At 43.7% G+C, this 576,716-nt stretch overlaps 5 protein-coding genes across 12 annotated transcripts; 4 read left to right on the forward strand and 1 right to left on the reverse strand.

Moving 5' to 3' along the window:
* Positions 1 to 9,164: 9,164 nt before the first annotated feature.
* On the reverse strand, positions 9,165 to 27,447 carry DNAJB11 (DnaJ heat shock protein family (Hsp40) member B11). Its single transcript, XM_005910757.3, has 10 exons — positions 27,191 to 27,447; positions 23,247 to 23,403; positions 17,610 to 17,707; positions 15,166 to 15,298; positions 13,295 to 13,437; positions 12,453 to 12,535; positions 11,537 to 11,594; positions 10,448 to 10,559; positions 10,065 to 10,224; positions 9,165 to 9,608 (listed from the first exon to the last, which is right to left on the reverse strand). The coding sequence occupies exons 1-10, from the start codon at positions 27,256 to 27,258 to the stop codon at positions 9,544 to 9,546; spliced, it is 1,077 nt and encodes a 358-aa protein (XP_005910819.1). The 5' UTR covers positions 27,259 to 27,447; the 3' UTR covers positions 9,165 to 9,543.
* Positions 27,448 to 27,919: 472 nt separating this feature from the next.
* Positions 27,920 to 53,921, forward strand: TBCCD1 (TBCC domain containing 1). Of its 4 annotated transcripts, none has more exons than XM_070371931.1 (8): positions 27,920 to 28,058; positions 33,806 to 34,184; positions 38,832 to 38,987; positions 41,402 to 41,768; positions 43,543 to 43,729; positions 43,863 to 44,360; positions 50,289 to 50,439; positions 53,782 to 53,921. In XM_070371931.1, exons 2-7 carry the CDS (start codon positions 33,849 to 33,851, stop codon positions 50,416 to 50,418), a joined length of 1,674 nt encoding a protein of 557 aa, XP_070228032.1. In that variant the 5' UTR covers positions 27,920 to 28,058; positions 33,806 to 33,848; the 3' UTR covers positions 50,419 to 50,439; positions 53,782 to 53,921. The 4 variants fall into 4 exon arrangements, with proteins under 4 accessions (XP_070228032.1, XP_014338806.2, XP_070228042.1 ...); XM_014483320.2 differs by lacking the exon at positions 27,920 to 28,058 and adding an exon at positions 31,134 to 31,245; XM_070371939.1 differs by lacking the exon at positions 27,920 to 28,058 and adding an exon at positions 31,315 to 31,986.
* A 1,331-nt stretch (positions 53,922 to 55,252) lies between these two features.
* Positions 55,253 to 61,914, forward strand: CRYGS (crystallin gamma S). 2 transcript variants are annotated; one of them, XM_005910756.3, is made up of 3 exons: positions 55,253 to 56,198; positions 60,939 to 61,181; positions 61,579 to 61,914. In XM_005910756.3, exons 1-3 carry the CDS (start codon positions 56,178 to 56,180, stop codon positions 61,849 to 61,851), a joined length of 537 nt encoding a protein of 178 aa, XP_005910818.2. In that variant the 5' UTR covers positions 55,253 to 56,177; the 3' UTR covers positions 61,852 to 61,914. The 2 variants fall into 2 exon arrangements, with proteins under 2 accessions (XP_005910818.2, XP_070228062.1); XM_070371961.1 differs by lacking the exon at positions 55,253 to 56,198 and adding an exon at positions 59,942 to 60,796.
* Positions 61,915 to 238,968: 177,054 nt separating this feature from the next.
* DGKG (diacylglycerol kinase gamma) lies at positions 238,969 to 463,726 on the forward strand. 4 transcript variants are annotated; one of them, XM_070371987.1, is made up of 25 exons: positions 238,969 to 239,286; positions 287,287 to 287,603; positions 303,717 to 303,793; positions 311,808 to 311,973; positions 312,503 to 312,565; positions 324,176 to 324,346; positions 327,590 to 327,639; positions 330,898 to 330,972; positions 331,662 to 331,784; positions 335,970 to 336,087; positions 337,637 to 337,725; positions 340,972 to 341,088; positions 342,087 to 342,179; positions 343,760 to 343,819; positions 346,696 to 346,775; positions 347,927 to 348,001; positions 350,662 to 350,747; positions 355,670 to 355,759; positions 358,340 to 358,500; positions 365,719 to 365,783; positions 401,328 to 401,418; positions 422,361 to 422,538; positions 445,729 to 445,849; positions 448,190 to 448,250; positions 460,596 to 463,726. In XM_070371987.1, exons 2-25 carry the CDS (start codon positions 287,537 to 287,539, stop codon positions 460,692 to 460,694), a joined length of 2,376 nt encoding a protein of 791 aa, XP_070228088.1. In that variant the 5' UTR covers positions 238,969 to 239,286; positions 287,287 to 287,536; the 3' UTR covers positions 460,695 to 463,726. The 4 variants fall into 4 exon arrangements, with proteins under 4 accessions (XP_070228088.1, XP_070228098.1, XP_070228107.1 ...); XM_070371997.1 differs by lacking the exon at positions 347,927 to 348,001; XM_070372006.1 differs by lacking the exon at positions 340,972 to 341,088.
* A 35,202-nt stretch (positions 463,727 to 498,928) lies between these two features.
* Positions 498,929 to 558,270, forward strand: ETV5 (ETS variant transcription factor 5). The gene is given in 14 exon segments (XM_005910750.3): positions 498,929 to 499,091; positions 502,197 to 502,315; positions 502,437 to 502,524; positions 502,658 to 502,705; positions 502,800 to 502,850; positions 527,361 to 527,490; positions 528,386 to 528,676; positions 539,605 to 539,669; positions 539,672 to 539,863; positions 542,165 to 542,221; positions 547,020 to 547,088; positions 547,243 to 547,412; positions 552,091 to 552,192; positions 555,798 to 558,270. Coding segments are annotated over 13 exon segments (1,530 nt in total). The 5' UTR covers positions 498,929 to 499,091; positions 502,197 to 502,270; the 3' UTR covers positions 556,020 to 558,270.
* The last annotated feature ends 18,446 nt before the right edge of the window (positions 558,271 to 576,716 follow it).

The following is a 576,716-nucleotide window of genomic DNA, read 5'->3' on the forward strand; positions in this document are numbered from 1 at the left end:
AAACATCCAGTCTACACTGATAACTAATATTTAAAGAGTATTTGCTGCACACCAGGTACTTTACTAAGTACTTTTAAGTACATCATGTTGTGTATCTTCAGAATATGATGTAGGTGAGGAGACTGAGGCTCAGAGAGGTTCAGATACTTCTCTGAGATCACATTGCTGATAATGGGAAGATCTGGGCTTTGAATTCAGACAGTCTTGCTGCAGAGTCAGCACTTGGATTCAGAACCACAGACCTGGAGCTAAGCATGATCACACTCAAGCAAATTGAGAACATTGCAATTTCATAGACAGTGTTCTGGGCAATTGTGGAGCGAGCATATCAGTCAGGGTGCATCTCCTTCCTGAACCTACATCTGTATCACTGATGGGGCTTTCAGTTTCTACAGCAAGAGTTAAGTAAAAAACAAACATATCTGTACATTGAATGAATCCAAGAATTGCCCAGAGTTTAGCCAGTCCGAGATTTTATGGTCATTCTGGATTTATATGCTGTCACCAAAATTCCAGGGACCACACACCCATGGCTTACACGTAGCCAAGAATTCGTCTCACTTCAGCCAGTTTCTCTAGAAAGTGAGCCACGCTGACTAGATCTAGGCTTGAAACTTCAAAGAAAAGTAAAACAAAGACCATCAGAGAAATGTAAAGACAACTCATAGTGTGGTACTTCATAACAGTTTGAGTTTGCATCTCCTTTTTGATAAAATTCTCTGCATGCACATACATCTTGGAGTAACTGTGTTTTGAGTTCTTCCCTAGAGTTTTAGGTTCAAATGTGACATTTTGCATGTGTTTTCCAAGTTTTCTGCATTGAACATGAATTATATGGGGCCAGGGGTCAGTGTGGGAACCCCCTGCACTAGATTGTGAGGCCCCCAGTGCTGAGAAGCATATTTGAGCACCTTACACACACCTATCCTCAGCACCTTGCACAGCACCTGGCAGCTGGTGGGGATGAATTCAGTGATCACACTATGGCAAGTCCTGAGGGCTACCAGAAGATGCAGTTGACTTTAAGGACTTTCCTTGTGCTATTTGGTTTAAAACACAACTGTGCTATGCTTAGTCGCTCAGTTGTGTCCAACTCTCTGTGACCCCATGGACTGTAGCCAGCCAGGCTCCTCCCTGTTCATGGGGATTCTCCAGGCAAGAACGCTGGAGTGGGTTGCCAGGCCCTCCTCCAGGGAAACACAACTAGGAGTCCTCTTTTCCCAGAACCAGGTTCTGAGAGGTTTCAGCTATGGTAATGAAAGGAACCAGACCTGTCCTCTTGACAATGGTCTCAGGTTTGAGTGTCCATGGCTCTAATCAGCATCCTCCATGTTCTCGTGGAAGGTCACTGATGTGTAACCCACGTTTTTCAGGCTCCCCCAGCAGAGAAGGGGATAACCCCATGGACTAGAATGCTGCTACCTTTGGCTCAGGTCCCATTTCCAAGACTCCTGCTCCCAGAATCCTTCCCTTCCTGTGTGGCAGGGACAGGGAGGTGCTCATGGATGTGCAGATAGTCCCTTCATTCTTCTGGAGTTTCGCTGCCCTCTTTCATGCTGCAAGAGCACCATGAGGCTTCTCCATTGCTGCTCTAACATCCCTGGATCATGGTTACCGCTCTTATGTTTACCTCATGTGATCTCCTGGGGCAAATTGTATTTTCCTAAACAAAAAAAAAAAAAAAGGGAGGAGGCACAGCAATATATGCAGGTCTATGTACTCTTTCAGAACCTGAAGAGTCTTTCATCAAAAGGTTGAGTCTAATTTCTCTCCCCTGGAATACGGGTGAGCCTTTGTGGATGCCATGAATAGAAAGAATATGGAGAAAAGATGCTGCGTGACTTAGGAGGCTAGGTCATACAAAGAAATAAAGCTTTTCCTTTCTTCTGTCTTTTGAAACGTGTTTTGGAAGCCCTGAACTGACATAGAGGAAGGTCAGCTATGCTAAAGCTGCCATGCAGTGGAGGTTACATGGGGATAAAAATTCCCAAGAAGCCTCACTGTTCCAGCCACTAGCTGCTTGAATCCTCCCAGGGTCAACTGTTAGAAATGTGAATAGAGCTTTCAGAGAACTCCAGTCCCTAGGTTTTGAGCTGTCCCTGTAGACACCACATGCACAAAGGAGCTGTCTTCATCAAGTCCATCCCATACTGCAGGCTTGCAATAAAAATAAATGTTGCTGTTTTAAGCCGCTCAGTTTGGGGTAATTTGATACCCGGCAATAGTAAATGGGGTATCAACATTAACAGCATCATCAGGCTGCTCACCTGGCTTCCTTCTTGTTGCAGTTGGTGAACTGAATTAGGGGAAGTTTCTTGCTCCCACCAGTGTCAAAATTCCTTTATCAAACCTCAAAATATGGAGACATTGAACTCATACCATTTGGAGACTTACAGCTTCACATAGTGGTCCTGATGGTGTAAAACTTCGAATCAACTGATTCTTTAGTTGGTTACAGTTTTGTGTGCTCAGTATACTGTTTCAGTTGTGTTCGACACTTTGCAACCCCACGGACTGTAGCCCACCAGGATTCTCTGTCCATGGGTATTCTCCAGGCAAGAATACTGGAGTGTGTTGCCATGCCCTCCTCTAGGGGATCTTCCCGACAGGGATCAAACCCACATCTCCTGCATTGCACACGGGTTCTTTGTCACTGAGCCACCAGGGAAGCCATTGTTACAGTTAGTTGCCCTCAAAATTTAGTGCAAGTCCCCTTGTAATTGTGTTGTGCTGTGCTTCCCCCATCCAGAGCATTGTGCAGGAGTCAAAGCTTGTCTGGTCAGCTTTAATGTGTCCTGCTTCTCTCCTAGGACTTTTGGACCTACAAGCACAAAAGGGCTATGAAACTGTCACACACATACTAGGCACTTGGCATTTTAAACTCTTCCTGAACGCTCACCGCTAATAAAAGTACTGAATAGATCAAGACTGAGAGGACATAGCTCTGTTTTGTGCCAGCAGAGACCAGCTCCCTTCCAGGTTGACACTGATTCATTAATCAACAGCACGTTCAGCCACAGTTAGTGAGTTATGAATCCAATTATATGTCTTTAATTCTGCCCCCCAAAAATATAAAGATATGGATCATAAAATGCCTTGCTGAAAACCTTGTCTATCAGTTTTCTGTTGTCCTAGGTTAGTGACCTGTTATAAGAGGCTGTGATGGACAGGGAGGCCTGGCGTGCTGCAATTCATGGGGTTGCAAAGAGTCAGACACAAATGAGCAACTGAACTGAACTGAACTGATAAGAGACAGAGGCTTTAATTACCTGACTTGTTTTTAATCATCTAGTCTGGCTCCTCACTATGTTTTCCACAACTGATATTAGTTCTCAGGAGCCATCTTTTATTTATTTTTGTTTTTTGGCAGAATTGATCTCTAAATCAAAATCCAGCCCCTGTGGAATCTACATTAGGATTAAGTGAGGCTAAGAGAGGAGGGCAGAGACAGTCAAGGTGCATTATTTATTTGAATTTGCATTGAAAGTTATCATTCTTGTCATTTTAACGAATAACTCATTTTTTTTTTTTTTTAAGTGATAATAGCCAGAAAATGGCTTTTTAAAAAAGTCTGGAGTTTCAGGGCTGATTTTAACACTAGCATAGCACTATTTTAGTGCCACCTGGAGGCAAACCTCATGCATTGCAGAGGGGAGGAAATTAAAAAAAAAAAAAAAAAATCATAAACCTTAACAAACCTTAGTTAAGCAACATAGAAATACTAACTTGCTCCTTTTTGCCTATCTGCCCCAAGCCAGGGATTCCAGTTGGAATTGTCCAATGACCCTGTGAAATAGGTGCTATTATTATTACCATTTTGCAGATGGAAAAACTGAAGCATAGCTTGTAAGTGGTGGCACTGGAGTTTGATTCTGAGCAGTTTGATTCTAGATCATATACATTTTAATCACTATGGTATATATAGATCAATGGAACAAAATAGAAAGCCCAGAGACAAATCCACGCACATATGGACACCTTATCTTTGACAAAGGAGGCAAAAATACACAATGGATTAAAGACAATCTCTTTAACAAGTGGTGCTGGGAAAACTGGTCAACCACTTGTAAAAGAATGAAACTAGAACACTTTCTAACACCATACACAAAAATAAACTCAAAATGGATTAAAGATCTAAATGTAAGACCAGAAACTATAAAACTCCTAGAGGAGAACATAGGCAAAACACTCTCCGACATACATCACAGCAGGATCCTCTATGACCCACCTTCCGGAATATTGGAAATAAAAGAAAAAATAAATGGGACCTAATTAAACTTAAAAGCTTCTGCACAACAAAGGAAACTATTAGCAAGGTGAAAAGACAGCCTTCAGAATGGGAGAAAATAATAGCAAATGAAGCAACTGACAAACAACTAATCTCAAAAATATACAAGCAACTCCTACAGCTCAATTCCAGAAAAATAAATAACCCAATCAAAAAATGGGCCAAAGAACTAAATAGACATTTCTCCAAAGAAGACATACAGATGGCTAACAAACACATGAAAAGATGCTCAACATCACTCATTATCAGAGAAATGCAAATCAAAACCACTATGAGGTACCATTTCACGCCAGTCAGAATGGCTGCGATCCAAAAGTCTACAAGCAATAAATGCTGGAGAGGATGTGGAGAAAAGGGAACCCTCTTACACTGTTGGTGGGAATGCAAACTAGTACAGCCACTATGGAGAACAGTGTGGAGATTCCTTAAAAAACTGGAAATAGAACTGCCTTATGACCCAGCAATCCCACTGCTGGGCATACACACTGAGGAAACCAGAAGGGAAAGAGACATGTGTACCCCAATGTTCATCGCAGCACTGTTCATAATAGCCAGGACATGGAAGCAACCGAGATGTCCATCAGCGGATGAATGGATAAGAAAGCTATGGTACATATACACAATGGAGTATTACTCAGCCATTAAAAAGAATTCATTTGAATCCGTTCTAATGAGATGGATGAAACTGGAGCCTATTATACAGAGTGAAGTAAGCCAGAAAGAAAAACACCAATACAGTATACTAACACATATATATGAAATTTAGAAAGATGGTAACAATAACCCTGTATACAAGACAGCAAAAGAGACACTGATGTATAGAACAGTCTTATGGACTCTGTGGGAGAGGGAGAGGGTGGGAAGATTTGGGAGAATGGCATTGAAACATGTATACTATCATGTATGAAACGAGTCACCAGTCCAGGTTCGATGCACAATACTGGATGCTCGGGGCTGGTGCACTAGGATGACCCAGAGGGATGGTATGGGGAGGGAGGAGGGAGGAGGGTTCAGGATGGGGAACACATGTATACCTGTGGCGGATTCATTTCGATATTTGGCAAAACCAATACAATATTGTAAAGTTTAAAAATAAAATAAAATTTAAAAAAAAGAAAAAAAAATCACTATGGTATATAAAACCTCCAATTTTGCATCTGTACTCCGTCAGGAAGAACGTTTGAAATGTAAAGGGCAGAATGAACATCAGTAAGAGGAAATGGAAGCCCAAGAGGGAAGAGCTGATGACAAGAAACACTTTTACCACTTGAAAGGAAATCATGTCTTCTAGACTAGACAAAATCTAAGTACTTAAAGGAATATAGAGGAGGTTGTTAAACATGGCTGTGATGTGGAGGGACTGTGGAGGAGTGAGAGGCTGAAGGACTGAAGATGCGCGATTTTTCCAAAAGCTAAGAACATGATAGTCAACTTAGGCATCATTTGTAAGCATGTAAGTTAGAAAGTATTGATCCCTAGGGCGCAAATATGGGCTTGACCCAAATATGGGTCAAGTCAGACCCACCTCATTTCCTAATAAGCTGTTGTATAAATGGATTTCAACAAGGCCTCTCAGCACATCCTTGTGGACATGATAAGAAATATGGCTACATGCAAAACAGCTATTTTCATGGAGGCTGATATGACTATATGCTGATGTTTTGATGACAACCTGGAGCAAGGCTTTCAATGGCAAAATTCAAGAGCTGGCCTTCAATTCTTTTCTTCACTATTTGCATAAAAAATCTTGATGTCTCAGCCAATACAGAGGACAGATAACATCAAGTGGAGAAGCACAGAATATCGGATGACTGAGTTGAAATCCCAAAACATCTTAACCATCTGGACCACTGGACTGAATTGAATGAGATGTAATTGAATAACAGTGAATATGAGGCCCTTCATCCCAAAGTATTAAGTCAATTTGCCTCATATTGAGAAGTAACCTGGCAGCCTCGCTATCAGTAAAGTGAGCTACACACGTAATTTAAAATTTTCTAGAATCCACATTTTTAAAAGTAAAAAACCAAAACTAAGGTAAGGTGAATTTTATAATGTATTTTATTTATAATTTTAGTAATATATTTTACCAAATATACCCAGAATACTATCATTTCAACATGTAACCAATATATAAAATTATTGCATTACTTTACATTCTTTTTTTGTACCAAGTCTTCAAAATCTACTGTGTACTTTACATGTATAGCATCTCTCAGTTTGCACCAGCCACATTTCAGGTGCTCAGAAGTGGACACATAGGACATATGTCCCATATTGGACTGAGCAGCTCTAGAGCGTTCTCACTGACACTTAGCTCTGTGATGACACTGCACTCTGATCATGGTGTTCTCAAGCTGGCTGCATCAGTAGAAATACCGCTGGCTGCATCAGTAGAGATACCATACTTAAAGTTGTACCACTCATAAGTATTGATTTCATTTAGTGGAAAGAGAAAGGGTCTGGGCTCTTTGACATAAATCATGGTGGAAGCTGTACCGGTGCCCACTATCTGTGACCTCTAGTCAACCCTTCATCATGAGTTCTGGTACCATGCCAATGACTGGAAGTCTAGAATTTTAAAAAAGTAAACACTCCTCAAACTTTTTTCCTCTCTGCTTATCTCCTGGAGTCTTTGTTCAGGATAGATGTTTTTATTGAAGCTAATTGCAGCTTAACTTTTTTCAAAGACTACTGTAAAATCTTCCTTCCATTTTTAAGGCCAACCAATGCAACTTTTACAATTGGTTTTAAGTTTCCATATCCTGTTCCCTTTTCCAACAACAGTGATTTCTGAGCACTAACACCCATCTAGGATTCAGGAATCTGGCAATATAACCAATAGTGAATGTAGCTGAAGAGCAGAAACTAAACTTACATAAATGTATAGCCAAAATATGTTAGAAATGTGCGAAAACTCTCCTTAAAATATCTCACCCATCATCATTTCCAACTGGCTTGCCCAGTGTCACAGAACTGAGTCTGATCCCAGGCCAACCACCCTTTCTGCTGCAGGGACATTCTTCCCTGCAGGGCTGAAGACACTATTATTTATCCTCCCACCATCACTACCTAGAATATTTCTCCGCACCACCTGTTTTGAGTGGAAATCATGAGTTCATGGTACTTGAAGATACATTGGAGCAGACTGCTTGGCTTCAAATGTTGGACCCATTGCTTGTAAGCTGTGAGATGTAATTCAATTTCCTCATCTGTAGGTTGAGGATAACAGTCTCTGTTCCATATAAACAACCTCATCCATAAAAACACTTGAACAGAAACTGGCCCATAGTAAGGACTCAATAAATATTTTCTACTCAATGAATAAGAGGACAAGTTTTCAGTTCTTCGCATGAAAACTCTGTAAGTCATAGAAACTTTTTTTTTTTGGTACACAGAAACTTTTGGCTTGAGGGGAGCTTACATATTGACCACTATGGCCTCCCAAGCTCATTCCGTAGGAAGCTTGCTGCCTTGGGGATTTCTGCCCCACTTCGGGGCAGCATTAACATCTGGGAAGGCAGCTGTACCCTAGTGCAAAAAGCTTGTACTTTAAAGCCTGGTTTTACAATCTTCCTGTCATCTCCACCACATCATCCTGTTACTATGCTTTATTACAAGAAAACCTGTGGGGCTCTGATACAAGTCTTCCCATATTACATTGTGTTTCAGGGAAAGCACTTAAGTAGTGACAAAGCCCCATGAACATTCTTATTTGCAGCAAAAGAATTATATCTGGGGTCTTCCTAGCTAAGAACAGTTCTAGATTAGTATGTGACTGATTCTTGCAAAAATCTTGGAAAAAATCAATAGGTACAAATCATGATTGAGAGCTCTCCTGGGCTAAGATACAGAAGATAAATGTTGATAATAATTTCTGAGGAATAAACTACAGAATCTTAGAACATAATGAATATTAAATGCACAAAAAGTCCATGAAACATACATATGTATCTATGTGGTGCATTTACTTTATAAGATTTTTAGCATTTTAAATATTCCTCAATTTTCTTTCTCTTTACAAGTAAATGCACAGTTGGATCACTCAAATCCAAATAGTGTCTGATCAAGGTTAAATGATGTGCTTGTTAACTGTTCTAAATGGATGAAATTTCTTCCCCTCTTCCCTTAATTTTTATAAAACAGGGAAAAATAAAAGAAAAGGCAACAGCAGCATTGGCTGTTACACAGACATAGACGGGAATGTTGCTGGAACCATACTGATGGCTAGACAGCAGCTCCATAAACCCTCTGCAACAGTTGTTCAACATTGAAACATTCACTAGCTAAAGTAAAGAAGAGTAGAGTGTGATCCGACCATGTAATGAAGAAAAAGGAAAGAGGTTCCAAATTCATACACTGAAGTCACATACCACCTGAATTAGGTGCCACTGACAGAAGAAAATGTAAATTTGTTACTCTAGTACTTTAAATTTCATTTTCTAGGGACAACAACAATCCTAGTTCCCAACACAAGCCAAAGACTTGTTAAACATGTCAACTGAGATTGGACACATGAAAAGTGCTTTCTAAACAGTAAAGTTCCCATGTCAGATTTTACTATTCTCTAATTAAAATGAGAAGGAATATACTTTCTCAAGGATAATTAGGTCCTTGTTTCATCCACTCCCATCTCTAATTTCTTCAGGCTCCTCTCTAGGAAGTGCCATGCGTGTGTAACTGGGTATGGGGACTTGATCTTCACCACTCTCCCACAGGTTTGTGCGTTCATCTTGCTTCATGGGAGGAAAATCCAACTAGCACACAGGACCCAGGGAGGGAAATGAAGCTGATTAAGGAAAAACGACAAGGAAAAAAGATGGAGATGGGAGAGACAACAGGGGAGCTAAACCAACAAGAAACAGGAGTCAAGAAAAAAATTAACAACAGAATGTATTTAAAAACAGACTTCTCCAGTTGGCATTTCAAATGAAACAGCTAACAATTAACTCCAACCCTTTGTACAGTGTCTTCTGGAGTCCTCTTGCAGCTTTAATTCTTGAAACTCGGGCGGCAGCACCAGACATAAATCCCAAAGGGAGAGGTATTGTTAAACCTTTTGCTGGTCATTCTTTTCTCAACACAAATGGACAAATTCTTAAGCCTGCTTACTCATTTCATGACCGTCATTAGAAGAAAAAAAACCAAACTTGCATATTGAAAATGAAAACAAATACACACACAAAAAAAACCCCTGCAGATAATAAATATCGCTGATTCACTTATTTTAAAACAAAGTCCAATTTTATTCATTCTTAATATCCTTGCAGTCCATTGTAAACCTTCTGCACTGATCCTTGTTTCAGTAGCTGTTTGATACCTGGGGAAAGAATGAACAAATGACTCCATTAACAAAAATGCAGCTTAAAGAGCATGTTTCACAGAGAGGCTCCACAAAAGGCCCTAGGACAAGCATGGATCGGAATTAAACAAGTAACTACCCTTGTCCAACTTCATCACATGTGGATACCCATACACGCACGTCCAAGGTGAGCCCTTGTCTTTGTGTCTCAGGCAGACACACAACACACACATCGCACAAAATCCCATGAGAAGAGGCAACTGGAATGGACAGAAAGTTCTTCAGCTGTCTTCCATCCCTTCTTCTTTGTCCTCTTTCCACTTTTGACCTCTTTCCTTTACCTTTTCCTTTTTACTTACAACCCACCACCTGGGCCCTCTTCTCAAGCAACCATTGTAGCCTTCACCCTCCAAGCCTCTGATCCTTCTAAAGCAGATCTCATCTTTCCCTGAACAGTAAACATTATACCCTCACCTTCTCTTGCTTCCTCTGACAACTGTTCTTTTGGAAAATCCACATCGAAAGTGATTATTAAAGAGCCCTTGATGTTGTTGTTGTCAAAGTTGGGGAGCCCTTCCCCTTTCTTCCATAGCTTGGCTCCGGGTCTGGTGATCTTATCGCGGGAAATATGTACCTGAAAAGCAAAAGGGGATGCTAGAGAAGGACTGTACTCTCGGAGCACAACACAGCTTCTGGTGAGCACTGATACCCAGAGCTCATGTCACAGCTCAGCAGAGCATCAGGATGAAGGGGCGAGCAAAACATGTCTCCGTGGCTGCAAAGGACTGAAGTAACCTCAACATCAGCCACAAGAAGGCTTTAAAAGGACAGACTTTTAAAAGAACTAGTTTGCTTACCTTGTGACCATCCAAGTGAGTAATGTCCATATCAAAGCCCACCAGGGACTCTACGAGGGAGATTGTCACATTTGTGTATAAGTCATCTCCTCGCCTTTCAAATATTGAGTGCCTGGAAGATAACAAGGTAAACATCAGTAACTTTCAAAGCCTTTTTTTGGGAGAGTTCAAAAAGGTTTTAGACAAGTCATGGAAAAGGATGGATACCACTCTTTCAAACAATAAGCATCTCTTAAGACACTCCTTTGTGTACAGTATTAATAGAGACTATAAAGTTAGTAGGATTTATTAAGCCCTCATCTTCAGGAGCTTATGATCAGCAACAGCAAAAGCATATAATTAAAATACAAGTAATCAGATTATGGAAAAAAGAGAAGGACAACCTCTGGCCATGGAATTGGGGGAGAAGGGCATCAGAGATCGGCGGGAATCCCAGAGCTGGGTTTATAAGGCCCAGTCAGCTCTGAAGCTATAGATAAGGAGGGTGCATGGGAGGCTGGGGACAGGACAAGAGGGAATTCTGGCAGATATGGACTTGAGAAGGGACTAGGTTTATTCATGGAACAGAACATATCCCAGTTTCCCGGGAAGTGATCAGAAAGACAAGGCAGATGAAGAACACTGGGGAAAGATCACTGAGATTAAGGAGTGCTATGAGAGAGATAAAAGTCTTTGGCACTGGGGGCCCATTTCTCCATATTTGGGTGGGAATCCTGTTTCAATGAATCCTTAGAAGTAGAGGCATCACTGGTCTCCAAGATGGTAAACAAGAAAGCCTGAGTTCCAGGCAAAATTCTTATGTAAGGGGCACTGCATGTTGAAGAGAGGCAACCAGGGAAGCTGCCCAGCAGCTGCAGATGACGTCACAGTAGGTCGTTTCTATGGAAAAGTCTCCCATTATTGCATAGGGCGCATTTCCTCAGTTAATATCTCTGACCTCCTTGTCTGCTTCTCTTTCACAGCTCCTTACTTGTCTTGTCAATGCTCTCCTCCCAACATCTTTCAGAATCTTAAGTCCTGAGTAAATAAATATTTAGACTCAGTAAGAGGCTCCAACCCAAAGAAGGCTTCCAAACTGAGATGACTTACTTGACAACTTTGATTCGGAACCGCAGGTCTCCTGGCTCTCCATCCACGTGAGGCTCACCTACTCAGAAGAGATTACCACACATTGTAAGCGGAACACTGCAAATCTGTTTGGTAACTGAAAAAAGTTTTTAAAGCCACTAACTTGGGCTTTGACCGTTAAGCCTATCTGTGAGCGCAGTCTCTCTACCTGGTTATATCAAATTTCAGATTAGTGAGGCTCACCTGTGCCTCAGGCACAGAAGTAAATAAGTTGACCTATTTCCTAAACAAAGAATGATTCACTGATTTCTGAACCTTATAAAGCTATTTTTTCTTCTAGAGTTTTAAATTTAACCCCAAAATGAGGTCTGAGAGCATCTTATTAATGCCAATTAGAGTTACATCTCTTCTTTTATTGCAGAGTTCAAATTACTCCATTAAGTTCTGAACATCTTAAACTTTGATATAATTCAGGCTGTGTGTGCATGCTAAGTCGCTCAGTCGTGTCTGATTCTTTGCAACCCCATGGACCATAGTCCTCCAGGCTCCTCTGTCCATGGGATTCTCTAGGCAAGAATACTGAAGTGGGTTGCTATGCGTTCCTCCAGGGGATCTTCCTGATCTAGGGATCAAACCCACGTTTCTTATGCCCCCTGCACTGGCAAGCAGGTTCTTTATCACTAGTGCCACCTGGGAAGCCCAATTTAGGCTACTGGACAGTAACTTTTGGCCACTGTATTCAGAGGATAAACAGTAATGCTAGAGCTTAAAGATGGTCACAAAAGGCTTCCTGTGTCCTAAAAAACGATGGAAGTGTGTTGGAAATGATGCATGCATTTACTATGTGGCCATGAAGTGTGGGGTGAGGTGGGAGGTATTCATAAGCAATCAGAGAGCAGAAAGTTACGGTAATAAAACATCAATGTCAATATTTCACCTTCTCCAATGAAGGGGTACTCCATGCCGTCTCTCACCCCAGGTTCAATTTCTACCTCCAGTGTTCGTTCTTCATTCACTAGTCTGAGACAAAGAGAATTTAAAAGGAAAAACAAATGAAAATATAAACCAAATCCCAGACACAGATAATTCAAGTTTTATCTACTCAATCTACTTTTTCTTGGAAGACTAGCCTGTATCTCTAGATGACAAAGCCACTTGATATCCACTTACACCTTCCACCTGCCAAATGCCAGGGCAAAGCTTCTATATATCAAGTAATCACACAACCACTGGTTCCAAAAGGGCCTACAGTGGGCTGGCTGCTTTAACACGAGGATCAGTAGCAGAGAAAACCACTTACACTTACATAAATGTCCACCTGAAAGGACAGTGTCATGTTTATCAGAAAATCTAACAGGTGAGTTTATCCTATTTGATTTTTTCCCCTGATCCCACAAATAGCTAGATTTAATATATACAACTGAAGGTTCAATTATATAGTTGTGTTCATAATATAATCAGCAAACAGTATGTCTCTAATCTGAAATTTAGCTGGACATGTAAGATTGCTCTAAATATTCCAAGTAGAAAAAAATGGAATACCAACAGCCTTAAGAATATTCAGAAATAAAGCTGATTAGTTTATAGACATAAAAGAAGATATTCAGAAGAGATACTTTAAGAAGAAACAAAAATGTTAATTTCTTTCCTCTGTCCTCTGGCAGGACATGAGGAAGAGAGGGAAGGAAAAAAATCTAGGTATGGACCATTGGCATTTTATTAGACCAATGAGATGATTAAAGTGTCCCTTGGCAGAGCGAACAAGGTGCTTCTACTCACTTGACATTCGGGCACTCGTCGCAGACCACCTCCTGGGTCATCTGGAAGCGCCCGGGGCCCAGCTGGGTGGTCCGCATCTCCTGCCTGCAGTTGCACTTCCGTTTGCCAGGGGCCTGCCTCGCCACGGGTTTGTTTCTAACCACCTAGGAAGTGCACACACAGCATAAGCTTCTCTTTTGCATCCCCCAGATTTCAGTTTCCTCACTGGATCTGGGCTGGAACCTTCCCTTCTCTCCCAAGCCATCCTTCAGAGAGACCCACAGCTGAGAGAAGTCCTGGAGGAGTTACAAGTCAGCCCCCACACAGGACTGTAGTAAATGGATCTTTAACGGACTCAAATTCTAAAGCTGGACGAGAGAGAGGAGGGTAAGAAAGAAGAGAACTAGAAGATAGTATGTATAGGATCACTTTCTCTAAGCCACAAAGAAATACTACTGAGTTAACATAGTCCACAGAATTACTATTTCTTGAGAAATCTGAGCTGTGTAAAGCAGGAGCCCTGAAGAACAACCACAGCCTTCAAAAGCTGGCATGTGGCTACCACTCCAAGATTAGCCATGATTAACCTCATGAAAACACTTCCTTGTTTCAGGCAACTCAATCTGGCAGTGTTTTCCAATGCTGCCTCAGTCTAGATACTCAGCCTGTAAGAAGAGACACAATGAGCATCTCCTTGTAGCTGACTGCAATCGAACATTCTGATCCCTCCAAATCAAAGGAAACTAAAATATATGAAGAAACACATGTCTATGCCGCTGAATGAGGCAAATGCTTGGAGAAAAATCCCTCAAAGCCTACGAATGTATGAAGCCCAGTTCAACAGAATAAACAATAAAAGTAATTAGAGCTAACAGTTATTGCACTTACTGTGTGCCAAGCAAGGCACTAATCACATATATTTACGAACTCTTTATGACATAGATGCCGCTATCGTCTCCATTTTACAGAGAATGGAATGAGAGTACAGCAAGGCTCAGTAATATGACCAAGGTCACACAACCAATGTACGGCAGAGCCAGGACTCTAAATCAGGCAGGCTAGCTCCAAAGTCTGTACTTCTAACCACTATGCTGTTTTAGAGTAATTATTTTTCTTAAAAAGAATCGACCGTGGGGGCATTTAAATAGCAAGGTCACATACATATATTCTTTACAATAATTAGATTAACAAGGAATTTGTTTAGGAGCATGCTAACTACAAGAAAGTGATGTGTACTTTATGTATAGCCAATGACTACAGACAACAGGCCTGCAAGGGAACATGGGAAATTATTCTCTGTACTTGAACATAGGTATAAGGCTTCCTAAAAGCGCTGTTTGGAATTGGAAAAAAACTGGAAACAACCTACATGCTTATTGATCCAATGTGGTCGCAGTGAAATTCTATTCAGTAGAATTATAGCTGTAAGCAACAACATGGGTGAATCCTGACAATATTAAGAGTAAGTAAAAAAAAGGGCAGTCTCACAAGATAATGTACAGTCTGATGATGTTTTCAGAAAGCCAGAAACAATGTGAGTGAACGAAATACTATTCAGGTATACATACACATATAATAGAACAAATAAACAAAGAGTGGCAACAGAGACGAAACTCAGGATACGACGTAGTCACCTTGGAAGGGAGGTGGGGGATGGAATAAGGAAGTAGCATGTAGGTAGATATAAGTCATGGTTTATTGTTTTACTAAGTTCTGGGGCTGAGAGATGAGTTCATAACAATTACAGCGTATCATGAACCAAGGATTATGATTAATTCAATTCTATGCACTGCCCCCTTCCTAAAAGACAGAGAAGGTACCCAAAAACCTCTTAGTTTTAGCCATAAGAACACATTCTAGAGAATATGAAGAGCTGAATAATTTGGACTTACTTCTACAAAATTTCCTGCATACACTTCTTCCAAAGTGACTTCTAGATCTACAATAATATCACTTCCTCTTGGAATATTTCTGTCTTGCTGACGAGGGGTTCCTCCAAACATGAAACCAAAATCTCCAAAGAAGCTGTTGGTAAGTGTAAAATCATCAGGAAAAGAAATCAGAATTCACCTCTTACAATTTTAGTTTTCTTCACACTGATAAAACACTGTGACCTACCAATGAGCAAAACTGAAAGACATTTTTAATACATACACTGAAGTAATAACATCATCTATAACTTATATAGTATTTATAGTATAAATATACAGCACATATATATTGCCCCAACACAAAAAAACTTTTTAATATTGTCTAGATTGCAGCCGTGAAATTAAAAGACGCTTACTCCTTGGAAAGAAAGTTATGACCAACCTAGATAGCATATTCAAAAGCAGAGACATTACTTTGCCAACAAAGGTCCATCTAGTCAAGGCTATGATTTTTCCAGTGGTCATGTATGGATGTGAGAGTTGGACTGTGAAGAAAGCTGAGTGCCGAAGAATTGATGCTTTTGAACTGTGGTGTTGGAGAAGACTCTTGAGAGTCCCTTGGACTGCAAGAAGATCCAACCAGTCCATTCTAAAGGAGATCAGTCCTGGGATTTCTTTGGAAGGAATGATGCTAAAGCTGAAACTCCAGTACTTTGGCCATCTCATGAGAAGAGTTGACTCATTGGAAAAGACTCTGATGCTGGGAGGGCTTGGGGGCAGGAGGAGAAGGGGACGACAGAGGATGAGATGGTTGGATAGCATCACTGACTTGATGGATGTGAGTCTGAGTGAACTCCGGGAGTTGGTGATGGACAGGGAGGCCTGGCGTGCTGTGATTCATGGGGTCGCAAAGAGTCGGACACGACTGAGCGACTGAACTGAACTGAAGACATACAGTACAGTGTATAAAGTATGCCAATGAATTCTTAATCAATGAAAAAAAATCTCTTTAATACTGACAAATATCAGAATATAATGGAGATATTGAGAAAGGGTATAGTATATATAAGCCCATGTATTGCTGAACCCAGTAGTAATTTTGGACTCTTGTAGTGTTCACCTTTATATGCTTTTTAGATACTAACTTTGGTGAAAGAAGCTACTGCTTTGTACAAAAATCTTGGACATATAATTAAACTAAAAAAGCATCAGCCTCAGTAAAACTCTGGATCTGACAGAAAAGGAAGTTCTGGTCTCATATGATCAAAATTAACTTGTGTTAAATAACAGAAGCATCACTTTAAATATTTAAAGCATCACTTTAAGGTTAATATAAACAATGACCTTTAACTTCATAGGAGTTCTAATCATAATCTTAAATTTTGGTTAAGAAGTCTCAGATGTCAGCATAGTGATGACAACTATACAACCCCTCAACCCCTCCCTCCAGAAAAAAAAAAAGACAAAAAAACCCCCAGTCTCGGTGAATAGACTCCCTGAATCTTGAATAAAAGCAGAGGGGGAGGATTTTGGTGCAGGAGGGGCATGGGCAGAGCCTTTTCTCTTTCTGGCATCTCTGGCTATCACTTCTAACTGCCAAGAGGTTCGAACAGAACACTTCCCTGGTAGGCTAAAGCAGCCAAATCAATCCTGCGGAAGAGGAGGATTTCCTAACCGTATTACTCACACATCTTCACAGGTCCTAAAAATCTACCATCACCCCCAAACACTAAACATAGCAACTGTGATTCTTACTTTTTTTGAGTTCACAAAACTCTTTAAGAATCTGAAGAAAGCACTGCATCCTCCCCACAGAAACGCATATTCAAATATCTTTTTATTTATAATTTGACTCAAAACCCCCAATCAGGACCTCCTGTTTATGCATCATCAGAGCACATGAAAATTCAAATGTTCAATAAAGTGGGCCTCAAAGAGTGGGAAGGTAAGGTGTTTATCATCCAGCCACTCAGCCTCCTCAGAAAGCTGGGAGCAGCAAGAGACGGACAGTCTCTGCCCTGACTCCTTCCACCAATGCTGATGATCACAATCATCCCTTTCTTGCTGCCAGGATGAAGAGGCAGCTTTGGGTATAGCGGCAGGAATTTCTCTCTCTTACAAGAATCACCTTGCTCAGTAAGTGGTTTGCAGATTTGAAGACAGCGAGGAGACAAATGGAACTGCTTTCCAACATACATCACCCTCAACAGAGTCGGGATTGATTCAACTGATATGGTTGGCTAGGAGGACATCCCTGTAAGTACTACCTGTCTTTGCTTGAGCTTTGTGAAAATAGAGAAGTATATTCCCATACAAAGGATGATGAATGACCTTCTGGTCAAGGATCAGTTGAGTTATACTCTTCATCAAAAGATTCTGAACAAGGGAGCAAGGATAATTCTTTAATAATCACTAAGTGATCCACTCTCAGACACTAATACCTTGCAGATGGATAAATTACTTACTGTGAAAAAATGTCTCCATGGGAGCTCTGATGCCCATCTTTCAAGCCCTCTTCACCATATGTATCATACTGTTTCCGTTTCTCACTATCCGATAGAACCTGGGGGCAAAAGCCAGTGGAGGAAACGATTATGAATTGGTAATGGTTTGGTAAGGTGCATTCACATTTATGTTTTAAAATTTTTAAACTGATACTGTGTGTAAAATTTTAGTGGATTGTGGTTTTTATTATGTACGGTATTAAGGCATGTTTAAGAGTTAGTAAATTCTTTGATCAGCGTTCATTTTGTAACTTTTCACAATGCTCAACTCATGTTTTTAATTTAAATTGATCAGAACTCACCTAGCTGCATAAACATCATGCAGATTAGCACTAACAAGATTAGCGACATGGCTATGAATGTGAGGGCAGTAACAGGAAAGAGTGAGATGAATTCCTCAGGTTCCCTTCCCATGTAGTTTGACTCCCATACTTAGGCTGCTAACCACTATGCTATATTATCTCTCTAAACTATAAACCCGGGACATGACAGACAAGACTGTCATTAGTCACAGAAGCAGTAAATAAGGACAGCCTTCAACTTTGCTCAGCCTCATGTATCTATACCATAAGCTCTACCCGACACTACCCCACACAAATTAAGAGATTGGAGAGTCGAGGGAATCAAATGAAAGGTCTCCAGAAAGGTCTCCACTGTGATATTTTCATACTCCCCTTTCCTTCTTTTGGTATATGCAGAAATCCATTTGTGGAAGAGTGCTGTCTGGCACATAGAGCTCATAACGCCCTGAGTCTGAATTGCAAAGAGTGAAAAGGGACACTGCTCTACGAAGGATGCTCAAGCTCAATTTCACAACTTGAAAAAAGACTTTCTAAAGTTTTAATAAAAGATCTTCACGACCAAGATAATCACGATGGTGTGGTCACTGACCTAGAGCCAGACATCCTGGAATGTGAAGTCAAGTGGGCCTTAGATAGCATCACTATGAACAAAGCTAGTGGAGGTGATGGAATTCCAGTTGAGCTATTTCAAATCCTGAAAGATGATGCTCTGAAAGTGCTGCACTCAATATGCCAGCAAATTTGGAAAGCTCAGCAGTGGCCACAGAACTGGAAAAGGTCAGTTTTCATTCCAATCCCAAAGAAAGGCAATGCCAAAGAATGCTCAAACTACCACACAGTTGCACTCATCTCACACGCTAGTAAAGTAATGCTCAAAATTCTCCAAGCCAGGCTTCAGCAATACCTGAACCGTGAACTTCCAGATGTTCAAGCTGGTTTTAGAAAAGGCAGAGGAACCAGAGATCAAATTGCCAACATCCATTGGATTATCGAAAAAGCAAGAGAGTTCCAGAAAAATACCTATCTCTGCTTTATTGACTATGCCAAAACCTTTGACTGTGTGGATCACAATAAACTGTGGAAAATTCTGAAAGAGATGGGAATACCAGACCACCTGACCTGCCTCTTGAGAAACTTATATGCAGGTCAGGAAACAACAGTTAGAACTGGACATGGAACAACAGACTGGTTCCAAATAGGAAAAGGAGTACGTCAAGGCTGTGTATTGTCACCCTGCTTATTTAACTTATATGCAGAATACATCATGAGAAATGCTGGGCTGGAGGAAGCACAAGCTGGAATCAAGATTGCTGGGAGAAATATCAATAACCTCAGATATGCAGATGACACCACCCTTCTGGCAGAAAGTGAAGAGGAACTAAAAAGCCTCTTGATGAAAGTGAAAGAGGAAAGTGAAAAAGTTGGCTTAAACCTCAACATTCAGAAAACGAAGATCATGACATCTGGTCCCATCACTTCATGGGAAATAGATGGGGAAACAGTGGAAACAGTGTCAGACTTTATTTTTTTGGGCTCCAAAATCACTGCAGATGGTGATTGCAGCCATGAAATTAAAAGACGCTTACTCCTTGGAAAGAAAGTTATGACCAACCTAGATAGCATATTCAAAAGCAGAGACATTACTTTGCCAACAAAGGTCTGTCTAGTCAAGGCTATGGTTTTTCCAGTAGTCATGTATGGATGTGAGAGTTGGACTGTGAAGAAAGCTGAGCCCCGAAGAATTGATGCTTTTGAACTGTGGTGTTGGAGAAGACTCTTGAGAGTCCCTTGGACTGCAAGGAGATCAACCAGTCCATTCTGAAGGAGATCGGCCCTGGGATTTCTTTGGAAGGAATGATGCTAAAGCTGAAACTCCAGTACATTGGCCACCTCATGCAAAGAGTTGACTCATTGGAAAAGACCCTGATGCTGGGAGGGACTGGGGGCAGGAGGAGAAGGGGACGACAGAGGATGAGATAGATGGATGGTATCACTGACTTGATGGACGTGAGTCTCAGTGAACTCTGTGAGTTGGTGATGGACAGGGAGGCCTGGCATGCTGCGATTCATGGGGTCACAAAGAGTTGGACACGACTGAGCGACTGAACTGAACTGAACTGACTGAAAGTTTTAATGGTTTTACAAAACTAGATGCTCAGTCATAAGTATATGCTTTCTCATGGGACCATTTCATATCTAGAATAAAGAATGTAAAACAAAATAAACTTCAGTGTTATTCAAAATTTGCCTTCCAAAAAAAGCCTCCCATTTATTGACAGCATTCTGAAATATATGCACTTTGAAGGGGCTTCCCTGGTAGCTCAGTGGTAAAGAATCTGCCTGCTAAGCAGGAGATGCGGGTTTGATCCCTGGATTGGGAAGACTCCCTGGAGAAGGAAATGGCAACCCTCTCCAGAATTCCTGTCTGGAGAATTCCATGGACAGAGGAGCCTGGAGGGCTACAGTCCCATGGCATCGCAAAGAGACTGACAGAACTTAGCAACTAAACAACAACATAACTTTGAAAATTAAACAACTTTATGTTCTTTGGTATTCTTACATTTCTATTTAGATAGCAGACTGAAGGAAAAAGTTCTTTGAAACTCATGCTTGTGTTGGCTCAGGAAAAAAAAAGGTTGGAAGTATATGGGGCTTGTTGACTCAGCAAAAGAAAGGGAAGATCTGATTGGCATATGTAAATAGGACACATTTTTGGCTCAGGGCCTGAATGATGTGTAAGGAACCACAGTAAAAAAATCTATTAACATTTAAGATACATTCAGAAGGATAAGAAGTCAGTGTATAAGAAAGTGAGCATTCTTAAAATCAAAGAGAAATGAGTTAGACTAGAAATGACTAGAGTACTCAACTAAAGCCACTATGATAGAGCAGGTGAAAAATAAAGGGTTTGATAAATATCCTTAAAAAAAAAAAAAAAGCTACTTTGGGGAAATAGAAATGGGCAGAGTTAACTTAAAAAAACAAACAAAAAAAACCTCATTATTATGTGATCAGGATTTTCAATATTTTCACTTTCAAGTCCACTTCTCTGTTCTTGTCTTGGCAAAGAAATGAATTCCAGATTGGATCCGTAAGAAATTCCATTTCAAACCCCTCCAAACAAAGACTATTTTTAAGTCAGCTTCTTTTTGGACATAGGAGGCTTCTGTAATAACTCATCCAAAACTACCCTCAAAGTTATCTATTATCATTCACTTACTCCTCACTTCTCTTCTATCTAAAGAATGCAGTTTTATTCCAGTCTTGGAAACTTTTTTTTTTAAGAGAAAGAAAGGAATTTCTTAGTTGACTGGCCAATCAACCAGTCTCAACTAATTAAAATGCCTGCAGTAATCTCAGCTCAGTAGAGAAGACAGATGTATTCACAATAGACCCTTCAACTTTAGTGAGATTTTGATTTGTGGACACTAATTTATCCAAGGGCCAAAGATAGGCAATCAAGTGAAAGACGCAAAGAAGAAAGAAAATTTGAACTGGGGACTAGAAAGGTTCTGAGTTAAATTGCAATCTCATTGAATGATGCATGTATAGCCTGCCTAGGTCATGGTGAAACAACATGCAGAATCTATAAAGAGAACGGAAAATTCTTAGCAACAGTTCTCCCAGAAAATATTTTTTATTATTGGGTTTCTAGCAAGCAATGGGAGTATTCATGGTAAATAAAGTGCAAAACATGGAATCCATATTAACAAGAAACAAAATGTTACATACAGTAATTTAAGAGGGTCCACCAACCCTCTCAAGTTTATTTGTGAGCCTAAGGTTAAGAATTTTGGTCCTATAGGTGTTGAGAGAAGAAAGGGAAACCCCATTAGTTTTAAGTTTCATGAGCATATAAATCACTTTTCCTTCATTCACTTCTTTAACCCAGGAGGCCTTGGAATCCCGTCTTTGTGGTTTTTTCCCACTAAAATATTTTTCAGACTTGTTTCCAATCTTCTCACTATACAGGGATTTATTCTGAATTCAGAAGCTGTAGCTCCCTGACTACTGGAGTCAAATTATTTTTTTCTGTGCCCTTTTAGGAAATGGGAATAAATGGTGACTAGAATTGATAACACTGTATTGTATAGCTGCAAGTTGTGAAGAAAGCAGAACTTAAATGTCCTCACTATAAAAAGAAATACATGATGTGATGGATTGAGCAAAATCCTTTCACAATGTATACACATATCAAATCACCACAAGGCACACTTTAAATATCTTACAATTTCATTTATCAATTATATCTCAACAAAGCTGAAAAAAAATATAACCACAGATCTCTTATCCTATTTCTAGGAGAAAGGTGAATTGCAACACATGCAAAGCAGCTAACTCTTAAATTAATACACATGAAAGATTATCAGTTGCTTATTTGTAAAAATTTTTTCACCATTGTGTTCTGTAAAATGGTTCTGTGTGAAATGGTTTTTCAAATAGCAAAAAAGGTGATTAAGGATTCAGTAAATATTCCTCTGTGTTGTTAAAAATGAAAAAGAAAGAAAGAAAATGGGAATAAGAATATGCCCAGCTCTACTATATTTCATGTTGTCCTAATGAAGATTAAATGAAATGATACACATCAAAGTGTTTTAACCTCTAGATTAGAGGTTGCAAATTCAAACTATAGCTATGTTTTCTTTGATCTGCACATAAAAGAAAATTTTAAATTGAATTACTTCCCAACATGTTATAACCAGGAAAATTTACCAAAAAAATCAGGAATTCCACTCCTCTAGAAAAATTAAATGATCTGGCAACACAGTGCTTACTTCTATATATGGCAAAAACTGGTTGGGGTTGAATACCAGCTGCTCCCTTGAAATGAGTCAAGTCTTCAGTTTGTCACAGTCCTCTTCATTCCCTGTTGATTGCTAAAATGGAGGCAGAATATCCACTCTCCTGTTTTATCTTATACCTGCCATGCATATTATCTGCCTGGTCCATATAGGCAGGTGGATTTGCAATCCTCATTTAGATTTTGTTTCTGCTTCTGGCTCCAACTTCCAAACACACCGACCGAAGATCAATCTACTAATTAATCTACCAATTCTATCTGCTTTCATTCATCTTTGTTAACACTACTCTCCTTAATGAAACAAATGCTGATATGAAAAGGGCAGGAAGTGTAGTACCTTCTAAAATACATGTACAATATAGCATTGAGTACTACTTTTATCTGTTGTCTATTTCTTTTAAAAAGTGACCTGAAAAATGGGAGTGTTACTCTGCGTTACACAGTCTTTTCTGTATCTGCAGGTTTTATTTATACTTTACCTTCTTCCTGACTCACCTCATAAGCAGCACCCAGATCCTGGAATTTCTCCTGTGCTCGTGGATCATCAGGATTCCGGTCAGGATGAAGCTGCAGGGCTAGTTTCCTGTAGGCCTTTTTAATATCCTTTATAGAGGCACTGCGAGGCACCCCCAAGATCTTATAGAAGTCTCGCCTGGGGATGCAGGAGAGGGAGAAGATACTTCATTAAAAGGTTATACATTACATTTTTAAAAGTGAATTTTTTTCCTTTACATTTAGGTTTGTGTCTGAGCAAAGAGGTAGGAAAATGAAGGTACATGTGTGACACACAGAAAGAATAACTAAAAAAAAACACACCAGAATTTGTAATGAGTTTCATACATTGAAGCAATCATAATGAGAGGCTATGTACTTTTTGAACAATGCTAGGATTATTCAAAGTATCTGTGACATTCTTCTCCTACTAGTTTTAGTCAAGAAAATCATTTTCTTATTTTATGGTCACACATTATTTCCAAGCAAGAACTCTATAATCAAATTGAGTCTCTTTGTCATCCTCTATTACTGACTTCAAATGACTGCTTCCAAAGATCAAATAACCTCAAAGGATGATTTTCTTTACCCAAAAGATTGTATCACATAAACGTTCTGACCAACAGTAGCACTCTTGGAATGTTAAAGATGAAGTGACTGAAATTAACTTCAGAGGTTAACACAGAAGTTAAGTCAAAGCCCAAACAAGAGAAGTCTGAAAAGAGAATAACATTCATTTGAATGTATGAGTTGTGGATTTTTGCGCCGAAAAAGAGAAAATATCAATTTTGCAGTCATTCAGTCAGTTCAGTCACTCAGTCGTGTCCGACTCTTTGCGACTCCATGGCTGCAGCACGCCAGGCCTCCCTGTCCATCACCAACTCCTGGAGCTTGCTCAAACTCATGTCCATCGAGTTAGTGATGCCATCCATCTATCTCATCCTCTGTCATCCACTTCTCCTCCTGCCTTCAATCTTTCCCAGCATCAGGGTCTTTTCCAATCAGTCAGTTCTTCACATCAGGTGGCCAAAGTATTGGAATTTCAGCTTCAGCATCAGTCCTGCCAATGAATATTCAGGACTGATTTCCTTTAGGATGGACTGGTTGGATCTCCTTGCTGTCTAAGGGACTCTCAAGGATCTTCTCCAACACCACAGTTCAAAAGCATCAATTCTTTGGCACTTAGTCCAACTCTCACATCCATATATGACTACTGGAAAAACCATAGCCTTGACTAAATGGACCTCTGTTGGCAAAGTAATGTTTCTGCTTTTTAATATGCTGTCTAGGTTGCTCATAGCTTTTCTTCCAAGGAGCAAGCATCTTTTAATTTCATGGCTGCAGTCACCATCTGCAGTGATTTTGGAGCCCCAAAAAATAAAGTCTCTCACTGTTTCCATTACTAGGAGTTATTCCAGTTTGTCTAGGTCAAGTCTTAATCACAGCCAGCTGCTGGAACCCATATGCTGGTGCCTATAAGTCTCAGCAGCTGCAAATATGCACATGGCATAAGTTAGGAGACAAAGTGCAGAGCCACTGACCTCCTTGCCAGGAACTATGCTAGAACTAAATTAACTGGAGAGCGAATCTTTGCAGGAAAGGCCAATGGGAAGACAGAATCAGACTAATAAACTTTGAGGGCAGGGACCATATCCAGTCCATAGAAGACACCAATAAATATTCATTGAATGAAATGACTAAATAAGTATGCTCTCAAAAGTCTATCCCTTTAGCCAGCAGAAATTATTCTGAAAATACACTCTCTCAACCAAGGGATGGGAAAGTTATTCACAGTGGAGATAATGTAGAAGTGATGATAATTTTAAAATGTAGTGGGGGAAAAATGCATTGGGGTACCAAGATCCATGCAATATACCAGAGAACTTTAAAAAAAAATGATTTAATAAGCTCTAAGTCACACTTTAGGGAAATCATATAAACATTTTATGTGTAAGTTTTTAAAATTATCACTGATAAGGGGATGAAGATTATTCCATGAGGATTATTTAGGTGCTTTATCCCCCTCCCCCCAAATATACAAAAGCTGGCATCTCTTGAGACAAAACTAGATAAAGGTTCACTAATGTTAACAACAAAAGAGCTAACTATATAAAAAATGAGGCTTACTTGGGATATACTTAATATAAAAATGGTTAAGAAATAGCCGAGAAAAACACAGGGAGATGGTTGGCACAGCTCAGTATCAACATTACAGTTCCCAAGAGACTCCTTTATGAAATACTTAAGTTTATAGTTGGGCTTCCCTGGTGGCTCAGATGGTAAAGAATCTGCTTGCAGTGCAAGGGACCTAGGTTTGATTGCTGGGTCGGGAAGATCTCCTGGAGAAGGAAATGGCAACCCACTTCAATATTCTTGCCTGGAGAATTCCAAGGACACAGAAGCCTGGTGGGTTTCTAGGAACCATGGGGTTCCAAAGAGTTGGACAGAACTGAGTGATTAGCACTTTCACTTTTTCACTAACTTTATAGTTAAGAGTATTAACAGGATTTATACTGACATCTTGTTCCAACAATTTAAGGTACACATTGCTTTAAGTGCAAAAAGTGCTAACAAAAACATGTTAAAAATACAATAAAGTTTTACCCAGGAGAAGATTTTTATTTTAGAAATATAAGATGTTTCACAAGAAAAAAAAACAAAAACCCAACAAAGTTTAAGCATATATGCACACAGGGGTAAAAAAAACTTTTAAGCGAATAACAAGCACTTAAAGTGTCAAGTTCTTCTAGGTAGTGCTTTCTCCTTTCAGAGTAACCTACAAACTTGTCAGAAGCTAACTGCAAAGAGATCCAACCAGTCCATTCTGAAGGAGATCAGCCCTGGGATTTCTTTGGAAGGAATGATGCTAAAGCTGAAACTCCAGTACTTTGGCCACCTCATGCAAAGAGTTGACTCATTGGAAAAGACCCTGATGCTGGGAGGGATTGGGGGCAGGAGGAGAAGGGGATGACAGAGGATGAGATGGATGGATGGCATCACTGACTCGATGGACATGAGTCTGAGTGAACTCTGGGAGTTGGTGATGGACAGGGAGGCCTGGCGTGCTGTGATTCATGGGGTCGCAAAGAGTCGGACACGACTGAGCGACTGAACTGAACCGAACTGAAGGATTTACTATTTTCCACATTCTAAATATGAGCCTGGCATATCAAATTCAGTGGGCACCGGGCCTACAGGATAGTGGATCTTAAAGGCTGGAGAATGTCTAGAGTCCAGGAGGTCCTGCTTCCTTCAAACAGGTGGCACATTATCATCCTCATGTCAAAGATGGGAATTAAGGTTTTCTTTCAAAGTCACATAATTCATAAGTTGAGTGGGGCTAGAATTCCAGTCTACTGTCTATTGGTAAAATGTTTCTCCCTTCTGCTTGTAATACTACTCAGCTCCCTAAGAATGCTCCCTGGAGAGACAGTGAGGCATGATAACAGCTTAGGCTCAGTATCTCACGAAGCTGAAAGGTACAAGGGCTCTTCAAAGGGTCTGCCTTGCTCCCTCAATCCAATTTCTTTCAGTCCCGGCATGGCTACCCTACCTATTCTCCCCACTTCTTCACTTTGCCTGGCATCACAACCCACCCACTTTAATGTCAGCCCAACGGCTCGTTGTAGACTTAACACTGTATCGTCCCCCTTCTCCAACTCAGCAGACCCCCATCCCACGTTGCGTTTGGCACTGCATCCAACCCTCGCTTCTCTGGGCAAATCTAGCTCTAGGGCTTCTGGGTCTAAGCCCCTATCACCCGGGTCACCCACTGTCCTCCTCTCCATCCCACTAGCCTGGCCCACACTACCCACTCCTCTCCACCGCCTCACCACAGCAACGCCCCTTTCCACTCCCCTCGTCGGACAATGTCCCCTTCTCTCCCCAGCCTCCTTCCCAGCCAAGACTGACTTAATGGCCCGTGCCCGCAGATTTCAATTCCTCACCCGGCGATCACGGTCCCGATGAGGTACAGCAGCAACAGGCAGAAGGTGCCCAGGTTCTGCGGGGCCATAGTCCCTCTGTGCCGGCCCCGGCCCCCCGCACTCCTCACAGCCCCCGCCGCCGCGTCGGTTCGCCAGCCCACCCAGCCCTGAGAGACCGCCTTACGCCCAGGTCTCCGACTTAGTTAGGACCGACAGCTAGCTTGCCCCCTCCTCTACCAGTCACTTCCCGGGAGTCCCGAGTCCCGGCGAGAGAAGCCCCTAGCGGGCCAGAGCCAATCGCTGCTCCGGACATCACACGCGGCCGGCGCCTCACAGCCAATCAGTGCAGTACACTTCACCTCCGAAGCGGCAAGGGCGGCCAGTTAGGCTTCGGAACTTCAGCCGCAGCTCCCGGCCAATTAGAAGGGGAAACGTCAGACAATCGCGCCGCCGCAGGAATCCGTCCGGCCCAGGCACCTGCCAGTCGGAGAAAATTACGTAAAGATTGGTGATGTAGGATGTGTTCCTAGAGCCGGCGTCCACGGTACCAGAAGTTTCCCTCCGCCCGCCTCCTTGGACTCTCTACCAATCACAAGGCTCTTCCTCCAGCACTGGCCAATTGCAGGAGGGAGGTTTTATCTCGGTTACAAGTCCAGGAATTTCATTCATATAGAGCTAGGCGCTGGACGCCCGGGAGGAGGTACGCGAGCGAGATGGGCGGGGACAATGACTGAAAGTCAACGGTACAACGGACGCGACGCTTAGGTCATGTTTTGCCTTCTCCTAACAAAACTCAGGAGAAAACTGTCTTGGTTTCGCAAAGAAGAGGCCTGATGTCCGTGGAAGCAGACAGACTCAGGTTCGAATTCAGCTTCCACCACTTCTAGCGGTGAGAACATGCGCCTTGTCCCTAGTCTGAGTCTAAGCTTCTTTTCTACAAAACTGAGGCACAGCATTTACTGATAGTATTGTGAAATTTTAATCTGTAAGCCGTCTAGCGCAGCGTCTGGCACATAGTAAGCACGCAAAGAATAATAAATATTATTACACTTAAGAGAACCAAAAAAAAAAAAAAAAGAAAGAAACGACCCTCTGACCCCTTCCACCCGCCCCTTTGCTCATTTCAGTAAATCACCACCTAGTTGTTCACTGCAAAGCTTCAGGTATCTTCCTTGATTTCTCTCCTGTGTCCCCTATCCGAATCTTTACCTTTAAACCATTTCTTGAATCTGTCCACTATTATATATCTCCATCACCTCTTGGCCAAATCACATCATCTCCCACCAGGCAAGGGCTTCCTAACTGGTCTCCCTGCCTCCACTCCTAATATCTTAGGATCTCTTTCTCACCCCGACCCTTTTCCCTGCCATGATTTTTTACACACATGTCAGATCATATAATTTCTCTGCTTAAAAGCCTCGAATGACTTTCCATTGCACTTACAATAAGATCCCCAGCCTTTATACTAGCTGTTAGATAATATAATAATGTTTCATTGTTTAGCCACTAAGTCGTGTCCAACTCTTTGTCACCCCCATGGACTGTAGCCTGCCAGGCTCCTCTGTCCATGGGATTCTCCAGGCAAGAATACTGGAGTGGGTTGCTATTTCCTTCTCCAGGGGATCTTCCTGACCCAGAGATTAAAACCCATGTCTCCTGCATTGGCAGGTGGATTCTTTACCACTGAGTCACCAGGGAAGCCCCATAAGAAACGTCTAAAGAGATTTAAAATATATCAATTATATATATCACTTGGGTATCATACACATTAAAAATATTAATAGGCAGCAAAAGACAAATATACAACTTTAAATAAACCATCTGTCTAATTATTCTCTAAATGGGTAACTAGTGCCTAAAAAGTTTAAAGAGGAATACTGGCCTAGCTGAGTCAATGTTAAAACATTGATAATATAAAGAAATAGATTTGTTCAGTTGCTCAGTCATGTCTGTATCTGACTCTTTGCAACCCCATGGACAGCAGCAGACCAGGCTTTCCTGTCCTTCACTATCTCCAGTAGTTTGCTCAAACTCATGTCCATTCAATTGATGATACCATCCAACTATCTCATCCTCAGGAAGAGAATGGGTGACAGAAAGAAAGTGAAGCAGTCACCCAAATTTTCAGAATAATGTTAATCCTAGAAAATATCTTAGTTCTAAAATCTAGTAACATCCCAAAGGCGAGAGTCTCTTCCTTTACAATCCTAAAAGTTTGTACTGTTACATCTCAAAAAATAAGGAATGTGTATAAAGTCAGATTAAGATGATAATCAAAAATAAAATCTCTCAGTCTAGAATATAGACTGCCATGATCATCTGCAGAATAAATATAATGAAATAAAAATTTATGGGAACTTAAATAGAAAAAGCAAACCTCACAGATAAATATTTGAACCATGATTGGCAATGCAGCTTTGGTGATCAAGTGATCACGGCAGGCAGCAGGCAGAAGTCAGAATTAGGAAGCAGGACATGGGGAGGCATGTATTAATGAATGTGCCCTGACTCTCAGCATCATTCCAGTGTGCCACTAGCCAAGTTTCAAGTGCTCTATAGCCACATGTGGCCAGTAAGAAACATTATTTTTCAATAAAGCTGGGAAAAAACAAAAAATATATATGATCTGTACCTTCACCTAGTATACTCCTTACCACGTTTTCCAGCAAAACAGTTTCCTTTATCTTTTTTGACTACATCAAGCTCATTCCTGGTTAGGGCCTTTATTCAACTTGGTTTCTGCCTGAAACACTCTTCCCTCAGATCCTAACAGGGGTGACTCCTTTTTAAACTCAGATAACAGCTTAAATTCACCACTTTATAGAAGACTTCCTTGACCGAGCAACCAAAATTAGCAACTATTGAATCTCTGTTCTTACACTGCCCTGTTTTATTTTATTATTTTCATCCCTGCCCCAACAGTCACACATACTGGAATGCCAGTTTCATGAGAGCATGAATCTGGACTGTTCTCTTAACAGCTGTTTAAGGCAGCAGCTTAGCACAGAGTCTGCCATGGCGTAAAAGTCGCTTCCACTGTGATCTTCATGTGCTGGCTTCTTATTCTTCGGGCCTCAGCTCAGATTTGGCATACACCCCTTTCCCCAAATTTCGTAGCACTTACATATGAAATTATTATATTTTTTCCTAATGTATTATTTGTTCTCCCTATCAAAATATACACTCCAAGAAAGCAAGGGCTTTATGTTTTGTTCACTACTGTAATTCAAGTGGCTAACATTGTGCCAGACACAGTGCAGAGCTAAGAGGGAGACCAGGTTACTGCTTTCAGGAAGATGCCTACTAAGGGAGAGAGGCCACATGCAAGAGGAGCTAAATTGCATTTTATGGTCTTATTTACCTTTGTATCTCCCACACCTAGAGGCCATAAACGAACTAAGAAAGCAGAAAATGGCCAAAAATCATAAAATGAAAGTTTAGAGAAAGAAGTGATGTTCTTATACTAGGTGAAATCCAAAAAAACTTCTTAAAGGCAGTAACATGGAGGAAAAGCTAACAGTTAAGGAGCTCACCCTGGTCGCTCTTGCTTCAGATAGCCTGGGTTTGTATCTTTGCTCGGTCGCTGTGTTACTTTCACCTCTCTAAGCCCTAGTTTCTTCATCTGTAAAACAAGTGTACTTAGAGTGCTCTTAGGAAGACTGAGATAAGTTAAGGTGCTTTAATCAGTGCCGAGTTCATAGTATTCTATAAAAGTAAACTGTCACTTTCATTATTATTACTGATGAAAGCGTGCTGACCTTACCAGCAGCTAGTTGCTGACCACAGCTCTGTGGAGCAATAGAAAACTTCCTACTACCCTGAGTAGAAAAGCGCGACTCCAGAAAGCAGCCAGGTCTGGTTCCAGGTTCCAGCATCAAGGACTCTTGGCGCCAGCCAAGTGTTTCGCAGATCGAATAAGAAGTACTGGTCCGCTCTAGCAATGTCGTGCGCCGGGTCTCGGTGGTGCGAGGCCTCGCGCTTGCGCAGAAGGTGGGCGACGAGAGCTGGGCCGGTCTGGCGCGCAAGGCACGGCCGCACCCAGAGAGGTCCGGTGGAACGGCCCGTTGCCTTTGCAGGTAACCGCTCGCGGGCCCGCGCCAGGGAGGGAGGAGAGGGACCATCTTGCTTCGGGCTCCGGCTGGGAAGGCAGCCTTTGCGCTCGCCAGGTCTTGGGTCCTCTACAGACCCTGTTAGCTGGGGCTTCTCTGTTCCCGAAGTCTGATCTGGGCGCTCTCGGGCTGCACATCCCGCCTCCTAACCTGGACCGCGTCCTACCCCGGACCGCGGATGAGGTGGCGGCGAAGCCTCGGGAGGACGGCCTTGGGCCTCACGCTGGTCTCCCCTCCTAAAAAACCAGGATCCCAGGGAAGCTTTTGAAGCGGAAAGGAGCTTTCGTTTATGTTTATGAATTTAGCCGTCCCGAGTTTCGTGGTTAGAATAGAGGGTTCGTCTCCAGTGGGCTTTTGATTGCTCGCTTTAGAGACAGGTGGACTATACTGGAGCGGACCAAGATCTTCCTCACAGAACCTGCATCGTCTGATTTTACTCAGAAAATTCGAAGATAGCTGTCATCCACCCTTTCACACCCTTTCTGAGGTTCATGCTTCCATGATTCTTCACTTGGCCCTTACGTGGCCCTCCATTTAAGACCACTCATTCTGGTAATTCTCTTCTAGACTCACTCCCACTTTCCAGATTCTCCTAAAACTGGGTTCCTAAAGTATTAATATATATGTGTGTAAGTAGCTCAGTTCTGAAGTCAGATTGACTTGAATTCTAATCCAGGTTTCTCTGCCAACTCAAGTATGTGACTCTAGGTAAGTAACTCACTTAACTTTTCTAAGCCCCAGTTTTCTCATCTGAAAATGGGGATAATATATGTATCTCTAGGTGATTGTAAGGATGAAAGAAGGTGAAAAGCATGAAATACTTAGAATGCTGCCTAGCACATAATAAGCACGTAATTTATGTCCGTTATTTTTTGAACAGAGAATTCCCCAAAGAAGCACAGCTTTCTTAGAATCAAGTGCCAAACAAAAATAGCAGTAAAACTTTTTTTCATCCAGTCATAAAATGAAGGTTTTTAAAGTGAAGTTAATGCTGAGGCGTGCTCAATGAAAACCATTGGTTGGTCAACTGATGGAAAATTTTATATAATCATTTTGGAAAGCAGTGGATGTATGGCGGGAACTTGTGAAATGTCAATTACTTCATTTCACAAATGCACATTTGAAAATTTTCTCTGGGAATTAATCACAAGCCGGAATATATGCAGAAAGGTGGTAATTACAGCATTATTTATAAAAGTGAAAACATTAAACTTTTTATTGTGGAAAAATTTCACATATATAAAAGTAGAATAGGTAAGTGAACCCCCACATGCCCATCATCCAGCTTCAACAATGATCACTATTTTGTCTGTCTTGTTTTTGTGAAAAAATATAAATTTACAAGGTGTCTGAAAATAGAACAGATGAATAAACTGGAGTATCTTTTTTCAGCTTTTAAAATAATACAGAATTGTACTATACAATGCAGAATATACAGTATTATCACAACTATGAACATTCAAAAACCTGTGTAGAAAAGGAAGTACAGTAAAATATTAACCAGTTTCCCTTTGGTGGTAGGCCTGTGGATACTTTCCTCCCCTTCCATTTTTAGATATTTAATAAATATTCCATTAAAATGGTATATTGTTGTTAACAACAAGCAATGAACAAACAAAATCTAAAAATATTGCTCCTGAACTAAGGACAATAGAATATGCCAGAGCAGGTTCACTGTTACAGAAAATAAAGATGCTTTAATTTCCTTGATCAGTTTTTTCGGTTTGTGTTTACATGGGCGTTCTTGTCTGCCACCTCTGCTAGTGCTTGATGTTGCACTCATATGGGCAACTAACACATCCAAATCTTTAATCAATCTCATCCTCTATATGTAAGTGATTGGACTTTGAAATTTTATTCCCCTTATTTTGATTAGTGTTTGCCCTCAGGGTAGAGCAAGATTTCTGGTGATAGGATGGCTCTTTTTTTCCATTTCTTCTTTTCTTTACCCTGAGCAGGCATCTATCTCATACCTCATGCATTTATACACTTCCTAGAACAACCACTTTCAACAAGTCAGATGGTTTTATCACATTTTTTTCTTGCTCAAATAGATTATGATGAGATCTGACCAAAAGATCTATTTTGTTTTTGTTTGATGAACTGGATTCACTTTTTAAACTGAATCTAGTACAGGAAACTAGCACATGTAAACGGAGAAGGCAATGGCACCCCACTCCAGCACTCTTGCCTGGAAAATCCCATGAACGGAGGAGCCTGGTGGGCCGCAGTCCATGGGGTCGCTAAGAGTTGGACACTACTGAGCGACTTCACTTTCATTTTTCACTTTCATGCATTAGAGAAGGAAATGGCAACCCACTCAGTGTTCTTGTCTGGAGAATCCCAGGGACGGGGGAGCCTGGTGGGCTGCCGTCTATGGGGTCGCACAGAGTCGGACACGACTGAAGTGACTTAGCAGCAGCAGCAGCAGTACGTTTAAAAACAGTTAAGGGAAAGGTCACCTTACAAGAAAATGTGTAAATGAGTATTGTTTCAAATTAGTTTGTAAAGAAACTTTGTTTCCTAGGTATGCAAAGAAGCCTTTTCACGCAGATGTCCTTAGAGATAATATGGATCAGTCCGGAGTTCTCCTCTGGGTGAAAGCAGAACCCTTCATAGTGGGTGCCTTGCAGATTCCCCCTCCGTCCAAGTTCAGTCTTCACTATCTCAGGAAGATATCCACGTACGTGCGAACACGGACCATAGAGGGAGGTTACCCACGCCTGTCTTGGTCTACATGGAGGCACATTGCATGTGGGAAGCTGCAGTTGGCTAAGGATCTGGCATGGCTTTACTTTGAAATGTTTGATAGTCTTGCAATGAAGACACCAGAGGAGCGCCTGGAATGGTCTGAGATTCTGTCCAACTGCATGTCTGAGGATGAAGTCGAAAAGCAAAGAAATCAGGTATCAATTTATATGTGTGTGTGTTTAGTTACTTTGGGAAATAAACTATTTAAAATTTTTGTACTAGCTGTAGAGTGTGCAAGTTTTAGATTTTATTAATATTTTAATGATGGTCAACTTTATTTTTTTGTATTTATTTTTTTAATATATTTATTTTAATTGGAGGTTAATTACTTTACAATATTGTATAGGTTTTGCCATACATCAACATGAATCCGCCACAGGTATACACGTGTTCCCCATCCTGAACCCCCCTCCCTTCTCCCTCCCTGTACCATCCCTCTGGGTTGTCCCAGTGCACCAGCCCCAAGCATCCAGTATCGTGCATTGAATCTGGACTGGCGATTCGTTTCATATATGATATTATACATGTTTAGATTTTAATGACCATGTGATCCCAAAGCACCATTTAAGTTTTAGCATTTCCAGTTTGGCAGTATTTAGTGAATTAGTCCTTACTTAGCAATCCATACTCATCTACTTTCAAAGTGATAATGATATAGAAACCCTGTAATTGGAAGAGGGAAATATTTTCATTGACATTAAAACTAGTATTGAGGTGTGTGAGTGCTTACGATCTGTTGACTGTTACGGTAAGAGCACCTGCCTGCTTTTAAGTGTGCATTTGCTGTGTGCTGGGAGTCAAAGATAATTAGACTAGCAGCTCTGCCCTCATGGAGCTCATAGACTAGTAGGGGGAGCTGGTATGTGTAAAAGGTGCTATTTAATAAACATTTCTTCAAAGAAGACATGCAGATGACCAACGATGTTAATTATTAGAGAAGTACAAATCAAAAACCACATTGAATTCTACTCAGTACTCTGAAATGACCTATATGGGAAAAGAATCTAAAAAAGAGTGGATATATGTGTAACTGATTCACTTTGCTGTGCACCTCAAACTAACAGACCTTGTAAATCAACTGTTATTGTATTAGTCACTCAGTCATGTCCAACTCTTTGTGACCCCATCGGCTGTAGCCCACCAGGCTCCTCTGTGCATGGGATTCTCCAGGCAAGAATACTGGAGTGGGTTGCCATTCCCTTCTCCAGGGGATTTTCCCAACATAGGCATCAAATCTGGGTCTCCAGCATTGCAGGCAGGTTCTTTTCCATCTGAGCCACTAGCGAAGCCCAAATCAACTATACTCTAATAAAAATTGTTTAATAAAAACCACTCTGAGGTATTACCTCACACCATTCAGAATGGCTATCATCAAAAAATCTACAAATAACAAATGCTGGGGAGGGTGTGGAGAAAAGACTACCTTGCAAACTGTTGACGGGAATGTAAATTGGTACAGCCACTATGGAAAACAGTATGGAGGTTCCTTAAAATAAAAATAAAGCTACCATATGATCCAGCAATCCCACTCTTGGACCTATATCCAAAGAAAACTCTAATTTGAAAAGCGGCAAGTACCCCAGTGTTCATGGCAGCATGTTTACATTTGCTAACACTTGGAGGCAACCTAAGTGTCTGTCAACAGATGAATGGATAAGGAAGACACATATGTTAATTACTTATCATAGAAAAGAATGCAATCATGCCATTTGCAACAACATGGATGATCCTAGAGATTATCATACTAAATGAAGTAAGACAGAGAAAAACAAATATGATACCACTTCTATGTGGATATAGAAAATAGTACAAATGAACTTATTTGCAAAACTGAAACAGACTCATAGCCATAGAGAACAAACTTGTGAAGTGGGGAGATAAATTAGGAGTATGGGGTTAACAGATGCACACTACCATATATAAAATAGATAAACAACAAGGATCTGCTATATGGCATAGGGAACTATATTCAATATCTCATAATACACTAATGGAAAAGAATCAAATTGTGTGTGTTGTGTGTGTGTGTAACCGAATCACTTTGCTGTACACATGAAATTTAACACAATATTGTAAATCAACTATACTTCAGTTTAAAAAGTACTATTTAATAGAATGGAACGTACAGGAAAAGTATGCATAGAGTACAGAAACAGAATAGAGAAGAGAATAGTTAATTCTGGTGATGAGGAAAGATTTCACAGGGAAAGTATATTAATCAGAGTAAGCTTATTACAGTAACAAGTGAGTCCAGCATTTCAGTGGCTTAGTGCAATAACATTTTATTTCTTATTCATGCGGCAGTCCAACATAAGGCGTCTGGTTGGATGAGTCTCTAGGCTGCTGTTGTCTAAGCAATGACTCAGGGATCTAGGCATCTTCTGTCTTTTAGAGCCACTATTGTACTAGTCTGCTTTGCTGCAGTTAAAAACAAACAAAAATGAAATTCCAGTGGCTTACAGTAACTGGAGTTTATTTCTTGCTTATTTGACTTTTAGTTTGCACCTTAGTGAAAGCTCTTTTCCAGGCTCTGGCTCTGTTTCTGCCCATTTGGGGACTCAGGCTGAAGGAACAGCTTCTGTGAAGGTCATGCCTGTCTTATGATAGAAGGGAAGAGCAAAAGAATAGGAGAAAAGTTTTGACACCTCTTAAAACTTTTGCTCAGATGTGACATAAATGGCAGCTACTTTTGTTCCACTGGCTAAAGCCTTGTCATGTGTCCATGCCTGATATTATTAAGATGGGAGGGAATCTGCCTCATAGGAAGTAGGGAAATCCTGTGGCCATAGGTAGAGCCATGTAAGCCCCTTGGAAGATGAGGAAGTGAAAATTGCAAATAAAATACAGTTTGCTACGGCCATGCCCACTAGGGCCTGAGTCCTTCACGTCTATTCTTTGGGAGGCTTGAAAGTATTATGTGTAAATCCACCCATATTCCATTGATTGTAACCCAGTTATGCCATATCCAGTTTCAAAGGAGGCTGGGAAATGCCATCTGATTGTGTGCTCAAGGAGGGAAAGGTATTTAATTAGCACCTAGTGAGACTCTACCACATGAAATAATATCTAAACAAGGTTTTGGAAATTGAAAAAAAGTTTGGCAAGCAACCAGGAGGAGAAGGGCATTATAATTAGTTGTTGTTCAGTCGCTAAATCATGTTCAACTGTTTGTGACCCCATGAACTTCAGCACTCCAGGCTTCCCTCTCCTTTGCTCTCTCTCAGAGTTTGCCCAGGTTCACGTCCATTGCATCAGTGGTGCCATCCAACCATCTCATCCTCTGTTGCCCCCTTCTCCTCCTGCCCTCAATCTTTCCCAGCATCAGGGTCTTTTCCAGGAGTCCGCTCTTGGCATCAATTGGCCAAGGTGTCAGAGCTTCAGCATCAGCCCTTAAACATTTATTGAGTGCCTACTATGTGCAGTAGTGAGTGCTGTGGATACAGAGATGAATAAAACCTTCAAGAAGCCCCAGTGTTTTTTGAGTGCTTACTATGTGTGCTAGTTATTAGGAACATAAAAATGAAAAAGAGATCTCATAGTCTCATGGAGAGGCGGGTACATGGAGAAGTAATGACAGTATAACACATAATTATTAAACGGAAGTACTAATATGTATAAAATCGGGAAGTTATGTTGAGTGAAAAAAGTCAGTCCCAAAAGATGACATACTGTGATTCTGTTTATGTAACATTCTTGAAATGACAAAATTATGGAAACAGAGAACAGAAAAGTGGCCAGGGGCTGAAGAAGGGGTGAGGGAAGGTAGGAAGTCGGTGTGGCTATAAAAGGGCAACATGAGGATCTGTGTGTGGATGGAAGTGTTCTTTACCCTGACTGCATCCATGTCAATACCCTGTCAATACTATGGCACAATAGTTTTGCAAGATGGGAAATTGAGTAAAGAGTACATCAGATCTTTGTTCTTGCAGCTGCATGTGAAACTACAGTTACCTCAAAAGGTTCAGTTAAGAAAGTAACTTTAGTTAAGAAAAAAACCTAAAAAAAAAATACATAGATTCATGAGGTTCCATGTTGACTGCTGATCTGAATAGCTAGGTTTAGGTGGTTCTGAGAACCCATATTTTTAAGTTCCTTAGGCTTCATGATTTTGAGCTGTGTTGGCAATCAGGGTGAATATAGCTGTAGTCCCAGAGGTGTTACTTCACTTTTTTGCCTCCATTGTATGTGTATGGGAATGGGTGTATGAGGATAATCATGAGCTTCAAACCATACCTTCTTCAAATAAATGATTTAGAAACATTTGTCAGGCCAGTAGTAGTTTTTTTTTTAATCAAGCACTTTTTAAAGAATTTGATGAAAACCTGAGGCCTACTCCTCCACAGAATACCATACACCAAAAAATTACATACAATTTCAGATGTTACCCTGATATCCTAAACTTTCTTGATTAGTTTATGATTATGTTTAACTTCTGTGTCTTGATTAAATTTCCTTCCTTTCTTTCTACTTTTTAATTCAAATTACCAAGGTTTATTAAATATAATTTTAAACTTCTGAAATAATATACTTCTAAAAAGAATGGGCTTCATGACTTTTGGGAGAGAATATCAGTGGCCATAGATGCTACATAGCTTTCTGAGAAGATAAGTGACTCCAGTTTAGTTTTAGACACTCCATCTGGGTGCCAGAGACACCTGCATCCAATGCTAGAAACATGTTTTATTTGCCCTTTTAGGGTCAGAACACTGTTGTGACTTCTTTTACTATACCTACTTAGTTGTAGACTAGTGGTTGATGTCATTTTAGGACATGGGTTCATCATTTATTTTCTTCTTGGACAGCTTTCCGTGGACACCCTGCAGTTTCTGCTCTTCTTACATATACAGCAGTTAAACAAGGTCTCCCTGAGGACATCTTTGATTGGGGAGGAGTGGCCTAGTCCCAGACACAGAGCTCAGTCTCCTGACCTGACTGAAAAATCCAGTTGTCATAATAAGGTACTGTTTAAATTATGGTCTCTTTCTCTGACAGGGACAGTTTTCGAGGGAGATATATTGCCTTCATTAAAAATTACTTTGAATAACTTATATAAGCCAGAGATTTGCTGGCTTGTTTTGTTTTGATTTTTTTCCTATTTATAAAACAAAATCAACATGTGTAGTCCTAATCAACATAGAGAAGTGATTTCAGTTCCTTCAATGACACAAAAATCACTTAGATAATTTTCTGGCAAATCATTCACTTGACTCTTAATTAGTGTTCACATTTTTGCAAATGTTGATGAATTCGATTTCACATGATTGTAGGCAAGTCAGTTAACTTCTCTTGCTTCGCTTCTTTTCTCTGCTTGGGGATGATAATGCCTATTTCTGAGTGGCTGTGAGAATTCAGTAATATACAGCACATGACTTGTTGCACAGTAAGCACCAGTATATGGTGACTTTAATTTGTGTATGGCATCTCCCAGCAACTGACTGGATCAGGGATGGACACTTGACTAGAGTAACCCATTCCTTGGCATGAATTTGAAAGTGGTCTGGTTTGAAATGGTGACCATGGCCCAAACAATACCCCAAGGGGTTGAAGAAATTACCAATTGGTGATGGGTATTTGAGCTGGTAGCTCATGTGGCATTGAGACCAGCACAGCTAGCACATTTGTGAGTGACCTGGAGTTATGATGGATTAAACTCTGAGGGAATCAGAGAAAAAGAAGAGAATGGAACAGATATGCAGAGCGTCCTGGGAGAGAAAGAGGTTCAAACTGGCTTTCCGGTTCCAGTTCTGATGAGGCCTCTCTGTACTTCCATTTGGGAGATGACTATGTGTCCCTGCAGTAAATCTCCCTTCACTTAAATTAACTTGTATTCCCTGTGCCAGTGAAAGTTACTACCAGCCAGCCATCCATGCTCTCTTTATCACCACCCTTACCTACTTAGTTGTCAAGCCTTATTGATTCTGATTCCAAAATAACTTTAAAAATTTGTCTTTCTTCTTCTTCTTATATAGGTCCTAGTGTCTTTTTTTTTTTTTTTTTTTTAATTTTATTTCTGGTATTAGATCCTACTTGATCATCCTGCCTTTAATCTATAGCCCACCTACTACACTGGAGTTTCCTAAATACAGATGAGTTGTATCCATCTCCTGTCAGAACTCCACCAGTGAATTCTCACTGTCATTGTTGTCTTCACCCTTGTACTCTTGGAGTCCTCTCCAGGCTGCTTACTATGGGGGAGGGAGATGCAGCAAGAAGGGGGAAGAGCAGGTGAGGTTGTGGGCAGCTCTGCTTTGAAGTGTTCCCTGGCATCCAAAAGAGAGTTTATTCAAAAGAGAAAATGGTATAGCTGTTTACAAAATAGTTTGAAAATCTCTGGCACACACAATGAAGCCCAGAGACCTTAGTATTTCATGCAAGGCTTTTGCTGAATGGACGCTACCTACCATTTTACCTTCCTCTGCCACTTCCCAGCATGCTCCCTACACCCCACCCAGAATTTTCTCTCAACATAGCATGTAATTTTACTCCTATGGGCCTTTGGATGCAGTTTACTAGGGCTAGAATGCCTTTTTTCCTGATCTGTTTGCAAAACTACCAATGTCAATCAAGAATCTATTCAAACAGCACTACACTAAGATTTGTTTTCCCCAAATGACATTCTTGTTCCTCTCCTGCCCATAGAACATCTTTCAGATCTCTGCTATAGGTCTTATCTCATTGTGTTTTAGTTTATGTTGTCATTTCACTACACAGATGCTGAATTCCTTGAGGACAGGAACCATGTCTTACTCAGTTTGTATAATTCATCACATAACACTGGTCATATCACATAAGAGGTATTCAAAAAAATATGTCAAATGAATGAGCCAAGTTATTAGAATGTCTACCAACTCAAAGCTTATTCCCAAAGTAATAACTTCTTTTAAATCTGACTACTGTAAGATCAGTTGCCTTTTTTCATCAGATTTTGAAATTCTGTGATTTGAGAAGGTAAATTTAAAAAACCTAGTGCTTCATGAAATGTTTGATGTAAACTTTTAGAATATTTACTAGCTGTGTGACCTTGGGCAAATTTCTTTTTGTATCTCCATTTCTTCATCTGTGAAATGGGCCTGGTAATGGCATCTAATTTAAGACTGTTGCTAGGACTAAATAATGATAAAGTTTCTTTAACAGTGCTTGGCACACACTGAAGCTTAGCTACTAGTGTTACTTTTGGATTATCTTAGGTAGGATAGAATCTCTTTATACCTATCACATGCACAGAAAATCTTTGTAAGTTTTGTATAGTCACCTTAAATGCTTTTGGGGGGATGAGGCAAAGTATAAACATAAAACAATTAAAATATGAAAGTTTCAGATCTCACTGAATCTCGTTGTTCTGTTAAGAGTGCTTTCTTTTGATATTTTTTAGAACTGGAATGATTACAGTCATCAGGCTTTTGTCTGTGATCATCTGTCAGATCTCCTTGAGCTGCTTTTAGACCCAGAGCAACTTACTGCATCATTTCATTCAACCCACAGTAGTCTAGTCTCTCGGGAAGCTGTTGTGGCGCTCAGCTTTCTTATCGAAGGTACAGTGAGTGGAGCTAGGAAGATATATCCGCTCTATGAACTTGCACTGTGGCATCCACTGCATGCGGAAACGGGCTTCTCAAAGGCCTCTAAGACTTTTTCTTTCTACAAGCTGGAAGCCTGGTTAAGGACCTGCTTGACTGGGAATCCATTTGGTACATCTGCTTGCCTCAAGTCTGGAAAGAAATTGGCTTGGGCTCACCAAGGTATTTATTAATATCTTAATCTATATTAAATTGAATGACAGGTTATGGAACCTAGTATTTTCTGGTGTATTAGTGATCACACATCTTTTGTGGAAGACCTCAAGAATATTGCTACAATAAAAGGGAAAAAAGGGAACATCTCTTTTGTAAATGACTTTTTCTCAAGGCAGCAACAATCTCAGTTGACTCATTAGTCCAACTTGCTTTGGTTGCAGCTAACAGAAACTCCAACTTCAGTTAGTTCTTTCTTTGCTTTACTTTTGTCTTTTCTGGCTCGTTTTCCCTCTCACTCTCATGCTGATTTGTTTGAAGCTTTCCCATTTTCTGTGCCATTTAGCAGAAATTGGCTATTCCACAGTTATACCCTCATAGAGTTGTTGCAAAAATGAAGTTCTTTTAGCTATACAGACACAGACAGACTAGCTATTTCTGAATTAGAAATGTAAATTTATAGTAGAGAGAATTTGGCTTTGGTTGCAAAGGTATCTACTTCTGATCGTCCAGTGATGGCTAACGGGATAGGTTCAGGTACTGTATGACTTCTTGGAGCCCAGGTATAAGTTTTAAGAGAAGAGAGCCTCAGAAATAGGTGCTGCACTAAGGCAAATGCCAGGCAAAATTAATGGGAAAAGACTAGAATATACTTCCAAAATCTTTGAGTTTCAGAGATAAAGAGAAAATAGTTTCCATGCAAATGTAAAAAAAAAAAAAATCACTTTTGTATCAAATTTTTGTAATGCTAAAATTCAGAAAACAGTTGAGCAACATCTACAATGATCCAAGTATTTTATATGCAACCAAGTTATTGCTCTAGCATGAGGTCAGACTCTCAGGTATGTATGGCTCCTATAAACAGGAGATACTATATAATTATTGATGTTGATAAAAGAAATATAAGTGCAAGTAAGTTTTTAAACATTGTTAGGTTAAGTACTAGGAGGAAAAAGGACATCTGACCTCTTAGGATTACAAAATGTGTTAGATAGTAGGATTACAAATAATTTTTATCTTGTTTTACTTATAGTATTTAAAAGTTTTCTGCAGTAGCCGTATATTAGTTTTCTAATAAAAGAAAACAAGAATTGTTTTAAAAGAAGAATAGCGTACTGCGTGACCTCTCCACATTTGGCAGTTTTCTTTACAAGAGTGGTCCTGGTGGCTTGCAGGGAAGTACAGTCTGAGAAAGCAATGACGTCATGGGGAGACTGTGTTAGGAGGGCAGCCTGCACAGAGTTTTTGAGTGTGAGTTTGTGCAAGGCACCATGTCTGAGAGGAAGATGTACTCTCAGTAATGATCCCGGGAGTAAAGACATGAACCTAAATAGAATGCATGGAATGATGTGGTAAGTAACTTGGGAGGAGTTCAGAATTTGTATTATGGCAATTTAAAAAGAATATTTCAGAGTTGGGATGATAAATTAAGGTGAGTTGGGGAAGATACTTGAATCGCGTCAACTCTACCACTTACTAGCCATATGGCCTTAGGCACATTACTTAACTTGAAGAGTAGACATGAAAAAAATCTTAGATCTATAGGCAATCTTGAATGGATTGTAGATTTAACCTTTTTTTAAAAAGACAATTTAAAATTTGGCAACATACAGAAAAGCACAGAGAGTAGTATAGCATACAGCTCTTTACCTGACACTCAGATCTAACACTTTTTAAACCTGTTATGTATCTAATTTTAGACATATGGACATGTAGATATGTATGAGCTCATTTGGATGATGGGTTTCCTTTGAAACTATCTTTATGTATTTTTCTTAAATAGTTGAAGGGACAACCAAGAGAGCGAAGATTGCCTGTGATACTCACATGGCCCCAAGGATGCACCGCATGGTGGTGATGAGCCAGGTTTACAAGCAGACGTTGGCCAAGAGCTCAGATACTCTGGTGGGGGCACATGTAAAGATCCATCGTTGCAACGAGTCTTTTATATATCTGCTCTCCCCCTTACGGTAAGCAGTCTTCATGGTGTCCTGACGTTGTTACATCTTCTTTAGAATGGGGTCCTTTTATTTGTCATCACAGAGTAATATTGTAGCCAAACGTTTTTTAATCTTATTCAAAGGAATTTACCTCATTTTTCAGATCCGTGACAATTGAGAAGTGCAGAAATAGCACCTTTGTCCTGGGCCCTGTACAGACTGCTCTTCACCTCCACAGCTGTGACAACGTTAAAGTCATTGCTGTTTGCCATCGTCTGTCCATCTCATCAACGACAGGTTGCGTCTTTCACATTCTGACACCTACACGCCCCCTTATTCTCTCTGGGAACCAGAGAGTAACTTTTGCCCCTTTTCATACCCATTACCCAATGCTGGAGGACCACATGGCTAGGACCGGCCTTGCTACAGTGCCTAACTATTGGGATAATCCCATGATTGTGTGCAGAGAGAACAGCAGCCCAAGTGTCTTCCGACTCCTACCACCATGTGAATTCTATGTGTTTATTATTCCATTTGAAATGGAAGGGGACACAACAGAGATACCTGGGGGTCTTCCATCTGCATATCAGAAAGCACTGAGCCAAAGGGAAAAAAAGATACAGGTCTGGCAGAAAACTGTGAAGGAAGCTCGTTTAACAAAGTGAGTATTTTCTAGAAGTAAGTAGTAACTTGTCTTATGTAAAACTCCACGGGAAAGCAAATTAATCTGCATGCATCCTCAGTCTCTCAGTCGTGTTTGGCTCTTTTGTGACCCCATAGACTGAAGCCCGCCAGGCTCCTCTGTCCATGGAATTCTCCAGGCAAGACTACTGGAGTGGGTTGCCTTTTCCTACTCCAGGGGATCTTCCCAATCCCCAAACCTGCGTCTCCTGCATTGGCAAGTAGATTCTTTATGACTGCGCCATCTGGGAAGCCCCCCAAATTAATCTGCACATGTTTATAATTGTGCTAAACAAACAAAATAGACAAAGTGTGTCTTTTGTTAAGGTCAGTATTCCAGGTACTGTTTGGTTGGGGGATGGGAGCAAGTGGATACTCAAGTATTAGACTCCCTCCTTTTTTTTTTGGCATAGTAAATTTTATTTTTTTTATACACAAAAAACCACTTTGTATTGGGGTATAGCCAGTTAACAATGTTGTGATAGTTCCAGGGGAACAGTGAAGGGACTCAGCCATACATAATCCATGTATCCATTTTCCCCTAAAATTCCCTCCTACCCAGGCTGCCACATAACACTGAGCAGAGTTCCATGTGCTATACAATAGGTTTTTGTTAGTTATCCATTTTAAATATAGCAGTATGTACATGACCTTCCCAAATAGACTCTCTCCTTTTAAGAAGCTTCAGTTTAACTGGCAGATAATAAGACTTAAATGAAGGACCATATATAAGGTCAATCATAAATGGATTACTTTTAGTTTTTAATTTTCTCCTCTGCACTATATTGGTGGTTCTCAAATGGTTGTGTGTCAGGATCATCTAAAGAGCTTGTTAAAAATACAGGTCCTGGCTGCTCTACTCTACAGATAGACTTCCGAGAAGTCGATTCCTAATGCTGGTCCATGGACTAGTGCCAGTTTTTGTCAAAGTTCCTAATTCATAGTAAAATGTGAAAAATAAGTACAGTGTTTTTAAGTAGTGCTAAATTTAGTCAACTTAGAATACTGTCTTTTATTCTGAAATTGTTTTTTTCTTACTTTGTAGGTACTGAAGTATCTTGTTTTTAATAACATGCTTGATATAATAGATGCTTATGGTTTATTATGTCCACCACAAAATTTTATTTCAAGGGTACTTGTCTTTAAACTCTAAGCCAGGGACACGCTATATATAAAGCATATATAAAGATTCAGAAAACATGAGTGTGGGTAGTTGGAGAAGATTGATGGAGGAAAAAGAATTTGTGTTGGACATTGAAAAATGAGCAGAGTTTGGATAGGAATTGAGGGTTAGGCAGAATACTTGAAACAGCACCAGAGGAACAGATGTGGAAACAGAAGCAGACTTAAGGTGTCCTGGAAATCAGTTGCTTAAACAAGATTCAGGGTGTGGATAATGATATTTAAACTTGTATGAGTAGATCAAGCCAGATTATGTAGAATCTTGCGTATCAGTCAATAAGAGTTAGATTTATGTGGAATTAAATAATAGAAGGCATAAAAAGGTTTTAACAATGGAATGAAGTTCAGAAATCTATTTCATTTATTCAGGAACATTTATAGAATGCCTATAATGTGCAAACCACCTTATTAGATGGTATGGCAGATAAAGAAATGTGATTGGCACATATGAAGATCCTTTGATTAGATCTGAAAGAGGGAAGTCAGGGTGATATTACAGTATTCTAGACTAAAAAACTGGACTAGAGTGGAGATAAAGGGTGTGGAAACCAGAAATACTTTGACAGGAGGCTGAACTTGGTACAAGATTTTCTAAAAAAGACAAAGATGACTTCAAAAATTGGACTCCAGTTTAGACACCTTTGATCACTTTTCTTCTGGACAGAATAGCATGTACAACTTAAAAAGTAGTGGGTGCTCAGAATAATTATTAAGTAATTATTTAATAATTAAGTAATTATTGTCTGTACAATATTTTGGTATTTAATTTTGTTAGAGATGTTAGGAAAGATAACTAAGAAACATTATAGTACCACAGGATGAAGGGGTGCTTCTCCTACAACAATGTCCATTTGGGAGCTGGAGTTAGTTTAAGAAGAGGGTATCAAGTTCTTTTGGAGGCTGTTTACATGAAATGTCCTATATCCTAATAATGTCTTGATCCTTAAGACTTAGAAAAACTCTTACTTTAATAATTGGATTCCATTTGCTTGGTATTAGTTTTTTGTTTGTTATTATTTTTCCTGATTATCATTATCTTGGAAAATAGCAGCCATTCTAAAAATGTTTCTATTTCTCATGATCCAGAGCTGTGATTTGATGTGTAAGTAGGAGTGCCTATTTTAATTAGCCCTCTTGATTTTATTGGATGTTAAAATTAGTGTTGTTCTTTGGACAGCTGTGTCTGTATTGTAGTGGAAAGTACTCTGACTCAGGAATTAGTACAGACCATGCCACTTACTGTGTGACACTGAAGGTGTCATCTGATCTATCGCTTGGCTATATCACATATATATAGTGTATTTTCTACCTGATAAGATTGGTATAAAGGTTCATTAATAAAGATAACTTACAGTAATGATGCAGGTATAAGACACTGTAGTGGTGTGTCCTGTACCATGTGTAGTAGTGTGAGTGTAAGGCACCCTGCTTAGTGATGAGTTTGAAAGACATATCTTCTAGGTGAGATTGTTTACTCAATATCTGAGACATGACCTGTTAGAATTAACTTCATTTTAAGAGAAACTGTTGAAAAAAGACTCGATCCAGCCATCTAATTTTCTGGATGCATTTTTGTGGCATATGGATTAAGGAAGGAAGTATATAAGATATACTTACACACTTGCATTTAGATTCTTTAATTAAAACCCTTTTTGTTTTGTATTGAGGTATAGCAAATTAACACTGTTGTGATAGTTTCAGATGGACAGCAAAGGGACTTAGTCATACATATACATGTATCTATTCTCCTCCAAACTACTTGGTTTGTATCTCATGGATTGAGCCACCAGGATATTAATAATACGGATCAGTCATGTTCAGCTTAGCAAAACAATGCTATGACCATAAAAGTAAGTAAGACGTACTGAGCACTTACTATGTGCCCTGTACTGTTGTTCTAAGCACCTTCTATGTATTAACTCATTTTTTCTTCCTAACGTCAAGGCTGTATATTGTCACCCTACTTATTTAACTTATATGCAGAGTACATCATGAGAAACGCTGGGCTGGATGAAGCACAAACTGGAATCAAGACTGCCAGGAGAAATATCAATAACCTCAGATATGCAGATGACACCACCCTTATGGCAGAAGGAGAAGAAGAATTAAAGAGCCTCTTGATGAAAGTGAGAGAGGAGAGTGAAAAAGTTGGCTTAAAGCTCAACATTCAGAAAACTAAGATCATGGCATCTGGTCCCATCACTTCATGGCAAATAGATGGGGAAACAGTGGAAACAGTGGCTGACTTTTTTGGGGGGCTCCCAAATCACTGAAGATGGTGATTGCAGCCATGAAATTAAAAGACGCTTACTCCTTGGAAGGAAAGTTATGACCAACCTAGACAGCATATTAAAAAGCAGAGATATTACTTTGTCAACAAAGGTCCATCTAGTCAAGGCTATGGTTTTTCCAGTAGTCATGTGTGGATGTGAGAGTTGGACTATAAAGAAAGCTGAGCGTAGAAGAATTGATGCTTTTGAACTGTGGTGTTGGAGAAGACTCTTTGAGAGTCCCTTGGACTGCAAGGAGATCCAACCAGTCCATCCTAAAGGAAATCAGTCCTGGGTGTTCATTGGAAGGACTGATGCTGAAGCTGAAACTCCAATATTTTGGCCACCTGATGTGAAGAGCTGACTCGTGTGAAAAGACCCTGATACTGGGAAAGATTGAAGGCAGGAGAAGGGAACGACAGAAGATGAGATGGTTAGATGGCATCACCAACTCAATGGACATGAGTTTGGGTAAACTCTGGGAGTTGGTGATGGACAGGGAGGCCTGGTTCATGGGGTTGCAAAGAGTCAGACACGACTGAGTGACTGAGCTGAACTGAACAATTCCTTATCATGGATGAGGAAATTAAGGAACAGAGAAATTTAAGTAATTTACCCAAAGTCACACGGGAGTCAGGATTTGCATCTGGTCAGCCTGGTTCCAGAACCTAGGTTCTTAGTGTCTCTACTGTTTTCTATGAACTATTATCATATGTAATATAATCATTATAATGATGCGATATAAAAGTGGATCATTGGAAAAACATTCTTTTAAAGCAATGCTGTTGTTTGGATGCTGCTGGTATTTAGATGCCTAGATCTTCCCACACGTACAGAAAGCTTATACACATGTGCAGAATCTGGAATGTAGTAAGGCACTTAATACATGTTAACTGTGAGTTATAGTGTCTTCAAGTGGTAAGATCCTTGATAACACTAGAAACAAGGAAAAGCACACAATTTCACCTTGGGAACATGGAAAGACAGGAATTGTTTGCTAGTTTGAAAGGAAACTCCCAACATCATCCTTTTAAAGTGATTAGGTTATATAATTTCCTTACTGTGGTCCCTGTCATGAGTCCCCGTCATACTTGAAATAAAATGCAATATAAAACCTTCGTGGTACCTACCAGGCCCTTTCTGCCTCATTTTTCTCCCATTCTTTTCCTTATTCACTGTCCTCCCACCATACTATGATCTTACTTACTCATTGCCATCCAGCCATACTCCACCAGGAATGTATCTGTAGAATAAAGTTGGATATCATTACTTATTGCAAGGAGGGAGATAATTAGTTACATCTCCATAAAAGCATGTTTAAAAGAACTGATCATTGCATTTTGGGTGTGATAGATGATTTGAGGGAGGGTCTTGTTGTGAGTTGGATGCAATCTGGAAGTGAGGGTGATTCTGTGATTTGGTATTATAACAACTTTTATATTAAAGAAAGGAATAAAAGGGATAAAAATGTAATTGTAAAGAAACAGCAGTCACTCATTAGCCAGGAAAGGGTAATGCTCAGTCATTTTTGTGGTTTGGATCACAAAATGTTTTTGTTTTTCACCCAGACCTGAGATATGATTTTGGAGTGGTTTTGTTTTTGTGTTGATCTAGCATCATCCCACAATGATCTTGTCTGCTATTGGTGTGCTGTGGGATTATTTATATTTAACGGAAGAGCACCACAGCCAGGCCAGATCCAGACTACAGCTAGGCCTAGCTAAGCCTAGGTGCTAAGCCAACTCCTGGCTGTCAGGAGCGTCTCTTCTCTTGCTTATCCTGAACGTGTTAAATATTCTTTCACTTTTGAGCCTTTGCAGTTTTTGTGCCCTCTGCCTGGAATGTTCTTCTCCAGATATTTATTTTGCTTAATCCACCACTTCATTCAGATTTCTGCCTAAGTGTGATCTTAGGTGTCTCCTATCCCTCCTTTCTAAATTAGCATTCCCAATACTCTCAATTTCCCTACTCTGCTCTGTTTTTCTAACTACTTAAGTTCATACACACACACACACACGTTATTTATTACCTATATTCCCTACTAGAATATGCAGTTCACAAGGAGCTACGGACTACATAGATCACAATGGGAACCACTCCCTCTGGCGTCTTGTGGTGCAGAGCTGCCTGGACAGAGGCCATTTCTCTTTCCTTTACACGTCTTATCAGTCAGAACACTACCCAGCATCACTGGTCCTCAGTAAATATCTGTTGAGTGAATAATCACAGTAGAACAAAATATATAATGACTGACAAGTTTTTACAAAGAATTGTATTTGACCAATTTTTTTTTTTTTTGGTGGTGGTAGTGGTGATGTAGTATGTAGCACTGAACAAAGCAGTCATTCAGAGAGAACAAATGAATAACTAGAAATAATTTAAAATTTATCTGATTAAAGCATTTTATAACCACTTGGTATAAAATTAATGGGAGTGCATTGTTTTTGCCGTTTTAGGGATCAAAGGAAGCAGTTTCAGGTACTTGTGGAAAACAAGTTTTATGAGTGGTTGATTAATACAGGACACCGTCAGCAGCTGGACAGCCTTGTGCCTCCTGCAGCAGGCTCCAAACAAGCAGCAGGATAAGGCTTCCTCATCGAAACACTGGTGGGTATTTACAATGGCGACCACGTAAATTATTTGGAGGAAATCTTATGTGTGCCCCCCCCCAAAAAAAAACCACACAGACTGTTACGTTACCAACCATTGCTATTTTTTTCCACTGCTCCCACCAGCATATACAGAATTTTAAATGCCCATATTTATGACATTTTATACTGAGAAGACCAACCAGAATATTCATACAGAACCTATAGCGTTATCAGCAAATAGAATAGCCAAATTTGTCTTTTTGTCTCTTGCCTGGCACAGTCCAAAGCTGTTCGGTACTTCCCTGTATATGGCTTTAAGGTTTACTCTTTCTAACACATTTCACCTCTGTCCTGTAAACCCACATACTAGTCATTTAATTTAGCTAGTCTTTGTTAATTGTGCATTAATAAATAACTAGAATTAATCCAAATGAAGGTTTGAATACTAAACTCTAGGAAACCTGCAGATTCAATAGAAGAGGACATAGATACAGACACATTTACTGGAAGTTGTTTAATCCAAATACATAGTATTTTTTTCTAATAGAAATTAGCTTATTTTGCTATTTGAAAGTATCTTTAAAGACTCACAATAGAAAAACACAAAGGACATAAGTAGGTAGTTCACAGAAAGATACTTATAAAGATGCTAACTTTCACCTAAAATTAGAAATGTAAGATACTATTTTTCATCTATCACCTTGGCAGAGGTCAAAAATGTAATTTACAACACTAAGACATTTCACTTACCACTGAGCAAAGTAAATTTGTGCAACCTTTTTGGAGGATAGTTTGACAAAATCAGAATTAAAAATGCACACATTCTTTGACTTTGTAATTTCACATCTTAGATTTAGCTTACAGATATGTAAAGATCTGTTTAAAAGAAATGTTCATTGTAGCATTATTTGAAATAGCTGTAGGCTGGAAACAAGCCAAATGTTTCTCAGTAGAGGGCTGGTGCCTATGAACCAGTTCGTTCATGCTTGGAGTGCATCTTTAAGAAGAGTGGAGTATGTCTACAGGGGTTCACCTTGAACGATCTGTGGTGGAGTGAAAGTAAAAGGGGAGAAGGGGAGTAAAATGTTGCCTTGTGTGTTTGAGAAAAAAAAGGAGGGATAATCCCACATATTTATATACTAATTATATGCTTTTAAAATTTCTGAAAAGTTATAAAGAAATTGTTAAGAGTGTTTGAGGAATGAGACTGGATGTCTAGGGTAGGAGAAAACTTATTCTTAATTTTTATTGAGATATAATTCACATACCATAAAACTCACTTTTTAAAGTGAAGAATTCACCAGCTTTGATTATATTCACAAGTTTGTACAACCATCACCATGAACAAATCCAGAACATTTTCATCACCCTAGAAATAAAGCCCATATACATTGATAGTCAGGCCCAAATCCTCCAACTCTGATATCTCCTCTGCCCCGTGTTCCCGGGCAATCTCTAACCTGCTGTTTGTCACTTGCCTTGTCAGTTTTGGACATTTCAGGTATTGATAAGTGGAATCATGCAACATGTGGCGTTTGTGTCTGGCTTCTTTCACTTAGCATAATGTTTTTAAGGTTTATCTGTGTTATAGCATGTGACAGTATTCCTTTTTATGGTTGGATACTGTTCTGTTCAGAGAAGGCAATGGCACCCCACTCCAGTACTCTTGCCTGGAAAATCCCATGGATGGAGGAGCCTGGTAGGCTGCAGTCCATGGGGTCACGAAGAGTCGGACACAACTGACCGACTTCACTTTCACTTTTCATATTCATGCATTGGAGAAGGAAATGGCAACCCACTCCAGTGTTCTTGCCTGGAGGATCCCAGGGACGGGGGAGCCTGGTGGGCTGCCCTCTATGGGGTCGCACAGAGTCGGACACGACTGAGGCCACTTAGCAGCAGCAGCAGCACTCTTCCACTGGGGCTTCCCTGGTGGCTCAGTGGCAAAGAAACCACCTGCTGTGCAGGAGACATGGGAGACATGGGTGTGATCCCTGGGTCAGAAAGATCCCCTAGAGAAGGAAATGGCAACCCACTCCAGTATTCTTGCCTGGGAAATCCCATGGACAGAGAAGCCTGGTGGGCTACAGTCCATGGGGTTGCAAAAGAGTCAGACACGACTTAGCAACTAAACAACAACTATTAATATTCCATTATATGGATATACCACACTTTATCTGTTCATCAGTTGATAGACATTTGAGTTGCTTCCACTTGTTAGCTGTTGTGAATAATGCTGCTATATGTACTTTCTTGTATAAATTTTTGTGTAGAGATATGTTTTTATTTATCTTCAGTATACAATATAGAGGAGTAGAATTGAAAGGCCATATGTTTAATTTTTTGAGGAACTGCTGAACTGTTTTCCAAAGCTGGGTAGCATATTCTTTACTGTTTATACATTGTTTATATTTTCAGTATGTATTACTTTTTATGAAAAAAGAATTTTACAATACTTCAGTCGCTCAGTCATGTCTGACTCTTTGCAACCCCATGGACTGCAGCACGCCAGGCTTCCCTGTCCATCACCAACTCCCAGAGCTTGCTCAAACTCACATCCATTGAGTCAGTGATGCCATCCAACCATCTCATCCTCTGTTGTCCCTTTCTCCTCCTGCCTTCAATCTTTGCCAGCATCAGGTTCTTTTCCAGTGAGTCAGTTCTTTGCATCAGGTGGCCAAAGTATTGGAGCTTCAGCTTCAGCATCAGTCTTTCCAATGAATATTCAGGACTGATTTCCTTTAGGATTGACTGGTTAGATCTCCTTGCAGTCCAAGAGACTCTCAAGAGTCTTTATGCTCAGCTTTCTTTATAGTCCAAGTCTCACATCCATACATGACCACTGGAAAAACCATACCTTTGACTAGATGGACCTTTGTCAGCAAAGTAATGTCTCTGCTTTTTAATATTCTGTCTAGGTTTGTCATAGTTTTTCTTCCAAGGACCAAACGTCTTTTAATTTCATGGCTGCAGTCACCATCTGCAGTGATTTTGGAACCCAAGAAAATAAAGTCTGTCACTTACAATAGTCAATAAATAGTGAAGTTAAGAATTGAAAATCTGATGAAGATTAAACAAAGGAAATGGGAACTATACGAGGATAAAATTTTACTTTAGACTAATCCCCACTGCCTACTACTTTGTCTATATGTGAGTTTCTTTTCTTTATGTCTATATGTGAACCTAAGAAAACAGGAATGTAGTTAACTTTTAACTCACACTAAAAATTTAGAGTTTTATCACTCTAAATTATTATCTGATTGATTTATGTGATGTTGTGAAAAGGGTTTTTTCCTATTTTTCCTTGAAGGTGACAGAAAATTGTGATTATAGTTTTGTTTTCTTTTTTTTTTTCCAGTCATTTTCAGGGTCCTGGCAACATGTGGATGAACAGAAGATTGTGCACACGTTGAAACTAAACTGGGAAGGTGCTCTTGCTGCTCTCAACTTTGGAGATTTTTCTTCCTATTTAAGACCTTTATGTTTCCTTCCAATTTCACTTGTTATTGTTTACATTGAATTTTAGTCTAAACTTCTATTATATAAACATATTGTTTATAGAATATCAGAAGGCTCACTTTATGATACTAAAATGAAAAAGTTGATGAAGACATTATGTTAATATTAAAATGACTTGAGTATTGATTTAGTAAACCTTACATTTTAAGTTGTGTAATGAAAGGGTTTCATCCTTTCTAGAGTTAAATAAGAGTTTTATAGTTCTTTGTAAGTATTTAAATTGAAATTGCTACACCTTTTAAAAAAGAATTGAAATGAAAGTATGACTTGTTGGAGTATAAATATAAATATAGCAGAAAAGCTTTTATACAAAGATTTTAGTCCTTAAAGTATACAACAATGAAATTGTGTAGACTTTTTATTTTTCATTTTCTGCTTCAAATTTTCAATAAAACTCTAAAAAGTAATTTTCTCCTTTTGATTAAAAAATAAAGTTTTAACTTTAGGAAAGGTTTCCAAAGTCATTCTGTGATGTTATATCAAAATAAAGTTTACATTTGATAGGAGAGTTGTGTTCTTTAAGATAAAGGAAAAGTTTAATAAATAATCTGATTGCTGATAAATGTTGTTTCATATGCTCTTTGGTCAGTTAATTAGTAATTATATCAAAATTAAATCTCTTGTGAAGAGATAAGAAATATCTCTTATTTCTAAAGTGAAAATTAACTCTCAGAATGTTTTAATTGGAGTTATTACGGTTTTTAAGATGAAATTTAACCAAGCAGAGCATTATCAAATAAAGAAACACTGGAGTAGTAGGAGTGTGTTTTGGAAATTGCTATTGGTTAATAAAGGTAATGGTATTAATTAGATACTTTCTTTAAAGAATACTAAGCACATAACTTAATACTTTATAACCCAACAAGCTTCATATCAAGGCACATTTGTCATTTTCTGAACTAACCATAATATATCTGGGGGCATCCCATTTATAAAAATATTTGCTGGAGTCTTTATTAGTGTGAAGTAGAACTTTTAAGAAGAGTATATTTGACCAGGAAAATTAAAATGGAGAACACTTGATTTGTTGTTTGAGTTTACGTGAGATGTAATCTTATTCATAAAATCAGAGGTATATTAAATGCCAAAAACTGTTCTCTACACGGGTTCTAAGATGATAGAATGGCAGAGAAATGCCATCTAGCAGGCGGCAGGTCAGGCTTAGCTAAACCTTTGTGATACAGGATTTCCACAGTAACTTTCTACTTCTTGGGCTACATACCGTAGCACCCTTTCTTGTGGACTAGAACTTTTGTATGTATGTGTGTGTGTGGGAAAAAATGTCAGACTTAAAGGACAGTTGGCAGGAGTGTGAATTCCCACATGCCCTTTGTCTGGGTTGACCAATTGTTAACATTTTGCTACATTCACTTTTGGAGAAGGAAATAGCAATCCACTCCAGTATTCTTGCGTTATGGACAGAGGAGTCCATGGGGTCACAAAGAATCGGACACGACCGAGTGACTAACACACACATATTCACTTTACCACCCTCTACGTAGTGTTACTATTCTATTTTTGCTCAACAGTTTAAGGATAGGTTCCCCACATCTGGGACCTTAACTCCTAAATACGTTAGTATGTATTTCCTAAAACCAGACATTCTTTTACATAATCGTGGTACATATAATTAAATTCAGGAAGTTTTAACAATGGCGCAATAGTAGTACCTAATATACAGTGTATATTACAGTTTTTCTAGTCATGCCTAAAACGTCACTCGTGTTGACTTTCCCCCAAACACAGTATCATGCCCTGCCATTAGTTGACATGTCAGTTTCATTGCTTTGGAACATGTTTTACTTCCGTTCAGAATTAGAGTGTGGTTTTTCAACTCATCTCCTACAAGCTCTGTTGAAGTAAAAAAAAAAAAGATATTGGGGGTTTCAAGGTGGCTGCTTGCTAAAAAACCAAATTGCCCAGGTAAGAGGATCTTCTTTGTTTTTAATTTTGAAAAATTTGGCTGGGTTTTGGTGTCTTGACTCAGCAGTCTATAATGCAGCAAGGCTTGGTAAGCATTAAGAGGGTACTGAAGCTTTCCTTTATTTCATAATCCCGATTGTTTTTCTAGAAACCATCAATAGCCTCTAAATGACTGACTCAATTTTTGGATCCTATTCTCATGACTAAGCAAATGTTTGATTTGAAACCAGCCCAGTATAAATGTCTCTGTGCCTGTAACTCTCTAGCCATTCCTGGATTTCAGCACTGGGGAAACCAGTCTATGCACCAAACATGTCTAAAGCTGGAAGCAAAGTAAGTAAATGGTCACGCTGATTTCTAGCCTACCCAGTTTCTTTTCACGTAATGATACATTGAAAGAAACATTTTTGCTTCTTTACCTGGAGGTGAGTGTGATAGTTAGAAGGCTGGGATGATTGAAGAAAAGATGAAGGAATTCTTATTATATTTTCAATTCCAGCAATTACCAAATAATTTATTAAGGGTTTTATCTTCATGTGTGGTGCTATGTTGAATACTGTACAGGTAGGTAATGTGTAAGTATCATCATGGTTTCTGCCTTCTAGCAACTGATCTTTGAATTTCCACAGGAATAAGATGTGCAGATAAGAGGATTATGTGGAGTAGAAAACTTTCAGTATTCAATTAAAATTTTGTCTTGTGAAATTTAGCCTCAACCATTAATATTCTAAGTAGCCAAAGTGGGTGGACCAATCAGGTGAATTAAATCCTACATCTCCCCTTCATTCAGCAGCTACTCTTATCCTGTTCCCTAAATAAATTGCTGACTTAGATCAGGAAAATTGCCTCTAAAATATTTGATTCATAATTGTTGGACTTGAAATTGATTCTCTTTGTGAATGAGGGAATATATCTTCCTTCTCTTTTTAATTCTTCACTGACTATAGGTCTAAAGAAAGCCTCCGGTGCCTGGTTTTCCCCCAGTGTTTTACTTTGAAAATGTTCAAACCCACTGAATCTTAATAAGAAATGGTGAAAGAATACTTGTCTGTCCTTTACTTAAATTTCCAATTGTTTACACTTTGCCATATCTAGTTTCTCTCTGTCTCTCTTTTTACTAAATGATTTGAAAATAAATAGCAGACTTCATTATACTTTGCCTTAAGTGTTTAGGCATATCCTAAAAACAAGGGCATTCCCTGTATAAACATGATATCCTTAGCAAAACATAATACCTAATATTCAGACTATATTCACATTTTCTCCAAGTGCTCCCCGCAAAAATACTTCATGGCTGGCTGATGTGCGATCCAGTCAAGGACCATGCATTTCATTTGGTTGTCAAGTTTCTTTAACATTTTTTAGCCTCTTTAATATAGAACAGTTTCCCCTATTTTTATTGTTGTTCTTTGAGATACATTTTTCAAACTCCAAACCCAGATGTCTTATAAAAAGTACTGAAATCTGAATCTTTCTAATTGTTTTCTCATGTTTAGATTTAGACTAGCGCCTTGGCATGAAAGCTACATCGGCCATGTCAGGCACTTCCCATTGTATTTTTTCAGGAGGCACCTGTTAACTTGTTCCATAATTGGTTAGTGCCTGATTTTTTTTTTTTCCCCCAATTTGGAAAATAGAACGAATAGTCATAGTTGCATCCAGAAGGTTTGGGGAGGAAAAATGAGACAATGTCTTTAGTGCTCTGAGATTTTTGAAAAATATGCCATGAAAATCCACTAAAGAGAATCTGAAGTCTTTAGTGGGCTATCCACATGCGTGGAAGGAAGGTTATTATAGAATAACTCCCACTTTCAATGATTTCCAGCGTGGGAGTACTCATTCCTCGTAGCTGGTTTATTCACTTAGTCAAAACTTACTTGCTAGGTCAAAGGGGATAGTAATTTGTCTCTTACTCTTATTGCTTCTTCCTTTCTCACTATCTTACTAGCAGTTTAATCCGAGGAGTTATGGGCTGGGCAAAAGCAATTTTTCTGTTTGTTTTTGTTATCTGTAGAATACTCAAGACATTTTCCCCTCTTCTGTATTGGATTAGCAGGCTGTTTGTTTTTTTAATTGACAATTGGAGGGATTTTGTAATAACTTTTAGGAAAACCTGCACATTTCTTAGCCTTCTCAACATCTTTTTTTGTCCAACCTCTCAGCTGACTATAAAATGGATTTATATATTTATAAAGTAGATGGTCCTTCTACAAACTGAAATTGAGTAGAGGTGCACCATTCTCTAGGTCCTAAGATTCGGAAGGTCTCCAACTAAAAGAACAGCTTGGCCCTGGAGCTCAGTAATGGTACTATGGCAATACTCGTGCTTTGTTTCAACCTTGGGGTGGTTGGCTGGTCTGCTGGGAAGGTGAACAGCAAGCAAAAAATTATACAGATTTCTACTGTTCATATACTGAAGTCAGCCACGTAAGTGTGCAGAAGGTAGTAAGTGTGAGAAACAAGGAAGAAAGATTAATTTCCAATGGCATATCCCTTGTAGAACATCTTAGTTGGTGAATAGTTGGCCAAAAACCAAAGGTCAGTTGAATTAAGGAGTTCAGAAGCTATCCATTCTTAGGTTACCTTGATTTTCCTAAAGATCTCACCACAGGTTTTGGGAAAATCCTGTCAGATTCAGGATCAGTCTTGCTCCATTTCTAAGAGTAAATGGCATATGTTGAACAGAGCCAGCTGGGCAGGTAGAAAGACAACAGAGGGAGAAGTAACCACTGACTACTGGCCAGAAGTTTGCGCTGCTGTCCACAACCAACTTGTAACTAGCTAGTGACCTTAGGCAAGTCATTTAACTTCTTTATCTGTCACCAATGTAGAAAAACTTTATTGGCAGTCATGAGGCAGCTATTAAAACTGCTTTACTGGCACTGTGCCATCAGACCCTCAGAACAACTCTGCAGTGGACAGTGTTACCTAGATTTAACGAGTGGTGTTGCAATTTTGTTTTCTCATCTGTAAACTGGGGTACCACATATCTCTAAACCTGTCTTATGCTAAAATGGAAAAGGGAGCAGGAAGAGATGAATGTGGGAAGGGGCAAAAGGGGGTGGAGTATATGATTTAGGGGTGGGAAGGGTAAGGAAGCTTTTTTAGGGAACAGGAAAGAGAAGAGAGAAACGGAAGGGGTGGGAGGGGACAGTTTACAGTGGAAGGAAAAAACTATTAGTAGGTTCCCATCCAGAAAGACTCACCTGGGGTAGAAAAGAATGCGGTGTTACGCCCAGCTGCAAGTCATTCTTGGTTTCTTCCTCTCCTTCAGCCCCTGCATCTGGCTAGTCACCAGATCCTCGTTTCTGTGACTGTCTCCTCAGTGTCATTCATGTCGCTATTGCCTTTGGTTGGTCCTCAGCAGCTCTCAACTCCACCATAGCAGTCAGCTATTTGTAGGCACAAGCTGCTACATTATTCTAGCATGGCTTCTGGGTCACTTCTGGCTTTATTTCCTAAGTCTTCACCACGTGCTCAGTCTGCACCAGGCTTAGTGAAGTACTTGTCCCTACTCTATGGTGGGCCATGTTCTTTCACTGCTTTATTCCTTTAAACGAGCTGTCCTTTTCCCTCTGCCTCTAGAAAACCCCTCCTTATCCTTCCACCCTCACCCCAGAGATCCTCTCTTCAAAAGTCCTCTCCAGACTCTTAACTGGCTCTGCTGCGGTCATCTAAAATGGCTGACCTGGTTTTTCCTCCTTCTAAACTGATAAAGCATGTTAGCCACCAGGTGGCAGCACAGCATCAGGGAATGACACCTGTGATTTCAGTTGGCATATAACCTGGCAATGATCATGGGTGTGGAATCATAGAATCAGAAGGGACAAACTCTGTGGTCCATTTGGTCTAGTGGTTTTCAGAAACTGCGTCATGAAGCCCTGGGACTTCCTGGGAACTCGACTGCCTAATTCAAAGAGAGAAGTTTTATTTTACAGCCAGGGCTTCAACTCCAGTCCAATTCTTTTATTTGACCAATGAGAAGCTGCAGCCTGGAGCGATGGCTTGATTAAAATAGCAGGGCTGATTGTAGAGCTGCAACTCTCCACCCAGACATAGTATTTCCCTGTTTCCCAGGGCTGCATATTTCCCAGTGCTGTCACAGGCCTTGGAGGATTACCCTGAGGATTGTGGTGCAACTTGATAAGAGCTTGAAGCAAACATTCTTGCCTTGTCGTTTTGTTACTTTGCAATGACTCTATTGGCAACAACATAATAGTACAAAACTTATATCTTCATATCTGTATATTCTATATTATCTAAAGTTCTTAAGCTAAAGTTTATGTTTTGTTTTTCTTTTTATATTTCTTATCATCTAAAATGAATTTCTATATATGGAACTCACTCATCTTCTTCCAGCCTTTGTTGAGGGTTTTGTCCAGTTCTGGGCATAGGAATCCATAGCTTAAATAAGACTTGATCCTTGGCCTTGAAAGAAGTCTCGGTGGGAGAGACAGATAAAAAAGTGAAAAACGTATTACATAATGTGGTAAGTAGAGTGAGGAAGCGGAGAAGGCAATGGCACCCCACTCCAGTACTCTTGCCTGGAAAATCCCGTGGACGGAGGAGCCTGGTAGGCTGCAGTCCATGGGGTCGCTAAGAGTTGGCTACGACTGAGTGACTTCTTTCACTTTTCACTTTCATGCATTGGAGAAGGAAATGGCAACCCACTCCAGTGTTCTTGCCTGGAGAATCCCAGGGATGGGGGAGCCTGGTGGGCTGCCATCTATGGGGTCGCACGGGGTCCCACAGAGTCGGACACGACTGAAGCGACTTAGCAGCAGCAGCAGAGTGAGGAAGAAGCCATGAACCTGAGTCTGAAAATAATGGCTTATAGTAGAGCACTCTTGTTTGGCTTCATCTTAAGCCCTCATAAAGTCCTCATTCCTATTGCTGACAACCAAAGTTGTCTGCCAGAAGGCAGATGTGAGGTACAGTAGAACTATATATTTCTCTCCTCAAAATGGAGGGAAAAGGAATTCTTAAAGTGGGAAATATGCCCTTAATTTTCATTTTTCTGTAAGCGCAGCCACCTCACCCCTCAGTCCTTTCTTTGTTTGCCCTGTACTCCAGATTACTTTCTTTGAAGACAAAAACTTTCAAGGCCGCCACTATGACAGCGATTGCGACTGTGCAGATTTCCACATGTACCTGAGCCGCTGCAACTCCATCAGAGTGGAAGGAGGCACCTGGGCTGTGTATGAAAGGCCCAATTTTGCTGGGTACATGTACATCCTACCCCGGGGCGAGTATCCCGAGTACCAGCACTGGATGGGCCTCAACGACCGCCTCAGCTCCTGCAGGGCTGTTCACCTGGTGAGTCTGGAGGTGGTGGACTCTCTCTCTCTCCTTCCCCTTCCACCCCTTTAGGCTTTTATGTAAAGGAGTTTTCTTAAGATTTTCCTACCTCTTAATGGGTGGTTGTCTCTTGTTGGCTGCTGAGACTTCAGTCAAGTGTTAGATCAGTTCATCATAAGACCACACGATTTATTTCCACTTTCTTTACCCCTTATATATTTTAAGGAATAAAGTTTTCCTTACTGAACGTCAGCTGTTTTAGTCAGTACACAGTTGGGATGGGAGTTCAGATCATCTCGCTTTCAAGATGGTGGGTCCTGAACTGCTCTCTTCTCCGAGTTCCTAGCCTGCTGTTCATTTCCGTAACAGTTGCTATTCTTTTCCCCTTGTTTTCTGTTTTTTTTTTTTTTTTCAGTCTAGTGGAGGCCAGTATAAGCTTCAGATCTTTGAGAAAGGGGATTTTAATGGTCAGATGCATGAGACCACGGAAGACTGCCCTTCCATCATGGAGCAGTTCCACATGCGGGAGGTCCACTCTTGTAAGGTGCTGGAGGGCGCCTGGATCTTCTATGAGCTGCCCAACTACCGAGGCAGGCAGTACCTGCTGGACAAGAAGGAGTACCGGAAGCCCGTCGACTGGGGTGCAGCTTCCCCAGCTGTCCAGTCTTTCCGCCGCATTGTGGAGTGATGATACAGATGCAGCCAAACGCTGGCTGGCCTTGTCATCCAAATAAGCATTATAAATAAAACAATTGGCATGCATTCCGCTGTTTACTGTGACGCCTCTCTTTAAACACCTTAAACAGGGACCAGTCAAGTAGTGCCCTCCACAGCACGCAGTCACATAAAGCAACTCCCTCTTCAGGTTACCCTTCTGTGTCTTTGTGCCAACCAAAATAGGATTGCATTGAAAGGATAGACAATCTTACTGCCACATGGTGGCCCTTGTTGCTTAAGGTCTATGTTAATTCACCAGGTACAGTCATTATAGCTGCCAGTTATTGTGTGCCTTCATTTTCCCATTTCTCTTCACAACAGCCCTATAAGTGAGGGGGTAGGGGGCAGTGTCTAATTGCATTTCACAAATAAATAAATTGAGGCCTAGAGAAGTTCAAAAGTTGCCCAAATTTACCATCTGGTGAATGGAGGAACCTGGGTTTGGTACAGGACATTTATATTTCCAAAGCCCTTGTGCTTTTTATTTCTAACTCTTTCATTCAACACATTGGCTGGGGATCTCTGTGCATAATGTAAGACCATGAGAAACTGAAAAGCTAGGAAGGACAGGGCCTCCCAAAGTTCTGCTTGAGCTAGCACACCTATCAAAAATAGGCAGTGAAAACAGGGCTGTTACTTGAAAATAATAGAACTCTGTGTGTGTGTGTGTCAGTCACTCAGTCATGTCCAACTCTTTGTGACCCTATGGACAATAGCCCACCAGACTCCTCTTGTCCATGGCAAGAATACTGGAGTGGGTTGCTATTTCCTCCTCCAGGGGATATTCCTGACCCAGGAATCAAACCTGCATCTCCTATGTCTCCTGCATTAGCCGGCAGGTTCTTTACCACTGAGCCACTTGGGAAGCCCTGTGTGGTAATTCTCTCAAAAAGTATTCATTTTGTTAACTTTCCCTGCCTTTTGTAATTTTGTCTGTTTTGAGTGAGGGGTTTTGATAAACCGGGGTAGAGGAATGGGAGGATGAGCACTGAGCTGCAGAGAGCTCTGGGGCCCCCCAACCTGAAGCTAACTTTTCTGATCTCCAAAACCAGCTAGCTGAACCAAATGTTCGCTCCGGTTTGTCAAACATCAACATTCTCTGGAGGCTGAGGACTAGCTGATGACTAAGGACCACTGACACTCATTTTTAGAGGTATACTTTCAGGAAGTGGTTCAGAGATACTGCTCCTCCTTTTCTGCCCAGGAAACTGGAGTGGTGGTAACAGTGAGTTAGGGCCAGTCTCTCCTCTCATATCAACTGCTGCCACGTTCCATTCCATGGCGAGTCGGCCGCAGTCTGTTCAAAACAGCCAGAAAAGCAGCTCTGGCAGCAGCATAGGAAAACAAGTGTCAGGATGACTAACCACAGCCTCAGAGAAGAAGAAGATGGCTTTTGACAGATGAAACTGAATTATCATTTCTAGATGTTAGATGCCTTTTGGTTCATGCCCTAATCCAGAAAGCAATTGCAACCATTCTCCCCAGCTGTAGAGACATCAATCAACTTGCACTTAAATGGAATTTTACTAGCAATTGATATTAGAGGTCAAGAACACGTTACGTTCTTATCAATCAATCTCAGTTCTGGTACAATATTTTGGCATTAGAGTGAGAAGCTAGCGTCTCCCTTCCCCCCCAACCCCCTGCCCCCACCCACCCCGGTTCAAGCACACCCAGAAGAGCACCGATATTATTTAGAATTATTATCTCCCTCTACCTTTTATTATTTTGTTGCTCTGAAATGGGGATTTCAAGAAAGCTGGACAAAAGCACTCTTAGACTATTTCAGCTCTGCTTCCATCCTGAACATTCCTCAGTGACAATTCCTTTCCTCACGGAAGAGTCAGAACGGATTCCAGTCCTTCCGCTTGCACGTGTTAACTGTAAGTCACACAGTCTAATATGCATAACCTCAATTTCCTTATTTGTAAGATATAACAGTTTGTGGGCATTAAAATGAAATAATATATGAAAAATACGTAGCATCCATTATTTATAGTAGCTGTATTCTATAAAGAGTGTGAACACTGAATAGCAAACACTGAACTACTTTTTCCTAAAGGAAATACAGGGTTGGGTTCCTGTGAGCCTCTGGTCACAACATTCTTGTCAATTAATCAATGTATAACCTTTTAAAATATGTGTTTCTTGTAATATATATTATTGATTCATTATTTTCTCTGTAAGGCACATCACAGCTTTCTTAGGCTTGGGAACACTGGACAGGACCTTAGCACTGTCTTTGGGGTGGTTCCATACAGCAAAATCATGAATCAAGAAGGAAATAATGCAAAAACATAGAAACACTGCAAAAAGAACTCCTGTTTACAGTACAAGAGCTGAAACAAGAAGGCAGAGCATTTATTCCACCTCCACTGGGAATGCACGCCCTGGGTGACAAAGTTTTCGCTGCTGTGCTCATGTCTGAGAATGACCTCAAAAGCACCATGAGCCATGATTTGGGAATTACACATGCGCTGAAGTGAGTGGGCAAATTCACGAGTACAGAATCTGTGAATGACGAAGACTGAGTACCCTTCCCACCTTGGTGCTTGACCTGGTACCTTTCCCCAAGACATTAAGTGTTAGATCTCTGTTGTCAAGTTTCTCTGTTTTCTGGGTTTTGTTATTTTACTTGTTTAGCTTTTTCATAACTCTAATACCCCAGTTGTTTTCAGAAAAGTATCTCGGCATTTTGGCAGATGCTTCCTAGTTGGGAAGAAACATATCAGAATCATCCAACCCATGCTGTTGCCTTGAAAAAGAGCCACCTTCCACAGGAGTCTGGCTGTCCCTTCGTTCTCACGCCCACCTCCCTTCTGGTTCTGAGTCCCACCAGTCCCCAGGGCCAGCAGGGTCGTCCAGAGAGCTCTCTCACACACACACACACACACACACATTCTGTTTTCTCACTTTCTCCTCAGTCTGTCTTGTTTGGGGTCTCTTAGGCAACAGAGAACAGTGAATCACCAAGCTTTCTTTCCAGCCCTTTGCCTGACTAGCCCTTAGTATCCAGAGAGAAGGATCCCTCTATGCAGGGGAAGCCACTGTGTCCATGGGCACCTCCTCCCTCTGCCTCTTCACTCAAACCTCAAACTTCAAAATCAGAGAACTGTGTGCCCGGAGGGGCTGGGGGCCTTGCATACACTATAACAAGGGAGAGATAGGCTTTTTAACCCCAGTTTACAGACAAGGAACTCGGGCTCAGAGAGAATGAACAACTTGTCCAAGGTTACTGGTTCCCAAGTTCTGGTTCTTTACGCTGCACCATGCAACTTCTGCCTCTCAACCTTCACAACATAGAAGCAGGGTACCTTTCCAGTCACAACATGAGCTATTTCTTTTTAAATAGCTTTATAGAGATAGAATCCACACACCATACAATTCACCTGTTGAAAATGTACAACTCAGTGGTTTTCAGTGTATTCACAGCCATAAGCAACCATCTCCACAGTCAATTTTAGGGCATTTTTGTCACCTCAGAAAGAAACCTGCACTCTTTAGGGATCACTGCCTTTGCCCACCCCCACCCCTCAGCCCTGGCAATCACCACTGCTGTCTCTATTTATGTATTTGCCTATTTTGGACATTTTACAAAAACAAACTCATATAATAAATGGTCTTTTGTGACTGACTTCTCTTGCTTAACCAAATGTTTTCAGAAGTCATTCATGTTGTATCATGCTTCATTCTTTTTATGACCAAATAATATTCCATTGTGTGGATATCCCACACGTTGTTGATCCATTCACCAGCTGATGAACATTTGAATCCTGTTGCTATAAACCTTCCTGCACAAATTTATATGTGGACACACAGTTTCATTTTGCCTGAGTATACACCCAAAGGGCAAATAGCTCAGGAGCCTAAGCTATTTCTTCTTAAATGCTGGAAGCCTGTGGGGACTTGAAGCCATACAGACCTCAGTTCAAAACTCTCCTACTTTCTAGCTATAGGATTTCAGGCAAAAACAAATCTCTTAGTCTCTGTTTTCTTGTATGTAAAATAGAGATAATTACACCCACTTCCCAGGGGTTTTGCTGGCACTAGAAGAGATCATAAAAGGAAATTCTTAATTCAGTGAATGATCCAAAGGAGCAGGTACTCAGTAAGGGCAGTTATTCTAAAATCCTCCCAAATACGGAATCCCTGCAGGAGCAGACGTAAGAGGAGTGGTTGGTGCTGAAAAGCTTGGAGCCCGTGGGCTGGTGGTCTCTTCAGTCCCTCCCCACTTTAATAATCCGTGAGTGTCTAAGAGATGGTGTCTGGTGAACAGGTACAGAGGATGGAGGAAGGGGGTGGGGGTGCGGTTTATGGAGGCAGGGGAGGATTACAGGAGAGCAGAGAACTCCTGCCCTTGAGGGGAGCAGCTACTTGCACAGAAAGGGGAAGGTGATCTCTCTCACTCCATTTCTTCCCTGCCTTGTGATGCCCCCTTGGTTTTCTCTTACCTCTGTAAACTATCTCATTTCCTTTCTCTTTGGTGAAATGGCTTCCTGTTTCCCCAGCACCCCAGTGGCCCCTTTGTGAGTCAGCAGCCTCCGGGGCTCAGCAACCTGGTTGAATGGTTCTGGAATTGATGAGCTCCAAGGGAAAGCCTGCCAGCACTTTGTCCCCTCGGAGAGCACTGGGCAGAGATTTGTTCCCATTGTTCATGCCCCACCTCCCTGAACAGGCCACATTAGCCCGTGCGCTGACCCGTGGGCCTGGACAATGGGGGTCTGTCTGGGGTGCTGACCTCCGCGCTTCTCCGCACACACCGCGTGCTGCGCGGAGCTCATGGGGAACTTGATGACCCTGACTAGGTTAGTTCTGCAGGGTCCAGCACTCAGGACAGCAAGAGAAATCTTTAGACCGTGTGTTCCGGTAACGGGCAGGGGGCTTCCTGCAGGTTGGTTATAAACTAGAAACAAAAGCATCTTAACCACTAACAAGCTTTGGAGGCCTCCTCTAAAAGCCAGGGGTCTTTGCCATGGAGAGGGAGCTGGCTGTGTCTCAGGCTGAGTCATATAGATGCTGTTCCAGAGTTGATAGGGCCCTTTCATATGCAACTCCACATGTACCCCTCATCACAGTTATGAGAAAAAAGACAGTATTTTATTTTCACTTTACATGTGAATACACGGAGTCACTGAAGTGACTGTAGGGGTCGTTATAGACCTCTTGGGTCCCCACGGTCAGCAGCAGCCCTTTGGTATAATAGGTGCTCACGCCAAAAGTCTCTCCCGTGATATGACAACTTTGTAAAGATCATCTTAAGAAGGATGCATACTTTCAGAGTAGGTGGCTTCTGTGATTGAGTGAAATCCGGGTGAGCAGAGGGCTGCTGGGCTGGGGAGGGATGTGTGAGTGTCAGTGAGCATGCATCAGAAAGACACATAGAGATGCTTTCTGTTCAGGCCTTGTTTTGTGTTATCTTCTTCCTTTCTGCCTTTCATTTTGCTGGTTCCTGATTGGGCCCTGCCACAACAGGACAGTCTGACAGATGTGTCAAGCAAAGTGGATTTGATGGGTTATCCTTCAGGCTTATTTATTCTTTTAAGCAAAGCCAGTTCATGAAAAGTTTCAAATGTACAAAACAAGTAAGTTAGGGGGAGAATATTAACTTTAAAGTGGCTACTTACAGGGGTCTTTAAAAGTTTACATTTAAAATTTCAGCAAAATGCAATGCTCATGGAAGGCTTACTATCAGAGAGTTGTGTGTTGAGTGAGAATCTATCACATGGTACATGAAGCTGAGGTACCCAGACTTATCAAAGAAGATACTCTGAGTCTGTGACGGTGTCTTCCTGTTCTTACACCCTGAAAAGAGGACCCTTCTCTGCCTTAGGGCCCACACTTTAGAGTATCCTGTGCTGTGTGTGCTAAGTCGTTCCAGCTGTGTCCGATCCTGTGTGACCCCATGGACTGTAGCCCACCAGGTTCCTCTGTCCATGGAATTCTCCAGGCAAAAATAGTGGAGTGGGTTGCTATGCCCTTCTCCAAGGAATCTTCCTGACCCAGGGATTAAACCTGTGTCTCTTATGTCTCCTGCATTAGCTGGAGGGTTCTTTACCACTAGCACCACCTGGGAAGCCCCAGAAGGATCCTACATATCACAAACTCCAAAATACAAACTGTTTTCTGCATTTCTGTCTAAATCTCTGTCTCTGTGTGTCTTTCTCTGGTTTGGTAACCAACTGGATAATGGTAATTACAGGAGAGGGTCACTTAGGCTGAAATGGATACACTAGACCAGGGAAGAGGGAGAAAATCACAGTCTCTGTCCTGGGAAACCAGAGAAACAGGGTCTGATTCATGTTTTTATTTACTTGTTTGGGAAGGGTAGCTTCATTAAGGGTTTCCCTGATGGCTCAGATGGTAAAGAATCTGCCTGCAATGTGGGAGATGCAGATTTGATCCCTGAGTCAGGAATACCCCCCTGGAGAAAGGAATGGTTACCCACTCCAGTATTCTTGCCTGGAGAGATGGTTAGATAGCATCACTGATGCAAAGGACATGAATTTGAGCAAACTCCGGGAGATGGTGACGGACAGGGTAGCCTGGCACGCTGCAGTCCATGGAGTCACAGAGAGCACAGAGTCAGACACGACTTAGAAACAACATGCTTCATTAAATTCACCCTTTTAAAGTATTTGCCTTGATGAGTTTTGATAAGTGTCTACAGTTGTGTAACCACCTGCACGATCAAGGTCTAGACCACTTTCATCACCCAGTTAAATTCCCCTCTGCCCCCTTGCAGCCAATCCTCTCCACCCTTCTTGCTCTGGAACCACTGATCTGTCTTATCTCCCCATAGCCCCCTTCTAGAATGTCATGAAGGTGGATCATGCAGCCTGGAGCCTTCTGTGCCTGGATTCTTCTCTTAACATGATGCTTTTGCGATATATCTGACATGTTGCATATTAGTAGTCTATCTTTTTAAGTTACTGAGTGGTGTTCTACTGTATGGATATACCACATTTTGCTTTATCACTTACCAGCTGAAGGAAATTGGGTTGCTTCCAGAAGGCCTGCTTTGTTGACAGTCACTTCCTATCACACAAAGAAGGCATTTAGCCAAAGCAGTTTCTATAAGATAACTCTTTCTCTTCTCTGTACTCGGGTGATGTGGTTTAGGGAGGTACTTAGAATTGCCTGGAATTCCTGGTTTGGCAAAATGACAGTCAGACTCAGAGAGAGGAACCTGCTTACCTCAGCTCCCTGGGGACCTTGATTAGGTCTGTCCCTATCGGTTCTGAGGGTCTAGTCACCAACTGGTAGTCCTGGGCCCAGGTCCAGCTAATGCTGTATCCTGGTCACAGGTTCACAGGTTCACAGGTGGTGAGGCTGACCCAGGGGAGAGCTTACCACTTTTAGTCTCTGGGAGGCAAGGGTGGTGCTGGGGAATAGGCTGCGAGGCCCAGGCCCATTGAGGGAGTAGCTTTGTTCACTGTCTCCATGTTTAGCCATCTGGGTGTATGGGCCTCTGTTTTCACTCTTGCTCTAGGCCTGCTCCTGCTGGTAGCTGGGGAGGCCGGCCTGGGGCCTCCTTATCAGCAAATGTTGCCTCTGCACTGGTGGCCCTCTAGTGGCACAGAGGACACAATTCTGTGTCTAAAAGCACCTGCTCTGCCTCCAGAGCATAGCTCCTGTGCCGGGAGGATCTTAGCTCATTGTTCCATCTGGTCCCCCGACTGCTGGCAGCTGTCCGGCCAGGAGAAAACAACCCGTGCTGGCAATCCTCCCCGGCGTCCTGATCGGCTGCCTCGCTCACCCCCCACAGCAGCTGTTTCCTCCTCACCACCCTCCAGGCTCCCCACACACCCTGTCTCTCCAGATACCTCCACCTCCTACTCAGTGGGAACAAGAAAGACCACAGGGCCAGGCTTACTCAGCCCCCTCCCCACTTCCCACAGGATTCTTCCTGTCTCCACAACATCAGGGGTCCCTGACATTTGTTCTGGTCAAGGGTGGATTCACCTTTCTCTCTCTCCACATAAAGACTCCCGTATCTATGTCTCCTGGGCCACAGGCTCCAGCTTTCATCTTGTCCTTGTCTCCTCCCATTTCTGCTCGATCACAAAATCCTAACTTCCGTGGATTCCTCCAAGGCTCCCCTTCTGACCCTCTGCCCCCCCCACGCCCCCCCCCCCCACACACACACACTTGTGCCTCTGCTCATCATCCCCTCTCCCGACCCCAGGCCTCCAGGCTTCTCTCACTCCTCGCCCATCCATCAGCCTTCCTGTGTTCAGAGTGTTCTTTCAAAACCACAGTTGTGATTGTGTCACTTTCTCGATTTAAACCCTTCTGGTGAATTTCTCAGGTTTGGAGTGTTCTGAACCAAATCAATGCAAAGAAATAGAGGAAAACAACAGAATGGGAAAGCATAGAGATCTCTTCAAGAAAATTAGAGATACCAAGGGAACATTTCATGCAAAGATGGGTTCGATAAAGGACAGAAATGGTAGGGACCTAACAGAAGCAGAAGATATTAAGAAGGGGTGGCAAGAATACACAGAAAAACTGTACAAAAAAGATCTTCACGACCAAGATAATCACAATGGTGTGATCACTCACCTAGAGCCAGACATTCTGGAATGTGAAGTCAAGTGGGCCTTAGAAAGCATCACTACGAACAAAGCTAGTGGAGGTGATGGAATTCCAGTTGAGCTCTTTCAAATCCTGAAAGATGATGCTGAAATATAATGCTGATAATCCTGAGAGATAATGTGAAAGTGCTGCACTCAATATGCCAGCAAATCTGGAAAACTCAGCAGTGGCCACAGGACTGGAAAAGGTCAGTTTTCATTCCAATCCCAAAGAAAGGCAATGCCAAAGAATGCTCAAACTACCACACAATTGTACTCACCTCACACGCTAGTAAAGTAATGCTCAAAATTCTCCAACCCAGGCTTCAGCAATATGTGAACCGTGAACTTCTAGATGTTCAAGCTGGTTTTAGAAAAAGGCAGAGGAACCAGAGATCAAATTGCCAACATCTGCTGGATCATGGAAAAAGCAAGAGAGTTCCAGAAAAATATCTATTTCTGCTTTATTAACTATACCAAAGACTTTGACTGTGTAGATCACAATAAACTGTGGAAAATTCTGAAAGAGATGGGAATACCAGACCACCTGACCTGCCTCTTGAGAAATCTGTATGCAGGTCAGGAAGCAACAGTTAGAACTGGACATGGAACAACAGACTGGTTCCAAATAGGAAAAGGAATACGTCAAGGCTGTGTATTGTCACCCTGCTTATTTAACTTATATGCAGAGTACATTATGAGAAACGCTGGGCTGGAAGAAGCACAAACTGGAATCAAGATTGCCGGGAGAAATATCAATAACCTCAGATATGCAGATGACATCACCTTTATGGCAGAAAGTGAAGAGGAACTAAAAAGCCTCTTGATGAAAGTGAAAGAGGAGAGTGAAAAGTTGGCTTAAAGCTCAACATTCAGAAAACGAAAATCATTGCATGGATGGAAATAGATGGGGAAATGGAAATAGATGGGGAAACTGTGGAAACAGTGTCAGACTTTATTTTTTTGGGCTCCAAAATCACTGCAGATGGTGATTGCAGCCATGAAATTAAAAGACGCTTACTCCTTAGAAGGAAAGTTATGACCAACCTACATAGCATATTCAAAAGCAGAGACATTACTATGTCAACAAAGGTCCATCTAGTCAAGGCTATGGTTTTTCCAGTAGTCATGTATGGATGTGAGAGTTGGACTGTGAAGAAAGCTGAGCGCCGAAGAATCGATGCTTTTGGACTGTGGTGTTAGAGAAGACTCTTGAGAGTCCCTTGGACTGCAAGGAGATCCAACCAGTCCATTCTGAAGGAGATCAGCCCTGGGATTTCTTTGGAAGGAATGATGCTAAAGCTGAAACTCCAGTACTTTGGCCACCTCATGCGAAGAGTTGACTCATTGGAAAAGACTCTGATGCTGGGAGGGATTGAGGGCAGGAGGAGAAGGGGACGACAGGGGATGAGATGGTTGGATAGCATCACTGACTCGATGGACGTGAGTCTGAGTGAACTCCGGGAGTTGGTGATGGACAGGGAGGCCTGGCGTGCTTCGATTCATGGGGTCGCAAAGAGTCGTACACGACTGAGCGACTGAACTGAACTGAACCAAATCCAGACTTCCCAGGCCGTGCCCCACACCCCCATGAGGCAGCACCCTCTGCCACTGGCCTGGGGTGCTGTTGTGCAGTGACTGTGCAGGGCCTTCCAGCCACGTGGAGAAAGGGGCTTGGGGAAACCCCAGGCCCACAGAAGGGCTCACAGGCCTCATCTCTTTCCACTCTCCCAGGCTCCCTCACCCCCACCTCCAACCCACAGCACTCACGGTGAATCGGTGAATCACTGATAATCCTCAAAGGCAGCCTGCTGTTTCCTGCCAGGAATCACCCTCCCTACCTCACCTGGGAAAGGTATCCTTGCTATCAGCTCAGATGTTTCCTGGGGTAGGGGTAGGGGTGGGAATGAGCTGGTGGAGGGCGGGGAGGGTCTCCTCTGCTGATGTCAGCTCTTCCCATTTGGTTACACGCTCTCATCTGAGCTCCTGCCACTCTCCACCCTCACCACTACCCCAGTCCGCGGTATCCTCAGTCACAGTCGTCTCTCCACATTTCTCTCCTCCTTAGACCATGAACTCCTTGAGGTCGGAGGCTGTATCTTGTCCATACATCACCAGGGTAGATGTCTGTTGTTACATGGACATTTACTGTGCACCTACTATGTGTCAGGTGTTTTGTGTACATTGCCTGTACTGCTAGGCTAGGAAGAAAGATTTCTCCTGAAGACCTAAACTTAGGCATAATTTACCAAGCATAACAGCAGAGATGTTCAAAGCTATCTTTGGACAACAGAAAGACTCCTCACCCTCTGAGTTTTATTGTATCCTAATGGAAATAACTGCAGGTGTGCATGCTTCACTTAGCATGTCCTACTCTTTGCAACCCTAAGGGCTGTAGCCCATCAGGCTCCTCTGTCCATGGGATTCTCCAGGCAAGAATACTGGAGTGGGTTGCCATGCTCTCCTCCAGGGGATTTTCCCAACCCAGGGATCCAACCCGCATTTCTTATGTTCCTGCGTCAGCAGGCGGGTTCTTTACCACTAGTGTCACCCGGGAAGCCCCTTCATGAGCAGGGATGAGTTAATAAACAGGAGGGGTTTGGTGAGCCATGGAATCCAAGAAAAGTCGAGTCTCAGGGACAATGTTGGGTGAGTAGGTGAGAATGTCCTAGCACTGACTTTGGAAGAGGAAGCCTGGGGGTACCTTCCCAAGGACAGAAGGTAGAGGAGGCGGGTTTTTGATGGCTGGATTCTCTAGCTGACAGCTGTCAGACAAGAGGCCTGCAGCTATCCTCGTCTGAGTCCATGTTTTTCAAACTCGACTCTGATTCTGACCTGGCTTCTGACTAATGTGACTGTTGGTTGGGCATAAGGGCTAAGAGTTCTGTGTCCTCCAGTTGTTATTACTCATAAATTACTGTCCCATCTTTATTGCACTGATACAAGTTGGTTTCCGGACTTACAATGCTGAAGGCCAAATCTTGCACCAGGACAACCTTACCAAAATGATGAAAGGTATTCTGTGAAAAAAACCTTAGGACACAGCAGCATTCCCAGGAGCTGACATGTCAGTGGAGCTATGGAGCTATGAATGAGAACATTTTGAATTTAGACATATGGCCAAGTATAATGGCTAACTGTAGGCTCTAGGGATAGATGACACAGATTCAAATTCTGGTAAATTATTTACTCTTTCTGTGCCTCAATTTCCTCATCTACTAAATGGGAATAGTGAAACTGCCTACCTAGCTGTCATTGTTTTCTCTACATCTTAGGCCTGTTCCACCATTGCTTTTCTCTACATTTTGAGCCTGTTCTATCACTGCAGTGATTCTCAGCCAGAAATGCTAAATGAGAAGTTACAGATGAGCAAGCTAAAGCTCAGAGGGTTGAAGTAACTGCTCCAGGCTCACAGAGCCACAGCGATGGAACCCAGATTCAAACCCAGGCTGTCCGTTCCCTTTCTGTCCTACCCATTTTCTTACCAGGCAAGACACCATAGCTTCCAGTTTTGAACCACAGAAAGGGGCCCCAGGCCTCTACTTGCACTGGTTCCACCTGCTGCTTTAACTGGGCACTGACCTGCCACTGCTGCTGGCAGTACCCTCTAGCAAAGGGAAGCCTCAGGCAGACAGGCAGAGGTGGGTTTTCCAGATGTTTTTATCCGCTCAGTGGAGCTGTGGGCTGGCTTCTTTCAGGTGGACAGGATTTTTTTTCCCGCTCTTATATAAACACTGGCATAGACTTCCCTGTTTCTAACTGGGGAAAAAAAAAGGTTGATATTTTAATAAACTTAAATATGATAAAAAAAATTATCTAAAGCGATGATAGCATGTGATTCAAAGCCCCCAGGGTGCTGTTAGCAATTTGGCATTTCCAATTCTGATGGGAATACTAATGGCAGGCTAGAAGCAGTGTCGTTATGAGTAAGACATTGCAACTGTAGAAACTTAGAAGTGTGAACTGCAGCATAGGAACAAACGCCAACATCCCACCAGAGCCAGCTGTGTATGTCAGTTTTGGTTGGCTCCCCCTTCGCAACTCAAGTTCTAATTTCTTCACAAGGAACACCAAGAGGTTTCCTGGGATCAAAGACTATCTGAGCTGCTGCAGATGCTAGAGCATCTAGACCATCGCCCTGCCTGGCAGAGGAGGAAACTGTGGGCCAGAGAGGATGCATGCCTTGCCCAAGGTCACCAAGTTCAACAGGGCACAGCTGGGAGTAGGATCTAGGTCTTTTTCCCCAGACCAGCACTCTCTGTCTTATACCACACCACTTCTATATTCCCCTCTCTAAGCTTCGTTTTTTCGCTCTGTAAAATGGTGTTCTAGTCAGTTGGGGCTGCTGTAACAAATAACCATAGACTGGATGGCTTAAGTAGCAGACATTTATTTCTCACAGTTCTGGAAGCTGGGAAGTCCAAGGTCGAGGCATGGGCAGATTTGGTGTCTGGTGAGAGCTTGCTTCCTGGGATGCAGATGGCTGTCTTGTGTCCTCATAGGCAGAGAGCAGAGAGGAAGTCTGCAATCCTGTTCCTGAGGGCTGTACCCTCACAACCTAATTTTGTGCTTTATAGTTTGTCCTGACAGATCATTTTAATAATATCTTAAGCCTTGACTCAATTGAAATCTAAGTAATTTGTATAAGCCACAGGTAATTAAACATTTCTAGGTTGGGATTCCCAGGTGGTGCTAGTGGTAAAGAACTCACCTGCCAATGCAGGAGACATAAGAGATACAGATTGAATCCACGGGTCGGGAAGATTCCCTGGAGGAGGGCATGGCAACCTACTCCAGTATTCTTGCTGGGATAATCCCATGCACAGAGGAGCCTGGCAGGCTATGGTCCAAGGGTCGCAAACAGCGAGACACAAATGAAGTGACTTAGCTTGCAGATTTTAACAAGACTTTGTGTAATTCTTGGAAAAAGAACCTGGTGTCTTTGGAGACACAGGGAAGAGAAACTTTTTTTCAGTTATATATATAATGGTTATATATATATATATAGGTCATTCTGACCAATGTGAAGTGATAACTGATTGTGGTTTTGATTTGCATTTCTCTAATGATTAGTAACTTGGAGCTTCTGTATGTCTTCTTTGGAGAAATGTCTACTTAGGTTTTCTGTTCATTTTTGGATTGGGTTGTTTTTTTTTTGATATTGAACCCTCACAACCTAAATATATCCCAAAGGCCGTACCTTCAAATACCACCACATTGGGATTAGGCTTCAATATATGAATTTACAGGGGACACACAGACGTTCAGTCCAAAGCAAATGGAAATTTAAAATAATTCTTGGGTTGTTGTGAGAATTAAATGGGATAGTTTCTGAGAGTTGCTCTGTAAATTGCAGGTACTATACAGGTGTGGGGAGGCAGCGACGAGGAGCACATGTGTGTTTTAGAGACTGGCCTGATTAGAACCCTTGCTTCCCACTTGCTTCTCTAAACCCCAATTTCTATAAAATGGGGTGATCCCATCTTCTGCATAAAACTGTTATTTATTTAATTTTTATAATTGACTTTTTTTTTTTACCTTCAAAGATGCATGTTTGTTCCCCTTTTTAGGATGTTTTCATTGACTTTTTTTTTCAGGTTAAAATTTATGAAGTATCTGAGAGACATTTTCTGTAGGCCAATGTTATTATTATTATTATTGTGTCAAAAGTCACTTGATATGAAACATATTATTTTAACCATGTTTAACTGCACAGTTTAGTGGCACTAAGGATATTCACATTGTTGTACAACTCTCACCTTCATCCATCTCTTGAATTTTTCACCTTTCTAAGCTGAAATAAGATTTAAATGAGATGGTTTATGTAAATGTATACTTCTCTGTCAAAATATTAACTACTAAATTCTCCATCAAAGATAAAGGATATTAATTCTGTCTTTCATATGCTGCCCACCTTTCAGAGGGAGCCCTGAAATCAAACTTTGGGGAATATTCTTCTAGAAATAGAAGAAATGTTGATTGTAATAGGAATTGGCCCAAATTAAACACAGAAAGCTTTTCCTTATCCAAGAGTGCCTACTGTTTCCAAAGGTGTCAGTGAGACCAGCTTAGCGGAGAACAGGCAGCCATGACTTCCCATGAGGTTGACAAGATGTCAAGGGCTGGCTGTCGAAATGAAGGGCTGTTGCCTCCGTGTTCAAAGGACTTGGCTGTGCTATTTATGGGAGCCTAATTTGCTTATGTAAGAGAACACTCAAGGCTGCCATCTTTATAGCCAGTGCAGATCAGCCCCCAGGGCTGCTGTGGGGAGACAGCGGACTGCTAATCCCCCAGTTGGCTTTTTTCCTCTGCTGTCATAGAGGACAGTAAGAGATGTTCATCCAGATTTCACGTTTTTTCCAGTCTGCTTTTAGCTCCACAGTGTCCTGCCTTCCTGGTCTTACCCCCTTTAAGTTTACTGTTTAAGGTAGTCCACATGGGTAAAAGCCGTACACAGTACAGAAGAGTGTTCTGTCTCCTTCACAGCCCTCCTCTATCCTGACACCCCTGCTCTCCCCACCAACGGCAACCACCCACTCCATGCTCTCATCTCTCCCCTCAGGGATATTCCTTTCATTTTGTCCTACTTGCTCAATTAAGATATACTCATCGAGAGCCTGTTCTAGGTATTGGGGATAGAGCAGTGACTAAGAAGTCGAAAATTCCTGTCCTTACAGAGCTTACGTACAGATGGTACTTCTGACCTTTGTATATGCAGCGGGGCTTATGTGTGTTCAGATGTGTCCGATTCTTTGCAACTCCATGGACTGCAGCCGAACAAGCTCCTCTGTCCATGGAATTTTCCAGGCAAGAATACTGGAGTGGGTTGCCATTTCCTACTCGAGGGGATCTTCCTGACCCAGGGATCAAACCCGTGTCTCTGACATCTCCTGCATTGGCAGGCAGATTCTTTACATTAGCGCCACCTGGGAAGCCCCTTGTATGTGCATTCTTTGCTTTTGTAACCACGTCCACCCCAGCTTCAGTACGTCAATCATTATTTTACACACTTCCTGTACATTGCTTTTTCCTCTTAATCCTGATTCTGCTGCTGCTGCTGTTGCTGCTAAGTTGCTTCAGTCGCGTCCGACTCTGTGCGACCCCATAGACGGCAGCCCACCAGGCCCTGCGGTCCCTGGGATTCTCCAGGCAAGAACACTGGAGTGGTTTGCCATTTCCTCCTCCAATGCATGAAAGTGAAAAGTGAAAGTGAAGTCACTCAGTCGTGTCCGACTCTTAGTGACCCCATGGACTGCAGCCTACCAGGCTCCTCCATCCATGGGATTTTCCAGGCAAGAGTAATAAAGGATATGTTTAAACCTAACCCAGAGGTCTTTTTGTTTTGGTCACCTGCACCCCAGACATCAGTCTCAGCCACAAGGAAGGTAAAGTCCATAAATGACTCCTGGCCAGACAGGTAGGAAGGAAGGGCTAGAGCTACAGTCTTCTGGGGGAAAACCTTGGTAACCAGGTCCAGCCTACTGCAGGAGGATTACTATTGGATTAATCAGGGTTTTTTATGTTCTCAGGATCAGAAATCCAACTTAGATTGGCCTGAACAAGGTGGTAAGGCCTCAGGGGCAGCTCCCAGGGTAGGAAGAGGACAGAATTACCAGCTCCAGGGTCCAAGGTTACGTCCAGCTCTCCATCAGCCCCTCTTCTCTGCATTTGTCTGGTTCAGTTGGGCATGTTGGCCTCCATCTGTCCTCAGGAAACAGACCCTTTGCATTTTAGGGGGGAACAAGAGTACAAGGTCAGGCAAGAATACCTATTGGCCAGAACAGGGGCATGTGCTCACCTTTTTGTCCAGGGAGATGGTATCTATTTCCAGGAGAAGGGGCATGGGAATGTTCTCAAAACAGAACAGTTACTAAGCCCTGTTTAATGGGCTTCTGGCAGTCACCCTTCTGGGCAGCATCTTTGCCAGTCCAATGTTTCTTGGACCAAATGGCATGCCTAAGACTTAAGTTAGAATGGAAATTTCCAGAGCTATTTTAGAGAGTTTTATACAACATGAATTTTGGTGCACTGACAAATCATTCCTTCACTGATTCACTCTTTCATCCAACATTAATAAGCATGTGCCTTATGCCAGGCAGTGTTCCAGGCATCTGAAGATACCTGGATGAATGCAAGATACCTGGTCCCTGGTCTGATAAGAGACTCAGTCCCTGCCCTGAGAGCCTGGGGAAAAGAAATGGGCAGAGGGCTACTGAGATGTTTAACCCACACAAGTTGTGTACAGCAGGTTGTATACAGATGCCTTGGGAAGGGGGTGGGGTCAACTTACCCTGCCCGTGGGGAGCCTTCAGAGAAGAGAGGCACAGACATGCAGAACATTCGTGAGGTGGGGTGGGGGGCTTGAGATATATATTAGAACTCTTTGGGGGACAATAAATAGAAAGCAAATTTAGCTAACTCCAGTTTGAAAAAAAAAAAAAAGGCATCATACGATTATAGCAGCATTCTGGAAAACCTGGAATGAAGACCTGGAGGACCAAAGGCAAGCCAGGCAGGAGCATGCGTCCTGTGTCTTTTGTCTTTAGTTCTCTCTGTCTCTCTCTGACTCTAGCTCTTGCCAACCACCTCTCCCCTATAGATCAGCTTTCCCGATTCACATGTGGGAGCATGGCAGGTGGAAGGGTTTGAAGGCTGAGTGGGAGAATGGAACGGGGAGGTAGACAGAGGCTAACGGAACAGCCTAGCATTCCACACAGGGCCTGGAACCTCGTGGCAGCCGGGCTGGACTCACAAGCCTTCCCAGGAAGCGAGTGAGGTCAGCCACTGCCAAGCGAGGGCCAGTTATTCCAATGGAGCAAGAAGGGAAAACTGCCCAACCTCTGAGAGGGGGGATTCTCGCCTGAGGGGCTGTCTGGTGGAAGAAATGTCCAGAGAGCTGAGAAGAAAAGGATGACCTTCCACCAGAGGGATAAAAAGGAGCAGGAGTCCTGTATCCCTCTCTAGGGCACCTACTAGTCACAAGCCAGTGAGTCTTGCTCAGAATGAAGTGTGACAGAAAAGAAGAAGGAAGTCCTTTCAGTATGAGTTTTATACCCATACAGCCTTGTTCTCCCAGAAGCCCCAGGCTGTGGGCACGGAAGTCAAAGGTTAATGGGAAGGGTTTCCTAAGTGGTCCCCCAGCGCTGCCGTGTGGGAGCTCACTCACCACCAGCTCCCAAGTGGCTGCAAACTGTGTGCACAGCAGTGCTTCAGTTCAGTTCAGTTGCTCAGTTGTGTCAGACTCTTTGCCACCCCATGAACTGCAGCACACCAGGCCTCCCTGTCCATCACCATCTCCTGGAGTTCACTCAAACTCATGTCCATCGAGTCGGTGATGCCATCCAGCCATCTCATCCTCTGTCATCCCCTTCTTCTCCTGCCCCCAATCCCTCCCAGCATCAGAGTCTTTCCCAATGAGTCAACTCTTCTCATGAGGTGGCCGAAGTACTAGAGTTTCAGCTTTAGCATCATTCCTTCCAAAGAACACCCAGAGCTGATCTCCTTCAGAATGGACTGGTTGGATCTCCTTGCAGTCCAAGGGACTCTCAACAGTCTTCTCCAACACCACAGTTCAAAAGCATCAATTCTTCAGCACTCACCTTTCTTCACAGTCCAACTCTCGTATCCATACATGACCATTGGAAAAACCATAGCCTTGACTAGACAGACCTTTGTTGGCAAAGTAATGTCTCTGCTTTTCAATATGCTATCTAGGTTGGTTATAACTTTTCTTCCAAGGAGTAAGCGTCTGTTAATTTCATGGCTGTAATCACCATCTGCAGTGATTTCGGAGCCCCCAAAAATAAAGTCTGACACTGTTAGTGACAAAGAAATAAACTTGCCTCTTCTCTGGATTCAATAAGCCAGTGACCTGCAGAAGGACATGACGGGAGGGTGTACCTTTGAGGTTCCTTCCACAGGGATGTCACCAATATTTCAATTTGTTTATCTGTGGCCTGGATGCTGAAGTCACAGAAAACACACACACCCTTCAGTCCTTCTGGGTGGTTTTCTATAATTGGACAGAGCAAATTTACAAGTTCAAAAAGTCAGGAATACTCCCTGTGGCCACTGCTGCTATCCATTCCTACCCAAATGTTGGGGCAGGAGAAATGCAACCAAAATCCACCCTTTAGATTATTCCAGTCTCAGAGGCAGAGGAGTCAACTGGGTGTTCACACACTATATATATTATAGATTAAGTGGTCTTGTATTTACTTTGTAAGCATTCGTCCTGTCTCTATTTGATTGGGTAGCAGGGGGCAGAAGGGGTGGGATGTAAGACTGCCTATTTCAAGAGGCTCTGAAACTATTCCACCCTCTCACTGAGGTGTGCTTGGATGGGTGGTCTCATTATATTTCTTCTAAATGTTCCATTTACTTTCTCCATCCCAGCTCATCCCTTTGACCCAGGGCAACTGATCTCTGATAACAGAAGAGAATTGGTGCATCTAGAAGTATAAGGCTGTGGAGCTGGTGGCCTTTAAAGTAAGATTTTCTCAGTAATGCCCATTCAGTTATTCATTTTCTCAAGGCTGGGCTTTGAAGGGCAATGGCAGCATGTGGAGTCCAGGTCTCCAGAGCTGTATGCAGGGGCAAATCAGACAAACTCAACACCTACGGGAAGGTCAGTTTTGAGCACCTGGAAGAGGAATCAGGGTTCAGATCCAGCTAAAAATGATATAATTTGCATCTCTTGAGCCCAGACTATGAACTAAGCTCTCTTCATTAGACCTGATAAATGGGGGCTAACTATGCCATTTAATAGAAGCACAAGCTGATGTTCAGAGCAATTCACCCAAAGTTACATACTTTATAAGTGACAGAGCCAGAATTCAAATCCATGCAGTTTGAGTTCAGAGCCAATACTTTAAACAGTCTTATCACTTAACTACGTGTTTGGAGGAAGTTACTGACTTTGACTAAGCTTCAATTTCCTTATCTAAAAACATGGTTATAATAACAGTTCCTACATTCAGGGTTATTGAGACATTCCATGGGATAAGGAGTTTGAAGCAGGGACCAACGAGTGGCAGCAGTTACTGTGTGACACTATGTAAGGGACCAGAAACCCAGATCCATGCTGGATGACTCTTCCTTGAACCCTGGGCTGGCATCCAGGGCCATGTGGTCCTCAGCCCTCAGATCTCTCCAGGGGAGGGTGGCTCCGGGTGGACCTAGACCCAAAAAGCCTCCAATGGTGAAAAAGAGGTCCTCATCAGGTGCAGTGTTAGGCCATTAAGCCCAGCCAGGTGAAGGGATGTGCTTGCCTCTCATTCTTCCCAGCCAAGCCTCGCTGGGCTCAGAGGAGGGCCCCCTGCCCAGCACTCATAGAAACACTCTTGGGCTGGCCTATGAGCTGCTGGCGGTGGGTGGTGGGTGGTCCCTCTAGCTAGAAGGCTCCAGAGAACAGATGGGGCTCTCCAAGCTGTTTGGAGGTGGCAGATTGATGTATATTAACTGGCAAACCGCTCATCGTGTAGAGGCGGCCCGGAAGGAGGCCTGCAGTTGTGAGTGGGCGAAGGGGACCACAGGGAGGAAGTTGGCAAGTGCAAGGCACCCTGTAGGCGGAGGCAAGGGCAGAACCGTGGGCGACCGCGTTCTGGAGGTGAGGAGGTGAAACAGCTCGGCTCAGAGCCCGCTTGGCCCTGACTCATCGCCGAGGGAAGCATATTGGATAACATTTGTTAAACTGGTCTCATAGAAACAGTGTCGTGGGAGCCTGGAATCAGCACGTGGTGCTGCCAGAGGCCTTGCCAGTCTCCTGGTGCAATTTGCAGACAGAAGACCGAGGTCCAGGTGGGGGAGACTTGTCTGAGTTGCATAGTGACCTATCTTTTTGTTGATGGCCAAAGGCAGTCTCTTTGAAAGTAAATTCAAGTTTTAAACATATACCTTGCTTCTATTTTTTAAGTTTTCCAAGTGTGATGGTCAACACAAAGTTTGAAAGAAAAGAAATCATCCAATGCTATAATTGTGATCATTTTGTTCTTTCATTTCCAGGCCTTAAAAGACACAATTTTTTATGCAGTTGCACTCATACACGAGAGAAAATTCTTACTCAATAGCATAATTTCCTCATGCTACAGGTTTCAGGGTTGTCACCAAAAAAAAAAAAAAAAACCCACAAATCCACGTTCAATGACAGAGTTGGACTCAGGAAACATGCCTGGTCTGAATTATGCATTTGACAACTATGTGTTTTTCTGGTGTCCCTCCTGTCCTAGATAATATTTTACAAAAAGATCATTTGTAACCAAAATGAGAAATAGGACGGGGCAAGAAACTGGCTGTTTTTGCCTGAAATCCCAGGCATTATCGATGTTTATGTTCTGTTGGAACAATGGTTCTCAGCTCATCTGCACATTAGAATTACTTGGGGAGATTTTTTAAAATGTTTATGCCTAGACCTTGTGCCCAGAGATTCTAATTTCATTGTTTGGGGATGGAACCCTGGCAGAAGTACTAATACAGTTTTCAAAGCTTTCCTAGGATCCTTCTTCAAAGGATCCTAAAGTGCAGCCAAGATGGAGAACCACCAGTGTAACAGACTGAATCCTTAGAAAGATCCTCACTCTGTGGCCCCTAGAGGATAAGGGCAGATCAATTAGAGTTCTGTCCTATGAAACAGGCTTTCTTGGTGGTCCAGTGGATAAAACTCTCCACTTCCAATGAAGGGGGCAAGGGGATTCAATCCCTGTGTCAGGAAACTAAAGTTCCCCATGCTGCACAGCACAGTAAAAAAAAAATTTTTTTTAATTAGAATTCTGTCCTATAATAAAGACTTTTGCCATCTGCAGAGTATGACAGCTGCAATTTAAAAACATACTTAAAATTGTTTGGCAGGATATGGCTAAGAATACTGGGTGCTAAGTCATGTCTGACTCTTTGCAGCTCTATGGACTGTAGTCTGCCAGGCTCCCCTGTCCCTGGGATTCTCCAGGCAAGAACACTGGAGTCAGTTGCCATTTCCCTCTCCAGGGGATCTTCCCAACCCAGGGATTGAACCCGAATCTTTTAGTTATCCTGTATTGGCAGGTGGGTTCTAGTATCACATGGGCAGCCCAAGAAGCCCAAGAATATTGGGAGGATTGTTTAATGGATGGGGAATTAAGGTGATCCGAGGGAGATCTGGGAACATGTTTTGAATGGGAGGTGGGGAGAATATGATATAGAAGATTTATTCCTGTCCACATGAGGGCTTCAGTGGATTTCTGATTTTGAGGCTCAGCAATAGTTAAGAGGCCTCGGTGGCATTGTCCAGGAAACTTGTGTGCAGCGTTCATCCCAGCTGGCCTGTGGTGGCTGCCCCTGGCTGTCCCTCACAGCCCAGAACCTGTGGGAAGCTTCCAGGTTGCTGGGGAGGTGTGCTCTTGGCACAGGATGCTCGGGCCTACAGGTGCTTGTCTGTTGTCAGCCAGGAAGGAATGGCAGTCAGCTCTGTCTCTTCCATCTCTCTCTTCAGCTCAGCTTTTTAAAATGGCCTCAAAAGTTCTTCTTCCCTTTGGTTGGAAAGTTTGGCCGAGACTGTTTCGGCACATTCAAGCTCGCTGGTTGACACTGTACCCTAGGATTTCCTTGATGCCCTGTGCCTGTATCTTCCTGAGGCTGCCTGACTCCCTCAAGGGACTGGACAAAGGGAGAGGAAGTCAATTTCATTCAGTAAACGCCCTCTGAGCATCTGCTCTGCCATGAACAGTGACAGGCAGAGTCACGTAAATGGTGAGGTCAGATCCTCACCCTTCCCCCCTAAATTGTGTGTCAGGCTATCCTGAGCCTCTGCTGGACACAGAGCTACAGGAGCACACGAGAAAGGATAGTTCATTTTGTCCAAGCACTCAGGGCTCTCCGCACTCAAGAGGGGGTGTTTGAGCTGTACTTAGAATGAAGATGTTCTAGAATCTATCATTGTGGGGATTTCCTTTGTGGCTCAGTGGTAATCTTGCAATGCAGGGTTCGACCCCTGGTTGGGGAACTAAGACCCCACATGCCTCAGAGCAACTGAGTCAGTGAGCCACAACTAGGGGGTCCAAGTGGTACATCAAAAAGTTTCCTCATGGCACAGTGAAGATCCCGAGTGCTGCAACTAAGACCCAATGCAGCCAAATAAACTCATCTTAAAAACAGAATCCATCAGTGCATAACAAATGTAGCGACTTCCAACAACAATTGACTGCACTCTCTCATCGCTCTGTGGGTTGATTGGGCTCCCTGGGAGAGTCTCCTGTAGGGTTGCAGTCAGGTTGCAGCTGGAGTCATCCAAAGGCTTGATTGGGCTTGACATCCAAAATGTAGTCACTCACATCTGGTACCTAGTTTGGGTATGGCTGGAGTGGCCTGGGCTGTATGTGGTTTCTCCAGCACGATTAGCTGTGCTTCCCCACAGAATGTAAAACTCAGGACAGTTGAACTTCTTATATGGCAGTTGACTTCCCTCAGAGCATGATTCCAGAAGATCAAGAGGGTGGAAGCTGACCTTGGGAGTTAGGCAACATCACTTCAACTGCATTTTACTGGGCAGGCCAGATCTGAGCAGGAGGGAATTACACAAGGGCATGATGACTAGCAAATATGGTTCACTGGGGAGGCTCTTTGGGGTCCAGATGTCACAAAGGATAGGATTTCTTTCTTTCTTCTTTCCTTCCCTGCACATCTTGTGGGATCTTAGTTCCCCGACCAGGAATCAAACCCGGGCCCCGTGAGTCAAAGTACCGAGTCCTAACTACTGGACTGCCAGAGAATTTCTGAGAGTAGGATTTCAACATCCAAATCCAAGATGGGAGGAGGGAAGTGTGCTTGGCAGAAGAGAGCTCACGAGCAGGGCACAGGTATGTGTGGAGAACAGAAGTTGTTTTAGTTTTGATCATTTAAAGATCTAAACAGAAGTTAAGACTGGAAAAATAGGTGGAGGTCAGACTGTGGAAGAAGGTGGATTTTATTCTGTAGGCAATAGGGAAGTACTGTGTGTTGCAGGGTTGGAAAATCCACATAATTAGATCAGAGCTTCTCTTTTTATTTGTGTTTTAAGGACCCTGGAGCTCATCTGCAAAGACTCCTATGCACAATGACCAGGTTGAGGGGGATGTGTTTCCATCCTTGAATGTTTCCTGTCTTTCCAGCGACTTCCTGTCTGTGTTTCCATCCTTGAATGTTTCCTATCTTTCCAGTGACTTCCCATCTGTGATTGACAAGTAGTTTTATTTATTTGGTCATGCCTCACAATATGTGGGATCCCCATTCCCTGATCAGGGATTAAACCTGCACTCCTGCAGTGGAAGTGCAGAGTCTTAACCACTGGACCCCCAGGAAAGTCCCCAGAGCTCTGTTTTGAACTCCCTTGCAGCAAGGTAGAGGACAATTAGAAAGACAACTGATCCTGGAGGCTAAGGGACCCCTTAGACAATGAATGCAGCAGGCCAGGTGAGAGAGGCTGAGAGTTTCACCAAAGGCAGGGTTGTGGGGCTCAGGGGGGCAAGGGGAAAGGATGAACGCAGGGAAAGGTTCAGAAACAAAATGAACAACGTGGAGCAATTGATCACATGTGGGAAATGAGGAAGAAGATGAAGTAGAAGATGAAAAATGGATTTCGAGACCAGGTGATGGGTAGGAAAGAAGACTGAAAGCTGTAATAAATCTGCAGGATTCAGAATCGTCATCCTGCAGGTTGCAGGTGGAGGCCTTCGAAGGGATGTGACACTGGAAAAGCATTGTTACACTAGGGACAGAAGAGCTCTTCGAGAACTGATTAAAATGAAGACACATGACTTTGAGAGTCTGATTCAGCAGGTCTGGGTTGGGCCCTGTGAACTGCATCTTTAAACATATACCCCAAATGATTGTGATGTTGGTCCTAGAACCCTATTTTGAGAAATGTATAGATAACAAACATCATAGTGCTTAGAACATTGGGAAAGGTGGGCATTGAGTTTGTAAATGGAGGGCAGGGAGCCAGAGGAGTGAGGGCCGTTATCAAGAGAATCTGTCTTGCCTTTGCCAGGTCAGCAGGAGTGTGGGCTTCAGGGAGGAAGGAGCAGGCAAGTCACTCAGATGCTGCAGGGTGGTCAACTGAGAACAGCCACCAGGTTTCATTCTGGAGGGCTTCTGTGGCCTCGAGGGAGTAGAAATCAGAGTATAAGGAACTGTATAAGGGGTGAGAATAGAGGCAGGTAAGTGTCAATTACTCTTCCCAGCAGTGTGGAAAAGGGAAGAAAAGGAGAAAGAAATGACTGAGTTACAGCAGGGCTGAGGGGAGCATCCTTCCAGGATGAAGGGGAGGGACAGAGAGAAGGCGAGAGGGAGGGAGAGCTTAGTGATAGACACCAGGGGCTTTTGTATATGGCTTGTAGTTCTAATTGCTTCTTACCATTTATGTGACCTTGAGCAAGTAATTCCATCTCTCTGAACTTCAGTTTTTCATCTGTTACAACAAGGATAACCACATCCACCCTACTGGTTTGTGGTGGGAATTACAGTGCTCAGCAGAATCCCTGGTCGCACTCAAGTGGGGCTAGTACTGCCTCTGCAGCTGGTTGGGAGGATGAAAGGAGGAACAGATGTAACGACACAAATAATAATGATATCTAGTACTGCAAAAGCCAAAGGGTTCACATTTTTAAAAACATATTATACAAATTTCAAACATAAACAAAATTAGGCTAACATAATGAGCATCCAAATACTCTCACCAAGATTTAATCACTCTTAAATTTTGTCACACTTGCTTCAATTTTTGTTGTTGCTAAAACATTTTAAAACAAATTCCAGACCTATCATTTCACTCTTTTACCCCTAGAAACCTATTTTTTTCCAGCATTGCTCTTTCATCATCACAATTACATACCGAATCAATAGTTGCGCACTCTTTGGTAGTATCTAACGTCCCAAGCCATAATCAAGTCTCCCCAGTTGTGTAAAAAATGGTTTGTCCCAGGTGCTTCATTTGGTTCATATGTCTTTAATATTTCTTAATCTGAAATAGCCCTCCTCCTCTTTTATGCCACTGAATTCTTGAAAAATGACGTTGAGTCGCTTGCTTGGCAGAACAAGTCACTGTGGCGTTTGTGTTGTCACCTCCTCACAGTGTCACTTGTTCCTGTATGCCTTTGTGTGTGTGTGTGTGTGTGTGTGGCAGTCGCTCAGTCGTGTCCAACTCTGCGACCCCGTGGGCTGTAGCCCACCAGGCTCCTCTCTCCAAGGGATTCTCCAGGCAGGAATACTGGAGTGGGCTGCCATTTCCTTCTCCAGGGAATCTGCCCGACCCAGGGATCAAACCCACGTTTCCTGCATTGCAGGTGGCTTCTTTACTGTCTGAGCCACCAGGGAAGTCCCCTCAGTTTTCAGATATTATAAAAATTCCATTGTCATTGGGGAGGAAACTGAGGTACACTGACCTCCGACTCCAGGCCTCTATTTGCCAGTCCAAGGTCTAGCGTACACCCTCCTGCTCCTGCTGCTCTAGAAATTTCTTTACATAGAGATTAATTTAAAAGGCTTGATGGGATCAAGTTTTGTGAGGGCAAGCACTGTCCATGGCTGTATTTTGTGGTTCATGTGCCAGGTGTGAGCCTTAACCTTGGCTACACATTGCAATCTATGGAGCACTTCAAAAAATCTCTTTTTTTGGTACCCAAGACCTTTTAAATCATAATTGGTGGGGATGGGTCTCAGGCATCAGTACTTTTTAAAGCTCCCCAGGTGATTTCAATGTGCACTATCCACTACTGTTTCATCTCATCCAAAGGCCCATTTATTTGTCAGTTATCCCATCCTTAGTGATCTCGATAGGACGAAACAATGGATTCAGGTGGTGGTATGCATACCACTCCAGGCACAGTTCCCATTAACAGACCATCTGATTGGATCATCCACTGAACCAAACAGGATTGCAAAAGGATGATTTTTGCAGTTCTGCATTCCGTTCACATTTTTAAGCTGAAATTCTATTTAAAAAGAACTTTCTCTTATTTATCTGGGCTAGTTGGTTACCCTGAACTACAATCCACCCAGGCAAGGCAAGATAAATGGTTAATCAAGAAAAATGATGATATCTTTTTCTGAGACTGTTTGAGGGAGATGAGGGTTGAAAATGCAAACCTTCTAGGTCAGAAGAGACGAAGGGGAGGTCACATTATAGCCTGAGGTCAGGTCACCCTCAGCAAGAGGAGACAGAAAAAGAATGCCTGGAGTATGCACTGTGAGGAATGTGGCAAGCAGCTAATTATCAAGGAAAGAAGTGCTGAGTGACCGAGGGTCCAGCTGGGATTAGAGTAATTTGTGTTGGAACCACTGCTGGCGAACTTCTCCAGCAACGTTCAGCAGCAGACTAGCACTGACCCGGGTCTGGCCAGCGCCGAGCAGGCAGGGTAGAAATTGAAGGAAAGGCGGGTGAAAGGATGCAGGCAAACCCATCAATACGGCAGCACCTCTGCTCACATGTGTGGTTTTCTTGCCTGCAACCCCTGATTTCCTGGCCACCTCCTGCTTGTTCCCTGGGTCGCAAACACATGCTGCTTCCTCCAGAAGCCATCTGATCTTCCAGCTGAGAAAGCCATGTCTGACTGGGACATCCACGGACAGAGGAACCTGTCCTCTATATGGCTATAGTCCACGGGGTTGCAAAGAGTCAGACAAGACTGAGCGACTAACACACTTCAGTTGGATGGTATTAAGAGGTGGAGCCCTCGTGGTGGAATTAGTGTTCTTATAAAAGAGACCCCCCAGGACCCCCTGGTCCCTTCCACCATGTGAGGAGACAATAAGAAGTCTAAGACCTGCAATGCAGGAGATGTGGGTTCAATCCCTGGGTGGAGAAGAGGGGCTCGAGAAGGTCCCCTGTAAGAGGAAATGGCCCATTTCAGTATTCTTGCCTGGAAAATCCCATGGACAGAGGAGCCTGGCAGGCTACAGTCCATGGGATTGCAAAAGATTTCAACATGACTTAGTGACTAAAGTATATGTATACACACACATATGTAAAATGTGTGTGTGTGTGTGTGTATATATATTTCCTAGAACTATGTGATTGGTGCATTGAAAATACTATGCAAGTAGTGGCTGTGTACATGGAGATAGTGAGACCACAAAGCGAGGAGGGGCAATGCCACCCGGGGTGGGGGGCATGGGAGGAGGCAGAGAAAGCTCACAAAGCAGGGCCTAGAGCTGAAACATTAGAGGTGAGTACCGTGGCCACCCAGGGGAAAGGGGCTGTGTAAGGGCAGTGGTCATGGAACTTCCAGAGCACTGGCCCATATGTAGAACATCACTTCAGAGGAGACTGGGCTGTGACATTGCTGGCTTGGAGCAGAAGGTCTGGCCCGAAGCAAGTGCAGGACTTGGAGACAGCCTCGGGGAGACCTCCCACTCCTGGGGTCCTGACTGCAGCTTCCAGCATGTCCAGGGAAATGGCCACAGGATGGCTCCATGTCCCCAGAATAAGCCAGGGCCATTTATAGGCTGATTGTGATTTGTTTAAAGAAAGCAGTGCAGTTTGCTGGAGCTGGAGGAGACATTAATTTTGTTTTGTGGGCCGCATGAGTCATCCAGGAACAAAGCTAGAGATGTAAATACACTTCACACAGCCCCAGGGTGTCACTCTGTGGCTGCCTAGGGCTGCTTGGTACTTCAGGCAGCTCAGATCTCCTTCTGTGGGAAGGCTCAGTGCTGGAGAAACTGAGGCATGTACCTCCTGGGTCCATGCCAAACCTTAGCCTGTTTGGTAAGCCCCAAAAGGGGTGGGGGAAAACACCTGTCTCCTTCCATTCTGTGGTGGGATTTTGAAGACAGCCAGTGTTCCCCACCTCGGCTGCGCTTCTTCTCATATGACCATGGGCATGGTCCATGGCCCCTCAACTTATCCAATTTCTCACCTGAAAATGAGGTGCAAGGCCCTCTAATCAGGGCTGTGGTGAGGATGGACTGTAAGAACCCCTGGGACAAATATCTGCAGAAGATGTGCTCAAGACATCCTGGTTCTGCCCCTCAGTGGATGTGAGCGTGGAAAGCGGTGTCTCTTCTTGTGGTCCTTTGTCGGAGCCCTTGGTTCAGCTGCTCCCCCTCTCTGAACTCCAGTATGGGATCTGTCAGAAGAGGCCAGTAAACTCAGTCATCCGCTTGCAGCTCTGACAGTGCACAATTCTATGACTAAGGCAAGAACAAACTTGCCTTGAGGTAGCCTTAAGGAAAATCCCATGGATGGAGGAGCCTGGTAGGCTGCAGTCCATGGGGTCGCGAAGAGTCGGAGAAGGCTGAGCGACTTCACTTTGACTTTTCACTTTCATGCATTGGAGAAGGAAATGGCAACCCACTCGTGTTCTTGCCTGGAGAATCCCAGGGACGGAGGAGCCTGGTGGGCTGCCGTTGATGGAGTTGCACAGAGTCAGACACGACTGAATCGACTTCACAGCAGCAGCATTTAAGATGTGCTGTGTGCTCAGCTAGTTAAAGTTGAATGAGGCATTAACGGTGCATAACCAAGTAATAACTCCCAGCAAGTGCTAAATCAATCTGGGTTATTGGTTCTAGTGGGCAGGCAGTGCTATTAATATTTGGACAGTGTGGTTATTTACTTAGAGCTGAATCACAGGGGCTGGAGGAGGGCCTTTCCCCAAGCCTGCCATGAGGTTCATCAGCCACCTGTGGGAAGAAAAGGGAAGACCATTAGCTTTGTCTCAGAGCAGGCAGTTTGTGCCCATCTAGAAACTGGGGAGCAGAAGGAATGCCTTACCCCCTACCTCCAGAGCTGCCTAAAATATCAACCCACTTTCAGGCTCAGGTCAAATTCAGCCTTCTCCAAGAGGTCAGCAGCCTGGCCTTCTGGAAGAACACATGCTTTAGACTCGGAAACTTTGTCCTGGTTCTGCCTTTTACTGGCTGCATAATTTGAGGAATGTTATTTCACCTTTTGGAACCTCAGTTTCTTCATTTATAAAATGGGAGTGATAGTAATCTCATTCCTCACAGATTGTGTAGGTTAAACAAGATAAAGGAAGTACCTACAAGGTGTAGGTGCTCAACAAATGGCAACTGTAGTAAGCTTTTCTTGGGCCCCTCTGACTGGAAAGTCTCTTTCTTCTCTACACTTTATAGCACTTTTTCTGTACTGTCATGGGACTCCCCAGTGGTTCAGTGGTAAAGAACCCACTTGCAATGCAGGAGATCCTTGGGTTGGAAAGATCCCCTGGAGTAGGAAAGGGCAACCCACTCCAGTGTACTTGCCTGGAGAATGCCATGGACACAGGAGCCTGGGGGCTGCGCCCATGGGTTACACAGAGTGGGACACAAGGACCCAAGTGGGCAGCTGAGCGCACACGCACTGTGCTGTCAGAAAGACTTGGAGGTGTTCATGGATCTGCCTTCCCCTCCTGATAAAGTCTAAGTTTCTAGACAGTGAGGAATCCCATGTGCCTGAACGGAGTAGGTGTTCAATTAAAGCATCCCACATTAAGTGCAAGACAAGCTCCGAGAAGAAGTATCATTTCTCTCCTTGCCAGCGTAGCTTCCTGGCTCCTGCCAGCCAGCCAGGTGCAGGTGAGCATGTGTGAGTGAGTAGGCCTGGTCCTTGGGACTGAATATACTGTGGACACAGGTCAGGGGACAAAAGTGGGCAGGGGAGAGAGTCAGGCCAGCCGTCACACATCCAGGGGCCTATCTTCTGTCTCTTTGGTAGTAAAGCTCAGTGTGAAACATCCTGCCCATCAAACCCTGTTTAGACCAATGTGCTTGTTCTGCTCGTTCTCTGTAATGGGGGCCTCCAGCAGAACATTCACTGCAAAGGAGTGTGAGTCACACAAAGCCGCCTGAAAGGAGAGCGCACTCTTTGTAGAAGGACAAAAGACCTGCCAGAAGGTGGCTGAAGACCAGATCTGGTGCGGGGGAGCCACAGGGCACTGGGAAGCGGGGGAGGGAAGGGATCACACCAGCTTTGCGTCCATTGTCTGCCAGGGCCCATCCATAGTGGAGCATTCTTTAAATACTTTTCATTATCACCAATTTCAAAAACACACACTCACACAAGCAGTAAGACAGAATCTGTCCATGTGGCTACTTAATCCTTGTGACCATGCTGTGGAGTGAGAGCCATCAGTCTCACTGACAGCCGTGAAAACAGACCTGGAGGTTTTGTGGTTTGCCCAAAGTCTCAGCACTCACTTCGTGCCATTTGTCACCCAAGCCCACACTCCACTCTTTGTACCAAAGTCTGATCCAGTCTCCTGCCGAAGGCAGGGGTGGTCTCCTGCCTGCCCAGGTTCCACTGCTTCCAGCAATGAGGTCTCACAGCCTTGACACAAGTGTGTGTCAGACACTGTTACCAACATTGCCTCCTATCACTCACGATAGCCCTGGGAGGTAGCTACCATTATTTCCTTCACTTTACAGATGAGAACAGAGAGGTTAAGAAATTTGCCATGGTCACATAATAGCTCTGTGCTAGAGCTGAACCTGAGGTGGCTGCCCCTGAGACTCTGTTCTTTTTTATTTTTTGGCCACACTATGAGGTATGCCAGAGAAGGCAATGGCAACCCACTCCAGTACTCTTGCCTGGAAAATCCCAGGGACGGAGGAGCCTGGTAGGCTGCAGTCCATGGGGTCGCTAAGAGTCGGACATAATTGGGTGACCTCACTTTCACTGTTGATTTTCCTGCATTGGAGAAGGAAATGGCAACCCACTCCAGTATTCTTGCTTGGAGAATCCCAGGGACAGAGGAGCCTGGTGGGCTGCCGTCTATGGGGTTGCACAGAATCGGACACTACTGAAGTGACTTAGCAGCAGCAGCAGTGAGGTATGCAGGATCTTCGTTCCCCAGCCAGGGATGGAACTTCAGTCTGAACCATGGGACCATCAGGGAAGTCCCTGAGACCGCATTCTTGTCCACTTTCCTGAGAGCTTCCTTCCAGCAGCCCACTTGGCTGCAGTGCTCCTGTGCTTGAAAGATTTTCCCTATTCAAGTCTGAGTCTGCTGCCCTGGAACTCTGACCCACTAGGTTTTAATCTAGAAACACTCCAACCCTTCTCCAATGTGAAGAAGCTAGCTGCCCACACCCATCTTCTGTCCACCTTCTCCAGCTCAGGTTCTCATGTCCCCCTTCTTCTGGTGTGGATGTGTTTCAGTGGATGACACAGGGCTGCCCCAACATCCCAGGCATCATTGAATGAATCTTTAGATTGGATGATCTCATTGGGGTCGCATCTCTCCATTGTCTCCTGAGTCATTTAAAACCTCCAGGTGATTCTCTGTGGATCACAGTGAGACACGTGGCCCCCAGCCTGTGCTTGTACAGCTGATTGTGAGTTGGGGCTCCATTCACTGGCCCAGCAGTTGCTTCTTCAGAGGGCTCAGTTCAGCTCCTGAGCCTGTGTGCAAGAGCTTCTAGACCACCCTTGGAGTCCTTGCCCTTTCTGAGCTTCCAAGTTGACCTGGGGGCCCAATACAGGAAATCCTCATTAGGGGGGGCCAAATGAGGGCAGCGGAGAAGGCAATGGCACCCCACTCCAGTACTCTTGCCTGGAAAATCCCATGGATGGAGGAGCCTGGTGGGCTATAGTCCATGGGGTCCGCTGAGGGTCGGACACGACTGAGCGACTTCACTTTCACTTTTCACTTTCATGCATTGAAGAAGGAAATGGCAACCCACTCCAGTGTTCTTGCCTGGAGAATCCCAGGGACTGGGGAGCCTGGTGGGCTGCCGTCTATGGGGTTGCACAGAGTCGGACACGACTGAAGCGACTTAGCAGCAGTAGCAGCAGCAGGGAATGGATAGGCATAGCCATTTGGAGGGTCCCTCTGTGGAATTCCCTTTGTTTATAGACCATAAGGCCTCCTAGCTAGGGTGCTGTAAACAATGGGCGTTCAGACAGGCTGTAGGTTGGGTTGGATGGGCAACTGGACCCACTGGACTGGGGCCTGATGCAAACAGAATGTGCCCTCAGGGAAGTTTTCCATGGTGAATGACACACCATCCCTTCTTTCTGGCAGAGTCTGCTTGTGCTCCTGTTGACAGGAATGTGCACTCCTAGAATCCAGTAGGCTCCTGAAGGGCACAGGCAAAGCTTCAGATTAGCAGGCATTGGCTGCAGACACCTTGGAGCTGAGGGCTGGACTCCTTCAGGAGCAGCTCTGAGAGTCTGGAGTTGATGATGTTCAAGGTGAGGGTTGGGACTACTCCCGGAGATGCTGGTTTGTCTATCTGGCCGGGAAGCTCACATGCCTGTGTTCAGTCATCCTTGTGCACCACTAGCCTGCTCAAAGTATCACAGAGGGCTCTCTGAGCCTGTTGTTAGATTTGTAACTGGTATGCCCATTGACATCTCTCACTTGGGGCGTGTCTCTTCCAACTTCAAAACAGACCCTTCCTCTAAAGGCTGCAATGCTCCCTTGTTAAGAGCTCTGAGTGGTGGCAAGTTCTCTCTGCACCTTCTACCCTTGGGTTTTGCCTTGAGGTGTCCCTGTGAGTGTGCTTCAATTGTGTCTGACCCCTTGCAACTCCATGGACAATAGCCCACAAGGCTCCTCTGTCCATGGAATTCTCCAGGCAAGAATATTGCAGTGGGTTGCCATCCCCTCCTCCAGGGGATCTTCCCCACCCAGAGATGGAACCCACGTCTCTATGTCTCCTGCATTGGCAGGCATGTTCTATACCACCAGCGCCACCTGCGAAGCCTTGAGGTGTCCCTAAATATGGCAAATTCGTCTTCCACAGGTGGACCCTCACTAATGTCAACCCAGGTGCCCCAGGCTTCTTTCTCCCTGCTAAGCACCCTCCGCTCCCTAAATCTCTCGTTGTCCAGTTTTCTGGATTCCTGATGAGATCCCAGCCTCACTTTCAGGCCTGGGCCCTGGAAGCCTCACTTAACTCTCACAGCAAAGGCAGCTTGTGTGGTGGTGGTTACTCCTGCCGCTTCCCCCGGGAGCACTGGCGCTGAGGGTCTCCTCCTTCAGTCTTAGTGAGCTGGGGGTGGGGCTCCTCTCAGTTGTCCCAACTCCTCAGAGCCTTGGTTCCACCAGCTGTGCTCTTGAGGTGCCTGCCGCACAAGGCCAGCCCTCTAAGCGACCCCCACCCTGACCCCTCCAGGCTGAGTTCAGGTGGTGAGACATGCATTCCAGGACTGCGTCCCCGCTGCTGTTGTTCTCAGTCTTTCCCTGTACCCAACAGCCAGCCGCAACGCAGGCCTGGTCCAGATGCAGAAAAGGCAGGGCTGTCAGCCTCCTGCCGTTTGTCCTACGCCCACCACTCAGGAGCCGTCCCCCTGAGCCCAGAGTCGTGACAGGCTTCGTGCAGCTCTGCGGGGGCGGGCTGTAGTTCTTGTCCTTTTAGGGGCCACCAGAGGGATGGGGATGCGGGAAAAGGTTGTGTGGGTTGGGCCGGGAGCCACAGAGGAGTGTGCATTCTGTGCCTCCAGTTTAGGCACCTCCCACCCTCCTGGGCTGAGAAAACAGCCTGGAGGCAGAGGAGGCCCCACGAGAGGGACAGGGCTTCAATTTTCAGCTGGGGAGGAGCTGCAGCTTCCAACCGGCCCCATTGTCCCTGGGAGCTGGGGTGGGGGGAGTGCAGTTATCAAGGCTTTTGTGGGAGCTGTAATCTGCATTTCATTTTATGGATTTATATTTGCTTTGTTCATTTCCCTTTGTTTCCCCAGAGTTTGCTTTAGGGGTAAATGTTTCTTTTTCAATAACACTAAAGCGAGAAGGCGTCCTGCCCCCACTCCTGTTCTATTCCGATGACTCCAAAGCTGGAGAGACAAGGCAACAACAGCCTCCCCAGCAGAGGGTGGGGGCCAGAAAGAGCGCTGCAGGAGGCGGGGAAGGCTGGATGGCTGAGCCCCTGTTAAGCTTCAGGTACTCTGTGTGGGTAATCAGATTTCATTCTCACCACAACCCTGCAGATAAAGTTGATTAGTCCCGCTTGTTTTTCCTCAGACGAGGCACAGAGAAGTTGAGTCACTTGGATTACACCCAGCTGGTAAGTGGCAGAGTCGGGATTGGTAATCGGGTCTGACCCTGTCTTACCTTCATGGTGCCTCTAGGCTCTCTGGCTCATAGTTGACTGTCCCCAGGACCCCACTTTCCTCTCCCTTTGGAGGATCATGTGTTTTGTGTCTGAGCTCCCCTCCTACATGTATGAGCACTTCAGAAGTAAACACATCAGTGGAAGAAAGAAAAAACAAGATGTCCAAGTCAGGAGGGCCTGTCCCACCTAGACAGGCCCCTCGGCCGGGCTCTCTTCTCAGGGCCCCTGGGAAGGACACACACCTTGGGAAATGGTCAATAGGCCTAAGATCTTCCAATGGGACCAGGGACTCATCTCCAGGTTCATGTGCAGGAGAGAGCTTTGTCCAGGGAACCCCGTGCGGGTGGATTTCAGTGTGGCTGATGCCCTGAGTCACTGTGTGTGTGTCCCCTGGGCCAAGCCAAGGGGCCTGAGCATCAGGGATGCAGCCCTTGACCCAACCTGGAATGACAGAGCTGCAGGGTCTACTGGGTTATCCCACCCAATCTCCTCATTTAACAACACTCTTGGGAGTGAAGTCATGCAGCTGGCTCGCCAGCCAGCTCCAGATACCCAGCCTCCCCAGCCTCTTCCCTCTCCTCATAGCTTGCTCCAGCCCATGTCACTGGTGCAGGTTCCGTTTGCCCACCCACAGCAAGCCAAATGCTGAGACGATGAGGTTTGCAGCAAAAAAAAAAAAAAAAATTTTTTTTTTCTCAAGGCAGTCAAGCAAGGAGACAGGAGGACAAGTCTCAACTCCGTCTCCCCAAAGGCAAAGGGACAGGGCTATTTATAGGCTTAGGAATAAGGCGTCAGGGCAGAGTAAGGCATGGGGAGCATGGGGAAAGGTGATTGGAAAAAGGTGCAGGAATTGAAATTCTATGCATATGTAACTAGGCTACAGGCCTCTGAGGGTGGAGTTTTCAGCCGTCTGATGTCAAAAATCACCAAGCCAGACACGCACGCGTGCCCAGTTGGAGGGTCAATGATCCTATCCAGCTGGTAGTCTTTACCAGCTCAGCTAGAACTAGACACGTGTAACTGACTTTCAGCTCAGCTGAACCAGACAACTGACTCCAAGTTTCTGGGAAATACCTTGGGTACACATCTTATTGTTAGACAACATGCCACTTGGAGGACATGGAATTTTTAAAACGACCTTGATTACTGAAGGCAGGTGACATGGATTGCACTAATCATCCCTACGTTTCACCGAGGGAATCAGTCACATCAGAATCACTGGTTCCAGCTCAGCATCACATGGGAGGGCCCAGGAATCCACATTTAAAACACAGCTGAGGCGATTGTTTTGCACATTAAATTGAGCCCTTTGTCTGGTTCACACAAGTAAAGTGAAACAAACATCAGTGATTAGTGTTTTAAACCAGCAGAGCTAAGGGATGGACCTAACTTGACTTTATCCACACTCCTGTGGCCCCACCTGCAGTTAGTATCTTGGAGGGAGAGTCCTGTCTGGGGGATAAGCAGGCTGGATGAGGTAGGCGAGGTTGAGAAGAGGTTGTCTTTAGAGAGGTCTGTATTCAGTCCACTTCTCTCCTTTATTTCACCTGCCTCGAAAGCTCAAGTTTTCCCCTTCATGGTGAAATAGCAATGACCTGGCCCAGGAGTTCAAAGACCTGGCCTCTAGGCCTGGCTCTGACAATAACCACGGGACACTGGAGAAGTAAGACTTGTCTGCATGCTGGGCCTCATTTTCCTCCCAGCATAATGGGAGGTTGCTGCCCTTGGTTGTGGGCCCTTTCCTTTCTCATTGACATCCTGGAGTCTCGTGACTCATTGATGGTGAGCACGTCTTAACCGGCTGGTGTCCGCTGCACCCACAGAGGACCTTGAATATGATAGGTGCTTAGTAGAGGTTTATTGTCAAAGGAAATTAATTTGGAGGTTTAAGCAGGATTTGTGGGAGTATGTTTTGGTTAGAGATTGACTCGGGGCTATTGACATGTAGGAAAGAAAAGATGTTCTGGGAGATCTATTACATGAGCAACTTATTTAAAGTGGTGTCTCAGAACTCAGAACTTGTTTTTAATCATGTGTCACATGGCCCTGGAGGAACATGTGCTGAACTGGCCAACGGAAAACAAGCTGTTGGAGCCAGACCAGGGAGTGCAGGGACATGCGCCAGGCAAAGGTGTGAGCTGGGAGGAAGGCAGAGGCCTTCTAGACACAGCCCTGAGTGTGATGGGCTGGCTTGGAGACACACACTGGGGTCATTCTGCGTTAAAAAGAGCCATTGGTTTTGGGGGGTATATTGTGCATGGCTATATGGAAATAATTACAGCTGCTTTGGGGTAGGTAGAGAAGGCTTCCTGAAAGGTTACACTTGACTTAAGGTAATGTTGAAAGGAATTTAGGGATTTATCTGGCTACTGAGCCAGTTCTGGAGCTTTCTAAGAGAAGATAATGATTGCCTTCAGGAATGGTAGCTATTGTTCCAGAGCTTAGAGCAGCCCCTGGCACATGATGGCTGCTGCTGGGTGTTCCAGAGTCTGGGCTGGCTCCACAGGGGGAAAACTCATGGTGGGTTTCAACTCAGACCAGACCACATCCCCAGTGCTACTTCCTCAGCTCTGAGGCTGCCCTGAGAGGAATCAGTAAATATGCTGGACACTATGCAACATTAGGCTTCCCTGGTGGCTCAGAGGTTAAAGCGTCTGCCTGCAATGCAGGAGACCTGGGTTTGAAACCTGGGTTGGGAAGATCCCCTGGAGGAGGAAATGGCAACCCACTCCAGTATTCTTGCCTGGAGAATTCCATGGACTGAAGAGCCTGGTGGGCTACAGTCCACGGGGTTGCAAAGAGTCAGACATGACTGAGTGACTTCACTTCACTTCACTTCATGCAACATTAGTATTTACATTCTTTTTTATTCTGTTCTGTCTTCTCCAAATTCACTACCTTGAATGTTGTTATTTTAGATTCAGGAAATAATCTAATTTTAAAAGCCTGTTTCAAATGAGAGAACCAAGTCGAGTTCAGAGAGTGGTTTACAATTCATCCAGTCATGGACAATGTCAAGAAAACTACTCTGCTTTTCTCCTTTCTCAGATAACCATGCTAGTTACTCCCACTATTGACTGAAAGCCTGACATGGAGGAGCTTCCTACTTTCAAAAGGCATTAAGGTCTCAGAATAGGGATCCTGTGCTCACCCCGGGGCCCAGGCTGCAGGTCAGATCCCCATGAGTCTCAGCTGCAGCCTCTGACTCTAGAAGGCAGAAAAAAACCTTACTGTGCACTGAGGTTGGTGGCTCATGTCTAGGGTACCTGGGAGTCAGTGAGAGCCAAGTGCAATCCCCTGGAGCCTGCATGTCTCTGACTCGAAATCCTCGCCAAAGCAGAGCTGCTGGAGGTGGCTGTGCAGAGATGGGAAGACTCTCAGGGCTAAGCCAGCAGTGCCCCACAAAGGCACCAATGCTGTGCCCCTTCCCAGTCTAGCTGGGCTCTCCACATCCCAGCTCCTCTGCTAGGGCTAAAGTTCATTCTCCTCCCTGGCCTGGGTCAGCTTCCCCAAGGTCCCACTGGACCCCACCTTTGGCTTCCCCTGGTGTCCAGAGGACCAATCTGTGCCTTGCTTACACCTGGCCCCAGGTAACCTCCAGGGAACCTTGTGGGAGTTCCTTTCGTAGTCACCAAACTGTTGGCCCATGAGCCAGCCTGCGGCAACTCTTAGCACCTTTATCTCTTCTGGCAAAAATAAGCCCAACGCCAGTTACTAGTGCCCAGTTGAGTGAGCCCCAAGGCTACAGGTCCCCATCACCAGCCAGTGTTCTCTGGAGTTCTCCTAAGAGAGCAGCCCATTGTGCAAACTGCAGCCTCTGAGAGGCCTGGGCAGAGAAAGGGGGCGTTTTCATTGTTACTTTTGTGTGCGCAGGACTTTTGCCAGTGTAGGGAATGGAGACCCATTCACCCTAGTCTGAGTAAAGAAGATTTATTATAAGGCTCCATGTCGAAGATTGAGGGGCATCTCAAGGAAATCTGGGCATAGGAAACACATTAGAGTTTTGCTTCCGGAATTCTGAAGGTTCTGTATTCAAAACAACTCTAGTTTCTGAGAAGGAATTCTAAGAACCTATCCTCCAAGTCAGGGGTTGCAAGCAGCAGTACTCACACGTGCCAGACAGGTAACATAAATGTGAGGCTGGCCAGATAGAGCCAAGTGGAGCGTGGTGAGGGCTGGATGGGAAAACACGAGGCCCGTGTAAAGAGGCAGCACCCCAGCTCCAGCAGACTGCAGCCACGCAGACCCTGTGTTACTTCTAGATTGATTTTAATGTGAAATCTCCCAAATTTTAAAGACTGGTAACAGACTCACAAAAATGCAGACCATCACGAGGTCACATCCCATGACAGTCTTTTTCTCTGACTCCCAATTATTCTCTCTTTCAATTGCTTGTCCTCTACCAGCTGGTGAATTCTTTCTTTAGCTCCTATTTAGGCTCCTAAAACAAGAAAACTAATTGGCTTGGCTCTTTCTTTTGGATCAGATCAGGCCAGACCATGACTGGTTGGTTGCCTTCAGGTCAGGTGCCTATTCCTCCTGTCTAGTGCAATCAGCTTTGGTCAGCAGGCACCAAGGGGTGGGGGGCAAGATGTGCTCTAAACCAGCACAGTTACAGTTGGGTGGGCCCTGCGAACATGTCTAGTCCACAGCTGCTATCTCAATCTCCAAACAGCCTGTATTTGTAAGCATTCTCCAGAAAAACAGAACAATAAGCAGAATACACACACACACACACACACACACACACACAGGCGTATCTTGGAGATAGTGGAAGTTTGGTTGCAATCCACCACAATAAAGCAAATATCACAGTAGACTCAGTCATGTGAGCTTTTTCAGTTTCCCTAAACATATAAAAATACACTCACCTAGAGCCAGACATCCTGGAATGTGAAGTCAAGTGGGCCTTACGAAGCATCACTATGAACAAAGCTAGTGGAGGTGATGGAATTCCAGTTGAGCTATTTCAAATCCTGAAAGAAATCATGTTGTGAAAGTGCTGCACTCAATATGTCAGCAAACTTGCAAAACTCAGCAGTGGCCACAGGACTGGAAAAGGTCAGATTTCATTCCAATCCCAAAGAAAGGCAATGCCAAAGAATGCTCAAACTACCGCACAATTGCACTCATCTCACATGTTAGTAAAGTAATGCTCAAAATTCTCCAAGCCAGGCTTCAGCAATATGTGAACCGTGAACTTCCAGATGTTCAAGCTGGTTTTATTTATTTATTTTTTCAAGCTGGTTTTAGAAAAGGCAGAGGAACCAGAGATCAAATTGCCAACATCTGCTGGATCATCAAAAAAGCAAGAGAGTTCCAGAAAAACATCAATTTCTGCTTTATTGACTATGCCAAAGCCTTTGACTGTGTGGATCACAAGAAACTGTGGAAAATTCTGAAAGAGATGGGAATACCAGATCACCTGACCTGCCTCTTGAGAAATCTGTATGCAGGTCAGGAAGCAACAGTTAGAACTGGACATGGAACAACAGACTGGTTCCAAATCGGGAAAGGAGTACGTCAAGGCTATATGTTGTCACTCTGCTTATTTAACTTATATGTAGAGTACATCATGAGAAATGCTGGGCTGGATGAAGCACAAGCTGGAATTAAGATTGCCAGGAGAAATATCAATAACCTCAGATATGCAGATGACACCACCCTTCTGGCAGAAAGTGAAGAAGAACTAAAGAACCTCTTGATGAAAGTGAAAGAGAAGAGTGAAAAAGTTGGCTTAAAGCTCAACATTCAGAAAACTAAGATCATGGCATCCAGTCCCATCACTTCATGGCAAATAGATGGGGAAACAGGGGAAACAGTGGAAACAGTGGCTGACTTTATTTTGGGGGGCTCCCAAATCACTGCAGATGGTGATTGCAGGTCTTCATCACAAATAAAATAATAATGAAAAAGTTTGAAATATCACCAGCGTTACCAGAATGTGACACAGAGATATGAAGTGAGTAAATGTTGTTGGAAAAACGGCATCAGTAGACTTGCTTGACACAGGTTGCCACAAACCTTCAATTTGTAAAAAACACACTGTGAGGCCCAATAAAGCAAAGTGCTATAAAACAAGGTATGCCAGTGTATTTATATTCTATAAGTGTATATGTATTCATATTATATACAATATATATTCACATTATGTAAGTATATATATATGTGTGAATACACACACACACACAGAGATAGATTTATTTTAAAGAATTGGCTCATACAATTGTGGGGACTGGAAATTCCCAGATACTTGGGCAGGCCAGCAGAATGGAAGCTGAAGCAGGAGCTAATGTTGCCATCTTGAGTCTGAAATCCACAGGGCAGACTGGGAACTCAGGCAGGAGTTAATGTTGCAGTTTTGAGGCAGAATTTCTTCTCCAGGAAACCTCAGGTTTTGTTGTTAAGGCCTTCAATTGATTGGATGAGGCCTACGCACATTATTGAGAGTAAAATGTCTGACTTTTGTTGTTCAGTCTCTCAGTTGTGTCTGACTCTTTGCAACCCCATGGATTGCAGCACGCCAGGCTTCCCTGTCCTTTACCACCTCCCAGAGTTTGCTCAAACTCATGTCCATTGAGTTGGTGATGCCATCTGACTATCTCATCATGTGTCGTCCCTTTCTCCTAATGTCAAATGATTACAGATGTTAACCACATCTATACATAGCCTTCATAGAGACACCTGAATACTTGATTAGATAAATGGGCCCTAGAATCTAGCCAGATAGATACAAAAAACTAACCATCATATAGACCCATGAGGTAGATATTACTTCTCTCATTTTAGAGATGAAAAAACCGAGACTTAGAAAGGTTAAGGTCTGAAGGGTGGTTTACTGGACCTGGCTCTTAATGACTCCCCCTAAAGCCCACCCTCTAACTCCTGCACCTCTTGCCTCTCAGTTAAGTCTGAAGCCAGAATAAGTCTGAGCGGGCTTTGTGGACTTTCTGCTCTCCAAGAGAGGCTTTGGGGAAGAGGTATTTCAGTTTCCTTCATGATGGCATTTGGGCTTCCCTAGTGGCTCAGTGATACGGAATCCACTTGCAATGCAGGAGCCATGGGTTTGATCCCTGGGTTGAGAAGATCCCCTGAAGAAGGAAATGCAACCCACTCCAGTATTCTTGCCTGGAAAATCCCATGGACAGCGGAGCCTTGTGGGCTACAGGCCATGGAGTTGCAAAACAGTCAGACAGACTGAGCAACTGCACAACAACAACCATATGATGTCATTTACTTCTCCTTTTTCTCTTTTTTCTTTTTCCTTGCATTTCTCCTAGCCTCCATACCAAACTGGGAGAGTGGCATCCTTGCCTACTAGTGGAATGATAAATATGATTTCAACTGCTTTCTTCTTCTCTTGAAAAAGCTTTCTTCCCATCAGTTGGGAGCAGCAGGAAGAACGAAAGAAAACAAGTCAGCATTTCTAGCTTCTCAAGCTGCTTTTCAATAAGCAAAGAGGCAAAGAAAGCCCCGGAGATAGGCATGAATTGTGCTGAAGAGATTGCCTCCAGCAGAGGGCTCATTTAACTATTTACTTGGCTTGATGACGCACCTGCTCTAGGAAAAAGATATTGAGTTAGAGTGGCCCTGAGAATAGGGGTCTAGAGTTTAGTGCTTTCTGGGTTTCCCAGGTGGCTCAGTGGTAAAGAATCTGCCTGCCACTGCTGGAAACACAGAAGACGTGGTTTTGATCCCTGGGTCGGGAAGATCCCCTGAAGAAGGAAATGGCAACCCACTCCAGTATTCTTGCCTGGGAAATCCCACAGACAGAGGAGTCTGGTGGGCTACAGTCCATGGGGTTGCAGAATCAGACATGACTGAGCGACTGAGCATGCACGCAGGTGCTAATTAATAATGAGGTTGATAATGATGATGATGCTTCCGTATGTGTGCACATTGCATTTTCTGGTTTAAATGGCACTGACATGTGCAATGTGGGCATGCTGCTTCCCCTGCAGCACTTTCTCTGTCCCAGCCTCCTGTCTGAGTTCCCAGCAGGCTCGCCAAGAGGGATCTCTGGTGCCTTTGGGAGCTGGAGGATGGTACATTCTTGAGTCATAAAAATTCCTAGAATGTAGGAGCCAGAAGATGCTCCATGCAACTCCTTTATTTCACAGACAAGACCCAGAGAGCTGACTTGCCAACGTGTGATGACCGGAAGTGGGGCCTCAGGGATGCCTGGTCTGTTTTCCCTGTAAAACTCTCCCATCAGAGCTGCTTTGGGCTGACAGAGAAGAACGTGCCCCCAGTCCCCAGGGGGCAGGCAGCAAACTCTATAAAAAGGACGATCTGTGTGTTGATTCTGCCTCCTGTTATGTTTGGCGTGGCTTTGCATGCCAGTCCTTAACCCTTTGTGGAGCTCTGGGAAGGGTCTCCACAGTGGATCAGGAAAAGGACAAGGCAGCCCTGGAAGAGCAAGAAGTAGGGAAAGTTCCCTCGAGAGTGTACAGAAGGAAGTGAGCTAGAGACCAAGGAGAAAGCATCAGGAGAAAAACTTGAGGGGAGAGAAAGCCATCTTTCAGGCCCAGCCCCCTACCAGCCAAACAACTCTTTTGACAGACTTTCCTTATTTGTCTTTGAAGGGGATTTCAGATCATTCAAGAAGGACTCATGTGGTTGCCAGGGCAACAGTGTTCCCATCGTCACTACCATGGAAACTCTCTCAGTGGCATAATATAAATATTTTCCTTTAAGAATGAGAAGGGGAGTCAAGTGGATGACAAGCTATTTTCTAATGCTCAGGGGCTGTGGCCAAAGCCTGCGATAGAGGGGACCAAATTAGCTCACATTCTATATCGTTCGCAGAACAGGCTGTTTTTGCTTGTTTGTTTTTAGATATAAGAGCCAAAAAAGGTGGGGAAGGGCAAAATTGTCAACGAAAATAGTCCATAGTTCTGAAGTGGAGAGATGTAAGAATTTCCCATTTTCTCTTGTTTTTCTTAGGGATGGTCTGAAAGACTAGCTTCTTGGACAAAGGCATATTAAAGAGTTTCCAAATCCTCCTCTTCCTCCTTAAACCTTCCTCCTCAACTTGTCTCTAGAGAGTACTAGAGTATCAGAGACTTCTGGGATGGGGTAGCTCAGGTAGCAACCAAGAAGGAGGGTCATTTTTTGGCCTCATGTACTATTTCAGAAGCTAGAGCCACAGCAATCCTTACTTTTGCTCCCTTGGGCATGTCTCCATATCATAAGGCTCTGTGGCCACCCCCTAACTTCACTCAAATTCCCCAGAAGAAACACCTGTCACCTCGGAGGGAAGACAGGACCAGGTGACCGCCGGGTACCTACCCGTGTGACATTCTCTGATTCTTACTTTTAAGAGTTTGATTCTAAAAATCAATGGTTCTGTGTCCAAAGATGCCCTGATTGTATTATTCTAAGAGCCTGTTATCTTAGTTGAGTGCAGAGTGAGCCCTAGGGCAGCAGCTGTGTGCAGCTGGAGGAGCTGGGCACTGCTCGGTGGCTGCCCTGGCCTCGGTGACATCCTTCCCAGGGCCCGGAACATGGATGTCAGGGCCCCTGCCTGGCACTCCTCCAGCTGTTCTCTGTTGTGGGAGTTTTGCTGGCTTGAATAACTCATTTTCAGCGGCTTATGATGAAAAGGGAAAGCCAGCAGTGATTGGGGTCTGAAAGCAGCCAACATCATCCCTCTCGAAAGCTTGCTGTGTGGACTTTGCATGGGCCGCTGAAAGGAGAACTATACTAGTTCTGGACTCAGCATCTGCAGAGGGGCTGGGCCCCTTGCAGCTCCCCTCCAGGGAAGGGCAGATGGGGAGGGAGGCTTTGCATGGAGCATTGTAAGCATCCTGCTTACGGGGCAGCAGGATGAAGTTGGCCTCCGAGACCAAGCAGGTCCAGAATTGTCATTGCAGCTTATCTCAAGGTCTTGGGGGCTGTGTCTGAAGTGCTCTCAGTTCTGTGGTGCTGGGCTGGGGCTTTGATCCTCTCAGCCCTGGTGTTCTGCTCTGTTCTGCAGTAGGGGAATAGCACAATCAATGGAAGAGACAATAACCAAATCTGCGAAATGATCCCGGGGTTAGAAATGGGGCAAGGATAACTGTCTCAAAATGCCAAGGAACCCTCCTCATGGCAAGAGAGAGAGGGAGCATTCAAATACATGAAAGAAATACCACCTGCTACATCACATGATAAAATGAAACAGCATGTCTGCTCCAGGACAGAGTTGCTTATGATTTTATTTTAAAGAAAGCATCAGGTAGATGATGGATACTAGGCAAACTTTTGTTTTGTTTTTTTTCCCTCACTGTGAAAACAGAGTAATTGCTGTTTTGGTTTGTATAATTAACACATGCTTTTTGGAATAATTTTAACAATGTGTAGAAGTGGAAGGAAGAACTTTAAAAAAATCACTGAAAATCTCATCACCCCAAAAAGGTCCCATTAACAATTTGTTGACAGTATTTTGCATATACATAAATGTTGTATGTATACATGTATCATTTGACAAGAATGAGGCTTTCATGCATGCTATCTTTATTCTGGGACATACCTTTTTAACTGTAGTCTTTTGCTCCCTAATTCCCTGCTCTCCTTCTGCATGGCTTACATCTCCCTCTGCCATCATCAACCCATTTGCATTCCAGGTAACTACTCTGCAGACCAGAGACCAGGGAGGCAGGAGAAAAATATGAAAAAATGCACTAAGTCTTCTTATACAAACCTATCTCCTTTCATTGGTTTAGTCCCTGCTATTTTATTGCTGTTTTTAAATTTATTTTCCTTTTGTTTGGATTTTAATTTTTGTTTGGCCACTTGGAAAAATTCATTAAATATAATAATGATTATATCCCCATAGACTCTTGCTTCTATCAGATAGATTCCGAGAAGGGACCATTGGATGGAAGAGTATATGGATTTTTCATTTTAAAAGATAAAAGAATTTTCTGTGACAGACCTTTAAGTTATCATTTGCTCCTCTCTGCTAAGTCAATGACCACTATTTCATCTACTTTCCACCCTCCAAAAATTCATTTAACTGTCATACCTGCTGTTTGCTTTCTTGTTCTCTATGTTCTTGTGTCCATTTTTTTCTCCTTTATTATCATTTTGGCAAAAATTGGGTAGGGCAGGGGTTTCCCTGGTGGTCCAGTGGCTCAGACTCTAAGCTTCCAATGCAAGGAGCCCAAGTTCAATCCCCGGTCAGGGAACTAAATCCCACATGCCAAAACTAAGGGTTCATATGCCACAACTAGGACCCGGAGCACCTCAATAAATAAAAAAATACTTCAAAAATTTTTGTTAGGGCAAGAAATGAATACTTGTGGCCAATCGGCATTTTAATACTGAAACTCATCACATGAGTTCTGAAAACACTGAGCCTCAAAAACAAAAGCAATTAGGGGCTTGATTTCTTTCTTCCAGAAAGCTCCTTGCCACCTACACAAATTTGTCTACTTATTTCTCAGGAAAATAATTTCTTTAGACCAAAAGCTATGAGTGGGTAGAATTTGGCAACTAAAAGACATATCCTGCTATATTGACAAGTGAAGAGGTTGGGAAGGGAGAGGTGGTAGAAATGAAATGTTGCGAGGCATTAAAAGGAAGGGAGTTAAGAAAGCAAAGAGAGATTACACAGACAAGAGGAGATGAGAGGAACAAAGAGTTCAGTGCCACTTTATTCCTTGGTGATGGTGGTGGTTTAGTCGCTAAGTCGTGTCTGACTTTTCTGACCCAAAGGACTGTAGCCTGCCAGGCTCCTCTGTCCATGGGATTCTCCAGGCAAGAATACCAGAGAGGGTTGCCATTTCCTTCCCCAGGGCATCTTCCCGATCCAGGAATTAAACCTGGGTCTCCTGCATTGTAGGCAGATTCTTTGCTAACTGAGCTACAAGGGAAGCCATACTTTATTCCTTACATCTCTCCTATTTTCCATTTGTAGCATCACTGTCTTAACTGACACTTACATTGTCCTTCAGCTGGACCATTAACAGTGGTCTCCCAATGTACTCCCGAGGAGTACAGTGGCATACCTCCTTGCACTCTTGGCTCCCATAAATTCATTGTCCATATGATTATGTCACTCTCTTGTTTAAAATACTTTACTGGCTCTCATTGCCCTCAGGATGAGGGCCAAGTTGCTCATGACATAGAAGGCCTTCTGTTTCCTGGCCCCTGTTTGCCTCTCCAGCCTCATCTTTCTCCACTTCCTGCCATGAATCCCTGTAGTTTTTCCTTACCCAATTCTGCTCATGTTTTCCCATCAGCCTGGGATTCTCCTTGCCTGTTTAATGCATGATCATTTTCTAAGATGCTCAGACATCGCTCACTACCCTCAAAAAATCCCACCAGCACCTCTATCCCTGGGCGAGGTGCTCCTTGTTGAGCTTTTGCAAAAACCAGTGCCTCCTATATTTACACTTGCTGTGTGCATGTGTTTAAATAATTATCTGTTTACTATATGCTCCCCAGTCTGGGGTTCTCTAGGAGAAAATACTGCACCTTGGTCTCTGAATCTCTATCACCTAACAATGAACTTTGCACATAATAGGCACAGTATTGAATAAATGAATCAGTGAATGAGCAAATGAATGATTGAATTTCAGGAGTCATCTAGAGGGGGTGCCTAAAAGAGTTTTCAATCAGGGGGCTGTTCTAGAGTGGAGTTCAGCCCCAATCTGGCCTGCAGAGTCAGCTCTAAGGACCTTGCTTAATAAATAAAACAAGACATGATGTGGTCATATCTTACTCCAAAATAAATTTCTGATGGGTCAAAGACTTAATTTAAAAAGAGAGAAAGAAACATAAAAACTAGAAGAAAATATGTGAGAATATTATATGTTAGAGTGGAGGATTTCTTTTTCTAATGATGAAATCATAGCTAGAAAGCTTAAAGTTCTGAGGTTTCAACTATATATTTTTTCCATTTGCATGAAAAAAAAAATGCCATGAATCAAATCATATACTAGCTGCAAGAACTATTTCTAACATGTATAAGAAAGGGAAAGAAACACAGATTAAATATTTGGAGATTCCATCTTCAGTTAGATTGCTAAAGATCAAACTGGTTTGGCGAGAGTGGAGAGAAACAACCTTCTTATACAATATTGGTAGGGATGTAAATTAACGCATCTTTTAAAAGGACAATTTGCCAGTATCTGGGGGCCTCCCTTGTGGCTCAGATAGTTAAGAATCTGCCTGCAATGTCGGAGACCAGGGTTCAATCCCTGGGTTGGGAAGATCTCTATTAAAAATGAAAATGTGCATACTTTTGATCTGGCATTTGCACCTCTAGGTGCACCTTGGAGAAGGCAATGGCACCCCACTCCAGTACTCTTGCCTGGAAAATCCCATGGACAGAGGAGCCTGGTGGGCTGCAGACCATGGGGTCGTGAAGAGTCAGACACGACTAAGTGACTTCACTTTTCCTTTCACGCATTGGAGAAGGAAATGGCAACCCACTCCAGTGTTCTTGCCTGGAGAATCCCAGGGACAGAGGAGCCTGGTAGGAGGCTGTCTATGGGGTCGCACAGAGTCGGACACGACTGAAGCGACTTAGCAGCAGCAGCAGGTGCACCTTACATCTAGGAGTATAAATTTAGATGCACCAGGATATCTATTGCACTAATTAACAAATAATGAGTGCAAAGCACTAAGTACTAGAGATTATAATGGTAGGCAAATCAGACAAGGCTTCTGCTCTTAGGCAACATGCAATCTATTGGGACACAGTGACCCCAGATAAATTCTTGTGCTATGTAAGTGAGTGCTGCAACAGTCTATGAGAATATACCTAAAAGAAAACTAAGGAATCCTGGAAAGATTTCTTATATAAGAGATACTGGGAGCTGCATTCAGAGGGTTCAAGTTTGAGAGAGACCAAGCAAACAACCACAACCAAATTGTCAATGGTGGTTTGACACAACACCAGGGGTTTAGGCAACACACATTCTTATTGTCTACCCTTTTTGACCTTCTGTACCTTGTCAAAAATTAGTGCAATTTAAAGAAGGAAGGAGACAGTTCTTTGAGCTTCAATTTCATTATCTGTACAGTGGGAATACTAACACCGTGCAGGGTTATTGTGAGGGTTAAATAAAATAATGATTGGGTCCCTACCAAGAAGGAGCAGTACAAAAAGATTGGCTTGTTTATTCAAATCATTTGAGGCAAGAAAACTGGTGAAGAACTAAGAGCTGCTCATACACCATTTCAGTTCAGTAGCTCAGTTGTGTCCAACTCTTTGTGACCCCATGGACTGCAGCACACCAGGCTTCCCTGTCCATCACCAACTCCCAGAGCTTACTCAAACTCATGTCCATCGAGTTGGTGATTCCATCCAACCATCTCATCCTCTGTTGTCCCCTTCTCCTCCTGTCCTCAATCTTTCCCAGCATCAGGGTCTTCAAATCAGGTGGCCAATGTATTGGAGTTTCAGCTTCAGCATCAGTCCTTCCAACAAATATTCAGGGTTGATTTCCTTTAGGATTGAATGGTTTGATCTCCTAGCAGTCCAAGGGACTCTTAAGGGTCTTCTCCAACATCACAGTTTAAAAGCATCAATTCTTTGACACTCAGCTCATACACCATACTATATTTAAGCCACTTCATACAGGAGAGAATTTTTCATTCTTTTAAGATGTCCAAAAGAAAACACACAACCTTTTAAAATAAGCCTGTGTGCTCAATCGCTTCAGTCGTGTCCCACTCTTTGTGATCCTATGGACTCTTTGCAACCCTATAGATTGTAGCCTGCTGGACTCCTCTGTCCATGGGATTCTCCAGACAAGAATACTGGAGTGGGTTGCCATTTCCTCCTCCAGGGAATCTTCCCCACCCAGGGACTGAACCCACGTCTCCAGCGCCTCCTGCATTACAGGTGGTTTCTTTACCACTGAGCCACCAGGGAAGCCCTTTAAAATAAGCCTGATGCTGCTGCTGCTGCTAAGTCGCTTCAGCTGTGTCCGACTCTGTGCAACCCCATAGACGGCAGCCCACCAGGCTTCTCCGTCCCTGGGATTCTCCAGGCAATAACACTGGAGTTGGTTGCCATTTCCTTCTCCAATGCATGAAAGTGAAAAGTGAAAGTGAAGTCGCTCAGTTGTGTCCAACTCTTAACAACCTCATGGACTGCAGCCTACCAGGCTCCTCCGTCCATGGGATTTTCCAGGCAAGAGTACTGGAGTGGGGTGCCATTGCCTTCTCCTTAAAATAAGCCTATCTTTGTTTAAATAAAAAACTAATTCTCAATGTGTTCAACTAATATAGCCATAGAACTAAAAGCCTAGGAAATAATAGAGCCCAGACAGCAAGTCTAGGGATGTGCTTGGGGTACACCCTTTGCTGAAGGGTGGCTTTCTTTCTCCATTATAATCCATCTTCATAGTTAGCTGAGATACTCTACCTGAGATTTCTTCCTTAAAAATATCTAGTCACTGTTCCTGTGATCCTCATACTCAGGCACTGAAGGGGTCTGGGGGCTAGAATAAAATTAATATCATATATGCATCCGGCTCTCAAAGGTTTTAAAATTACATATACACATGAAAACCTATAATGCAAAAGAATCTGAAAAAGAATATTATGTAACAACTTAAAAGGGAAAAGAATTTTAAAAAGAATAGATATATTGTTATGTGTAACTGAATCACTTTGCTGTGCTCCTGAAACAAACACATTGTTAATCAGTTCAGTTCAGTCACTCAGTCGTGTACGCGACCCCATGGACCACAGCATGCCAGGCTTCCCTGTCTATGACCAACTCCCAGAGTTCACCCAAACTCATGTCCATCGAGTCTGTGATGCCATCCAACCATCTCATTCTCTGTCATCCCCTTCTCCTCCTGCCCTCAATCTTTCCCAGTATCAGGGTTTTTTCAAATGAGTCAGCTCTTCGCATCAGGTGGCCAAAGTATTGAAGTTTCAGCTTCAACATCAGTCCTTCCAATGAACACTCAGGATTGATCTCCTTTAGGATGGACTGGTTGGATCTCCTTGCAGTCCAAGGGACTCTCAAGAGTCTTCTCCAACACCACAGTTCAAAAGCATCAATTATTGGACACTCAGCTTTCTTTATAGTCCAACTCTCACATCCATATATGACCACTGGAAAAGCCATAGCCTTGACTAGACGGACCTTTGCTGGCAAAGTAATGTCTCTGCTTTTTAATATGCTACCTAGGTTGGTCATAACTTTCCTTCCAAGGAGTAAGCATCTTTTAATTTCATGGCTGAAGTCACCATCTGCAGTGATTTTGGAACCCCCCAAAATAAAGTTTGTCACTGTTTCCACTGTTTCCCCATCTATTTGTCATGAAGTGATGGGACCGGAAGCCATGATCTTAGTTTTCTGAATGCTGAGCTTTAAGCCAACTTTTTCTCTCTCCTCTTTTACTTTCATCAAGAGGCTTTTTAGTTCCTCTTCACTTCTGCCATAAGGGTGGTGTCATCTGCATATCTGAGGTTATTGATATTTCTCCCGGCAATCTTGATTCCAGCTTGTGTTTCTTTCAGTCCAGCATTTCTCGTGATGTACTCTGCATAGAAGTTAAAAAAGCAGAGTGACAACATACAGCCTTGACGTACTCCTTTCCGGATTTGGAACCAGTCTGTTGTTCCATGTCCAGTTCTAACTATTGCTTCCTGAACTGCACACAGATTTCTCAAGAGGCAGGTCAGGTGATCTGGTATTCCCATCTCTTTCAGAATTTTCCACAGTTTATTGTGATCCACACAGTCAAAGGCTTTGGCATAGTCAATAAAGCAGAAATTGATGTTTTTCTGGAACTCCCTTGTTTTTTCAATGATCCAGCAGATGTTAGCAATTTGATCTCTGTTTCCTATGCCTTTTCTAAAACCAGCTTGAACATCTGGAAGTTCACAGTTCACGTACTGCTGAAGCCTGGCTTGGAGAATTTTGAGCATTACTTTACTAGCGTGTGAGATGAGTGCAATTGTGTGGTAGTTTGAGCATTCTTTGGCATTGCCTTTCTTTAGGATTGGAATGAAATCTGACCTTTTCCAGTCCTGTGGCCACTGCTGAGTTTTCCAAATTTCCTGGCATATTGAGTGCAGCACTTTCACAGCATCATCTTTCAGGATTTGAAACAGCTCAACTGGAATTCCATCACTTCCACTAGCTTTGCTCGTAGTGATGCTTCATAAGGCCCACTTGACTTCACATTCCAGGATGTCTGGCTCTAGGTCAGTGATCACACCATCGTGATTATCTGGGTTGTGAAGATCTTTTTTGCACAATTCTTCTGTGTATTCTTACCACCTCTTCTTAATATCTTCTGCTTCTGTTAATCAGCTAAGCTCCAGTATAAAACAAAAAGTTTAAAAAGAGTATATACAAATATATGTACAACTGAATCACTTTGCTGTACACTTGAAACTAACACAACATTGTAAATCAACTATGTTGTTTTTGTTTGGTAGCTAAGTCCTGTCTGACTCTTTGCCACCCCACAGACTGCAGCACACCAGGATTCCCTGTCCTTCACTATCTCCCGGAGTTTGCTCAAACTCATGTCCATTGAGTGAGTGATGCCATCCAACCATCTCATTCTCTGTTGCCCCCTTCTCCTCCTACCCTTAATCTTTCCCAGGATTAGGGTCTTTTCCAATGATGAGTCAGCTCTTCACATCAGGTGGTCAAAGTATTGGAGCTTCAGCATCAGTCTTTCCAATGAATATTCAGGGTTGATTTTCTTTAGGATTGACTGGTTTGGTCTCCATGCTGTCCAAGGGACTCTCAAGAGTCTTCTCCAGAACCACAGTTCAAAACCATCAATTATTCAGTGCTCAGCCTTCTTTATGGTCCAACTCTCACATCCTATACATGACTACTGGAAAAACTGTAGTTTTGACTATATGGACCTTTGTTGGCAAAGCGATGTTTCTGTTTTTTAATACACTAAGTTTGTCACAGCTTTTCTTCCAAGGAGCCAGTGTCTTTTAATTTCATGGTTGTAGTCACCGTTCGCAGTGATTTTGGAGACCAAGGAAATAAAATCAGCCACTGTTACTCTTCAATAAAAATTTAAAAGTATAAAATGAAATTACAGGTGCAAGATGCAAGCAAGAGGACAATTAGGAATCAGTTCAGCAGTGTTTAATAAAGTGCTCTTTTATGTGGCATGGAAAATCTCTGAATAAAAGTCACTCTTTGACCACTAGACAGAAAGGCAATGCTTCACTATAATTTCAGGAGTTAATTGGCTTCTGACACCAAGGTCAGGCTATTCCTCTGAAACATTCTCAGACAAATTTCTCAAATATCAGGCCACATCACAAAGGACTTTGGGGGTAAGCTCTGGGCACTTTTAGGGCAAAATACAGTGTCTAGAACCCAGTAAGTTCTTAATCAGTGTCATATGGTTTGTGATTGAATGGATTTAATGCTGTTTAGAATTTGCCTTCCTTGGTAGTAACCAAGGTCTATTTTCTATCTAAAATCTAGTTCCTAAATGTTTCCTAGTGGAAATTATACTACAGCTCAGAAAGCTTCCAATTTACCATCTCTTACTGGGATGACCAGTGGTCACATATGGATGTGAGAGTTGGACTGTGAAGAAAGCTGAGTGCCAAAGAATTGATGCTTTTGAACTGTGGTGTTGGAGAACACTCTTGAGAGTCCCTTGGACTGCAAGGAGATCCAACCAGTCCATTCTAAAGGAGATCAGCCCTGGGATTTCTTTGGAGGGAATGATGCTAAAGTTGAAACTCCAGTACTTTGGCCACCTCATGCAAAGAGTTGACTCGTTGGAAAAGACTCTGATGCTGGGAGGGATTGGGGACAGGAGGAGAAGGGGACAACAGAGGATGAGATGGCTGGATGGCATCACTGACTCGATGGACGTGAGTCTGAGTGAACTCTGGGAGTTGGTGATGGACAGGGAGGCCTGGCGTGCTGTGATTCATGGGGTCGCAAAGAGTCGGGCATGACTGAGTGACTGAACTGAACTGAACTGAACTGGGATGACAGGAGAGGAGGACAGAAAGAAAGGGAGGAGAGCTGCTCAGGGGCTGTGGGTGAGAGGGCCAAGTCCTTGGTGGTCATCTGTCCCCCTGCTTCATGCCTATGCTGGAGAATCCTGCTTTGTGTGCACACTGGAATCACCTGGGAAACCTTTAAACATATTGATTTCTGGATCTACAGGGTCAGTTAAATGAAAAATCTCTCCATGGAAGGCTCAGGCAACATTTTTTAAAGGTCCCCAATAGTTGTAGTGTACAGCCTGGGTTGAGAACCACTGGTCTTGACTTTCACTTTCCATTCATTCATATAGCAAATATTCATTGAATGTCTGCTACATGCCAGGGTTTTTTTTTTTTTTTTCCCCTTAGGTGCTGGAAACCAAGAGCTGAATTAAGCAGACAAAGATCCCAGCCTTGATGAAACTAGCCTTCTCATGCTGCACCCACTGCACCCACAGCGCTTAGGGTGCAACACAGGCTTTAGAAACAAGAGGACCCATTCTAACCCAGGGCCCAACATAGTGTGTGTGTGTGTGTGTGTGTGTGTGTGTGTGTGTTTGTGGCAAGGGAACCTTAGGTATGTGCTGGCCATTCCAAGGCTCTTTCAGTGTTTCCATATGTAATGTAGGACTCCCCATGCCCTCTTCACAAGGTAGCCAGAGTGAAGTGAGATGATGAACTTGAAGGGACCCGCTGGAAGGGGCCAGGGGAAGAGGGTACCAGGCGCATGGTAGTGTGGAGTACATTGTGCTTCTTATTAAATAAAAAAGAGAAGAAAGCCGGGCTTGGGGAGCCAATCCAACGGGAAGCTAAACAATCAGGTTTCAAATAAAATCTCTGAAAAGCTGTTTCAGAAGAGAAAAAGTTAGAAGAGGCTTTTTGAGCACAATGCAGGGGTAGGAGGAGAAAACACATGCAATAACTGCTTCCTTCCTGACAACTGGTTGGTTTTGGAAACTTTGCACCTCAAAGGAGGTGGTTTCACACCCTGTGGGGACCCAGCTGGAACAGCAGGAGAGAACCAGATAACCAGGTTGAGGGCAGAGCAAATGGTGCAGGTCTTTGATGAGGCTGGTGGGAAGCGGCTGGTAAGAAGCCCTGGGAGAACTCCACTGGGATGCTTGAAAATCACCTGTCTCTTGAAGGTCAGAAAGCCACGAAGCTTGGGAGGGATCCTAGAGCTCATGCCTCCTGACCCTCTGTGATGAGGACACGTCACCCTGGAGGGAAGAGGGGACTTCTCAGACCCCACAGCCAGCTGGAACAAAGTCTGGGAACAAGGAGTTCTAGGGTTCGCTCTTCCTGCTCAGATGGGGAGCAACTGACCTGGATGAAGATGTTCCCCTCATAAAGCAGGCACAGCCCCTGACCTGTCCTCACCTGATCCTATCCAGCGGATTTATTCTGGTCCCTCTTGCCAGGGATGGAACCTTGAGGGGAAGGGTGGCAGGGCTCATTGAACCACCTGCTGCCCTGGGATCTCCAGACCCCAATAATGATACTGCTCTGTGTACTGCCCTCTCCACATGGAGGCTTGAGGGTGATTGCCAGACCTGCTGTGTTTGGTCCATGTGGGGTTTTATTAGTTTATTTTTAATTCAAGGCAACTTTAAAAAAATTTGGAAGTTTCGTATAAGAATATTGATCTCAAGTTTCTCTTTAAAACATAGGAACTCTGCAACATTGGGCCTTTCTTGAACTGCAGCTGAAAGCAGCTTCCCCCACTTGATGAAGAAATAGTTCATCCACAAACCACAGCACTGCCTGTCAGGAGTGCAGAAAAGGAAGTTAGGTCCACCCAGTGGATAGGACCTTAACATTTGATGGGGTAAATTTTGTCACCCTTTTCAAATCCATTTTATGATTAACTGTTTCAAGCCCTTTATAAAGTTTGCCACTCTTTAATTCTAAGGCCCTGCTTGGGTTTTCCAACCTGAGTGTCAGGATGCTATTCCCCACAGACGATCACCAGGTGATTCTTAGAGGGGATCACGATTTGTATTTGTTATTCTTTGTGACCCCATGGACTGTAGCCGGCCAGGCTCCTCTGTCCATGGGATTTTCCAGGTAAGAATAATGGAGTGGATTACCATTTCCTCCTCCAAGGGATCTTCCCGACCAGGGATCAAACCTGCATCTCCTGTGTCTCCTGCATTGTCAGGCAGATTCTTTACCACTGAGCCACCTAGGAGCTTGATAAAATAAAACCTGTTCAGTTCAGTTCAGTTGCTCAATTGTGTCCAACTCTTTGAGACTCCATGAACCGCAGCACACCAGGCCTCCCCGTCCATCACCAACTCCTGGAGTTCACTCAGACTCACATCGATCGAATCAGTGATGCCATCCAGCCATCTCATCCTGTCGTCCCCTTCTCCTCCTGCCCTCAATCTTTCCCAGTATCAGGGTCTTTTCAAATGAGTCAGCTCTTTGCATCAGGTGGCCAAAGTATTGGAGTCTCAGCTTCAACATCAGTCCTTCCAATGAACACCTAGGACTGATCTCCTTTAGGATGGACTGGTTGGATATCATTGCAGTCCAAGGGACTCTCAAGAGTCTTCTCCAACACCACAGTTCAAAAGCATCAATTCTTCGACGCTCAGCTTTCTTTATAGTTCAACTCTCACATCCATTCATGACCACTGGAAAAACCATAGCCTTGACTAGACAGACCTTTGTTAGCAAAGTAATGTCTCTGCTTTTGAACATGCTATCTAGGTTGGTCATAACTTTCCTTCAAAGGAGTAAGCGTCTTTTAATTTCATGGCTGCAATCACCACCTGCAGTGATTTTAGAGCCCCCCAAAATAAATTCTGACACTGTTTCCACTGTTTCCCCATCTATTTCGCATGAAGTGATGGGACCAGATGCCATGATCTTCGTTTTCTGAAGGTTGAGCTTTAAGCCAACTTTTTCACTCTCCTCTTTCACTTTCATCAAGAGGCTTTTTAGTTCTTCACTTTCTGCCAGAAGGGTGGTGTCATCTGCATATCTGAGGTTACTGATATTTCTCCCTGCAATCTTGATTCCGGCTTGTGCTTCTTCCAGCCCAGGGTTTCTCATGATGTACTCTGAGTATAAGTTAAATAAGCAGGGTGACAACATACAGCCTTGTCGTACTCCTTTCCCTATTTGGAACCAGTCTGTTGTTCCATGTCCAGTTCTAACTGTTGCTTCCTGACCTGCATACAGATTTCTCAAGAGGCAGGTCAGGTGGTCTGGTATTCCCATCTCTTTCAGAATTTTCCACAGTTTATTGTGATCCACACAGTCAAAGGCTTTGGCATAGTCAATAAAGCAGAAATAGATGTTTTCCTGGAACTCCCTTGCTTTTTCGATGATACAGCAGATGTTGGCAATTTGATCTCTGGTTCCTCTGCCTTTTCTAAAACCAGCTTGAACATCTGGAAGTTCACAGTTCACATATTACTGAAGCATCGCTTTACTAACATCACTTTACTAGCGTGTGAGATGAGTGCAGTTGTGCTGTAGTTTGAGCATTCTTTGGCATTGCCTTTCTTTGGAAGTGGAATGAAAACTGACCTTTTCCAGTCCTGTGGCCACTGCTGAGTTTTCCAAATTTGCCAGCATATTGAGTGCAGCACTTTCACAGCATCATCTTTCAGGATTTGAAAGAGCTCAACTGGAATTCCATCACCTCCACTAGCTTTGTTCATAGTGATGCTTCCTAAGGCCACTTGACTTCACATTCCAGGATGTCTGGCTCTAGGTGAGTGATCACACCTTCATAATTATCTGGGTCATGAAGATCTTTTTTGTACAGTTCTTCTGTGTATTCTTACCACCTCTTCTTAATATCTTCTGCTTCTGTTAGGTCCCTACCATTTCTGTCCTCTATTGAGCCCATCTTTGCATAAAATGTTCCCTTGGTATCTCTAATTTTCTTGAAGAGATCTCTAGTCTTTCCCATTCTGTTGTTTTCCTCTATTTCTTTGCACTGATCACTGAAGAAGGCTTTCTTTGCTCTCCTTGCTATTCTTTGGAACTCAGCATTCAAATGGATATATCCTTCCTTTTCTCCTTTGCTTTTCGCTTCCCTTCTTTTCATAACTATTTGTAAGGCCTCCTCAGACAGCCATTTTGCTTTTTTGCATTTCTTTTTCTTGGGGATGGTCATGATTCCTGTCTCCTGTACAATGTCATGAACCTCCATTCATAGTTATTCAGGCACTCTGTCTATCAGATCTAGTCCCTTAAATCTATTTCTCACTTCTGCTGTATAATCATAAGGGATTTGACTTAGATCATACCTGAATGGTCTAGTGGTTTTCCCTACTTTCTTCAATTTAAGTCTACATTTGGCAATAAGGAGTTCATGATCTGAGCCATAGTCACCTCCGGTCTTGTTTTTGCTGACTGTATAGAGCTTCTTCATCTTTGGCTACAAAGAATATAATCACTCTGATTTCTATGTCCACCATCTGGTGATGTCCATGTGTAGAGTCTTCTCTTATGTTGTTGGAAGAGGGTGTTTTCTATGACCAGTGTGTTTTCTTGGCAAAACTCTGTTAGCCTTTGCCCTGCTTCATTCTGTACTCTAAGGCCAAATTTGCCTGTTACTCCAGGTGTTTCTTGACCTCCTACTTTTACATTCCAGTCCCCAATAATAAAAAAGACACCTTTTTTGGGTGTTAGTTCTAGAAGGTCTTGTAGGTCTTCACAGGAATGTTCAACTTAAGCTTCTTCAGCATTATTGGTCGGGGCATAGACTTGGATTACCATGATATTGAATGGTTTGCCTTGAAAACAAACAGAGATCATCCTGTTGTTTTTGAGACTGCATCCCAGTACTGCATAAAACCTGTAATTGTGCTGTGTTAGGGAAATCGGGTAGAGAAGCTGTCCAGCTATGCCTGGTGAATACATCCTCCAGCATTCATATTCTTGATACACAAAAAACACTAATTTTGAATTATGAGTCTTGTATTCCATGTTACCCTTTAGACAAGGACTTTTTAGTTCCATACTATCCCTACTGGTATTTATTACCTCCTCAGCACTGGAATTGACTACTGGTTGCCTGTTATTATCATTCTTCTATTGTCAAACAATTGTAAATGCTATTTTTTATGAAAGTGAAATATTTTCCTTTTCTCATATTCTCATGCCTCCATAAAGGTGATAAAAATGAAAGCTAGACAGAGGAGGCCATGTACTTAAAAAAACTAGGAAGTATTTCTTTGTGGAAATAAAAATTGTTTTTATATGCTTAGTATGCCAAGTGAATCCAATTCATTCGTTTCCAAGGTCTGCCTGAACATTACAGAAGTTTACATTTGTACTTGTAGCTTTAGCATCTTCCCAACAAGGCACACGAAGCTCAGCAGTTTTCTTCTTCCTCTTCAGGGCAAGGAGGGAGCCACTGTTTCACAAAGCTCTGCTGAAGCCAGAGAGAAGGCAGGGCATTCCCACAGGGAGCCCTGGGAACGGCCCAGGATTTGAACCCATCTTCCTTGGCTTGAATCCTGGCTCCACACTTACTGTGGGATTTTAAGCAGTTCTGTCTGAGCCTTAGTTTGCTCGTCTGGAAGTTGTTGATGACACTATCTCTTCTGTTGGGTCTCTGTGCGGACTGGACATAACAGAGTAAAAGTGGAGCGAGGAGGTATTTGATGGGCAGGTGTGAGTTCCGCGCTGAATGGGGCTAGTGGTAGGCCAGTTCTCGGGCGTCGCGTGTCCCCTTTGCAGAGGGTTTCAAATGCTCTGGGGAAGGCTGCCTACACGTTTCAATGCAAAGAGAGATGTTAAAAACCTTTGAAGTGTTTTTATGAAAAAAAGGTTTCATTCAGGCTAAAGAAATGAATAGGAAGTGTATTCCTTTCCCTGTTCATTTCTCTAATATTTAATGTTCAGGCTCAGGGGACTTGTGTGGGTTGTAGACACAGAGATTCCCTCTTCTGTAGTTGTTGTTGGCGTTTTGAGGGCACAGTGAACATGCTGGGACGAAGAGCTGTCAAGTCTCACAGCTGTGAAGACTTTCCTCCCATGGTTCTCAAACTCTAGTGCACGTTGGGGTTGTAGGGGACGTGTGTTACACATACAGATGCCTAGGCCACACCCAGACCTACTGAGCAAGAATTTCTGAGGGGACTGGGAATCTGCATCTCAACACCCTCCCTCCAAGATATATCTAATGTTGGTGGTCCTCCAGCAGCACTTTGAAAAACACTCCCTCTCCTCCCCTAACCCCGCTCCCTTCTTACATCCTCTACAGAAGATTTTGGACCCAGAGTCACACAGCATTGTTGGAACTGACTCAAGGTAGCCTGTGCCTGCCCTGAAGGTTTTGACATTAGCATGGTTCACACTCTAGTGTTTACACACACTGATATTGTTTACAGAGCTGATCTCCCTCCACCCACCCCACTATCTCGTGGGCCTTCAAATACTCAAAACCAAGATCTTATCTGTAACCCATTCCCCTAGACCTCAGCAGCCTGTGGTTACAGAGTCTGGTAATGATTCCAGCCCAACAGTAAGGGGTCTTGCTCCTTTTCCTGGAGAGTCCTACACCAGCTCACACATCATCTTCCACTCTGCCAGCTTCCACCAGGTCTCTCCTCTCCTGCCCTGCCCCTTCATCTCAAAACAGGAAGCCTCCTTGGGGTCAGGATCGCCACATATTTATGGTCACTGTTGTCTGCAGGAAGAGCCGAAGCCCCAGGGAACAGAGGAGCCAGGTCTTCTTGGTGGTCCAACAACTGGCTGATTGGCTGATTTCCCTTCAGAGTTGTGAGCGGCTCTCTCTGTGCCATGCACTCACCTGAGCACCTCCCACCCCCGCCCCTGAGCAGTCCAGGGGGGTTCTCACATATCACAGGGTCCCTGAGAAAAACAGCTCATTCAGTTCTGCCTGCAACCCCCCTCTGCAAAGGGCTCAGTTGGGTGTCTGACCCTAGAGCTGGGCCAGGGTCTAGAAACTGAGCCATCTTGTTCTCCCAGCCCTGTCCCCTCTGAGGTACAAGCTTCTTTGTGTATTTCACACAGGAAAAACCAAGCAAGTCCATGTGCAGGGTCCTCTCTACTTCTCAGTTCTGCATGCCCATACATGTCTAAGTCTAGCACGGGACCCCCATCACGCACCTGACCCTCACCACATGCAGGTGTGCCACCTGAACCTTCACACCCAGCCCTTCCTCACAAGGGGCTCTGCGCTCGGTTTAATGCTCTGCTGCTGCTGTCATGAATTTTTAATCTTAGAACTCATGCTTTATAAATGAAATCTGATGGGACAGTGGAGCACGTGACTGTGAGGAGAAGAGACACCCTAGAGTGAGGCCGAAGAGGAACGGTCCCTGCTGCCACAGTGGGCAGCGGGCAGCGGTTGGCTGGGGCGGGAGCTGGGCCAAGACTGGTAGCGATGACTGTGCCTGTAGCAGCAGAAGCAGCAGTGGTGGCCCTAGCAGCCAGGCCCTGGGGGAAAGGGGGGCTTCTGCGTGAGAGCAGCAACAGCAGGACCACTGGAGGGAGGTCAGCTTGCCTGACTGTCCTCAGGACCCATCCCTACAGCTTCTGCACAAATAATAACTCCGTGGCCCAAACGTCAAAATAGGAGCAGCCAAAGCTCAGAGAGGAAACTTTGTTAGTAAATTATTACAAAATAAAAGCATTCACATGGCAATAAAGCATATCAGGGAGTTATAGTGTTCTTTACAGTTTGGATTCTGCTTTTGAAAACTGCTGCAAAATTGCAAGGCAAATATGCACAGCCTTAGAGTATGGTTATATAACATCACTGACTCAGTGGACATGAGTCTGAGACAACTCCTGGAGATAGTGAAGGACAGGGAAGCCTGGCATGCTGGAGTTCATGGGGTTGCAAAGAGTTGGACACAACTTAGCAACTGAACAACAAGAGTAGAAATTATATTTAGAGATTATTGCAGTCAATGGAAAAGAACACTATTTTCAAATGAAGCTTTAGATGAACCAATTCTAAATGAGAAAGACAATTATAAAATTAATCTTTCTTGTAATTAAAGATACAGTAATAGAATACATAAACAGATGTTCTGAATTATATAAAATCACGAGGCCAGCCACTTTGACCCTCATGCATGACTTTCACAAGTTATAGGAAATGCAAGAGGAAACTTTAAAATGCCATTGTATAAAATTCCTTTAAAATTAAACTCAGACTACATGAAACTGGTTTGTAAGAAGAGTTAAATCTTTTTAGAAAAATTGTTTCATAAGAATCATCAGCTGTAGATGTACTATAATATATATTTCAAAATAACTTATCAGAAATTTATCCCAATGTTGTCACAGCCTATAAAACACTCTTAATAGTTCAGTAACACTTGCATCAGCAGAAAGATTATTCTCAAAATTCCTTGCGAGAATGAATGATAATGGAGAACAATTTAACAAGGTTCTTGCTTCTCTTGCAACACAGTAGCTCTACTTGCCTGCTTTATGTGCACCTTGGTACTGTCAGCTCAATAGATGGTGTCCTTATGGGCAGTATTGGTACCTACAGAGAAAAGACACCTTGGTCTCTTATTTGCAAACTTTTTTCCCATCAGTCCTAGCTTAGACCCTGTCCAACCTTGCAGGGTGTTAGTTTATGAGTGCTGCAGCAGTGAGCTTAATGAATCATTTACCCAGTGGACATAAAGGACATACCAAGTGAGGTAACTTTAAATAATTGGCTTGGAGTGGCTAGTAGCTAGGAAGTGGCTTTTAGAGATACCCAAGGTTGAGAGGGTATTTTTTTAAACCATTTGCTATAGATGTTGAAAAGGTAGGGTTTGCCCTCTTCATGTCTACTCCTTCCAAATAGATGTATACAAAAAAGCTGGTTTCTTCCCCCCATTCCTCTACTCTTGCCACCCTGTTAGAACAAACAGGGATTTATGACCCGCTCCTTATTACATGTAAAATTTGTACCAAAATATCTTCTATGAAAATGATTTGTAATCTGTAGACTTAATACCTGGGAGATGTCTTGAGATGTAAAATCCCATCCTTTGGGTTTTGGGGTTTTTTTGTTTTCTCCAATAAATCTGATCTTTAAAGTTCAAAAAAAAAAAAAAAAAAAGATCAGTCATCAGCTTGTTGGCCTGCATTTGCCAAAAGCGATTCCTTCTGCCTTTAATTACACTGATTGAAAATGAAATTGCTGAAAGTAAAAGTGAATTTGCAGAAAAATCTTATAACCAGTCAATCTATCATATCAATAAAGTATTATTATTTATTATATAAAATTATGGCACTAAGACACTGTTCTTTTGCAACTTGTAAATTTATGTTGCTACTCATACATTGCTATGTATTACCCTTATTATGTTTTATAAGTAAACAAAAATTTTTATTACACAATTTTTTAAAAATTCAATTATTTTGCCAATTATCTTTTAAAAACTATTATTTATTTTTATTTTTTTGGCCACACCATGGGGCATGCTGGATCTTAGTTCCCTGACCAGGGATGGTACATACACTCCCTACATTGGGAGCACAGAGCCTTAACCACTGGACAACTAGGAAAGTTCCAGTAAACAAAATTTTAAGGAAGAAGCTTTTAGGATCATTAATAGCCCTTTCCCTCCACTTTTTGACCAAGTGGTGCTGCGTTTTCATTTCACGTCAGGCCCCACAAACTATGTAGACCACCCTGCCCACAGCCTTCTCCGCCCTAGGTCCTTCGGTATTCCTTTATGAGGGGTTGTTTTGAATCCTGCTGCCACTTTCATACTTGCTATCTCTCTTTAGCGGAAGTCCTTCCAAAAGACTGCTTGCAGGGCTTCCTCGGTGGTCTAGTGGTTAAGAGTCTGCCTTGCATTGCAAGGGACACCGGTTCGATTCCTGGCCCAGGAAGATCCCACATGCTGTGTGGCACCTAAGTCTGTGGGCCACCAGTACTGAGCCTGTGAGCCAAAACTACTGAATCCCATGCACCTAGAGCCTGTGCTCCACAAGAGAAACCACTGGGATGAGAAGGCTGTGCCCTGCAACGAGAGAGTAGCCCCTGCTTCCTGTAACTAGAGAAAGCTCACGCTCTGCAACAAAGACCTACCACAGCCAAAAAGTAAATAAATAAATAAATCTTAAAAACCAAACCAAAACAAAACAACTGCTTGCAGACCCCAGGGCACCCTGGCTGGCATGGAGAGAATGCCCGACTGCTAACTCACAACCGCAAGAGCCGGGCTTCCCTTGAGGCAGCAGGAGACCACAGAAGGATGCTGGCAGCATCCTCTCACTGCTGGCTCCCCCTAATTTTGCTCTCAACTGAAAAGTTTAGATTTCCCCCCTCCCTTCTTGCTGTTGAGCTATTCCTCACCCATTCTACATGTGTGGGCCTGCTTTTTGGGACCTAGTGAAGATCTTTTCCATTTACCTGGTCAACTTCCAAATTTTCTCATCTTGTTCAGATGATTTTAGACCCTGATCCTGCTCTCTAATGCTTTAGCTTTTTGTAACAGCTCCATGATCATTATGCCTCCTCTGTTCTCATCTCGGCCACTGATAAAATTGAACCTGCTGGAGGTGTTCTCTAATACAGGAGAAGGCAGCACCTGCAAGGCTTTAACTTGGCTGGGGCTCTTTGCCTCTCCCTATTCCTTTCTCTTACTCAAGCTCCTACCCTCACTAACCCAAATGGGCATGATACCTCTTAGAAGTCTTATCTTTTCTCCTTCTTCCCCCTATTAAGCATTTCACTGTGACGCCTGCCCTCAGGCACAGTTCTGGGTAAAGTGGTGAAATATACAAAGCTCTCTCTCTTCCTGCTTCCCTTGTTTTCATCCCCAAAATCAAAGGGCAGGCAGAAGAGGCCATTGTTGTCTGCTGTTCTTCACTATCTGAGGCAGCCTGGGTCTTTGCCAGGCCAAGGTACCACTTACCAAGTCAGCTTTGCAACAGCAGGAAAAAAAAAGGCAAGTCAAATGCTAAGGTTCTCGGGATTTAATTTCCCTCTTGGGAGAACTTCCTTAGGTCCAATAACACTGTGCAGAAGACCCTCTTATCTCTCTTACTGATCCCTGACAAGCTGGCTATTGTCCTCATTCAGGTAACAAGTTACAAAGGGAGAGAGCCTGAGACTATAGACAGGGAGGCAGTAGAGAGTAAGATTTAATTTCCTATCTCTTTGGACACTGCCTTTTTGCCTTTTCATACTGTTCATGTGGTCCACTGGAGAAGGGAATGGCAAACCACTTCAGTATTCTTGCCTTGAAAACCCCATGAACAGTATGAAAAGGCAAAATGATAGGATACTGAAAGAGGAACTCCCCAGGTCGGTAGGTGTCCAATATGCTACTAAGGATCAGAGGAGAAATAACTACAGAAAGAATGAAGGGATGGAGCCAAAGCAAAAACAATACCCAGTTGTGGATGTGACTAGTGATAGAAGCAAGGTCTGATGCTGTAAAGAGCAATATTGCTTAGGAACCTGGAATGTCAGGTCCATGAATCAAGGCAAATTGGAAGTGGTCAAACAGGAGATGGCAAGAGTGAACGTCGACATTCTAGGAATCAGCTAACTAAAATGGACTGGCATGGGTAAATTTAACTCAGGTGACCATTATATCTACTACTGTGGGCAGGAATCCCTTAGAAGAAATGGAGTAGCCATCATGGTCAACAAAAGAGTCTGAAATGCAGTACTTGGATGAAATCTCAAAAATGACAGAATGATCTGTTTATTTCCAAGGCAAACCATTCAATATCACAGTAATCCAAGCCTATGCCCCAACCAGTAACACTGAAGAAGCTGAAGTTGAATGGTTCTATGAAGACCTACAAGACCTTTCAGAACTAACACCCAAAAAAGATGTCCTTTTCATTATAGGGGACTGGAATGCAAAAGTAGGAAGTCAAGAAATACCTGGAGTAACAGGCAAATTTGGCCTTAGAGTACAGAATGAAGCAGGGCAAAGGCTAATAGAGTTCTGTCAAGAGAATGCACTGGTCATAGCAAATACCCTCTCCCAGCAACAGAAGAGAAGACTCTACACATGAACATCACCAGATGGTCAACACCAAAATCAGATTGATTATATTCTTTGCAGCCAAAGATGGAGAAGCTCTATACAGTCAACAAAAACAAAGATTGGTAGCTGACTGTGGCTCAGATCATGAACTCCTTATTGCCAAATTCAGACTTAAATTGAAGAAAGTAAGGAAAACCACTAGACCATTCAGGTATGACCTAAATCAAATCCCTTATGACTATACAGTGGAAGTGAGAAATAGATTTAAGGGCCTAGATCTGATAGATAGAGTGCCAGATGAACTATGGATGGAGGTTTGTGACATTATACAGTAGACAGGGATCAATACCATCCCCATGGAAAAGAAATGCAAAAAAAGCAAAATGGCTGTCTGAGGAGGCCTTACAAATAGCATGAAAAGAAGGGAAGTGAAAGGAGAAAAGGAAGGATATTCCCATTTGAATGCAGAGTTTCAAAGAATAGCAAGGAGACATGAGAAAGCCTTCCTCGGTGATCAGTGCAAAGAAATAGAGGAAAAAAAACAGAAAGGGAAACACTAGAGATCTCTTCAAGAAAATTAGAGATACCAAGGGAACATTTCATGCAAAGATGGGCTCGATAAAGGACAGAAATGATATGGACCTAACAGAAGCAGAAGATGTTAAGAAGAGGTGGTAAGAATACACAGAAGAACTGTACAAAAAAGATCTTCATGACCCAGATAATCGCGATGGTGTGGTCACTCACCTAGAGCCAGACATCCTGGAATGTCAAGTCAAGTGGACCTTAGAAAGCATCACTACAAGCAAAGCTAGTGGAGGTGATGGAACTCCAGTTGAGCTATTTCAAATCTTAAAAGATGATGCTGTGAAAATGCTGCACTCAATATGCCAGCAAATTTGGAAAACTCATCAGTGGCCACAGGACTGGAAAAGGTCAGTTTTCATTCCAATCCCAAAGAAAGGCAATGCCAAAGAATGCTCAAACTACCACACAATTGCACTCATCTCACACACTAGTAAAGCAGTGCTCAAAATTCTCCAAGCCAGGCTTCAGCAATATGTGAACCATGAACTTCCAGATGTTCAAGCTGATTTTAGAAAAGGCAGAGGAACCAGAGACCAAATTGCCAACATCTGCTGTATCATCAAAAAAGCAAGAGAGTTCCAGAAAAACATCAATTTCTGCTTTATTGACTATGCCAAAGCCTTTGACTGTGTGGATCACAATAAACTGTGGAAAATTCTGAAAGAGATGGGAATACCAGACCACCTGACCTGCCTCTTGAGAAATCTGTATGCAGGTCAGGAAGCAACAGTTAGAACTGGACATGGAACAACACACTGGTTCCAAATAGGAAAAGGAGTACGTCAAGGCTGTGTATTGTCACCCTGCTTATTTAACTTCTATGCAGAGTACATCATGAGAAACGCTGGGCTGGAAGAAGCACAAGCTGGAATCAAGATTGCCAGGAGAAATATCAATAACCTCAGATATGCAGATGACACCACCCTTCTGGCAGAAAGTGAAGAAGAACTAAAAAGCCTCTTGATGAAAGTGAAAGAGGAGAGTGAAAAAGTTGGCTTAAACCTCAACATTCAGAAAAGTATGATCATGGCATCTGGTCCCATCACTTCATGGGAAATAAATGGGTAAACAGTGGAAACAGTGTCAGACTTTATTTTTGGGGGGCTCCAAAATCACAGCAGGTGGTGATTGCAGCCATGAAATAAAAAGACGCTTACTCCTTGGAAGGAAAGTTATGATCAACCTAGACAGCATATTAAAAAGTGGAGATATTACTTTGCCAACAAAGATCCTTCTAGTCAAGGCTATGGTTTTTCCAGTGGTCATGTATGGTTGTGAGAGTTGGACTGTGAAGAAAGCTGAGCATCGAAGAATTGAGGCTTTTGAACTGTGGTGGACTGCAAGGAGATCCAACAAGTCCATCCTAAAGGAGACCAGTCCTGGGTGCTCATTGGAAGGACTGATGCTGAGGCTGAAATTCCAATAGTTTGGCTACCTCATGTGAAGAGTTGACTCATTGGAAAAGACCCTTATGCTGGGAGGGATTGGGGGCAGGAGGAGAAGGGGATGACAGAGGATGAGATGGCTGGATGGCATCACTGACTTGATGCACAAGAGTTTGTGTTTACTCCGGGAGTTGGTGATGGACAGGGAGGCCTGGCGTGCTGCAATTCATGGGGTCGCAAAGAGTCAGACACGACTGAGCGACTGAACTGACTCACTGTTCATAGGGTTCTCAAGGCGAGAATACTGAAGTGGTTTGCCATTCCCTTCTGCAGTGGACCACATTTTGTCAGAACTCTCCACCATGAACCATCCATCTTAGGTGGCCCTACATGGCATGGCTCATAGTTCCACTGATTTAGACAAGGCTGTGGTCCACATGATCAGATTGGCTAGTTTTCTGTAATTGTGGTTTTCACTCTGTCTGCTGTCTGAGAAGGATAAGAGGCTTATGGAAGCTTCCTCATGGGAGAGACTGACTTGGGGGTGGTGGGGGAGGGAGGGGAGGAAACTGGGTCTTGTTCTGATGGGCGAGGCCATGCTCTGCTGCTAAGTCACTTCAGTTGTGTCCAACTCTGTGTGACCCCATAGACGGTAGCCCACCAGGCTCCCCAGTCCCTGGGATTCTCCAGGCAAGAACACTGGAGTGGGTTGCCATTTCCTTCTCCAATGCATGAAAGTGAAAAGTGAAAGTGAAGTTGCTCAGTCATGTCTGACTCTTAGCGACCCCATGGACTGCAGCCTACCAAGCTCCTCCAGCCATGGGATTTTCCAGGCAAGAGTACTGGAGTGGGGTGCCATTGCTCAGTAAATCTTAAATCCAATTTTCTGTTGATGGGCCGGGATGTGTTCCCTCCCTGTTGTTTGATCTGAGGCCAAACTATGGTGGAGGTAATGAAGATAATCCCTGGCTCAGACGATAAAGCCTCTGCCTACAATACAGGGGACCTGGGTTCAATCCCTGGATTGGGAAGATCTCCTGGAGAAGGAAATGGCAATCCACTCCAGTATTCTTCCCTGGAAAATCCCATGGATGGAGGAGGCTGGTAGGCTACAGTCCATGGGGTCGCAAAGAGTCGGACACGACTGAGCGACTTCACTTTCACTAATGAAGATAATGGCAACCTCCTTCAAAAGGTCCCATGCACGCACTGCTGCACTCAGTGCCCCTAACCCTGCAGCAGGCCACCAACAACCCATGCCTCTGCCAGAGACTCCTGGACACTTACGGGTAAGTCTGGGTCAGTCTCTTATGGGGTCAGTGCTCCTTTCTCCTGGGTCCTGGTGCACACAAGGTTTTGTTTGTGCCCTCCAAGAGTCTGTTTCCTCAGTCCTGTATAAGTTCTGCCAGCTCTATGGTGGGATTAATGGTGACCTCCTCCAAGAGGGGTTATGCCATAACCAGGTCTATTGCACCCAGAGCCCCTGCCCGTGCAGCTGTCCACTGCTGACCCATACCTCTGCAGGAGACACTCAAACACAGTTCTGTCTCAGTCTCTGTGGGGGCTCTGGTGCACACAAGGTTTATTTAAGCCCTCTGAGCATCTCTGGTGGGTATGGGGTTTGATTGTAAATGTGATTTTGCCCCTCCTACTGTCTTGCTGGGGCTTCTCCTTTGCCCTTGGATATAGGGTATCTTCTCAAATTTGCTCCAGCGCTATGCAGCTGCCGACCCAGTGCCATGCAGCCACCACTCCAGTGCTTACCATCTTGCTGGGGCTTCTCTGCCCTTGGACATGGATTTTCTCCTTGAAGTCGCTCCAGTGCTGAGTAAGAAATCCAGGAAAAGGAGCACACAGGGCAGGAGAAGGAAAAGATGAGAGCAGCGTTCATTTTAAGCTGTCTTATAATCATGATGGTGTGATCACTGACCTAGAGCCAGACGTCCTGGAATGTGAAGTCAAGTGGGCCTTGGAAAGCATCACTACGAACAAAGCTAGTGTAGGTGAGGGAACTCCAGTTGAGCTATTTCAAATCCTGAAAGATGATGCTGTGAAAGTGCTGCTCTCAATATGCCAGCAAATCTGGAAAACTCAGCAGTGGCCACAGGACTGGAAAAGGTCAGTTTTCATTCCAGTCCCAAAGAAAGGCAATGCCAAAGAATGCTCAAACTACCACACAATTGCACTCATCTCACACACTAGTAAAGCAATGCTCAAAATTCTCCAAGCCAGGCTTCAGTAATATGTGAACTGTGAACTTCCAGATGTTCAAGCTGGTTTTAGAAAAGGCAGAGGAACCAGAAACCAAATTGCCAACATCTGCTGTATCATCAAAAAAGCAAGAGAGTTCCAGAAAAACATCAATTTCTGCTTTATTGACTATGCCAAAGCCTTTGACTGTGTGGATCACAATAAACTGTGGAAAATTCTTCAAGAGATGGGAATACCAGACCACTTGACCTGCCTCTTGAGAAATCTGTATGCAGGTCAGGAAGCAACAGTTAGAACTGGACATGGAACAAAAGACTGGTTCCAAATGGGAAAAAGAGTACGTCGAGGTTGTATATTGTCACCCTGCTTATTTAACTTCTATGCAGAGTACATCATGAGAAATGCTGGGCTGGAAGAAGCACAAGCTGGAATCAAGATTGCCAGGAGAAATATCAATAACCTCAGATATGCAGATGACACCACCCTTCTGGCAGAAAGTGAAGAAGAACTAAAAAGCCTCTTGATGAAAGTGAAAGAGGAGAGTGAAAAAGTTGGCTTAAACCTCAACATTCAGAAAAGTATGATCATGGCATCTGGTTCCATCACTTCATGGGAAATAGATGGGGAAACAGTGGAAACAGTGTCAGACTTTATTTTTGGGGGCTCTAAAATCACTGCAGATGGTGACTGCAGCCATGAAATTAAAAGATGCTTACTCCTTGGAAGAAAAGTTATGACCAACCTAGGCAGCATATTAAAAAGCAGAGACATTACTTTGCCAACAAAGGTCCATCTAGTCAAAGCTATGGTTTTTCCAGTAGTCATGTACGGATGTGAGAATTGGACTATAAAGAAAACTGAGTGTTGAAGAATTGATGCTTTTGAGCTGTGGCATTGGAGAAGACTCTTGAGAGTCCCTTAGACAGCAAGGAGATCCAACCAGTCCATCCTAAAGGAAATCAGTCCTGAATATTCATTGGAAGGACTGATGCTGAAGCTGAAACTTTGGCCACCTGATTCGAAGAAGTGACTCATTGGAAAAGACCCTGCTGCTGGGAAAGATTGAAGGTGGGAGGAGAAGGGGACAACAGAGGATGAGATAGTTGGATGGCATACTGACTCAATGGACATGAATTTGAGTAAGCTCCAAAACTGGTGATGGACAGGGAAGCCTGGTGTGCTGCAGTCCATGGGGTCACAAAGAGTTGGACACAACTGAGCAACTGACTGAACTGAACTTGGACACTGTACTGCCGCCTCTTCTAACTATAAACCATAATATCGGAGTCCTTGTTTCCAGCTTGACCTCGACCTCTACCTTCCAGACAAGTGATCTCATACCTCTGTGTTCAGGGTCAACTATTCTGCACATACGGGTCTGGGGTTCCCTGGTGGCAGCTGAGAACCCCTCCAATTTTTTAGTTACCTGTAACTTTAGTTTCTGAACCTTTGCCTGGCTGAAGCCTCAGAACCCGTGAATCCCCTAGTTTTTCACCAATCTCAGCACCATAACTTTGTGAGATTTTAAAATTATTTTTATTTATTTATTATTAATATTTACTTATTGACTGTGCCAGGTCTTAATTGCACACTGTATCTTTGACCTTAGTTGTGGTATGCAGGATCTAGCTCCCTGACCAGAGACAGAACCCATGCCCCCTGCATTGGGAGCACAAAGTCTTAGCCACTGGACCACCAGGGAAGTCCCACCATGGCTTTGTTTTATTCTTTGGCATCCACGAATCCCCTGGTTCTTAACTGCCTGATTTCTGGCCTAGAATATCTCTCCAGGCTCAAGCTCATCTCCATTGTAATACAAGCCTGCCTTCATTGTCCTGGTTCACCTCCACATCCTTTACCATCTTTGATGAGGGTGTGACAAAACAGCTCCTATTCCTTCCTCAACATTTTCCATCCAAGCTGCACAACCGTCTCAGCTGCACTGCTCATAATCTTGAATAACTGGGACAGTCTTTCAGAGAATAGACTCTCCTGAAAATTCTAGGAAGGGTGCTCCCCTGAGTCAGTTGGATGTTGCCTTTGTCACTATCATATGAGCAGTAGATCCTCCTTTGAGGAGACAGATACACCTATTTTGCTTTTACAAACACTGAATGTTGTGAACAGATGGGGTTTTTGTAAATCAGACTACATTGCAAGGGATCCAGAACAACTCTTTTTTTTCGCAGAACAACTCTTCATCAAAAGGAATCCTGAGAAAAATCTTGCATAATGAAAAACTTACCTGCATGAATGTCATTGCTTCCCAGAGCTGATTTTTCGTGGGCAGGTGTCCTTTAGGTGGCACACAGATTCTCTGCCACCTGAGTGCTTTCCTTGGCTGCTCAGCAAGATTCTCCACTGTATGTCTAAGATCCATGGATCTCATCCAAGCTGCATGCCCCAACTACCTTATTTAGGTATTTATGGAAAACCAATGTTTTCGATGCTGTGTTTAAAGGTTCAAGGCCCATTCTGTAATATAGCTTTCAGTTCAGTTGCTCAGTTGTGTCCGACTCTTTGCGGCCCCATGAACTGCAGCACACTAGGCTTCCCTGTCCATCACCAACTCCCAGAGCTTACTCAAACTCGTGTCCATCGAGTCAGTGATACCATCCAACCATCTCATCCTCTGTCATCCCCTTCTCCTCCTGCCTTCAATCTTTACCAGCATCAGGGTCTTTTCAAATGAGTCAGTTCTTCACATCAGATGGCCAAAGTATTGGGGTTTCAACTTCAGCATCAGTCTTTCCAATGAATATTCAGAACTGATTTCCTTTAGGATGGATTTGTTGGATCTCCCTGCAGTCCAAGAGACTCTCAAGAGTCTTCTCCAACATCACAGTTCAAAAGCATAAGTTCTTCGATACTCAGTTTTCTTTATAGTCCAATTCTCACATCCAAACATGACTACTGGAAAAACCATAGCCTTGACTAGACAGACCTTTGTTGGCAAAGTAATGTCTCTGCTTTTTAATGTACTGCCTAGGTTGGTCATAGCTTTTCTTCCAAGGAGCAAGTGTCTTTTAATTTCACGGTTGCAGTCACCATCTGCAGTGATTTTGGAGCCCAAGAAAATAAAGTCTGTCACTGTTTCCATTGTTTCTCCATCTATTTGCCATGAAGTGATGGGACCGAATGCCATGATCTTGGTTTTCTGAATGTTGAGTTTTAAGCCAACTTTTTCAGTCTCCTCTTTCATTGTCATCAAGAGGCTCTTTAGTTCTCCTTCACTTTCTGCCATAAGGGTGGTGTCATCTGCATATCAGAGGTTATTGATATTTCTCCCGGCAATCTTGATTCCAGCTTGTGCTTCATCCAACCCAACATTTCACATGATATATTCTCCATGTAAGTTAAATAAGCAGGGTGACAATATACAGCCTTGATGTACTCCTTTCCTGATTTGGAACCAGTCTGTTGTTCCATGTATAGATTTAACCGTTTCTTCTTGATCTGCATACAGATTTCTCAGGAGGCAGGTCAGGTGTTCTGGTATTCCCATCTCTTTAAGTATTTTCCACAGTTTGCTGCAATTCACACAGTCAAAGACTTTGGCATAGTCAATAAAGCAGAAGTAGATGTTTTTCTGGAACAGAATCCACCTGCAATGCAGGAGACCCCAGTTCAATTCCTGGGTTGGGGAGATCTCCTGGAGAAGGGATAAGCTACCAACTCCAGTATTCTTGGACTTCCCTGGTGGCTCAGCTGGTAAAGAATCTGCCCACAAAGTAGGAGACCTGGGTTCAATCCCTGGATTGGGAAGATCCCCTGGAGAAGGGGAAATACAACTTTAAAAATGTTCAAATTAACTGTGGTTTCTGATGACAATTTTGCTGTTGTTGCTTAGCACCAGGAAAACAGAAATTAGGAGTTAGAAGGAAGTCTTCACAGAGAAGATGCAATGGCAGTTCTGCTCCCGACAACAGCCCCCTTGGCGTTGGTACTCTTTGAAAACAAATCTGAGCCTCAGGCAGTCTGGAGGCTGTCCATTTAACAAGTCACCTCTGTGTCCAGGTCCATGCTTTGCCATCTGCACCTACAGGATGGTGATACTTAGGTGGAGGGGCTTGCATCTCACCAAGCTCTCTCCATCTATGCAGCTGCTGAGCAGCTCTGAGGGCCTCGGTCCCTGCTCCCTGTGGGGCCTCAGACTTAGAAGGACTCTGGAGGGCCTAAGGTCAAGTTTAGACACCAATGCAGAGTTATAGTCTGTCTTTGGTTGAAAAGGCTGATTTTCCCAGGAACTTTCTAAGCAACTCAAATAGCACCACCTCCTAGACACTGGGGAGAAGGCAATGGCACCCCACTCCAATACTCTTGCCTGGAAAATCCCATGGACGGAGGAGCCTGGTAGGCTGCAGTCCATGGGGTCGCTAGGAGTCGGACACGACTGAGTGACTTCACTTTCACTTTTCACTTTCATGCATTGGAGGAGGAAATGGCAACCCACTCCAGTGTTCTTGCCTGGAGAATCCCAGGGACAGCGGGGCCTGGTGGGCTGCCGTCTATGGGGTCGCACAGAGTCGGACACAACTGAAGCGACTTAGTAGCAGCCTAGACACTGACCCTTTTTCTTTCTTCTCCTTCACCTCAGAGGCTCCCAGGGGAGAATTAATTTGCCCAAGAGACATAGATTTCAATACACAGATTCCAACACCAGTCTTCCTCCTTCATGTCCATACTTGACATCCAAGGCAAGCAGGGACTTTAGAGCCAGCCTGGGGGTGAAAGGGACCAGGGAGGCCCCTGATTTACATAGAATCTCGGTGCTGGTGTGCTTGTTTAAAGTGCAAAGAAGGAGCAGAGGGAGAGTCAAACCTCTAGCTCCTCTTCAGCACCTGCCTGACTCTGCATTTTCCTCCTACCTGAGGGGCCATCAGAGCCACGGGGGTTGGACTTCCAAGATAAAAACTGAGATTTCTATTCCTAAAATATTTTTTAAGAAATCACACCTGTGCCCTCCCATGTATCATAATTTTCCAAATGGGAAAGCAGACCTCTTCTCTACCCTTGCCCCCAACACATACACACACACACACACACACACACACATCTCTTTTCTTCCTTCCAGCACACACAGAGTGACCAGTTGAAGAAGGGGAGGACTGGTCTACACTGGTGTTGAGAAGCCTCAGTGGTGCTGTTCTTCCTCTAAGGGAGAAGAGTAAGGCTCTGCAGAAATCTAACCCACCAGCTGCTTCCCAAGGGGGCAGGACAGATCTGGGCTATACACTTACCAGCTGTGTCTTGAGCAAGGTGCTAATATAAAAGAGAAGAATAATAACACAACTGAGACAGGTATTAATCTCTTACTGTGAGTTAATACTCTGACTAAACAGCTTTCTGGATAATCCCATTTAATCCTCACAATAATCCAGTGGAGAAGATATTACTTTTATCTCTTACTTTTTAACAGTGGAAAAGCCAAAACATAAAAATATATTATCAGGAACAAAAAGTATATCCATTGACATTTCCAAATATTATCCCATGCCATAGAAGAGAAAAACAAATTCTATTCATGGTTGTCACAGTGCACGTCCATTCATTCTTCTAACCATCCATCGAGCAACCCATCCATCTAAGACCTCACAAGCCTCATCTTACCATTCTGCAATGTTCACCCCCACCAGTAAATGCTGTTAAACTCTAGCATTTCAGGTTAATGAACACTATTGAGTCATCTAGAGACAAACTTGACGTTTCCCCAATGACACAGTAGTTGTAGGAGAGGGCCAACGAGAGGGCTAGTGGGTCATCACCCTCCAGAAATCTCACCTAGTGTCTTGGTGCCCTGGAAATTCACCACAGTTGGGAAAGTATGAATTCCCCACACACTAGAAGAGCTGCTTGCTAAACTCCTGACCTCTAAATGGGTGATGACCTGGTTTAAAAATTCTTCTCTTCATCTCATCTTTCCCTAACTCCCTGGTGGGAATAGAATTATGGTAGGCTTTAGGTAACAGCTTTACAGCCTTAATATTATTTATCTGACAAATTTGACTCTGGAGACAGCAGCTGTAAGCTTATACAAAACATCATGGGAATTATTAGCTTTTCAGCCACGGGTTCTGCCAACCCCCCTAACAGGACTGCAGGGCTGACTGTAACAAGGCTGACCTCAGGGCTTTTGGAAAAACAACAATCACAAAAACTTCATGCAAGCTCTGCACAGGACACAGCAAGGGAAGCCTGAACTTGAAATCAAACATCCTGGAGAAGTTTTCTGCCCTGACTTTGCAGTCCTGTCCACACTCCCAAAGCAGTCACGGGCAGTGAGTTAAATACCCCTTGTAGTGGTTTAGGGGGGCATTTGCTCTGCTATTTATCAGACTTTCTATTCTCTCCTCTGGGGACAGCAGGCCTGGAGCAGAAGAAGAAACAGGAAACTAAAAGAAAGTAAAATGAAAAATATAGATAAGAAGAGAGGGACCCAAATAGAAATAAGCAGACATTCCTCTTTCCCGGGCATGTTGAAATACCTGGAGGCAAAGAGGAATACCTGTAGGCATGAGCCCATAACCTCATTATGTTAAAGGAGCTTGGGCTTGAGGTCCTCTGATACGGATTAGGCAGGGAAGGGTTCAGCACCAAGGGAGGAAAGGTGGGTCAGGCACTGGGTGGAGGTGGGAGGGGATGAGCAGAGAGCAGCCAGGCTGGTGGGACCAGGGATCTGGAGAACCTGGGACCGGGAAAGGGAATGGGCAGGGAGTTTGAAACCTCAGGAGGACTTGTAAGGGGTGGCAGATGTCCCAGTGGGTGGGAGAAAGAGTAGAGTCCCCACGGTAGGGACTCTCAGAGGAGGCAGGGGGACAGGACAGCAGCGGGAGAGGAAAGGGAACAGACGACATCGAGGCAGGTCCAGGGCTAGAGACACCAGGCATATTCGCAGGACAAGAGTGAATTAGACACAGTAGGTACTCCAACAATGATGGTGGAATCAGATTTGTCAGAGCCAGGGCCACAAGGGCTGAGTGGGACCAGTAGCCCAGGTGTGAATGCTGGGCCCTCTCAGCTGCCCTAGAGCACCTCAACCTAGCTTTACAGATTGAGATCACTGGCCCAGAGCCTGGAATCAGCACTGAACATGCAGGAGGGTGAGGGCTTGTGGGAGGTTATCAGTCTGAATTGGGTGGAGGAGCTTCAGGCCTGACATCCTTCATAATCTGAAGAATTTAGGTGCAAAACTAGCACAGTTTAGAGCAGTGCTTCTCAGCCCTCATCACACATTAAAATCACCTGGGAGCTTTAAAATACACCCGTAGCAGGGCAAGCCCTTGTCCGTCTCCCCCAATCCAACCTACCCTGCACCAGTGAAATGAGCATCTGTGATTCTCCAGGGGTGTCCCATGGTAGCCAAGGCTGAAAACTGCTGATGTACAGACAAGAGTGGCTTCTCCTCATATCCAATAAAGATGTGCTCTGCACCATAGCCCCCATGGTCAACTTGTCTATTGAGTATTTGAAATGAGACCAGTTTGAATCAAAATATGCCATAAGCCTAAAACACATACCAGATGTTGAAGACAGCCTGAAAAAAAAAAAAGTAAAATACTGCGTTAATAGTGAGATGCTTGTGGAAGAGCTATTTTGTATATCTCAGATTAAATAACACACAGTATTATTAAAATCAGTTCACCTGTCTGTTCTCACATGTCTGAATGTGGCTGCTAGAAAATTTACACTCAGGTGTGTGATTTGCGTTATATTTCTTTTGAGCAGTACCTTCTTTCAGTTCTGATTCACAAACCACACAACCGAAATTGCTTTCCCAATATTACTGCTGCAGATGGTAATGGGCTGGAAAAAAGCACTTAATACAGTTTGTAATTATGTATTTATTTGTGTGTTTACTTATTTAGTGTCTGATTTCCTCAGTGGACCATCTGTCTTGTTTACCTGTCTATTTCAGCACCTAGCTGAGTATCCAGGACAAAGTAACAGCTCAATAAATATTTGTTAAGTGAATGGATGGAAGAAAGTGATGGCTGGAAGAATGAGCCAACCAATTAATATTTCCTATTGCTGCATTCTCACATGGGTTCATCAGTTAAAGTCTCCTGCTAGGACTTGTACTGCAAACAAGGGACTGTTTTGCACAGAAGGGAAGGGCTGTAGCAGAGGTGAAGTTCCAGGGCTTTGGTCACAGATGGACCTGGGCTCAAATCCAGGCTCTACCAAGGCAAGTCACTTAGCCTCTTGAACTCTATGATTTCTCTCATCTACAAAATGGAGATAAGATTGTCTCACAGGGTTACTGTGTTAGGTGGGCTTAGCAATGCCTAGTACAATATAAGGCTGTCATCGGTTTAAGAAGGAAAACGAACAGAACAGGATTCGTTTCTAGGATGCAATATGTTCTTCACAGGGAGTCGCAGCCCTGCTTTACCTCCTGGGGGGCAAACCTGCTGCCCTCACCTGGGCACGATACACGTCAGTCTTTAAAGGCTGACTTTCTATGCCTTGGGCAACTTATGACAATGGGAGAACATGTGGAGGAATTAAAATGTCTAGTGTCTCAGTGATGTTTGTTTCAGCTAATATCATAGTCTTGGCCATTGACTGCTCTAGGACTGCATCATTTTACCCGTCTTCCCAGCTGAGCACTCTTTAGACTGCACGTTGGAACGAGCCTCAGATTCAGACAGGACCTTCACAAATGGGCAGACAGCTTTTGCATCCATATCTTTCTTGGCACAAAAGTAATCACTTCCTCCTTACCTTGCTTACAAAGCCCATGACATGACCAAGGGAATAAAGTGGGGCTGTTGGGAAACATGAGGCTTGACCAAGATGCCCAAAATGTTCTAGTCTGGCTAAACAGGATACTCAGAGCTGTCCTGTTTATTAGGCTCACAACTGAAGAAGGAAAGTGGGGCAACTTCCCCCAAACAGCAGCTTATTTTCTTCTTTGGGGGCTATTTGTAATTAATATTCCAGCTAAATTTATGCAGATAAAGAAAAAACTATCCATATGGACACGTTTTAGTAACATATGTGTCTCTTCAAGATGGGTAGGAGCATGTCTGTGTGCCCAGGTTGGTGCAGTGATGATCAACAAAAGACTCTACATCCTCTCATTCCCAGGCTTGAAATACTGTACAACTATAGGGACATATAATACGTTTGACAAGTCAGGTCTTACAGTTGTAAAGCCTACAGAATCATGAATGCCGTCAAAGCCCACATTGCCGGCAATCAACAGAAGGAAGGAAATGTCAAAATGAGATTGAAAATAATACTCTGGTCAAGATTTGTGCAGAAACTGAATGGAAGAGTCCAGATGCACTGCCTATGGCTCTAGGTTGATTAGTCTACAACACACAAATTCCCCAGAATTTATTCTAATTATTAATGAGTGACATTCTGGTTTATTCCTCAGCAGCTAGACCACGAGACCATTCCTAAGCCAGACAACATTGTGCTATATTCCAGGCATTTACTAGGGTATCACTCATAGGCTCAAGAAATCCTACCACTCACCTAGATAGACAGGGCCATGATGTAAAGCCTCGTGCCTGATCAAGTTTCATCAGCAGAAACTATTGCTTAAGGCTCCTTGGAAAGGGCTTTAACAAGTTCTGTTGTGTGCGAATGTACTGTCTCGTGCCAAGGTCTTTGTCTTGGATCCATGCCTCCCACTGAACAAAGACATGGAACACAGCCCTGAATTATTAGCCTTCATTTTTCTCATAGATACAGGCAACAACTCACTTCCAACTTGAGTCCGGACTCTTCTGGATTATCCACAGAAGCTCTTGGCAGTGACCTGAAACCACACGGACAGCTGGCCAACCAACTTTAACCATGACCCGCTGGCTAGTTATTCATCCTCATATTCCAGACTCATCCAACGACCGCTGCAAACAACTCTGAGTGCATTCTACCCTGTAGCTCTCAGCCAGACCCAGGAAAAGCTCCAATGAGATGGCACTTAGCCTTTTGGATTCAATTTCTCTCTTTCTAGCTTAATTCTAACTTGGCCCCAATAAGCTCAGACCTGCACCTGCCTCATAAAGTGAGATTTGGCCTTGGCCACCTCTCTAATCACCACTGGGACCAAAGTCTGTAAGATTTTAAAGTCAAAAGTATTGATTCTGTATCAACTAAGATGGGTTAGATTATACTGTGCTAACAAACAATGGTCAAATCTCAGTGAATTAAAATCACAAATTGGACTTCTTGCTCATTTGTATATCCCTGTAGGGATAGTGGGAGCTCAGCTTCACATTGTCCTTCCTCTTCTATGGCAGTAGAGACACCTTGGTGTAGAGGCAAACCCTCCCACTAATGTCAAAGGCAGGGAGAAAACTCTGGAGAAAAAGACCATTGCAGTCATTTGTGTGCAGGATAAGTTACTGGAAACAACTTCTGTGAATGAGGGAGGAAGCAGGAATGAACCCAGGAGCTGCATTGTAACACAGTGACCACACCAGAGACCTCAGCCAATTCTATGGGGAGTTCTAGCCCTGGGAGAGATCTTCTGAGTTGTTCCAAATGGAGGCGAGGTGGCCCCAGCTGCAGCTTCCTTTAGTGGAGGGCAATTCTTAGACAGCTCAGATGTGAAGAGTCAGCAGCTAACACTCATGGGAGCTCAGGGAATGGGAGCTTTGGCCCAAAATGGAAGGATCTGGGCATCCACTATGGTCCACTGCTGGCACTGATTGAATCCACTGGCTTTATTTAGTAAGTTCAGTCCATCTGGGAACAGCCCTTCTGGGATTCTGCTACTTGCCAGAGGAAGATTACAGAAATGATATGTAAACCAAGATGCTGCAGTTGGCCTCAAGACCACAATGACCCATTTTCTACTTCTCTCACTGCTGACTTTTCTTGTCAAGGTGTTTAACCTGATGGGATCTCCCAAACATCACCCCTGAGCTGATGTGCAGCATGCTGTTCTCTGTTCACGGCTGCTGCACTTGTCAATGTACCATCAGAAGAGGCTGAGGAGTACCAGGAAAAGCCCCAGTACATCTCTGGTATATTCTTCCTTGCCCTCCATGTGTAATAGCAGCCCTATGTCCTTCTGACAAGCAGGCTCAATTACCCCTACTAGCAGGGGGACTCCTTTTCTGGCACAAGGAGTTTAAGGTGATCAGACAGCAGCTGAGGCTTAAAGTGTAATGGGGCAAATAGTTCCTTCTGGGAATCAGGACCCCTAGACTTATAGACCCTAACGTCACAGCAACGAGAGGCATTGATTTCTCAGGTGGACACAGGGAATGATCTTACAGGGTGTCTTTCCTGCTTTTACCCCTTTGTTCCTAGACCCCTGTTTTCTACCTTTTGGCATTACCAAATCATACAATAGTCTATGATTTAGGGTGTTAACCACATTATAGAGGATAGCACCCCACTTTTGAAGAGTTTAGCATCTCTTCTATGGTAGATGTTCTCTGAGCATCAACATGCAATACAAAGGTCTTTAATGCCCAGTCCTATAGGTCCATCTACATGCTCTTCCCCAGGCCCTAGGCCTTCAGTCTTTCTCCTTCCAGTCTCCCTCGCTAACCATCCTAGTCATCTTCCACGGCCATGAGCTGCATATTCCTGCCTCGATTCCTACTTCATACAAAGTAAATGACCATTTGTTCTGCCCAATGAGGGGATTTACCCTTGTTTTTCAGGATGGCCCTGAGTGGAATGCACTACCCAGCAGTCTATTTGTGGCTAGCATCTCCAAATCAAGCCAACACATCCTTGAAACAATCTCAGCCTTTTTCTTTTTCTGTCAGCTTGGCTGTAAGGCATTACCCACGTGGTCATAAATATTATGAGGATGAGACATTGGTATAACAGTGGTGTAAGACGTGGCTGCTGCTGCTAAGTCACTTCAGTCATGTCTGACTCTGTGCGACCCCATAAATGGCAGCCCACCAGGCTCCCCCGTCCCTGGGATTCTCCAGGCAAGAACACTGGAGTGGGTTGCCATTTCCTTCTCCAATGCATGAAAATGAAAAGTGAAAGTGAAGTCGCTCAGTCATGTCTGACTCTTTTCGACCCCATGGACTGCAGCCTACTAGGCTCCTGCATCCATGGGATTTTCCAGGCAAGAGTACGTGGAGATCTGGGTCATCTACTAGTGCAGCTTACCTTTGCCTTCTGGCCTTGCTCATGCCCAATCCCAGGTGTACCACATACATTATACACAGATTGCTATTGACCTGCCAACTTGATGACTTGGCAGGCTGGACACCTTCCAGCTCATGATGGGTAACTTTGGCCACATGGTCATTTGTCAGATGCTCTGTCTCTATCAAGGCCAGTGGCATGCCAGGAGTTATTTTTCAAATGGCATGTATCTCTCCTCTACAGATGGCATGGCCTTGCTCCGGGACCCTAGGGGTCTGCATTGTGATTCTCCTATTGGAGCATGCCATTAATGGCACATAAGGTTTTTTTTTCCCCCATCACAAATAACTCTAACATCAATAGGATCTGCTCAGTCATTTGACTCAAGCCATATGGCTTTTGCATTGAATCCTAGACTTGTTATGACTCAAAGCTGGCAGCCTTCCATGTTGCCTTGTAAATGGGTCAGAGTAACATCACTGAGTGGCCTCCAGATGCCAAACAGTTCTACCAGGCATTGGCTTCTTCCTTAGTTGCAGGAGGTCTGAGAGGCAATAATAATCTGTCCTTTATTTTCAAAAGATGTCCTTGCAAACTCCAAGCCACTGGACCCCTAAGAGTTCACTGATGTGATAGTGATGTTCTATTTTTCTCAGACATTATATCAGGTGGTACATGATGCTGATATGTCTCATGACTGGTAATGTTAGCTTTGACTACTTGGTTAAGGTGCTGCTGCTGGGGCTTCTTCTCTGTACGTTTGATTTTTTTTCTCCTGAGTAAGTTAGAACCTTGCATGAAACAACTGACTGATTCAAGATTGGGAAAGGAGTAAGACAAGGCTGTATATTGTTCCCTTGCTTATTTAACTTATACACATATTTAACTTAAATGCATCATGTGAAATGCTGGGCTGGATGAATCACAGGCTGGAATCAAGATTGCCAGGAGAAACATAAACAACCTCAGATATGCAGATGATACCATTCTAATGGCAGAAAGTGAAGAGGAACTAAAGAGACTCTATATGACAGTGAAAGAGGAGAGTGAAAAAGTTGGCTTAAAACTCGACATTCAAAAACTAAGATCATAGCAACCAGTCCCATCACTTCATGGCAAATAGAAGGGGGAAAAGTGGAAGCAGTGACAGATTTTATTTTCTCGGGTTCCAAAAATCAAAATACTGCTGATGGTAACTGCAGCCGTGAGATTAAAAGATACATGCTCCTTAGAAGAAAAGTTATGACAAACCTAGACAGCATATTAAAAAGCATAGACATCACTTTGCCAACAAAGGTCCATATAGTCAAAGCTATGGTTTTTCCAGTAGTCATGTACAAATGTCAGAGTTGGACCATAAAGAAGGCTGAGTGCTGAAGAATTGATGGTGCTGGAGAAGACTCTTCAGAGTCCCTTGGACAGAAAGGAAATCAAACCAGTCAACTCTAAAGGAAATCAGTTCTGAATATTCCTTAGAAGGACTGATGCTGAAGCTGAAGCTCCAGTACTTTGGCCAACTGACATGAAGAGCCGATTCATTAAAAAAGACCCTGATGCTGGGAAAGATTGAAGGCAAAAAGAGAAGAGGGCGGCAGAGGATGAAATGGTTGAACAGCACCACTGACTCAAAGGACAAGAATTTGAGCAAATTCTGGGACATAGTGAAGAACAGGGAAACTTGGCACGCTGTAATCCATGGGGTCACAGTCAGGCACAACTTAGTGACTGAACAACAAAAACAATTAGAAAGTATATGATGAGGCAGATTGCTGCTGCTGCTAAGTCACTTCAGTCATGTCCGACTCTGTGTGATCCCATAGATGGCAGCCCACCAGGCTCCCCCGTCCCTGGGATTCTCCAGGCAAGAACACTGGAGTGGGTTGCCATTTCCTTCTCCAATGCATGAAAGTGAAAAGTGAAAGTGAACTCGCTCAGTCGTGTCTGACTCTTAGCGACCCCATGGACTGCAGCCTTCCAGGCTCCTCCGTCCCTGGGATTTTCCAGGCAAGAGTACTGGAGTGGGATGTCATTGCCTTCTCCGAGACAGATTAATACTCTGTAAATGTCCTATTAAACATCATACTTTCACCACCTGATTTTAGCATCTATTAATGGTTCCCCCCTGGTGGTTCAGATGGTAAAGAATCTGCCTGCAATGCAGGAGGCCCAGGTTCAATTCCTGGGTCAGGAAGATCTCCTAGAGAAGGAAATGGCAACCCATCCCAGCATTCTTGCCTGGGGAATCCCATGGAATGAGGAGCCTGGTGGGCTACAGTCCATGGGGTTGCAAAGAGCTGGACACAACTGAGTGACTAACACTTTCACTTTCATGCGTGTGGTTCTTGGTTCTTGCCTGTGACAATTATTGCTGTGTAAGACACGTGCATGGGTGCTCAGTCATGTCTCTTTGCAACCCCATGGACGGTAGCCTGCCAAGCTCCTCTGTCCATGGGACTTCCCAGGCAAGAATACTGGAGTGGTTTGTCATTTCCTCTTCCAGGGGATCTTCCCAATGCAGGGATTGAACCTGTGTCTCTTGCATTACAGGCAGATGCTTTATTACTAAGCCACCAGGGATTGTCAAATGGTACTTTTGTATTTCTATATTCCCTTCCACTTTTATTAATTGAAAATCATCTATAAGGAAGAGCTATCCCTTCTTCCTCATTTCTTCATTTAATCAATTATTTATTTATATCACTATAAATTCATGGATATGAGCTTTTTCTATAGGTTACAATTCATCACTGTCATCATTTATTTTTTTGCCCAAGTTATCCCAGAGTTGGCCATTGGGATGTTTTTGAGTTAAGCACATCCTTAAAAGTAAACACTGTTTACTTTGAGTAAATGTCTCTTTCCACTGCAACTTCTTTTCCATCACATGCTCCCTCATCCCAGGTAATGTTGTGGTACTTGTGGGCATTTTGGATATTTGGCTAAGGGGAAGTTGAGTTGGAGATATAGTTAATTTAGTTATTCCATTTAGTGGGATATAATTATGTGGTTTGAAATCCACTTGAAATATTTCTTCCATGTACAGCTGGGTTATTGTTGGCTATCTGGTGTAGGAGAGGCTTCCAGGAATATTTCTACTGTCCAAATTGTGCAGGACCAGAGGTTTTATTTCAATGTGAATGTGTCCTACAGCACTCAACCCTGAAATTATGTTCATAATGACTGGTCTGCCATTATAAATCTGCTCTAGTCTCACTACATGGATGCAACAACTTTTAAGATTCTAAAATACATTTTTGAAGACTAAGAAGAGAAACTCAAGTACAAATAAGAAGTAGGGTATTTACCTAAAAGATTATAAAGCTCAATATGTCATTTTATTCAATTTGGAAAGATTTTGGAACATTTCAATAAAGAGAACAAGAGAATATAGACTCCCAATGTTGGCATATATGAAGGTGAAACTCATTTGTCATCTTTAGGTACATTTTTCAAGAACTGAGAGAAATTTCAAAAACAAATCAATGAAAAACGAAGACCAGTGAAATAAATGGAAATTATTTCTAACATCAAAGATAGAACTATGATGAAAAAAGGTTTAATCATATCAAAAGCATTAATTCAATAAGTAGAAAAGATAACTTTCCAATAGAATAATAATGAATAGATTCTTGGATTGTTTAATAACCCAGTTAATGAGGAAGAGTGAATAATATGAACATACTAGAGAAAGATTTACATCCCTCACTGATACACTGACACCTATGAGGACGTGCATCTCATGACACAGCTCTATAACAAGGACGTGGACGACCAACTAGTTCATGTATCAGTGAGTAATTCTCAAGTGAAGCAGTGTTTAAGACTAGCCACTGCTGAAAAAATTTTTACATGCTCTGAAGTCTTATAATCATATAGGAAAGAGATTTTGTTGGAAGTTTCCCCCAAATTGACAATCCTGAACAATTACACGGCATTTCCAATAATGAGCTGTGAAGCTGGAAGAAATTTTTTGAAGCAATCAATAAGGAAAAAAATGTTGATCAAACATGCTATTAATAGAGATAAGACTGATTTGTCTCCTCTTGGCAGAGCCATTACTAAATTGGTGCCATTTGAAGATGCGATCTAAAGAATATGTGACTCAATGTCAAAAAAAAACACATGTGACTCAAAAAAGGCAGAAAAAAATATTTTAGTCATATGTCAGGCAGTTGGGAAATCAGTCCTGAATATTCACTGGAAGGACTGATTCTGAGGTTGAAACTCCAATACTTTGGCCACCTAATGAGAAGAACCGACTCATTGGAAAAGATCCTGATGCTGGGAAAGATTGAAGGCGGGAAGAGAAGGGGACGACAGAAGATGAGATGGTTGGATGGCATCACTGACTCAATGGACATGAGTTTGGGTAGGCTTAGCGAGTTGGTGATGGACAGGGAAGTCTGGCATGCTGCAGTTTATGGGGTCACAAAGTGTTGGACATGACTGAGTGACTGAACTGAACTGAACTGATGGTATTGGTCAGCATTTTTTAAGCTTTGAATTTTGTTATAATTTCTTTTCTCATTCTAAGTAAATAATGATTTTCAAATCTCACTTTGTATCCATAATTCAGTATTCTTTTTTCTTAAAGAGGGCTCTCACATGGTACAGGCTTCAGGCCTCACAAAAATCTAAATCTCCCTCTTCCCCCAGATCTCAAAACAGATAGGTTTTAAAAGCATGCCCAATCCCCTGGAGCGGCCTTTCCCTGACCTGGGTACCCTGGTCCCGACTTTGCCCCACTGCATTTAGGCACTTCTCCTGCAGGAAGTGAGCGAGAGTCATGTCTTGCCCATTGCTGCAAGGCCCAGGGGAGAGAGAATCCATGCAAAAGCAGCTCTCAGTCTCCTGCCGTGCAGTCCCACACCTTCACCTCCCATTCATTAGGTGTGAAATGGTTGCTGTGAGTGTTTGCCTGTGTTTATCCAACAGGTCTGCAAGAAGTGTGAAGTTCTGTTTGCTGCCAGTTTTATTCTCCAAATAGAAACCGGTGGTGGGGGGTGATGACAGGAAACTGTACCAGGTGGAAGGGTTTATTAATATCAACATTTCTCACCATGATAAATGAGTGCCCAGGAGCTCAGAGGATCTGAAAGCTTTCATGTGCTTGCAGAAGCCCTCACAGAACCTTGGCTTTTACAGCCTGGAATGGTTTGCTGCAATTACAAGTGAATGGCAGCCTCGAGACCACAAGTCCTCATCAGTTCACCTGGTAGACATGGGATTAGGCTAAAAACATCCCCAGTACATCTCCATCATCCCATACATTCATTTTGTTTTCGGGTAAAGCACAACCTCATTTTCCTCATCTTAGTTCTTAGGTTGCTTCTCCTCCTAGAATGTCCTTCTCCCCTCCCTATCTTCCACAATGGTATCATCCTTCAAAAACTAGCTTAAATGGTGCCTACAAAAGGCTCCATCCATACCCGCATCTCCCTATCTGTATGTCATTGGTCTATCTAGAGCAACTCTTAACTACCACCTGAAAGTATAGTTATTTATTCATCCAGAACTGAAAAACTCCTGAGAGCAGGACTCAAGCCTGAACTGAGTGCTATGAGTACTATGCTATGATCCAATATGGGCCAGGAGAGTGGCAGTGCATCGTAAATAAATGTTCAGCAAATCATTGACTGCCAGCATTTACTTTTCTCATGCATGCAAAGCACTCAGCCCAGGTCCTGACACATAGCAGGTGCTTAATGAATGGTAGCTAGTATTTCTGTTTCCATAGAGTTTTTAAAGCAGCTCTGAGATGAGCTAGATCCAGCAGGGAAGGCAGTACTGAGTCATGATGAGGATACAATGGCTATAACTCCTGTTCTGCCATTCACTAGCTGTGGGACCTTGGGCAAGTTGTAACACTGTGAAAAGTAGCAATAATAATAAGCTGCTGTGAGTATTAGATGACTTAGCACATGTAACACACATAGAAGTGAGCCTGCCGTACCATAAGTGCTATGTTAGTGCTAATAATTATTATCAGTGCTACTGCTATAATTATTACCTGGCGGGTTAGGATAGGTGCCACCCATTTCCTCAGGCCTTTTAGAATCCAGCTCCTCTTGGGCTAGTGGATGAAAGATTCCAGGCAATGTTTCTTTTCCCAGGCCCCTCAAAATGTACTACTTCCTCTCCTGGTTCCTTTAGCCAGTGGAAGAGGGCATGGGGGCAGGCACAATCATGGACTTAATGTATCTGAAGCGCAATCACATGGAAAAGGAGAGGCTTCATCTTGGCTTCAAAGTGCACACCTTGAACCAGGGATAGAAGTTATAGAGAAACCAAAACCAGCCCAGTGAGAGCAGCGCTTGGTGGCACTCAGAGTGGTCAGCTTGCTGCCTGGAAGGAAGAAAGCCCTCTGTCAGTGGGAGCGTTCAAGCCAAGCCTAGATCAACTGCTGTCACGGTTACTATGGAAAAAATTAAGAGCCCTGTGAACATCACCAACTCAATGGACATGAATTTGAGCAAACTCTGGTAGATAGTGGGGGACAGAGGAGGCTGGTGGGCTGTAGTCCATGAGGTCACAAAGAGTCGGACATGACTTAGCAACTGAACAACAACAAAATTAGTTGTATATTGCTATGCAACAAATACCACATAACTTAGTGGCTTAAAGAACACTTTTATTACCTGCTCTTGTTTGTGGGTCAGGGATTAGGAGGCAGCTTAACTAGGTGGCTCCAAAGGGCAATCACATGGAAGAGGGGAGGATTCTAGGTCTCCCACGGGGCTGCAGCCCACAGGTTGCCTGGAGCTGTGGTCATCTGTTAGCTGCACTGAGACCTGAGGATCTGCTCCCCAGATGGCTCACTCACACATCTCTAGGACAGAGGGCTCAGTTCCCGGCTCTATGAGCTTCGCTAGAGGAATGCTTATGTGTCATCCTGACATGGCAGCTGACTTCCTGCAGAATACACGATCCCAAAGAAAGAGAGAAACAGAAGTGCAATGTCTTTGATAGTCTACCTTTGGACATCATATTCTACCATTCTTTTTTTAAAAAAATATTTATTTACTTATTTATATTTGGCTGGTGGCTCAGAGGTTAAAGCGTCTGCCTCCAGTGCGGGAGACCTGGGTTCGATCCCTGGGTCGGGAAGATCCCCTGGAGAAGGAAATGGTAACCCACTCCAGTATGACTGCCTGGAGAATCCCATGGACAGAGAAGCCTCTTAGGCTACAGTCCACGGGGTCGCAGAGTCAGACACGACTGAGCGACTTCACTTTCATGGTGAGTCTTTGTTGCTGCACCAGGGCTTTCTCTAGTTTTGGCATGCAGACTTCCCTTGCTGCAGAGCATAGGCTCTAGGGCACATGGGTTTCAGCAGTTGCAGCATGCAGGCTCCAGAGTGCAGGCTCAGTAGCTGTGGCCCATGGCCTTAGTTGTCCCACAGCATGTGGGATCTTCCCAGACCAGGGATGCAACCAGTGTCCTCTGCATTGCAAGACAGATTCTTAACCACTGAACCATCAGGGAAACCCTCTTTATTTATTTTTTTTTTAATATTTATTTGGTTGTACCGGTCTTAGTTGCAACACATGGAATCTTCAGTTGCAGCACACATATTCTCTAATTGTGTTACATGGGCTCAGATGCTCTGTGGCATGCAGAACCCTAGTTCCCCCACCAGAAATCAAACCAGGGCCCCCTGCATTGGGAACATGGAGTCTTAGCCTCTAGACCACCAGGGAAGTCTCTATCATTTCTGCTACATTGTGCTGATTAAATTATATAGGCACACTCAAGAGAGGAATTAGGCTGCTCTGAAGGGAGGAGATTTACAGTCTGTGGACTTATTTTAGAACCACTGCAAGCCCCTTAAGTGCTAAATTACTGTGATTGCTTATGTTATTACTAGGCCAGAGGTTTTTAACTAGCAGTGATGATAAGTTCCTTTTCTAAATTTACTCAAAAACACGGGAGGAGTCACTGCCTTGCTCCATCCCCAGGGAGTACTTTAAGCAGGTGTATCTTGTCCAGGACAACACAGTCTCATCACAGCCTCTGTCTCAAGGGCCTGGATGTCCCCACTCCAAACCACTTCTTAGCTTCACCTTATCTTGTAACATCAGGGGAACCCATTGACTTCTGGAGACCAAGGTAGGAGACAGTGGAAGAATGGAGCAACAGAACCCTGCTAGGTGCTCAGAGGCCCTAACCCCTGGTGCAGGTCTGCCCTACAGATTCCCTTAAGGACGAGAAGGGATGGAAGGTGGTGGAGGGAGCTGAAGCTTAATAAATGGTGTACCTAATGAGAAAAATGAACTGTGAACCACCTGACATCTGAGCACGCTGGCACCTTGCCACAGTTATCCATATTCACGAGCATGTTGGTAACATGCTCTCCCTCCTTCACTGTAGTCCACAACGCCTTTAAAATAGTAGATTGTTTCTAGATTTGTAATGTCAGTGGTTAAGCTAGTCTTGGATGGAGATCCTGGATGATCAGGTTTAAAGGCTGTTTAAAGGTTAATTTTTTTTAATAGTCCAATTCCTGTGGCCAGAAGCTCACAGTGGTCCCAAGGAGGACATGGGCGTGCAATGCAATGGAATCTATGTACCTTACAGCTGTCTTTCTCTATTCAGTGAAAGGGCATACTACTCTTCTCAGGAGATAGTAGGCAAAGGAAGAAGTAGTAACAGAAAGTGCTTCCTTAAATGACATCAGGGCAGTGTGTACGTTTGAGCGTTTGGGGGCAGGGGGATGGTCAATGCATTTTCTAGCAAAAGTGTCAGCAAAAGCAAGTAAAAATGCCAGGCCTTTCTATACAGTACCTCTAAAATTAATGTTCATAACAACGGTATGAAGTGGATATTATTATTTTCAATTTATAACAATAAAACTCTGGGGATCAGTTTAAAATACACAACTACACAGCAAGTAATTATCAAGTAAATAAGCAGAGGTGCCCCCCTGTTTACAAACACCTAACATACACATTGCCGGTCCTGCCCATAAATGCCTCATTCTTCCTGAAGTGAGAGTTGTAAACTTGCGAGCTTTCAAAGACATAGCAGGGGGCAGCGCAAGGGAGGCAAAGAGCAGGTCTTGGCCAGCCAAGGAGCCTCAAGTTTCCTCCTGGTTCTGAAGCTAACGGTGTGATTGGGAGCATGAGGATGTCCCTCTCTGAGTCACCTGTAAAAGGAGGGTGTGTGTGCAAGGGGCCTGGGGGTGGGTTCACATAGGAGTCACCTGGGGAGCTCTACAAACACACAAATACCCACCCACCTGGGCCCGACCTTTGAGTCACAATCTCTGTTGCAGGGAGCTCCTGTTCTGTTGAGCCAACTCTCCGGGGGTTGTAGTCACAGCCTTTGGCACAAGCCAGCGTTTGGGAACCACAGACCTGATGATCTTTGAGGTCCCTCCAGGCTCCAGCATTTAATGCCATTTTAGGACAGGGAAGAAAGAAGAATCTCTGAGAAGTTGGAACCGTTTGGGATGCGCTGATCCAGTAAGGGTTCGTCTGCTCACCATCACCCTCTGGCATGCTGCCCAACCTTTCCACTTCATTTGCTCTTAAGACCTTACTTGTACTCTTTGGAGACATATTTGAATGGAAAATTGACCTCATTTAAAAATCAAATAATCCAGCCAGCTTGACGCAGTTCTCTTCGGTCAAATCTGAGCCAATTTGGACATCAAAATAAATACCCTATTGAATATGATAGACATTCACCAGCCCATGTTTATATAAACAAACAGATAATTCTCCAGGCAAGACTACTGGAGTGGGTAGCCATTCTCTTCTCCAGGGGATCTTTCTGACCCAGGGATTGAACCCAGGGGTCTCCAGTATTGGAGGCAGACTCCATACCATCTGAACCACCAGGAAAGCGCAATGTTTATATAAATAAACAGATAAATGGAAGAGAAGGGAAAAGCTCTTCTTTATGGTAGAAACCAACTAATAAGTATAGAAGAAATGATACTTAGAAAAGCACCATTTTGGCAACCATCATAGTAATGGTGAATTGAGGCAAGGATCAGTCCTCAATGGATGCCAGTTTGCATCCAATGGGTGAAAGTTTGCTGAGGAACAGGATGGCCTCATAGTATAATCCCACAAAATTGTTACCAATTACTAACAAAATGGGCTTCTTCGGTGGCTCAGCAGTAAAGAACCCACCTGTCAATGAAGGAGACGCAGGTTTGGATCCCTGGGCCAGGTAGCTATCCTGGAGAAGGAAATGGCAACCCACTCTAGTATTCTTGCTTGGGAAATCCCATGCACAGAGGAGCCTGGTAGGTTACAGTACACGGGGTTGCAAAAGAGTCAGATAGGATTTAGCAACTGAGCACTAACAAAAAACACTTACTAACTTTACAGGGAAACCTGACAGAAACTATGCTAACTGAATGGTAGAAGCAGCGGCACAGTCACTGCAATAAGTGGCCCCTGCGTGGCCCCTGATAGGATGCTTGGCGAACAAAGCATGACTTCAGGGGTGTTCCTGCCAAAGGTGCAAAACCTGAATCTAACTGTGAGGAAGCATCAGACAAACCCCAAGTGAGGGAAAGCCTGCAAAATGATTTCTCTGTGCTCTTCAAAAATATCAAGATATGGAAAACACAGAAAGACTGGGGAAATGTTCCAGATTGGAAGAGACCTAAGAGTCATAATGACTGAATGCAAGGAATAATCAAGTGGCCTATTTTGGACCAGAAAGAAAAGAGGGTAAAAATGTTCTTATGGTCATTGTTATAGTTGTGTTTCTAAAAGAGATTCTTGAGATATTCAGTAAAGCTGAGACTGTAGATTAGAGGATAGATTGGATTGACATTAATGTACTGATTTTGGCTAGTGTTTTGAAACTGTGTAGGAGAATGTTCTTAGGAGATTTACACTGAAGCATTTGGACATTAGCTGGAAATTTACTCCAGGTTTAGAAAATCAAAACAAATGTGTATGTGTGTGCAGAGAGAGAGAATAAAATAAATGCATTTCTAAACAGAGTATATAGAAAATCTTTTATTTTTTCTTGTAACTTTTCTATAAGTGTGAAATTATTTTTTTAAAGGTTAGAAAAAATTAAAATCCAAAAACCCTTAGGTGGGTTATGTGCTCATCAGTCATTCACATCTTAGTGTGGACTAGTCTATGTGGTTGGCTCTCCTTTGATTCTTAGTTGATATCTGCTGCCCTGAGTCATGGAGGAGATAGGCAGTTTGATAACTTGAAACAACTTGGGGAATAGAATAGATAAAATAGAGGCATTTTCAAGAGAAACGTAAATAAAAACACAGAGAATTGAGGGACAAGGACCCAAGGAGATAGAAGAAAAATTCAGAAAAGGAGGCAGAAAGAGACAATAGTCCAGTTTTGATTGGAGTTGAGACTTCCCTTCTCACCTTCACTTCCTCTTCTCTGCATCATGCTGTTCTTCTCAGTGTGGGTGCTCATCAGGGCCACCTGGAGTGCCTAAAGCCACTTTTAAATAATTAAATCAGAACCTCTGGAGGGTGAGGCCTGGGCACCAGGTCTAAGAAGCCCCACAGGTGACTCCAACGTGCAGCCTGGATGGAGCACCTCTGAGCTGCACTGTAGGGTAAGCAGGGTACTTGTGAGCCTGCTGTGTGCTCGTCCCATCTCTAGCGTGTTCACTCTTGGCCCCAGTTTTCACACGGTTACCAGGCTGATCTTCTGAAGCCCAGATGTAACCATGCCAGTTGCCCATCCAGAAATCTTTCCTAATTTCTCACATCTTAACTCTGACATACAAGACTTCCCACTGTCTAGCCAACCAGTCTCCACTCCCCTACATTCTCCCTGATGCTTAATACCACACAATTCTCTTCTTCTCCCTGAAGAAGAGAATGGCAACCCACTCCGGTGTTTTTGCCCAGAGAATCCCATGGACAGAGAAGCCTGGCGGGCTACAGTCCATGGGGTTGCAAAGAGTTGGATACGACTGAGCGGCTAACACTTTTTTGTTGTTCAGTAGCTCAGTCGTGTCTAACTCTGAGACTAGGTCATAAAAGCTTGCTCAAACTCATGTCCATTGAGTCAATGATGCCCTTCAACCATCTCATCCTCTGTCATCCCCTTCTCCTCCTGCCTTCAATCTTTCCCACCTCAGGGTTTTTTTCTAATGAACTAGTTGTTTGCATCAGGTAGCCAAAGTATTGGAGCTTCAGCTTCAGCGTCAGTCCTTCCAATGAATATTCAGGATTGATTTCCTTTAGGATGGACTGGTTTGATCTTCTTGCAGTCCAAGGGACTCTCAAGAGTCTTCTCCAATGCCACAGTTACTTAATTACTATACTCTTCTTTAAACATTCATCATTTTATTTTGATAGTTTTTAGTGATACGACATTGTTTTCAGCTCCCCAGAGCCAATATTTGTATGCCTCTTGCCTCCATCCGTACCAACATTTGCCTTGCTCACTGGCCATTCACTCCTTCTGGCTCTGAATCTTAGACCATTAAAACTCTCTCATTCTTCAAGTCTCACATCAAATGCTACTTCCTTCTGAATTGTCCCAGTTGGGTTTAATGTCCTTTGTTGGCACCTTTTGTGCCTCTAGCATAGCACACAATTACGGCTTGCTTTGTTTTAGTGCTACTTGTTTACAAGACTGTCTTATCCACTAACTTGTACAGTTACCCAAAGGTGAGGAGAGAGCCTAGAATGATAAAGGCCAGGGCTTTGGAAGACACCAAACTTCCAGTGGCCAAAATGTGTCCCTAAATTTTTTGATACACCTTTCTTCAAGAGGTGGAGCTTTCTTTATTCCCATGGCTTTGAGTCTGGCCTGGACTTAGTGACTCCCTTTTTAACAAATAGAATAAGGCAGAGTGACAGTGTGACTCTGAGACTAGGTCATAAAAAGCATTGGGACTTTCTCCTTGATCTCTCTCTCTTTTTTTCTCTCTCTGTTTCCCTCTCTCTCCCTTGGATGACTAGGTCTGGGTGAATCAGCTGCCATGTCATAAGGAGGCTCTGGCTGCTAATGGAGAAGCCAGGTGGTATGATCTCTGGCCAACAGCCAGGGAGGAGCTGCCAGCACACTTGAGTGAACCATCTTGCAGTGGTCTTTTGATATCAGGTGGAGATCCTGAGAAACAGGTACCAGGCCAGTTTTCCTAGAATGATTTTATAAGCACTGGCCCCCTAAGTTCCATTAAATGAGCACCATTCTCAGATATGACATTCCAGGTGAAGCTTTGGTTACATGATTGACTTTTCCCAATTATATTCTTGTTTGTTTTTTTAAAGACAGATTTTTATAGAGCCTGTATAAGTAACTATATTGCCATGAAAAGTAAGGAAGCAATAAGAACTTCTGATTTCAAGAAGGAAAAGCAAGAATTAGATAAAATTTAAATGTTATATTTCAGTATATAAAAGCAGATTCTACTAAATTGTATGGATTACAGAGAATTTAAGAAGGAAAAAGGTGCTTGATTTTATAGCTGGAAAATAGAAATTTAAATATCAACAATATTCTAAATAAGTAATCAAAATAAAAATGTTCTCAAAGCCCATACACCACAACTACTGATCAGTTCATTCAGTCCTACATAATTAATTCCTATTCCACTGGATTTTGAGTTAGCATTCTCATGAGCCCATATGCACTTTTTAATGGAAAAGAGATATGGAAATCCTGACTAAATTCACTGTTATGGCCTGAAAATTGTGCAAGTGATACATCAAAAGCCTGGACCCAAAAGTCTACCTGGAAGTGTTAATGGTTCCTAGTGTCTAATATAGTACTTTTCCATGGGGCTCTGACATTGTGTATCTTTATTGAAGATACAAACTCAGGTCTATAGCTGATAGCAGAACCTTCAGATATGCATCAAAGAAATAAAAACTGCTTTAAATCACAGACAAAATGGCTGAGGTTAATTTATTAGTGATAACTTTCAAATGTGAAAGTCCAATGAGAATTCATAATTAGAATAATGTAACTGACAAAATGTGATTGCTTCTGTGGCAGGCATAATAAGATGATAAAGCAATTCCAAAACAAGTTTTAGACAATATGTCTCTAAGAATAATGATGAAACCTATTTTCAGAGAAGTCAGAGAATATTTGATTTTTTAAAAGGCTAAACACAATTGTGGAGAAGGCAATGGCACCCCACTCCAGTACTGTTGCCTGGAAAATCCCATGGATGGAGGAGCCTGGTGGGCTGCAGTCCATGGGGTCACTAAGAGTCAGACACGACTGAGTGACTTCACTTTCACTTTCCACTTTCATGCATTGGAGAAGGAAATGGCAACCCACTCCAGTGTTCTTGCCTGGAGAATCCCATGGACAGAGAAGCCTGGTAGGCTGCAGTCCATAGGGTTGCACAGAGTCGGACACAACTGAAGCGACTTGGCAGCAAACACAATTGTATGGAGGAAAACGCTTGATATATAGCACAATAACCGTGAAACATAATATATAAAATATACCAACATTAAACCAAGCACATTGTAAGACTGTATCAGGAATGTGAAGAGATTCAGCAAACCTGGCATAGGCCCTAGACGGCTGTATTTTTATAAAACTCAATGGATAAGTCTGATGTGCATCTCCAGTTGAAAACCAGTGTCATAGAAGATACTAGATTCAAATTTTAAAAGACTTGACAAATTTAACCCTTTAAACAATAATTAAAATGATGGATAACACTATACTATGGTTGCTGCCTAACATCAGGCAAAGCATCACCAGGATTCTGACAAATATAGGAAAACTGGACAGAGTCTACTCAAAGTTTCCTCTGAAGTTATATATTATTGAAAGCGAGGACATTGACAAACATCTAGGGACTTCCCATGACTCATATACTGTCTGAAATATTTATATTAACAATATTTTACCTTCCCAAACTTAACCTAGGCAAGGCTGAGAGTCTCTTCTGATTTGACAATTTTTCCCAAGAAACTTTACAAAACAGTAACATATTTTAAAAAAAATCCTAATTATTTCTAGAATCTTTCTTTTTATAAGGTGACAGAACACAAACTTTGTGATTCTTTCAAGGACCCTCTGGGAAATCTCAAGATAGATTTCAGTGTAAGTGGTATCTTGAAACATTCTCTTTTATTTTCCTTCTTCCTGTATTTCTATATTTGGGTCTAATCTGGGGAAGGCAAAAATAAAAAAAGTTGTTAGAGGAGATTTGAACATTTGATTAAGATGGGATCATGGGTGCCTGAAAATGATATTTAGGTATCTACTTAATCAAAATAGCAATAATATTTTTATTTAAAAATAGAAAGTAACATGATTGTAAAGTATATCTAACTTCTTTCACAGCTGAGATTCTTTTTTCCTCAGTAATCAAGGGAATAACACAGTTAACATAAAAAAGTTTTGCTATGTAGGTAGATTATACAGAAAGTGAAGAATAACCCTTCATATTGTTGGCAAACACATTAGTCAGTTAATCAAGGAGGCCAGCCCATGAAAGGGGACCAAACTTTACCAACATTTTATCACATTTCATAGCTTCTTTTAAGACACAAGTGTTACCAGACAAAGCAAGTAAAATTCATTACCACATTCTGTCCCTTATTATTCTCCTTCATATTCTGGAACAATCTGACATTTTAGGATGAAAATCAGAGTTCCATGAGGTCAAAAGTAATCTCATAACAATTATGCTGTTATTTCTGTTAACATGCTGTGTGTTCCTCATTGCTAAACTTTGAAATGGTCTTAGTTTTAAATTCTAATACAGTTAATAGCTATCACCCACATAAACAAAAGCTCTGTGGGGTCCTCAATAACTTTTAGGAGTATAAAGGGGTCCTGAGACTAAAAATTTGAAAGCTGTAAACCAATGCTATAACATGGTGCTGTGTCCTCAGTAGGTAGAATACATGGGTATTGGAACCAAGGGGCAGAATTAGGAATTGCCCACTCACCATCACTCCTAGCCACCCACTTGTTGGAATCTGTGTTTCTCCTCCAATAACTCTAAGCTTTATTGGCCTAAGCGTTCTGGTTTTCAGAGAGAAGTGTTTCCAACAGAGGACTCAGCAAGGTTCCCATTAAATTTTTAACTGTGGCTGGCAGGGGGCCACTTTTGATTCCCAAAGCCAACAGCAGAGGACACAAGGAAAGGAATCACCATCCTGGCAGATAATTGGCTCCACTAGAGGAGGCAGGGCTGCTGTTAGCCAACAGGAGCAAGAAGAAAATGTTCAGCATCTAATTTTGGTAATAAATAGAAGTGCAGCAGTCATGGCCATGTGGCTCAGACTCTTTAAGAAAAAAAATGTCTGGTCGCCACATTAGGTAAGCCACCTAGAGTAACAGAGTTGCCTGCCATGGAAGAGGGGAGTCTGGAACAGTAGTTGAGGAAGGAAACAATGCCTATCAATGGCAACTTCTATATGAGTTGCGTTGTTGCTCCATTTCCTTTCTCTTGTAAGTTTCCCCAGGAAAAGCCACCGGTCAGAATTCTGGAGGAGCTGTTTCCAGAACTTACTGTACAAAGCAAATGGATCCACATGGTACACGGTGGGATCTGGGGAAGCACAAGGCAAAATTGAAAGCTTTTATGTGTTTGAGTAAATTTGGGAAATGCTTCATGAACTAAAGTTAAAACAAATTTCTTCATAATGAAATGACTTGGGGTTTTAAATTTTGGAGAATGAAACCCCAAGAGGGGGGCCCTACAGTAAAATTCTTCCCAAAGTTTTTAAACCATGAATTCAATTTCTTTCCTTCCTTCCCTCTCCCTCTTTCTCTCTCTCCCTTCTTCTTCTTCTTCTCTCTCTCTGTCTTTCTCTTTGAGTGCACCTATGAGCATTTCCTAGAAGCACTTCCTTACAGGGCATACTTTGGGAAACAGCAGTCCGCATTTTTGGACTCTTAATTAGGAGTCATTCTATCTGGCGTCTTTAAAACTTATCATGGCTTTGAGGGTGCTTTTCATAAGTCACATATAAAAACTGTCAAGGAAGTTCAAGCTGGAGCCTAAGTTCGCTCTCAATGCAACTTCTCAGTGACAGAAAAATGGGGAAATGGCTTCACTGAAACACAAACTGCCTCAAAGTCAGAGCCATTGTTTTAAAGAGTTAGACTCACCACCACTTTAGTTGTAAGGATTTTTAAAAATACCCCCTGAAAATAGTTGCACTGGACTGGTTGAGGGGTTCGTTCAAGAAGTCTCCGTGCATGCCTAACTGATTGGTCCCTTCAGCAAAAGGGACTTGAACAGACTCCATCTTCATCAGTTGTTGTGCTCTTCTTGCCAAGTGAATTGAGTGGCACAATCCTGCTGACCTCATCCGAAACAATGGGAGCAGGAACTGACCGAATATCAGGAAGGCTAACCGCTATGGAGAGGGTTGGCATGAATCACTTCCCAGTAGAGGCACTTCCCTTGGATGGTGGCCACCTGACTCAGTGAAATTCTCTATTTTGGAAGTATAAATACCAGGGCAGATCTCTCAAACTAAGGTAGCAACCCAGACAACCCTGAGCTTTGGTTCTGGGTCCCCATTAGGCCTGTCGCATTTCTTACTCTGCATAACACCTGGACCCAGAGTGACTGAGCAACCAGGAAGATGACTTGTGTTGCTCCTCTAATCTTGTGCATCTCTGTATAAGTTTCCCATACCAAGAGAATCTTTGTAATCACCTAAAAACCTGAGTGATAGAGAAATCAGTATTAAGAGTAGAGCTGTAAAAGGTCCCTAAACAGAAGGATTAAACAAGATTAAACTGGATTAAAATACTACTGGGTAGAAGAAAATGAGAGTATCCACATCTTGGGGTAGAAAGCTAATAGGTTCTTGGTTTACAGCAGTATGAGGTTAATTACACTCTCCTAGTTTGGTCTCAAGATCCAAGTGAGGTATTCACCAAAGATAAGGCTTTAGAGCAATGACAATATTTCACAGGTTACGGAGAAGGACAGACAGGCTGCTTCTAATGGCTCAGAGTAACTTCGGTTGGGAATGGGACTGACTCTGGTCTCAGCAGAGTAAAGAAACTGGTCCCATACAGAAAGTCCTATTTCGTTGTGATTTGTCTTCTTGTAGACAGTTGCAGAATGAGATCAGAAACTGATTAAATTCAGAACTTAGGTGGAAACTGAATATCTAGACACAAGTATCTGTGGTTACTGTTACAGCCCCATTGGCAAACACGGGAATTTTGAAAATAGAAGTGTTTCACATCTGGGGAGTCTTTAATGACCCAAGGATTAGAAGATTCCCAGCAGAATTAGAGTTACTTAAGATAACTCCTCAGCATGCTTCCCATTGCCATGGGATATAGCAACCCACCCCAACATAAGGTGTAACTTATGACTACAAAATATAGATTCATCTTGGATGTTGTGCAAACTCCAGGCCACAAGAGAGAAAAATTCATTCAAAATTCATTGTAGGACTGTCAAGAGAGAAAGAGATCACTAAATTCTGGGGGTGGGTATGTGGATCTGGGCATAAAGATCATATGATCAAGGTAGAGTGACTGCATAGTAGGAATGGGTTGACTTTAAAGCCCTAATGCTGACAGCTAATGTTGACTTTAATGCTTGCTTATCTGGCCAGAGTTTTTGTTTATACGGATTACACCTATTGATATTTCCTATAGTAGAAAGAATTGTGAATATAATTTGAACTTTGTGGATCCTCATAACACATCTCAGGGACCCCAAGGGATCCTCATATCATACTTTTGAGAATTCAAAAGTATTCATCTAAGTACAGTTTGGGGCTTCCTAAAGTACCCCTGAGGATTTATAAATTTTGTTTATTCAAACTTATACAAATTAAACACATATATACAAATACACACCAGGTCTTTAGGAGGGTCACCTTAAAGTTAGAACATAACCATATACCTCAGGCCCACATTTACATTGTGTCCAGATATGTTAGCATCATATTTTGAAGCAGTTCAAATAAGTTAGTGTGACTGGAGATGGTATGGGGTTCAGGGAGACAGAACTTACAGGAAGGTGGGCCATGGCAGTCTGGACCACATTTGTGGCAGAGAGGGAACTTACTGCATGGACCCTAATTTATTAGCAGTCAGGATATTTGAAAATAGTTGAAAATAATTTCCATTTACAAGTCCAGAAATCTAATGGATTTAGATGTCTATTTCAGATATCAATAATGCTGTAATGTAGTAGCCTTTACCTTCATATAGCCAGACAGCTAATGGAGTTAGCAAGAAACGTCTCATTAAAACTGGTGCTCAAAGAAGTAAAACTGTCACTCTTTGAGGATAGCATAATATTATATATAGAAAACCCTAAACACTCCATCAAAAAAATTGTTAGAACTAATAAATGAATTCAGTAAAGTCACAGGATATAAAATCAATACACAAAAATCTTACATTCCTTTATAATAATAATGAATTACAAAAATTATTGAGAATAACTCCACTTACAATTGCATCAAAAATAATAAATAAAATACTCAGGAATAAATTTAACCAAGGAAGTGAAAGACTATGTGTTAAAAACTATAAGACTTAATGAAGAAATTGAAAAAGACATAAATAAATGAAAATAAAAGAAAAAACATTTCACGCTCATGGATTGGAAGAATTAATATCATTAAAATGTCCATACTTCCCAAAGCAATATACAGATTCAATGCCATTCAAAATACCAATGGCATTTTTCACAGAAACAGAACAATCCTAAGACTTCTAAGGAACTAGAACCACAACAGACCCTGAATAGCCAAACCAATCTCAAGAAAGAACAAAGCTGGAGGCATCACACTCTTGGCTTTCAAACCCACAAAGCTTTAGTAATTAAAACTGTATGGTATTGGCATAAAAACAGACATATAGATCAACAGAACAGAATAGAGAGCCCAGAAGTAAATACATGTATATACAGTCAATTAGTTTATGACAAAGGAGGCAAGAATACACAACAGGGAAAGGACATGCTCTTCAATAACTGTTGTTGGGAAAATTGGATAGCCACATGCAAAAGAATGAAATTGGGCCATGATCTTACACCATACACCAAAACTAACGCAAAATGGTTTAAAGACTTGAACATAAAACCTGAAACCATAAAACCCCAAGAAGAAATCATAGGTAGTAAGTTCCTTGACAAAGGTCTCTGGTGATTTTTTGAATCTGATGCCAAAAGTGAAGACAAAAAAGCAAAACTAAACAAGCGGTCCTACGTCAAACTAAAAAGCTTCTGCACATCAGAGGAAACCATCAACAAAATGAAAAGTCAACCTACTGAATGAGAGAAAATAATTACAAATCATATATCTGATAAGGAGCTAATATCCAAAATATATAAAGCACTCACAACTCAATAGCAAAAACAAATCCAATCTGATTTAAAAACAGGCAGCCGATCTGAATAGACATTTTTTCAGACATACAGATGACCAACCAGTACATGAAAAGATGCTCCACATCATTAATCACCAGAGAAATGCAAATCAAACCCACAATGATATATCACCTCACACCAGGAAGAATGGCTATTATCAAAAAGACAGAAAATTGCAAGGATGTGAGAAAGGGAACCCTTGTACACTGTTGGTGGGAATGTAAATTGCTGTAGCCACTATGGAAAACAGTATGGAAGTCCGTCAAAAAATTTAAATTAGAACTACCATATGATCCAGCAATTTCACTTTCATGTATTTACCTGAAGAAAATAAAATGCTAATTTGAAAATATATATGCACTCTATTCATTGTATTACTATTTACAAAGGCAAGATATAGAAACAACCTAAGTGTCTATTGATGGATGAATGAATAAAGAAATTACACACGTGTGTGTATCAATATTGAAAGTGAAAAGTGAAAATGAAAGTCGCTCGGCTGTGTCCGACTCTTTGCGACCCCATGAACTATACAGTCCATGGAATTCGTCAGGCCAGAATACTGGAGTGGGTAGCTGTTCCTTTCTCCAGGGGATCTTCCCAACCCAGGGATCAAATCCAGCTCTCCCACATTGCAGGCAAATTCTCTACCAGCTGAGCTACCAGGAAAGCCCATATGTCAATACTATTCAGCCATAAAGAAGAAAGAAATCTTGCCATTTGCAACATGGGTGACTTCAAGGGCATTATGCTAAATGAAATAAGTCAGACAGAGGAAGACAAATATTGTACGATCTCTTTTATAAGTGGAATCAAAAAAAACCCCAGAAAACAAACAGAAAAAACAAGCTCATAGAAATAATCTGTACAGAAGAACAGATTAGTGGTTGGGGAAGAGATGAGACTGAGGAGATGGAAGAAATGGGTAACCTGTTCGGGGGTTTTTAGTTTAAATAAATTGAATTCTTGAAGAAACCTGGTGTTCTAGGGCAGAGCTTTGACTAAATATGAGTCCTGATTCTCCAGAACTAAGAAATAAAGATTGTTTTAATATGATTCTACATAGAACATTCTCTATTGTTAAATTTGAAATACAGAAGGAATAAGCAAAAAGAGACCTGACACTAAGATATAATATTTTACTATTAAACTCAACATTGGCAACTTACTTTCCATAAAGCATTTTCACATTAATTTAGTGTTGGTAGTTTTGTTTTGATTGATTTTCCAGGTTTGTTTGTACTTAATCTAAACAGCTTCTTTGAGGTTTAGAGTGAAATAAACCTCATTCCGCTATAGGAGTTTATACTGTTTAACTTGTATATTTATGTGAAATTATAATAAAATAATTTAACTCAATACCAGGAGTCCATGAGAATTTTTCACCGTCTGAAATGGGTGCCCACATTACCCAAGTGACAAAGAGGAGAAAATTAAAGGTTGCTGTTGAAAGGTCTGGTGGCCTACAGCTATTTTGTGGCTCAGGATGCTCCCTGACAGTGCCCTGAGGGTTAATCTTTATCACTGACAGCAAGGATTAGGTTGATAGGAAGGGCCCCTCAGGATTTGAAGCGCAGCTCACAGCCAACAATGGGCTTTGGTGGAGTTGGAGATGGGACGATGGGGAAGGAGAAGTGGGTGGCATCCCAGGGGCTGGAGAGCAGTAATCAGTGCATAGTATTGCTGCTCTCACAGAGGGACAACTTCCGTGTGGACAGGCCCAGCCCCGATATTTGTGAGAGCGAGGACATGAGGTCCAACAGAGGCCTACATACCATAGCCTACATTTAACGTTTATAAATCATGAACAGTTGAATCACATACTTTCTATCCTCTTTCCTTGACAAATATATCTCCAGAATGATTAAAAAGAAAAACTATGTGGAAAGTTGAAGGTTTCTCATTGACTAAAAGTTGACAACATATCACAGATGACCAGACATAATTAATACTGCATATACAAGATATTCTGTTGGTGAGCTGTGGCATTTGCATGCATGCTAAGTCGCTTCAGTGGTGTCCAGCTCTTTATGACACCCTGGACTGTAGCCTGCCAGGTTCCTCTGTCCATGGAACTCTCCAGGCAAGAACACTGGAGTGGGTTCCCATGCTCTTCTCCAGGGGATCTTCCCAGCCCAAGGACTGAACTCTGTGTCCCTTATGATTCCTGCATTGGCAGGTAGCTTCTTCACCACTAGCACCACATTTGGGTAAGCAGTAAAAATAAATTCATAATTCATAAAGTGTTATTTTTAATAGAATTCATTTTTTGTCTTTATTCTAGCAGTCACTAATTATATACTTATACTCACATAATTTGTGTTCTAGGAAAACAATGATCTAAGTTCAGTATGTTGGCCACCAGCTAAATGTGGTTATTTAAATTTAAGTTGATAACAATTATATAAAATTAAAAATTAGGGCTTCCCTGGTGGCTCAGTGGTAAAGAATATGCCTGCCAATGCAGGAAACACGGGTTCGACCCCTGGTCCTGGACGATCCCACATGCCACGGAGCAACCAAGCCCCTGTGCCACAACCAATGAGCTTATGCTTTAGAGCCTGGGAGCTGCAACAACTGAAGCCCGAGCGCCCTAGAGCCTGTGCTCTCTAACACAAGAAGCACCACAATGAGAAGCCATGCACTGCAACTAGAGTAGCTTCCGCTTGCCACAACTACAGAAAAACCTGTCCATGCAGCAACGAAGACCAGCGCAGCCAAAATTAATAAATAAAAATTATTTTTAAAATTATAGAAAATTAAAAAATAAATTCCTTGCTGCATCAGTCACATTTCAGGTGCTCAATAGTCAAGTATAACACTAGTGGTTGCCATATTAAACAGTACAAATAAAAAGCATTTCCATCACTGCATAAAATTCTATTAGATGTAACTTTTTAAAAGATTAAAACTTAAAATGTAATTATATTGGAATTGTTCAAAGTTAAATATATTTAATCAAAATGTAATTAAAGTAAATGTAAAAGATTAAAAAAACAAAACTTTCTATATAAAAATTCAATGCTATTTTTCTTAAAATATTCAAAATTATTTAAAAGATAAAATCCAAATTATGATGAATAGGATGTGTGTTTTAAATATTTTAAAAATATACTTTAAATACTTAACAAAATACTTAAATCTGAAACAACTTTAATTTTAAATTTTTAATTAAATATTATTAATTATTAGTTTACATAAATAAAACTATTTACAATTCCAATGTACAACATCCATTTAATTGTGAATGTCTAATACAGTAAGGGTTCTAATAGAATTTAATACAACTAAGAGTTCTAATATACAGAATGCAAGAACAGATGGGCAATATAAGCAAAGAGATGGAAATTCTAAAACAGAACTAAAGAGAAATGTTACAGATCAAAACCACTATAATAGAAATTAAGAATACCTTTGATGGATGTATTAATAAATGGGACATAGCTGAAGAAAGAAATTTTGACCTTGAGGAATTTTCAATAGAAACTACCAAAACTGAAAAGAAAGTGAAAAGATTACCTACAGAATGGGAGAAAATATTTGCAAGTTATATATCTCACAAAGTTCTAGGATCCAGAATATCTAAAGAACTCACAAGTCAATAACAAAAAGATAAATAATCCATTTTAAAAATGGACAAAACCTAGATATTTTCCTAAACTATATACAAATAGCCAACAAGCACATAAAGATACTCAACATCATAAGTCATTAGGGAATGCAACTGAAAACCACAATGAGACATCACTTGACACCCACTGCTGCTGCTGCTGCTGCTGCTAAGTCGCTTCAGTCATGTCCGACTCTGTGTGACCCCAAAGATGGTAGCCCACCAGGCTCCCCTGTCCCTGAGATTCTCCAGGCAAGAACACTGGAGTGGGTTGCCATTTCCTTCTCCAATGCATGAAAGTGAAAAGTGAAAGTGAAGTTGCTCGGTCGTGTCTGACTCTTAGCAACCCCATGGACTGCAGCCTACCAGGCTCCTCCATCCATGGGATTTCCCAGGCAAGAGTACTGGAGTGGGGTGCCATTGCCTTCTCCGTGACACCCACTAGGATAGCCATAAAATAGAAAATGGAAAATAGCGTGTTGGTAAGGATACGGAGAAATCAAAATCCTCATACATTGCTGATGAGAATGTAAAATGGTGCAAATGCCGTGGAAAACAGTTTGGCAGTTTTTCAAAAAGTTAAACAGAATTATCATATGATCCAGCACTATTCTCCTAAATATATATACAAAATAATTGAAAAAAGATACTCAAACAAAAGGGCTTCCCAGGTGGTGCAGTGGTAAAGAATCTACTGCCAATGCAGGAGATGCAGGTTCAACTCCTGGATTGGGAGGATCCCCTGGAGAAGGAAATAGCAACCCACTCCAGTATTCTTGCCGGGAAAATCCCATGGACAGAGGACCCTGGAAGCTATAGTCCATGGGGTCACAAAGAGTCAGACGTGACTGAAGCAACTGAGCACGCATGTACTCATGCAAAAACTTATACATGAATGTTCATAGTAGTACTATTTATAAGAGGCAAAAAGTAAAAAAATCCCAAATGTCCAATAACTGATGAGCGAATAGGCAAACTGTGATTTTATATATATATATATATATATATATATATATATGATGTATATGATGGAATATTACTTAGCCATAGAAAAGAATGAGATACTAGTACATACTATGTTGTAGGCAGGCCTTGAAAATATTATGGTAAGTGAAAAAAGCCAGACAACATAAAAGGTCATATATTACATGACTCCATTTATATGAAATATCCAGAATAGGTAACTCCAGAGAGATAGAAAGCAGACTGGAGGTTACCAGGGGTCAGGGGAAGGGGACACGAGGGAGTGAGGACTTAATGGGTATGGGATTTTCTTTTGAGGTAATGAAAATCTTAGATAGAAGTGGTGGTTGTCCAATATAATGAACAGAATAAATGACACTGAATTATATCTTAAAAGGTTAATTTTATGTGAATTTCATTTCCATTTCATTGTATTCATTGAAATGTCATACTGAGATTGTGAGATAGTGAGATACTCCCACTGCTGTCCTTCATCTTTCACCTCCACATTACCTTTTCCCTTTCAAAGGAGGAAATAGCATTCTGTCTTCAGGAAGAAGAGAAGGAAAAACTTCAGAAGGGTGTTCCACAAAGCCCGGCCAAGCAGGCTGGTATTAAGGACAAAGTTAGGCAGAAGAGATCTGCTCCTTCAAATTTCAAAATTCACAGATTATAGAATAGTACTCAAGATGTCAGTCAGTCAGTCAGTTCAGTCGCTCAGTCATGTCCGAGTCTTTGCGAATTCCACACAGCTTCTTTCACAATTTTAAAGACAGGCTGGAACCTGGGACCTGGGACCCTTTGAGGCAGTGCATGTACCTAAACAAACATGTCCTTGAGCAGCAGAATACAAATCGGACTAAAAATAACTGCATGCAGAACAGTTGGGGCAATTACACACAATAAGATAGAATAGGCCAGAAGTCAATTGCCACTTCCAGGCTGTTGGGAGCAAAAGCAGGGTACTGTGCATGATCACTGCACACAGCATCACCAAGGGGGTGGGCAGACCACCTTAGCTACCCCTCCGGCTCAACCCATCTACCCACACATACTACACCCTATTTAAGGAACCAGCCCACTTTCCTGTTACTTGTTTGCACCCCCTTGTGCTACAGCTTGCGTCCCAATAAAACTGTGCCTGAATTCCTTGTCTGGCCTCTTGTCAATTTCTATTGATAAAACAATCCAAGAACCCTAGTTGGTAACATATGGAAGAGGGGGAAATCCCAACTCTTTCTAGGAGGCCAGCATTTTCCCGATACGAAACCAAACAAACACATTAGAAGAAAAGAAAAGTAGACCAATGTCCTTCATGAAAATTGACGCAAAATTTCATAATTAAATTTTATCAAATCACCAATGATATAGTAAAAAGATAATATATCATGACCAAGTGATTTTTAGCCCCTGGGATAATGCTAGGTTGGTTTAACATTTTTTTTAAAAAAATCAGTCAATGTAATTCACCATATTAACAAATCACCAACAGTGACACATATGACCATTTCAACATATGCAGAACAGGCACTTGAAAAAATCCAACACCTATTCCCATTCGTGATCTTAGCCAAAATGCCAAGAAATAATTGCAACATCTATTCCTAATTTTAAAAAGTAAACTATTAGAAAACTAGGAATAGAGGAAAATTTCCTCCATCTAATAAAGAACAAGCATAAAGAACCTACAACTACCATTACACTGCACTCTTTCCCCTAATACTAGGGACAAGACAAAGACATTGACCCTCCCCACACCTAATCAGCATTGTAGTGGGGGTTTTAGCTGGGGCAATCAGGCACAAAATAAAAATAAAGATATCCAGACTGAAAAGGGAAAAGGAAAACTGTTTATTTGCAGATGTGATAATCCATGTACAAAGGATGGAAAAATACTATAATAAGCGAGTTTAGCAATATTGCAGGATACAAGCTTGATATACAAAAACCAAATTTATTTCTATATTTTAGCAATGAAATTCAAGACATTGAAAATTAAAAACACTACTAACAACAGCACTCAAAAACACCACTCAACACCACTCAACAATCTATGAGACATTTAAGAATAAATGACTCATTAAAAATGTGCAGTACTTTTACACTGAAAACCACAAAATGTTGTTGGGAGAAATTAAGGAAGAGAGCACCTCCACAGGAGAAGCCTGACTGTACTGGTAGGTAGTGTGTCCTGGCCTCCATGAGGCTTGCAGAAATAGCCAGATGGAAACTAAAGCCAGTCAGTCTGTCATAAACCAGGCAAAGTAGACAGACAAAGCCTTGGAGAGTGATCTTGATATGTCTCTCCCTTTTATATTGCTGCTTATAGGGGAAGCTTATGAGTTGATTGTATAGGTTGAGTTGCAATGGAAAGAACATGAACTTTGAAGTTCAGCACACCTAAGTTAAAATTCCAACTGCTGCTACATTAGATGCTTGATCCTTCATAAGTTATTAACCTCTCTGAACTTGATTTGTTGGTAAAGGGGTGAGTACAGCAATTTGGCAGAGGCTGGCCAGATGCTCACCAGTCTCTTCCTGGCATAAGGAAGACTCCATTTCCCAGTTTCCTTTATAGTTAGGTCAGGGCTATATAACTAGCCTGGCCAGTGGGTGGATATGATGAATACCAATTTCAGGCCTGGTTGTCAGTTCAGCGTGATCATCCATATTCTTTCTCCCCTGATCACATGGCTGAAAGGGAAGGTTTTTGAGATGGTAGAGCCACATGATGGAACAAGCCTAAATCTGAGTCACTGTCCAATGAACAGCTGGTCAGGAGAGCCTCTTGACTTATGGTGGTATGCGGTCTGAGCAAGAGTTAAACTTTAGTTGTGTGAAGTCACTGAGATTTGGGGTTTATTTGTTATAGCAGTTAACATAATGATTAACTTAGCATACAGGGCTAGAGATAGGATTGTTTATGGTGTATCTGTCTTGTGCATCAGTTTCCCCTGTCTTTAAATGGGGTCTAGGACATAATAGGGGCTCACGTGATAAGTGATTGTTACTTCTACAAGTATCTTTGAGAGCTTCCTCCTTCTCCCCAGCCTGTTGCTCTCTTCCTGAGATACTGCCAAGTACAGGCATTATGGGCTTCCCAGGTGGCTCTGTGGGTAAAGAATCTGCCTGCAGCACACAGAGGAGCCTGGCGGACTATAGTTCATAGTTTCATGAAGAGTCGGACATGACTGAAGCGACTGAGCACGCATGCACACACACCAGCATTATAGGTACTTTGACCACTTGAACCTGTTTGACATTTAGGGATATAAAGGCCCAAATAAGGGAATAGAGGGGAGAGCTAAGAGAGAGATGATTTTTCATACAAAGCCTCAAATGAACAGATAAATATACAATAAAAAACAATAAAAAGTGGAGGACTACCTGTAGTCACTTAGAAATTTTTCATGATCGTCTATAACCTCTGTCTCCCTATCACAGCAGGTTTTGCTGTAAGTAGCTCAAATACTTTTTCTATAAAGCATCCAGCCTTGCCTCAAATGAAAATCATTGCTCAAGGCTGTTTTAATGAACACATCTGATTTTGAAAACCAATTTTCCTGGGACAGTTCCAGTTTGTGCCTGTAGTCACGGGATTCCGTCTAGTTAGCACCCCTCCTCACTCTCCAAAGTGTCCTGGTTAGAATGATAAATTATATGGTTATCCTATTTCTTTTTTTTCATTGAGGTATAGTTGATGTAGTTGATGTACAATATTATATGTTTTAGGTGTACAACATAGTGATTCACAAATTTTTAAGGTTATATTCCATTGATAGTTATTATAAAACATTGGCTATATTCTTTGTATTGTACTATGTATTCTTGTAGTTTATTTATTTTAAATATAATTTTAATCCCCTACCTTTATCTTGCTGCTCCTCTCTTCCCTCTTCCCACGGGTAACCACTATGTCTGGTTATCCTATTTCTAAATAAAATATGTGTAGCTTATTATTTTCTTCAAGTGATTCACTTTGTTAATTGACTGTTCTTGACTTACTTTAGCATAGCAGGTAAAGAATCTGCCTGCAATGAAGGAGACACAGGAGACTCGGGTTCGATCCTCAGGTGGGGAAAATCCCCTGGTGTAGACCCCAGTATTCTTGCCTGGAAAATCCCATGGACAGAGGAGCCTGGCAGGTTACAGTCCATGGGGTTGCAAGAGTTGGACATGACTAAGCGCACGTGCAGCAGCATCGTACCCGACAGCATGTTTTCTCTCTGACCAAAGATAGGATCATCAGAGGAACAGAAATATTGGAGAAGAGGCTTGAGGACAAAGAGGCCGCTCTGAGAACAGAGATAAGGAGGAGACAAGAAGACTCTTCTCACCATCACCACCCCCAACTACAGATCTTTAGAAACTGCCACCTCTCTATTTATTGGCAGCTTATCCAAACCGACAATGTAAATAAACAAGATGATGATTCTGTCTTTGGATGGCCCATAAAAAATATGCTCTTGTGTACAAAACTGAGTGTCAAAAGTGACATGAGAGGGGAACCCGGAATCCCTTTTCTGTCTCCATGGAGATATCTGCCAAGTCCTCTCCTAAGTGAGAAGTTGGACTAAGATAAACCTTCTCAGACACAGTCTGAGGAAACATCAAGACTAGGAATAGGCTGCACAAGAGGACGGCTACTGGTAGCCAGGGGTTCAATCCTAAGAGCAAATTGTTTTACCTTCGTAGGAAAGAAAAGAGGTTCATGAAGGAACATGGTAAACCCTCAACACAGGGGTAAGGGCTTGCCTACCAAACTTTCATTTTAGGGAGCTAGAAACAATGTAATACCTGCATTCAACAAACATTTATTGAGGGCCTCCATGTGTTTTTACTAAGTTTTGTGGAAGATACAAACTGGTCTCTGTCCCTATGGAGCTTTTATTATATCAGAAATTGCAAACTCAAAGGCTTATAAGGGCTGACAGGTGGCGTGACTAAATGAAGGAGACCCAATGTAAGAAAAGTGAGGATGGAAATTACCAACCAGCCTCAGAGTCCTGAGTTGGTAGGGACTGATGGGGACCGTGGGCACTAGAAAAGGCCACATACTTCAAAAGGGGCAGCCACCACCCAGATCCAGCAGTTTATTGCCGTGAGGACTGATTTTATGATTCTTCCAAGAGAATCCAGAAATAGAGATTTTTACATGCCTACTTTAACATTGGTAAGTAAATTAATTTTTAAAATATATGTTCTGTGCCTTTACAACACTAAGAGCCAAACAAACCATTTCTGCAGGTCCTGGGTCCTCACTCTTCCCTGGATCCATTAGGAATGTTTTGCAGGCCAGTGTAGAGGGGTTTGGAAGAACACTTTGATTGATGACTATGCTGGACCTTAGAGAGGATTCTGAATACTTCCCTCTGGAAAGTTTTTGGGCAAATTAGCACTCAGTAGTGATTTGAATGTAGGAGGTTGGAAGGTCATCTAGTGTATCCCTCTGCCTCCAAGGAGCCTTGGCTTTGCTTAAATTCATTGAGAGTTTATAAGTCAAGAGAAGACCATTTCTGCCACCAGACTGCTGTTCTGCCTTCAAATAGACTTGTCTAAGGGACAAACACATAACTTTCCCCTTAATAGCATGCCTTTTTAAAAATCACATTAGGAGTTTTTTTAATGCCCCTTGTAAAAAATACAAAATATTTTTTAAAGGCATATGAAAGAAAAAAAATTACTATAAGTGAACTATCCAGAAATAATCTAACATCATAATTATATTTTACTTCCTTGGTAGCTCAACTGGTAAAGAATCCGCCTGCAATGCAGGAGACCCTGGTTTGATTCCTGAGTTGGGAAGATCACTTGGAAAAGGGATAGGCTGCCTACTTCAGGATTCTTGGGCCTCCCTGGTGGTTCGTACAGTAAAGAATCCACCTGTAATGTGGGAGACCTGGGTTCGATCCCTGGGTTGAGAAGATCCCCTGGAGGAAGGCATGGCAACCCACTCCAGTATTCTTTCCTGGAGAATCCCCATGGACAGAGGAACCTGGCAGGCTGCAGTCCATGGGTCACAAAGAGCTGGACATGACTAGCAACTAAGCACAGCACACATGGCATATACACATGGTTCCCATCAGTCTCTATCAACTCCCAAGTGGCACAATTGGTACACTCTGTCTGCCAATGCAGGAGATGCAAGAGATGCTGGTACGATCTGGGAAGATCCCTTGGAGAAGGAAATGGCAACCCACTCCAGTATTCTTGCTTGGAAAATTCCATAGGAAGAGGAGCCTGGCAGGCCACAGTCCTTGGGGTTGCAAAGAGTCAGACAAGACCGAGTGACTGAGCACCGCACAGCTCTCCTTGTACAGGCAGAATAGTCATTCTGAACCTGAGCACGGAGTGTTGCTCCTTCCTCCACAGAGCCTGCCAGTGTCCTCCTGGCTGCTTGTCCAAGGAGTAAATAGGGCGTTCTCCAGCGGCAACTAAGTCCTTCCCAGAAAGAGCCCACAGCAGACCTTGGCCAGAAAGGATTTCCTTAAGACGAGAAATACAGTAAACACAGGAGACCCTCCACTCCAGATTAACCCTGGGCAGGATTCATTGCCTGTAGTTTTCCTGCAAAAGGCCACTAATCTTCATTATTTCCCTGCCCCCCTCTTCCTTGGCTGTACAAGCTATTTTTAAATTGCCCTGGCAACCAGAGGACAGGCTGGGCCTCCTGTGATGCTGCAGTCACCAGAGACTGAGTGGGAGGGTGGCGGAGGAGCCTGTTCCTCTCCCCTCCTGCTGGGAGCGATGCCCTTAGAGTACGTCAAGACCCAAGCTGCCTACCCTCCCCCATCTCTGTTCCTGACTTGAACTTCATCAATTTATTCTGAGAAAACTTCTCAGACTTTGGTTCCCAGGACAAACATGATAGGAGTTCAGAACCTTGAAACAGAACCACACCCTCTGGCACAGGGATCTGCTGGAGATTGGGGTGGCTGTTCTACCTGTGAGGGTGACCCACCCTGGTCCAGTAAATAAAGGCATATGTTGTCTGTAGGGAATGTAGAATCCATCATGAAAATGACTTAAAGTTAATCTGCTTTTTTATCAATACAATTATCACAGGTCAGCAATTTTATTGTCAGTGGTAAATGCTTTCAGTGGTCCCCCTCTCATACTTCCCTTCCACTGGTGACCCTTTCGCTCATACCCACAATGACCCAGCTCACAGTACCAATGATTGGGAAATCAAGACATTCCTCAAGTCCTGATGTGGACTGAATGTGTCCCTCCAAACTTTGTGTGTTGAAGCCCTAATCCTCAATATGATAATATTTGGAAGTGGGGACCTTCAGAAGGTAATTATGTTTTGCTGAGATCATGAGGGTGGGGCCCTCATGATGAGATTAGTGCCCTGATAAGAAGAGGCCAGAGAACCTGATCTCTCTCTCTACCATGTGGGGACACAGCAAGAAGGCAGCTATCTTTCACCAGCAAGAAGGCCCTCACCAAGAACCCAACTATGTGGGTGCCCCAATCTTAGACTTCTAGCCTCTAGAACTGTGAGAAGTAAATGTTTCTCATTGCAGCCACCTGTCTATGGTACTTTTTGTTACAGCAGTCCAAACTAAGGCAAATCTCACATGCTGGTGCTTGGCTATGAGGAACAGAGACATCCTGGCTGCATAAACAATAACAACCACAATCCTAAAATGTAAAGTGCCCACTGATTCAGGGACCCTTTTTGCCAAACCCAGGAAAAGTGAATTATAGTCAGCTGAACACTCAGAAACACACTTTCTGAGTGTTTCTCTGGCTTCTTCTTATCTCTCTTATCTCAGCCCTCAGGATAGGTCCTGAAAGCCTGCAGGTGGAGATTCACTCCTCTGGTCCTGAGTAGAGTGTGAATGTCCTCATTCCTACTGCTTATACAAAAAGTGCTTGTCCTCACAAGGGTTGAGAATGGTTCTCAGGAGAATACAGAGTGGTGGAAGTGGGGATGGATGACGTGATCACAACGAATAGATCATTTATTTGAAAGTTTTGTGGGGATGGGAGCAGTGATGGGGTAGTCTACTCCTGCATTTTTCAATTACAACTGAGACCAAATGTGTAAACACAATAAATATATGTTGAATAGTGAAATCTTACTGCATGGCCAAATTTTATATCATATTCAGGAGGGCATACTGTCAGTGCAGTCAGCTCTGAGGGCACATGGGCATGTGCTAAATTGGAGCCTTTGGTGGCATTTATTCTTTAAAGGAATTATATGCTGTTTTCACATTTTTACACTACCCATCCAGAACTGTTCCCTGAACCTCCCTTATATGTCCCTCAGTTGAGTTAAATTCCCTCTAACTTTGGTAAGAGCACCATTCACATAGAGGTGCGTAAGAAGTAGGAGTTCAGGACCTTGGCAGTCTGAAAATACACTTGTGGTTTGGATTAATTTTCTTTCTCTATTTTTAATCCTCTTGCATATTTTACATAGGACTTTCCTCCTCCGGGGTTCCTATTGCTTTTCAGCTGTGATCTGTTTTTCTTGCCAGCATCTCTTAGAGGCAGCCAATGAGGACTGCTGTACCACCCAGGCCCGAGGAGAATCCTTCTTCATATACTCCACCCAAGATCCCTCAGATCTAAGGCCCCCTTGCTCACCATCCCAAGTAACCTTTGGGTAGTCTCTTCTTTCATCTCTATCTATCTCACTTGTCATCCTGTACTGGGTAACTTTTTAACAACTTCCTGGTTGGATAACCAGTGTCACTTATGACCATTATCTGAGAACAGATAGGAGAATCGAAATATTCAACAATCAGTAGAGAATGGACACTAATAAGATCCTTCAGAGCTAAACACTCACCCTGTAGTTGCTAGAGTAGGCAAAGGTCTGTGGTCTCAGTGAAGGAGCCAGGACAAATGGGGTAGCTAGCAGTGCTCAAGATTGCTCAGGCTGCAATTTGTTCCCAAAAGGTACAGAAGTATTTTTTAACCACTGGGGCAGTTTTGCCTGTGTGTGTTGGCTGAATATCAGCCCTGCCAAAGAATAAAGCCTGGAATTCTTAGTAGATATCACTTGAGTGAGAACAAAAGTAATTTACTCAGTTGGTCTGCTGGATTTATGCAGATTGTGAGCAAATTAAAAGGAATCTACATGTTTTCACATCAAAGAGGATCACAGCAACGATTCTACGCTCTGCAGTTTGCCCCCAAACTTAGGTCAACTCTCCTTGTGTCTCCTCTAGCTGAGCTCAGATTGTCTTTTCTTTCTTCCTGTCTTTGTTGATCCCTGCCTTTTCCTTCTCTTTTCTGGGAATGTAAGTAGCCAACTGAGCCTTGGAGTTATAATACGATGGTAAAGGCAGACCTAGGTCTGTTATTTTGTACGTACTTCTTGCCCTTAGCACAGATCAAGGATAAAGACACACTGGAGAAACACACTTTGCTTTCAGAAACTCCATTTTTAGAGCTGTAAGTTACATAGAGACAGCTCTCAGGATAGCCATGTGTTCAGGCGTAGCACTGCAGAAAACCAGCTTAGCAGAACTACAGAGGTGTGACCCACCTGAGACTATGTTCTACTTCCTTCTTTGCAGCCACTTCCACCATTGCCCAAGTCCTGCCCACCTACCAATCCCTTAAGCCCTTCTGGAACCATCAAGACTTTCTCAAAAAGATTCTGAAGAAAGATTATTTTGAACACTTAACTACATCAATCACAATTACATTGCAATGTTCTAAATATGCAATGTAAGTTTCAAGTGATTAAGCCACCAAACTGTTTCCATCAGTATCATCTGTTGTTCATGTAGCTTTATAATTCCCTCACAGTGTTTTTTACAGTGAAATTTCATGTTTTACTTTTATCGTTAGTTGTCTGAAGACTGATATTCTTTCAGATTCTGAGTGAGACTGTAATAATTCACCTGAGTGCTCATCAAAGCTATCAAAATATCTCAGTGGAGTCAAGCGGGTTATTAACACAGAATGTCCAGCTAATGAATAGGACACTTGGGATTTCCTTTCTCGGTATGGAAAGCCAGAACCGCCTTTGCAAGGGGAGGATATCACTCTGGGAGCTGACTGCTCATTTTGTTAGGAGCAGTACTGAAGCATTGGCATGAGAAAAGTTAATCTGCAGAAAGCCATTACCACCAAGTGTAAATTTTAGACTTGACAAACGAGCTACTCTGACAGCATGAGATTCTTCAGAACTCAACATAAAAATGACTACTTTTTATGATTTGGTAGAATGTGAAAGAAAATTTAGCTAGTAGTTTCCTGAGCTCAAGATGGCAAACAGTTTTCCCATGGTATTATCCTGAAAGCATTTGATTCCTTTAAATCAATGGATGATTGAACCCAAAAGGTTATTGGCTAATTCACACATGAAATGGTTGAAATTGTTGTTCTTGATCTCTTCTTGGGGTAATGTGATTCATAACTTTAGGATCTATTATGTATGCTCTTTTAAGCTTCATTGGGTATTCCTCTACATTCTGGCATTTTTGCAAACAAACATCAATTCATTCTCTTCACAATGTCAATGCTTTATTGCTGGTTATATTCCAGGTCAAGCCTTTTTATTTCTAGGTTGAGTTTCTTTTTTTTTTTCTTTTCAATCTGGCTTCCTGTAGATTTCCATCCACTAGGTAAATCCTTCCATCCAATTATGTCTTCCTTAACACTAAGCAACCAGGGTATGACTCACAGTTTCCTGGTCTAAAGGCCCCCATGGCTTTACAATAAAAGGATAATGTTTCTGATCCATATTCCATTTGGAGATAATCCACATCACATTAGGGGTAAGTGATGTTGTCCAGCCTGTTTTACTCTTTTTCACCATACAAGCTCTTAGACTCTAGAGATTATTACATTTGGGGACTACCAAGATCATCGCCCTTGGTCTTCACCTGGTTCCTTGGCTGCCCATCACCTTGTAAATATAATTTTGCTTTACCTAAAATATCCAGCTCTATAAGATTACACAAGAGTTTTTTCCCTTGAATTGACATTCACAAATCAGAGATGTTTAACATCAATTTCATTCTTTTCCATGTTACACATAAAAATGTTAACTAAGGCCAGTCCCTTATTTGGATACCTGCTCTTTCTAGGTAATCACATGGAAAAATCCTTTTTCATACCTATTACATCCTATCTCTTAGGTATGTCCCTGGACATAATGAGGGGGAAACTGATGTATCACTGGTAAGGTAAAAGCATTGCAATAAATGTTGCACAGAATCCTGTTATCAGTGATGTCTAATTCATTTTCTCATGAATGCTCTTTACCCCTCTAAAAATAAGGTGTATTAGTTTAGCTTAACATTAATTTATGAGAAAAACCACAGCAGTTTTTGTTTTGGTGCCTTCGATTACTTTTAATTTTCTAAAAGCATAAGTGTTTTTATCTATTTTCAAAAATAATGCACATTGGTCATAGAAAATAATTGAAAATACTGAAAAGTACATGTGGGCACACTTACATAGATAAATAAATATCACCACTTTCAACTTTTGTCACACCAAGTTCTATCCGTTTTCTCAGTGCAGAGGATACAAATATTTCCCACATTCTTTTACAAACATAGACTCACCCTACTTTGCAATAAGCCCTTCTCTACTTACTGATATTTCATTATCTCAGAGTCCCCACTGAAATGGACTGGCTGCAGGAGACTAATGTTTACTGCGGCAGCCTGATTTGATAAGGAGCCTGCACACTAAGCAGGCTGTCTTCGGCCAGTGAAAGTTTTCTAGGCTAATTTAAGAAACATGTGTAATTGAGATAAATGCCGCCCCCATCATGTCCTCCCGGAGTATCATTAAGGCTCCCCAGAGGCATGTTTATATGTGTGTGTGTGTGTGTGTGTGTGTGTGGTGGGGAGGGATGAGGCTCTCTCCTCCATGTAGCCCTCTGCATACACAGGGCTTTGTTTCATACAGAAACCCAGCAGTTGCAAGACTGAGGGCACTTGGGAGCCAACTTGAGGAAGCTCCCTTCATTAAGTGCTCTGAGGGCAGTTCTTGGCTAGATCCAGAACTCACTTCTGAGGCCCTCAGGCAACGTGTTTGGCTCAGCTGTGAGCGTGCTTAGTTGCTCAGTTGTGTCTGACTCTTTGCAAAGCCATGGACTATAACCTGCCAGGCTCCTCTGTCCATGGGATTCTCCAGACAAAAATACTGGAGTGGGTAGCCATTCCCTTCTCCAGGGAATCTTCTTGACCCAGGGATGGAACCCAAGTCTTCTTCATTGCAGGCAGATTCTTCAGCTGGTTTGAGCCACTGGGAAGACTTTGGCTCAACTGACTGTAGGCCAAAGGAAAAAATTCATAGAGATGCCACACCCCAAGGCCATGGGGCTCCTTGGTCCTCAAAGCTGTATCTGGCAGAGACTGTGGAAAGCACCCAGCATTACACACCTGCCTCTCAGGGGTCCTGATCTCTCTCCACCTGAGACTTCTGCCCAACATTGTGGTCCAGGAGATAACTGCTTGGGCAGGGACTAGCTTGAGCAGGTACGTGATCTGAGCTATGCTTTAACCTAGTAGCTCTGTGTAGGACTCACTGGAGCCAAGAGGGTTTCCAGGAACAGGCCCCTTCGGCGGTCATGGAACAGTCCAGTTAAAGGTTTACCCAGTGGAGGACTAAGCTAAGAAGCGAAGGGGCTTCTGGGAGAGATTTCTTTACCTTTATTGCCTTTGTGTTATGCAAAATGTAGTACATATTCATTGACAAAAATCAAAAAAATACATAAAGGCAAAAGTAGAAAAGAAAAATCACGCATAACTTCAACATTTAGACATAAGTTTATTAATAGGTGTAGGGTTTTCTTCTTATATATGTGGGAAAGTGGATCATGCTGTGCATACTGGACATAACAGACCAGGCTATAATCTGCACTTCCTTAATCACAGGGAGAGCATCCTTCTCCATCATTAAATGTTCCAGTTTGCTAAGGTTGGACAAATGGGCAAGTGATGCCTTCCGCTCTTCCAAATCCTTTCTTTACTGTGTCTATCTCTCCAGGGCTCCACACTCAGGCAGCTGTCAGCTCATCTCTGATAAAGTGCTACCCTGCCCAGAGTTGTTTGCCTTTTACAAGAAACTCTTAGAGCAGAATAATCTCCATATACCCCAAATTAGTCACTAATGGCAGAATACTTGGTCAGGGAGCTGTTTGGGGTTTCTCAGAACTGTCTACGGTGACAACCCACTGGTTGAAAAGAATCTGAAGACAATGGGAACATCTCATACCCTTGGTGAGATGGATGTAGAAATATCCAAATTTCTCATAGAGCTGAAACAATGGTCATTGTAAGCTAATCCACTGGTGCACTAAGATTTGCTGATCATGGAAGGAATGCCCTGGGGAAGGACTCACCCACAGCTTGACATAACAGTAAAAACATGGGCTGAAATTCTGACTTTGTACATTTCTAGCTGTGTGACCCAGTTCAAGTTGTTAGCCACTGGGTGCCCATTTCCTCACTGGTAAAGGGAGATAGAATACCTCCCTCATAGGATTGTCATAAGAATTAAAATGGGATAATGTTTGTGATGTGCTGAGCACTCAGTGGTCGATGTTAATTATAAAACAAGAAAAATAACAACAATCCTGGAAAGGATCTGGCTAGCAGACAAGTATATAGAAGCTCAAGAAAATTTGATATATGAATATCTGAACTTGCATAACAAAGTAAGACCTGATTTTTTATATCATAAAGAATAGTTTGTTTCACAAAGACTCAGTAAGTCAACAGGTACCTATAAGTATGTACCTATAAGTATGTTCTAGGTACCTATAAGTATGTGCCAGGCACAGTACCAAGTTTGGGGTGTATACAGATGAATAAGTCAGTCTTTGCCATCAAGCTTCTTTCATGGTGATGGGGAAGACAGAAGATTAATTCATACTTTCATGCTTACAGTGATCCAGATAGGGACATAGCATGAACATGGTATTCATATAAAGAATATGAAATAAGATAATCCGGTGGGAGGTAACTGGTGTAGTGATGATATAGCTTAGAATGGTAACTTCTAAGAGGTGACATTTGAGACAAGACAGAAACGTTGAGGAAGCAGCTATTGAAACATCTGGGGTTGAGGACAAACTGGGCAAGAACCACAAGTGTAAAGATGCTACGGCAGGGCCAATCTCGGGTGAGGAAGAGAACGCGAGCCAGAGTTACTAGAATGTTGTGAACGAGGCAGGAAATAGAGAGAGACATGATGGGAGAAGGAGGCAAGAGCCAGGTCACTTAAAGCAGAGAAGACAAAAATTTTGTTTAAAAGGGCCACACAGTGACTATTTTAAGCCTTATGGGCCGGGCACCCCACTCCAGTACTTTTGCCTGGAAAATCCCTTGGACGGAGGAGCCTGGTGGGCTGTAGTCCACGGGGTCGCTAGAGTCGGACACGACTGAGCAACTTCACTTTCACTTTTCACTTTCATGCATTGGAGAAGGAAATGGCAACCCACTCCAGTGTTCTTGCCTGGAGAATCCCAGGGACGGGGAAGCCTGGTGGGCTGCCATCTCTGGGGTCGCACAGAGTCGGACATGACTGAAGCGACTTAGCAGCAGCAGCAGCATGGGCCACACAACCTCTGTGGTAACTCCACAATCCTGCCTTTGTAATGGCAAAGCAGCCTTAGATAATTCAGAGATAAATGGGAACAGGTGTGTTCGAATAGAATGCTATTGACAAAAACAGGCGGGAGGTGGGGGTGCTTATTTGGCCCAAGGGCAATAGTATGTCTACTCTTGCTTTAGACCCTTGAAGGCCTAGATGAGGAACCTGGGCTTTATTTTCGGTGTGTTTCAACCAGGGGAATGAGAGGATCTGACTGACACTTTCAAAGACTTCCTCTTTTCACTGGAGGATGGACTGGGGAAGCAAGGGTGGAAGCAGGGACCTGGGAAAGAGGTTGCTGAAACAGTTCAGGGAGAGATAAGGGTCAGTAAAATCAGAGCAGCAGAGGTGTTGAAAAGTATTCAGATTCTGAGTACATACTGAATTAGAACCAGAAAGACTTTGAATTAACTGAATTGGCGAATGAAGGAAAGAGAGGAATTGAGGATAATTTCTGGGTTTTTGCTTTAGCTACTGGGTCAATAATGTTCCATATACTGAGATGGGGAACCCTAGGAAAGAAGTATTTCCAAGGGGAAAAAAAGCAGTAGTTGAGTTTTGCACAGGTTAAATCTGTGATGCCTATCAGGTGTACAGATGGGCTATCAAGCAGGAATGGTCTTTGCACAACTAGAACTCCCAGAGAGGTCCAGCTATAGATAGAACTGTGGGCGTCATCAGAGCACAGGGATGGGCATCCTCCAGATTACCTAGGAGGAAAGAATGAAGACAGAGGGCCAAAGGAGGACCCAGGGACTGTCTAGTACCCCGCGGTCTAGGGCAGAGGCAGGGAGGACAGCAGAGGACACTGAGGAGGCACAGCCAGAGAACCAGGTGGGAAGCCAGGTGAGGGTGAGGTCAAGGAATCACACCTGTTTCTGTAAGCAGATGGGGTAGCGGGTCTCCAAAGGAAAAGAACCAGGAACTGCTTTCTTGACATAAGAGAAGACATTTTGGCCTAAGCCATTTTGTGATCTAAGCCTGGCCACAGTGCTTGCCTTTGAACAGGTCTCAGTAATGATCTTAAGAGAATAAAGGAATGCAGGAACAGAGAATAGATGGCTAAGCAGCACTGCAGTGATAAAGCAGGGCTTCCCAGGTGGCTCAGTGGTAAAGAAATCTGTCTGTCAATGCAGGAGACACAAGAGACGTAATTTCGATCCTTGAGTCAGGAAGACCTGTTGGAGTAGGAAATGACAACCCACTCCAGTGTTCTTGCCTGGAAAATTTCATGGACAGAGGAGTCTGGTGGACTACAGTCCTTGGGGGTCGCAGAGTCGGACATGACTTAGCAGCTGAGCCCACACACATAGTTTCTCTTCAAGGGCTAAACATAATGTCTTTGAGTTCTGTCAGTGAGTTCCCCACACAGACGGAAGGCCGAATGATGATGTTGATCCCCCTGACTTCAACCAACTAAAAGTTGGACTCTGTCAACCTTTGCCCCAATTCAATGCTCAATTCCTTTCTACCCAAGCCCCTTCATGAATATGCATGTTTCAGTTCGGTCACTCAGTCATGTCCAACTCTTTGCGACCCCATGAACCACAGCACACCAGGCCTCCCTGTCCATTACCAACTCCCGGAGTCTACCCAAACCCATGTCCATCGAGTCAGTGATGCCATCCAACCATCTCATCCTCTGTCGTCCCCTTATCCTCCTGCCCTCAATCTTACCCAGCATCAGGATCTTTTCAAATGAGTCAGTTCTTCACATCAGGTGGCCATAGTATTGGAGTTTCAGCTTCAACATCAGTCCTTCCAGTGAACACCCAGGACTGATCTCCTTTAGGATGGACTGGTTGGATCTCCTTGCAGTCCAAGGGATCTCAAGAGTCTTCTCCAACACCACAGTTCAAAAGCATCAATTCTTTGGCCCTCAGCTTTCTTTGTAGTCCAACTCTCACATCCATACATGACTACTGGAAAAACCATAGCCTTGACTAGATGGACCTTTGTTGGCAAAGTAATGTCTCTGCTTTTTAATATGCTATCTAGGTTGGTCATAACTTTCCTTCCATGAAGTACCAAGGCTTAAAACTTCCCCAATTTTGCTGTTTGGAGAAACCCTATTTTGGGAAGATCCCTGGTGTTCTCTTTACTTGCTGAAAGTAATAATAAATCCTTCCTTTTCCCACTGTTTCGCTTGATTGTGTTTTCTGATTCGACAACCACCAAGAGGTGAACCCAGTTTTAGGGTAACATTTCAGGAAGGAGGCTGTGGACAAGTGCATCCAATTCTGCCTAGTGATTCAATCTAAAGGTTTCTCTAGAGCATTCACCAGAGGCATCCCGTAACTGTGGAGCTGTCCAGAATATTTAAATGATCCAACATACAAAAATACAAAAATTCAATATGCCTTCAATTTCTTGGTAACAAATCAACTCAGCAAGTATTGAGTTACTACCATGACTCACTTATTTGCTTAGAACTGGAACAAAGGCAATTTGGCAAAATGTCTTAAATTAAGCAGCCCACAGTTAGAGGAGGGGAAAAGTCAGACAATAATTTTTCCTTATTTCCAGAAAGGCAGAGGTGGTAGTGGGAGAGGCCAGTTTTTAATTATCTATGTCAATCAGAAACAGGGTAGGGAAAATAGAACCCAGCAGTAAAAATCCACAGGTGATCCTTTTCTAAACAATGGTTTTCATTTCTTCTTCCATTTAGATTTTAAACTAGAAATGGTGAGAAGCTGCTTTAATTTGAGATTTGTTTGTTTGTTTGTTTGCTTTAATTTGTTTCTCTTTTTTCTCTTACCTTTTCTTGGGAGCAGGGTGCGGGGAGTGATAATAGGAAATAAAATGACTTCAGGGCATGGGGAAAGGAAGAAAAAGCAGGAGGCTTGGGACGGCCGTCAGTCTGGTTCTCCAGAACCACAGGAGGTGTGCTCTCTCACCCTCCCTGCCAGGTTAGACAGGCGGCAGCCACCTGGCCCTGCGGAGGCTGCAATTCAAGTTTCCTGATTTGCATTCAAAAGGCTCCTCCTTCTGACCCAATTTTAGGCACTGGGCTTCACAACCTCTTGCTCTGTCTCAGCTTCTCCTTCTCATTTTACTTCCCTCCTTTCACAGGCTCTAATGCTGTCCTTCCTGTCCTCTGAAAAACAATTAGGCCTCTGGAGGCCAGTAGATGTGTGGTGAAGGGAGTACCTGCTCTATGAAAAGAATTATAAAGCTTTTTCTAGCTTGTGTCTCTAACCGTGAGCCCTGCAAGGCCCCCAGGGATTAATGAGCTAAAAATAGCCCAAGGCTTGTAAAAGAACTGGACCGTTTCTGCTGCTCTCCTAGTCCTTCGCAGGCACTGGGACAGGGGGAGCACTGTTTTTCCTGCCATGCCTGGTGGAGGCCAGCACCCCCGCCCATAGTGCTTATGGATTAACAGTGGCATTTCCACCCTCCAGCTCCCCAGCCTCCTGTGAAGGTACATCTTGTCCTGTTCTGGGGTGCCACTTGGCATTCCTCCTGGAGGAAGAGGATTTTGAGTTGCATTTCCAAAGAAATGTAATGCCACACTGATGTGCTCTAAATTAACCATCTCGCTTGGCTGTCAAGGAAGTCCCATTGCCCACAGCTCCAGCTCTTTTCCCCAGGGGCCCTCCTGGCCTGACATGTGCAGCCAGGCGATAGGGTATCCATCCAGGGATCTTCTAATATTTGGGGGATGCCTGCTAGGTGTCATATACTATGAGAAATACTGCTGGGTACTATGCCAGATGCTCAGAACTCACAGATGAATAAATGTGGTTTAATTGTAATTCCTCATTTGCTCTGGAAGGTAATGGAGCAAGGGAAGGGTGTTCTCTGAGTCTTTCAGGACAGCACAAGAGTAGGCAAGATCAAAAGAATAGAATTTATAGGTGGATCAAATTTATACATTGCAGACACTTGGCTTGTTGATGACCTAGTGACCTTTGCCATCCATGGCCTGGCCGCACTCCCATACTCATTTCCCAGCTGCTCTGGGGGATGCCAAGCCACTGCGGCAATGGTCTTCAATTTCTAGGATACATAAAAATTCCCTGGGGACTTTCTTATAAGCCTTTCTCATGATCTCAAGGCAAGAGGCTCACACACAGATGAGACATTTGGATGCTTCTATGATGCCTCCTCTCAGACCCAATTCTCAAGTCTCCTGCCAACAAACCCAGGGTGGCTATCAGGACTCCACAGGCAAGACTCATGGAACCAAGGGCCTTAGACTACCATTCAGATTCTGGGCAAGTACTTCGTGGGTGATAAAGCATTCTGCATGGTGTTATTGTTGTTCAGTCGCTCAGTCATGTCCAACTCTCTGCATGTTTGTCTGGAGTTTAACCATCTTATACTTAAGTATTTCTATGGGAAAATGAACTGAACTGAACTGATGGGAAAATGCGCTCCAGTTTACTTACAAGCTAGCATTGGAAATAAAACTCACTCAAGGAGACAGGTGATGAGCAAGGTGTAGTTGTTGGGACCCGGGGACTAGTGTGAGGCTTTCCTCAAGGACTTCTAAGTGGTCTTAAGTGGTCATGGACAGAGGAGACTGGCAGGCTACAGTCCACAGGGTCACAAAGAGTTGGACACGACTGAGTGACTAAGCACATACCCAAGTGCTAAGTGGTCATTCTCAACTCAGAAAAGATGGTCTGATAGGTGACAGCAAAATGCAATCTTAAGGAACAATTAGGTCTAGCAAATGTAACCCGTATCCAACTGAGTGTATTCATTCACTCTTTCCCAGGCTTCCACCCCTGTCTCATCCACTCAGTTCCTGGAATTACTGTCCACCATCTATTCCACTATTATGTAATGCATGCATGCTCGGTCGATTCAGCAGTGCCTGACTCTTTGCAACCCCATGGACTTGTCGCTCACCAGGCTCCTCTGTCCATGGGATTCTCCAGGCAAGAATACTAGAGTGGGTCGCCATGCCCTCCTCCAGGGGATCTTCCCCATCCAGAGATCGAACCAGCTTCTCCTGCATCTCCTACATTGCAGGCAGATTCTTTACTCACTGAGCCATTGGTGAAGCCCTATTGTGCAATATTTCCCTTTAAATTGACAATAGCCCACATACTTAAAAAAAATGAAAATATTGACGAGGAAATGCCTATATAAGGAAGAAAATATGAAAACTAGCACAGATCCTGGATCCAAAAAGAAAGTGATCTCCCAGAGTGAGAGGGCAGGGGTTGTAAGACCAAAAACAGGGAGAACCTGCAGCTAGTGGAGGAGAGAGGGAACAGGGCAGGGAGTGGTAAGGCCTGGAGAGAGAGAAAGGACCCCTGTGGCATTGCAGGGGGAGGGTGGAACCCGCTTACTGGAAAGTCAGTGAGGAAGACAGGATGGGGAAGAGATAGGCCAGAAAGAAGCCCGGAGACTGGGGGAAGCATGGGGCTCAGAAGAAGCAGGTCTGTGGGATAGCCAAGGCCTCTCAGAGGAGGCAGAGTGGGAGGCAGAGATTTTGGCAGGCTTGGGGTTTACAGGAAGAGGATAAGATGGAGTATAGGGGGAAGCCAAGGCCCACAATGGCATATCACGGGTGTTAAGGAAGGGGGTGTAGAGAGGAAAGAGCCGAGGAGGGGTCAGATGGGGCTGATGTGGGCAGGTGAATTGTTGGGGCATCAGTAGAGGGTATGCATCCCGCAACAAGGGGCTACAGGGTTATCTCCCTGGGACTGGATGGGGGCAGGGTGATGCTGCCCACGGCCAGCAGGACAGAAGATGTATTGGCACCCAGCACTTCACCCTCAGGGAAATAAGGCATTAACATCCCCAAAGAAAACATCTGTGTCTCTAGAAGGAGGACTGTTGGCAATGGCATCAGCAAGAATGAGAGGAGTGAATGCTGGCCCTGTTCATGCCCAGCACCGATGATGGCAGCAAGGGTGAGCTCATCTTACTTGGTCCTGGAAAGTAAGGTCCATGAGGGCAGAAGCCTGTCTATCTTATTTCCTACTGTATCCCCTGTACCAGAGCAGTGCCAGCACATAATAGGAGATCAAAAAACATCTGGGAATAAATGAGTGTGTGAGCATATGGGTGACAGTTATCCATACTGTGAAGATGGCTGAATCAGACCTGGCCTGGTGTCATTAACCTTGGGATTCTGACAAGGAGAACCTGCTCAGCTCACAAGCACCTTTGAACCTACCCAAGGGGAGAGAAGTCATAGTGGTACAGAACACACCCTCCAGATGGCAAGGATGGTCATACATTGCCTTGGAAAGTGTACATGTCTTCTGACTTTAAATAATCAACCTTAGAGACGAATTCATTCTTGGTGTTTTGCCAAAACCAGGCTTCTGAGTCTGCCAGGTTTATACTAGGCTCTGGACTGTGAACACTACAAAAATAATAGTAATAAAGGAACTAAAATTATTGAGTGGTTATTCTATACCAGGCTTAACATATATTATCTGATTTAGTACTGACTCCCAGTGAAACACATCTATTGATTAGCCCAGCGGAGGGCAATGTTCTGAGCTAAGTGGCAATGCTTGAGAGCTGATAGAGGATACACTTACCCTTGCAGATTTCAGCCCCCTATCTTCTCACCATCTGTACTGAATCCCACCAGTGACACCACCTCTGCAACCAGCCCCTCATGTAAAACTTCTGCTAGTTCTCGTAAAACTTCTGCTAGTTACTGAACGAGCGTAGCCTGGAGACAAGGACCTGGATTTGACCTTTCTGCCTAAAGTTTGCTGACTCTCTAGCTTGGAGCTTCCCTGGTGACTCAGTGGTAAGGAATCCACCTGCCAGTGCAGGAGACAGGGTGTTCGATTCCTGGGTCGGGAAGATCCCCTGGAGAAGAAAATGGTAACCCGCCCCAGTATATTTGCCTGGAGAATCCCATGGACATGGAGCCTGGCAGGCTACAGTCCACGGGGTCACAAAGAGTTAGACATAACTTATCAACTGAGCACATGCTAGCCTTGAGCAAGTCACCCAGCTTCTCTGAACCTGAGTTTATTCAACTGTAAAATTCTCAGTGTTCACTGGGATTACAATTATGCAGCCTCGAGTTGTTGGGATTGCTTTGGTTCCCAAGAAACAGTGCTGCCTCCTTTTTCTGTACTCTGAGCTCTGACTCAGGGTTGGTTTTCAAAAGTGTGCCCAGGATAGTAGCCCGTCTCAGTGACGACTCTACAAGGGATCCAAGCCAGGCTGCTCCACAGAGGTCAGGACCACAGGAGGCTAGGAACAGAGAGGCAAGGAAGATGGTCATCCTCTGTCTGAGGCAGGGGAGGAGGAATGAAAAGCCCTCTGAGAGGAGGGAACTCGCTAAGTAGTTGACTGTCCATGGGGGCTTCTCTTTCGCCTGGCCTTACCTCCAGGCAAGCTCAGGTCCTGTGTCAGGACCTTTTTTGGCAGAGATGTGCAACCTGTGGGATCCTAGTTCCCTGACCAAGAATCCGGACTCTTGGCAGTGAAAACGCAGAGTCCTAACCACTGGACCACTAGGCAATTCCCAGGACTTTTTCTGCTAGGGTCACAGGCCTTCCTGACTCTGACCTGCAGTTACTGGCTCAATCAGAGACATGGGTTGCTATTTCCCAAACACTTTCCTATGCTTCCTGAAACTCTGATCTCAGAACCTGGCACCTTCTCCTAAGCCTAGACACTTGTCCAGCCTCTGGTCAGCTCCTTGACATGCTCACAGGCCCAGAGGAGTTCACACTGTCCCCTGACAATCCCAGGCCTTGGCCTTTGTCTTCAGGGATGAGGCCCTCACACAGGAGTGGACACGGCCATCACCCCAGAGGGACACTTCATCTGTTTGGGCAAAAACTTCAGGCTTCTTAGAAGCTTAACTTCAGTTCTTGACCTTTCTGTTTTTCTTTTCCACTTAAAGGGCAAAAAAAAATTTGCTGCCAGGCTATTTTAGGTGAACTCACCAAAGGGGAAAAAAAGAAGAAGAAAATCGACGTTGGGACGTCACAGCTATTTTTAGCTGGTTTTTCTCTCCCTCCAGGACTCAGGCTCTATTTGGGAACCTTGTGTCTTGGTGGGCAGCCAACCTTGTGCTTTTTCACAGAGTAATCCCCTGGCATATGGCAAAGTCTCCTGGTCCTTCTCACTGTTTTTGTGAAGAGGAGTTGATTGGTGACAGCCTAACCTCTGCTCTAGCTCCTTGCTCACTGGCCCCAACCCTCAGCTGCTCAGCATCTTTTATGTTTTGCAAAGCACTTTGCAGTCAGGACCACTGTCCTGCCTCTCTGGGCTTCAGACACAAGAGAACAGAGCAACATTTAGCTAATTAATGCATCTATATATAGGTCCCATTTGTTATGAAGAATCACTTATTATTTGTTAGCCTAAGAATTCTTATTAACCTAAGGCCCAAAGTCATGTGGAAATGTTGTCTCACCCGGGATCTTGGCTCCCAGATACAAATCCAGGATGTCACATGTACTTTTAATTCAAATAAAAGAAGCTACTTTGCTTTTGAGTCGGGTCACCATGAAAATTGGGGGAAAGACCAAACATAATCAAATGGGATTGAAACACAGATGGGCCAGGCTCCAGACTTAGGAGCACTGAGACCTGGCCAGAGACGCTCAGCACTGGCTGGAATGAGGTTTGGTGTTGGGGGCAGCTGGCCAGAACCCATGGTCCCCACAAAACCAACCATAAAGAGACCTGATACCTGGTTTCTTATCACCTAGTCTCACTCTTAGAAAGAGCCATCAAGAATGATGAAGTCCTGGAGCTGATGGAAGTAGACATTTCTGAGAATCAGAGCTCCCTCATCAAGTGTCGGGGGTAACAGAATACTCAGAAATGCTTAGCATTTGGCCAGAGGGGACAATATTTCTTGGGTTACATAGTTTATTTTTCTTTCCAAAAATGGAAGTGGCTTTATACTCCAAGTTTAAAAATAATTTACGTGCATTATGAAGAGTGAAAAGCATCCCAGACCCCATCACCCAGAAATAATCACAGTTACCATTTCAGGGAATAACAGCCAGGCCTTCAGTTAGATGCATGTGTATTCAATTGCATCTAAACAGGTTCATGCAATAAGGGATGGCCTTATTTTGACAAGGAGAGATCCAGTTATCTGCTTTTGCCTAAATAAGATAGGTAGAGGAACCTATCTTATCAGCAAGGAACAGAGGACAATTTTTTTTTTCTTTTTTTCTGACACTATCCACTACAGTGCGGTCATGGAGAAACCAGCTGGTTTGTCTGCAAGGGGCCCTTTTCTTTCAGAAACATACTAATGCCAGCTCAGTCCTTCCCTCGGACCTGCCCTTTAGCTGGATGGGAGGTGGAATTTTAGCTAATTTTTCCAGTAGTGGCTAAGAATCCCTCCCTTACTCAGATGCTACAGCACGGGGTGGATAGTTTGCCCCAGACTGGCCTGAAAGAGGTCAAGTGCTTCAGAGCTGATGAACCTGGTGACAACTATGATTTAAAGGGCCAACTTACCCCTTACTCTACTGGGGTGATGGAGTGGAGCTCTTAGGCTGGCTGACTTACCAGTGACAGAAATATGGTTTACACAAGCAAAGGCCTCTGGTGGACAAAAGTTTATTACTGAGTATGCTACCATTCTCCCTTGGTGATCATGTTGCCCTGTCTGAACTTGTGTTTGCTGGGATGGGAGTCCTGGGGACTGATTTTGGTTCTAGGCTGCTCTCACACAAGGACTCCTTCTCCCCATTTATTGATGTTTGTCAGGTAAATAAATTACTTTCTTCTTTGCCTTAAAATGAAGGTAGCAAATGATTGCAACTTTACATTTTGCATTGTTTGAACCAAGATCCAAATGAAGTTCATACATGGCAATTAGTTGCTATCCCTTAAGTTTCTTTTAATTTGTAGAGTTTTTTCCCTCCCTTACCCTCTTATCTTGGGTTTTTTTTTTTTTTTTTCTGTCAACCTATTTGTGGAAGAATCTGGCAGAGTTTCTACAGTCTAGAGTTTGCTTGGTTTGCCTGTGGTGTCATGATGCTACATTTTAATCTGTTGTAGTCAGTATCCTTATTGATAGTGCTTCCCAGGTGGCTCAGTGGTAAAGAATCGCCTGCCAGTGCAGGAACCACAGGAGACTGGGGTTCAATCTCTGGGTCGGAGAGATCCCCTGGAGAAGGAAATCACTACCCACTCCAGTATCCTTGCTGGGATAATCCTATGGACAGAGGAACCTAGCAGGCTACAGTCCATAGGGTCTCAAAGGGTTGGATTTGACTCATTACACACATCCTGTTGATGTCCAAATTGGTTTCATCTTTTGTTTGTTGCTTCAGTTTGACTCCTGATCCTTTTGGTACAACCTCGGTAGTCTTTAACAGCTTTAAATAATTGTGTTTTAGCTTTTGATTTGGGGGGATAACTTTTTTTTCTTTTATTGTACAGTTGTATAAAATATTTATATAGCTTTGAAGTCATCTACAAAACAAGATAGGTTTCAGAGAAATGTAGATTGTATCTCTGTTCCTTCCCTCATTAGAAAACCTTTATTATTATTGCTGTTATTTTAATGGCTTATCCATCCATATTTTTAATATGTCCAGTTATAAATACATTGGGTTGAGCCATATGATACTGCCATCTTTATAAGTCAAAAACAGTCCAAAATTGGTAATTTCATTTGGTTTCCCCTAATACATTCATATTTTTCTTCTCAAATAAACAGTAGTATAATGCATACTTTTCTATTCTCCACCTTGCTTTTCCCCCTTAATGTATTCTAAAGATCTTCCTATAATACCAATACCCTTTCTTGAATTAGATCACTCAGTAAATTATGAGTAACTACATGCTTCCCTGATGTGATAAAATACATAACTTTCAGCCCAAGAGCCAGCTGCATGCTTAAAAGGCAAATATTAGAAATTTCCCCTAAAGCTGGGAAGAAGACAAATCCACATTTACTATTAATTTTTAAAATATTGTACTAAACTAAGTAATGAGAAAATAAAAAGAAAACTAAACAAATGGCAAAGGGTAAAACAATTATTGCCACTTGGAGATAATAATGAATTTATACTCAGAAAATCAAGAGAATCAAAAGGAAACAAAGAATTCTGTTAAGGAGCAGGGCATGGTGGCTCAGTGATAAGAAAAATCCACCTGCCAATGCAGAAGATGAGGGTTCAATCCCTGGATTGAGAAGATCCCCTGGAGAAGGAAATGGTAACCCACTCCAGTATTCTTGCCTGGGAAATCCCATGGACAGAGGAGCCTGGCAGGCTACAGTCCATGGGGTCACAAAAGAGTCAGACGTAACTTAGCAACATAAAAATAACAACCAGTTGGAAAATGTAATGAAATGAAAAACTTCACATATAAAAACAATCAAAAAGATAAAACACTTAGGAATAATCTTAATAAGAAATATGCAAGACCTTTATTTTTTTAAAAGAAAGCTCCTGAAAGTCATGAAAGAAGATTTGGGAAAAAAATGGTAAGATATTTCAAGTTTGAGATAGGAAGTCTTAACAGCTTTAAGATGATCACAGTACAAATACCAATAGTTGGGTTGTTTGTTTTTGTAAACAAACTGATTGTGAAGTTAAAATGGAAAAAAATTAAATACCAGAAAAATGCATCTAATTTAATAAAAAATACGAGGTAAAAAAGTAATGAGGATAGGAATATCCTTATCAAACTTTAAAACAAATAATAAAATGTCAATAATTAAAATAGTATGAAATTTAAAAAGTATGAAATTATCTCATAAAAAACAGCAAGGATGTCAAGAAATAGACCCAAATATGTATGGAAATCTAGAACATGACAAAAGTAGCCTCTCAAATTAGTTGGGAAAGTAGGAACTAGTGAGTAAATGATATTGGGACCACTGCTTCTCAGCCATCTAGAAAAAAATTAAGTTGGATTCACACTAAACTGTGTACACCAGAATAAATTTTAAGTGGATTATGGATTTTCAATTTAAAATTCAAATACTAGAGGAAATCTGGGAAAAAATCCTTAAAACTGTGGAATGGTGAGGATCTTCAAAAGGGTTCAAAACCCAGAAGCTATAAAAGAATAGAATGATACATTAATTGCCTTAAAAAAGTAAAAAATAAACCTCTGCAGGGCAAATAAAATACCCAAGACTAGAAATGGCAAACTAGAAGAAGTAAATACAACTAATATCACAAATAAAGATTGAGCTATACTAGACAAAGATCTGGAGAAGGCAATGACAACCCATTCTAGTGCTCTTGCCTGGAAAATCCCATGGAAGGAGGAGCCTGGTAGGCTGCAGTCCATGGGGTCGAAAAGAGTCAGACACGACTGAGCGACTTCACTTTCACTTTTCACTTTCATGCATTGGAGAAGGAAATGGCTACCCACTCCAGTGTTCTTGCCTGGAGAATCCCAGGGATGGGGGAGCCTGGTGGGCTGCCATCTATGGGGTTATGCAGAGTCAGACGTGACTGAAGCGACTTAGCAGCAGCAGCAGCAGACAAAGATCTAGTCATCCTAGACAAAGTTCAGATTCTCTTAAAAATCAATAAAGACCAACAATTTAACAGAAAAGTAAGCAAAGTTATAGACACATAGTTTATATGTAAACAAATAAAAATACGTATACCTTTAGTCAAACTGAGAGAAAAGCATATTTAAACTACACTGAGTCACTTCCTTTTTCCCCAGAATCAGTTTGATATTTCATTCTATCAGTGAGGCTGTAGGGAAAGGGTAACTCACATATCAAATGATAGGAATGGAAGTTGGTATGACCACTATGGAAGATAATTTGACAGTTGTTGTTCGGGCACTAAGTCATGTCTGACTCTTTGCAACCCCATGGACTGCAGCTCACCAGGCTTCTTTGTCCTTCACTATCTCCCGAAGTTTGTTCACACTCATGTCCACTGAGTCGGTGATGCCATCCAACCATCTAATCCTCTGTCACCCATTTCTTCTCCTTTCCCAGCATCAGGGGCTTTTCCAACAAGTCAGCTCTTCACATCAAATGGCCAAAGTATTGGAATTTCAGCATCAGCACCAGTCCTTCCAATGAATATTCACAGTTGATTTCCTTTAGGATAGACTGGTTTGAGCTCCTTGCAGTCCAAGGGACTCTCAACAGTCTTCTCCAGCACCACAATTCAAAAGCATCAATTTTTGTAATCCCCCCAAATAAAACATTGAATCCAGCAATTTCACACCTACAAATGCATCTTATAGAGATACATTTACACAAGTATAAAATAACACAAAGTGAAGTCGCTCAGTCATGTCCAATTCTTTGCAACCCCATGGATTACAGCCTAAAAGCCTCCTCTGTACATGGGATTTTCCAGGCGAGAATACTGGAGTGGGTTGCCATTTCCTTCTCCAGGAGATCTTCCCGACCTGGGGATCAAACCTGGGTCTCCAAGGTTATTCATGGCATTGATGTTTATAATAGCAAATATATGAAACAATCCAAATGTCCAACAAAGGTCTGTATAGACAAAGCTATGCTTTTTCCAGTAGTCACATATGGATGAGAGAGCTGTTCCGTAAAGAAAGTTGAATGCTGAAGACTTGATATTTTTCAACTGTAGTGTTGGAGAAGACTCTTGAGAGTCCCTTGGACTGAAAAGAGATCGAACCAGTCCATCTTAAAGGAAATCAATCCTGAATATTCATTGGAAGGACTGATGCTGAAGCTCCAATACTTTGGCCATCTGATGAGAAGAACTGACCCATTAGAAAAGACCCTGATGCTGGGAAAGACTGAGGTCAGGAGGAGAAAGGGGTAACAGGGGATGAGATGGTTGGATGGCATCACCAACTCAATGGACATGAGTTTGAGCAAACTTTAGGGGATAGTGAAGGATAGGGAAGCCTGGTGAGCTGCAGTCCATGGGGCTGCAAAGAGTCAGACACGACCAAGTGACTGAACAACAACAACAAAGGAGACTAGCTAAGTAAATGATGGTTTAAAGAGAATGATGAACTGTTCTATGTATTGACATGGAACAATACTCAAGACATATTAGGTGTAAACAGAAAAGTCAGAACTATAAGGATCACCTAAAACCTTTTGTGTAAAAAATGATGGGGAGTGGGCGGAGATAGAATATATATATTTGTATCTGCTCATGTATGCTAATGAAACTCTGGAAAGCCATGCGTGAAATTGATGACCATGGCTACCTGGAACAATGATGGGAATTGTGTGGATAAGGGATAGGGGTCGGTGAGAGACTATTTGCTGTATATATTTTTATATATTTTATTTATAAACCATATGAATGTATTACATATTCAAAAATAAAATTTAAAAAGATAAATTAAGAAGTTAAAAAATAGAAGCCTCACTGCTGCTCAGTTCCTACAGCTCTGTCATCATCTCCAGTCTCCAGTGGCAACCTAATGAACAAAATACTGACCCCTGCAAACAGTGGGCAATGAGCCATGTCATACACAACTAACAGAAATAAATTAAGTTTGTAGAAAATAACAACATAATTAAGAATTTGGAGAACCCAAGGCAGATTTTTACAAGGGGAAAATAATAAGCTCATTCATTTTCACAAGTTATTAGAGTGTTAATTAAATATCCTGTCAATGACACAAAGTTTATTTTTTGAAAGAAAATTGCCAAGAGGAGAACAGGAATAATGTTAAGCCACCATTCTTCTCACTGAACATACTCTCTGTATGCATTTGTTTCACTCTCTTGATAGTCTATATTCTTATAAGTTCCAGGTAAGTCTCTAGCCCTTTATACATAGGTCCAGACCTGCAACCATCTACTAGACTCCTCCCTCCAGACATCCCATGGGTACCGCCAATCAACCTGTCCAAGGAGAAACCCAACACTCCAAAGCCTGTTCTACCTTACTGCAGGTGGTACCACCATCTATACCCAGTTCCTTATGAGGAACCTGTGGGGGGGAGTTCATTCTTCTCTCCTCCTTCTCTTCACCAATGATAAAACCCTGAAGATAAAACCTCCTCAGTACTCCTTCATTTCTTGAAAACAAACAAAAAACCACCCCTTTTCTTTATACCTTTCACCACAGCATCATCACCTCCAACCCATTCCCACTCTCTCTTATGCCAAGTGGGCCTCCACTTCAGCCTGGCAGCCCTCCAATCCATCCTCCACACTGGTGCCTGAATAACCCTTAACAATTAAGTCTGGTTTGCCACCTCCCTCTTGAATCCTTCAGTGTCTCCCCACTGCATATGCTGAGGTTCAAATTTCTTAGTGTAGACTCTAGGTGACAGTGACATACATCGCAGCATCTCCAGGACATTTCCAGATTATTTCTATTGTCTTGAGATCCTGGCTTGCTCTCACTCCCATAGTATCCTTTAGGAAATCATTTGGGCTTCCTAACCATAGGACTGTCCCCAATCCAACTCTTGCCTACCTCCCAGCTGCATCTCTTACCGGTTTATGTTCCAGCACCACACATCACCCATATTATGTATGCCACTGTTCCTCATCTTTGGGCTTTTGCTCCCATTGTCTTCTCTGCCAGGAATCTATCACAATCGTCCTTCTCCTACACACTGCATCTTGTTCACTCCTGCTTATTCTTTAAGATTCACCCACAGTCTTTCCTGGCTGTCCTCCTACACACACACACACACAGAGTCAGCTTTCAGTTCAGTTCAGTCACTCAGTCGTGTCCGACTCTTTGCGACCCCATGAATCGCAGCACACCAGGCCTCCCTGTCCATCACCAACTCCCGGAGTTCACTCAGACTCACGTCCATCGAGTTGGTGATGCCATCCAGCCATCTCATCCTCTGTCGTCCCCTTTTCCTCCTGCCCCCAATCCCTCCCAGCATCAGAGTCTTTTCCAATGAGTCAACTCTTCGCATGAGGTGGCCAAAGTACTGGAGTTTCAGCTTTAGCATTATTCCTTCCAAAGAAATCCCAGGGCTGATCTCCTTTAGGATGGACTGGTTGGATCTCCTTGCAGTCCGAGGGACTCTCAAGAGTCTTCTCCAACACCACAGTTCAAAAGCATCAATTCTTCAGTGCTCAGCTTTCTTCACAGTCCAACTCTCACATTCATACATGACCACTGGAAAAACCATAGCCTTGACTAGATGGACCTTTGTTGGCAAAGTAATGTCTCTGCTTTTTAATATGCTATCTAGGTTGGTCATAACTTTCCTTCCAAGGAGTAAGTGTCTTTTAATTTCATGGCTGCAGTCACCATCTGCAGTGATTTTGGAGCCCCCCCCCAAAATAAAGTCTGACACTGTTTCCCCATCTATTTCCCATGAAGTGATGGGACCAGATGCCATGATCTTCGTTTTCTGAATGTTGAGCTTTAAGCCAATTTTTTCACTCTCGTCTTTCAGTCAGCTTTACTTCTCTATATTTCTGTTAAGTCGTTCAAGATCTCCATTAATGAATTTAGTAGACTATATTATAATTCTATTACCTATTCGTCTGCCTCCCATCACCAGATTATAGATTTCTTAAGGGCAGGAGCTATCATACATATCTTTGCATCTCTAGAACTTGCAAAGTTTCTGCATCCCAGGCACAGCAGGCCACAATAGCAAAAGCACACTGCCAGAAACAACCTGGGTGCATTTGTGGAACAGAAAGAAGGTTGTGTCGCTAGATCATAGTGATGGGGGCAGGTGGGGAGTAGAATACAGGGTGAGATCACTTGGGAGGCAGCAGCCAGACCATGTAATGGCCTTAGAGCACAAGTAGACGCCTTGGTATCCCAGACTATCAAGCAAGGAATATGGGATTTGAGGTCCAACAGACTTGAGTGTGACAACTGGTTTTCCTACTTGCCAGCTGGGTTAACATGAATAATGTTTTTAAATGTCTCTAAGCCTCAGTTTCCTTATCTATAAAATGGGTATAGTAAAATTGCACTGTGTGAATGAGATGAAGTATGTTAACCACTTAGCTCAGAGGGTGATATGTCAGGGTTGTTCATTAAATGGGAGATATTATGATTATTTCCCAGCAGAAATGGAAGGAAGGCAGGTCGATTTCCAGAAGTTCTGAGTGGGGGGCCAGTATCTTCAGGGATTAGAGAATTTCCTATATTCTGAGAAGGGTTGAGAGGTGTCCGCAGTCAGGAAATCTCCAGGTCAGTGAAATGTGGCAAGTTTGCAGAGTTCTTCAGAAGCAATCCTGTAAATGAACAGCTAGCAGGCTTCAGGCACAGAACCCTTCTCAAGCCCTGCCTGATCAGAAACGAGTCCCTGTCCATCAGTAATGAGCTAATCACTCAAGGGTAACTGATTTTTATCATTAGAATCAATAAGACAATAGGTCTTATTTGGAGAATCACATTCTATCCTGCTTTCGTAGGCATGCATCTTTTCTGAATGGTGGGGATCTTTGAACCAATCCTACCAGCGCCCATGACCCTTGACTCTGGGAACACACCTCATCACCTACAAGTTATCTCTGAAAGCAGAATGTTTCCTAAGCCAGAATACAATGAAACATTTCAGAGATGGCTCAGCGTCCAAGAGCCTCCATTCCACATCATTCATTAGGTCAAGCAGGAGTGATGCCAAAACATATAACAACAGGAATAGCAGAGGCACAGCCAGTCAGAGAGAACAGCGACCATGGCCCTGGGACGGTCATGGTCCTAAGGCCCCTGAGGCCCTGGTAATAGCTCTTTCTTTGCTGACATGTGAAGAAGTTCTGGGAGAAGAACTGGCCAGCTTGGCCAGGATGCTGCATAGTCCCTCAGATGGCAATTTACCACCTGGTCAGTGGCTCAGATGGTAAAGAATCTGCCTGCAATGCAGGAGACCTGGGTTCAGTCTCTGGGTCAGGAAAGATCCCCTGGAGGAGGACATGGCTACCCACTCCAATACTCTTGCCTGGAGCATTCCATGGACAGAGAAGCCTGGCAGGTTACAGTTCATGCAGTCACAAAGAGTCGGACACAACTGAGCGACTTAACACTTTCACTTCCACGCCCTTCAATGTTTAAGCAGTCAGCTCAGCCTTACCAGTGTGTATCTGCTGTATACTGGGCACAGGTGAGCTTGATCATCTGCAAGAACCCTATTCGGTGGTTCTCATTCTTCATTTCTCACATACCCATGCCTTCTCCATCCAGAGCGGGCAAAACGAGCCCCCAAACAATATGGTGTGGTTAAAAGCTGTCCAGAGAGGGTAGCAAGACATCTGGTCCTAATCTGGGCTTTGCTTCTTACCACAGGGCATATTAATTTCCTCACTTGTAAAATGGGATGGTCCTGCTCCCTTAATAGAGAAAGAGTGAAAATCAAATAAATGCATGCATACATGCTAAGTCGCTTCAGTTGCGTCTGACTCTTTGTGACCAAGTGGACAGTAGCCCACCAGGCTCCTCTGTCCAAGGGATTTCCTGGGCAAGAATATTGAAGTGGGTTGCCGTACCCTCCCTCCAGGGAATCTTCCTGACCCGGGGATCAAACCCAAGTCTCGTATGTCTCCTGCATTGGCAGGTTCTTTACCACTAGCGCCACCTGGGAAGCCCAAATGCTACTGCTGCTGCTGCTAAGTCACTTCAGTCGTGTCCGACTCTGTGTGACCCCATAGACGGCAGCCCACCAGGCTCCCCCATCCCTGGGATTCCCCAAGCAAGAACACTGCAGTGGGTTGCCATTTCCTTCTCCAATGCATGAAAGTGAAAAGTGAAAGTGAAGTCGCTCAGTCGTGTCCAAATCTTAGCGACCCCATGGACTGCAGCCTACCAGGCTCCTCTGTCCATGGGATTTTCCAGGCAAGAGTACTGGAGTGAGGTGCCATTGCCTTCTCCCAATGCATGGCATTAACCTCCAAAGAAAAGTGGAGGTATGGAAGCTGCTCTCAGGGACTTTCACTGGGAAGGTCCAGTGCCATCTACCCTAAAGTTGATTGCTGGATGGGGGATTTCGAGGAGGGGGACAGGGCAGGACAGAGACTAGGATTTGGCTGCAGCAACCTCCTGAGTCTGGTGCTTCCAACCCTGTAGGGAGATGACCACAAAATCTGGCTTTGCAGTCCACTTTGAGGAGGTGTTGCAGAGTAGAGGTTTCAAATGGGTGTTCAAGGCGGGAGGGTGCTGCTGGATGACTCATCGTGACCACAAGGCACTGGGGAGACAGGGGAGGGTTGGGGGAGCTGGCACCCACATTTGCCATCCTGGTTTTCTCTCTCCCCTGCTCACTGCTGTTTGGGCAGTTTCACAGTGTTGCCATGGGAACAATCTGCACAGCAGAAAGAACAGAGCAGTTTGAGGACTAGCCTTGGGTTTGAATCCCAACTCTGCTGTTTTCTGGTCATATTATCTTGGCTGTGGTATGTCATGCCCACCACATTTCCTGCACAACCTCTGCTTCCTGAAAAATAGGGCTCCTGAGTAGTCCCTGCCCACCTCCTAGAGTTGTGAGCTTTGCGAAATGAAAGCAATTTGTGTAATGTACTCTCCAAACATGATGTTCTGTAATGTGACTGTGTTTGCTTAATGTAACCTGAATTTCACCAGACCTACCAGACAGTGAGGTGCCAATAGCAGTGACCACATACTTCACTGGCTGCCACCCTTGTGGTGCAAGCTGGGCCCTGGTGCCTGCAAAGTCCCCCCTGAGGATTTGTCACACTTCCTGGGGACTTCATCTGATACCACAGGCACAGCTCCTGTACCTCAGTTTCTCCTGCTCTAGAGCTGACCCTGTGGGCATGCTGCCAATGGCTGAGAACTTCCTCTGTGACCACACCCCAAGTCACATAGTGCCTCTTAGGTGCAACAGAGCCCTCCACAGGAACTGCTCCTGGAGTCCCTTTCTATCTGGGGCTTGGACACCCTCAACCCCCCAGGGCCAGGCAGGGAACAGATGCCCATCTGCCCTGTTCATCACTTCTCTCTTTGAATCAGGTTTTTCAACACAATCCTTCCTTTTAATCCAGACAAAACCAAAGGCCTTGGGCAAGTTAATTTCACAGAAATTTATTCTTCCAGAGACCCACATGAAATTAACTGGTATGGGTTAACCAGACCACAAGTTAACCAGACATGTCTACGGAAATTTGGATCTTGCTTTGGGCTAATGATGGTATGCTTGCTGCAATGATATTTATTATGAATCACCATTTCCATTATAGCAAGTAGCTCAAAAGCAGAGACATTACTTTGCCAACAAAGGTCCGTTTAGTCAAGGCTATGGTTTTTCCTGTGGTCATGTATGGATGTGAGAGTTAGACTGTGAAGAAAGCTGAGCACCGAAGAATTGATGCTTTTGAACTGTGGTGTTGGAGAAGACTCTTGAGATCCCTTGGACTGCAAGGAGATCTAACCAGTCCATCCTAAAGGAAATCAGTTCTGAACATTCATTGGAAGGACTGATGCAGAAGCTCCAATACTTTGGCCACTTGATGCGAAGAGCTGACTCATTTGAAAAGACCCTGATGCTGGGAAAGATTGAGGGCAGGAGGAGAAGGGGACGACAGAAGATGAGATGGTTGAATGGCATCACCGACTCAAGGGACATGAGATTGAGTCAACTCTGGGAGTTGGTGATGGACATGGAGGCCTGGTGTTCTGCAGTCCATGGGGTCACAAAGAGTCGGACATGACTGAGCAACTGAACCAAACTGAACTGATGCACTCATCTGCAGTTCTTGAATTTGTTATTTTAAAATTTTATTCATTTTTATTGAAGTATAGTTGATTTACAATGTTGTGTTACTTTCAGGCATACAGCAAAGTGTTTCAGTTATACATATATATCTTTTTTCCAGATTCTTTTTTTCTTATAGGTTATTACAAAATATTGACTATAGTTCCCTGTGCTATATAGTAGGTCTTGTTGGTTATCTATTTTATATATAGAAGTGTGCATATGTTAATCCCAAACTCCTAATTTATCCCTTCCCCTCTTTTCCCTTTGGTAACTATAAGTGTTTTCTATGGCTGTTGGTCTGTTTCTGTTTTGTATATAAGTTCACTTGTATCTTTTTTTTTTTTTTGATCCCATATGTAAGTGATATAACATGATATTTATACTTCCCTGTCTGGTTTATTCACTTAGTATGAGAATTTCTAGGTTTGGTTCTGGAATTTAGCTGGAGCGATTCTGATGGTGGGCTTGCCATGTCCCACACCCCTGGGGTGACTCAGGAGGCAGCCCTTCTAGATGCTGCTGAAGATAATCCAGGCAGATGAGCTCTGATCGAAATGGTGGTGAAGAAGGCCATTGTGTCAGAAAATTTACCCGAGAGATTTAAAGTGATATTTAAAGGGAGTGGGATTAATATTCCAGAGAAGCATGGTTACCAGAATGGTTTCGTGTAGGTCACAGTTTCTCAAACTTCATGTCACACCTCATTAGGGTGTCATAAAATCAGTTTAGTGGGTTATGACCAGCATTTTAAAAGATAAACTAGGATAGGGAGGGGTAAATTAGGAGTTTGGGATTAACAGACACACACACTACTATATATAAAATAGATAACCAACAAAGACCTACTGTATAGCACAGGGAACTATATTCAATATCTTGTTATAAACTATAATGAAAAAGAATCTGAAAAAGAATATACATGTAAATTAGGAGTTTAAGATGAACACACATACACTGGTGGTAGTGGTTTAGTCACTAAGTCATATCCAACTCTTTCGACCCCATGGTAGCCCTCCCCAAATGTAGCCTACCAAATTCCTCTGTCCATGGGATTTCCCAGGCAAACGTAATGGAGTGGGTTGAAATCTCCTCCTCCAGGGGATCTTTCCAAACCAAGGATCAAACCTGAGTCTCATGCACTGCAGTTGGATTCTTTACCACTGAGCCACTAGGGAAGCCCAAATATATATTACTATGTATAAAATTGATAAACAAGGACCTACTGTATAGAACAGGGAACTATATTCAATGTCTTATAAAAATCATATAAGTTTAACTGAATCACTTTGTTGTACACTGGAAACTAACCCAACATTGTATTATAAATTATACTTCAATTTAAAATAGAAAATATATGAAGTGAAGTAGGATAAAATATAAGTAATGCAGTGTATTATACATAGTAGAGGTAAGTTTGTTTCATTATTTTTTGTTTCTGTTATGTTATACATAGAGATTGAACTATATGAAATTACCATTTTTAAGATCAAAAGGTCCAATATCTGCAGTTTCATATGGTTCCCTTTAACAGGATGTGTGCATTTTTGGAACATGTAAAAAAATTTTCTGTGAATCATAGTAAAAATTTTAAAACCACTATTGGATTTGGAGTCGAAATCTGTATTGAGATTCCAGCAGAGCTCTTTACTAGCTGTGTACTCTTTCAGCCTTGTTTCCTTTATGTTCACAATAGAGATGATCAGCCTAGTGATGGAACCAATGTCAAGAATTGTGGGAGCGAATGTGCTGGCACTTAGTGTCAATTAAGCCCAGGGAGAAAGGTAAATACCAAGTGTGTGTTGTTCGGGATTCTTTAGCTGCAAATGTTAAACCCAATGTGAATTAACTAAAGCAAAAAATGGAAATCCAAGAGTGGGGTGGCCATAGTCATAACTGGATGAAGGAACTCAAATGATGTCACCGGATCTGTCCTTCCCTCTATCACTCAGTTCTACTTGCCTTTACGGATGGGGAAGAGAGGGGATCATTGCTACCCACCATTCAGGTCAATGTGTGCTAAGTCACTTCAGTCATGTTCAACTCTTTGCAACCCTATGGACTGTAGCCTGCCAGGCTCCTCTGCCTATGGGATTTTTCAGGCAAGAATACTGGAGTATGGCATGGGTTGCCATGCCCTTCTCCAGGAGATCGTCCTAACCCAGGGATCGAACCTGTCTCCTGAGGCATTGCAGGCAGATTCTTTACCATTGAGCTACCAGGGAAGCTCATTCGGGTCTATATCAGCCCACTAATGACCTTGTAGGTGCTCTCAGGGGAAGACGGATCCAAATTGACACATGTGCTGTCTCATGAGCTTGTCTCTGTGATAGAAAGATAGAATGAAACTGCCTGGGCAGATTCATCCAGGGGTTGATGGAACCTCCCCTTGGCCAGAAGGTAGGATGTTTCAACTGACAGTTCCAGCAGAGACATGAGAGGATGTGGGGGAGGCAGTTCCCGAAGGATAGGGAAGCTGTTATCATCAGAAGCAGGAAAAGGAAGGAACCCTGAATAGACCACCACCACAAGATGAGTAAGAGAACCTGGGATGCTTCCCTGGGGTGTCTGAGACAGTATTTTTCATTAGAGATGTCCAAAATGTCTGTGTCTTGAGCAAGGTGAAACAGGTGATCCATGGAGCAGCCCATATGCTCTGCTATGCCTCTCTGATATATGGGAGAAATATGTCACAGAAATATGGGCTTCAAGGCTGAAATAGGACAACTGAAGGATAGACGTCATTCATAAAGCACATTATTGTTGTTTAGTGGCTAAGTTGTGTCTGGCTCTTTTGCAACCTCATGGACTACAGCCCACCAGGCTCCTCTGTCCATGGGATTTCCTAGGCAAAAATTCTGGAGTGGGTTGCCATTTCCTCCTCCAGGAAATCCTCCTGACACAGAGATGGAACCCATATCTCCTGCATTGGCAGGCGGATTCTTTACGACTGAGCTACCAGGGAAGCCCCATAAAGCAAATACCCTCACTAACAGGCCAGAGCAGAGATGGAAGTCAAGAAAGTTTAGGCTACCCAGAAATGGACAATGCTCCCAAGAGGAATGCCAGGCAAAGAAGCAAGAGGGGAACAGACATGGTAGAAGCTGGTCAGAGAGAGGAGATGGGGGGTGGGGTGGGGTTTCTGATACAGATTATAAAACTTTCCCCTGGGAGAATAGAGTAAGCTGGGAACTTACACTGTTCAGATACATGGAACGTCACTTGGCTAAAAGCAAAGCATCTGACACATTCAGAATTTGCCTTCCTAACTATTTTATCTCTCCGGGAGTAAAGGAAGTAGTAGATAAACTTTTCAAGACCAAATTCCAACCAATAAGGAGGCTGTGATGGTGATGTGAGCATGGTGTGAGGGAAAGGGAACTTGGGGAAAAAACTTTGAAGTAGCTTCACAGTTAGTTCATGATGACAGGAGAGGAGACAGCTGGACCTCGTCAGGGATCCGCCACACACCTGGGGCAGGCAGATGTCAGAGCCTCTGCAACAAATGGGTGTGAATTCATGCTGAGGCTCTCTGGAGAGCATCAGCAAGCTTTCAAATCAATTCTGATGGTGATAAGCTCAAAAGGTCTTTATGAGGGGAAAAACCATAGATCGTTACAAAAAGAAGTGGTGCAAAATTCACATAAATCATTTGTCTAATGTTTACCATAGAACCTAGGCTTTTAAAAATCATTTTTATCTTCTTGTGAATTTTCTAAGCATCTGTCTTCAACCAGTGACCATGTTGACAGTTTAATCTCTCTCTCTCTCTCTCTCTCTCTCTCTCTCTCTCACACACACACACACACACACACACACAGACTGCTTCTCCAACAACTCAGTTCCCTATTTCTCGAACTTCCTCTTTTTTTTTTCTATTAAGAGGAAACTTGAACAGTCATTAATTTCATTGTCATCTTAGCATTGCCATGCAATATTTAGAACATATTTACACCAAAAAATTTACTTATCTGAAATTCAAATTTAACTGGAGATCCTGGATTTGCGTGTGTGTGTGTGTGTTTGGTGGGAGAGATTGTGCTAAACCTGCAACCCTAGCCCACTCTTATCTGCAGCTCCTCACTCTGAGAGGCTTGGGTAACAGAGAGGACACTTAATGGGTGGAGCAGGGGCAGGAACCACCTCCAAGTTCTGCAGAGTCCCCAGGTTCCAAGAAGGGGGTGCTCCTCAGGGTGGTTCTTTAGCTACATCACTCACAGTAGTGCACTTTATTTTCCTGTTCACAGATAAAAGCTGTGAGGAGGCAGTGCTTTTGCTCAGCTCATAGAGCAGGGGGGAGTTGCTTCCATCTCTGCCTTGGAGCTTTCTTCTCTAGGACCCCCTGCATCTTCTGTTACTTAGAGTTTCTCAGGATTCACCAAGTCAGAGCAGTCTTTGCCAGGTTGAAAGTGGGAATCACCCCTGCTCTGTTTACTTCCTCCAGATGCTTAACAAGGAGCCACTGTTCCCTTCTTTCAGGCTTTTCTTATAGCCCTTCAAATGGTTATTGTGCTTCCCTCTGAACGCCCTCCAACTTGCTGTGGTTTTCAGAAATGAGCTGTGCACCCCTGGACCCAGCATTCGAGGCAGGACCCTCCTTGCATGGACAGGTCTTCTGTTGACAGCGAGAGAGACCTTCCCAGAAAACAAAATACCACTTCCTGAACCTCAGTTTTAGACTTCTTCACTTGTCCGATGCTTTCTTTCTACTGGATGGATTTTATTTAAATTATCACTGTTTCCTTCTCCCCCTAACCAAACATCCCTTGATTAGAGTTGGTGGATATGACCATTTTCTGGGTATCGGTGGAATTCACATATACATGTTTCATATTTGTATGCACAGTTTTACACTTTTTCTTAAAACAAGTTTTTCTTATTCAGACCCTAATAAGAAAGAGTTGATCCGATGAAAAACAAATTAAGGAGATTTTATTATACACCAGTTTAATGAAATTGAGAAAGTCATTTACTCTTAGAGAAGACATTTTATGTGTCTGGAAGAAATACTTGATGATGATAAACGAGGTCAGTGGGGATGGGAGGATGGATTAGTTATCGTTAAGGCCTAGTCAATTATCAAGTGATTGTCATTAAATTCTTTCTACAGAAGGTACATGGGTCCAGGTATTCAAAGACCCTTTGTTTTCCTAATAAGTGGAAGTCTGTGAAGTTTGTTTCCTAAGATGAGGGTAAGCTGTGAAGCTAGGACCTCTCATGCTATAATGAGAGTAATCACGATGGTGTGATCATTCACCTAGAGCCAGACATCCTGGAATGTGAAGTCAAGTGGGCCTTAGGAAGCATCACTATGAACAAAGCTAGTGGAGGTGATGGAATTCCAGTTGAGCTATTTTAAATCCTAAAAGATGATGCTGTGAAAGTGCTGCACACAATATGCCAGCAAATTTGGAAAACTCAGCAGTGGCCACAGGACTGGAAGAGGTCAGTTTTCATTCCAATCCCAAAGAAAGGCAATGCCAAAGAATGCTCAAACTAATGCACAATTGCACTCATCTCACATGCTGGTAAAGTAATGCTCAAAATTCTCCAAGCCAGGCTTCAACAGTACGTGAACCATGAACTTCCAGATGTTCAAGCTGGATTTAGAAAAGGCAGAGGAAGCAGAGATCAGATTGCCAACGTTCCAGAAAAACACCTTTCTTCTATCTTCCCTGTAAAATCTTCATCACAAGCCTACGTTCTTCATTGCTCATTGTGGTTTGGGAATGAACGAATTCTTCTTAGCTCAGAGTTCTGCAAATGGATTGTACAGGGAACAAAGAATATAACTTAGCTCCTTGGTTGGAGTACTAAGGGAGAGCTTACTCAGGATTATGTCTAAGAATCACTGTTAATATTAAATTGAAAAGTAGTATGTAGCAACTTGGAGAAGGACATGGCACCCACTCTAGTGCTCTTGTCTGGAAAATCCCACAAACGGAGGGGCCTGGTGGGCTGCAGTCCGTGGGGTCGCAAAGAATCAGACACGACTGAGCGGCTTCACTTTCACTTTTCACTTTCCTGCACTGGAGAAGGAAATGGCAACCCACTCCAGTGTTCTTGCCTGGAGAATCCCAGGGACGGAGGAGCCTGGTGGGCTGCCGTCTATGGGGTCTCACAGAGTCAGACATAATTGAAGTGACTTTGCAGCAGCAGCAGCAGCATGCAGCAACTAATACATCTAATACATAATGATGATATTTATGGAGCACTTTATGATATAAATGGTTTATGCTAAATGTTACATTTAGAAAGCAAAATTTAAATTGTATATACTCTATAATCTCAATTTTGTAAAAATTATAGAAATATGATTGGGAAGGAAATATACCAAAATGTTAATAGTCATTGACCCTAGACAGTAAAATTATGATGACCTTTTCTTTTCTTTTTCTTTTTGTTGAAATATAGTTGACATACAATATTACATTTGTTTCAGATCCACAACATAGTGATTCGATATTTCTATATATTGCAAAATGATCATCATGATACATCTAGTTACCATCTGTAAACATACAAATTTATTATGATATCACTGACTATATTAACCACACTGTACATTTTATCCCTGTGACTCATTTATTTTGTAACTGGAAGTGAGTGCCTCTTCATCTCACCCATCTATTTCACTCCTCCATCACGCCCCTCCCCTCTGGCAGCCGCTTGTTTGTTCTCTGTATCTATGTGTCTGTTTCGACTCTGTTGTGGTTGTTTATTTGTTTTGTTTTTCAGATTCCACATATAAGTTAATTCATATAGTATTTTCTTTCTATGTCTGGCTTATTTCACTTAGATAATACCCTCTAGGTCCATTCATCTCATTGCAAATGGCAAGACTTCATTCTTTTTCATATATATATACATACACATACATATATATATATATAATATGCCTCTTTATCCATTCATCTATTGATGGACACTTGGGTTGCTTCCATAGCTTGACAATTGTAAATAATGCTGTAATGAACATAGGGGTATATATTCTTTTCAAATTCGTGTTTTTATTTTCTTTGGGTGGGTACCCAGAAGTGGAATTGCTGGATTGTATCGTAGTTCTATGTTTAATTTTTTGAGGAAACTCCATCCTGTGTTCCAAAGTAGCTGTGCCAATTTACATGTCCACTAACAGTGCACAAAGGTTCCCTTTTCCCTACATCCTCACAAACACTTGTCATTTATTGGTTTTGGGTAATAGCCATTCTGATAGTTGTGAAGTAATATCTCACTGTGGTTCTGATTTGTATCTCCCTGATGACTGATGATGTTGAGCATCTTTTCATGTGCCTATTGGCCATCTGTATTTCTTCTTTGGGAAAATGTCAATTCAGGTCCTCTGCCCATTTTTTATTGAATTGTTTCTTTTTTATTGGAATGTGTGTGTTCTGTGGATATTAACCCCTTATCGAGTATATCATTTGTAAATACTTTTTTCCATTCAGTAGATTGCCTTTTCATTTTGTTGATGGTTTCCTTCACTGTGCAAAAGCTCTCTAGCTTGATGTAGTCCTATTTGTTTATTTTTGCTTTTGTTGCCCTTGCCTGAGGAGACAAATCCAAAAATGTATTGCTAAGACTGATGTCAAAGAGCATATTGCTTATGTTTCTTTTAGAAGTTTTATTGTTTCAGGTCTCAGATTTAAGTCTAAGTCCATTTTGAGTTTAATTTTTTGTATGGTGTAAGAAAGTGGTCCAGTTTTCCCAACACCATTTATTGAAGAGACTGTCTTTTCCCCACTGTATATTTTGTCCCCTTTGTCATAAATTAATTGGCCATTTAAGTGTGGGCTTTTTTCTGGGCTCACCTTTCTGTTCCACTGATCCACGTGTCTGTTCTGTGCCAGTGCCACACCGTTTTCTTTATAGTACAGTTTGAAATCAGGGAGTATAATACCTCCAGTTTTGTTCTTCTCTAAGATTGTTTGGACTATCCAGGATCTTTTGCAGTTTCACACAAATTTTAGGATTATTTGCTTCCATTTCTGTGAAAAATGCCATTGGCACTTTGATAGGGATTGCACTGAATCTGTAGATTGCTTTGAGTAGTGTGGCCATTTTAACAATATTAATTCTTCTAATCTATGAGCCAGAAATCTTTCCATTTGTTTGTGCCATCTAGGGATGATTTTATCTAATACTTTATGTTTTTATGTACTTTCAGAGCTCTATACAATGAACATATGCTACTATAACAATGCAAAAGAAAGTAAACTAGGCTTCTAAAAATTCAGTTGGATCTATAGAAATTTTTGGTCCTTCTCCTTCTCCTAAGTATGTCTCTAATAGAATCTGGGGTAACCATGCTCCCAGGTAAAAGGGGTAAGGAAGTAAGACATGATGGGATGGAAGTTGGGGGACTCTAATTCTTATGCTGCTGATCCTGAGGTGCAGCCAGACCATCTGACATAATACAGAACAGACAGGGTTCTGTCCTCAGACGAGGCTAGCTGGTGCTGCTGCACCCCTGGGGTTCAGTGCAGTCTTGGAAATCATATGGATGGTGATTCCAGGTAACCACTAAATTCAAGGGAGGACCATGGACAGTGCTTAATGGTATTGGAAGTGATCCTTCGATGGAGCCCTGAAAGAATTTATTCCAACTAAGCTCAGAAGAGGGATCAGGTAGATAGTGTGAGACAGGAGAACTTAACATAAAACCCAGACTGAGCGACTGAACTGATACTGGAGGATATAAGGTTATGAGTTGGAGGTTTTGTGGATGTTCAGGGCTCATTTCTTTTCATCCACTCATTCATTGTTTGTTCATTCATATATCCATCCATCCCTTCATTTGTCCATTAAACATTTATTGGGCTTCCATGCTAGTTACTGGAGACACAAAGCAAATAAGACATAGTCAACAAGTTATCAGATTCACACCAGGTCCTTTCACCTTAGTGATGCTAAGGTCATGAACACATCTAGGATGTTTATGATCTTGATCAATCTGTAGATAAAGTACATACTGACTGCAGTTTAGGTGGGCTGGGAAAGGGTTCATGGATATAAACCCTCCCTGCTGCTGCTGCTAAGTCGCTTCAGTTGTGTCCAACTCTGTGCGACCCCATAGACGGCAGCCCAACAGGCTCCCCCATCCCTGGGATTCTCCAGGCAAGAACACTGGAGTGGGTTGCCATTTCCTTCTCCAATGCATGAATGTGAAAAGTGAAAGTGAACTCGTTCAGTCATGTCTGACTCTTCGTGACCTCATGGACTGCAGTCTACCAGGCTCCTCCATCCATGGGATTTTCCAGGCAAGAGTACTGGAGTGGGGTGCCATTGCCTTCTCCTAAACCCTCCCTAGGATCATTCATACCTTGTGCCACTGCTCCCTGCTCACAGAATCAGAGAAACGTCAGGGCTATCAAGAGTCATGGCAGATTCTCCCAACTTGACTCTTACTTGCACATCACAAGGGATCTGCCCAGGATTATGCCCAGAAAGCAGGATTTCATGAAAACTAATGTGTACATGGAGCTGTAAAGGCAGCAAACTGCCTTTAAGTCCATCATATCATGTGGTCCTAACATGACACCAGTAAGCTAGTGAGGGATTACCAGTCCCATCTTATGATGAGAACATCAGCTTGGAAAGGTTAAGTCTTCTGGCCACCACAAGAAAGGAATGAACTGCATCTCCAGTTCAGATCCTCTCCACACCTCCAGGTCCATCCATGGTTTTCTCATTACAGCTCATCCAGAGAGTCTAGATGACCCCATCATTGCAAAGGACACAGCAAGCCCATGACATATTCAGGCTGCAGGACATGTGTGCAGAATATGCAGGCATGAGTCAGGGGCAGGATAAGGCCGGGCGTATTCATTATCTATAGCTGCTGTAACAAATCACTGTAAACTTAGTGCCTTAAGAACAATAGAAATGTATTCTCTCACAGTTTTGGAGGCCAGAGTCTGAAAGCACTATGTGCATGCATGCTAAGTCGCTTCAGTCGTGTCCAACTGTTAGAAACCCTGTGGACTGTAGCTGTTAGGCTCCTCTGTCCATGGGGATTCTCCAGGCAAGAATACTGGAATGGATTTCCATTTCCTCCTCCAGGGGTTCTTCACCACTCAGGGATCGAACCCATGTCTCTTGTGTCTCCTGTAATCAACGTGTCACAGGGCTGTTTTCCATCTGGAGGCTCTAGGGGAATATCTAATCCTTTCCTCTTCCAGCCTCTGGCATTCCTTGGCTTGTGGCTGCATCACTTACTCCTAGGGGATCCTCCCACCCAGGGTGTCCTGAACTATAGGCAGATTCTTTACCAACTGAGCCACCAGAGAAGCCCAATCTTAAAGGCCACTGTTATTCAAATGGTCTTCTCTGTCTGTGTCAAATCTCTCCCGCTTCCCACTTAGAAAGAGATATACAACTGCATTTAGGGCACACCTGAATAACCCAGAATATCATATCACCTCAAAACATTTAATCACACCTGCAAAGCCCCTTCTTCTGAATATGGTAACCTCAACAGTGCCAGAGATTGGACTTGGCATCTGGGGGACATCATTCTGTCTTCTACCGCCCTGGGCTAGGGTCTGGCACTCATGACCTCTTTAGTTTGTAACTGTTTGGTTAAAGCTGACTCTGCAAGGGGAAAGGGAAATATGGTATGGAAACAACAAGATTTGGGGAAAACTACATGCATGAGAGCAGGCCTAAGACTGCCTTCCCTAGGTAGCAACTTGTGTATTGATTCTGTTGTAAGTCTGCCACTTCTTCACATGGTTCTGCAGAGCCGACTCAAGTTCCCAGGCTCTTTGTGTCCTCTCTATCCCACCAAATCCAGAGAAGACAAATTCAGGGAATGGCTGTCCCTGGCGTCCTGGCATGTCAGAGCTGGAAAGATGACCTGGGCCAATCTTTGCTCCTCTCCTCTATTGATGGAGAGCCTGAGGTCTGGGGGAAACCAGGTTTGCTGAGTCCCTTCTCTCAGCAACCAGTACTTCCAATACTTGAGTCTGTACTTTTAGGGGCCAGCACAGTATCCCCCCAAAGAGACTTCCAGTCTGGGACACAAGGATCGAGGCAGGAGTCACCAGGATTGACTGAAATGTGAAAAACATCTTTGTTGGTCCTCTTTGAGCCTGGCTATGGTTCTCCCTGCCTCTCTTCTTTGAATCAGTGGGCCATCTCCTTTTCACCTTCCATATCTTCTCCCCGTTTGCTTACGTCTTTGCCTCCACACTCTCTCTTCTTGTTCCGTGGTGCTAGGTCCTTGCAGCCCTGGAAGGATTTCCTCCCCTCCCCACCGTTATCCTTCCCTTCTCAGCCCACAGGCCACCCTACCCCAGAGTCCTTGGCAGTAGGCTCTTTTCAACTTCAAGGCAAACATGATGAAACAGAAGCACAGTAGCTTCTGGAGGCAAAGAATTTTTTTTTTTAATTTGGGGGTGGTCAAGTTCAAGGCCTCTAAAACTGACAGAGATAATGAGGAAGGAAGTGGGGACGTGAGGGAGGGAGGTTCACCTTAGCTTCTCTGTGTGTGGGTTTCATTGCATGAATTCTCCTGTTAGCAGAATGATGAGACAATATCTGGGCATCTACTTATATAAGTGCTAAGCTAAGGCTCATGTGCATGAGCACAAGAGACCCCCAAAGTTAGGACCTCTGTTACTTGGGTGATCAGACTGAGGGCTCTAATTCTACCAAAGAATCATTCATTAGCCATGTGACCTTTGGACTTGCATTTCCTCATCTTTGAACATCGCAGGGATAATAATATCTACTTCACAGGGTTTTTGTGAAGCATAAATGAGATAATGCCTGTGAAATCCTCTAGTACAGAAATTATTGCCAGCTAACAGTCAATAAATATTCATTGAAATGATATCTGAGTCATTTCCCCTGTGAAGACTTTGCTGACCTCTTACTCCCAGGAGAAGTGACCACCCCCTCCTAGTATACCCCTTATACCCTGTTTATGCCCCTTTGTTAGAACCTATAACACAGTTTTTTCACCTCTCAGCCCTCACCTGCCCTGCTCCTCACCACTCTCTGGCTCTTAGCATCTCCAGGACAGTGGCAGTCTTACTCGTCTTTGTCCTCCCAGGGCCTAGTACAGTGACTCGCTCAGGGAGACGCCTTATAAGTAGTTGCTGAATTGATTTGAAACAGTGGGGGTTTCTGAGCACAAGCCCCTCAGGCCAGGATTGTTTTGAATATATCATGCCAGTTGCTGCCTCCTTGTATTTATTAAGATCGATGGCAAAACCCGTTGAAAGGCATCTGGCTCTCAGAGCCCCAGGAGATTCTGTCGGCTCTGGTCCACTCCAGGCAGACGGGCCTTATTTAGAGACATCGAACTGTTTACTATGCTGGCAGTGCCCAGGCTTGCTTCCTGCCCAAGCTGGGGCAGTTTGCCACTCAATGCTGTCATATTGTTGAAATGATGAAGGCTCAACTGAAGGCTCACGCAGCTCTCCAATACTGCCAAAGGGATGTCTCATGGGCTCATTTTCCCTGGGGACAGTCTCCTCCGGTTACAACCAGAGTCTTTCAAAGGTTTCATGGTTGGTCCCATCTGGATGTGATGGGTGGGAGTGCAGCCCAAGGAGTCACATCTGGACAGGAAGAGTCCTGGGGCCTGGAAATGCCAGAAGCTGTTCCACAGGACATCGTCAGGATGGAGTACGGTGAGCTAGCTCCCTACATACGAACCTTCAAGTTGTGAACGTTCAAAGATGTGAACATGCCCCTGCATGCCAAATGTTGTACTATGCTACTGTACCTTGCAAGGTACTGTGCTGTAAGATTAAAAATGTTTTATTTTTTGTTTGTTTTTATGTATTATTGTGTAAAAATACTATAAGCCTATTATAGTACAGTACTATATATTCTGTTAGTTGGGTAACTAGGCTAACTCTGTTGGATTTGTAAACAAGTGTGTAGGGGACTTACTGTACTACCAATACTGTGACTCAGGAAACAGTCAGTGGTGTGCCCAATCTGAGGGTGACATGGAAACCGAATAGAAGAATGAGCTGCTAAGACATAGTTGGGAATTGCTAAAAGAGGTTACAAGAGAAAGTGGGAAACTGGTTGAATGGTTCAGTTCAGTTGCTCAGTCATGTCCGACTCTTTGAGATCCCATGGACTGCAGCACACCAGGCCTCCCTGTCCATCACCAACTCCCAGAGTTTACCCAAACTCATTTCCATTGAGTCAGTGATGCCATCCAACCATCTTATCCTCAGTCATCCCCTTCTCCTCCTGCCTTCAATCTTTCCCAGCATCAGGGTCTTTTCAAATGACTCATCTCTTTGCATCAGGTGGCCAAAGTATTGGAGTTTCACCTTCAACATCAGTCCTTCCAATGAATATTCAGGACTGATTTCCTTTAGGGTGGACTGGTTGGATCTCCTTGCAGTCCAAGGGACTCTCAAGAGTCTTCTCCAACACCACAGTTCAAAAGCATCAATTCTTTGGCACTCAGCTTTCTATATAGTCCAACTCTCACATCCATACATGACCACTGGAAAAACCACAGCTTTGACTAGATGAACCTTTGTTGACAAAGTAATGTCTCTGCTTTCTAATATGCTGTCTAGGTTGGTCATAACTTTTCTTCCAAGGAGCAAGTGTCTTTTAATTTCACGGCTGCAATCACCATCTGCAGTGATTTTGGAGCCCCAAAAAATAAAGTCAGCCACTGTTTCCACTGTTTCCCCATCTATTTGCCACGAAGTGACGGAACCGGATGCCATGATCTTAGTTTTCTGAATGTTGAGCTTTAAGCCAACTTTTTCACTCTTCTCTTTCACTTTCATCAAGAGGCTCTTTAGTTCTTCACTTTCTGCCATAAGGGTGGTGTCATCTGCATATCTGAGGTTATTGATATTTCTCCTGACAATCTTGATTCCAGCTTGTGCTTCTTCCAGCCCAGCATTTCTCATGATGTACTCTGCATATAAGTTAAATAAGCAGGGTGACAATATACAGCCTTGATGTACTCCTTTTCCTGTTTGGAACCAGTCTGTTGTTCCATGTCTAGTGCCACTTCCTATATGCTTCTGTGGTTTGCTAGAATTTGGGGGCCTTTCCTTATATTGAGTGGAGTAGGAGTAGGAAATGGCAACCTACTCCTGTATTCTAGCCTGGAAAATCCCACGGATAGAGAGCCTAGTGGGCTACAGTCCACGGGGTCACAGAGTTGGACACGACTGAGTGACTGAGCATGCAGCATGCTCCTCATACCAAGACTGAGAGCAGGATAGGGTTGCAGGTACACCACTGCCAGATATACACAGAGCCCAGGCCTCATGCCACAGATGACATTCTGTTTATGGCTAATCTCTGAGTCACTGTCCAGAGTTTCAAGGGGCTATAGCTGCCAAGGGCTGACCCCATCCTTGTGCAGGGAACTAGAATACAGAAGAAACCCTTAAAAGTGTCTAGGGGAACTTCTAGATACCAACACATGCCACTGTCTTATGCAAACCTGTGTAGATAGAGGTTTTATAGCCTATGGTCCTAGGAAGCTATATTCATGGTCTGTCAGTGTTGAGTTGGGCCCTTTGCTTCCTGACTTTTCCCTGTACTGCAGTTAATAGGGCCTTAATAAAACTAAAGAGATTTCATATCTGGAACCCCAGCCCTCGTTCCCTTCATTAAATGCTCATTTTCTGAGGACCTCTCAAGAACCAGGCACCAAGAGGGAATGATACTTGCATGCGCTTCTATCTTCTTGCTCCAGAGATTATCACTAACGCCATGCAAGGAAGTAAGGGGACCATATCAAAGGCAGACACTTTTGTGAATCTTTGATGTGGGAGTTACTGCTAGGAGCAGTGAGGTGATGGATAGAGGAATGCATGGAGTGTGAGCTGCACACTCTTTTGTGGGGAAGGGGTTCTGTAGAGCATAATAAATGACAGGAGTCATTCTGGGTCAGAGGCTCCCCTAAAACAGCCTTGAATATAGCTACACACCAAGGGAAGCCTACATGTCAGACTAGTTAATATAGGTCGTGCAGAGTAGAGGTTTCCTCTGCAAGTGTTCCAGGTGAGAGGGCTGCTCAAACTCATCAGAAGGGAAGCCCAGTGTTGACTGGGGGACCATGGAGAGCTGCTGTCGAGGCCACTCTTTGTGACTCTTCATCTGGCGTGCTCTCACTTCAGAGAGGCAAACAACACATCGATTTTCCTCTGGAGTGGTTCCTCAGTGACTGAGTCAGCAGCTGAGGCTGCCAGCACCACAAAGCAGTCTAGATCAGGATGGTGGAGGTGGGCATGTGGCATGTTAAGTACACACTCCATTCTGTGTATGCTGGTTTTTAAAAACAAATAGCATGAACTTCTGTAGAAACTGTGTAAGTGTGTGTGTGTGGCAGGGAGGGGAGGTGTGCACCTATCAGAGGAAATGTGCTACATTTTGCAGACCTGCAACGTTTCTATCAAAACCATTTCTATCAAAGCTTCAAAAATCAATGCGGGGTCTCAGGGCCCTGTGACCTCGTCACCTAGAAATGGTGGACACTGGCTGTGTCTGGCAGGATTGTGGCTGGGTGGCCCCCAGAGCCAAGAGGCACCCTGGACTGGACAGGTCAGGAGGGACCTATGGCCTTTTCCTTTTTCTCATGGCAGTGGGCCACCCTGAGACCATGTGGATCGGGGTTTGGTGTTCTGGGAAGAAACTTACCCTCTGCCAGTGATGGGCCTGGAGCCTGCCCTGTGGGCACTGGCTCCTCATACTTCGAGAAGTTCAACTTACCCTAAACTTAGAGGGTAAACTGCCATCCCTAGAAGGCTACCACTACTTCTACCTTTATGCCTGCCTCCTCCTCTGAAATCAGCTCCCCTCCACCTTTAACTACCATGACTGCTACTCCTGCCACCCTATCACCTCCACTCCTGCTCCACCAGCACTCATCTCCAGCCACCATTAGTGTCATTTGTCCCTCCTCTACCCCCACCACCTCCTCTACTACTGTTGTCACCATCATCCCCACCACTGCCGTCAGGATCACACTGTCCTGCGTGACCAGCACGGTCACCACCATTACCAAAACCAAACCGCTTCGTGACCACACCCACCATATAGGCTGGGTGTTTACAGGGTAAGCCTGTGCACCATTGGGGCCACACCCCACTTGTTAGTATTTCTTATAATTCTTCCCTTTGTAAAAATTCTTACATTCTATAAATCTCCAAGCACAGACTAGAAAATGTCTAGTGACTAGAACTTTGATGAGTCAGGGATTTGGATTAAATGATCAACCAATTCTTCTCCAGCTCCGAGATTCTTTGGTAGGGGTGTGTGTCTGTCTGATTATGTGTGTAACACTCATCCATACCCATAGGCATTGAGGTGGCCAATTCAGCCTTGTGTTCATCCATCTTTCCAGGAGAATTTCTGACAGAGCCTAGATTTAGACAGGCATGATGACCACCGTACATGTGTAAGCCCCACTAAGTTCATGCCATTCGATACTGCCTTATAAACCAGTGATGTGTCCTGGGAACTCTGGTTCATGGGAAAGCTTGGGGGCTGCAAGGCATACAGGAAGAGTCAACATGGAGAATTGGAAAAGACTGGTGTTAAAGATTTTTGAGGCCTCCTAGTCACTGAATGACCTTAGGTAAATCACCTTTCTCTCTCTCAGCTTCAACTTCCTCTCCCTGTAAATGGGGGTGATTTTACCCACGTCCTGGTATAATTGAAGGGGTTAAAAGAAAAGATAACACATGATAGTACCTGATGCCAGGCTGGAACACAAGGGTGTTGGCTCCTACCACCACTCCCCCAGGGCTCTGACTCCCTGCAGCCCTCCGTCAGTTGGGGAGCACCATCCTTGGTCCTGTCCTCTGAGATAGTGGGCTTCCTGTTCCCACTTCCATCTCAAATGGCTCTGAAGAAAGAACACAGTGATCTTATAAAATGTCACTGAGTCAGAAGCTCTGCAGCTTTGCCAGCAGTCTGGGGGAGAGGACTTCAGAGCAGCTACAGGGAGAGAGAGAGAGAGGACACAGTCCTGGGCTGAGCTCCTGCTGCAGATGGACACCAGGGCTTCCGTCTTTCTGCTCCTTTAATGTGGAAACATCACACACCACACACACACAGGCCAATCTCACTGTGGGGGCAGAGGACAAGGGCCAGCAGGGAATGGGATCAGAGCCCCTGAAAGCCAGAACTGGTGCCTGCAGGGTTTGACAGATGCATTTGTCCAAATGACAGTCCGGGTGGTGCCTTCCGCCACAGCCTCAGCCCCGAGCATGAAGATGAACAGGCTGACAGCCTCCCTGCCAGGTCTCCTCAGCGGGTTTTGCTGCTCCACTTCTCTCTCTTCTGACTGTGTCTCCCACCAGCCTTTAGCCCAGGTCTCTCTCTCTCCTTCCCCTTGGCCTCAGCAATAAGGACTGGCGGGTCAGGGGGCCGTGTAAGCTCAGGATGGGGCTGGGGAGCCTTGACAGATGATGGCTTGGTGACAGTGACTTCACCTCTGTCCCAGCTGCTGGCATTGTCCTCGAAAGCCCAGGGTCAGCTCCCAGAAGCTGAGCCAGAGAGCCAGTTGGGTCTGCATCTTCCACAGTCATGGTGCTTCCTGTAAAGTACATTTTTATTTTCTTCTTAGTTTACAAGACCCTTCATGGGAATAAATTCCAACCAAATTTTGGGGTCCACATGTTGGCATCCAATGGAAGTAGAGACTTCACTAAAACCCTGAGCCCGGGGCCTTGACCTCTACTCTGCCACATAAGGCTAAATGACTTTGGGGAAGTGACTTATCTTCTTTCTTTATGCCTTTCTACCTTAATCTGTAAAAATAGTAATAAATAATGATATCTGTTAGAGAGTTGGGAATTTAAATGAGATTATTTAAATGAGAGTTATTTTCTGGCATTTGAAGATTTCCCGGTGTTCTACAAATGTTACCTAATGCTGCTCTTACTACAACTGCCTCTATCACTGCAATTATTGTCACTACCAGTAAAGCTTGTTGGAAGAGTTAGCCCCAGTCTCAAAGTTGGAATCAGCTTTAGTTACCATTTAATTCACACCTACTATGTGAATACTCCATTGGGTACCTTTGCTGACATTAACAAGTGTGACCATCACAATTAGATTGTGCAGTAGGTCATACCATTTCCCCCCCATTTAATGAGAAGCTTCAGCAATAGCGTGGAGTTGGGGGTGGTTTCTTAAGGTCCCAAGGACAATGAGAGTAGGGAAGGGAACTTTGCATATTCTTGATCCAGGCATTTATCTAGTTATTTATGACTTGCTTCCATACAAAGAAGAGCTGAGGTCATGTGCCAGGCAGCAGAGTACCCTAGAAAGTATCAGTACAAAAGCATCAACACTCGTGAGCCCTGGGTTGGAAACCCAGCTCCATCACTTACTAGTGAAATGACTTGGGAATGTTATATAAAAATCCCACTGCTGGGCATACACACTGAGGAAACCAGAAGGGAAAGAGACACGTGTACCCCAATGTTCATCGCAGCACTGTTTATAATAGCCAGGACATGGAAGCAACCTAGATGTCCATCAGCAGATGAATGGATAAGAAAGCTATGGTACATATACACAATGGAGTACTACTCAGCCATTAAAAAGAATACATTTGAATCAGTTCTAATGAGGTGGATGAAACTGGAGCCTATTATACAGAGTGAAGTAAGCCAGAAAGAAAAACACCAATATGGTATACTAACGCATATATATGGAATTTAGAAAGATGGTAACAATAACCCTGTATACGAGACAGCAAAAGAGACACTATGTATAGAACAGTCTTTTAGACTCTGGGAGAGGGAGAGGGTGGGATGATTTGGGAGAATGGCATTGAAACATGTATAATATCATATATGAAACGAGTCGCCAGTCCAGGTTCGATGTACGATACTGGATGCTTGGGGCTGGTGCACTGGGATGACCCAGAGGGATGGTACTGGGAGGGAGGAGGGAGGAGGGTTCAGGGTGGGGAACACATGTATACCTGTGGTGGATTCATTTTGATATATGGCAAAACCAATACAGTACTGTAAAGTTAAAAAATAAAATAAAACTAAAGAGGATAAGAAACTAAAAAAAAAAACAAAACCTCTATGAGCTTCAGTTTTCCCCACCCATTGAATCTGATCTGCAGCCTGAGAGACAGTCATTAATATCCCCACATTTCTGTTGAGCAAATCAAGATTCAGAGACATTGATCTTTTACAAAGTTTCCAAAACTATTAGATAAGTAAAAAACAGAGCTGGATACTGGCTCCAATCTGAAATCTGATCTGATTTCAAATTCCAAATTATTCTGAGCTATCTAAATTTGTGCCCTTCCCAAGCACAAAGCTGGGATTCAAACACAGTACAGTTCTTCCTGTTACTGACATTTTTCTAGGGGCATTGGACTTAAAGGGAAGACATACCAGACATGCTAATTCCACCATTTGCACTCAATGCTCCCAATGACTAAGTATCTCAAGCCCTTCTTTCAAAAATAATTAAAACTTACACTGCCTTCCAAACGAAGAAGGAGAAGATGGGCTAGTGGAAAGTGAGGCAGCCCGGATTGTAGATTCAGCTCCTGGTTTGCTTTTCCTTCATCCCCCATTCCATGTACCACTGGAGTCTGACATCTGCCCCAACACACCATGGGAAAACACTCTCCCAAGATCATCAGAGATCTGGTGGTCAATCTCACAGGCCTTTAAAATTTTTCTTTTCCATCATGTAGTACCAAATATACACAAACAAGCTGCTACACAAAGGCACCGTGGGAGATGATTCAAGGTTTAAAAGGTGCCAGGCCTCAAACAGAGTATACAGTCTGTGGTGGGGAATGGCGAGAAGAAAAATAAGCAGAATGCCAAGCAAAGCAGGAGACACAGAAGCACAGACAGCTCTGGATGTGAGCCTCACCTCTCCTCCTCCCATCTCCTGCTCCTCAGCCTTCCCTTCCTCTCTGCATGCTCCCTCCACTCCCACAAATGGAGCTCCCTGCCCTCCACCACCCCCAACACCCACTTCCCATCCAGCATCTCCCTGATTACACCCTGATCACTCAGTGACCACTCTGACGACCTTCAAAACCAGCACGTTCAAAGCCACACTCAGTGTTTCTGCCACCACCAGCCGTTTACTGGTGAAATGCAGAAAAATTCACCCTTAACACCTTTCTCTCCCTCATCCCCCAAATTTAATCAGTCTCCCAAATCCTTTCAAATCTTCCTCCTGGATATCCCTTGAACACAGCTGCTTTTCTCATCTCTACAGTCACTTGTTTAATTCAGACCACCTGCCTCTTGCCTGGAGTGTTCAGTCAGCTGATCACCTTCAGCTCCTCAGCCCATCTCTCATCTGCTGCCCACACTTTATCAAAGTGATCTTTGTAACGGCAAAAGTTGATCTTGTACGTTCCATGTTAAAAATCCCCATTGTCTTCAGGATAAAAATCCAAACTCTTATGCCTGGACTGCAATGCTGTTCCAGGCCTGATCCCGTCTTCTCTCTCATCTCTTTTCGTCTGCCACTCCACCACCTAATATGGTCCATAATTTGAGTGACTGAATACTGTTTCATCTGAACCAGAGTACTTATGAGAGTGAAAAGAGGCCCTAGTCATAATTAACCTGAGGCACACTGGTATTCCCCAGGGTGAACTGATACATTTGGTCATCCAACCCATAATGGCCATCTCAGATGCCAAATCTACATAAATTTTTCTCTCTTCTGTGGAGCTAATGGGCAACTTCTCTGTGTCCCTTGGCTCCAAGCTCTTCTTTGCAATCCAAGCCTAAGTTATAGGCCCTGACCAGCCTCCAGACTGGTTGGCCACCCTTAAGTCAGGGAACCAGGATGGTCTCATCAGGGATGTCAGTGGGTGTTGCCTCAGGGCATGGCACAGGGCCACTCACATATTCATAGCCACTCACTGCAGCCAGGCCTGTGGGTGGGGACTCCCTTAGAAGTGCCTGGGGAGGAGAGGGAGAAGAGGGGGAGGAAGAAAAGGGACCAAGATCGGGGAGATACGAATCCCTGGTTCCAGCTGTTCGTGAAGGCCATCCATTTCCCTGTTCTTTATTCAGTTTGGTGATTTAGAGGTTTGGGTTGGTTTTCTGCCATTTCACAACAGACTCTTGACTATGTGGAACCACCATGGATAGGTCAGACCCTTCTTCCCCAAGACCTACATCACATATTGGAAGACAACTCCTGGGTCCCCTGCCCCTGGGTCATTCCTGCTCGGCAGCACAGCACAATCCACTGCACTCTATGCATCCCTAGAGATCAGAAGAGCCCATCAGAAGCCACCTAGAGCTTTGCTTTTCCTTTACTGTTGGGCTTCTCTGTAAGGTTTCCTTTGAACAAAAGATTCTGCAGTTTTAAAATACTTGAAGATGATTGCCCTGACTTTTCGAGCAGAATCCATGTTGGGTTCATTGTTCTATCATCGGTGTTACAATAGACCACGCATACAGTGGCATCAATAAATGCTAGACAAATGAATACATTATTGGGATCAAGTTGCTTTACTACCTGCTCTCCTCTGAAGGCACTGTCCTCTGAGTTACCTGGCCCTGTCATCTTCCAAACTTTAAAAACACCCTCCCCGTCCTTGGGAACATTTCTCTGGAGGTGACAGGCCTAGACTGGACCCCACCAAGTTCCCACCCACCCTGTCCTACCTTCCCCAGTGCAGCCAACCCATCAGCTGGCTAACTTGGAGGATGTCCCTTCTCCCCAGCTGAATGTTCTTCCTTCTCCCTTTCAAATCCCGCTGCGCTATTGTTCAGTATTGGAAACAGCAGAAATCACTTCAGAAAGGAAGCCAGCTGGTTCATTAGTCTGATTAAACTCAAGCAATGGGAACTGACTACAGCTCACATGATGAATAGTGTGCCTTCTCCTTAGCCACAGTGAATTTTGAAGTGATTATTAATCTTGGGGCTCAGTCACCCCTCATATCTGCAAAATCATATGGGTCAGAAAGAAAGGAAAGGGCTGCGGCAGATGATGTCAGGGCTTTCCATGCAGGAGGGATGCCGTATCCCCTCTCTCCCATACCGCAGGCCTGGCAAACTCCACAAAGTATGCCAGGCTCCCCAAAGTCTGTCAAAAACACCCGGGTCTTCAGTGACAGTGAAACTTGTCTCTAAAGTTAGATTTTGCTACTTATTAGCTGTGAGATTCGAGGCTCAGATTCTTCACCCGAGAAAGAAAGGTATAAAATATATTTTTAGGGGGCATTGCAAGGACCAGTAACTACTTAAAGCTCCTAATGTAGTCCTTCAGAACATCTGGAGTGACAGGAGTGGGCAGAGGTGAGAAATGAGTCAGAACAAGCTAAGTAGGAACCAAGTCACAAAAGGTCTTAAAAGATGGGGAAAGGAATTCACAATCTTATGTTGAAAGTATTGGGGAAATTGTTAAAAAAAAAAAAAGAAAAGAAAAATCACAGGAGAGTGACATGATCAGATCTGCATTTTGGGAAGCTCTTGGCTTCAGGGCAGTAGGTATGGCTGGATTGGTACTAGATGGGTAGCAGGAAGATGGCTGGGACAGTCGTCCTAGAAGAGAGGATGGGGGTCTAAAGGCAGGGAGTGGAGTCTTAAGGAATCTGCTCTCTGGCAGCAGGTTTGGAAATCAGTGAGAAAGCAAGACAAACAAACTGTCATTGCTGAGGGACTGAAGATGGGAGGGGGCGCTGGAAAGGGAAAGCCCAACCGACCCTGAGGTTTCTGGCTTGGGTGGCTTTGCAGAGAGTGGGAGCCAATCTCTATGGAAAGGACTGCAAATGGAAAAGCAAAATTATGGAACACAAAGAGACAAGCTGAGTCTGAGACATGCTGAGTTGGAGTTAATAGTCTGAATCTTCCATTTAATGCCATAGAATCCAATATTTAGGGGTACACAATTAGACCCTGTCTAAAAAGATCACCTCCCAGGCTCTGTTTTTAGGGAGATGAAGAGCCACATGCAATTCTGTACTTAAACATAATGAAATGTTCTGTTTTAAAAAACAAATTGTGATGGGTGATGAAAAGTGGATACTGTACAATAACATGGAATGGAGGGGATTATGTTGGTGGGAATGTGGACTGGTGTACACTACAGAGAACAGTGTGGCAGTTCCTTTAAAAACTAAAAATAGAACTATCATATGACCCAGCAATCCCACTTGTGGGCATATTCCTGGAGAAAACCATAATTCCCAAAGATACATACATCCCAAGGTTCATAGCAGCAGTATTACAATAGCCAGGACACAAAAGCAACCTAAATGTCCATCAACCAAGGAATAGATAAGGAAGATGTGGCACATATATACAATGGAATATTACTCAGCTATAAAAAGGAACAAAATTGTGCCATTTTCAGAGATGTGGATGAACCTGGAGACTGTCACGCACAGAAAAGTAAGTCATAAAGAGAAAAACAAATATTGTATATTAACAGGCTTCCCTGGTAGTTCAGTTGGTAAAGAATCTGCCTGCAATGCAGGAGACTCCGATTCGATTCCTGGGTTGGGAAGATCTGCTGGAGAAGGGATAGGCCTACATGTATGTGGAATCCAGAAAAATGGTACAGATGAACCTGGAAAAGTAGAAATAGAGACACAGACATAGAGAACAAATGTATGGCCACCAAGAGGGGAAAGGTGGGGTGGGATGAATTGGAAGATTGGGACTAATACATATACACTAGTATATGTAAAACAGATAACTCATGAGAACCTAAAAATAAAATAAAAATAAATTCAAGTGGGAAAACAATAAATGAATAGGAGAGAAAAAAAAATGGACCTCAAATGTGCCTTCAGAAGGTGGGTCATGTGATGGAAAAAGCACAGGTTTTAGAGACTCACAGTCTCAGGTTCAAACCCCAGGTGTAAGCGTGGCTGTGTGACACTGACCGAGTCATGCAGGCCCTCTGAAGCTGTTTCTTCAGCTGTGAAATGTATGGTAGAATAATAACTTCTTTGCGTGGCCCAGCAAGGGGAGCGGTACAGGGAAGGCAATGGGTTTGTTTCTGTTGTTTCCACTGTGATTGCCTCCATCACTCTCCTTCCAGCTGTGCTTGGGCTGGTTCTCTCTGCTTCACAACCACAGGGACAACTCTGCATCCCTGTAGGGACCCAGACCTGAGGCACCCTCTCTGATCACAGCCCAGGAGGACACTGACTGCAAGACATCCCCTGGGCACATTTTCACTGAACAAGATCAAGACACCCCTCTTGGTTTGTGAAAAAGTGTGGTTTGGCCTCATTTCCCTGCAGTTTGAAGACATCTGGTGATCATGAGGGCTTCCCTGGTAGTTCAGCCTGTGAAGAATCCACCTGCAATGCAGAAGACCCTGGTTCAATTCCTGGGTCTGGAAGATCCCCTGGAGGAGGGGATGGCAACCCACTCCAGTATTTTTGCCTGGAAAATCCCCATGGACAGAGAGAGCAGCCTGGTGGGCTACAGTCCATTGGGTCACAAAGAGTAGGATACAAGCAGTGAGGTGAAAGGAGCCTGGGTCCCCATGTCTGACAGAACCGTACCTGCCTCCTGCCCACCGCCACTCCAGCTCTGTGACCTTGGGCACCTCATTTAACTCCCAGAGCGTCTGGGTCCTGGCACCCCCCAAAAGGCTGCTGTGAGGATGAAATGACACAACCCATGGGAGAATGCTGGTACACGACGTGGGTTTCCTTCTCTCCCTTCCTTTCTTCTCAATATCTTTGAGACTCTAGACAAGACCAGAAATTAAATATAAAACTGCATAGGGCTAAAAGATATAAATCAATCTCTTAAATGACTATTAAATGTAATTGTCAGCAGAAGAGAACAGAAAAACCAGCAACCAGAATCCAACAAAATAAGCTGACTCTGACTTTGTGGATGGATGGAGAACTGGCTGAGCTCCTATTCTCACCACCTCTTTGTGATGCTGCAGAGATGAGGTAACACCAATACCCAGGCTGAGGAAGAAAATCTCCAAATATATTTATGTTTTGAGTTTAATACAAGAAGCAGATAGTCACCTAGAACAAGGTAGCACAACGATGCTTATGCAGCAACTCAGGCTTTGGAGCTCACTTTGGGAACTTTTCTCCATCCCCACTCAGCACTCAAAAGCAAAAGTAAATAGCATACAGGGCTTCCCAAGTGGCTCAGTGGTAAAGAATCTGCCTGCCAATTCAGGAGATGCAGGTTGGATCCCTGGGTCAGGAAGATCCCCGGGAGGAGGAAATGGCAACCCACTCCAGTATTCTTGCCTGAAAACTTCCACGGACAGAGGAGCCTGGTGGGCTATAGTCCATGCAGTTGCAAAGAGTTGGGCATGACTGAGTGACAGAGCACACATGCAAATAGCACATTTCTGCTGTTTATTTCTATACTAAACGATTATGAAAAGATCATAGAGTTGAAGTCTAAATTTCTATCAATGTTAACAATCAAGCATAAGACAGTAAAGAAATCCAAGGTCACAGTATGCGCTTCAAGCTTTGCCTTGAGACCTAAAAAGGAAGACACAAGTTTGTCCTTTATTGACATGATATTTCTGGGGGCAGAAATATCTGACAAAAGCTGTGTGAGCAGCAATCTCTGCCTTTTTAGCCTCACCACCCTTAGGAGACCCACAATCAGAAACCAGCTTCTTGGTTCTCAACACAGTGGCACACCCCACCACTCCTAGAGACTTGCTTGGGCTTCTATTGAGAGACCCAATGGAGGTCAGGGGTCACTCTGAGGGTCCACAGGGAGTATTTACCCAGGAGCCTGGGTAAATCCATCCTACCATCCACAGGGTAGAACCAGAAACTGAGCTGAGTCTCTTCCTCACCCATGTTAGTTTCTACAATGTGTGGAATATCGGAGGACCAGCTACATGCTAGGAAATGTTTGACAACCAGGGCTGGTGGCAATGCGGCAAGGGTGCCTGACTTACAGCATTTGCAGATTGCAGTGGTATAAATACTCCCACTGTGACTGATTTCAAACTACCAACATGATGTCACTGAGCAGAGAACTGGGAAGAGATGCACACCGTTGTCTCAAGCACACTACTGGTTAGGGCCCTGAGACCAGCCCTGTGGGCACTGTCAATAGGTCCCATGGGTCACAGAAAGACAGATGGAGTGCCCCGGCTAGCTTTGAAGACACAGATAAGGCATCACCTACCTCAGAGAAATCTCCTTATTGTCCTCCTCCACCCACAGACCTCAGCTGAATCCCCTGTGCCTCTCTCTCCCAGATCATTTGGGAGGTTGTGGTGTCATCAGCTGTCCGCATGCCAGTCCTCTCATTAAACACAGACCCATTCTTCATTTCCAATACCCCCAGCACCTAGCAGAGTCCCTGGAAAAAGGCTTGTAAAGAGCGTTCAGTAACTAAATATGTGTTGGATGGACACCAGAATGTATGATCAGTGAATGTACTGGGGAGGAAAGGAGGAGAAACACAGAAACTGCCACCAAGCATCTGCAGAGATGCTCTATAAAAAAGGGATACATTTTATTCTTATGGATACCAGGGCAAAACTGGGACCAAGAGGAAGTGGCAAGAATACGTGTTTAGAGTCCCTCTGAAAAAATAAACAGCGCTCCCAGACCCTACAAAGCCACAGAATGCAGGGTCCTTCTGGTCCTCCCCTTCTCAGTTGGCGTCTCCTGTCCTGCACCCACTTGAAAAATGGCCCTAGTCTATGCCCTCTGCCTCCAGCCTGCCCTGACACCCCGGCACAGAGTTTTTACTGTTGTCACAGATATCGAGGGAACATCTGCTGGTGTGCATGGCTCGGCCAGCATAGATGGGGATCACTCAAATCAATGGAATATCTCCTCCCAGTATACAGAAGGAGAAGAAGAACTCCTGGTGGGTGCATGGAATTTTTCTCATCCTTCTGCCACTAACTGCTTGATTCTCTTCCCTTTAGACCTTAACTCCATAGCACCCTTCTCACCACCAACTCCTTTCCTGCACGCATGCTCCGTTGTCTCCGATTTGTGACCCCATGGACTGTTCTGGCAAGAATACTGGAGCTGGTTGCCACTTCCTCCTCCAGGGGATCTCCCTGACCCAGGGATTGAACCCACATCTCCTGTGTCTCCTGCATTGCAGGTGGATTCCTTACTGCTGAGCCCCTGGGGAAGCCCATTCCTTCCCTGGGCAGTTGGCAATTTTTGCTCCACTACTAGCCTCAGCCCCATGAGGACAGACAGCAAGACTCCTGTCTGAGTCTTGGCCTAGCAAAACATCTGTACACCGAGGTGCCCAAGAAGCATTTGTTCAAAGAAGAAAAGCACAAATGAGAAAAAATGTCTATTTCCTACACCTGTAGTTTATATATCCCAGATTGGCAAAGCTCCCAGGAACACCTAGAAACAATCTGCAGACCAAGAAAGCTATGAAGCTAGCCAGAGTTCCGAGAGAAGGAATTTGGGAAAACCCAGTCTCCCAATTCACATCCTTCTAGGGCTAACTGTAAAAATCTTTTTCTCGGAGACAAATAATGACAAAAATCATAAAATACAGTCAGTTCCCTACTTAGGAACATGTTGTGTTCTGAAAGTCTATTTATGAAATTGTTGTTTGAAATTCAGAATACACTTTTTCATGGAACCATGTTAAGAAAAGTAACTGACAATGTAGTTATAACTGGTGATATTTGTAAAGAAAAATAATAGGAAGCAATAAAGCTATTCTGGGAAGGGAACTTTTTCTTTTAAACATCATGAAATAGACATAGGCAATGTGTCAAATTACATAATAGCCTTTGGACCAGGGGCAATACTGAGAAACAATAAAAGGAAAATTTGAATGGTTTCTCTTTATTATGGATGCTAATAATTTGAGAAAAATGGCAGTTTCATTGGGAACAGCTGCAGTTGAAAGGGATCCCTGACAGGAGCCAGGCTGTGGTGCTCAGATTTCAGAGTCCAGGTGAGTCACCTGCAGAAAGTGCCAATTTCTGGCTTCTGTCCCCAGTGAAGCAGATTGGCTGGGTCTGAGGTAGAGCCCAATTCTTTGGATTCCCATGCATTGTAGCCTTCCAGGCTCTTCTGTCCATGGGGATTCTCCAGGCAAGAATACTGGAGTGGGTTGGCATGCCCTCCTCCAAGGGATCTTCCCAACCCAGGGATCAAACCCAGGTCTACCACCCTGAAGGTGGATTCTTTACCATCTGAGCCACCAGGGAGGTAGAGCCCAGTAATATGCATTTTAACAAGCACTCAGGAGAGTCTTTGATCTGAGGACCATACCCGGAGGACTGCCAGATGGAGGGGAAGGAACATCACCTCAGCTGACTTAGGTCTGTCTCCTGAGACTGTCTCTCTAGTACAACCCCTTGCCCCTTCTTTCTCTTCCTGTTTCCGTTCATCAGTGGAATAAGGCAACCAGGGACTACCTGCCACTTGACAAGATATGTAAGGGTTTAGGTTTAAGAGAATATGTCAGAGAGATGAAAGAAACTATCAGTGCTTCCCTGCCAATACAAACAAAACAAAGCTGCTGCTCAGTCGTGCCCAACTCTTGGTGACCCCATGGACTGTAGCCCTCCAGGCTCCACTGTCCTTGGGATTTCCCAGGCAAGAATACTGGAGTGGGTTGTCATTTCCTACTCCAGGGGATCTTCTCCATCCAGGGATCAAACCCCCTTCTCCCGCATTGGCAGATGGATTCTTTACCACTGAACCACCTGGGAAGTCCCCAGTTAAACTCCCTGTAGATTGGGATTAATAACATCTTCTTTATAGAATTAATGTGTGTGTGTGTGTCTGTATAAAGTGCTAGATACATAAGTGTTTAACAAGTGGTTGTTTATTCATATTATCATAGTGCTCTACAACTACTGATACTTGGAGAAGCAGGACAATAGCAAAAAATACAACAAGGCAACAAAAAAAACAGTTTTATATCATACAGTTCACTTTGTTCACGAGTGCTAAAGGATGAACATTCAGGCAAGTACAGTGTGGGAGAGACACTCCAAAGAAGCAGAGAGGTGCTCATCAAGGGTTCTGGTTTCTGGTACAGGCTCCACAGCTTACTGCCTGGGTGACCTCGAGCAATCAAGTCTCCAGTGTAAAGTGACGCTGACGGCACTTCCACGTGGCTCTCAGGAGGGTTAACATATGAGTCGTGTCTGTCACACGATAAGTGCTCAGTGACTGGTAGCTCTTTAGAAGATTCGAAAGTGGGGATCAACCTTTCCTCAGTGATAGAATCTCAGGGCCAACAAGGAGGTCTTCTTTAAATCTGTCTTCATTAAACTCAGTCCAATATTATTGATCCCCTACTATGCACAATACTTTCCCTGAGTGATAGGAAGATGATTAAGATGAGTCTAAGGAGGATCAATTGCCGTCCCAGGGATGAGGCAGGGCAGTGGGTGTGAAGCACATGCAGGTAACCATTATAGGAGGCAGCCTGTTGCTAAGTACTAGGGTAAATGTTATCTAAATCTCAATGGGAGTAGAGGAGAGAGGAAAAGTAACTTCAGCAGTATGCATTTAAGAGGTGGCACCAGGTGGCTCAGCGGTAAAGAACTCACCTGCCAAGCAGGAGACACTGGTTCGATCCCTGGGAGGAAGGCATGGCAACCCACTCCAGAATTCTTGCCTGGGAAATCCCATGGACAGAGAAGCCTGGCAGGCTACAGTCCATGGGGTCACAGAATTGGACACAAATGAGTAACTGAGCACACACGCAGTAGAGAGAGAAAAAAGGCAGCTCTTCATGCTGAGGGAGGAGCCTGAGTAGGATACAGAAAAGGGTAGGCCCGAGGTGTGTTGGGATGATGAAGCTAGTCAGTGTGTGGACCGAGTCCTTGAAAGGCCTACCAGAAGCGGAAGCAGGTAAGTAAGCTGGGATCATTTCATGGAGGACCTCATATGCCATTTTAGGGAATATTCTAAAGCAGCAACCACAGTAATTCAGTGAGAACTTACGTGGCTGACACTGTGTTAATTTTTTAATAGATGTTTCTTCTAAACTCCGTCAAAACCTATGCACTGTGTTATGATGTCCTTTTTAAGAAAGAGGGATCTGAGGCCTTGAAAGCTTTCAAGCAGAGGGAGGCTTTGGGTTGTCTGCTTTCAGAAAATAATTCCAGCATCAGCAGGTTTGGAGAATGGGTGAGAGGGGCCAGCACTTAGGACCCCCCTAATTTCTAACATATTGTGCCATTTTGTCCCCCTAAACTGGTTAACAAGAGATAAAGAGGTGACTAGTATTTCTAAAAATGGACTGATTCTCTCAAAAATTGTGTGAGTTGGACAGGCTTTGAAGCACATGGTCATTTATGGAATTGGAAGCTTTTCCTCCCTGTGGTTCTTCCCAGGGGTCCCCAGAAAAGCTTCCCCTTTTGGGACAGCAGTGAAGAATTCCACAGCAGTGTCTTCTGACCAGACACAGCATAAAACAGATCCAGAGTAATGTGGGTGAACCAAAATTAGCCTCTTTACAAGCTCATTAAAAAGCATGAAGTGAAGCATCCATTGCCCAAAATACAACAGGAAGCGAGCAGGCTTCTCGCTTTGTCTCTGTGTCCTCATGCTTCTCCTCTCTTCCTCCCACCAGCCCTCTCGTGACAGGCAACAATCAAAGCAGGACCTTGGATGGGGGGTTTCTCCTCCTTTTCCAAATAAATCCACTGTGACACTGCAGAATTCTAGGCAGGGGGCAAAGTCCGGCCAACTCCTTTATTAAGTTTTTGTGTTAAAATATTACCCTCCTTAGCAGCATGGAGACAGTTGCTGACCCAAATTGCTGCTTCCTAGGAAGCAGATGAGTAAATAATATAACTGGGGATTTTGTTGTTGTTGTTTTGTATGTGTATGTGTTTTTTAAATAGTCTGTGTTACAGTAACTGACTATCTTTAATAACTATTCATTATTTGCATGCTGCTAAGTCACTTCAGTTGTGTTCGACTCTGTGCAACCCCATAGACGTCAGCCCACCAGGCTCCCCCGTCCCTGGGATTCTCCAGGCAAGAACACTGGAGTGGGTTGCCATTTCCTTCTCCAATGCATGAAAGTGAAGAGTGAAAGTGAAGTCGCTCAGTCATGTCCAACCCTCAGCGACCCCATGGACTGCAGCCTTCCAGGCTCCTCTGTCCATGGGATTTTCCAGGCAAGAGTACTGGAGTGGGGTGCCACAATTCTAAATACACAAAGCATTTGCACATATTCTCCATTTAATTTAATAATTAATTCTTCATCTAATCATTACCCTACCCAGTGGTGCAGGTATTGCTAGTTCCATTTTACAGAAGAGGAAACTGAGGCTAGAGACACAGACCCAGGTCTTCCAACTCCATCTGGATGGTCTGCTTATTACTCTTAACCTCATGGTTTCTCTCCTGTGCTTTCCCCCAAGCTTAAAAGTTGTTATTATGGTTATTTTCCAAGCCAGCCTTGAGGAGGTGGTTCACCCCAGTTAAGAGGCAGTACATACAAGTTGTTCAGTTGACAATACTTCCTTAACACAGTAGCAAAGCCAGAAAAGGTTGTAGACACCATTTCCAACCTCCTTCTCTTACCAATAAGAAAATGGAGGCCTGCAGATGGGGTGACCTGCCTACACTCCCAGGGCTGGATCCACATAACCTGTTCCTGGCAAAACCTCTGTCCCCATCCACAGCATCACAATTTCTCCCAAGCACACCCTTCACAGCCAAAGCAGAGAGAAAAGCGAAGTCAGGGCTTGGTAAATATCTGTTCCCATCTTGTACCTATTTGATAAAATGGAAAGAGCCTACTAATTATGAAATCACGAAATACTGGGTGGAAGGCAGCGTGGAGAGAATCTAGCATAATTTTTTTATTTTATAAATGAGAAAAGTGAGGCCGAGAAAAATGAAGTAAACTGAGCCTCCCCAAGCAGGGACTTGATTGAAGCCAGGGGGCCTGGCTAGATTCTCTGACCCTACCTCCATGGCCGCAGCTATACACAGCGTCACGTGCCGTTCACTCAGCTTGTCAGAGACAGTCCAACTTAAAAATTTCCAGACACAGGTACCTGACTCAGCCCCAGCTTTGCCTTGGCAATAGAGATCAGGCGTCAGCTGCCGGCTTGGATGATGTGTTCCCAGAGCAACATGGCGAGTGTGAGCTGCCAACACTGAAGTCTCAGGGAATGTAAAGTGTTGAGCCAGTTAAACATCCAAAAATGCCCCGTCTCTCAGAAACAAAGGTGACTCATCACAGTGCTTGGCCATGAATAGGAACGGCATTAGAGTGGCCAAGCTCACACTCAGAGGCCTCCTGCGGTCCAGCCTCCAGCCCTGGGTTCTCCTCTCCACTGGGAAGCCCCATCTTCCCCTCCCGGAAACCTCCCTGGATTCTTAAAGCCTGGAGGAGGTCTCCCTTCTCACGCCCTGAGAATCTGCTCTATACAACTTGACACTTAATTTTACACTGTCTTTCATTGCCTCTTAATCGCTTTGCGTGTTTGTTTTATAGCCTACACTGGTTGCAAATGCTCTGAGGGGAGGAAGTAAGCTTCTTCCTCCATACCCGGTAGCCCAAGAGCAGAGACATGCTCAGGCTCACAGCTACTCCTGACTTCAGTCTCTTTCTACTTCACCTGCATTTGCGCTTCCAGCAAACGCTCAATAAACCCTCACTTGTTTCACTGGGGCTTTAGTCTCTTCAAAGACGGATGAGCTCAGCAGCCGGGGCTTCTGTCAGCCCACACCAAGCCTCTCTGCAAATTAGAGAAAAGGCAGAACACGTGACTCTGCTGAACTGCGCAGCTAGGCTGGTGGGGCCTGGGCTTCAGCCCCTCATGGGGCACCCTGGGCACCTGATTCCTCATGGGGGCAGCAACACCACAATGTCTCTGCCGCCTGACCCTCCCTGACTCTCCACTCTGATGAAAAAACCTTACTTGGGGAAGCTAGCATCAAAGGCATCCCAGCCCCTTCCCCATCAAAACCAAACCAAGAACAGCAAGAAGCGCACATCTTCCATAGCTCCTTGATACTCATGTCCTGAAGTCTACACTTAGGGAGTCTTTCCAACATGGAGAAATAACTTTCTTTTTTCTACTGAAGGCCCAAAACTCACCATGAGTAGTCCTCCTTCTGTGCTTTTGCTTTCCTTCCGCCTAGATTGTGCTTGTCTTGCTTATCTGTGTGTCAGATCCCTACTGTCCCCTCACATCCCAGCCCAAACCTCACCTCCGCCGCTGTGATGTCTCAATCAGTGTAACTGTTCTTGTCTGTGCTTTTTCCCACCTCCGGCCCCCTGCCTTCCGCATTGCTTCAATCTCTTCTACAACACTTTTCCTTCATGTTATTTGCATGGAACCCAGGAGCCAGCTGTCTTTAAGTCTTCTGCCCACACAGGCTTCTCCATGCTCACCCTGTATCAACCCAGATGCTGAACTCAGCACCAGCCTGCGTTCCCCAAAGGAATCCACTCACAAAATAGGGGAAAACTGCCTTTACAAAGGATTTATCTCATAGGAAGGGTAGAGAACAGGGACCTCATAGTGAACACCCTCCCTCCTAGCAAAGTACTTACTCATCTTTGCAAGCACTCCTGTTCTCCAAATCCTTGCTTGGCAGCCCTGTTCTGGGAGCTTCTCTCTTATTACTCTTCCTCAGTGCACTCCCAGCCAAGTGTCTGCATTCTGTCTCTGCATGTCTTCCCCATTCCTCCCACCCAGCTTATATCCTTCCTGTTCAAATAGGCAGAACAACTCAACGTTGCCCCAACCCCTACCTATAAGCATGCACCCCTCCTAGATCCATCATGACGCCCACATACAAGTCCTCTCTCAGTTTCCCCTTCTTTGGAAGGAATCCAGATTAGAGAGAACAAGAATGTTATCTTGTGACACGTGTGTGCACACACTCATGTTTTCCTCCACAGAGAACGTGGTTCAGAAGGCAAGGATTTTGTCTTGCATATCCGCCCAACCTAGCAGAGTGGAAATATATACAGTAAGCCTGAGACAGACAGTTCTAAGCCCTTTCTGTCTCTTAGGTCCTCTTTTTTCCCAAGTAAGGCTCAGGACTAGAGTCAAGGGAAAGTGCCTGACGACACAGCAGGAGCTTAATAGACAGTCATGAAATGAATGAGTCAGGGACTAAGAGGGAAACAAGAAAAGATAAAAGACCTTTGAGAGCCCCCTCACCAGGATTATTTCATTCTAACTGAAGGGAACTTAAAGAACCAAGCCAGGATGAGAGAGAATAGATGATAGGTGAATAGTCAGATGAAGTATGAACACAAGGTTCTTGGTATTGGCACTGCCTTCACTACCATGTGAAACCTGGGGAAATCTCTGAGCTTCAGTTTCTCATGTACCCCATTGGCTTGCCTACAAATGGCCCAATATGGACACTGACCATCAGGATCTTCAGTGCTATCTGACACTCATGTTTGAGTGTCTTCCCCAAATGCCCATTTGTCTTCCCCAAATGCCCAGACCCCCAGGGCCCCTTGGTGCCTCAGCATCATCAGAAAGCTTCTTGGCTGCAGTCCTGACCCAGGACCTTCACTGCCTGCTGGCAGAAAAGAATTCTCAGTTGTGGAAACTGGAAAACTCTACAAATTTTACAGATGAGAGGCCAAACTCTGGATGACTTTAAATGTGGTGTGAAATGGACAGACACACTCTGCTGGTGTGACATGCCTGAGATAGTGTCCTCTCCACCACCATCACCCCATACAGACCTGCACGTCATGGAAAGAGCAGTGTCCTGGCCAATGCTGGCCTTCATTCCTTACCCCTCTCTTCCAGCCCCTTTTCTGTGCTTTTTTACATTTTAAAAGTAAGAAGTGATCTATTTGCTGTGAAGGAAAACAGCCCGTGGTCACCTAAAAGTAAAGGAGAAAGGAAATTAAGCCTCAGTCCTAAGACCTGATCCAGCGATCAGAGCCCAACTTCGGTGGGCTGCGATGGTCCCCCTACATCTTCGATGGGAGAAATTTTTTCAGATGGAACAGTCACCAATCCCCTGCCTCTGAAATGCGCCCTTGGGCAGGGGTAATGATTTAGATGCTGGAGACACTGAGTGCCTAGGAAACGGAGAAAATTTGTTGACTTTTCATTTTTTGTTTTTCTTTGACTTGGTCGAGATAGTGAGGCAGCCGAGGCCCTGGCTGAGCTGTAGGTATTTGTCAAACAGTTGTCCCTGTCCCCTGAGTCACCTGGCCTTGGGCCTCTCTGCGCAGCCCACCACTGCTGCAGCCTTTCTAAATCCCTCAGCCTCTAACTCCTCCTTCCCGGACCGAAGCCCTACCAGTGAGAAGTGCCCGAACCACCAAAGAGGCGCGGGTTCGCTCTGAGCCCACCGCATTCACGCGTGTGTGCACGCGCGGGTGTATTGCGCGTGTGCGCGCGCACGCGGGTGTGTGGCGGGGGCGGGCTCTGCGCCCGGGGGCAGGGCTCCGCCGTGAGAGTGGCAGCCGGACTTGCCGGCTGCGAGGGGCAGGGCGCCGCAGTGCCGTAGTAGCTGGCCGCCGACACGCACCGCTCCGGAGCCGCGGGTACCTGGGCGGGCAGAGACCCCAGCGCCGCCTAACCCCAACCGGGCCGCCGGAGCTCCTGCGGCGCCCACCCGAGCTCCATCCCCCTCCCCGGGAAGGCTGCGCGGGCGGGCAGACGCCCAGACGCCAGCCTCGGTCCCCTTTCAGTCTCTCGGTTCCTCTTTCCTCCCAAGTAAGGGAATAAGCCCCGAGGAAGGAGCGCGCCGGAGAACCGCGCAACCAAGTGTTGCTTGCAGAGGTAAGACGTGGCCCGCGCGGCGGAGGGGGCTCGGGCTGGGGTCGCGAGCTGCAGCAAGTTGGAAAAGGGGGCCAAAGCGGGAGCCGGTCCCACGGCCAGGGGAGGGAGCTGCAGCCGAGGCCACGGCGCCCCCCTCCTGACGATGCCAGCGCCCCCCTCCTGACGATGCCACCTGCCGCACAGCCCCTACAGGAGGAGATGCCCCCCTGGCAGTGTGAGGGCACGGGGAGCCGCCCAGGGTGGGGCACCGGCTTCCTCTTTGATTGGAAGGACCTTCCGAACCTCAAAGTGTGCGGGCGGGAGGCGGCCTGGCTCCACGCAGGGTGCTGAAGCAACTGTTCAGATTTCCCCTCTTCTAGACTTACCTTTGGTATCCACTTCGCGCCCCAGAGTGCACAAGGGCAGCAAAGAGCGGGGACACTTTTTCTAACGTCTGGCCGCCAAACCTCTGACCGTCCCGCAGGGTTCCGGGACTTTGGGGGGACTCCACAAACCCCCGTGCTGGGGGAGCGTAAAGGGAAGCTGAAGAGAACGCGGAGACCTTGACAAATAGAAGCTACGGAAGGAGAAGAGGGTCAGGGAGGTCGGGTTGACCTGTTTAGTTTCGGACTCAAAAGATGTTTGTGCATGTGCGTGCATATAGTATCACCTGTGGGGCTTTCGAAAACTCCACCAGTCCACTCATCGGGCACTTTCAGAGATTTTCTTCCTCTGGACAAGTGGACTAGAATTTGAGGAGGAGGGCTGTGGAGTTCGAAAAAGCCCTACAGGTGAATCCGATGCGCTGCACTCATCCGCGCCATCGCTGCAGCGGGAAGCACGAGACAGGAGCGAAGAGGCAGCTCCCAGGTGTGAGCAACCCAGGTGCGGGACTCAGATGGCGGGGAGACCTTTCAGCATCCCCCCTCTTTCCCCGCGGAAGGGCAGAAGGGTCTGCGGCACGCGCGGTGATTTGTGGCTGCGCCGCAGTGGCGCGCGGGAGAGCTGCGAACCCGCTGGCGCGCTTGCAGGCGGGCTCGGGGCGACTGTCTCCTCCTGCTTTATTAGCATACGATGACCTCGCGGTCCGGAGAGGGCCCTGAGAGAGCTGTTCGTCCTTTTTCTTTTCGGGACTTAGGGTAACGCGCTTTGGTTTGGGAGGTGTGGACCAGAAAACATCACTGATGAGGGGCATTGGTGAGAATACAGGGCTCGGGTTCGAAAGGGGGAGACGACGCCGTTGCTTCGGTGCCTGGGAGTTTTTGTTTTAAAAACAGCCCCCCAAAGTCACTTGCTGGAGCACAGGGTACCCCTCGTTGTCAACGAAGGGTATTAGATCACAGGGGGCAAAGGTCATCAGTATTTGGTCACCCACGCACACATACTTTGTGCTCCTCTCATTTCAGAGCTTTGTCCTAAGATGGGAGGGGACTTAGTTTAGTTTAAAAGGGCTGTGTTTGCCTCGGTTCTGAAGGTAAATTATAGTTATCGAATAAAAGGCTGCCATTAATCTAAACTTCCTACTATTCCTTTCATCCGTGTCTTTAGGGATCACCCTTAACCTTTATGAATAGCACTGGTAGGCGTTATTACAAGCATTTGGGGCGGGGGGGGGGGAGGGGGTGGAAATGGGGAGCAAGCAGATGAGTCTTTCCTGTCTGACAGTTTCGTGTCAGTGTTTGGTTCAGATCAACCAAGACATGGGGAGATAATAATAAACAATCAGAGCATCTTGGAATCTAGACTTTCAGAGAGGGGAAAAACTACTAAGGACATCTGTTCCAACTCCCCCTCAGATATCCCAGAGCACCTTCAACAGGTGGGGGCGGATGCCACCAACAGTTGCACTCCTAGAGGTCCCAGCTGTGCATGCCTGAGGCTCTGCTCCAGGAAGTACCCATAAAACAGCAGCTCTTTCCTCTACTACTGATCCCTAGCTCATCCTCTGGAAGAGAAGCACAATTTTTGTTGTGGTAAACTTAAAAAAAAAATGTTGCTTGTTGTATCGCAACATTATGATATACATTTTTAGTATAAAAATAATTCACATTGAATGTTGGGAAGTTGAAAAGTGTACAAAGAATCAAACTACAGACATTTCCACAAGGCTAATATATTAGTATATTTCCTTTCCAGCTTTTATGCCTTGAAATTGTACAGTCCAGGGAGAGCCAACATTTAGTGGATGCCTGATGTACCTTGCAGGCTTCCCTGGTGGCTCAGCGGTAAAGAATCCACCTATAATACAGGAGCTACAGGAGACATGGGTTCGATCCCTGGGTGGGGAAGATCCCCTGGATGAGGGCAGAGCAACCCACTCCAGTATTCTTGCCTGGAGAATCCCATGGCCAGAGGAGCCCAAGCAGGCTACAGTCCATAGGGTCACAAAGAATCGGACATGACTGAAGCGACTTTATCATGGCCTGGCAACGTAACTTGCAAGTGTTAAGTATTTTAAATTCTGTGCCATGTAATCCTCAAAAGTCCTGAGGCAGTATTATCAACCCCAGAGAGTTCAGGGGACTTCCCAAGCCCACCACTTGTAAGCAGCAGAGTCAGGATTCAAACCCAGGTTGTTCAACAACTGAGGGGTTGCTTAGCCTCTATAGCTATTGCTTCTCTGCTTTTTCTCCTAAATAGTATTGTAGTGAAAGTCCTTCACATGGCTGCGTATTATTATTTTGTTAGTCATTTAAATTGTTTTCTGTGTTTAGCAACAACATAAATCTGCACAACATCTCTGTGCAGTCTTCCTGCAGGCATTTCCAAATACTTCCTGTGTATAGATGCCCAGAAGTTAAATCACTGGGCCAAAGGGCATGAATGTTTGAAAGTTCCTAGTAATTATGACAAGCTGGTTTTCGAAAAGGATACACCAGTTTATACTTCCATCCCCCTGAGGCAACTCTGCCACAGTCAAAGCAGGTGACCTATAGGAGGGTCTCCTCACACGACCAATCCAGCCCTCATGGGCATTCCCCTGGCTTCATGGGGGAGGGATAACACATATTTCCCTGATGTATACACTCAAGTGTGATTGTGAAAACCACACACTATATGGCCATGCCTGTTTTTTTGTGTGTGAACAAGTATCAGTTGCAGAATTCTCTGGCTAGACAACACTTACTACCTTTGAACAGACTACTGTGTAAAATATAAGTGGCATAACATCCTACTTCTCCACACAAATTAATAGATTAGCCCCCACTCTTAGAAGGTACATCACTATCAGAGCCCAATTCAGCCAGCCCAGCCAGTCAGTGACAGCTTCTTCACACACTGCCTATTTTCACCAAGCTGTTTGTTTACACCAAGTAGTAATAGAATTCCACAACCAAACCATAGTGAGTTATCTTTATACGTAACAAAATTCACCTGCTCAACTACCCACTGCCTCTACCCACTCATGGTTAGGGACTACTAATCATGCAGTGAAAATTAAGGTTATACACATCAGCAAAAAATGTCCTCAAGTGAAGAAAATATGGCCACAGAAGAGAAATTAAGCAATACAAAAGGGGAGATTTTCGAATAAAATTAATTGCCCCTAGCTATGAATTTTCTCTAGGGCTGCGTTTGCCCCACAGCCACCTCTGCCACCAGCAGTGGGCTTGGCAGCCTTGGAATATAATCTTGTAAGTGGAATAAATATCCATTGAGCCTCCAGCATGAGGTCTACTTGTTTAAGACTCAGCTCAGGTCTTAAAATTTTCTAGTAATCCTTCCTCAGCTGTTCATCTAGGTTAGCGATCTCTCTGCTATAGCTGTGCATACACTTAGCTCTCTGTGGTGACATCACTTATCTGCCTGCTGCTGCTGCTAAGTCGCTTCAGTCGTGTCCGACTCTCTGCGACCCTGTAGATGGCAGCCCACCAGGCTCCTGCGTCCATGGGATTCTCCAGGCAAGAGTACTGGAGTGGGTTGCCATTGCCTTCTCCACTTACCTGCCTATCCCCCACTAAAATGTGAACTCCTAGAAGTATAGCTAGCGCTGTGCCCCAGTACCTAAACTAGTACTTTCGCACAGTAGACAATTCAGTGCGCTGACTGAACAAGAGAATTTTCCAGGTACTATGCTGGGTGCTCCCTGTGCATTTCTCTTTTGATGCATCTTGATTCTGCTCAGATCGATCTGTCTCAGAAACGCATCTGAAAGCTGTCTAGAACTGTGCAGTGTATTTACACATGTGACTTGCCATTTTCACTTCATTAAAATTAAAGAAAATTAAAATTTCAGTTTCTCAGTCATATTTTAAGTGCTGAAATGCCATATATAGCTTCCAGCTGCCATATTGGAGAATGCACACATTGGCATTTCAAGAGTGTAAAAATTTGCCTGGGGGCATAAAAGACTGTCCCTGGATGGGTGAGGTCAAGAGAAAGGAACCCACCCATAATGTGATCTGACCAGAGGACCAAAACCTAAGAGAGCAGACCAGTCAACCACCACCATCTGTGCTGCTCAGGGAAGCTGATCATCAGCCCTGGATAGAAATACTGGCTTCGTTAGAATCTACAATATCCAATCACAGCCAGCTATTGATATAACCAGGCTCCAACTCCATGGTCTGTGCGCTCCCCACTGCTCTATCTGCCCCCAAAAGTCACTGGCTCCAGGATCGTCCTCACTCTCTTGCCCCAGTTTTTCTTAATTTCTTTATTCTTAATGAATAAAGCATAACATTTCAAAGAAGGCTTAATCAGCACCATGTGGCATGAGATGATCACTTCCTTTATTCTACATCTCATGTTTCTGTTAAAACCCTGTCAGGCTGAACTAGCTGCTATACAAATTATAGCTGTTGAGTTTCATATCCGTTGAAAAAAACCCAACTTTCTTTTAAACTTGCTCTTGAACTGTATCCCCTGCCTGCTGCTGCCCTCCCATCCCATATTTGTAGAGATGCTACCTGGGACCCAAATACAGAGCCCTTGCATTTATTCCCAATTTTGTTTTGTTTAATTTAATCTCTCTTGCCAGCTTGCCCAGATATTTCTGGCTTTGATCCTGTCACCCAGAATGTATCCTGTCCCTTCCAGCTGGCTTCCTATTGTCCCCAAACATGAGTATGACCTCTTCAACTAAGTCATCAATAAAAAAATGATAAACATTACAGCATTCTGGAGCATTCCAATATATGCTCCTGATAGATGTCAATTCAATAAATACACAGCACTTTTTAAGATAATTTATCTTCTTGTACTATCACTCAATCCATAATTATTCTTCTTCAGAAGATTATCAGAGGAATCTTATCAAAGGCCTTGATAAAGTCAAGATACTCCTTCTCACTGGTGTTTCCCCCATCTCCCTGCCTAATGTTGTCAAAGAAACAATTTTGTTACTTTGACATAAACTACTAGCAGTTAACCTATGTTGATTTCTCAAGATCACAACTTCAGTCCTAAAAGCTCATTCCAAATCCTCTTCGGTAATGCCAAAGAATGCTCAAACTACCGCACAATTGCACTCATCTCACACACTAGTAAAGTAATGCTCAAAATTCTCAAAGCCAGGCTTCAGCAATACATGAACCACGAAATTCCAGATGTTCAAGCTGGTTTTAGAAAAGCCAGAGGAACCAGAGATCAAATTGCCAACATCCACTGGATCATCGAAAAAAGCAAGAGAGTTCCAGAAAAATATCTATTTCTGCTTTATTGACTATGGATCACAATAAACTGTGGAAAATTCTGAAAGAGATGGGAATACTAGACCACCTGACCTGCCTCTTGAGAAACCTATATACAGGTCAGGAAGCAACAGTTAGAACTGGACATGGAACAACAGACTGGTTCCAAATAGGAAAAGGAGTACGTCAAGGCTGTATATTGTCACCCTGCTTATTTAACTTATATGCAGAGTACATCATGAGAAACGCTGGGCTGAAAGAAGCACAAGCTGGAATCAAGATTGCTGGGAGAAATATCAATAACCTCAGACATGCAGATGACACCACCCTTATGGCAGAAAGTGAAGAGGAACTAAAAAGCCCCTTGATGAAAGAGGAGAGTGGAAAAAGTTGGCTTAAAGCTCAACATTCAGAAAACGAAGATCATGGCATCTGGTCCCATCACTTCATGGCAGATAGATGGGGAAACTGTGGAAACAGTGTCAGACTTTATTTTTTTGTGCTCCAAAATCACTGCAGATGGTGACTGCAGCCATTAAATTAAAAGATGCTTACTCCTTAGAAGGAAAGTTATGACCAACCTAGATAGCATATTGAAAAGCAGAGATATTACTTTGCCAACAACAGTCTGTCTAGTGAAGGCCATGGTTTTTCCAGTGGTCATGTATGGGTGTGAGAGTTGGACTGTGAAGAAGGCTGAGTACCAAAGAATTGATGCTTTTGAACTGCAGTGTTGGAGAAGACTCTTGAGAGTCCCTTGGACTGCAAGGAGATCCAACCAGTCCATCCTAAAGGAGATCAGTCCTGGGTATTCATTGGAAGGACTGATGCTAAAGCTGAAACTCCAATACTTTGGCCACCTGATGCAAAGAGTTGACTCATTGGAAAAGACTCTGATGCTGGGAGGGATTGGGGGCAGGAGGAGAAGGGGATGACAGAGGATGAGATGGCTGGATGTCATCACACTCGATGGATGTGAGTCTGAGTGAACTCCGGGAGTTGGTAATGAACAGGGACACCTGGCGTGCTGCGTGGGGTCGCAAAGAGTCAGACATGACTGAGGGACTGAACTGAACTGAATGTTTCCTAGGATTAACATCAACCCCTTAAGTTAAGACATTTTTATAAGTTTTTTTTCCCATTTAAAAAAGTAGAATTGTATCTGCCATGTGGATAATGGTGATTGTGATGATGTGGTGGCGGTGGAGTGGTGGTTCATGGTAATGATGGTAGTGGTGGAGTGGTGGTTCACGGTGATTCTGTACAGATTAAGGAGAGTGGTTTAATGATCTCAACTGTATGTTGTCTTGAGACCCTGGAATATTATTGTTAGGCCAAGAGATTGTATTAATTTGAGGCAGATCTAATATTCTCTAGCATCACTGAACATGAGACCAGAGAAGGAGCCAGAGAAGCAGTTGGTCCCAGGCCTTCCTCTTCAACATGAGGAATCCTCCATCTAAAGGAAAGGGCCCTGCATGGGCTCACACTTTCCGGACAGGCCAAGGTCACACAACTCTTCCTGAGTGCTTTCTCCAGGGCATACTTCTTCTCTCCATCTTTGATTCTGAAGAAGCCTAAGGCTTTGTTTTCTGCAGAAATGTTCTCTTATTCTCTAGGAATTAACCTCTTAATCATTGATGTCTCAGTGAAAATTAAAGGTTCTTTCCTGGTATCATGGTTTAATAGGAGAAAGGAGGAGCAAGCTTATTGTTCAAATGGGAAATGGAGCTGAAAGGTCTCCATGGCAGGACACAGAACACAGAGAGAAAAAGTCCAAGGAAGAGAAGACTTTAAAATTTTATTTTATTTTATATTGTATAGATTTACAATGTTCTGTTAGTTTCAGCTACAGCAAAGTGATTCAGTTGTGTGTATGTGTATAGCCATTCTTTTTCAAATTCTCCTCCCATCTAGGTTATTCCAAAATATTGCTATACAGTACATCTTTGTTGATTATCTGTTTTATATATAGTAGTGTGTATATGCTCATCCCAAACTACTAATTTATCCCTCCCCATCATGTTTCCTCTTTGGTAGCCATAAGTTTGTTTTCTAAGTCTGTGAATCTGTTTCTGTTTTATAAATAAGTTCATTCGTATCATTTTTTTTAGATTCTGTGTATAAGTGATATCATATGATATTTGTCTTTCTCTATCTGACTTCACTTAGTATGATAATTTCTGGGTCCATCCAGGTTACAGCAAAGGCATTATTTCATTTTTTATGGCTAAGTAACATTCCATTGTATGTACATACAACTTCTTCTATTTCCATTTCTCTGTCCATGGATATTTAGGTTGCTTCCATGTCTTGGCTGTTGTAAATAGTGCCACAATGAACACTGGGGTGCGTGCATCTTTTCCAATTATGGTTTTCTCCAGATATATGCCCAGGAGTGGGATTCCTGGAGCATATAGTAGCTCTATATTAGCTTTTTAAGGAATCTCCAAACTGTTCTCCATAGTGGCTATACCAATTTACATTCCCACCAATAGTGTAGGAAGTTTCCCTTTTCTGCACACCATCTCCAGCATGTATTGTTTGTAGACTTTTTAAATTTTTTATTTATTTATTTTAATTGGAGGATAACTACTTTACAATATTGCCATACATCAATTTTTTTGCCATACATCAATATGAATCGGCCATAGGTATACATGTGTCCCCTTCATCCTGAAGCCCCTTCCTGCCTCCTTCCACACCCTATCCTTTATTCATGTGTCCTCTTCATCCTGAACCACCTTCCTGCCTACTTCCACCCTCTACCCTTTAAACATGTGTCCCCTTCATCCTGAAGCCCCTTCTTGCCTCCTTCCACACCCTATCCTTTATACATGTGTCCCTTCATCCTGAAGCCCCTTCCTGCCTCCTTCCACCCCCTATCCTTTATACATGTGTCCCTTCATCCTGAAGCCCCTTCCTGCCTCCCTCCACACTCTATCCCTCCAGGTTGTCACAGAGCACTGGCTTTGGGTGCCCCGCGTCATACATCAAACTTGCACCTTTTGTCTGTTTTGCATATGGTAATGTATATGTTTCAATGCTATTCTCACGAATCATTTCACCCTCTCCTTGTGCCACCGAGTCCAAAAGTCTGTTCTTTATGTCCATATCTCCTTTGCTGCCCTGCATGTAGGATCATTGGTACCATCTTTCTAGATTCCATATATGTGAGTTAATATACAGTATTTGTGTCTGTACACTTTTTGATGATGAAATCACAATAATAATAACTATCCTTTAGACATGTGCCACACTTGGAAGATAACAGTATATTTGTATCTATGGTCTTTCCTGATTCCAGTCATAAGTGTGAGGCAGGTAGCTTGGATGTCATTGGCCTCATCTCACTAGAGTGATTCGCCGAAGCAGAGGCTGTGAAGAGTAGAAGAGTCTACTATGGCAAGAAAAAGGACGCGGGATAAAACTTAGTGACCAAGCAGCGGCTGGCCATTTGGGCCCATCCCTCCTTTCTATGTGAGTCTGCATGGAAAGTTTTCTCTTTGTTTAAGGCATAGGTGGTGTCATCTGCCCAGACACCAAGTTTTCACGTTCCTGTTTTATGACCTGATGTGAAAGTGCCAAGTGGCCAGAGGTCAGCAAGGCCACTTTGACCCTTGATGCTGAAATTCATGAATTGTTTTGGCCCAAATGTTTTCATTCCTGGATGCATTTTTTCACCTCTCTGCTCTGGGACAGCAGCCTATAGCACTGTACCTGCTGCCTCGGTGCCCCTGCCTTTCAGATAACGTGAAGGAGCCAGAGAAGGCTCTCTCAGTCCCCCAGGGCCATAGTGTTCCTTCCAGGATCCTTGAGAGTCATGCAAAATGGGTGCTGTTACCCAGTCCCCCACACTCCCTGTCCCAAGGTCTCGTCAACAAGGATATCCATGGCCCCCAGATCCTGACCCCAGGTCACCCACTGGTAGGAGACTGTCCTTTCCCTTTTCTCATGCCAGGATGAGAACATGATCTCACAAAAAATGATCTTTCCCAACAGGAAGTCAGTAGCCATATTTTCCTATAGTTGGGGCAATTTCCACTCTGCCCCAGAACCCCCATGGTTCCTAAGCCCTAAATCATGAATATCCTGGAAAATGCACTCCTGAGGAGGTTCACTCAATCATCTGATCAACATTAAACCAGTCAATAAATATTGAGAACCCTCTCTGTGCTAGACACAGGATGAGTTGCTGGGCATAGGACCAACTGGTTCTAGGGGAGCTGGGTAGAACTGGGTAGACCAGAGACAGAGACAGAAACAGACATCATGCAGCATTATCTTTAGATGAGAGTCAGAGGAAGGTCACCAAGGAAGTCAGGTAATACTCTCTGGAGTAGATGGGCTTTGGCCAAAGTGTAAAAGCTGGCTAGAGGTTAAGTGAAGAAATAAGTGTGGGTAATACATTGTAGTAAAGGGAACAGTATAAGTGAAGGCTCAGAGGTAGCTCTTGTGTACCATGTTGATGGAGTGAGAACTGAGTTGAGAAGTGGAGATGAGTTGAGATAGGAGATGAGTCTAGATATGTGGATAGGAGGGCCTTGTCTCCCAAGTTAAATAGTGTGGATCTGTTCTGGTAGACAGTGAGGGGTCACTGAGAAATTTTAAGTGGGAACTTAAAATTTGATCGGATCAGATTTTAACATTAGAGCAGCCCCTCTAACTGCAGGGTTGGGAGGAAAGAAGACAGGAAGCAGGGCTACCCAAGGGAGGCTTTTCTGAGAGCTTAGGAGCTATGAGGGCTGGACAAGGTAGTTCAGATGAAAGGAAGGACAGAATCAGGAAAGAACTGGCAATTAGGTGGATGTGAAGGTAGTGAGGGGGGCAGGGGAACCTAGGACAGTTCTCAGGCTTCTACCTGGTTCATCTGGGAGGATAGTGGTTCCATCGAGGAGCTGTAGCGGGATTATTGATGAGTTCAGTTTGAAGCCTGCGGAATTTGCAGTGTTAGTGAGAGATCCAGATGGAGAGGTAGTTGATAGATGAACTGTGTGGCTGGAGACCCAGGTTGGAAAGGGATGAGTCTATGGGGCAGGTGTAACCACAAGAGCCGAGGAGATCATGGGAGATCGATTTTCATTTATCTTGATATTAATACATGTATTGCCAGTATTGGAAAGATCCACGTCATGGAGATTCATGCCTTTTTAACAAAGGGAGGAGGCTTTTCACAGCACTGAGAGTCTGGGCTTGATAGGCAAGCTATGCCAATAGCCATCTGCTGACCAGCTAGACCAGTACCCACTTCTGCCAACTGAGTGGTCAAGCATGGAGGTTTTTACAGAAACTTTTGTATTCCTCTTCTGTGTTAGAGCCTCACAGATTGTCAACATGGTCCTTTTCTCTAGACCAGTGGTCCTCGATGCTGGTTAAACATTAAAATCACTGGGAAGCTTTGCAGTAACACCACTTGTGGGTCCCAATCCAGGAGATGCTAATTTAATTGGTCTAGGGTCAGGGCCTGGGCCTGAATATTTTTTTTAAAGGTCTCCAAGGGACACTGGTGTTCAGCAAAGTTAAGAACAAGAAGTTCCTTCAGTGATTTCTCAAACTACAGGGTTTTTAAGTCTTTACCTCCTCTGGCAATTCTCTTATGGCTCTATTACAGTTTCTCTAAAAATCACTTCAATGTGTCAGACCCTACACTACACTCTGCACTTCAATGGTGGCTTTGGGCATACTGTCCTTACCTTTGCATTCAACACATATTTCTCCCTTGTGCCTGTAAGGCTCATGGGAAACTCTATCAAACATTCTGTGCTTCCAACCTCTGTTTACCACTTTCTGAGTTATGTAACTGGTAGACCTGTTAAAAAGACTTAGGAACCACCCATCATGACTTGAAACTCGGTTAGTTCCAAGGGATCCTTGCTTTCTCTTCTAAATGCTTACAAGGCAGCAGTTCTTGAATGAATTTTTATTTACATTCAAATTGCCTGGAGACTTTTCTCCTCTGAGATTCTGATTAGGAGGTGTAGAGTGGGGACCTAGAGGTGTAGAGTGGCAGCCCAGAAATTCACTATCATTTCTAAGTTAAGATGGCAGAGGCAGCAAAGAATGGGTCAAAATATTTGCAAATCACATATCTGAAAGGGGATTATTATTCAGAATATGTAGAGAATTCTCCAAACTCAACAATAAGACAAAAATCCAGTTCAAAAATGAGCAAAGGATTTGAAAACTTTTCTCCAAAGACAATATGCAAATAGACAAATAAGCACATGAAAAGATGATCAACATCACTAATCATTAATAAAATGAAAATAAAAATCATAATGAGATAACACTTCATATCCTTTAGGATATCTATTGTCAAAAAAAAAATAACAAATGGTACTGAGGTTATAGAGAAATTAAAAGCATTGTGCATTGTTGGTATGATTGTAAAATGGTGCAACCACTATGGAAAACAATAGCTCAGTTCCTAAAAAAATTAAAAATAGAATACCATATGATCCATCAATTCCACTTATGGTTATATACTCAAAGGAATTGAAAGACACAGTATACAAAAAGATATTTGCATACCCATGATCCGAGGAACATCATTCACAGTAGACAAAAGGTGGAAGTCATCCAAGTGTCCATCGATGAATAAATAAAATGTAATATATGCATGCAGTGAAATATTACTCAGCCTTAAAAAGGGAGGAAGTTCTGACACATGCTCCAACATGGATGAACTTTGAAGACGTTACACTAAGTGAAATAAACTAGTTACAATAGGACAAATACTGTGATTCCATTCGTGTGAATGGTTTAATCATTCTATTAAAAAATGAAGAAAGTTGAATAGGCAAAAACTGATTCTAAATACATGCTGTTTTAAACAGAATGGGGAAGAAAGGAGGGAATAAAAGAGTATAGGTACACCAGGAAAATGTAAACCAAAGAAAGAAGGGAGAGCAGTATTAGACAAAGTAGAAATAAATGCAGGAAATGTTGATTGATGCATTAAATGTGGCTAAAAGACATAATCCATTAGAAGAGTTACTGTTGTTGAATATTTTTATTCTGAATAATATAAAATATCAAAATATATAAAATAAACTTGACAAAACTAAATTGTAGAGGAAACAACATATTTCTATCAATCTTCAACATGCTGAGTGACAAAGGAGTAAGTAAAGAATTTTAAGGATGTAAGAAAGTTGATGCAATGGACATGTACTCCTTCCCATTCAAGAATGAACATGTATCTATTTAAACACTTAAGAAATTTTGGTCACATTGTAAAGAAAATTGTGGTACATTTTCCAAACAGTAGAACTTGTTCTGGCAATAAGAAGAATTAAAAAGTTACTCTAGAATAATATATTCTAGGACTTGATGTTGCCTCGGCTCTGTGCACACCCACCAGCCACTGTTAATTCAGCCTTCAGAGAGAACAAGACCCAAGACCTGATCTTTGACAAGCATCGAGTCTGTAGAGTGCTTTCTTCTTTAAGAATGAATGAAGAGTAAACAGAGAGGAATGAAGGAAAATGTAAAATAAAAGAATAGTGTACAGAATTAAAATAAATGGGCTCCTCCAGCTGGACCTAAAGGAGACTGGAATCCTCTTAAGAGAGCAAGAAGCCATGGTCTTTATAAATCAGAAGACAAGGAGAAAAGGCCGAGGTGATAATGAAATATGGTATGCAAAGATAGGAATGAGATATGGAAAGGTGGTGAGGAAACTCAAACACAGCAACAGAATTTAAGTCTATTAGGTGAAACTAGCAGAATTTAAACTATAGCTAAGCAAATCAAGCCTGTGGAGGAAGTAATGTTATAAAGGATAGGCAATCAGTACTGAAGCCAATTTAAAAAGAGATGTCTAAGTAATTATTATAAATCCAGTTTTTAAATTGTATGCAAAAGTAAGATACTTTCAAAGAGAAGATACGTATTGCTACACAAAGTTATGAAAGAACAAATGAAGATTTTAGACACCAAAAAGCATTTTTAAGTCTGAAAGGCCAGTATTTCTCTGGAGAATATAGGACAGGATGGGACAATGAAAATAAAATGTTCTGAAACCCTTGGTTCAACTATGAGAGACTCATTGTGTTCTTGACATTTAAAGTTTAAAAAATAATAGTTATTGAAACTCCCTGGTGGTCCAGTGGCTAAGACTCCACACTTCAACGGCAAGGGATGTGGGTTGGATCCCTGGTTGGGGAACTGAGATCCCACATGCTATGCAGTGAGGCCAAAAAAAAGTAAAAAAATAGAAATAGAATCTTTATCTCCACTATTCTATCTTCTAAACCAAGGGATCTAAGAAAACATATTTCATATGACAAAAGACAAAAAATAAAGGAGATGGCAAGGAAGCTTTAAAAAAAAAATAAAAAGGAGTTTGGGATGGGCATGTACACACTGCTGTATTTAAAATGGATAACCAACAAGGATATATGGTGTAGCACATGGAATTCTTCTTAATGGTCTTTTGCAACCTGGATGGGAGGGGGAGTTTGAGGGAGAAAAAAGAAAAAAATTAAAAGGAGCATGAAAATGATAAGGTCAAAATCTTCAGTTATAACAACTAACATAAATGGACTCAATGACCTATTTTTAATAAAGGTTTTTGTATTGGGACCAAAACTAAAATTCAACCACATGTTATTTGCCATGCTATGCTATGCTAAGTCACTTCAGTCGTGTCTGACTCTGTGCGACCCCATAGACTGTAGCCCACCAGGTTCCCCCGTCCCTGGGATTCTCCAAGCAAGAACACTAGAGTGGGTTGCCATTTCCTTCTCCAATGCATGAAAGTGAAAAGTGAAAGTGAAGTCGCTCAGTCGTGTCCGACCCTCAGCGACCCCATGGACTGCAGCCTACCAGGCTCCTCCGTTATTTGCCATAGTCATCCCTAAAACAAAACAATGTACAAAGATTAAAAGAAATGCTGAGAAAAGATATAGCAGGCAGGTGGAACGAACACTAAAGCAGAAGTCATGATATTCATGTAAGACAAAATGCAACTCAATACAAATACTTTGTTTCTTTTCAAGATACTTATATATTTATTTTAATTGAGGTATAGTTAAATTACAGTGTTGTGTTAATTACTGCTGCACAGCAAAGTGACTCAGTTTTGTACATATATACATTCTTTTTCATATTCTTTTCTGTTATAGTTTATCATAGGATATTGACTATAGTTCCCTGTGCTATACAGTTGGATCTTGTTGTATCCATTTTGTATAGACTAGTTTGCATCCAGTAACCGCAAACTCCCAGCCCATCCCTCTCCTACCTGCCTCCCAACCTTGACAGCCACCATCCTATTTCCTATGTCTGTGGTTCTGCTTCTGTTTCATAGATGGGTTCATTTGCGTCCTACTTTAGATTCCTCATGTAAGTGATGTCCCACGGTATTTGTCTTTCTCTTTCTGACTTTACCTAGTAGGATAATCTCTAATTGCCTCCATGTTGCTGCAAGTGGTATTTAATTCTCTTTTATGGCAGTGTAGTTTTCCATTGTATACATGTACCACCACTTCTTGACCCATTCATTTGTCAAGGACATTTAGATTGTTTCCATGTCTTGGCTATCGTGAATAGTTCTGCTATGAACATAGGGGGTGCATGTATCTTTTTGAATTATATATAGTTTTGTCTGGATATATGCCCAGTAGTGGGATTGCTGGATCATATGGTAATTCTATTTTTTTTTTTTTTTTGAGGAACCTTCATATTGTTTTCCACAGTGGCTACACCAACTTACATTCCCACCAACAACATAGGAGGGTTCCCTTTTCTCCATGCCCTCTCTAGCAAAGACAAATACTTTAAGACAAGAAGAGTGGTTTTATATAAACAAATAGTCCAATTCACAGCGAAGGTACACTGCTGTAGAAATATATGCATCAATAAACATCAATAGAAGAAAAACTAATGTTGCATCCAAAACAGAATCCTGTTTAAAGATTTCAAAATGTCACTATAGGGCTTTCATATATCAAGTAAAGAAACAAAAATAAATAGAAGAATTATGTAATACTGCAAATATGATTTTCAAAATACATGCTGTATAATACCCAAAATATAGACAATAAAATTTCTTTTCCAGGGCTCCTGAACATTTACAAAAATGTATTTTCTATTAGCTCTAAAATAAAATCTCTGTAAGTTATGCATTATTAAAGTAGAAATAATAAAGATCATAGTCTCTAATCATTAGAAATGAATAATAATAAATAACAATATGGGGGACAGGCAATAAATTATGGTCTATTTATGTAATAAAATACTGTGTAGCCACAGAAGACAATACTGTATATAGAAGGATATTTATTTACACCAAATAATGGTCACCGTAAGAGAGTGAAAAAAGTCTGAAAATGGTCAAAAGAAGTTTAAAAAGTGTATACATTTATACGTGGGGAAATTTTAGAAATAATTCACAGCAAAATGCTAATTGTGGTTATAACTGATAGTGAGGTTGCATGTGATTTTTATTTCAAAATCATATTAAATTAAAATATGATTTTAATTAAAATATTTGGATTCTTGGCTAAGACTTATATTATGCTCACACAGTTTATATTTTGTAGAATCTCTATTTTTCCAATTGTTTTTATAACAAAGATTAGTTTGCTAGTTTCTAGACCTTTGACTTTTTGTTGTTGATGCTGTTGTTTTTCAAAATTCTTCAGAGATCAATAAAAGTGGTTAAGTAACCTGGTCATCCTTGTCCCAAGCAGTCGACCAAGCTATTGTTTGCTCTTCTTGTTTTAGAATTAACCAGTCCACTCTGTAAACATCTCTCAACTATGGTTTGGGAGAAGGCAATGGCACCCCACTCCAGTACTCTTGCCTGGGAAATCCCATGGACAGAGGAGCTTGGTAGGCTGCAGTCCATGCGGTTGCTAAGAGTCGGACACAACTGAGTGACTTCACTTTCATTTTTCACTTTCATGCATTGGAGAAGGAAATGGCAACCCACTCCAGTGTTCTTGCCTGGAGAATCCCAGGGATGGGGGAGCCTGGTGGGCTTCCGTCTCTGGGGTTGCACAGAGTCAGACATGACTGCCGCGACTTAGTAGCAGCAGCAACTATGGTTTGATAGATATTGTTTGGGGTTAGTTAGTTTCTTTCTTTCTGTTTGTCACTTAATATTTTCAGATCATTCTGAGCTACTTTTTCAGAATGTAATTCATATGCATTTTTTACCATCTTCCTGTATATCATTTGCTTGTGTACCTTCCCCTTTTTTAAATTTTAGTTATAAACTTGTGGGTTAGTCCTGCAGGCATGTTTTTTAAAAGAACTATTCCTTTACCTTCTTATGTCTGAATAAGTCTAGAGGTCCTGACCGTTTATTACAGCCAGGCTTCTCTTTGACAGTCAGGACCTCTGAGTTGGAGTGACTTCTTTCTCCTAAAATGTCTTTTATGCTGGCTTCACTCTTGTGCAAGCAGGGTCTTTCTGTTGGTCAAAGTGAGGTCTAGGAGTTCATCCAGTTAAACTTCTTTATTCCTTTTCAACAAGGGAAATAGAAACACTTGTCTAATGTTCTTTTAGCCAAATGAGGCTTTCTGCAAATGTTTAACCAGTACAAGTTCCCTTTCATTCATCTAACTTCCCTTGTGCCAGAAGAGTAGAGACTAGGGATGCACTGTTCATTTCCCCCTTGTGGTCAAGAGGTTGGTAGAAATGTTCATGATGATATCATACTGTTCCTTACCCTTTTCTGCTCACTCATGAGTTATTTTAGGTGCTCTATCTTTACAGTCATGAATATCCATCATAAACCAATTTTTAGTCCAAAGCTATGTTGCCATGTAGACGTGTGTGTGTGCTAAGTGCTGTTGTGTCTGACTCTTTACACCCCCATGGACTGTAGCCCACCAGGCTCCTCTGTCCATGGAGTTTTCCAGGCAAGAATACTGGACCAGGTGGCCCTTTCCTATTCCAAGGGATTTTCTCAATCCAGGAATCAAACCTGTGTCTCTTGGGTCTCCTGCATTGTCAGGCATTTTCTTTACCACTGCACTACCAGCCCTTAAATACGGTTGGTTTGTTTGGCTGTGCTGGAGAGCCACTCCAGCTCTTCATTGCTGCTCATGGGCTTTCTCTAGTTTCAGTGAGTAGTGGCTACTCTCTAGTTGTGGCTCACAGGCTTCTCATTGCTGTGGCTTCTCTTGTTGCAGAACACAAGCTCAGTAGTGGTTTACAGCTCAGTTGCTCCATGGCATGTGGAATCTTCCCAGATCAGGAATTGAACCCATATTCTTTGCATCAGCAGTTGTTGTTCAGTCATTCAGTTATGTCTGACTCTTTGTGACCTCATGGACTGTAGCATAACAGATTTCCCTATCCTTCACCACCTCCTGGAGTTTGTTCAAACTCATGTCCATTGAGCCAATGATGCCATCCAACCATCTCATCCTCTGTCACACCCTTCTTTTCCTGCCCTCAGTCTTTCCCAGCATCAGGGTCTTTTCCAGTGAATTGACTTTTCTCATTAGGTGGCCAAAGTATTAGAGCTTCAGCATCAGTCCTTCCATTGAATATTCAGGGTTGATTTCCTTTAGGATTGACTGGTTTGATCTCCTTGCTATCCAAGGGACTCTCAAGAGTCTTCTCGAGCATCACACAGTTTGAAAGCATCAATTCCTTGCCGCTCAGCCTTCTTTATGGTCCAGCTCTCACAGCCATGCATGACTACTGGGAAAACCAAAGCTTTGACTATACAAACCTTTGTCAACAAAGTGATATCTCTTCTTTTTAATACACTGTCTAGGTTTATCATAGCTTTTCTTCCAAGGAGCCAGTGTCTTTTAATTTCATGGTTGCAGTCACCATCTGCAGTGATTTTGGAGTTCAAGAAAATAAAGTCTGTCACTGTTTCCATTGTTTCCCCGTCTATTTGCTATGAAGTGATGGGACTGGATGCCATGATCTTAGTTTTCTGAATGTTGAGTTTTAAGTCAGCTTTTTCGTTCTCCTCTTTCAACTTCATCAGGAGGCTCTTTGCTTTCTGCCATTAGGGTGGTATCATCTGCATATCTGAGATTTTTGATATTTCTCTTCATCCAGCCCAGCATTTCACATGTTGTACTCTCCGTAGAAGTTAAATAGGCAGGGTGACAATACACAGCCCAGATGTACTCCTTTCCCAGTTCTGAACCTGTCCGTTGTTCCATGTCCGGTTCTAACTGTTGCTTCTTAACCTCTATATAGGTTTCACAGGAGGAAGGTTAGGTGGTCTGGTATTCCTGTCTCTTTAAAAATTTTCCAGAGTTTGTTGTGATCCACATAGTCAAAAGTTTTAGCATAGTCAATGAAGCAAAAGTAGATGCTCTTCTGGAATTCCCTTGCCTTTTCTGTGATCCAGTGGATGTTGCAATTTGATCTTTGGTTCCTCTGCCTTTTCTAAATCCAGCTTGTACATCTGGAAGTGCTTGGTTCATATACTAATGAAGCCTAGCTTGAAGAATTTTGAGCATTACCTTGCTAGCATGTGAAATGAGCCCAATTATAAGGTAGTTTGAACATTCTTTGGCATTGCCCTTCTTTGGTGTTGGAATGAAAGCACCTTTTCCAGTGCTGTGGTCACTGCTGAGTTTTCCAAATTGGCTGGCATATTGAGTGCAACACTTTAACAGCACCATCTTTTAGGATTTGAAATAGCACAGCTGAAATTCCATCACTTCCACTAGCTTTGTTCGTAGTAATGCTTCCTAAAGCCTACTTGGCTTCATACTCCAGGATGTCTGGAGTGATCACACCATTGTGTTTAACTGGGTCACTAAGACCTTTTTTATACAGTTCGTCTGTATATTCTTGCCACCTCTTCTTGATTGCTTCTGCTTCTGTTAGATCCATACCATTTCTGTCCTTTATTGTGCCCATCTTTTCATGAAATGTCCCTTGGTATCTCTAATTTCTTGAAGAGATCTTAGTCTCTCTCATTCTACTGTTTTCCTCTATTTCTTTGCATTGCTTACTTAAGTGAAGGCTTTCTTATCTCTCCTTGCTATTCTTTTGAACTCTGCATTCAGATGGATGTATCTTTTCTTTTCTCCTATGCCTTTTGCTTCCCTTCTTTTCTCAGCTATTTCTAAGGCCTCCTAAGAAAACCATTTTGCCCTTTCATATTTATTTTTCTTGGAGATGGTTTTGGTCACCGCCTCCTGTACAGTGTTATGAATCTTTGTCCATAGTTCTTCAGGCACTCTATCAGATCTAATCCCTTGAATCTATTTGTCACTTCCACTGTATAATCATAAGGGATTTGATTTAGGTCTTACCTGAATGGCCTAGTGGTTTTCCCTACTTTTTTCAATTTAAGTCTGAATTTGGCAATAAGGAGTTAATGATCTGAGCCACAGACAGCTCCTGGTCTTGTTTTTGCATTGGCAGGCGGATTCTTAACCCTTGGATCACCAGGGATGTCCTTAAATACAATTTTTAGTACCCTTTGTAATCATGTATACATCTTTGTCTATTTGTGTGTGTCACCTGGCACCTCATGTCTCCTGTTTGTTTTATCGGCAGTTCTACACTTTGGATCGATTCTTGTTATTCCAGCTTTTGATCATTTTCCCATCCATCTCTGGGCAAATACACTCCCCTCTCACACCATGCTCATAAGATACAAGTCTCTCATTACTAGATATGAACCCCCCTTTCATCACATAGTGAATCATGACCCAGAAAGCTACATCCAGTACCGACGCTGTTTGCTTCCGTTTTATCTTAGAATCCAACTGTCAGCAGAAAGAATGGGTGACAACACCAACCTTGTTTCCAAATTTTTCACTGTCTTGCCCCAAACTAGTGGGACATCAGGTCAGATTAGATGATAAAGAAATGTAAATGCCTGGAAAAGGAATTGGACACAAAATGATAGTCAATAAGAATTAATTAATTCTTGGTTCTTGAACAGGGATATAACTGAAACTAATGGTTTTCCTAGTGTAAAGGATTCATATGCATAGCAGACTGAAATGGATTTAAGGCAATTTTAAAGACTAGAGGCAAATGCTGAGGGCAATAAGCAGGCTGTTACTCAGAAATTGGGGGGGGCGGCGGTTGCTGTCACAAGGCATGTAATGCAAGGATGGAGCTAAGAGATGATGCAAAACAAAACTTGGTAAGTTGGTTTCTGATTTGGTATTGAAATTTTGGGAGAAGGAAGGAGATTGAAAGTAAAGAATGCCAATCAACCCCCTGAATATGGAGAATGAACCTCTCATTAAAAAAGTAGGAAAATCTATGCTGCTTAGTTTTTGAGGTAGAGGTAGGAAAGATAAGTTGGAGAGTAGCTCTATTTATATATTGGAAAGTCACACCTTATAAATGGCTGAAAGACTGTGTAAATGTCTGTGATTCCATCAGTGGTAGGATGTCTTTCTGACCAAGCTAAGTCAGTATAGGATTTCACACTCTGATCAAAATAGTAGCCAACCAAGTCAATTTTTTCTTTCTACTACTTCTTCTTTAGTGGAGGCTGCTTTCTGTTGACTATTTTTGTCTGCTGCTGCTGCTGCTGCTAAGTCACTTCAGTCATGTCCGACTCTGTGTGACCCCATAGACGGCAGCCCACCAGGCTCCCCCGTCCCTGGGACTCTCCAGGCAAGAACACTGGAGTGGGTTGCCATTTCCTTCTCCAATGCATGAAAGTGAAAAGTAATTCACCCAGGGAGGCCAGTTCCTCCAGTTGGACTCTAATTTATTAAACGCATTCAGCCAAATGACTAACTCTGTGCTCATCTCCCAAACCCTCCAGTGTCCTAATCTAGCTCATGCACCCGGCCACTCCTAATCCCTGCACACAGATGTTGCCACAAAATTCCCATGTCACAGCTTTTTTGTTTGTTTGCTTTATTCATTAATTGCTTCTTAGGAGTGAAGATGAAAATTTATACTGTTTTATTTTTTTTTTATAGCTGGCTCTGAAAAGCATCCTGATTCCCTTCCATCCTCTTCCTTAAATTGAAATCTAAGATTTTTCACCCCTAAGTTCCTATCTTTTCTCATCTTAAATCCCTTTCTCCATTGTATGAGGCCATGCAAGGGATCAGGAGATCTTAGCACATTTACCTGAATCTGATAAAGAAGATGAGAAGGCAGTTAGCAACCACTGAGCCCTGTGTGCTAGGCACTGTGCTAGGAAATTTGCATTCATTTTGTTCAATCCTGTTCTACAAGGTAATACCACTATTCCCACTTTCCAGCTGAAGAAACTTGGATTCAGAGATGAAGTGAGAATAAGTAATGTGTCAAGACCACAAATCTAGGAGCTGTCATGGATGAGATACAGACACAGATTTTTGGATTCCTGGGTCATACTCCTCTCTACTTTATGACTGATCTTGCTGTTCAGGTATAGAGTACTGTTGGTATACTATTCTCTGCATTCAGAAACCAGTGGAGCACAGGAATAGTCGAGAAGTGCCTTATACCTCACAGAACCTGGTGTATAGATCTCCTGACATTTCACCCACACCCAATCCATACACACTGTTGAATGTACAGAGCCCATGGGTTTGGAAGATTTGGGGGAAATGAAATGGCTTTACTCCTAATCAGTTTGAACTGAGAAATCCATTACCTAACTTTGTATTGAAATTGAAAATTAAAGAAATTATCTTAGAGAATGAAGGAATTCTTTTAAATTAGACCCAGTTTAGGAGTCTTGATGTTTTGATTTCAGTGGTTCCTCCCTCCAGTGCAAGTATATCAGGTACACTTAGTAAACCAGAGTCTTTTCTCTCCACTGCCCTTTCACATCAGCATCAGCATGTGAGCATCATTGTGAGCTGAGCTCTCCTGTCTCTGAACTGCATGGTGCTTAGTGTACACTGCCCCGTGTAACAGCTTTTAGGGAGGCTCTGTGGTATCCCTAGTGGACTATCAGTTCAGTGAGGGCTGAGAAAAGTCCTAATTCATCCCAGCAACCCCCACAGCTCCTAGCGGAGTATTTTACACTAGTTCAGTTCAGTTCAGTCGCTCAGTCATGTCTGACTCTCTGTGACCCCATGGACTGCAGCATGCCAGGCCTCCCTGTCCATCACCAACTCCCGGAGTTTACTTAAACTCATGTCCATCAAGTCAGTGATGCCATCCAACCATCTTATCCTCTGTTGTCCCCTTCTCCTCCTGCCCTCAATCTTTCCCAGCCTCAGGGTCTTTTCCAATGAGTCAGTTCTTCACATCGGTTGGCCAAAGTACTGGAGTTTCGGCTTCAGCATCAGTCCTTCCAATGAACACTCAGGACTGATCTCCTTTAGGATGGACTGGTTGGATCTCCTTGCAGTCCAAGGGACTCTTAAGAGTCTTCTCCAACACCACAGTTCAAAAGCATCAATTCTTCAGCCCTCAGCTTTCTTGATAGTCCAACTCTCACATCCATACATGTACTGGAAGAACCATAGCTTTGACTAGACAGACCTTTGTTGGCAAAGTAATGTGTCTGCTTTTTAATACGCTGTCTAGGTTGGTCATAACTTTCCTTCCAAGGAGTAAGCGTCTTTTAAGTTCATGGCTGCAGTCACCATCTGCAGTGATTTTGGAGCCCAGAAAAATAAAGTCAGCCATTGTTTCCACTGTTTCCCCATCTATTTGCCATGAAGTGATGGGACTGGATGCCATTATCTTAGTTTTCTGAATATTGAGCTTTAAGCCAACTTTTTCACTCTCCTCTTTCAGTTTCATCAAGAGGCTCTTTAGTTCTTCTTCACTTTCTGCCATACTAAGAGGTAGGTAAATGTACAAGCATAATTGCCTTTGGAACATCATTATTTTAACCAAATTTTATAGGAAAAAATATGACAATAGAAGATAGAGTAGGATTTTAAGTTGGGAAAATCCACTATGATGTTCAAAATAGCAGTTCTGTTGTAGGTAATTCATTTATTTAATCATAGTATACATTTATGTATAGCTCACAAATAACTGAAATTCACATATATACATGTATTCAAAAGGACATATATGGACATAGTTCATACTGAAAGCCCATACACAATACACATGTTCATACGTAGTAAACATAGACTTATGCTCCATACAACTGCTTGGATGTCTACCTTCAAGTCAATGTGCTTTAAGGCTCAGTCTCTAATGTAGATAAACTTTGAGAAGACTGGTTTGAGTTGTTCCAGAGAAAATAGAAAGATGATGAAAATAAGAAATTTATTTTCTAAATTATGTAAACAATGTACTATCTTTTTAAAAAAGAAAATTGTAACATAACAGATGACGAAATCTCAACTTCTAATTTCTGTGTGTTCCTTAGAGGTAATGATTATGATATTTTCTATGCATCCTTTCATATTTCTCTTTTTGCAGTTACATGTACTTGCACAATTTAAAATTGCATTTATAATTGCATATATAGTATTGCATATAAGGTTTTTTTTTAATGCCATTTAATTCTATTGGTTCTAATAGTCACAGTAACCATATAAGGGAGATTCCATTATTTTCATTTTACAAATGAGGACACGGGGGTTCAGATAGATTAAAATTTAAAATTTCCCCAAGGTCACATAGCTAGTAAGTACTAGAACTAGACTGAGTCTTCCTTTCTGAGTGTGAAATGCTTCTCTATTTTTTCAGCTTTTCCCTCTGTCCTTCAGGAAATTTTTATAGATTTCTCCATTAAGGTCTTGTATCTTTCTTATTGGATTTATTCCAGGGTACATTCTACTTTTTAAAGAAATTTTGAAAGAGATCCTTTTCTATAATGCTATATTTTCTAATGGGCTATTACTTTTATAAAGGAAAGCAATTCACTTTTTAATATTGACTTTATATGAAGTCACTTTGTGAAATTTCTTAATAGCTTGTGTTATTTTATTCTCTTGGTTTTTCTAGATGTACTATCATATCATTGAAAAACTGACAGTTTCACCTTTTCTAATATAAATACCTCTTATTTCTTCTCATTTAATTGCATTGCCTAGGACCTCAAGTAGATTATCAAATAATAGAGGAATTAATATACATCCTTATCTTGTCCTTGATTTTAATGTAATTCTTCTCATATTTTGCAATTTAAAATTAAGTGTACATTTATGGTCATTTTAATAATATTCTTCTAATCCATAAATATGGTATATCTTTCCGTCTGTGTCATCTTCAGTTTATTTTATCAATGTCTTATAGTTTTCTGAGGTTGGGTATTTTACCTTGTTAAGTAAGTTTATTCCTTGGTTTTTTATTCTTTTGGATATGATTATAAGTGGAATTGTTTCCTTAATTTCTCTATCACAATTTTTCAATGATTTGATATTATATCTAGAAAAACCAAGAGAGTAAACTAACACAGACTATTAAGGAATTTCACAGTGACTGCATATAAAGTCAATATTAAAAAATGAGTTGCTTTCTTACATTGTTAACATATAGATATACAGATATGGAAAACAAACTAGTGATTTCCAAGGGGGAGAGAGATGGGGAGGGGCAAGATAGGCATAGGGGATTAAGAGGTACAAACATCTATGCATATAATAAATAAGCTACAAGGATATACTGTACAGCACAGGGAATATAACCATGTTTTATAATAACTATAAATGGAGTATAATCTTTCAAAATTGTTAATCATTATATTGTATACCTGAAACTTATATAATATGATAAATCGACTATACCTCAATTAAAAAGTATACATTTGTTATTTCCCAGTAGAATATTTTATCTTTTTTATCTTTAGTTCATTTTCCAGTTTTGTTGAGATATAAGTAACATACAGCACTGAATAAGTTTAATATGTTCAGCATATTGGGTTAATTTACAAAACTATGAAACGATTACTGCAAAAAGATTAGTTAGTATCAATCATCTCATATAGATACAAAAAAGAAAAAGAAAAACAAACGTTTTTTTTCCTTCAATGAGAACTTTTAGTATCTACAATGTTCAGTTCAGTTCAGTTCAGTTCAGTCACTCAGTCGTGTCCAACTCTTTGCGACCCCGTGAATCGCAGCACGCCAGGCCTCCCTGTCCATCACCAACTCCCGGAGTTCACTCAGACTCACGTCCATCGGTCAGTGATGCCATCCATCCATCTCATCCTCTGTCGTCCCCTTCTCCTCCTGCCCTCAATCTTTCCCAGCATCAGAGTCTTTTCCAATGAGTCAGCTCTTCGCATGAGGTGGCCAAAGTACTGGAGTTTCAGCTTCAGCATCATTCCCTCCAAAGAAATCCCAGGGCTGATCTCCTTCAGAATGGACTGGTTGGATCTCCTTGCAGTCCAAGGGACTCTCCAGAGTCTTCTCCAACACCACAGTTCAAAAGCATCAATTCTTCAGCGCTCAGCCTTCTTCACAGTCCAACTCTCACATCCATACATGACCACAGGAAAAACCATAGCCTTGACTAGACGGACCTTTGTTGGCAAAGTAATGTCTCTGCTCTTGAATATGCTGTCTAGGTTGGTCATAACTTTCCTTCCAAGGAGTAAGCGTCTTTTAATTTCGTGGCTGAAATCACCATCCACAGTGATTTTGGAGCCCCCAAAAATAAAGTCTGACACTGTTTCCACTGTTTCCCCATCTATTTCCCATGAAGTGATGGGACCGGATGCCATGATCTTAGCTTTCTGAATGTTGAGCTTTAAGCCAACTTTTTCACTCTCCACTTTCACTTTCATCAAGAGGCTTTTTAGTTCCTCTTTACTTTCTGCCATAAGGGTGGTGTCATCTGCGTATCTAAAGTTATTGATATTTCTCCCAGCAATCTTGATTCCAGCTTGTGTTTCTTCCAGTCCAGTATTTCTCATGATGTACTCTGCATATAAGTTAAATAAGCAGGGTGACAATATACAACCTTGACGTACTCCTTTTCCTATTGGGAACCAATCTGTTGTTCCATGTTCAGTTCTAACTGTTGCTTCCTGACCTATATACAGATTTCTCAAGAGGCAGATCAGGTGGTCTGGTATTCCCATCTCTTTCAGAATTTTCCACAGTTTATTGTGATCCACACAGTCAAAGGCTTTGGCATAGTCAATAAAGCAGAAATAGATGTTTTTCTGGAACTCTCTTGCTTTTTCAGTGATCCAGCGGATGTTGGCAATTTGATCTCTGGTTCCTCTGCCTTTTCTAAAACCAGCTTGAACATCAGGAAGTTCACAGTTCACGTATTGCTGAAGCCTGGCTTGGAGAATTTTGAGCATTACTCTACTAGCATGTGGGATGAGTGCAACTGTGCGGTAGCTTGAGCATTCTTTGGCATTGCCTTTCTTTGGGATTGGAATGAAAACTGACCTTTTAACAACTTTAAATATACCATACAGTAGTGTTAATATAGTCATTTTGTTGTACATTACATTCCAAGTACTATTTTGTCATTTAAATGTAAAGTTTTCTGTGGGGTTTTGGTGGATAACTATTTATGAAGTAAAGGATGTTCTGCTTACCTTCTAATGTGCTTAAGAGAATGTTTGTTTTTTCTGTCAGTGTTAATTTTTTTTCTATGTTGAGATGGAAATATTAAAATATGAATTGTTCTTTTATTCTGTTAATATAGTAAATTATACTGATAGGTTTTGCAATGTTGACGCATCTTACTTTCCTGGAATAACTCCACATATTATTCTTTTAATCCTGTTCTGAGATTTGCTGTTTTGTGGGGACTTTGCTTAATTTAGTAAAGAGATTGATCTATAATGTGTTTTTATTTGTGATCTCCTTGTTCAGCTTTTGCAACTGGGTTATGCTGACCTCATAAATTATAACTTAACATCTTTTTCTATGCTCCAGAACAACTTCTGTAAGAGGAGAATTATGTGTTCCTAGATGATTCTTAAAATTTGCCTGTAATACTGTTTGGCCCAGGAGGGCAGGGCAAGTCTAATTTTGAACATTGATTTAATTTCATATGTGGTTACTGTCCTCATCAGACTATTCTACTTCTTTTTCTTCTTCTTTGGCTGCAATGGATCTTAGTTGCAGTGTGTGGAATCTTTTAGTTGTAGCATCTGGTATATTTTTTAGTTGTATTTAGGATCTGGCATGTGAGATCTAGCTCCCTGACCAGGGATGGAACCCACATCCCCTGCATTGGGAGCATAGAGTCTTAGCCATTGGACCACCAGGGAAGTTCCAGAATTTTCTACTTCTTGATTCCCTTTGAGAATTAGTACTTTCTCAAAATCTTCCCATTTCATCTAGGCTTTCAAATGTGGTGCTGTAAAGTTGAATATTTTATTCTCTTATAATTTAATAAAATCTCTTTTATTTATAAAGAGCCTCAGAGGTGGGTTCCTCCCACCTCTCCTCCTTCCTTCTCCCTTTTCCCTAGGCCTCCTCCTCACCACTCCCCCAAAGAATTATCTGTTTTATTGATTTTGTTCCAACAACAGCAAAAAGAGCTTTTGATTGCATTTACTAGCTGTCCAGTTGTTTGCTCTGTTGTGGGCTCTAGTCTTCATACCAGTGCTGTCCTCTTTAGCTTAATTTAGCTTTCTTTTGTTCCTTCTCCAGCTTCTTGAGTTGGAGACTTGATTGACTTATTTAGTTTTTATCTTCTTTGTTTTCTAAGAAATTTATTTAAGGCTTAAAGTGTCCTATAACCAAATTGCACGTTTACTAGATTGATATGTGAAAGTAAAAGTCGCTCAGTTGTGTCCGACTCTTTGTGACCCCATGGACTATATGGTCCATGGAATTCTCCAGGCCAGAATGCTGGAGTGAGTAGCCATTCCCTTTTCCAGGGGATCTTCCCAACCCAGAGATCAAACCCAGGTCTCCTGCATTGCAAGCAGGTTCTTTACCAACTGAACCACAAGGGAAGCCCAAGATTGATATATAACTCTTCCATATTTTCATTTTCTTTTAAAAAGAAGTTACAAGAAGTAACAAGTTACTTAAGAATATATGGGTTTTTTTACTTGCCATATTGTTGAAAATTTTTTGGAGGCTCAGTCAGCAAAGAATCCACCTGCAATGCAGGAGACCCAGGTTCCATCCCTGTGTTGGGAAGATCCCCTGGAGAAAGAAATGGCAACCCACTCCTGTATTCTTGCCTGGAAAATCCCACAGACAGAGGAGCCTGGTTAGCTACAGTCCTTGGGGTTGCAAGGGTTGAACAAACCCTCACTGCCACATTGTTGCAGATTGACTTCCCAGAAAACAGATTCTGAGATGAGATTGCAGTGCAGGAGTATTTTAATTTTAAAGGGAATGCTTTGAGGATCACTTCTTGTGGAAGGGATGGGACAGGGCAGGATTTGGCAAAGGATTTGGACTAGGATGGCCCTGCTGGGTTATGCCCTGTTGGGGTAAGGGGACCAGGCCTTTATGCCTTCTCCCATGTGTGCTGCTGCTGCTGCTAAGTCACTTCAGTCGTGTCCGACTCTGTGTGACCCCACAGACAGCAGCCCACCAGGCTCCCTCGTCCCTGGGATTCTCCAGGCAAGAGCACTGGAGTGGGTTGCCATTTCCTTCTCCAATGCATGAAAGTGAAAGTGAAGTTGCTCAGTCGTGTCCGACTCTTAGTGACCCCATGGATTGCAGCCTACCAGGCTCCTCCATCCATGGGGTTTTCCAGGCAACAGTACTGGAGTGGAGTGCCATTGCCTTCTCCGTCTCCCATGTGTATCATTCAGTAGTTGGAAGTTGGTTGCCCAGGAAAGGGGCATGACTTTGGTCAAAGCAGATCTTTCTAGCTAAGGCAGTTCCTGAAAAGGGTTGAGAGCTGAGAATCGTCTGCCAGCATTACTACCAAGCAGCTGGGGAAATCAGTCCTTTTCAAAAGAGGATCTGGTTGGCACAGTTCAGCACCTACCACAAATATTTATAGTTTAATATTTTAATTAACTTTTGGCCGTTGACATTTACTCTGTATAAGACATTTCCCCATGGATCCACACACACACACACACACACACACACACACACACACACCAGAGAAGGCAATGGCACCACACTCCAGTACTCTTGCTTGGAAAATCCCATGGACGGAGGAGCCTGGTAGGCTGCAGTCCATGGGGTTGCAGAGTCAGACACAACTGAACGACTTCACTTTCACTTTTCACTTTCATGCACTGGAGAAGGAAATGGCAACCCACTCCAGTGTTCTTGCCTGGAGAATCCCAGGGGCGGGGGAGCCTGGTGGGTTGCTGTCTGTGGGGTCGCACAGAGTCGGACAGGACTGAGGCGACTTGGCAGCAGCAGCAGCAACACACACACACACACATACACACACGCACGCACACACACACACTTTCAGTGACTTTCAGAGTATTTAATTAGATGCACGGGCCAAAATGTAGTTAGCAGTCCCATATTGTGAGACAATTAAATTGCTTGGGATTGTTTTCTATTATAAACAATGCTGCCAAAGATATCCTTGGAGTTGAAATCTTGTAGAAGTACTAACAGTAGTCTCAGAGGTAGGGCTTTTATTTTTGTCCATAGTTACTTTATTTATTTATTTATTCCTTCTCACCTTTTTATGCTGTATTCACTATTCTACAACTTTAACTTCTCTCTTAGTAATAAATCCTGATAAGTTGTCCATAATGGTTCATGAGGAATACCTCTTTTTTTTTGTTGTTTTACTTTGTTTTTCTTTAAATTTGAGATATAATTGACATACAGCAATGTATAAGTTTAGGGTGGATAGCATGGTGATTTGACTTACGTACATTATGAAATGATTATCACAGTAAATTTCATGAGCATCCACCATCTTATATAGATACAAAATAAAAGAGAGAGAAAGATTTTTTTTCTTGTGATGAGAACTCTTAGGTTTTACTCTCAACAACTTTCATGTATAACATAGAACAGCATTAATTATATTTATGTTGTACATTATATCCCTAGTATTCATTTATTTTCTTACTGGAAGTTTCTACCTTTGGACCACCCTCATCTAATTCCCCCTCCCCACACCCCCAACTCTGGTAGCCACAAATCTGACCTCTTTTTCTATGACTTTGTTTGTTTGTTTTTGAGGTACAACAGACCAACAACACTGTGTTAATTTGTCTTACACAACTTGGAATTTCTGTATGTTTCACAGTGATCAGCACATTGATTTCCTGCCTTCACTGTATATTTGCCTGTCCTGATGAGTTTTTCCTTTCATAATCTTCATGTTTCTAGTTTTGCCCTTTTCCTTTTTCACTTAAAGAAGTCTAACATTTCTTGTAAAGTTGATTTAGTGGTGCTGAGCTTGTTTAGCTTTTGCTTGTGCATAAAGCTTTAGATCTCTCCATCAACTGTGAATGAAAGCCTTGCTGGAGAGTATTCCTGGTTGTAGGCTTTCCCCTTCCACCGCTTTGAATATATCATGCCACTTCTTTCTGTCTGCACTTTCTGCTAAAAAGTCAACTGATAGCCTTAGGGAAGTTCTTTTGTATATAACTTATTGCCTTTCCCTTGTTGTTTTTAATATTATCTCTTTATCTTTAATTTTTGCCATTTTAATTGCAGCGTGCCTTGGTGTGGTCCTCTTTAGGTTGATCTTTTTGGGATTCTGTGCTGCCTGGACTTGGATATCTGTTTGCCTTTCAAGGTTAGCGAAGTTTTCAGCTATTATGTCTGTAATTATGTTTTCTGCCACTTTCTTTCTCTCTTCTTCTGCAACCCTAATAATGTGAATGTTATATGTTTGATGCTGTCCCAAAAGTCTCTTAAACTGTACTCATTTGTTTTTATTCTTTTTTCTCTGCAGCTTCAGTGATTTCCACCACACTGTCTCCCAGCTCACTGATCTTGTTCCTGTCTCTTATCTAATTCAGTTATTGTGTTCTTCACCTCTGGTTTGTCTTTATATTTTCCAACTTTTGTTAAAAACCTCCTACTCTGTTCATTCTTCCCTCAAGTTCTTTGAACATCTTTACAGTCATTGCCTTGAACTCTCTATTGGGTAGACTGACTTTCTCTGCTTCATTTAGTTCGTCTTCTGAAGTTTTAACTTGTTCCTTTGTTTTGAACATAATCCTCTGTTGCCACATTTTGCCTAATTTGCTGTTTTTATTTCAAGGTATCTGGTGGTTGGTTATGTTTCTTGATCTTGGAGAAGTGGCTTTTTTGTAGGAGACCTCTCGTGTGTCTCACTCCCTTCTCATCACTAGAGCTGTATGCTCCAGGTGTGCCCCCGGTTTAGACTGTGTGGGTCTTTCTGTTGTGGTGGGCTGACTGCATGGCTAGCCCCCTTCCAGTTGCTTACCAGGCCTTGCCTTGTGCAGAGGATGCTATTCAATGGTGAGAAGGGCCTGGTTAGGAGGCTGCAGGCTCTGGGACCCTGGGGGTTCCCAGGACTAGAGCTGGCCTACTGGTAAATGGAACTGAGTTCTGGAGTAGGTGGTTATGGGCCCGGGGTCCCAGATCCAGTATTGGCCTATTGGTGGGCATGGCCAGTTCTTGACATGGCTGACGGAGGTGTCTCAAACGGGTGTCAATATGCTGGTAGTTTGGGCCAGTTCCCAGGGTGTCTGGCTGAGGGGCCCAAGGTGTCCCGGAGCTAGTGCTGGCTCACTTCACCTGCTGTTAGGCAAGGCTGGGGCTCAGTAGGCCCAGTGCCAGCATCGTGGGTGGGCTGTGTGCTGATATGGCAGGCTACAGGGCTGTGCTGATCCTGGGGCTGGTGCCTGCCCACTGGTGGGTAAGGCCAGGTCCCAGGGCTAGTGCCAGATGCTGGTGTTCAGAGACAGGCCTTGGGCCCTCTCGTGGACAGAAGCAGTCCTAGGGCAGCAGTGCACTAAGGTGGTCTTAGGGTTATCAGAACCAGGGTTCCATGCAAGTGTTCCAAGTCACACATCTCACCTTCTCTGATTTGCCTGGGAAACGAATGTACCTTTTTTCTCAGTTTCCAAAACTCCATCAAACTGTGGTGTTTCTGAATCTGGAAATGATGAGCCACCTATGAAATGTTCTAGATCTTATATTTTTAATCAAATCAGAATATTTTAAAATTGTTATAAATATTTTTGTATTTTCTCGATGACCAATCTAATGCCTAGTATTCCCATATGATTTCAGTGCCCTTGTTATGCCATGTGGCATAAGATGGTGAAGAACCATCCCCAGCATCAGATTATCTGGATTTTAATCCTGTATTTATGAATTCATAGCTACATGAATTAGGACAAACTACTTTAACCCTCTGTTCTTTAGTTTCCTTATCTTTAAAATAGGTATATTTTTATCTACCTCATAGGGTTATTCAGAGTAGTCAACTAGAAAATTCACATAAATTGCTTAGGACTGTCTGGAATGTTGTAAAGGTTAACTGTTATTAATAAGGTGTTTTTCAAATTGGGGCCTGAACACCTCTGAGGTGGGAGGAGGCCATCTAGGGACATATTGTCAGGGGTCAGTGTAAGGTGTAGCCATGCCTAGGTGCTGTTGTCCATGGTACTGAATCATTGTTGTGTAATTGCCCGAAGGATAGTACTGCTTTATGGATGGAGGAAGAGGCACAGGACTATCCAGAGTCTTCTGTAAACTGAATCCTGGGTTCCTGAAATGAGCCAGAATATTGATCCTCAGTCAGTCTACAATCTAAAAATAGTATTAATAATTTTCCTAGATCTGAAATCCAGCACCAGTACTGGAGAAAGTATGGGCTTTACCTGAGGCATACATGAGTTTGAATAATAATGGCTCAAGCTGCCTGCAAGGAGTCTGACCCTAGATACAGTGCATAATAATACATACCTCGAAAGATTATATTAATGTGAAGAAGGCAATATATTCTCAATAAATAGCAGCTATTGTTTAGATTGTTCTGAAAAGCAGGAAGTGGGAAGAAGGAAAAGGAGAGGACAATTAGAGAATGGAGATGGCCAGGCAGCGGAGGAGGGACAGGAGGGTTCGTGAATCTGAGAATATTCGTGAGCTGGCTTACCACAAGTTCCTCCTGGCCCACAGGAACTTTCCAAGCTGAATGTGGTTTCATATACTTCCAAACTTGAGTGTTGTCTCTTTGGTGTGGTCTTGTTTTGGTTATTGTTAACACACACATAAGCACACAGCACACCACAATACCACAGCCTCCACAATACCCAGTATTTTTACACCGCTGTCTTTCTAGTCCTGCCAGAGACTCATACTCGTGCTTGAGATGTCTCTTCTGTGACTATTCCATTCCTGACAAATGGATGCTCTGTGGTATGAATAGACTGTCATTTTCTCGCCCTCTCAGGCTTTTCTGTTTGTTGAGTTTCGCCCTTCACTTGATGGTAGGAGACTCCTATTATCTGTTCTGTACCCTCTCTGGATTATATATTTGGCACAAAATGTCAGAGTAGGAGTATGAAAAATAGATCCATCTTGTAAAGAAAGGGAAATTCCACAGGGAATATATCATAACATGAGAATTTTAGGAGCTCAGCACGATGACAGCCATCTGGCAGTCAGGGGACTCTGGCATAACTCTGTTATGTTTTTCTGCCTTGAGAAAGTAGAACTGACTGAGAGATTCAGAATCTGTCTGCTTTTGGGCCCCGGAAGGAGACGGAATAGCTCCACATAGTCCAAGCTTCTCTTCTTCATCCTGTCCTTTCAGTTCAGTTCAGTTCAGTCGCTCATTCGTGTCCGACTCTTTGCGACCCTATGAATTGCAGCACCCCAGGCCTCCCTGTCCATCACCAACTCCTGGAGTTTACTTAAACTCACATCCATTGAGTCAGTAATGCCATCCAGCCATTTTATCCTCTGTCATCCCCTTCTCCTCCTGCCCCGAATGCCTCCCAGCATCAGAGTCTTTTTCAATGAGTCAACTCTTCGCATAGGAGGCCAAAGTATTGGAGTTTCAGCTTTAACATCAGTCATTCCAGTGAACACCCAGGACTGATCTCCTTTAGAATGGACTGGCTGGATCTCCTTGCAGTCCAAGGGACTCTCAAGAGTCTTCTCCAGCACCACAGTTCAAAAGCATCAATTTTTCGGCACTCAGCTTTCTTCACAGTCCAACTCTCACATCCATACATGACCACTGGAAAAACCATAGCCTTGACTAAATGGACCTTTGTTGACAAAGTAATGTCTCTGCTTTTTAGTATGCTATGTAGGTTGGTCATAACTTTCCTTCCAAGGAGTAAGCATCTTTTAATTTCATGGCTGCAATCACCATCTGCAGTGATTTTGGAGCACAAAAAAATAAAGTCTGCCACTGTTTCCACTGTTTCCCCATCTATTTCCCATGAAGTGATGAGACCAGATGCCGTGATCTTTGTTTTCTAAATGTTGAGCTTTCAGTCAACTTTTTCACTCTCCTCTTTCACTTGGATCAAGAGGCGTTTTAGTTACTCTTCACTTTCTGCCATAAGGGTGATGTCATATCTGAGGTTATTGATATTTCTCCCAGCAGTCTTGATTCCAGCTTGTGCCTGTTCCAGCCCAGCGTTTCTCATGATGTACTCTGCATATAAGTTAAATAAGCAGGGTGACAATATACAGCCTTGACGTACTCCTTTTCCTGTTTGGAACCAGTCTGTTGTTCCATGTCCAGTTCTAACTGTTGCTTCCTGGCCTGTATATAGGTTTCTCAAGAGGCAGGTCAGGTGGTCTGGTATTCCCATCTCTTTCAAAATTTTCCACAGTTTATTGTGATCGACACAGTCAAAGGCTTTGGCATAGTCAATAAAGCAGAAATAGATGTTTTTCTGGAACTCTCTTGCTTTTTCAATGATCCAGCAGATGTTGGCAATTTGATCTCTGGTTCCTCTGCCTTTTCTAAAACCAGCTTGAACATCTGGAATTTCACGGTTCACTTATTGCTGAAGCCTGGCTTGGAGAATTTTGAGCATTACTCTACTAGCGTGTGAGATGAGGGCAATTGTGTGGTAGTTTGTGCATTCTTTGGCATTGCCTTTCTTTGGGATTGGAATGAAAACTGACCTTTTCCAGTCCTGTGGCCACTGCTGAGCTTTCCAAATTTGCCAGCATATTGAGTGCAGCACTTTCACAGCATCATCTTTCAGGATTTGAAAGAGCTCAACTGGAATTCCATCAGCTCCACTAGCTTTGTTCGTAGTGGTGCTTTCTAAGGCCCACTTGACTTCACATTCCAGGATGTCTGGCTCTAGGTGAGTGATCACACCATCGTGATTATCTGGGTTGTGAAGATCTTTTTTGTACAGTTCTTCTGTGTATTCTTGCCACCTCTTCTTAATATCTTCTTCTTCTGTTAGGTCCATACCGTTTCTGTCCTTTATCGAGCTCATCTCTGTATGAAATGTTCCCTTGGTATCTCTAATTTTCTTGAAGAGATCTATAGTCTTTCCCATTCTGTTGTTTGAATCCCATGAACAGTATGAAAAGGCAAAATGATAGGATACTGAAAGAGGAACTCCCCAGGTCGGTAGGTGCCCAATGTGCTACTGGAGATCAGTGGAGAAATAACTCCAGAAAGAATGAAGGGATGGAGCCAAAGCAAAAACAGTACCCAGTTGTGGATGTGACTGGTGATAGAAGCAAGGTCCGATGCTGTAAAGAGCAATATTGCATAGGAACGTGGAATGTTAGGTCCATGAATCAAGGCAAATTGGAAGTGGTCAAACAGGAGATGGCAAGAGTGAACGTCCACATTCTAGGAATCAGCGAACTAAGATGGACTGGAATGTGTGAATTTAACTCAGATGACCATTATATCTACTACCATGGGCAGGAATCCCTTAGAAGAAATGGAGTAGCCATCATGGTCAACAAGAGAGTCCAGAATGCAGTACTTGGATGCAATCTCAAAAACGATAGAATGATCTCTCTTCTTTTCCAAGGCAAACCATTCAGTATCACAGTAATCCAAGCCTATGCCCCAACCAGTAATGCTGAAGAAGCTGAACAGTTCTGTGAAGACCTACAAGACCTTTTAGAACTAACACCCAAAAAAGATGTCCTGTCCCTTACATTAGTGTAAAGGAAAGGAAAGTGAAGTCACTCAGTCATGTCTGACTCGTTGCGACCCCATGGACTGTAGCCTACCAGGCTCCTCTGTCCATGGGATTTTCCAGGCAAGAATACTGGAGTGGGTTGCCATTTTCTTCTCCAAGAGATCTTCCTGACCCAGGGATTGAACCCAGTTCTCCGGCATTGTAGGCAGATGCTTTACCATCTGAGCCACCAGGGAAGTCTAGTGGAAGTCATTAGTGTAAAGCAGTGCTTAAAAACACTGGCATGTATCAGAATCCCCAGGGCTCTACAAAACACAAATTGTTGGGCCACCCTGAATTTCTATAGATTTGCAGTGGGGTCTGTGAATTTACCAGTTGATGCTGGTACTGCTGGTATGAGGGCCACATTTTAAGAACCACTGATAGGAAATTTTACTTGCTGTGACTCTCATAAAACATTATCCGAATAATTCTCAGAACCCTGGAAAGATGTACTACTGCTACTGTTATTCCCATTTAGAAATGAAGAACACTGGTTCTTCACATAGTTATAAGTGGTAGAGCCAAGATTTGAATTCTGTTCTAATTCCATTTCCAGACTTGTGCTTGGTGCTTTGGGAAGAAGGCTCCCTGACATGGGATATGTCATTTTCCCCAGGTGGTAGTTTTGTGAAGGAGGCCTCCTCTGTACTCTTATCCCTACATCATCCCCTCAGCTCTGGAGTCCAGAATCAGACCTTGGTCTTGCTGTTTACAGCCCCATTTGCTTAGCATTTTCACTGTAGCACACACCTACTGGCAGAGCCAAGTGAATGCTCTCCCACATTTTTGAGAAAAGTTAAAGGTGGTCCCAGGGCAAGAACAATTTTTTTTTTTTTTGAAGTCTCATGTTTTACCTCAAACTTCCTGCATATTTTGCACTCTATCACATTCTCTATTCAAATTTTATATAGATTTCTCCCCCCTTCAAATAGTATTAGCTTTCTAGGTGCGTGTCTTGGTTTTTCCTCTGGCTTCTACTTTACCTTCCAGTTTGAGGCTGAGGGTTTAGGCTCTCCGTGGTGGGTTTATTGATGGTATCAGCACTTAGCACAGAGCCTAGTACTTAGGTACTCAGTAGGTATTCATTCAGAGGTGTTATGATGAAAGAAAGATTATGAGCTTTGGGACTAAACAGACTTGAGTTTGAATACCAGTTCTGTCACTTACTGGTGGATGAACTTAGGAAAATCATTCTGGGGCTGTTTCTTACAGCTATAAAATATCTTCCTCTCAGGGTTTGGTGAGTGTTACAGATGCAGTGTGCAAAGCACCAGATGTGTCATAGTCTATAAGCGAAGGTTGCCATCATGGCTTATATTTTAATGACTGTTTAGAATGGGAGAACGAATGAATGAGCCCACTTGAGCTGTGAACACCTTGGGATATAAACACTCCCCAGTCTGATAGCACAGGCAGCCCCTCAAGTAGCAGGTCTCAGTTCTCCCAGGAGACTGCACGCCTCTCCTGGGTACCAGCCCCCTGCACCTAGACATCTCTGTTCAGCCTGACATTGTCACACCTCCCCCAGAGCAGGGCTTCTTATATTCACTCTGAGGCCACTAAGAGAAGCAAGGTCCTCAAATGCAAGTCCTCTCTGAATTCTTTTGGGTAGCATGCAAATTCGAGATTTTATTTTTGTGTATATGTAAGAACTATATGCTGATAATTTACTAAGTGAGTTATTAGGGATTACTCATACTTGCTATTCATGAACTCAAATTAGATCATTGCCAAGTTCCCCAGGGGCTCTAATTCAGTTATCTTTGAAGTCAGGCTGCCTCTAAATGCTCAGTAATGACTGCCTCCTCACTCAGCCAGATGGTTAGATTCCTGTGACATGGAGTAAAGTCATGCTGTTACCATTGCAATGTCAGACTTGCTTTGAGTCAGTTTTGGTGTTCAGCTACCACTATTCTTGCTTTTTAATTAGACATGGTAGTTCATTTAACTTCGTCATTATCACATTAGTTTGTGGAGGACATTTGGTTAACCTGATAGCAGGCAGTGATACATATTTGCATCAAACATATTTTAGGCCTGTAATTTTCCAGTTACTAGATGTTAAGACATGAACAGGCTTCAGTTCAAGCATGAATCATGGTATTCTCTTGCTAAACAGATGCATATGTAATCCAAACCCAAACGTGCCTCTTTAAGTTGTTTGGATTATTTATGATTGCATAACTAACTACCCTAAGATGGAGTGGCTCAACTGTTTTATTATTCTGCATGAGTCCATGCATCAAGAACTCAGACAGGGCTCAGCAGGGACAGCTCATGACCGCTCTACATCATGTCTGCTAACGCTGTGAGATGTGAAGTGGCTTTAGGTGCTTCCTCGCAGCTAGGGTGGCTTACGTGACTGCACAGCGACTGGATGGTTTGACTGGGATCTTACCACAGGGGTTTCACTTGTCGTCATCAGCTGGGTTTCTGGGTTCTTCTCCCCCTGTCCACATGGTTTCTCTGTGATCTCTCCAGTTAAATGGCTCAACTCCTGACATGGCAACTCAGTGCTTCCAAGAACACAGAAGTGGAAGCTGCCAGGCCTTGAAGTTTAAGCCTAACACTGGCACAACATCACTTCTACTGCATGTTAAAGCAAGTCACAGGTGGAGCGCAGATTCAAGGGGTGGAGAATAAAAAGAGCATGAATCTCAGGAGGTGTGAACCATCAGTGGAATAGATGATGACACAGGTGACACTGATGAATTCAAGCAAGTTAAGTAACCCCTGACATCCTATATTTTAAGCATATTAAGGTGACTATTATAAGTTTATAGATTATAGTTATGATTTTATGGGTAATTTGTTGTGGTTGTTCAGTCACTAAGTCATATAACTCTGTGGACTGTAGACTGCCAGGCTCCTCTGTCCTCCATTATCTCCTGGAGTTGGCTCAATTTCATATCCATTGAGTTGGTGATGCTATTTAACCATCTCATCCTCCACTGCCTCCTTCTCCTTTTGCCTTCAATCTTTCCCAGCATCAGGGTCTTTTTATATGAGTCATTATTTTAATATTAAAATATATACATTGATTCATGTTTTTTTTAAATTATAAGTGACTCAGAACTAATATTACCAGTTTTACATTAACTAGTATCTTTCATTCCTCTTCAGTTCTTGGTTAGCGTGTAGTTCTTTTTAATTTATTTATTTTTAATTGGAGGATAATTGCTTTACAATATTGTGTTGGTCTCTGCCATACATCAACATGAATCAGCCATAGGTATACATATATCTCCTCCCTCGTGAACCTCCCTCCCACCTCCCATCCCCTGCTGCCCCTCTAGGTTGTCACAGAACACCTGATTGCTCCAGGCAAATGGTCTCAGTCAAAAAAAAAAAAAAAAAAGTTGAAAACCACTTTTCTAGTGGTCAAGAAATGAACCCTTAGGAATCTTCTAATAACTAGCGGTATACAGTGGGCAAGGCACTGTTTCAACCCTGGAGGGGCCCGGAGTCTTGCAGGGAAGAGTAGGTAAAGACACTGCAGAGTGGTGAATGCCACAGTGGAAAAGCTCAAGGAGTTATTGGAGAGCAGATATGTCCAGCCCAGTGTGAGCAATTAAGGGGAGCTTCTTAGAGAAGGTGATACTTGAACTGAATTCCAAAGGCTGTGTAGGAGTTGCAAAGTTGAAGAAGGATCAGCAAGAGCAAAAGCCCAGAGATGGTACAGTTATCAAGATCTGACTAGTGATTTTTTGGAAAGATATGAACCCTTCTGGGAAAAGAGAGGGGTTCATATCTTTCAAAAAAATCACTAGTTTTTAGTGAGTCTTCCCTTTAAAAAATATACTCATTACAGTTTGTTATAAGTCATCAGACACATATAAATAAGCTCCCCCAATCTGATGCTGTATTCATGAATTAATGTTATTATGAGAGCAAAGAGGAGATGAAGAGGTGTTTGCTCCTGGATAATTGTCTGTGGCTGATTCATTCGAATGAATAGAGAGACCTGGGGTGCAATTCAGTACCCATTGAATTTGCCGTCTTCCTTCTGACTTGTGATTTCCATGCTGACATCTGTACAGAACAAATAGGGTTTGATCCACTGTGTGAAATTGCAGAGCTAGAAAATGTGTTCGAAACCATTATTCCCACCCCCTCATTTTTAGACAAGCAACCGAGACCAGGGGAGCTCAAGCAAGTGCTCAGAGTGGCTTAGTTGTAGGAACATAAAACACTCTTCTTCCACCCAGCCTGACAATATCCAATCTGAGTGCTATTTAGAAGATCCTATTACAGTTTTTTTTTCTGTCAGCAAAGATGTTGAGGGTGGTAATAAGAAGATTGTTCACACTGTAAAGAGCCCCCAAGAGGGGAGTGATAGGGCAAGCTGCCGGCAGGGAAATGCTGAGAGGCATCAGCTGGAGCAAGCCCTCTTGTGTGGTAGCCGTCATCTCTGTCAAAAGGCAGACAACCAGAGGGGACTGTCACGTGGGAGCATGGTCAGCAGTGACTATCTGGAGAGTCAGGCAGTATTTGCTGATGGAAATAAAGAATGGTGCAGCTTTACTAAAAATGGAGCTACCACATAATTCAGCAATCCCAGTCCTGGGCTTATATATGGAGAAAACCATAATTCAAAAAGATACATGCACCCCAATGTTCATTGCAGCCCTGTTTACAGTAGCCAAGACATGGAAGCAACCTAGATGTCCATCAGCAAATGAATGGATAAATGTGTGATATATATACAATGGAATATTACTCAGTAATAAAAAAGGAGGAAATAATGCCATTAGTAGCAACATGGATGAACCTAGAGATTATCATTCTAAGTGAAATAAGTCAGACAAAGGCAAATACCACGTGATATCACTTATATGTTGAATCTAGAAAAATGGTACAAACGAACTTATTTACAAAATAGAAACAGACTCAGACTTCAAAAACAAACTTATAGTTACCAAAGGGGGAGATGTGGAGGGGGAGGGATAAATTAGGAGTTTGGGATTAACAAATGTATACTGCTATATGTAAAATAAATAATCAACAAGGACCTAATGTATAGCACAGAGACTCTACTCAATATTCTGTAATAACCTATATGAGAAAAGAATCTGAAAAAGAATGGATATGTGTATATGTATAAGTGAATCACTTTGCTGTACACCTGAAACTAACACAACATTGTAAATCAACTATAATATAAAATAACACTTTTTTAAAATGTTCCAGTGTCTTCCACTATGAAGCCAAGCACTGAGCTGCAGTGGAACAGCAGTTATAATAACAGAAGTATTTGTTGAGTTACTGCAGCATGTACCTCTTTACCTTGTCACTCCTTCTCAACTTCCTCAGAAATCTTTCCATCTGCCCTGTACCTGCTACAGACACATTTGCTGGCCTCATAGTTCCCTGTCCATATCTGTATCACTCCTCTTACCAGCCTGTGTGTTCATTATCTGTTCAGATATCTGTCTCCCACCTGGGACCATCAACTACTACAATAGGAAAATATAGATGATTTGTGTGTTCTGTAGGAATACAGCTAGGAGAATAGCTTGATTTGCTCAAAAAGTTTTTGAAAAGCTATAGAAAGAAATGACCATTGTATCTAGAACCAGATATATGAGTACTGATTTGTTATGAGGAGGAAGGAGTGAAAGGAACTCCAGGTAGATTAAAGGCATGGGGTGCTTGTCAGTCCATTGACTAATGTTCATGAGGTCCTGCCGTGTGTTAGGCACTTTGCCAGGTGCTAGGGGTACATGGTTGATTTGGCTGCAACAAGGAATATGTGGAGCAGGAGACCATTGGAGTAAGAATGGGGAGATGAGCTGCACCACAGATAAAGGATCTTCTGGAACTGGCTGAAGAACCTGCCTTTAATCCTGGAAGCTAAAGGAGGCCTCTAAAGGGTTTAAGCAGGTAAATGCTAGAGTCAAATTTGGTTTTAAATGCAGGGGTTATCTACACACAGATATGAAGTGATTCACAGGATATATCGTTAAGTAAAACCAACTGTGTACAAAAAACAGTCCACAGTGTGCTACCTTTTATGTGATAGAGGAGGGGAAATAAGAAAATATCCATATATCTGCTCACTGATGTGAAAATAAACAGGAAGAATAAACTAGAAAACATAAGGATTAGGTGGGAGACAAGATGGAAAGGAGGAGGGTGGGAACAGAGTAAAGGAAACGGGAACGCAAGACACTTTTTTTATATATAGTTCTGACTTCTGAAACCATACTAAAAAAGAATCTGTGGGAATGGAGAAAAATCTCTACAGTGAAATACAAACAAGAATGAATGGGAGTGGGAAAGAACTACCTAAGTAACTTTTGAAAATAGTTCTTTGAGGGTATGCTGTTGGCTAAAGACAACGGAGCTGTAAATAAATTTGAACTCTGTTTTTCACAGAAATGTGGCTAGCACTTCTGAAATTATTTTCTGTATATTTTAGAATTGAGAAAAGTACATTGTAGATAATGGAAACAGTTTGTTGGAGAAAAGAGTTTAATAGTATGGAATGAGAGGAGGCTACAATTGACTTTGTGTAGTGTATGAGTATGCATTTGGGGTTTTTAACATGGATAGATGGATGGAAGGATGGTTGGAAAGATAAACAGCCAGAGATGAGCTTTGTGTGTGTACATGCATCCATTTCCCAGCTCTGTAACTGACAGAGCCTAGAAGCAGTGACACCTTAGGAGCAAAGGGCATACCTAGTACCCAAACCTTGGTTTCAAAAACCATTCTCCACTAAAAGGAATCAGGGCTCTCTAGAAAAATGACTGATTTTAGGACCAGTACTGAGGAAGTACAAGTTGAGCCTGAAATATTTTGTAATACCAGAAAATAAAGATGTGATCAAAGAATGATAGGAATATGTGTGAAGAATAAGGAATTACTTTGAATGAGCTTGCTCTGGCCAGATCTGGGACAATTTGGAATCAAAACAAATAATGATGGTAACGGATCATAACCCATTGAATAAAGTAAGAATCCATGAATATAAGTAAATATATATTATGTGGAAATGTAATAAGCATATTATACTTATATATTTATCATGTATATTTACATAAACATATTTTATATATCTATGGTGTGTGTCATATTTATAGTATAAAGAAAGTATAGTCTAGTATAAAAAATAAGGAAGAGAAAGCTCTCTCTTACAGTATAATCAGCTAATAAATATAGAAGCGAGGGTGGAATTAGAAATTCACCATCATGGTAATAATTAATCCAGGAAAGAACCATCGGTGGGTGCTAAAACCATCAGTGGATAAAAGTTTGATGAGCAGTTACAAAATTACTACAACCTGGAGCAGGATATCAAGTTCAGAAATCACAGCGCAACACAAAGCACCCAGCTGCTGGCAGCTCATGGCTTGTTATATTGCTCAGTGTTGTATTTGCAATAGGATGGTAACAATAATGATTTATAGGCTCCAGTATGTGATAGGCATTATACCGGGTGCAGTTTGGTGGGGGGGGGTATGTTTGTTCCTTGCATATATTAACTCAATCCTAATACTAATTCAGTGAGATTTTTTCATTAGTTATTCTCATTTTTAAGATGCGGAGCCCAAGGTCCAGGAAATGGAAAATTTGTCTCAAGTCCAATAGTTGATAAGAGGCATAACAGGACTGAAATCCCCTGCCTTTTGAGTTCAGGTTCCTTGGTGTTCTATCATGCAGTGTGTCTCTGGGTCCTCTTAGAGCTCTGCGTTTCTGAAAGTATGCAGAATGGCAGGATCAGAGAGGCATTGTTAAACAAAGGCATCGGGGGATTCCTTCTTTCTTCTCACCATATTTACTAAACGTCTTGCCTCATTTTCCTTATCTAAAAATAGGGAAAGCTTAATTTCCATGGTTGTTATGAGGATGAAATTAGATGACATATATTAAGCAAAGAGCACAATGTAAAGTAAGCATCCAGCATCAGTGTTTATAGCAGTTGCAATGCTGAATTCCCTTGTATGATGGAAAATTTTTCTAAAGCCCTCACTTTTGGACTGAGTTGATAATCAGAGGCCAGATCGTAAACAGCTTTATGTATCATGAAAAGAAGACTACGTTTTATTCTACAGGCAATAGAAACCACTGAAGAATTTTATGACTTGGAAAGATGTGATTTGGTTGGCAATTTAGAGCTGAACAAGGGGAAGAAAGCAGAAACCAAGGCAGACAGACTGGCAGGAGGCTGCAGTCAGAGACCAGGCAGATGAGGGTCTGAGTTAACAGACCAGCTGGCATGATGGGGGGTGGGGGGTGCAGTGCTGATGTGGAACACGCAGTGGACAGTCACACTCTCAGACTGGTGCCTGGGTTTGTAGGAAAAAAAGAACGAGGAGCTCAGCCTCAGACCTCTGGCCTGGGTATTGTATTGGTTCTTCTTGGGCATGATCAGAATGCAGAGGAGGGGCAAGTTGGAGGCATGGAAAGGTGCTCATTCAGGGCAGTTTGGGACAAACAAGGAAGTCACAGTAGATAGTTGAATATGTAGATTTGGGGTGAAGGGAGCGTGCAGGCCTGGAGGTGGCACTAGTGGTAAAGAATCCACCTACAGTGAAGAAGACCAGGGTTTGATCCTTGGGTCAGGAAGATCCCCTGGAGGAGGGCATGGCAACCTACTCCAGTGTTTTTGCCTGGAGAATCCCATGGACAAAGGAGCCTGATGGGCTACAGTCCATGGTCGCAAAGAGTTGGACATGACTGAGGGAATGAGCAGCGTGCCCGGGAGTTATTGAAGTCATGGAGGTGGATGAAGTCCCCCAGGGAAGGGATGTAGGGTGAGAATGGGGCAGTATTCAGCACACAGTATTTAACAGTGGCAAAAGAAGTGGAAGGAGACTGAGGAGGAACACGTAGAAAGATGAAAGAGTTTCCAGGGGGTTGTTTTCTGCTGAGGATAAGGCCGCAGTGAGTGCAAAGAATGCAAGGAAGGCTTGAACGTGCCTGTTGGATTTGGCAATTGGGTCAGTGGTTTTGACCTTAAAAATAAAACAGCCAGTTATTTTAATAGCAAATGGATTTATTCAGGCATAGCAGAGGAATTGCACTTTGAAACAAGTGAGCTGTGGCAAAAGCCACAGGCAAGTCCAACATGTAAAAGAGAGGAATGTTATTTTATCAAGAAAAAGGAGGAAGTTGAGAAGGGGGTGTTTTGAACAAAAGTCCATGGGAGAAAAGTGAGAGTTCATGGTGATGACCATTACTCATTGGTTGTTGAGTTGCTGAGGTAGTCAATTTCCTTTTTTTTTCCCAAAGAAACTATTTATTTTTCATTTATTTATTTATTTATTTTTCTGCTCTGTGTCTTAGTTACTGCACGTAGGATCTAGTTCCCTGACTAAGGATTGAACCCAGGCCCCCTGCATTCGGAGCACAGAGTCTTAGCTACTGGACCACCAGGGAAGTCTCTGGGGTAGTCAATTTTTTGTAGGAAATGCAATGTATATCTTTTCCTGTTGGGCCTGTGCTTGATGGTTCTTTCCCATTAATACTTCTGTTGGGGTCCAAAATCATTGCAGATAGTGACTGCAGCCATGAAATTAAAAGACACTTGCTCCTTGGAAGAAAAGTTATGACCAACCTAGACAGCATATTAAAAAGCAGACACATTACATTGCCAACAAAGGTCTGTCTAGTCAAAGCTATGGTTTTTCCAGTAGTCATGTATGGATGTGAGAATTGGACTATAAAGAAAGCTGAGGGCCAAAGAATTGATGCTTTTGAACTGTGGTGTTGGAGAAGACTCTTGAGAGTCCCTTGGACTGCAAGGAGATCCAACCAGTCCATCCTAAAGGAAATCAGTCCTGAATATTCATTGGAAGGACTGATGCTGAAGCTGAAACTCCAATACTTTGGCCACCTGATTCAAAGAACTGACTTATTTGAAAAGACCCTGATGCTGGGAAGGATTGAAGGCGGGAGGAGAAGGGGATGACAGAGGATGAGATGGTTGGATGGCATCACTGATTCAACGGACATCAGTTTGAGTAGGCTTGGGGAGTTGGTGATGGACAGGGAAGCCTGGCGTGCTGCAGTCCATGGGGTCGCAAAGAGTCCGACACGACTGAGCAACTGAACCGAACTGAACTGCTGGGGTCTATGATTGACAATTGCTCCTGTAATTGACCTCTGTGATAATTGCAAAAGAGCTCCCCCTTCTGGCCTCCCTGCTCCATTTTAGTGAGTGTTCCCTTTATTAAGTTTCACGACTGGAAACTAGGCAAGACCGGGTGCCCAGAAACAGAACTCAGTGGGCCAGTGGATTAAGAAGAAAATTAAACTTTTTAAGGAGAGAAACTAGAGTTTGGATGCTCCCTGATATACAAGCATCTCACTCCCTTGCCATGTATTTCTTCCTACTGTTGGCGAGCTCCGACTAATGGACGATCTTGCTCTCCTTGCAGAACATGTATCTTCTGCCTGCACTTTCCCTCAGCTCTAGCTCAGCCCTCCAGGTCTATACCAACCAAGTCTAAGTGCCATCCCAGAGAACTGTCCAGTCTGCCTCCTCGCTCCATCATCTCTTCCAGCCCCTTCACCATTCCTCAGATCCTCAGACTCGTAGACTTGCCTTCAACCCTGACTCTCTACAGTGGATTCTCTTTTATTAAAACTGGGCTTGATTTTGGGTAACATCAGTCTTTATTTCTTGTCCTATTAGGCTGGTCACTTTTCAACGTTTTTAAACCTCAACTCAGAATAAGAGATACATTTTGCATTGTGATAGGTGTATACATGTATGTATAACTGAAAGAAGACACACTCTTATTTTCAATTCCATCATTCCATTCCATTCTGTGCTATTCTATATCATGTTTTTAGATGCTGGTCTTAGCCTGCCACATTAATTTCACAACCCATTAAACTGATTTAGAACTGATGGAGCCAGGAGGGGCTCAAAGGAAAAGATATTAAGTATTTGTCTGAATCCACTCCCTCTTCTCTTAGGCTCATCTGCACCAGGAAGGCAGGCCTTCCCTCTAATTATATTTTTTATGGTTCTAAGAGGAAAGAGTCACTAAGATGCCAGCCAGCCTTGAGGGGGAGGGTTGGTATTTGAACTTTCAGAGTGGCTTAGTAACTCATCAGAGGAAGGTAAGCACCTCTAATGGTGGAATTTAGAAATCAGTGGAATTTAGAAATCAGTGGAGAAGAGATTGGCTTACCTTTCAAATCACGCCCCGTGGGCTACTGTCCCTGTACTTTCTCATGAGACACCCGACAGCCTGGAGTATTTTCATGCCTGGAGGATGCTCTTAGGTGGCCTTACTACCACCTCTGATGAGGGACGTTTAAAATTTCCCAGAGTTTAGGAGTATGGCTGCCTCTGTATATGGGCTATGCAACCCCCATCCCGGCCATCCAGCTGTCTGGACTTGTACTTGTCTGTCTGTGTGTCCTCTTCTGACTCCCCTGGGGTGGCATTCCCCCACTGCTTGAAAACCACTGTCTCCAACAGAGCTTTCAGCAAAGAACATTTGAGGATTTTTTTCTTTTTTTAATAAGAAAAGATGACATGTGTTCTAACATTCTCATTTACAATATCTTTTCTACTCGCCCCAGGAAGAGCAAGGATTTCTGAATATACCTTGACTACAGATAGAAGGATATTGTTGCCTGAGGAATAGCAGAGGTCTTCTCTCATCTGCTTAACGACAACCTGCTGCTGCCATAGACACCTGGGTCCTCGAGAAATTTCCTGAAGGGCTTGTCTGTTGCGTACCTGCAATGAGCCAGGCCCTAAGCTGGGCCACGGCTACAGCCTGGTGAACAAAACTCTCTCCCAAGCCTCAAGCGCTCACACCCAGGGAAGATGAGTGAAGATCGGTGGGTGTCCCTCACTCCAGAAGAATTTGGCCAACTCCAGAAATATGCAGAATGTGAGTAAACGGATGGACCCATCTCGGGTGGGATTTCCTCTTGGTTGGGGAGAGCATTTTTGGAGAGCAGAGTAGCAAAGCAAAGAGAATGAGATCAACTTATTATCTCCTTATAAAAATAAAATTTGTGTCTTTAAACATAAAAATGCAATTATCTTTATACTCTGTAAATGATACATTCTCACCAGAGAAATCTGGAATATCCAGGGAAGAAAAATAAAAAGTAGGTTAAAAAATCACAGCTAAACGCTATGAGCATTTTGTCACATTCCTGTCTTGTGTATATTGCTTTACTTGGTTGAATTCCTGAATATACCTTTTTCCTTTTCGGTCTTCATTTTTTTAAATAATGTAAGATTGTGTTTTCTCAGCTTGTCAAAACCTCTTTCTAGCCTACCTTTTGAAAGGCTGCAGCCTGCTTGGTTACAATGTTACTCAGTCATTTGCTTTAATATACTCCTGTGTTGGACCCAAGGCCTTCTTTCAGTAAGATACAGGATTCTGATGCATGTCACTTCCTTCACTTTGTATTGAAAAGCCTGGGCTTTTAGATGGGGCTCTCGGTTTCACTAGCTGCACCCAGGAACAATGTCAGTGCATCAACAGTGGTGGCAAGGCCCACATACACACACGGCCCCACAGTTGTGCCCCCCACTGGCCACTCCTAGTCCTGATTGTTAACAGGAGTTGGTCCTGGCTGACCGCTTCACTCTGCACACACACAGTGCCCGTCATGATTGTGCAACAGAACTGATTTTTACAGAGCCCTTTGTCTTTCAGAGCCCTCAGCAGCACTCCTAACTCCACCCTATTTTTCTAACTCCTCTCCCTTCGTATTAACTGTGCTGGTGTTTTTGTAGGTCATTCAATCTGTCGCTCCTTGACCTGCCCTACAGCACTTGCCCAGGCAGATCATCCTCTGAAGTAGGGCAGCCTGTCCCACTTCCACAGGGCACTGGTCTGGGAGTCAGGGAGCCAGGCTCAGTGCCAGCTCTGGCGTTGTTTCTGTGATGTGACAGCCCTTAACACCCGCCCCACCCTTTAGATCCCCTCCCCCACACCCCCAGCCTTAGTGTCCTCTTATGCAAAATGAGAGGGTTGGACTAGATGATCTTTCCCTGTGGTCCCTCATGCCTAACACCCCATGATTCCATGTGATCCACCAGTAGGACTGCTGGTCTGTTTCTCCCTGGTACTCTGGAGCCCATGTCCTCTTGTATGACCACAGTAGATTTAGAGAAGTCTGAAGTGTATTGGCAAGGAGCAAGGCATCACCCTCCAGGGTAAGTGTTAGTCATGGGCTTCCTTGATGGCTCAGATGGTAAAGAATCTGCCCACAATGCAGGAGGACTGGGGTTCCTCTGGTTCGGGAAGATCCCCTGGAGAAGGGAATGGCTACCCACTCCAGTGTTGTTGCCTTGAGAATCCCATGGACAGTGGAGACTGGCAGGGTTTCACAGGGTTGCTAAAATTCATGGGGTTGCATAGTTTATGGGTCTCAAAGTCTGTCTCTCCCTGGTACTCTGGAGCCTGTGTCCTCTTGTATGACCACAGTAGATTTAGAGGCCTCTGAAATGAATTGATAAGGAGTAAGGAATCACCCTCCAAGGTAAACTCATCTAATTCTGCCCACTCTGTGGGTCAACAAAGTATCAGGCCCTGTCAGGGAGGAAGAAGCAGCAGAGAGATAAGGCTTTGCCTGAGGAATAGGAACCTTGTTAGGGCGTCAGAAATGGACTTTGACACAAGCAGAGAACAGACTCAAGGCAGCAGGGAAACCACACACAAAGGAGAAGGGAATTTAGGGCTGGAGGAGACTGAAGGGAGTGGATTAGAATGTGGCTCAGTCGGTAAAGAATCCACCTGCTATGTGGGAGACCTGGGTTCCATCCCTTGGTCAGGAAGATCTCCTGGAGAAGGGCATGGCAACCCACTCCAGTATTCTTGCCTGGAGAATCCCCGTGGACAGAGGATCCTGGCGGACTACAGTCCACGGGATTGCAAAGAGTTGGACACAACTGAGTGACTAAGCGCAGCACACACAGGATGACAGAAAGTCTCTCACAGTTCTTAGGGCCAGAAGTCCAAAATCCAGGCTCCTCCTGAGGGCTGTGAGGGAAAGATCTGTTTCCTCGGCTTATGGATGACTGTCTTCTCCCTTTAGTTTTCACATGGTACTCTCACTATACACATGTCTCAGTGTCCAAATTTCCCTCTTTATGTGGAAAGCCTTTTTTTTTAATCCTTACTTTTTAAATTTGTTTTTTATTGAAGTATATAGTTGATTTACAATGTTGTGTTAATTTCTGCTGTACAGCAAAGTGACTTAGTTATACATCTATACACATTTATTTTTATTTTCTTTTCCATAATGATTTATCAAAGGGTATTGAATACAGTCCCCATGCTATACAATAGGATTCTGTTGTTTATCATCCTGTATGTAATAGCTTGCATCTGCTAACCCTAAACTCCCAGTCCATCCCTCCCGCGCCTCACCTTGGCACCACAAGTCTGTTCTCTGTGTCTGGATAGAGTCGTTTTGGATTGAACCCACCCTACTCTAGTAAGACCTCATCTTAACTACTTACCTCTGCCATGACCCTGTTTCCAAATAAGGTCACATTCTGAGGTACTGAGGAATTAGGACTTCAACATATCAATTTGCAGGGGAGACAACTTGTAACAGAGGATCCATCTGGGTGAAGCCTGTGTAGAAAAGAGTTTAAGACGTGAATAGTAGATGGTAGGGGGAGGAGTTGAAACAGGGGGAGCAAAGGAGAAGGGGAGCAAAGGGGAGATTGTCTGTGCGGAGGTAAGAAGAGCTTCTGGGCCAGGTGAGGAGAAGGAGCAGGAGGATGGGGAAGCAGACAGGGGTAGGAGCGGGTAGAAGAAGGCCTGGGGCCCTGCCTGTCAAGGCGTAGCCTTTGGACTGAGTGGCAAAATGTGGAGCCATGGATCTGATGGCTGAGTGCAGGGTGATCTGGATGAGAAAGTTGCCAGGTCAGGGACGGCGGACAAGTCCTTTGGATGAAGTCTCTCATCTGAGCTGAGGCACAGAGCTGAAATGGGGAATGTGGCAATGAACAGATGCTAATTTGTGGGAAATTACTGAGGAAGTATCCTCAAAACTTGTGGAATAAAAGGAAGCCAGCAGAGACACCTCAAAGCCTGTGAATCTGTGCACAGTAAGGGACAGAGGGATCCAGATGTGGCAAAGCCATTGTGGAGGCAGGGGGTGAAAGAAACTCAAGTATTTGGTAGGAAGTGGCTGCTCTGTGGTCTTTTTTCCAACCATCAGCTCTATCCTTCTTGGATCCATCCTCATTTTGTCTGTGTTCCAGGACAGGACAAGGGGCTCTAGCACCACTGTTCTAACAGAAAAGAGGAAAAGATACGATTCTTAGAAAATGATTAATCCTCAGAGGAAACCCTGAACAAGGCACTTCTACCAATTTTAGACACATTCTGGCATTTAGTCATATTGCATTTCCATAGCAACTGCTCTTCCATAACCATAAAAACAGGAGCTTTACAACAGCAGAATAGCTGAAGTGTACAGGCTGAAAATTAAGAACTTTCTCCAGTGGAGTTCTAGGTAGGAGAGGCCAAGAATTTCAGGACAAGAGGTTTTCGATATGCTGCTTCAGGAGCATAAACCCTGCACCTTCTCTGGTGTGCTTCAGTCAGGGGAGAAGCTGTGTTAAACTACCCTTGGATATTTTATATATTATATAATTGACAGTGGCCTGGCGAACACGTGTGCTTAGTCATGTCCAGCTCTCTGTGACCCCATGGACTGTAGCCCACCAGGCTCCTCTGTCCATGGAATTCCTCAGGCAAGAGTACTGGAGTGGGTTTCTATTTCCTACTCCAGGGGATCTTCCTGACCCAGGGATGGAATAGAACCCAGGTCTCCAGCATCTCCTACATCAGCAAGTGTATTCTTTCCCACTGTGCAATGTGAATTAAGAGTGCTTGTCAAAAGAATAGTATGACAGTTTAAGAAGCTTTTTTGTTACCAAATAAAAACAAATGTAAAAATTTTGAAAGTGAAAAGATGAAATTTAAAGCTACTCATGATCCTATCACACTTCTCTGATGACTCACTGGGTAAAAAATTCCGCCTGCAATGCAGGTGGCGCTAGTTTGATCCCTGGGTTGGAAGATCCCCTGGAGGAGGACATGACAACCCACTGCAGTATTCTTGGCCTGGAGAATTCCATGGACAGAGGAGCTTGGCGGGCTACAGTCCATGGGCTCGCAAAGAGTTGAACACGACCGAGCGCGTGCGTGCGGGCACACACACACGATCCTCTCTTTCAGTGATAACCACAACTCGTATGTTTATGTATAAATATAAACATTAAAATACATATTACACACATATACATATATATTTAAAAAACAAACATCTAGACTATTTTGCGTGCTGTTTTCTTCACTCTAACAATATGTTTCAGTTATCCATTGCTGAGTCAAAACAGGCTCAAAATTTGATAGGTCGAAACACCCATTTGGATTTTGTTCCCATGATCCTGTGGCTTGGGCACCTGGCCAGGGCCCAGCAAGACTTGTTTGTGCTCCACAGTGTTTGGGGTTGCAGCTGGGATGCCTCACATGGCCCTGTATGGCCTGTTCACTCACTTGCCAGTACCTCAGTGCTCCTCCATGGGGCCTGTTCCTCCAAGCACTTTCTAATCTTCCCTGGTGGCTCAGAAGGTAAAGAATCTGCCTGCTGTGTGGGAGACCCAGGTTCAGTCCCTGGGTAGGGAAGATCCACTGGAGAAGGAAATGGCAACCCACTCTAGTATTCTTGCCTGGAGATTTCTATGGACTGAAGGGCTTGACAGGCTACAGTCCAGGTCACAAAGAGTTGGACATGACTGAGCAACTAATAATTCAACTTTTTTTCAGGGCCTCTCCACGTGGCATCTCTTGCCAGCAGGGTAGCTTGGACTTTGTACATGTGGCTCAGAGCTCCAAGATATAAAAACAGCAGCAGACCTTTTCAATGCCTGGGTTGAGTGCTAGACCATAACTCTCTCCACATTCCACTGGTCAAAGCAGTCACAGACCTGGGCCAGACTTGATGGGGTGGAGGAATGGACTCCACGTCTCATGGAGATGTGGCTCACATAGTGGGGAGGAAAACTGACAGAGCCATCTCTGGACACTGCCTAGCGCACAGCATGGCAGGATGCATGTCTGAATCACCCAGTACTTTCCAGGAGCATGGTTTTTAGTGGTTATAGAGATTTCTTTTGAGTGTGTATACATTATTTTATTTAACCAAGTTACTGGTTGTGATCTTGCCTGTGTGCTCAGTCACTTCAGTCGTGTCTGACCCTTTGCAACCCCATGGACTGTAGCTCATGAAGCTCCACTGTCCATGGGATTCTCCAGACAAGAATGCTGAAGTGAGTTGCCATTTCCTACTCCAGGGGATCTTCCTGACCCAGGGATTGAACCTACGTCTCCTGCATCTCCTGCCTTGGCAAGTAGATTCTTTACCACTGACCCTCTGGAGAAGCCCAACTGTGATCACAGGATGTATTAATAGAATCAGGGCTTCCCTTGTGGCTCAGCTGGTAAAGAATCTGCCTACAATGCAGGAGACCTGGGTTCGATCCATCCCTGGGTTGGGAAGATCCCCTGGAGAAGGGAAAGGCTACCCACTTCAGTGTTCTGGCCTAGAGAATTCCATGGACTGTATAGTCCATGTGGTCGCAAAGAGTCGGACACGACTGAGTGACTTTCACTTTCAGAGAAGGCAATGGCACCCCACTCCAGTACTCCTGCTTGGAAATCCCATGGATGGAGGAGCCTGGAAGGCTGCAGTCCATGGGGTCACTGAGGGTCGGACACAACTGAGCGACTTCACTTTCACTTTCCACTTTCATGCATTGGAGAAGGAAATGGCAACCCACTCCAGTGTTCTTGCCTGGAGAATCCCAGGGATGAGGGAGCCTGGTGGGCTGCCATCTATGGGGTCACACAGAGTCAGACACGACTGAAGTGACTTAGCAGCAATTTCTAGTAAGGCAAATAAATATCTACATTCTCTCCTACACTAATCAGGCCTCTCTAGAGAACTGGATTTATTTCTGGGCACCACAGTTTACAATGGACAAAGCAGAACTTGTTGAGAAGTGCCTATAGCATGGTGAGGGGCCTCAAGGCCTACTTTTGAAGAAATAGATGAAAACACTATGTATATTTGCTGTAAAGGGGGAGACTCAGGGAAGAGTGAGGGAGCACTAGTTGTATTAAAAATAGCCACAGTACTATTGTGGGAAAAGGGTGTAAAGTTAACAGTGAATGGCTTTAAGAAGTAGCTTTAGGACAAATTGAAGGAAATCATCAGAAAAAGACTGTAAGGGATACATTGCTTCCTAATGATCAAACCTGTCTAAGATGAAACAGAATGGACTCAAAACCACTGTTTCCTTTTGCTAGAACTGTCTGAGCAGAGTTGGCTGAGACATTAGAGAGATAGGAGCCTTAGATGTCTGGTTGATTAAATGACCTTCATTAGTCCTTTCAATACTTAGTTCTGTGTTTAAACAGGTTTCTTTTTCAAATTTGGAGAACATGAGCATATGGAAATGCCTTCTACTGACCCACCTCCTAACAACTTCAGAAATATAATTGGCTTATTTTCCTGATCCTGTTTGGGGGGAGGGTTTTTTCCCTATGATTTACCAAGGATAGAAATTAACTTCTTATTCATAAAGCAAAAAAGGAAAAAAATCCTGATAAAACATCCATTTTCACCTTTAATTCTCTAAGAAATGAAGCCAAACATTTCCCACATCAGTTAGTGGTTGCTTTATTTTGTAGACTTTTTAAAGCTAGGAGAGATCTTAGCCATGATCAAATCCAACTACCATCCATTTTACAAATGAGAACACTGAATTCAGAAAAGCTCAGTGATTCCTGAAGGTCACGCAGAAAATCAGTGGCAGAATAAGAATTAGAACCAATGTTTTCAATTTGAGGTCAAGTTTAATTTGTTTCACTTCAGTTCCAACAAATTAAACAGAATCTACTCATTGGAGCTCAACTTTCAACCATACATTGATAAAGAATATATATATTTAATAGAACAAAATTTTTAATAAACTTTTGCCCAAGATTTTATTTAGCTCAATTAGTGGAGGGGCCAGTAAGACATTAAAGTTGAGAAGTGAGATATGGTCCCTGGATGGATACAGATCAAATCCATAAATTCCTAGTTAGGCAATTTCATAAATAAATGCAAGGATAAGATTGCTCTGTTGTTGTTCAGTCGCTCAGTCATGTCTGACTCTTTGTGACCCCGTGGACTGCAGCATGCTAGGCTTCCCTGTCCTTCATCATCTCCCAGAGTTTGCTCAGACTCACGTCCATTGAGTTGGTGATGCCATCCAACCATCTCATCCTCTGTCGTCCCCTTCTCCTCCTGTTCAAAATCTCTCCCAGCATCGGGGTCTTTTCCAATTAAGATTGCTTGGTTAGATACAAAACTGGTTATAGGACAGCAAACCCTAATCTTTCAGGTTATCTGTTTCATAGAAGTTCTGTGCATCTCTGCTGGAAAAAAAAAATCTGTATGTTAACATATAACTTCACTAAGTCTGGGACATTTAATGTGTTTTAATCAATAGTAAACAGTGAGTTAACTAAGTACCTCCATTAGGCAGTCCTTAAATAGCCTTTGTTCCATATGACATTGAAAAGATGTGTTGCCCACTTATTTTTCTTATTTCTGAGTTTTAGGGAATTTTAAAAATAATAGTGACATACAAAGAAATAGAGACAAAACTGGGATTTACTTCAGTGCCCTTCTAAGGCCCTGAGATGGGACATCACCCCCCCACACACACAACTTTATGTTTCTATTCTATTTAGGTCTTGACAGAAGAATCTGAGGGTCTTTTCCACCTATATTCTTCCTTCCATAACCTCAGAATAGTGGGAATAAATGAGATGAAAGGGAGCCCCAGGTAGTATTCCTGGGCAGGAAAGCTTAACCCCCATGCTGGTTCCCAGGTGTTGAATTCCAACAGATAATCAAGGTACTCGGTGCTGGGTAGCCCTGATAGACTCTTCCTTCCTGAACAAAAATTTTCTATACATTTTAAAAATACTGAATAAGTAAATTGTGCTATTCAGAAGTGTATTTCAGTAGAATCAAATTAAGGCAAAGTTTTTTTACTTTAAGATGTAGGGAATTTATAGCTCAAACCTCAAACCTGTCAGTGTAATATAGGAGTCAGAGAAAATGTTTAAGGCTAATTTGTACAACAATGGAAAGCTGTAAGTAAGCTTTCTTGAAACTTTGCTATTTATATGGGCCAGTAGAGTGAGATTTAATCAAATGTTCATGGAACCCTGGGCCCATAAAGGGTCGTGTCTAGGTGCTTCCATCTTGAAAGGGATAATCACAGCTATTTCTCACACACATCTCTTTTGGTACAGCTGGCCTTCTTTTCATTAGTAATGACTGGAACTCTGCCCACAAGCAGTCACAGAAGCTATGGATAGGGAGGGACTTCATTGAAACAGTGGCTCTCAAATTTGAATGTGCCCATAAATCTTTGTTGTTGTTCAGTTGCTAAGTCGTGTCCAACTCTTTGCCACCCCATGGACACCAGGCTTCCCTGTCCTTCTCTATCTCCCAGAGGTTGCTCAAACTCATGTCCATTGAATCGATAATGCCATCCAACCATCATCCTCTGTTGCCCCCTTTTCCTCCTGCCCTCAATCTTTCCCAGCATCCCAGGGTCTTTTCTAATGAGTCAGCTCTTCACATTTGGTGGCCAAAGTATTGGAGTTTCAGCTTCAACATCAGTCCTTCCAATGAATATTCAGAATCAATTTCCTTTAGGATGGACTGGTTGGATCTCCTTGCTGTCCATGTGACTCTCAAGAGTCTTCTCTAGCACCACAGTTTGAAAGCATCAATTCTTCAGCGCTCAGCCTTTTTTATGGTCCAATCTCACATCCATACATGACTACTGGAAAAACCATAGCTTTGACTATACGGACCTTTGTTGGCAAAGTAATGTCTCTGCTTTTTAACATGCTGTGTAGGTTTGTCATAGCTTTTCTTCCAAGGAGCAAGCGTCTTTTAATTTCATGGCTGTAGTCACCGTCCACAGTGATTGTGGAACTCTTGGATTTTGTTAAAATGCAGATTCTGAATCAGTAGGTCTGGGCTTGTTTTGAGATTCTAACAAGCTCCCAGGTAATGCTGATACTGCTGGTCTAGGAACTACACTTTTAGTTGCAAGAAGGTAACTATTCCTGCATTCCTCCACCTGTGACTGATGAGGCTAAATTATTTGGAGAAAAAGTGGGAAATCTTGCTAGCAATGCAAATTCTACTTATATAAAAAGCCATACAAGTCATTCAGGTCATTTATGATAAATCAGAAAGTCTTAATATCCTGAGGAGGGTTTTCTTTACATTGAAGCCGTGGGAATTTTGGCTGATAAAGTATTTTTCTCTTATTCTATATATAACCTTCAGAACTGCAGCAGAACATTCACTTCCATGGGTTTCCCCAAATAGTTAGCTTGGTGGGCCCCAGTGGTCCTCAGCCTTAGCTGCAAATTGGAAATACCTAGGAGGCTTTAAACGATTGTGATGTCCTGCCCACAAACTCCCCCATCTCTGGACCATTTAATTATCACCTGTAAGCATGAGACTCAGGCATCAGGGATGTTTGAAGCTCCCCTGGTCATTTCAACATGCAGCCAGGATTGAGAACCACTGGTCTACCTTTTCTCCTTATGCCTCTTGGAATATAGGACATATGGAACAAGCATGACAAGCCCAGTCCCTTTTTTCAGTTCAGTTCAGTTGCTCAGTCGTGCCCGACTCTTTCTGACCCCATGAATTGCAGCACGCCAGGCCTCCCTGTCCATCACCAACTCCCGGAGTTCACTCAAACTCACGTCCATCGAGTCGGTGATGCCATCCAGCCATCTCATCCTCTGTCATCCCCTTCTCCTCCTGCCCCCAATCCCTCCCAGCATCAGGGTCTTTTCCAATGAGTCAACTCTTCGCATGAGGTGGCCAAAGTACTGGAGTTTCAGCTTCAGCATCATTCCTTCCAAAGAAATCCCAGGGCTGATCTCCTTTAGAATGGACTGGTTGGATCTCCTTGCAGTCCAAGGGACTCTCAAGAGTCTTCTCCAACACCACAGTTCAAATGCATCAATTCTTCAGTGCTCAGCCTTCTTCACAGTCCAACTCTCACATCCATACATGACCACAGGAAAAACCATAGCCTTGACTAGACGGACCTTTGTTGGCAAAGTAATGTCTCTGCTTTTGAATATGCTGTCTAGGTTGGTCATAACTTTCCTTCCAAGGAGTAAGTGTCTTTTAATTTCATGGCTGCAGTCACCATCTGCAGTGATTTTGGAGCTCCAAAAAATAAAGTCTGACACTGTTGCCACTGTTTCCCCTTCTATTTCCCATGAAGTGATGGGACCAGATGCCATGATCTCATTTATTCCATAAATTTTTATTGAACATCAATTTTTGATCAGGCAGTGGGCTACATGCTGAGGAGAAGCAGGACAGGAAAAGAAGCATAAATGGGAGGATGGGCCCATGCTTATGATGCTGCACTTCCTACACATGCTTCCTACATTCCACCCCAGGGCCTGACTCGTCCTGGCTGCAAAGGTGGGCCTTTTGAAGCGGTGCTGCTGACCTGGAATCTCTGTTCTGACATTGTCTTCCTCCTTTCCAGGACCCTTGGAAAACCCTACTCTTGCTTTTGTGCATCTTACTGTGTTCCTGACTTTCTGGGTACTTATAAAACTTCCTCATGCATCCCAGGCCTCACTGGAAGAAGGAAAATCTAGGGTTTTTTTCCCTTCATTCTTCAGCTTTCCCTTCTCCCTCTTTCTGTGTCTGTTCTTCCCTGGGTTGAGAGTCATTTATTATCTTCCCTGTCTGTGGAATATGTTCCTCTAGGCTCAGCATCATGTTTTTGTGTGTGTGTTGTGACAGACAAGCCTTACTAGTCAGATGCAAATGTACAGGTTGCTTCAGGTCTGCTCTTGCAAACTGAGATCCTTGGACCTACATAATTGGTATCTCCCAAGTCCTTCCTTGAAATGCAGAATTTCAGGCAATGACCCAGATCTACTGAATCTGAATCTGCATTTAAACCTTCTTGCAGTCTTTCAGGCATGTCCAACTCTTTGTGACCCCATGGACTGCAGCACGCCAGGCTTCCCTGACCTTCACTGTCTCCCAGAGTTTGCTCACACTCCTGTCCATTGAGTCAGTGATGCTATCCAATGTTGTCATCCTCTACCACACCCTTCTCCTCCTGTCCTCAATCTTTCTCAGAATCAGGGTCTTTTCCAGTGAGTCGGCTCTTCACATCAGATGGCCAAAGTATTGGAGCCTCAGCTAACCTTAGCCCCAGGCAGTCCACTTGTATGGATTGGGAACTTCAAAGAATGGAGAGTTATCATGTACTTTAGATTTTCACTCTCTTCTATGGGTTTTCAGGTTCTCTTTTTAAAATGTTGCTTTATAGTTATTTCCAAGTTTAATGGAAACTTGATCAGTGTCTGATTAGTGTCATCAGGGCTCCTAACTAGAAAATGGCCCATAAACATTAAGTCCCAGTTCAGGCAGCACAGCTCACATTCTGCTGTGAACACTGAAGCTCCAGATGTGTCTGTTTGTTCAGACAGAGGACATCCCTGTCCCACGCAAACATGGCATCAGAGATGCCTATGAGTAGGGCCAGATTCTCTCCTTAAACAGGCTTTGAATTTGCTCAAACGCTAGGAACAAGTGGTTGGTTAAAATCTCAGAATTCTTGGCATTAAGAAACAACTTTGGACTGAAACTTCTTAAAGCAGCTGTTACAGCTAGCAACCTTGATCACAGCAAAGAGCCTTCTAAACTTCTGATTTAAGGTAAAACTGTGTACTGATGGTCCTGCCATAGTGAGTTATGGTCCAGACCATAGTGATGGTCCTGCCAATGTGTCCCTACGTTGCCAACAGCTGAGTAAGTTGACTTGTTGGGTGGAGCTCTTTAGTGTTGTCCACTTAAACAATAAGGAATATTAGACAAGCACATTTTTAGATTTTTTCCCCTTTTGCAATGGTTATCCAACATTTTCAGCAGCATTCTAATTTATTATTATTACTAATAATAAAACCACATTATAGAACAGTGGTTTCTCAACTTTGACTATATATATGTTTGAACCTGCAGAAGCTTTTAACATATACTGATTCTTGAGTTCCCCCAGAGATGTTGATTTAATTGGTCTGGTGTGAGGCCTGGGATTCAGTGTGCTTAGGGATCCTCAGGTGATTTTAACACGCAGCCTGCTTTGAGAGCTATTGTCATGGAGAAAGGGCATTATCTTCTGATTTACTTGTATTCGTGTATCCAATGACTCTGACAACTGTGTTACACTATTAGATGTGTTAAAAATAAGAGTGACTCACTTACTAGCTCTGTGTCTTTGAAAGAATCATTTAATTTCCATACACCTCAGTTTCTTCTTCTCTAAAATAGGAGTGACTTATCTGAAGGGTTATATTGTGGAGATTTAAATAAAATGCATGAACTGACTAGGACAGTGCTTAGCACATAGCAGGTACTCAAAATAGGAGTTGTTATAGAAAAGAACTGTGGACGTGGCCCTGCTTTGCACACTCAGAAATGGAGCTCTGTCTCCTGCGTCTGGAGGGGGTCTCACCGCACAGGCGTGGATGGGGCGGTCTCTCCTACGTCTGGAGGGGGTCTCACCGCACAGGTGTGGATGGGGCGGTCTCTACTGAGGCTGTGCTCTCGCACCCTCAGGTACACGTGGCACCTGAAGTAAGATCAAGGAATGCTCTGAAGAAGCCCCTCGTTGTGCTCAACTGTCTTCAGACAAACAAGATGGCGCAGCGCCCACTTATTCCTCAGGGAAAGAGAAACCCAGCCCTGAAATCTGTTGAGAAGGAAATAACGTATCAAAGACCACCAAGGAGAAAGTAATGGGTCTCAAGTTTGAGAATTAGAATTTTTCCCTTTTTTGATTTTTGTTTTTTGAAATGGAATTGTTTCCCTTAAAAAAAAAAAAGGAATTGTTTGATGCTCTGAACTCATAAAAACCTATAAAGGAGATTGATGTAAATGTATGGTGAGAAACACCTCTCGTGGAAATTCAGGAGCCAGCAATCTCTTGGATTGCTTTTTTCTATTTAATTTGAGGCTAGTGGTCAAAGAATGAACATGCTTCCATCTGTTTACTTGAATGTGTACATATGATGAATACATGTGTGTATATGTTTGTACGTAAGATAAATATATACACCTATGCATATATAGGGGCTTCCCTTGTAGCTCAGTCAGTAAAGAATCTGCCTGTAATGCAGGAGACCTGGGTTCAATTCCAGGGTCAGGAAGATCCCCTGGAGAAGGAAATGGCAACCCACTCCAGTATTCTTGGCTGGAGAATCTCCATGGACAGAGGAGCCTGGGAGGCTATAGTCCAAGGGGTCACAAGAGTCAGACACGACTTAGCAGCTAAACCACCACCACCACATGTGTATATAAATGTGCATATCATACATTTAAGGATAAAGCAGGATTAGCTCAATAGCACTTGAGAACCAAACAATTTCTGTGAGAATGAACTGGGGAATCTCTAAAGTGTGGCAATAACATGAAAAATTCAAGTGAAATCACTCCCTTGGTTCTCAATCAAAATGCTGTCTCTATGTTACTTTTGCAGAAGCCACAACCAGGAAGACTCAGGCTCCAAATTTTTCATTTTTTAAAAAATGTGTCTACTCTGGCTGAGCTGAAAATCTCCCATTGAAATTGAGTGTTTTCCCCAAATATTTAAGCTACTCCTAGAGTAATTTGAGTACAATGCATACGTGCCCTTAACTGAAATCTTACCTAATACTAACCTCTCTTCCATTCTGTTGCCTGAGTGACTTTTAACAAACAGACCTGGTTCTGCTACTCTACTTCTGAAAAAGTTTTTAACAATTTGAAATCAATGTCCTTAAGTCGGCATTCAGTACCCCCACAAATCTGGCTCTGACTACTCTCTGGTTCTAACTTTGCCTAAAGGTCCTGTAATGCTCATCTATCTCCATATCTTGGTTCACCCTGTCTCTTCTAAGAATACCCTGCCTGCTTCATGTCTACCTTTCAAAACCTTATTTTTTATAGCCCATTTCAAATGCCACCTCCTTCACAGGCCATCCCCAGTCCCCACCCTAACCCTACCCCATTCTAGCTTACTTCTTCCCTGTTCATTTTACTTCTTACCCACTCGGTGCTTCCTTGAGCTTCATATCATTATCGCAGCATTAATTACATATTGTGATGTAATTACACTTGTGTATTAATTACATTTGTGTTAGCAAATGTTTGGGAAGTACTAGTAAATAGTGCTTAAGGAAAAGTAATATAGACTTTTGAACCAGACTAGACCTGAGTCAAAACCCTGACTCTTAGGTAAGTCACTTAACGTTTCTAAATTTCAGTTTCCTTCATCTGTCAACCGAAGAAAATATTACCAAATTTGCACAGGTTGGTAGGGGAGAGTATATGAGAATGTGTAGTAAAGGTCTTTAATAAGGCATCACTATTATTACCGCAGTTATTCAGATCCTGTCCCCAACTAGTTCATCAACAGTACCTAGCAGTGTCTTACCCTCCATAGTGTTTTCTGAATTGAGTGGAAGCAGCCCAAACTGATGGCATCTGTTGCCTGGATCTTACTGAGCTATTAGTTTTCCAACATCTGTTTTGAATTTCAGAGAGAAATGTCCATTTTTAGGCAACAGCAGCATTTTCCTGTGGCATTTCAATTTGTCTCAATCCTGAAATGATTAGAACTTGTGCTTGATTGAATCCAAGTCAGCAAAGTCATGAAGAACAGCCCAGCACAGGCATATCTACTTTACATGGGCCTAAGAAAGCACAACCCTCTATACAAAGAGCCCAAATGCCAAGGAATCCCACGTCAGCGTTTAATGACATTGCCCTTTGTTCAGATGCTTAAATTGCTGCAGTAATGGAGCTTGAAAAGCTGTTACTTATTCACAATACTGTGAGAGGGAGAACCCAGAAATTCTGGTTTTCTTTGATGTCTAGAGTACTGGTAACTACACAGGATACACTCAGGATGTAACAATTATTGATTGTCTTTTCTTGACTCCAAAGTCCCTTATAAAAGAAAAGCCACCATTTTCTCTTGTAGTTTCTAAATGACTTCCTGTGGAAAGCAGAATTTTTCCAAACTACATGCGTATGAAGCCTGCCTCTGTTTCAGCACCAAGGACAGAACCTTGCCAGGCTTGATGCCCACCCATCCATTTAATTAACATTTTAAATGCTTTAAAATTTCTGCTCAGATATTTATTTGATCATCTAATGTATTATTCTTCTGAGCACTAATAATGTGTCAGTTGGTATGATATACAAAGACTTACAGCTCTGAAGGTAGAACCAGGCAAAAGATGGGCAAGTTAATAACTATAGCACTATATGACAAGTGCTGTTACACAGTTATGTGCAAGTCATGTGGGAGCCAGAGGAGGGAGTGATTGACTGACTAGTAAAATAAGGCTTTTCAAGGGAGTCAACATTTCAGCTGGCTACTGAGAATTGATTGAAGTTTGCCATGCAGAAAAGAGACTCCATGAAAGAGTACACAGTGTGTTCAGAAATTTCTAGACATGTGATTTGACATGGCTGGAAAATGGAGTGAATGAATGGTTAAAGTAAGAGATAAGGAGTAGGCTGGATCAGATCACCAAGTACGTGTATATGGGCAAAGGGAGTTAAGCTTTATCCTGGAAAATTAAGAACCATTTAAAGGGTTTGAGCAGAGACATGATCTAATCAAATTTGTGTTTTAGAAAGATAGTTCATACAGCAAGAGTGAAAATGTACTGAAAAAAAAAGAACTGAGAGGGCAGAAAGGCAGATAAAGGTGACATTCTTCCATGTGGTTCTGGAAATGAGGGGCTGCTCCATCATAACCAGCATTACACATGAAGGATTGACTTGGCCTAGCTCCCATTTGCTGTTTACCAATGTTTCACATATGGGTTATGTCTTTCCAGATTCTTCCAAGAAGATAAAGTATGTCTTGGCTGAATTTAATGAGGGTGGGAGCCTCAAACAATATGGCCCACATGAGGTAAGAACATTTTCATTTCAAGCCTTTAAAAACCCCATATTCTAGCCTTTCCATAATTTGTTCGAAGTTTAGCTCACTGTGAAGAATTTGCTTCTCAACACATTTTCTCCCAAGTTTCATTGATGCCATTGATGCTACCTGGAGTTATATGTTCCCCAAGTCCATACCCTGGTGGTTCAGATGGTAAAGCATCTGCCTACAATTCGGGAAACCTGGGTTCAGTCCCTGGGTCAGGAAGATTCCCTGGAGAAGGAAATGGCAACCCACTCCAGTACTCTTGCCTGGAAAATCCCATGGACGGAGGAGCCTGGTGGGCTACAGTCCATGGGGTCTTAAAGAGTCAGACACAACTGAGCAACTTCACTCTCTCACGACCTCACAAGTCCATTCACCCTTTCAGCGTCTCTTCTCTCCTCAGATCTCTTATCCTCCTCCCCTCCTCAATTCCCAGTCATCGAATGTTTTCTACATCACTGAGAAAATAGAAACAATCAGAAGAACTCGTCCCCAAGATACTCAACTTATGTGCCCACCTAGCTATACTGTTTCTCCTGTAACTGGGTCAACTCTCCATGCTCTGATCTCATCTCAGCCCCTCACTTGTACACTCAGTCCCATCCTCTTTGGCCCACTGACGGGCCTTGCTTCAGCAACATATTTCTCTCTCACTCTCACTCTGTCTCTTCCCATCAGTTTTCTCTAAATATTAGATCTGTCCCATCAACAAATAAACATACTGCTATTTCTCCTATATTAAAAAAAAAAACTCCTCTGACTCCACTTCTCCCTGCAGCTACCACTTTGTCTCTCTCCTATCCTTTATCACAAATAAGCTGTTCAAAAGATGTGTCTATACTCATTGCTTCCAATTTCTCTTTTTCCCACTTTTCTCAAAGTTCTTCAATCAGCATGTAGCCAACCACTAGTTGAGACAGCCAAGAACCTCCATGTGGCTGTACTCAAGTCACTTTACTCAACAGCATTGGACATGATTAGTCAAATCCTCCACTACTTTTTTCACTTGGTTTTCAGGACACTACACTCTCCTGATTTTTCTCTTACCCCTTTACTTGACATTTCTACTTGAAAATCAAATAGGAATATGAAACTTAACATAAGCTAACTGAGCTTTTTCATCTTCCTCTATAAAACCTGTTTTTCCAGCAGTCTTTCCCATTTCAGTAAACGACAGCTCCACATTTCAAGTTATTCAGCCTTAAACTATGGAGTCATCATTGAATTTTCTCTTTTCTGCTTTCCTCACATCTCTCAGCTAATTTATCAGCAACTCCATCACTTCTACCTTCAAAATACACCCAAATTCCAGACACATCCCACTACATGCTCTGCTACCACCCTGACCTGCGTCAGCAGTCTCCTCATTGGGCTCCTTGTTTTTGCTCTTGACCTTGAAAATCTATTCTTCACACACATACTGAGCAGTCTGTTAAAACTGAAGTCAGATCATATCACTGCCCTGTTCCACAATCTCTTCTGGTCTGCCCATCTGCTACTAGAGTCAAAAATCAAGGTCATTACAATCTGCACCCCTATCCTACTCTCAGACCTCATCTCCTGCTAATCTTCTTCTCATTTTTTCCCAGCCTTATTAGCCTCTTTGATGCCATCAAACAAGTGAAGGTCACTTTAACTGTAATATCTGTGCCTTTGCTCCGGCCTCTTCCTGCTGTGTTCCTCCCCTAGCTATTCATATCATTCATTCCTTCACCTCCTGCAAGTGTTTGCTCAAATCACCTTCTCAGTGGATGTCACATTCTCTATCTAAAATGTTAAGCCCTACTTTCCCTACGCTTCATATCTTCCCGCTCTGCCTTATGTTTCTCCTTGGTACTTCTCACCATCTGTCACACTATATAACTTAATTATTTAATTGCCTATCTCTTCCATTGGAATATTTTTGTTCACTGCTATGTCCTCAGTGTCCAGAAGAGTATCTGGCTCATAGCAGGCACCCAACAAACATTTGTTGAATGAATAAATGTATGCAAGACTTTTCTTACTTTCAAATTCAGCTCATGTAAAGTTTTCTGAGAGTCCAGGCACTGTGCTGGACACTGTAGAAGACATAAAGATGAGGAAGTACAGTTCCTGGCCTCCCTCCAGAATTACTTCCTACTGGCAGGGCCAAGTTTGAGAGCCATGACCCTGGAGTCACAGGATCTTAGTTTAGACTCCTACCTTTGCTACAAACCAGCAATGTGACCTTGAATATTTCACCTGCTTGAGCCTCAATTTCTTCATCTGTGAACTGAAGATAATAACAACCAAAAAGAAAGACCTTGAAGTTTACAGTTGAGTGGACTACATAAGATGATTTCTGAAAAATGTCTAAGACTTTAAGGACACTGAAAATAGTGCCTATTATTATTCCCCTTCTGTTCCCTTTCCCCAGAATGTTTTAAACTCAACTCCTTCTTCCCTGGTCCTGGGTCTTTTTATGAGGGCTAATTGCAGAAAAGCTACTGATCATCAGGACAAACTTGGGAGGAGGCTGGCCACTTATTTATTCATGTTGTCATCCTTCCAGTAGACCTTGAGTCGGTTCCTTCTCGGCTGGGTCCTAGGAAAGAGTCAACAGAGCCCATACCCTAGGGGCACACCTGAGAGGTGCTTTGGATAAAATGCATAAACCACCTGAGAGTAAAGCAGAAAGAGGATTGCCAGAACAGGGACCAGACTGAAAACGCACCATTGCAAAGAACATCCCTGAGGACAAACCATGCAGAAAGGATGCCAGAGGCAGCAAAGACCTTGCAGCCCCCAGTTGCCACCCCCACCTCCAAAAACATAGGAACAAAGACCAGTGGGGGTGGTGTGAATCAGCCTGTCCGCCCTGAGGCTGACGAGTAGGAGGGCACAGTTTGGTCAGGGCTGCAGAGGGTGTGAAGGCCACAGGAGCTTACAGAAGCAGGGAGCAGCTTGGCTGCTATGAGCTTGCTGCCACCCCCACCTCCATTGGGCTGCCCGCCCCCCGCTCTTTATACCCTGGCATTTCTGTGTCCCAGGGGAGCTCCATCACTCTGATTTCATTCTCTCTCACAGTGTGGCTGGCTTCAAGTAGGTATAATGTGCCAGCACGGGGTTCAGAAACAAGGGTTTGAATTCTCTTGAGCTTGATGGCTTACTGCTGCTGAAATGTCTCAACGAGCAGTGAGTTAGCTGTTGGAAGGGGCAGGCTGCTTAGGAAAGCGAGGCCAGAAAGGAAAGTTTGTAGAGTGGCTGCATGTGGCCATGATAAGCATGCCCTTGCCCGCTGGCACCACGTGATTCTCTGGAGAACAGAGTGCCACTGAAGACTCAAGAAAGTAGACAGAAACAGTGAAGCCAAAAAGGTAGGGGGACCTGGTAGCATCTTAGCACGAAGCACAGCTCTGCCTCTTGCTTGAGCAAGTTATGTTTCCAGAATTATTTTTTCATCCACCGCATGACAGTAACAGTACCATCTCATATGGTTGTTTCAAGACTTAAGCAAGACAGTGATCAACAGACTCTTCATCTCGTTCTCCTTCCTTTTTAGCCTGTAGAAGAATTAACAATTGCTTAGCTAGTTTCCACATGAAAGTCACACTTTCTGGGGAAAAAGAAAAAAAAGTCTGAGCAATGGCAGTGTCTAAGATATTACTCAGGGCTCTGAGAATTGCCAGTGTGCTGCACAGCGGTTGGTTATCTGCTTTGAGCAACGTACCAGCCACTTCCTACCCATCACACAATAACCAGGCAGCTACCCTGAACCTGGTCTGTACTGATTAAAAAAACGTATTCTTTTGCAACCCAGATGTCACTAAAAGTGGCCCCTAGTCACATCTCCTTGCCTGTTGAACTTGAGGTGCTTAGAGGGACTGGCAGGGAGCAGGATGTCAGCCCCGGGGCCTGGACAGATAAAATGGCAGGAGCACTGGACCGGGAGTCGGAAGATGAGGCTTCTGGTTTCACTTTGCTGTGAAATGGCTGAGGCAGATTAACTTCCAGAGTCTTGGTGATATAAGGCGATCAAGTCCACTCTGAGCTCTTCTGATGTGAATGCTCTGTGTTTCTGTGCCTGTTTTGTACCACTTTGTTCCCCAGGACAGGGCCATAAGTGATTGAACATGTGCTCAGTCATAACTGTTTTCTAAGTTCTAACAGTTTGTTGGTTTTTCTTCTATGGCACTCACCACTGTTGACCCTGTATTAGAATTATTTCAGTACCTTTACCACTGAGTCTCTTAAAAGTATGGACTCATGCCTAATTCACCAGTGTGTTCCACATTGGTGCCTAGCACTCTGTCTTGTACCTGGGAGACTCAGTACATATATATTGATTGAAAAGACCCCACAGTAATTGATGACAGCAAGTATACCAACTAGAGACCCAACATCCATTAAAATACTATTAGGAAATACCATGATAGGTGGTGTGGGGGATACAAAGATGGTATAAGACAAATCCCTACCTTTTAGCGTGTGTGTCATGAACAACTATAGGGTAGCAATGTGAGCGTCGCAAGTCAGGAACCAAGGTGGAAAAGTAGAGCAATTCAGGCACAAGAGATCATACTAGGCTTTCTGGAAGAGGTGGCATCTGAGTTGGGCCAAGAAAGTAGTTCATGTAAGTACATGAAAGCCTGGCCAGGAAAGAACACAGAGATCAGTGTGTAGAGGTACACGTAGAGAATCAGAGGAGAAAAGACCAGAATGGTCTCCGAGCTTGGAGTGGCTACAAACCTAGGTTGGAGTGGGATTATAGTAGAGCTTTGAATCCCAAAGTACTCAAGGAGTGAACAGGATGATCCACTGGACTGCAGCAATTCTGCATATTAGATCTTCTATTTACATCAATTTTTTTCTAATTTCTTTGTCTTTTAGAATGTATAGTAGAGGAGCACAGTAACATGTATACAATGTGTAAGTGAAGATAAATGGGAGTGTATGTTTGAAAATCTTAACAGAAGGGCACATGATTTTAAAAGTTTGCAGACAAGGGATCTCAACTCTCCCATGGGTAATTAGAAGCTGAGGAAAGTTTTTGAGTTGGGAAGCAATCTGATCAGAATTGAGCTTTGGGAAGATCAACCTGGCAAGGATGGGAAAGATGAGAGGGCTAACAGATGGAAGTGGAGGCAGAGAAGGCTTGGAGGGGCATTGCAGTGGCCCAGATGGGATACATGAAACCAGAGTCTGAAACCAGGAATGTGAGGGCCTTCAACGTTCCTTGTCAGGTTGGTGGCAGATGGGCCATGGATACAAAAAAGACCTGGATATGACAGAAGTTGCAAAAGAACAGCAGAAAGAAGGGAAGAGACAAGAATTGATCTCAGACAACTGGGAGTTCAAAGCTGAGCCTGGAATATTGAGAGGATAATGCTGCCATTGGCATTAACAGAAACTGCACAGTCAGGAGGCCTTCCCTTGTGGCACAGATGGTAAAGAATCTACCTGCAATGTGGGAGACCTAGGTTCAATCCCTGAGTTGGGAAGATCCCCTGGAGGAGGGCATAGCAACCCACTCCAGTATTCTTGCCTGGAGAATCCCCATGGACAGAGGAGCCTGATGGGCTATGGTCCACAGGGTCACAAAGAGTCAGACAGGCCTGAGCAACTAAGCACAGCACAGCAGCACAGTCAGGAAGAGGAGCCAGTTTAAGAAAGAACCTAATAGCAGTTTACAGCTTGAGATCTTCTGGTCCAGCCCTACATAGTTTGCTGAAGAAAAACCCAAGGAGGAAAATGTGGTGGACCTTAGATCAGTCACAAGTTCTCCTGAATCTTACATTGGTCTTGTTTGAATATCTTCCAGTTTTGGTTTTTTAAGAGCATTATGTAAGACTTCAACTGAATTTCATTTTTATTAAATCATTTAGTACACTCTATTTTCCAGAAATATTTTATGCTGATAGTTTTCAATTTGAGGCCAACCCCAAAAAAGTTAACATTTTGGAGCTCAAAGCTATATTGTCAAATAGTACTTGTTGGTTAAAATGTGCAAAAGAAGGACAATGCAAAAAAAAAAAAAAGAGAGCCTTTTAAAATAAATTAATAATAAAGATGAGAAAATCTAAAAAAAATATAATTGGATTTGTAACCCTCAAGAGAGGAGATTCGGAGGTAATGCACTGGAATCCAAATTGAATGGGTTAAGGAGGTGAGGAGAAGTGTGAAGGGGAAGGGAAGAAGCACAGGCTAGTAGCTCAAGCCACCAATAATTTCTTTGGAAGAGTGATCTGAATGTGTTCACAGGTAGAGAAGCAGGTGCTGGGATACGCCATAAGAGGCAGAGAAGGTAAAATCCAGGGTCACATTGGGTGGGTTCCATTTGAAAAGTAGGAGAAGATTTTGCCATTGTGAACTAGGAAAATGGCAGAGGATGTGCAAGGAAGAGACATTCTGAAGTGTTGAGGTAGTGGAGACAGGACAGAAAGAGTATAAAATTCAGGAAAGGCAGAGAGAGAGAGATGGAGACTGAGAGCTATCCCAGAAATGTGAGCCCACCATTTGCTTGGAAATCCTTCCTCTGGTAAGAGCCTTCATTATCCTCTGTCCAACCAAATCAGGCTTCCTCCACTCTGCCAGGGAGATATTTGAACTGCCCACCCTGAAGCTAAAGAGAAGCCACCTTGCAAGCACCCTCCCAGTGTGGTCCAAAGAGTGTTGCTTGTTTTAAGGACCAAGACTTAGTATCACAAACCTGATGCTGCATGTGCCAGCCAGCTCCTGGTTCTGGGAAGACTCTCAGATCTTCCAGACGAGACAAGGGGTTAAATGCTATTCACATTTTCAGGGAGAGCCAAGTAGCCTCCCAAAAAGGGATTTTTATCTCTATTGTTCACAAAAGCCTGCACAGCGGATCTTGGAGCAGCACTTCCTCAGATGATTTCCAGGAGCATCTGCCGATTTGATGAAAAATCTGATGCCATCAAAACCCAAGCCAGTGATGACTCACTGCGTGCTGCTGTTGTCGGGTGTTTGCTGAGAGCAGCAGCTCTTTCTGGCAGTGCTCCCATCCTGGGACCAGAAGCCAGGCAGCACTGGGCAACATACAGCAAGGAGAGGTGCTCATCTGGGGCATGTTTCTTGGTTCCACCTTCTGTCCTTGGCATCCTGTTCTCTCCTGGAGCCTTAAACCTTCACAAGGACATGTTTTGAGAACAACTAAGCCAGACACACACCCTCCCCTGTTATCTTGAGGTTTCTCCAAAGAAGGTCAGTTATGAAAGTAATGAAAGATGGAGCCTGTCCCCTTTTTATTTTCTGGGACCTGAATCCCAAGGAATCACATCCCTCACAGTATAAGCGGAAAATTGACATACCACAGAAGAGCAATTGCTTTCCATTGTGTTTTCAACTACATCCTTCTTCATCTTTTTTTAATTGAAGTACATCTGATTTATGACATTATATTATTGTCATGTGTGCAGCATAGTGATTCAATATTTTTATAGGTTATGCTCCATTTAAAGTTATTACAGAATAATGGTTGTGTTTCCCTGTGCTATACAATATATTCTTGTTGCTTATTTATTTTATACATAGTAGTTTGAACCTCTTAATCCCATGCCCCTGTCTTGCCCTCCCCACTTCCCTCTCCCCTCTCTCCTCGTCTTCATCTTAACTAGGACTCCAGGGCACTGACCTAGTCCTGCTCATTAGAGTCAAGACCCTCATGTGGGGCTGGACTCAAGCAGAGCCCTCATTCCCAGGGCTCACTCTCCATTGCCCCCTTTTCTGCCTAAACTTAGACAAGTCTTGTTACCAAAGCCTGCTGTGGTTTCGTGTCCTACCAAGCCCCAACATATAACCACCAGTTTTTTCTCTTACTTACATCCTAGCCCTGCTCCTGTACCTGTCACTCTCTTTCACACGCTGAGCCTTCTCATTCCCGCCCCCAACAATCACTCCACTCCCTCCAACTTGCCTTTCCGCTGCCAGCTCCCCAATTCCTCCTTCTTCTCTCCCCACTCACTTCTCTGTCTTTCCATGTCTCTCCACTGACATTTCCCTCTTTATCCCTTCTCAGCCAATCAGCTATGATGTCTTCAAGCTGTTCATGAAGGCATACCTGGAGGTGGACCTTCCTCAGCCACTGAGCACACACCTCTTCCTGGCCTTCAGCCAGAAGCCCCGACAGAAGACCCCTGAGCACCCAAAGGAGGGAGCCAGCAACAGTGAGGCCAGTGGCGCAGGTACCTGGACCAGCATCCCCGAGACAGAAGGGAGATTTTGCAGCTCTGACCCACTTGCCACAGGCTCAGGCTGCATTCCCAGAGGATCCCTTGTGCGTGCTAACTTCCCTATGGGGGGGAGGAGGGAATGCGGATCAAGGAATCAGGACTCCTGCCCTCTCAGGAAGTCCTGTCTGACAGATCTCTCATAATGCCTGCCACTCAGAATCAGAGAAGAGGGTGGGGAATAGGAGGCATAACATAATGTATGGCAGTGGGGGTGGGTCTTCCACAAAAGTTGCCAGTTCCTGGGGAGCGCAGTCAGCTTGTGTGCCCTGAGGGTGTTAGCGCGGGGAAGGTGTGGTGACTGCCTTTCTGGAGTTTGGGCTATAGCAGGGAAGACACAGCCAACTCCTATAAGTGAGCATGAATCCAGCAGATACCAGAGACACTGGTATACCCCAAGAGATCCAGACTTTGTGGGGTCTCCTACCTCCCAAAAAACCTAGAGGACAGGGGCTGGTCATGATATCTTCTTTTTATTCCCCAGATTCCGACATACAGAATGCAGATAATGCTGCCAAAGCAGATGAAGCTTGTGCCCCTGATATGGGTGAGTCTTTGGGGGAGGAGTGGGCAGAACCTCATTCCTGGGGGGCAAGGGTAAATCTGACTAGCAATTTTGTCTCCATGTAACAGTATACCCTTGAAAAGTTCTCATCTACTCAGAAGGGCAGGTCAGGACTTCCGACAGCTCATTAGATGTTTACTTCTGATGGATCTGCCTAGCCAAAGGGTTTCGGGGGAAGGAGAATGCATAGGGGTTTGGGAGAAGGGGAGCAGAGAAAGAGAGACAGAGCCAGAGAGTGTGTATGAAGTGGCTATAGGGCTGAGGTGGAGATGACTCTCTCATGGAATGGCTAAGAGGGCGTAGGGTGAGAAGGCGAGAACAGGCTTGGTTGATTTCCAGCAATATTTGCATGCACGTGTTTGAACAAGTGGAGAGAAGCAAGAGAAAGCCGGCTAACATTGTTTTGACGATCCATTTGCCAGGCACCTACTTTTATTGCATGTTTCACCTCAGCCTTTGTAATCACGCCACTTCACACACTGAACTGAGGCGTTAAGAGATTCCATACCACTGTGTGACTGTGGACCTAGAGATTCAACCCAGGAATGTTCAGACCCCAAGCTGCTGCTCTTTCCTACACCGAGAGAGGAAGCAATGGTCTCTCCTGAGATGCCTAGACTAAGGTTTGTCTCCACATAAAGGCACCAGTCTGCTTAGGTCCTAAGGCAATGATCAAGGCTGTGCTCGTCGTGGGGCCACTGTCATCATGCCTGGCTGTCTGTGCACCGGCTCTTGGGTCATGATTGATGGAGAATCTTCCCTGGCACATTTATCAAAGGGAGGCCGTTCCTCCATTGACAGTCACCGTCCCAAGGGCAGAAGCTCCTAGGAAAGAAAATATTATCCTCCTTGACCTCTGTTCTAAGATATAATACAAATTTCCTGGGTACAATCAATTCAAGCTGGGTCAGACAATAAGACTATTGGCTAAGAATCTGGACTTCAGAGGTAGAGTTCTTGGGGTTGAGGCCAAGCTCTGACAATATCTATCTCTATGACCTTGGGTATGTTTGGATCATGTCTCTGGGCCTCAGTTTCCCCATCTGTAACATGAGATGACAGTAAGTGTTAATACAGAGGTTAAGTGAATTATGTGTATAAGATGCTTACAATAGTGCCTGGAACAGAGCAAATGTTCAGCAATTATCATTCAGGCCACCCTCCAGAAGTCACCCTATTCTCAATTCATTGTGTCTGTCAGAATCTCTTTCAGTCTATACCCTCAGTCTCCAAATGTATCCACTGGGCATCCCCTTTTCATGGAAGGACCCTCAGGGACTGTCTCCTTCCCAGGTTGCTTTTGGACTAAGGGAGACAGACCTCTTTTCCTTTGCATGATTGTTTGGAAAAGATTGATACACATTGGTGAACTCCAGCTCTTAAGATGTGCCCAACAGATAAAGAATGCGGTTTTAATGTATCTCTCTACTTACCTACCTACCTAGCTATAGTCCATGGGGTCACAAAGGGTCAGAGACACAACTGAGCGACTAATACTTTCAAACCTACCTCGATATCTATCTATCTAAATACATACATACCTGGCAGGATAGATTAAAGATAACACAGAATGAGAACTGACTGTAACAGGGACCTAGGATGAGAGAATTTCTTTAAGCCGATGCTGGATGTAGGTCTGATCTTTTTTTCTAGTCATGGCAAAAAGGGCAGCTAGACGATTATAGAAGTTTCAGTGTGTCACTGAAGGACTGATGAGATCAAACACTCACTCCAGATGGAAAGCAGAACATGGTTGGGAAAGGAGACTTGCCTCTGGATCATAAACTAATCAAATTCCAGGCTTCTCCTAGAGCTTCAGAAAGCAAAATTAAAAGCCTCGCTGCCTTCCCGAGGTCTTCACGGCCAGTAGCGGGGCAAGACTACAAAGTTTAGGCTCACCCACTCCTCTGCCCAGCATCTCACTCAGGCATGCTAGGTCCAGAGCCCACTGGTCAGAATGGATAGGTCATAAATAAATCTTAAATCTTATGTGTAATAGAGCATTTTATGACATAAATCATTCTATTCTGTGGTAGAAAGAAAAGCTTCAAACTGGAAGCTTTGAGACTCTAAACTCTCAGCAAGAAAATCAACTGAGAAAGCTGTCTTCTTCTTTACCCAGACTCTTCGTCCAGAGATTTTCTTAGTCCAAGTATCAGGAACTTTAAGAGGAGCCTGAGAGAAGTTACATTCATTCCCTGAGGTTCCAGATTGTCTGGACAGGGTTTTGTTTCTGTGGCTGAAGTTTCTAAGAATTTAGTGAGGGTTGTCATTATGTGATATCTGACGATAACAGAGGTTGGCTGGCTTATTTGACCACCATGCTTATTTGCTATATTTGTATCATTTTGACTCTCATAGTAACTTCCAGAGGAAGTTATTCTCCTGGAGAAGTGATTTGTCAGATACTGTTTTCCTCTGAAGAGAGAATACTAGCCTTCTGTGGTTCAGTCATGAAAGGACAGTTATCTGACTGCTGGCCCAGGGCAGTGTACAACATTTTTTCATCTTTTGAGACTTGAGATTTTAAGTAGCAAATTATTTTCCTGTTGGGCCACCTTCCACAAATGTCTTAATTAGATGCCCCTGTTCAGCAGAAACAAGAATGTAGGGACAGGTGGACACTGCAGAGAGGGGCCTCTGCCAACAAGAAAGAGCCAAGTTCTGGAGTCACTTTAGATCAGGCCATCTGTTGAAAATTTCACCCTTTTCCTGGTGCCCCAGCAGAAGCCAGAGGAAGAAACTTAATTCTCATTTGATATGGCCTATGTAGACCTACCAGATCAAGCTCCAAGCTCAGTTCTACAACCACCCACTTTAATTATTCATTCCTAGAACCAGGTGGGGGCATGGCTGGATCCATAAGCATAGCTGAGAGGGCCTTTCACCGAGTCCAGAGGTCAGCTCAGGGCCTCGAGCAGCCTGTCCTTGTCAGAGTGTCAGCTCAGGAAAGGCCGATCTCACCCCTCCCTGAATGCCCAGGACAGAATGGGATACACAGCGTAAACTTCATTCTCCTGGTTTTTATTTGGTTCCTCAGGCAGTTGAGATGGTTCAGCAGCTTGGTCTACTGGAGTCTTAAGGAAAATCTCTCCATTTTTTAATTTAAAAGTAACACATTGTAAAGAAAAAAAAAACTTTTTAAGAGTATGGGAAAACGAAAGAAACAACAAAATCATCTAAATCTTCCAGTGCTGTCACACACACACACACACACACACACACACACACACACACCCCTATCCTTGTAGGGGTCTTTTTTTTCCATAATTTTTTTATATAACTGGAATTAGATTGTATATATATGATTTTGGATCCAGATTTTTCACTTAGCATTATATTCAAAAACATTTTTCATGTCATTCATAACTTTTGTTAAACATCAATTTTAATACAAGTCTGTCTTTTAACAGATGAGAAGACTGAGGTTGGGTATGGGGAGTAAGCCTACTTTTACAAGATCACACATCATTTAGCACAAACCCAGGTTTCTGCTTCTAGTCTGGTATCCTTTCCACATTGCCCAGCTGGAAGGCATGAAGTAATGGAGAGACTTAGAAAGAAGGTGGAACAAGTCAGCTCTGCCCAAGAACCATCACTAAGAAGAGAGTGTGATGTGGCATCTGGATGGAACCTCTGTGCTCTGGAAGAGGGTAGTCCCTGAGGGATGTGCTCAATGGCCATGGGTTAGGGGTACTTCATGTAAGGTAGCATGAGCAGGTGGGACACCACTGGGACCGCATGCCACTCAATCCTTCTGCACCCCAGCATTTCCACTGCTGGACTGAACAGTAGGCCAAACTGAGGACTTAAACAATGGCTCAAGATCCAGTCACAGCTCTGGTAACCAAAATGTCTTTGCAAAAGGATAATGTTAACATTTTTAACTGAAGTATGGTTGATTTATAACACTGTGTTAGTTTCAGGTGTATTCAGGTGTATAAAGTGATTCAGATGTATATTTTTTCAGATTATTTTCCATTATAGGTTATTACAAGATACTGGATATAGTTTCCTGTGAGTGCATGTGTGCTAAGACACTTAAGTCGTGTCCAACTCCTTGCAACCTTATGGACTGTAGCCCACCAGGCTCCTATGTCCGTGGGCTTCTTCAAGCAAGAATACTGGAGTGGATTGCCATGCCCTCCTCCAGGGGATCTTCCCAACCCAGGGATGGAACCATCGGGTTCTTTGCCCATAGTTTTCTGTACTATACAGTAAATCATCATCGCTTACCTGTTTTACGTATGGTAGTGTATATCTCTTCATCCCATCTCCTATTTATTCCTCCTCCCACTCCCTGTATTATTTTTTAGATTCCGCAGATGAGTGATATCATATTTCTCTTTCTCTGACTGACTTCGCTTAATATGATATTCTCTAGACCCACCCACATTGCTGCAAATAGTATTATTTCATTCTTTTTAAATGGCTGAATAATATTCCATTGTTTATATACAAACCACACCCTCTTTATCCATTCATCTGTTGATGGACACTTAGGTTGCTTCCACATCTTGGCTATTGTAAATAGTGTTGCTATGAACATTGGGGTGTGTGTGTCATTTTGAATTAGAGTTTTTGTCTTTTCCCAGAAGTGGGATTGCTGTATCATGTGGTAGTTCTAGTTTTAGTTTTTTAAGGAACCTCCATACTGGTTTCCATAGTGGCTATAGCAATTTCCATTTCCACCAACAGTGTAGGAAGGTTCCTTTTTTCCCATATATTCTCCAGCATTTATTATTTGTACAATTTTTAATGATGACTCTTCTGACCAGTGTGAGGTGATACCTCATTGTGACTTTGATTTCATTTCTCTGGTAATTAGTGACATTGAGCTTCATTTCATGTGCCTGTTGGCCGTCTATATGTTTTCTTTGGAGAAATATCTATTGAGGTCTTCTGTCCAATTTTTGATTGGGTTCTTTTCATATTAAATTGTATGAGCCATTTGTATATTTTGGGCTTCTCTGGTGGCTCAGGCAGTAAAGAATCTGCTTGCAATGCAGGAGACCCAGGTTCGATCCTTGGGTCAGAAAGATCCCCTGGAGAAGAAAATGACAACCCACTCCAGTATTCGTGCCTGGAGAATCCCGTGGACAGAGGAGCCTGGCGGGCTACAATCCATGGGGTCACAAAAACTTGGACACGGACTGAGTGACTAACACACATTTGTCAAATATTTAAAATATTAACCTCTTGCTAGTTGCATCATCTGTCACTGACATGATTTTCTCCTGTTCTGTAAATCATCTTTTCATTTTGTTGATGGTTTCCTTTGCTGTGCAAAAACTTGTATGTTGATTATTATTTGATTTTAAGTTTATTTTTTCTTTTGCCTTGGAAAAATGATCTAAGAAAATACTGCTCTGATTTATGTCAGATAATGTTTTGCCTATGTTCTCTTCTAAGAGTTTTTATGGTGTCCTATTTTATATTTAGGTCTTTAAACCATTTTGAGTTTACTTTTGTATATGGTGTGAGGGTGTATTCTAACTTCATTGATTTACATCTGGCTCTCCAGCTTTCCCAACACCATTTGCTAAAGAGACTATCTTTTCTCCACTGAATATTCTTCTGTTCTTTATTGAAGATTAATTAGCTTCAAGTTAAGTGAAGTGAAGTGAACTTGCTCAGTCATGTCCGACTCTTTGAGACCCCATGGACTGTAGCCTACCAGGCTCCTCAGTCCATGGGATTTTCCAGGCAAGAATACTGGAGTGGGTTGCCATTTCCTTCTCCAGGAGATCTTCCAAACCCAGAGATTGAACCCGGGTCTCCCTTATTGTAGGCAGACGCTTTACCGTCTGAGCCACCAGGAAGTCCTCAAGCATATGGGTTTATCTGGGCGCTCTCTGTTCTGTTCCATTGATCTATATGTCTGTTCTTGTGCCAATACCATGATGTTTAGATTACTGTACCTCTAAAGTCCTGGAGGGTTATGCCTCCAGCTTTGCTCTATTTCCTTAGGATTGCTTTGGCAATTCTGGGTCTTTTGTGGTTCCGTCTAAGTTTCACTACTATTTGTTCTAGTTCTGTAGAAAATGTCGTGGGTGATTTGTTAAGGATCACATTAAATCTATAGATTGTGTGGGGTAGTGTGGTGATTTTAACAATATTAATTCTTCCAATCCAAGAGCATGGGGTATCTTTCCATTTCTTTGAATCATCTTTGGTTTCCTTTATCAATGTTTTATAATTCTTACCTCCTTTGTTAGATTTATTCCTAGGTTTTTAATTGCAATTTTAAATGGGATTTAAAAATTTTTTTCTCTTTCTGATATTTCATTTTTAGTGTAAAAAAATGCAACAAATTTTTTCTGTGTATTAATTTCACATCCTGCTACTTTACCAACTCAGAGAAGGCGATGGCACCCCACTCCAGTACTCTTGCCTGGAAAATCCCATGGACAGAAGAGCCTGGTGGGCTGAAGTCCATGGGGTCGCTAGGAGTCGGACACGGCTGAGCAACTTCACTTTATTTTTTCACTTTCATGCGTTGGAGAAGGAAATGGCAACCCACTCCGGTGTTCTTGCCTGGAGAATCCCAGGGACGGGGGAGCCTGGTTGGCTGCCGTCTGTGGGGTCACATGGACTGAAGCGACTTAGCAGCAGCAACTTTACCTTCATGTATTAGTTCTTATAGGTTTTGCATGAAGCCTTTAGTGTGCTCTATGTAGAGTATTGGGCTTCCCAGGTGGCTCAGTGGTAAAGAATCTGCCTGCCAATACATGAGGCTCAGGAGACATGGGTTTGATCCCTGGGTCAGGAAGATCCCCTAGAGAAGGAAATGGCAACCCACTCCAGTATTCTTGCCTGGGAAATCCCATGAACAGAGGAGCCTGCCAGGCTTCAGTCCATGGGGTTGCAAAAGAGTTGGACACGACTGACTAAACAACAGCAGCAATGTAATAAAGTATTACATTATCTGCACATAATTTTATTTTAAAACAGCTTTGTTGAGGTACAGTTGGCATAAAATGAATTATACACATTTAAAATGTACAGTTAATAAGGTTTTATGTCTATATTCATCAATAAAATCAGCACATACCAATATAATGAAGTTATTCATCAGGCTCAAAAATTTCCTTTATAGTCCCTTTTTCCCACCCTCCTTATGTGTCCACTTCCATTTCTATAAAGCACTGATCTGCTTGTGGTCACTATAGACTAGATTGCATTTTCTAGATTTTATATGAATAGATTGATACTGTATGTACTTTTTCCCATCTGGCTTCTTTCATTCAGCATAATTTAAAAATTCATCCATGTTGTTTGGTATATCAATAATTAGCGTATTTTTATTGCTGACTAGTATTTTAGTATACACATAGATATTCCACAATTTGTTTATCCATTCATTTATCAATGGACATTTGGGTTATTTCCAGCTTTGGGCTATTAAAAATAAAATGAATATTCATATACAAGTCTTCATAGAGACAGCTTTCATTCCTTTTGAGTAAAGACCTGGAAGTAGAATGTTTAGGAGTATTATGTGGTCTTAATGACTTGACCTCTTTATTATTATGAAATGACTTTCTTTATCCCAAGTAATAGTCTTTGTTTTGAAATTTGTTTGATAAGTGTGAGTTGCTAAGTCGTGTCCGACTCTTTGTAACCCAGTGAACCCACCAGGCTCCTCCTAACTGATAAAACCACCTTAGTTAACTAGTGTTACCAGAGTATATCTTATTTCATTCTTTTAATGTATTTGTGTCTTTATATTTAAATTGACTTTCTTATAGGAAGTATGTTTTGGGGTCTTATTTTTTAATCCATTCTGACAATATCTGCCATTTAGAGTTTTAGAACATTTACATTTATTGTGATAATTGATGTAATTAGGTTTACAACTACTATATTGCTGTTTTCTTTTTTCTCCCATTTGCTCTTTTTTCTGAATACCTTTAAATTAATTGAATTTTTATTATTTTACTTTATATCCTTTTTCTTAGTTTTAATGCTCATCATTCTTTCATTTTACATATACTATAAGTTTAAATATACTCCTAGGTTTTGTGCTTTTTTACTTCAACATGTTGTCAACCACACGATTGTAATTCTAGTAAAAAGATTTTAAAAGCTTTTTTTAAAAAATATAAACTAAATCATTTTTTATATTAATGTAAAATATCTTTTTATATTTTTATATTAAATCTAAATATTCATTTGAAAAGTTCTTTTTATTTATTCTTTTTTTCCATAGATTGTAAAGATATTTTGCAGAATCAATAGAAAAAGTTCTTTATTTAGCCTTTTTTTCCTAATTTTTGAATCAAGTTTTTTTGACTTTTTTTCTTTTAGTGCTTTTTAAAAGATGTTGTTCCACTGGCTACCAGCATGCTTTGTTTCCAGTAAAAAAAATACAGTCATTCTTATCTTTGCTTCTCTCCATATCAGATGTTTTTTCTCTGGTTTCTTTTATGATTTTCTATCACTGATTTTAATCAATTTGATTTTGGTGTTCCTTGGTGTAGTTTTATATATATTTCTTATGTTTGGGTTTCATTGAGCATCTTGTGTCTGAGGTTCTCTAGTTTTTATCAAATAACAAATCTGGGAAAATATCAACCATTATTTCTTTAATATTTTTCTGCTCCTGACTCTTCTTTAAGTATTCCAATTACATGTTTATTTGACTACTTGAAGTTGTCCACCGGCTCACTGGTATGATACTTTTTTTTTTTTTTAATATAGTCTTTTTGGCTAGTTTCTGTTGCAATGCTTCAAATTCACTAATCTTTCCTTCTGCAATATCTGCTGTTAACACTGCTCAGTATATTTGTATTTTTCATTTAACATCATATCTAGACACTTGATGTGAACATCATAAAATATCTTTCATGTCTCTACTTAACATGTTCAATCTTTCCTCCAGCTTCTTGGATATATAGAATGTAGTTATAATAACTGTTTTAAAGTTTTTGTCTATTATATCATCTATATCATTCTGGATCCATTTCAATAGATTTTTCTCATTATTATTATTCATACTTGCTTTGTATACATGGCAATATCTTATTGAATGCCAGACTTTGAAAATTTTGCAGTGTTGGTACTAGAAATTTTTGTGCTCCTATAAATATTCTTGAGCTTTGTTTTGGGATACACTTCGGTTTACTTGGAAATAGTTTGACCTTTAGGGGTCAAGCTTTTAAAGTTTTGTCAAATCTGACCAGGGAGGCATTTTCTCTAGGGCTAATTTTGCCCAGTTATCAAGGCAAAACTCTTCTGAGTACTCTACTTAATGGTTCATTAATTATAGGAGATTTCTACATTGATTACTGGAAATAGACAGTATGCCTTGTTCTCTGTGCAGTCCAGGGATTGTTCCCTCTCATCTGGATTCCTTCCCCAGCCTCAGGTAGTTTCCTTACACATGTGTGCTGATCACTACTCAGATGAGTAATTGAGGGAACTCTCATCCAGTTACTCAAAAGGACCTTCTGCAGAGACAGCTGGAGTTCTCTCTGTGCAGCTGCCTCCCCTCCAGTGCTCTGCTCTGTGAATTCCACACACCGGGAGCTCCCCAGACTCCCAGCTCCATCTCTGCAACTCACAGAGATTTCCAGGACCTCCCTGGGTTTCCCTCCTTGTGCCATAGTCTAGAAACTTTCCAGTCAGTAAGATGTGGCATTTGCAGGGATCACCTCAATCATTTCCCATCTCTTGGGATCACTCTTTGGTGCTGGCCATAGTCAATGTCCTATGAACCATTGTTTTGTATCTTTTGTCCAATTTTTTAGTTGCATCAATAGGAGGATAAAACTGGTCCCTCTTATTCCAACTGGGTCACTATAATAGTGTTTTATTGAATGAATAATTTGAGGATATAACAGTAACTTGAGCTACCTGATACAAGGAATTTTTCACATTTGTCTTATATATTTAAGTTTTTCCATAACTTTAACTCCAGAGAGATTTTCGTACTTCTATGCATATGTAATTTCATAGCAATTTCCTCCATCTCACTATCCTTGTTTTTATTTTATCCTATTGTGTTTTCATCTCAATTGGCTCACACCTGAGGCTTTCTACTCCTATTTAATAGAGGTTGCACCTTCTTGCAATCTACTGAGTGTCCTGCCCAGTAAGAAATCATTTCCAGAGATATGGTCCTCTGAGATTTCAGGATAAAACTTCCTTTCCTTGTTTTGCAGCTCTGTTTCATGGATTCCATCATGGTCTCTTAACAGGGCCCTCTATGCCATACAGAGTATGTCAGCGACCTTTGGTCTCACCCACTGTCCATCTGGGTGATGGGTAATTCCCTTCTCAAGCCACAGCTAACCTCTAGGACCTGGAAGGCTTTCATGTAGCACAGCTCTGTTGGCCTGAGATGAACTATTTGCCATTGCTTGGCATTTTGCTTCTCTAAATAGTGTACTGGTGGCATTGCTTCCCCCAGCAGGCATTACTATCGAGGTTGTCACTCCCTCTGCTTATGCCTTCAAGACCCTGTTACCTGGTAGTACAACACTTAGGTTGCATTTTCCAGTACCAGTCTTCCTTTTACTGTTTCCTGTGGTTTTTGTGAGTTGTACCCCCTTATTCAATATTATGATCATGGATGTGAAGAGGGTGGGGGAAGAGAGATGGCCCTTAAAGTGCCTCAAAAAAGTATAATTCACACAGTAAAATATAGGTATCTGGTTTTCTGGTTAGTATTAATGTTAATAATATCAGATTTCTTAATCTGATAATAACCAGAGGACAAAGAAATGGTTTTCCTATTATTAGCACTAATCCAGTCACTTGGTCTTGTCTGACTCTGCGACCCCATGGACTGTAGACCCCAGGCTCCTCTGTCTATGGAACTTTGCAGGCAAGAATATTGGAGTGGGTTGCTATTTCCTCCTCCAGGGAATCTTCCCAACCCAGGGATTGAACCCAGGTCTCCTGCATTCCAGACATATTCTTTACCACCTGAGCCACCAGGGAAGGCCTTTCCTACCTATAAGAATGAAAAGAAGGAAATTTTCAGAGGGAAAACTTACTCTACTCCTGTGGTATATTAAGTCACTTTCTGCACTTTCTTTATGCTACTGATTAGGCTTTCAGTAAGTGAAAATTCTTCCTAGTTTCTGGAAATTAGCTGATTGTTGATCCCAGTTTTCTCTTTTGAACTTTTATCTTTTTAATTTATCTTTAAATGCACTTGAGAAGAAAATTGTGAAGGGGTATGTTGGTACATAACCAATAGTCTGGATTTTTGGAGTCCCAGCTAAAATTACCTCTTTGATGTATTCCCCCCAAAATTAAGCTAAATGACATTTACCTGATTGATAGTACTAAAATCACTGTCATCTTTTCTAAAAATTCACATAGCATAAGGGAATTTCTTATATGGCTATAGACTCTTTAAAGGGTCAGAATGCAGTTCTTTCAAAAAGTATGAAGCTTACAAATTGGATTTCTAGGACCTCTGATTTAATCATACCTTTTTTATTTGATCAAAAGCATCATCCATGCCCTTGAAGACATTTATATAAAATTCTTGCCTCTTCCATGAAAAGAATGGGGCAACAAGGGTTTCATATTTACTAAACCTTGTGTCCTTGGATGCTTTCATTTTGCATGATGCAGAAACAAAGATCACTGAGAAGCAAGTGCCTGCTAAGAACCAAACGGCTGCGACCCCTGTGGGGAACCTTGTTGCTCCGTCTTCAGGCTCAGAACCCCCCATAGTCTACCTGAAGGATGTCGTGTGTTACCTGTCCCTACTGGAGTCAGGGAGACCTCAGGATAAGCTAGAGTGTAAGTACATACCCTGTCAAGGGGCTTTGACTTTTTCCTAGAGGAAGACCTAGTGTCCTCTCCATCCTTCTAAACTGAGGTTGATCTGGGATCCTGGGGGTGGGTACTGCCTCCTTGAGGGAGGTCGTCTGCCCTGTCACCAGCAGTGACACAAACATTTCCTAGAATCTACGCTGGACCACAGTACCAGTTGTACAGGGCGGGGGTGCATTTGACACCTTGGTATTGAGAATCAAGATCTGGAAAGGGAAGGGGTCTTTAAAAGAGGTGAAGACTCCCTTTCTTTGCTGGCACGATTTCCTGAAAGCCTCTAATCAGAAAGCTGCTGCCTCCCCTTAGAAGATTTTTCAAGGGAAGATTTGCAACATCTGTTTTCCTTCCCCTGTTCCATGCCCAAGCAATTCTTTAACTATGAGGAAGCCTTTTTTTCCCTTGAGACCTAATCAACCTCTACCTTGTTAAAGCTTATTTCTATGTCTTCACCCATCCCAACCCCAAGTGTTTTGGCCTCTAGAGAAAGAAGGCTAGTTAATTAAGGGAGTTGAGCTTGGTTTTAAAAACAAGTCTTCAGAAGGAGAATAATAGCAGAAAGGAAAGCCCACAAAGAGCAGTCTCGCAGACAATCACTTTGGAGATGGTCTCGCTGGCCTCTGCGAGCCTACAGGCAAACTTTACAGCAGCTTATAGGTAGGTCTTGTTTAAAAATATATATTATTTTGGTTTCTCTTAGGATCTTAGGAGACTTAAGGGAAAAGTATATGCATTATAGCAAAAGTTAGAATTCCAGCCAATAATCAGAATAGTCAACGAAATAAACATTAGCAAGAAGTCTGGCAGAGGTTAACCCTTGCCAAAAACAAAATGAAACATTTGCTCATTAACCAAGCTTAAAATCTACCCCACAGGTTTGATAATAATTGCCAGTCTTAAGTGATAATTTGGAAGCAAATGTACCAGATTTCTGTTTGTACTGACTAATGTTAAAAGGGAAATGTCAGATTATTTCCCACATTCGGTTGGATTTGGGGCATTGTATTTGTTCATAACTACCAGAGAGGATATGGCAGACTCTTTCATATGAGTGCCTCTCAGACTGAGTCCTGTAATGGTAATAAAAATAAACTGATTTTAAAAGCTTTTTCTTATAGAAAAATGTAAGTACAGATAAAAGTAGAGAATGCAAAGAACTTCCCTATATCCATCAACCACCTTCAGCAATTACCAGCTTCTGGTCAGTTGTGTTTTATGTGTACCTCCTACTCATTTCTCCTGCACCAGATTATTTTGAAGCCAATTTCGAACATCATATAATTTCATTTGTAAATATCTCAGTATGTACCTCTGACATATGACTTTTCCTTAAATATAATCACAACACTGTTATCACATCTAAAGAAAATGATTCCTTACTATTTTCAAACATTCTGTTTTCATTATTTTCAGTATTCATTGTTTTCCCATCATGGTAAACAATTCAAATGTTGTTTATTTGAATTGGAGGTCCAAGTAAAGTCCATACACTTTACTTTTTTTCCCTGAAATTTTTTGTTGCAGAAACTTGGTCATTTGTCCTTAAAGTTTTCTTTAATTAAGACAAATAAATTCAAATCATCTCAGATTTTAGTGACTGAAACCAAGTTAAACCTTTAAAAAAAAATAATGGTTTGTGTGTGTATAGGAAATGATAGGCTGAAATTTCACCTATTATCAATGTAATTAAAAAAACTCGACATCGAACATCTCATTTTTGCTAAACACTTTAAATGCACTATTAACCTCACAGTAACCCTAGAAAAGTGACATGATTTTTGTCATTTTATATATATATATATATAATTTTGTCATTTATATATAAGAAAGCATGGAAAAGTTAAATGACTTGCCCAAGGCCATGCTTCTAAAAAAAAGGATGCTTGCTCATACTTCCTTGTTCTACTCCTCACAGTAAGACCAAAGTGGGCTCCACATTAGTGCCACCTGGGCCCAGAGTGTCTCTAGGACATTCAGAGGAGCCACAAAGAATCAGAAGCCCATGACCCTACTTTTAAATAATTTAAATTCCAACCAGAGACACATCACTGTATACACAAGGTCCAGAGACATAAAACATGTAGAAGGAAGTGACAACACAAGGGCAGATTAACAAATTAACAGGAGTGCTGTGACCCTCTGGGTACATCCCGAGAGGTCCAGAGTAGTTACATGAGTGAAGGGTCGGTCAGGGGAGGCTCCATGGAGAAGGCTGGCACAAGGGAACATTTCAAAGGATAGGAAGGAAATGAAGACATTTTCAGCTCTGCTCCCCACCCTGCTTACTTCTGAGACCACAGACAGAATCTCTACCTTTTAGATTAATTAAACAGCAAGTTTCCAAATCTCATAAATGAACATTTAGTCCTTTCCCCAAAATTCATTCCCAAATCTTTCTTATCCTCCATCACTTCTCTACAGTTAGAACATGGCAGAGGATGTTTCTGAATCACATGTTGACATTTTAGAAAAAGAAATACAATAGCTTCTATAATAGTAACTACTTCATAATATTATTGAGGATTAAATAGTAATAATGATAGGTGCATAAGATGATATATTATACATATTAAATACCATATATAAATATTCATTAATGAAAGAAAAAAAAATAACATCTGTTGAGTGTTTCCTACATTCCAAGCACTATAGATTTTGGTGTATCATTTATATATTAGTCTTCATTTGAAAAAAGACTTAGGATAAAGAAACTATTTTAATCTCCATTCTTACAGATGAAGAAATTGAATCTAAAGAAGACAAGTGACTGTTTTGATGTGCTAGAGGTGGTGGGACAGGGCCATGGTCTGAAACTAACTTCACACCCTTCCTATGTGCAGTGGAAGCAGTGCCCCATCTATCACTCCAGTGTCTGCCCACCACCAGCAGGGCATCTGCTTTGCGTTGTGTTCCCATGATGCTGAGAGGTGTGAATGCTCCATAGGGAATCACACTCATGATCCAGATCTCATCAGTCAAAGAGACTGAGCCAAGAGCTTAGACAGTCCTAGAAGCCAGGTGGCTTGGTTCTCCTCTCTCTTCCCACCCTGTTTGTGAGGAAGCAGACTCTGTGCCTTGGAGGGTGGGTTAGTTGGCTGCAACAGACTTCGCCCCAGTGATGGTCAGAACTGACCTAAAAACTGGCAGCAAAGTCTCAGCCCATCCGTGGTGCCTGGAAGACCTCCTCAAGCCTCGCCTTTGTGTTTCTTACAGTCATGTTTCGTCTCTATGATTCGGATGAGAACGGTCTCCTGGACCAAGCGGTAAGCTCTCCAAATATTCCTCCAAGATGCAAGAAAGGCTAGGGGAGAGGGGAGCAGGTGAAGGGAGAGTTCAAAAACTTCCAGTTCCACCATCATCAGAATACCTGTGTCTCAATATGAGCTGCAGAGATGAATAGAAGCCCCCTCCTTCTAACATTCAAAGAGCCAGGCCAGAGGAGAGTGAATGCCAGCTTGCCTTTTCATTCCAGGAGCCCAAATTGTAAAATCTCAGATTGGGGAGATGTAAAATGTAGTTACCTTCCCAGTTGGTTCAGTAATTCCCCCTTCAGTTTCCTACTGAAGTTCAAGAGTGGAGGAAAGGAGGTGGGGAGAGGCAGTGAGACCAGGGCAAGAAGACAGGAGGAAGGCAGGTAACTTCTGGTGAGCTTGGCCATCGCCCTTGCCTTCTTCTCACATCCTAGGCACTAGCACTAGGAGTCACTCTATCTTCTCCAAGCACATCATCCCATCCCACCAAACCTGGGAAGCCTGAGTCTTGCCCCCACCTTCTCTCAGGAAGAGGCAGGAATAGGGTGGGGATCATAGGGTGAGAAGAAGGGCAGAAAAGGAAGAAGGCAGAGAGTGGAGAGGGCAGACAGAATCAGAGAGGTCCTGTTCTCATGACTGGCAGGGTCAGAGATGGGATGCATTCCCAGAAAGGCTCTGAGGTTGAAGTGCATGGAGCTGAGACAGCCCAGAGGGACGAAGAAAGGGAAGCACTCCACTAGACCAACTGCATCATCCCAGTTCCCTCTCAACCCTAGATGGTCCTAATGGGATCCCTATTTCAGTGCTGTCGGTTGGATCATGCAAGGGAACCACTGGAGAATCGTGGACTCTTAAACATTTGTTTAATGCCCATTGATTATCTCATATACGTCAGGCACTGGTCTAAGCCCTGGGGATGTATCAGTGAGCCAATGGACAGAGATGCAGGTCCTCGTAAAGCTTTCATTCTAACAAAAACGCACACACTGCAAAGTGTAGTCAACTATGTGTTCAATACACATGTGTACCAGAGGAAGATAAAGAAGGGAAAGGAAGTGTTGGATGAGCTTCAGTTTTAGCAAGAGGAGCTAAGGAAGGACTCCCTGAGGGAAGGACATCTGAGCAGATCCTTGAAGGATTTGAAGGGAGTGAGTCATGGGGAATCACCTCCCAGGCAGAGGGAGCAACAAGGGCACAGGTCCTTGAGGGGTGCCTGGCATACCAGCAGATTAAGGAGGAGGCAAGAATGAGTGGAGCAGGAGGGGTGAACAGATGAGGTCAGAGAAGTAATGAGAAGGGACAAGACATTTGCAAAGCATTCTCAAGCCTTACAGGTGATTCCAAGGGTTTTCTCTCGAGAAGTGGAGAACCATTGCAGTTTCTGAGCAGACGAGTGACATGATTGACTTAGGTCCTCACAGAGTCTCTCTAGCTGCTGTGTTGAGTCTAGACTGTAGGAACGTAGGCAGTGCCTCCAGTTGGGAGGCTGTAAAAATAAGCAAGACAAATGAAGGTAGCTTGCCTTAGGGTAGCAGCATTGTAGGTGGTGAGAAGTGGTTATATTCTGGATCTGTTTGGAAGGTACCATTGGTGGACTGAAGCAAGTCTCAAAGTAGTTCTGTCTCTCAGCTCCCCACCAAGACCCCTTGGCAGTTGGATATCCAGCCTCTTTGTGAACACTCCCACTAATGGAGAATTCACCTATTACCTTAAAACACCCAATCCACTGCTGAGGATGATGTTAGAGGGGGCATCTTTCCGGCATCAAAGCCACCTCTAGGCCACCAGGGAAATTTTCAGTACAAAACTCAATTCTGCCCTTCTCTCCCCTCCCCCAACCCAATGGTGAGGTCAAAATAGGCCAACCTTCCAACTCTCCCCTCCCTCTGTTCCTCAGCTTATTTCTGCCCTCTATAGCTGACCAGCGGAGTACCAGTTGTACACAGTAGGCCTTCAAGTATTTGAACATCTGACCACATCTTCCCTAAAATCTTCTCCAAGCTCCAATTTCCTAATTTCTACAGTATTTCTGGTAAAGCAGATTTAAATATCCACTCTAGTCAAGCTCTAGTTTGACAATGCCATTCTTAAAATATGGCGTAGAATTGAACCTGCCCCTCCAGGACTCCTTAAGTATCCATATCAGGAGAACTCGTTCTTCCTGAAATCTGCCCACTCTGCTTCCTGAAAATGCCCACCCATTTACACAGCTCTAGATCAAGTCTAATTCTCCAATTCAGAATCACATTGTTTGCTCACATTGAATCTTGAACACTGCTAGATTGACAAGATATTCCACTGGAACATCTGCTGGGCTCTGTTCCCACCTTACTGCCCACTTCCTTTTCCCCACCTACTGCCTCATCTGCAGTTTTGCAGTGGGCTATTTTCTAATTTAAATGAAATACAATGTTAAAAATCCCTGTTGGGTTTTAGCTTGCTTATGTTGACCCACCCAGCATTCTGTCTGGTGAAAGTAACACCTTAAACCCTTGCTTTAGTTCTCCAATGCGTATCCCCAAATCAACTTTATTATGAATATCCTAGATGGTACCCTAAATGTGCAAATGCTTCCTCAGTCCAGTGTGTTTCCGTGGGACTCTCAGGGCACTGAGTCATTAGCATCCAGCAATTCTGTGAGGTTTTAGATGGAGCCTAGCCGTGGTACCAAACAAAAGGCTCACTCATTAGAGAAGCATAGCCTTCATGAATTTCCTGTTTTAGGAGTCCCAGACCCAGGGCTGGACTTGATACAAAGGATACAAAGGAGATGCCAAAAAGAATCTGAATCATAGTGCCTGAGAAAGGACCAACCCAGTGGCCCTACATCCAACTGAAACTGACCCCCAAGGGGTGTAGATGAATCCCAAGTTGCTAAAGCTGTGGGAATGAGGTGTGGGAAAAGGGGGAGGGAAGAAGTGCCTTGGTTTGTAAGTATTTTTAGGAGCTGTGATCACAAAGAAGAAGGAAACGGGAGTGCTTTCTATGCTGAGTCAAAGCGCAGAATAGGGGAAGGAAGGTGGATTTAGGAGAAGGTCAGTGTTCAGTGAGCTTTCTGCATACCTCTGGCTTATCCACGGTCTATGCTTCTTGTGAGCTTTGTGGTCAAGGCAGAAATAAAGAGCAGAAACAAACAGCGAGCTCATGATGAAATGCCAGTGTATTGTACCAGCTGCTTCTCACACGACACCCTGCCCATCTTCCCACGGGGCTTGATTTTGACTCTTGGAAACACATCTTCAGTTGGGTTCTCTCCTTGGTGTTTTCTAGGAGATGGATCGTATTGTCAGCCAGATGCTGCACATTGCCCAGTATCTCGAGTGGGATCCCACGGAGCTAAGGCCTGTGAGTTTCCAGCAGCCTGGGGTGACTTCCCAGTGAGCTTCGAAAATAAGAGTGGGACTTGAAAAAACACACTTGTTTACAGTAGAGTGTCTCCCAGACTCATCTTCTTAGAGGTGGCTCCTTTGGGGTCCTGCACCTCCTTGACCTCCCACTTCTCTGATAGGAAAAATTAGAGGCCGGGGAATAGTGTAGACTAATTCAAATAATAATACCTAATAATACCCCCTAGCTGAATTTTTATAACAGGGGTTCATAGGTCAGAGAATTTAGAGCTAGAAAGAAATTCAAAGATTTTTCTCAGTCATCAGATAATAATAATTATTACATACATTGGGGGCTCCCATGAGACCAATATTATGTGTGGCATTTTGTATACACTTTCCCTAATCTTTTGCTACCAGGCTGCAAGCACAGCAATGCTAGTTCTATTTCGCAGATGGGCAAAGCAGAAAAACAGAGCCCAGAGAGTCCAGGTGGCTTGCTTAAGGGCACAAAGGTCTGGGAAGACCCAGGCTTGGACCTCTGTTCCCCTCACCCCAGTTTGCTCCGTCACTGCTCTCTACTCACTCTGAATCAGAGAGAAAGGGGTAAAACACAAGAAAACTCAGAACAAAAGAGAAAGGAAAGGGCAGGGGCGGGCAGAGAAGCCGAGGGTGAAAGTGGACAATTGTTGCTCTACGGATTCGCAGATACTGAAGGAGATGTTACAAGGCATGGACTACGACCGGGACGGCTTTGTGTCTCTTGAGGAGTGGGTCCACGGAGGGATGACCACCATCCCATTGCTGGTCCTCTTGGGCATGGACGACTCTGTAAGTTGCACACTTGAGGTCCAAGACCCCTCACCTTTCAGAAACATCAGGTTCCATGTGGAAGTTAATATCCTTGGTTTCTGTCCCAGACTTCCCAGTGGATACCTCATATGCTCCAGGCCAGCCCCAAAGTCCTCTATTTTTTACCTGAAATATGTTCATTCATTTGACAGACATTTACTAAATTATTACTAAATAAAGATACTGTTCTGAGTACCAAGAGGAGACACAGATATCATATTCACCCACCTGAAACTTCTGTTCAACCACGCAAAGGACAAAAAAATTTTCACGGAAGAATTCCATCTTTTCTCAAAATTAGCTGTAAAAACGCTAAGAGAGTTTGGGAAGAAAGGGAAGCAAGGAGGGAGGGAAGGAAAGGAAAGGAAAAATACTGATCTGTTGTGAGGTAGAGAGTGTTCAATGATAACATCTTATTTAGCAATCAGAATAACCAGATAAGGTAGATATTTTTTTACCCATTTATACAGATGGAAAATTGAGATTCTGAGTCTGAAGATGAAAAAGAGGAGCCAGTATTTATGTGTGCCTGACTCTAAAGAACCTGCACTTTTGAACACCCCACACTTAAGAGTGAGACCAGCAGAAGAAGTTTTGCCCTGACTCTGAGGAATGCATGGGATTTTGATACCCCACTCTTGAGATAAAGATCAAGTGAAATGACCTAGGCTATTTGATCTGGTTCTCAATAATGGGTATGGTTTGGCTGGTAGAAGAGAGTTTGCAGGCAGGAGAAGACCTTGATCAAAAACCCACGTCAAAGAAAGTTCAGGGTGTGTTAGAGAAACCTCCCACTATTTATGTGAAGCACTGGCATCTGACCTGGTCTGCTTATTTACCATGAAAAGTAGCTTCCATACATGAGGTAGGGAATGTTAGAACTAGGAGCGCAAATGGCAGCATTAGCATTTACCAGTGCAGCCACCTGGGTTGTAAACAACACCTGTTTGAGATTACTGAAATGGCATAGAGAGGGACAGAAGAGAAGGTTCAGCTAGGCTGGCCTCTAGCTGACATTGTTGCCCATGGAATGTCCATCTGACAGTTCTGCAGTTCAGGACTAAGAACCCTGCAATTATCTCATAGCATGTTTAGGTCTTTCCATGTACTAATAGAAATCAATGAACCAGGAACTCCTTTATCCTTAGAACCCTGGAAGGTCAGAGCTAGAAGAGGATTTGGTGATCCCTGGTCTATCCCCTCTGTTTTTCATACTGAGGACTAGAGAAGTAAGGCACTTGCGGGTGGTCACACACCTAATTAGTACCAGAGCCCATCTTCCATATTCAGTAACCGCACATTTCTCATGCAGTGATGAGACCCTACTGTGTGCATGAACGCATGTGACCTAGGACCTGGGGGAGCCCAGATAGGTATGGTATACTTTCTGCTCTTAAGGTTCAAGATGATACCTGAATCAAAGTAGGAGTTCTGCTTGAGTGTTGTTCTAACACACCAGTTTTGGGTTTGTTTTTTTCCTTTTCTCTAAAACATAATAGAGATGGGACATTTTAATCACAAAGAACCCATTTCTAGTTCTATTTCTTAGGTGGGACTTGCTGAGCCCAAGGTGCCACCAACTCTTTGTTTGGAGGGGTTCCACTTTTTATGGCTGGAAGAGGGAGAGACATCATTTCTCCAACGTTCTCCCCAGTGTCTCCCCCCGATGCCAAATGAGCCTTGTAGAAAACCATACTTTACATCAGGAATAATGCAAACAAAAAGCAAAAGTGCATTTGGTTTTCATGAATCAAAAGTTTTATGTGTTCATTTGCAAATATACACTATATTGTATGTTTTTACACTTAATAATTGGGGTTCTAGGGAAAACATTCCTCAATATCTTGTAAGTCACAGTGCTTGTTTGGCTTTTATCAAAACCCACTTATTGCCACTGAAAAGTCTGGAGATCTCTGAATGGGATAAATGAGAAACAGTCTGTCTCCAAGGAGCTGTAGGCTCAGCATAAAACCTGGTGTGCAGGACTCCCAAATGCTGCAGCCTCCAATGTGCAAAAATAAAAGAGCCACATGATGGTGCTGTAACCCAAGCAGAAATGCTACTTATTCCAAGGCAAGGTCCTTCTGATTCTTACCCTGCATCTGTGAAAACAGTATCTGAGAAAGGGAGAGTCAGCTAATTAATTTTGCTCATAAAGGTATTTTTAGGTCAGATGACCATTTCGGGCTGGGTCTGCTAAGAATACTATAATTTCCCTTTTGTCCATGAAGGAAAGCCCTGGTTGGTGGAGATAGAAGAAGAAACACGATTTGGAAGCCATTATGACCACTGGCTTGGCTCAGTCACTTAATATTTGTGTGGTCTTGGGCTGTGTATCTGACTTCTATGAGTCTCTGCTTCTTCATTTCTAGAATAGGTATAAATCTCCCTCCTCACATGTAAGAAAACACTCTTTACTTATTTTTGTGTTCCCTATTCCCTAGTGCAGAGTAAGAACTTAATAAAAGTTTTCATTTACAATGTGTCAGGCACTGGATTAGGAGCTTCACTTATATTTCATTTAGTTTTTATAAAAATCCCTTGTGGTCAATGTTTGTCAAAAGGATGAATGAATCTGTCTTTTAGTGAATCATTTAATCAATTAATGAACCCATTTACTAAAGTAGAAACCATTTTAGATGAAAAGGCTTTAATTATATAAAATTCAGGTTTTAGAAGAAGCAGGGTTTTGAGGTGGAAGAAGAAAAAAGCATATTCTGGCCCCAGGAGGAGACCAGCATTTGAAAAAGCACGTGGGTTTCTCTAGAGACCATTAGCAGAGGAGTCAAGCACAGGAATAGGTCTGGCCACTATGGCCAGCCCAAACCAGAGGGGCCCAGAAATAAGTAGGTTTCAGTCCAGCACGTTGGACTCCATGTACCTGACTTCAATCATTATGAGCTTACAGTACCTTTTTTTTTTTTTTTATAACTACCCTTAAGATCAGCCCAAGAGTGTTACTCTTTTGATGGAGTCTATGACAAAAGTTCAAGGACACTATATGTGGAGGGATGCTCCTGAAACCACAGTCTCCAGTGAGGCTGTGCTCCCAGGGGCTAGAAGGTGTGTGATTATGTCAGGCTTGGCTTATCTAGTGAATAAGGATGAATTTGCTTCTGAGCCAAGCCAGGGGGAAAGGATTTAACCCTCTCTGTCTCTTTGCTATTTTTTTCTATGTACAGAAAGTTTGTTGAGAGGAGTACAGTATTTTTACTAAGCTAATTTTTTCCTGATTATAAAACTAGTACCTCCTCACTGTAAAAAATTTGGCAAATACAGAGAAAGTAAAATAAACCCATAGTGTTGTTAGCTATAGCTAACCTCTGTTAACAATTTGGTCAGTTTTTTTTTTTTTCCCCATCCAATGTATCATTATATAAAACCGAGATCATAATATGTCATCAAATTTGCGTTCTGCTTTTTTGTCTTAGCACTTAGTATCATGAGCACATTCCCAAGCCATCCAAGGTTCTTATGAATATCTTTTTGATGGCCACTTAACATTAAATCATAGAGATGTACCACGAACCTCTTGGTCATTTTTGAGGGCTTTAGGATATTTTCAGTTTTTTGTTACTTTAAATAATTCTGCGCTCAATGTCTGATAGAGCACAAAAATGCTCATATATCTTTCAAAAATTTATTTAGGATGGAATCCAGGAAAGGAAATTTGTAAGTTGAAAGTTATAAACATTTAAAGGACCTTTAGATAGAGAAATGGATGGATGAATGGATGGATGGATAGATAAGGTGCGTGATAGATAATAGGTGATTGATGGATAATAGACAATTGATAAATAATAGGTGATGGACATAATAAATAGATGCTTGACAGATAATAGATAAATGATTGAAAAAGAAAGGATGAAGTTAAGAGAAAAATAACTTTAGTTTGTTCTGATTTCTACTCCACCAGCCATGCAGGAGAGGGCTAATTTTATCTCCCACACACATACTCCATTCAGTCCTAATTTTTAATTTTTGCTTATTTTAGAACATACACACATACACACACGAAGGATTTTGTTTTTATTTGCATTTCTATTCAGAGTATTTACATCAGTAAGTTAAACGAATAATTCATCTTCCAAATATGAGAAGAGACTCTTTTTAGAGAAAGTGGGGCTTCCTGCTGAGCATCGCATTCTGTTGCTGTCCCCTCAGGGCTCCAAGGGGGATGGGAAGCATGCCTGGACCCTGAAGCACTTCAAGAAACCAACCTACTGCAACTTCTGCCACGTCATGCTCATGGGTGTTCGGAAGCAAGGCCTCTGCTGCATTTGTGAGTAAACTTCCTTCAAACCCTTTTTCGCCAGGCTTGCTCTGCACATGGTTGAGCCAGTCCCAGGAAAGTTTAGGCATCTCTCCTTCCTAGCTTGAGAGACCTGCCATATTCTTCCCAGAGCAGGGAATAGAACAAGACCTCCATGTCCTATCCTTATTCAACCCAAATCAAATGGACGAATATTAGTCTGCTGGAGTCGTGTCATGGGCCACTGACTCCCTAGAAAAAAGTTATTAAAGTTCACAGGTAACTAAAAAGCATCTCATATTAATTTCAGTTGCGTTTTGCTAGTGAATGTTTGCGTGGTCAGAAGAACCTGAGGGTTTTTTTAATTAAATTAATATTCATAAATACAATGGAAATTAAAATTATCCATTTGTTATACTTTATAATCCACTTAGTGAAGTCAGACTTGAGAGGAGAAACACACACACACACACACACACACACACACACACACACATGAGAAAGGAGGGAGGGAGCCTGGAAAGGAGAGCAGAAGAAAGAGATGGAGGGGAAGGAAGAGAGAAGGGATGATGGGGGAATGTGTGTGAATTTGGAGGACAGGAAGAGAGGGGAAGGGCTGCAACAGGAAGGCTTTGCAAGGTCCAGGGTATATGGGTGCAGAATCCTGCCCGCCCCGACCCCAACCTCAGGATGCAGACAGCAGGCACTCAGCCTGAACCCTCCAGGGACAGGGGACCTGCTGCTGTGGGGAGGGCCCTCGGGTACGGTGTGGGTCACCAAACTGTTTCATTTGACATGTACATGGGAGCCAGGCAGCAGGCAACCTCCACTACAAAAGACATCGTAGCAGAGCTGGGCCCAGTGTCTACCTTGAACAAGCATCAGCAGGCATAAGAAGGGGCCCCCTGTCTTTCCATCAACCTCTCATATCTGGCTCTCACCCACTTTTCATAGACCTAGCCTCATTCCTAGTAGGTTCTAGGCCTGTGGCATAGTAGTAAGTAATAACAACAATAAATTTGTGGAATAGCTATTCTGCCTTGCACAAGCGGTGCTTTATACAAATAATTTCATGCTGCAAAAGCTCCCCAAAGTAAAAGCTAATTTTATTCCCATCTTGTAGAACACTCTGAATTTCAGAGCTGTGAAGGCACATACCCTAGACCATGTGGGTAGTTACAAAGGGTAGAGCCGGAGTTCAAGCCCAGGTCTGCCTGTCTGCAGAGTTAGAGAGACCCTGGCCTTGCTTTCCACTCCCCAACATCCCAACATTCAATACTGTGTTGTTGGCATAGCCAGGGTGACACCTCATAGTCCTCTTAAGGGATGTTTTCCTGCTCCGTTCACCAGTGAAAGCCAGTGGGTGGGGTGGAGGGTGTAGAAGCATGTCTGGGAGATAACTGGATTCCTGTCAGTGAAAACTGGAGACTTGAATTTCCAGTTGGCCAGGCCAGCTCCACATGTCCCCTGCCCCATGGAGGGAGGCCTGGGCCTCAGCTAGGGGGGAGGAGGATGGCTGACCTTCCCTAGTGGTCACTCACAGGCACTATTCTTATTTACTTATTCATTTATTTTGCAGACTGTAAATACACAGTCCACGAACGCTGTGTATCCAAAAACATTCCTGCGTGTATCAAAACGAACTCCAAAACCAAAAGGGGCGGCGAGGTTGGTGATACCTGTTGCCTTGTTCTACTGCATGCTGTGTCCCGGGTGACATATCCATCTCCACAGATTCCTGGACAGGAAGGGGCTTTGGGAGCTTTATCCTGTCCCTTCTCTGCCTCGAGGACCACCCTGAAACCATCCTGTCCATCCATCAATCCATTCAGCATCTCCCTAGTACCCACCCACCATGTGCTAGGCCCTGTTCCAGGGGGTATGAGGGTCATAAGGTGGTCCTCAGCCTGGGGAACCATGCAGTCTGGTGGGAGGAGACAGGCACATAAGCAGAGCATAACGTAGCGAGCAGTGCGGTAGTGATAGCGCTGTGTGGGACTTACAGCTGAGGCATGGGGGCGGAGGGAAGGGAGAAGAGACGAACAAGGAAGCGTTCACCAAAAAAAACAAATGGCATTTGAGTTGTGTCTTGAACCCAAGTCAGCAGGATTTCACAAGGAATCGAGGAGGACAAGGCACTCTGGGCTGGAGAAACTTCAAGAGTGAAGACATGGATACGTGGCTTATTCTGGGGTCTGTACTTGGTTTAGTGTGACTGGCATAGAGGAGGCTCAGAGGGAAAGGCAGGAGATGTGCTCTGGACTGGGGAGATCCAGGCTGAGGAGCTGGGAAGGAGGTTCATATGTAGCTAAGGGACTGCTAAAGAATTTTGAGCATGTGAAGAGATGATTGGGTTTGCAAATTAGGTTCACTGCTGGTACTAGGGATAAAGAACCCACCTGCCAAGGCAGGTAGATGTAAGAGATGCAGGTTTGATCCCTGGGTCAGGAAGATCCCCTGGAGGAGGTCATAGCAACCCACTCCAGTATTCTTGCCTGAAGAACCCCATGGACAGAGGAGCCTGGCGGGCTACAGTCTAAGGGGTCACTGAGCTGGACATGACTAAAACAACTGAGCATGCACACATACTCTGACTATGGTGCCAGAAAGAGATCAGATTAGAGAGGGGCAAACCCTTCCAATAGTTCAGGCAAGAGATAGTGCTGCTGAGGGCCTGCCTGGGTTGGGTCTGTACTCGCCTTCTCTGCTGCGTCTGTGCTGAGTGACTGCCCCCCAGTCACGCCAGCTGTTGAGTATTCTGACTGTCTCACTGGCAGAGAAAAAGGACTTAAAGGGAAAGGCGAGAGTTTGAGCGATAATTTGGAGGTCCTACCACCAGAACTTGGTGGCAATGGTGTAGGGGATGAAAGAGGGAGGGAGGTTGGAAATGGCTACCACGTTTCTAAGGTGGCCATCTAGTGGTGCCATTCACTGAGTCTGGAAATAGACACTTTTTCAAATTAGCAGGGGAAGGACACTCAGAGTTATTGCAGAGGGAAGACCCCATTAAAGAATCTGAGTCAGGAGATGGATAAGTAGACGGGAGTAGTATCCAGCCATCCGCAGAAGGAGTCTGAGAGAGAAGGGTACCTCCAGGGGCACGCATGCATGCCTGTGAGGCACCACATGGCCTCTTGTCTGCTCCTCCCGCACCATGCCCATGCACACACCTTTCCATGCCCATGCCTTTCACCAGGACATGCGGTGCGCCTCCTAGGCTCAGGCCCTGAGCCTGCACTCTGGCCATTGCCACACTCGGAATAGAGGGAGACCACTGAGGGCACATTCCTGGCTTTCTGAGACTCCAGGGGGAACCCAAGTCCTTCACCATCCTCTTCTGATCCCAGAAGAGGAGGGAGAAGGCAACGTGGTGTTGGGAAAGTCCCATGGACTTGGAGTCAGGAGAGTTGGCCATGAGTCCCTGCTTGGCCACTTTTCAGCCTTGGAACCTAGGACCAGTCACTTAACCTCTCTGAAGCCTCATATTTTTTTTCTATATATAATAGAAATAATAATAATCTTGGAGCAAATTAATTGTGACCATGTAGGTGACAAACTGATTAGCAAACCGAGTTCTTTACACCCTCAGGGGTGAACGGCAGACGGTGAGAAACTACAAAGTAAATGTGACACATTTAGAGCAACAGTTTTACCAAAAACCTTTTGGAAGGAGGACACAGTAACTTAACTGATAAGTAATTTAAAACTTTTATCTAATACAAACATGGATGGTGTCAGGCAAATAGTCCGTGTGCGTTTAATATTGTGCCTGTTGTTGGCACTTCAGGCTATGCCCCTACATTTCCCCAGAGTCCATATCCACCCCTTCTGCTATTCAGGGTGCCCTAGTGGAAAACAATTTTTAGAAGTTGTAGAATTCCTGGGGTGCTTAACTGAGTGCTCAGACCCCCAGAATTTGGCATCATGGGTCACTTTGCACTTATAGTCACATGCATACACATGCATGCCCACCTGTTTCCCAGGTTCCTGGGCTGCTCTAGAAACAGATTCTGGCCAGGAAGCAGGTACAACCAGCTCTGCAGGAAAAAGATGTGAAAGCCACTGGCTGATGACCCACACTAATTCCTCTGGGCTTTCTCTCTAACTTCCTTCCAGAGTGCTTCTTAGCCTGGGCTCTACATTATAATCACTCAGGGGGCTTTAAAACAAACTAACGATGGGCCTCACCCTCAGGGACTTTAATTTATTTGACTTGGAGTTAGGGCTGGGCATTAGGACTTCTAGAAACTCCCCAGGTGGTCTTAAGGGGCTGCTAAGGTTGAGACACACTGGCCCATAGAAGCAAGAAGGGCAAAGGGAGTTCCTGCTCAGAGTACCTCCCAAGGCCCAGGGCTGTACCAGGAAGGCCCTTCCAAATAGGCTGGCTCCTTTAATTCTCCCAGCAAGCCCAGGGGTAGGGCTTATTATGCCAATTTCTACAGATGAAGGACCTGAGACTCAGAGAGGTCCAAGAACTGGCCAAAGATCACCCTGCTATAAAGTGGAAAATCAGTGCTCTAATCAGCTTGGTCTGCAGACCAAGCCCTCCTGTGTTTCCCTGCACTGAGCGGCCTTCCAAAAGAGGGCACACACAAGCACATCCCTTTGCAAAGAGGTCCGCAAGACAGGCAGATGGACTGCCAGATGAGGCACTGCTCAGAGGCTTAACTGCCAGGAGATGGACTGTTCAAAAAGCAGGCAAAGTGGCTTTCATCTAGCTTGATTAGAGTGATAGTGACTAGGTAGGGAGAGACCACCCTGTGCAATTCAGCTAAGCTGCCCAGTGCCCGCTAAACAGGAACCAGCCCTCTGGCCTCCCCATCCCTGTGCTCTTCCCAGACCTTCTCCTCAGGCCCAGGGCGTGGGGCCGTGGTTCTGCAGCCTTCCCTGGTATCCTTCCCTTCCCTCCTGCAGGTGATGCAGCACGCATGGGTGGAAGGGAACTCCTCCGTCAAGTGTGACCGGTGCCACAAAAGTATCAAGTGCTACCAGAGTGTCACCGCGCGGCACTGCGTGTGGTGCCGGATGACGGTGGGTTGGCGCTCAGGGCAGCCCTGCTTCTTTTCAGTGTGGTTTTTTTTTTTTTTTGCTCAAGCTGCAGCCAGGCAGCAGTGGACATCCTGCCAGGGGGCATGAGCAGAGCTACGTGGGCAAGGCTAGAGAGGGCACCCAGAGCTGCTGCCAGTGCCCAAAGTCTAATTGCCTCCAGTAAATCATCAAACTGCCCAGAGAGAGGGTGTCTGCCCACCCCCACCCAGGTCTGCTTAAGACGATGCTGGGCAGTCTGCTGTCTTTGTGACCAGGCAGCTGAGAACAGCAGGCTGGACCATTAGCTTCCTTCTCCTGGGTATTGGCTGGGCCGAGGGCATTGACAGAGTGAGAGAAGAATTAGACACCAGAATCCCTGTGTCAGAGGAAGACACAGAGTTGACAGCAGCCCCACTGCCTGGGCCAGAGGCCTGTGCCCACCAGATGCAGCAAACGTCTACTTCTATCCTGGACACCCAGAGCTGCCTGACCTGCCTTCCATAGCAGATCAGTGCTGCATCTTGTCCCCTTGACCCCCAGGTATCATAAAAAGGACACATCTCCAAATCAGATTGCAGAACTCTGAAAACACAGAGGTTGAGCCATGGGGTTTACTTCCAGCGTCTCATGAGTTTCTTCAACAAGATCTCCTTCCTACCAGTGTCTCAGTGCCTAGGGAGCAAATAACCAAGGGGGGCTCTGGAATCCACATGTGGCTGCCACACTGACGACCCACAAGTCTGCCTGGGACCATTTCGCTCCAGCTGCTATGGGCAGGCAGCACTTGGTCTCCTTTCTCTGCCCACAGCAGACTTGGCATCCTTAAGCACACACCACACATGCAAACACACACACTGTCTAAGCTATACTGCCAAAGCAGTAGTGCATCAGGATTTGAAGGCGCCCTAGACAACTTGCCTCCCTAGGAAGTTTCTAGACTCTCATACTTGACATTTCCTTGAACACTTTCACTCATTCTCATCTTCATTTTTCCCCTCCAGTTTCACCGCAAGTGTGAATTGTCAACACTGTGCGATGGTGGAGAGCTCAGGGACCATATTTTGCTGCCCACATCGATATGCCCCATTACCCGGGTAAGTGTTGCCTCCCAACAACAGAGCTCTGTCTCCACACCCACCCCCCCACCTCTACCACCCCCTGCCCCGGGCAACCCCAGCTCACATTTCAGATGCAGGAGCATTTAGACATTTACATCCCTCTGCGGGCTCCCTCAACAACTCTTAGGATTTGTGTTTTCAGCACAAGTTGAAGAGAGGTCAGTGCTGCACAGTCAGGTTGTCAGGAAAACTTCACAGACTGAAACAGTCCCGACCACCAGCCACCCAAAATGCTCTGACATGGCCCAGCAAGAAAAGCACGTTCTTTGTTCCCAGCACCTTGCAGGCAGATCACAGCTCAAGGAACCCCAGTCACCACCCATGCACAGCGAGGCTTCCCTTGTCTCTGTCTCCCTCTCTCCTGTGTCCAAACATGGACTTCCCGCTGCCTTGAAGATTTCCAAGGGTGTCACAGCCCCATCCTGGAAATGAAAGCTACAAAATTAAACTCCAGTTGTCCCCATCTGAAATTTTTTTTGTCTCCTGTGTTGCAGACCCTTTTCTCAAACCAAGTACCAAAGACCTTAAATTGTTCTCTTTTCATCTTAGAGATGTGGCTGAGGATCACTAACTCCTCACATTTCACCCTTTACTTGACCATCTTCTTTCTCATTAAAAATTGATGGGAAAAAACCACCACTTTCAAAAACCATTTGGCAGTATCTACTAAGTTGGAGTTACACAAACTCTATGACTCAACAAGTCCCCTCCTGTCTATCTGAGAAAAACAAGCATTTATTCCACCAAAAGACATGCACAAGAATGTTCCTATCAACTTTATTCATAACAGTCAAGCACTGGAAACGAGCTTAATGACCACTGACAAGAACGGATTAATAAATTGAGGCAAATTCACATAATGTAATACTATATCGCAATGGAAAAGAACCATGCTTCAATGCAAAAATATGGGTAATCCAAAAAATATAATGCTGAACAAAAGAAGGTGGACTCAAAAGACATGGTATATGATTCCATTTTTATGAGATTCAAAAGCCAGGCAAAGTCAATATGGCATCAGGAGTCACAACAGAACATAGCAGAAGACACAGTAGTGAGAAGGACGTGTACATATGCAGAAATTCATAGAAGGGTAGGTTTAGATTTGAGCATTTTACTGTATGTGACATAAACTTCAATAAAATGAATAATAAACATTGAAGAAAAAACAGGAAAGATGACTTCGTGTCATATCCTTTAGGTAGTGCTAAGCATAGAAACCAGATCTCAGACCTTGCTTCTCAGAGATCAAGCTTCTGAATCAACAGAGTACATTTCTGCCCATTTCAGTGTTTCCTCTGAAACACTGTGTTCCTTCCAGTGTCTCGAAGTCAAAGTCAGGGCAAGTGATGACAAAGGCCTGGAGAGTCTTTGAGGAACCCAAAGGGAGCATTTCTTTGTTTTGGTTCAAAGCCCCACTTTGAAGACTCCATCCTATGCTATACTGGTTTTCTATTCTCTTTCTTTATATTAACCATTTGTTTTTCTTTTGATTTCTTTTTTTATAGCAGGCATATTTTTTTCAAAGGATGCTTGTCTTTCCTCTCTTTTCACAGGACAGGCCAGATGGGAAGTCTGATGGTAGCGTGTCAGCCAAGGGTGAACTTGTCATGCAGGTACCTCAGCAAACCCTGAGTCTACTCATTCCTTCTAAGCTGGTCCAAGGTTGTGGAGGGGAGGACAGGATTTGAGTTCTAGAGAAACACATCTTAACATCTGCTTTCCTATCTGATCGATTATATCACAGAAGATACTAGATTTCCAGTCTCTGGGGTTACCTTTGGCCACCATGCTGTAGGCAAGTGGTGCAAAGGGAGGTTGGTTGATCCTGTAGCTGGCCACACTGGCTTTATCACCTTTTAAGGAACATGCTGCATAAAACTTCAATATGCATACCCCCTGAATAATAACAAGAATGTGGCCTAAAAATAGACAATTGGGTTTTCCAAGACTGCCAAGCTGTCTCCAGAATGTGATCTGCCAAAAGAGTTAAATAGATCCAAAAGTTCTCCTCCATCCTTAAATGTGTATTTAAGAACTCAGTTTTTTTTTTTTAGTTGGATTCACCAATGAACTTCTCTCTGTGCCTTTCACAAAGTGCCAGGGAATGCAGAAAAGGCAGCCTGGTGAGGTGGAATGAGAAAAAGAAAAAGAAAGAACACTGGGGACTCCTCCTCTCCCTCTGACCCTTAAGTTTCCTTCTTTGAAAAGGCACATAGCAAATCCCTGCACTGCCCACCTCCCAGAGATGCTCGAAGATTCAATGAGAACTTGTAGATGAGTATAAAACATAAGCCACAGTGATGCCAGAAGCTTGATGTGGTAAAGCTCTAGATACCTTGAAGGGGAGAAAGTCAGATGGAGCACGCACACAGTGCAGATACGTCAGTTCACAGCTGGCATCTATCTGCTTGTCCTGCATCTGTTCTGATTGGACAGTGTCCATGCTATGCAGGTCGTTCAGCATTCTGAATACCACCCCCAGAGGTAAAGATTTACTTCTCAGTCTCCAAGATGCTTCTGGCTACCACACAAATAATCACCCTTGGCAGATGGAAAAATTCCTAAAATTTATAAAGAATGTTGCTGTCCATTTCAACTTATCTGGCACTGGGTTTGCTGAATTTTTAGCTTGAGATATGGAAAAGCAGGCATAAGACAGTGAATATGGAGCGGCGCTGCTCCTCTGTATCGGTGTATCCTTCTGCTGAAGCTACAAGTATTTACTGAGTACACCTGTCTCTGGGGCAACGGGATCCTTGGTAGGAGGGTTATACACACTCCCGCCCTGCCCTTGAGACATTTAATGTCCAGTTGATGTTTTGAGACATTTGGGCTTCCCTGGTGCTCAGATGATAAAGAATCTGCCTGCAATGCAGGAAACCCAGGTTCGATCCCTGGGCCGGGAAGATCCCCTGGAGAAGGGAATGACTACCCACTCCAGTATTCTCGCCTAGAGAATCACATGGACAGGGGAGCCTGGTGTGCTACAGTCTATGTGGTCACAAAGAGTCAGACAGGACTAAGTGGCTAACACTTTCACTTTCGCTTCACCTGAGAAAATACAACATGAAAACATGCAAATAAACAATACCAAACAAACCCAGAAGATGTTATATGCTTCAAATGCAATAGTTTTCATTGCAGTGATCAAGCAAAACTTCGTAGACGAAGTAGGTCTTGAATTGGGCCTTGAGGATGAGAAGTTTTTCTTGAGGTTTCTATGAAGGAAATAGGCATTTCAGGGCATTAAGGAGGAGAAGAAACCAGTGTGAGCAGCACCACAGGGTGAGAATTCACTCATAGAGGGTAAGAGCCAGACTTGGCTGGAGCTGCAGTGAAGGTTAGAGTGATTAAGGGAGAACGATAGAAAGGGGCTACACGTAAATACCTTGCAGGCCAGGTTAGCAGGTTTGGATTTTATCCTCTGGGTAATGAGATGTCATTAAAGGATTTTGAGCAGGAGTGGTATGACTAGTGACGCCTGGGAAAGAACTGCGTGGGGGCAGCTTACAGGGCTTCACCTGAGGTGAGAAAGCCTGAGCAGTGTGGGCATTGTGGCAGCTGCCGGAGATAATGAGACATTCCAGGGGAAGAGCTGGCAGGACAGGGTCTTCCCTGGGTGACTGGATGAATAATAGTAGTAGCCAGGAGAGAGGACCAGTTTTGGGGGGAAAGAAGGTAAGTCAGATTTGGGGCATGTTCCAGTGGCTGAAGATACCCCCTTTGACAGTGAGAAAGGTAGAACCAGAGCTCGGGAGGAAAATTGGGGCTGCAAATGTGGATTTGAAAGATGCTGGGGGTGGAAGTGATGATTAGCTCCATTCTATTTAGGTGTAGGACCGGATGGTCATATTTTCTAAGATCATTTCAGTTGTATCTTCACAAAAGCTAATCTTGTGCTGTGGGCACAAAGCCACACCATTGCTGAATAATTTGAAGCCCCATTTCTGATCCCCTCCTCAAACCCTTGTCACCATTAATGCTACTTAAAAACCACTTAGGCTGGAGACACTTAACTGCTTGCTGCTGCTACTGCTGCTGCTAAGTCACTTCAGTCATGTCCGACTCTGTGCGATCCCATAGATGGCAGCCCACCAGGCTCCCCCATCCCTGGGATTCTCCAGGCAAGAACACTGGAGTGGGTTGCCATTTCCTTCTCCAGTGCATGAAAGTGAAAAGTTAAAGTGAAGTCGCTCAGTCGTGCCCGACTCTTAGCAACCCCATGGACTGCAGCCCACCAGGCTCCTCCATCCATGGGATTCTCCAGGCAAGAGCACTGGAGTAGGGTGCCATTGCCTTCTCCGCTTAACTGCTTAATCCCTCAGATTAAGCTAGTGGAGCAGCACCTATTGCCTCCTGACCTCCTCTACCCCATGCCTGGATCTGCTTACCAGCTGCCTCTCCCGGGATCTGTCTTATTATCCACTTTCATTGCATTCCTTCCTGTGGGCTGAAACACAGCTAACTTCTTTTTCTTTTGCCTTTGAAGTATAAGATCATCCCCATTCCGGGTACCCACCCCCTGCTGGTCTTGGTGAACCCCAAGAGTGGAGGGAGACAAGGAGAAAGGTATGTTCTCTTCTTTTTTGAGATGGAGAGGCTAGAACAACCTCATCTGGGTCCTTTCTTCCCCTCAGCCATAACCGAGTGGGCTACGGAGATGGCAGACCTGTGGTCCAGTCCCAGCCCTACCACACATCATTTGATGACCTGATCCAAGTGACTGAACGTCCCTGTGCCTTGGTTTAATCCTCTGTAAAATGGAGATAATAATCATTTCTTCTCCCATGGGGGTTTTGCGAGTATTAAGATAGACATAGAACTTATCCTAGGGGTTGTCACATGGGCCATTATTCTGTTTCCCAGAATCAGGCTAAGTTCTGAGATGCCTGTTAAGTTCCCGGGCTTCCAAGTCTTTTCTTGATTTAAGAGACATGGCAGAGGCACCTGGTCGAGACTTCTTGGCCTATTCCACCACGACAAAGCAGGGCACTCATCTCATCAGTGAAGGAAATGCCCAGTCTGCAGAGAGTGAAGGATGGGCAGAGCAGCTCTGCCTCCCTGTGTTCAGCTCTGAGGCAATGAATTGTTGACATGGTGATCTGGAATCCACGTTTTAAAAAATAATAAGCCGATCTTAAACAAGAATTATGAGACCCCCCAACCCAAACAGGGGCAGAGCACCCTTTCTGAACTGACCTAATTAGTCTCAAGCTGAAGCCTTGAAACCAAGCCTAGGTGTGGCTACTGCCCCCAGTGCTCCTCTGCCCCAACTCCAGTTCCTGCATGTCCTCCTGACCCCAGGACCTGGGGGACCTTTGTCTAGTCCACAAAGAGCAGAATCATACTACCTAGAACATGCAGAACATTTGGGAGAGGTTCTCCATGAAGGAGAAGGCCTCGGGAGAATGAAGTCCTGTTCTCTGGGTTGCTCTGCACTGTCCTCTGTGCAAGGCGCACTACTCCTGGGGGTGGAGACTGAATCTTGGATGGTGGGGAGACTTTGAACCAGGGTGAGGGCCTGGGTGAGGCCAGCTGGACCTGGGAGTTCAGGGTCTGCAGGACCTGTGTGCAGTCTTCCCCTCGTTGGGTTTAAAGAGACCCACGTTCCCACCATCACTGGGCTGGAGAGGTACTTGCCCTCCTATGACTTCTCACAATGACATTCCCCTTCTCTGTCTCGGTCTCTCTCTCTCTCTCTCTTTCTTTTTTTTCCATAGAATTCTTCGGAAATTCCACTATCTGCTCAACCCCAAACAAGTTTTCAACCTGGACAATGGGGGGCCTACTCCAGGGTATGGAGATACAATCTTTACTTCTTATTTCTCCCCCGCCCCCTGTAATCTCTAAAGAGGATAGCTTTCTGGGTGGTTTGGTTTTTTTAAAATCTCTTTCATCCGTAGACTTGTCCTTCCTACCAATTCACTCCTTTTCTCTTCTTTTCCTCGTAATCTACTCTTACTTCCTCCTGGAGATACTCAGGAACACCCATTACGGCTGACTCTGGGAAGCAGCCTACTCTACTTTATCCCAGAAAAAGCTGTTGATTTTGTAAGAGGGAAAAATTGCAAATGTCATTTGTGGGATTGACAAGAAGGGCAGGCTGGTAAATTAACTTATTCGCAAGGCTGTATTAGCTGGCATCTTCATACTGAATCATCAGGGAGAAGAAAAGAGTTTTCTTAGCACTGTCCGTCGGTATTTCAGAAATCCATACAGCTGACTCAGAGTTCCACAGCATGTTCTGTTGTCGAGGCATTTTAGGATCAAGACAATTAGTTGTTCGATGAAATCACATTTTTTCCTGAATCATCCAGTTCAGAGGTTGTTCGGTGCACCCTTCCCCACCCGCACCGGCCCGTCTCCTGTCATGTGCCTATTGGCTATTTCCCTGTGTTGAGGAGACAGGGAGCAACAAAAGGAGATAAGCAGCTCCTCTGCAGCTCTCCCCAAGTTCTGTGGGAGGAGCCGTGACATGATGAGCCCTGTAATCAGAGGTTCCTCCAGCACTAGGGCTGGAAGGTACCCAAAGACTGCAACCTTCTTACCAGCCGGAGCCAGTGCATTAGAGACACTGACTGGCCAGCCCGAGGCTATCTCAGTGCCAGTCCTCAGATCTGTGCCTCCTGGGCTGGGGTTTCCAACATCCAAACTTGCATTGCTATGCTTGGCTCACCAAGACCTTAAGAGGGTCTGGGTAAGGACTCTAAAAAGGGACTCTGAGGACTTCCCTGGTGGTCCAGTGGTTAGGATTTGTACTTCCACTGCAGGGCTTGTGGGCTCAATTCCTGGTGAGGAAACTAAGATCCCAAATGCCATGCAGCATAGCCAAAAATTTTTTAAAGTGTTTTTCATTTTAAAAAATAAGTAAGAAGAGACTGTGTCTTCAGCTGTTTGACACACAGCTATTATTTTTGGCGGTGATGATACAAGACCACTAAAGGGGAAAGAAACATGAGTGCAAATTCAGCACCTCTGCCGTGACTTACCTATAAAATTAATTTCAAAATAAAGCCCACCTGTGCTGCTGCATGTGCCATCACGGTCCTCATGATGGCCGATGACTCCTCCATCTGTGACTTGTGACTGAGCAGCAGCCCACAGATGCCTTTACCAGCCTGCTCTCTTCTAGGGCATTTTGATATTTGAAGACAGACAGTACTGTCCCTTAACTGCATCCATCCTAAATTGGTTTGCCCAGGATGACAAGCCTGGTGGCTGCTTCTAGGGCCACTGTGCCCTGAGTATCTCTCTCTGCTGTATGTGTCAGCCTGTAATCAGAGAGGCTGTCTAGCTGAAGGGAGCCTTCATTCAGAATCCAGCTCTACAGGAGAGAAGAGTTCTACAGGAGAAAGGCGGGGAGGGGATGTTAATTTGCCCACACCTGCATTGGCAGAAGACCCCAGGGGTCTCTTCAGATCACCAAGCAAGGCAAAGAGGAAATCCTGGGCTTCAGCTTCTCAAGCCCCACCCCGAGGCCTCCCCAGATCCTCTCTGTGCTACAGCAGAGGTTCTTAACCTTTTTTGCACCAGGAACCCATTTAGCAGTCTCATGGAGCCTATGGACCCCTTCTTAACATTGAGATAATATTTTTTAATGTATACAATGAAATATATAGAAATACCCAGGGAAACTTTATTGAAAAAACAGTTACTAAAGGTTAGACAACAAATCTGTGACAGGAAAATACACGTGATTTATTAAGACATTATATGGCAAGTTCCAGAGGCGGGTCTAATAGCTACTGTAAATTAAAACAGTAATGAGCAGAAGTGATAATAGAAAATGCCTGCCACAACTGTAGTAAAACATTGAAATACCTGTCATTTCGGCTCCTTAACAAAGTCACAGGTATTGTTGAAGGAAATGCTAATTTTCAGTTAGAGTTTAGGGAAGATAATAGTGTAACATTTTTTTCAAGTTCAAGGCCCTCTGGATTCTACCCACACACCCCTTAGATATGCACCCCAGGTTAACAGCCCTTCTCTACAGGCTTAAGGCCCCTGAGGGGAGATGGTGCTTACTCCACTTAGGTCTGGGGTGGGATGAAGATTCAGCTAGTTTGCTGCATCTCAAAAGCTGTGGGGGCAGAGTAGGTGAGAGCTAGAAAGGAGGCAGATGTTGGGGGTTAATTGTATTGGTGCCAAAATAAGCAAACTGTGGATTCCTCTGCATAAATCATAGACAGTTTCTAGAAAACCATTTTCTGTGTTGAATATTGAGTCAGAATCTCCTTAGACAAAGTTGGCTCCATGGAGTTCATACTCAATGGCATTGCTTAGTATGTTCTGCTTTCAGAACACTGAGTGACCCTTTCAACCCCAAAAGGAGTCAAGGTCATAATATGCTTCCCGGAAGGGAGCAGGGTGTTGGGGTGGGGTGGGGGGACTTCGACTCAAGGAGTGTCAAAGTTCAGCCTGTCAGCAAAACCATTTTGGCCTTTCTACTTCCCAGACTTAACTTTTTCCGCGATACTCCAGACTTCCGTGTTTTGGCCTGTGGAGGTGATGGGACAGTTGGCTGGATTTTGGATTGCATTGGTAAGAATGGGCTGGAAGGACCTTTGTAGTTGATTTACAATAACTGTATTTAAAGTTGTGTGTGTGAGTGCTAAGTTGCATCAGTCATGTCTCTGCGACCCCATGGACTATAGCCCTCCAGGCTCTTCTGTCCATGGGATTCTCCAGGCAAGAATATTGGAGTGGGTTGCCATGCCCTCTTCCAGGGGATCTTCCTGACCCAGGGATGGAACCCATGTCTCCTGCTTTGGCAGTCGGGTTCTTTACCACTAGCACCACCTGTGAAGCCCATGTTAAAAGTCAGAGGAAGGTAATAAAGAGAAATGGAACTATGTCTTATTTATCTTTGTTTCTACTCTTGGACCAATGCTTCACTAAATACCTACTTCGGGTGGACAAAAGAAAGAAAACACAATGGAAGGATTCCCACATGTACAGATGTTAACAGCTTAGTCTCAGGCCTTGCTTCAAAAATATCTGCCATGGGCAGGATTTGGGCAGTTGTAGGACAGGCCAGATGGGGAGACGGGGGGGAAGGCAGCAGGCCTGGGACTTCAGGCAGGTCCAGGGTGCTGGATAAAGGCGAGGGAACTAAGAATAGATGCATAGTGCAGGGCAAGTCACCTTGAAATGAACGCCTAGAGCCCAGAGCCCACAAAGTACATCTGAAAGCTCAGATCAGTTCAAGCAAAGAAAAGCTACGATGGGGTATGTCCAATATGCCTTGATCAAAAGGGTGATGGGGATGGTGGGGAGGGTCCAGGCTGAGAATCAGGAGGCCTGCCTGGATCTGTGGGTCCTTGGACACAGTACCACCGGTAGATGATGGAGAATGACTCTGAGATTCTGGGACGAGGGATACATTCAAGATCTAACCCTGGAGAGCCCAGATAAACACTGAGATATAGAACATAAACTCAGGAAAGCAGCCAAGGGAATTGCTGAGATGGTCCAGAGCATCGAGCCTGGGCTGCGTGGCTGTCTTCATCCTTTGGTCCCCAGATCCTCCTGTGTACCTCCAGGTGCTTAGCTCCCATGGAAGCCCTGGTGATGCAGCAGCTCAAAAAGGACACCGTCTCACCCTCATGGAGCTTCCTTCTAGAGGGAAGAGACAGACAGTAAACAAAGAAATAAGTGAAATATACAGTATGACAGAAGGTGATTAAAAAAGAGAGTGAGAGAACAGCAGAAAATAGGCAAAGGGAGCTCAGCAGTGGGAGTGGGGTTGCAAACTAAGACAGGGTGGTTTTGAAGGCCCTGAGGAGCAGATGATATTTGCATGGAGACCTGGAGGAGGAGAGCTTCGCGAATGCCCAAGGAAAGAGTAGTTCAGGCAGAAGGAACAGCAGATACAAAGGCCCTGAGGCAGGAGCAGAAGTCCAGTGAGGAGGCTGCAGAGCATGCCCAGGGTGGAGTCTGTGAGGCAAGAGGGGCTGGGGATAAAGCAGAGACAAAGCAGGGCCAAGTCTCTAGGACATGGGCTACGTGATACGGAATGTGGCTGTCATACCATGAAGATCCCAAGATGCTAGATTGTTTTGAGCAAAGCAGGGGCACAACAGATTACAGAAACTGAAAAGGGTGGGAGCTGGGAGACCAGTTAGGAGGCTCCTGCAGAGATCCAGGGAGGGGACCTGGGCCGCGAACCACAGTAGAGACAGAGGAGGTGGTAAGGAGGAATCAGGGTCTGGATAGCTTTGGAAGATTGAGCCCACAGGATTTGCTGACTTCCCATGGGAGAAAAGTACTTCCTCTGGGAAGAGGGGAGTGGAGGATGGGCCAGGATAGACCCTGGACAGGGTGGAGAAGGCTGGGCCCCCGGGGGTCGTAAGCAAGCCACCTGGGTTGGGACAGGCATCCCCCATACCCGCCACATCTGCTCCCCCACAGGCACTCTGGTTTCCATGGACACGGCCCTGCCAAGCAGCCACCCACGCTCTCTTGTCACCCAGGGCTCTGGAGTTGTTTGTGGGAGGAGGGAGGCATCCTCTGGGAGCCGAGGAAGAAAAAGCTGATCAGCAGAGGGTGGATGGCTGGAGTGCTAGGAGCTGCTTGTAGGATTCCCTCTCCATCGGGAAGGAGAAAGTAGGGTTTGCGGACAAGCTTTATAAGATTCATCTGCAGGGGACACAGGTGATATATGTTGCCCAGAACAGAAAAAGCATGTGAGGTGATCTGTTTTTTCACAGGTTAAAAAACAGAGATTAAAAAAATGAGAGTAAAAGGAATAACTGGACAATGATCGTTCATTCAAGAGACTGAGGCCCTTGTTCAGTGCTCTATGCAACCCCATTTCACCTCTCTCTCTGATCTGTTCTCGTGCAATAGCCAGAGTGGTCCTTCCTGAATGTCAGTGGGGTTTTGATGTGTGTGAAGCACATCAGTGGCTTCCCAGGATTCTTAGATAAAGATAAAACCAATGCTTCAGGGGCCCAAAGTGGTGCCTAGCAGCTGCCCACCCTTCCAGCCTCATTTCCTACCCCCATCCTCACCCCTCAAATACTCAATCCCTTTCTGACCCTTGAAGACACTAGTGTCCCTTCCACCACAGGGCCTGTCTGTTCTGCTCCCCTGGCAGAACAGAAGCTTGGTCGGCTTCTATTTCAGACCTCAGCCTTCCTTGGGGAAGATCAGCCTTCCATTACAGGACCGCAGTCCCCTCCTTCCCAGTATGCATTTGAAATTATGCACCAATTACCTCATTAATAGCTATCTCTCCCTCTCAATGGTAGGTACCATGAGAGCCAGAGCCAAGTCTTTTTTTTTTTTTTGCCTGCTGTTAGAGCTGGATCACCTAACACAGCATCTAGGCCTTCAGTAAAGGTGTGCAGATACTGCGGCAAATAAGATACAGGTCCCCCAGAAAGGTCACAGTACATTTGGGGAACAAAAACGTAGTCATTTACAAGATAGTGTGAATGAGATCATCCCTGGCACTAGAGAAGCACTCTGGAGAGGCATGAGGTCCAGACTAAGCCAACCAGGAAGGGCCTCTGCATTGAACCCCATGTTGACATGGTGAGTGGGAAGCAGGACGTGAGAAGGATGAGGCTAGAGAGTAAGGCAGAGCTGAGAAGGGCCTTGCTGCTGGGCTAAGGGGTGATGGGAGTCACGGCAGAAGGCAAAACAATGGGCTAGTGTGATCAGGCTTGTGGTTCAAGGATTGCCTGCCTGGATGGCCCTGTGGAGAACATACCAGGGAGTGAGACTGGAGGTGAAGAGGACAGAAAGGGGCTGGTGCAGCAGTAGTGGTTGGAAGGACTCATACTGTGTCAGAACTCAGCCATCACCATGGGAGGGAGAGGAGAGAGTGCTTGGAAAGCCATGGAGACAGCATGTAGAAATTGATGTGTAAACAGATGTGTGGCGAGGGAGAAGGAAAAATCTAGAATTACATCCAGGTGTCTAGCCTCAGCACTGTGAGGATGGTTGATCTGCTGCAAAGGGAACCACAGAAGAAGGGGCAGACTTAAGCAAACAAGGGTCTTCCAGGCAAAGGAAGAGTCCCAGCAAAGGCCAGAGGCATAAATGCATTGTTCTGGAAAATGAGAGAGTCCACCAACTTACTCCATCTCAACCCTCCTGGCAGTAACCTCAGCCCTGAGTCTTGCCTCAGCTGTTTCCAGCACGAGTGTGACAACCTGGGCGGGGTGGGGAGGGACGGTCACCTGCTGGGGCAGCCCTGGCATGAACCTCATGCAGGATGATGATTCTTGCATTGCCCCCCACTCAATCCCCAGCCGTGCTCCCCAGTCACATCACCCACATCCTTCCCTGGCATCAGATGCTCTGAGCTTTATATAAGTGATATCCCCTGGAGCCCAGTGGGTGTCTGGCCTCCTTCAGCTTTCCCAGCTCAGTCAACATGCTGCTGTAGATATGCAGCCAGATGAAAACATACGTTATGCTACGCTTTCTCTAATGGTTTGGCCTGATGCTTCATCATAACCATTGTGGGAGATAGGATCAGGACTCTGTGTTTGCAAGTCTGGGAGGTGGTGGAAGTGGCAAACTGTTCCCTAGGTGCCAGATAACATCTCAGGGTTTGGCTTGTTAGACACAATGTTATTTTTAAGCTTTTGAACCTGAATGACTTGAGGTGAGGCATCTTCAGTTTCTGATGTCTCAGACCCACCTGTTTTACTATTTATGCAGCTGCTTAGGCTCTGAAGAAAGGAGGAGTATGGACTTAGAGGGGCAGAAATCTGGGTTTGGATGCTGGCTCTAGAATGACTTTCCCTCCATGAACCTCCATTTCTTCATCCACGTGAACGATAATATCTTGCAGTTAGTTCAGTCGCTCAGTCGTGTCTGACTCTTTGCGACCCCATGAATCGCAGCACGCCAGGCCTCCCTGTCCATCACCAACTCCCGGAGTTCATCCAGCCTCACGTCCATCGAGTCAGTGATGCCATCCAGCCATCTCATCCTCTGTCATCCCCTTCTCCTCCTGCCCCCAACACCTCCCAGCATCAGAGTCTTTTCCAATGAGTCAACTCTTCGCATGAGGTGGCCAATGTACTGGAGTTTCAGCTTTAGCATCATTCCTTTCAAAGAAATCCCAGGGTAGTTCTCCTTGCAGGATCTGTCTAAGGATAAGTGGGGTAAATGCTTGTTATCATTAAAGATTAAAACTACGCAAACGAATGTTTTTGAGGTTTACCACTGTCACTTCTTGGAAAGAATTAGGATGAAATGAGGATGAACCAGGTGTAAGTTACTGGGAGACAGATTTAGCTCAATATGAAGGCTCCTTTGCAGTGGTTAGCTTACTGCAGATGGAAGAGATGGCTTTAAGGAAGTAGTGAGTTCCCCATCAGGAGAAGTATTCAGACAAAGAATGCCATAGAGGCTTTCAAGCATTAGATAAGGAGTAACTGAACAACTTAAACCTTCTGTAATCATGTGGCATATGGTTCTCTCTTCCTCTTCATGGGTTGCAGATAAGGCCAACTTTGCAAAGCATCCACCTGTGGCTGTCCTGCCTCTTGGAACAGGAAATGACCTGGCCCGCTGTCTCCGCTGGGGAGGAGGTGAGTCTGCGTGGGAGGGGCACTATCCTAGGGACAAGCATCCCAGTCTACAGGGAGGCTCTGCAGAGCTAGGCTGAGCTCCGCTCTTAAGGATTACATTCCATGGAGAAATACTCAACTCTGGGATCATGTCTAATCCATGCCTTTTCCCTGATGCCAGGGCCTGTGTCTGCCCTTCACAAGATTTACTATCAGCCTGAAACTCTCGGCTTTGAATCTGTCTCCCTCCGTGTGTGTGCTGTGTGCTAAGTTGCTTCAGTCGTGGCCAACTCTGTGTGACCCCACAAACTGTAGCCTGCTAGGCTCCTCCATCCATGGGATTCGCCAGGCAAGAATACTGGAGTGGGTTGCGATGCCCTTCTCCAGGGGATCTCCCTGACCCAGGGCTCCTTCACTGCAGGCAGATTATTTACCACTGAGCCACTGGGGAAGCTCTGTCTCCTTCTAACAAGTCAATTCCTTTGTCTCCTCTCCAGGATTCATCCCAGTCAGGGCTCACGTAGGAATTTTTCTGCCTGAAATTCCCCCTCTCCAAATTACTGACCTTCTTCTAAACTGGGAGTCAGAATGTAGACTGAAAAGTCCAATTAACCAGTTACCAGGGGCATTTCAGATCACCCCAGGGCCAGGGCCCCTCATTCTGAAATTCCCCTAAGAGGGACCTCAGAGTAGTAACCAGCATATAGGGCAATGGTCAGGAGCTAAGAACTCTGCAAACTGCAATAGCCCCCACAGAGCTGAGCACGCTCCAGAGAGTGGAGAGATCAGGGTGGCAGGCAGAATCAGGATGAGACTCCAGATGGCTGATCAATTCTAGGAGTGATCCAAGACCAGGCCCATAGTGGTCAGTGTGCCTGCTTGGAGGGTGGGGGCAGAGCAAGCAGAAGCTAGCCCCAGAAGGAAGCTGACAGGCATGGGAAGAGCTGCCAGGATCCTCAGCCACACACTGGGCTTGGGAAGGACCCTCTACTCAAGAAGGGCAGCGGACTGTGGCCTCAGACTCTGGGCATCTAGGCAGCAGAGCGAGGCACCAATTTCCCGCAGCTCTGTGCTCCCAGTTAGCATCAAGGCCCTCAGCTACCTCGTTACTTTCATTGCTATCTTGTGATGCATCCCCTGAGGTGCTGACCAGACCCCTGACAGCTTGAAAATGCTCTTCAAGCTTGTCCCAGAGGTAATCAGGAACATGAAAGTGTTATTTGAAAGAAAAGACTGTCTCTCCCACTGACTTCTTACTTCCAGTTCACTTGCTACATTGGTTTTCCATTGCTACTATGTACAAACAAGGGCTTCCCTGGTGGCTCAGTGGTCAAGAATCTGCATGCCAATGCAGGAGACACAAGAGAGGCGGGTTCGACTCCTGGGTAGGGAAGATCCCCTGGAGAAGGAAATGGCAACCCACTCTAGTATTGGGAAATCCCATGGTCAGTGGAGCCTGGAGGGCTACAGTCCATGGGGTTGCAAAGCGTCAGACATGACTTAGCCACTAAACAACCACAAACTATGTAACAACTAATGATTATAAACATGGAGGCTTAAAATATCCTTGTATCAGCTCCTGTAGGTCAGAGGTCCCAGAACAGTGACTTCCCTGGTGGCCCAGTGGCTAAGACTCTGCACTCCCAACGTGGAGGGCTTGGTATCAATCCCTGGTCAGGGAACAAGATCCCACGTACTGCAATAAAGACCCAGTGCACCCATATAAATGCTTTAAGAAAAAAAAAAAAAAATCCTAGAACAATGTGACTAGGCCTCACCAGATAGAATCAGGGCACTGGACAGGCTGTGCTCCTCTCTGAAGACTCTAAGGGAAGAATTTCCTTCTAAAATTCTTTCAGGTTGTTGGCTGAATTCCATTCTTTGTAGATCTGAGGTCTGTCTCTTTGCTGGTGGTCAGCTGGGATTCACTCTCATATCCTAGAGGCCTTCCTCATTCCTTATGTAATGGATCGCTCCATCTTCAGAGCTGGCAAAAGAAACTCTCAGTTCCAATCCCTCTCAAGCTTCGGACCTATTTCTTAAGGAAAAGCCCAGTCTTTCTAAAGACTCACCTGATTAGGTCAGATCCCTTAGGATAATTTTGCTTTTGTAAAGTCACCTGTGCAATATAATATACCAAACCGCAACTGACTAGCCCATCTTATCCACAGGTCCTGGGGGTTGCTGGGTATATAATCCCTCAAGGGCAAGAACTGTGGGGACCATCCTAAAACTCTGCCTACAGCAGTGTCCATCTGCCTCATGACACAGTCCTGGGACAGATCCTCAGTTCTCCCACGTGCAGCTTCCCAACCATCCGGCGCACTGATTCCCCAGGGGTTGCTTCAGCTATACAGGTGTATCCATCTTGGGCCAGCACCTGGCCCTACCCCTGCTACTCTGGCTTCCAGATTGCCCCAGCTTCTTTCTAATTACTCCAGATTGTCCTCTCCTTCTCTGTGGCCCAGGGAACCTCAGTGACTCTGGCCTGGACACACTGGGGGTGTCCAAGGGGTGCCCCACTCTGCTCCACCCTGATAGCTGCATGAGCAGCAAGCAAGCCTTTCTGCTCTGGGGGCAAATCAGTGCTGCACTCCGCAGGTTATGAAGGGGGCAGCCTGACAAAAATCCTGAAGGACATCGAGCAGAGCCCCTTGGTGATGCTGGACCGCTGGCATCTGGAAGTCATCCCCAGAGAGGAGGTGGAGAACGGAGACCAGGTCCCGTACAACATCATGAACAACTATTTCTCCATCGGTGTGGTGAGTTGGCCAGGAATGGCTTTTCTGCATGGGAGAGAAGTGCCCAGGTGGGCAGGAAGGTTTCTAGTCTTTCACTGTCCACTCTGGGTCCCTGCTCTTTACTTGTCCCAGCGTCCCCCTGCCTCAACTTGGGTCCAGGCATCCTCGCATCCAGCCTGGATGTGGACATCCTACTGCACCCAGTCCTGTTCTTGTTTCTGCAGGAAGTTCCTGCCCCTATCATTTTACCTAACACAAAAAAAACAGCACATTTTTCAAAAGACCTATTACTCTTTGGATAATTTGAAATAGTTAAGGAGAAGCAACACCAAAAAATAACCAGGATGAGGTCAGGAGGAGATTCTCAGGTGAGCTTCCAGAGATGGAAATGCTGATGCTCCAGGGAAGACGTTGTGGTCTCAAGCTGGCTCCCTGGATTAGTTCTCAGAATTCTCTCTCTCCTGTCTTTTCTCCTCTTCCCAACCCCACTCCCCACACTCCAAGTGCACCTAAGCCTCTGGGGCATCTCCTCCTCGCTGACCCCTTAGGCTGAGCTCTGTGTTCCCCCCAAGCTCCTGTGCGGTCACCTCTGCCTGAGACTAAAGGGTTTGTTTCCATGTGCCTGACTTAGCCCCCTTACAACACACACACGTACACATAAATACATACATATGCATGTACATAAGCACGTACATACAAACACACGCACACTATAAGAACAGCAGCACATTCCTCCTTCTCCCCCAGCTCCCATCACATATAGCACAGCTAAGTTAGTTGGTTTTGCTGAACTCAGCTTCTGGTCCAAAGTGCATAGGTTGGACATTGCTTCCCAAATTGTTGGAGACGTGACTGAGAGGAAAAGGTGTCAGTCTTTTCCATAGATCTGGGAATTAGGAGGAAGGTGAAATGTAGACATTAGCATTTATTGAGCACCTACTGGGTGTTCCCCATTGTGCTAGACTTTATTCTAGTCCTCACAGCAATCCTGCAGGTATTATCATCCCCACCAACTGCATGTTACAGAGGAGACTTAGGGACACGGAACGTGGAGGTGTTGGAACTAGGGCACACACACTGTGCCTCACTCTGAAACCAGGTCCTTCTCTCTGCTGTCTTAGGAACTTTGCTGCCCAGTTTCATATGCACATGAATCCCTCCAGACCAACCTCAAACAGGGTAGTTTGAGGGAAGAACAGGGTTAAGGAAAGGGTTTTTTGTTTTCTTAATAAGAAAACTAAAAGGAGAGCCATGGAAGCAAAAAGGAAGAATAATAATCCCTTATATTTATGGGATTTAAAATTTACCATATTTACGGATATTTTCTTGGTTCTTATGATTACACTGGAGGGCAGTATTCCCTCCATTTGGTGAGTGAGGAAACAGAGGATCAGATTAAGGGATTTGCTTTCATTCTCTGACTCCCAGTCCCCAACTCTTTTTCTGTTAACTAAAACAAAAGAGCGAGGCATTGCTCGACCCGTGAATGGGCTCTGAAAGGATAGAGGTGCTGGTGAGAAATATATTCGGGGTCTCTGCTGCCCTGATCTGGTTGATCTCCTCAGCTCCCCTGCACCCTCCTCAGTGAGGGGGAGATACCTTTGCCTAGGACCTACCAGCTCCTCCTGCAGAGGAGACCCCTCCATCCTCTCTTTGACTCAAAAGCTCCTCCTTTGGAGCCACCTGCTCAGGCTCCACTTCATGCAAGGGGAACATGCAGCCTTCAGCTCCTGCAAATGAGACTTGGCTGACAAGTCTGGTGTTGGAGGCCAGCGGGATTCTGGAGCATGCAGCTTCCCTCCATTACAGTACGACTGAAACACATGTCGTTTTTCCTGTAGTAACCAGAAAATAACTTGCTGACATGTATTGAGTACCTAATGCACACCAGGCACAGCGTCCCTCTTGGAGGGTATAGCCTTTCCGCTTTTGCATTTTGCAAGAAGGAACTGTAGCTTAGACAGATAGTGACCTGCCCAAGCTGGTGAGTGATGGAGCCGGGAATCCCTAGTCTCCATAGCCCACCATGCTGTGGACCCTGAGCCATGCAGATCCCGCACAGGCCATCATCTCCATGCTGCCAAATGCAGCAGCATTAGAGGGGCATCCTCAAAATTTACTGTGTGATGGCTCACCCGTACCCTACCTGTTCCCTTGGTCAGAAATGCAGATTCCACCCACATGACAGATCCTGATTCATATTCTGATTCAGTTGGTCTGGGCAAGTCTGGAAATGTGCACCTTTAATAAGCCCCTGAGATAATTCTGATGCAGACGGTCCCGATCAAGTCCTCAGTAAGTGAAGACAACCCATTAGAACAGAGAAGGATGGTCAGAGGAAGTGGTTCTTCACAGGAACAGAAACCAGATCTGAAGTAGGTAAAGGAGAGGAAAGACAGAAAGGAGGGGAAACCAGCACCTGTAAGCCATAGGCCAGAAGTGAGAGCCAAGCCACAGGACTGGGTGATCTGCCTGGGAGCTTCTAGAGGGCAGGTCATGCCCTGGGCTGCGTTCAGAGTCCTCAACCCCAAGTCTTCTCTTCTCACGCCCAGCTCTGGCTGCCAGAAACAACAGTATTCCTAAGGCCTCCCTGTCCATCTCTACAAAGCACCATATGCAAAAAAATGACATTTACTTAGTACTGCTGACCAAATGGACAATCATGCAAAAAAGGAAGCGACAACTCTCCCTCAGCTAGATAACTAAGCCCTAATCCCATGAGCCAAGACTGAGCATGCTTTTAATATATTCTTACAAATAAGAAGGACGTGAATGGGGGGATGGGCAGGAGGGAGGGAAAAAAGGACAAATACAAACTAACTGCTCCCCAAGGAAAGCATAGGAATAGATTCTCCATTTCCTTCAGCGGTCAAGAGATTTATCTACCCCGGGCTGACCTACAGTAATCCAATCCGCTCATCTTTCAAGTGAAGAAGAACTTCACAAAATCTTCCTCGTGGTTTTTTTTCATGTACCTTTAGCTTGTCCATGTTTAATATTTTATTGCAAATCAGTGAAGAAGCAGGGTTGTTTTTCTCTCACTGGTGTAACCTTAGCCTTCTCTCAATAAAATGCTTGCAGGCTTTGTGTGCTCACTCTTTAAAAGCTGGAAAGGGAAATTCTTGAGAAAACAAGTAGCCAACATGTAACCCTAAGAGAATCTGGGGCTGACATTTGCAGAAGCTCTTGCTCCCTATTTGACTTCCCAAACTCTGTAAGAGGAGAAACAGTATGTAAACCAACCCCCAGGCTTTACTTCCTTAAGATGATTAGAGTCGGACTCCTTTGGCAAAGAGAGTACTGCAGTCTTTGCCTCTTTTGAAGGACCTGGAATATCTTACCGATATCAAATGTCCGCTGCTCTGCATTTATAAGGGTGGTGACAATGACCCCCACTGAGCTGTCCCTGGGTGGTAGGGCATTCACTCTGATGAGTTCACACACTCCCATTGGCGCCAATAGAGCCCACTCATAGATGGAGGGGTAGCGAGGGCAGAGTCTCCTGGCCTATTTAGAGAGGGACATGGGCCTCGTTGCCTCTACATTCCCATCCACCACAGACTCCCCAGCTCCCTGCCAGTGAAGAGCTAAGGTCCTTGACCTTCTCACTCCCTCCATCTGATAACATCCATTGGCAGATTTTTCAACCCAGGCATTCAGGACACTACTTCCTCTGACTTCTCTGGCCTCTTCATCCCTGCTCTTTATTTTTGGATTTGCAGACATGTCAGGATGGCCAGGTATCAATGACAGGAAGTTTGGAACTGAAAAATCATTCCTGGGGTATGTGTAATTCTGAACGCTGAAAAGGCTCTGCTTTCACTGAGCCTTAACAGGATGGGTGAACAGCTAATCCCTTGAGTCAATGAAATCTATTTCTGATGCGAGGGGAACCCAGGGGCCAAGGACGGGCCACAGCCATCACACTAACTCACGCACCATTTTTCACCTCACATTCTGTACTTACTAGACTTCACCAGCTAAGTTTCCACAATGGCAAACCCATTAGGGAATTTATCAGAAAGTCATCATTTCCCTGCAAACTTTTCAGTTCCTTCAGCCACAAGTTCTTATCTGTCACCTATGAGAGTCAAGAAGTTACAGGAACAATGGGACTACCTGAGTGGTGTCTTGGACAAAGGGTCTACACTCTTTGTCCTTCCCCAATCAGCCATAATTCTTCAGAACAATCCAAATACCAAATAATCTGTCTTACTGTCTCCTTTCTGTTTTTTTATCTCCATAAGTTGCCAAAGTGACTCAGCCATTAGCCACATGTGGCTATTGTATACTTGACATGGGGCTACTCTAAGTTGAGAGATGTAAAATGCACACCAAATTTCCAAAATGTAGTATGAAAGAATTTTCAATATCTCAATTTTTATATTAATATTGTAGCAATAATATTCATTGAAATATATTATTAAAATTAACTCCATTTGTTCCTTTTCACTTTTTTAATGTGGTTACAAAAATTCTTTTATTTCTATTGGACAGGACTGGCCTAGACACCCAAATAGCTCAGAGTCCAAATGATTACCACTTATATGTGGAAGGGGCACAAAATTCTTTTGTCCAACTCTGCACTTGGGAGTTTTAGTTCAGGAAAGAGTAGACATATGTCCATACTGCTTTTTATCTCCTTTTTACCCCACACCTCATAGAAAGGACCCCAGAGAATGAGGCCATCAGAAATGAGTGTGCAGCATGTCCATGAATGTGCAATTCCCACCTCCACCCCCACCTTCCAAATAGAAGACTTATTTTGCTGCAGTTATTACAGGAAAGGTTTGGAACGACTATAACACTGGTTTCTAAAATTTAAATGAACTCACCTCTGAATGTAAGTATAGCCAGCTTAACACCTGGCACAGAGAAACCCAGCAGAGAGTGGAGATGAATCTTGCCTCTCTTCTTAATCCCCAGGTAGAGAAACACGGTTAGCGTCTTTACCAGCATTGCCTTTCCAAACCTGAACAACAGTGGACCTGCTCAACTCCCTCTTACCACGTTGTATATTTATCACGGGGTTACACTGTCAAATTCAGAACCACATGCTTAACTAGTAATATTGTAAAGCCTGGTCTTTGTAAAAAGAACCTTTGCAAAACCTAGTTATTAAAAAAAAACAAACAAGGATAATGGGAATGACACAGAGGGCAGGGACCTACGCACATATCCTAGGGAATTAAAAAGCCAGGAGCCAGTCACTACAGCATTGGGGGTGGGGGAGAGTGAAGTACAAATCATGCCAGGCAACATGTGATTACTTTTTTCTTTTCTTTCTTTTTCTTCTGGGTTTTTTTTTCCCGCTTACAGAAGAAAATCAGTGCTTCAAAGGAACACAAGTAGACGGAATGTTTCTTGAATTCTAGAGAAGCATTTGACAGATGTCACATGAATCTTATTCAGCAACCTCACAAAACTTGCTTAGGAGGGAGGTGGGCGCACTCTGAAGGCAGGAAACGCTCCTGCCTGGAGAAGCTGTGCAGGCTGGATCCACCGAGGGGACAGAGACCAGACCCCCACCACCCTCCTCTAATGTTGCCCCTCTCCTCCCATTGTCCACAGGGGTGCTTCAATTTCAACTCCTGATGTATCTTAAATAAATAATGAATCAGTAACTGGAGTTTAAATGTTAAATTCCCAAGACATTGTTTCAGCAAAGAGTGTTAGCCAACCATAAAATAAACCCATATCCTTGACTTGCCCTGTCTGCCTTTCAACAGGGGGCTGCTCACTGGGTTTATTCTTCTGCCAAGTAAAAATATTACGAAAGCTCCCCTTTGGCCCCTATCTTACTTCTGGATTTTCTGTCCCCACACTTAGCCCGTATTCTTTATTCACCACTCAAAGCACATGCTCAAAAAAAAAAAGAAAGAAAGAAAGTTGCTTCATTGAACTATACCTCCTGATGTTTACCATTTTTTTCCAGAAATTTTGTAGAATTTCCAATATCAAGAAATGAAATTGATATAGCTAAAAACTCACTGTATGGAATTTGAATTTTCTTTTAGTTACACATTCCAGTAAATGAGTTTCTGTATCTCTTCCCTGCACAAATCTGAATCAGCTTCCTTGTCCTGTCACCACCCCACCCCCACCCCCAGCTCAATTAGCCTGTTTATTTCTAAAACCCACCACCTGCAGCTGACGTGCTGGCAGGAGGCCTGAGCCGTGAAGGGGCTTTTACACATTCTTCTGCTGGAAAAGGAGACCAGTAACAAGAGCCGAGGACCCAATCTGAGGAGGAAAGATGAGTTCAGTTTTAGGTCTGAAGTTCAGGGTTGGTTCTCCAGCGATACATTGTAGAGACAGCAGCAGCTACGTGCTAGTAACAACTAAGACACCTGGATATAGCCCATGGCAGGGAACATAGGCTGCAGAATGGAGTCAAGGCTGAGAGGTTCTGCTCTGAGCATGGAGAGCCCGGAAGCATGGTGACATGAGAGCCATCCTAACTGAGGAGCAGGTGGCCAAAGTAGAGCAAAGGAATGTGCTAATAGGAGGATAGCACAGTATCCATAGAACGTGGTAATGAGACTCTTGCTGACCTTGGGGAGAGTCGATTCCATGGAGTGATCAAGAGGCAAAAGCCAGAAGTTTAAATATATTTTTAATTATCTGCTAAGCCTGTTATCCAGTGCTACCAATTCTGTCTACTGATATGGATGACTAAGAGTTAATATATAACAGCCTCTACCCACATCAGTTTTCTGGTTTTGACCATGCACTATAGTTACATAAGATGTTATCATTGGGGGGAGCTGGGTGAAAGGGCCACAGGCACTCTCTGTACTATTTTTGCAACTACTTATGACTCTTAAAATATTCCAGAATACAAAGTATTTCTTTAAAGAGTGAATAGGGTGAGGCATTTCCAAACACATTCAGCCCCATGTGGGCTTCTGCTTTCTCACTGCTCACACACTCAGACACACCCCCTCTCCCCAAAGGGCAAGCCTCTCCCCCAAAGGGCAGCACCATCCCCTTAACTCACCCTGAGCTAGAAAGGGTAGCAGTGAACATTAGGAGTCGTCGTCTGGCATCAGCTCTAACAGCATGAGGGCCCTCGCCCCTAACCTTGGACCTGGTGTCCAGCCTCTGCAGGGGGCCTCCCTGGTCTCCCCCTGACATCTGGGAAGTTCAGTGAAAGCGTGTGTCCCTTCCCTTCCTTCCACATTGCACAGGATCAGGACCACTAACCAGGAATCTGCTTTCTGTCCCTTTCCCTTTCAGGATGCTTCCATTGCACACAGGTTCCACGTGATGAGAGAGAAACACCCTGAAAAGTTCAACAGCAGGTAAGAGGGCCCTGCGGAGGTAGCCGGTAGCCGGGACTGCACTGCCTGCCTGCCCCACCCACGCGGCCGCGGGTCCCAGGCCTCCACCTGCGCTCTCCAAAATGTTCTCAGCTCTGCGGCCCAGGGCTTTCCTGCCACGTTGCGGGAAGGAGGGCTTCCATTTCCAAGAAGAAAATAATGTCAAAAACCCGCCACGGTCTGGCAGCCCGTCCCCTGCCAGAGGGTGATGGTGCAATGGGAGGGCCTGGGCCAGGAGGGAGAGTGTGGTGTGCCCGCCTTGGGGAGTAGGGGTCTGAGCTTGGCTAACTTGGATTCCCCCTCCTGGGGTATGGTCGCTTTCTCAAAACCTACAGCGCCCCCATCCTGAGCCCCTCGATTCCCCGGGGGAGGGGCAGGCAGAGGGCAGAGGCCTTGGCTTCCCTTCCTCACAAAAGGGAGCTGGTGGCAGCCCTGGCCATGGCTGAGGGGCCGAGATGGCGGCGCTTCCCCCTCCCCTGCCGGCAGAGGGCAGCAGAGAGCGGCCCTGCTGAGGCGGGGAGCCCACCACAGCCCAGCCTCAGCCCGCGCACCTTGTGCAGGCCGGAAGCTTGGTCCAAAAATGGAATAGAAAAAAGGAAACCAGATCATTTGCAGAGTCATACCATTCTGCAGGCGGGTCCATAGAACTACCCCTGGGATGGTTCAATTACCGTTCTCCCTTCTTTTTCTCTTCTTGGTGGTTAATTTGCATCCTTTCTCTTTTCTTATGGTTGGACCTTATCAGGGTGACCACTGGATCCCACCCCCACCCTCAAGCAGGTGGGGAGGAGAGTGGGTATTGATTTGGGCTCAGACTGAGTCTAAGGAACTTTATTTAGCCCACCAAGCAGAAGTCCAGTGTTACCCACACACCTTCATGTAAAGCCATGCACTTCCTCGGAGCTCCATCATTTTCATTCCTCTTCTTTCCCCTCACCCCATGCCTGGGAGTTTAATCAGGATTACGGAAATCTTTTTAGGGATCAGAAACTGAACATAATGAAGCCACTTCGACTTCAGGAAGAGTGATCTGTGGGATCTAATAGTAGCTGAGCTAACCTTATTAGAAAGTATTTTCTCTCTCAAACACACCAAGTCAACTCACAAAATACTATTAATATGTATATTTTCAACTCCTATTCCTACAATAGTCACAAACTTACAAATCAACTGATGCTTTTCTTGTGATCTTTTTCCCTCTAATATATACACACACACACACAAATCACTTTTTAAAAAATATTTCTCTTCCATCCATTCCAGACTTTTAAGGTCCCCTTTATACACAGATACCATTATGCATACTCATGCACACATGTTTCTTAAGATGCCAAATGTTTGTGAAATCCATGGGGGTTCTGTTCATTCATTCATTTGTTCAGTGAATGTATATTTTGAACACATCACCAGGCACTATTGTATAGGCCTTTTGGATAGACATGTGTAGGAGGCTCACAGTCCAGGGATGGAGGAGGACTCGAAAGCAGATGTGCATAGTGATTTGTGTTAGGTGATATGAATCCACAAAGCAGGGGCATGGAATTTGATGTGGAGGGTCTTCCAACTAGAGAGATGCCTGGGCCAAGACACAAAACAAGTTAAGTATTGTTTTTCAGGTTGACAGGAAAAAGAAGGGCAACCCAGGGAGAAGGAACCAAACGTACAAAAAGATCCATATGAGCAGTGAAAAACAGCCTGCCTGGGGAAAAGCAAGCTCTTCGGTGTGGTCTGTTGGGTGGTCTCCTTTCATGGAAAGAAGCAAAGCCTCTGTAGACAGCAAGGAACCAGAAGGCGGGAAGAATTTCTCCATACTCCAAAAATCGATAGACAGGTGAACATATGACATAAAAAGAGCAATCATCAGTATCCACATGATCAGGTATAGTCAGGAAAAAGTTGTAGCTGTGCATTTCAGTGCAGAGTATGAACAATCTCACTGATCTGAATGAACGTTTTTCCTCCCCACTTCCCGTTTCTATCAGCAAGACTCTCCTTTGCAGTAAACTGTGCACCTCACCCTTCACCTGGTTGAGGTCAAGGGTAGTGCGATCATCTAGGAAGACAATCACGGAGATTTGCGTATAAATCCATGTGCCTTCTAATAAGTGCAAACATAGTGGCTCCAAGGCAGACCCTGTTTCACAAGGTCTCAGAACACTTCCTGTTAAAAACTTGAGTCCATGCTGCTGCTACCCTGCCTGCTTACTCCTATTGAAAATGCCCAGGAATGCCCAATTTGTCCACGGAGAGGCAGACGAGCAGCCATTTTTCCCAGGCTTCCTTATTTAGCTTTGGAGATGGTTTTAAATAGGCAGGTGGCTGTTGCCATGGTTACCCCATTACACCAGCGGCTAAATTTAGGGAGGGCCACAAGGGATAGGAAGAAAGCTTGATACCCGGGATTTAGAAATGTAAACGATATTATCAAACACAGCTTCGTTTTACTCAGCTGAACTTAGGTTTTCCAAAGAGTAGTCACTGCTTGGCTGGATGCCCTTACTGTTAATACATAGGACTAGGCCCTCAGGGATAACCCTGAGGTTAAATCTAGGGAGTTGTAACTGTTTTGTTCTGTTTTGAACAAGGGAATGTGACTTGTCAGGGCTAGAATTTATCAGGAAAACTGAATCTTTTGCATTGCTCTTCAGTTTTCTGGGCTATTTTAACAAGAATTACTAACCTAGGTACAAGGGCTGCAGGAGTTCTGCGGGCACCTTGAAACTGTATGTAAGATATTGAATATATTTTTCTGGAGAGAATGTCCATTAACTATCAGAAGGTTCTTGAAGAGGCCCATTACCCTCCAATGGTTAAAGTCACAGTTCTGAGCCCTCTTTGAGTCCTGCTGCTGCTAAGTCATTTCAGTCGTGTCCGACTCTGTGCGACCCCATAGATGGCAGCCCACCAGGCTCCCCTGTCCCTGGGATTCTCCAGGCAAGAACACTGGAGTGGGTTGCCATTTCCATCTCCAATGCGTGAAAGTGAAAAGTGAAAGTGAAGTTGCTCAGTCGTGTCTGACTCTTAGCGACCCCATGGACTGGAGCCTACCAGGCTCCTCCGTCCATGGGATTTTCCAGGCAAGAGTACTGGAGTGGGGTGCCATTGCCTTCTCCCTTTGAGTCTTAAGAGGTATCAAATTATGACTCAACTATTGGGATTTCAGGAAATTCTTTCCCCAGTGGCCTCTGGACACAGGTTGTTGCCAGGGAAGGTGGTTGGTTACACAAAACTAAGTTATGTTCCCTGTGGAATTGCTTTGTTAATGAAGCAAGAACCAGACCCAAGGATGCTGGGTGATGAGCCAGATGTGATGGACAAGGATTGCTGCTGCTGCTGCTGCTAAGTTGCTTCAGTCATGTCCGACTCTGTGCCACCCCAGAGACAGCAGCCCACCAGGCATCCCTGTCCCTGGGATTTTCCAGGCAAGAACACTGGAGTGGGTTGCCACATCCTTCTCCAATGCATGAAAGTGAAAAGTGAAAGTGAAGTCGCTCAGTTGTGTCCGACTCTTATCGACCCCATGGACTGCAGCCTACCAGGCTCCTCCGTCCATGGGATTTTCCAGGCAAGAGTACTGGAGTGGGGTGCCATTGCCTTCTCCAAGGACAAGGATTAGAAGGCCTTTGATGGCAAAGATGGGGCTATTTGGAGCTCCTACTTCCTAGGGCTTCCCAGGTGGCGCTAGTGGTAAAGAACCTGCCTGCTGGAGTAGGAGATGTAAGAGACGCGGGTTTGATCCCTGGGTCAGAAAGATCCTCTGGAGAAGGGCATGGCAACCTACTCTAGTATTCTTGCCTGAAGAATACCATGGACAGAGGAGCCTGGCGGTCTCTAGTGCATAGGGCTGCAAAGAGTCAGACACTACTGAAACAACTTAGCATGCACGTGTGCTACTTCCTAATCATTAACAGGCTAATTATTAATCACTGACTTAGGAATATTATGAAATTTATCATCTCATTGTTGGCATGAACAACAAAAGAGAGATTTAATTCTCTTGGGATTATGTGTGTTAGAAGGTGTTCTAGGATAAAAGGGTAAATAAGACTTGGTTCCTGCCTTCAAGGAATTCATAGTCTAGCAAAGAAGGAAATACAGGCCTCAAATTTTTTTTTACAAAATGATTTTCACATACAGGGAGGCTATATGTTATAGGTCATAGAGCATATAGGAAGTTGTATTGAATAACACACTTGTTAATGGTTGTATCCCAGCATCACTTATAAATGAATTGTGTAGAGTACAGAAATGATGTTAAAAGGGAACCAAACTAAGAACTGTTATATTTCGAGCTCCTGCTACATGCCAGGTGGTGAAATAGACACTTTAAATTCATTAGAATATTTGAATCCCAAAACTGCCCTACAAGGTAAATACTAACATTTCCATTTTGCAGATAATGGAACTGAAGCTAGGAGAAGCTAAGTCGCCTGGCCAATATCATACATCTTGTTTAAGCAGTGGGGATGATAAGGTTTGAGCTAGCTTCTAACTCCAGAGTTTAATCTCTTGTTTCCTGCACCTGTTACCTTCCATGGATTGCATCTAGCAAATACCAGTTGTATGTCAAACATTCTGATGGGTACTTTATACATGATCCCACCCAGTGCTTACAGTGACATGCAAGGGCAAGTGCTGCTGCTCCATTTTAGAGATGAAGAAATTGAGGCTAAGAAGGTAGAGCTATTATCAGCTTGATCCGCCTTTATGAACCATCTCTATGGGGGAAAGGCCCACTGAGTTCCGAAGGAGGACTGCAGTTATCCCACCACGCTTACGTTGTGTGGTAGGACTCTTCTCCTGCTCTCAGTGTCCACAGCAAGGAGTAGGACTGACTACATGATTGCGTGGCCCAATGCAAAGTGGAAGTGTGGGTCCCTTGTTCAAAAATCATTAAGAATTTCAAGTCAGTGACAGCAGAGTTAAACCAAGCACAAGGCCCTTCTCAGTGTGAGGCCCCATGTGACTATACAGAACTCATATTCACGAGCTGGCCCTGGCAAGAAGTTGTGTTAGTCGCTCAGTCGTGTCCAACTCTTTGCAACCCCATGAACTGTAGCCTACAAGGCTCCTCTATCAACAACAAGGAGAGAGTAGATTAAAATACAAAGACACATTTGCCAGGGCTCACAGAATGGGGGTTAGCAATAAAGGTAAAAGAATGGAGAAAACAGGGTTCCAATTAGGGGAGGAGGAGGAAGGATTATCAGTCCCTCAAACAGGCAGTAGTTAGTACTAGCAAATGAGCCAAAGATGCTAGCCGTATCTTCCACGTGTTCAAGAACGAGTAGACCGTGAAGTTTCTGGATTAATTCTCTGTGAAGCGTTTTGTTTGTATGGAACAGATGGGGGGTTCCTAATTGGAATAAGTACCTGATTCCAATGTCACCGTCAGTGAGTATCCAGAAAGAGAAGTCTAGCTGTGGCGTTCTTTAACTGTTGGTCAGAAACTCAGAGCACTTGAAGAATGTGTTATTCCAAGCCTGCTGAGTGCCATCCACTTGAATATGTCCCTCAGCGGTTTAAGCTAAAGCAAGATATTTCCTGTTAGGTCCTTGAAAGAGACCGAAAACAATGCTTCATTCCTACCAGAAGCTGACCATCTTTCTCAAAAGCCCTTGGGTCATGAACAGGCTCAGGAATGTTCACTTTCTTGGAACCAGGAGTAGCTCATGAGGGGTTCCCCAGAAGTTCTAACGAAGCCTGAGTCCTTAAGAGGTTGGAAATAACATCTCACAAATAACTAAGCCCTTAATAGTTATTTATAGAATGAGGCAGCAGGGTATAGCCCAAGTTGGCATCAGAACTTGGCTCTGCCACTTACTAGCTATGTGACCTTGGGCAAGTTACTTAATCTCTTTAATCCTTTGCTTCCTACGGAATCTTACAAGGTTGCTAAAAGTGTTTAATGAGTTAATGCATAAGTGCCTGACACATAGTAGGTCCTTAGTAAATATTTATTGTTGAATATTATTGAATGACAAGCATGAGGAAAGCATTTCCTTAAATTTGACAATAAAGCATTGACAATAAAAGGCTTTTCTGATGGAGTGGCAAGTGGGATGCAATTATAGAGTCTGCCTCATTGATATGGCCCTTGAACTGAAAAGTTGGAGGACACCTAAAAGTTGGAGGAGACTCCAGCTGTGATATATTGAATCTGTCCAAATCTTCTCTTGGGGGATAGGAAAAAAAAGCAAAAGTGTTACTCGCTCAGTTGTATCTGATTCTTTGCAACCACATGGACTATAGTCTGCCAGGCTCCTCTGCCTGTGGAATTCTCCAGGCAAGAACACTGGAGTAGGTATCCATTCCTTTCTCTAGGGGATCTTCCTGACCCAGGGATTGGACCCAGGGATCAAACCCGGGTCTCCTGCATTACAGATGGATTCTTTACCATCTGAGCTACCAGGGAAGCCCCAGAGGATGGAAGGATGGCACCAATTAACCAGGATTGGATTCTACAGATTGGAGCTATAGAAAAAAGTCCCTTTATTGGCTCCATGGGTGTGTAAGAGGCAGGGTCTGAAGACTGTAGATTGTAAGTCCAGATGCCAAGTTCAGGCTACCAGCAAGATCAAGATAGGGATCACCAACCGCTGAGGACATGGTAACAGAAGGAACTAGAAGAGAGTGAAAAGGGCAGGGGTTACAGGACAGGTGCCATGGTCTCCATGGGAACTTTGGGCTTACCAGCTGGGGCCACGGAGCTCAAGCTGCAGGGTAGGTGGGTGACCCAGGGCGGACAGACACTGGAGGTGTGACTCCCCTTCCTTCGTTGATGCTCGCTCTTACCTCTCCCACTGAGCATCTCTTCTCCCACTTTAGATGAGCACAGAGATGTTCAGTGGGAGGCAGAATAGAAGCCAGCAAAGCTCAAGTCATGCAATTCTGGAAGGAAAGAGGCCTCCTCTCTTGAATACTTATAGCATTGTCTGCAGTCACAAACATAAGCTGTATCTCCATTTACTTAAGATATTCGTTTTCATCTAGAAATGAAACTGGGCTAAGCTATTCTTTCCAGGAGCCCTGTGAGGGAGCCCAGTGTTACAGCCCAGATGTTTGACTTTTCCAAAGCATCAGTGTACAACAGCAGCAGATGCATCAGGAATAAAATGTTTATATTCTGTGCCTGAATTGGGTTTATCTAATGCTCAGGAGCCCAAGAAAACCTGCCCTAGGTATTCAGAGGCCACACTGTCTGCACCTGTTTCCCTCAATATATCAAATGATTTTTTTTCAAACATATAGGATTCAGAAAAGTCCCAAATGAAGCCGATTATGGCATTTTCTGTTTTTATTCTTACTCCTGTAGGTATTTATAAAGGAAATGCAAACCTTATGCTTTGTGTTCAAGTACTTTCAAGTCTTCAAGTCAAGTCTGACAGACCCACTTATTTAATTAGTTGAATGTTTCTATACTAGCCCACAAAAATGTTTTATCCCCCACCCTCCTCACCCCACCTCAACAGAGACACAGTGAGTGAAATGAATGAAATATGGGTTCGTGTTTTTTCCACCAGGCCTTCATCATTACGCAACTGCTCAAGACCAGGGTTTTTTTGGCTGCCTTGTTTGTTTACAGTCAGCCCTTGATTATTTGCAGAAATGAGGGAACAGCAACACAGATCATTTAAAGCTGTGGATGGTCAGAGATTTTAGGAGGCTGCGATTAATCTTTGTGTGCAGGTCTCTGCTGTAAAGATTCCAAATATTTTAAATGATATGATGAAACTACATGGACTCTTTTAACATTTCCATTTTCCTCCTGGCTCCCCAGTCCATGTTGCAACGGACAGCACAACTTCTCAGACTGGTACACACAAGCAGCCTATGATATCTCAAGACTCCTTACAAAGTTGCTTGTTCATCAGAACATTTCCTTGCTGTAGCTTAACAGGCCTTTCCCTCTAGCCCCTTCCAGACTAAAACAAACAAACGAAAAAAGGTATGATTCATGTCAACAAAGACTAGAATCAGTTTGTGATAATACCAGAAAGGAACTTGAAAGCCAGCTATGTTTTCAAGTCTGTAGGCCAGATAATCCAAAAGTTATCGGTACTTATTTGTTGACTCCTCTCTAGAAATATTTCCATCAAAGAGCACAGCATACAGTATATAATGAAGTTCAGAAGGGTTATGGTCAGCATGATAACTTCATGGAAGAAAATCAAAGTACAAAAGTTCAGAGTAAGATAGAAACTGGCCAGGTCCTCAAATGGGTGTTGATAGTCTGGATTCTTTCCAGAAGGGAGAGGTCAGAAAAATACTGGAATCTGAAACCATGTCTTATAAGGAAGGGCTGAATAGGGGATTATTTCACCAAAAGAAGAGAAGACTGAGGGAAAAGTGATTATTGGCCTCAAATATTTTAAAAGTGCTTCTCATACAGGAGGAATTAGGTTATTTTGAATGATAAATCAATGGGGAAAGTGACTAGGTAAACCGATTTGAGCCCCATATAAGGACATCAATTCCATCAACTAGGGGCACCCACAAGTGCAGGCAAAAATTCTTCAAATTCTCCAGGCAAGAATATTGGGGTGGGTAGCCACTTCCTTCTCCAGATGATGTTCCTGACCCAGGGATAGAACCCAGATCTCCTGCATTGCAGGCAGATTCTTTACCGTCTGAGCCAACTGGGCTTCCCTGGTAGCAATGGCCAGTCAAGTCTTTCTCACAGCGAATCCCTCTGACAATCTCTCTTCTGCCTCCCTCTTCCACTTAAAAGGGTTCTTGTGATTTCTTTGGATTGACTCCGATAACCCAGGATAATCTTCCCCTTCAAGGTCAGCTGACTGACTGCCAGTTTAAATTCCAGCTGCAACCTCAATTGCCTTGTGCCATGTAACCTAACATATTCATATTCACAGGGTCCAGGGATTAGAACAAGGATATCTTCAGGACATTATTCCACCCACCACAAGTGCCTTACCTCATAGCATTATTTTGAAGGCCCAGTGAAACAGTGCATTTAAAATGCTTACTACAGAGGTGTGGCACATCAATGCCAGCTATTCTTTTTAACATTCTTATTATTACAAAGAGCCCACACCAGGTAATAGTCACATTAAATGACTCAGTAAAGCCCTTAAAACTCTGAGATTTGGAGATTCTCTAAGAGGAATGGTAAATATCTATTGGTCATAGGGTATGAGTCATCAAAACCATACAGCATCTTTTTCTTCATTTATCTTAACAAAATATTTTCAATAAAATAACAATGCATGTCATTATATAATTTAATAATATATCATATAGTATGATATCATAGTTTATTTCAAAGTCATAAATAATTTGTAAAGTTCAGAAAAGTTAGAGTATGAAAAAACCAATCACTCATATTCCCATCACTCAAAAACATAATATTGCTATTTTGGTGCATTCCAGCAGGTTTACTTTGTATTTTAAAATAATTATGTATATATGTATACATATATGTATTTTAAAATAATTATAATATGTCCTTATAAAGTTGTATGTACTGTGTTTTAAACAACTTTTCCTTATACAAGTAAAGGCTTATTGTAGAAAAATAAATCATATTGTCCCCTTCCCCCAAAAAACATTATTAGCATTTTAATGTATTTTCCTTCAACACTTTGCCACACAGTTTAATTAAGCTCACTGGTATTCACTGGGTTAAAACATTATTAACCCAGTAGCACTTATAGGTTATGAAAGAAAAATGATATAAAAGAACTGATTGGAGTAAGTTTATCTGCAGTGGGAGTTTTATTAGTCTCTTCCAATTAAAAAAATTCCAATGATTTTGTTCAGTTAATATGAAAGTTTTAAAGATGTTATTATTCAAGTGCCTTTGCAAATGAAATAACTACTTGATATGTTATGCAGTTCTACTTCGTGGAGATCAAATAAAAAGGATATAATTCTCTTAACACAGTTCCCAGTATTGTACATAGTGTTGCTCTGTCTGAAAGAGACTAGTTCGTGTTTTATGTGGCCATCAGATGTAGCAAGAATTGCCATCTGAACTCTGCAGTGGTTGTTTTTTAAGTATGTGTGACTGTCAGGGTATATTGAAGTGCTTACGAAAGTAGTAAGCCCAATATAATCAGCATTGCTCCAATTCATACTAACAATAGGAGCCATCATTTGTTGAATGCTTTCAAGAATTTCATGTTTAAAAAAAAAGAATTTCATGTATATTAGTTTTAACTGGCACAGCTATCCAAGTAGCCATAAGTATTATGCTCCATTTTATAGATGAGAACATTGAGGCTCACAGAGATTATGCAGTTTAGGAGCATACAACTAGTTAGGGGAGTGGCTATTCAAATTTAGTCTGTCTGACTCCACAGCTTCCACTCAGCCCACTATACTTCCTGCCTCCCTGAATGCCCAGTTTGGTGCCCCAAGACAAAGAAGCACTTAGGAAAGAGACAAAAGAAGAGTCACAGAGACAGTTAAAAGAACCTATGAGAAAACTTTTTTAAAAAATCATTTTTCCTGGAGAGGAAAATTAGAATGTGTTGGGAGTAGAGTGAGAAGGATTTCCAACAGGAAATAGTGACCACACCTCTTAACTCTTCATCCCAGCTCTGGAAAGAATGCAAGGGGGAAGCATGTGCTTCTAAAGTGAAGAATTGCCTTTGGAACGGGAGGAAGAATCTCCTGACTTGGAGACATATTAAAGGCTAAAGTGAGTTATCAAGGGAAGTATTGTGGAATGTCTTGCAGAAGTTTCTAAAAACAGAAGACAGCCTCATTCATCTGGCCTGACAAGCGCAGCATCTTCTCTGAGCCCAGGAGTGAGTCATTGTGCTACCAAATGGGACCCTCTGCTTCCCACTTCGCCATGACGGGTGGTCCCCAAGACACCTCTCACCCGCTTTATTCCTCAGTTCCCACTTGGACCCCACGATGGCTCTTCCTCAGCATGTCCTCAGTAACCCGCTGGCCCATCCTGATGCTCTTCCCTCTCAGGCCCACCCTATCTGGAGCTGCTCATGGTTTTTGTCCTGTTTCTGCCCCATGAGAACCTGCTGCCACAACCAGCATCCCATTTTATAGAATTTCAATGCATCTGCTTTACCTTCAGGGCCCTTTATACAGTTCTCCTTCCCAAACACTGATCTAGTCTTACTGCTTGGTTGCTGTTACTCTCACCTTGCCCACACGTGCCCTTAACTCCTTAGTCCAGGATAACATCTCCTCTGGAACCTAATCGTCACTTATTGTTTCAAAATGCACTCTAAAATACAATAGTCCTGCCCTGTCCACCCCGAGTCCTGGCCTGTGCCTTTTCTTAGACTCCATCTATAAGCTTTTGTTTTAACAGTCATTAATTTATTTATGGCTGCACTGGGCCTCTGTTGCTGTGAAAGGACTTTGCCTGGTTGCTTGCGGTGCACAGGCTTTTCATTGAAGTGGCTTTTCTTGTTGTGGAGCATGGGCTCTAGAGCTCAGGCTCAGTAGTTGTGGCACAGGGGACTTAGTTGTTCAGTGGCGTGTGGGATCTTCCCGGACCAGGGATAAAACCTGTGTCCCCTGTATTGGCAGGTGGATTCTTATCCACTGAGCCACCAGGGAAGTCCTCTACAAGGTTTTTGACACATATTTTTCCTACTTCGAATTTTTTTCTCTTCATCTTTTGTAAGTCTTCATTTTGGCACAAACGCTCTCTGCCTTGTTCACAAGCTTCCTCATTCAGAGCAGGGTCTGAACTCTTTGGGAATCCACTGACTTAAACACCAGAAAGGTGGTGCTGAGCATGTGCCCTCATTCAGCCAAACGTGTTGAGCATCTGTTCTAGTAGCTTGATGCTGGGGCTGAAAGCAAAGATAGGTTACCACGGCCCCTACCTGCCAGAGTCTGTGGGTCTAGTTGGAAAGATGAGCGTATTCAGAGGCTCTTAGCAACTGTATTCGTTTCCTAAGGGTGTTGTGACAAAGTACCACAAACTTGGTAGCCTAAAACAACAGAAATTTCTCTCATAGCTCTGGAGGCTGGAAGTCTGAAATCAAGATGTCGGCAATGTGGGTTCCTTCCCAGGCTCTGAGGGAGAATCTGCTCCAGGCCTCTTCGCTTGCTTCTGGTGGTTGCCAGCAATTCTTGGTATTTCTTGACTTGTAGCTGCCCCACTCCAACCTCTGCCTGTCTTCACCTGATGTTCTCCCTGTGTGCCTGTGTCTCTCTGTCCACATTTCCCTCTTAAGGACACTAGTCATTGGATTTGGTCCACCCTAATCCAATATGGCTCCTCTTAACTTGATGACATCTATAACGTCAAAGATTGTGTAAGGTCATATGCTGAGGCACTGGGGGCTAGGACTTCAACAAATCTTCTTGGAGAAAACAATTTAACTCCCAATACCAACCCTCCCTCAAACCCTCACAAAAGATGGAAATACAGTATAATATGATTGAGCTTCATTTTAACAAGGGGACATGAATAATGAGTGCAAAGACCTAACTGAGAGAGTGCGTTTAGACTTCAGAATGTTATTACTTCCCTTGTGGCAATAGTGATAAAGAACCTGCCTGTCAGTGCAGGAGACGTAAGAGACCTGGGTTCAATCTCTAGATCAGGAAGATCCCCTGGAAGAGGGCATGGCACCCCACTCCAGTATTTCTGTCTGGAGAATCCCCACGGACAGAGGAGCCTGGTGGGCTACAGTCCATGGGGTCACAAAGAGTCAGACACGGCTGAAGTGACTTCACACACACACACACACACACACACACACACAAAGAAGGTTACGTTTGGCTGTGAGCTTGAGAGAGAAATGGGAATTCACAAGAACAGGAGCTGGGTGCCTACAAGGAGGCAGGAAGTAGGCTGGGAAAAGGGCAGGAGTGTAAGAAGACAAGACATGAGAGGAAAGGAGAGTGGCTCTGAGGGCAGGTGGGAGGGCAGGTGGGAGGCAGTTATGGCAGGATCTCAGTGCTCTGCCCAGGAGTTTGTACTTTATCCTATAGGTGAGTGAGTGGATGAGTCAACAAATGCTTTTTGAAAATATCAATGAAGGAATAAATTATTCTTTCCAGTATTTCCAGAGCCAAAATGTCAGGGCTTCTGAAACATTTACATGCTGAGCCTTGCTGAAGGGTTAGCCTAGCACAGGCTATTAGATCAGACAGATACCTGAGGAGAAAGGAGGAGAGGTAACCCCAGGAGGAAACCAAAAGAACAGGATAGAAATAAGGGGAACCAGCTCTGCTCACAGGCTTCCCTGGTGGCTCAGTCATAAAGAATCTGCCTCCTATGTAAGCAGAAGATGCAGGTTCAATCCCTGGGTCAGGAAGCTCTCCTGGAGGAGGAAATGGTAACCCTTTCTATTATCTTGCCAGGAAAAATATCATGGACAGAGGAGCCTGGCGGGCTATGGTCTATGGAGTCACAGATTTGGACATGACTGAATTGACTTAGCAGCAGCAGCAGCAGTAGCAGCTCTGCTTACCTGGGGAGTTAGCACATATCAGGGCAATTCCCCTGGAGAAGGGTTAGGCTACCCACTCCAGTATTCTCGGGCTTCCCTGGTGTCTCAGACAGTAAAGAATCCACCTGCAACATGGGAGACATGGTTCGACCCCTGGATTGAGAAGATCTCCTGGAGGAGGGCATGATAACCACTCCAGTATTCTTTCCTGGAGAATCACCCTGGAGCCTGGCAGGCTACAGTCCATGGGGTCAAAAAGAGTCGGACACGACTGAGTGGCTAAGCACAGTACAGCACACAGGGCCAGAAAAACTATGGGAAACAACCAACTTTCTCGTAAACCCTGAACCTTGATGCGTGCTGTTTGGTTGTGGAAGTAGAAATCTGTTTTGGAAAAAAAATTAATTCCGTAAGTCATTCTCTATTTCCTACCACTATAATTTCAGAAGTTGATTTAGGTGGCTTTTAAGCTTAGCATAACATGTTTTATTGTTTGTTTTTAGCTACAGAGAAAAGAATATCTTATTAACATTCTATTGTACTTTACTAATTAGAATGTTAGAGAATTACTGTCCTTTTACATAGGGACATTTCTGTGATACAGAGTAGATCTTTATGTTTAGAACTGATGAGATTAGCATGTTCATTTTGATATATTTTCCTTAAACTCTTCATACTTGCACATGTTTTATTAGAGTTTGAAAAACAAGGTTGAAGAGTAATATATATTCAAGAAAGATTTGAGTGATTAATTCTTCATTTAAATCAACATTTATTCAAGAAAATTTTACTGCATTTATTACTTGGCCAAAGGAATTTCTGAAAGCAGCTTTTTGCTATACTAATCAGGAAACTCAATAACTCTCTTTAGTGAAACAAGTGAATTATCTGTCAAGAAACCCTGGGCAAATGGCTTTACAACTCCATATCTCAGGCTGTGTCACCCTTATGTGAAATGTAGATGTTAATCCCTTGTGAATTAGTCACTTCTCTGATTCTTAATTTTCTGGGGTGTAAATGGAAATTACAACGATCTCACAGGATGCTCATGAGATTTGGAATAAATAAATAGATTTAAAATATCTTGGGTGCTGGTATGATGCTTTGGACTACTACAGGAATTTGTAAGGAGAACATTCAGCAGTTTATATGTGAGTACCCTGCAGAATCTCTCAGTTAAGTGCATAGTGTTGTGATCCTTAACTATTACAACATTGTATAGAGACTCTTAGCTTCAGACTGGATTTTAGGTTTTAACCCCCTTCGCAGTATAAGTATCTCTTCTATAAACATCCCTCTGAGAGAGGTCTTCAGAGCTCTACTTTGAAGATTATAGATCTCTACTTTGAAGATTGTAGGACTGTTGTGTTTTTTTTAGCTTTTTTTGGCCTTACTACTTCACATTTTACAAGAAAGCATTTTCCCAATCTTCTAATGCTCTCCAGTGAATGAGGGGCTCTCCTCGTTCCAAGAGTGTACTTATACCCTCCAATTGCCAAAGCATCAGAGACTTACATAATTGCTGAATATTCATGTTTACTGAACCTACACTTAGATTGAAATTCCTCATTGTCTAGTAACAAAATGTTTTCTATTCTTTTGAATGAAGAGTCCCTTTAATCTTGAAAGTGAGCCTTTTTGGAGAGAATTCCAAAATGCCAATCAAGCCAAGTACTCTATCTTGCCTTTGAACTCAAGGAGCTGAAAGTGTGTCTGTAATCTCCAGCTTTGGGTTACCAGAGGGCAAGAGGTGGTAGGAATGTCATGGATAAATGAAAACCCCCAAACTGTTAGTCTTAGTGAAACTTTTATTGAAGCTGTCAACACAGAGTGTTCTAATTAATCAGGTTCTCCCTTTTGTCTTCTGTACCACCTGGTACTGGAACTTGGGCAGAGAGAATGATGGAGGCTGCTTATCATCAGGATTTCTACAGACATGTGCAAGGTTGGGTGAGGATAATAAAGCAGGATGCCCTCAGATTTGAGCTGATGGCCTGGTTCAGGATTTGAACCTATAACCTTGTCTCCCACCCAACTAGAGATGAATGTACTAAAGAAAAATTAAATGACCAACAGTAAGTCAATGGGTTAGAAAAGTAGAAGAGATTTGAGAACTGAATAACTTGTCCCTTAATTATCAAGACTCATTAGTGTAATGTTAATGTTTGTAATAACCATCCATTTGTGCAAAGTGGTAAATAAAGCAAGCTACTTCTGTAGGGTTAAAGGACAAATTCATTACTTGGTATTCCATGATTGTCACATAAACTTACCAGATTGTACCTGATTTATAAACACAGAGCAACTGAAAATATTTTTTCCCCAGAAAAGGTGGACTTTATTCTTGTTCACATGATCTTTGCAAATTCCAAGAGCTTCAGGTTTTACTCTACTACAGCTGGCCAGCCCTTGAAACCAGACGCACATTAGAACCCATCACCAAAGGTACCAGGGTTCAGATGGGAAGGATCCAATTAGGAAGAAAGTGGGAGATACTCTTGAAGTATTTTCTAGGAAAATTCCCAGGAGAAAACTACAAAGGTCCATATGCTGCTGCTGCTACTAAGTCACTTCAGTCCGACTCTGTGTGACCCCATAGACAGCAGCCCACTAGGCTCCTCCATCCATGGGATTCTCCAGGCAAGAGTACTGGAGTGGGGTGCCATTGCCTTCTCTGACAAAGGTCCATATGAGGGGTCATAAATCCAAATGCCAGCAGAGACCAGAAGGTTAATGTGAACAGGTGCAAGGATGTAAGGCTTTAAGGAGTGATGAGGACTCTGGTACGGTAGAGAGCATATGCCCTGTGTGATAGGAGTAGCCAGTACTCAGCTCTGGCCAATTGTTGCCAAGTTGGAAAGCAACCCAGTATTAAGCAATCCAGTATTAACAGATCTGATTTCTCAAGAGAAGCTGGGCTCCAGGTGTTTATTTTAAAATTCTTCCAATTTTAAAAACCACTGTGCAATCAAATTTCCAAGCCTCGTAATATCTGAGGGCCTCCAAGTTATCACACTGGTGCCCAGAAAATATAAACTGAGGGCTGTTATGGGGGCCAATTACTTTTTTTTTATGCTTGACCATGGTCACAAATTATTGGTCTTGCAGATGTAATTTGGTCTCCTCCCAAAGGAGAGAGTGAATGGGCCTCAGAAGACAAGACCTAAGAGGCCAGGGTCTTTGCATTGGTGAGGGGTTCTGAGTGTCCTAAGAGAAATGATCCAGAAAGAAAAGGTACTCAGAAGCTCAAAGAGAACATAAAGCAAAGTCAAGAGTGTGATAACTAAGTAGATATAACATGGGGATAAATAGGAAAGGCCCAGTCCCTTGATGGGGAGAAAAAAAAAAGTATGGAACTGTACCCAAAGGAGAAAGATTTGCCACTTTTGGAGAAAAGAAAGAACAGCTAACCAGATCATCATGAGTTTGACAAGAGTCTATGGAGGTCACTACAAGCTTGTCTTCTTCAAGCTATAAAATTAGCATTGGTTAAAGTACATTCCGTGAGATTGTTAAAAGGAGATTCCCAGGAAAACAGGAGCTCAATCGTTGGAAAACTCCAAGTTAAATGTATTTTTTTTTCTGTCTGATAATGTAGAGCCTTTAGTATCAGTTCAGTTCAGTCGCTCGTCATGTCCAACTCTTTGCAACCCCATGAATCACAGCACACCAGGCATCACCAACTCCTGGAGTTCACTCAAACTCATGTCCATCGAGTAGGTGATGCCATCCAGCCATCTTATCCCCTGTCTTCCCCTTCTCCTCCTGCCCCCAATCCCTCCCTGCATCAGGGTCTTTTCCAATGGGTCAACTCTTCACATCAAGTGGCCAAAGTATTGGAGTTTCAGCCTCGGCATCAGTCCTTCCAATGAACACCCAGGACTGGTCTCCTTTAGGATGGACTGGTTGGATCTCCTTGCAGTCCAAGGGACTCGCAAGAGTCTTCTCCAGCACCACAGTTCAAAAGCATCAATTCTTCAGTGCTCAGCCTTCTTCACAGTCCAACTCTCACATCCATACATGACCACTGGTAAAACCATAGCCTTGACTAGACGGACCTTTGTTGGCAAAGTAATGGCTCTGCTTTTGAATATGCTATCTAGGTTGGTCATAACTTTCCTTCCAAGGAGTAAGTATCTTTTAATTTCATGGCTGGCTGCAATCACCATCTGCAGTGATTTTGGAGCCTCCCAAAATACGGTCTGACACTGTTTCCACTGTTTCCCCATCTATTTGCCATGAAGTGATGGGACCAGAAGCCATGATCTTCGTTTTCTGAATGTTGAGCTTTAAGCCAACTTTTTCACTCTCCTCTTTCACTTTCACCAAGAGGCATTTTAGTTCCTCTTCACTTTCTGCCATAAGGGTGGTGTCATTTGCATATCTGAGGTTATTGATATTTCTCCCGGCAATCTTGATTCCAGCTTGTGCTTCATCCAGCCCAGCGTTTCTCATGATGTACTCTGCATAGAAGTTAAATAAGCAGAGTGACAATATACAGCCTTGACGTACTCCTTTTCCTATTTGGAACCAGTCTGTTGTTCCATATCCAGTTCTAACTGTTGCTTCCTGACCTGCATATACGTTTCTCAAGAGGCAGGTCAGGTGGTCTGGTATTCCCATCTCTTTCAGAATTTTCCAGTTTATTGTGATCCACACAGTCAAAGGCTTTGGCATAGTCAATAAAGCAGAAATAGATGTTTTTCTGGAACTCTCTTGCTTTTTCCATGATCCAGCAGATGTTGGCAATTTGATCTCTGTTCCTCTGCCTTTTTAAAAACCAGCTTGAACATCTGGAAGTTCACAGTTCACATATTGCTTAAGCCTGGCTTGGAGAATTTTGAGCATTACTTTACTAGTGTGTGAGATGAGTGCAATTGTGCGGTAGTTTGAGCATTCTTTGGCATTGCCTTTCTTTGGGATTGGAATGAAAACTGACCTTTTCCAGTCCTGTGGCCACTGCTGAGCTTTCCAAATTTGCTGGCATATTGAGTGCAGCACTTTCACAGCATGATCTTTCAGGATTTGAAAGAGCTCAACTGGAATTCCATCACCTCCGCTAGCTTTGTTCATAGTGATGCTTTCTAAGGCCCACTTGACTTCACATTCCAGGATGTCTGGCTCTAGGTCAGTGATCACATCATTGTGATTATCTTGGTCGTGAAGATCTTTTTTGTACAGTTTCTGTGTATTCTTGCCACCTCTTAATATCTTCTGCTTCTGTTAGGTCCATACCATTTCTGTCCTTTATCGAGCCCATCTTTGCATGAAATGTTCGCTTGGTATTTCTAATTTTCTTGAAGAGATCTCTAGTCTTTCCCATTCTGTTGTTTTCCTCTGTTTCTTTGCATTGATCACTGAGGAAGGCTTTCTTATCTCTCCTCGCTATTCTTTGGAACTCTGCATTCAGATGCTTCTATCTTTCCTTTTCTCCTTTGCTTTTTGCTTCTCTTCTTTTCACAGCTATTTGTAAGGCCTCCCCAGACAGCCATTTTGCTTTTTTGCATTTCTTTTCCATGGGGATGGTCTTGATTCCTGTCTCCTGTACAATGTCACGACCCTCCATCCATAGTTCATCAGGCACTCTATCTATCAGATCTAGTCCCTTAAATCTATTTCTCACTTCCACTGTATAATCATAAGGGATTTGATTTAGGTCATACCTGAATGGTCTAGTGGTTTTCCCTACTTTCTTCAACTTAAGTCTGAATTTGGTAATAAGGAGTTCATGATCTGAGCCACAGTCAGCTCCTGGTCTTGTTTTTGCTGACTGTATAGAGCTTCTCCATCTTTGGTTGCAAAGAATATAATCAATCTGATTTCAGTGTTGACCATCTGGTGATATCCATGTGTAGAATCTTCTCTTGTGTTGTTGGATGAGGGTGTTTGCTATGACCAGTGTGTTCTCTTGGCAAAATTCTATTAGCCTTTGCCCTGCTTCATTCCGTATTCCAAGGCCAAATTTGCCTGTTACTCCAGGTGTTTCTTGACTTCCTACTTTTGCATTCCAGTCCCCATAATGAAAAGCACATCTTTTTGGGGTGTAATTTTCTAAAAGGTCTTGTAGGTCTTCATAGAACCATTCAACTTCAGCTTCTTCAGTATTACTGGTTGGGGCATAGGCTTGGATTACTGTGATATTGAATGGTTTGCCTTGGAAATGAACAGAGATCATTCTGTCATTTTTGAGATTGCATCCAAGTACTGCATTTCAGACTCTTTTGTTGACCATGTTGGCTACTCCATTTCTTCTAAGGGATTCCTGCCCACAGTAGTAGATATAATGGTCATCTGAGTTAAATTCACTCATTCCAGTCCATTTTAGTTCTCTGATTCCTAGAATGTCGACATTCACTCTTGCCATCTCCTGTTTGACCACTTCGAATTTGCCTTGATTCATGGACCTAACGTTCCAGGTTCCTATGAAATATTGTTCTTTACAGCATTGGACCTTGCTTCTATCACTAGTCACATTCACAACTGGGTATTGTTTTTGCTTTGGCTCCATCCCTTCATTCTTTCTGGAGTTATTTCTCCACTGATCTCCAGTAGCATATTGGGCACCTACTGACCTGGGGAGTTCCTCTTTCAGTATCCTATCATTTTGCCTTTTCATACTGTTCATGGGGTTCTCAAGGCAAGAATAATGAAGTGATTTGCCATTCCCTTCTCCAGTGGACCACATTCTGTCAGACCTCCCCACCATAACCTGCCCGTCTTGGGTTGCCCCACAGGGCATGGCTTAGTTTCATTGAGTTAGACAAGGCTGTGGTCCGTGTGATCAGATTGACTAGTTTTCTGTGATTATGGTTTCAGTTTGTCTGTCCTCTGATGCCCTCTGGCAACACCTACCGTCTTACTTGGGTTTCTCTTACCTTGGACGTGGGGTATCTCTTCATTGCTGCTCCAGCAAAGCGCAGCCACTGCTCCTTACCTTGGACGAGGGGTATGTCCTCACGGCTGCCCATCCTGACTCTGAACGTGGAGTAGCTCCTCTCGGCCCTTCTGCACCCGCACAGCCGCTACTCCTTGGACGTGGGGTTGATCCTATCGGCCACCACCCCTGACCTCGGGCGTGGGGTAGCTTCTCTCGGCCGCCGCCTCTGACCTCGGACGTGGGGTAGCTCCTCTTGGCCACCAGCCCTGACCTTGGGCGAGGGGGTAGCTCCTTTCGGCCATGCTTCTGCACGGTCCGTCGCAGCCAGCACACTTCTACACGGTCCGTCGATTCAAGTCTATTGAGACCATGCTAAAGCAGGATAAAGTATTTATTTTTTAATATTTATTTATTTATTGGGCTGCAAGGTCTTAGTTGTAGCCTGCGGGACCTTCATTGCATCGTATGGGATCTTTTGTTGTAGCACACAGGATCTTAGTTGCTCCACTACATGTGGGATCTTTGTTCCCTGATCAGGGATCCAACCCGCATCCTCTGCATTACAAGGTGGATTCTTAACCACTGGACCACCAGAGACGTCCCAGGATAAAGTCTTTAGTTTCCCAAATTTAGCTGACCACAGAATCCCTCTATCTCAGAGCATCTTGTGAGACTAGTATTCTGCTGAGTTCACACTGATGACAAACGTGCATTAGAGACAAACAGGAGCAAATGTGCTCAGATAACCCGTAGACTATTTTTCCCTTCGAGCCATGGATGTGGGAACAAGTCACACATCCAGAGGGATCCTGGTTAGTATCTCTGGTAACTCTGGTGTCTTGAGTAGGAAACCAAGAGGCAGAGTTGATGCTCCTGTCTCTTCCAGAGCCGTGAGTCAGGATTTTAGAAGAAACAGGCACACATGCATGGGGAGCGTGAGCTGCTCTGTAACTGAGCCGAGGACGCCTGTTCTCCTGGACCACAGATTTGGATGCTGGAATGACAGGCCCCTTGGCAAGGAATCGGGAGCTTGTCACATAAACCAAGGAAAACATTTTTGGCCAGAGACTTGAAGACCAAACAGGAGAGCTTTAAAATGGGATTTAAAGGGGATAAAGTGGAATGTTCAAATGAAACTCTAAAATCGCAGCCCATGGAGGGGCAGCAGGTGTGAGCTAGAAATAAGAGGCCTGGCAGAGGGGGTGCCGAGCAGTTCTCTGAGGAACTGGAGCAGGGTCACATCCACACTGGGGACACGCTCACCAGCTGCATCGTGAGGGGCCCAGCGAATGGGGGAGGCAAGCACGACCTCGGAGACAACAGAGGCGAGGTGGCTAGGACACACAGCCAGGACGCCATGCTAGGTCAGGGTGACAAGGTCACGTGGTTGTAGGCACTGAAATGGGTGTTAGGAGGGTACACAGAAGTAGAAGTCATAAACATGAGAGTGGAAGCAAAGCCAAGAGCATATGGATGAGATTTTCAAAAGGGCAAAATAGAAAGGATTTTGCTGGCGGTGTGTGCACTACAGTCTTCTCAGGCAGAGACAGGCTCTGGCTGGTGCTTTCCTATTTAAGACTTTTTTCCTAAGTAGCATAGGAAGAAGATGGAATAAAGATGGGAAGAGGGTATTTATTCAAGCATCTGCCCCATTTTATGAATTGTTGCTTTGCTAACAATTTCATGATGTAAAAGAGAGACCCAGGAGGGAACTCCCTTACTCTGTACTTAGTTCTGACCAGTAAGCATCCAACTAGCTCATGGTGTGGAGGCACAGAAACTTCAGAGGAAGCAGCCAGACCATCGTGCAGTTTTATGAAAGCCAAAGAAATATGAGGCATCCTTTAGTTGTGCCCTTTCCTCCCCCTTCTTACCTCTTTTGCTTCATACCTCCCTCTGCCACCCCTGGTCCCAGTCTAATCAGAACTCCAGCCCGACTTTAGGGTGGCCACCAGGGATTTTAGGGTGGGTTTTATTAATAGTCCCCATGTTTCTTTTCCAGGAAGTTAAGGAGAACAAAGATTCCCCAATCCAAATTCAGCAAGAAAGATGTGCTGCTTGTATTTCAAGTTGTGACTCAGAATCCATGAGGCCACAAAGCCAGTTTTATACATGGCAATGGAGTTCTGTTGCTTCATTATCTGAGTGTATATCAGAGGACCCATGTATACCTTCTCAACTAATACTTTGCAAGGTAGGGAATACCATCCCAATTCAAAGATGAAGAAACTAAGGGCTAGGGATTAAATGACTTGCCCAAGGCCACGTAGCAAGTAAGTGACTGATCTGTGGCTGAAACCCAGGCCTTTCTGGCTTCTGACCAGGGCTTTTTCAGCCCTACCACACTGTCTGCAAAACTAGACATTGGATATCTAATGGGATAATTGGCTTTGGTGGTTACTCTGAGAACCCAATCTCAACATGACATGATTTCTATGGGAAAATGTGCTCAGAGTGACAAACAACTGGCTTAAGCAAGGAACTTTTGTAACCTGACCTGTCACAAATCGGGCACCACCTCAAGCTCAGAAAGGCTGGCTGTGGGAGGGAGAGAGGAGACCAGGCTTATTCAGCCGGCATCCCCTCAGACACCGCGATACCATTTCAGGCGAGCTTTGCGTTTGTCCAGAAACAACAGCCTCAAAGGCATCTGTAAAATAACCACATAGCACCCACCACAGAAGACAGATGTGAGGACCACAGGAGGGGCCCCTTTGGTTTCTAAAGTAGCTAATGCAGGTCCAGCACACAATAGACACTGGATAAGTAGAGACTAAGACAATTCCCAACAGCTGGGGGTGAGCTGGGAGTGGAGGGAGTAGAGACAGAGGGGAAGCTCTGCTGTCTCTCTCGGGGCTCCCTGGGAATAACATAGGGCGAATTACTATAGGGTGGGGTTGTGGACCTGCTTTGGGGGTTTGCCTCCTTCTCTGCTAAACAGTTCCTAGTTTCTAGCTTTGGTTGGTCAGAACCTAGGAAATGGTCTTCCTCAGCAAGAGCTTCTGAGAGCTTCCTCAGCCTACCTTCTCCCGATGTTCAGGGCTATATTTGGTTGGTTGGTTGGAGAACAAAATCTCATCTTTTTATTTTTTATTTATCTTTCATTTCCTTATTTTTTAAAAAGCTTTTTATTTTTATTGGGGTAGCTCAGCTGGTAAAGAATCCACCTGCAATGCAGGAGACCCAGTTTGATTCCTGGGTTGGGAAGATCTGCTGGAGAAGGAATAAGCTACCCACTCCAGTGTTCTTGGGCTTCCCTGGTGGCTCAGCTGGTAAAGAATCCACCTGCAATGCAAGAGACCTGGGTTTGATCCCTGGGCTGGGAATCGATACCCTGGGCTCAGTACCCTGGAGAAGGGAACGGGCTACCCACTCCAGTATTCTGGCCTGGAGAATTCCCTGAACTGTATAGTCCATGGGGTTGCAAAAAGTCGGACCGAGTGACTTTCACTTTCATATAGCCGATGAACAATGTTAAGATAGTTTCAGGTGGACAGCAAAGGGACTCAGCTGTACAAATACATGTAACCATTCTCCTCCAAACTCTCCTCCCATCAAACCTGCCACATAACATTGAACAGAGTTCCATGTGCTATACAGTAGGTCCTTATCAGTTATTCCATTTTAAATACAGCAGTGTGAATATGTCAATCCCAAACTTTGTTCTAACCAGCCATCCTCCCTACCTTGGCCTTAACTGTTCCCAACTGCCTTCAGGTACCAGTTTCCTGGCCCAATGGTTGTGTGAATGCTAATAAAGCATAGATCAGGATCAAAAAGCTACACAACAAGTAAGCAATCATCACAGGGCCTTAGAGCCCCACGTGCCCATCTGCCTTCTCCCCTTTCCCTGCCTCTGGGAGCCAGGCTGCTCTCTGTCCTCGTATTTGACTTTGCTGTCTGAGAGTTGTGAGGTTGTGCTTACTCAGAGCCCTCTAGCCTCAGCCAAATCGGCCTGAAGGGGATTTTCATTCCACAAATAAATCTTCAAAGAGAGAAAGGATTGCTAAAAGCAGCCAAACTTGGTGAGATTTTTATTTTATTTTATTATTTTGGATGGGGGAAGGGAACTATTTTCCCTTGGCAAGGACAGATACTGACTGGAAAAACACTCCAGAGACTCGGGCCCTCAATAGAGGAAAACTTTAGCTGCCTCACCAGCTGTCTGTCCTGAGGGTCACCCCCAAAGTGGCAGGACCATGTGGTGGCATTCCCATCACAGTGGCTGTTCTCAAGTCACACTTCTGTCTCTTGGGAGAGACTCTGCCTCAGAGCCGCGGAGTCTGTGAGTGTGCAGGGTACCCATGGACAGAGGGTCTGAGAGAAACCTCCTGCTTGGGCCTGGGTGTTTGCCCACACAGGGGTGTGTCCCCAGGTGCTACCCTGGGGGAGGATCCCGTTTCAGACTTTGACTGGCTTCATGCCCACAACTGGAACCCCGCCCTTAGGAGGGGAAACTGTCACATGCGAGACAGAATTCCGGAATGTCCACCGAAGGAGACTCTGCCCCTAGTCCACGGAAACCAACTGTCTTATGTGCAGTAGGAGGATCACTGCTTAAAAGGAGCAGGTTCTCCGGGGCTCAGAATTACCCTGGGAGGGAGGGGCAGAATGGCTGCTCTAGAGGAGGCCAGTGGCTTTGGCCCTTCTTTTCTCTGGGACAAGAGTGGAGACTGGAGACCCAGAGGGAGACCCAGACGGCCAACTCTGGGGAAGAGCAACACAAGGGCTGGAGTAGCCTGAGTCCGCCAACCTGGAGCTGGAGCTTGTGGTCTTACCGTGGCTTGCGATCAAAGCCAGCCCACGGGCGTGAATGGGAATGGCCCGCAGCTTTGCCGTCATCAGCTCTTGTGGTTTGGGCTGACCTTTCCACTTCTCTCAGATGCCTCTGGGGCAGAGCCGCAGGAGGGGGAGTGGGGATAGATGGCAAGGTAAGGAATAAGGATGGGAAGGTGGAAGCTGGAAGCTGGGAGTTGAATCCCAGCCGGTGCATCCTCCATCTCAGTGTCCTAAGGCTGATGTCAGTCTTCTAATCTGTACCCTGAGAAGGCTGGTATGGCTTAGAAGAGAACCACTGTGCAGAGCTGGTGTGGTTCTGCTTGCACTCACATACTATCAAATGGAGCAGTACTCTTATTTATCCCTCACCACCCTCCACCATGGATGCCCTACTGAATAAGATTTCTGTTGCCCAGAAAGGCTGTTCTAAGTAACCATTCATTTTCTATCTTTAGGATTCAACAGAATCCATTTGCCATTCAATCAGAGCAGGTTGCCAAGAGTAACCAATGTAATTGATTTTATTCCATTCCACATAAAAAAAAATTTTTTTAACCTGCTAGTTAGCCTGTACAGTCTTTGTTATGAGTAAATGCCCAAATACTGCTGCATATTAGGAAACACTGACAGCAACTCATGAACTCCTTCCATACTTTGGAATAGTCCTTGGAATCTGATCTCCCAGCTGGGAATCCCTGGACCCCACAGTTCCCCTAAGTGCAAATGATGTCACCTGTGATTTTGCAGGTAATTTTTCCCACGTGAAAATGACTCAAGAAGTGTCTTTGTAGGTTATTAAAAGGATTTTGTCTTTATACTATAAAATACACACTAGGCAGGTTCCTCCTGCTTTCTTGGCCTTTTCGGTTTTCTTTAACCCCTTCTTGAGCTCTTCCCCTTTCCTGTTCCCCACATGCTTCTGGTCTTGTTGCCCACCCACTTCTGGTCTTGGTCTGCAGTCCACCTGTTCTTTCACTACCCTATATTTTTCTGAGCACCATGAACACCAGTCTTGTCACCAGTATGGAAAAAAGCCAGGGAATACCTTGCCCCTTGAGCTGAGCCAAGACAAATCTGTTGGCAGGAGCAGCGGGCACAAGAGTCGAACTCAGAGAACAAAAACAGCTATTTATAAAGTCCGCTTCCTGATTGCTGGGGGCTCACTTGCCCTTATACCAACAGGGCCACTGCCTCCCCTTGGAAAAGATCCTTCCATCCATAGCTCTATGCCAGCAGGTCATCAAGTGCCATTCCAATGAGCAGCGAGGGCAGGGGATAGCATGCAGGGTGGATTAGATGTGGTGACAAGCTCTCTGATGGGCCAGGGCAGCTGGGTGTGCTGGTGACACAGATGGCCTCTGCAGCACCTGTGAGATGACAGTCACTGGCCCCTTACAGGACTTGACACCCTGGCTTTGGAACTAAGCCTTACCTACCTTGGCTTTTATTTTTTCTTTTTTAAAAGTTTGATCTAAACTCTGGTTAACATAATCACTGAACATCCAAAAGCACTCAGGACTTAAATAATGTAAAATGTCAACAAATAAATGGTCTCAATATTGTAACACTTGTCATTCAGCTTGAGTTGCACTTACTCTTCCTAGGTTGCTATCATACCTCTCTGGTTGTGCTAGATTCCTATTTTCCTTCATAACCTGACACTAGTCTAACTTTAGTAGTCAGAGCAGTAACAGCACCAATAACCCAGCAAACTCATGGTACTGAGATCATTTGTTTCTGTTTTTTAATTGAGATGAACCTTATGAAAATATATAATTAATGTACCAAAGTAGCCTGTTGGCTAGGTGGAGTTTTCCCCAGGTGTGCAGTTTGGGGCCCATATGGTGTTCTTTTAAAGAGCTGAACTAGTTGCCAACTTTAATAATTAACAGAGTTTACTTTAAAATACATTTTTGTGGCATCTTTGTTAAAAAAAAAATACTCGGGCCCACACTCCTCCATGGCTCTGATTGTGGAGAGCAGGGGGGCCCTCCCGCCCTGTCCTGTATCTTGTCATCTCAGGTTCTTCAGGGAGCTTGGAGAAACCTCTGCAATTTGTCATCCTCCGCCCTTCACTGTAGGATGAGGAAACTGAGTCTAGGAGACCCTGCGTAACTCTCGTGGGGTCAACATTCTAGGGTGAATGAGAAGTGGGGCTGGAGGAGGTCTCCTGCCTGCTGGCCCAGCATGGCCACCACATCATTTGGCTCCCTCAGCCCAACACAGAACATATCTTGGGAGCAGCATCTGCTTCACTGGGCTGACAGAGGCCTAACTGACTGACTGAGTCATGACCCACTCAGGGAATCTGATTATCAAAGTCCAAACCACAAAGAGGAACACCTTCAATTCAAGGGCTCCTATTTCTAGAAATAGCTATAGTGTCCTCTTTGTAGCCTTCTACATCCAAAGAAATGTTTTCATGTTTTGATGACTTCAAAAGTCTACTGCCCTTAAAACTTCCTAGATGATCAGAAAAGGGCCATCAGAAGCTCATTGCCTTTGCTGGTGAAAATGCCCAGCAGTGAGCTCGGTTTCACTTGTGGACATCCTTGAAAACAGGCTATTCATAGGCTGTCAGGATGGTGACTGAATCCAGTCCTAAATTGCTGACAAATATAAAAGAACATTTTTAATTAGTCTCATTTTTCCCTCATCTGTCAAATGAAAAGATTCAACTAACTAGTGTGCAATCAATGTTATTTTCTTATAAAGCAGGGGGAAATGAAGAAAGCCCAGAAATAGAGTCAACCCACGGTGTCACTGCTGCTGTTTACCACTCCCCCATGTGCCTGAGAGTCCCTGAGAGCCCAGATGAGGGGCTTCTGCCTCAAGAACGGGTTCACCAGGGTAGCTTAGAGCCTGACAGTGAACCTAGGAGTTTCTTGGACCTGGAAACCAGCCTCAGGACAACTGGTTACGGATTAGTCATCTCCAGCTGAAAGGTGATTATGAGAAGGAAAGAAATGCTGGGCCAAAAACAACTCAGGAAGACGGATGCAGAAAAAGCAATCCAAAAGTCATTAAAACATTGTTAGCTTTATTTTCTTCAAAAAATATTGGCTGCCTGGGATAGAACCCCACAGGCTCCTGTCCCTACCCCTGCAGCCTTTGGGGAACAAATCTCCCAGGGAGTGTGTCTCTTAGCAACAAGAGAGAACAGTGAGGGGGTACTTCCCATGCATGAAACACCTGCTTGGTGCTTTGCATTTGCCATATGAGCTTCACAACTTTGCTGGGTAGAAAATCACACTCCCATTTTGTAGGAGAAGAAATGAAGGGTCAAAGAACTGAAGTAACTTGTCTAACCAGGAAATGGCAGAACCAGGCGTGAACCCTAGCCTCTCGGACTCCAAATGCCATGCTCTTATACAACTGCAAATGAAACAGACAAAAACTAGTACCACGTGCAGCAGCAGCAAACCTCCAATAAGGGCTATAAGTAATGGCAGGAGAGACATCTTCAAAAGACCAGAGAACACTGGCGGTCAGGCTGTCTACTCAGCAGGGAGAATGAGGGCTTTGTCAAATTGTTAGAGAGTATAATTATGTCTTTCTTTGGAAAGGTGCTTAGGGTGATGATGGGAAGGGGGAAAGAAAAAAGAGAAGATGAGGTTGAGAAGAATTTGCTTCATTCTGTGAATTTATCATCAAGAGCACCCCCTCAAAGGAGTCTTCTAAGAATGGAAAGAGATAATATATGTAAAATTTTGAAAAAGTGAAAATGTTAGTCACTTAGTCGTGTCTGACTCTGCGACCCCATAGACTGTATCCCACCAGGCTCCTCTGTTCATGGAATTCTCCAAGTGAGAATACTGGAGCCATTCCTTTCTCCAGGGGATTTTCCCAACCCAGGGATCAAACCCAAGTCTCCCACATTGCAGGCAGATTCTTTACTGTCTGAGCCACCAGGGAAAATGTAAAGCCTAAAGTCTAAAGCTTCCCTGACGAGAGGCTTTCTCTACTTCCAGATCAACAAAGAACCTGTCAGCACTCAGCACTATCCACATCTGCTCTGCCAGTGTAGACAGAACCAGAGAATCTAGGTTACTCCTCCCTGGTGTTGTGATATGCAGTGGTAGCAGGCTGGGGGTTTGGCTTCCTTCCTGTTCTCATGAAAGTGAAAGTCACTCAGTTGTGTCCGACTCTTTGCAACCCCATGGACTATACAGTCCATGGAATTCTCCAGGCCAGAACACTGTAGTGGGTAGCCTTTCCCTTCTCCAGGAGATCTTCTCAACCCAGGCATCGAACCCAGGTGTCCCGCATTGCAGGCAGATTCTTTACCAGCTGAGCCACAAGGGAAGCCCAAGAATACTGGAGTGGGTAGCCTATCTCTTCTCCAGGGGATCTTCCTGACCCAGGAATCAAACAGGGGTCTTCTGCATTGCAGATGGATTCTTTACCAACTGAGCTATCAGGGAAGCCCCATAGCAGCTAAGAAACCTTTAGGAAGCCCTGCCTCAGATGGGCCTGCCAGTGCAGTCCTTGGTGACAACACCCCAACATATACAAAGAGAGGGTCTGTCCTCTATGTTACTTGGCCCGATGCCAGCCTCCACCTCAGGCCTACCATTAATGTCTGACCTCAGTCATGCAGGGTGCGGGGGGCCATCTCTATCTGATCAACCTTCATCCCAAGAGGAGTCTCTTCCTTCCTTTGTCCTTACTCTCCTGGCTCCAGCCTTTGGACTTGCAACCATTTTGGCAGCTAGGGCAGAGGCAACCAGAACAATCCCCCTTTATATTATCTAATATAAGGCTAGTGGCAATTTTTTCTGAGAAACCAGATACATGACCTTTATTAGGAAGAGGGTATTTTGTTTTTTAATATTGAATGTTGCTGATGGCTTGCCAATAATCAAACTTTTAATGTGTACAGGGGATGAAGGCCTGTAGACCAAGGCCTGTTATAAATGACTTTACATGTCTCATTTAATATTGATAACAATCTGTGAATTAGGTATTTACCCATTTTATGAGTAAAGAGGCTCAGAAAAGTAAAAAAAAAGAAAAAGTTCAAAGTTATACAACCACTAAAGGGTGGAGTCAGCATTTGAAAGCAGGGCTCCTTGATTCCATCCTGGGGTCTTGCGTTAAACCCCTTGGTCCCCTCTTATTATGCGCGGCCAGAAGTGGTCCACATTGGAGCTGAAATGGGAGGCACCCGAGGTGAAATTTACGTCTGTCTCCCAGCTTTCCCCATCTCACTCTGTGTAGGAGATGCCTCATGGGCACCGCCTATGCCTCATTTCTGGGTGAGCTGAGAGAAAAAGGTCCAGGGTGTCCTGGGAGCCTCTGGCTTTTCTAGGGATCTATTCTGGTTTCCCCAACTTTCTGAGTTTGTTTAGATTCAAGACCAGGAGGTTCCTGTGACAAATCCAATTGAGACTCATCTAGACTCCACCCCTGGCCACTGGGACTTAGGTCGGGGGGAGGGTACACTCTTCATCAGACAGCATTTCCCAGCTTGTGATGCAACCACTTATACCCCAGGCCTGCAACCGCTTCCATTTCATAGCCTGGTTTACAGCGGCCTAGTCTGTGATCAGAGCACACAGCACCACACCACGTGCAAAGACGTGAGAAGATAGTGTGGCAAGGCCGCAAAACACAGGCTCTGCGGCCTGACAGTCAGGGAGGGGCCACCTCTGCACTTACTTGCTCCACAACCTCGACAATTTACTTTTCCTCAAGTCTTCCCTTACTTGGAAGTATGGGAAAGAGATAGTGCATGTGAAATGTTTTGCAGAATGAAAAACCAAAGAACCATAGGAATAGATTGTATTTGAAAGTGAAAGTAAAGTTGCTCAGTCATGTCCGACTCTTTGCAACCCCATGGACCGTAGCCCACCAGGCTCCTCCATCCATGGAATTTTCCAGATTGTATTTACTTCTAACTAAAATGTGCCTGAGTTAAAAGAGGAGGAAGAAAAGCTCTCAGATTTCTGAACAAAAGTCCTGTCAGTCAGAGGTTGAACATTAGCATCTTGGTGAAGCTATTAAAAGTATGGAAACTTGTGAGGCAAAGATCCTGCCTCTCTTATTTACCACTCATCTCCAGGTCATATGCAGTGCCTAGTCCATAGTATGGCTCAATAGATGATCTATGGATAGATGGGTGGATGGATGATGGACACGCCAAAACACAAAAGTGCTGTCCCTCAGTTACAAAGAGGACTGCCGCTGGAGAACTGAACTCCTGTGCTTCTCACTCAGTGAACAGCACCCACCATCTATCATGCAACCTAAGCACTTGGGTGTCATTGACTCTTCTTTCTCACTCACCCCTTACAACAAACCAGCCCTGTCAGTTCCACCTCCTAAATTTTAGCTTGTGAATCCCTTTCCTTAGCCTGAGCCCTACTGTCACTACCTTTGTTCAGGTCCTTCCCAGTTCTCTCCTGGGATTCTACACCACCTACAAACCATCCTCCAGGCCTCAAATCTGTACCCACCCCTTCCAGTCGACTCTCCAGACTTGGAACAGAGTGATCTTTAAAAAGCACAAAAATCTGTCAGGTCGCTACCACCAGCCCCTCACCACTACTCTCACTTGAGGATGGTCCACAACACAGTATAGACTTTAAGATAAAGCTCAAGCACCTAAGCATTGCACCCCCCTTATCTGGCCAATCTATCCCTCCTTGAATTCCAGATCCTCTCCAGCAGGACTGTGCTCTCTCTTATCCTGGGCCATTGCTTGGGCTTTTTCCTCTGCCTAGAATGTTCTTCCTCCACTTTCCTTATTCCCTTCCATATCCTTCGGAACTCATCACTCACTTAGGATGAGTGGTGGCCTCACTAAAAATTGGATGTCCCTCCTCCTAGGTATCCCCAAGGCTTAAGTACTTGGCACATGACTGTTTCCATAGTCTGTTTCTTTGGCTGCTTTTCTCAGGTGTCTGGCTCATGGAGTTCTGTGTTTTGTTCTCTCCTCCACCTAAGTACACCCTATCTAGTCCTGGCACACTGAATATTTCTTGAGTCAATAAATACTTTGTCTCACACCAAATGTGTACTTTCTCAGAAGCATATTTGCAAACATGACGTCTATGGACAATCATGTGACCAGTCAAGATAATTAACCAAGGATTAGGCTGTGGTCTGACTCTGGAAAAAAAAAAAAACTGTTAGATTAGACATGGAGGGAACATATATTTTTAGCCAAAAGTCAAGACACATGATCTGACTAGTATGATCACGTTTTTCTTTCCCAGAAAACTTTGGATATATAATGTCTACAAAAGTCTATATAGTCAAAGCTATGGTAGTCATGAACAGATATGAGCATTGGACCATAAAGAAGTCTGAGCACTGAAGAATTGATGCTTTTGAATTGTGGTGCTGGAGAAGACTCTTGAGAGTCCCTCTGGACTGCAAGGAGATCAAATTGCTAAGTCACTTCAGTCACGTCCAACTCTGTGTGACCCCATAGACGGCAGCCCACCAGGCTCCCCCATCCCTGGGATTCTCCAGGCAAGAACACTGGAGTGGGTTGCCATTTCCTTCTCCGGAGATCAAATTAGTCAATCCTAAAGAAAATCAACCCTGAATATTCGTTGGAAGGACTAATGCTGAAGCTCCAACACTTTGGCCACCTGATGCAAAGAGCCAACTCATTGGAAAAGACCCTGATGCTGGGAAAGATTGAGGGCAGGAGGAGAAGGGGGTGACAGAGGATGAGATGGTTGGATGGTATGACCTACTTAATAGACATGAGTTTAAGCAAGCTCCAGGGGTTGGTGAAGGACAGGGAAGCCTGGCGTGTTGCAGTCCATGGGGTCGTGAAGAGTTGGACACAACTTAGTAACTAAACAACAACAACGGTGTCTACGGCTGCCCAACCTGATACCATAACCTTGTTATGGTATCCAAACATGCCAAGACATTGAAATAATAACTGATAAGTAAGTAGCTAACATTATCAGTGAGATTATTATGCAGCAAGCATTATAAGAAGTGCTTTGCGGTCATCCCATTTAATCTTTACAACTACCCTTTTAAGCAGATCTTTTTATTACCTCCATTTTACAGATCAGGAAACTGAGGCTTAGGGTTCACAGCCAGAAATGGACATCTAACCGGCAACAAAAAAGCCGTCTGTTTGATCTTCTCAGTCATTCTGCAATACTGACCTAACCATGACCTCTTAACCTTATTAGATCATCAGAAGCACCACTTCTGGGTAAAAATAGCTTGCGGCTTCCGGAAATTTTTATTAAAACTCTAAATCTCCTGGCAATAACTTTCAAAAGTCATGATTCAGACCAGCAGTGATATTTGAAAATGGAATCATAATGCGGGTCTCCTGGCTACAGAGATGCTCTCGCTGCTTGTGAGGCATCCTCAACTTTGGCATTTATGACAATCTGTGCTTTTCCTGTTACTGGGTCTTTTGCCGTCATTGTCTGTTGAAAGGCGCTGACCCTCATTCTGTCTTCCCTGAGGAATCCTCTTTTTCAGGGCTAATCGGTCTGTCTTCTTCCTTGGTTGTCACTTCACTGGGCTCTAGAGTAATGCTTCGGAAAATCCTGACAGCTGACCACCTGAATAGCGATCACCTGGGCACTCATAAAATGCATATTCCTGGGCCCTGTCAGACACAGGCCACATAGAATCTCTACAAATTAGAGCCCAGGCACTAGCATTTTAATCACATTCACAAGTGATTCTTATGAATACTAATGTTTCAGAGCCACAAAAGGAGTCCCCAGATCCTCACAGCTCCAAGCGTGATTGCTGGACCAGTACTAGCAGCATGTTAGAAAACAAGGAATTCTTATGCCCAAATCCTGAATGACTGAATCAGAATTTGCATTTTAATGAAATCCCTGGGTAACTTGGATTCACATTTCTGTGCATACAGAGAACTGATCAGAGTAGTGTTTCCTCTGCACATCATGGCAGGCATAGAAAACAAAAGCAATTGTTTGGCATTTATCTCATACAGAAAGAAACCCGGCTGTGGCATCAGGGGCTCAGCCTGCCCAGACCCCAACCTGGCCACCCAAAGCTGAGGAGATTGGAATCTCAGGCACACCTGTGCCGAGTACACTGGCTGAGAAGGTCTACTTAAAGAATACCCAACCCTTCTAAGTTTCTTCATAAGCATAACTCCATAAATACTGCTTATTCCCGTCATCGTTTATCATTTCTTTTCCTGCTTACCAAGAGTCAGAAAGGCTACTTCCCAACTCGATCTTAGAAATCTTCACGCAGTGTGAGGACACAGACTCATCTTTAAGCTGTGGGTGGACTCTTTGAGAAACGTAGAGAGAAAAGTTGTGCCTCTTGTTTGAAAGCATCACCTGCTATGGCCTAAGAAATACTAGGAAGAAAGCCTTCTTTTCTTTGAAGAATGCTCCTTTCTCTTAGTCCACAGCTCTGAGGATGGAGGATCAGCAACACACAAGGCGCATCCTCTCTCCTGAAGATGTGCCAAGAAGATTGTGATTCTGTTTAATCCTTCCTCAGCAAAATCTGCCAGCTTATAAACTGGACAGGTGTCCCTTCTCTTAGCCAGCCCCTGAGAATAGGATGACAGTTGGGACGGGAGGAATGGAATACCTTCAGAAACACTTCCTGGTGAGACCATCTGATCAAAATGACCAAGTGTCAGGACACAACCATCTGACTTTTCAGAGCTCCCGGCTACATGGGAACACCATTGTTTCCGGCTGCCCATCCTCCCCCACCCCCACCCCACGCCCCCGGCCCATCAGGAAAATGTTGAACATCTTTAAAGCTCGAAATAGTGAGCTCTTACTTTGAAGCAAATAGGACAAGGCCTACCCCTCAATGAAGGATTGTCATAGCCTCAGCGAATACAATTGAGAACGAAGTGGGAGGAAACTATTGCTACCAAAACAACTCACTTTTTTTTCTCTCTCTTTCCTCCTTGCCTGCAAATCTGTGTCTAATTCTTTCCATTATGCTTCTCCCAATCAGAGTGCAGACAAAGTAGCACACATTTTAGCTGGTTTCAGGTGGGCCTATCCCTCCTCTGTCCTGAGGCTGTACCTCTGTCAAGTCTCAACTGGCTAACTGATCGTCCTCCCTTTGTACCCCAACTACTGAAGCTCCCCTGCATTCGTAGTAGAAAGGACACTAACCAGAGCGTGCTTTCAGGTGCCACCTGGTTGACTTTCATGGAACTCCTCCCTTGATCCAGATCCAGAGGCAAGCAGGCCTTTCTCTGGCTCTGACCAGGAAGATCAGAGAGCCATTGGCTGTTCACTCAGAGTAGCCATGATGTCTAAGAAACAAATAGGTTTTACTTTAAGTTGGTGGCAAGAACAGTTGGTTAAAAAAGTCTTCCATCCCTGATCATCCAATTAAGAAGTGCTGAAAACATAAGATTGGGGACAGCTGAGGGCTTGAGTGTCCCGGCCCCAGTAGCCTAGCTGCTGTACACAGTCATTTCAAACACAGAACACTGAGCCATCTTTCTGACTCCTGGTCCAGGATGAAGAACAAGCTGTGGTACTTTGAATTTGGCACCTCGGAGACCTTCGCGGCCACCTGCAAGAAACTCCACGACCACATAGAGTTGGAGGTGAGTTCCCAAAGCTTGCTTTGGGACCTTAGTTTTGGTCCGGGTCTGTCACATACCCTCAGAACATGTCCCCTACCCTCAGAACATGTCCCCTAGGTTCATAGTGGCCCCAGGTGTAATCCTTCTTACCTCCATCCTGTTCCCAACATGTCCACAGCCTCACTCCCAGTAGGCTCTAATCACGGGGTCTGCCTTTCTCGGCCTGACCAGGGAGTCCTGGGGTCTGAGACCCAGAGGCCCAGTGGACTCAGGGCTGCAGTCCTTTCCTGCCCTCAGCCCTCTCCCCACCATCACCTTTCAATTTCTTCTTTTTCAAAAAATGAAGACAGGTGCTACCCACTCAGGGAAAGAAGCTGCTATGGGGATAGAGGCAATGTCCCAAGCCTGGTAAAAGTCTGGGAACTGAAGACCACAGGGCTGAGGGGTCTGCAGTTGAGGCCAGGGGTGACCAGACATCATCAGCTCACCTGCCTCAACTTTCAAGGAGCCAGTTCAGGCACTCAGGGCCAGCTTCCCAAGTGTGCAACCTGCATAGTCACTCAGAAGGTTCCTCATTTAATGCTCTTCTGTGACTGTCTTAAAATTCTTGATAGTTTTTTTTTTTTTTTTTAGCAAAGGGCCCTTTATGTGCATTTTGAACACTCAAATTACATAGCTGATCCAGTTGGTGCACTTGGATTTTAACTCTCCCGGGACTTGCAGCAGCCTGCCTCAGACACAGCCTGTGGGCTTCACTTACTGGTTGATAAGCTGCCCACTTCTCATTCCCCACCCTGCTTCTGCTGGGCTGCTCTCCTGAGGTCTTCTCACTTCTAAGAAAAGATCGACCTGCAAGCCCAAACTTCTGTGCACACCTGCTGTCTCTGCTCTGCGGAACCTCAGGCCCTTGGGGCCCCTTGCCCATAGTTCTCAGTTACCGACCCCCATACCCCTTCCCATGGAATTCAGGCCAGTGGTCTTGTTTTCACTTGAGAAAAACAAGTGAAAGGCAGTCAGAGTTGGGCCAGGATGGGCTCTTGCTGGGCCACCAGCTTTGTCCCTGAGCTTGCAGCAGCAGTCAAGTGGGGCCCAGGCATCCCTTGGAGGAGGAGCATTTGGCCTGAAGCAGTGTGGGAAAGCCCCACCACTCCCTGTGGAAGGGAGCCTGCGCTCACGGGGAGTTTTCACAATCAAAACACAAAGCCAGAGATTCTGTGCTTCTCTTTGACTCATCTGCCTGCCTCTCCCCAGCGGTTGCTGGGTTACCAACCCCAGGGTGGGAGGAGCCGACCTAGCTAATCCCCTGAACTTCTAGCCAGCTCAGTCAGAGGGCAGAGAGGCCCAGGAATGTGGGGCACTTTTCCCCAGGTGGTACCACCTCCACCTGGGAAAGTCTGAGAAACCTGCCTTCCTCTATGGATACATAAATCCATGGCCAGAAACTCTACAGCAAAGGGGGAGGGGGCTGGACTGGGCTGGAAACTGGACGTGGCTGGAGCTCTGTGTGCATTTTTCCTGTTGGCATGATCATCTGGGGTGTCTTTAAATATACCCCAAGTGAGGGACAGCCCTGGCCTAACCACTGCCAGCTGCAGACACACAGCGACTGCTTGTTCTCCCTGCAGCTGGCCTTGAAACTGTGCCCAGAATAGAGCAGCTCAGCTCCCCTGCCTCGGTGGGCCCCGCCCTCCCAGCTCCCAACTCCCAGCTTCCAGCCCACAGCATCATGGGCCCCTCTGAGTCCAGTGCACAGCGGCTCATCCTCAATTGCAGAGGGGGCTGGTGGCCTCTGGAGGAGGTGGGGCTGTTCACACTGTGGGTTGTTGGGGGCTTTTAGCAGCACTTCTTGTTTTCCTTAGCTCCCCATCGTGAGTCTTTTTTAGTATTTATTCCTGAGGCTAAGGATGGGGGTGGGGGTGCATCTGACAGGCAGCTTCTGTTCTGAAAGCCTGCAGGATTGTGGCAGGCATCCTTTTGTACCCAGGGAGCGGAGGGGAGACGGTCCTGGGTCTTATAATACAGAGGAGACCAGAGAGACAGAGGGGGAGGCATATGAGTAACAGACGTTAGGAGGCTGTGGGGCAGCCCAGGTAGATGTGAGTGCATCAGAGGCCTTGGGAAGAACAATAACAGAAGGTATGTTAAGTGACCTCCAAGTGGCGGCTGCACACAACAGCCCAGGCCTGAGAGGACCAGCATGCTCATCAGATCAAGGTCAGTGAGCCTGAGAATAAGCCCACACAGGTATTTATACTACGTGCCACCATTTCCAAAGCCCCACCACAGCCTTTATTGCAGAGTCACACAACAACCAGTGAGCTAAGTAGGCCCGGTATTCTTATCCCCACATCACAGAAAGCAAGCTAAGGCACAGAGAGTTAGATATATAAACAGAAGGGAGACAGAAGTAACAAGGGGAGAGGAGAAAATCACAGACTCTGACTGCCTACTGTAGCATGTCCTCATTTGATTCCATCATCCAGCAAAGCAAGTATGATCACATTCTTTTAAATGAGGAAACCGAGGCTCAGACACACTAAGTAACTGGACCAAGGTTTCATTGCTGGAAATGTGTAAGAGTCTAGGCCTTCCTAGACCTCCTGGAAAGGAGTTTAGCTTGGAACCCAATAAACAGATTGACCTAACAAGTGCTAGGAGCTTGCTGAATTTTTCAGCTTGGATACACTGTTTCTTCCTCCTTTACTGAATGTATGGCTGCTTGGTTCTGTCTCAGCTGCAGCAGCTGGGCAGGGCTGCTGGGAAACGCTTTAGGAGAACAGAGGGCACAGTCCTACTGCTTGCTCATTTGAGGAAGGAGGGGTGGACAGGAGGAGTCAGGGAGGAAAACTGCCTTAAAGTTTACCAAAGGTCTTCCCATGCAGCATCTCATTTTGATCCACAGAGTATGCAGAGAAGACACGAATATCCTTGCTTTCTGGGTGAGGAAACTGAGGCTCAGAGGTTCAGCAACTTGTGAAAGGGCCCAAAGGTTAGCGGTTCAGGAGAACAGCTTAGAAAGTCTATTTCATTCCGTGTCTATGTGTCACCTGGGTAAAATTTGGATGGTGAAACTTAAAGCTAAAATGAGTTTTATGCAGAAGTTCTGCACTGAAAGTCTCTCGCAAGGAATACAGTCTGTTTTTCAGAGACTTGTAGCTTATTGGAAACTAGGAGAATTTGGTCCCTTCTCTGAAATAAAGTTTACAGCCCAGTTGAGAGAACAAACATGAGCTGGTTAATATAATACTCACTTAACTAGTGCTAAGAAAACTTGATCCTGGGACCTTGAGGACCCACGTGAGCCATCACCTTGGACACTGTTTTGGGGTCATAGACTAAGGCCAAAGAGAAGATGATTGCAGATCTACTGGTCACCTGCAGACACTTGGTCAAGGCTAGGGTAAGGGGGAAGGGTGGGGTTGCTCAGTGAAAGGGGCTTGGCTTGGACAGGCATCAGCCCTCTTCATGGAACTGTTGTCTGGGCTTCAGTGTTCTCATATATAAAATGGGGAAAGGGGATTAGTCTACTTCCCAAGGCTATTGATTAACGTTTTCAGATTTGTTATTTTTTTTTAAGTAACTGGCAATGGTGCCAAGTGCCTCACTGAATCCACAGAGCAGCCCCAAGTGGCAGGTGTCACATCCCCTTTCTGGAGATGGGGATAGAAGCTGAAAAAGCTCACCTGAGGTGCATGACTCTGAGTGGTCAGGTCAGGCTTCAAATTCAGATTTGCCCAAAACCCAGGAGTTTCAGGGCAGTACTGGCACATCATTCTAGAACAGAGATTGTCACCGGTATGAGTTATATCTGATCTTCTCTTTAGTCATACACTTTATTTTAATATTTTGGGTAACACTAAAAGCAAGAATTGAAGCTTTTGAACTGTGGTGTTGGAGAAGACTCTTGAGAGTCCCTTGGACTGCAAGGAGATCCAACCAGTCCATTCTAAAGGAGATCAGTCCTGGGTGTTCATTGGAAGGACTGATGCTAAAGCTGAAACTCCAATACTTTGGCCACCTCATGCAAAGAGTTGACTCACTGGAAAAGACTCTGATGCTGGGAGGGATTGGGGGCAGGAGGAAAAGGGGACAACAGAGGATGAGATGGCTGGATGGCATCACTGACTTGATGGATGTGAGTCTGGGTGAACTCCGGCAGTTGGTGATGGACAGGGAGGCCTGGCGTGCTGCGATTCATGGGGTCTCAAAGAGTCGGACACGACTGTGACTGAACTGAACTGAAAAGCAAGTATGAGACTTTTACAATTATCAAAAAGAAAAACGAAAAAAAAAAAAAAAAAAAGGCAGATGCATGCTCTAAATGCTTCCTCTGCGAGCACACAAAGCAAGCTGTGAGAGTGAGTACCCTTCCTGGGAAATGGGTGCTCTTAATTTGGTTGTTGTTCAGGCTTAAGTCATATTCAACTCTTTGTGACCCATGGAGTATAGCCTGCCAGATTCCTCTGTCTGTGGGGTTTTTCCAGGCAAGAATACTGGAGTGGGTTGCCATTTCCTTCTCCAGGATCTTCCTGGACCAGGGATCAAACCCACGTCTCCTACATTGGCAGGCAGATTCTTTACCACTGAGCCAATTCTTCTAATTAAGAAGCCAGCCTGTCACCCGCATAGTTGTCATCAGCCCTGGTGGAACAAAAGCAGTCTCTCAGGGTCTCCAAGTCTCTGACTTCCCTTCCCTTCCAAAGCCACCCTTGATGTTTATTCTGATCTGATTGTACCTGAATAAAGGAGCGGGGAGGGGAGGGAAGAACACAGTGAGTCACCTCCCCCACCCAGGCCCAAAAGAGCTTGCACAGGTTTTGACTTAGTTATGGTTAGGTGGAGCAAACCAGGCAGGCATCGACTTGAGCACTTATTTTACATCCTGTGGAAATTTTACTGGTTAAAAATACGAACTTCCAAAATTCCTTGATATCATATCTACTTTTAAACAATGTTCACAAGGGAAGGCTAGCCAGCTTCCCTAATATGAACCTCTGCCTGGGGAAAAGTGAGTCTAAATGTGGAGGCTGCTTCAAAAAAAAAATCTGTTACCCGGTGTATTTTGGGAATCTCTGCACATCAATTTTCCCCTTTTAATTGAGGATTTTTTTTTAATACAACAAAGTTTTGAGAGTGTATCAGATATTCTCATTTCTCCCTCACTTAGAATTGATATTTGTCACTATTTTGTTTTATTCCCTTCAAGTATCTTTTTAACCAAAGAAATAAAAATTTATGGATGGAACTGAGTTCCCCACAACCGTTTTGTGCTCTGCAACTTGCCTTTTTCACTCACCATTAGCTCTCAAGATCTCTCCGTGGTGATATTGCTGGAGCTAGTTCATTACTTTTACCTACTCTGTACCGTGGGGCTCCAGGAATACCCCCACCCTGTGATGGGAGTAGGAGCAGAAATGGGAACCCTCAGACCCTCTCCGGGGACATGAGTGGTGAACCACTTTGGAGAGCAGTCTGACAACAAACACTGAACTGAAAACTATCTTTTAGGACGAATGACCCAGCAGGTTCTTCACATCCTAGACCTGGAGAGTTTCCTGCACACGAGTTCACGGGGTGATGAGCACAGAGATGCAGTGCAGTCCTTTATTAGTATAACAAAATGGAACCAACCTCAGAGACCATATTATCCTAACACTTCAAAGAGAGAGAGTGAAAGTACTAAAGGCCACTGAATTATATTCTTTAAAATGGCTAATTTTGTGTCAGGTGAATTTCATCTTAATTTTTTTCAACGTGAAGCCATATCATGAGATGGGCCCTGTCTATGAGAATCCTAAACTCTAAAACTAACCTTTAGCACAGCTATGTGTATGTAAAGAAGCAGAATAAATAATGACCCAGATTACTTTAAGACTGAGCAGATATCTTTACCTACTCCAATCCAGCCAGGTGCCATTTTTTTCAGAAGAGAGAAATCAAGGACTTTACAGGTTGAGTTGGTTGGCCAACTTCACCCAGCCAGTAAGTGGCAAAAGAGAGCCCATGGCTGCCCTGATATCCACTGGCAATGTTGCACACTCCTAAATTAGAGGATAGACTTTCAAGCACCTTTTCTGGCATCATCTATATACACCTTCTCAGCTTGGGCAAGTGGAACCTTCCAAAGCTTGGAGTAATGAAGTGGGAACTAGCCAAAAGCTCAGCTCATCAACCCAGGCACAGTGATCCCAAGGGAGATGAAATGAAAACATATTCATGGGGAAGGGAAAGATTCATGGAGAAGAGTGGAGATTTTGAGATCTCAGAAAACAAAAGGTGGCAACCTGATCATGCACCAAACCTTCAAGTCAGAGGCTGGTATGGACACAGAGAGACATCCTCTCCCATTTGTGGAGTCCATTCTCTTCTTCCATCAAGTCCAGGGGTTCCATCTTTCCAGGAGCATCCTCACTGTGAGACCACCCAAGGCTGCTCTTGTCACTTCAGATTTCTTCTTCCCTATCCTTCAGTTCTCACTGTTCCAGGTACCCGAGCCTCAGTTTCTGCCTTCTCCCTCTTACGACAGGTGCTAAATTCTTTTGATTAGAAAAGTAATCCAAATCTATGCAACCCTGTGGACTTTAACCTGCCAGGCTCCTCTGTCCATGGAATTCTCTAGGCAAGGATACTGGAATGGGTTGCCATTTCCTTGCAGGCAGATTCTTTACTGTCTGAGTCACCAGGGAAGCCCCAAATCCATGGTAGAACATGTTAAACCATAGAGAGGTGAAAAGGAAAAGTAACCCACAATCTCAGCAATCAGGGATCGGTGCTGTTCTAATGTTGGCCTTGTTTCAATCCTGTAATAATGTCAGCCCTTCTATCTATAAGAGCAGGCCCCTGGAGGACCTCTTTGACTCTTTGATTACCTTAATCTTTATCCATTTTTAAACATAGCTCCATCCTTTCTATCTCTCTTCCTCTTTCAGCCATGCACTGACTACAAGTTTCCTTCACAGATCCTCAAAATCTTTCAGCCTCCTGAGAAGAAATTGGCAATTTTCTCTTTAAAAATCCCATTGCGTGCTTACAGTTTGATACATAACTTTTTCTCTTAAATGACCCTCTTTTTTATTCCCTACACATGCATACCCTGTATTTCACTTCAAGCCTCCATTCATCCCTGTGCTTTTATTTTCTTATTCTTTCCCCTTTCCTTTGTTCTTTGTGAATTGCTTTGATTTTCTTTGTCTTCAGATTCCTGGCTTCATATACTTTGTGTCTCCCAAGTACTTTGGAATAACTTTTAGGGGTGAATTCTCATGCCTACAATTTCACAAAGCAGATGGTAGGGGAGGGGTATATGCAGCACAGTGGATAGACGAGGCCCGGGGGTGTCTCAGGGGACCAAGCTCGGGGTCCCATGCATGACTCAGCATGTTGGGCTAGAAGGACCTCCACTCAGGTTCCTGAGAGACCTCAAGGCTAACCTCTGCCCCAGCAAGCTTAACTTTTCTACCCGCCAAGGTCCCCTAGTGAAAGAATAACTTTCCCCAAGCTATGTCTACAAACAAATGCATCTTTTAAATAATAACAACCTGTGAGGCCCTGTCCGTGGGAAATGTATTATTTCTCTTAGACTTTCTAGAACATTGAAAAGAACTCATGATCTTCATCTCCACACTCAGCACATTCAGGGAGCTTGGATGAAAAGCATTCAATCTTTTCCAGCTTCTACCACTGGGTTATGAAACAGAGTATTACATACACATATGTCTCCTTGGCTTTAGTGGACTAGTCTTTGGTTATCTGTCTTAGTGAGGTCATAAACATGCTGATCCCAGTATTCTACAGAAGAGGAATTAAGAAAAGAGAAGAAATGACTCAGGAAGTATATATAATCTAACAAAGGACCAGTTAAATACTGTGTACACATACGCATTACATGTCAAGTCCATTGGAATCCACAAATTAATAGCAGCAGCCACTTACTAAGCACTCACCTTGCAACAAGCTCTGTATCCTGGCACTTTCCTACACTGGCTTGTTTAATCCTCATTACAACTCTGCATACTGTGCATTATGTACACAAGGAAACTAAGTCTCCTTAAAATAAGTACTCCAAGATCAGATGAGTTCCAAGCCCATATGCCCCAAGCACAGCACTCCCTGTAGAACCTGCCTCTGCTTTCCCCCTCAGGTATATATCAGCTGAGTTGGTGGTATGGCTCCCCTGTAGGACTTGGCCTGTCTATTAGGCAGTTGTCTGTCTGAGGCAGACTCATCTTATTCACCCTGTATCTCCAATACCTGAAATGAAATCATTGCTCTCTAGTTTTTGATTGCACAATTTGAACCAAAGTGTGAAAAAAATCCCATAATGAATGTGAACACTAACAAATTACTACTTGACCAGACTCAAGTGATATCTTTGTGTTGGACGTCCCCAAAGTAAAAGGGACCCACCTTGCTCCATCTATAAGACAGAATGGGCTTGCAGCCTGGCACTCAGCCCTTCTTCTAACCATCGGGTGAGTGGAAAGACCTCCCACGCCCATCTTTGAGCTGTTGCTGGGACCTTTGAAAGTAACTGAGGGTCTGGGACAACTGTGAACCCAGGACAGGAAATGCCAGAGTTCTCCCACCTCTTTCCCACCAAGGAGAGTGAAGACAGTGAGTGGGCAGAGCCCATACGGCAGCAAGGGCACAGGGCTGCTAGGGGTCAGAGGAAGTGACTCCAAAAGGCAGAAGAAGGCGTCTCCACCCTGAGCCCACTCTGGTGGCCCAGAAGTCTGTCTGCCCCTGAGCCTTGCCAGTCCCTATGGCTATCAGCCCTGCTCTGTCTGCAGGCGAGTCTGACCCTTCAGAAAGCCCCATCCACCCCAGGTTGGTCTGAGCGCCCCAGACAGACCGCAGACCTATTACACTGCATCCAGAGCAAGAATGCCACAACACACTAGGTTGTTTTTTTCTTTTTTTTTTAACTTGGGGAGGGTGGAGCAGTGGATAGGAAACAGCTTTGCCCTCTATCCGAATCTGAGGCAACCCACCACTGTGAGCTCTGAGAAACAGCAGTTTTGTTTTGGAAACTGGCACCCAGGGCAGGCTTGCTCCTGGAAATGAATTTGGTTCTCCCCTCAGCTGCAGCGTTCTACTTCCAGCCTCCCTGCCAACACCCCCTTCCAGCTGCCCCTCTCAAAGGCACCATTGTGCCTGCCTGGCACAGCAACAGAGGAGGGCTGAAGAGGAAGCAAACATTTTCTGCCCATGGGATGTTCTTAAGCAGGTTGTGTGTACATGGCTTCAATGCTGCATTCCTGGAGCCCACACAGACCCGCCAAAACACCATCATCCCCGTCACAGATGGCAGGCACTTTCCAGTCTAACTGGCCCGCCACTGCTCCCTGTCAGAGAAGGCAGGGCAGGCAGCTAGATGGACACAGGCAGCAAGAGGGGGACCACAATGCCACTTTTTCAGCACAGCATTGTAGCCTGCCAAAGCAAGGCTGAGCAGAGACTGAATCTCTGAACTGGAAAGGGATTTGGTCCCATGTACCACTCAACAAAAAGATCCGTTCTGGCACATTCTGATAAGTACACATCTAGCCTTTTCTTGAATACTCCAAGGAAAGGAAGCTTACTACTTTGCCAGAAACCTGTCCATTGCTGGAAATCTCTTTCAGAAAGTTTTCTTCCCGACTTTGAACAAGGATGTATGTCCCTTTCATTGCCATATCCTTCCCTTGTCAGCCCTCAGCACAGTTCTTGGAACAAAATAGGTGCACAATAAGTATTTGTGGGATGCATGACTGAATTCCCCATCCTTTGGGCCTATTCCACCCTCTGGAAGCATGCAGAACATACCCTCCTGCTCCTCCACATGACTGCCCTTTATACGGGTGCAATCTATCTTCCATGTCCTCTCCTATTGATCTTCACTGAGCTAAATATCCCCAGTTCCTTTTATGGCTCGATGTATAGATCCCTGACTATCCTGATCTGCCTTCTCTTGATAGATTCCATTTTTTCCAGTCTCCTTAAAATGAAGAATCAAATCCCTTATATTTTATATATCCTTATATCCCAAAAGTAATCTCATAGGTAACAAAGCATGAAATTAACAGGCCTCAGGTACATGCTCCATAAGCTAGACTGTCTTTTTGATCTCGTCATTTGCATCTTCGCAGGAAACCTGTAGGTTCATGAAGCCCACCACAAACCTGATTAAAATGGGAAATGTCACTGAGTGAGTGTTTCCTCATCTGTAAAAAAAAAAAAAAAAAAAAGGGTACAAATACCAACCTTGCAGGGCTCTAAGGATTAGACATAAAATATATGAAGTGCCTGGTTCATAAGAGTTACTCAGTAAATGATTATCTATTAATATTATCACATAACATGTATATATTACATGCCCACAACAGACATTAGGTTCTAAAATTAATGAAATAAATAAAATAGTTCCTCTGATTGCAGGGGAAGCCACTCCAGCTACATGCCAGGCCAAATTTTTTTAATGTAGATATTACTGGACCGTCTTTCTAGTAATGCTGTCACCACTCATCAACACCACTCAATTTCTTTCCTTTTCTTCCCTCAGGATCCACATGAGATTACGGACACTACAAACATTCTCTCTAGTTCTTCTTTAGGGGAAAAAGACAGCATTGTTGCCCTGACTGCTCTTCTTTCACTCTCAATAAATTTCTCTGTTCTGGCCATAGGCCCTACAGATATGCAGATATCTACTGCCTTCTCAGTGGTGTGCTGAGGCCAGCTTGCCTACTGGCACATCTCTTCTTAGCTCTGCCTTTAGGGATGTCATGTTGGTAGCTTTGGCCATTGTGGGAGAATTTACACCATGAACCACCACAATCACAGCTTTTTTTTATCCTGGAGATTCTGTTAAACATTTAGCAGCATACCACTGCCTCTAGCACTGACTGCTAGAGGTCCCTGGAGACCCATTTCCACTCCTTCCCCTGGGTCTAGCACTGAGTAAGTAGGGCCCCATCATTCTTGTCTTCTGTCTCTTAACGTCTCTCACATATATCGTGCCCCATGTGTCCTATTCTTACTACTAATTGTTAGATATAGGTTTCCCTTAGCTGTGATCAGAGGACCACTTCTTGAAGTCTTGGATTAACCTTCCAGATTTCTCCCTAATATGGATACTCATTCCACTTTCTTTCATTGGTCAATATATTCATCCTGGGAAATTGTAGAAACTCATCTGGAAGGAAAGACCCTTTGCCAGATTTCTTTAACACCTTGGTTTTCATTTGGGAATCTCTCCACAAATGAATTCTTCCAGTTTAAAAAAGTTATATTGGACTTCGGAAATGGGTAATAGATGCCAGAACTATGGAGAACACAGAGCCATATAGCATATGGTCCCTCCCCTCTGGGAGCTTAAAATCTCCTGGGGACAGGTACATATGCATGATGCATGGCAGAATATATATATATATATTCAATATACAACAGAAAAAGCAAGGAAAATTCAGAGAAGGGGAAGATCAATTTCTATCTAGAGCAGTTTCCTCTATAGGAAAGGCCTCATAGTGGAGTTAGTTTTTGAAAGGGTAGGATTTTAACAGGCATAAAAGAGCTGCATGGCAGTTCAGACAGTGAGTACAACAGAAAAAGCAAGTAGGCCCAACTCTGTGACCTACATATGTGGCCCTAGTTAAGCCCTAGCTCTTGCAAGAGACAGCTGTGTGATCTAGGAAAGTTACTTACCAACTCTAGGGTTAATTGTTCTCATCATGGTGATAAGATATTAACAAACCAAATGTTCCATCTGGCTTTACCATTCTAAGATTCTGTGCTTTGGCCCTCTTTCAGCTGCTAAAATTCCTCTTTACAAAGTCACTCCTGACCCCTTAGTTGCCAGACTACATGACCAAAGGTCTGATTCCAGATCTGCTCACTCTTGATTAGCTATGTGACATTGGACCATTCCTTTTACCTCCTTAACCTCCATTTTTCTCATCTACAAAATGAGGTAATTATACTGAATGATCTTTCAAGACACTTCAGATCTTTGATTCCATGAGAACACATATGCAGAGACGAGAGAGAGATCGTTTTATGGCATTTGTAGACTTAAACAAAGAGTGTAGAAAGGGTGCTAGGGTGTCCACAAGGATATCCTTCCACTGAGGGACCGTGATAGGGGTCCAGACAAGGATCATCATCCACTGACTGTACTGTGCTAAGTCGCTCCAGTCACGTCCAACTCTGCCACCCTATGGACTACAGCCTGCCAGGCTCCTCTGTCCATGGGATTCTCCAAGCAAGAATACTGGAGTGGGTTGTCGTGCCCTCCTCTACCCACTGATCAAGAACGTTATAACGAAAAATTCAAGCTGACAACACCTGAACCCTCTAACCAACACGAACATCACCAAAAAATGAGACAAGCAAATTATGTGCCTGTTGATGAGATGCAATAGGAAATACATTGATAGAGTAGTCTTGCTAAAACATCCATCCTGAATTTGATCATCCCTGCAGATAGGCTGGAATATGTTTAAAAGATACCTCAGAGGTGCCATAAGCAAAATCCAAAATCTGGAACCACTACACAGCTTTCTGTCTCAAAGTGTGGTCCACCACACCCAGCACCATTATCACCAGATAATGATGTAGAAATGCAGTCTCAGGCCACCTCAGACGTCCTGAATCAAAATCTGCATTTAAATCATCCTGAAGTGATTTGTATGCACATTAAAGTTTGAGAAGCACTGCTCTATAGGACAAATGACCCATTTCCCCCAATAAATATTACAAGGCAAGGAAGAAAAAAAAAAAAAAAACAAGGAATTTATAGATCAGAAGAAACCTAAAAGATATATCAGCCAAGTTCAACCTGTAGACTTTTCAGACAAACCAGTTATTTTTTTAAATGAGACTCTTGAGGAAATTTGAACAACTACTGGATATTTATCAATATTAAAGAATTATTGTTACATTTAAAAAGTGACCAGAGAATTAGGGTAATTCTTTTTTAAGAGTCTTATCATTTAAAGATACATAAAGAATCTGCCTGCAATGCAGGAGACCCGGGTTCAATCCCTAGGTCAGGAAGATCCCTTGGAGAAAGGAATAGCAACCCACTCCAGTATTCTTGCCTGGAGAATTCCATGGAAGAGGAGCCTGACAGGCCACAGTCCATGGGGTCTCAAAGAGTTGGACATGACTGAGCAGTTTACTTTTAGAAGTATTGGTAGATGAAATGATAGAATATCAGAGATTTGCTATAAAATAATAGTTCAACATGGTGGTGGGGAAAATGAACTGAGTTAGTTCAAACAAGATTAGCCATAAGTTTCTAACTGCTGAAGCTGAGATTTGGGATTCATGGGATTTATTATTTTATTGTCCTGTATATTTGAAAATATCCCTAATAAAAATTTGCTTGTTTTCTTTAAAGTCCAAGGAGGAGTTATCCAAGATGAGAGAGTCCATCAAGAGAAGGCAGTGGCAGGGAACCCAAGATAGAAAATGTCAAGCAGAAAGGGGACAAATGCCCCCAGAGCCGTGGCGGGTGAGGGTTGTTCCACCTTATAATCCACCTGGAAGAGGTCATTCCAGACAGCAGACACTGCCAGATGGCAGGGAGGATGATACCAAACAATCTGAGTTCTGAACTGGAGAAAATCAGTGCAATCGGTGGCACCTTGAATCGAGGTTAGAAGACGACAGAATTTCCTAGTTGCTAAAAACTGAAACAGGTCATCAAATAAATTAAGGGATCTCCTTCTCTAAGGACCTTCAAAAATAGGATCCACAAGGCTAAAATGGAGGCGGCCTCATTCCCCATCCGCCGCCTTTTTCAGGTCACCGAAGCCGCCAGGCACCCGGGGCGCGGAAAAGCCCACAGCCCGGGCAGGGAAGCACCACTGCCCTCTCTCACGTCCTCGGCTCTGTCCCTCTCAGGCAGCACGGCGAACTTGGCAGGTCCTAGCTCTGCGCATAATTATGAGGATTTTAGGAATCGCAGAGATGGGTGGAAGGGGATGGGAGGATGGGAATGAATAGGACTACCCACTGACTCTCCACCGTCCCTCGGCTCAGAAACTAGAACTTGAGATTGTCTTCGCCAGGGGTCACGAAGTTTGAACTCGCCGACAGCTGCGGGCCGGCACAGTGGGGCCTGGAGCAGGCGGGTGCGGGCGGCTCCGGGCCGCGCTCCGGCAGATTCCTGAACGTCTTCCAGGCGGCCAGGAGCCGGGCTGGGACGGGATGCACCCACCCACCCCATGCGCCGGCAGCGCCGCTGCCTCAGACCCGTGTCCGGCACCTCACCGCCCTCGCCGGCTGGGAGCACGGCTCGGGGCGTGTGCGTGCATGCTGCCGGGGGGCTGGGGACAAGAACTGTCTCTGTTTCAACCCATACCCGGCTATAACTACCTGGGTTTCACTGCACGCAGCCTCGACTCGGAGGCGAGCCTGCCGGCCCAGAGCTAGGTTAGGGATGGCCAACGGTGCGCGCAGGGACTGCCGCCCTCCTTGCACTCTTCCCAGGAGCCCCGCCTCTCCCCTCCCCCATGGGAGCAGGGGGAGGGGGCCCCATGACGTCATGGAACTGCTGGAGGATTTAGCTCAGGAACCCACCGGGGGCTATGTACCATTTAAGCCTCCAGTGTACTTCTCTCCAGGGCTCCACGTTTCCAAATCCAGCACGGCAGCTTTCCACCTTTCCCGAGCCCTAAGCAGCCCTGGGATTCTGAAAGAAATCAGTGCATGGTGTCTAGGCCAAGAAGCGTGGAGAATGGGCATGCAGGTATGGTCTGGCAAGGCTCCCACTAGCATGAGTTGGGCCAAAAGGCCATTAAAATGCTTCCAGCAAGTCCTCAGACACGGAGAGAATGATTTCAGGCTGAAAAATGCCTCATAGCACAGGTATTATTGTTATTATTAACAGTAATAACAGTGCAGACAATTATGGAATGCTACTGCCTTCCAGAAACCAATCAAACCCTTTAAGTAGATGAGATTTCCCTACCCCCACCCCATCCTACAGATGACAGATTAAAGCTGGAAGAGTTAAGGAACCAAGGAGGATCCAGGATCATACAGCTGGCAAGTGACAGAGCCAAGATTTAAACCCGTATCTCTGCCTCCAAGCTCAGGCATGCTCCTTCCAAGACAAGGCACTGCCTCTCAGTTTTCAAATAGGTGCATTCCGAAGGTGGGGGCATCTATAGCCAGCAGTCCCCGAGCTCCCCCCACCTCCTCCACTCTCCCCAGTCCACCTATGACTCAGTGAGATGGTGGGGGAGGGGACATTCTATCATAAAGCAAAGTGAGGACTGTTTGCTCTTCCAGAGAGGTTAACGGCTTACCAAGTTAATAACTAACACTCTGAGCTTGTTATGACTAGAGGTGGAGGGGATAGGGCACACTTAAAACGGCAGTTGGAAGAAAGGGGACATTGTGGAATACTAGGTACCAACGACTGGGCTGTGCAACTAGTTTACTTACAAAAAAAAACACCAAGCTAGCACAGAGGCAAGATATAATACTGATACCAACACTGGCGTGCTGGGCACTGCTCTTAGCACTCTATAAGACAGAGTAGTGGTGGGAGATTTCAGTTATTCAAACAGCTGGAAGTTTAATTTTGTGATAAGTCTAGCATCAGCAAAAGTCCCATGTTGCTGCGCTGACTTTCATCTCCAAAGTAGAATCTGGCATCTGACTTGCCTAGGTTTGCAACTGAGCTCTGCCAGCCTGTAGAGTGGAAGTTGTGTAGCCTTATACCAGCACCCTAACCTCTCTGAGACTCTGTCACTTGGAGGTAGCAATAGTGCCTCCCTCATGGCACTATTGCATGAGGGATAGCATCCCAAGAGAGTGTAAGGGCAGCACCAGTACAGTGCACAAGGAAGCTCTCATCAGACAACTGCTAATATTATTATTATTACCTCTAGAAGGGAGGAGGGATTTTGGCCAACATTGATTAAATTGAGCTCATGCAGAAGTAACTACAACCAAAAGAAAGAGTGTCTGAGTGGTCTAGGAGGCCATAAGGGTGCAAGAATTCAGTGCTGGGCACCGGGTTGAACAAAGATAATTTCAGAGAGTTTGATGAAAAGTCTGATCCAGTGGGATTTTAGCCCAAATCCCTAAATAAGAATATGTGTTTAAAGGACAAAAAGATGAAAGACATCCCAAAGTATATTTCTTAACAGTTCATTAATTCTTTCAGGAAGAAAACAGCAAAAAGTTTTTAATTAAAAAAAAAAAAAAGAATCACCATGACAGCAACAAGGAGGTCTGGGTTGAGTCCATGCTTTTGGAGGGTTGTACACATCCTCTTGAGAAACCTGTATGCAGGTCAGGAGGCAACAGTTAGAACTGGACATGGAACAACAGACTGGATCCAAATAGGAAAAGGAGTCCGTCAAGGCTGTATACTGTCACCCTGCTTATTTAACTTACATGCAGAGTACATCATGAGAAACGCTGGACTGGAAGAAACACAAGCTGGAATCAAGATTGCCGGGAGAAATATCAATAACCTCAGATATGCAGATGACACCACCCTTATGGCAGAAAGTGAAGAGGAACTAAAAAGCCTCTTGATGAAAGTGAAAGAGGAGAGTGAAAAAGTTGGCTAAAAGCTCAACATTCAGAAAACGAAGATCATGGCATCTGGTCCCATCACTTCATGGGAAATAGATGGGGAAACATCTATTTGGAAACAGTGGAAACAGTGTCAGACTTTATTTTGGGGGGCTCCAAAATCACTGCAGATGGTGATTGCAGCCATGAAATTAAAAGACGCTTAGTCCTTAGAAGGAAAGTTATGACCAACCTAGATAACATATTGAAAAGCAGAGACGTTACTTCGCCAACAAAGGTCCGTCTAGTTAAGGCTATGGTTTTTCCAGTGGTCATGTATGGATGTGAGAGCTGGACTGTGAAGAAGGCTGAGTGCCGAAGAATTGATGCTTTTGAACTGTGGTGTTGGAGAAGACTCTTGAGAGTCCCTTGGACTGCAAGGAGATCCAACCAGTCCATCCTAAAGGAGATCAGCCCTGGGATTTCTTTGGAAGGAATGATGCTAAAGCTGAAACTCCAGTACTTTGGCCACCTCATGCGAAGAGTTGACTCATTGGAAAAGACCCTGATGCAGGGAGGGATTGGGGGCAGGAGGAGAAGGGGACGACAGAGGATGAGATGGCTGGATGGCATCACCAACTCAATGGATGTGAGTTTGAGTGAACTCCCGGAGCTGGTGAGGGACAGGGAGGCCTGGTGTGCTGCAATTCATGGGGTCACAAAGAGTCAGACACAACTGAGCTACTGAACTGAACTGAACTGAACACATATTCATAGGGGCTTCCCTGGTGGCTCAGCGGTAAAGAATCTGCCTGCTATGCAGGAGACGCGAGTTTGATCTCTAGGTGGAGAAGATCCCCTAGAGAAGGGAATGGCAGTCCATTCTGATATTCTTGCCTGGGAAATCCCACAGACAGAGGAGCCTGCCAGGCTACAGTCCATGGGGTCACAAAAGTAGGACATGACTTAGTGACTAAACCACCACCATCAGACATACTCACAGATAAAGTGTGAGTATGCACCCAAGTGTGAATATACAAAGGCAACTCAGACCTGTGATCCTGGCTTTGGGCAAGCTGAAGGCCAAGCAGAATCTTAGACAGTGTTTGAATCAAAAAGGAACATGGAAAGCATACCTCATTAGGATTTTTCCATTCCAAGAGAGCTTTTTTATCTTTTCCAGAAGGAGCGAGAGTAGCTTTAACAAAAAAATAGAATAGATGATAAAGGTGGGTATCAGAACCCAAGGTTGATCAATAGAGAACTAATTGACCTTGGAAAGCATACACATTTAAATCGAAGTTGCTGGACAAACATATATAGATGTCGTTTGGTGACCACTTCAACAAATCTACAAAGCAGAGTAGGTTCCAGCCAATGAGAGGCAAATAGACAAATGCCCCAGTTTTTTAAAAATTAGGGATACATTCTGGAAGGCACAGACTGACAAACCTTATCCCAACCCCTGGGAAAATTCTGGAATCAAGAATTAACCAAGTATTTGCCCTTTATAGACGTTAATGGCTTTATATGAGTTCTCTTATTCCTTTTCTGATAGAGGTCGTAAGGTGGTCATTTAGGAAATATTATTTGATCTCAGCACAATGTCTTATGTTTCAGTGGAAAGAGCACACATTTGAGGTCTGCAGACTGGGATACTAGCCCAGCTACACAATTATGAGTTGGGTGACCTTAACCTCTCTGGCCTCATTGATGAAAGATAGGACGTGTTCTCTTAGGTCCCTGTCATCTCTAAGTTCCATGATTCCACACTGTAATGAAAAGTGGGCTAGGTGACAGTCGTACACAGAGGATGCATCCCTAATAAGGCAGCCATACCCCACGGACCATTTAATGTACAATATCTGGTGTGTTAAACTAACCAAGGAAAGGGCTTGTTTCCTGTTTTGCCCATTATATACATGTATTAAACACAGTCTCCAAATGAGAAGAGAGCCATGGCATATGGTCATAGAATGAAGATTTAATATAAACTAGATGGACTGGAGGAGGCTTGGGCTGAAAGCCAGATGAAATAAGTGTAAAACCCTATGTCTAAGTTATTTAAAAATACCTACACAAGTTCAGGATGAAGAAGAGCAGGCCGAGAAGTAGATGATGGAATCAGGATCTGAGTGCCTGAGATGACCTCCCATTCAAGGTGAAGCGATTCAGCCATCATCTAGCTGCTCACAAAAGAGCTAATGCAACTTTGATCATACTTGACAATAAGAATATTGATCATGGTGGACATAGTGAGCCCATACATGGGCTCCGCATATTCTCATTTCTGGGGCATGATAGTATTGGGGGATTCCAGCCCCAGGAAGTGCGGATGCCTTTGCCAACTGTGCCATCAGATCCTGCCATTGGTGGTGTTTTCAGTGCCAGGACCTTCTAGAGTAAGAGAGTAACCGACCATAGTGTGTGTTCAGTTCAGTTCAGTTCAGTCGCTCAGTCATGTCCGACTCTTTGCGACCCCATGAATCGTAGCACGCCAGGCCTCCCTGTCCATCACCATCTCCCGGAGTTCACTCAAACTCAGGTCCATCGAGTCAGTGATGCCATCCAGCCATCTCATCCTCTGTCGATCCTTCTTCCTCCTGCCCCCAATCCCTCCCAGCATCAGAGTCTTTTCCAGTGAGTCAACTCTTCACATGAGGTGGCCAAAGTACTGGAGCTTCAGTGTGTGTAGATCAGGGCAAGTCCGCAGGAGGGGCCAGAGGGCTGAGAGCACTCACCCAGAGGAGGCACAACTAGATGGTGGTGTGAGAGGGAGGAGAGAGAGAGGAGCGGCTAAGACTAAGGCTCCAAGGCCTGCCATCAATCCATGTACTTCCGTTTGTAAGTTGTGCAACTTGGGCAAGTTACTTAATCCCCTCTGTGTCTTGGTTTCCTCAAATGTAAAATGAGGGTAATCTTAGTAACTAATTTATAAGATTATTATGAAGGTAATAACGGAGATGTGTATAAAAGCTTCCTGGTCAATGGCAACGTTTTAGTACATATGCACAGTGATGAAGTGTACATATCATCATGTACCTGGTGGGCACTCCCATGGAAGAGGAAGCAGGCTCATTCTGACTTCAGAAGGGAGAAAAGGACCAATGGGTGGAAGCAGGGAGGAACAGAAGGAGCAGGTCAACATTGAAAGACCTGTCAAATAATCAGAACTTCCTAATAAAGAAAGGAATTCCTGGTCACCAGAGAAGCCTACTCTATTCCATTTTGTAGCTGGGGAAACAAGTCATGCGGATAAGATACCATAAATTAGGAGCTGCAAAGAAATCAGGATGCCCAGATGAATGGCAACAAGCCCTACCTTTGCATTCTTCCTCTTTTGAGAAATGTCTATAAGTTTGGATTTGTAAGTAACCTCAAAGAGAGATTTTTGTTGCATGCTTCTAATTTTTTTCCTGCCTCATAATAAGCGAGATAAAGAGGGCTTTGTAGTCCAGTTCCCCAACTTTGAATCCCTGCTCTGTTACTTATCAACTGTGCAATCTTGGACAACTTGGCTTACCTCTCTGGGTAGTGTTTTCTTCTGTAAATGAAGTAAACTACCTCCAGTTCTGAAGACAAGAATCACAGCTAATATATTTCTTGCTGTGTTGGTGAGCGTTATGCCAAGGTAGGCTGACCTCTGTTAGATACCTGAGACAGACAGATTCAAGCCTTCTGGCCTTTTGTACCTGGCGGGATGCGGGTGGTGGAGACTGGATAAAGAAACTCTGCTACATCAGCAAGCACATATGCCAAAATTGCACTTAGGATAGAGATACAGGAGACAGAAAAAGTCTGAAAGCCGGCCAAATCTTAAAGTCTTATAGTTCTCACAAGAGGGATTAAATAAGAAGGGGTAAGATGAAACTTTCCTGTCATTTGTTCGAATCTGGACTCCATGTTCCACCATATCTTCACAGTGGTGCCGGAGGGGCAGGGTTGATGGTAATGAAGTTGGACTGGAGCACAGTGTGCAGCTGTCTTCTGAACCAGCCCTTCTAGATCTATAGGTCAGTGGTCCCCAACATTTTTGGCACCAAGGACCGGTTTCGTGGAAGACAGTTTTTCCACAGAGGAAGGAATGGCTTCAGGATGATTCAAGCACATTACACTCATTGGGCACTTTATTTCTGTTATTATTATATCAATTCCACCTCAGATCATTAAGCATTAGATCCCAGAGGTTGGGGAGCCCTGCTAGAGATGGTTCCTGAAGCTTTGTACTGTACCCCCAGAGCTGACAAGAAATCACCTCCCTCATCTCACTGCAGTGGATAAGGCATTAGACCTGAGCAACTTTAGCCAATATTCAGCTTCTGACAGAGGCTGGCTGGTGGCTAAGGGCCTGTCACATTCTTGATGAGAGCCCCCACCACACTCACCGCACCTTGAGCTGGGATACAATGAGGACACTAACAGATGACCTTTTTTTCTCTGTCCCCCAGTGTGACGGGGTTGGGGTGGACCTGAGCAGCATCTTCCTTGAAGGCATTGCTATTCTCAACATTCCCAGCATGTATGGTGGCACCAATCTCTGGGGAGAAACCAAGAAGAACCGGGCTGTGATCCGGGAAAGCAGGAAGGTCATCACTGACCCCAAGGAACTGAAATTCTGTGTTCAAGGTAAGCCAGGCATGAGAAAAATTGTGCTAGGTCAGTGCTCCAGTGGGAGCCATATTCAGGTGGATCGTCAGCAAACCATATTAGGGTCTACAGCAGGCTCTAGAAGGTTCTGCAGCCTTACAAGAACCCAGCGATACACTGACTCATCCCTGCTGCATCATCATTTATAACCTAATTGAGAAGAGAAAATATACAGTAAGGGATCCCTAAATGGCAGTCAGTAATCAGACCTTGGGTTTGAAACTCCATGAGGTTAGGGGTCAAATGCTACTTGTGTCAGGATTACCAGTCCTTCAGTGACTAAATCCAGTAGTCAATTCTCAACCTTAATCTTGCTTCATCTGTCAGCAGCATTTGACCCTACCTGATCACTTCTTCCAGGACACCACACCTTCCTGGTTTCCCTTCTTCCCACTGGTTACTTCTCGTTAGTCTCTTTTGCTGCTTCCTCATCTTCTCTCTGACCTCTTGGTGCTGGAGGGTCCCTAGGCAGGGTCCTCAGCCCTCTCCTCTCTCTGCTCTCACTCCCTTGATGACCTCATTGAGTAGTGAGACTTTATTTAAGGACCACGTGAGGGCGAGTGACTCAGCAAGTCCAAAACTGAGCTCCAGAGTCCCTCCCTCAAACCTTCTCCACCCACAGCCTTCTCCATCTCAGTTGACGATAACTCCAACCTGCCCATTGCTTAAGCCAAAACACTTGGCAGCATCCTCGATTCCCTTTTATCTCACATTTCATATCCAACCCATCAGAAAATCTGTTAGCTCTACTTCTTAAAAACATCGAAGATTCACCCACTTCTCACCACTGCGTTCCTACCACCTTGGTCTGAGCCACCATCCTCTGCCCCCTAGATTCCTGCACATCCTCCCGGCTGAATTCCCTGCTTGTACCCCCACCCTCTACAGTCTGTTCTCACCACCTCATCAGAATGCCCATGGGCAAATATGTCTGACTGTGCCACTCTTCTCAAAATTCTGCAGTGGCTAAGATTAAAAGCTAAAGGTCTTCACATGGTCTCGAGGACCCTAAATGGTTTGGCCTCTCATTAGGTCTAGACATCTTTCACTCCCCCTCACTCCCTCTGCCTCTGCCACCCTGGCACCTCTAACGTGGCAGGCCACTTCCATGAGCCGACTCTTCTTTCTGCCTGGAACTTGGTAGTGTGCCTTAGAGGCCATCAGGTAGGCCATCCTACCCACCAGGATACAGAACACAGGTCTCTGAGAATGCCCTTAAAATTATTTTCAGCCCTACGCCTTACCAGCCATTTCCACCAATGCACCAAATGGGACTCAAAGTTCCTGGCATCTCTGACTCCTCTGTGGATTGGACAAACAGGCCTCACTCATCCCCAGGGATCCGCAGTAGACTCGGTGACCTGGGGCTGGGGGAGAAGCCATATGTGAGGAGGGCTGTGGCAAAGATCCCCCAATGAGGAGGCAGGAGAATGGATTCAGATCCAAGTGCTGGCATTCACCTACTTCTTGGCACCTCGGGTTTCTTTGCTGTAAACCCCACATCTGATGTAGAAGTTTTGATAACTGAATGGATGGGATTGACCATTGGTTTCTAAACCACACCTGTCTATAGAAAATGAAGTCCTGGGCCCCAGCCCAGATCTCCCTAATCAATCTCTGGGTTGGTTCCTGGGAATCTGGACCTCCCCAGACGATCTGATGGGCTGCCAGGCTTGAGAAACACTGACACAGACAAGAGTCCAGGAATCGGAGTCTGGGTTCTTTGATGTCCGAGGCTGTTAGTCCTAAGACTGGATGTGATCCCACCAGTAGGAGGAAACAAAACTTGGCTGACCATCCAAGAAAGTGGTTACTGGCTTACTTCAGACCTACCTGTTAGACAATCAGATTGTCATATTCCAAGGTCATCAAGAGGCGTCACCATCACACCTGTCCTTTTTAAGAGAGAACTGGGGAATTTTTTTTTTTCTCTGCTGCCCTCTTAAGTCCCTTTTCCTTCACACAGTAAACTTTTCAATTTGTATAAATTATTAAATTGAGTAATGTGTTCCTCCTTCCTCCCTTGGCAGGGGAAGTTGTGGGTACTAGCAGAGGGTGGGGGAAGCATTGGAGGTTGTAGAAAGTTCCTGCAAACTTTCCCACCCTGGTGCTTTCATCCCAGCCCCCACTCTGGCATCTCGGCAGAACAGAATCAGGGCAGGATCCCACCACCCATATCAGGCAGAGACTTGGGGACACCCTTGCTGAAGATGTGTTCTGGTTAGAACTCAAGGACAACTGTCCGTTCCTTACATGTCTTACCATTTATCTTCCCCTTCTTCAAGCAAGAATAATGTCTGCTGATCGCTCATGACCATCATGTACAGGAACTCTCTTCCCCAAATCCCCCTTTCTCACCCCAAGAATATGCTTTCGGAGCTAAAAATGAAGCTACTTCCTGTTCTTTAGATGAGGACATGAGCTGATCAGAGCAGAGGCTGAGGAGGGAGCCTTGGCTTCTTAGCTTTGCAGAGAACCAACCAACAGTGAGCTCTCTTAAAAGGCCATAATCTCCTTTAAGATGAGATGTTAATGAGGAAAAGCTAAAGAGGTGACCCATTTTAGTGGAAAAGCACTGGCCTGGTAGTCAAGATTTCTGGGTTCCTGTCCAGTCTCTGCCTCTCACTAGTGTGTGATGTTGGGCAAGTTCACTCACCTTCTTGGGTTTCAGTTTTCATTATCTGTAAAACAGGCAAATCTGACAGTTGTACAGGTTCCCATAGCGCACAGGTTCCTTACAGAGCTGCAGAATTATGACATGGCCAGGTTTTGGTCTAATGGATTCCTTGAACGGAATTATATGGCAGGTTTCTTTTATCAGTGTGTTTTGTCTCACACCTTACAGGCCGGTGGCTGAGAAGGTAGGGATCTCTCTCTCTGCACGTCCATTATTTGTTGGGATTTGTTACTCTGGCAATTTTACTCGGTTTGAGGGTCAGGGAGGAGACAGGAGAAATTAGTGGGAGGGAAGGGGTCTATCATAGGAAATGTTAAAGGAAATGACAACAGAAAAGGTTACTGTCAAATCTCATCATGGGTCAGTCTTTCTTCTAGGAAAAGCAATCCAAAAAAAATCAATCAGGATTAACATGGGGACTTCCCTGGTGGTCCAGTGGCTAAGATTCTGTGTTTCCAATGCAGGGGTTTCAGGTTTGATCCCTGGTTGGGGAACTAAGATCACACATGCCATGCAGTGTAAACCCCCCAAAAAAATGTTTTTTAATTAAAAAAAAAAAAAAAGGTTAGCATGGAATGAGTTCTATATAACCATTGGCTGATTAGAAAGCAAGAAGTGGTCCTGGGAAAAGCACCAAGCTTGAAGTTGAATGACCTGGGTTTAAATTTAGGCTTTATACTTTATAATCTTATAAACCTTGGAAAGTCACCCAACCTTTCTGAGTCTCAGCTTCCTCATCTGTAAAATTGGCATAATAATATCTAGCTTGTTATCATGATGGATGTCAGAGTACCTGGAACATAGTATAACTTCAAGCTGTAAGAAAATTTTCTCCTCACCTTTAATGCTGTTTTATATTGGTGCTAGGAGAAGGCAATGGCACCCCACTCCAGTACTCTTGCTTGGAAAATCCTATGGACGGAGGAGCCTGGTAGGCTGCAGTCCATGGGGTCGCTAAGAGTCAGACACGACTGAGCGACTTCACTTTCACTTTTCACTTTCATGCATTGGAGAAGGAAATGGCAACCCACTCCGGTGTTCTTGCCTGGAGAATCCCAGGGATGGCTGAGCCTGGCGGGCTGCTGTCTATGGGGTCGCACAGAGTCGGACACGACTGAAGCGACTTAGCAGCAGCAGCAGCATATTGGTGCTAACAGCCAGATTCCTGATTTTGAAGTTCTTCTCTCTAGCCTTGCCGCCTACCCGCACTGTCACTAAGAAACAGTAGAGATCCTGCCAAACTCCAGCCGCCCCTTTGCCCTAGCACATTAAACTCATACCATCAATTGTACCTACTGCCTCTTTTCTAGACCTTTCAAGGATGGAGGCTAGATGATTTTAATTTTTGTATCCCCAATGCCTGACCCAATAGGGTTAGTCAAAAGAAAAAATAATAGTTGTTGGATACTTGAACAGTCCACAGCATTCATCCTTTTTAGTTTTTGTAATACCAATAAGAATAGTGACAGATAGTATTTTGTAGTTAGTTTTGCATATATTGACTTAATCTAGTCCTAACCAGAAACCCATGAGTAAGGGTATACCCACTCCCCACCATGTCACTATTTCATAGTTGGGAAAAACAGAGGCCCAGAGAAGTGGCAGGACTTACACAATTTATGTCCAGTGGTTGCAGCAGAACCAAGTCCATGATTCCTGGCCTGGCCCCAAGTGGTTAGTGTCCACCTAGAACATTTATCTGAGAACCTACTATGTATACTGCACAAGCCAGACGCTCAGGAAACAGGAAGTATTTATGATCCAATCCAAACACACACTTGGTTGAAATTCTGCTCCTCCTGCAAGACCTACCCCAAGGGCCATCTGCTTCCTGGAGCCTATAGTGGCACCCCGGAAGTGAATCTGGCCTCTGAATTCCTAGAGCACTTAATTTTGCCTTGTGTCTTGACAGCACACTGGTTATGGATGGCCTTTTCTCATAGGCATGGGTATCCTCATCGTATCTTTCTCTTGCCAGTACCTGGAAAATACAGCATGCGTTCTTCACCTTTGTGTTCCCTTCAAAGACTAACATTCTACCTGGCGCATTTCTACAAAAATGCTTGTCAGAAGGAGGGAGAGAGAGAGAAAGGAATCTTGCCTTTGGTCTATGAGCACAGTGGGCAGTAGATTCTGGAGCTGGACAGGAACAGACCCTCAGTGAAAAATGTTGGCGAAAAAAAGGTCTTATAAACTGTTCAATGCAAGTATTTGTGAAACTGAGGATTTCATTTTATGAAACCATTAGAAACTCACTTGGTAAGTAAGATATGCCTGAAAAAGTGAAAGTGAAGTCACTCAGTCGTATCCGACTCTTTGTAACCCCATGGTCTGTAGCCCACCAGGCTCCTCCGTCCATGGGATTTTCCAGGCAAGAATACTGGAGTGGGTTGCCATTTCCTTCTCCAGGGGATCTTCCCGACCCATAGCCTAGAGGACTTATAGCTGAGAGAAGTTGAAAGACCCAGGCCTCCCCACCACCAGCCCTGTGACATTGGTTGAGTCATTGAACCTCTCCAAGCCTCCTTGTCAACCCTTGCAAGATGGAACCTGTTATAATCTCTCTCCCTCAGCATAGCCACCTTGTTTTGAGGGTTAAATGAGACCATCCACTTAGAACACTTATCAGAATGCCTGGAACATAGTAAGCACTTGATCAATAGTGATCAGAAGAATTAAATGATAAGTATTTAGTATGTAAGAAAATGACCAAATTTAGAATTTCACTCTCTTGATCTCTGCTTCAGGAATTTGGTCTAGAGCAACCCATAACTCTAACAAAGATTACTTGTTGGCACTGTGCCTAATGTGTTTGGCTGTTGCTGCCAGTGTGGGGGTTCCACCTGAGCAAGCTGTCTGCTGAAGCAAGGTAAGGGGAACAGCGCCAAATCCTGAAGCACCAAGGGTGTGCACGGCACAAGATTGCATCAGTCCTTATCAGGCTAAAGGCTAGGGCTTAAAGCCCTGGAAGCTCTGCCACTGCTTCTCTCTGGCACCATCCTGGATGTGAATGCAGAGACTTCCTACACATGTTCTCAGACTCCTCTCTGAGCTTAATATCTGTCCCCATCCAGCCTTCAGTCTGGAGCCAGTAGCAGCCTTGAGGCTATGTCAACCACAGCTGGCCCCTCTGGTTATTCGGTATTAAGGTCACCTTCCCCTCAGTGATTTCTTAGTCAATCCCATTTGAACTGCCAACAGAATGTCCTAGACGAGTTTCTAAGCAATGAGGGCATAAATCTGCCCAGAGTCTTATTAGGTAATAATTTTTTCAATTCCTGGTAAAGACAGGGAGACAGACACCGTTGGTAGGATATACAGTTTGAGTCAGTTTCCCAGCAGTGGGGACAGGCTTTCTGTCATTTATTCAACACACACATACGAAGCACCGACCAAATGCCAGGCACTGCTGCTGCTGCTGCTAAGTCACTTCAGTCGTGTCCGACTCTATTCGACCCCATAGATGGCAGCCCACCAGACTCCCCCGTCCCTGGGATTCTCCAGGCAAGAACACTGGAGTGAGTTGCCATTTCCTTCTCCAATGCATGAAAGTGAAAAGTGAAAGTGAAATCGCTCAGTCGTGTCTGACTCTCAGCGACCCCATGGACTGCAGCCCACCAGGCTCCTCCATCCATGGGATTCTCCAGGCAAGAGTACTGGAGTGGGGTGCCATTGCCTTCTCTGAAATGCCAGGCACAGTGACGAGCAAAACCAGGCCTAACGCCTGCAGCCATTAGGGAGTGCGGGAGCCAGGCCTCAGTTAAACAGTCCCACTGATAGGCATAGAATTAGAATCTGTCATAAGTGCTAAGAAGGAGTATCATGGCTACCCAGTACGCCAGTCGGCCAGCCAGGGGTGGCTACAGATATGCCTCACTAGCCTGGTACTCAAACCGACTAGCAGGCACTCACACAGGCAGCCTCCTGGCAAAAGCATATAGTCATCAAATATGCCGCCCAGATGCCCAGGTCTTGCCTGGGAAGAGGAAAACCCGCCGCCTCACAGCCAGTTGACACCACTGTGCAGGCGCAGGTAATTCAGTCTGCCCACGCGCTGTGCCCGCATAGATCTTCACTACTTGTATGGGTCATACCCTGAATCCCAAAACAAGGGAAAGGGACCCCAACTAGACATCAGAGATCCACCATCCCAGGTGGAGAGCCACAGTTCAGTGAGACAACACGATAGTCACGAGCACATGAGTTCAGTGCTTCTCAGGGCTCCCTCCTTGCTTGTATGACATCAGAACAGAAAGTGTCCAGTTGGGTTCAAGAGCTGTCCGGGGCTGTAGGTTCCCAATTTTCCTATCTGGTAGAAACCTGACCAGAAAGACAGTCATAGTGAGCAATCACCAGCCTCTTACTGCTCATTCAAGTTGAAAAATAGAAATGTTCCTAAAAAGCATGCATTTTGCAGAGGTCTCTCTGGCCAAGGTCTCACCTCGGGGCTGAAACAGAGCAAGGAGAGTGACCCCCTAAGAGCCTGGGGATACTTAAATGTGCACTGGGATGTCCCTCAGTGCTGGGAAGTAACCATGGCAACATACTAGTCAGTCCTTGTGACAGTGGCAGGCCTACAGAGTGACCCTGCTCTGCTTTCCACAGAAAATCAGCTTTGTCACTCAGTCCTTCAGGCACCCACATTGGAATCAACAAACCCCAAGGCATTCTCTTCCCCCTCTTACACATCCTCCCTCTTCTCCTATAGCCCACTACCCACCCCCCACCTTCCCTGCTTTGTTGACAGCATCACCTGTTGCCCAAGATAGGGACCCAGAGTCAAGCAGTTCCCCTATGGTGGCTCGTGAAACTGTCCTGTAATTATTAACTCAGGTGGTGTCTCTCCCACCCAATTGTGAGCTCACAGTTCTAGATGTCATACTTCCTTCTACATGCCTATGCCTGGCATGGTCTCTGAGACCTCGAAAGAGCTAGTTAACATTGGTTGACCAGAAGCTCCCAGGGCCAGGAGCACCTGAAGTGGTAAGATAGGGAATTGTGTTTGATGGGATGGAACGTGTGTGTGTGTGATGCTCATGAGCAGCGTTCCAGGGCCCCTGTGCTGGCGTCAGCCTGTACAGGAGGCCAGGAGGTCCCCTCCCGTCCTTACTGGTCCTTTCTCCGAGCCCCTGTGTATTCCCAGCTGCCTCTGTGTTGCACAGCCCCTCTGCTCCTTTCGAGGCTGCCTGCTGGACTCTGCGGGTTATCCAGGTGTGTTTTCACAGCTTCCAAATAAAAGCTGCACAACCTGATTCTCAGATGCCCAGAGAAGCTATAATGTTTCCTATAGTATTGAAATCCCAGAATCACAGGTCTCTTTAGAAATTTAGAGGTCCTTTCCTCTAGATAAGGAGAGTGAGAACCAGCAAGGTGAAGTGGCTGGCTTGACCAAACCCGGACTGAAATGCCGGTCTTTTAGTTCACACAGGCCTGCTCTCTGTGCACTAGAGCAGAGGTTGGCAAATTTCTCCTATAAAGGACCACATAGTAACTATTAAAATAGTTAGGCCTTGTGGGCCATACCATCTCAGGTACAACTGCTTTCCTCCAACCACTTAGCATGAAAGTGGTCATAGACAACACGCAGGCAAATGGGCATGGCTGGGTTCCAGTCCAACTTTATTTACACAAACAAGCAGCGGGCTGGGTCTGGCCCTCCAGCTGTGGTTTGCCCAGCCCTGCACTGGGACCTAATGTGGTCCACAGCCAGCATCAAAGGCCTCACCTGAGAGTGTCAGAATATAGGCCAGACCTCCCGAAGCCAAATCTGCCTATCAGCAAGATCCCCTGGTGGTGTATGCTTGCTCCAGATTGAGAAGTACTGCACTGGTGGGCCTGGCTGCCCCCGCTGAGAACGCCAAGGAGAAATTTCCAGATTAGAAAAATGTGGCCCAGGGAGGTTAATTGGCCCGTCCAGGGTGACACAAGTCGGTGGACCGGGGACTACAGCCCAAGTTCTAGTCTTTCAAACATGGAATTGCTTCTACACACACCAGAGAACCCATCCTATCCTCCCCACTTCTGCCTGTCCCTGACCCAATCCGCATTTACTAGAAATTCGAGAGAAGCAATTCCTCATTTTTTCCCAGCTGACTTGTGAATCAAGAGAACTCTGCCTCCAGCTGTGTCTCCTCCCACCCACTCCCTGCCAAGACTGGGAGGGGCAGGGGAGGCAGAATTGGGCCTCCAGAGGCTGTTCCCCTTCTGCAGAGGGAAACTTGCTCACACAGGTTCAAGTTGGAGTTAAACTCCAACTGAATTCCTGTCTTTGGAGATTTGCAGCTCAAAATAGAACGAAAGAACCTTTCATTTTTCACTTGCAGAAGAAAGTTCTAGACCGGCTGTCTGGCAGGCCTAGACATTATAGATTTTTCCCTCTTCTGCTTGCCCCATCTTGACCCACATACCAGCTCCTGTTCCCCTGTTGCAGCTTTAATACCTGTTACCTTCTAAGAAGCAACCCACAGCAAGACTCCATGCTGGCCACACGCTTTGCATAACCTATGCTTCTTGATCTATGTCTGAGGCATGTGAGAAGTGCTTTATCTTCTTAATTAATCAATAAATATGTATTGGGCTGTTATTTACTGAGCACATATTTATGGGCCAAGCTGTTGCCTATTTAATTTCTTAATCCATTTTATGGCTGAGGCTAATGAGGTTAAGTGACTGTCCCCAAAATGAAGACAATACCCAATAGAACCAGATGCCAACCTGCCTTCAAGTACTGAATGCTCCAGATGCCGTAAAGGGTGTCAGCATGATGATGTGGACGTGACCTCCAATAGTTCCCAATCTAATATAAAAAATACATGTAGAACCATCAAGTTACCACTGGCATGACAGGCTGAAACAGTATCATTGGAGTGGGGATGGGTAAGAATAGGAGGGACATTCCTTAGGAACTCAGTCCCCAGCTGCCCAGCACTGTGCCAGGGACCTTGGAGGCAATCAATAAATATTTGATATAGGACTGAATGAATGAACAAGATAGAATGTATATGTGCCAGTACTTGAAGCTGGAATGGATTTGAAAAGATGGAATGAGAGAAGACGCACATGGGCTAGGGCATTAGCACCTAGAAATAGCAAAGGGAAGACTGGTAAAGGCCTTGGAATAATGTGCCCTTGAGTATGTGATCCTTTGACTAACGGGAAGAGATGAAGCATTCAAAACCAGGAGCAATAGGATGAGAGAGCAGCACGCAGTAAGTATTGGAAGAAAGGGAAAGGATCTGGCAGCAAGAGGTCCAGTTAGGAGGCTGGTGCAGAGCACAGGCTCACAGGTCTAAGGCCTTGAATGAGAGTCAGTGGCACAAGAGGGAAAATGGATAACAGTCAACAGGAATTGGGAGACAAACAAAGGGAACACTACCCAACAGAGTCCCAGCTTCTGCCCACAAGCTCAGCCTTCTCCTGTCTGCCTCCACTTCAGAGCCCTCCCCATTCCCAGTGGTTGCTGTAGAATGGATGTCTTAAGCAGGGCCCTGTGTCTTCCACCTGCAGCCAGCACCCAGTTCTTCCTATTTTCAGGACAGTTCATCCAACACTTGTTAAGTACCTATTTGAAATTAGCAGTGAATGCTACTAGAAATATTTTGCATTCATCATCTCATTTTCATCCCTTACAGCACCCCTGAGAGACACTTTATAATTAGAAAAATGAGGCCCAGGGGATTAATTGACCTGCCCAAGGCCACACTAATTGGTGAATCTGGGCCTAGAGCCACGTCCAAGCATACCAAACCTGGCATTCTTTCCTTCCATGCCACAGTACCCTCCCCCACCACCCGCATTTCTGGTTCGTCTTGACCCAGCAACCAGAGAGTCACAACTCTCCTCTAGCTTTGCCCTTCCGGGTACGTGAGTCCCTCTGAGCTGTGATTAGTTCAGTAGGTGTCGTTCTCTGTAGTGTACCTTGTGTCATGCCTCGGGCTTGAGTTGAACTGGAAAATCTCAGCACTGGCTGATTTATTCTATTACAGACACTGAATGTGGAGTTGAAGCTTCTTGAGCTCAGTGGGCATAGTAACGCCAGGTCACACACCAATTAGGATTTCAGCTTCGGCATTCTGTTTAACAAGACTGTGTTGCCAAGAAATCTCCCCCGAGAGTAGCCAGGGCGAGGCTTACCCCACTACATGCCCTCTTCCCTGCCCTCAGACACTCCAGCCTGCCAAGACATGTGGTCTCTGCTTTGCATCCTTTATTTGGAAGCTTGTTTTTATGTCAGACAGGCCTGGTTTGAATTCCAGCTTTACCATATGCCAGCTCTGTGACATTAGGCAAGTTTTTCAACCTTTCTGAGCCTCAAGATTTTTTTTTTTTATGTTGGGATAATAGATTCTACCCAGCAGAGTTGCCACAAGGATTTAAAACAGTAGCGTTTATAAAGCTCTAGGCCTGCTTTAGAGTCTGTACCCAGTACTGGCCCTTTTCTTCCTGTTGTCATTGGAAGCACCAGCTCAAGATTCCTGTAGCTCCACCGCCTCCCAAGCCTTAAAAGACATTCTCACTCTTGGTCTTTCTTGCCGCCATGATGATGTCAGACCCTCACCTCAGAGCCACTTGGGGTGACCCTCTCTTCTGGAGAGGTCTCCCACCACACAACTCCACCAGCACTCTGCCCTCCCCTTCTGAAGAGCCTGCCCTGAGGCATGGAGGGGATGAGGAGCCCCCTCCCCCAATGTACAGAGCCTTCATCGGAGCCCAGCCAAACCCGAGAAGGGAACGCCACACAGAATGGAGGCCCTGTCCCTCCCTGCCTGCCCCACCGCACAGACAGGCTTTTAGGAACCAGTGACAAAGACCACTGTGAGTCCACAGTCGCTCTTCCTCTTGTCTCCGTGTAGAGCTGCACAGAATGTTCTGTCTTCTGCACAGTGTGAGAAATGGCAAGGCCTGCTGCCAGCCTGCTCTTGACCCAGCCGAGCAGAAACCCCAGCCTCCGCCTTTGTTAGAAGAGCTCAAACTAACACTCAGGAGAGAATATCCTTGCCCCTGATCAAGGGAACAGAGGCCCAGAGGAGAAAAGTGGCTGGCCCAAGGTCACACAACTAGACAGCCAGAGTAGAGGCAGAAACCCAGCCCTGCCTGTGGGGCCGACACATCTCCTCTCCCTTCCGCCTTGCAGCCCTTCTGCTCTTTGGAAAGCAGTGGCTCTGGGAGGCTTTTCCCTCCCATTTCCATCTGGGTTATCCACAGTCCAAGACCATTCAATACCCTCTGGCCACTTTTACACCCTGATGGTGCTTTACAGAATGCTGGGAGTGGAAGACACCTGCCAGCCAGTGTGATGAGGGCATCAAGGAAATGCCCATCAGGAGGGGTGCCTGGCTGCACCAAGCGTGACAGAGCCATGACTGAAGTCTCTGCATCCCATTGCTCAGCCCAGAAGCAAGGGACAGTCACCTGGACCGTTGTGAAATTGTATCTCACACACGCGCGCACACACACACACACACACGCACATGCACAGGGGAAGGAAAGGAACTAAGAAACTCATTTACAAGTAAAAACCTCCCTGTCTTAAAGTAAAAGAAGTTGAAATGGGGATGCTTCTCTTGCCAGAAGGACAGTCATCCTAAAATCTCAAGGTCACAGTATTTCTGCACCTCTCTCCCTCAGCACCCTTCTCCTCCTTTTCCTCCCCTCCCACCTCCTTCTCCATCTCTTCTTCCCCCTCCCATCTCTTCCTCTGGCTCCCCTCCTCCCCCTCCATCTCCTCCTCCCGAACTATCTTCTCTGGGTTACATTAATTACCATCTGCAAAAGGCCACACACTTACTATGTAGCAAAGGCAGTTTCCTGAGGACATCCATTTCTAAAGAAACCTAAAATCACAGTAATGGGCCCCTGTTTTTTGAGGGCCTTCTTCGTGCTCTCTGTGCAGGCCCTGGACGGCATCACTTCTAAACCTTACAGCAATCCTGCCAGAGTGGTTATTAGATCTACAGTTGTGTCCAACTCTTAAGACTCCATGGACTGTAGCCCACCAGGCTCTTCTGTCCATGGGATTCTCCAGGCAAGAATACCAAAATGGGTTGCCATTTCCTTCTCTAGGCCAAGGGGTGAGCACCTTCCTTACTTATTCCGTTTGCTGGGATGGGGCCCCTCTTCCTTTATGCTGGGTCTGACTTAGAATCTCTAGGGAAAGCACAGGTCACAGATTACTCTTCAGATAAATTGTGATTGGGATACCTGAGGCCTGGTGCTATGAAAGACCAAGTGGGAACTGACAGCCTTCTTACTTACTCACCTTTGCGTGCCCAGGGAAGCCCCAAAGTCCCCTCCAACTCCGTCTCCCCATCCCCAGCCCATTTTCAGGCCACCATGCTTCAAAGCCAGCTTTGAAGCTCTCTAGCTGGAAGCAGCCTTTCATCTTCACAGACCAGACCCAGTGGGCAGCTTAGGTGGGCTGATCCGTGCCCAGGTCTGTGGGGCTCAGTGTTCCTGAGCTTCCTAGGGTGTGTGGTCTATCTCCATGGAAATTTGGTAGTAGAAGGGGAGCCCAAGGTGACACCTGACACAGTCTTGGCGGATCGAGCTTGCCAGCTACCACTCACCTTCTAGATGGTGGGGGCTGAACCGCAAGGCAGAGCAGGGTTGCATCCCTTCTTTCTGAGGAGAGTGAGAAGATGGCACACCCACCCTCCCCCTGCACATCGGCTTCTCAGTACCTGAGTGATAAGGGACATTGCTGTTTTACTGCACACCTTCACATTCTTTCTTTCTCTAGTCTTCAAAATAACCCATGATACAGGTTTTATTATTGTCCCTCTTATAGGCAGGGACATCGTGGGGGGAATTTTGTTCATATGTTGAAGCCCCAATTCCTAGTACCCTGGAACGTGGTTGTATTTGGAGATAGTTTAAAGAGGTGATTCAGTTTAAATGGGCAGTTAGGGCCCTTCTCCCATCTGATTGGTGTCCGTATAAGAACAGGACATTTGGGCACAGAGAGAGGCTCTGGGGGTGCACAGAGGAAGGGCCGTGTGAAGAGGCAGCCGGGGTGGGGGCTGGCCATCTGCACATCAAGGACAGGGGCTTCAGAAGAAGCCAACCTTGCAAGGTGTAACTTGACCTTCCAGCCTCCAGAACCATGAAAGAATAGATGTGTGTTGTTTAAGCCATTCAGCCTGTGGCACCCCAAGCAAAAGAACAGACTCAGAAAACAAACACCCTGCCCTGTATGGACACAGCCATCAAACTGTTAGCCCCGAACTCAAGAACTTGTGCAGAGTGTCTCAGCCTTCTTTCTTTATCCTGTGACTCCATACTTGTCTGTCAGAGGCCACGTATGTAGTAGTGACACATTTCTGCATTTTGAGTTAGTCACACAGACCTGCCAGTCAGAGCTTCAGGTCAGCATTAGCTGACGAATGCTACCCACCGACTTGATCCGTGTCCATCCTTACTTTGGGCTGGAATCCTAGCGCCTCAGTCCACCTGTGCTGCGGTAACCTACATTGGGGGGCAGAGCCCACAAGTTCTCTTACATCACACAGCAACCACAGGGTGTGGGCAGCCTTCCTCACCGCCGGGATGCAATGTTTCAGAAATTCTCTGGGTGCCATCACATACTCAGAGTTTCAGCATCTCCACTGAGGATTGCTTAATTCCCAGGGTGGTCCATGGCAGTCCTCAGACCTTCGTGCTGATGGAAGGGGGAAGTGGGTTGGCAGTGGGATCGACAGTAGCAAGGTATCCTGCTAGGCCTTGCTAGATCTCCCATGCTTCTCCAGGGCCCCACAAGCAAGGAGCCCAAATCATGACACCCACATATCCCTCACATCTTAAAGGACTAAATTTTCATTAGTGTGAACCAGCAGCCAAGATGAGAATGAACATAAAAATTATTCATTAAAGAAGAGAGGTGAAAACCAGATTGGGTCATCGCTATATGCAGGTTAAATGGGTTGATGCATGGAGAGCATGTTACCTAGTTTCCATCTAGGCAAGTTATTTTATCATTATTATTAATCATCATCTTTTTCCTCTTTCAAGCTAAACCTGTCATAGTCTTTGGCACCAAAGCATGTCGTTTGTTCAATTTATTTAACAAGCATTTAGTAGGGGTGGCTCAGATGGTAAAGCATCTGCCTACAACGCAGGAGACCTGGGTTCAATCCCTGGGTCGGGAAGATCTCCTGGAGAAGGAAATGGCAACCCACTCCAGTGCTTTTGCCTGGAAAATCCCATGGATGGAGGAGCCTGGTAGGCTACAGTCCATGGGGTCGCAAAGAGTCGGACATGACTGAGCGACTTCACTTCACTTCACTTCTGTATGCTGAGACCTGGGCTGGCTGCTAAGGATTCAAACATAAACAAAATAAGAATATTATCTCCCAGCCTTCATGTCACAGTGGGCTTGGGAGAGTGATGTGTACAGAGACAGTTGTCGTGGGGTGAGATCCACTGAGCACAGGAGAGGGGAAAAGGCACGCTGCCTGGGGTAACACAGGAGGGTAAGTATGAGTTCTCCAGGCAGAGGCATTCCTGTGCTGGGAACAGGGACAGATAGCGAGTGACCTCGCATGCCTCACTGAGAACTAAGACGTTGTCCCTTGGGCTTCCAGAGAGTTTGAAGAAGGAAGATGTGCCCCTCAAATATGAGCACTCTGCTAGCCTCTGCCTGTCGGTACTGAGCTCCAGTCCCTCCTCCCACCTGCGGGCAGGTCTCAAGATAGAAACGCAAACTGGGACTGTTGAGATCAAAGAAGTGGGAAAAGGAGCAGAGTCAGGGAAGAGTTTAAAGGAGGAAAAACAGCTGGAGCAGGACTCCCAGTTCATCTAAAGCTCAACTGGAATTATGGCATTTGTGTGGACATGTGAAACCATGAGGAACCCTGCAGATTGTTAAATATGTTTTACCCTGAATATGATGGTGTAGACCCTTGTACACAGCTCTGAGGTACACAGAGTTGGGAGTTGGGAGGGTGAATGTGACATAAAAGAAAGCAAAATTGATAATATTTTTGGAGCCCGCTCTGTGCCAGGCGCTTTCACATACACCCCTGCCATTGAATCTCATAACCACTCTTTGAGGTCAGTATTATTATTCCTAACTTCGCCTTTTCAGAGTGAGGAAGCTGTGGATCAAAGCAGTCAGGAAGTAACTTGTTTACATTTTTCTTCACGCCAACTCCTGCATATGTTTGGGGCAGTTTTATTGCCTGAGGCTCAAGTTCTCCAACTTGAGTGTGCCTCAGACTCTTCCAGAGGGCTTGTTAGAACACAGACCGCCCAGCCCAGCCCCTTGAGTCTCTGATTCAGTCGGTCTGGGTGAGGCCTGAGGATTTCCGCTTCTAACAAGTTTCCAGGTGAGGCTGGTGCTGCCTCCCGGCCTCCCCTGGAAACAACCACACTCTGAGAATCACTGGCCCATGGGAATAATCTACCCAGTAACCTGGCCCAGGGGTTCCCAAACTGTTTGCATTTTGGAATCACTTGAGGATCTTTACTGATGCCTGGCTCCAGGCTCACACTTTATTTTTCATTGAAGTTTAGTTGATTGACCATGTTTCAGGTATACAGCAAAGTGATTCAGTTATTCATGAAATATATATATATTTCTTTTTCAGATTCTTTTCCATTAGAGGTTATTACAAGATACTGAATATAGTTCCCTGTGCTATACAGTAGGAGGTCCACACATTTTAACTGGTATAAGGGGCAACCTAGGCATCATTATTTTTAAATACCACCACCCCCCAGGTAATTCTCACATGCAGCAAAGTTGAGGAGCCACTGACCTCGCCTCTTTTCTCCTTGAGTCTGATCTCCATCAAAACCCTCTCCCTCAGCTGCCACCACTGGGGCCACAGGTAGAACGTGTCACACTAGCACCACTTGCAACACGTCCTCCCAGCCGTCTTAGAACACCTGCCCCTGGAACTCATCCAGACTCTTACGTGCCTTTTCCCTTTTTGCCTAGTCCATCGTCTCCTTTTCTGTTCAACGTAAACCTAATTACTGCAGCCATCTCTTGCCCACAGCAATACAGCAAGCACCCTGTTCTTCCTTTGACCATATATGTCTACCTGGGAAAATCTGAGGAGGAATCTCTAAATCCGACTGCAGGCATGGAAGTCCAGGAGGCTTCTTGAAGTTGATGGCACTCGAGCCAAGTTTGGATGGGCAAGTAAAAATGAAAGAGGGTGTTTCAAGCAGGGATACAGCAGACGTAGAAGCACAGAAGAGACGGAAACAGTAAGGTTTCTGGGGGAGCTTCATGTTGCTGTGTGTGTCTGGAGCAGGAACTTGCCCTGTGATGTCAGGAAAACACTGCGGAGGCAGCCTTTTGCCAGATGGGGGTGGGTCTTGGGCATCAAGTGAGGAAACTTGCATCTTTCCAGGTATAAATGGCAGTTGATAGGCATTTTAAAATGACTTTTAAATTGAAAGAGTAATACATACTTAGAAAATACAGAATAACTAGGAAAGCATCAAGTAGAAAATAATCACTTTTAATCTAATGACCCAGAACTCACAACTGTTAAGATTTGAGGGGAATTTGTTTTCTTCTATGCACATTCTTATATAGTTGAGAAAATGCTGTAAAAGTTTACATTCTGCCTTCACACTTAAAATTATAACATAAGACTGAGCGACTTCACTTTCACTTTTCACTTTCATGCATTGGAAAAGGAAATGGCAACCCACTCCAGTGTTCTTGCCTGGAGAATCCCAGGGACGGGGGAGCCTGGTGGGCTGCCGTCTATGGGGTCGCACAGAGTTGGACACGACTGAAGTGACTTAGCAGCTTAGCAGCTTACATTTTTAGTGTTATTGAAATCTGTAAACATTATAATAGTGTAAAGTTCTATAGTATGATACCATATAATTTACCATTTTCACAAACATAGAAATGGGAGAGGGAGAAGTTTCACTATAATAAGTAATGCCACAATATTCGTATCTGTATGAACTTAGGTTTTGCAATGTTCTTGTGATCAATATCAAGAAATAAATAAATCAACAGTATGAAAGTTTTAGACTCATTACCAAACTTCTAAAAACTTTTCTTCCAGTTTACACTCTGATCATAGGTGTCAAAGAATGCACATTTCATCTTCCCTTTCCAGCACCTGGTATCATGGCTGGTGCCCCTGAAGAGTTTTTGCCATGGGTGTGACATGAGCAGCTGTGCATTTATAAAATCCTATACTGGAGGCTGAATCAGATGCACCAGGTTGGAACAACTATGGCTGCCCATGCTGTTCCATCTTTGCTTCCACTTTTTCCTAATCCCATGTTCCCATTCTTCATCTTTATTCTTTCTTGGAGAGCAAAAGTAAGTGTTTGCTTCACAAGAGCCGGGCATAACACTTTGTTACCAAGAAAAGTGCTGAAAGACCTAGGTCTATGGTTGCAACAAGTTGATGCCCAGCCCAGAGACCCTCTTTTGATAGTTTTATAGAAAACAAATCTCTAAATAGTAATTCTAATTAGGTAGAAATACCTTTTTCTATTTTCCAGTGACACTGCCAACTGACTTTATTGCTAAATTAGTTTCCTTGTGCATCCAGTGACTATCCATTCCTACACAGGTAATCATCCCTGTCCCTGAAATGTCCTTCTTTCTTCTTAACCCAGCAAATTATCTTGACATTCATCCTTCAAGACCTTCCTTAAAGTCTCTGGCACCTTCCTTCCATACCTTGCCCAGAATCAGTTACTCAGGCATCCTTCTTCCTGTAGTTTACTCACAACATTTTCTATACCTAACACTTTCTCCCTCTTGGTTAAGAGTCCTTAGAGTAGAACATTTTGTATTCCCAGTTCTTAACACAGTGTCTGGCACATGGTTGTCACTCAGTAACTGTTGAATGAGTGAATTAATGCATTCCTGTTTTACTAAGGTACACAGACATTCCATCTTAAATACAAGTGAGTATATTGAGTATAGAAACAATATGGAGATGATATGAATTGCCAAAAACCACTCTCTGAATCATTTGTACCTGAGGTAAAACAGGGGGCTTACCGGGTAGCTCAGTTGGTAAAGAATCTGCCTGCAATGCTGGAGACCCCGATTAGATTCCTGGGATGGGAAGTTCCCCTGGAGAAGGGATCAGCTACCCACTCCAATATTCTTGGGCTTCCCTGGTGGCTCAGACGGTAAAAAATCCACCTGCAATGTGGGAGACCCAGGTTCAATCCCTAGGCTGGGAAGATCCCCTGGAGGAGCTCATGGCAACCCTTTCCAGTATTCTTGCCTGGAGAATCCCCATGGACAGAGGAGCCTGGTGGGCTATAGTCCATGGAGTCGCAAAGAGTCGGACTTGACTGAGCGACTAAGCACAGCCCAGCAAGGTAAAACAGGACACCTGGTATAGCAGATGTCCTGATCCTGGATTCTATGTTCTGAACACTAAATGTTCTATGTACCTGGTCATTGACTTGTAACTCTGTTTCTGTTTCATTTTAACTCCAGATTTAGTTTCTGCATAAGTCTGTGTTCTAAAGGAAGTACAGGGAATTAAGTGATGCCAGAATTTCCCAAAATGTGTTCCAAAGAAAACGACCATAGATACCTACAAAACTGTTTTATAGGTGTCACACAAAAGAAGAGTCTCGTGGTCCAGCAGGTTTGGGAAGCAGAGTTAAATATATTTCTTTACCTCAGAACTTCCTGGTAGGCATTTTAAGTTGGAAGATCAGTCAGGCAACGGTAGAGAAACAGAAGAGCAGTCAGTCTTCCTGCAGTAGCAGTCAGGAGTCATCCTAGCCTCAATGCCAGGAAAGATTCAGAGTCAAAGGCAGAGTGGCCAGAAGTATAACAAGATCCTTGCCCATTCTCCTACACTTATCCCTCCTCCACCCCCAAGCCCCACATCTGTGTAAACCCCCTGCCCCCCACCCACCCACCCACCCACCACACTGATGAGATCAGCCTGTATTGCATCTCTTCTAGAGCCAGGAAGCAAGGTAATGTGTGGGAAGTGATAGCTGCAAGGTAATGTGTGGGAAGTGATAACAACTTTTCAAGTTAGAGCCATTCAACAGGGAAATTTGTTAAAAGACCAAGACATTGTAAAAGCTGAAACAACTTGAGTCTATTAAGTCCCCTGCTTCTTAGAACATTTTGTTACCAGGAATGTTTTAAGGAGGGAAAACGTTGAACTATCACAGCACTGTCAGACACCAAAGCCTGGTACAGAGAGCAACATTTTTAAAGACATCTGTCTCTCTGCCAACAGAGAAACTTCTGCCTCTCTTTTCTCCTCCTTTCTCCCACCCCAGTACAACTCCCCTGCCCTCCTCACCCCTAAACACTCTCTCCTCCCTCCCTGCCTCCTGTTCTTCCTCCCCCTCCCCCTTCTCCTCCTCCTCCTTCTCTCATTCACAACCCTTATTGAGATCACAGACACTGTAAAATGACACAGTAAGCAAAACTATCCAATGGTTATTCAACACGCTTGGGTAAGAAGGGAATTAATTAAGTGACTAGAGGCTTAGACATTCACTGTTTATTGGATCTGAACTCCTTAAAAGAGCCTGGAGCATTCTCCTAAACAAACTTTGCCCTTTGTGGCTTCTTGTTAAAGTCCAAATGAGACGGAGGGTTTAAGGAGACTGTATCTTTTCACACATGTGAAAAAAAGGAGTACCAAAGAAGAAAAATGGCAGTATCAGTGGATATAAAGGAGGTAACCTATGTGCCATCACAGAGAGACTAACAGCTTGTGTATCTGTTGGCAGCTGATGTTCATCAGTGATCATCAGTAGGTTAGCAAACTTTAGCAATGTTTACACATTGGTGGGCAGCCCAATAGTTTAACTGTCTTCATTAGAAGAATATCCATAAAGTCAAATACAGGATTTCATTAACTTTGGGAAAGATATATTTAGTTCCTTCCACTCAAGCTTCCATTCTAACAGAACATTTTTCCTATGATCTGTTTATAATTTTAAATTTATGTACATGACTATTTGTATATATGTCTTACCTCCCATATTAGATCCTACACCTCTTACAAGCTGAGTTCCAAAGAGCTAGAAAAGTGCCCTGCACACAATTTGTATTCAATAAAAATTGGTAGAAAGAATGAAATGAATGTAAATAAGAAGTATATTTGTTAAGAGAATGTTTTTTAAACAATAGTTTTCTGTTTTTAATTTAAATTTATGTATTTTAATTGGAGGCTAATTACTTTACAATATTGTGTTGGCTTTGCCATACATCAACATGAATCCGCCATGGGTGTACACGTGTTCTCCATCCTAAACCCCGCTCCCACCTCCCTCCCCATACCATCCCTCTGGGTCATCCCAGTGCACCATCCCCAAGCATCCTGTATCAAACCTGGACTGCAATTAGTTTCTTATATGATATTATACATGTTTCAATGCCATTCTCCCAAATCATCCCACCCTCACCCTCTCCCAGAGAGTCCAAAAGACTATTCTATACATCTGTGTCTCTTTTGCTGTCTTGCATACAGGGTTATCATTACCATCTTTCTAACTTCCACATATATGCGTTGCTGCTGCTGCTAAGTCGATTCAGTCGTGTCCGACTCTGTGCGACCCCATAGATGGCAGCCCACCAGGCTTCCTTGTCCCTGGGATTCTCCAGGCAAGAACACTGGAGTGGGTTGCCATTTCCTTCTCCAGTGCATAAAAGTGAAAAGTGAAAGTGAAGTCACTCAGTCGTGTCCGACTCCTAGCGACCCCATGGACTGCAGCCTACCAGGCTCCTCTGTCCATGGGATTTTCCAGGCAAGAGTACTGGTGTTTTTCTTTCTGGCTTACTTCACTCTGTATAATAGGCTCCAGTTTCATCCACCTCATTAGAACTGATTCAAATATATTCTTTTTAATGGCTGAGTAATACTCCATTGTGTATATGTACCACAGCTTTCTTATCCATTCATCTGCTGATGGACATCTAGGTTGCTTCCATGTCCTGGCTATTATAAACAGTGCTGCGATGAACATTGGGGTACACATGTCTCTTTGAATTCTGGTTTCCTCGGTGTGTATGCCCAGCAGTGGGATTGCTGGGTCATAAGGCCATTCTATTTCCAGTTTTTTAAGGAATCTCCACACAGTTTTCCATAGTGGCTGTACTAGTTTGCATTCCCACCAACAGTATAAGAGGGTTCCCTTTTCTCCACACCCTCTCCAGCATTTATTGCTTCTAAACAAGGACAAACCCAAATATCTCCTTGCCAGTCTTAATAAACACTATCGTATTATACCAGGAGACACCATAGAAGATGGGCTTCCCCAGTGGCTCAGCGGTAAGGAATCCACCTATAATGCAGGAGACACAGGAAATGTGGGTTTGATCCCTAGGTGGAGAAGATTCCCTGGAGGAGGGCATGACAACCCACTGCAGTATTCTTGCCTGGAGGACAGAGGAGCCTAACGAGCTACAGTCCATGGGGTCACAAAGAGTCAGACACAACTGAAGCAACTGAGCATGAGTACCTTAGAAGACCGAAGCCATCTGTCAAAGAAGCAAAACATTAACATAGAACAGTTTTCTACTTTGTGAATATTAATAGGATGTTAGTGATTAGCCACAAACTATGAGAGAATTACACTTGCTTTGGTAGGCAAAGGAGGAATGGAAGCTTTTAAAGAATCTGCCTTTTTATTTTGCTTCTGTTTGAAGTAAATAAAAGTTGTGTTGTAAAAATGAGTCTTTGGGCCAACATCAAACCTTAATCCTGCCATTGCTTTCCCCAGAAGTTGGACAGGCACAGTCCAAGTCCCAGGAACTTTGCAAAGAAAGGACCTCTTCTAGGTGCTGAATCAGAAGCAGCTGCCACTGTGGGAGGCCATGGATCCTATGCGACTCTGAGCCTGAGACTCATATTTTCTGTCCCTCTTTTTGTACTTTGGACCCAGGATAATCTGGTGTAGGTGAAATATTCTTTTCCTTGGCTCAGATTAGGCACCTGGTGTCCTGAAAGAGGTCACTGACTTCCCCCAAGGATGTCCAAGGAGGTTGGCTCACCACTGGCTTACCGCAGGCCAAATTTGAAGTTAATTAAGCATCAGTCATCATCAGTAGGGCCAAGATGTTATTCAGGCATTCAGGGAAGAGAAACCTGATCCAGCTCTGGATAATGACCTTCATCAGCATTCCTTCCTATCCTAATCCCAAACCAGTGTGTCTTAGCTGCAAGGTGGGGGCAGGGGGGCAGGGTATTTCAGAAACAGATGGTTCATCTTTTACATTACTCTGCCTTTGAAGAAACTTCTGGATATGTCACCCTATTCATTGCATGCATGATCATACAATCTGGAGCAAAACCTTTTTTCACTGGAACAGAAGGTTTCTGTTTATGAAAAGGTACATTTATTGACTTCTGGGGAAATGCCCTATTCAGAATAAGGGTGAAATGCTGTTTGGTGGGAGCTGAAGGATATTGACAGTTCTAGGTTGGCCATCTGGGGACTAGACCTTCTGGCCCAAACCACACTGGGGAACAGAGACATGTGTATGCACTGGTTCTGCTTGTCTCACTCTACAGACCTCAGTGACCAGCTTCTTGAAGTGGTGGGGCTAGAGGGAGCCATGGAAATGGGGCAGATCTACACTGGCCTGAAGAGTGCAGGCAGGAGGCTAGCCCAGTGCTCCTCTGTCTCCATCAGGTATGTTTCCTCATCACCCAGCAGGCAGCGCCGCCTGTCCCCCTCACCGTGGGTCCTGAATATTCCTACAGATAACAACTTGAAAGCCCTCTTTAGATTTCAGTGCAGAGTGTGGGGGCAGAGTGGGGGTAGGAGTTCAATAACATTTATAAAGAATGTCTTTGGAGACCACTTTCCAAACTAGGTATAACAACCATCCAGGACATCAACTGGAGGGTCCCACCACAACCAGTTTGCTGTTCTCTTAAAATGAATTGATGAAATTCTAGAAATAGGATTGTAAGATGAGGTCCAGAGAGCCAGAGATCCAACTCCTTGCCTTCCTAATCTCCACATTGAAATGCTCAATGCATGCTGGAGGGCAACTTTGACAAAAACGAGGCTCTCTTCTCTGGATGGCATCACTGACTTGATGGACATGAGTCTGAGTGAACTCCGAGAGTTGGTGTTGGACAGGGAGGCCTGGTGTGCTGTGATTCATGGGGTCGCAAAGAGTCGGACACGACTGAGCGACTGAACTGAACTGAGGCTCTCTGCTCTACACTGCTCATTCTCAAATAGTGGTCTCAGAAACACTTTTATTAAACAGTCCCATATACCTTTGTAGAGCTAAACTGACGTCAGCAAACCCGTCATAATTGACAAAGAGGATGACAGTTTTTTAGAGTATGGACCAAATAGGTCAGCCAATACAGGCTCCTTACGAGATGGGGTCTAATGGAGGGGATCTTCTGATTTTTGGTTGCTTCTGTTTAATAAATGCAACTAGTCACAGATTTTTCTCCACATGATTATTTCCAGAGTCCTTATTCCTTTCCATTTCCCATTTAATTTCTATAGTGTGTCTTGGGGATCTCCTAGAGGGGACTTCCATGTGCAGGTTTCCCAAAGTTATTTAAACACAAGAACCCTTTTACCCCTTATCCGGGGTGAAATGTTCTCTGAGTTCTTTTGGGGAAACTCTGTTCTTAGTGCCACCCTGCATCCTTCATAGAAGTCCCCAGAGCTGTTCCCCGATCTATCCCACTAACCCCCTTTCTTCATTCCCTCTGTGTCTCCTGTCCTTTCTATTATTCCTCAGATCTTTGCTTCTCTTTCCTTTTGGGCTATTGTTTTGCTGGGACACGTTTCCCAGGTTAATCTCTTTAATTCCTTTCTCCATGACTTTTAACACCAAGTAGGTCCAGTCTGTTAGAACATCTAAGCCATAACATGTGTGGACCAGAGAATTTTGATTCCTGAAGAATTTGGAGAAAAAAAAAATGTGTAAGAGAGAGGATATTTTCTGTTTCCAGATAAAAACAGGGGTTGAGTCAGGAGCCCTAGCCCCCTGGACATTCGCTACATAATCTCCTCACACCACAAAAGCAAAATTCCACTCTTTGCTTTTATTATTTGTTTTATTATTAGGTTTATTGGTTTTTGTTATTAAATATCCTCAGGGTCAGTTGGAGAATCATCTACATCAAAACAGCTTGCCTCCCTCATTTTATAATTTCAGAAACAGGGCAGATGCCAGACCCAGGTGAGGGCTTTCTGGCCAGCGCCTGGCAACTGTTCCTGGCTCGCCCAGACCAGAGACCTCCAAAAGGACCTACCTTTCCTCCACTGTGTCTCACCCCTAACAGTCCATAAGCCAAAGAAGCCTTGACCCAAACAAGAAAATAAAGCTTTCTCCTCTTCCCTGTGCCTACCCATGGGGATCACATTCCCGATGACCCCCCTTCCCCAGCTAAGCCAGGTCCACAGTCCATGAAACCATAATGTCTACTGTTGTTCAGGAGATAAAAGAGGGGATGGTTGAGGATTGGGGGCAAGGCAAAACACACTCAGACCTGAGCTGTACTTCGTATAAGTAGGAGACATTACCTCATTGACATTATGCAACTGCTCACTCAACATAGAACCCAGGCCTTTCCCTATTTCATAATCTTTCCCATTTCACAGTGGAGTTTTTGGCACCACGGGCAAGCCCTCTGGCTTGTTGTTTGACTAGGGTCCACTTAGATATGGTGCTGCCATACTTGTCGGCCACTTCTCCCCAGACTCCTGTGGACTTCACTGCTCACTCAGGGCCATGTTTCTCAAAATAGTCTGAGGACCAGAGCAACAGAGTTGTCCATAGTGCTTATGAAAACACAGACCCCTAGGCCTGACCCAGACATGCTACATTGGGACCCCTGAGGTGAGCTCAGAAATCTGTTTTCAACAAGCCACCCAGGAGTCTTCAGAACCACTCCTAGGTGGCTCCACTTTCCACTGCTGTTTCCCTGGTGGGGACGGCCTTCATTCTCCAACTCCAAGAAGCCCACTGTGCTCTCTCTGTTCTCCGGTCTCCAGGACAAACAAGCTGCTGCCAATGCAAGTGGATGGAGAGCCCTGGATGCAGCCACCATGCTCGGTGAGTTATTCCAGTCTTTGAGATGAGGGTGAGAAGTTTTATTTGGGATCCCTTTGGGGCACTGACTTAATATGAAATTCTGAGTCTCTGAGTTACAGGGGCTTTGGGAGATCATCCAGCACAGCTCCTCTTCCACTTAGTTCATCCATCCATTCATTTATCTGCTGAGCTTTTATTGATTATGTGCTATGAGCCAAGCATTGGGAGACACCAGTTCCAAATCCAAAGGAGACACAGACCTGTCTTCAAGGAGCTTATAGTTCTAGGTGAACTCTGAGGCTTCATCTACCGTATTCTTGAGAGCCTCAGCTTGAATTGCTCTAGTGGCAAGGAACTTACGACCCCAAAAGGAAGTTCATTAATTCCACTAATGAACAACCCTAATTACTAGAAAATGCTTCTTTATGTGGAGCTTGACCTTAGAATTCCACCTGGTTACTATGACCACCCGGGCTCCTGGGGAAGAATCCCCACAATGCACAGGCATGCTGCACCCCAGATGTACCCACAATCCTGAGGAACCACCTGAAAACTCCCCTGAAAGTGTAACCTCATGGGTTATCTATTGCCTTTATGGCATTTCTGTGACCCATATTACCCAGCACCTAGAACTGTGCCTGTTTTGTAATAGTTGCACAATAATATTTGTTGAAAGGTAAATAAAGAATTGAACAAATGAACAAACAAAAATAAAGGGAACAACCCCATTCCCTGCCTTACCAGTTTGTTAGCAGTTTGTTCTCAGAAACCCAACTAGACTCTTTATGGCGAAGAGAAACCACTGTCCTGGTGTTTAGAGCCCAGGGTGTTAACTGGAATATGATGTTAGCAACATCCTCAATACTGTTGTGAGTGTGCGAATCTCAAAAGACAGAACTTGTGTTTCTGAGCTTCCTCACTCTATTGGAGTATTCAGATACCCTCGAGAACCTGCTATTTAGAGCCCTTCAGAACATCAATTCAGAGAAGGCAATGGCACTCCACTCCAGTACTCTTGCCTGGAAAATCCCATGGACAGAGGAGCCTAGTAGGCTGCAGTCCATGGGGTCGCTAAGAGTCGGACACAACTGAGCGATTTCACTTTCACTTTTCACTTTCTTGCATTGGAGAAGGAAATGGCAACCCACTCCAATGTTCTTGCCTGGAGAATCCCAGGTATGGCGGAGCCTGGTGGGCTGCCGTCTACGGGATCACACAGAGTCGGACACGACTGAAGTGACTTAGCAGCAGCAGCAGTAGCAGAACATCAGTTCATCTTCTACTAGAGAAAGGATTTTCATGAGATAGCTACTGGGCCTGAATTCTACTGGGCCTGAATTGTAGGTTTATTTCTGTAACTCTTTGCTCTGTGTAACTTCTACAAATTGCAAAGTTAGTCCCTAGAGACAAAGACTTTTTAAAATGGCATCTTTTATAAAAGATATCAAAAGTAGAACTTTTTCTGTAAAATCTTACCTCTATCTTTTGGTTTCTATGAAGTCTAAGAAAAGGATGAATACACTATACCAAAATCTAATAATATCTTACCCCCTTGTTCTAGTTGGGAAGGATGGAGGGAATTTGTACTATTTATAATTTTGATGGAATTGAATTAAGAAAACTCTATCCAAAGTCCTCCTGTCTCCTAAAAGGAAAAAGGAAAAAGCTGGAAGAAAGCAAACCCTTGGCTACCTAGCTCAGTGATATCTAGAAACTGGACTGCCATTCCTCCAGATCCAAGTACTGGTTTTAAAGTAGCCAAATATTCCTCTAATCCTTGCTCTCTCTCCACACCACCCTTCAGACATTACTACTTACTATGAAAAAAATAATAATAATAAATAAAACCCAATGATTTTATGGTGTACAGTCATATGTGAAGGTATGTTAGTCAGCTCAGGCTGCCCTAACAAAATACTACAGACTGGGTCACGTAAACAGCATAGTTTCTCATAGATCTACATCCTCCAAGTCCAAGATTAAGGTGTCAGCAGGGTTGCTTTCTGGTGAGGCCTGTCTTCCTGACTTGCAGATGGAAGCTCTTTCACCATGTCCTCACATGGCCTTTTCTCTGTGTGCATTTACTCCTGATGTCTCTTCCTATTCTCATACGGACACCAGTCCTATTGGGCTAGGGCTCCACCTTTATGATTCCATTTAACCTTATTTACCTCCTTAAAGGGCTTCCCTGTTGGCTTAGTGGTAAAGAACTCGCCTGACAATGCTGGATATATGGTTTTGATCCTTGGGTTGGGAAGATCCCTTGGAGAAGGAAATGGCAACCCACTCCAGTATGCTTGCCTGGAGAATCCCATGGACAGAGAAGCCTGGTGGGCTACAGTCCATGGGGTGGCAAAGAGTCAGATATGACTGAGCAAGCAAGCACCTCCTTAAAGGCCGTATCTCCAAATGTAGTCACACTGGGGATTAGGGCTTCAACACATGAATTTGGAAGGGGACACAGTTCAGTCCATAGCAGAAGGTAACAGAAGTCCGTCTTAAACTTCCAAAAGTTAAAACACGCTTTTGAAACGTTTTCCTGAGTGAAGGCACTCACTAACTGTGAAGTGATTCAGAATTGAAGGCTTAATGATAGGACATCACAGCAACAAAAGAATGTTTGATAAAAATTAAAACCAGTTAAATTAGAAGAAAAGCTAGGACAAATCTAGACAGTATTAAAAAGCAGAGACATCACTTTGCTGACAAAGGTCCATATAGTAAAAGCTACAGTTTTTCCAGTAGTCATGTATGGATGTGAGAGGTGGACCATGAAGAAGGCTGAGGGTTCAATTGATGCTTTTGAACTGTGGTGTTGGAGAAGACTCTTGAGAGTCCCTTGGACTGCAAGGAGATCCAACCAGTCAATCCTAAAGGAAATCAACCCTGAATATTCATTGGAAGGACTGACGCAGAAGCTGAAGCTCCAATACTTTGGCCACCTGATATGAAGAGCCAATTCACTGGAAATAAGACCCTGATTCTGGGAAAGACTGAAGGTAAAAGGAGAATGGGGTGACAGAGGATGAGATGGTTAGATAGCATCACTGACTCAATGGACATGAGTTTGTACAAACTTCAGGAGATGGTGAAGGACAGGGAAGTCTGTCGTGCTGAAGCCTAATGGGGTTGTAAAGAATCAGACATGATTGAGCGACTGAACAACAACAACAAATTAGAATGAAGAAAAAACCGTTGTTAAATTCAAATGGCAAAAATCATTCTTTGAAAGAGAAGATAGTATAAACATTCGTAACTTGGATCCCAAACCTAAAGTTATATTCACCAAGACTGAAAGCATGTGGGAGACATTGTTGAAGGAATAGTAAAGGTATGTTAAATTTGATAATTGATTATTCACTTCACTTTGATAATTAGAAAATGTAAATCTGAAGAAAAATTTAGTAACTAGATAATTACTAGTGAAACTAAAAACAGGGTATACACCTTCTGAATCTGGGAGAATTTAAATTTTATGAACCCTATCAGTGTAGCACAAAAAGGAGAAAAACAAGAAAACATTTTAAATGCTTTGATTAAGATAAAAGAAGTTAGGACTAAATATATCAGTAACGACAAAATACCATAAATGTGCTCATGTTCCCTATTAAAAAAACAAAACTCCCACATTGGGTTAAAATGCATCAATACACTTCTTGTAAAGAGATACATCTAAAGCAAAAAAACATAAATTTTTATCTTATCCTTTATCAAGCATAGAGAAATTAAAAGTAAGATATGATAACTTGGGGCAAACTAACCTTCCAACATGCCAAAAGCATAAAGTGGAATAAAGAAGGTCATTTTTTATTTAGTAAAAAGTACACTCAATTTGAAATCTAATGGTCATAAAAATTTATTTGTCTGATAATAGAATCAAAATTTATACTGTGAAAAACAGTATAGTGTTAGTAGTAGTAGCAGTGTTAGTCACTCAGTCATGCCCAACTCTTTGCGACCCCATGGACTACAGCCCACCAGACCCCTCTGTCCATGGGATTCTCCAGGCAAGGATACTGGAGTGGGTTTCCATTTCCTTCTCCAGGAAATCTATCCAACACAGGAATTAAACCTGCGTCTCCCTGCACTGCAGGCAGATTCTTTACTGACTGAGCCATCAGTGAACAGCCGGTGAAAAACTGTATAGATGTAGTATATTCTGAGAATAAATATATATAAGAAACTTACAGAAAGACAGTTATTGAGAGGCTTTAAAATATTTGGGGCTTCCCTGGTGGCTCAGAGGGTAAAGCATCTGCCTGCAATGCAGGAGACCCGGGTTTGATCCCTGGGTTGGGAAGATCCCCTGGAGAAGGAAATGGCAGCCCACTCCAGTATTCTTGCCTGGAGAATCCCATGGATGGAGGAGCCTGGCGGGCTACAGTCCATGGGGTCACAAAGAGTGGGACCGACTGAGCGATTTCACTTTCACTTAAAATATTTGTTTCTGTCTTTGAGGTCAAGTTGTTAAAAAAAAAAATAGATGACATAAAACTTGGATTTTTAAAAAACAAGCTCAGAGATACAGAGAATAGACTGATGGTTTTTCAGAGGTGGGAGCAGGGAGGGCAAGGTAAGAGAAATGGGTGAATGGGGTAAAAATGTACAAATTTCCAGTTATAAAATAAAGGAGTCCTGAAGGTGTAATATACAGCAGAGTGACTATAGTTAATAATGCTGTATTGCATATTTAGAAGTTGCTAACTTTGGCCACCTCATGCGAAGAGTTGACTCATTGGAAAAGACCCTGATGCTGGGAGGGATTGGGGGCAGGAGGAGAAGGGGACGACAGAGGATGAGATGGCTGGATGGCATCACCAACTTGATGCACATGAGTCTGGGTGAATTCTGGGAATTGGTGATGGACAGGGAGGCCTGGCGTGCTGTAATTCATGGGGTTGCAAAGAGTCGGACACGGCTGAGCGACTGAACTGAACTGAACTCAAGTGAGTAATTCTTAAAATTTCCTATCACAAGAAACAGTAATTTTGTAACTATGGTGACGGATGTTAACTAGATTTATTGTGGGTGGTCATTTCACATTATATACAAATATCAAATTATTAACCTGTACACCTGAAACTAATATAATGTCAAATGTCAATTATACCTCAATTTAAAAATTAAACTTGGATGAAATAACTATGCCTTAAACAAATCTAATTTCTTCAAGGTCCACAGGATATTTACTAAAATAGACTATAAACCAATTCATGAAGAAAAAAACAAAATCCAATAACAGATGTTATAAAGGTTGTTTTATTTGACCACAAAGCAATAAAACTATAAATAAATAATAGATTAAAAGATAAATGAAGTCCAATCAGATTATTACATTCTCCTAAAGAATAGATTTAAGAGGGGATCAAAGCCAATATTATTGACTATTTAAAAAATAATAAAATTAGAAGGCTCTCATCAAAAGTTTTAGAATATAGCCTAAACTATATTTGGAAATAAATTCAAAGTCTCATATGCTACCATCATTTGAAAAGGGAAAAAATGTAATGTATAATCCCCAAATTAAAAGAACAGTAATAAAACAAAGTTAGCAGAAGCAGAAAAAAGAAAACAAAAGATATAATTAGAAATTAAATAATTTAAAAAACAGGGAAATATAGAACTAGTTCTTCAAACACGTGAAACGTTTGAAAATGTAATTTTAAAAAGAGATTAGAAATAAATATTTAAAATATGAACAAAGCTAGTGGAGGTGATGGAATTCCAGTTGAGCTATTTCAAATCCTGAAAGATGATGCTGTGAAAGTGCTGCGCTCAATATGCCAGCAAATTTGGAAAACTCAGCAGTGGCCACAGGACTGGAAAAGGTCAGTTTTCATTCCAATCCCAAAGAAAGGCAATGCCAAAGAATGCTCAAACTACCGCACAATTGCACTCATCTCACACACTAGTAAAGTAATGCTCAAACTTCTCCAAGCCAGGCTTCAGCAATACATGAACTGTGAACTTCCAGATGTTCAAGCTGGTTTTAGAAAAGGCAGAAGAACCAGAGATCAAATTGCCAACATCTGCTGGATCATGGAAAAAGCAAGAGAGTTCCAGAAAAACATCTATTTCTGCTTTATTGACTATGCCAAAGCCTTTGACTGTGTGGATCACAACAAACTGTGGAAAATTTTGAAAGAGATGGGAATACCAGACCACCTGATCTGCCTCTTGAGAAACCTATATGCAGGTCAGGAAGCAACAGTTAGAACTGGACATGGAACAACAGACTGGTTCCCGATAGGAAATGGAGTACATCAAGGCTGTATATTGTCACCCTGCTTATTTAACTTATATGCAGAGTACATCATGAGAAACGCTGGGCTGGAAGAAGCACAAGCTGGAATCAAGATTGCCGGGAGAAATATCAATAACCTCAGATATGCAGATGACACCACCCTTGTGGCAGAAAGTGAAGAGGAACTAAAAAGCCTCTTGATGAAAGTGAAAGAGGAGAGTGAAAAAGTTGGCTTAAAGCTCAACATTCAGAAAACTAAGATCATGGCATGTGGTCCCATCACTTCATGGGAAATAGATGGGGAAACAGTGGAAACAGTGTCAGACTTTATTTTGGGGGGCTCCAAAATCACTGCAGATGGTGATTGCAGCCATGAAATAAAAAGATGCTTACTCCTTGGAAGGAAAGTTATAACCAATCTAGATAGCATATTGAAAAGCAGAGACATTACATTGCCAACAAAGGTCCGTCTAGTCAAGGCTATGGTTTTTCCAGTGGTCATGTTTGGATGTGAGAGTTGGACTGTGAAGAAGGCTGAGCGCCGAAGAATTGATGCTTTTGAACTGTGGTGTTGGAGAAGACTCTTGAGAGTCCCTTGGACTGCAAGGAGATCCAACCAGTCCATTCTGAAGGAGATCAGCCCTGGGATTTCTTTGGAAAGAATGATGCTAAAGCTGAAACTCCAGTACTTTGGCCACCCTTGGAAAAGACTCTGATGCTGGGAGGGATTGGGGGCATGAGGAGAAGAGGGTGACAGAGGATGAGATGGCTGGATGGCATCACTGACTCAATGGACATGAGTCTGAGTGAACTCTGGGAGTTGGTGATGGACAGGGAGGGCTGGTATGCTGCAGTTCATGGGGTCGAAAAGAGTGGGACACAACTGAGCGACTGAACATAAATATAAATGTAGTAATGGTTTTACTTAATTATAAGACATTATGTGACATTTATAGTTATCTTGATCCTAATAAACTTGAACATCTTATATAAATCCTAGGTAACCATTGGGGGAAGAGTGGGAGGAAGGGCTAGTTAGGGAGTTTGGGATGGACATGTACATACTGCTACATTAAAATGGATAACCAACAGGGACCTACTGTATAGCACAGAGAACGCTGCTCAATGTTACATAGCAGCCTGGATGGGAGAGAAGACTGGAAGAGAATGGATACATGTATGTTATGGATGAGTTACTTTGCTGTCCACCTGAAACTATGACATTGTTAACTGGCTATGCTCCAATGTAAAGTAAAAAGTTTTAAAAGAATTCTAGGTAACCCTTAATGAAATGAAAAATATTTGATCTTACTGGTGAGTTCTTCCATACTGTTAGGAAATAAATATTTATTTGAAGTCTTTGTTCCATAGAATAGACAAAGATAGAAAGCTATCCAATCCATTTCATAGAATTAAGATAGATAGAAAAATCTAACAAAAGCTGTGCTTAAAACTAGAAAGCTACTGGGACTTCCCTTGTGATCCAGTGGTTAAGACTCTGTGCTCCCAATGCAGAGGACATGGGTTCAATCCCTGGTTGGGGAAATAAAATCCTGCCTGCTGCATGGTGCATCTGGAAAAAAAAAAATGGAAAGCTACAGATCAATCTCAAATATGAATGATATAAAAATTGTTAAAGTATTGGTAGATAGAATTGAACAACATATTAAAAGAATCAGTCACTCCTCAAGAAGAATATATCAAAGAAATATGCAAGGAAGTCTTTTTTAAAGTTTTTTGTTTTTAACAACAAAACCAATTGCCTTATTTAACTTAAAAAGCGTTTCCCACCCCAGTGGTCCAGTGGATAAGACTCTGAGCTCCTGATGCCTAGGTTCTATCCCTGGTCAGGGAACTAGATCCCACATGCCATAACTCAGACCTAATTCAGCCAAATAAATAAAGATTGGGCTCCCCTGATGACTCAGATGGTAAAGAATCCGCCTACCATGCAGGAGACCTGGGTTCAATCCCTGGGTTGGGAAGATCCCCTGGAGGAGGGCATGGCAACCCACTCCAATATTCTTGCCTGGCAAATCCCCATGGACAGGGGAGCCTGGTGGGCTACAGTCTATGGGGTCGCAAAGAGTCAGACAGGACTGAGTGACTAAGCACAGCACGTAATTAGATACAAAGGATAAAAACTTTTATATTAATAGGCTTGGTGTGTAGCAGGATATGTTAATTCCCTTCCCTAAGGAAGTCTCCTTAATAGAAGTTTAGATAGAAAAATTACATGGTAATATGGGTAGATGACCCAAAATACTCAATCACATTCAACATTTCTGAATGAAATGAAACTCTTGCAAAACTCAGATTAGGAAGACACTTCCTCAAAATAATTAGTTATTAAACCAATAACTAATACTTAATGTAAAACAGTAGTAGAATTCTCATTAAAATTGTGGATAAGACATATGCTAATGTTGTTTGGAAATTCTAACCAGCGCAAAACACATGAAGCAGAAAAGAGATATAACTATTTGGAAAAGAATCAAAACTGTCATTATTTGCAGGTAGTATATGTAAAAGAAATCTAATAAAATCAACTGAAAACCTCATAGACTAAATTATTTCAGTGAAGCTATAAAGAAAGAGGCAAAAGTTAACAGCTTTTGTACATACCAGCAATAACCAATCGGAAGAACATAATAGAAAAAAGCTGAAACATTATATGGCAACAAACAAAAACAAAATACCAAGCCGAATTGTGAAAAATAGATGAAGACTGCAAGACTTAGTTAATATTTTTTTAAAAGATTTGAGTTTCGACACATCCCATGTTTCCAAAAGGGACCCCCAAACAAAATTCCAATGCAATTTTTTAACTTGACAAAACAATGCCATAGCTAAGACATTTTATAAAAGAGCTGTGAAGAACTTCCCACAAGATATTAAAATAGTTATATAGCTACAATAATTGGCCCAATATTGGATAGGTAAATCAATAATACAGAAGACAGCCCTAAGAAACTCTAGTGTATATAAAAGGCAGTGAAGGAAAAAAGAAAGATCATAAATTAATTTGAAAGTAATGGACTATTTAACATGGTATCCAAGAAATTGCCTGTTTGGGAAAATGCCATTATACAATCAGACCTCCACATCCATGGGCTTCACATCCTTGGATTCAACCGACCTTGAATAGAAAATATTCAGGAAAAAAAAATCCAGAAAATTCCAAAAAGCAAAACTAGAATTTGCTCTGTGCTGGGAACTATTTACATAACATTAACATTGTATTTACAACTATTTACATAGCATTTACATTGCATTAGGTATTGTAAGTAATCTAGAGATGACTTAAAGGATACAGGATGTGCATAGGTTATACACAAATACTATACCATCTTACATAAGGGGCTTGTATAAAACCAGCATCCATGGATTTTGGTATCCCCAGGGGTCCTAGAAGCAATTCCTTATGGATAGCAATGGATGACTATATACTAACCTCTCACCTCTGTAGTACTAGAATCCACAAACCACAAAACCTCACATTGCCCAGCATCTCCAAACTCCTACCTTATCGAGACATTTCTCAAAACTGCTGAAAACCCATGGGAGGGATTCGAGTTTCACTTCCTCCTCTTTGCCCAGGAGGTGCTAACAAGCAAATAAACTGGTCAGCTAGGGGGAGAAAAAGGAGAAGGAAAGATCTTCTATGGTCTAAAAAAAATGGGCTCCATCAGCGGGAAATGTAAGCAGTGCACCAGCTGCCACTCTGCCCCAAGCACGCCCAGCTCCACTGACAGGATATCCCTCGTTCTTCTGGGCTGGGCTAACTAGTCAGTACTTCCATAGCAGGTACCCATTCTCTGCTTTCTCGGGGAACACCAAGGTGAATAGGATGAATTTCTTCTTCCCCTCAGAGAGTGAGAAAAGACTTTACCACAGTGAAATGTGCCACAAATCACTGCCGTCAGCTGGGGCTAAATTGCAGCCACAGATGAGTATTATCAGGGCCCCCTGTCATCCGCGCCTCACTTCCCTGAATTCTGAGGTAAAGGCGATGCCATAATCAAGCAGAATGGCACTTGAAGTGTCCTCGGTATGCTCCCCTGGGGACCACCCCAAAGCAAAGAGACTTACTACTCGCCTCCTACACCTCCAGGCTGGTGAAAACCAACCTAACAGTCATTTAAAGCTTCCTTCCCCCAGGTTAAGCTCTTTCTCCACAGTGTCTTTTGGTCCCATCTTTTTCTTTTCATAACCTGCGGCCTTATAAATTTAAATCTGGCTTGCAGTAGAACTTCTTAGCCAGACTCTCCCCCACTCCAGCTCATCCTGACAACAGCTATTGAATAATTCCTTTCAAGCTTTTTTTTTCCTAGTGAATTCTCCAGCTTAAAAAGTTGTCATGGTTCCCATTACCTCATATTAAACCCAATCTCTGCCACCTCCCCTTTAAAGCCCTTCCCCAGCTTCCCCTCCGGTGTCCCCGATTTCACTTCTCATCCTGTGGTCCACACTCAACCAGTTGGTATGTAGCCCCTCAAACTAGTGCCTTCCCTTTCTCTCTCACCAATACATTTTCTTCCCTTCCTTTCAGATCTTAAAATGCTTCCTCAGTTGCTCCATTCAGATTCTTCTCATTCCTCAGTGAACCTTCTTTTGGACACCACTTGGTTCATCCTACATTAATTTAAACATGTTGATGAGTCTCTCTCTTCAAGAGCTCTTTCATTGTTCTCTGGGATCACACTGTCGTTTGAATAGGTGGTAAAAACCATGAGAGTGAGTTCATAGACTGTTTCTTTTTGATAGGTTTTTAATTTTTATTAGAGTACAGTATAGCTTTACAGTGTTGTACAGCAAAGTGAATCAGCTGTGTGTATACTCTCACCCCTCCTTTTTTGGATTTCCCTCCCATTTAGGTCACTACAGAGCACTTAGTAGAGTTCCCTGTGCTATATAGTAGGTTCTCATTAGTTATCTATTTTATACATAGTAGTGTGTATATATGTCAGTCCCAATCTCCCAGTTCATCCCACCCCTCCCTTTCCCCTCTTGGTGTCCAGACTCTGTTTAACATACATCTTTCTCCTTCTCCAGTATAGGGTAAGATTTTAATTGGTGCATTCCGTTGTTTACACTGGGTTTTCATTGACTGTCATTTCATCTTCACAACAACTTTGTGAGGAAACTAGAACAAATGTTACTATCATTTTACAGTTCAGCAAGCACTGATTTTGAAGGCTAAATGATTTGTCCAAATGTCCATAGCAAAGAAGGGGAAGTTCTAAGACCCAAATCCAGGTCTTTGAATCCTAAATGCCTCTTGTTCCCACATCATCTTCCTATTTGATAAATGTTGATAAGACTGAGAGTGCAGATTATCTCTAGACCACATTCAAATAGGTACCAAGCATTTGAAGCCACGCCCTGAAGGTAAGGTTGGCAAGAAAGAGAAAAAAAGACTTCACCAGTGTCTTTCACTTCCAATTGCAAACTTCATGTTTGCAGGAGAAAACACTCATTAAACCTAAAAGTAAAAAAGAAAGAAAGCTTTTATAAGAAAGTTGGGTCTCCCCTGGAAGACTAAGAAAAGAGGAAATGCCTAAGACTCACTTTTAAACTATACACGTGAGTGGCGATTGGTTCAGAGATCAGATTCAAGATCCTAGGTCAGTTTGGAGTTCCTGGTTTATGTCTGTATGCTTGGGCAGAAACGGCCAGGAACAGGGAAGACTGGGAACTGGAAGAGTGGGACTCTGACTGTTCTGCCCCTGTCTGTGCAACCTTAGGCTAATCTGAGGCTCAGCAGAGCCTTGGGGGTCTCCATTCCTTTATCTGTCCTACAGAGGGCTTGACTGAGATGGTCCCTGAGGTCTCCTCCGGTTGTGACATTCTGAGTCTATGAATAGCAAGGACACAAGACAGGTGCGAGCTGATCACCACGTGGGAAGCTCACACCTGTCTCTCCCCAGCGTTTCCGCCCCTTGCTTCCAGCACCATTCAGGGTCCAGTTGCCAATTGTGAAGCTGTTCAAGGACAGTCGTCCTTCTGCTTGGGGCTCCTTCCAGCTCGAAGCTGGCCTCCTTCCTCTCTCTGCAAGTCACTCTCCCATAGGTTCCTGGGGTTTGCAGGCCACTAATTCATTTCCCCCTCTTTGCTTTTAGATTAAAATTACTCACAAGAACCAAGCGCCTATGATGATGGGGCCCCCTCAGAAGAGCAGCTTCTTTTCGCTGAGGAGGAAAAGCCGTTCAAAGGACTAGACACTGTGCCAAATGCCAGTTCAACCAAGAGAGAAGACAAGAAACTGAAACACACGCACACACCCACATGCACACACACAAACACCATACTCTTCTCCAACCAACGGAAGCCAAGCCACCCTTCAGGAAGAAAGCTTCATCCATTCTGTTTCAACCATGGATGCATCCCCACAGAGCCAGTGCCGGCAGGACATTTTGAATGGACTTGGGATTCTCCAGGGTGTGGCTGGCTCGCGCAGCAACCTTCACTTTCCCAGAAGGCCTTTAGTGGGACTTTCTGAGACTGAAGGAGAAACCCCCCTTTTTTCCACCAGCCCTGCAAGTTTCCTCCCGGCCGTTTGCAAGGAGCAGGCTGCAGGTTTCCTGCCTATGCTGAGGTCGGATGTGGCCAAGAAAAAGAGCCTGTGTTCCAGAAAACTCGCACAAAGATCCCTCTGTGCGGAGACAGGACGGCCTCGGACTCTCAGAGTGCAGCCCTTGGCAGGGCTTGGCACCCGCACGCCAGTCTCTCAGTTGTCCTTCAAGCTTCTCCCTGAACTAGCTGAGGAGGCAGAAAGGCTGTGGAAAGCTGTGTTTCCCTTCTTGGTTCTGCACGTTGTCAGTGGGCACTAGTGGTTCTCCTGAAGCCTTCTGGTGGCTGTGTGCTTGTTTAGAGCCGGCTCCAAGAGCCCCCAGAGCTGCGTGCACAGCACACCTTAGATGTGGTATTTATTTTCTTAGTTCTATGAACACCTGGGAGGGAAAGCAGAGAAACTGAGATTTATTTTTTAAATCGGTGTCATAATATTGTGTAAAAAGGGAAGAGGGAAAAAAAAAAAAAAAACCCCAGCTTCTTTCTTTTTCAAGCCAAAGCGTGTTTCCTGTTTGAGTTCCAAGGCCTGGTGGCAGACTATTCCTGAAGGCAAAGAAGATGGGAGGGAAGGGCCTTTCGCTGAGGAGACCAGGAGACAAGCCTTCAGGCGGTTCCCTCCTGCCTCTTTGTACTTGCCACTCCCAAAGCACGACCTGAAGACCTTTCTGCAGGTCTTCGGTGTGTGTACATATATGTAGCATATATATATATTTATATATATATATAAATATTTATTTACTGATGGATTTTTCCTAATTGAAAAAAAATATGAAGTATAAGAATTGAAAGTGGGAAAGAAAAAGAAATGCTTGTTTCTGCCATTTCATTGTCAAGACACATTTCTCCCTGGTGATCATAGGATTCAAGGGAAATTGAAGTATCTCCTTATAAAGAGACTGAGAATTTCTCTTCTCAAAACAACTATGAAAGCTATGAGGGGCAGGATTTACTGTCTCATTTGTCAAATAAGGAAACTGAGTCCTAGAAAAGTTAAGAGATTTGTCCATGGTATCTTGGCTAAAGAAAGTGGTTTGGGATTCGGTGCCACTAAAAAGATACTTAGTAGAGAAAAGAACCTACACATCTTGGAATGACATCAGGGTCATTTCTGGTCACTGAGAAGTGATTCCATGTAGATCCAGGTTGCCAGGGAGGAATGAACATGTGGTACACATGTGGACGGGACAAGCCCATGTGAGAAAATAAGGGCCTCCCCCATGATTGCTGGAGACTCTCTCGGGTCTGAGCTGGTCAGTGTGTGCGTGCATGCTCAGTCGGGTCAGACTCTTTGTGAGCCCATGGACTATAGCCCACCAGGGTCCTCTGTCCATGGGATTTTCCAGGCAAGAATTCTGGAGCAGGTTGCCATGCCCTCCTCTAGGGGATCTTCCTGACCCAGGGATCAAACCCGCATCTCCCGCATCTCCTGCATTGGCAGGCAGATTCTTTACTGCTGAGCCACTGCGGAAGCCCTAACCTGGTCAGTAGACAGGTTAAACTCTCCACGTGTCACATCATCATAGTCTCTTAAATCTGGAAACACTCCTGGCTGCAGGAATGACCTCAGCAGAGAGGCACAAGGAGGACAAAGGCACCTTCAGCAAGGAACTGCCAGCCAGTGACCAGAGGGGTCTCAGCAGAGCTCAGTGGGCTTCATTCCACTGGCACCAGCATCACTGCCTTCCCCAAGGGCAAGCCTGTGGAGAGCTTCGTTGGTAGAAAGAAACATTCTCCTTGTCCCCTATCCCCTCTGAGATTCTGAAAAGCAAACCTGTACCCACTTGGCATCACCCCACTAAACTCCCTCTCATCTCCTCGCACTGGGTCAGGAACGTTGTGCAAAGAAGGGAAAGTTAAGATTGTATGTACAAACTGTTCATAACTCTGAAGGAAGCAGTCATCTAGGACCGCCTCAGATAAGAGATCTAGAACCATCCTGTTCAACCTAACAGCACGGAACACCAGACGAAGGGAAACCCCTGAAGAATGTCCTGAATGATGGGCTCCTTGGGATGGGACCAACAAGCTCCAGAATGACAGCAGGTACTCTCTTGGAAGCCACTTGCTTCTGAAATGAAGGCAGGTTCAGTTTGGAGGTCACTGATTGTAAGACATTTATAGAAGTTATTGCATGTGCTTCAGCCCCAACCCCCCAAGATTGAGGCTGTTGAGATACTGCACTGTTGCCAACAGATGAGACTGATCCTCAGAGATTCACGCACCAGAGACTGGCCCCTGCCTGCCTACTCGGGTGCACAGGACTGGCAATGTTGCTTGAGAGACATGTCCCATGTCCTCCTCCTTAAAACCACAGAGTATAACAAATGTTGGTGGAATTGTACTTTCAATTTTGTAACCTGAGTCTAGTGATGTTGTTTAATCTGACTTTGCAACTCATCTTTTAACTAGTGGGACTGTAGTTTCCAACTGTGGAGTACCTCATCATAGTGCTCCTCACAGCAACCCCTGAGGTTGACGGAGAAGGTATTATTAACCCCATCTAAATAATGAGGAAAACAAGGCTTAATATAACAGTGACTTCTCAAAATTAGGCAGTCGGGAAAATCCTCCTTTATTCCTCATCTTATCTAATTCTGACCATGCACAGACATGTTCTCACCTGCCCCCACACACTTCTACCCCTCTGGCAATAAAAATGAAACAGGAAATCTTCAATACATTCTGTGTCTCTGGACTAATGGATGAGGTGTTGCATCTCATTATAACTTGGTCTTTGTAGGTTTCCTCCAGTGAGTTGAGAATGGAGATAGATTTGGTAGAATGATTATATTTCAGGTCAGAGACCAGCTCCTCTCAAGAGAGTTCTTTCCACAGATGGAAAAGATATGTTGAAATTGCCAAATAAATTAGGAAATACTTGGCAGAATCTGGAAGAGCCTCCAGACTGGCGTTACATAACATGCATATACATTATACATATGCACATTATATAAGGTGACATAGTACTTAATGTGCTGTATATATTATGTAAATTACATATTTGTGAGTAATCATGATAAATATAGAGACCCACTAATCACTTTTTACACATACCCAGTGACAGATTAGGAAGTTGCCTTGCCAGAGAGTCTTAAAACTTACTCTCTCCTGCTGCTTTGGTTCCAACTCCTGCCAAAAATAATTGCATCAACTTTTCCCGTCTCTAGCCCCCTCTCCTCTTGGCCAAAACCGTTAGTTACCTCCTGTCCTAGCTAGGCTGCACCTTCCATGGAACACTACCATGACTGGGATCCATAAAAATAGATTCTGGGGATGGGATGGATCTAGACCCCCAGATCCCCTGTATCCATGTTCCCAGGTAGGTGGATGCCTAGGGCTGATGTTAAAGGGAGAGGTGAGGAGAGAGAAGAAGAATCTACCAACCATCCAAGGAAGGAAACCATGTTCCTTGGCCACCAGTTTCAGGATCTGACCATCAATTAGGAAGTTATTTCCAAAGTCTAGTCTAAGTTTCTGCAGCACATCTGAAACCATAATTTCCTAAAATGTGTTTCACACAATACTGGTATCTATGCTCCATGCACAAACAGTTCTGTGATCAAGTACTAGATCCCCTTCTAGAAGAAAGAAGGGGATTTATTTGTCTGTCAACATCCATAAGTTAGAAACTTGCCCTAACCCCACCATTTCTTCTTTTTGTTCTCTGGGGATATGGGAACATGTAAGTTACCATCCTCTGCAATATTCCATAAAGTACTTTTCCAGGACAAGGAGTCTCTACTCTTAAGACACTCTTTCTAGTTTCTTCTGTGATTGTTTAACTATTTTTATTGTTCCCATCTACATGTCTTCAAGCAAGAATCAAGGATCTGGCCTCTTTGTTTCCTGAATGGAGAAGGGATTGGGGGGAAATTAAGGGAAAAACATGATAAAGGTCAGACTATGTTGGTCCAGAGGAGTGAACCAGGTCTGAAGAACACAGTTGTGGGAAGAGTCAGTGTTTATTCAATTTAATGACCACTTTTGAAGCTAGCTAGCAAAACATGGAAAGAGCTGTTTTGTGAGAAGTTGAACAACCACCTGTTCTTATAGAAAGAACCTTGACCTAGTTGGGGAGGAAGAAGTAGTGATTGATCTACGTTGTTGAAAAGCTATTGAAACTATTTTTATAGGCATCAATGTTAAATCAATAGGTCTGCTACTTCCTTTTGAGGAGCAAACCTCAGTGTTCATCGTTTTCTGAAAGAGTGAAAAATGACTCCCAGAGAAATTTCTGGATCAGCAGGTACTGACGAGTTAGACCACACTTGTACATGGTGAGACTGACCAAAATTGTTGGTGCCCTCAAGGGCAACTGGTGGTGGTGGTGATCTTTCCTCAGCAGTTCTGAGTTAAAGGAAAGAGTTATGGTGTTACACCCAAAAGAGAGCTTGCATTTCTGTTGGTGTTCATATTAGCAGTTTGGAAATCTTCTCTTAGTCATGAATACCAGACCTGCATCCAACTTGGAATAAATAGCAAGAAAAAAAGAAACTATCCCATCTCAAATACCAATCCAGTTTTGCATAAAACAGGTGAATAGAATTGTGTAGAATTTCACATGATACCATGGATTTTAGCTCACTTTAACGTTCCACCATACTCAAATACATCTTTTAACTTTCTACTATAGGGAGAAAACAATAAAGGGAATTCTCATTTATGACTTGCTTGGTGAAAGTGGAAGTGTTAGTCACTCAGTTGTGTCCGACTCTTTGCAACCCTATGGACTGTAGCCCGTCTGTCCATGGAATTCTCCAGGCAAGAATACTGGGTTGGGTAGCCATTCCCTTCTCCAGGGGATCTTCACAACCCAGGGATTGAACCTGAGTCTCTTGCATTGCAGGCAGATTCTTTCTATAGGAACCATCTGAGTCACCAGGGAAGAGGCACTATGTCAAGGCCTTTTCATGTGCTATCCTATTTAATCCTCAGAACAGCCCATGATCTGGGCATTTGCTTCTTTCACAGATAAAGGAGTTAGTACATAGAAAGATGAAGTACCTTGTTCAAGGTCAAACAGATACAAGTGGTAGAGCAAAGACTTGACATGGGTCTGACTTATATCAATGTTGATGCTTTTTCTACTGTATTTTAGTGTCTTTAACCTTTATATCTATTTCCAACTCTACCATCATCCTGGGTGAGATTACACAGATAGTTGATGTTCTATCTGGTCAACCTCTGTATGGCCATCTGCTCATATTTCTACTGAAGAGCTTCCAACACTTGCTCATATTGAAACTCAGCAGCCTCCGTCGGCAGCTAGAACCCAAAGCCTCACCCTTGCAATCAAACTGGCAGCCATCCCTTAATCCTCAGTGTTTCAAATTCCAGCTGAATGAGAATTGTTTCCCAAGGCCCGCCTAATAGATTTTTCTATTCAGCACTGAGTGAGAGAGCAGCAAGCAGCTTTCTCAGACTCAAATGCTATGGTCAGCAGTGACTGGCCTGCACAGGGAAGGAGAGCTAGGGTTGTGGAAGGGAGCCTCCAGCAAGAAGGCTCTGCATGTGATCATCATTAGTGATAGGCGTGGGCTGGGCCATCTGTGTTCCACAGGAGAACAGAATGGCAGACTGCCTTTCAGATGCCAAACGATGCTATCTAATGGCAAGATCCAGGGAGCTCAAAAAGCAGAAAGGCATTTTCCTCCTGGGCATCTCTGTGGGAAACCAGGGACGCACAGAAAACCAAGGGGTTTTGGAAACTAGCAGCTTAATTGCGGGGCATTTTGCCCTTGCTACCACTTCACCCTTCGTGTCCATGGTGCAAGACAAGGAGACTCCCAGTCTCATCTGCTAAGTTAACTCCCTTACATGGATCCCAAGCTGAACCTATTATCCTAGAATCTCTAGGTAGATGCAATGGCAGATGCATTATAGCAAGGCACCAGGATTTGGAATTAAGCCTCCAAGTCTTCCAGGGGTCAGGAAACACTATAGGTAGAAGAAGCCATTTAATTGGATGCTCAACGCAGATTCTAGGGGAATAATTAGAAAATTTGGAGGACTTGTTTAAATGGGTCAAATTAGAAAATGCAATTTGGAAGCAAAGAGGGTAACAACTAACCCTGTATCAAGCACGTAACAGGTAATAAGCAAATATTTACTAAATGAATGAATAGCCAAAGTGGTATCTGTCCTTCTACCCTGGAATGGGTAGGGGAGGAGGGATGAGGGTAGAGGGGATGAAAGCTTCTTAACTAACAACTTGGGAACTTGAAACCACAGGATGTAGAGGGAGCTCATGGGGGCCTTTAACTACTCAGACATCTGTTGAATGATGGATACAGCTAAATATGGATCATCAAAGGGCTTTCTAGGTCACATGGAGGGCAGCTTCATGATTCAGAAAATATAAAATTCAACTTGGATAAAAAGAACTGTTTGCAATCTATTTCTTAGAGATCAGGTCTGAACTGACAAAACCAAAAAGACAGCGCAGAAGTGGAATTACAATGGAGCAAGAGATCAGCGTGATAAGATACAGACTCATGAGATGAAAAGAGAGAAACAATAGGATAGAGAAGAGATGGATTTTGAGCAGGTTTATTTGGGCAAGGGAGATGAGCCTGGACAAAGAGGAAGAAAGAACTGAGAAATTAAAAAAGCTTAACATTGAGTTCATGGTAAAACAGAAATGTCCAGGCGTTGACATCTATTAAATAACAACGATCATTTATTGTCCAGTCCAAGGCCTGTAGCTTTTGTGACCACTTTCAAACTTCACAAGAACCTTTTGAGGTGAGGGCTATATGGTTCCTCACTTCCAGTTCCTAAGTCTGCCTTGAAGGACTAAACAACAGTACTTTCAAAGTCATGAAGTTTATAATTTTTGCCTTTTTTTTTTTAATGTATATTATGGGAGTGGGTCTGGTAAGATCTTTCTATTGTTTGTTCTAATCTTGTTAATTTAAGATTGTGGGAGTGGGTCTGAAAGAAGTATATAAGACCTTGATAAGACTAGGCTAGTGAGGCATTCATTCTCTGTTCCCCCTTCTGACGTCTATGTCAGAAGCTTTCTCTGTCCCTCTTATTACTTTAATAAAACTCTGCTACACACACACACACACACAAACTGGTACCAGTTGGTTACCAGAAAATGGCATGACGTGACCTGCAGGAAAAAAATTTTCCTGGTGAATACTTCCTCACTCCCCCAGAACACCGAGGTAAAAAGATTGAGAACTAGACAAACGAGGAAACAAAAACAGAGCAAAGCTCAGGAGGCAGATCTGGGATTCAGGTCCGTCAGGATCTGCCTTTCAGAGTCTATGTTCATGGCTGCAGTGCCCTGGCTGAGGCCACTGAGCTTCAAGCATGGTGACAGGGATTTACTATTCCCAAACCCGCCCCGTGTGCATGGTCACTTCCGTCTCAAACTTGAAATCCAAGTCCCTCCCCTTCCACAGAGCTGGAGTGGGAAACGGCATTCAGCATTGGCTTGGGTGCAATAGCATGCTTGGAAGAGCAGGTCTGGACTCAGCAAGTCTATACATGCCTTGCCCACCTCCTTTCCTAGGCCCTTGCTCCCAGGCATGAGGGGAACCTCCTCAAACACCACTCAGAGAACAGAGTGCCAACGTGAACACCTGGTGAAGAACTCAGCCAGATCAGAGTACTCGCAGGATATTAAAGATCATATTAAAAAAACACACCGAGAAACCACATCAAAGGTCCAGTGAGATGAGGTTGGTTAGTCAAACATCAAAATTCAGTACCTGATACCTAAAGGTGGGATGGAGACTTGAAGTGTCCTTTTAAAAATGTGTTGAGTGAATCATAATTTGGAGTAAAAAGACTGCTTCTAGAATAATGCAAAAAAATTTTTCCTTTCCAAAAATATTATTTTTAAAATGGAATCTTTGCAAGAATTACAAGTGAGGGGTAATAAAAATGGTAATTTCTTTTTATGTTAGATAATACCAAAAAAAAAAAAGAATTTATAAATGTCACAATCTAAGTGGCAATCCAGAAAAAGATTCCAGAGAGTCTGCCTTTGCTGCTAACGTACTAAACAACAGTACTTTCAAAGGCATGAACTTTATATTTTTATTTTTATTTTTTTAAAGAAAACTGGTACCAGTTGGTTACCAGAAAATGGCATGACCTTCAAGAAAAAAATTTTCCTGTTGAATATTTCCTCTCTCCCCAACAACCTTGAAGTAAAAAGATAGAGAACTAGAGCCTTTAATTTAGAGAAACATCCGTGCATGGAAGGCATTAATGATAGAAGATGTCATTGTATTGCTGTATGGGGTCAAACACATCACATTGTACTACTACCAGGCATTAAGGTAATGATCATAAACTTAAGAGGATTAAGCAATTCCCACTCCCATGCCCCCCGTTAGCCTCCTGAAGCTCCCACCCCAGTTTCATCTACTTCCTGAAATTAGAACATCTGGGAATAATTTCTTTCCATCATGACAATTTTCAACCATACACAAAACTCTAGAGCCATACATATAACAAGAACCCATAGACCCATCATTTAGATTCAACAGTTGTTATCATTTTGCCATATTTGCTTCATCTTTTTTCCCACTGGAATTCTTTAAATGATAGGTGTCATGACGCCTCACACCAAAATACTACACATACATCATGGTGGGGGTTCCTTTAAGTGTTCAAGTTTGTGTGTATCATCCATGTTGCTGGAGGGAGTTTCAGGGTATTGTACATGTGAGCTCAGTCATTTCTCAACTGATTGAATCCAGTTGCACAAGTATAAGTTAACCAGGACATCATTTTGTCACTGATAGGATAAAGTTTGGGGGTAGAAACCAAGGAAGATCTTAGCTGCATTCAAAGCATACCTGATTGATCTGGAAAGTGGAAAAGAGGAAGATAAACAGATTAACTAAATTCTCAAAAGACACTAAATTGGGGCATATTAAAGCATTAATGACATCGGAGAAAATGCAAAGCACTTGGAGGACTTGGAAATTTACCTGAAGAATGAGTATTCTTATTTTTGAAATAAATATTGTTTAAAACATTAGGAGTTACAGGAACACCGGGCACAGCATTAGTTGGGACAAATAAAACAGTGAAACATCATACCTGCAGATTCATTTGATCACATAAAAACCAATTCTAGTTATTGCCCCACCATATGAAAAGGAGGAAGCTAGACTGAGGGAGGGGGCAGCTGCTGAGTTGTACAGGCAGATCCTCCCCACCACACACACACTGGGGCGACTGAACTGGGGGCGTGTCAAGCCCTGAGAAACCATCTGGGAGGCCTAGTTGGCAGGGCAAGTTATCATTTTCAATGAGCAAAGGGTAAGGGGAGCAGGTAGCATTCCACATGCTCTATGCTGGGCTGCTGGTGTCAGGGTGGACTGACCGTAGATGTTCTGGACAAGAGGGTGGGCGATATGGTAGGCTGGCTAGCTCTCAAAAGTGACTCTTCCCAACAAAAGGGAAGATGATAGAGTGAGTGACAGCAAGTTCCTTAAAATTCAGCCCACCAATGAATGAAATGAGTTTGTTATTCAAGAACAGCCTAGGTGCAGCAATACTTGGAAAGCAAGGCCTGATATTCACCAAGGTGCAACTCCCAGCCTGTGGCCAGTGGACCTGAGCACCCATCCGACTTCCCCACACGTCAGGAGGAAGCACTCTTATCCACAGTCCCAGCGCACTCTTGCAGACCTCTCACTTATTAAACACCCCAGCCCATCACCCCATGCCCCAACACCATGGGGCTCATTAAGACCACCACCTTCTCCTTTCCTGACATAGCTGCCATGAGAAATGAGAGTCAGTGTTGACTAAGATGGGAATGAAAATTGTTTACATCATCCTGCCAGTGGGAGCATGTTTTCTTCTCAGAGCACCCCCTCTTTAGAAGAACACCATCTCTTCTGAGCTCCCTGCTCCAGCCTAACCCCTGGGACCCTAAAGCCCAGGATCCGGTGATGGATGTGAAAACATATGAGCTCCCTAGGGCTCAGAGAAGAGTTCTTGGCAGACCTTCCCGCAGACAATGGCGGGCTGCGTTTGCTCACCCGTGCTGCCTCCTCTGGGCAATATGACTTTCCTTTCCTCTGTCTTCTCTGAACCAGAGACCTGGCTATACTGCTGCTCATGAGTGGTTTTGGTAGCAGGGAGGAGGAAGCACAGCATCACCTCCTATATCCCAGGGATCAAAATTGACACGGTTTCCTGGGGGGGGAAATAACAGAGAAAGTTCACTTGCAGCTGTTGAGCCTTCTTCATGGTGGCACTGCCCTTTGCTTGGCTCTTTTCCATGATCAGCCTGTACTGCTTAGGATGTGGACAGAGGAGCAAGGAAAGAAATAAAATGGGATCAGTGGGAGGGGAGTTTGGGGGAGAATGGATACGTGTGTATATGTATGGCTGAGTCCCTTTGCTGTTCACCTGAAACTATCACAATATTGTTAATCAGCTATACTCCAATAGAAAATAGTTTAAAAAACAAACAAACAGGATCAGAGGACAGGGCTTCTTGGTGACTCTAAGGATGCCAGTTCAAATGTTCCTTCTGAGATGCTGGTGAGCAGGGTCTAGGCCAGAGGGACAGACAACATGGATGGGAATTCTATCTTCCCCCAAAAGGGAAGAAAAGTAGGGGATTTTATGGAGATCTGTCAGATGTTCTCAGAAGCAGGCTATCTGCAGGAAATTGATCCTGTCTCCACTTGACTTGGGAAGAATTCCCATCCTTGTCCAGACCCTGTTTTCTTGAAGTAGGAAAGAAACTTTTGGGAACTGCACCCAGGAGGCTCAAAGAGAAGTGAGGAGACAAAGAAAACAAAGGAAGGCGGGGAGCCCAACCTCCATATCCAGCAGGTGTTTCACATAGCTCCCAAGAGGAGGGCAGAAGGTGTTAGGTCAGGGCTTGGTTTTTCTGATGCCATCAAGGAAAAGAAAGGAGGGGGGAGGACCCTTGGCAGTAATGAGTTCCATGCCGTGGCCTTGGTTACTCCAGGCCTCGGCAGCTGGAGGCAATGCTGGAGAAGACTGGGGTCTCAGCCTGCCTCCTGCTGACCCAAGGGCACCTCCTCCCCATGCAGCACCACTGGGAACAAGCACTCCCCGCCCTCTGCTCAGTGCTGCGGTGCTCCTCTCATGGGCCAACGCCCTGTCCTGCCCTGACACTAGTTCGTAGGAAGGACTTGGGCAAGTCATGTTATATCTCAGGCTTTCCACCTATGAAATGGGGCTGGAGAGGATGGTCAATGCCTTTATTCATGTACTCAAAGTATTTTGTGATTAACCAATGTCTATTTGCTAAGCATGTACCTTAACCTAACATGTTGCAATGCAGTAATCTTACTTTTTCTCATATTCTGCTTGTCTCAACCTCCACCCACCCCCAGAGCCTGTTGCTTCTGCTTTTTCTTCCTCTTTTTAGCCTCATGATGTTTCTCTTTATTCCCATGATTCTATTTTTAGTGTTTTTACATAAAATCAGAGGATCAGAGGGATTATAAGGGGATATCTCCCTACTTTGTTATCTCCAGGCAATTCTGTGCTCAAAAGATCAGAGGACATAGTCCAGGGCCCTGTCTCAAGATGCATTCCAACATCTCAGCTTCTCCCATCAAGAACTTGTCCTCAGTCTCACACAATGCTACACTCCTTTTTCTCTTTACCTTTTAAGTCACTTCTCAGCCTAAAGCACCTTTCTGGGTACAGAACCGTTGGGACATTTAGCACAAAATGACATTGTTCAACATCCCAGAACATAAAAATATTAGTTTCAGTGTAAAAACAACAGAATCAGGAACAAAGAAGGAACTAGAGACCATGACAGTTAAGAGGGTTTGGCTTCTATCAACAAAAACAGAACAAATAAGCATAACCCTCTGGAGTTACAATTTGATATACAATCTCAACTGATCTGAAAATTTCATTGAACAGGGAGTTCTGGAATCCTAGGCCCCTCCTGTTGGAAAGCCCTTCCTTAGAAGTCATCAAGTCCAGCCTTTCACACTGAGTTGGTTGCATGGCGTAATGTTTGTGCTCTGTTGATGGTAGTTGAACAATGGATGGTGGTCACTCAGCCTTAATTTCTGTGTCACCATAAATAGAAATCCTCTCCAAAGCCTTTTTCGCAGGCCCTCGGGGAGGGAGCAGGCCAGGTCTACACTTGAACAAGACCCGATGCTCCAGAACGTGGCCCTTTTGGTCCATGTGAACCTGCCGAGGTGGCTTATGGTCTTGATAGAGGCAGTGTGATCTAGTGAGCAGGTCACTGCACAAAGAGGCAGATTTCAAAACCTGCGGCATCTTTTCTCTTTCTTCCCCAAATGACAAGAGCCAGGAGACCCAACTAAAGAGAAGAGGGCCTGACAACAAGTTGCCAACCTAGCCTACAGGACAGCTGCCCTCTCCCATAGAAGGGGAAGAAATCCCCTTGTGTGCCTCCCCATACCATCATCCTCAGTGCTTGGGAGAGATCCCAGGGGAAGGACTGTTGATGGCAAGTAACTGTAACTCCAAGAAACCACCCGCTAAGGATGGTTCTTTTAAGGATGGATGCTTTACTCTTTCTGCAGAAAACAAGACCCTTCTCTCTTAGAAAATCTGGCAAATGTTCCATCAAGGCTGCTGAGGAAGGGAGCCATGCCCTGTCCCATGATGGTGTGAAGAAAGAAGCTCTGCCTGGGAAACAAGAGCAACCTGGGGAGGCCTTGTGGCCTTGGACATGTCCTTTAGCCTTTTGGGAGTCCTCTTGAGTAAACTCCGGGAGTTGGTGATGGACAGGGAGGCCTGGCGTGCTATAGTCCATGGGGTCGCAAAGAGTCCGACATGACTGAGTGACTGAGCTGAACATTCTCCGTCTATCACATAAGGGAGCTCTGAAGACCTTCCCACTTTACCAATCTTGCCTTCACCTGGGACAAACGTTGCTTTGCTTATTCTCGTGGGTCTTCCACAAGCCCCAAGGTCCCCCCTGCCCTGCCAACCTCAGAGGGCTAGTCTTAGCCTCTCAGCCAAGAACCTACCTTCCTTCCTTTTGGAGTACTGATAGTGCTCAGAAATCAGCTGATTTGGGGGGCCAAAATGGAAAAAAAAAAACCAAAACACTACAAGGAAATTCTTTGATAATCCCTCCACCTGTACACACATTCACACACACACACACATATACAGATACACATACTCAAACCCTGAATTGTAAACATTTTCCCTTCTTTGTACCAAGTCTCTTTCACTTTTTCTAATTGCCAGTGCGTTAGGAGGGAATTCAGTCCCACCAACAAAAAGCACTGCTTCCTCTTATGGAACTTGGCCAAACCTCCGTGTTTGAGGGTAACCCTGGGCTCAGGTTGAATGAAGCTAAATATTCTAACACCCCTCAGCTGCAGCCCCTAAATGCAAACTCTACCAGCGGAGACTGAGGCAGCAACCAGCTAGGCAGTGCCAGCGCCCAGATCCCTCCCTCCTGGCTCATCCACCTCCCCTTCCTCCTCCACCCTTAGATACGTTGTTCTGTCATGGCGGTGCCTGCTCCAGCCTGCCTGTCTGCCAGCCCAGAGTGCCGTGGACTTGTTCTATAGCGTACCGTGTGTGTGTGTGTCTGATTCTGTGGTTTACTGTAAATAAAAATGACAGCTGGCTGGCCTCTGACCTCCTGGCAGGTTTTTTCCATGCCATGCCTTGAGAAATCAGGATTGTCTGGTCAGTGAGGAGCACTGGAGATGTGCATGGTTCTCTAGACTATTCTGTAGCCTCTCCACAGTTACGCACTGCCAGGGTAGGTGGGTACCACTGAAATGCCAGGACCAGGAAGAATGGAAACTCTAGGTGCCACTTGCCTGATACTGAAGGAGGGAAAGAGGAAGCCAAAAATTCTGTTAAATAAGCACCTGTTAGATGTTTTATGTAAACAATCTCACGGACATCTGAAGAGTCCCTTATGAATTGGTTAGCATTTTGTAGATGAGGAAACAAAGGCACAGAAAAAGGAATGAGCTTGCTCAATAATTAACACATAAGTATCCTAGTTCTGTCTCTTGCATACCCCCAGATTCATGTTCTCTTCTCTAGTGTTTCTCCAAGTATGAACCATGGACTGCTTACATCAAAAACATTCTCCTGAATCATGATCTCTGAGACTGGGACCCTGAAATCTGATATTTTATAAACTGGCATCATTTGTCTGTTTGAGAAATATTTTTATTGAAGTGAAATTTACATAATATAAAATGAACCATTTTAAGTGTTTTTTGGGTGGAATTTGGTACAATGACAATGTTGTACAACCACCACCTCTAGTTCCAATGTATTTTCATCATATAACCTGGGACTATTGACAGATCTTTGTGCCCCCGAAAGCTTGAGAACCACCGTACCACACCTGCTAGAGGGCAGGGCCACTCTAGGAGGAGATTGAAGAAGAGCATCCTTAGACAGAAGAGTCCCAGAGAGAAAGCTGGTCTTCACTGACAGGGCAAAAGGAAGTGAGGCCATGGATTCACATCAGGGTAGGCTGCCCCTTACCCCAGAATTTAGACCCCAAAAACAAGATCTTCAGCTAGGCTCTAGGTGGAGGCTGTCCTGAGCCACAAGGGTCCAGGGTCGTACCCGGGAGGGGCTGGGCAAGGAGGTGTGGGCCCAACACAGGAGCCTCGGGGCCGGGCCCTGCCGTGGGGCAGCAGCCCCGGAGGGCGGGGCCCCGGGCACTTGGCCACTGCTGGCGGGCTCCTGTGGCCTTCTCAGCCCCACCTTGTGGCCCAGCCCAGACTGACTGGCCACTCCTTGGTATTTAAAAAGCCATCAGTGTCTACTCTCCAGGCTCTTTCTGTCACAACTGACTGACAAGGTTCCAACAGCCCCAGAACTCACTCCTGGAACCCTCAAGTCTTCTCCATGTCCCTGCCATCATCCTCAGGGCTGGGCAAGGACTCTAACCTCAGGGAGCCTTCCCAAAATGTTACTCACTCCCACCCATTCCCTTCCCCATCCACCTGGATCTGCCGAGTTCTATTTTTTGCCCCTGAGTCTAGGTAGAGGTTTCTGAAATGTTGGTTGGGATGTTTGAGGTGGGGCCACTGAGACAGATGTGTAATTGCTACTTGAGGGCAGAAGAAAGTTCTGGAAATAGCTCAGCTGCCCACTCAACTCTGGGGAGATTTAGCTATCACCCTCCCAGCTGAAACACTAACTATGCATGAAAAATATTTTCCTCAAGAAAATGGCTTTTCTAGAGGCAAGAATTCAAGAAAACCCGTCTGGTACAGAATTTGAAGTTGCCAAATCAGCAAAACACTGAAATTATGAATATGGAAAGTCATTTATAATACTGAACTCTTATTGTAGAGTTTTCTTGAATCTCTATAGCTAAGAAAATAATTGGGTAAACAAAGAAAATGCTGGTCCTTTCAAGAACAAAGGCTTTTCGCAATTGTGTTTGCGTTTTCAACGATAGCAAAGAACGAGCCATTTGCTGTAACATTTACAAGATTTTCTAACTCAGGGGACCATGTTCCTACTCCTCCCACCATGCAACAGGTTACCGTGTGCCCTGAAGAGTAACAAAACTGCCTTTGTTTTTAAATGTTCTTCCCTCCCACTTTCCATTAACGCAAACTATCACTTATTACAGACATATTTCTGAATCTAAAATCCTAAAACCATTCACAGTGGGAGAAAAAGTCAGAAAGCAGGGCTTCCCTGGTGGCTCAGTGGTAAAGAATCTGTCTGCCAGTCCAGGAGACACAGGTTTGCCTGGTCCAGGAAGATCCCACACGCAACAGAGCAACTAAGCCTGTGCATCACAAGTATTGAGTCTGTGCTCTAGAGCCTGGGAACCACAATTATTGAGCTCACATACCGTCACTACTGAAGCCCACACTCCCTAGAGCCCGTGCTCCACAAGAGCAGCCGCTGCAGTGAGAAGCCCAAGCACCAGAACTAGAGAGCAGCCCCTGCTCAGCCCAAGCAGAGAAAAGCCCGCACAGCAACAAAGACCCAACACAGCCAAAAACAAATAAACTTATAAGAAGTCAGAAAGCAGCAAGAAGTGGTGATAGAAGCAGCTAGGAAAGATCAGTGAGATCAGATGGATATGGTCACGGTCTCAGCATCAGAGGCCTCTCAGAGAACACTTAGCCTACCCTCCAGCCAGAGCTGGACTCCCCAGGACCATACCTCTCTGCATGCGGCCACCTCTGCTTGAGGACTTCTGCTGGTGCGCGGCCCACCACCTTCCCAGGAAGAGTGGTTTTCTGAGCCTTAGGTGCCTCTTGCACGCATATCTGCCTGCCATTCACTCCCGTTGGTGGGCCCTGACTTGGTCACTAGAAACACAAAATAAATCTCTCCTCCCTTCTGCAGGACAGCTTTCAGATGTTCGGAAACATCTGTCCTGATTTTTTTTCCACCTCCAAACTAAACATTCTCTAAATCCTTAAATCATCCCTTGTATGGGTCATACCCTTAGATAGGGTCATCCCTCATATAGGATCATGACTCTCAGACCCTAATCTATTCTTGCAGCTTTCTCTGGAATGACAGCAGTTTGTCCACGTCCCTCCTAAACTGTGGTTCCCAGAACTGAGCACAGCACAGGATCGGGTGGACAAGTACAGAGCTGCATCCTTGCTCTGGATGCCACGCTAGCTTTCTTTGGCACCTGTGCCACCTTGCTAATTCATCTTGCTCTCACAGCCAACCTCTCCTAGCCTCTAATGCGTGCTAATAATGACCACTGGTGCAGTGCCTCACAGATCACAAAGTCCTTTCAGAAACACAGTCCCTTTTACTCTTCACTACAAGCCAGTGAAGTTGATTAAAGATGAAGAAACTAAGGTTTTTCCAAGGCCACATTGCCAGGCTCAAGCCAAATCCATGCTCCTCCAAACACACTCATGTTTGTCTTTTCACTTGAACCTCTGTTTAGCCCAAGAAAGTCTCCCTGACATCATCTGTTAGTGTCTATTCAAAATCATCTTTTCTGTTCCATTTTGTCTTGTTAATTTCTTCCCACCTTCACCCTATCTCCATCTTTTGACTCCCATTTCTACTGCCCCTCAGCTTAAAAGGAAGACACCACATCAGAGAGGAAAGGCAGCAGAAAAGGACAAAGTGCCAGAGAGAGCCTTTGGGAGGGCGGAGCTGGAAGAAAGCCTCTTAGAATCGGCAAGGTGAGGTGGCATATGTGTGTTCCACAGGGGGTTTGTGGGAGTGCGTTCCATGTCCCATTCACCTTGGCTGGTCCTGACACCAAGGCAAGCCACCCAGCTTATCAGAGTCTCACTTTGAGGGGCGGGCATCTCAGTGAGACTAGTCCATTTCCAAGACCTTTCTCAGTTCTGTGAATCTAATAGGTAGAAAGTTGTGTCTGACTCTTTGCAACCCCATAGACTGTAGCCCACCTGTCCATGGAATTTCCCAGGCAAGAATACTAGAGTGGGTTGCCATTTCCTTCTCCAGGGGATCTTCCTGACCCAGAGATTGAACCCAAGTCTCCTGTTTGGCAGGTGAAGCCCAGGTTGAAAAGACTTTATTGTTAATTCAACAGTTCTTTTTATTTCAACTCAATGAAGATATTGAACATCAGATATTGCTCATGAATTTCTTTTGCTAAAATAAAGGAAAGCAAATATGGCTAGGGGTTATGGCAATAAGCAATGTTTATTTCACCTGATTTCCAGTCCTGGGTTTTGTGGGGGGAGGAGGAGAAAAGGATTACAACAGCTACCTCTCAAGAAGTAGGACCCCAAGACTAAGGAATCCTCAAGGAGGCTAAACAAGAGGCTCTGTGGCTGTCACCTGACACCCTCTTCACAGGGCACTGAGGGCCCCACAAAGAACAACCTTCCACTGTGACCACTTAGATGATGTGGGAAAGGAAACCCTTACTAGTTAAGCAACTCTTGTGTGCCTTTCTGGGGCAGTCACATGATAAATGATCTTAGATCATTGCATTAAGATAGGAAACATCATCCATGTCTTTATTCTTCCAGACTAGAGCTGTTCAATACAATTATAATGTGAGCCACATATGTAAGTTTAAATTTCCTAGTAGGCACACAAAAGGAGTAAAAAGGAACAGGTGCAATTAACTTTAATCAAATATTTAACTCAGCATATTTCAAACGTTATAATTTCAACCTGTACTCATATAAAAATGAGTTGAAGTGAAGTCGCTCAGTCATGTCCAACTCTTGGCGACCCCATGGACTGTAGCCTACCACGCTCCTCCGTCCATGGGATTTTCCAGGCAAGAGAACTGGAGTGGGTTGCCATTTTCTTCTCCCGGGGATCTTCCTGACCCAGGGATCGAACCCGGGTCGCCCGCATTGTAGGCAGACGCTTTACCATCTGAGCCACCAGGGAAGTCCTCCAAAAATGAGTTACTTAACATTGTTTTTTCATATTAAGTCTTCAAAAGCTAGTATTTAATTTACATCAGCAACTAGCCTGGGCTCAGTGGCTACCATATCAGACAGAGAAGCTCCCATAGTATCTGGTGCTTCCCCATCAGAGCACTTCTCAACCTACACCGCAACTGCCTGCTTCATGGTCTGCATGATCCACCAGACTGGAGTTCTGGAAGGCCAGGGACAGTGCAGTTCACTGATATGTTCCCAGCTCAGTGCTTGGAGTGAATAAAATAGACCCTTGACGAATATTTGCCAAGAAAGCAAGGAAGAGAGGAATTCAAGCTGTCATACCCAGTCAGTACGGGGAAGAGCTTGGGTTTGAAACTATGCCCATCTGATGATAAAATACACCATCCCCTCACTATATCATGCTACCTCCTAAACTTTAGGAAGTGTTATGAAAAAAGCATGGTCTTTAATGCCAAGCAGAATTGCATTCAAGCTTCAGTGAGGAGACCAGCAGTGGGGAACTCACTACAGAGGTTATCAGAGCCATTTTGTGTTAGTTACCCTACTTCTCTTAGCCCTAATTTCCTTACCTGTAAAATAAGATGATAATATTTACCTCTCAGAGAACTGTGAAGAGGACATGTATCTTGCAAACATTAGACTCTCTATCAATGTTAGTTTCTTTTCCTTGTCTGATTAAACGGAAATAAAACACTCTTATCTGGCCAAGGTTTAATCACGCAGCAGCTTTGACCCTATCTAGAGAGGGGAAAGTAATGAAAAGCAAACCAAAATTTGAGAAAGGGAGCCAGCTCCTACCATCTGCCTCCTTGTTTGTTCTTTAAAGAGCACCACAAAATGCAGATCCAGCCAGGGCAGCCCTGACTTGTGAGAGTGCTGGAGAGCCCCATGCCCTGCTGGCAGGTAGCTTACACACAGCATGTCCTTCCGACCTTCACTCAGGCATTTGCCCAGTCGAATCCACCTTCACCACCCTGAGACCTCAGGAGGCTGGAAACTGAGAAACACACCTGATACCACAGCACAGGTAGAGAAGGGGCCCAGTCAACGCTGAGAGCATTGGACAGGAGCCTGACTTCTTGCTGGGTCTGACCCTCAGGGAAAGAAAAAGCTCGTTTTACCCAAGGTCCTGGCAGGAACCTAAGAAGAGGGACAGCTGGTGAATGCCAAACGGCCTTTGTCTTGATCCGAAAACACTTATCAAAGTTAAACACTCCATCCTAGCTTAACTCTTACCACCCACCCTCCCCTTGTACATGCCCCCCGCCCCACCGAGCCAGAGTTGTCCCACCTGCATGCCTTGCTGGCACAGTTCCCTGCCCGCTGGGCCCCCTCCTCCATCTGCACTTGCCTGTAGGCCTTCGCTCTCCCTCTCCTACAACCACCCTCCACAGGGAACCCCGTGTGCGTATGTGTGCGCGCGCACACACACACACCCCATCTTTTTCCTACCCGTCCTCCTTTGCCTAAGTCTTCCCTGCCTCATTTCCACCACCACCATGATCAATACACACACACACTCTGCCGCTATCACACACACACCCCCTCCACGACCACATTCACACCCACGTTTACCACCACCATTTAATATGCTTACTCCTGTTAACATGCACACACTCAGGGCTGCAAAGAGTCGGATTTGACTGAGCAACTGAACACCACCACCCCCACGCATAGAGGCACATACGCATCACAACTGAGTGTACCACACACCTTCTGCTAGTACCTCCACCCTTACACACACACACACACACACACAGAATAATGACCCACCTCAGAATGTTTGATCTCCCCAGTTCTGAAGACTTAAGAGTCATTCATACGCAAACACCTCTTATCTCCCCTACTTGACTATGAACCCTTGAGGACAGGATCTGTTTCTCTGTTTATTTCTGTAACCTGCACAGTACTTGGTTCATGGCTGAGACTCAGTGATTATTTCTGAATGAACCAGTGAGTCAATGTGGGTCTCTCTGGCCTAAGTGAGCAGATAGGGGAGAACCACCATGTAGGCCCTGGGGGCCGGGGGTTCTGTTTTTGGTGGCCGGTCCTGCCTGATCCTGTTCCGCTGCCTCGGTTTCATTCCAAAGGAAATATTTGCTCTGGGAACACATAAAATGTGAATATGTTCTAATCTGTTGCAAAGATACACAGAGCCTTCAGTATGACACTTAGCTTTCTGAGGCCACTTCAAAGAACTGTGAAAATAAAATGGCCAGGCAGGGAACAGGAAAAGTGTAACTCTTTCCTCCCCAGAGAGAGGAGAAGATGAAGCCAGGGTGATAAATTCTCCTTGGAATAGCTCTCAATGAAACTTCTGGGGGTGGGGGAGGGGGGGTATCAGCATCCTAGACATGATCGGTGATCAACATTTTCTTTCCTAACATTCTACAGATTCAGAAGTGCCTGTGATCTGAAACCACACCAACACACACACACCAGAAACCTCTACTTGATGTCCATGGTGAGCTAATGGAGAAATCCACCTCCCAGGAATGTGTGGGAGTTGACCGAAACTCTCTCCAGCTCTCCGGTCTGCTGGAACTATCCTTCTGCCCACCCAAGCATCATGTGCCCTGTATCTGTGTACCTATATTTTAGCAAAGATGCAGCACAGTTGGAAACATCAGAAAAATAAAAAATTCCTCCTGACAGAAAATTCGAAAGAGATCTTTGTAGTTTGTTTGTTTCCTACTAAGGAATTCTTAGAAGTTCAGAACCTTCCATAATAAGCTGTCATACGATACAGTTGTTTCCGAATACGGCCTCAGGTTTGATTGCAGGGTTTTAAAGTGTCTGACCGAGGAATGCGATGCTTCAGTGTTCTCTTAGCCAGCCCTGCCCCTATTACAGGCTGGGAGGTGGGGGTGGGGAAGCACAGCATTGAACTATCAGTTATGGAAACCTAATGTGTGCAAATTAAACCATTTATTAAACACCTGAAGAGAGATCATTTAAGACCCCTGCAGCGGAGAAGGCAATGGCATCCCACTCCAGTGCTCTTGCCTGGAAAGTCCCATGGACGAAGGAGCCTGGTGGGCTGCGGTCTATGGGGTCCCACAGAGTAGGGTACGACTGAAGCGACGCAGCAGCAGCAGCAGCAGCAGTGGACTCTGAAAATATAACCCAGAATACCCCCTTCATTTCCATGTCTTGTAAGTGTGAATCTTCTAGATTGGCTATCCTGGGGACAGGCATATCTATTTAGAATTCTGGGCTGATCACGCCTCAGCCACTCCTTAGGGCACAACTCAGCTACCATTTCCCTCCCCTTACTTGGTGTTCAAATCCTTTCAACAAACTGCAGGTGAGCCTTGATGGTGTCCTCATCCACCTCATTTTGTAAGTGGAGAATCTGAGACTCAGAGAGGCCAAGCAACTTGCCTGAGATAGCCCAGCTCAAGTCAGAAGTCCAATTTGCTGACTTTAAAGCTCCTTCCCAGGCGACCACTTCACCAAGGGAGCCAGTCTGCACAAAAGCCAAGGTCTGCCTATTCCTACCAGTTGTTTTTCAAAGCAACTGTTATTCTCTATTCATTAAATTCTCTATCTTTTAATATATGTAATACAATTTAAAAGCTACACAATAATAACCTGATCAATTCAAACTGAATTTCAAAAATTCAGACTTTTTGAAAATCTCTATATTTCTTTTGAAAACTGTCTTTTACATTCCCCCATTACAAAGTGATGTGTTGACAACACCCCAATGCTCTGAGTCTTACTGCCTCTCCCAGGAGCCAGATGGATGCCTCTGACGCAGTCCTCCCTTTGCCTGACAGCTGTCATTCACAATGAAAGGGAGCCTTTGACCCTCATCTGAAATAAGCAACGAAGTCTAGCCAGATCTCCAACAGTCTGATCTACACTAATGCACACACACACATTGTTCATGCTAGTGCTGTTTTTAACTTCAAAAAACTGGAAACAGCCTAATATCCAATAGCAGGGAATTAAGTAGATGTTATAGCTGTAAGAAGGTATATTAGACAAACCTTTAAAATGGAACTCATGGAGAGTGTTTAATGCCCTGGGGTACATGTCTATGATATAATGCTAGGCAAATTAAAAGTTATGTTTAAAAAATATCTCTAATATACAAAACAGACCTCCCCCCCAAAAAAAGACAGGGAAGAAATATGTTTAAACGTCAACAGTATTCATTTATAGAATTATGGGTGCCTGTTCATTTTTGGTTTTTGTATTTTCCTAATTGTACACTATTGGAGAAGGAAATGGCAACCCACTCCAGTATTCTTGCCCAGAGAATCCCATGGACAGAGGAGCCTGGAGGGCTATAGTCCATGGGGTCACGAAGATTCAGACATGACTGAAGTGACTTAGCACGCATGCATGCAATAGTACACTATGCATATATAATGATTTTATAGTCTGAAATATTTTTAAAATTTTAAGAAGTGTGATTTTAAAAATTTAAAACTTGGGAGAAACTACAAAAATGTATTAAATATCTGAAAATTCTGATTGGAATTAGGCCATAAATTTAAAAAAATTTTTTGAGTATCACGATAGATATTAATGCTTGCCTGTTAAAAAGAACAACTTCTACTTCCGATCCTACTCCCTTCCAAGTAATAATGTACCAAGTCTTTTAAAATAACAAATGTAACAACATGCAGGAATCTGTTACTTGTCAACCATGGACTTGGGTGGAAAATAGTTTGAACTGACCTCTACCATTCATGGCCAGGCTTGATGAAGAGCTCCTGAAAGAAATCTCTGGTGTGTGGGGGGTGGAAAGGAGGTGGGGGGGGTGGGAGACAAGCAAGCCTGAGCCTCCTCCCCAGCCTGCTGTGAGCTTAGTCACTCACTCACTGAAAGAATTTAGACCGGTTCTCCCCACTTCTCTGCCAGCCAGCAGAGGCAGAAAGCCGCAGCAGCAGCAGGACATGCTGGGTTGATGCCAATCATTCTGAGGCTCTCAGAACACTAGCAGCCCATAGACAGCCTTCCCCATCCTGACTGTGGACTCTGTCCTGTTTATTTGCACTTCGGGGTGATCTGACCTAGGATGAGAAGGCACCTAACAGACGCTTTGCTGACCTTATATTTTCATCTGGAAACTGCACAGTTTTTCTCTCACCTCTCTGCTCTGAGGCACTTGAAGCCACCCTTCACCCATTTTGATTGATATTCTGCAGTTCTTTCCACTTGTCCCTCCCTTACTCCAGAACTTCCCCTGGTTCCCTCTTGCTCAAGGAATCAGATCCAGACTCCTTAGATCTCCAAGACACAATCCCTACTCAACCCTCTCCAAACTCATCTTTCTCTGACCTCCACCTCCCCCACCCGCCCTACCACCCACCCCAGCATCCAGCCCAGCCCTCCCATCTGGCAGGCTGCACATCAGTGGCCTTCCAAAGTCCCATCCAGTGGAAAGAAATGTTCCTTTACTAAAATAGAATAATGGAGTCTTGTCCAAACTGTGCTCAAAGATACAATTTTCCCCATGTTAAGTTTTCTCCCATCAACTTCTGTTAAACCTTTGGCACCAGCAGCTCTGCCTAGCGCTAGTGAGAGCCTACAGATGGCAAAATGAAAAAACAAGTCCCTGGTGAAAATTCATGGAAAAGCCTCAGGAGCAGCCCATCACGTGTCTTTAACAGCTTGTTTATTTCACAGACATGTGCTCATGCTTGTGGTTTTATATGTACACATAAAATAAATTTCCATTTTCTGCTAATAAAATTGTCATTGGTTCATGTGATAGAATTATGTCTCATGTACTTTTATGATGGTCTTTTTTTTTTAATCTTCATGGTCTGCTAAGAAAATTATGTTTGCTGTAAGCCAGGACACTGGGTGACTTTACAAACCACTGCTTCGAACACACGATGCCCCTTTTCCAACATATCACACACACAGACACATTTGTGCCTTTGTCATGCTATGATCTTTGAACCCCGCTGCATTCTGCAAGGTCCCATTGCACAGCCTTCATGAAGGCTTTCTGCCCTGTCCTGAGACCCAACAGAACTCCTTTAGTTCCTCTAGAAATCCATGAAGAAAAAACACTAGACATCAGAGACAAGTCGTTAAGAAAATACTAAGTGAAATCTACAAAAGAGGAAATAATACACTGAGAAGTAAAATGTTGGGAACTCTTTAATTTACTGAGGTCGTGGGGTAGGGGGGCAGATACTGAAAGCATCAGTAATGGTCACGAAAGGTTAGCACCTAGTGCCTGCATTCATACAGAGAAGAGGGGAGGGAGAAGATGTAGTGTGTTTTCACTCTATGCCAGGCATTGTTAGGTGCTTTTTGAATATTTATCCCTCCTCAGAAATCTTAAGATTTGCATGATCCTCTCTATTCTACGAATGATATGACTGTGTCTCAGCAAGGTTGAGGTTGCTCGAAGTCACCCACTTAGCAAGTGGCAGAGCCATGAGGGACACGCAGGTCCACTGCCCACACCTACTAGGCACTGGATATTCACTCATGCTCTCACTGAACAATCCAACAGCTCTATGAGTCGGGAGCTGTGATTCCCATTTTTTCAAGGAGACTAGAGTACAGAGAATTGAAATGGTCTGATGACAGTCACGTAGTTATGATGGTGACCAGGGTTCTTGGCCTTTCCTAATCAATAGAAATTGACTAGCGATCAGACATGGAGAAGGAAATGACAACCCACTCCAGTATGTTTGCCTGGGGAATCCCACAGACAGAATCCCTGGTGGGCTAAAGTCCATGAGGTTCCAAAGAGTCGGATACAACTGAGCAACTAATATTACTTCTACTAGAGGTCAGACAAGAAATTCAGACAAGGCTTGACTGGGGCCCCTGCTGCAGCAGAAGAGGAGCAAAAACCAGTAGCAAAAACAAGTAGCAGGCTCCCTTGCTCATTCCCTAACATGGACAAGCTGTTTCCTTACATGGGGTGAGGGTAGGGGTGGATTCAGGGGTCAGGCCAAAGGTGTGGCCTACGTATTTTGTCCGTAAAGCGTCTGCTTGCATTACCTGGGTTCAATCCCTGGGTCGGGAAGATACCCTGGAGAAGGAAATGGCAACCCACTCCAGTATTCTTGCCTGGAAAATCCCATGGACAGAGAAGTCTGGTAGGCTACAGTCCATACGGTCGCAAAGAGTCGGACACGACTGAGCGACTTCACTTCACTTTGGTGATATTGAGTGCAGGGGGCATGCACAGTACCCTGCTTTTTTGCTCCCGACATCCTCTTTTTGCTCCCAGCTCTTCAGAAGTGGCAAGTGGGGCAGGGGGTGGGGGTGGTCTTTTTGTATTTTGCTGTCCAAAATTTGCCCCAACCACGTATGCACGCAATTATTTTTAGTCTCTTATGGTTTCCTTGTATGTTGTTGCTATAAAAGACATTTGTCCAAGTGCAAGCACGGCAGGGAAGGGTCCCAGGTCCCAGCCCGTGTCAGTTAGTAGTGATGGAGGTGAGCTAGGAAATGGGCATTTAACTTCATGTCCACCCTTGATTCACCAGGCAAAGAGTACAGGTATAACTTAGTAACTGCAAGTGAAGGCAATGAATCTGGGGAGCAGGGGGAGGTAATTTAACCCACTGAAAATCTTTGAATAAATCAAAAACTGCTTCCAGACAGGAGTCTATAGAGCTATTACCATATGGATTACCTCGTTACCATTTACATTTGCAAGGTGTACACACAGTAGTAAATGAATGCTGCCCTCATTCCAGTCAGGATGTGTGGGTTGGAAAGGGTAAAACATGGATTCCGTAAGGAGAAATTACATCTTGTCTTTGAAGGAAATTTAACATACAGGGAGGAAGAGGAAAACCATATTTAGTTTTGATATACTGCTATAGCTGAGACTACCCTGTCGGGACAGGCCCTGAGGTCAGTTTCCAGTTCAAGATGAATATTCCTAGGTGGGAAGGTCCAGATGAAACCCAGATAAATATCCAAAGCAATTAGGTTATGGAGAAAGGAGCAAGGAGAGTGAGGAAAGACTTCAAAAGCAGTTCAAGTCAAAGGGTACATGAAATCCTCCCAACCAGGATGCTACCTGGTAAAGGAAATTCCTCAGTGGTCAGGCTGAAATGTTCATCATTCTTGGGTGCCTAAAGGAGACAGACAAGGTGCCCTGGGGGGTTTATCCCAGGAAGCTGGCCACACTGAGGCCCAAGGAGAAAAGGAATGTGGTTCTTCCAAGTTGTTCAAGATTGCCCACCCAGTGGGCAAGGGGGTGCCTGTCGGGGAGCATCTGGGTTGAATAAGTTGATAAGGATGTCGATTCCCCTCCTTCTAAACAAGGTCTGGACTTTCAAAATACAAATGGGAGATTGGGGTATTCAGGAACATGATTTGCTCTGGGTTGCTAAGGGCCAAGATAAGGTTCCCACCACGCTCCATGCCACCCCAGATCTGGATAAAAGGAAACCCAGCGTCCCAGGGCCCAGGTGCTGCTGCTAAGAAAATGCAGGGCCTCCCTCAGCCCACACTCTGAGCTATCACAGAGCCCAGGTCATCCACTCCTCGTTCTTCGCCACCAAGTAGGCAGGCTGAAGCTGGCCATGCATGAAACAAATCCATGAAGAGAGGGTAACTCAGGCACCCCCTTTCTTGAGCACAGGGCTTTGCTCTGCAGTAGAGGTGGCTCAGTGGTAAAGAATCCAACTGCCAGCGCTTTTTACAATAGATAGAACATGGAAGAAACCTAGTTGTCCATCGACAGATGAATGGATAAAGAAGTTGTGGTACATATACACAACAAAATATTACTCAGCCATAAAAAGGGATGCATTTGAGTCAGTTCTAATGAGGTGGATGAACCTAGAGCCTATTATACAGAGTGAAGTAAGTCAGAAAGAGAAAAACAAATATCATATACTAACACATATATACAAAATATATGAAAGATGGTACCAAAGAATGTATTTGCAGGGCAGCAATGGAGAAAGACATAGAGAACAGACTTATGTACATGGGGAGAGGGGTAGAGAGTGTGAGATGTATGGAGAGAGTAACATGGAAACTTACATTACCATATATAAAAGAGATAGCCAACAGGGAATTTGCTGTATGTCTCAGGAAACTCAAATAGGGGCTCTACATCAACCTAGAGAGGTGGAAGATGGGAGGGAGATTCAAGAGGGAGAGGATATATATATAGCATATTCAAAAGCAGAGACATTACTTTGCCAACAAAGGTTCGTCTAGTCAAGGCTATGGTTTTTCCTGTGGTCATGTATGGATGTGAGAGTTGGACTGTGAAGAAGGCTGAGCGCCAAAGAATTGATGCTTTTGAACTGTGGTGTTGGAGAAGACTCTTGAGAGTCCCTTGGACTGCAAGGAGATCCAACCAGTTCATTCTGAAGGAGATCAGCCCTGGGTGTTCTTTGGAAGGAATGATGCTAAAGCTGAAACTCCAGTACTTTGGCCACCTCATGTGAAGAGTTGACTCACTGGAAAAGACTCTGATGCTGGGAGGGATTGGGGGCAAGAGGAGAAGGGGACGACAGAGGATAAGATGGCTGGATGGCATCACTGACTCGATGGACGTGAGTCTCAGAGAACTCTGGGAGTTGGTGATGGACAGGGAGGCCTGGCGTGCTGCGATTCATGGGGTCGCAAAGAGTTGGACACAACTGAGCCACTGATCTGATCTGATCTGATCTGATGGCTGATTCATGTTGAGGTTTGACAGAAAACAACGAAATTCTGTAAAGCAATTATCCTTCAATTAAAAAATTAATTAATTTAAAAAAGAATCCACCTGCCAACTCAGGAGCTGCAGGTTCGATCCCTGAGTTGGGAAGATCCCCTGGAGAAGGAAATGGCAACCCACTCCAGTATTCTTGCCTAGAATACAGTATGGACAGAGGAGTCTGGCAGGCTACAGTCCATGGGGTCACAAAGAGTCGGACATGGCTGAGCACACTTACACAAGAAGTCACTCGCACCTTCACATAGTCATTCATTTTTAGTGACCTCCTGCTAAGCCACAGGTGCTGCGTTTGGGGCTGGGTAATTCACAGGCATCCAGGAGGGTCCCTATTAGAGGAATTTTTCCCTTGGGCAACACAGCCACACAGACAATGTGATTGATAGACACTCTCATGGAGGACAACACAGGAGAAGTCATCTTTGTGTGCCTTTTGGTTGATATCTGAAAGCACCTATGTGTATCCTGTGATTTCAAAATGTGAATGATCCCCCTTTAATGACTATATAGGATCCCTTATGCCCTGTCCCCAAGTACCCATTCTAGCTCCCCTCTCAGTCACATCTCCTCCCAGATGGACCATCTACAGTTTAGCCACACCCACCAGAGACCACCAGGCCTCCATGTATGTGCACTGTTCTCTCTGCCTGGAAGGCTCTTCCCTCCTGGCTCAGCCCAGCAAAGTTCTAGTAATTAATCACTCAAAGGTTGGCCCAAATGTCAAGCTTCTCTGGTTCTTCCTTGACCCTAACAGGAAGTACTCACTGCTCCTTCGTTTGTACTCCCGAATCCATTTACAGGCCTCAGTTATGACACCTGTAAACATTGTATAATAGCTATTTGTTCCTGTGCCTTTCACCCACCTCCCACCAGACTGGGAGCTCTTCTCAGCAGACAAGCCCCACGCGGAGGACACTGGTCAGTCAATAAATGTTTATGGACGTGGAAATGAAGTTTACGGCTGGGTAAACCCCCGTGTGTCTTACCTTAATAAGGTAAGGGCCCATTAAAAGTGATAGCCCAGCCTTGTCTAACAGATGGGAAGTGCCGTTCACCTTCACGGCCAAACACTCTGACCTACTTATTGCTGAGCCTACATAGTGCTGGGGTCAGGGGGAGGGTGTACGGGGGTGAGAAAGGGCAGGGGGCAGAAATAGAGGGTGGTAAAGTCCAACTTGTGTTTTTTAAAGGCTAAAATGCATATACTTAGGTATGATTGTCTAGGCAATAGAGCATATCTAGAAAGTGTTACTAGTGTACGATTTTGGAGAAGGAGTACAGGCTAGGAGATGACGTAGGGGGGTTTTCCATTCTGTACCTTTCTGTGATGTTGAGATTTGTCATGAGTCTCTGTCACTTTTCAAACAAATAAGACATGAAAATGAATCCTGTGACTATATCTTAAATGAACAATGAAAATTAGGTGGTGGTTTACCAAAGAACATACACTAGAGTCTCACTGGAGTGTTCATGGGCTTCCCTGGTGGCTCAGATGGTTTTGAAAAAAAAAAAAAAAAACTGCCTGCAATGCAGGAGACCTGGGTTTGATCCCTGGATCAGAAAGATCCCCTGGAAAAAAAGAATGGCAATCCACTCCAGTATTCTTGCCTGGAGAATTTCACAGATAGAAAATCCTGGCAGGCTATACAGTCCATGGGGTTGCAAAGAGTTGGATACAGCTGAGTGACTAACACACAGTGTTCACAGCAACGTCATTAATAATAACAACAACAAAAAAAAATCTGGAAACCACTCAAGTGTCTATTAACAGTTGAATGGAAAAATCAGTTGTAATGTATTCATACCATGGAATACATACAGCAAAGAGAATGAACAAAGCACAAGTACACGCTACAGAATGAATGGCTTTTCCAAACATCATGTTGAAGAAAAGAAGCCAGATACAAAAGAGTCTGTACTGTAGGATTCCACTTTTATAATGTACAAAACCAGGCAAGACTGATCTGTGATGCTAGAAGCCAGGACAGTAGCTACCCTCATCGGGGGCAGGGTTATGTTAGTGACTAGAAGGGGGATTGAGGGGGTCTTTTGGGAGGGGTGAGCTGAAATGTTTTGTAATCTGGGTCCTAGATGCACAGAAGTGTTTGCTTTGTGAAAATTCATTAAGTTCCACACTTACAATCTGTGTACTTTCCTATATGTACATTATACGTCAGTGAAAAGCAAACAAACGCATGAAATAGGCCGCAAACGAGATGCCTGAGCATTCCATTACATCAAGCTGACAGTCCCCCTGGGAGTCAGACACTGAACTTCTAGCTTCCTAGACGTCCGGTTGATGGCATAGCAGTGGGAAATGGGATCTAAACCGTAGTTCCCTAATGGTTTTAGGAGCACCTATGCACCACACAAGGGAAAAGTACAGAGCACCTGAGCACCTCCAAGACACAGAGCAGCCCGAGTTTCCTGGAAGGAGAGACTATTCTCATACTTCGCCTTTCTAACCAAGTAGTTTGGCTTTTTAAGGGCTTCCCAGGCTGCACTAGTGGTAAAGAACCTGCCTGCCAGTGCGGGAGACTCAAGAGACAGAGGTTCAATCCCTGGGCCGAGAAGAGAAGACCCAAGTGACTTAGCATGCAAGCACAGGGTTTTTGATGGGCGAAAAGGGAGAGGAGCAGGGGTAAGGAGAGGTTTTCAGGTGGGCTCTGGTTTAAATGGAAGCTGTCTCACATTCCAGAGATTAGGGGTCAGAGACAGACTATTAGTAAGAATCGAGATGGGGAAACATTAGCAGAGCCCATCTGTTAGTTGTGCAGTCGCTAAACCGTGCTTGAATCTTTTACAAATCCAGAGCCCATGGACTCTAGCCTGCCAGGCTCCTGTGTCCATTGGATTTCCCAGGCAAGAACACTGGAGTGGGTTTCCATTTTCTTTTCCAGGGGATCTTCCCGACCCAGGGATTGAACCCATGTCTCCTACATTGCAGGAGTCGTCTTTACCACTGAGCCACCTGGGAAGCCCCAGAGGCCACCTCCGTGTCTTTAAACACTCTGTTTGGCTTCAGGTGACAACAGGCAGGAAGACTGCTGGACGCCTGATGTGAAGCCTTGGGATGGAATGCACAGTGGGGGAGTATTTCACCTGCGGGCTCTATTACCAGTCAGGCACAGTTGATCTCTTTGTCCAACTCAAAATAAATACAACCCCCCCTCCACAGGCCTGACAGAGCCAGGGCAGGCACTCACAAAACAAGCCAAGAGCCAAAAAAAACCGTCCTCCTCACCACCCACTGTCCACTGCCATGGTGAAGCAGGTCCATGAGAGGATGGGCCTCTCAGCCCGCCATTCGCTCAGCCTGCTCACCCAGCACAGCCGGAGCAGACTTCAGAGTCTCAAGTCTGAGCCTGCCCAAGCAAGGGTTAACTTTTGGCCAAAGGAAACTCTCCATTAAGGGCACAGAAAGAAGCAAAAGGCGAATTCCGAAAGGTCAAAATAGTTTTTGTCAAGTCTACACATTCAAGTTCATTCACTTCCTCATTGGAGGGGGCCCTTTTGCTCTCACTCAGAACCCACGGGCGCAGTTTCAAACTCCCTTGGGTTGCGGGTTTCCAAGGTCATGGTCCATCTGAGGCTGAAAATCCTGGCAAATATGAAGAGTTGCTGGAAAAGCATGTTCTTAACATACTGACAAGTTCTGATTGACAACCTATCATGGAAAAGGAGCAGGAAGACTCTCAAGATCAGACACAGGATTCCCCAGAAGCCCATTAACCTGAGGCTGCTTCACACAGGAACCCTTCACAGGCCTCAGAGGTACAGTAGATGCTGACAGGTGACTGGCAGCTGTGTCCTGCATGGCCAGACCCAAGGGCCCAGGAGCCTCAGGAGTGACTGCAGGGCCCCCAGGGTGCAGTAAAGGTCCTGCTGCTGGGCTGGACTCCTTTCGGAAGGCAACAGGAAGACACAGGAAAGCTCCAAATATTGACACCCACTGTTTTGAGAAGGTTTGAGTCTTAAGGAAGAAATTCCCCAGTCATCAGAAAATCTAAATATGTCATGTGCCCCCAGGTTTTCTTGACAGTGGATGTTTTATAAAGTCCAAGAATTGACAGTTGGGAGAAGGAGGTAGGAGAGAAGGTGTCCTCAAGCTCAGAAAATGAGCCAGGAGAAGAACAAGGTACCACTAGGCCATGGGTCACAGGGTCAACCTGTTGGGTCAGAGGCCCTGCTTGCTCCTAAGTGTGAAGACTCAGACATCAGCTTTTAACTTCTTGCTTTGTTTTCACATCTGCAAATTGGGCTCAATCACCACCTTTGAGGAGGAACGGGAGCACTAAGTGACCATGTACGTGAAGGGTCTTAGCCCAGAGCCTGGCATCTAGGGCATCCTTAGTACAGGGAATTTCCAGTCTTTCTTCTGTGACTGATAAAGACAAATTCTAGCTGGCCCAGAATAACAATGCAGAAGTCTGCCTGGGATTGCTGGAGCATGTTCCTAAGGAAGCAGAGCAACTCTCGTGGGAGAGCCCAGGAAGCAGCCCGAGCCCCAAAGGCAAGATGAGGAAAACCGACAGAGTGGGAGATGGCTGGAGTGAAGACCGTATGGTAAAGTGGCACCTAGCAAGGGCTGCTCACGATCTGAACTGGGCTCCTGACTCCAGCTCTTCCTGGCTGTGTGATCTTCAGCAAGTTACCGCTCTGTGCCTCGGTTTTGTCACGTATGAAATAAGGACAATAATGGTTATCTACATCACAGGGTGGCTAGGGGTAAGTATAGGCAAAGCCTCTAAATGGCCTGGCACAGAAAAAGATCTTTCTGTGACAGCTATTGTCACTAAGCATGCGTGCCTTCCCTGGAGCTGAGATGGCCCAGCAGAATGGTTACTGGCTGGGCTCCAGAGGGGGCCCAGTGGGTACCCTCACCCTCTGAACATGTGCTAGCCACATAGCAATTTACGTAACCTCCCTGTACCTAACCTTCCTCCTCTGTGAAAAGTGGAGGTGATAATAATAGTACCTCCCTCAGAAGGTTGTTGTTGGGACTAAATGTGCTAATATGTGTGAAGTGTTTAGAAAAGTGTCTGGCTCATATGAAGCACTCAGTAAATGTCAGCTATTATTATTCCCTGACTACAAAGAACCCTGAAGACAATATGGCACCTAGCTGTTTAAAGAGACATTAAAAATCTAAAAGATTTTCTTTTCTTGCCTCAGTTTTTAGGGTATTTATATCTGAATTCTACAGAGGAAGGTGTGCCAGCTAGAAAGAATTCTTTATGCCATGAGGACAAGAAACGCATTGCTGTACCTTTCAGATGTAGTCCTCAAGTTCCTTCAACCATCCTGAACAAAAATGGAAAAGGACTCCCCACAACCCAGGGTCGTGAAGCCCACACCGTCACCTTCAGACAGGGTTACACTCCTCACAGCATTTTTTTTCAAGATTTTTTTTCATGTGGACCATTTTTACAGTCTTTATTGAGTGTATTGTAATATTGTTTCTGTTTTATGCTTTGGTTTTTTTGGCCACAAGGCGTGTGAGATCTTAGTTCCCCACAGAGATCAAGCCCTTACCCCCTGCACTGGAAAGTGGATTCTTAACCGCTGGACCACCAGGGAAGTTCCTTGACGCTACTTCCAAGAGAGGAAGGGGATGCAGGAGGTGCCAAGTGACACAGGTTCGATCCCTGGGTCTGGAAGATCCCCTGCAGTAGGAAAGGGCAACCCACTTCAGTGTTCCTCCCTGGGAAACGTCATGCACAGAGGAGCTTAGTGGGCTACAGTCCATAGAGTCAGACACGTCTGAGCGTGCACACAACACAACTCTTTTTTAAAGTAAAGTTCATTCAAGTAGATGAGGGTGGGATGGGGATGGGAGCTGAGGAGGTAAGTCATTAAGAAGGAGAAGCAGGAGAAAGAAGTGAAGACAAGAGACATGATAAACACTTATCGGTAAGGAACCAACTCTGGGCCCAGGAGTCAGTCGGGCAAGTTCATCATGAGTTATACCCTCACATTTCACAGCAGAGCCAAGATGCCTAAGCCCAGGGCCTGATCCCCATCTAACACAAGCTCCTAATCCTCAGAGTCATATTCTTCGATCTGGAGCAATCCTTTAAGTTCGTCTAGCCCACCCAGTGTAATAGTCTCTCTGCACTGAATCTTTCTGCCTTAATGCCTCTTGTGACAGGAGACTCATTACTAGCAGCAGTATTCCTTTTGGAGCCACTGCACACATTCCAAAGTCCTTCCTAACCCTATACTGAGTTAAAAACCTGACTCCTTATGACTTCAACCAGTTCTGCCCTTTACAATTTGGGGTTCAAATTATGTTTCCTGGTGATTTTCTGAGCAGAGACACATGCTATGTCTGCCACACATGGGGTCTGAAGCCTACTTGCCTTAGCGCTATCCAGATTCACAAACCTACAAACTGTGCAACTATTGGCAGATTAGTTAATCTGTGCCTTTGTTTGTTGTCTATTGTTAATATCTGTACTTTATAGAGACCACTTCAATTCTATTCTTATGAGGATTAAATGAGAGAATCTGTAGAGAATTGTACATGGCATGCACAGGTTTTACATTAGGTAAATTCAAGTCGTTGAATGGTACAATAGATGGTGGGCTCCTCCAAGACAAGGACTGGATCTTACTCATTGCTAACACTTTTGCTGCACACAGGGTTTGGCTGAGTATTGGGTACAAAATAAATGTTTACTGAATGACTAATTAGTTGGCAAGAGCTCTGCTCTGGTGCAAATCCCTCCCTGATCTTCTGTCAATGACAATCTTCTCCTAAAAATCCATCCTCCAACTCCTTCCTTGCCCCCAGTCTAGCTGCTATTACCACTTGGGCTTCCCAGATGGTACAGTGGTAAAGAATCTGCCTGCCAAAGCAGGAGACTCAGATCCTCTGAAGGAGGAAATGGCAACCCACTCCAGTATTTCTGCCAGGATGGGCTACAGTCCCTGGGGGTCACAAAGAGTCAGATGTGACTAAGCACACATGCATCATTACCACTTAAACACCCAGCTTTTCTTCCCAAGGTGGGATTGAGAGCCTTGGCTTGAGGCATAGGTCATCCAAGTTATACTTTAGGCTTCAAGTCCAACCCCATGGAGGAATTCACTGAAGTGTCCTGTATAGTCTCCCTGTAGCGAGTGTGATTGATGTGCCAAGACTTTTATGGTAAAGGACATGTGGCCCCATGGGCTGCAGGCCTACCCAAAGGTTGGGGCCTGAAGACAGTTTGAAGAGGAGTTCTGAAGCTCTTCTGGAGAAACTAGATCAAAGGGCAGTACAAGATGGGATGAAATGGGGCAGGAGGAGGGCAGACAAGCTGGGGAGGAGGAGGACTGGAACCTGGAACTATCTGGGCCTTGAGTCTAGGGAGGGAGACAGCCCTCAGCAAAACATAGGGAGCACAACTGCTCTAGGGCTGTGCTCTCTAGGGAAAAACTTCACTGCAGCTGGGGTGGGTAGCATATTGCTCTCCTAGGACACTAGATGGGCTTCCCCGGTAGCTCAGAGGTTAAAGCACCTGCCTGCAATTCAGGAGACCTGGGTTTGATCCCTGGGTCGGGAAGATTCCCTGGAGAAGGAAATGGCAACCCACTCCAGTACTCTTGCCTGGAGAATCCCATGGGCGGAGGAGCCTGGTGGGCTACAGTTCACGGGGTCACAAAGAGTTGGACACGACTGAGCGACTTCACTTACTTACTTTCACTTACTTAGGACACTAGATATCATGGAAGTGAAGTGAAGTGAAAGTTGCTCAGTGGTGTCCAACTCTTTGCAACCCCATGGACTGTATAGTCCATGGAATTCTCCAGGCCAGAATACTAGAGTGGGTAGCCTTTCCCTTCTCCAGGGGATCTTTCCAACCTAGGGGTTGAACTCAGGTCTCCTGCATTGCAGGCAGATTCTTTACCAACTGAGCCACAAGGGGAGCCCAAGAATACTAGAGTGGGTAGCCTAGCTCTTCTTCCCGACCCAGGAATCGAACCAGGGTCTCCTGCATTGCAGGTGGATTTTTTACAAGCCGAGCTATCAGGGAATACTTAGATACCATGCAACTGCTTGCTAAAAGTTCAGAGCACTTTCCCACCCACCCACATGCCCATCCCATTCTTTTGCAAAGGTTCATGCCTTGTCAGCACTGGGCCTAGGAATTCCAGGTTTCCCTTGGTGAAATTCGATCTTTCTTGGCTATAAACAACAGACCAAGGCTTCCCTGGTGGTTCGGATGGTAAAGAATCTGCCTGCAATGCAGGAGACCTGGGTTTGGTCCCTGGGTCAGGAAGATCCCCTGGAGGAAAGCATGGCAACCCACTCCAGTGTTCTTATGTGGAGAATCCCATGGACAGCAGAGCCTGGTGGGCTACAATCCACAGGGCCTCAAAGAGTGGGACCTGACTGAGTGACTGACAAGAATCCTAAGTGGAAGCAGAAAAGAAAGTAGGCAAATTTTGACTTAAAAAAATTTTTTTTTCCTCTAAAATCCACACTCCAGGCCCATGGTGGTAGGAGGCAGCACCAGAGTTGACTAGGGCCCCCTTTTATTAGGGGCTCTCTCTTGATATTTGGCTTCTTCCCTCTCCACCCCTGGCACATGGGGTGAATGGCAGGGCAGACAAACGAGAACAGAAGAACTCCCTCACAAGCCCCAGGATCCTGGGAGAATAGAGAGCTGCCCCACGGCCTTCACAGGAGGGGACAGAGGGGGCGGAGAGGGGAGAGGATTGCTTATTTGTTTCCTGGAACACTGTGTTAAGAATCTCAGCAATTGCAGTTAGTGCCCGGTCGTTTGGCAAGCAGAGTAGCTTCTCCTCGTTCCCAGCTGCACGGGATCTAATTCGCAAATACACCATCTTGCATTCAACACTTAAATGGAAAACAGCAGCCCCAGGAGGGAGGCAGGCGATCTACCTCTGTAAGCCCCTTTCGGAGGGATTTATGTTTCTAGGTCGGCTGACTGACTGGCGTCGTCTCTGGAGAGGATTTCTTTGAGCGCCGACCCTCTCTCATCTCGGGTCCTAAAACCCACTCTGGCGGTTATAAACTGCAATTAAACGTGGAGAGAAATCGAGATTTGGTTGGGCCTTGGCCTGCCAGCATAAAATAGTAACTAAAATCTGTTTGAGAGCTCAGATTTTAAAAGGAAGATACTGCTTATTCTTCCCCCACTGGAAACCTAGTTAAAGGAAATTAAGGCCTCTCTTAAAGGTAACTAAGATTAGAGAGCTCGGTTTCCGTTTTCTGTGTTTCTGTGGGCCGAACGCCCAGGTCGGTCAGCGAGTTTCTTTCTGGGTGGAATGACGGATTCCTCTCGCCTGAATCCTAAAATGATAGCTTCTCTTGGTTCTGCAGCTGCGAACGACTGGCGCCCAGTAGCCCTATCCTGGCGGGGGTGTTGCTGGGAGTGGGGGGTATTGGGGGAGAGAAGTAGGAGTGAATGGGAAAGGGGAAAGAGCCAAACCTCGCTAAAAAGTTGAGAGAGAGCTGCGAGGAAGGAACGGCGGTTCCTCGAGGCTCTCTGCCCCTTTAAGTGCTTCACTGACTCAGCTAAGCTTCCCCCTCAGGTCGCGTTTTTTATGAATGAAAAACGTCCTTATATTCATTATATAAACAAGCCTGAGCTGATTGGTCAATGGTCCCCCACTGCATAAATTATGCAAAACAGACTCCTGAGGGGTAGGGAGGGACGCGCTGTTGACCAATGGGAACCGGAGTTGATGGGGCGGCTTGGCTGGATTTGCCCGCAGACAGGGTAAACAAGAAGCGATGGACAGCCGCTGGAGCGGCCTCGGGCCAATGGGAACGCGGCTGGGCTACAGCCGCGGGCCAATAGCAGAGGGCGGAGCGGCAGGCCGCTGGGGGCCGGGCCAGCGCTCCAGCCTGGTTGGCAGCTGCGGCGCAGAGTCCAGCCGCTGGTGCGCGGAGCGGTTCAGTGTCCCCGGAGCGGTTCGGCCCAGCCATTAGCCTAGGCTCCCAGGCCCGGTGCGCGCGTGCGTGAGCGCGCCTGCGCCCCGGGGCCGCTGCAAGGGGAGGAGAGCCGCCGCCTCAGGTGAGGGGGCGTCAAGTGGACAACCGGGGCTTCTGAGGGGGGTGTCCAGGAAGGGCCCAGCTGCCTAGAGTTCACTGGCTGATTCAGAATCCTCAAAGTCGGGGTGCACTTTTTAAATCGAGGTTGGGCCCCCCTCCCTCGCGGAGCTCACCTCCCCCCTCCCCTCCCGGGGCCCGGTCCGGTTCGGTTCCTGGGAGGCGTCGGACGGGGGCGGCTAACGGTTCCGGAGCGCGAGGAGAACGGGTTTCCGCACGTCGCGGGGGAGGCCGGCGGGAACGCGAGGTGCGGGGGCTCCCGGGTGGGGATGGAGGGGTGCGGAGTTGCGGTCTTTACAGTCTCTGGAGATCTGAGAACCTCGAGGGGACTTGGAGGCTCGCGAGAAGAGGCACTCCGCCGATCTTTGCAGTGGGGAGGATGAGGGAGAAAGCAGCTTAGGGGGAATGTTTGAGAGGTGATGCACCCCCACCCCAGTACCAGGAGGGGTTAAGTGACATAGGCATGTGCAGCGTGTGGCGTTAGGGGTCGGCCAGGAACTTATGCAGGCCTTGCAAGTTTCAGGTTGTGGAAAGCGGACACCCAATCCCCCCCATCCCACCCCCAGCAGACTGAGGGCGTCAGGTTGCCGGCGATTCTGGAGAAATCGGGGAACATAAGAACCGCGGCCTGGGGATGGTGGAAAAGAAAAAGATGGGTGCGGAGGGGGATGGAGAGACGATGGAGCTTCGAGCTGGATTAGGGATCTGACCGAATTTTCAGAGGGGAGGGGACCTCTAGGGGGGAGCCGAACTCCTGATTGAGGAGGGGTGCCAAAGAGAGATGTTTGGAAGGGTTTGGGGGGTGGGGGAAGGATTGGAGGCGGTTGGTAGCTCCCGGCGCCGCAGCTCGTTTTTATGAATGTGGGTGACTTTATGAATGAAGCGGGTTTCTTTCGTTGGCTCGCTGCTCCCTGCGGCTTTTTTTTTTTTTTTTTTTTTTTTTTGTGAATGAAGCATTGAGCTTTCTTCCTAAAACGCTGGGGTGAGGGGCCTGCGTCGGAGGCAGGGCTTGCGTTGGGAGTGGGGGCGGGGGCTCATCTGAAGGAGTTTTCATGAATGGAGAAGGCTGGGAATTGGGTGGAAGTGTGTCTTGTTTTGTGAATGGGGCCCAGTGCGAGGGATCCAGTTACAGCCTTTACCTGATGTGGCGGCTGCGGCTCGCTCTCTCATTCATAAAACCGGGCTCGCTGCGCGCCGCGGGGGAGGGGCCTCGATCGCGCCGCTAAGCTGTGTTAAAGTTTTTCCTGGGGGTACAGGGAGGTGGGGGTTGGGGGGGGGCACAAAGGAAGTGGTCTAAACTCCTGGATGAATTCGAGCTTTCCCTTCAAGCTTAAAAAAATATGTATACTTTGAACGCGATTTTTCTAGCCCTTGAACTTTGAGAGCTGCTTTAAAGACCTTCGATACCTCTTCTTTTGGGTTTGCTTATAACAGCTTTTTAAATTTTTTAAAAACAATTTTTGCTCTTCATGGTGAAGTATTTTTGCGTCGTATTTCATTGTGAGTCTCTGAAAATATCTCCCCCTCCGATCTCCTACCCTTTGTCCACTTCTCCTATAGACGTTTATAGACTTTCTAAGGCCATGATTTATTTAAACTGACAAATTTTTGAAGGCTACAGAGAACTCGTTTTCTTGCCCTTCAACTCGCTGCTGATGCCCTCTCTGATTTTGTTTACGGGTTGGTGACATTTGGGAAGAAAACTTTATGTTGAACTTTTTAGCGCTTGTTTGAAAGGCATTCAGGCAAGCTACCTGGAGTGTTTTTCTAGGAAGTTACGAAGTGTGTAGTTTTGCTTCTCTCCCTCTGACTTTGAAAATATTTTATTACTTGGACTAAGGTGTGGAGGGGAGGCTGGCTGTGAAGGGTTTCCTTGTATACTAACATACAAAAATTTGATATGCTTCACATAGTATGAAAAGCAAATCGGGTGCCATTGCCCACTGAGAAAAGGTTCCCTATTTAAAATTTGTATACTAGTTAAAAAGATTTATCCTTAATTATTTTGAATTGCTTAGAGCTGGGGTGAGTGAAATTAATATTTCTCCCATTTTATTGACCTAACTTCATTTTTATTTGAAGAATGGTACCTTCCTGACATTGTTACTTTATACCTCCCAAATTAGAAACAGTTCTCTCCTGTCCATTTGGATCCCCAGCCTCTCTTTCCAAAACCCAATACTTGACAGTGCTGAAACAGTTTAATTTTCTAAATCATGTAAGAAAAATTGATTTCACTATAATAAACAGATTTTTCTTTCCATGAAACTTTTAATGATTTTTAAAGATCTGTGGTAGACATGCATTTAAAATATGTATAATGGAATTTAGTTAACTTTATGCATTAGTTTTCTTAGCTATTTTATTCTTTTAAAAGTTGGAAATGTTATAGCTTTCTTTGTGAGTTGCCATGGAGAGATCTGTGACATTACCAACACTATATCTGTTTGGACAAAAGATTTAAGTTTTAATTAAGAGTTGTATCTGAAGATAAGTATATCTCTGGATCCTTGTATTCTTGGAACTATATATAGTTCTTTACAACTGACCTACAAAATACTTTTAGAAGCACTATGTATGTCAGATTCTTAATTGCAAATAATTTGGTATGCTTAAACCCAGTTTCTTTACTTCCTGTCACTGTATTATCAAAAATTAAATTGTCTTAAAAAAAAAAACCAAAAAAACCCTAACACTACAAACACCCTGGGGAATCTTTTTACAGGAAGAATCTTGAAATCATCTTTTTAGATGAAAATAAGGTCCTTTTTTTTTTTTTTTGGTAGGAGACAGATGATAGTAAACCTATAATCTTAATAATTAAATAAAAAAGATTAAAAGAATGACTAGGTGAGTGGATTTGGCACTAAGTGTACCATGCATCTTTGATGCCCTTAATCAAGCCCAGGTTAGTCTATAAAGCTTACACCTTGAGTGGTGGTCTTTAAGTACCTCAGAGAAAGTGAATGATTTCCCACAGAAAAGAACATTGCTAAAAGAACAAGCAATATAAAATCACTTCATTTCTTTCCCCTCACCTGGGCTAAAATCTCCCAAATTCCTATTACAGGAGGACCCCTTCCCCTCAAGAAATTGCTCAATGCTGAGAACTTCCAAAGTGATATTAGAGACGCTGGAAGCACCATGGATGGGTTTTATGATCAACAAGTCCCTTTTATGGTCCCAGGGGTAAGTTTATGTGGCTTTTGGTTTGTTTTGTCTTCCCTCTTCGAACGTGAGTCTTATGGCACAGCCCCCTTTGGACCCCTTTACTACACTTACGTCTTAACTGTCTATTGGCCTCTTTCAGAAATCTCGGTCAGAGGAGAGTAGAGGGCGGCCTGTGATTGACAGAAAGAGGAAGTTTTTGGACACAGATCTGGCTCATGATTCTGAAGGTAGTGCAGCTCTCCCCTCTGCTGTGGCTTGTTCATATGGCTCCCTGTGAAAACTGCAGCACACAGCCAGCTTCTTCCCTCTTCCCCCTAGGAGAATTCTCCTCATTCTGGTGTCTTCTGTTTTCAATTCCAGAGTTGTTTCAGGATCTCAGTCAACTTCAAGAGGCTTGGTTAGCTGAAGGCAAGTTTCTTGGCTGTTCTGTTTTCCACTTAAAACATTTTACTGTGCTTTTTAATAAAACTTAAAGATCTAAAATAAAAAATCTCTTTTCTAGCACAAGTTCCTGATGACGAACAGTTTGTCCCAGATTTTCAGTCTGATAACTGTAAGTACCTTTCTGGTGGTGGCACATGTGTTCTGAGAGTGTTTGGTCCTTGATCATCCGTGTCTAGAATACTTTTCAGCTGTAGCCAGCCTCTTTGGACAGTGGTATGTGTTTGGTTTCTTTTAACAATTCAGAGTTAACCCCCTCCCCAAACTCTTGTTTCGTTCCTTACTGAAGTTATTTCTAAAGTGCTTTTATTTTATTGCGGGTAAGATTTACCAAACATGATTTTATCTTAAAATTTGTGCCTAAAGAATTTTGCAAAACTTCAAGCTCAAAAAATCCTAATTCTCAAGTTAACTAAAGTTATATATAAGTTACTGGACCAAGCATCCATTAATCAGACATTCTCTTCCAGTGGGTTTTTTTGGTTTTTATAAATTAGGTCCTTGATAGAAATCATGAGCCTGACATTTTTTTTTTCTTTTAAAGGTGCAGAAAATAGTTAATGAAAGATTCCAGTTAATTGTGGCTTCACCCAACATGTTGTCAATTTCTTTTCTAGCTCAAAGTTGACCAAAAAATGGTCACAGAAGTGACCTGATTTACACTTATTTTTCATGTAGTTGTCAAGACTATCATTCAAAGAGTAAAAACCTTTACTTAAAATGGTCTTTAAGTGCTCATATCACTGAGATAACAAATGCTGTGGAAGCTCAGAAAACAGCTCTAGGGTACTGGCAAGGGCACAGTTAGCTTTGCACTGATCTTTGGGGGCTGTCCTCAACAGGTTTGGGAGCTTTTATGGTCCAGGCAGAGCTATCAAGGACAAAGCTGGCTGATGAAATTTGAGCAGCACAGGGCAGCTCTAGAGAGCATTAGTCACTGGCGAATGAGCAGGTTTAGAAGAGAGGCCTGGAGAAAATGCTGCCTCTTGAGAGTTGCATCATAGAAAAATTTGTGTCTTAGTCATAGTTTATAATAGCAAGCACCTGAGCCAGGCAAGGATTTGATTTCTCATTTTGCACCAACACATTTTTCCGAGCTTTGTTTTATCTTGTGTGTGTGTATGTAAAAATGCCACTGGGAGAGAGGATATCTTTGGATCTAAGTAAAAGCTGTGTGTTCTAAATCAATACGTGAAAGGCCAGAGGTACTAACTAAACATTCTTTAATGATAGGCCTCATATTCATGGGGAGATGCTAGGAAATGTGAAAAGGGAACAAAGTGTAACTCACAGATGCAGGGTTACCTTAGCTTTGTCACAGCTTGGTGTGGATGTTTTCTATAGGAAAGTAAATGCATGTTAATTATTGCCCTCTGATTGCTTTCAAATGATTGGGAAACTTGCCACTGAAAGGCTAAAGAAAGATAACCTAAAGTGTGTGAGTGTGTGTGTGTGTGTGTGTGTGCACACGCTCGCGCATGTGTTTGCAAGATAAAAGACAGGATTGTAATCCTACTTTGTTCTGTGTTGACAGTTTGGCCCAGCCTTTCCAGTTCTTGCTCAGAGCAGCATAAACTGCAGTCTGTTTGGGAGGCTTTCTTGGCAGAGGTTCTTTGAAATGCTTTTATGACACTTTTGTTTGTTTCTCTATAACCCAAAAGAGTTAGAAGGGAGGTGAGATGACTGCATTCAGATAGATTTCATGTGCTGAAGCAGAGGTAGGTTCCTTAGAGAAAGATGTCAGCAGACAGGATATTTGGATAGATATTTATCTGCAGGAAGAGGCTTCAGTAAAGGAATCAATAAATGTGTTCTGGCGTCTTAGAAATAATTCCTGCTCGGCAAATAGAACGTGCTAAGTTCTTTAAAGTGCCATACCTAAAATGGAGCTGCTTTGGGAGATGTTTCTGCTTACCAAGTGTGATGTGTTTCTTTGTTTGCTTTTTGCTTTAACTTCTTAAGGTTGGGGTTTTCTGTCTTTAAGGATAAAGCAGATGTTTGAGTAGCCTCAGAGAGTCTTTGAGAATTCCCCCCACCCACCCCCGACTCTTCTTTCTAGAGATGGAGCCGAAAGAAGGATAGATTCAGACAGAGGTTAGGCAGGAACACAGATGTGGGGAGGTGTATTCTTGAACTGTCTCTTCGCTGTTATATGTGTGACTTTTCACTGCAGTTGAGACAGGCAGTATAGACTCACGGGAGCTGGCAGAGCCCAGGGCTGGGCAGACCCTTTCTCTGTGAGTACCTCTCACAGTCTCCTATTGAGGATCAGCTTCCACTCCAGCCCCCTTCTGGAAGAGCCCTGACTGTTCCAGGGAAGTAGGAGAAGCTCATGCAAATTTAATAAAATCTTACGAACTGGTTTAAATCACTGGATCAATGAACTGGAAACCAAACTTGCACTTGCAGGGTAAAGCAAATCTCTCCCCTAGGGTGGCTGAAACATTTGTAACAAATACTCTTATGTGACCTGCCATGAGTAGTAGTCTACCTTTTTTGTTACTGTTGACTTGACTAGTTTTCCATGTTGAATGTGAGAGTTTTGGTATGTATGTGAGAGAAAAAGAAATACCAAGTAATGTGGGTAACTTATTTTAGAAGGCCAGGTTTGAAGATGATGGCTTACTTTTTTTGGTAAACGCTATCAGCTCAGCTTCTAAAGAGATTTTTCTATATTTTCCAGATTTTGGTTCCTACCCATAGGCATCCATTCATAAATTTTTTTTTTAATAAATGAAACCACTGTTCTTAAGAGTTAAAAGAGAGGTGAGACATTTCTTAAGTCTTAAAGAAACGCCCAGCCTACTTCTAGTTGTATAGATTTCCCTTTACTTCACAAATACAGAAGTTAGTTAAGTATCCCCCCTAGAATCTCTTAAAGGTCATGTTCAAGGGAATAAAAAGTGCCACCTATAGACATAGGGGTTCTGCCTTTGCCACCCATTGTCCCTTGATCCTGATAAATAACCCTGAAGATCCCAGATTGTTTGAGCTACAAGTCCCTTTTAGAGATGGTCTTGCCTAACCCTTTCATTTTATTAAGGGGATAATATAAGGTCCAGACAGCTGGAGATACACTGGTGATTAGGGGCAAATGGGAGGGGCTAAGTAAAATGAGGGAGGAAAAGTATATAAAATCCTGTCCTTAAAGAAGCTGTCACAAAGCTGCAGAGCCAAGGGCACTGTCACACTCAGAGGCTCCCTCATGATTTCAGATGCCTGGAGCTGGCCTTCAGGAAAGCCTGGTTGAGGGTGGGCTGCCCAGTCTAATCCATAGTTCTCTTCATCCTACAGTCCCAAGAAACTTGCTCAGTACCTTGGTGCTTTGAGTTTTTTGCATAGGGTTTGAAAGAAAGAGAAATGATAAAACAGAAAAATCAGAAAACTGACATGTTTTCCAAAAGACGTTTGTGTGTGTACACACTATGTATCCTGTGTTTTACAAATGTGTTTAGCTACGTGTGCAGTAACACACAGAGCTACCAAGCCACGGAATCTGGGCCAGTAAATAAGTGTGTACTACATTTTACAGAATTAGCTGCAAATCGAAACCGAGGATAATAATGGAAAATCAAAGTGCTTAGTGTTGGGTTAGGGGTGGGAGTTGATAATTCAGTGTTCTGAACTGTTTGTTTGGACACCTTAATATTCAGTTTTCTGAACTGATTGTTTGGGCATCTTAGGGTATTAGTCTCTTTTCTCAATCTGGTTCTTTGGGACCCATGGACTGTAGCCCACCAGTCTCCTCTGTCCATAGGATTTCCCAGGCAAAAATATTGAAGTGGGTTGTCATTTCTTCCTCCAGCGAGTCTTCCTGACCCAGGGATTGAACCCGTGTCTCCTGCATCGCAGGTGGATTCTTTACCGCTGAGCCCTCAGGGAAACCTAGGGTATTACTAGGTTCTAGCATATATACATAGTGTTTTTAAATGCAGATTTAAGTTTTGAGTTTTTAAAATTTCACTCGTTTCAGTGTGATACTGTGACTGTTATACCTGTCAGCATTTTGAAGAACTAAAATATTTTACGTTGAGGAGAAGACACGGTAAAATCTTATTTTAAAACATGATCTCTAAACAAATATAGTTTAAAGAATGGTTTTAAAATCCAAATGGCCATGTTTTCCCCTTGAAGTGTTCTTTTTAGATCTGTGCTTCAAAAAGAATGGACTGACTGGAGGAAGTAAGGGTAATTTCCTAAGACTGGCTAATTAACTGATAAAATCAACTTTTCATAAAGACATTTGCAATAGATGGCTGGGAAATAGGATTAACTGTTACGGCAGCCCTTGAACCTAAAGTATATTGATCTTAATCCCATTTCAATATGAGATTATTCATCTGGATTTTTTTTTTTTTTAACTGCTCAGGAGGTTGATATGGTGGGGGGAGGGGTGACTTCCTTTGGGAGAGAGCAGTCATTTTGGCCCCAGACACACTGTAGCAAACTCTCCGTTTACTTGCTTTCTGTTCTTGGGCCATTTGTATATGAAAGGAGCATCCGAAAGTCTTTCTTAGCACAAGGTGAAAAAGACAACAGTAGGCACTTTAAAAATAAGAGGCTTGAGGGAGTTGAGGCTCTTACTTAATCCTTTGCCAGAGCCTATAGCTCTGAAGGTGGGAGAAACGAGAGCTAAAGCAGGAGCAGGAAAGCTAGAGGTTATCTGACTCCAAGTTTTAGAAACCTTTCAATGTCTTTGTTAGCTAGTCCACTCCCTACCTTACCACTGAGAAAGGGCTAAATGATTTGAAATCCTCTCCTTGATAGCCTCCAAAATCCCTGTAATGCAGGACTCCTAAGAACCAAAGCCCTAGCATTCCCATTTATTGAACAGAGCCATGTGTTTACACAAAATCTGTTTTCATCTAACTTTAATTCAGTTAGGCTTATTAAAAACAACAGACTTTTTCTCTTCCTCTTCTATGTCTCTCTGCTCTCAGTCCTCTAATAAAACCCAGTAACCCTTCCAGTCTCCCATGTTTGGTGCAAAAGACTTGGGATAGAAAATTACACCTGTGTCTGCTGGGCAGATCACTTTTGTAGATTCCAGAGGTAACAAAATCCCAGCATCACGAAATTACAGTCTGTCCCCTGTTTTTCAGCATTCTTCTGCCTTAAGATTAAGATGTGGGTAGTCTGATAAAGCTGAGAATTTCTATTATCTGCCATTTCACCCACCTAGTATCACTGTTTTAACTTCAGTCCTAGAAAAAACATTACCACTGGTGGGGTGGGGTAGGGTCGGATGTGTAATCCTCTACCCAGAGACTGTTCCTCCACATGTTTCTGGGGTTTTAATTGTGATAAAGCTCATCTGGGCTCAGAGGCTGACAGCCCCCCCTTGGGCACATGGCTGCCCTTGAGGCAGCCTGGGCCCCATCTGTGCCCTGGCACATAGCGCTTCTCCACTTGCAGTCCAAGGAGCTCAGAGTCTTGTCATGTTGCAGCTCCCAGCTCTTGGACAAGCGCCAGGCATGCTGATGCCAGTACCGGATTAGGTTTCTTTTTTAAAAATCCATTTTGTGAACTCATCAAGCTCATTTAACAGAGGCTTTGGTCGTCAGTTTCTATCATTGTCCCATTCCTGTAAAAGACTCAGCTTAAAATAAAGGAGACACAAAGACACTAGGCCCCTAGTGTGTCTGAGTGGGTGCGCACATGAGTGTGTGAGTGTGTAACCAAAAGGTTGAGTCCACCTTTGAGTTTGGCAGGTAAATGACCGTGGACTAGCAACTCAGAAACTCAGATGTTACACTTGAGAAGAGTCCCTTCATGAAGGGGCCCTGCCTAGCAAAGAGGTACACCTGCCTAACAGGAGGAGGCATCTAGACGAAAGCTGCAGCTGAGGGTGAAGATTCCAGGGAGCAGGATAAGATCTAGCCAGGAGTTTCAGACTGTTCTGCAGAGTAGCCAAGGCACTGAATGGAGAGTCTGGTTAGTTATATTCAGAGAAATGCTTCCAGTGGTCAACCATCTGAGTTCACTGGCTTGTGGCAGTGGGGGCAGGCAGTGAGAAGCGGTCCACATAAGACATTTGAAAATAGTCCAATATGTTTTGAAAAAGAGGGAAAACCCACGTGCTAACATTTATCCCCTGGATCTGGTTTTCCTGAAGCAGCATATTCTTCCCTTGAAACGAAGTCTACACTAGACTGGCTTCATAACATCTTCCTTAGGGTGATTATTGAAGGTTTGAAAAGAGTAGAAACCCAACCAGTTTTTAGCCTTGTACTTTGTGTTGCCCTTGGAGTAGGTTTCACCCACAGACGATGGATCTTCTCTTTTGATGTCTCATGAGCATTCAGGGGGAGTATTATAAACCTTTCAGGCCGGATGCAAAGCCAGGAAAAGGAACTGTGAAACTGTTCATAATAGATAGCTTGACCCCTCCCCCCTTTGCAGCCAGACTCCTGTAGTGTCTCCAGAGACCCACTCCCTTGGGGAGGTGGCTCCCAATACTGTTATAGGAATGGAAAAGCAAGGAGTCTGGAAAGGCTGGCTTCCAGAGAGAGCTGCCCTCTAATGCAAACCAGCTCACCCCTGGGGGCAGGAGAAATACCGCTGAAGTCTGTTTCAGCTGGTACCTACAGTCAGTTTCTGAAGTGGGCAGCGCGAGATAGATTCCTTTTGCCAGAGGGCACTTGCCGACCTCACTTGGAGCTGACTTGCACACCCTTGCGGATTTCAGCCAGGGTCTCGGCCATCTGAGTCTTAGGGAGAGTGTGGAGCAGGCAGGCGCCTGCAGTGTCTGAATTTCTTACATAAACACTGCGCGCTGGGCGAGCAAGCGTCCCTGCGGCGACAGCTGGGCTCTGCTCCGTCTGCCCCAGCGAGCTGAGCTGCTGAGTTCCCCACCCCCCCTTGCCTGAATGGAGCATTCCAAATTGGTTGTGAATGGAGGGCGGGGCTCCCTTGCAGACTTTTTCAATGAATAACCAGACCCCATTGTGCAGCCTGTGGAAAAACAACCAACTCAAACAACACTGGGACTGTTAGAAATATGCTTGTGATTGGCAGTTTGGAGAACCTCCAAAATTAGTTTCCTTTGGCTTCCCTGCTGCTCCCTGTTCTCCAAGCCTGGGCTTAATAGGGTTTGAGTTTTCTTTTAAGTGCTGATTTTTAACCCTCCAACTTCCAGGCTGGTGGCCTGGGCTTAGGCGGAAGGGCTGCTGCCCACCCTCCGATCTGCCCCCACCCCTTTGTCTCTCATTTTAGACTGAAGCTGTCTAAAGGGAGTGATAATGGGAGAGGGTGGTTTAGCTTCCCTGGAGAGAGGTGTTGAGACTTGATCTGAGAATATTACCCTTTTATCTCTTGGTTCCCTTGGGGCTGAGGCTTTATCTCTCCACTGAAGATTCCTGCCTCCTCTTCTCCAGTCTTTATTCCAGTCCTGAAGAACTGGTGGGGTGTTTGCCTGCCACAGCACTCACATGTACCTTTTAACATGGGAGGACCCAGCTATAACTTCTCTACTCCTTGGCAGTCTCTCCCCCATTTAATTTCCCACTGTGGCCAGAAACATAACATTTTAAAGTGACCCTTCCCAGACTGCTCCTCAGGTACACTCTCCCACTGGGCACTCAAATGCCTTGCCTCGTCAAATGAACATCTCAGGAAGTGCTAGAATGAACCCAGCCTCTGATGAACCCCCAAATCAGAGTGGCCTCCTCACTCCAAAACTAGGCCAGCTTCTAGGGGTACACTTGCCTCAGTATTGCCTACCCTAAACATCTCCCAGGCTCTTGGCTAACAGCTCACAGACAACCCCCACCCCAAAAAGGACTGTGTGGGCTAGACCATGGCTGGGCTTGATAAGCATAAAGGACAGTCCATTAAAAACCAAAACAAAACTTGATAGTAATGATCCGGTGCCATTTTCTCAGGGTTTTCAACTGAGATCTCTTAGTTCCTGCTCTTCCTAACGAGGCTATTTGCATTTGTGTTTTGCTCTAAGGATTTTTTTTCTGAAATATTTCCCTTGCTATAAATTGGTTTTCCAAGGATGTCGTCCTTTCCCTATTAAAAAAAAGAACAGGCCTGGGCAGATTGTCCTTTTGTGAGAGTTTGAAACCTCTCAGGAGGTAACCCTAGATATCTGCTGTGTAAGAGGATGCTGATGTTTGTGCTGCTTCTCCAGAGGGGCTGAGGAGGACTTAGCTTACATAAACACTTTTCAGCTGAGTGCCTGGAAATGCTTTGTAATTGCCTGAAAGGGCACTTAATGAGGGTCTTTTATACTTTTCCCATAGAAAAGGTAGAATAGAAGGAGAGGGGGGATGTCTCCTCCACTCAGCTGCCCACTGTAAAGACCAGATCCTGGAAGGCCTACCCCACGTTTCCTAATCTGAATTTTAGTAGAGAATAATTCAGTGGTGATCACGTCACTGTGCTGGGGGGTACCCTCAGAGTCAGAACATTTCTGCTTCTCCCCAGCTTCCTTTTCTTTCCTTCCCCACCAGCCTTGAAATCTTTATTTCTTGGGGAATAAGGAAATAGCAACATAGGGCTTTAATGTAGTCTGTATTTTGACATATTAAACATAGTCCCCGCTTCTCAATTCACATTCCTGTTGAAGCAAGAAGCAACCAGTTTCTCTTAGGCTCTCAGTGTCCAAAAGCAGAGAACCCCTGTCTTTTGTTTCTTCACCTCTGTCTGAGCCACGGCATCCTTCTCTGCACGCAGCCAACCCTTGGGGAAATGTATTTTGCTCACCACCACTCCATTCTCTTGCCTCCCTACCGTGTTCAGCAGCCCCCAACACCAGCCTCCAGCCTGCAGGGAGGTAAGTCTGTAACATTAGTTCTAAGAGTCCTTGGGGTGACCTAAGGGGTGAATAGGAAAAAAACGAGCTAGGGCCATTTTTCATTTTCTGATTCTGTTAAAATGCAAACTCTACCCAAGTCTTCCCAGGCTGCCTCTAGATTTTGTGCAGCTAACGCTGTACCCCAGTAAGACTCTGTGCGAGGGGTCAAGTCACACTGTAGGCCCTCTTCACACACTTGATGCGTTTCTGCCTTTAGGAGCAGCAAAGCTGTAGATAAAGAGGAATGATTCTCTCGGAGGGGAAGCCACTTTCCTTAGGGTTTGAGTTTCCTCCTGTTACATTTTTAAGATGAATTTTAAACTTGAAGGTAAAATTTTCCACAGTGATTAAATCCCACTTCAAGTATTGTTGCTGCTTTAATGCCAGTTTGGATGAGAATCAAATGAATTGGGAATAAATTATAGAAGGGCTGTTAAAGAAGGCTTGTTTTGCATTTTTTCTCTATGCAGGAGGATTGCCCTGTTTCCCTCTTTCCTGACTGTGTGTTCCATCTTGAGCAGCCCCTCATGGTAGAGTCTGCTGTGGCTGACGGAAAGCCTACAGTGGGGGAGGCCAGCCCTTCGCCTCCAACAGAGCTGGGAGAACAGGGCTGTCTCTAGGCCTCTCTCTCTTGATGGTGAAAGTTAAAGAAGTTGTCTATCGGTTTCTCCACAGCCCAGAGTTTGCGGATGTGACACTCTGATGCAATTAGAATACACGTACTGTGCAACATTCTCTGATGGCAGAGCCCCGAATCTACTAATATGCAACCTACTTCAGTCAGAGTTGGGCCTCTTCTTTTCTAAGCTCCTTTTTCTCCCTTTCATTTCTAACTCTTCAAGGCCTCTGGGTTTCCATTTTCAGAATTCTAAAATAACAGCCCTAAATTGTTAGGATAAATGAGTTGCTGGAAGAAAAGGAACTACACAAACCCAAGCTGTTTCAAGAATAATGCTGAAGTGTGGCAAGAGTGTGAACTTGAAGGAAGTCAATCTGAAACTAGTTCATCTAGGTCAAAAAAATCAACCTGTCTACTACCATTGGCATTAGATTATCTTCCTTGTTTGAGAACACCCGTTTTGTGTTTAGAAATGACTATTTGAAAGATGCAGTTTTGTGCTGAGCACATGTAGCTGTTCAGTAATAGGTCCTCTTTCTGACCTGCAGTTCCCTTCTGTGAGTCAGGACATTCCTGATTTAGTACATTCATCCAAGGTGGGTTCCTCTTTCTAACATGACCACTTCTTTTGGGAGGAGAAAAAAGTATTAAAGAGTCTTTTCCCATCTATTTTAGCCAGACTTAGAATAGAAACCCTTAAAAAAAAAAAAAAAAAATCACCTGTCATTACTGTTAGTACTAGTAGAGGTGAAGAAAGGATAAGGCCAATATCCTAAATTCCAGTTAGAAACTGGTCCTCCTAGTCGATAACCAAGGACATGAGCAGCAACCTCCTTACCCTGGCAGACTCGCCCCTGGCCCACAGGTCCCCCTTGAGGACTCCTTGGCCATTCAGTCTTCCCTATGCTTAGCCCATCACTTTGACCTCTTCCCAGCTTCTCCCAGCGTTTTCAGCCCCTTTGCAGAAGAGGTAAATAGACGGCCTTGAGGCCCCCTTCTCTTCCTAGCCAAAGCTATGCCCCCTGCCCACCCTTTAGGACTTGGGCATCTTCCTTGACTTGGGTCATGATTTTTCCTCTCTGGAGGGGGGAATAAAGAGGTAGGGGGAACCTGGAGCACCCCCTGGAGACTAGAGGACCCCACACACATTTTGAGTGGTCAGCCTGGGTGGTGCAGTTCTACCTTTTGGGTTGCAAGCGTACATTAATACCTGCCAAACTGACTTCCACGGGCAAAATTTAGTTGTTCATCTTTGCCCAATGGTATTTCAGCCAGCGGCTGCTGTTGCAGGAAGAGGCAGTGGAAGAGGAAGGAAACTTGGTGGGATGATGTAATTAGTCATTGAGCTGGGCCTAACAGAAGCAAACCTCCAAATCACCAACCTCTCCTCCCCATTATATGAATTTACTAGAAAACATAAACGTGCATGCATGCTAAGTCGCTTCTTTGCAACTCCATGAACTGTAGCCCACCAGACTCATCTGTCCATGGGATTCTCCAGGCAAGAATACTGGAGTGGGTTGCCATGCCTTCCTCCAGGGAATCTTCCAGACCCAACCCATGTCTCTTATGTCTCCTGCATTGGCAGGCAAGTTCTTTACCACTAGCGCCACCTGGGAAGCCTCTAGAAAATATAAACATTCTAGTTCAAATAAGATCCCATCCTAGTAAAAATACCCCCAATAAAGCCCTTTCCTATAAAGTATAACCCCCTTGTCCAGTCAGTTCCTCTTTTCCACAGAGAAATTAAAATCCCTTTATAAGTAAAACTGCCACTTATCTTTTCCTGCTTTTACCCTAGCCGCAGGGCTTTGTTTGGAGGTCTAACAGAAGCTACAACCTGGGGGCCCCTGAAGCTAGAGCTTTGGTATCTTCAGAGCTGGAGTTCTCCATCGAGAACTCCAATATATTAATATCTAATATCTCCAAGATACTAATATGTTGTGTCATATATTTTACATTCCAGGGAACAGTAAGAGCATAAAATACCGTAACACCAGTCCCGCCCAAACACAAGTTGGCAGCATGTTACTCTCCAGAGCCAGTATGAGCATCGCAGCTTCTTGTCATTGAAGCCAACCCCATGTGAAGCCTTTCCCCCAGAGACAGCAGCGTTTGGCAAGCCCAGTACTTGGCTAGGACACAACCTAGACCCGTATCACTCTTGTCAGCTTGAGTCCATAGCAGAGATTTAGGGTCATCCCTGGTAAACAAAATGGAAGAGGGGCTTACAGAGCATGGTTTTAACTTCTTCGTGGTATCAATTCTGTTGTCTGATTTAAAACCCAGGTGGGAGACATTCTATCAATAACCCTTAATTCCCGTCTTCCAGGAGAAATTCCACTGCCTTTGCAGGTGACCTCTCAGGAGTTTCAGATACTGCTCTCTACTGATGCTATTTATACCTTTTCAAAGTTGGGCCATTTTTTTCTTTTTGAGCTCCTTTTTCTCCCTTTCATTTCTAAACTTGTATTCAAGACCTCTAGGTTTCCATTTTCAGAATTCTGAAGTAATCTCATGTCCCTGCTAACCCTGTTTTTCTGCCCATCCCATTTGTGAACTGATAGGGGTCTCTCTGGAGACAGTCTCCATACCTGTGTTAAAAACTTTTTATTTTATATTGGAGCATAATTGACTAACAATGTAATGTTAGTTTCAGGTGTACAGCGGAGGGATTCAGTTATACATATACATGTATGTATTCTTTTTAAAATTCTTTTCCTATTTAGCTTATTACAGAATACTGAACAGAGTTCCCTGTGCTATATGGTAGGTTCTTGTTGGTTATCTATCTTAAATATAGCAGTATATACACACCCAATCCTCAGTTTCCCCAGTGGCTTAGCAGGTAAAGAATCTACCTGCAATGCGGGAGACTCAGGTTTGTTCCCTGGGTTGAGAAGATTCCCCTGGAGGCGGAAATGGCAAGCTACTTCAGTATTCTTGCCTGGAGAATCCCATGGACAGAGGAGCCTGGCAGCTACAGTCCCATGGGGTCGCAAAGAGTCAGACACGACTGAGAGACTACTCATGCATACACACACACATGCATTAATCCCAAATTCCCAATGCATACCATCTTTCAAGTAAGTGCCTATCATTTTTTATATAAACTCACCAACAAAGTATTCCTGGACTTATATTCCCCCAAAGGTTCCTGCCCTAGAATTTCCAAGTATTGATACTTGGTATAACCTTATTTACTCTTATGAGTAAGAGAAGTGTCTTCTGCCCTCACCTCTTTTTCCACTGTAGCAAGACCTAGCTCTGCTTCTGCAGGTTATTATTTCGCTCTGGTATTCCCTAGCCATCTTCATGCAGAGTTGTCAAGATTCAAATCTTGCTCTTGGGTTGTTTCTGTTCCAATACTGTGTAATTCTAACCCTATTTGTTGGGATCTGATAGCCTTTTCCCGTAGTCCATACCAAGATAATAAGTTCAAAGACATTTTTCTCAAGCTGACCCATATTACCCCAAATTTCTAGCTCTAAATCATGAAAAGTAGAGTGGTTTTGTTGGGTTTTTTTTGTCCACACCCCAATTCCCGAAGCCTGTCTTATGCTGACTGTAGGTTTTTCCCGCAGCGTGGAAGAAATCTGATTCCTGGCACCAGATGTTCTAGGAACTAGCTTTATCAGTTTCTAATTTGGCTCTTGTGTTATTTATTGTACAGAAGATGGTATTGGCCATATAGGGAGGACTTCTATAGTTGTTAATTGATGAATTCTGCTACTTCAGGGTTGATTCTTTACCCTAGGGCCCTGAGATATACCACGAGGGTAATTAATATCCAGTCCTTTGGTCCTCACTGAGAAACAAGGAAGTAATAAACTGGAATAATCAACACCATAATTCCCTACCACCATGATTAATCTCTAGTCTAAAACCCTGAATATTATTGTTACTCACCATAAACCTTGTAGTTCTATTTGATTTCTTAAACTATGTAAATTTATTAGTATGATGGAAAACAGATTACTTAAAATCTTGAATACTATTGCTGTGACAATCATGAAGAGATCTTTTTCTATACCTGCTGCTGCTGCTGCTAAGTCGCTTCAGTCGTGTCCGACTCTGTGCGACCCCATAGACGTCTGGCAGCCCACCAGGTTCCCCCGTCCCTGGGATTCTCCTGGCAAGAACACTGGAGTGGGTTGCCATTTCCTTCTCCAGTGCATGAAAGTGAAAAGTGAAAGTGAAGTTGCTCAGTTGTGTCCGACTCTCAGCGACCCCATGGACTACAGCCTACCAGACTCCTCCATCCATGGGATTTTCCAGGCAAGAGTACTGGAGTGGGGTACCATTGCCTTCTCCGTTTCTATACCTACTGATACTAAATTCTATCCCGGAACAGAAACCTTGCTTTCTCCATGTAGGACTTTGCCCAGGACAAATATAGCTGTTCTTGCTGTTTGAGATTCAGAATGAACCTACCCGGAAATCTCAGCCCCTCGATGTGGTCTGCTCACCCAGGTGTTGGCTGCACCAGACGTTTGTCATATTTCCCATGAGTTATATGGAGAGCCTTGTTTCCAGCCCAGAGTCCTGCTGCCATTCTTGATTCCCAAGACAAATGCACAGAGGATTCTCTAAGCCAACAAACTTAACACAATTTAGGTCTTAAGCTCCACCCTTTTCTGATCACTTATCCTAATAAGCTAGGTTGGGCCAGTTGGAGCCCCCAGAAACTCTTGTGCCTTTCTCCCCACCCCCAGGTGCTCAGGGCCCCAAAAGACCAGGTCACCCAATCCCAACCTCCTCTCTGGGCCCTGGCCGTGCTTAACCTCTTTGGGCAGAAGGAACCAAACCAGCTGCTTAGAAGGAAACATGAAGGAGAACACTGGGGAAGAGAACTTGCATTCCTTCTGTCACCAGCACAGGTTGGTGATGGCTACAGGCTGCCCTCCTGAGGACTCCGGGGATGGAATCTGAGCTGTCCTGTCTTCTGGTTGTGTTCTAAACCTGTTATGCACGTACATTCACAAGGAGTGGGCATTCTCTATTTTATTTTTTCCAAAAATGCTTTGTGATCTTGAGTTGAGCTTCTGTTTTAGTTCCTGTTGAATGTGTTATTAATGTGTATATGAAACTACTGGTTGATTTTACTTTTGTTACTGTTTTGTACTTGTGTAATTGCGGTCTTTTTACCCAGCAGCTGTAGAGGTGGCATGGACAGTCGTCATGGTGATAACAGTGGCAGTTTATTTTTCCCTCTCAGGTGTTCTCTTCTCCTTTCTAAGTGGGCCAGGGCCAAAAAAATATTTGAGAACCACTGGCTTAGATGTTAGAGTATGACAACATTTGTCCTTGTGTAATTTTAGATTCCTGGGGCTGTATTATCCAAACATGGTAAAAGGTACAGATAAACAGGACGGTCTTCTTCAGGTTTGGTAATAGGCCAGGGGTGACTTCCTTCGTGTGTAAGGGCATGGTTTTGAAGTTGTTAGCACGTCTGCTGAACTGTTCAGTCAACCGTAAGATAGGGTTTTTTCTCCAAGTATCTCAGAGGAGATGATATAATAGCCATTTTATTGATTTTTTTTTTCAAGACATATTGCTGCATTTACTTCATTTCTCTATATATTCTTCCCAAGTTATTGGAAAGTTGCAAGCTTTATCACATTTCACCCCCAGATACTTCAGTGTGCATCTCAAAAGACTGAGGACATTCTTCTACATAGTCTAAGAAAATTAACTTTTATTCAGTAATACTCAGAATTTCCCAGCTGTCTTTTATAACTGATATCAATATTGTTTTTGATCTAGAATTTAAGAATCGTACATCAAGCTTATTGTTACATCTCTTATATCAGACAAGAATCTGCCCACCTTGCCCTCCTCCCCCCAGTAACACTGACTGTTTTGTGTTTTTGTTTTTTTTTGAAGAGTCCTTGCCAGCTATTTTGTAGTTGACTTTTTAGGGTACATATTTAAAGGATATGTAGAAACACAAATATACAGAAATGCTGACCTTAGGCATGGAAATTCCCTATGTTGTGGGTTTTCTCACCTCATATCCATGTTATTTTGTTGACCTTAAAACAGTGGTGAAAGAACTGAGTCAAATGGAGAGGTTTGTGCACGTTTGAAGAGAAGGCTTTTGAGGGACTTACAGTTTTTAGCACAGCTTACTAAATAGTTGATTTTTTACTATTTATGGATGATTTTTGCTACATTCAATTTTTTAATTTATGCTTACAAAGGTTAGCACTGTCAGATATTAGAGAAAATGGCAGTCCCCCATATCTCCACCAATTCTACTTTTAGAACTTGTGCCCCTAAATTTGATAACATTTCAAATTTTTATTTTTGGAAACTGTTGCCAGGCAGAAACAGTGCTAACCATCCATTCAAACGGGTTTGAGCATGTCTCTTATTTGGTTTAGAAATCCAAAAGGCATCCAGATATTTTTCCAGATATTTTTTAAGTGCCAGAACCTGTCCACTTAATCTCCCTTGAACCTCTTTTGGTTCTCAGAACAGGGAATTATGGCCTGTCCTTGTCATTTGCTATAGCAATTACAAGAAATACCAAGATTAGGAATATGTTTTATGTTTGAAATGGTTTCTAATCTACACAAAGTAGTAGAAAACTAAAATAAAGACTGATTTCCAACTTCCAGTAATATGGTAGAACTTAAATAAACCTCAGCCTGTCTATCCTTTTCTTACTAACTGGCTGACTATGCTTTGTCTCAGAGTTTGTCCAAGGAAGGCCAGGACTAAGGAAAGTCAGCAGTATGTTGGAAAGTAGGTCTTTTGGGGTTTCTTTGTGTGCAGAACTCAAGGGACACCACATCTAGTGACTTAAAGCCCCCTCTCGTCTTTGCCAGTGGCACCCTGACAAGTTAGGAGTAATCAGGGGAGTAGAGACCACACATGCTCTATTTTGCCAACATCATTTTTAAATTGACATGTCCCTCTGTCTTCTTTCCTGGCATTCTACTTGCCGCCACAACCAAAGAGCAGTATAGGCAGGTGTCTTGGGCTCCCCCTGCCACCATTCTTGGAACTACACAGTACGTATTCCTTACGGAGAAGGAGGTGAGGTGGTAGTGGTCTGAGAAAGGAACAGTGACCCACCGCTGGTGGCAGAGAGAGCAGTAAGCTGAGGGATGAAGCTTCTTTGTAGGATTATGGCTCTGGGAATCCTGAAAAGTCTCTCAACCATGGCCATGTACATCTGCACCACGTTTGTTTACAAGTGCTACGAGAGGCTCTGGAGACATGGGCTGGCACTGGGGCATAGCCGCAAGACGTGCCATGTGGAGGCAGATGTTGGTGTTCTGGTCAACTTGCATCATGAGACACAACCTTCCATGTACAGTAAGATCATGGCTGTCAGGCGTAACCAAATAAGGTCTGCCCTGAGGTCAGGCCTGCATGCTGATTTGGGACAGATGAGTCTGCTCTAGATGAAGGTAATGAAAATGAAACTGAAGAAGATGGAGAGGAAAACCCCAAAACAAAACCTTAACAGCAACACCTAAGAGAAGGAGGCCTCTGTGTGAAGCCAAAGACGCAGGACTGGCTTAGTCTCTCCCCGGTCAGACCGCACTATAACTGATTGGCAGTTTCTTTAACATTCAGTATCTATTACAAAAATGCTGTATGTATTCACAACAAAGGCTGTGGCAAATTGAAACTTTGACGATCATGAGGCACCAAAGGAAAGGCTTATTAGACAAGGTGGTTTTTGTCTTTCTGAAAAAATTCCTTTTGACTCCAACTGTCATTTATCGTAACATTCAACAAAAGTGTTTTCCTTTGTTTTGCTCCTCTGCGCTGAAATAGTGAAGTTCACTGCCAGCACTGGCATCGTAGCTGCCTTGGACAGAAGCCACAGGCCTGTACTTGTGGGCAGGAAACAGATTTTGTCAGAGGGAATTATTATTTCTCTTGAATGGGTTAGTTTGTCTACTTATTTCTATTTTGAAACAATTGGGTTATTTCTTGAAAGGCTGCTTCTGCACCATCACCGAAGAAAGATTTTCTAAAGCTTGAAGAAATCTTAATGTTAACTCAGTGGTGCTGTTTGACCAGGACAGGAGCTGCCTTTTTTGGGGGCCGGGCCCCAAGGCATGTAGGGATCAAATGTAGTGTGGAGTCCTGACCACCGGGCCACCAGGGAAGTCCCAGGGCTGTTTGTTTAAATAGAAACAACTGAAATAATGCGTGACAAGAGTAGCTTGATAAATTTTCACAAATGGTACAGGCATTTAGATCAAGACCTATATGAGAGTGAGGAAACTCTACGTACCCGCTAAAGAGGCACCACCCCTAGAGACAGGAGTAACCGCCATCCTGACTTGAAACACCATAGAATAATTTTGTTTCCTTTTGAATATTATTGTAAATGGGGTCATGTAGTATCTGGCTTTTTTGGTTTTTGTGAGACTCCCTGTTAAAGCTTGATTGTAATTTCTTCATTCTCATTTCTGAGTACTGAGATTTTGTGGTGACTGCAGCCATGAAATTAAAAGACGCTTACTCCTTGGAAGAAAAGTTATGACCAACCTAGATAACATATTGAAAAGCAGAGACATTACTTTGCCAACAAAGGTCCATCTAGTCAAGGCTATGGTTTTTCCAGTGGTCATGTATGGATGTGAGAGTTGGACTGTGAAGAAAGCTGAGTGCCGAAGAACTGATGCTTTTGAACTGTGGTGTTGGAGAAGACTCTTGAGAGTCCCTTGGACTGCAAGGAGATCCAACCAGTCCATTCTGAAGGAGACCAGCCCTGGGATTTCTTTGGAAGGAATGATGCTAAAGCTGAAACTCCAGTACTTTGGCCACCTCATGCGAAGAGTTGACTCATTGGAAAAGTCTCTGATGCTGGGAGGGATTGAGGGCAGGAGGAGAAGGGGACGACAGAGGATGAGACAGCTGGATGGCATCACTGACTCAATGGACGTGAGTCTGAGTGAACTCCGGGAGTTGGTGATGGACAGGGAGGCCTGGCGTGCTGGGATTCATGGGGTTGCAAAGAGTCGGACACGACTGAGAGACTGAACTGAACTGAGATTTTGTTTGATATTGAGCCTATAGATAAATTTGAGAAGAATTAATATCTTTATAGTATCAAGCCTTCCAGCCTGTGAACTGATGTATTCTTCTATTTATTTAGAATTCTTTGATTTTCCTCGGGGTTTTATAGTTCAGTTTAGCTACCTTGCATGTCTTTTATTAGATGTGTTCCTAGATATTAGATGTGTTCCTGGGTATTTGATGCTATCTGTTGCTATTTTAAATGTATTTCTTTAATTTCACATTGTTTAGGTTACTATGTATGTAAGTCATTCTTTTTATGTACTTGCCTTGTAGCCAATGATCTTGGTAAGTTAGCTTATTGATTCTCATACTTGGTGGATACTTTCATATTTTCTATGTACCCACTTGGCAATAAGTGATTGAGGTATTTTTCCTTCTCTTTTTTCCTTTTATTCATTTTTCTTAACTTACTACACTGGCTAGGATCAGGCTTGATTTTTGATCATGGTGTCAGATAGAAAAATCTTCTAAGGAGTTTCCTAGTAAGAAAAGGAACTATGAAATTAAGTTGGTTGATTTGTGAACATCCTATCTAAATTTTAAATGGTGTTATGGTGGTCTACAGAGCAACACATTGTACTTTGTAGTGCATGCCCACGGATGTAGACATATCTTATCAGCCAGCCAACCCGTCTTTCCTACCCCTGACAAGTGGAGACTCTCATTTGTGTATGGATCCTTAACAGAGTTCTGATAGTCAAGTAGAGGTCCAGAGAGCCCGCTCACAGTGTTCTCGTCTCAGAGGCGGCATTTAGGAGGGAATTGTCAAGCAACAGCTTCAGGAGGGGCGGGGCATTTGGGGGTGCATGAGGGTATCCACAGCAACAGTGTGGCATCTGACTGGTCAATGACTGGCTGTAGATGCCAGGTCTTCCACAGTGCCTTCAGCTATCTGGAAAGATTTTGATTAGCTGGACAATAGAAGGGGGAATGAGATCTTATTAGATGGAATACTAGGATGGGAGGCAAGGACTAAGAAGTAGAAACAACTAGAATCAAGAGATGTTTGTTGCTAGTAGGAGTGAGGGAGGGAACCTGAGCGTTTTGGGGACCTAGAGACAGGAGAAAGTGTAAGTCCTTGAGTGGCTTCAGATGTGTCAGGCATGTCACCAGCTGGAGAGTAGAGTACTCGAGGATACAGACCCCGAGAACTGGCAAAGAGCATTCCTCTGCTTCTCTGCAGTTGTCTTCTTTCTCCATCTCTTTCCCTATTTGTTCTAATCCCTTTTTGATTTAGTCCTTTTTGCTCAGGTTCCATTTGGGAGGCAATATAATGGAATGACTGACAACTGATGGGTATACTGACCACTGAGAGCTATGAGACTTTGGCAGATTACCTTTTGAGCCTTGATTTTTCTTATCTCTAAAATGGAGACAATGAAAGCAGCTTTCTCACTGGGTTCGGAAGATTGGATAAAATAATGTTAAGTAAACTAGCCAGGGCCAATGATAAGGGATCCGTCTGGTTGCCTCTTTCTTGGTCTACCTGGTTCTTTTCCAGAGGTATTAGTTATCCATTGTTCTTTTGTTCTAGAACACTTTCTCTTAATAAGGTGTAATGTGGTATTTTTGTTGTTTTCATTGAAAACAGGGTTTATGTCCTCTTTTTGATGAACATAGTGGGTGAGTGCAGTATCGCCCATTTCTGCCAATGTGGTAGATGACTGAGATGACAGTTGGGGGCGCTCTTCCTTCCTTTCCTCTCCAGTACCAGCAGCTTCAAGACCTCAAGCCATTCCTTCAACTCCTTTGGTCCTCAGGGTCCTTATCCATAACTGTAAAGGCCTAAATTAAGTGGACTATCAGATAGACTCTAGTCCAACTCTAATTACATTTATCGGAAGATGCTAGAAGTCAGATCCCTCACTAAATTATGCATGCCATGAGGAAAAGGACCACCATGTCTGTTTTGTTTACCAGCATATCCCTAGCACCTTCAGGAACCTGACCCATGGAAGATGCTCAACAAATGAATCAATGGATGAGTGAATGAAAGAAATCTTTACAATAAGGAAGGTGGCCCATATTTGCCAGAAATTGTTCATAGGACATCATTGGCTTTATGGGTCCATCTTCTGTAACTGAGCTTAATTAAACTCAAGTTTTCTGTTGTAGAAAATGTTTATCAATTCAAATAGTCAAACAGCTTTTTTTTTTTCTTAAACTTCTTCAGGAGTTCATGCTCCTCTTTTAATTGTGATTCATTGCCATGGTTTATAGTCCTCAGTCTCTGTCATGGTTTAGTAAGTCACCTGTGTGAAGGTAAGTACTCTATTTTTGAAACCATAGTGTATGATTATACAACATCATAGCACCATCTGCAAGATGCTGTGCCATTTTCTCTATTTCTCAGATCAGATCAGATCAGATCAGCTGCTCAATCGTGTCTGACTCTTTGCGACCCCATGAATCCCAGCACGCCAGGCCTCCCTGTCCATCACCAACTCCCAGAGTTCACTCAGACTCACGTCCATCGAGTCAGTGATGCCATCCAGCCATCTCATCCTCTGTCGTCCCCTTCTCCTCTTGCCCCCAATCCCTCCCAGCATCAGAGTCTTTTCCAATGAGTCAGCTCTTCGCATGAGGTGGCCAAAGTACTGGAGTTTCAGCTTTAGCATCATTCCTTCCAAAGAAATCCCAGGGCTGGTCTCCTTCAGAATGGACTGGTTGGATCTCCTTGAAGTCCAAGGGACTCTCAAGAGTCTTCTCCAACACCACAGTTCAAAAGCATCAATTCTTCGGCGCTCAGCCTTCTTCACAGTCCAACCTTCTCAAGGCAGCATCATATATCTCATTTTACAAAGAGGGAACAGGTTAAAAGTTACGAGCATTCCTTGGGCTTCTACTTTCCTACTTAAAACACATGCATATGACTATCAGGCTCTTTCATACATCCTCTGACCCAGCAACCTCTCTGTGGAGACTGAGCATCCTTCCTTACCCCTCAAATGGCCCCCTGTTGGCTTTCCTGTCCATTATCTGTGAAACTTCCAAATCTCATTCCTGCCACATTGCACTCTCTTCTCCCTCCTTCGAATGGTTGACCCCCAAGGGGAAAAAAAATATGACTAACATCATGTCTAGCCTTCAAAGGTAAATGTGGACCCTGCCATCAAATTTTAAAAATTAATTCGAAATATAACCCCTGAATCTTAGTAGAGCTTGAAGGGGAAAATTGAAGGCAAAAGGAGAAGACGACAGCAGAGGATGAGGTGGTTGGATAGCATCACTGACTCAATAGACATGAGTTTGAGCAAACTCCAGGAGGTAATGAAACCTGGCGTGCTACAGTCCATGGCGGCGCAGAGAGTCAGATGCAACTTAGTGACTAAACAAGGATACTACAGACTGGGGAGCTAATAGACAACAGAAATTTATTTCTCACTGTTCTGGAAGCTAGAAGTTTGAGATCATGGTGCCGACATGGCTGGGTGAGGGCTCCCCTTCATTGACTTGTGTCCTCAGACACCTCTGCCCTCGTGATCTAATCATCTCCCAAAGGCCCCTCCCCCTAATATCACATAGGACATTAGAATTTCAGCGTATGAATTTGGGAGGTTACAACAATTCAAACCACAGCACTCATTTACTTCTTGAACTCCTCCTTTGGATAGAGAACATAAGATTCCAGGTATAGGACAGTTATGGTATGAGAGAAGGTACCATATAATGTAGAGCCCAAATGGTGTGGTACACACTAGGAGTGCCATGTAGATGTGAGGAAATTAAGACATCAGAATCGGGCTTCCCAGGTGGCACTAGTGGTAAAGAATCCACCTGCCAGTGCAGGAGATGCAAGAAACGTGGGTTTCTTCCCTGGGTTGGGAAGATCCTCTGGAGAAGAGAATGACAACCCATTCCAATATTCTTGCCTGGAGAATTCCGTGGGCCGAGGCACCTCGTGGGCTATATAGTCCATGGGGCCTCAAAGAGTCAGACACAACTGAGCGCCCACAGATATCAGAGTTAGCCAAAACTTAAGACTTTCAAAATGGGTATATGGTATTTCTGAAAACATTATAAAAGTTTGCTTTCTGGAAAACTTTGGTTTACCCTCTGGTATTAATCTTGTCAGTAGAACTGGTAACTTTTATAATACCATGAAAATGTCAAAACATTTCTGAAGCCTGAAATGAGAAAATTGAACAATGCTATTGCTGTTTACTCTCCAAACTTAGGAGAAACAGTGATTATAAATGATTTTCTTAAAATAAAGTCAGAAAAGTACTTTCTAGGACATGTAACTGCTGCTTATGTTGGGGCATCATCACCAGTCCAAAACTTTTATGACAGAAGACTGGTAAGAGGAGAAGCAATGACCCAGGAGCAGTGCCGAGAACTAGAACATCCCCTGCATATCCGACTCTCCCTCTCGTTTACCAACAGCATTCTAACAAGAGCAAGCTTAGCCATTTTCTGTGTCTGAATGTCTGAAAACATTCGATAGCAATTGAGGGTTGGCTGCCATGATGTCACCATCAAAAAAATCACGAGAGAGACTCTAATGACTTCTAAATATAATCTGCCAGTTCCGAACTTATTTTGTGTGTTTGGGAAAAGCAGTTGGCATTTTGTAGGAAAGGAATTATGAAAACCTGCCCTTGCCAGTCAGTCACTGGCAGGACTTTGCTTTTATAAACTTGTCATCTGTGATCAAGTCTTCAGTCTCATTTGTTCACTTCTGAGTCCAGAATTCAGGGTTGGAGGAAGCACCTGAGAAACCAGTTGGCAGAAAGATTGTTCAGTCTTAGAAAAGAATTGTCATTTCACTAATTCTACCTAATATAAATCACTAAGAAAACTAAGCTTCTGGAAGATGGCTCAGGAGTAAACATTGAGTGCAACAGAAAAATTCGGTGGTCACCAGAGCACTAAGCACTGTTAGCCATTTAATGAGAACTGCAATCCAGTGGATAACAGCCGGTAGAGAAGCTTAACTCGTTCCTTTCCCTCTCCCTCCCATAGCCAGAAGACAATCCTTACAGTACAGCGTCTTCTAAGAGTTTGCCCTTCTACTTTGGGTAAAGCACCCTCTTTAAAATGAGTTAGCTCCTAGATACATTTGAAAAACTTAACTCCTCTGCTGTCTCAGCATCAACAATGGAATGTTCAATCGACTTCCATACAAAGCAGCAGCTCTGTATACTATCAATTTAGGAAGAGTAATTGGTACCATCTGTGAAAGGATTGGTTATGAGCGCCTGCCCTTCCTGGTAGGGCACTGGAAAGGCATGAAGCAGACACAAGCATGGAGGTTTTCCAGGCCTCCCGTATGCAGCTAGCCTCTCCTCATTTGTGGTTTGGGGTCCATCGTTGTATTCCTTTGCTTTTGAAAATTTGAGATTGACGTGTACACACTGCTGTATTTTAAGTGGATAACCAATAAGGACCTACTGTGTAGCACAGGGAAGTCTGCTCAATGTTATGTGGCAGTCTGGATGGGAGGGAAGTTGGGGGAGAATGGATGCCTGTATATGTATGGCTGAGTCCCTTTGCTGTGCGCTTGAAATGATCACAATGTTGTGAATCTGCTGTACTCCAATATAAAATTTAAAAGTTTTTGAAGTGCCCCTAAAGATTGGGTATTTCTTACTCAGAGCTAATATTTACAGTTGCTTGAGGAAGGACTTTAAAATCATATTTTTTAAGTCATATTTCATTTGTATATACGCCTCTATTTTTTTTTTTTTTTGCCATGGCAATTTGAAGCCTTAGATAAGCTAACGTGTAATGTCTACCAGTATATTTTTGGGTGTTTTGTCCTTTTCCAAAACAGAATTGTTCTTGTCTGCAATCCTTGGCATTCTTATCACACCTGTGTTTTTCTTGAAGCACCATCACCTACAGGATCTTTAAGGGCTTCAGAGCCTCCAGGCAGTGGACCCAACATAGAAAAAGTTTGCGGGGGTGGGGGTGGGGTGGGGAACCTTGGCTAATTTAAAGTGTCAGATGATGATTTCTGACTTTAAAGAACTTTTCATTGGTTTTAGATGGAAGGCTCTGTGTTAAGTGTTTGGCTTCCTCTGGCGTGTGACTGGACATGAGTTCCAAGAACAATCAGCTAGTATAGGGTTTGCAGAAGGAAGCATTGTGTTCCCTGTTAATCACTGTCCTCTCTGTCCCTCCCCTCATCCCTCTTCTGATTTCAGTGGTGCTTCATGCCCCACCTCCAACCAAGATCAAACGGGAGCTGCACAGCCCCTCCTCTGAGCTGTCGTCCTGTAGCCACGAGCAGGCTCTCGGTGCTAATTATGGAGAAAAGTGCCTCTACAACTATTGGTAAGTTGAGCCAGAGAAAGGCTGGCCAGGAAGTGGCCGGCTCGTTGATTGTTTCCAGTATTATTCAGCAGACGCTCAGTGTAGCGCACCCGTCTCTGGTGGCAGTATAATGATCCTCTAGCTGTAGCCAGTCCAAATGGGCTTTGTCTGCATGTAACGTGCAGAACTGTTAAATCAGCCCTGCAGGGGACTGATTTCATGGGGCCCTGAGCCCTCCCAAGGGAAAGAACCCTGAATGCTGGGCTATTTGATCTGTGGCTTCAAGGGAGGGACTATATGCTCCTTCATGTCTATCATATGTTAATGTGAACTTTAAGCACCAAAGAAGTAATCTTCACATCAGAATATATGAAGAAAATCCCCATGCCAGTGCCCTTTACTTAAGAATATCCAAGCCCCGGGAATGAAGCTTTAATTTTAAATCATTCTTTGCTCTAGAAGATAAACATAGATCTGCCTGAAAAGGGGAGGAGAAGCTTTGTTAAGTGATGTTACAGCAGAAAATTCAAAGGTTCTTGTTCCTGGGAACCCTGGAATTCTTGGGAGAGGGGGCCAGAAAACTCCCCCAGGACCTAATTTCTCCCCTCATCCATCCACCCCTGCACGCGCATACATGGAGAATTCTTTTAGAAAAGGGGAAAAAGGAAACCGGAAGCTGAGGCTAAAATTATCTTTGAGAAGAATCACTAGAAGTGTTAAACAAGTCCCTGTGACGCAGTGTGCTTGTCACTTTTCAGAGGTACAAATATTCCCTCGGGGCTGCCAGCAATTTAACTATGTTAATGCTGTCATTTCCTGGCAACCGTGGGCTGCAACCTCGAGTTCTGCTGGACCTGGTGACCACACTAATGGCTTCATTGCGGCTAAATGGTTCCTTCTCTTTTTCTGTTTACAGTGCCTATGATAGGAAGCCTCCCTCTGGGTTCAAGCCATTAACCCCTCCTACCACCCCGCTGTCTCCCACCCATCAGAATTCCCTATTTCCCCCACCTCAGGCAACTCTGCCCACCTCGGCGGCACATGCCCCTGCAGCTGGCCCAGTCCCAGGTGTGGGCCCCACCCCCACCCCTCATTCGCTTCCGGAACCTGGACCACAGCAGCAAACCTTTGCGGTCCCCCGGCCGCCACATCAGCCCTTGCAGATGCCAAAGATGATGCCTGAAAACCAGTATCCATCAGAACAGAGGTGGGTGCTGATCTGGGCTTCCTTTACCACCTCCTCCCACCCCTCTATCTCTGAGGGCGAGGGGAAATAGTAGTCATTTGCCAGGTACCTATAAAGCTCTCATTCCACTGAGGCATGTTTTGAGGTAAGACTACTAATAATATGAATATGACCTGTTTATATTATCACTTTGGGGCTTCCCTGGTGGCTCAGTGGTAAAGAATCCCCTGCAATGCAGGAGACTAGGTTCGATCCCTGGGTCAGAAAGATCCCCTGGAGGAGGGCATGGCAACTCACTCCAGTATTCTTGCCTGGAGAAGTCCATGGACAGAGGAGCCTGATGGGGTCACACAGAGTCAGACACGACTGAACGACTAAACAACGTATCACCCTGCTCCTAAGGTACTGCAGAGGGGATATAGGCCTTGCAACACCCTTATGAAGTAGGTAAGGGAGAGGTGGCTGGTACTCTTCCCCATTGTAGAAGCAGAGGAAGACGGACCTGCTCAGGATGTTGACCCTGTCTGTTGACCTTGGCTGAGGGCAGCTTTGCTGGCTCCTCATTGGATACCACCTGCTAGAATCATACCTTGATTTATGCTACCCATTAATACTTTATTACCATTTTACTTACGTATTAGGGAAGATTGCTGAGTTATCGGAGGTGTTATTACTCATTTGATTTTAATACATTTTTACAGTAGGGGGATTACCTGAGGATTGTTTTTTTCTTTTTTTTTTTTTTTTGGACTGTATTTTTAATTTTCTACTTTTGAGATAGAGATCTTGATTTCACTCCAGGTATTTCTGCATTCTTAATAAGGAAATAGAGGCATCAGAATAACTTGTCCAAAGTGATTCATTCTCAGAAAAACTAAGATGTAAAAGGAATCTACTCTGCAAGCACCAAACTTAACCTCTTAGGTCCCAGCCTTTGAAGTTCGTTATCTGTGGTATTCTAGAACTTTGCGTGCTTGTGGCCTTCCCTTAATACAGGATATTCTGGGGGCCTTTTTTATTTCAGTCCCTCTGGAATGAAGTGATAAGGTAGGCAGGTAGTTATCTGTGGTTACCAATGGCTACAAGGTGATGACTATTGTTTGTCCTTTCTTGCTCTGCTTGGGGGAGAGGAAGAATATATAAGTTATCTTCCTCTGGCCTGGTCCAACCCAGATGCCTGCTGGTATTTAATTGGAGGTCACTATTTCTAGATGAAATGCAGAAAAAAGCAAGTACTCTTGTCTGGTTCCAGTTCCCTTCCCCCTTTGCGGTGAAAGTCACCATAACCACATAATTTGTCTGGTTAGTGTTTCTCCCCCTGCTGATCCAGGGGCCGTGAACACCAATGGTATACAGGGCCTGAGGGGAGAGAGTGTTGACTGGCTGGCTGACCACTGGCTGGCTCAGTGGTGGGCCTCAGTTTCCACAGGAAGCCACTTCATCTGAAGGAGGCAAGTACCTCAAAGTGTGTGTTAGTCACTAGCTTGTAATAACAGTTGTACTTCTTTAAGAGAATTTGGAAATTTGGAATTTTAGTGTAGAAATTCCAGGGGTTTTGTTTTTGTTTTTTAAAGCTGGCAACTAATTCAACTTTACTGCTGTAAAGTATTACAGCAGTAATACTTTGCAGACTAAACAAAATCTGTGGGCAGAATCACCCCTGAGGCCTGCCAGTTTGTGAACGCAGGCCTGGATACCATTTTTATTTCAATAATTTCGGTTTTGTGTTTTTAAACTGTCTTTTCTGATTGTATGCAGAGATTAGTAATTGAAGAGGCGGGTTGAGGTGGGGTATATATTTTGTATTTGAAATAATTAGCCAACTTTAATTTGTTATACCATATGTAAAGGGAAATCACTTTGTGTTAAATCTCTTATTCATATTTTCCCTTAATCCATTTCATGTGCAGAGAGCCTGTGTAAACAGGTTGTATCAATGGCTCACTGAACTGGGGGAGAATCTCCTATTACTAATTCTGCTGGTAGTTATTCATCTTCCTGCAGCCCTGGAAGATAGGATGCCTTAGTCTCAGTGATAGAGTAGCTTTGTCTCCAGGCTACCCGGCCTCCTCCCGAAAGGAGGACATTTGATCCCTGCGATTTGAGTGTCTGTCCTCAGGTATCCAAAGGCAGGAGCCAGAAAGTAGATATTTCTTTTAGGGGGCAATTCCTCCCTGAAATCTGCCTTCCATCTTGCACTCACCTCCCCTTACCCCTCCGCCTTTAGGAGTGGTGGGTCTGAAATCAAGACCTCACCCACACACAGAGTGATACTGAGATCTTTAACAGAACTGAGGTGAAGGGCAGGTGCCTGCATAGATAAAACACAAACAAACATGGGCTCTTGGGCTTCTGTACCAGAGCACTGTATTATCAGATCTGAAGGTGTACTAGAGGAGTCCTCAGCGGGGGATTATTAGTAGTGTAGACTTCTTGCTGTACTCCAGAGATGGAGTTGTGGGTCTGGGGCAGGACCTGGAAATATTACTGTCGTACTTTGGGAAATCATGGTGTACCCCTGTCTTCTACCCCCACACCTAGACAACTTTTTTTTTTCCCTAAGAATCAAGTGCCCAGTACTCAATTTTGTTCTTATTGTGCTTGTCTATTATTGAGATAATGATATCTGTGTGATGCAAAATACACCAAAAACATGACAAGTGATTATGCTTGTAGATAGAGGATTGCACACAGAAAATGAGACAAACTAAGATCTGTAGTCCAATTCTGGCTCATACTGTAAAGAATCTGCCTGTGGTGTGGGAGACCCAGGTTCAATCCCTGGGTTGGGAAGACCCCGTGGAGGAGGGCATGGCTACCTACTCCAGTATTCTGGCCTAGGGAATTCCATGGACAGAGGAGCCTGGCAGTCTATAGTCCATAAGCTCACAAAGAGTCGGGCACAACTGAGCCACTAACAACACAATAGAAATTGCAGTCAGGTATGATAAACTCCAGTACTCTTGCCTGGAAAATCCCATGGATGGAGGAGCCTGGTAGGCTGCAGTCCATGGGGTTGCTAAGAGTCAGACACGACTGAGCGACTTCACTTTCACTTTCATGCATTGGAGAAGGGAATGGCAACCCACTCCAGTGTTCTTGCCTGGAGAATCCCAGGGACAGGGGAGCCTGGTGGGCTGCCATCTATGGGGTCGCACAGAGTCAGACACAACTGAAGTGACTTAGCAGCAGCATGATAAGCTTAGTAACTACACATTTAATAACTTATGCCTGCTTGAAACTGGAATAGATTAGTTAGTAACTGGAGTTTTTCTTGTGCTTTTAAGTTAGAGGGAATGTTACTTCAAAATTAGCCCCATAACAAAAATGTGGTATTTTGCAGGATAGAAGGAAATTAGTCTTATCTGAGATTTTCTAAATAGCTCTGTAACAAAGGCAAGATAAAAACAAACAAAATGTATCTTACAGATTAAAAAAAAAAAAAATTAGACCTCAGAGCATCTAAAGGACTTCCTAAAAGTCACATAGCCAAATACCAGGTCCTACCTTTAGAAACCAAAAACATAAGTACCCCACTTTGGTTATGCTTACAGGAGAGGGGTTGCTGACAATGTACTAAAAGCTAAGTAAGGGACCTTGAAAAATCATTTCAACCTTGAATTTTATCCATCTGTTTCTTTAAACTAGCAGGACTTTCTCTTAAAACTACAAAATCCCACTTAATTCCTACATCATTTATCTAAACCCATGTTGTCACACCTTTATTTTTTGTTTTGCTGAGTGCCTTATTCCTTCAATTGAGTAGAACAAGTTCTTTTGAGGTTTAAAAACCATGATGTATACCCCTTTCTTTAGACCATATTTCGCTCAATATCTTGTCTTCAATGTGTTTATTGACAGTGATTGTTTGCTAAGACTATATAATCTAGTCAGTTATATTCTTAATGTTTTATATAATCAGTATATAATTCTTTACAACTCAAAATTTGCTTTAGGAGATAAATACTGTATTTGAAAGCCATGATTTATATTCGTGATTTCCTCCCCCCAAAGAGGAAAAAAATGCCATGTAATTTGGCATGTTCAGACATGTTTCATTTACCCTTAAAGACCAGCTGCTCCTTGAAAAGGAGGACTGCTTCTCATTCAACCTTCCCACTCTCATAGGAGTTTATTGTGCTGTTTACAATGTGCGCAAAAATCTTCCTATGTTATGCCCATAGTACTAGCCAGATATGGTATAAAGAAAAACTGTCATTCCATCTCAAGTTGAGTCCCCGCAGTTCAACTGAAGAGATTCCTCTAAGAAATGCAGCATCTAGAAATTTGGGGAAAGATTGAAGGCAGGAGGAGAAGGGGGAAACAGAGGATGAGATGGGTGGATAGCATCACCGACTCAATGGACATGGGTTTGAGCAAACTTCGGGAGATAGTGAAGAACAGGGAAGCCTGGTGTACTGTAGTCCATGGGATCGCAAAAAGTTAGACACGACTTAGCGACTCAATAGGAATTTTGAAATCCACTGCACACTCACGTGACAGTAAGAAGCAAAAAATCAAAAAGCAAAATTTAAGAAGATAACCCTGATGGGGAAATCGTCTGCTTCGGGCTTCCATGGTGGCTCAATGGTAAAGAATTCACCTGCCAGTGCAGGGACATGGATTCGATCCCTGGTCCTGGGGAGGTCCCACATGCCTTGGAGCAGCTCATCTCCATGCACCACAACTACCGAAGCCCACGTGCCTAGAAGGCTGTGCTCTGTAATGAGAAAAACCCCTGAAATGAGAAGCCCACGCGCTGTAAGAGAGTAGCTCACTTACAACTGGAGAAGGTTCTCGCACAACAATTTTTTTAAAAATTCCCTTTTTAAAAATCCTCTACTTCTTGATGCTCCCTACGGGCATTAGTATTGCAATAGGCTATCACGCTGAAATTGATAGTCAGAACCCAGTCCCCAGAGTCATCAAGAAAGGGTCTGTTGTCTGAATGGCCTGTTGAGAAGGTTCTCTCTGTGGTTGTGATCAAAACTTTAGAGCTTAGAGGATGAGCTTACATTTTCTATAATTGTGATTTAGTAGAAAACTACTTATTCCCTGAAGATGCTAAAGAGACATAATATATGCAGGTTTTTCTCTTCTCCTTTCTCTCAGGTGTACCCTAATTGTTCATTTTTGTCCTTCACATTTTCTAGTTTTTAGACAGGGAAGAACCTGACAGTGAGTCACACTTGTAGCCTGTCAGACACATCCCTTTCATGCACTCCTGTTAACAGTGTGTTATGTGTGACAGCACAAATTCACTTTAGTGTCCGAAACTGAGTTTCATAGATGCTTAATGGAATCTTCAGCAGACTGAGTTGTGTACTTCTAGTCAGACATGACTTAGCAACTAAAAACAACAACAGTTTCAGTATGGGAAGTTTTTAGGGTTCTGCATCTTAAGAGGGCTCATTTTCTGCATTTCCTTATGTTTAAAATAGGGTTGTTTTTGTTATACCTTTTATTAAGCTGAAGAAAATTTCCTTCTATCCCTAGAATGCTGGGTTTTGTTGGTTTTCTTTTTTAATATGAATACATGTTGAATCTTATCAAATGCTTCTTCTGCCTCTGTTGAGATCAAATGAATAGCTCTCCTTTAGTTTTTCTATGTGGTGAATTACACTGATTTTATATGAAACCAATCTTGTATTCTTGTGATAAACTAAACTTTGTTATATATAATCATATATACATTGCTGGGCTAGGTTTTCCAACATGTATTTAGGACTCCTGCATCTGTATTTATGATTGAGAATGATATATAATTTCCCTTTCTTATATTATCCCTGTTGGGTTTTAGCATTGAGGTTATTCTCACCAGATGAGTAATGATATTTTCCTTTCTATATATTCCAAAATAGCTTGTGTGAAATTGGGGTTTTTTATTCTTTGAAATTTTGGAAGAATTTACCAGTACAGCCATTGGGGCCTGATATTTTCTTTGTGGGAAGATTTTTAATTACTGGTTCAGTATCCTCACCTTTTATGGTCTTGGTCTGGATTTCTGTTTAGTTGAGTGAATTTAACAAATTTTTCTAGGAATTTGTTTCACAAGTTTTAGAAATTGGCACATGGTGTTCCCTGGTGGCTCAGTGGTAAAGAATCCGCCTGCCAATGCAAGAGACGTGGGTTCGATCCCTGATCTGGGAAGATCCCACATGCCACAGAACAACTAAGCCCATGTGCATTAAAAATGAAGAAATAAAAATTGGCGTAAAGCTGTTCCTAATGTCAGCATGCTGCAGTCCATGGGGTCACAAAGAATCAGACGTGACTGAGCAACTGAACAAAAGTGCCCTTTTAACAACCTCTATAGCATCATCTGTTTATCCATTTTTCATTTTTTATTCTATTTATCTAGACTGTGTTAGTCTTAGCAGGTTATATCACTTGTCTTTTCAGTAAATCAACTCTAGATTTGCTTGTTCTATTGGATACTTTCTATTTCATTGGTTTCTGCTCCTACTGAAATTTTCTATATTTTTTGTTTATTCTGTTTTAGCTTCTTTGGTTGGCTAACTTGTAGCTTCTTTATACTCTAAATACATGACCAAATAAGATTTCTCCTAAGGCTGGGGTGACCATACCTTCAGTTTTTCCTGGGTCACATAGCTTGTGAAAGTAATTCCTGATAGCTTTTCTTTTTACTCCCCAAAATACCCTGGTTACAAGTAATCGATTATTTGATCTCCCTTCCAAGTCCTGCTTTAGCTATACCCCACAAGTTCTGACCTGTGGTATTTTAAAAATTCAGTTTCAAGTATTTATTATTTCTTCAATCCTAGAGTTCTTCAAGTGTATATTTCTGAATTTCCAAACTTAAGTTTTCTAGCTGCCTGGCCTGTATGATATTTAAATGTCATCAAGAAGGTATTTAAAAGCAATTATTGAAACAATTGTATGAATAATATAGGCTCTGGAGTTGAACTGATTAACAGATCTGAAATTGAGTCCCAACTCTGCTACTTCCTATCTGTATGACCTCAGGGAGGCATTTAACTTTCCCAAGCTTTGGTTTCTTTATCTGAAAATGGGAGACTACTAGATACTTACCACATAGAATCATTGGGTGACTTAATCACATTGGCATAGGGAAAGTACTCAAATGTTAGCTTCCATGACAATCTTGTTTTAAAAATCACTTTTATGTTCCATAAAGAAAACTACTAAAGGAATCTTCCTAAAATGATATAGATACTATTACCTATACACTTTTAGCTCTTTGTTTAAAGTTTTAAAAATGTAAAGTTCTCTACCCCTAATCTTTTCATCTTTAGACTCATTAATGTTGTATACATAAAAAACTAATACTTTTACCGTCTAATCTCCTGGGAAGATCTTGTGTTTATATCACCTTCCATATTTGATCTTGAAAAATCAAATATCTAGGCCTTTAAAAGGCATACTTGGTTTCTCTTCTCTGTGTTCTATCACAGTTTGGATGGGCCAATTTGAGTTTAATTGCTGACAGGCCTCACACAAAGTTCTGAGAGCTGTTTCAGAGCTCTTTGGTGGGCTTTTAGGGACAGTGTTTGGGTTTTCTTTTGCAACAGTGCCTGGCTCTTGGTATATGGCAGGAAAATAAATATTAATTGAAATTGGGTGGCATGGTACCACCTGGAATAAAAATCAGCATTCTCTTTTTGAGAAAGGAGACTAGAGGCTGTCTAGATAGCAAGGGAACTCGTGTGCGTGAAAGTCTCCCAGTCCTTAAGATCTTCCCTACCATTTTGCATAATTTCTGAATTTAGCTTATGGCAGGCTGTGGGGAGGAGGTTGGATAGTTGATGTTTGAGAGTAATGGTATCTAAGAACCTAGCAGTGTGCTGGGACCTTTTACATGGGTTGTCTTAGGTAACCTTTACAACAGATCTATGGGACAAGTAACCTGATTGTTCTTACTTTCCTGATGAGGAAACTGAGGTTCAGAGCAGTTATGTAACTAGCTCTGTGACCTTGGGTCAGTAAGTGATAAAGATTGGATTTCAGCCCAGGATGTGCCAACTTCGCAGCCAGAGCCTCTTTTACTGAGCTGTGCTGCTTCGCTGTCAATTTTTTCTTTGCTCTAACGGGAATATTAAGTACGTGGTGGTGGTTTCTTGGCCAGTTTTCCATATCATTTCAGGTGGCCTCTGAACTGCTCACTCCTTCACTGGGCACCCAAAGCCACTGTGTAGCCTTCTTTGAATCCACACTTTTCTCCTTTTTTTCTCTAAGTATTGTGTTTACTCTGTGTTGGCAGCAGAAACCAAAAAGGAAATGCAGAAAAAGCATCTAACGGTTTTCATAATGTAAACCAAATGTTGGTAGCGTGGGTGAGCTCTTGGGAGGAAAGGCGCTATATAAATCTGACAAATAAATAAATAACTGGTTCTTTAAATAAACTGGCACTGAGAAAGCCTTAATCTGTAACCTATTGAATATAGGCTTGCTCAGTAGTCAGAAGTGTCCTTTTGCTCACCAACTGTGAGCTCATGATGGCCTGAGCTCTGTTGGGATAACGGGTGGGGGTGGAGGGCGGGGTGGCTAGTGGGGGTAGGAAGAGGTCTGTTAGGAACCAAGCCTTCCCTCCTTGGAAAATGATTGCCTGCCTCAGTAAACAACAGGCATCTCTGTCGTAGCTGTACTATGTATACAACACATTCTAAGCTACTTCAAAAGGATTGCGGGAAGGGGGTTCAAATGAAGGACAGTGGTTGAAGTGCAGAGTGTATTTTGAGGACAAAAACTGAATTACTTTACTAATCTCTGCAAATAAAAGCTGTTATCGGCAGCAAGCTCGAGAGAAATCTTTCTTCCAAATATGCTGGTTTTATGACCTACCCTTAAGCTGCCCTTTGCAACAAACCAGGACAAGCCAATCCCAGTTGTAGAATGTGTTCCACAGATGCCAGGCCTGTAAGCTTCATACATCCTTAAAGTTATGCTGCAGGGAGGGGATGAAGGTTGCTGGCTGGTACCCACATGGAAGCACCTTTTCCTGAGGGCATCGGACTAGGCCAACTCTAGAGTTTCATTCTGGAAAGTGAGAAGATGAGCTCTGAGCGGAAGTGAAGTGATGGGCCTGCCAGCTGCACTGGCTCTGGTTACAGAGCAGAGTTGGTTCTGTGCCATCTCAGAGCCATCAAGGAAGCGATTTGGGGAGGTCACCTTGGAAGGTGCTAGGAAGGTTGCAGAGGCAGGAGGGGAGAAAACATGGACAGTGGGTGCCCTTGTTACTGTTCTTGCTGGCATAAGCTCTGGGTACTTTAATGAAAATAAGCCTAAAGAATATCTTTACTTTCCTGCCCACTTCAGAATTTTCTTTACAAAATCAGGTTTGCAGCCTGTTGCTGGTGCCTGTATTCTAAATGTCAAGCCTAAACACAAGTTTCAGATTTATACTTCAAAGACCATGTGCAAGGCTTTCCTGAAATAGCAGTAACCTTGAAAATCAGCTTTCCTGATTGCCAGTCCACTGTCACAGCCTTCAGTACCCCCTGATCCTTAGAGTTCATAAAACTTGTTTCAGTAATTTCATCAGGCAGATCCTGAGCTTTTGGTATAAAAGGATAAATGTATGTAAAATAGTTTGGGGATCTTCCGGTTATAAAGGATCTTGTGGTACTGCTACTAGTAAGACAGTAAAGACTCAGAGAGTGAGCCCTGATTTAAAACGTTTTATTCTGCACACGAATCTCTTCACTAAAATTTTAAATCTTGATATTCTAGAAATCTGTTGGCCCTTAGATGTCACAAATTGATTCAGATCAAGTTATTTGCTTCAAGCTATTGATAGGATTCAAACTAAAAGTAAAGAGTAAGACCTTATAGGCTTACATTGTTGATTTTTAGACTTATTTTTATTACTGATGAAGTTGAACTTTGTTTATGACTGTTTGCATTTCTTTAGTGATTTTCCTATTTGTGTTCTTTACCCATTTTTTTCTGTTGGCATGTCCATCTTTTATTAATTTCCCCCACCGCAGTCTGTATTCTTTTATTCTTTTGCTTTGCAGCGTTCTTGAGTTGGGGGTGGGTTTTCTTTCTATAGGCTACTAAGAATACAAAGCATGGCCCTTATATCAAACCGTATGAACATTGCTATAGCTGCTAGAGATTTTCAGTTTAATTTGGGTCTTATTTCTCGTATTTCCTAACTATTACAGAATTACTCCCGCAGTTTGTTTTTCCTTAGGTTTTGTTTCTGTTGTTTGACTTACAGAAATTTATGCAAGGATACATACCCATGTTTATCTTGATTTCTGCTATTGGTATGATATATAGAAAGGTTTTTCCTCCACCCCCCCAAGATTATTTTTTCTTCGTATATGTTTACTATCATGGTTTCACATTGAAATCTTTATATAAAATTTATTTTGGCATATGGTATAAAACAGGACTTTCCAAGTCCTAAACATTTTATCTTTAATTAGATCTGTTGCTCAGAAAAGTTTTAAGTTTTGTTGTATAGCCTACACATTTTGTGATTTTTCTTAGGGATTTTGTTTTTGATTGCTGTTACATATGGCTTTTTTTTTTTTTTTTTTTTAGAACTATGTTTTCTAACTGGTTAATTTCTGGTTAAATGCTCTTTGGTCTTTAAAAATTAATTCTGTCTACAGATGAGCAAATGAATCAATGAACAAACATAATCTAATGTTAGTGATATTTGCAAATAGTTGGTTTTATATATTCAGATACATAATCTGGCTCAACTCTACACATAGACTGTGCATGAAGTAAACATGCACAGAAAATAAACTATGATGTAGTATTTTTTTTGTGGGGGGGGGGGCCAGTCCCTGACTCACGAGGTTTAAAATGTGTGATATAATTTTGGAGAAAAGGATGAAATATCCAGAAGCAAGCATTAATGAGTACTTTGAATTTGTAATCCTCAATGCTAAAATCATAGTAGATACTCATCCTATATTTACTTAAACAGTGTAACTACTTTCTTCTTGCAGATTTCAGAGACAGCTGTCTGAACCCTGCCACCCCTTCCCTCCTCAGTCAGGAGTTCCTGGAGATAATCGCCTAATTACCACCGGCAAATGTCAGAACCTATTGTTCCTGCAGCTCCCCCACCCCCTCAGGGATTCAAACAAGAATACCATGACCCACTCTATGAACATGGGGTCCCAGGCATGCCTGGTCCCCCAGCACATGGGTTCCAGTCACCAATGGGAATCAAGCAGGAGCCCCGGGATTACTGCGTTGATTCAGGTGAGCATAACATCATATGATTCTTTTCTTCATCATCTCATTCATTTGTCTGGTTGTTACTGAGTGCCTTCTGTATGCAGGGCTTTGGGGACTAGTTTTCTAAAGTTTGCCTTCAAAGAAGTTAGGAGCTACTAAAGCAAACATGTTTATGCATAACTTAATACAAAACAGAAAAGTCATGCAAATGGTAGGAAGCACAATAGACATTCAGATGTCACGCAGAGTATACCGGAGTCCATACCTGAAGATTGCTGGCACCCAGCCTTCAGTTCAGTCGCTCAGTCGTGTCCGACTCTTTGCAACCCCATGAACCGCAGCACGCCAGGCCTCCCTGTCCATCACCAACTCCCGGAGTCCACCCAAACCCGTGTCCATTGAGTCGGTGATGCATCCAACCATCTCATCCTCTGTCATCCCCTTCTCCTCCTGCCCTCAATCTTTCCCAGCATCAGAGTCTTTTCAAATGAGTCAGCTCTTCGCATCAGGTGGCCAAAGTATTGGAGTTTCAGCTTCAACATCAGTCCTTCCAATGAACACCCAGGACTGATCTCCTTTAGGATGGACTGGTTGGATCTCTTTGCAGTCCAAGGGACTCTCAAGAGTCTTCTCCAACACCACAGTTCAAAAGCATCAATTCTTCTGTGCTCAGCTTTCTTTATAGTCCAACTCTCTCATCCATACATGACTACTGGAAAAACCATAGCCTTAACTAGACGGACATTTGTTGGCAAAGTAATGTCTCTGCTTTTTAATATACTGTCTAGGTTGGTTATAACTTTCCTCCCAAGGAGTAAGCATCTTTTAATTTCATGGCTGCAATGACCATCTGCAGTGATTTTGGAGCCCAGAAAAATAAAGTCAGCCACTGTTTCCCCATCTATTTGCTATCAAGTGATGGTACCAGATGCCATGATCTTTGTTTTCTGAATGTTGAGCTTTAAGCCAACTTTTTCACTCTCCTCTTTCACTTTCATCAAGAGGCTCTTTAGTTCTTCACTTTCTGCCATAAGGTTGGTGTCATCTGCATATCTGAGGCTATTGAAATTTCTCCCAGCAATCTTGATTCCAGCTTGTGCTTCCTCCAGCCCAGCGTTTCTCATAATGCCCTTTAAGGCCTGTTATCTTAAAGTCACTGGACAAAGGATATTTCTGCATGTTAGTCCTGCCTCTAGTTTTGTGACCTTTTTTGAATACAATGACCCATTGAACTCCCAATATAAGTATAGGAGAGTCCACACGTAGGACGGGACTCTATTGTTGAATAGTGTTCTGAGAAAGTATCTGGTTTGTCATGGCTGTATGGGATCTGGGTATGCCATGGAAAAGTTTGTCCTGTTGGTTGCTTCATAGGAGTCACTACTCTGTTGCAATACTTTCATCTGGGAAAATTCCTGTGTCCTTCAGCTGCCAGTGTACACAGGGAGAGGTATAACATCTTGAAACACCTATTGTTTGCTTTTGAGCTTCTTGTCTAGAAAGTTAAACACAAAGTTCCAGCTGTCTTTGGGGGTCCTCTTTACCCCCACCCACACATTCACTGATTACCCATCTTGTAGGCCAAGCTTATCAAATGAGATCATTAATGGAAAGAGTGGGAATTTTGCAGCTTGCACGTTTAGAAACTCTTTCCTCTTTCAGTTCAGTTCAGTTGCTCAGTTGTGTCCGATTCTTTGTAACCCCATGAATCGCAGCATGCCAGGCCTCCCTGTCCATCACCAACTCCTGGAGTTCACTCAAACTCACATCCATCGAGTCAGTGATGCCATCCAGCTGTCTCATCCTCTGTCGTCCCCTTCTCTTCCTGCCCCCAATCCCTCCCAGCATCAGAGTCTTTTCCAATGAGTCAACTCTTCACATGAGGTGGCCAAAGTATTGTAGTTTCAGCTTTAGCATCAGTCCTTCCAAAGAACACCCAGGACTGATCTCCTTTAGGATGGACTGGTTGGATCTCCTTGCAGTCCAAGGGACTCTGAAGAGTCTTCTCCAACACCACAGTTCAAAAGCATCAATTCTTCAGTGCTCAGCTTTCTTCATAGTCCAACTTTCACATCCATACATGACCACAGGAAAAACCATATCCTTGACTAGTGGACCTTTGTTGGCAAAGTAATGTCTCTGCTTCCTCTTCTTTATTTCCCTTATTTTAGATTTTTTTTTAGTGTGGGGGGTGCAAAAAATGGGTGGTACCCCTTTCCCAAGACAAGGCCAGAAAGACATGACCTCAGGGCTGGAGGTTTAAGGGCTTTCCCTCTGCCAGTTTCAGCTGCAGAGACCATTGACAGGAGTGTGTTTCTCTTTCAGAAGTGCCTAACTGCCAGTCCTACATGAGAGGGGGCTACTTCTCCGGTAGCCATGAAGGTAAGTAGCTCTTTAAGAAATTATAATATTCAAGGAAGCCCAAAGTGGCTCAGTTTCCAAGCTAAGATTTGAGATCAAAGTTCAAACCTTCCTTAGCTCGTGAACACAAGCACTCACTGATTGTGATCCCCAGTCATCTCGGACACAGAGTTGAGGCACGCCCCTGACCTGTGAGGGCTGCCATCCTTTTCAGTAGTAATGACCCTAACTTTTAAGAAAGAAAGTGAACTGCCTGGTTTCTGCTTTTCCATGCAAGGTGGCCATACAGCTGTAGATAACACTATCTAAAATGGAACTTAGGAACCACGTCATGACCTTCAGGGCTTCTTTTAAACATTGAAACAGGGAAGGCTTTCTTTCTTAGAACGGTTCCTCAGAAGTATGTCTTATTTCCTATCATGCACATCTCTGTAAGTGTCTAGAGCAGTGTGATTCTCCAAACCTGCAGCATCAGTTTTACCTGGGACTTGCTAGACATACAGATTTTCAGGCCCCACTCCAGACCTACTGAATCAGTCTCCAGGGTTAGGGCCCAGCTCTGTATTCCAACAGGCCCTCCAGGCAACCATGATGCACCCTCACATTCAGTTCAGTTCAGTTCAGTCGCTCAGTCATGTCCGACTCTTCACAACCCCATGAATCGCAGCATGCCAGGCTTCCCTGTCCATCACCAACTCCTGGAGTTCACTCAAACTCATGTCCATCGAGTCAGTGATGCCATCCAGCCATCTAATCTTCTGTCGTCCCCTTCTCCTCCTGCCCCCAATCCCTCCCAGCATCAGAGTCTTTTCCAATGAGTCAACTCTTCACGTGAGGTGGCCAAAGTATTGGCGTTTCAGCTTTAGTATCAGTCCTTCCAATGAACACCCAGGACTGATCTCCTTTAGAACGGACTAGTTGGATCTCCTTGCAGTCCAAGGGACTCTCAAGAGTCTTCTCCAACACCACAGTTCAAAAGCATCAATTCTTTGGCGCTCAGCCTTCTTCAACAGTCCAACTCTCACATCCATACATGACCACTGGAAAAACCATAGCCTTGACTAGACAGACATTTGTTGGCAAAGTAATGTCTCTGCTTTTGAATATGCTATCTAGGTTGGTCATAACTTTCCTTCCAAGGAGTAAGCGTCTTTTAATTTCATGAGAGAACTACTAGAGTTGTAAGGCTTAGGTTTGGCTACACGTTAGAATCACCTGTGTGCAAATTGCTCAGTCCCTAAGTTATGTCCGACTCTGCAACCCCACCGGACTCCTCTGTCCAAGGAATTCTCCAGGCAAGAATACTGGAGTGGGTTGCTATTTCCTCCTTTAGGGGATCTTCCCGAGCCAGGGATCAAACCCATATCTCTTGCATCTTCTGCTTTGATAGGCAGGTTCTTTACTGCTGCGCTACCTGGGAATCCCTAGAATCACCTGGGGAGCTGTTAAAACTTCTGGTGTCCAGGCTTCACCCAGAGCAACTAAATCAGAAATTCTAGGATGGGGCTCGGGCATTAGTAGTTTGTGAATCTCCCTGGGTGATTCTGTTGTGTCCAAGGATGACAACCACTGTTCTAGAGTTTTAGAGCTAGTTTGAAAGAGCTGGTAAATCAGCACTAGCTGGTTATTATGAGTGATTTGGTTCACAAGAGTGATTTCTATGGGTGGCTGTCTCCCAATGACTTGGTTGGAAGGGAGACCAAGTGTGGCTGCCACGGGCACCCAGGGATATTCTGAGTGAGTGTCCAGCCCTGGGAAGGAAGGGCTGTCTACTGGACCTCTGTGATGGGCACACATGTGTAGTAGGGCTCTCTTCCAGGTTCCCAAATGTTTCTGCAGCAGTTGATGTCTGTAGCAGGTGAACTAGGAAAGAGGAAAACACTTTGCATAACTACAACATTTAAAGAGGTGCATGCTCTTAAAGGAAATACTTTTAGTAAGGCACTGGGGCTGCTTACTACACACAGAATATCTGGCAAGCTTGTGTTTTTCCCCCACTTCTTCCCTGAATCAAAGAAGTTAGTTTCAAAGATATCTGCATTCTTAATTGCTCTAAATTACTCTGACACAGTTTTTCTCTCCTTATACAGGCTTGACCACAGATGCCTGTGAAAGTTAGTGAGACAAGTGTCTCTGATTGGCATCTGTGATTACTAAGATAGCCATCCTGCCTTAGCATTCACCTGGAATCTTTACATACTATTTTGAATCTTTCATTTCCACTTTGCCCCTCAAACAGGTTCTTCCTTCCTGCCACCTTTGAGTGACTAGATGGTTGTGACCACAACTGATGGCAACTGCTGTGCAAATTCAACTGACAAATTCACTTAAACCAACAGCATCTTCCAGATGTTTTAGAGAACCACATGTGGCAATGACTAGAAACCACAAAATATACCAGAACGATACTCATGGGCAGGGCTTCATCTGATTAGTTTGAAAACCAAACCTAGAATTTAATCTAGGTTTACATTTTTTCCCCTATATACTGTGAGTGTATTATGCTCAAAGAAAAGCTCTAAATATAACATAGAAATTTTGGCAGGTGTGTAAACTTTGTAGTTTACTTTTGACTTTATATTAAGGCTGTTAAAACATCAGAGTAGCAAAATTCATGTAGAAAGTCAGGAAATACATAGCTTCCCAACAGCCAAGGCAGAAAATACAAAGCCTGATGGATTATGCAATTCTTAATATACATTGTGACAGTTTGTTGTAAGTCAGTTTCCTAGTACCAAACTGGAAAATTATAGGAGTCCCTGAGAAGTTAGCATTGCATTCTTAAATCTTTTAATGGAAAACTGTAGATTCCTTCATATTTATTCCAATAGTTATAGAGCACTTACATACTAGGTGCAATAAGGATGCTAAGATATTCAGAATATGGTCCTTACCCTCTAGAAACTTAGAATTCCATGACAGAATAAGGTAAGTGCTATTAAGAGATTAACTGTAGAGATTTATCATAATGTGCAAGTCCTTACTGTCTTGATTTCTTTTAACTATCCTGCATTGCACATCTATGTACTGGGAGCTATTCTTAAGCTCTCTGTTGTAAGGATAAATCAGTCAATGAACAGAATATATATCAACTCATTAAATTCTCACTAACAAGCCTGTGAGGTAAGAATTATCTTCCAAATCCTTAGATGAGAAAAATGGAGCACTGAGAGACTAATTTGTTCTAGGCCACACAGTTAACCTAGATCCAGTCAGTCTGGCTTCAGGGCCCATGCTCTTCACATTACACCATGTTTTTTGTTGTTTTTTTTTGCCTACTTTGTCATCTGTCTCCACCAGTTGGGATGCGAGCTCCATTAGAGCAAGCACCGAGTCTACCCTCTTCTCTAGCACAAACATGTGCCCAGCATAAATATCTATTGGATTACATAAAAATATACTTCTTTGTAGTTAAGCAGAGAAAAAAATGCTTGGGGCTGAGGAAACAAAATGAATAATACGAAACCTGAAAACAATCTGTTTCCAAGTTGGGCAGTGTTTTCCCAACCCCAGGCCTCTTTAAAATTGTGCTGATCCTGCCAAGAAGAACTTGATCCAAGCTGATTGTAATGAACAGATTATTTCTTGGAGCCTTTACCAGGGAGTTTAAGTCATAGAAAATCCCTCTCAAAAATCTAGTGCTCATTCTTCACTGCAAATGGCCTCCCCTGCCTGCTGGGACCACATACTTGACACTCATAAGCCTGGTCCACATGCCAGACGAGTTGACCGGAGAACTGAGTGTGGGGAGTACCGCCATGCAAACAGGAGCTCCTGGTGTTTCCTCTTGAGAAGCATGTGGTTAGCAGGGAGTACACAGGGATGCTCACCCCTGAAATAGGCTGGACCCCAAGCAAGGGTGTGGTCCCACCATGCTTGTCTATTAACTGGCTTTGCTCTGAGCTGCTGGCCTCATCAGGGTGCCTGCTGACCTGGTGGTCAGCACTGAACCCGTATTAGGGGTTAGTGGGTTTACTTTTTTGGCACTATCATGTGGCATAGTTCCCCAATGAGACTGAACTGGTGCCCCCTGCATTGGGACCCTGGAGTCCTAACCACAGGGCTACCAGGAAAGTCCCAGATTAGTGGGTTTAGAATGCTAAGCCATCATCCTTCCTTCTCCTGGACACCTTCCACTTTTTGCCCTGCCTTCCTTTCATTTCCACTTACATATGTTGTTGGCCCAGTCAGTTCCCCTCTTTTCTTAACAATGCAATAAGTGTTACTGCTGGAATATCTCTTCATATTCCTTTCACAGTGTCTGGAGGTGATGATACCTCCAGCTTACCTTTCAAATTATTGTTTGTCACAGTCTTTACTCATTTGGCATCATTTTCTACCTTCCAAGCTCTTTCATAATTGAATGAAGTGTGTGGGCAGCATGGACAAGCTGTACGAAAGATTGAAATTAATATTTGCTAAAAGGGAAACGGCAAGACCACATATAGGTCAATTAGATCCCCCCCAGTGAGGCCAGCTGAAATAGATGAGATATCATTTCAGATATAAAGGCTTAGTCACTGATCCATGCAGACCTCAGGAGTAAGATGTGCAGGAACGTTCTGGTGATTCAGTGCCTCCCTGCAGTCTCGGCTCTAATAGCAGGAATCGATGCCGTTCTGACTGCAGAACGCGCAGTTGCATCAGAACACAAACACCTAGGTTCTTGTGAAGTTCTCTCGCAAATTCAGTCTGGCATAGATACAGCAGTTCATTGGACTGAGGACCTGAAATGATAGAAAATTCTGTTTTAGTCCTTCAGAGTTCTCATAGCGGAGATCCATGTTAAGCAACATCTTCTTTCTAAATTCTCTTTCAGGTTTTTCATATGAGAAGGATCCCCGGTTGTACTTTGACGACACTTGTGTCGTTCCCGAGAGACTGGAAGGTAAGTAGCCCCATCTGGTTTGGTGCAAAGCTGGAATTCTTACGGTGTCAGAGCACCTTTGTCAGTCGTCTTGATGCCAGGTTGGCAACATTTGCCCAAATCAGGTGAGAAACTTGAGACTAAAGTACCGCATATGTATCTTTATCCCGAACAGGCAAAGTGAAACAAGAGCCCACCATGTATCGGGAGGGGCCCCCTTACCAGAGGCGAGGTTCCCTTCAGCTGTGGCAGTTCCTGGTTACCCTTCTTGACGACCCAGCCAACGCCCACTTCATTGCCTGGACAGGCCGAGGCATGGAATTCAAGCTGATAGAACCCGAAGAGGTAAGCACTGGGTGCTGATTTTTGATTTGTTGTGATGTTTGTTCCTATTTAGTTCTCCATCTAGCCTTTTTACTGTGTCAGATATGCTCTTCTCATTCAGATTCTGGCCTGGCCAATGGGCTTGACGGTGCTTTTTCTATTAATGGGAAAGGCAAAGTTCTGTACTGCAAAATATGTAAAAAGTATTAGTAACCCTTCTGCAAACTCTGGGGAGGGAGGCCATGAAGACTTACATTCTAAAAGGGTCTGCTTTCTCTCTTGGAAAGTCTTTCAAGTGTACTTTCAGTGATACCAACTCTTTTTTGGTGCAAGCCCTCATATGACACAAGCCCTGTGTCAGAGATTATGTGAACAGATTGTAAGACATTTTGGTAATATAGGTTGCAACCGTCCTATGGTGTATTTAAAATGGCTCTAGAGAAATAACATTATCAGAGATGAGTCAATCTCAATCTCAGAAACCTAGTGTTTTGTTTTGTTTTAATGTAATATCACAGGAGCTTCCCTGGTGGCTCAGTGGTAAAGAATCTACCTGCCAATGCAGGAGACACAGGTTCAATACCTGGTCTGGGAAATCTCCACATGCCACAGAGCAACTAAGCTCTGTGCACCACAAGTACTGAGCCTGTCCTCGAGAGTCAGCCATAACTGGTGAGCCCACAGGCCAAAACTACTGAAGCCCGAATACTAGAGCCTGTGCTCCGCAAAAGAGAAGCCCCCGCAGTGAGAAGCCCAAGCACTGTAACTAGAGTCGCCCCTGCTCACCTCAACTAGAGAAAAACTGGCGCAGCAATGAAGACCCAGCACAGCAAACACAAAAAAGCTAATGTCATCAGGTTCTTACTATCTCTTTTTTAAAGTACTACAATGAGATAGCCAACCTTCCTTATTTTGTTAATAGAAAAAACCTCCCTTATTTTGTTAATAGAAAAAAAACATTGTTACCATCTTTTTGCCCAGATTGACAGAAAGGCCAGTGGACAGAACCAATGCCATTTCTTCAAAGGAGAGGACACATCATAGAATCTCCCCTTTCCTAAATATCACAAAGCAAATTAAGTCAGGCTCTGGGCTTGCCATTATTTCAAAGGGGTTGATTTTTGTTTGATTTAGAATCTAGAGGTTAGAAATGGAAAAGAAATAACTTCCCTGAAAGTCTGACATATGCTTCTTTTGGTAGCATATACTTGAGTGTTACACATTAAGCCAGCAGAACAAAAAGGTATCTTTGGGTTGGTGTGATTAGAATGAGAACAATGCTCTCGGAGGCCTCTGAACAGGAACTGCGGTTGTAGATGTTCAGTCAGGTCCAGGGCTCACTTTAGTACACCCAAGGGGACAGGTGGGCATGGGGGTTGACGGCAGGAAATTGGAGGGAGAAAATGGCCTGAAAGTTAAGATGAGCAAAGGAGAATGTGTGAATTGGAGGCTTAAGGAGAATCCTGACTGGTAGAGGAAGGCAGGCTTCATTAAAGGCCGTTAGAGAAGATATACTTATGTACATACATATACAATTTCTGTTAAGACTTGTTCTACCTTCAAAGCCAAAGTTTGGTACTGCTGTGTTCTCCTGAGGGTGTCTTTTGGCTAAGTCGTGTAGAAATGGAGCCATGTTTCCGGCCACACGGAAAAGCATCCACCCCACATTCTTTTCCTCATAATGTGGCCTGGTTTGTATGAGGCTTGAGGAAAGCATGTCGCCCAGACTCACTGAGGCTTTTTGAAAGTCAAGTCTGTCATGTGAGCAGCCCTTTTTGATTTATCTCATTTCACAAAAAGGAGCTTTTACGACTTCTTTGCCACTGCCTCGGGCCTAAGCAGAGGCTATACAGCTGCAGGTAAACCTGGTTATGACCCTTTGTAAAGCCGTTATTGAATCTGTTGCTCTCCAACCAATGGTAAAGAAAATGATGAACAGATGGCAAAGGACCCCGGCTTTCTTAAAGAAACTAATGCTAATCCAGAATGCTCACATAAATGCCAAGCTGCCCAGTCACAGGGGAGTCTCCTGGTGGCCTTGCGCCTCTCTCAGCTGATTAAACAGCTCTGTTTCTTCAGAAAGTACTTCTTGCCACCGCAGCTTGAAATCCCCGAGCATTCCATGAACTCTGAAATATTCCATTCCCTTAACCCCAGGATCAGCTCTGTTCCACTGTGCGCTTTGGCCCCAGGACATGCAGCACTTTTTTCCCCACTCTCTAATCCTTGTATAACTTGGCAGGCCCTCCTCTTGGTAGTGTCAAGAAGATACCAACTCCTCGAAAAATGCTGTAAGAAGTTGTCATGGGGGGAGCTTGAAGGGTGAAGCGGAGGAGGAAGCTGTTTGGGACGTAATTGTAGGCAGCTGTGTGGCTGAGTAGTGCACTCTGGGTAATTATCCATAATATCCATTACACTGTGCATGGAAATTGTGGTTTTAGAACTGCGTTTTGGCAGGCCCCCTAATCAAATGTCTTTTGATAGTCATCCAGCTTAGCACCCTCTCAATTATGACTGACTCGGCTTTAATCTGGAGCCATTTTAACTGTGAATCTGCATTAATGAATATTTTGGGGGGTAGGGTTGTTTGTTGAACATGTGGCAGATAACTGATGCCATCGGGAGGTTTAAAAGGACGTGCTGCTTAGAAAGAGCCGCTCCCTGTGCTGTGGCTGCGCTCTTACAAAGAGAGGAAGAGAGATGTGAGTTTGGGTTTTTGTTTTTAACTCCTTCGGCCTCCATCCTCAAGATGCTATCAAAGTAACAAATGTGAAAGACGAAGGAAAGAAGGAGCTGGCAGCGAGCTATTGCCTGCTCCCTCCACCCCCCCAAAAATGGGGCAGCCGTTATTCCCAGCTGCTCTGCCGTTGTGCCGCATCATGATTACTGCATTAGGAGCAGCCCCAGTGAGGGCTACTGAATCACAGGGCCCTGGCCCAAGAGGATGAGTCAGTAACTATGGCTACCAGAGCTGCTTTGAAGTCTACACATATACAAAACCTCTCTCCAGTACAGCTACTGCATATGCAAGTGACAGCAAAGAAAGGCCATGGCTGAAGTTAAATAGTCAAGAACTGTTTTCCACCATTGCAATACAGTCAAATGTGAGGCTGGGCCTCTTTTAAGGGTTCCTGCATCACTTGTGGCCAACAGCAGTTCAATAATACCTTCATGGTGTTATTTCTTTTGGGGGGAAAAAAAATGGACATGTATTGATTTACCAGCTTTTCTTTCTTACCACTATTTCTATTGGCTTAAACTGTTTTTCTCTAAACAGGGGATGTGTTTTTGCTTAATTTTGCCTTTTTGGTCATTTCAAAGAGTTGAATAGGTGCAATATGGAGAAAGGCAGAGAACCAGGGTATCGTGTGCTGTGGGGCATGAAGCAAATGAATGGAAATTTAACCTTCACATAGTTTCTTACAAGGGAAAATGGAATCATGACTGTTGAATTTTTGTAATATAATTAGGACAGATGCACTTCTTCCTTATCAGATCATTTTTGATATTTATTAAAGGTCATCTTGAATCCTGAGTTGAGATGTTGCTTTCATTCTGCCCCAAATACTTTTGAATAATACTTTAAGTGAAATGTGGCTTTATGATCCACTTTTCCATTTGCAACCCACTCCAGTATTCTTGCCTGGAGAATCCCATGGACGGAAGAGCTTTGTGGGCTACAGTCCATGGGTCGCAAAGAGTCAGACACGACTGAGCAACTTCACTTTCACTTTCTATTTGCAGTCTCCCTACTTCTCATTCCATGTTTACCTTTTTTTTTTAAACGAATGTAGTTATTTTGGTTAAGTTTCCAAAACTGACCCAGAATGTTCCAAATATGATCGCTGGTTTGCATGCATTTAAAGGCCTCATATTTCCAAGGTTAATCTGCCTTGACAGTCATCTTATACGTAGGGCTTGGGATGTTGGATACTTGAGCAGAGTTGCTTGACTGTCTTGCTGAGCTCCACTAGTAAGTGTTCTTGCTTTAAGGCTTCTTTGCCCAGAGTTCCAATTACATCCCCCATCACTGCACCTCAGGTGGATCGGGTTAGATATAATGCACTTCACAACTGTTTGGGAAGCCATGTTAATTTTTCATTAAATGGGTAATGGTGCTACATGTTTTAATGTCCATTCTGCAAGTCCACTGGGAGCAGGGGATTGGATGGCAGCAGGCTGAAATGATCTGATTCCCTTTTACTCCATGAGCTGCAATACGTAAACATCTCCCAGCCCCTCTCCAATCTTATTAGAATTGAACTTTTGCTCTGCTGGCCCATTAGCAACTCACTAGTGTGTTTCTAATGTTTCAGGAATGACCATTCTAATTATTCCTTATTGACTGCTACAGAAACCATAGCACTTAATGGCAACATGTTAATGGTCTATGGGTATTGGTCAATAATTCATATGTGGAGAAACAGTAGAGAGCCTGCTTCCTCTGGGACGCTAGCCAAGCCCTCTGCAATCTTAAAATGCTAGGATTCTTCCACCTCCAGGTCTCACCTCTTAGCATCTATGACTGAATCATCACCTTTGTTGAATATTGGTCTTAAGGGAATTAAGTGCTTTTCCATTCAGGTCAGAGAAATGGATCACTGACCAGAGCAGTTGGGTTCTAGAACGCTCTCCTGGGATTGGGAGGAAACCCACTAGACCCAAGGAATGAGTTTCCATTGCTTTCCTGTCTCTTCAGGTCGCTCGGCGTTGGGGCATTCAGAAGAACCGGCCAGCCATGAACTATGACAAGCTCAGCCGATCTCTACGCTATTACTATGAAAAGGGCATCATGCAGAAGGTGAACAATTATGAGACACAATTAAGATCACTCTCAGAGAAACTGTCCAGGGCTTCTGTAATAAGACTAATGGCTTCGAGGAAATGTTAGCTTCATAATTCTGTGGTAGGAAAGATCTTGGAAAAATGAGTTTAAATGAGATACAAAGAGCACCTTTAATACTCTCGGGTACCTGAAAACCAGAGGTTGTGGAAGACTCTGTAGGAAAACTAGCCTCCTCTGCTTTATTTAGAGAAATAAACCGTCTCGACTTACAGAAATGTCCAGATAGGACTTCCCTGGTGGTCCAGTGATTAAGAATCCACCTGCCAATGCAGGGGACAAGTGCTCGATCCCTGATTCAGGAAGATTCCACATGCTGTGGGGCAATTCAGCCCCTCCGCCTAGAGCCCATGCTCTTCAGCAATGAGAAGCCACCGTAATGAGTAGCCCCCCACCCTGCCGCAACTAGAAAAAACCTGCATACAGCAACAGAGACCCAGTGCAGCCAAAGAAAAAAATTTTTTAATTGTCCAGATACTTAGGCCAACTATTACATCCATAAAGGAGCCAGGGAGAGAATCAACTTAAAGGTCTCTGCTCCCACAAGAGCTTAGTTGAAGTCTTTAGTTGTTAAGACACCAAGACCTCCAAATATGTTGGTTTAATACTCTTTAAGTGTTAGGACTAAGGAAATCTTTTTCAAAAACTGGAAACTACAAGTTAAAAAGCCAAGATTTGCAAAATGGGAGCAGAATCGCCTGATAACAAGTTGCAGAATAAAGGATGAAGCATATTTTGAGGAAGCCAGAACAAAATCCTTATTGTGATAGGTGGTGAAAGACCAAAATCTTAAAAGCCGTGTATAAGCAGAAGATGAAGATGGCAAAAATCTTTGGTTTTTCTTAACCAGATTTTATACTGTACTGTTACCCAGATTGTAGCATTTATACATTTAGGCAGTCCTTACATGGTAGATGCACTCAGAATTATATGGTCATTGTTGCTGAGAACTTGTCTTGTGCTAAAACCAGGCTTATCTTCTCATAGGCAGGTGGTAATATGACCCCATATTCCTCTCATCTCCTTAAATTATTAAAACTTTTCATGGATGGTCTTCTGGATAAAACTCAGACTTTCATGCTTCGTACAGGCTCTAAGGCACCATCCAACCATCATTTCCTCACTTGCACTTGTCTGCTTCCACTACCACAGCCATCTGTCTCTTAATATGTATTGTTTGGTGAACAAACACTGTCAGTCATGTAAGTTATCAAGCGTATTATAAAATGAAAAAACACCTATTAAACTACCATCCTACTTAAGAACATTCCTAACACCTGCATTACCTGGCCAGCTCCTACTTGTTTATCAATCACCTCTTTACTCCAAGAATCTGAAGTTCTCAAGCTGAGTTACATGGTCCCATCTGCATCTGAGAGCACCTGCGTTCATCTCCATCACTTCCCTACTCTCTGTATTGCAAATCACTCCGTGGCTTGTCAGTATCTGCCACAGGAATATCAGCTCCTTTAGGGCAAAATTGAGAATTTGACTTCAGTGCTTGGCATAGTTAATAGATACTCTAAAATGGGTTATCACCCCACCCTACCTATCCCCCCACCTTTTTTTAAAGGTACAATTCAATGGGGGTTTAATATATATGCAGAGTAGTACAACTGTCACTCACAGTCAGTTTTAGAACATTTTGTTGTTCAGTTGCTAAGTCGTGTCTGACTCTGCAACCCCATGGACTGTAGCCCACCAGGCTCCTCTGTCCATATGGTTTTCCAGGCAAGAATACTGGAGTGGGTTGCCATTTCCCTCTTCAGGGGATCTTCCAAGATCAGGGATTGAACCCATGTCTCCTGCACTGGCAGGTGGATTCCTGACCACTAAGCCACCAGGGAAGCCCATTAGAACAATTTATCACCCTAAAAAGAAACCCTGAACCCATTAGCAGTCACTACCCCTTTCCCCAGTGCAAGCTTCACACATTCTCCCCATTCAGTGTTAACACTACCAGGTAGAATTCGAAACTTAGGAAGAGGGGCCAGTAGAAAAGAAACCACTGGCTTTGTGGTTCCTAAATACAGACCCAATCCAAGGGAATGTAACCAAGACAGTTAACTTGAACTAACGGCAATGAATTGCACCTATGAACTTCCTAGGTTTTCTAAGAAAGAAGAGAACTCTGAGAATTAAGCATAAAGTAGTACAGAGGAAGGCGTAGAAATGAGACTTGGGTGGGCTCAGATCCTAACACTCCTATTTATGCTTTAAGGAAAGTCAACCTTTCAAAGCCTGTCTCCAATGAAAGTGTAGCTAATAATTCTTGATCTAATCTCAAAAGGGTAATATATATGTGAAAATGTCCTAGAAATAGTAACATGCTATCCAGTGTAAAAGATCATTGCTTTATTATGTGACCTATAAGAAATGAAAACTAAATGAAAGAGGAGTGGTAGCATACTGATCCGGGGAGGGACTCGGAAAAGCATTAGTTCCATACCCTCAGGTTTTGAAAGGGAAAACTGGGATTCATAGAGATTGAGACTTGCTAGTGACCAAGCCAGAGAAGGCAATGGCAAGCCACTCCAGTACTCTTGCCCAGCAAATCCCATGGACGGAGGAGCCTGGTGGGCTGCAGTCCATAGGGTCGCTAGGAGTCAGACACGACTAAGTGACTTAACTTTCACTTTTGAACTTCATGCATTGGAGAAGGAAACGGCAACCCACTCCAGTGTTCTTGCCTGGAAAATCCCAGGGACCGAGGAGGCTGGTAGGCTGCCGTCTCTAGGGTCACACAGAGTTGGACATGACTGAAACGACTTAGCAGCAGCAGCAGCAGTGACCAAGCCAGGGCTAGAAGCCATTCGCTCAACTTTCAGAGCTAGTATTATCATCACTGTATCCTCCTGCCTAGCTCTCCCACATGTGAGCTGACTCTGGCTGGGGAACCAGAGATTTAACAGTAAATTGGCTTTTAAAAAACCCAAATAGGAATGAGTGATTGTATACACCTGCCACCCTTAATCAAGACTAGTTGGTTCAAGTAATGTTATAATGCATAAAATTCATATAAAGGTAGTTTGCAGTTCCTTCAGTGTAGCAAAACCATGACATTAGTCATTTTCAACTGCAGGTAAGCCAAAAAGCAGTTCTATTTGGTTTTGGAACAAGCTGATAAAATCCCACATAGCTTCTGAATTCCTAGCCCTGTGGGACAACAAAGCTGTCCTGTGAAGACTGTAAACTTGAGGAAACTGAACACATGGGCTGACTCCTGCATCTTTCAATCCTTATATCTCATAACACCAGCCTCAGCATAACCGTTGTTTCTAGACTGATTTTAACAGTGAGGATGTTCTTTTAAGAAGAACCTGAATTTGGTATTCATATATTCTTTTCAGATGCTAAGCTGTGGTGTCAAAACACTTAGCAGGTAACACATACCCATGATTTATCAAAATAAATCGAAGGATTTGGATAATCAACTACCATTGAGCCTCTGGTCCCAGGTTGCCCAAGAGCTTGGTGGCTTAATAGATATCTCATTCTTCCCTTGGTGCCCACACCCCATGCCCTGGTCCAACCGGGCCTCATAAGGTACATTTTCTCTCTAGGTGGCTGGGGAACGATACGTCTACAAGTTTGTCTGCGACCCTGATGCCCTTTTCTCCATGGCCTTCCCTGACAACCAGCGTCCGTTCCTGAAAGCAGAGTCTGAGTGCCACCTCAGCGAGGAGGACACCCTGCCACTGACCCACTTTGAGGACAACCCTGCTTATCTCCTGGATGTGGACCGCTGCGGCAGCCTCCCCTACGCCGAAGGCTTTGCTTACTAAGTTTCTGAGCAGCTGAGCGGCCAAACCTTAGAGCTAGCAGTTCCCATTCAGGCAAACGAGAACAGTGGTTTTGTTTGTGTTTCTGGCTGTTCCTAAAGCTTGCCCTTTGAGTATTATCTGTCTCTGGAGATAGAGAATCCAATCTGTCTCCGGATTGGCACCCTTAAGGACAGAAACTTTGGCGGGGGAGTGGGAACAGGGAGGGGCAGAAAACCACCCAAAAGCTGGTGCCTCAGCTCTTGATCCTGACAAGGTTTCTGGGAAGCGATTGAAATGGAGCCTCCTTCCCATGGACAATATATATGCAAAGCAATACCTTGTTCAGGTTGGTACCCGCAAACCAGGACAGAGTATGTGACAATCTGCATTGATCAAGGACTACTAAATGCCTTTACATAGAAGGGCTCTGATTTGCACAATTTATTGAAAAAGTGAGTCACAAAACCCATAGAACAGGAGGTAGGCTAAGTTGGGGAGGCTCAAACCACGAAGGGTTGCCAAGTATTACCTTAAAACTTGGACAGCTCTTGCAGCTCACTGAAATGTTTCCCCTTGGTCTAGAAAGAAGGGGAAAAGGATGAATAGCTGTTACCCACTCCACGGTTCTCAAATAAACCATTGCTACTCTTGGGAACCTTCTGGCCATGTGGTCACCAAGTAGAGCAAGCCCCCTCTCTCTTCCCAGTCACATGGCTGTGTGTGGATGGCTTTAATTTTAGGAGAAGGTGATTAACACTTTTGACAGTATTTTGTTTTGCTTTGATTCGGGGGATTGTTTTGTTTTGGAAAACCAGTTTATAAACTGATTTTTGTAGTTTTGGTATTTAAAGCAAAAAAAAACAAACCTTTTGGTAACTGTGCACTGTGTCCTATAAACAGGGCAGTGCCAACTTCTGAAGACGCTGCAGCTTGAAAGGGGCTTTGCTGGGGGCGTCCCCTTGGCTGAGTGCAAGCCCTCTTTATTGCCTGCTTTGTGCTTTCTGCACCAGACAGCCTGACGGAACATTTGCACCTGAGTTGTACATTTTTGAGGTGTGCAGGGCAGCCTGGACACACCGTTTAGATTCTATGTGTATAGTCCCCAATGTTCCCTCCCATGCCCTCTCTGGAAAGCATATGTACATAATACATGTCATGTCCATTTGAAACCTGGTCACCTGATGGAAACCCTAGGGAGTCTTCCCTGGGCATGACTGATGACAATTTCCATTTCATCCATTTTTGTTTTTCCTTTTTCTTTAAATCCTCGGACTTTAAACCCTGCATATGATTCAATAGGGTTTGAGACGTATGCGCGACACCAACAGGTAAAACAGTGCTAGCGCCTTAGTTTCCTGCCACTTTACAAAAGAGTTCTCTGATCGCTGGATTTTATTGGAAAAGTTTTAAATAACCCAGCTAAAGCTACATGAAAGCTCAAAGTAGAGGAAAAGGCATTAGAAAGTGGTAGCACCTTGGTGCCTGCTGTTCAGAGAGTTCTGTGCTTCCCCTGACACTGAGCACAGAAACAATGATTATGCTACTCTTCATACACAAAGGACAGTGCTTTGTTTTTCTATTGATGGAACGCTCTGCAGTCTCAAACAGTCCCCCAGGTGACCAGGAGCACATTTGTGAAGAGGGTCACAGATAAGGGGTGCATTTCATAGCTGTGGAAATACAAGGTTTCCCTCTTGGAAGCTAATTAGCCCACAAAGGTATTGCACCTGTAGCTTGGGCCTTAATTAGCATTGTATTCTAATCAAAGGACTCTTTCCAAATGGTATTTATAGCTTTCTAACCTACACATAGTCTATACATAGATGCATATTTTACCCAAGCTGGCTAGAGGTTAATTTGTTGTAAATGCTGTATAGGATTTTTTTTCCTTTCTTATCTGGGTTTGGGTTTTGTTGGGATTTTTTTTTTTTTTTTTTGATGGATTTATGCTGTCTTAGCAAGTATGAAAAGAATCGTCTGTAGCCTGAGCTCCCCTCCCCCGCTATGGCCACGTGGCCCGTGCGGTCCCGGGAGACAGGATGGCGGCGTCACCGTTGCATTCCCATCGGACTCATGCACCTCCCTGATGATTTGGGGTTTTTCGGTTTTTCGTTTTTGCTTCTTTTCCAGAGTGTGGAAAATCTACAGTGCAGAAAGGCTTTAACCTGCCAGTTGATTTGAAATACTTTTCCCCTGCGCAGGGCTGTTTGCATCCTGCCAAGCTGCGTTATATTCTGTACTGTGTACAATAAAGAAGTTTGCTTTCAGTTTACCTAGTGCCTGAAACCCGCATCTTTTTTGCCCCCATCTTAAAGTAAGCAGAAGTCACCTGGCACCTTCCTCTCCCTGTCTCTCCCCCTCTTAGCTATCTAGCCTTATGACTGTAGAGTTGAGAGTCAACTTGCGCACAGCTTCTCTCTTCTAATCTCATCTCTCAAACTCTGGCTAAACATTTGATCCAAAAGAGTAGAAAGAAAGTAGAAAGCAGAGAGGTTTTCCCAGCCAGTGGGGAGCTGACACCATCCCATCCCTCCCGTCGAACCCACCTACTCGCCAACTCAAGTTTTTTTTGTTTTTTTTTAAAGCATAGCTCGCTTTCCTTAGGCCCTGGGTTCATTGTGAGAAGATCACTAACTAGGCTAGGAGTTTGAGTTCCAGGATGTCTGGCTCAGCCCCTTAGATGAATTCTTGGAAAACCAGACAGAAGACGACCACCTCTTTTCCTAGTTTCTCCCCAGATTTTGACCTTAAATAAAAATTTTATTAGTAGTTCCCTCAAAAAATAACAGTTTAGGAAGATCGTGGCTCTTTTGTTTTTTCCAGCCATAGAGAAGAAAAACCTTTCTTCTGAGTTTGACTCCTGTTACCGAACCAGGTTCATTTTGCCTGACACTCAGCAAGCCAAAATGCTGAAATGCCGAGGTTTGCAGCAAAAAGAGGAGACAGGAAAACAAGCCTGAAAACTGCCTCCTGGAAGGCTTAGGAATAAAACATCAGGGTAGAGTGAGATGTGGGGAGCCTGGGGAAAGGTGATTGGGAAAAGAGGAGGGATGGAAATTCTGCACAGGTGTAACCAGGATACAGGCATATTGTGAGGGTGGAGTTTGCAGCCTTCGGAAATCAAAAGATCACCCACTTGTGCATGCCCAGTGGGAGAGCAAACATGTTTAAGCCACATGCTGCTTGGAGACATGCAGGTCTTTAAACAACCTTGATTAGGGAAGGCAGGTGAAATGAATTTAACCCACAATTTTAGGTGCATCCGTGCAGTATTAAGCTTTATTAAGCACTGCTCTTATTTCACCCTTTTTCTGCACCTTAATTTGGGCTTTTCAAGGCTCCTATTACAGTAGAGAAACAAGTAGATCCTTTTTTCTAGTCTGTAACAAAAGGCTTTCTGTGAGTTATCTGTATCTTTCACTGTTTTACAAGCCCTAAGTGTAGAAACATCTGAGCCTGAATCAGTGCACAGCCGCTTGAATCGGAGCTCGTGAGGAATGAATGCCTGCCACATAAACCCATTGGCTTCAACAGCTTAAGAGATGCTTGGGGAGAAGGCTGGGGAGCCAGGACAAAGTAAGCCCTGCCACTCAGCTTTACCACGATTAGACGTTAACAATCGGCTCCCCATTCTTCACGGGATCATGATCCCCCTGGGCCCAGATCCAGATTGTTAACCTAATGCAGGAGGTCACCAAACACTGGGCCGCCCTTCTATAGAGCACTAGGATAAGAAAGCCTAGAAAATGGGAAGTTTACTCTTCATCGAGGTCCCCTTTCTTGAGCCAGGCCAGTAAAACAATGCTTTTTCAGTGGGTAGATGACAGAGAAGTAGTGTGAGGGCAAAAGAATGTGGTTTTGAGAGCCAGGGTATGCACAGAATCTAAATTCTAGTGCAGCTGGGACCAATGTAAACCAATGTGGCAGAAAAGCACTCACGTACACAGACAGTCGGAAACCTTGGAGAGCCGGTCGAGACCCAGTGGTACAGGTGGCTGGAGCTTAGTGTATGGCTTCTAAAACACACAAAAAAGGGGAAAAGATCAGAAAATCATGTGTTAAAATTATGTTTTAACACATACATAACATAAGCATCCAACTATCTTACTCGGCAAGAGTGTATTATACTCGGCCGGTGGGGGTGAGAGACAAGCCCCTGTGTCCTTCTGGTCCCAGCAAAGACACCAGTGTCCCGTTTGGAAGGGGCCCTTGAATGACCAACTTTTGTTTTCCTCCTCTGATTCAAGAACTGGCCCTACACCCAGGTCTTGTTGACCTTGGCAGTGGACCTCAGATAACTAACCTCTGGATAGCACTTCACAGTTTACACAGTACATTTTTATCTGCATTATCTTTCTGGCAGGCTTTCTTAAATGGTAACACTTTGCTGAAATTAAATCTGAAAATATCCATGGCTATTGGCCTCCAAAATTATGTTCTTGGAACGTTCTCAGTGGCTACTATGGAAAGAGAGCTAGACACTCGGAGGTGGAACATAGGGGTTCTGGTTCCAGCTCAGAGATTGATTGGATTTGACTAGATGATCTCAGAGGGCCATCCTGGCCTAACCTCCTACATCGATGAAGCCCCTGATGAATTGTTACTTCCCAGATCCCTTAGGAGGTAAAGGAGAAAGGAATTCCTTGGGAACTCAAAGCGGAGGTTGGGGGTTGGGAGGATGGGTGTGTGTGTGTGTTGGCAGATTTAACAGATATCTCATCTTTGAACAAACCCTGAAGATTGCTCAGCCCCACAATTAAAGGCATATGTTTGTTCATTCCCTAAGCATCCCCTGAACACCTACTAGATGCCAGGAACTTCTGGATACGGAAAATAAAGGTTTAGGATGACATGTTCAAATAAATCCCTATTCTTGACCTTATAAATGTTTAAGTGCTCTACTCACTAGCTCCTATTGCAGCACCACTGGCATCATCTTATTCAGACCACATACCAGAGCCTGAGGAGGCTGGGACATTTACCCACCAACTCCTGCCCTTACTGGTTAAGGGTCATCCCCAGGGAGGCCAACCCTTCAATTAATTCCTACAGGAAGGGAAGAAGAGCAAGTATTCAGTGTGGTGGGCAGTAATGGCGGGTGCAGTAACTCAGGTGGGCTCAGGAGCAGGCATCAAGATCTGTGACACTTAACACCAGTATGGCCTGGTTTCGTCGTACCTAAGGTGGGTGGGTGATTCTTTGCTTCCATTATTCCATTAATGGACATATATCAAGTGTCTATTGTGCAGGGACCACCCAGTGGGTAGGGACTACCCAGCGAAAACCCGCACCCCCTAAGTCGCTCACAGGCTAGTGGGGAAACATTTGTCCACCTGAGAGTAGAATGCTTTGGAGAAGGCAATGGCACCCCACTCCAGTGTTCTTGCCTGGAGAATCCCATGGACAGAGGAGCCTGGCGGCCTACCGTCCATGGGGTCACAAGAGTCGGACACAACTTGGCGACTAAACCACCACCATCCGATACATAGTGCCTATTCTATGCCAGGTACTGCTCTAGGATTACTGGAGGGGGAAAAAAAACAGATAAAAATCTGTGCTCTCAAGGATCTTACATCTGGGGAAGGGAGCAAAAAAAGGAAACAAATGATAGCATTTTTTAGATAATGTTGAGTAACTTATGGAGAGAAATTAAGCAAAGAAAGGGATGTGATGAGTGGTGGGGATGGGGGGGTTGCAATTTTAAATAGGAAGATCATGGAAGACCTCGCAGTTGAGCAAAGACTTGACAATAAAGAGCCAGATGGTTATCTGAAGGAAAAGCATGTAGACAGAGGGAAGAGCAAAACCCCGAAACTTCAAACATGCTTGGGCTATTTATGGAATAACAAGGCCTGTGAAACAGGGTCAGAAGGAGTGAGACAGGGCACGGTAAGAAAGTCGAAAAAGTAACTGGGGTGGTGGGTATCATCTGGGGTCTGTAGGTTTTTTACGAACTCTGGCATTTACTCTGTTAATGTTTAGCTGTTAGAGACTTTGAGCAGAGAAGTGACATGATCTGACTTATATTTTAAAGGATCACTGGCTGCTGAGTTGAAATCAATTGCAGGAGAGTGAAGAAGGAAGCAAGACCAAGGAGTAGGCTGTTGCAATAATCCAGATGGGGCAAGAGGATGTTCTGGATCACAGCACATGGAGATCATAATCTGCATTTATTTTTAAGGTAGAGCCGATAGGTTTTGAATGTGTAGAGTGGGAGGAAGAATGGAGTCAGTTACGACTCCAAAGCTCTGGGCCTGAGCACAAGGAAGTGTGAGGCGCTGTTCACTGAGATAGGAAAGCCTGAGGAGGACAAATGCAGGGTGGGAAAGAGGGAGGAGAGGCACTCTGTTTGGGACATAATAACTTTGAGACGCCTATTAGAAATCCAAATGGGAATGTCGACTTGGATATACAAGTCTGGAGTCCAGGGGAGAGATCCAGACTGGAAAGAGAAATTAAGTGCCATCATTGTGGAGAGAGTATTTAAAACTGAGACTGGATGAGATCACTAAGGCAGTAAGTCTAGATAGAAAAAAGAAATCCCGGAGACACTCCAAGATTAAGAGGTTGGGGAAATGAAGAACCATCAGAAGAGACTGCAAAAGAGTGGCTGGTGAAGTAGGGATAACCAGGAGGGTATTTCCAGGAGGCAGGAGATCAGCTACAGCAGGTGCTTCTGATGTGTCAGGCAGGGTGAGGATGGGGACTGAGTTGACAACACGGAGTTCATGGGTTACTTGCACAGGCCATTTCTATGGAGTAAGAGAGATAATAGAGCAGACTGATGTTACTAGAAAGCCAAAGGAGGTTTGCATTTAGTCTCAGTTGGGGGCAGAGATCAAAAAAAGCTCCATGGATTCCAAAATCCTGGGTTTGAGTTCAGCCCAGTCTCTCTCACTAAGCCCTTCCATTCTCAAACTCTCAAAATCTGAGAGGCTTAGGAATCCTGGCCAGTACCCTGCCCAGAAGGTATAGGGTGAGCCATTTGAGGATAAAAGAGAAGAAGATGCTGTTACCAACACCTTTCCCATCCCAATGGGACTCTATTCTTGTTTTGTGCTCTCAAATTTCTTTTTCTGAAATGTTAAGTGTTTTTTTAAATAACTTTTTTTCATATTACACAATTAGCATATGTTCCTTGTAGAAAAACAGAAAAAACCATAGCCCAAATTTAAAACTACTCTGAAAACTCAACATGGAGACCATAGCTAACACTTTACATCTTTTCAGAAGGCTTTTCTCTGTAATGTTATTCAAATGGAAAACGTAGCTATACCATATATTATACACAGTTTTGAAATTTATTTTTAACCATATATTTTAAACATCCTTCCATATCATGAAATATTCTCTTGTAATTCCTGACCACATGCTATCCCTAAGTTCACAAGTCTCATGACATATTTAAGCAATCCCCTTCATTGGAGATTAAGGCACCACAAATATACATCCAAAATCAAGCCAAGTGATGTCCATCCCTCAAAATCAAATTAACAAAAAATAATAATTTGAGCTTTTCCTAGTGTTCCCAATTAGCAGCCAACTCCTATTAATTTTATCTTCTATTAATATTTCTCAAATCCATCTCCATCGTCACTGTCATAATCAATTCACCATCATCTCTCACCTGCACTTTTGCTGGCACCCCTTAGCAGGTCTTACCACATCTACTCTTATCCCATTCCCACTCTTCTCCATATTGTAGTCAGAGTGATTTTTTTTTAGCCCAACTCATTCCCTTTCTTGAGACTTTAATGACACCCACTGGAATACCTAAAATTTAAAAAGACTAACCACATGAAATGTTGACAAGTATGCAATGCTGGTAGGACTGTAAAATGGTACAGCCACTCTGAATATCTGTTTGATAATTCCTTTTTTTTTCTAGAAACAAGTAATATTTTGAGTTGGTAAAATGTTTTTTGAACACGCATTTCTGGTATCTGGGACAGAAAACCAAATATCCATTTTTGTGTAACTCAGGCAGCACTGGTTTCATCTATGCCACCTCTCTTACCTAAGTATTAAAAACGTTTGACATTGTTGTTCTGTGTCTTCACAACACAGCCCTGTGCCGTGAGTAGTATTGACCCAATTCTACAGAAGGGGAATTCGAGGTACAGACAGATTTAGTGCCTCCTCGAAAGCCTCATGGCATGGCGTGATGTGGCAGCACTTCCATGTTTGGCAATTTCTTATCAAAGTAAACATGCCTCTACTCTGTGATCCAGCAATTTCAATCTAAAGTATTTATGCAAGACAGAGAGAAACATGTGTTCACAAAAAGACCTCTGCAAGAACATTTGTGTAAGCTTTATTCCCAATAGCTACGAAAATAACCCAAATGTCCACCAACAGGAGTGGTATCCATATCCATACCACAAAATACTACTCAACAATGAAAAAGAAAGAATGAACCATGATATTCTTAGTTGTAGCAAGGTAGCAAAGGATAAGTGGTAGCAAGGGATGGATGGGCATTTTATTTTATGCTAATTCCCCCCCCAAAAAAATATCTGTAGTCATTTCTTGGGATAAAACCAAAATCCTTAACTTGGCCTTACAAGACAAGTCCTTGCCTATCTCTTCAGCTACCCACTACCAATTCACTCCCTTATGCTCTATGCTCCAGTGCCCCAGCCTTCTGTACCTTGCTCCTCTTGCTCCAGCCTTGATACAAACTGTTCCCTGGACCTGAAATGTAACACTATCTCTGCATGCTCAGTCCTTTGCCACCCCTTGGACTGTAGCCTGCCAAGCTACATTTCCTCCTCAAGGGTATTTTCCTGACCTAGGGATCAAGCCCACATTTCCTGCATTAGCAGGCAGACTCTTTACCACCGAGACACCTGGGGAGCCGCACTGCCTCTGCATCCATCCCTAACCTCCGCCCAGTTCAATCTCCACACATACTCTAATCTCAATTCCGAGGTCTCCCCAGAGGCAATTGGCTAATCCTACAAACAAGTGAATAAGTTTAATTTCCTTGCCTTCCTAGATGTGTTCTTTTCTCCCATTATATATTTTCCAGCACTCATTATCTTTTTTTCACAGCACATCTCACAATTCTTAATTATTCACTTATTTGAAAAATTAGTTAATTGTTTTCCCCAATAGGCTGTAAATTTCATGAAGGCGGGACCATACAGTTTTGCTGCTTTCTCTCCAAATAGGTGACTTTAAAACATCTGTTGAACAAGTAAGCACTGTAAGTGTATCTTTATTCATTTATGACTTTCAGGATAATTTCTTAGATGGATTGTTTTGGCAAAGGGTACAGACAGTTTAAGGATTTTCATATTTACTGCAAAAGGCTCACAAAAAAAAAATTATTAATTTGTATCTGTGTCAGTAGGAGATACTTGGTTCTCACAACATTTGTCCACACTGGACATTATTTACATTTACATGTCTGTTTGCCATTCTTATCTATTCATTATTTATTCAAATGTTACTTATTGAGTACCTATTACATACCAGGTACAAAGCCGAGTGAATTAGATGACTAGTTTTTATATTTTTTGTTTATACATCCTATAAAAGAATTTTGAAAAACAAGGTAGCCTTTAGCATTATTTTAAGTTAACATTGAAAATTTCCATCATATTATTAAAAGTTGAAAATACATAATTTCCAGTATATTGTAAGTTCTGACATTTTCAAGTGTAATTATTTGTATTTAAACACAGCCTTGTCTAACTCAATGAAACTATGAGCCAGGCTGTGTGGGTCCACCCAAGACGGACAGGTCATGGCGGAGAGTTCTGACAAAATGTGGTCCACTGGAAAAGGGAATGGCAAACCACTTCAGTATTCCTGCCTTGAGAACCCCATGAACAGTATGAAAAGGCAAAAAGATAGGACACTGAAAGATAAACTCCCCAGGTCTGTAGGTGCCCAATACGCTACTGGAGATCAGTGGAGAAATAACTCCAGAAAGAATGAAAAGATGAAGACAAAGCAAAAACAACACCCAGCTGTGGATGTGACTGGTGATGGAAGCAAGGTCAGATGCTGTAAAGAGCCATATTGCATAGGAACCTGGAATGTTAGGTCCATGAATCAAGGCAAATTGGAAGTGATCAAACAGGAGATGGCAAGAGTGAACGTCGACATTTTAAGAATCAGTAAACTAAAATGGACTGGAATGGGTGAATTTAACGCCCCATGACCATTATATCTACTACTGTGGGCAGGAATCCCTTAGAAGAAATGGAGTAGCCATCATAGTCAAGAAAAGACTCCGAAATGCAGTACTTGGACACAATCTCAAAAACGACAGAATGATCTCTGTTTGTTTCCAAGGCAAACCATTCAATATCACAGTAATCCAAGTTTATGCCCTGACCAGTAATGCTGAAGAAGCTGAAGTTGAACGGTTCTATGAAGAGCTACAAGATTTTCCAGAATTAACACCCAAAAAAGATATCCTTTTCATTATAGGGGATTGGAATACAAATGTAGGAAGCCAAGAAACACCTGGAGTAACAGGCAAATTTGGCCTTGGAATACGGAATGAAGCAGGGCAAAGGCTAAGAGAATTTTGCCAAGAGAACGCACTGGTCATAGCAAACACCCTCTTCCAACAACAGAAGAGAAGACTCTACACATGGACATCACCAGGTGATCAACACCAAAAACAGATCAATTATATTCTTTGCAGCCAAAAATGGAGAAGCTCTATACAGTCAGCAAAAACAAGACCAGGAGCTGACTGTGGCTCAGATCATGAACTCCTTATTGCCAAATCCAGACTGAAATTGAAGAAAGTAGGGGAAACCAATAGGCCATTCAGGTATGACCTAACAAATCCCTAACGATTATACAGTGGAAGTGAGAAATAGATTGAAGGGACTAGATCTGATAGACAGGGTGCCTGATGAACTATGGACAGAGGTTCATGACGTTGTACAGGAGACAGGGAGCAAGACCATCTCCAAGAAAAAGAAATGCAAAAAAGCTAAATGGCTGTCTGAGGAGGCCTTACAAATAGCTGTGAATAGAAGAGAAGCCAAAAGCAAAGGAGAAAAGGAAATACATACCCATTGGAATGCAGAGTTCCAAAGAATAGCAAGGAGAGATAAGAAAGTCTTCCTCAGTGATCAGTGCAAAGAAATAGAGGAAAACAATAGAATGGAAAAGACTAGAGATTTCTTCAAGAACATTAGAGATACCAAGGGAACATTTTATGCAAAGATGAGCACAATAAATGATAGAAATGGTATGGACCTAACAGAAGCAGAAGATATTAAGAAGAGGTGGCAAGAATACACAGAAGAACTGTACAAAAAAGATCTCCACAACCCAGATAATCACGATGGTGTGATCACTCACCTAGAGCCAGACATCCTGGAATGTGAAGTCAAGTGGGCCTTAGGAAGCATCACTACATACAAAGCTAGTGGAGGTGATGGAATTCTAGCTAAGCTATTTCAAATCCTAAAAGATGATGCTGTGAAAGTGCTGCACTCAATATGCCAGCAAATCTGGAAAATTCAGCAGTGGCCATAGGACTGGAAAAGGTCAGTTTTCATTCCAATCCCAAAGAAAGGCAATGCCAAAGAATGCTCAAACTGCCACACAATTGCACTCATCTCACATACTAGTAAAGTAATGCTCAAAATTCTCCAAGCCAGGCTTCAGTAATACATGAACCATGAACTTCCTGATGTTCAAGCTGGTTTGAGAAAAGGCAGAGGAACCAGAGACCAAATTGCCAAAATCTGCTGGATCATGGAAAAAGCAAGAGAATTCCAGAAAAACATCTTTTTCTGCTTTATTGATTATGCCAAAAGCCTTTGACTGTATGAATCACAATAAACTGGAAAATTCTGAAAGAGATGGGAATATCAGACCACCTGACCTACCTCTTGAGAAACCTGTATGCAGGTCAGGAAGCAACAGTTAGAACTGGACATGGAACAACAGACTGGTTCCAAATAGGAAAAGGAGTATGTCAAGGCTGTATATCGTCACTGTGCTTATTTAACTTATATGCATAGTACATCACAAGAAATGCTGGGCTGGATGAAGCACAGATTGAAATCAAGATTGCCAGGAGAAATATCAATAACTTCAGATATTCAGATGACACCACCCTTATGGCAGAAAGTGAAGAAGAACTAAAGAGCCTCTTGATGAAAGTGAAAGTGGAGAGTGAAAAAGTTGACTTAAAGCTCAACATTGAGAAAACAAAGATCATGGCATCCAGTCCCATCACTTCATAGCAAAATGATGGGGAAACACAGGAAACAGTGTCAGACTTTATTTGGGGGGCTCCAAAATCACTGCAGATGGTGACTGTAGCCATGAAATAAAAAGACGCTTACTCCTTGGAAGAAAAGTTATGACCAATCTAGACAGCATATTAAAAAGCAGTGACATTACTTTGCCAACAAAGGTCCATCTAGTTAAGGCTATGGTTTTTCCAGTAGTCATGTATGAATGTGAAAGTTGGACTATAAAGAAAGCTGAGCACTGAAGAATTGATGTTTTTGAACTTCGGTGTTGGAGAAGACTCTTCAGAGTCCCTTGGACTGCAAGGAGATCCAACCAGTCCATCCTAAAGGAGATCAGTCCTGGTGTTCATTGGAAGGACTGATGTTGAAGCTAAAACTCCAATACTTTGGTCACCTAATGTGAAGAGCTGACTCATTTGAAAAGACCCTGATGCTGGGAAAGATTAAAGGCAGGAGGAGAAGGGGACGACAGAGGATGAGATGGTTGGATGGCATCACAGACTCAATGGACATGAGTTTGAGTAAACTCTAGAAGTTGCTGATGGACAGGGAGGCCTGGCGTGCTGCAGTCGTGAGGTCACAAAGAGTCAGACATGACTGAGCAACTGAACTGAACTGAACACAGGTTCAATCCCTTGGTCAGGAAGATCTGATCCACTGGAGAAGGAAATGGCAACCCATTCCAATATTCTTGCCTGGGAAAGCCTGTGGACAGAGGAGCCTGGTAGCCTACAGTCCAGGGGGTCACAAAAAGTTGGACAAAACTGAGCAACTGAGTACACATATCATACCTTGTATACGACACATTATTTTAAATAATTCCCTTTGGTGGTAAGGCTTTACAAGTTAAAAAATTATGCTGTATAGAGTGATTACTACAATTATTAGTTCATAATTGATCAAAACAGCATAAATATATAGCCAAATCTGATATGTAATTATGAAACATAAAAAGTAAAAATTTGTCAGAAAAGAAAAACTCTCAGTGATCTTATTGGGATAGAAGTGTTATTGTTTTTTCCATTTCTTCACTTCAAGAATGAGACATGGTTTAGCATCAGTTCTGTTTCTAATTTTCAATTTAAAATAAGTGCTAAGAAATATCATATAACAGAAAGTGCTAGCTGTCCACCAAAACAAGTTTTCTTCTTCCTTGGTAATAAGATTGCAGGCAGACAAGTAGCTGGACTACATTTCCCAGCATCCCTTGTAGCGGGCTAGGGCAGTTATCAATGTATTACCTCTCAGCTCAAATTTATCCTTTTTGTTTGCTCTGTGAAACAGATCTGGGCCCTTTAAACATCTTTCCTTTGTTAGCTGGCACTGAATCTCTGTCGACAGAGGGCACTGGTGTGACATTAAAGGGGAAGAGGGTTTAATTCCTAGTTCCTGTATGCAGCCTCCTGACGTGATCAAGGTTCCCCAGCGTCCAGCTGCTGCAGGGCACAGTAGCCAGCTTCCAGCAGCTTTCTATGGTACCACTTACCTTGGGTGATTTTGTAGCAGAGTGCCTCTGACTCCTGCTATGCTCAGAGCTTCTCCAGTGCCTGTGAGGGTTCCTGCAATACACAGTAGTCAGCAGTACCCAGGAACCAGCAGCTCCTTTGGCATCATTCCCTCCCAGGCAGTTAGCATAGTGCAAAGGTAGATTTCCAACGAGTTCCACCAGTCAGGCATTTCTCTGCCTTTTGGTGAGCTGTAGCCATGACCTCTATTGCAGTTTTACATTGTCTGAACCCTGCACATTCCAAAAAAAAGTTTCACCTTTGCTTGGCTTCTGGAAGATAATCTCTAAGCCCTTAGAATATTCTGCTTGAGAAGGGTGACTCTGTTTACCTAGGACCTTGGGCCTTACTGGTGGTCTGTGGTAACAATGTGACTTATAGTGGGGCAGTAGGGGGGGGCCTTGGACCACACAGTATCAACTGACCTCTGGAGACTGAGCGACCAAGGTCATCCATGTGGGCAGTAAGCCTTAGACAGCAAGGCTCGGGTGAGCTTCTGTCATTGGCAGTACTTCATAAATATATTCACACATCATTGCTGGGAGAATTAAATGCTGTTCATATGACTCCCCTGGAACAGGACAAGCGGAAGCTTGCCACAGGGTCTCCCCTGGACTCTGCCTAGTGCCTTTTTCCTTGCTGATTTTAATCTATATCCTTTTACTCTCATAAACCATAACCCAGAGTACAGTAGCCTTTCTGAGTTTTTTGAGTCCTTCTCACAAATCACTGAACCTGGGTGTGATTTCAAATACACCTCTCCAACGAGTGTGACTCAGCCCCGAGGGTGGAGAAGAAGGAGGGTCCCTTCCTTGGGCACTCCATCTCAGCTCTATGAATAGTACCTGCTCTTTATCTGCTATTTCTTTACTTCTGAATGACCAATCTCGTTATTTCAATCTCCTGTCACAGTTAATAAACTCTTCCTATTCAGATTACTTTGTGGCTTCTCTCTTGAGTGGACTCAGATAGATACGGTAGTCATGTTACTTAGTTCTCTCTCAGGGGAAATAATGTGTGCTGTTTCTGGACTGGGCTTCCCTGGTGGCTTAGCAATAAAGAATCCATCTGCAATGCAGGAGATGCAGGTTTGATTCCTAGGTCGGGAAGATCCCCTGGAGGAGGAAATGGCAACCCACTTCAGTATTCTTGTCTGGGAAATCCCACGGATAGAGGAGCCTGGTGGGCTACAATCCATGGGGGTCTCAAAGAGTCAGACATGACTTAGCGGCTAAACAACAATTTCTGGACTAGGGCTATGAAGAAAGCGTGTGTCCTTCCTCCACGCACTATTCCAGTTGGATGTAGATGATGACAAGATACTGTAGGGTGATGGAGGCACAAGGTGGGAGAAGCCAGGGTCTCTGATTCACCACCTGCAGAACTCCTGCCAACTAAGAAATAGCAGTGATGATGTTTGAACCATGTTTGAGTCTATTTGTAATAGCAGTTTAACTTACCCTAATTAATACACCTTGGTCACTTAAACAAGTACTGAGGAATGGAAGGGGTTGTGTGTATGTGTTGTGGTTGTTGTTTTAATAGAAATGCCATTCCATTCTTGGAAGTCTTTCCAAATTCTATGCCAAAATTCACACACTGATCTTTCATCAGAAATTATCTAACAACTAACAGCTCTATTAGGCTCTCCTTCAATTGTTGAAAATAAGGGATTGAAAGCAATTTAACTTGACAAAAGTAAAAGTTACCAGTTATTAGAATCTAATCATTTTTTCATTTTTTTATACGTATACCAAAAAGGTTTTACCAAATGCTTCTGCATCAGTGGTTCTAAAAAATGTGGATTTCAGATGAGCTACATTAGCATCATCTGGCTAGTTTATTAGAAATGCAGTTTCAGGCCCCACCCCAGGCCTGCTGAATCAGAAACTCTGGAGGCAGGATCTGTGTTTTACCAGCAATCTGTGTTTTACCAACAAGCCCTCTAGGTGTTTCTGATGCAAGCTGCCCCTTATGTCTGTGATTCTTTCACCTGGACTTGTATTTAATCTGACAGTTTCTGACAGGGTTCCAATATTGAAAAATGAACTTCAATGTATCTCTGTGTGACCCCATAGACGGTACCCAACAGGCTCCTCTGTCCCTGGGATTCTCCAGGCAAGAACACTGGAGTGGGTTGCCATTTCCTTCTCCAGTGCATGAAAGTAAAAAAGGAAAGTGAAATCGCTCAGTCATGTCCGACTCTTAGCGACCCCATGGACTGCAGCCTACCAGGCTCCTCCATCCATGGGATTCTCCAGGCAAGAGTACTGGAGTGGGGTGCCATTGCCTTTCCGCATTCAATACTAGACATTCTGAAAAACGTTTACTAGAACATCTTTTGGCAGAGCTGGAACTCAAGATCAAACCTATCAGCCAACATGACTACATACTACTTTCTAATAGAAACAGTATGATGTCATTTTTCAAATCAATGTGTCAGTAAAAATTTTAAGAAACAATATAAAAAGCTTGGAATATGTTTTGTAGCACATAATGTAAGAAAGATTACTAAAAGCAGGTCAAGATCAAATTGATGCAGAGCTAATATAATTAATCATATCAGAGTTATCAAAGCAGGATGATAATGGTAGTATTCATTACCTTCTAATTATCTAGTGTAATATGTGGCTAAAGTTATCAGTTATTATTAATGGGATGAGTGTTACTGACAGCAATGTGCTCTTTCAGTAAATGTGTGTTCATGTGAATGTTGAACTCTAGTGGACAGTTTTTGGGGATAATGCAATAAAATAATGCATTAAAAAGCCAAAATAGCTCCATTTACTTCATTAGACATTATGATTAAATTTCCCATGTATTTAATTAAAAAGAAAGGTATATATATTGCTAAAACTAATTGGCCTGGCAGCTAGCATGTAATTTTATTTTTAGTTAATAGCAGCTGGAAAATCTTATTATAAGCTGAAATAAGATGAGTATTGACTATAATCATAATGCACATTTCACAATATGATTTGACAAAATAGGTTTTAACTATTTAATTGAATGATGCACACCAAATTTGCAAACACGTGAGATTTTTTATAAGAATATATTTTGTGGGCTTATATGAAATATTTCCTTTGCAAATTTGTCTTATTTCAAGTCTATGAAAAGTTGTAAAAATAATATAATGAACACAAGTAAATACTTCATTTAAATTCATCTATCCTTCTCCCTACTTACATACTTTTCAGTGAAAAGTGTATGAAGTGCAAGCTCTTAAGTGAATGGACATTTTCTGAGCCTGTTGTCTAGTAGATTGTCTCAAAAGCTGAACTTGATGTTTTCTCATGGTTGCATCCAGATTAAACATTTTTGGCAGGACTGCTACTTACGTGTTACTGTGTTTCCTACTACCTCACCTCAACAGACGCATGACGTCAATTTACCCTGATATAAGTGATGCTGAGTTTTGTCACTTGGTTAATGCACAGATACCAAAACAAAAAGAACTATAAAAGTACTTGGTTCCCTACTCATAATTAATAAGCAGCCTGTTCCTCAACTAAATTTCACCCAATGATGTTATTATCCTCTGATAACCTGGCTGAATAAATAAATATACACATTGGTTTTTGCCTAATGTTGATTTTCTGATGTGTCTTGAAAGGTGAGTATATCCAGAAAACTTTGCAGATACATTTTAAAAATTAATATCCTTAATCTGCATTGCTTCAGTTGTTAGAGAGGCAACTCTTTCCAGATAGTGATTGATCCTAGGAATGAGAGTTGAGGACATCTGAAAAGAATTCCCTCTCTCTTAGGTCAGGTCCTCCAGAAGCAGAGCCTGAGACTGGGATTCGGTGCAAGGGATTTATTGGGAAGTATTCTCAGGAGAGAAGTAAAAGCAGTCGAAAAGGGCAAGGGGGCAGGCTAGGCAAGAATGCTCCGGAACAGCGGTCCCCAGCCTCTGGGATCTAATGCTTGATGATCTGAGGGGGAACTGATGTAATAATAATGGAAATAAAGAGCACCATAAATGCAACGTGCTTGACTGCACGCTCAGTTGCGTCTGACTCTTTGCAACCCTATGGAATCACCAGGCTCCTCTCTCCATGGAATTTTCCCAGCAAGAATCTGGAATGGGTTGCCGTTCCTCCTCCAGGGGATATTCCCGACCCAGGATCAAACCTGTGTCTCCTGCATTGCAGGCAGATTCTTTACCACTGAGCCACCAACGATGTGCTTGCATCATCCCCAAATCATCCACCCCCCAACCCCCGTCCTGGTCCATAGAAAAATTATCTCCCACGAAACCATCCCTACTGTAAAAAAGGTTGGAGACTGCTGCTCTAGAACATAGTCTTACTTTAAGAAAAGAAAATTGCCCTTTTTCAATTATACGACAGTCAGTCACTAGCAGAGTCTGGGGGGCCCAGGGGGCATAGCCTCCCTGGTAGGAGGGCTCTCCTGTTTGACCAAGAGCAATTCTCTCAAGAAGAGGGCAGTTAAAAATTATTACCAGCCAACACTCACAGCACATTCAAATTCGAAATGTTTAAAACATTGAGCCAACTAAGCGAAAGTTACCTGAAAATAAATTTCCTCTAATTTACGAAACTTGGAACAGATAAATAGGTCAATGAAAAAGATTAGAGAGATACATTCATATCATAATTTTATATATGATAAAAATATTTCAAGTCAGTGGATTTTTTCAGTTACTGGTCTTTTGCTGACAAATGGAAACTGTCACTGTGTGTGTATAAATTGGCTCAGGTCACTGAAAAGTCCAGGGGTAAGACACAGTTGGATCCATAGGCTAGGATATTTTCATCAGTATCTAGTCTCTTTCCATCACAAAGACTCTGCTTCTTCATTGTATTAGTTTCATCCTTGGGCTACACATGGTGGAAGTCCCTGAAAACCCAGGTTTACACTTGTACAGCTTCAAGTCCAACAGAAAAAAACTATCTCTTCTAAAATAATACCAATGAAAGTCTTAACGCTGAGTCATCTTGACTCTGATCATCTTAGCTTGGGTCATCCCCCAGCCCTGAACCAATATCCGTGGGCAGGGAGATGATACTAAGGTTGATTTACATACCCAACCCTGGAGCAGGAGCTAGTGTCAGTTCCAAACAAACCATATGGACTAAGAGGAGGTTCCCCAAGGAAGCTCAAGGGGCCGCTATTAAAAAAAGAGGCAAAGGATTCTGGGCAGGAGGCAAAAACAACAGATGTTTCCCATAAACTGATTATTCAATAAAGATGTTTATACATCTGATAAGCCATCTGAAAAGACCAAGGTTGGGGAGCGGGGAGCGAAGAGAGGCACCTACTTACTCTTTACATCAAAATAAATTCCAGATGATTTTAAAATTTTTATGTAAAAAGCAAAATCACAGAAGTACATGACTAAATAATTTTAAAAGCTGAGAGTAAAGACAGTCTATTAAAGCATGACACAAAACACAGAAACTATAGAGGATACTGATAAAAGTTGACCACAAAAAACCTTAAAAGCTTTTGTACATCAAAAGTATACTGAATGAGATAAGATTCACAATGAAGGTATAATAGTTATGAAAATCTATATACAATGTAATGTAAAACAGCCATAAATTATAAAAGATATAAGAAGAAATAAACACAAACATGTTAGTAGGAAATTTTAATTTTCCTCTCTCAGTCCATGACAGGTCAAGAGGCTAAACAATGATGGATAAGATCCTTTATATATATAAGTATTAGTAAGGAAACCTGATAGACAAAATTTCAACTCTGCACGCTGAAAAAAAAAATACTTTCTCCCTCCCCCAAGGGCCCATGAAACATTCACAAAATTCCATGAAGTGTTAGGCTGTAAGAAAGCATACTCAGAACAATATACAATAAAAAGAAAAAAAGAGAGAAAGACTACAGCAACAATAAGAAAATGAGAAACTAAAAATCCTTCCACCTTCAGAAAAAAAGAATGTTAAAATTCTATCTTTAACATTTCTTGGGCTTAAGGGAGAACAACAACTGAAAGTGCACTCTGTCTAGAAACGATAATGAAAACAACATATCAGAACCTAGAATTAAGCAATGTGAAGAGGAAATTCCGTATCTTTATTTGTACTGATAAATAAGATAGAAGAGAAACCAATTTAAATATATGACCCCAAAATTATATAAAGAACAAGATAAAGAATAGAGAAGTAGAAAGAAGAAGAATAAATCAATGTGTTGCATGCGTGCCAAGTGGCCTCAGTCATATCCAACTCTTTGCGACCCTATGGACTGTAGCCCACCAGACTCCTCTGTCCATAGAATTCTCCAGGCAAGAATACTGGAGTGGGTTGTCTTCCCTCCTCTGGGGGATCTTCACGACCCAGGGATTGAACCTGCATTTCTTATGCCTTCTGCATTGGCCAGGTGGGTTCTCTACCACTAACATCACCTGGGAAGCCCAAATCAATGTGTTAGGAAATGGAAAATAGTAAAAATAAGAATAAATCAAGATGAAATGAATAAAAGAAAAAAATAAAAAATAGCTTAAAATTTAACCAATCTTTTTAAGAAAAAAAAGAATACGGCAGACAGAATACTGACCTCCCAAAGATGCCCACACTCTAACCCCTAGAACCTGTGACTATGTTACCTTACGTGGCAAAAGAGACTTTGCAGATATGATTAGGATGAAGGACCTGGAGATGGAGAGAGTCTTCTGGATGATCCAGGTGGATTAAACCTAATCTATGAGTCCTTAAAATCAGAGGACTTTTCCTGGTTGTGAACAGAGAGAGAGAGGTAAGTGATGGATCAGAGACATGTGAGACTTTGTCCTGCCATTACTGGTTTTTGAAGATGGAAAGAGGAGACCAGAAGCCAAGGAACACAGGTGGTCACTAGAAACTGGAAAAGGCAAATAATCGGCTTCTCTTCTAGAGCCTCCAGAAAGGGACACAGCCCTGTGGACATCCTGATTTTTTAGGCTGGTGATGACCAAGTTGGACTTCTGACCTACTGAAATTTAAGATGAT

Source organism: Bos mutus, chromosome 1, assembly GCF_027580195.1.
Source record: "Bos mutus isolate GX-2022 chromosome 1, NWIPB_WYAK_1.1, whole genome shotgun sequence".
NCBI lineage: Eukaryota > Metazoa > Chordata > Mammalia > Artiodactyla > Bovidae > Bos > Bos mutus.

Excerpts from the sequence above, each read along its gene's own strand:
- DNAJB11 (XM_005910757.3), bottom strand. The coding sequence starts at position 27,258 with ATGGCCCCGCAGAACCTGGGCACCTTCTGCCTGTTGCTGCTGTACCTC. Across the intron at positions 23,404-27,190 it reads ATCGGGACCGTGATCGCCGG|GCGAGACTTCTATAAGATCT; the intron begins GTGAGGAATTGA and ends CTGCATCCCCAG. Across the intron at positions 10,560-11,536 it reads TTCCGAATCAAAGTTGTCAA|GCACTCAATATTTGAAAGGC; the intron begins GTAAGTCATCTC and ends GTTATCTTCCAG.
- TBCCD1 (XM_070371931.1), top strand. The coding sequence starts at position 33,849 with ATGGATCAGTCCGGAGTTCTCCTCTGGGTGAAAGCAGAACCCTTCATA. Across the intron at positions 34,185-38,831 it reads TCGAAAAGCAAAGAAATCAG|CTTTCCGTGGACACCCTGCA; the intron begins GTATCAATTTAT and ends CTTCTTGGACAG. Across the intron at positions 41,769-43,542 it reads ATTGGCTTGGGCTCACCAAG|TTGAAGGGACAACCAAGAGA; the intron begins GTATTTATTAAT and ends TTTCTTAAATAG.
- CRYGS (XM_070371961.1), top strand. The coding sequence starts at position 60,671 with ATGAACCTGAGTCTGAAAATAATGGCTTATAGTAGAGCACTCTTGTTT. Across the intron at positions 60,797-60,938 it reads TGCCAGAAGGCAGATGTGAG|ATTACTTTCTTTGAAGACAA; the intron begins GTACAGTAGAAC and ends CCTGTACTCCAG. Across the intron at positions 61,182-61,578 it reads CCTGCAGGGCTGTTCACCTG|TCTAGTGGAGGCCAGTATAA; the intron begins GTGAGTCTGGAG and ends TTTTTTTTTCAG.
- DGKG (XM_070371987.1), top strand. The coding sequence starts at position 287,537 with ATGAGTGAAGATCGGTGGGTGTCCCTCACTCCAGAAGAATTTGGCCAA. Across the intron at positions 341,089-342,086 it reads GCGTGTGGTGCCGGATGACG|TTTCACCGCAAGTGTGAATT; the intron begins GTGGGTTGGCGC and ends TTTCCCCTCCAG. Across the intron at positions 445,850-448,189 it reads TGCTCCTCTGTCTCCATCAG|GACAAACAAGCTGCTGCCAA; the intron begins GTATGTTTCCTC and ends TCCGGTCTCCAG.